We start from the raw sequence: 576,716 nt of genomic DNA on the forward strand, positions 1-576,716 counted from the left end.
TTTTTGAGATTTAGATAAACCTGGGCCAAAATGCTTGCCTGGTTTTATCCTTTTTTTTTTTGAGATGGAATCTCACTCTGTCACCCAGGCTGGCGTCCAATGGCATGATCTCAGCTCATTGCAACTGCCTCCTCCCAGGTTCAAGCGATTCTCCTGTCTCAGCCTCCCAAGTAGCTGGGATTACAGGCACCTGCCACCATGCCCAGCTAATTTTTGTATTTTTAGGAGAGACAGGGTTTCACCATGTGGGTCAGGCTGGTCTTGAACTCCTGACCTCAAGTGATCCACCCACCTCGGTCTCCCAGTGTGAGCCACTGCACCTGGCCAATTTTTAAAAAACATATTGAAAGTCAGAAGTGGTGTCTTGTGCCTGTAATCTCAACACTTTGGGAGGCTGAGACGAGGTTTGCTTGAGGCCGGGAGTTTGAGACCAACCTGGGCAACAAAGTGAGACCCCCATCTCCACAAAAAATATAAAAATTAGCCAGGCATGGTGGTGTGTGCCTGTAGTCCCAACTACTCAGGAGGCTGAGGTGAGAGGATCACTTGAGCCCAGGAGTTCCAGGCTGCCATAAGCCATGACTGTGCCATTGCACTCTTGCTGGGTGACAGAGTGAGACCCTGTCTCAAAAAATATAGATAGATGATAGATCAATAGATAGATAACTGTATATCCATATAAATATTTTCCTTTGTAATTACATCGCATATAATTTCTGTAAATATACATTTATATAATATATACTATACACACCCATATGTAATTTTATGTATTTTAAAACATTGTTTGGCTCATCATTTGCAATAGCCAAAAGGTGGAAGCAACACAAGTATCCATCAAGGGATAAATGGGTAAACAAAATGTGGTATATGCATACAATGGAATATTACTCATCCTTAAAAAGGAAGAAAATTCCAACACATGATACAACATTCATGAACCTTGAGGACAAGATGCCAAGTGAAGTAGGCCAGTCGCAAAAGGATAAAGACTGCATAATTCCACTGAAATGAGGTGTCCAGAGTAGTCAAATTCATAGAGACAGAAAGTACAATGGTGGTTACCAGGGGCCAGAAGGTAGGGAGAATGGGGAGTTATTGTTTAATGGGTACAGAGTTTCAATTTTGCAAGATAAAAATAATTCTGTGGATGGATGGTGGTGAAGGTAGCAAAACAATATGAATGTACTTAATGCCACTGAACTGTATGCTTAAAAATAGTTAAGATGGTACATTTTATGTTATTTGCATTTACCACAATTTTAAAAACAGGACTGTTTTTTGGCAAAGAGATCCACAGACTTTGTGAGACTACCAAAGGGGTCTGTGGCATGAAAAAAAAAAAAAAAAGGTTAAGAATGATGCTCTTATACTAATAATGAATTTTTTTTTTTTTTTTTTTGAGACGGAGTCTCGCTCTGTCGCCCAGGCTGGAGTGCAGTGGCGCAATCTCGGCTCACTGCAAGCTCCGCGTCCCAGGTTCACGCCATTCTCCTGCCTCAGCCTCTCCGAGTAGCTGGGACTACAGGCGCCCGCCACCGCGCCCGGCTAATTTTTTTTTTTTATTTTTAGTAGAGACGGGGTTTCACCGTGGTCTTGATCTCCTGACCTCGTGATCCGCCCGCCTCGGCCTCCCAAAGTGCTGGGATTATAAGCGTGAGCCACCGCGCCCGGCCAATAATGAAAATTATACATTTAATGATACAAGAGGATCCACCTCCCCATCTCCCATACTGTAGCCACAAAACCTCCATGGTTCCATGCTACTTGTAAAATGGAAGGAGTCCAGGGACACACTTTTATCATTTAGTAGCGGGGTACCTTGGGCAAGCCACACAACCTCTTTGAGCTCCCGCTGTTTCAAAATGGAGGTGTCATCCCCGTCCCTCCTCCCTCATGGGGCTGTTGGGAAGCTCAGGGGAGGCAGCAGCAGCAGCAGCTGTGACCGTCCTCAATGTCTCTGGTCCTTGCCCCTCCTCACTGATTCCTCTCGCCTTCGTGAAATGCCTCCTCTCCTCAGGCTGCAGAACACTTTCTGCGTCCTGCCCTTGCAAGAAGACTTTTTTGACCGTTTTGGTTGAAGCCAGGGCTCAAAAATCCACCTTCATTTAGTGGGTGATCTCTCACGGTCGATAGACTCCTCCCTGGGACAGCAACCAAGAGCAAGGGCTTTGTAGTTATACTAAGAGCAAGGGCTTTATAGTATAGACTCTGGATATGAATCTTGGCTTCAGCACTGACAAGAAGCTGTGTGTCCTGAATGGAGAGCAAGCTCCTTAACCTCCCTGAGCCTCAATTTCTTCATCTATAAAATGGCCTGATAATAGCTACGTAATGACAATTGTTGTCACAATACAGTGAGATCATGAACAGCACATAGTAGATATTTAATCAGTGGGATTCAGTACTTTTATTATTATAGCTGTTATTCTTGGACAATAAATACCTTCAGGCAATGGATGGAAAGTCTGTATGCCCTACAAAAACTTAGACATACTAATAATTACAAAGCTCACAGGCACATCATAAATATTGGATACATGGATGAAGGCAGGGAAATATAGTTGACTAATTGTTGGTCCCAGATTATCACTATCAGAGTCCCCAAGCACCCTGCCGAGTGAATTACGCAGGTATATGATTCTCCTCTCTCTGAGGCCACAGCCTACTGTTCTAACAGCCTGTTCAGGACTCAGCCTCTCCGAGTTCGAACCTGGATTAATTTTTTTTTTTTTTTTTTTTTTTTTTTTTTTTTTTTAATTTTTTTTTTTTTTTTTTTTTTTGAGACAGAGTTTCGCTCTGTTGCCCAGGCTGGAGTGCAGTGGCGCAATCTCGGCTCGCTGCAAGCTCCGCCTCCTGGGTTCACGCCATTCTCCTGCCTCAGCCTCCCGAGTAGCTGGGACTACAGGCGCCTGCCACTACGCCCGGTTAATTTTTTGTATTTTTAGTAGAGACGGGGTTTCACCGTGTTAGCCAGGATGGTCTCGATCTCCTGACCTCGTGATCCGCCTCACAAAGTGCTGGGATTACAGGCGTGAGCCACCGCGCCCGGCCCCTGGATTAATTTTCTAATCCTCAATTTGCCATCTGGAAAATAAAGATCAAACAGGAATGCCTTTAGCCGCTCCTGCCCCACCTCTCTTCCCGGCAGAACCTCCGCCTTCCTGGTCTAATCAATTAGACCTGGTCTAATCGACCTCTCATGATCTCCTCTGCTCTGTCCCGGGTTCCCTCCCCAGGGTGCCAGACCAGGGCGCACCCTCGTGAGGCGCCGGGCTGGGATGCGCCAAGTGGATCAGGAGCTCCCAGATAGGCGGGGTCAAGAACCGCCTCCCTCTTTAATCTCTGAGAATCACCCCTAGTTCCACAACTTCAGTTCCACCCACCCAGCAGGGTCCCGCAGCTGCAGCTGGGAAGGTAATTAGCAGCCACCATAATTGGGACTAGACTGCTGAGGTCCCGGGGAGCGACTCCTGCAAGGGTGCTAGCCCATCTGGCCTCTGCTAACCTTGGATCCGCCTGCTCAGCCCGTGCATGGAACAGGGGAGGTATCTCAGGAGGCGGCCCCAACAGCATTGGCCCATTTTGTCAGTGACTGCCCCAGCATATCTGCGCCTTAGTCATTCTGTGACCCATCCCTCCCTCCCATCACTAAACCATCACTCTCTTTTGTTCATTCATGCATTCTTTGTGCCTTCGCTCTGCACCATTAAGCCATTGTTTTCATCATTTCATCATATCCCATTTTAAGGGAGCTTGCAAAGATCATGACGATTATTATAATATAACCAATATTAGTTGAGGCACTTACACTGTACTAAGTACCTTATTCTCTCCCTCTCTCATTTTCTCTCTCTCTTTCTCTGTCTCTTTTGAGACAAGTTCTCACTCTGTTGCACAGGCTGCAGTGCAGTGGCCCAACATGGCTCACCGCAGCCTCTGCCTTTTGGGTCCAAGCAATGCTCCCACCTCAGTCTCCCAAGTAGCTAGAACTGTGGGCACGCACCACCATGCTGGGTGAATTTTTTTTTTTTTTTCAGACAGAGTTTCTGTCTTGTCACCCAGGCTGGAGTGCAGACAGGCATGTGCCACCACACCCGGCTAATTTTTGTATTTTTAGTGGAGGCGGAGTTTCACCATGTTGGCCAGGCTGGTCTCAAACTCCTGACCTCAGGTGATCCACTCTCTTTGGCCTCCCAAAGTGCTGGGATTACAGGCATGAGCCACCCTGCTGGCCTTCATTGTCACTTGTTTCTGATGAATCAAGAATTATTATTATCACTACTGTTGTTATCCCAAGAGAAAGGAGGGATAGCGAAGGCAACATGCCGGAAGTTTCACAGCTGTTGAGAGGCAGAGCCCCAGGTGATCTGTCTCCAAGCCCAATTCTTCACCTCTCCACTATACTGCTCCCTAAATGGACATAAAATGCAGCTACAGTAAGTGCTTCAAAGTTGAGCAAATCATAAAAGCAACCAGAAACAGAAAGCATAAAGCCCTCCCTCCACCCCACACATTCTAGTCCTATGGGTACAGTCTTGGACAAGTCACAGCATCTCTCAACCTCAGCTTCCCCACTTGTAACAGAGATGCCCACCTTGCAGGGTTATTGTTAGGATTAAACACGATGAGGATGCAAAGTGTTTGGCACATAGTAGTACTTAATAAACAACAGCTCTCTCTCTCTCAATCCTAAATTGGAAACTCCTAGCATTGGCAGTACTGGGAAAGAGCTTGCTTCAGGGTGAATGGCACATATTCCTATCTGATTGAACTTCGGTATCATGTGCAGAAAGCTAGAGGCAGAAGGAAGAAGAGCAACAGTCTGTGCTGGCCTTGGTCCAGAGGTGCTTTTCAGACACTGCGAATTGGATGGAAGAGACATTGGGCCTGACGGGAGGCACATTCCTGTCCTCCTGACACCCTATTTTGTATAGTGATTCATGTTCACATGTACAGAGCAGAGAATGAGAAGGTGAACTGCTAACAGACAGATGTTCTCTTGGCCTAGAGAAGGGAGTACAGGAAAAGGAGGGTGGAGAGGAAGAGCGGGCACTGGGAAACATGAGCAGAGCCAAGTCTCAAACAAAGCCTCATTGAATTTGTTCACCTTTGTGATTTCTTCAAACCACCTCGCTTTTTATGTAGGCTGCCATATTGCACTGTGCCCATTGACCTGTCAGCCCTACCAAAGCCAAGTCCAGGCCCTCTCCATCATATTTCATATTCATTCCACTATGCCCAGTTCAGGATATAACACGCTAAGGACATTTACTGCCCAAGGGTGGCTAGTTTGGCCTGTGACCTCTCTTTCTCCCTCCTCCTTTTTCGTGACTCTATAAAGAATTATGATTGACTTCAATAAGTGAAAGCATTCTTCAGCCAAGAACCCCCTTGCACATGGCCTGCCACAGACCATAATGGGGGTCAACCTTCATACACGATGCCATGCGCCATGGAGGAGACCTGGGAGGAGGCGGTAGGGTTTGGTTCTGGAAAGGGAGCATATAAATGTAGGTTGAGTAGACACATGCAAGGTCCTTTGAGTGACAGCCTAGGAATAATCAATCTTCAAGCCACATGCCTCTCAAAGTGTGGCCTCAAGCTCCCTGCATTCAAATGACCAGGAGTGTTGGTTAAAATGCTGCTCCCCCAACCCCCACCTCTGCCCCAGACACACTGATGGAATTCTCCATGGGTGGGACCCCATGTTGTCCATTTTAAAGCAGCTCCATCCCAAGACTCTGATGAATTCTAATGTTTGAGAACCACTGTCTTAGACCTTAGCGGATTCACTCTAGAGTCACCTTCCACTGGCACCCTGGCAAACTGAATGTCCACATTTCCAAAATGGGTCATTTCCTGATGAAGATGCCCAAACCTCCCACACTGCAATGGATCCCCCGCCATGTTCCTGTCATCACCTCCACTTACCCATTGAATTTCCCTGCTATCTTCTCATATCTAACTTGATTATCATGTAAGCCTCAAACGAAACTTAGTATTTTAGGAATAAGACCTAGAAATAAAAATTTCCAAGGAGGGGGGAAAAAGAAAAACCACTCTGTAATCATAGTTTCTCACAAGAGGGAATATAAAAATGGATCTAAAAGGGTCCTTTCATCTCACTCTCTATAAATGTTGAAAATAGGGTTGGTGATAATTAATGTTTCTATAAGTATATGCTTAAGAAGTCATCACAATCGGCCTTTGTCGGTTCAGAGTTGGCAGCCTGGGCCCACTGCATTTCGAAGGGAATGTTTGAGGGTCATTTCACATTGCCTCACTCCTGGCAATTCGAGAGCTGCTATAATTCTGCCAAAGAACATAGAGGGTTTCCCAGTCAAGTTCCATCCTGATTTTGATTATTGTTTATCTCCAGTCCCTGTCTGAATAGTCGTAGTAAAATAGAGGAAGTTTTACTCCTGAATCCGAGGTCAGCTTGTAATGAACCATGGTTTCAATTGCATGAACAGCTGCTTCTTTTATAAGCAAGGAGGGTTCACTTACAGTTCAGGGTAACACAGAAATAATTTAAAGAACAAGGACGCTTCTATTCATTTCTTTATTTTTTTATATATTTTTGAAACATTTTGACATTTGAGTGGCTATAGAATGTGGATTATTGACTAGACTCAACAGGAAAAAAAGAGCCAATAAAGTTAAAAAAAAAAAAAAGAAATACAATATTTCTTGACCCACCTCCTACCCCAATCATTATAAAAAAGTTTAATTTGTGTAAGAAGAGTTCAAATAATTGGTCACACTTTTTTAAAAAAAGCTTTGCTGGACGTTTAAAAATTTTTATACCAAGTACCTTCAAAAAGGTCCAAAAAATAATGAAAAAATAAAAAACACTACAGTGTGAATAGAAAACTGGCTCTTAGTTTAAAAATCAGTTAAAAGAGTATCCCTCCCCATTACTACCAGTGGGATAGAAAATGAAATATTTTAGGTTTGCATTTTTATGTTGCAAGTATGCCTGGCACTTAGCCAATAATAGTATGGAACATATTATTGCATTCTGGATCTGAAGAGACCTTGCAGATCACACAGCGCAGCCCCCCACATGCAGAAGGAATTACTGCCGCCCCATACTTGAGACCTGGTCACAGAGCCTTGTGACCAAATAGTGTCTGATGTCAGGAACAGCATCTTCCAGTGTGGTCCAGTTCTGCTCATCATTATCTCTTCAAGTTGGCATTATCTCTCAAAATTAAAAATGTATGTACCCTTGAACCCAGGAATTCCATTTCTAGAAATTCATCCAACTGATAGACTTGCTCATGAGCAAAATGGCATTAAGTAGAAAGTTATGCATTGCAGCCCCACTCAGAAACAACCTAAATAGAAGACCAGTGAAAGAAATTATGGTACATCCCTGCACTGGGATATCCTAATAAGAAGAGCCCACATAGAATGAATGCTACTATGTGCCAGGCCCTGTTCTAAGTGTTTTGGAAGTATACATTTATTTAATCTTCATGGTCACTATTATACTATTGTGCAATGAGGAAACTGAGGGAAGGAGAGATTTAGTAGCTTGCTCAAAAGTTTATTAGCTGGTACATGATGGAGCTGGGATTTCATTTGTTTGTTCAGTCATTCCATAAATACTTATTGTGTGCTTACTGCAATATGCCCTACAGGGCAAAGGAACAGAGTTTTTGCTGTCACAGAGCTCGCTTTCTAATGCAGGAGATGAAAATAAACAACTAAGCTGGGCATAGTGGCTTGTGCCTGTGGTCCCCACTACTCAGGAGGCTGAGGCAGGAGGATTTCTTGGGCTCAGGATGTGGAGGCTGCAGTGAGCCATGACTGCACTCCAGCGTGGGTAGGAGAGTGAGAGGAGGAGGAGGAGGAGGAGGAGGAGGGGGAGGAGAAGAAGAAGAAGGAGAAGGAGAGGAAGAAGAAGAAGAAGGAGAAGGAGGAGGAGGAGAAGAAGAAAGAAGAAGAAGAAGAAGAAGAAGAAGAAGAAGAAGAAGAAGAAGAAAAGAGGAGGAGGAGGAGGAAAAGCAGAAGGAGGAGAAGGAAGAGGAGGAGGAGGAGACACAACTAAACAAGCACGCATATCATGCCAAGTTATGCCAAAAAGAAATAGAAGGGAAGCGGGTAGAGGGTGATGTAAGAGAGCCATTTGACATGAGGTGGACTTTTTGTTTCAGGTCTGAATAAAACAAAGGAGCATGCTGTGAGCCAACCAATGGGAGCCTGACTCCAGAACATACATTCTTCCCAAATAAGACATAAAGCCTTTTGGCCAGTAACAGGATCAAGGCTACTCTGCATACAGGTTTGGAAAGTTCTCCAAACATATCGGGTTTGTGAAACAATGTGTGGAACAGTGTGCAGAGAGCACAGTCACTCTGCATGTGCACACACATCCTGCTTATAAACATGTAGACTCTCTGTAAGGACACACAAGAACCAGCAAGCAGTGCCTGTCTTCAAGGTGGGAAACTGGGAGGCGGGGTAAAGGGAGTGAGGCTGAGTCTTACTCTATGTCTTTTTGTACTTCTTTCTTCTTCTTCTTCTTCTTTTTTTTTTTTGAGACAGAGTCTTGCTCTGTGGCCCAGGCTGGAGTGCAGTGGCACAATCTCGGCTCACTGCAGCCTCCACCTCCCGGGTTCAAGCAATTCTCCTGCCTCAGCATCCCAAGTAGCTGGGATTACAGGTGTGTGCACCACACCCGGCTAATTTTTGTATTTTCAGTAACGACGGGGTTTCACCATGTTGGCCAGACTGGTCTTGAACCTCTGACCTCAAGTGATCCACCCCCCACGGCCTCCCAAAGTGTTGGGATTACAGGCCTGAGCCACCTCGCCTAGCCAGTCTTTTTGTACATTTTGTATTAAGATTTTATTATTAATTATTTGATACCGACAAAAGGATATTTGCAACATATATGCAAATTATGTAGTCTAATTTTTAAAAATCAAGAATGCCAATGTGCCTCTACCCCCGACACACACAGACAGAACCTCACAGCTATTACTAGACCATTTTCAGCTCTATAGAGGCTACTTCTGGGCACTTTCTCAAACCCATCCTTGTGTGTCCCCTCTCCCTACTGCACTTCCTCCTCCGTAAATACCCCCTTCCTGAATTGTATGTCTATTATTCTGTCGCTACTTTTTATGACAACTTTATTGAGATATAATTCACATATTATACAATGCACCCATTTAAAGTGTACAATTTAATGGTTTTTAGTGTATCTGTAGTTGTGCAACTGTCATCACAATTTTTGAATATTTTCATTATCCCTCCAAAAAACTCTGTCCTCCGAGTCTGTCCCTTATCCACCCAGGCAACTGGCAACCTACTTTCTGTCTCTATGTATTTACTTATTCTGAAATACCGTAAGTGGAATCGTATAATATGCAGTCCTTTGTGACTGGCTTCTTTCATTTAGTAAAATACTTTCAAGTTTCCTCCGTGTTGTAGCATGTCTCGGCACATTGTTTCTCTTTATTGCCAAATAACATTCCATTGTATGGATAACCACATTTTATTTATCCCTTGAAAGACAGTTGTTGTTGTTGCTTTTTCTTTTTTGGAGACGGAACCTTGCTCTGTCACCCAGGCTGGAGTGCAGTGGCAAGATGTCGGCTCACCGCAACCTCTGCCTCCCAGGTTCAAGCGATTCTTGTGTCTCAGCCTCCAGAGTAGCTGGGATTACAGGTGCACGCCACCACACCCAGCTAATTTTTGCATTTTTAGTAGAGACGGGGTTTCACCGTATTGGCCAGGCTGGTCTCGAACTCTTGACCTCAGGTGATCTGCCCACCTCGGCCTCCCAAAGTGCTGGGATTACAGGCGTGAGCCACTGCGTTAGGCCAATAGTTGTTTTTTTTTTAAGTCTTTTGACTATAACAAATAATGCTGTCTTTTGCTATCTTTTAAAAATAATTATATTATACAGACCTATTCTTAAACAATATATTATTTCATCTGACTTGATTTTGAGTTAATAAAAACTGTATCATGCTATATACAGTCTTCTACAACTTACTTTTTTTCATTCAACATTAAGTTTCAACGGTTTGTCCATGTTGTGGCATATATCTGTAGTTGTTCGTTTTTATTACTGTGTACAATTTCATCATATGAAAATATTACAGTCGACCCATTCTCCTGTTGGCGGACATTTGCGCATTTCCAGTTTGGCACACACAGTCTTTCCTGGAACATTCTTGTACACACCTCCTGGTGCATGTGCACAAGGGTCTGTCTGGCGTGTATACCACCAGATGGATGGCTGGGTTACAGAATATAGAAACGGTCACTTTTCCAAGTGACTACAGCACCAGCAGTTTGTAAAGATTTCTTGATCCACATCCTCACTTGGTATTAACACCTTTTAAATTGTATACCATATGCTTATAATGCCTTTTCAAAAAATAAGGGAATTTTTTAAAATTCTCTCTTATTCAGAAGTGAGGTCTGCTTTCCTGGGATTCAAAGAACTGAACTTCACTCTATTCTTTGGAGCTATACAGAGCAAATCTAAATCCCACTGTCTAATGCCAACCCTCCAGACATTTGAAGACAATTATCATATTCGCCTAATCTTGTCTTCTTCAATGCACCTAGATAAGTCAAAGTGAGAAGATACAGGAGAAGTTGGAATTGGGTGGACCCCCTTCTTTGATTAGATGTGGAGCAGAATTGCAAAGTGTGTTCCTGGTTCCTCAGGAGGCTGACAGGACCTATGCTGAAAAAGAGGTTCTGTGGACAGTAAGCCTAAGAATGCTGAACTAAATGAAGTGAAGGCATCTTCTTGGCTGTAGAACTTCTCAGAGCCTTTAACACAGTAGCTCACATTATGAATTTTTGAGAGAGGTCATCCAATTTAACAGAGTACCTTTTGGTGAAACACAGGCCAAGCTGGTCATAAGAAAAAGTGAATATCTGGTCTTTGATTCCCTTGACCTATTTTCATTCACTTTTGCTCTTTTTAAGCACCAGTATACTATGTCTTTCTCCTCCCCAGCCCTGCCCTTACCACCAAAAATATTTCTCATTAAAAAATTATCAATAATTTAGAACTTTAGTGTAAATTTTGATTCAAATCCTGTCCTTCCCAGGGGTTTTTAGCCCTCAATCTTAGAATAGAAGCTTTGAGCCCAGATTAAAAGAGAATTCTAGAAAGAAGAGATCACCTCAAAGGAAGTATCAAAGTGCTTTCCTTTTCTCCTAACTTCCGCTCATTGTTGTGGTCAGAAAATGCAGTTCTGAATGGTAAAACCAAGTGAAATACTGCACAGTAATGTGTTTTGTCAATGGTCACGGACAAGTATTCTGATGGTAACAACTATAGTTGGTTTAATTATAGCTAACATTTAAACTTTACAGACACCATCATATTTAACCCTCTTCACAACCCTAAGAAATAGATATAATTTCCGTGTTACAGATGAGGAAAGTGAGGCTCACCTGGTTGTGCAGCTCTGGAACTTTCTGTCTGACCCCAAAGTCTGCACTGTCAAATCGTTGCTCACCCACCTTAACTGTCAGCACGGGTCTTGCTGATCACCAGCTCTACAAAACCTGCTGCATGTCACCCCACTTGATCAAAGGACAGCAGCCTTCCAAGTGGCCCTCCTGTTTTTCCTGGAATACTAAGTATTCCATCTCATCAGCCTACTTGGGCTTCCAGAATGAAATCCTCAGCTAACCTCTCTCTGACAAGAAGAGTATTTTGAGCTTAAAGTTCAGCCATTTATACTTTTCCAGGATCCACTATCCTCTCTGGATTGATTAAACCAAAATCTCACTATCTATACTTAGCTCACCCCTTGATCCTATTCTAGGCAGAAATCTGCCAACAATCTACCATAATCTTCACCTGAAAATTGCCCAAATGGAGGCCGTTCCTTTAACTTCCACCAAGGGTCCACCAGGGCCCAAGCTTACCCTGAGCTCAGATATTGGGATTTGATGTGAATTCAAAAGCAGTCAAGGATAACAGGGAGGCTGGAAGCAGTGGCTCACACCTGTAACCCCAGCACTTTGAGAGGCTGAGGTGGGAGGATCACTTGAGGTCAGGAGTTCGAGACCAGCCTGATCAACATGGCGAAACCCTGTCTTTACTAAAAATACAAAAATTAACCAGGCATGGTGGTGGACACCTGTAATCCCACCTACTCGGGAGGCTGAGACAGAAGGATCACTTGAACCCAGGAGCCGGAGGTTGCAGTAAGCCAAGATTGAGCCACTGCACTCTAGCCTGAGTGACAGAGCAAGACTTCATCTCAAAAACAAACAAACAAACAAAGAAAAAAAAAAACCCAGAAGAACAGGGAACACAAACCAAGCAATCCTCACCTACTCTGTCCCAATTTTGCTTTTCTTTTGTTTACAGATACCAGGAGTTTAAAAAAAGACTGAGGCCGGGTGCGGTGGCTCATGCCTATAATCCCAGCACTTTGGGAGGCTGAGACGGGTGGATCACCTGAGGTCAGGAGTTCAAAACCAGCCTGACCAACATGGTGAAACCCCGTCTCTACTAAAAATACCAAAAAAATTTGCCAGGTTTGGTGGCGCACGCCCTTAGTCCCAGCTACTCAAGAGGCTGAGGCAGGAGAATCACTTGAAAATCACTTGAATCTGGGAGGTGGAGGTTGCAGTGAGCTTAGATCGCTCCATTGCACTCCAGCCTGTGCAACAAGAGTGAAACTCTGTCTCAAAAAAAAAAAAAAAAAAAAAAAAAGACTGGGCTCCTGGGTCCAGTTCTGGCTTCATTTGGGGTACCCTATCTCCTGACTTTCCCCAGGACACAGTAGGTACATAGTTAAACACACATGGGATTCAGGATCAACCCCATGGTTCTGATCTGATTTTTAAAAATACCACCACCATACTAAAACAGTCTCAGGGTGCTTGTCTGCAAACACTGCCTTCTGGAGGAATCTGCCTCATTGACACGTGCTGCTGCATAAAAATGACCTCAGGCTGGGCATGGTGGCTCATGCCTGTAATCCCAGCACTTTGGGAGGCCGAGGCGGGTGGATCACGAGGCCAGGAGTTCAAGACCAGCCTGGCCAACATGGTGAAACCCCGTCTCTACTAAAAATACAGAAAAATTAGTCAGGCATGGTGGCGGGTGCTTGTAATCCCAGTTACTTGGGAGGCTGTGGCAGAGAATTGCTTGAACCCGGGAGGCAGAGCTTGCAGTGAGCCGAGATTGCGCCACTGCACTCTAGCCTGGGCAACAGAGTGAGACTCCGTCTCAAAAAAAAAAAAATGACCCCAATTGTCATTTTAATACCATCTGACTCTGGCCACAGCCAGTAGAATAAGGAGTGACATCTGACCCAGCGAGAAGAATCAACTACAAACCAGCCAGCAACCTACACCTTATATGGCTGGCTCCAGAAAATACGGCACACTAGTCAGGCTTCTCTCTAGAGAAGAGCCTCCAAAGGGAAATTCCCAAGTGGTGATAGTGGCAGCAACTACTGTTGAAAAGCAAGGCAGAGGCCGGGCGCGGTGGCTCACGCTTGTAATCCCAGCACTTTGGGAGGCCGAGGCGGGCGGATCACGAGGTCAGGAGATCGAGACCACGGTGAAACCCCGTCTCTACTAAAAATACAAAAAATTAGCCGGGCGTGGTGGCGGGCGCCTGTAGTCCCAGCTACTCGGAGAGGCTGAGGCAGGAGAATGGCGTGAACCTGGGAGGCGGAGCTTGCAGTGAGCCGAGATTGCGCCACTGCACTCCAGCCTGGGCGACAGAGCGAGACTCCGTCTCAAAAAAAAAAAAAAAAAAAAAAAAGAAAAGCAAGGCAGAACTGAGGCTTGGGTGGCCATTATGGCCCATAAGCAAGATGAGATTTTGGGAGAGGAGCAATTAAATCACAGAGAAAGCCAGAGGGAGGAAAGAGGGGAAGTAGGTGCATTGAGAAAAGCTGAGAAGCCATTAGAGAGAGAAAGAGAGAGAGCGATCCTGTTCCTGTCTGGGGTTTCCCATCTTAGTCCCTTGAGAGCTGGCTGCACTGGGCTCTGGTCCACAGATTGTGTTGTGTTTTTCCACTGGGTTCTCATGATTAAGACCCCTTTTCTTAAGCACACTCAACTGGGTCTCTTTTCTTTGTAACCAAAAGGATTCTGACCAGAATCCCCCAGACTGTGAAGACAAGCGTTTGCTGCCTCAGGGGAGTTTGGCCCAAGGCAAACACTGCTAATCCTTTTAAATCCTGGAAGCCCCATTAAGAGATGTAAAAATTTCTAGGAAATGTAATACATGGACAGGCTAACTTTTTTTGTTTGTTTTTATAAAGGGAACACAGACATGCAAATGAATGCAATAGTTTTAGCTGGTGTCTTATAATTCCAAAGTCTTTCCAAAGAGTTTTGCTCTTGTTGCCCAGGCTAGAGTGCAATGGCATGATCTGGGCTCACTGCAACCTCTGCCTCCAGGGTTCAAGCAATTCTCCTATCTCAGCCTCCTGAGTAGCTGGGATTGCAGGCACCCGCCACTACGCCTGCTAATTTTTGGTATTTTCAGTAGATATGGGGTTTCACCTGCTGGCCAGGCAGGTCTCGAACTCCTGACCTCAGGTGATCTCTCCACCTTGGCCTCCCAAAGTGCTGGGATTAGAGGCATGAGCCACCGTGCCCGGCCCCAAAGTCTTTATTAAGAACAAGAAAACTATTACATGATAGGTTGTTTTCACATAACATAATTGTGTCTGGTGGTTAACATTTAAAGTTGTATTCATTTAGACTATAACTACAAATTGCCAATTGAATTCATGTCTAATATTTTACTGGCTAGATAGCAATTTCCAGGAGGAAAGTGCTTTTTGATTTTTAGTGTGTTTTGTTCACTGCTGTATCCCTAGTACCTAGAACAATATCTAGTACATAAATATTTGATTAAAGTAGTTTAAATATGCTTTTTCGTTTGTTTGTTTTTTGAGACGGAGTTTAATTTTTGTTGCCCAGGCTGGAGTGCAATGGCTCGATCTTGGCTCACCACAACCTCCGCCTCCCAGGTTCAAGTGATTCTCCTGCCTCAACCTCCCGAGCAGCTGGGATTACAGGCATGTGCCACCACACCCAGCTAATTTTGTATTTTTAGTAGAAACAGGAGTTTCCCCATGTTGGTCAGGCTGGTCTTGAACTCCTGACCTCAGGTGATCCGCCCACCTTGGCCTCCCAAAGTGCTGGTATTACAGGCATGAGCCACCGCGCCTGGTCCTTAAATACCCATTTTTAAGTGCAGTTGCAAGCTAACGATTTTATAGTATTTTTCTGTATGAGATTGGTTTATTTGTTTGTTTGTTTAATTTGTAGTTCACCTCAGTCAGGCAAAATCTGATAGCAAAAGAAATCATTCCCATTATCATGAAGTCCTACTTACTGTTGACTTTTAAAGATGAACAGACGCTGAAAGCATTCATTTTGGGGAAAAGACCTAAGGAAGAAACAAAGGGGAAAAAATTCCAAAACTTATTAGATATATTTTTGCCATAGAGAGCTAGTCCTAAATTTCCTGAGTTAGCATTCTTACTTCACTCAATGCTTGATTTTTATTATCTTCACAGATACCTAAAAACAAAGTAATGTTTGAACCAAACAGAGATAAGCTGGAGAGACTAGACTCAGTCATTGGTTTAGACCCATCTCTGACACTTCCCAGACATGTGTCAAAGCTTTCTGGAGCTCATAGTTCCCCACCTCTAAAATGGCAAGAGAAGAAAACTAGACAATGGCTAGCTAGTTTCTTTTGAGCACTAATCGTCTCTGATTCCAGACTTCCAGCATCCACAGATATATTTGGTGCTTTGGTGTATTTCTAGACCCAGACAGTTTCCTTCCCACATGGCAGAAACAAAGGTCTCAGAAGCCAGGGGAGACAGGGTTTGGGCCGTGCTGAGACCCTGCCAGCCTGGCACAGGCAGGCTCTGTCTGGAAGGCACCCAGACCACATTCCTGATCCAAATACCCAGTGTCTGCGACATTTGAAAGTACCTTTCCAACCTCAAGACTCAAGCTGTGGCTCGATTATTTAATGCACTCAGAAGCAGTTAAGTATTACTTACCTTGCAGCCTTTGAATCTTAGCAGAAGAGGTTTACCATTATATGACTAGATTGAGCAAGGAAAAGTTTCCTCCTGTTTCTTAAGTGTGTCTATATTTTAATTCTCTATTTTTAAATGGAGATACACCTAGAGTAGGAAAGTTCCTTAAAGGTCACCCGTCCTATAGTTTCAATACCCATTTCCAAATTAGAGGTACCTGGGCATTTCTCTAAAAATATGGATTCCAGGACCCACTTCAGATTGACTAGGTCAGAAACTGGGGGTGTTGGACCCAGCAATCTGTGGTTTAACTAGCTCTGCAAGTGATTCTGATGAGCAGCTGGGTTTAGGATACACTGCCATGGACCTCCTTTTAGAATTATGGAAATATTTCTGTGGGAAGCAGCACTCCGTGTAATGAAGATTCGATTTCTAGAAACTCACTTTAGAGAAGGCACTTGGGATAGCATGAGAAATCCACATTCCAGGACAGGTCATGAGGCTCGGTCACTCAAGGTCAGTTTCCTCACCCCACCAGGTCCCAAGAGGATGAGAGGAGTCAACCAGAGGCAACTGGTACTCGGACTCTGAACTCTTGGAAGCTCAGATCCTTTATCTGTGCCCAGGAAGTGTGCCTGTCAAAGTCTACTGACACTGACCAAGCTGTGAACCTGGGCTCAAATGGATTGTGTTGAACCATCTCTGTGATGGTTAATACTGAGTGTCAACTTGATTGGATTGAAGGGTGCAAAGTATTAATCTTGGGTGTGTCTGTGAGGGTGTTGCCAAAGGAGATTAACATTTGAGTCAGTGGGCTGGGGAAAAGAGACCCACCCTTAATCTGGTGGGCACAATCTAATCAGCTGCCAGTGAATATAAAGCAGGCAGAAAATCGTGAAAAGGTGAGACTGGCTTAGCCTCCCAGCCTACATCTTTCTCCGTGCTGGATGTTTCCTGCCTTCAAACATCAGACTCCAAAGTTCTTCAGTTCTGAGACTTTGACTGGTTCTCCTTGCTCCTCAAGCTTGCAGACGCCTATTATGGGACATTGTGATCATGTAAGTTGATATTTAATAAACTCATATATATATATACACACACACACATATATAATGTGTGTGTATACATATACACACATATATATATTAGTTCTGTTCCTTTAGGGAACCCTAATACAGATTTTGGTACCAGGAGTGGTTCTAGAGGAACAGAATTCATAATTTTTTTTTTTTTTTGGAGACAGAGTTTTGCTCTTTCACCCAGGCTGGAGTGAAGTGGCGCAATTTAGGGTCACTGCAACCTCTGCCCCCCAGATTCAAGCAATTCTCCTGCTTCAGCCTCCCAAGTAGCTGGGATTATAAGCACCTGCCACCATGCCTGGCTAATTTTTGTATTTTTAGTAGAGGTGAGGTTTCATCATGTTGACCAGGCTGGTCTTGAACTCCTGACCTCAGGTGATCCACCTGCCTTGGCCTCCCAAAGTGCTAGGATTACAGGTGTGAGCCACCGGACTCAACCAGGAACAGAATATTAAGGATGGAGTTCTTTTGTTGGTTTTGGGGTTTCTGGAGTTGGCTGCTTAATATGATTAGACCCAAAAATGCTAAGGATTCTACTTCTAATAGTATGGAGAACACTGATAGTCCTTGGCATGAACTGTTTAGAGAGTTATGTAAAATAAATGCATTTGACACTCCTGATTCACCGTTCATGAGATGCAAGGAGTTCCTTAACTCTATATATAATACCTTTGACCATATGTGGAGAACCAAGGAACATAATGAAGCTGGTTGGTTGCTCCTAAATTCACTGGACAAAGTGATGAGAGAAAATGATGAACTCAGGGATTTTGTCTTCTGGCTTCAGAAGCAGATACTGAGCCTCAAATCTTCTAAGATTGCCGTGTGTGAGAGTCTTACCTCCTGTAGAGAAAGAGCTGAAATTGTGGAGAAACAGACACAAGCTCTTATCATGCGAGTGGCTGACCTGCAATGAAAGGTGCATGCACTTCACTGGTGTCTACTGTTAAAGTGAGGGCATTGATTAGAAAAGAATGAGACCCTGTAACCTGGAATGGGGATGTGTGGGAGGCCCCTGATGAAGCTGGGAATACTAAGTTTGTAAGCTCTGATGAAACTTTCCTGCCAGAAGGAACAGCTTCACCATCCCCAGTAGTGGCAACATCCCTTCCCCGACCCATGCTGCCATCAGCCTTTCCACCTTTGTCTGAGGAGACAAACTCTGCACTGTCTGAGGCAACAGTGATGGCCTCCATGGAGGCAGTTCCCAGGCAAAATAATGTTGATTCTCCTCAGGAGCCACCCTCAACACCTCTGTTTGCTTCCAGACCTATGACTAGACTAAAGTCCTGGCAGGCACCTAGAGGTGAGGTTGAGAGCATGACCCTTGAGGAGGCTCACTACACTTAAAAAGAACTGCTTGAGTTCTCTAATTTATATAAAGAGAAATCTGGAGAACAGTCACGGGAATGGATATTAAGGGTATGGGATAATTGTGGAAGGAACATAGAGTTGGATCAGGCTGAATTTATTGATTTGGACCCACTAAGTAGGGACTCTGCATTTAGTGTTGCAGCTTGGGGAATTAAAAAAGGTTCTAATACTTTATTTGCTTGGTTAGCTAAAATATGGATTAAAAGATGGCCCACTGTGTGCAAGCTGGAAATGCCTGATCTTTCTTGGTTTAATGTAGAGGAAGGGATCTAAAGGCTTAGGGAGAGTGGGATGGTGGAGTGGATTAGTCACTTTAGACCTACTCATCCCAGGTAGGAGGGTCCAGAAGATATACCCTTGACCAATGCCTTGCAAAATAGATTTGTGAGGCAAGCACCTGCATCTTTGAAGAGCCCTGTAATTTCTCTTCTCTGTATGTCAGATCTAACAGTAGGAACCACAGTCATTCAACTACAAAATTTAAATACGATGGGAATAATTGGATCCTGACATGGCAGGGGCCAAGTGGCAGCAGTCAACCATCAAAGGCAAGGTGGGTGTAGCTACCGTAATGAACAGCAGAGACAAAGCACCAATCAGAATAGTCTGACTCGTGTAGAGCTCTGGCATTGGCTAATTAATCATAGTGCTCCTAGAAATGAAATTGATAGGAAGCCTACTGCATTCATACTTAATTTATACAAGCAGTAAACTTCTAGCTTAAATGGACAAAAGACTAATTTGAATTACAAAAGCAGAGAATCATGGTCCCTCAATCAATTTCCAGACTTGAGCCAGTTTATAGATGCAGAATTCCTTGAATGAAGGGGAGGCTGGACCGCCTTGAGGAAGGGCCTCACTACATTACCGACAATTTATGTAGTGAACCTTTCTCCCATCTTTCCCCAAAGACAACTCTGGCCTTTTACTGGGGTAACTGTGCATTGGGAAAAGGGAAATGATCAGACATTTCAGAGACTACTGGGCATTGCCTCTGAGCTGATGTTGACTCCAGGGGACCCAAAACATCACTGTGGTCCTTCAGTTAAAGTAGGGACTTATGGAGGTCAGGTAATTAATGGAGTTTTAGCTCAGGTCTGACTTACAGTGGGTCTCCACGGTCATCCTGTGGTCATTTCCCCAATGCCAGAATGCATAATTGGCATAGACACACTTAGCAGCTGGCAGAATCCCCACATTGGCTCCCTGACTGGTAGGGTGATGGCTATTATGGTGGGAGAGGCCAAATGGAAGCCATTAGAGTGGCCTCTACCTAGAGAAATAGTAAATCAAAAACAATATCATATCCCTGGGGGGACTGTGGAGATTAGTGCCACCATCAAGGACCTGAAAGATGCAGGGGTGGTGATTCCTACCACATCCCCATTCAACTTTCCCATTTGGCCTGCCTCAAACTCACCAAGCTATGAACCAGATGGATCTTGGAGAATGACAGTGGATTATCACAAGCTTAACCAAGTGGTGACTCCAATTGCCCAGATGTGGTTTCATTTCTTGAGCAAATTAACACATCTCCTGGTACCTGTATGCAGCCATTGACTTGGCAAATGCCTTTTTCTCCATTCCTGTCCATAAGGCCCACCAGAAGCAATTTGCCTTCAGCTGGCAAGGCCAGCAATATACCTTTACTTTCCTACCTCAGGGGTATATCAACTCTGGCTTTGTGTCATAATCTTATTTGAAGAGACCTTGATCGCTTTTCACTTCCACAAGATATCACACTGGTCCATTACATTGATGACATTATGCTGATTGGATCCAGTGATCAAGAAGTAGCAAACACACTGGACTTATTGGTGAGACATTTCCATGCCAGAGGATGGGAAATAAATCTGACTAAAATTCAGGGACCTTATACCTCAGTGAAATTTCTAGGGGTCCAGTGGTGTGGGGTCTGTCGAGATATTCCTTCTAAAGTGAAGGATAAGTTGCTGTGTTTGGCCCCTCCTACAACCAAGAAAGAGGCAGAACACCTAGTGGGCCTATGTGGATTTTGGAGGCAACACATTCCTCATTTGGGTGTGTTACTCCGACCCATTTATTGAGTGACCCAAAAGGCTGCCAGTTTGAGTGGGGTCCAGAACAGGAGAAGGCTCTGTAACAAGTCCAGGCTGCTGTGCAAGCTGCTCTGCCACTTGGGCTATATGACCCAGCAGATCCAATGGTGCTTGATTGTAAGTGGCAGATAGGGATGCTGTTTGAAGCCTTTGGCAGGCCCCCATAGGTGAATCACAGCGGAGGCCTCTAGGATTTTGGAGCAAGGCCTTGCCATCTTCTGCAGATAACTACTCTCCTTTTGAGAGAGAGCTCTTGGCCTGTTACTGGACTTTGGTGGAAACAACGTTTGACTATGGGTCATCAAGTCGCCATGTAACCTGAACTGCCTATCATGAACTGGGTGCTTTCTGACCCATTTAGCCATCAAGTGGGTCATGCACAGCCTTCCATCATCAAATGGAAGTGGTATATACGTGATGGGGCTTGAGCAGGTCCTGAAGGCACAAGTAAGTTACATGAGGAAGTGGCTCAAATGCCCATGGTCTCCACACCTGCCACCCTGCCTTCTCTTCCCCAGCCTGCACCAATGACCTCATGGGGAGTTCCCTATGATCATTTGACAGAGGAAGAGAAGACTAGGGCCTGGGTCACAGGTGGTTCTGCACGATATACAGGCACCACCCAAAAGTAGACAGCTGCAGCACTAGAGCCCCTTTCTACAACATCCCTGAAGGAGAGCACTGAAGGGAAATCTTCCCAGTGGGCAGAACTTCTAGCAGTGCACCTGGCTGCACACTTTGCATGAAAGGAGAAATGGCTAGATGTGCGATTATATACTGATTCATGGGCTGTAGCCAATGGTTTGGTTGGATGGTCAGGGACTTGGAAGAAGCATGATTGGAAAATTGGTGACAAAGAAATTTGGGGAAGAAGTATGTATGTGGATAGACATCTCTGAGTGATCAAAAACTGTGAAGATATTTGTATCCCACGTCAGTGTTCACCAACGGGTGACCTCAGCAGAGGAGGATTTTAATAATCAAGTGGATAGGATGACCCGTTCTGTGGACACCACTCAGCCTCTTTCCCTAGCCACTCCTGTCATCGCCCAATGGGCAATGACTCATGGGCCCATGAACAAAGTGGCTGTGGTCGCAAGGATGGAGGTTACGCATGGGATCAGCAACATGGACTTCCACTCAGCAATGCTGACCTGGCTATGGCCACTGCTGAGTGCCCAATTTGCCAGCAGCAGAGACCAACAATGAGCCCTCGATATGGCACCTTTCCTCGGGGTGATCAGCCAGCTATCTTGTGGCAGGTTGATTATATTGGACCTCTTCCATCATGGAAAGGGCAGAGGTTTGTCCTCACTAGAATAGACACTTACTCTGGATATGGGTTTGCCTATCCTGTACGCAATGCTTCTGCCAAGACTCATCCATGGACTCACGGAATGCCTTATCCACCATCATGGTATTCCACACAGCATTGCCTCTGACCGAGGCACTCACGGCTAAAGAAGTGCAGCAGTGGGCTCATACTCATGGAATTCACTGGTCTTACCATGTTCCCCATCATCCTGAAGCAGCTGGATTGATAGAACGGTGGAATGGCCTTTTGAAGTCACAATTACAATGCCAACTAGGTGACAATGCTTTGCAGGGCTGGGGCAAAGTTCTCCAGAAGGTTGTGTATGCTCTGAATCGGCATCCAATATATGGTACTGTTTTCCCCATAGCCAGGATTCATGGTACAGGAATCAAGGGGTGGAAGTGGAAGTGGCACCACTTACCGTCACCCCTAGGGATCCACTAGCAAAATTTTTGCTTCCTATTCCCGTGACATTATGTTCTGCTGGCCTAGAGGTCTTAGTTCCAAAGGGAGGAAGGTTGCTACCAGGAGACACAACACCAATTCCACTAAACTTGAAGTTAAGATTGCCACCTGGACACTTTGGGCTCCTCCTACCTTTAAGTCAACAGGCTAAAAAGTTACCAAACTGGAGTTACAGTGTTGGCTGGAGTGATTGACTTGGACTATCAAGATGAAATCAGTCTACTACTCTACAACGGAGGTAAGGAAGAGTATGCGTGGAATACAGGAGATACATTAGGGCATCTCTTAGTAGTACCATGCCCTGTGATTAAGGTCAATGGGAAACTACAACAGCGTAATCCAGACAGGACTAAAAATGGCCCAGACCCTTCACGAATGCTTTGGGTCACCCTACCAGGAAAAAAATCCATGACCTGCTGAGGTGCTTGCTGAAGGCAAAGGGAATACAGAATGGGTAGTAGAAGAAGGTAGTCATTAATACCAGCTATGGCCACGTGATCAGCTTCAGAAACGAGGATTGTAATTGTCATGAGTATGTCCTCCTTCTTTTATTAAAAATATGTTTGTGCATGTATATACTTGTGCTAAGAAAATATCTTCATTTTATTTTCTTTCTCCTTTATCATGTGACGTAATATTTATTGACTTCACATTAGCATTTAAGTATTGTTAACTTTATGTAATAGTTTTTGGGTTGGGGATTGGTGCATTTCCAGTTGTACAAAGGATAGTTGTTCTATGTTAGGCATAACTACGACCTTATTATTGTCTTTACTTAAAGATTATGTATGATCTCAGGAGATGTGTATGGGTTCAAGTTGACAAGGGGTGGACTTGTGATGGTTAATACTGAGTGTCAACTTGATTGGATTGAATGATGCAAAGTATTAATCCTGGGTGTGTCTGTGAGGGTGTTGCCAAAGGAGATTGACATTTGAGTCAGTGGGCTGGGGAAAACAGACCCACCCTTAATCTGGTGGGCATAACCTAATCAGCTGCCAGTGAATATAAAGCAGGCAGAAAAATGTGAAAAGGCGAGACTGGCCTAGCCGCCCAGCCTACATCTTTCTCCCCTGCTGGATGTTTCCTGCCTTCAAACATCAGACTCCAAGCTCTTCAGTTGAGACTCAGACTGGCTCTCCTTGCTCCTCAAGCTTGCAGACAGCCTGTTGTGGGACCTTATGTTTGTGTAAGTTAATACTCAATAAACTCCCCTTTATGTGTATATATATCCTATTAATTCTGTCCCCCTAGGGAACCCTGACTAATACAATCTCTCCATATTTTTTTTCTAGCTTTAAGCTTACTTTTTCCAAAACTTTTTATTTAAAAAATTCTCAAGCCTACAGAGAAGTTGAAAAAAAAAGTGCAACCAGTATCTATATCTATCTATATGTATATGTATATCTATATGTATATCTATATCTATATCTATATCTATCTATATCTATATCTATATCTATAGATACAGATATTTTTTTGAGACAGGGTCTCACTCTGTAGCCCAGGCTGGAGTGCAGTGGCATGATCAGGGCTTACTGCAGCCTCAACCTCCCAGGCTCAAGCAATTCTCCTGCCTCAGCCCCCCGAGTAGCTGCGACTACAGGTGTGTGCCACCACACCCAGCTAATTTTCTGTATTTTTAGTAGAAACAGGGTTTTGCCATGTTGGCCAGGCTGTCTCAAACTCCTGACCTCAGGTGATCCACCCACCTCAGCCTCTCAAAGTGCTGGGATTACAGGTGTGAACTATTGTGCCCGGCCTGTATCTATATATTCTTTATCTAGAAAATTCGGTTAACATTTTATCATATTTGTATGGGGTTGTTTCCTCTCTTACTCCATTCTCTTCATATAAATGTTTTCTACTCCTCTCCCCAATCATTTGAGAGTAAGTTTCATGTCTCACTTACACGTGATGTCTGCATCACAACATTTCGTCGCTAAGTACTTCTGCATTTATTTCCCAAGAACAGGAATATTTTTCCTACCTAAACACAACATAACTAGCACACTCAGGAAATTTAATCTCAATATAATACTATTATCTACTATAGGGTTCATATTCAAATTTCCTATATTGCCCCAAAAATGCCCTTTGTAGCTTTTTTAAAAGACATATTAATGACCCAATCTAGAAACACACTTTGCATCTAGTTGTCATAACAACTTTTTTCTCTCTTTCACTATAGTGATATTTTTAAGCATTCACTCACGTTATTTTGTAGGATGTTCTTCAGCTTTGGGTTTGTCTGATTGTTTTTTCATAGGTAGGTTCAAGTTAAACAGTTGGGCAGGAATATTAGGAGATCTTTATCCAATATGTATATTAGATGTATCTTTCTCAGTGCATGACATCAGGAGGCACATGTGGCCAGTTTGTCTCATTTTAAGTGATGTTAGGTTTGAACATTTGGCATACAGGTGTTTTTTTCCCTTCTAATAATGGGACATCAATGGAGTGATATATTGAGGCTGTGAATATCCTTTTCCCTTGGTGCTACTCAGTGGATGAGCATCCCTTGATGAATCTTTACTTGCCTCTGTTATTGAAATGAGTGGTTGGAAATGATGATTTTTAAAATGTCATTGTTCTTTTTACATTATTTGGTGGCATTATTCTATAAAAAAGATATTTTCCATCTCACTCTACACTTATTATTATTTTTAGTGTCTCAATGGACTCGTTGATTTGTTTCTGATGTGTTATTATTTATTATTTTCACTATTCTTCTTAATGTTCCAGTTGACCCAATTTAACCAATGTGAGCTCCTTCAAGATGGCTCCTATGTCTTGTTGACAGCTCATCAGTTTTTGAACACTTCCTGTATTTTCTGGCATAAGGAGATATTCCAGATTCACCTTGTATTTTCCCCTACCCAGCCCTGAAATTATCCATTTCTCCAAGCAGCTCTGGCTCCATTTAGAGCTCACTACTACTGGACCATCATTGCTTCTAGGCCTTTGGAGTAAACAGAGCTAGGAAATATATACCCGTGTATATATAATATAATATGTATACATTTATTATATTTATAACATATAGAACATATATTATAAATATATATTTTTTAAAGTATGCATTTGTACTGATACTTTTGATTCCAATCCAACACCAAAGTTTTTTTCTCTTTTCTTCATTCCATATTCATGTCTCCCTTCCCCTAGAGTAAAATCTTTTTTCCCCCAAATATAAATCTATTTATTCATTTACTACAATATACTCAAAATAGTTTAATAATTACTTCACCGCAATCGCCACTGACCACAAACTGCCTAAGGTAAAGATTTTTTCAGTTTTGTAATCTTTGGACTACATCCCACCAAGTTTGTGCAGTTAGAGTACTTTGTCCAAAAGTTTCTTGGATTAGTTCTCTGTTTCCCTCTGTGTGGTTATATTATCAAATTGACCTACGGTTATATTCCACTAAGCTTTTAATAAATACTGAGGACAAGCTCAAGGTCACAGTCACTGATAGAACCTAGAGGGCAAAGATCTATGTTGCAAATTCAGGGCAAACTCATGCTTTTAGTCACTGATGGGGAGCAGAGCCCACATCTTGCTGAGAAAACAGACCAGGACCCTTCCTCTTCCATATGACATGAAACTAAGAGGCAGGATAGAGGCAGGAGGCAGAGAAATTTAGGCAGACAGAGGCAGGTCCTTTCCCACCCTCAAGCCAAAAAGCCTGAAACCCACCACCGAAAGTGAGAACTTCTATTTCTGTTTGCCTGCTCTCTCCCGATTGGTTCTTTCTGAATAATGCCTTTTTACCAATCAAATGTTGCCTTTTCCAAAACTACCTATGACCCACCCCACCCCCCACCATGCCTATAAAGACCCCAGACTCAACAGGCAGTGAGGAGAGATGGCTTGACTTGAGAGAGATGGCTTGACTTGAGAGGGGCAGCTTGACTTCAGGGAAGGCTACCTGTCCTTCCTCACCCCTTTCCAGCTCCCCTTTCTGCTCAATAAAATTCTCCACCTTCACCACCCTTCAATTCATCCCCATGACCTCATTCTTCTTGGACACCAGACAAGAGATCGGGATCCACCGAGTGTAGGTATCCAGAGAGTCTGTCACACTAGCCCTTTGCCCTCACTGGCAGAGGGGAGTTGCCCCATGTGACAAGGCAAGGAGCCAACTGAACTGCTAACACGCAGCCGACCACGGACGGCAGAGCTAAGAGAGCACTGTAACACTCCCTCTGGGGGCAAAGCTAAGAGAGCACTGTAACACTCTCTCTGGGGCACCAGGGTTGCAGGCACCCCCACCTGGGTATCGCCATGGGCCCCACATGAAGCTTGCTCCTGCCAGCATCTGGAATGGCCAGCTGGATCCTGCACTTTTACTCATGCCTGGTCTGGTTGTGGGCCCTGCATGAAGCTTGCTTCTGCTGGTGCCTGGAGCAGCCGATGCCCAGAGCAACCGAATGGATCCCACACTTGCTCACTCATGTACTCCCTCCTGCAAAGGTTGACCTCGGTGGGCTGAGTAAACAGGGCACCCCTGTTGTGAGTCCATCGAAGGGGCCAAGAAAAATCCTGCATTAAAACTATCAGAAAAAGAGCACACATATATCTGCAGAGCTAATGTCAAGTAAAGTTCAGAATGTTAAGGATCTAGGTTTGTCTCTTTTTTTTTTTTGAGATGGAGTCTCACTCTATCGCCCATGCTAGAGTGCAGGGGTGTGATCTCAGCTCACTGCAACCTCTGCTGCCCAGGTTCAAGCGATTCTCCTGCCTCAGCCTCCCAAGTAGCTGGGATTACAGGCACCCACCACCACGCCTGGCTAATTTTTGTATTTTTAGTAGAGACAGGGTTTCACCATATTGGCCAGGCTGGTCTTGAACTCCTGACATCGTGATTCACCTGCCTTGGCCTCCCAAAATGCTGGGATTACAGGCGTGAGCCACTGTGCCTGGCCTGTCTCATTGTTTTAATGCTTCCTTGATTTATGAAAAGAAAGTTGTGTACGGAGAACACCAGGGACAGAAACAAAGGGAGATGAGGTAGGAATTAAAAGAGAGAGAGAGGCCGGGCATGATGGCTCACGCCTGTAATCCCAGCACTTTGGGAGGACGAGGTGGGCGAATCATGAGGTCAGGAGATCAAGACCATCCTGGCTAACATGGTGAGACCCCATCTCCACTAAAAATACAAAAAATTAGCCGGGTGTGGTGGCACACACCTGTAGTCCCAGCTCCTTGGGAGGCTGAGGCAGGAGAATTGCTTGAACCCGGGAGGCAGAGGTTGCAGTGAGGCAAGATTGTGCCACTGCACTCCAGCCTGGGTGACAGAGCGAGACTCTGTCTCAAAAAAAAAAAAAAAAAGAGAGAGAGAGAGAGAAAGCCAGAGGAGAGAGAAAGAAAACCAGACAGAAAAACTGTCATCTGCATAGAATGGGGGCCATGTAGTATGCTGCAAAGCCCGAACTGCATCAGTCTTGGCTAACCCTTCCCTGAATTCTCCTCTTTACAGAGTGGCTGAGCTTGAATTGGAGGATTTGCCCTCCTGTCTGGTCTAGTCAGACAGTTGGGAGACTCTCAGCAAGCTCTAATGCTCCACAATTCCAGAAATTGGCCAAGCCTTTATTCCTAGCCAGAGAGACCTCAGCAGCTACTATGGGCATCAGGACAGATTCTGTGTGATCAAGGTGCCATCAGGTAGTGTTGGTGTCTTTGTGTCAACAAGATAAGCCTTTCTCCTGATTCTTCTAGGTGCAAGTTAGTTCAAACTAGGATCTTCACTTTCATGGGCCATGGACAAGGAAGAAGGAGAGCTGAGTTCATCCTTTCTGATGTCTGTTTTATGGAGTCATGGCACAAAGGAAGACAGAAAGCCCCACATCTGACTTGGGAGTTGAAATCCAGGTGAGGGATGAGGATAAAGAGGTGCTGAGGGCCTGCTGTTTATACAAGTGTGCCAATTCTCTGACCCCCTTGGTACTGCCCTACCATTGACGAGCCCACTAGTGGAGGGCCCACCATCCACTCTGCACACCATGGTGGGCTGCATTTTCATGGGAGAGCTCCATCTACTGGAAGAGCCCTCTACCCCATCTGCTCTCTAGAAAGTGGTTAATACACATTTCCCCTAAAGCAAAAACCTAGATGTCATTTAAAGTGTGATCCCTCCAAGAGAAACGTTAAGTTTCAACAACAGATCTAAAGGCAATTGATGTTGGAGCAATAATGATGGAAATCTGGGTGGCCTTTTCCAAATACCAGTACAGGTGACATTGAGGGGCAGCGGCTCTTCAGAACTCACTTCAGATCATGACCCTGACCATTTATAAGGCTGACTCTGAATAGAATAACAAGATTTGGGTGATGCTTGGAGGATTCTGTTTTCTCCTAATTAATTTATTCTTTCTGAGTTACCATAAAACTTGAAGGCCTAAGTAAATTCAGGGCACCCTAAAATTCACTTCAACAACAACCTGGCCAAAATCTCACAATATTCTCTGTAAGCTATTCCATTCAATTGCAATGTCAAATTGAAGCATTGGTGGGGCCCAGGCAAAGTATGATAATATCACAGCTCCTCCCTCTACCCTATACTTGCTTTTTCACAGACAGTGAAACGTTGGCATCATTCTTCAGGAGACACATAATGGAAGGTGACTGAGCACAGGTGTGGAGCCAGAGGCTCAAGGTATCGTGGAGCTGTGGCCAGCACTAGCTTCTGAGCTTTCCTGGTTTCCTTAACCATGACCAGGAGGCCCAGAGAGCCACAGGTCTGAGAGAGAGTGAGAGGAAGCAAGGTTCCAGAAGCACCATCTCTGGGAAAATATAGTATTGAGGACTGGCAAACAGATTTACTAATGGGAAAAACTATGCTGAGAAACACTTTTGGTGTATCAGAGGACACGGGAAGATTTAGCCTAAGGTTCAAAGAAATCTCAGCAAAGAAAAAAAAAAGAGCAATAATTAGCCTCAGGAAACTAAAAAGTTATACAAGAAAATAAATGTCATGATAGTACACTACTTGACTCAGCAGTAAACAAGATTAACTGTGTGTTGCTTTGATTGATTGATTGATTGATTGATTGATTGATTGATTGATTGAATGTGTGTGGAGATGGAGTCTCATTACATTGCCCATGCTGGTCTCGAGCTTCTGTGGTCAAGCAATCCTCCCACCTCAGCCTCCCAAAATTCTGGGCTCCCAAGCATGAGCCACCACCCCGGCCTTTTTTGTTTGTTTTAATTGTAAGCTTGTTAGCAATATTTGACTTTTAAAACTGTGTTCAAATATTATTTTGATTGAAAGTTTCTTTGAAAAGTGTTTAGTTTTTTTTAGGATCCTCTGTTAGAGAAAGTAGATTGGGCCTGAGTTCAGTGTGGCATTGGCAAAAAGTTAGATCTTGATGCCCAGTGGTTATGTTCTCCTAGCTCTTTTCTCTAAAAGATTCAAGTTCAGAGGAAAGTCAGAGGCTTGAGATGTGGCATCAGATTGTGTCCTCTTGGGGGAATGGGAACATCTGAAAGTCACCCATAGCTCAGGGCACCTCGAGAGCATCAGACATACTTGTGAGCTGGTCATTTCACTGGCAGGTGAGCCTGGGACTGAGAGTCAGTGGGCAGGCTCCAGTACTGGCTCCACCACCGACAGGTTGACCTCAGTTTATTCCCCACATCTCACACTTTATCCTGGGCTTCAGTTTGTTCAGCTCCAAAACTGATAGGTCAGGGAAAGGGCACAAGACAATTATCTACTGGTTGTTACATCCAGTCATGAAAGTTGATCCAGTACCTCCCACATCCCTGCTGGTCACAGGAGTTAAGCCTTGAACCAAAGCCCAAAAAGTTCTGTACTCACGTGGTATTTAGCTTAGCAGGCGGATGGACAAGAAACCAGGAAGCACATACATAAATGACTACAAATCTTGGAGATAAAACTGATGGCAACCAGGTTCGGGGGATCTTATTAGATGGGCTGGTCAGGGAAAGCCTTTCCGAGGAGGTAACTTTTGAGTTGAAATTTGCATGATGATAAAAGGCATTACAGGGTTTATCCAAAGTGCCATGGGAAGAGAGGGTTCAAAGGAGCACAGAAGGGCTTTAAGTGGGAATGTGTGATATGGGCTTTAAAAACATTCCCTGGCTGCCGTGGGAAGACGAGAGGGGAAGCAGGGAGATATCTAAGAGGCTGCTGCTGTAGTCCAAGCCAGTATGAGGGCGGTTGGAGAAGAGTGAATAGATTTGAGCTGTAATTGGGAGTTCTAGGGTATTTCTGCAGTTCTTCCAGCTGAGGTGATAGTGTAACCACCTTCAATCTGGCTCAAGACAAGTCTAGTCATCTTACCTTGGAAGGACCAGGCCATCAAGCCATAAGCAGCGATTTAATGGTGACTCCTCCTAAGGAAACTGCCAGGCCAAGCAGAGCCTTTGTGCACTTTTTGAAAGGACATCCTTTTCTCTAGGCAAATACAGGTCTATGCCAGGTCTCATCATGGTTTGGCTGGTGAGGATGATCTCGCCCTGGACTGGGTGCCTTTGTGCAGTGCACAGCCAGCCAGAGGGTAGGTAGCAGCTCTGTCTTCTACGTGGGAAAGGCCCTACCTTCAAAGCTGGAACAGCAGAGACTTCCCAGACTTGTGGCAGTGCTAGGGACTGGGAGGAGGGAGGGGCTATGGTTAAACCCCCCTTTAAAAATGCTTGATAGCCATGGGTGATCTCTAATCAAAAGTATCCCCCCACACAAACCCAAATTTAGCTTCCTTTCAGAGGGTGGCACGTCTCTCCATCACCACCACTCCCAACCTGAGTACCCGATGGAATCCCATTGCCTCATTCCACGAATGGGTAAACTGAGGCCAGGGAGAGCAGCCGCTGCTTGCCTGAGGCCGTGGCTGTCGAGGGTTGGGGCAGCTCTGAACCCCGGGTTGTTCGCCTCCCCTGGTGGAGCCCATCGCGATCCCTGGGCTCCGAGGGAGCCGCCTGGCCACCCAGCACATCGGGTGTCCTTGACTGGCCGCCTGGGCAGGCGAGAGGAATACGGGCTACACTTGGAGGGGATGCTCAAGTACCTCGGGAGGAGAACCTTTCTGTTTTGCGGGAGAGGAAATAGAAGCCCTTGGAAGAAGAGACCTCATCCCAGAAAATAAAAGCTTAGGACAGGCTGTGAGGTGTCCCCTGGCGGCGCCTGCACGCTCTCCACGTCCTGCAGCCTCTGCGCCCCTGATGGAGCCGGGCCCACCCTGCGCTGCCGCCCTTGCTTCCCTGCGAGGATCTGGAATTCCGGGGAGCCCCAGCCTGGCCCCCCGAGCCCAGGACCTCATTGACTGCCAGGAATTCAATAGCAACGGTCCGGGGGAAAGAAAAGAGGGAGCGGAGGGGCTAGAGAGAGAGAAAGAGGAAAAGACTGGAGGAGGAGGAGAAATGAAGGAGGCAAAGAAGCAAAGGCCGGAGAGCGGCACACTCTGACACTCACGAACTTCCAGGAAACCGTCTGGGATCTAGACTCCTCCCACCAACCCCAGATGTTTCTGGTCTGTCCTTGATTGGCCCCATCTATTTTGTCTTAGTCCCTTTTCTGTTGCTTTTAACAGAATACCTGAAACCAGGTAATTTGTAAAGAAAAGAAATTTATTCCTAACAGTTATGGAGGCTTAGAAATCAAGGGTGGAGGGGCTTCATGGGCGCGGGCCTTCCTGCTGGTGGGGACCCTGCAGAGTCCTGAGACTGCACAGGAATCACATGGCAAGGCGGCTGCGCAGGCTAGTCCCGGCTCAGGACTTCCGCTTCTAATAAAGCTACCAGTCCCGCTCCCATGATAACCCATTAAGTCATTAACCCACGAATGGATTATGACAGGAGCCCTCGTGACCCAATCACCTCTTAAAGGCCTCACCTCTCAATATTGACACACTCAAGATTAAATTTCTCTCTCTCTCTCTCGTGTGTGTGTGTGTGTGTGTGTCTTTTAAGTTCAACTTCTATTTTAGAGTAAGTGTGTGTGTGTCTTTTAAGTTCAACTTCTATTTTAGAGTCAGGGGTACATGTGCAGGTTTGTTATATGGGTATATCTCATGATGCTGAGGTTTGGGATATGATTGATCCTGTCACCCAGCAGTGAGCACAGTGCACAATAGGTAGTTTTTCCATCTCTGCACTCTCTGTGCCTCCCCCATTTAGTAGTTCCCAGTGTCTATTTTTCTCATCTTTGTGTCTCTGAATGCCCAGCATTTGGTGCCCACTTGTAAGTGAGAAGACACAGCATTTGATTTTCTGTTCCTGCATTATTTCACTTAGGATAATAGCTTCCAGCTGTATCCATGTTGCTGCAAAGGACATGATTTTCTTCTTTATTATAGCTGCATAGCATTCCATGGTATATATGTACCATATTTTCTTCATCCAGTCCACTGTTGATGGACACATAAGTTGATTCCATGTCTTTGCTATAGTGAATAGTGCTGCAGTGAACATACAAATGTATGTGTCTTTTTGATAGAATCATTTATTTTACTTTGGATAGATACGAGTAATGAGATTGCTGGTTCAAATGGTAGTTCTAAGTTCTTTGAGAAATCTCCAAACTGTTTTCCACAGTGGCTTAACTAATTTACATTGTAAATTAACTTAACTAATTTACAGTCTATAAACATTCTCTTTTCTCTGCAGCCTCACCAGCATGTTTGTGTGTGTGTGTGTTTATTTTTCAGTGATAGCCATTCTGACTAGCATGAGATGGTATCTGTCAGATGGTAACCACTCAGATGGTTTTGATTTGCATTTTTCTGATAATTACTGCTGTTGAGCATTGTTTCATGATTGTTTGGCTACTTGTATATCTTCTTTTGAGAAGCATCTGTTCACACCTTTTGTCCACTTTTTCTTTTTCCTATAGATGGGATCTTGCTCTGTCGCTGGAGTTCAGTGGTGCAAATATGGCTCACTGTAGCCTCAAACTCTTGACCTCAAGGGATCCTCCCGCCTCAGCCTCCCGTGTAGCTGGGATTACAGTAGTGTGCCACCACATCTTGCTAATTCTTATATTTTTGAAGAGACAGAGTCTTGCTATGTTGCCAAGGCTGGTCTTCAACTCCTGGCCTCAAGGAGTCTTTCACCTCAGCTCTCCAAAGTGTTGGGATTACAGGCATGAGCCAATGTGCTCAGCCTTGCCTAGTTTTTAATGGGGTTATTTGTGCTCTGTTTGTTGAATTGTTTAAGCTCCTTATAGATTCTGGATCTTAGATCTTTGTCAAATGTATAGTTTGCAAATATTTTCATCCATTCTGTAGGTTGTCTGTTCACTCTGTTGATAGTTTCTTTTACTGTGCAGAAGTTCTTTAGTTTAATTAGGTCCCACTTGTCAACTTTTGTTTTTGTTGAAGTTGCCTTTGTGGACTTAGTCATAAATTCTTTCCCAAGGCCAATGTCCAGAATGATGTTTCCTAGATTTTCTTCTAGGATTCTAAATAGTTTGAGGTCTTACATTTAAATATTTAATCCATCTTGAGTTACTTTTTGTGTATGGTGAGAGGTAGGGTTCAGTTTCATTCTTCTGCATATAGTTAGCCAGTTATCCCAGCATCATTTATTGAATAGGGAGCTCTTTCCCCACTGATCATTTTTGTCGACCTTGTCAAAGGTCAGATGGCTGTAGGTTTGCAGGAGATTAAATTTCAACATGAGTTTTGGAGGAGACAAATATTCAAACCATGACAATATTCACTCATTCATTGATTCAATTCAATATCATGGAGTGCCAGGCCTTGTACCAGCTGCTGGGGTGCAGACATGAGCCAAGCAGGCCAATATCTGTCTTTGTGTGGCTTAGACAGACAGATGGTGGTCAAACAAAATCCCAACACAAAATAAACAGAGATGAGTGCTAAGGCAGAAAAGAACAGCCACTCTTGAGCACATAATAGGGGGACATGGCATCATATTTTTGACGGTCAGGGGCCTTGAGGATGAGATAAAATTCCTTCCTTCCAACTTTTTTATTTTGAAAATTTCAAATCCATAGAAAAGTTGCAAGAATATTACAAGGAATATCTTATACCCATTATCTAGATTTACCATTTAATATTTTGTCACATTTGTTCTCTCTCAATTTTTTTCTGCACCATTTGAGAGAAAGTTGCAGACATCATGACTCTTTACCCCTAAATATTTCAGCATACATATGCTAAGAACAAGGACTTTCTCTAGAACCACAATGTCTTGTCCAATTAATTTCAGATTAACATACTAGTTGCATCGATATACAGACTGTTATGGGCTCAACTATGTCTATCCTAACAATTATATATTGAAGTCCCAACCCCTAGTACCTCAGATTGTGACTGTACTTGAAGATAGGGCTTTTTAAAGATGTAATTAAGGTTAAATGAGGTCACAGGGGTGGCCCTAATCCAAAATGAGTAGTGTCCTCATAAGAAGAGGAAATTAGACTGGGTGCAATGCCTCACGCCTATAATCCCAGCACTTTGGGAGGCCAAGGTGGGTGGATCACTTGAGGTTAGGAGTTTGAGACTAGCCTGGCCAACATGGTGAAACCTCATCTCTACTAAAAATACAAAAATTACCTGGGAGTGGTGGCACACACCTGTAATCCCAGCTACTTGGGAGGCTGAGGCAGGAGAATCACTTGAATCTGGGAGGCAGAGGTTGCAGTAAGCCAAGATCATGCCACTGCACTCCAGCCTGGGCAACAGAGTGAAACTCCATCTCAAAAAAAAAAAAGAGAAAATTAGGACACAGATGTGTGCAGGCACTGAGGGAAGATCATGTGAAGACTCAGTGAAAAGGTGACAGGAGAGAGGCCTCAGATGAAACCAAACTGCTGACACTTTGATCTTGGACTTCTAGCCTCCAGAACTATGAGAAAATACATTTCTGCTGTTTAAGCTACCCCGTCTCAGGTATTTTGTTATGGCAGTCCTAGTAGACCATAGACCACACAGACCACAGTCAAATTTTTCTAATTGTCCCAGTAATATTCTTTATACCTATTTTTTAAAATCTGGGAACCACTCAAGGATTGCATGTTGCATTTCATTGTCAGTCTGGTCTAGAACAGTCTAGAGTTTCCCTGTAAATCTAGAACAGTCTTCCTCACATTTTTCTTTATGCTCTGCCCTGCTATTGATGTCTTTGAAGGATCTGGATCAATTTTCTTGTACAATGTCCCACAGTCTAGATTAATCTGATTGTTAGAATCCACTTTCATATTTTTGGCTAGAGTACTTCGTGGTAATGTTGAGTGGATGAGGTAGGCATTGAAAACCAGCAGTGGGCAGTCTGGGCAGAAATGTCAAACGCTGCCATTCACAGAGCATGTACTGTGCAGGAGGCACTGCTGCAGGCATCTTGGGTGTCCTGCATTCATGGAGGGAGGGCAGCGAGACCCTGTGTACGTGCAGGGGAAGTACAGGGCTGTAGGAGCACCAAGGGAGTCCAGGGCAGGTGGAAAAAGGAATTTAAGGATGGAAAAGGACAATTGAGGCCAGAATATAGAGATGATGAATGCCAAGTTAAGGCACCTCATTTTATGTCTGAGGACTTGCAGACTCAGGGACATGCTTGTGATCAGAAAGCCCTGAGGGTTTGAATGCCTTGCCCAAATCACACAGGAGTGGCATAGCTCTAACTGGAGGCCAGGACTCTGATTCCTAGTTGTTGTCTACACACTATTGACAGTTTAGCTCACATGTTTATTGCATGGTTAGGATATTGCTTGGGAATCAGTGAGGTCAAGCCCTGAGAAGAGAAAAGATAAGACACAGAGTTTGAGGAAAAGAGGTTGGTGGGGGCCGGGAGCAGTGGCTCATGCCTGTAATCCCAGCACTTTGGGAGGCCAAGGCAGGCAGATCACTTGAGGTCAGGAGTTGGAGACCAGCCTGACCAACATGGTGAAACCCCGTCTCTAGTAAAAAAATAAATAAATAAACAAAAAATAAAAAATAGTTGGTAGAGTCAGGGAGTCTGTTGATCTCCAGAGCCAAAGTCTAAACTGAGATGCAGTCTATGAAGTATACCATAAGTGGCAAATAACCATTTGCTTTTTTCCTTCCTTTTGTTCTTTTGCAAACTATATTCTCATTGGCTAGTTCATTTCACCTAAATAACACCCCTATCCACTGATTGATTAGATGTTCTCATTTGACAGATTTGAAAACCTGAGGCCTGGAGAAGTTCAGAAACTGCACAAAAAAGAGTTAGTGATGGGGCCTGTGGTGACATTGCAGATTTCCAAACCACCCGTGTCTCTTGACATTTCAAATTCCATGACATTCTCTTATGTCTCCCCAATTTGCTGTATGAAAATGGGGTTGAGCAAAAAGATGAAGCAAACAGGAGTCGGGCTCTAGGTTTCCAAAGAGTCTTTTTTGAAGACAGCAAGTCCCCTTGCTTTTCAGTCCCATTCGTGAGCACCACAGCAGCCGTGCCAGTGAGGTCCCAGGTTTGGACAATGAGCCTGGCTGAGCACAGGCCTGGAAGGATGGACAAACCAGGGCTCCGTGTGTCATGTGGTAGTCACTAGGTTCTGAGACACGTGTGCACCCAGAAACCCTTCCCACAGAGCGAGGACCAGGGTGACAATGGGCCACTTAGCCACCAGCAGCCTGAGGGAAGAGAAATGATCCTATGGCCGCTGGCCCTGATGGAGGACCAGGCACCTCTGACAGCTCCTGTGATACCCTTCGGGGGCTAGGCCCTGTAGGTGGGTCCTGAGGCCCTGAGACTATTGCAGGCAGCCTGAGACTATTGCAGGCAGCCAGGCAGTTCAGGCCTCTGCCAGGGCAAAAGGGTGTGGTGACCACAAAGCCAATCCCCAGCATCTCAGAGCCAGCCCGGACCACACACTGTGCTGACCACAACTGAGGTGTTGCATACCTGGTTACATCTCCAGGGTCTAGGATGGACCTTCCAGGAGAGGACACAGAAGGGACACAGGATATCAGACTCGAATCACCTGCCTGGTCAGGTACCCCTGTGCCCAACAAAATAGGCCACTTAGTCACAGATTCCCCCAGCTCATTCCCACACTCCCTTTCTTCTTGGAGAGGAGGGGCTGCAGCAAGTTTACATCAACGAGGACTTATTGAGGGAACACAGTACCAGCCTCCACCAGTTACTGAGTGAGACCCAATCCCGACATATCATAATCACAGCACTAAATCTGAAGCTGTCATAATTACAGCACTAAAATGGAGGTCAGTCACACTGGGACTTTGAGGGGTGTGTTGATGGGGAGAAAAGACAAGAGATACATAATCCCAATGTAGTGCCTGGCTCCCAGCAAGAGTTCTGTAAGCTTGAAATGGAATGGAAAAGAAGGGACAGGAGAAGGAGGGAAAGAGGGGGAAGTGAGGAAGGAAGAAGGGAAGGAAAGGGAAGGGAAATTACTAGGTGATAGTGATCTAATTGCAATTTCTTGCAATGCTTTGGGTGTCGACAGGAAACGCTGTGTTCTCATGTAAAATGGCCACACAACACCAGACTCTACAAGCGCACATAACCGCAGGCACACCGCTATACGCACAATTGCCCAAAGCCACATCCACCTGGGTAGACAGCCTCACACTACAGTCTCAATTCCCCAATTCTCCATTGGTCTGCAGGACTTGTTTAAAAGCACCCCTCCACTCCTGTCCACTCCCCAGTCACCCAGGCACTAGGAAGGCGCCCCCCTCCACCAACAGCCTTCATAGCCCACAGCCACTACCACTCCATACTGAGCTCACACTCAGATGCGCAACCACACCCCCCGGGGTACAGCCAGACACACAAGCAAGATGCCTTTGTCCCCCTAAAGATTGGGAGAAGCTGGAAAGAACAAAAGGGAGGGAGACAAGGAAAGAAGCAGAGGAGACACTCAGCCCAAAACACTAGATGAACAATTGGCCCTGAGCCTGTTTCCCTGAATTGCTCCTGTAGGAGCAAAGAGAAGAACATTCCTGACAGGAGCAGGCGTCCTACTCCTGGAAGAGGCCTTATATATCCAGGTTTCCGAGCACGCAGATGTCTGAAAAAGCAATCTGACCCTCTGAGTAATCTCAGGGGACGCTTCCTAGTTCTATTATTCTCTGGTTCCTTGGAGAAGGGCAAAAATAATACGTATCATCTCATGTTTGAAACACCTTACTGACACTACCATCTTGTTATAACCACGTATGGTACTTTCAATCCATTACCTCAACTTACGCAGCTTGGCTTGTCATTGCATTCTGTGCAACCTTGGCTGGGAGAAAAGAGGTCTGGGTTCCAGTTCTCTGGAGGTCATTTAAACTCCTCCTGTGTCAAATTGCTCACCTCCAGAAGGAGAGGACACCCTAGGTGATGCCTGAGGCCCTTCAAGTTCTAACGTCTTAGGCTTCTACCCATCTAGAACAGTGCTTCCAATAGAAATATCATGTGAGCCACATAGATAATTTTAAATTATCTGGTCACCACCTAAAAAAGTTACAAGAAGTACACTTTGGGAGGCCGAGGCGGGCAGATCACGAGGTCAGGAGTTTGAGACCAGCCTGGTGAAACCCTGTCTCTACTAAAAATACAAAAATTAGCCAGGCATGGTGGCATGTGCCTGTAGTCCCAGCTACTTGGGAGGCTGAGGCAGAAGAATCGCTTGAACCCAGGAGGCAGAGGCTGTGGTGAGCTGAGATTGTGGCCACTGCACTCCAGCCTGGGCGACAGAGCGAGACTCTGCCTCAAAAAAAAAAAAAAAAAAAGTAACAAGAAATAGGTAAAAATAATTTTGATAATAAATTTTATTTAACCCCATATATCCAAAATATCAGTATCTCAACCACTAAGCAGTGTTTTAAAATTTTTTTTTTTTTTTTTTTTTTTTTTAGATGGAGTTTCGCTCTTGTTGCCCAGGCTGGAGTGCAATGGCGCCATCTTGGCTCACTGCAACCTCCGCCTCCCAGGTTCAAGGGATTCTCCTGCCTCAGCCTCCCAAGTAGCTGGGATTACAGGTACCCGCCAGCAAGCCCGGCTAATTTTTTGTATTTTTATTAGAGACGGGGTTTCACCATGTTGGCCAGGCTGGTCTCGAACTCCTGACTTTGGATGACCCCCCCCCCCCCCCCGTTGGCCTCCCAAAGGGCTGAGATTACAGGCATGAGCCACAGGGCCCGGCCTGTTTTAAAAATTACAATGAGATATTTTACATTTTTTTTCCTTCTACGTCTTCAAAATCCAGTGTGTATTTTATACCTACAGCACATCTCAATTAAGATGCTAAATTTTCACTGGAAATACCTGATCTGTTTTTAGATTTCATAAAATTTGCAGTTGTAAAAGGTATGACCCACATGCCTAAATTGTTCCAAATACATTTAAAAATTTTTTCCAATAACTGAATCAAGCATTAGGTTTTCCGCTCTTTTTAGTTGACAAGTAATAATTGTACACATTTGTGGGTACAGCATATTTCAATGTGCATATTTAGTGTACAATGGCCAAATCAGTGTAATTACCATATGCATCACCTCCAATATTTATCATTTATTTGTGTTGCGGACATTCAAAATCCTCTCTTCTAGCTTTGTGAAAACATACAATAAATGACAGTTAACCACATTTACCCCACAGTGCTGCAGGACACCAGAACCCATTCCTTCCATCTAATATTGGTTTTTAAATTAAACTTGAATCAATATACAATTGTGATCTTCTCTTGCATTAGTCACATTTCAGGGACTTCACTGCTGCACGTGGCTTTGCATAGTGGGGATTGTTGCATGGGACAGTGGGGAGAGGTCCCGTAGGTGTGACCCTTCCCGCCCTGATCACACCCCCAACTGACTGCTAGTTCAGAGTGAGAGTGGAAAGGTGTCACAGCCAATGTCAAGCCAGGCAACACCTGCTCAGCCACTTCATTGTCTGCGTACCAAGGAGAAGCCAAAGAAGGGCAGGCCTATCTGGTCCGCAGGCACAGTCCCCAGCCCCTTTCCGTGGAGCCGCTGCCAATGTTTCCGCAGGCAGAGGCCACGTTTCCAGCTCAGACGCAAAGGCATGGGAAGGTGGCAGGCATCTGAGCTTCGTTTTCTTACTCAAAGGAATGCCCACCAGGCAGCCAGCCAGGGTGCAGCCCAGACTCTACGTGTCACTTTGGGGATTTGGGCTTTATTAGCACAAGTCAGATGCAGTGTGATGGGGGCGGTGGTAGTGGTGAGCAGGCAGTAGGGACAAAGTTCCAGGGCACGGTGGGTGAAGCATTAGCACTAGCAAACAAGGTCAAGAGAAGGGCATATCTGCTCTACCAGGGGTACAGGGAGAGTTCATAGATTTCAGAAATGTCACTTGGAACCTCACAGCACTGCTTGAGGGGAAGCATTGAAAGACACTGCCAGGACAATCCTTTTATGCCTTCTAGAACTGTGGAGAAACGTTACAACTAGCAAGGGTTTTACACTTTTATTTTTTCTTTTTAATAGAGATATGATTTTGCCATGTTGCCCAGTCTGATCTTGAACTCTGGGCTCAAGCGATCCATCTGCCTCGACCTCCCAACGTGCTGGGATTACAGACATGAGCCACTGTGCCTGGCCAGCTTCACGCATATTGTTATAATCTTCATGGACAAATCGAAACTCAAGCAACTTGCCCAAGGTTTTTCATCTACAAAGCTGAAATTTAAATTCAAGTCTATTTGACTCCAAAGGCTGCACTAAAGATTTAACAATAATAACATTTTTATTATTATTATTATTTTAGATGGAGTTTTGCTCTTGTTGCCCAGGCTGGAGTGCCATGGCATGATCTCGGCTCACTGCAACCTCCGCCTCCTGGGTTCAAGCGATTCTCCTGCCTCAGCCTCCCGAGTAGCTGGGATTACAGGCACCCGGCTAATTTTGTATTTTTCGTAGAGATGGGGTTTCTCCATGTTGGTCAGGCTGGTCTCGAACTCCCGACCTCAGGTGATCCACCCACCTCGGCCTCCTAAAGGGCTGGGATTACAGGCATGAGCCACCGCACCCCGCCAATAGTACCATTTTAATTAGTTATTAATAATATCTAATAATAACAGGTTATGTTTATTGAACGATGCCATGTGCCTGGCACCATGCCAGGTAGTTTATAGACTTGAACTAATTTATACTCACATTTCTGTGAAGTATGATTTCATACCCATCTTACAAATAAGGAAAACCGAGTCTCACAGAGGTCATGTAACTTATCCAAGGTCTTGAAACTTGTAAGTAATAGAACAGATTCCAGCCTGACTTCCAAGCACACGAGCTTAGCCTTGATGTACTGCCTCTTATGGGAATACTTATGGTGGCAGATGCTGCTGATGTCCCACACTGTATCTTCTTGGTCCACATCTGAGCTCACTGCAGCATCCCACCTCAAGTGCTGCATCTCTGCTTCTCTGCCTGAAGGCTTTCTTGGGCACCTGGGGAGCTGTGGGGGACTTAGCACCTTTGGGCATGCATTAGAGTCTGAGAGCTGCTATGACAATGTTCCATAAGTGGGTTGGCTTAAAACAACAGAGATTTATTCTCTGACAGTTCTGGAGGCTAGAGGTCTGAAGGCAAGGTTGATACCTTGGTGGTTGATACCAGGAAGGCCACACTTTCTCTGAAGGCTCTTGGGGAAGGTCCTGCCTTGCCTCTTCCTGGCTCTTGGGGGTTGCTGAAAGTCCCTGGCACTCCTTGGCATGTGGCAGCATCACTCCAATCCTGCCCCCATCTTCACATGGCTGCCTTCCTGCTGTATGTCCCTGTTCTTGTGTCTCTTCTCTTCTCAAGGATACCAGTCTTATTGGGTTAATGGCTGGCTCTACTCCAGGCTGACCTCAGCCTTTTTTTTTTTTCTTTTGAGACAGTCTCAGCTGTGTTGCCCAGGCTGGAGTGTAGTGGCACAATCTCGGCTCACTGCAGCCTCCACCTCCTGGGTTCAAGTGATTCTCTGGCCTCAGCCTCCCGAGTAGCTGGAATTACAGGCCCTGCCACCATGCCTGAGTAGTTTTTGTATTTTTAGTAGAGATGAGGTTTTGCCATATTGGCCAGGCTGGTCTGGAACTCCTGATCTCAAGTGATCCCCCTACCTCGGCCTTCCAAAGTGCTGGGATTACAGGCATGAGCCACTGTGCCCAGCCTGACTTCATCTTAGTTAATTACATCTGCAACAACTTTATTTCCAAATAAGGTCACATTCTGAGGTTCCAGAAAGAACATGACTTCTGGGGGCACACTATTCAACCCAGTTCAGGGGGCAGGCTTCAGACGACGAGCAAGGTGAGTGGGTAGCCAAATGCTCCAGCCACCCCATCCTCTGGTGGCACAATTCCAAGGAGTGTTCCACATGAATTCCCAGAGGTGCCCCAGCGAGACTGAACCTCAGGTGCCCATAAGAGCCCTGCTCATTAATGTACCCATTATTGACTTTTCTTATTTCCCTGTCTCACTTTCCCTACTTCTTCATTTGGGCTCCCTAGGATCACCACCCAAATAAACTGCCTGTCCCCAGGTTTGTTTGTTTTTTTTTTCGGTGGGGGGCAGGGAATTCAAATGCATGACCTGTTTTTGGTTAAAAGTGAAAAGAGATTCTTGTCTTCTGTCCCAGTTGGTCACTTCCCTGAGCCAAAGTGAACAGTAGCCAACATGTCAGGGTGGGAGTTGTATTACAAAATCGAGGGCGATGAAGAAGCAGAAGAGGAACAAAAAGAGAACCTTGAAGCAAGTGGAGACTATAAATATTCAGGAAGACATAGTTTGATTTTTTTGGTTGATGCCTCCAGCGCTATGTTTGAATCTCAGAGTGAAGATTTGACTCCTTTTGACATGAGCATCCAGTGTATCCAAAGTGTGTACATCAGTAAGATCATAAGCAGTAAGAAAGATCATAAGCAGTAAGATTATAAGCAGTAAGAAAGATCATAAGCAGTGAGATCATAAACAGATCATAAGCAGTGAGATAAACAGTTAGATCATAAGCAGTGAGATCATAAGCAGTGAGATCATAAACAGTAAGATCATAAGCAGTGAGATCATAAGCAGTGAGATCATAAGCAGTAAGATTATAAGCAGTAAGAAAGATCATAAGCAGTGAGATCATAAACAGATCATAAGCAGTGAGATCATAAACAGTTAGATCATAAGCAGTGAGATCATAAACAGTTAGATCATAAGCAGTGAGATCATTAACAGTTAGATCATAAGCAGTGAGATCATAAGCAGTGAGATCATAAGCAGTGAGATCATAAACAGTGAGATCATAAGCAGTGAGATCATAAGCAGTGAGATCATAAACAGTGAGATCATAAACAGTGAGATCATAAGCAGTGAGATCATAAACAGTGAGATCATAAACAGATCATAAGCAGTGAGATCATAAGCAGTGAGATCATAAGCAGTGAGATCATAAACACTTAGATCATAAGCAGTGAGATCATAAACAGTGAGATCATAAGCAGTGAGATCATAAACAGTGAGATCATAAACAGTGAGATCATAAACAGATCATAAGCAGTGAGATCATAAACACCTAGATCATAAGCAGTGAGATCATAAACAGTTAGATCATAAGCAGTGAGATCATAAACACTTAGATCATAAGCAGTGAGATCATAAGCAGTGAGATCATAAGCAGTGAGATCATAAACACCTAGATCATAAGCAGTGAGATCATAAACAGTGAGGTCATAAACAGTGAGATCATAAGCAGTGAGATCATAAGCAGTGAGATCATAAACAGATCATAAGCAGTGAGATCACAAGCAGTGATCGAGATCTCTTGGCAGTGGTGTTCTATGGTACCGAGAAAGACAAAAATTCAGTGAATTTTTAAAAATTTACATCTTACAGGAGTTGGATAATCCAAGTGCAAAACAAATTCTAGAGCTTGACCAGTTTAAGGGGCAGCAGGGACAAAAACGTTTCCAAGACCTGATGGGCCACAGATCTGACTACTCGCTCAGTGAAGTGCTGTGCATCTGTGCCAGCCTCTTTAGTGATGTCCAATTCAAGGTAAGTCATACGAGGATCATGCTGTTCACCAGTGAAGACAACCCCCATGGCAATGACAGTGCTAAAACCAGCCGGGCCAAGACTGAGGCCGGTGATCTCTGAGATACAGGCATCTTCCTTGACTTGATGCACCTGAAGAAACCTGGGGGCTTTGACATATCCTTGTTCTATAGAGATACCATCAACATAGCGGAGGATGAGGACCTCAGGGTTCGCTTTGAGGAATCCAGCAAGCTAGAAGACCTGTTGCAGAAGCTTTGCGCCAAGGAGATCAGGAAGCAAGCACTCAGCAGGTTAAAGCTGAAGCTCAATAAAGATATAGTGATCTCTGTGGGCATTTGTAGTCTGGTCCAGAAGGCTCTCAAGCCTCCTCCAATAAAGCTCCATCAGGAAACAAATGAACTAGTGAAAACCAAGACCCTGGCTGGGTGCGTTGGCTCACGCCTGTAATCCCAGCACTTTGGGAGGCCGAGGCGGGCGGATCACCTGAGGTCGGGAGTTCGAGACCAGCCTGACCGACATGGAGAAACCCCGTCTTTACTAAAAAAAAATACAAAATTAGCCAGTCGTGGTGGTGCATGCCTGTAGTCCCAGCTACTCGAGAGGCTGAGGCAGGAGAATCACTTGAACCCGGGAGGTGGAGGTTGCGGTGAGCCAAGATTGTGCATTGTACTCCAGCCTGGGCAAGAAGAGCGAAACTCTGTCCCCCAACCCACCAAAAAAAAGAAAAAAAACAAAGACCCAGACATTTAACACAAATACATGCAGTTTGCTTCTGCCTAGTGATACCAAGAGGTCTCAGATCTGTGGAAGTCATCAGATTATACCGGAAAAAGAGGAAACAGAAGAGCTAAAATGGTTTAATGATCCAGGTTTGATGCTCATGGGTTTTAAACCCTTGCTAATGCTGAAGAAGCACCATTACCTGAGGCCCTCCCTGTTCGTGTACCCTGAGGAGTCGCTGATGATTGGGAGCTCAATCCTGTTCAGCACTCTGCTCATCAAGTGTCTGGAGAAGGAGGTCATAGCATTGTGCAGATACACACCCCACAGGAACATTCCCCCTTATTTTGTGGCTTTGGTGCCACAGGAAGAGGAGTTGGATGACCAGAAAATTCAGGTGACTCTTCCAGGTTTCCAGCTGGTCTTTTTACCCTTTACTGATGATAAAATGAAGGTGCCATTTTATTTATTTATTTATTTATTTATTTATTTATTTATTTATTTATTTATTTTTGAGCTGGAGTTTCACTCTTGTTGCCCAGGCTGGAGTGCAATGGAGCAATCTCGGCTCACTGCAACCTCTGCCTTTCAGGTTCAAGCAATACTCCTGCCTCAGCCTCCCAAGTAGCTGGGATTACAGATGCCTGCCACCATGCCCAGCTAATTTTTTGTATTTTTAGTAGAGACGGGGTTTCGCCATGTTGGCCAGGCTGGTCTTGAACTCCTGACCTCAGGTGATCTGCCCGCCTCGGCCTCCCAAAGTGCTGGGATTATAGGCATGAGCCACCGCGCCCAGCAAAGATGCCCTTTACTGAAAAGGTCAAGGTCATGGCAACTCCAGAGCAGATGGACAAGATGAAGGCTATTATTCAGAAGCTCTGCTTCATATACAGAAGTGACAGCTTTGAGAATCCCGTGCTGCAGCAGCACTTCAGGAACCTGGAGGCCTTGGCCTTGGATTTGATGGAGCCTGAACAAGCAGTAGATGTGACATTGCCCAGGGTTGAAGCAATGAACAAAAGACTGGGATCCCTGGTGGATGAGTTTAAAGAGCTTGTTTACCTGCCAGATTACAATCCTGAAGGGAAAGTTACCAAGAGAAAGCACGATAACGAAGGTTCTGGGAGCAAAACGCCCAAGATGGAGTATTGAGAAGAGAAGCTGAAGACCCACATCAGCAAGGGCACGCTGGGCAAATTCACTGTGCCCATGCTGAAAGAGGCCTGCCGGGTGGACGGGCTGAAGAGTGCACTAAAGAAGCAGGAGCTGCTGGAAGCCCTCACCACGCACTTCCAGGACTGACCAGAGGCCACGTGTGCAGCCGCCCGTCCACACGGCGCCCAGGCTGCCTGGCCTTGTTCTCAGCCAGTTAAAATGTGTTTCTTCTGAGCTAGGAAGAGCCTGACCAACAGAAGTCGAAGGACTTTAAGTTTTTGAGGCTTTCTGTTGCCACGGTGATGGTGTAGCCCTCCCACTTTGCTGTTCCTTACTTTACTGCCTGAATAAAGATCCTTAAGTTTGTACTATTAAAAAAAAAAAGAGTTAAAAGAAAATGAGCCTCAGGCCTTTTGTCTGTTCAGTATGCCTTATCACAGGCAGCCAGGAGGCTTTTCTAGGGTCCTGTAATGATGGTTTTTGCTCCACGTTGGTTTAAGCAGGTTTCTGGGGGCCCACAACACCTTGGATAAGTAGGTGGGAGCCTGCTAGAGGGGCTGGGTTGGGAAAGTGGGATATATGTCTATAGCTGGTGCTAGGCCTGTGGTTTATGTAGAATGACTTTGCTAACTTGTGTCATCGAGGTTGATGATTTTATCAGTTATTCCCAAGAAATAGTATAAACGTCAAGAAATGTTTCTCAAACCAAGGGAATCCAATATGATAGCAACTGAGGGAAGATCTAGGGAAGGTGGAACATAGCATGGTGATAATGTCAATTGGGAATTTCCAATATTATCTAATATTCATATTATGCCATATCATCTATAGCATCCACCAGCTCTGTGGTTGTGTTCACAATGGGCTCATCCATCACTAGTTCAACATTTCTCAAATGCATCCTGCCAGGTGCTCCTGAGAAAAAAGTTTCTGTGATCCAATCACGTAGATGAATGCCGATTACTATTCACTCTTCTTGAAGAGGTACAGTCCATATTAGTATATTAAAAGTTCTGAAAATTTTGCTGTCGAAATTAAAATCCAGTTTAGCATTGCTGCCCATACTTATTTTGCTACGGAACCTCTTCCTCATGTAATACCTATTTAATCTATCATGGAGCTGGCACAGAATCCACTTTGGGAAACCTCAATCTATTTAACTAGTGTGGGTGCAAAAATATCTTCTGCAGCCCACAGGACTTCCTTTGCAGAGTGTGCCAGGGCACAACTGTCCTTTCTTGTCCACACCTCACCCCCAATCTCCAACCTCCCTTCCTCCTTTTTGCTTTTTTCTCCATTTGGGTTTAGGTCACATGGATTCTTGGCTGTGGGCTAACTCCTCCACTGCCATTGCCTTGACACATAAGTCCTCTTATCTAAGTCCTGCTTGGGGACATTGGTCCAGCTGGGGTTCAGAGTGGCTCCCTCATCCCTACCTCTTCCAGGTACTAAAAGGGTCTGGGGACCCTCCAGGAGACAGACATCTACAAGGAAAGAGTCTATCACCAAGGAGCATCCACAAGCAGGCAGCATGATTCAGATCCTCCTACTTGGCTAGGGACACTGAAACTACTTTCCAAACATGGGGTCTGTTGTGGGTTTAATTGTGTCCCCCCAAAATTTGTAGATGTAAGTCCTTACCCCAGTACCTCAGAATGTGACCTTCTTCAGAAACATAGTTGTTGCAGACATAAGTGATTAAGATGAGATCATACCGGACTAGAGTGGGCCCCTAATCTAGTATAACTGGTGTCCTTATGAAAATGGGGAATCTGGAGACAGGCGCGCACATGGGGAGAGCACCACATGAAGACGGGAGCAGTGCCTCCACTACCCAGGAACTACCAGAAGCCAGGAGTGTGGCTTGGAACAGATTTTTCCTTAGTGCCTCAGAGGCAGCACAGCCCTGACAACAGCTTGGTCTCAGACTTCCAGCCCCCTGAATGTGAGAGAATCAATTTCTGTTGTGTAAGCCGCTCTGTGTGTTGTACTTTGTCACTGCAGCCCTGGTACACTAATCCATGGGGGAGAAGTCTCTGCTTCTTCTCCTCCGGATTCACCAGCAGTGGTTCCTGATCCAGCTGCCTCACAGTGGGAGGAGGTAGAGATATTGGAGCTGACGTGCAGAGCCTCCCCAGTCCCAGGCCCTCTCTTTGTTAGGACGTGGTCAGTTCTCATGGCACCCCGGTGGCTGTGTGGATAGACTTAGGACCCCTCTTCTGGTAGAAGTGTTTGTGTCCTCTTCTTGAGTTCCACAGTGTCTCTGACCTCTGACGATCATAGTCAGTGGGAATGGTACTCCCAGCTTCCCTCTCAGGCCCCATGGTCATGACTGACCCCTGACCAAGCAGTGAGGATGTCACCTGGCTGGGAAAGCATCACTGACAGAGACAGGCCAAAGTCCTACCTAGAAGCAGAACGTGAGATCCTGACCCCTTTGGGACGCAGTCAAAGCTACAGGCCTTCCCCGCCACTCAATCATGCTGCTTCCTCCGCATTTTGATTTGTTGCCATGGAGAGAAGCAGGATGCAGCCCCCTGTACCCAACACCAACAAAAGCACTCTATTTGATAATTATTAATCAGATAGACAAGGGGTTTCTTAATCTTGGCACTATTGACATTTGAGCCAGATAATTCTCCTCGTGGAGGCTGTCCTGTGCATTGTAGGATGTTCATAAGCACGCCTGCCCCCTACCCACGAGATGCCAGTAGCAACCCCCCCAAACAAAAATGTCTCCAGACATTTCCAAATATCCCCTTGGGGGCAAAATCTCACACAGTTGAGACCCAATGAAATAGACCAACCTCAATACACTGATGCTACTCTGAGGTCCTTCCAATCCAAGGTCATTTCATTATTTCAATGATTTTAGGTTTTTAAAATGTATTTACTATTGCCTGATCTCAATTATATAAGAAAAACCTACAAAAAAAAAAAAGACTAGAAGAAAATGTTAATGCATGGTTGTCTCTGAATGCTGGGTAGTGAATTTGTGAGTGAATTGTCTTTCTATTTTTCTGACTGTTTCTTTTATTTGCTATAGTAAGCATGTATTAGCTTTATACTTGAAAATAATCTATTTGACTGGTGACCTAGGTATTTTCATGTTAAATGCAATAATAAGACCCTATTGCACACAGGATTAAAAAACTGGTTAAGTATAACCAAAGCAAAGTGATAAAGAAGAAAGAGGCACAGTTTAAATCCTGGCACTTCTATTCACTTAACTAGCCATGGGCATGCTGTTAATATCTGCCCTGCTAGGCTGAGCCAAGGCTGATTGTGGGAATATTTGTAAAGCATCTAGAATAGTAGGGGTTCAAAACATGGTGGCTCCCACAATTATTAGGCTCCCTTCTGGTTCAAGACTCGAGGGCCCTCTTCATCCTGTGCCTGTGCTACTGCAAAGTCCTCTCCATAGAGAGTTAGCATGGACGTGGAAGGCCCAGGAAAGCCTCCCTTGTTAAGTGGGTCCTTTTTCCCTACCCTTCCAGACTCAGGGACTCTTCTAGGAGAAGAATAATGACAATTATCATTTATAGTATTATTATTTTATCCCACAGTTTTCACAGATGGCCTTTCTTCTTCTCAAACACCCTGTGAGGTAGGAATAATAATCCTCTTTTCAGAGATGGAAAACCAAGCTCAGAGAGGTTATGCAACTTCTCCAAGGTTGCACAGCTGGTAAGCAACAAGAGCCAGCATCAAATATTCCAACCCTCTCCACCTGTCTTATTTTAATAGGCAATAAAATTGAAGCTCAAAGAATGAAGTGACATGCCCAAAGTCACCCGGCTAATAATGTCTCGAAGAAGAGCCAGGCTCATTTCCACCTTCACAGCACATGCACAGGCAGCTCCGATTTGAGGGAGAAGAGAGAGGATGCCAATTTTGCTAAACAACATAACAGTTTAGAAAATAAAATTTGGAGCCAGACAGCCCGAGTTCAAATTCTAGTTCTATCCCTTGCCCCAGCTGTGTTATTCCGAGAAAGCTACTTAAAGTCTCTGAATTTTCATTTATTCATCTCCAAGAAGAAAATAAGAAGATATTTAATAACAAATAATCCACATACACACTTAGAATATAATAAGCAGTAGAAAAACATTAGGTGTTAACAAATTTTGCACAATGAGCTACTAAGAAATTAGGCAGTGACTAAATCTTTTGTTCCTTTTACTGCCAAAAAGCATTTTTCCCATGATTTAAAGCAAACCACTATCACTGTGAAAAATTTGAAAAACAGGGATAAGTATAAAGGGAACAATAACAATCACCTATAATGGCAACTAATTCAAAACAACCACAAAAATCTCTTTACTTTGGGAAATCTCAAACATATAAAAAGGAAAAAAGGATAGTATAGGTGAACCTCCATGTTCCCATCACTCAGCTTCTTTAAATACTAACTTTTGGCCAATCTTATTTCATTTATAGCCCCATCTCCTTCTCTCCCATTTCTACCTTCAATCTTTTGTGGCAAATCCCAGACATTATATAATTTCATTTCCAGATATTTCAGCATACATCTCTGAAATATACAGATTCTCTTAAATTATAATTCCAATATTATACCTTTTATAATTAATAATGTTTAATATTATCATATTACCAAGTCCAAATTTCCCCTAATTGTCTCATAAACGTTAGTTTGTTTGAATCGGGACCCAAATTGCATCCACATGTTGGATTGGTTCAGGTTTCTCAAATTTCTTTTAATCTATAGATTCCTCCTGCATCTCTTCTTTTCTCCTTGTAATTCATTTGTTTAGGAAATTGAATCATTTGTCCTATAGAGTTTCCATAGCCTGGATTTTGCTGATTGCATCCCTATAGTATTAGTTCACATATCCCCTGGACTGTGTGTTTCTTGTAAATTAGAAGTTCCATGTCAAGAATACATTATAGATGGTATGGTGGACTTCCACTGGGACACATGTAATGTCTGTCTCTTAATCTCTCGCTTTGAGAAGTGAACAGCCTTTGATGATCATAGCCCAGATCCACAAATTTCATCAGGGGTTACAAAAGAATGGTATTTTAAACCTATCGGTACTTTCCATGTATTAGCTAGAATGTTTCTATAAAGAAAAACTTACCTCATTGTGAGATATAGTTTGTCTAGGAAAAGCAAAGTAAATATTTATTTATTTATTTATTTTTATTTATTTATTTTTTTGAGACAAGGTCTCACTCTGTTTCCCAGATTGGAGTGCACGGGTACCATCACGGCTCACTGCAGCCTCAACCTCCCAGTCTCAAGCAATCCTCCCACTTCAGCCTCCTAAGTAGCTGGGACCACAGGTGCATGCCACCATGCCCAGCTAATTTTTTTTTTTTTTTTTGTAGAGACAGGCTGTCACTATGTTGCTCAGCCTGGTCTCAAGCTCCTGGGCTCAAGTGTTCCTTCTGAGCCGCTGAGCCCAGCAATCCTTGATTCTTTGTGGCCAACTTTCAAAATGAATATCCTTGGCATCATCCAAAGTGACCAATGAGTTTTGTTGTTGTTTTGTTTTGTTTTTGTGTCATTATCAGTTGATATTTATATTATTAACTCAAAAACATTAAACATAGTTTACATGTTTTAGTCCATTGTCGAATAAATTATTAAAACTCAAATTACCTGAAGTTTTTCTTCTTTTTCTTTGTTATTAGGTAGTATTAGGATTAGCTGATCCTTAAAGGTCTGCTGGAATTTTCCCGAGAAACTGTCAGGGCCTGGCGCTTTTTGTTGGCAGCTCTTCATTTCTTCTGTGGTAATTGGTCTGTTAAGACTTTGTGTCTCTACGGAGACCAATTTAGGTAAGTTGCATTATTCTAGAAAATTATCCATTTCATCTCAATTTTCAAATATTCTGCATAGAGTTGAAAAAAAAACAGTCTCTGTTTTTAGTTTGGATTTCCTCTGCTTTGATGGTCCTACCCATCTACCCACACACAGTATTTCTAATCTTATGTGTCCATGCTGCCTCTCATTTATCTTCTTGACCAGTTTAGTTGGTGCTTTGTATATTTTGTTGATTGTTTCAGCCTTAGGTTTATTTTTAAGTTCTACTTTCTAGTTTATTAATTTTTGCTTTCATCTTTATTAATTCCTTCTAGATCGTTTTGGCTCACTCTGTGGTTCTTTTTTTGCTTTTTGAATGGGGCATTTAATTCATTTATTTTCATTTTTACTGACATAGATATTTAATGTTAAACTTTTTCCTTTATTAATTGCATTAGTTGAATAGCCTATATTTGATTATTTGTGTTTCCGTTATCATTCTTTTCCAGAAATTCTGTAATTTCAAGTTGTTCTTCTATCTCTAACAGCTGCTTTGTAACATGGTTTTTTCCTGATTTTCAGATAGAGTAGTCTTTTCAGTTTTTTTTTTTTTTTGGTCTGTTTGGTTTTCTAATTTTGTTTATGCTTTGGTTTTTGTGGTTTTGTTTTCTTTTTGTATTTTGCCAGTTGGTTTCTATATTATAAACTCATAGTTAACATGTTCTAGTCTATTGTAGAGGAAATTATTAATGCTCTATTTGGTTGAGCATTAATAATTTTGGTTTTTAAATTTTGTTCATAATTATTAACTTTATTGTAGTGTGATCAGAGAGTATTTTCTTTGTTCTTTGAAATTTAGTGAGGTTTTCCTTATGGCCCAAAGTATAGTCATTTGAGAAGGTGTTTTTGCCACTATCGGTGTCCAGGTTTCTACATACATCTATAAGATCTACCTTATTGGTTACATTTGCATCTCCTGTATCCTTATTGTCCACTTGATCTCTCTTGGATCGACGGACATGGATTAAAATCACCAGTTATCTGGGTTTCCATTTCTCCCGCATCTTTAGTTGTTAGGTGCTTCAATGTTAATAACTTAGATATCTTCAATGTGAATTGTTACCTTTAGTATTTTAAAGTCTCCTTCTTGCATCCTTCAGTGCTTTTTGGTTTAAATTCCATCTTGTCAGATATCAAAATTGTAACTGCTTTTAAGTTTTAATTTGCATTTGTTTTAATATCTTTTTCTTTCTTTTTTTTCACCTTTCAGGACCTCTTGTTTTAGGTGTGTCTCTTGTGTAGAGCAGTGTTAAATTTTGCTATATTAGCCAATGTGGAAGTCTTTTTTTTAGTAAGTAAATTAAGCCTATTTACATTTATTGATATTATTGATACGTTTGACCTTGCTCTATCATCTTATTTTATCTTATTACTAACTTCGAATATACTTTTTCATCCCTGAAACTTTTCTTCCAGCCTGTAAGCCCTTCACTGGGCAAAGTTCCATGTAACTCGCTTTTCTTTCTACCATCCTTCATGCTGTTTTTGATGCTATTTTCTAGTTCACACCGATCATATATCCGTCTTGTGATCCTAAAGCTTGGAAACCTCAGCCTGTTAAAACACTTAGAGTCAAAGCATTAGTCTGTGGCAGTGTGTTCCATCACGAATGAAGGAGTTGTTTAGAGAGACTCACCCAGGCTCGCTTGACATAGGAATGAACCCGGAGTTTGGAAATTAAAAGACAAAGGGTGTTAGGAGAGGAGAGAAATGCTTCTGGGAGCGTTTCCCCTTACTTAATGAATTACTAGGAGATTTGTGGCTACACAGCCCGTCCGGGTAAGTCTTTCAGCATGTGGACCCAGGAGTGTCATGGGCTTGCTCCACGATATCCTCGCTGCCCTTTCGGTGAACTGAGACACTTCCTGTCACCAGTTTATTTTCACTTCTCTCCTGGCAGCTGGCCACTGCAATCGGCATGCATTTGAAATCATCTGCTACTTACTTGAGAATTCACACTAGGGAGAAAGGGAAGAAAATAACCATTCCTGGGGACACCACAAAAGTCAACATTGATGAAAACTCATTTCCACTTTTTTTTTTTTTTTTTTTGCCACCCAAATGACTGTGGATTAAGAGACCCAGAGAATGCCAAATAAACTGTAGGATAAGAGAAAGAAAAGTTCAAGTCAGTTGCAGGGGTGCCTTAATGAAGCTGCAATCCCTTCGCTAGCCTCATGCAAGCCAGTCGGCCCCGCGGTCTATCACCCTCCCTCTTGGTGTTCAGCGCCAGACTCATCTGCTCCAGGCAGAAGTTGCACATGTCGGGATTTTCTTGGGATTTTTCTGAAGAGCTTTGATTTGGTCTCAGATGTGTGGGTTTTGTTGTTTGTAAATTAGAAACATAGAAAGTTGAAACTGAGAGGAAACCTCAGAGGAAGGCAGTATCACAGCAAGAGCTTTGATTTAAATAGTCTCGGATTCAAATCATAGCTCTGACACTGTGTGACCTCTCTGAGCCTCAGTTTCCCCATCCAAAGGATGAAGAATATAACGCAGGGTTTTTGCAAGTCTTAAATAAGCCAGTGATCCTCAGGTCAGCAGCATCAGTATCACCTGGGAACTTGTTAGAGATGCAAATTATCAGGCCTTACCCCAGGCCCACTGAATCAGAAGCTCAGGAGGTGGGCTTTGCAACCTGTGGCTCAAAAAGCTCTCCAGGTGATTCTAATGCGTTTGATAACCACCGGTGTAACTAAAGTGTCTAGCACAGAGTTGGCAACATAGTAAGTCTTGGATAAATGGTAGCTCTTTGCATTGTTATTATTTAGAGCTCAGCTCAATCCTGTGTTTATGGCTGGATCAACAGGGGCCCAGGGAGGTAGCAGTTTGCTCAAGATCACAGTGAATTAGTTGAATTAGTGGCACAGCTGGGGTTGAACCCGTATCTCCTGGTTCCTTCCTGTCTCTTTCTCACCCTCTTAAAAAATTTACAATAATGAGCCAATGTGTCTTCTTCACAGTAAGTTTGGGAAATAGGGAAAACAGGTCAAATTAAAACTAAAACTTACCTGCAACCCTAACCTCCCCCTTCCAACAGACAGCCATAGTTGACTTCTGTATGTTTTCTTCTATATTTTTAGTGCACATAGATGTAGGTATACAATGTAATAGTTATATATTATACATGTATATAATATGTATTGTCATTCATATACTATATATAAAGGGTGTGTGTATGTGTGTTTAGTAACACAAAATTGGGATCACACTGACTAAATGAATTTAAAAGTCAAATAGTACTACTAGGTTTATAATTTTTAAAATAACTCCATCTCTCCCCACTCCCAGTTCTTGTTCCCAGAGGTAACTACTTACTATCTTTTCAACTATTTCTTATATTTTACTCCATTTTTATAAATAACAGCTTATAGAACTTTCATGATTTTTTCATATTATCCATTAACTCTCAACTATGGAGAATGAGGATTTAGGTACTGCCTAATTTCTTAGTAGTAGCTCATTGTGCAAAGTTTGGTAACACCTAATGTTTGCTGAGTACTCATTATTTGGCAGGTATATTCTAAGTGCAAATGTAGATTATTTGTTCTTAAACATATTCTTTTCTTCTTGCAGATGAAAAAATGGAAGCCCAGAGACTTAAGTAGTTTGCTCAGAATAACATACACTATCCCCTCAAAATGTATGCATACACTATAGTGGACAAATTTTGAAGTACCTCATCTTATTTATTTATTTATTTATTTATTTATTTATTTATTTATTTATTTATTTATTTATTTATTTTGAGATGGAGTTTTGCTCTTGTTGCCCAGGCTGGAGTGCAATGGTGTGATCTCAGTTCACTGCAACCTCCGCCTCCCGGGTTCAAGCGATTCTCCTGCCTCAGCCTCCTGAGTAGCTGGGATTACAGGCATGTGCCACCATGCCCGGCTAGAAGTACCTCATCTTACATTGACTCCTTTAACTCTCTCTCATCTACCCATTATGATGAGTTCCCAAAAGCCATCCAAGTCCTTACCCTAGGAGTCTGGAATTGGAATGGAGAAAGAGTTAGAATTTCAGCCTGTCTGGATTGTCATATGTGTGCATTTGGGCACTGTGGGTAACTCTCTGCATCTGCCCCATAGACTAAATATCAGAGAGATCTGGTATGCAGTGAGAATGACATAGAGGTCCAGAGAGAAGCAGAGATCCACGAAACAAGAAGATTTATGCAGACTTCCCACTTCCCAACTCCAACCCTCCATGAAGCTTGGCTCACTCCTACTGTTTAATGTAGTAGAATGTCCCTGAATCTCAATAATAAGTTGTCTATCTTTGCTTTAAAAGTTCGAGTGTGTTTCTGTTCCTTGCCCCAAAACAAGCTCTAATGATTATATAATCATACATAACAGTCCAGCTTAAGAACCCCTGCCTTAGGCACAAGAGCAGGCACAGACTTGATAGGAAATTGGGTATATCCCCATTCACCCAGTTGCAGTATAAGGGATAATTAGATTGGAAAACAGGACCATGAGAAATGGAGAGGAGGGAAACATTTTGCAGCAGCATCATGTGGATGGATGAGATCTCCATTCAGCGCTTGGTAGGACCAGAAATCCCAGGAGCAGTTACAGATGACTGAGACAAGGCCATGTGGATATGCAGGATATGAGTATGGTTTGGGAGGTGTCTTGGAATCAGAAAGAGAAATTTGGAGCTGTTGCAGCTCTTGTGGTCTAGCTGGTTGGGAAAAATCACAGAATAACTTTAAGTTTCCATTTCTTGTGAATCTATTGATGATTCTTCCTTAAAGATCAAGCCGGCTTTGTGCAACCTAATAAAATGAGCTCATTTCTGGTCCAGTCCAAGTCAGGAGCTGCTAGCACTGAAACAACAACCCAAAAAATAATTAGACAATTTTTATCCCTCACGCCTCCCATAGTTCTCCTGACACTCTCCAAATTCCCATTCTGAGAAGGCAACTATTTTATTTATTTATTTGTCTATATTATTTGTTGCATAGCAAATAACCCCAAGACTTAGTGGCTTAAAACAACTATTTATGATCTCTATAGCTTCTATAGGCCAGAAATTCAGAAGTGGCTTAGCTGGCCAGGTGGCTTGGGGTCTCTCATGAGGCTACAGTCAAATGTTGGCTGGGGCTGCATCATCCAAAGGCTGTACGAAGGTTGGAGAATCCAATTCCAAGGTAGCTCATTCATGTGGTTTGCAAGTTGATGCCGGTTGTCGGCAAGAGGCCTCAGTTCCTCTCCTCATGGACTTCTCCACGGGGCTGCTTGAGTGTCCTTATGCCATGGTAGCTGGCCTTCCCCAGAGTGTGCATTTCAAATGTTAGACATTAAGTGTTAGAGAGAGCCAGGTGGAAGCTGTAACTTTTTAATGATGGGCTTGGAAGCCACATAACATTATTACTTCTGCCACATTCTATAACACTCTTTTTTTTTTTTTTTTTTTTTTGAGATGGATTCTCACTCTTGCTGCCCAGGCTGCAATGCAGTGGCACGATCTTGGCTTACTACAACCTCCACCTCCCAGGTTCAAGCAATTCTCTTGCCTCAGCCTCCCAAGTAGCTGGATCTACAGGTGCCCGCCCCCATGCCCAGCTAATTTTTGTATTTTTAGCAGAGATGGCGTTTCACCATGTTGGCCAGGCTGGTCTCAAACTCCTGTCCTCAGGTGATCCACCCACCTCGGCCTCCCAAGGTGTTGGGATTACAGGCGTGAGCCACTGCCCCTGGCCAACATTCTATGTTATAAGTGACTCACCAATGGCCCACATTCAAGGGGAATGGAATTAAACTCTACCTCCTGAAGGAAGGTGTGTCAAAGAATTTGAAGACATATGTTAAAATCACCACAGTAACTAACATATCTTTTTCCATGCAAATAGAGGGAAAACTATTATGGTTCTTTATTTAACATTTGAATACCTACAATCAGGGAGGGCTAACAGGAATCAGATGCTGTGCCAATTCCCACCTGTTCCAAGTGGCTTCCAGGGGCACTGTACTGCAAAATATTCTGAGGGCATACCCAAGTTCAGGGAAGAGTAGTGCCGTGGTTCATTTGCCATATCTGGCATCACAAACCCTATACATCCCTACACCAGAGTAGGGAGTGCTGGCACATGAGCAGGTGCTTAGCACTGTGATTTCTGTGGCAGGTGCTTAGCCCTGTGATAGGGTCAAATATAAATAAGACACAGGCCTAGCTTTCCAATTGTTTACAATCTATTTATTGAAGACTATGATGAACATAGTGAGCTACTCACTAAATTCCAGTCCTCCCTTTGTTTCATAGTAATAAAACTATAGCTAGACACATGGGTACCCAGTGGATACATGTCCTAGTTTCCTGTAGAGTTAGCTATGGCCATGTGACTTAAGTTTTCTCCAAGGTAAGTAGAAGTGACAGATGCCACTTCTGCTCTGGTGCCTTAACACTGGCTACACCTAGGAGATGGTAAAGGAAAAACTTGGAAAGAATTAAGGTCCCTGAATGACTATGTGGACTATAGACACCAGCCAATCTGAAACCTGCTTCCTAAATGTTTACATGAGAGAGAAATACATGTTTCTGTTCTTTAAGCAACTGGTCTTGGAGATCTCCTTCTTGTAGCAATTAATACAACAAACACAAATGAGACATATAATAAACACTGCAAAGCCTTCATACAGTACAAGATAATCACACAAAAGACATCATAACCTCAGGTAAGGACCAAATGAGTCATACTGAATATTGATGGTACAAATTTAATAGCAATAGAACCTAATTGTAAATAGTAACTACTCATAGAATTGTGAAAGTTAAATGAGATAATGTCTATGAAGTGCTTTGGATAGTGTATAGAATAATGTAAATGCTCAATAAATTTCATGATGTTGTTCATATAAATTCAGTTATAAACACTGGTGGGGTGTGTATATAAAGTGTATATAACAAGAATCAGACTTTTTTGTACTTAAACACAATTCTGTCCCATTATTTCATTTGTTTTCTGGGGCAGGTCTATTCCCCATTAATCTGTTTATCTGATATGAAACCAGGACGATGTCCAAGGCAAGAAAGCTAATGTACAGCACAGATGTGGCCTTGGTCTCTAAGGAATTCATTGCAGTCACAGGAGAGATGAGTGAAAGCCTGTTCTTGACATTGAAAAACTAAAACCATGGAAGGAATTTAAAGCATTAGAAGTAAAAGCAGTAATTCTGTGTCTGAGCCAAGGCAGTCTAAGTATTGGATGTGTATTAACGTTCATGAGCGGAGCTGCTGTATAACCAGTAATTTTTTTCATGAAGATATGCACTTAGTGGAGAAGCACACAGTGCACAAATATATGATAGCAGAGAGTGCCCCTTCCCTGCTTCTCAAAGATCCCTCAGGAAGAAGAGTACAATGCAATTATCAGGAATTATATCCTTGGTTCTTCCTCAGCATTAGGAAGAAAGGCACCTTTTACCTTGTTCCTTCTGTGTGTTCTTTTGAGGCGGGGGGACTCAAACAGTCACGGGACTAATGTGTGAGAAATTGAGAGAAAGGTTGGAGGTCACGGCCATGGGAAATTAGATGGAATATCTGGTCATTTCCTCCTTTCACTGGGCTTACAGTCTTATGGGAAAGATGGATGCTCACACAGGAAAAGACAGAAGGTACAAATTATACACCCACAGCTAACAAATGGTTAAATCTCACAGCCCAGCCTGAATGTTACAGGAGGCAGAGAAAGGCTCATACATTGTGAACTAGGTTAGACCCATTAAATATCAGAGCTGGAAGGCACCAGTGGCTTGGTATTGGTTTTCTTCTTGCAGTTGGAATAGCTTATTAGTCTAATTCCTGCTCGTATTGTATAACAATGTACATTCCAGAGCCAGGTAGAGAAAAAAAATTTACCATGGATCATTTTTGGTCTGGCTGATAAGAAGAGGAAGAGGGGCTTATAAGAAAAAGCAAAGAGAAAACTTTTGAGTCTCTTCTGGTGCAATCCCTCAAAAAACACCCCCAACCCATCCCACACCTCCTCTCCAGCCTTGGGTTGATTCTATTCTAGTTTCTATTCAAAGGGAATCAAATGAACCTATTTAATGTGTCATATGGTGTTCCAATATATTTGTTTTCACTTGTATATACACTTTCACAGGATTTCTCTCTGGGATTTGAAACTTTCAGTGCTCCCTTCCATTCCAATGATGACTTTGTCTTTTGAAAGTCTAAGAAATATCCCTTCAGCTGGATTTGAGATGTGAGGGAGTCAAGTTGGGGTAAAAAAAATTTTTTAGCTTAAAAAAATTCTCAGACATTTTTTGCTAAGCCATAAATCAACAGTGGTTGAATTAAAACCGATCAAGCTTGGCTTGGGTCTAGACCTCCATGAGGTCTCTGGCTAAGCTTGAAGGGGAAAAAAAAATAAGTTAATACTAAAAAAAAAAAAAAACAGCTCCTGTGCATGTCCAGTTGAAAGAGAGCAAATTCCACTTAATGAGAATCGGCCCTTTTAATCACCACAACAAATGTATCTACATAGCATTTCTTCATGTTGGCCCCAAACCTGGTTTTCTTTTCTTTTCTTTACACATGGACCAAGACTGATAGAGAAGAAAATGGAACTTGCTTCGAGAATCCAGAGCCCATCTTTCAGAAACTGTGGCTCACCCAGGGAATTGGTATCTAATCTGTAATATCAACTTCAGTGAGAACATAAATTGGTTAGCTCCTTGGTCTCTGGCTTCAAGGAGCATCTTACAGACAGGGCGTCAAAATGGTCCACTCCCCAAGACAGAGTGTCTGGGCTGGATGCTGGAAGGAGTCTTCATAGCATCCTGGCCCTCTCTCTTTCTCCTCAGTGGGTCAAATCTAACGGAAACATCATTGTTTATAAGGCCAAAAACTAAGCAGAAAGTCATTAGAAAGTCACCTGTGATTTTTCGGAGGCGGCGTCTGCATAGAACCACGGTCTCGACTGTTTTGATTGCAAATCTTTTGGGCATTTCTCTGAAAAACAACACAAAAGAGATTTCCAGAGCCATTGAATTTTTGAGGATACGTATTACTTCCCAGGCACTACAAGCATTTGATTCTGTGCGTCCCCAATGTTGGAACTTGTACAACTTATGTAATGTAATCATTTCATAATTGCATGTGGGTTTTATTCATGGTTTCTTTCTTGCTATTTTTTTGTAATTTTATTATCCATGTTTAATGTTTGGGAACATATCTCAAAAGTAGCCCTACCCCTACCCTGACCTCAAGCTCTAACCATCAGTTGATCTGCCTTGCTTTTATTTTGGTTAATGTAATGAGCAAAACAGTACTTTCATGGACTATTTGGACTATTTAAGTCCTGGAAAGCTAAAACTCAGAGAGATATCTTGCAAATGTTTATATAATATAGAAAAATATCTGTTAGGCTTAAAAATCTCTAGTTAATTCACTTATCAAACATAACTGTAATAATATCACATAAAGAAAATGAAAAAGTTAAAGTACCAAGAAGATATACTAGGTCTCTGACCTTGACTGTGAGCTTATTGCCTTAGCTCTTTTAAGCAGAATTTCAAATGGAGAGGTCCTTAAAAGCACGTTAACACTATTTTTTGTGTGTGTGTGAGACGGAGTTTCACTCTTGTTGCCCAGGTGGAGTGCGATGGCACAATCTCGGCTTATCACAACCTCCACCTCCTGGATTCAAGTGATTCTCCTACCTCAGCCTCCAGAGTAGCTGGGATTATAGGCACATGCCACAATGCCTGGCTAATTTTTTTTATTTTTAGGACAGACAGGGTTTCTCCATGTTGGTCAGGCTGGTCTCGAACTCCTGACCTCAGGTGATTCGCCCGCCTCGGCCTCCCGAAGTGTTGAGATTACAGGCATGAGCCACCATGCCCGGCCACATTAACACTATTCAGCTGCCTATAAGGTGGCTAAAAGTCACAATGTCTTTGATGTACTTGCTAACTCTTTCTAGGTTCTCAGGGCATCAAGTCTCTGCTAACTTTCTTTTTCTGAAACAGCCTCAACAAGTCCAGAAGCAACCCTCTCTTACTCTTTTTTTTTTTTTCTGTATCTTCTCTATCTTTTGTAGCATAAGCCTATGTCATTTTACTTCTGTAGTTTCCAATTCTCTTCCTCTACATATGTAAATGCACAATGAATTATCATTAGGGAGAAAAAAAGCAACCAGATAGGTTTACACACATTAAATGTAGGCATCCACCAATTCATGAATTAAATCTATTTCAAAAATATGTTATTGGGGACTTAACATGGTTTTTTTTTTTTCCACAGAGACTGTAATGCATGACATATACCGTCTACGTGGCTCACAGAAGTATGTTTGTTTTTATTATCAAGCTGAGATAATATTAGTTGTCCTCTAGTTTCCCATTATTTCTTTGAGTTACTCCTGGAACTCCAAATTCCAACGAGAAATCCAGACACAGGAATTACATCTTTCCCAGTGCAACCCCAGAAACTAGAAGAGAACTTCCCCTCCTCAAATGCTACATCTAATGCCTCAGTAGGAAAAAGAAATGTTTCTATCTGCTCTTCTTTCCCCATACCAGTTCAGAGCCATACGAGGAAGCATTAGAGCACTGTGAATAAGAGCTGAACATGATCTCCAGCTCTGCTACACACTACCAGTGGGAGCTTCGGGAAGTTATGACATCTCTCTGAACTTCAGTTTCTTCCCGTCTAAATGACAATGACAGTATTTCCCTCTGCCCTAAGGTAAAGATAAAAATACCCACCCACTGGCTTGTTAGAATTAAATTAGATATTGTATAGAACATCTTTAATGCACTGTAAGTGCCTGATGAATAGCAGCTATGATTTTCAGCCCCCGATCCTGAGACCATGTGGTGTTGGTGGGGAGAGATCACTTCATCCCTGAGTCAGGCGCCTACCCAGGCCCACCTGTACAGTGAAACCTTTCCCCCAATAACTGTAAGTCAAACATAGGCAGATTTCTTCAGGTTAAAACAAACAAAAAACACTGGTTGTGTTTACCAATAGGGTTTGGTAAGCCACAGCTGCCAAGCCCTGCTGCCAATCGGGTCCAGCCACAAGCCAAACTGGCAGTAAATGCAGGACCCTTGGCCAGAATGGGGAGCTGTGGGAGAATAGGGGAATGCGACTGGTCAAACCAGTTTGACTTTCTTTAAATGAAAGAAAAATGGTGAGATTGGCACATGATGATGGCTGAAAAATAAACATTTAGGGCATTTTAACCACTCTTCAAATATAGATTCCATTGCTGGGTCTATTTTAAAAATAGTTCCAAGATATTATGCAGGCCAATATTTTCCAATCTGCAGAAAGCAACCCATTAATACAGTATAAAATAAATTTAACGGGTTGCTATTGGCATTTAAAAAAAATAATAATTAATTTTATAGAGACGGGGTCTCACTATGTTGCCCAGGCTGGTCTCAAACTCCTGGCCTCAGTTGGTCCTCCAACAGCAGCCTCTCAAAGTGCTGGGATTATAGGAGTTAGCCACCAGTTCTGGTCAGCATTTTTTTAAAGAAATGGAATAGAATAGAAAATAACAGAATGCACCAAAATGAAGTAATGTTGAGTTTTGTTTCATGAAACTGGGTTGAGACATGAAATGAATTTTTATTGTGTGCCGCAGTGAAAAATTTTGAAAGCCACTGATATAGACTGTTTTGCTTATAGTTCTTAGAAAGGACAATTTTGCTAAAATATTATCTACATTCAGCAAGAACAAGTTTTATTTTTAAAGTTCTTCACAGAATCAAAAGTACTGCCTCTGCTTAAAAAAATAAAAAAATTGGGGCACCAACAACTTGAGTTCTTGTCCAGAAAAAACTATAAACTTTCTCTTAGATTCTGAGAGCCTTTGGGATTCAGTTGTCCAGACAGACTATCAAGTCAAACAAAATTGGGATTTACCAGAAAAGTAAAGCAGATGTGGTTATATAAATACTGGTCCAAATGGAGAGGATTAATTGAAATCTCATTGAAAAATGGGAGGAAATGATCCCTATGAATGAGAATGATGGGTGAGGGGTAAGTGGGACCTTTTTCTAATGGTGTCTGGTACATAATAGGTACTCGATGAATATTTTTGAATCAATGAAAATGATCATGTTACAGGGATAACCAGCCATGACTTTCAGATTGCACCGGGGTGGGGCTGGGGGTGTCCCAACTCACAATTCTTGAGAAGTTTGACGGATAAAATGACATTTAGCAAGAGTGATGAAAAGCAATGCTCTGAGTGAATACTTATTCTGGGTATGAGAGAGAGTTAGTACCTGGTGTTTGTTATTCTCTGAATTCCACCCACCTCTGCCCCACCCAATTCATTCTCTACTTTTTTTGGCCCTGTTCTGTATCCTGAGTGGCTGACCTTTACCTCTGGCTTCCAGCTGGGTTTGGTCAGCAGAGATTAGCAGGCTGGAAAAGAAAGAGGTCAAGATATTTCTTCTCTGCTCCTATTCCACTTCAGCACCCTGGTTCTCATAGAGGCTGCATCCCCCCAAGACAATGGACGTCACCAGCTCCTTCCTCCATGGCAGTCCAGCCCTCTCCAGCAACAATGCTTCCTTTCCTTGTCACTTCAGGCCCAGGTATGGTTATTGATCCCCACTACTGCTAGTCTTTAGATGCCTCAGTTTCCCTTGGGAATTCCCTCAACACTGATCACTTCTCTATAATTGGTCATTTCACAAAAGTCTCCTAATTGGAACCACCTGAGGCTTATTCTGTTTCCTGGTTGGACCCTGACAAGTCCCGTATTTAAAGCATACATGAATTAACATTTTTTAAAATTGAAGAATGGCACCAAACTCATAAGCTGAGAATGTTTCAAAACACCATTTCTTCTATCTATAATAAATAAAAAGGCATTTTAAGCTCTTAAAGCATTGGAGTTGTTCTAAATAGTGTTTGGAAGAGAAGAGTGAGCATTTCAGTGGCTGGGCTTCTGGTTGTTCGGTTTCTGGATAAAGAGAAATATCTTGTGATGTGACATGAGGCTTGGTTAGGCCCATTGGGCTGGTTGTCCAGGAAAGTCTAGGAGTGGGATTACACAGGCCTTTGGGGTGAGAGAATTTCTTAACGGGAGAAATTTGGTGGTAACTAGGGAAAGGGGAAGATGAATCTGGCTACCTTTCCCCCAGAGTTTCAGCAAGGAAGGGAAAATAAAAGATCAATCTTCTAGAAGAGTTCAGTGGGCAACAGCACGGCTAGAAGAAGTTCCTGGAAGGAGGCTGAACGCGGTCTACGAGGAGGATTCACCAGAGCCTTTCACAGTGGTGCTTTCTGCAGTGGTGCTTGCCTCTCAGTCCCTCTCTTTTCTTTTATTCCTTTCCCCTTGGTGATATTGGCATCAGTACCATCTATCCCAGCCACCAGATGAACCCAGTCTCCTTCTCCCAGCAATAGCTTTCCTTTTCCTTTTGTTTTCTTTGAGACAGGATCACACTCTGTCACTCAGGCTGGAGTATAGTGGCACCATCAGAGCTCACTGTAAGTGTAAACTCCTGGGCTCAAGCAATCCTCCCTCCTCAGCCTCTCCAGTAGCTGGGACTACAGATGCCCATCATCATACCTGGCTAATTTTTTTTTTAATTTTTGTAGCGATGGGGGTCTCCCTATATTGCCCAGGCTGGTCTTGAACTCCTGGGCTCAGGGCATCCTCCCACCTTGGCCTCCCAAAGTGCTTGGATTACGGGTGTGAGCCAATGTGCCCAGCCTTCTTTTAGTATTATTGGACTTGTAGATTTGAACATTTTCCAGCATTTTGTTTCTAACCCAGCACATCTAAGGTGATGGAGTGATTGGTACAATCAGAGGCCAGGTATAAACCAAAAGTAACCTGGGGTTAGTGAAGGCAGGAAGTCAGAAGTCTGTCCCCAAATGCAAGAGCTCCCTGAGTGCAGGGACCACATCTATCTTGTTCATTGTTGTTCTCCAGTGCAGGGTACATAATAGATGCTCAATAAATATTTACATAGTGTAGGATGGTATTAGAAGCCAACTGACAGCTTATTCAAAACATCTTTGGCCGGAGCAATGAACCTAAAGATGAGGTGGGCAAACTCTAATGAAAAGCATATTTCCTTAAATTTAAGAGACATTGTGACTCTAACATGATATAGTTACATCTTAACTTGAAACACTTCACCAAAAATTAGAGCCTCCACTGAGGAAGTTCCTTGGACCTACAGAGGCTCGGGTGTCCCCTCCTGCCCCTCTTCCCAGATGAAAGGGAGCCCATCTGGCACAGGCTGTAAACCAGATGTGCTGCAGCAACCAGCATAAAGGTCTCCCTGTGCTCACAATTCCTGTCTAGGAAGTCAGAGAACTTTTGGGAAATGCAGAGAAATGGCCAAATTGGTTTGCCATGGAATGTACAAACCCAACTGACCCCATGATTGGATTTCATCCTCTGACCACAAGAGTGCCAGGCAAGGGAAATGACTGAAGTTTTCCCCCATCTAGGCCCCATTAAGACAAACTGATTGACTTTAAACTTTCAGGTTTTAATTTGCCTTCTACCCACATGGCCCCTTGGGAAGGTGGAAATAGCCCTTCCCCCTCAAAACTGGTTTAACTCTTTTTCACTTTGGTTTCTTTGAAGATGGTATTATATGATGGAACTTATTTAAAAATACGTATTATTTTTCTAATTGTAAATGAGGTAACATACTTATTGTAGAAAGTTCTGGAAATCCTAAGAAAATATTTAAAGTAACATTTAAAAAATCAACTGCTATCTTTCCACCCAGAGATAATCTCACAGTTGATGTTTTGGTATACTTCTTATTAGACTTTTTATGTAAATATACCTGGGTGTGGATGTGTATTTTAAAAATCAGGACCAACATTTTTCTAGCAAAAATTACCCTGTTATAAGAAATTACCTAAAATTTATGAAATTACCCAAAATATTAGGTAAAATACAGGGAAAATTACCTAAAATATAAGAAATTACCTAAAATTTTCTAGCATAAATTACCCTGTTATAGAAAACCCCATAGTCTTGGCCCAAAAGCTCCTTAAGCTGATAAACAACTTCAGCAAAGTCTCAGGATACAAAATCAATGCGCAAAAATCACTAGCATTCCTATTCACCAACAACAGTCAAGCCAAGAGCCAAATCAGGAATACAATCTCATTCATAATTGCCACAAAAAGAATAAAATATCTAGGAATACAGCTAATCAGGGAAGTGAAAGAGCTCTACAAGGAGAAATACAAAACACTGCTCAAATAAATCAGAGATGACACAGAGAAATGAAAAAACATTCCATGACCATAGATAGGAAGCATCAATATTGTTAAAGTGGCCATACTGCTCAAAGCAATTTATAGATTCACTGCTATTCCTATTAAACCACCAATGACATTCTTCACAGAACTAGAAAAAACTACTCTAGGCCGGGTGCGGTGGCTCACACCTGTAATCCCAGCACTTTGAGAAGCCAAGGCAGGCAGATCATGAGGTCAAGAGATCGAGACCATCCTGGCCAACATGGTGAAACCCCGTCTCCACTACAAATACAAAAATTAGCTGGGTGTGGTGGCATGCACCTGTAGTCCCAGTTACTCAGGAGGCTGAGACAGGAGAATGACTTGAACCCAGGAGGCAGAGGTTGCAGTGAGCCGAGATCATGCCATGCCACTGCACTCCAGCTTGGCAATAGAGCAAGACTCCGTCTCAAGAAAGAAAAAAAAAGAAAGAAAGAAAAGAAAAGAAAAAAGAAAAAAACTACTCTAAAATTCATATGGAACCAAAAAAAGCCTGAATAGCCAAGAGAATCCTAAGCAAGAAGAAGAAAGCTGGAAGCATCACGCTACCTGACTTCAAACTATACTACAGGGCTATAGTAACTAAAACAGCATGGTACTAGTACAAAAACAGACACATAGACCAATGGAACAGAATAGGGAACCTAGAAGTAAGGCCGCACATCTACAACTATCTGATCTTCGACTAACCTGACAAAAACAAGCAATGGGGAAAGGACCCCCTATTCAATAAATGATGCTGGGATAAATGACTGGCCATATGCAGAAGATTGAAACTGGACCCCTTCCTTACACCATATACAAAGATTAACTCAAGATGAATTAAAGACTTAAATGTAAAACCCAAAACTATAAAAACCCTGGAAGACAACCTAAGTAATACCATTCTGGATATAGGAACGGGCAAAGATTTTATGACAAAGACACCAAAAACAATTGCAACAAAAGCGAAAATTGACAAATGATATCTAATTAAACTAAAGAGCTTTTGCATAGCAAAAGAAACTATCAACAGAGTGAACACACAACCTACAGAATGGGAGAAAAGTTTTGTAAACTGCATCAGACAAAGGTCTAATATCTAGCATCTATAAGGAACTTAAACAAATTTATAAGAAAAAAAACCCATTAAAAATCTGGCAGATGACACAGACACTTTTCAAAAGAAGACACACAAGCATCCAAGAAGCATATGAAAAAAAGCTCAACATCACAGATCATTAGAGAAATGCAAATCAAAACCACAATGAGATACCATCTCACACCAGTCAGAATGGCTATTATTAAAACGTCAAAAAATAACAGATGCTGGTGAAGTCGTGGAGAAAAATGAATGCTTATATACTGTTGGTGGGAGTGTAAATTAGTTCAGCCATTGTGGAATATAGTGTGGTGATTCCTCAAAGACCTAAAGACAGAAATACCATTTGACCCAGCAATCACATTAATGGGTATACACCCAAAGGAATATAAGTTTTTTACCAAAAAGACATATGCATGTGTATATTTATTGCAGCCCTATTCACAACAGCCAAGACATGGAATCAACCTAAATGCCCATCAATGATAGGCTGGATAAAGAAAATATGGTACATATACATGGAATACCATGCAGCCATAAAAAAGAATGTGATCATGTCCTTTGCAGGGACATGGATGGAGCTGGAGGCCATTATCCTTAGCAAACCAAGGCAAGAACAGAAAACCAAATACCACATGTTCTCACTTATAGGTGGGAACTGAATGATGAGAACACATGGACACACAGAGGGGAGAAACCCTCTTAGAGGGTTGGGGGTGGGAGGAGGGAGAGGATCAGGAAAAATAACTAGTGGGTACTAGACTTAATACCTGGGTGATGAAATAATCTGTACAACAAACCCCCATGACACAAGTTTACTTATATAACAAACCTGCACATGTACCCCTACACCTAAAATAAAACTTAAAATAAAAATCAGAACCAAAATTTTTCTAGCATAAATTACCCTGTTATAAGTGAACATCCTAGAGCAAACTTCCTCTACATCTGTCTGTATTTCCCCATGCTTCATTTCTAAAAGGGGAATAAATGAATCAACATTTGTAAGGCTCTTGATACATATTGTCAAATTGTCCTTCAGGAAGATTGTACCAAGTTTTGCTTTACCTGCTGGTTTGATTTTATTTAATTTTTCTTTTCTTTTATTTTCTCTTCTTTCTTTTGAGACAGTCTTAGTCACACAGGCTGGAATGTAGTGGCATGATCTCTGCTCGCTGCAACCTCCTCCTACCAGGTTCAAGCGATTCTCATGCCTCAGCTCTCCCAAGTAGCTGGAATTACAGGTGTGCGCCACCACGCCCAGCTAATTTTCGTATTTTTAGTAAAGACAGGGTTTCACTATGTTGGCCAGGCTGGTCTTGAACTCCTGGCCTCAAGTGATCCTCCTGCCTTGGCCTCCAATTTTATTTTTGAAGGAAGTTTGCCTCCTTCCTTCAGAGTGTTTTATGAGTTGAAATTCTAGGGCAAATTCTAGGGCAACCTGTCCGTAACAGGTGATGGAGTCCTCCGTGCACTTACAGGTGCAGGTGAAGAGATAGGTTAGACCATCTCAGGAGTGCTTTCCATCCAAATACCTATGATGCCATCCATGAATCAAAGACTGCTCTCAGGAATGCTCAATCTCCAGCCCTCTCATTCATTTAGGTATCCAAGGAGGGTTTTTTTTTTGGCACTATTAACATGTATTTTGTTTATTATATGCTCCAATATTTAAACTGAATCAAATAAACATTCACCGAGGAAAAAGATTTGGTGTTTAGTCTGGCAACAATAAAATACCCAGCTTGGAATAGGCAGATAGGACTTCACACATCTCATGAAAGTTCACAGTAAGGTGTATCCCTACTTTGGATGTGTCCAGGTTAGGCAACAAATCCAAATTTCTCAATAAGGTAAACATTTGGTAGCTTTTAGGATGGCTTAGTGTCTGATTTCCCTTTTGACATTTTATGGGGAATTTCCCACCATACGAACCTTGGAACAGTGTTTCCCTTTCTCCCCAAAGCCAAATATTGAATTTCCCAGCATCCTTTGCACTAGGGCAAGGGCATGGGGTCCAAACTGGCAGAAGCAGAGTGCCCACCTCAGACACCGAACTGGGAGCGGGCAACTCATGAAGCAAGATAAAGGGAATTATTTCTGCAGCCACAGCAGTAGTAGCAACATCCAGTTTCCAAATGGCTGCAGTGGTGGCAGCAGCAGCAGCCCCCAGGGTCCAGGGCTAGTGGTACTGGCGAACAGTTCTGCAATGTGGATTTGGCTATAGTCTTTAGAGCATTTATTCTAAGCCGGTTCCTGCCCTGTTTTCCAAGCTCATCCCCTAACTTTCCCAGTGATTCTATGACCTCCCTGATATCCTTTTGATAAACTTCTTTTCTGCTTAAATCATTCTGTTGCTCGCAATCAAGAGCTCTGATACATGAATAGCTTCTTCAGCCTTAGTGTGGTCATCTATAAAATGGGATTATGGGTGCTGCCTCAGAGTACTGAGAGGTGAACTAATGAAAGAGCACATGAAGGCCCCTAACCCTACATCATGTATATAGTAGAAGCTCAATACAATATATAGTGGATTGTCACACTTATTTTCCATTTTGGGCCTCTCGGTTTACCTTAACCATGGATATCAGGGTGTGTTAGGGAGAAGAAAATCAAGCCATTTTACTCACAGTTGTAAATATCACCATCATTATTTGATTGTGGCAGTTATTCATTTATCGCGTGCCCTATTGCATGCCCGGCACTGTGCCTGGCAACATATATATCCTGCTTCTAATCCCTGTAACACTGCAAGGTACATAGCCTTCCCATTTTTCAGATAAACAATCTGACATTACAAATGGTTAACAATTTGCCTAAGTTTTCAAAATGAATTTAAGCCCAATGGAGCAAAAACTGCGCAAAAGGAATTGTGCAAAAGTTTAGAGGCTTCTCAGAAAAACTAAGGAACTTGAAATGTAGCTATATTTAGACATCCAGACATAATCAGTTTAACCATTTTGACCAAATCAGAACTATTAAATGGTTTGGTTGAGGTTTCAGACTAGAAACCTTGACCCAGAATCCTGCGACTTAAGTCAAAAGACTGAATAGTTGTGCCTCTGTTTAGACCCTGGAATTTCAATGGGTGCAGATGATGTTTATCAGAATCATCTTGAGAATTCTTTCAAACCACACATACCTGTCCTCCCCTCCTCCCCAAAGAGAAGGGACTGAGTGGCAGTTGCTGATACAAGAAAATCCTGAGACCAGACATAGATGCCCTGCAATTTGGGGAAACAGAAGGGAATTTTTCTTTTCCCAGGAAGACTCATAGCCCAGCTTTACTGTCTCTAGGCACTAGGAGAAAATGAAATTTCAAAGGTCAAAAATAAAAGTATTCATTTTGCACAATGCCACTGGAGTGACACTGCAATGACGGGAAAATGTGAACTATGTGAGGGAGGGCGAGTTTCGCATGCAGGCAGACAGGCTCTTCTCAATGCAGGGACTCCAGAGCCCCAGGCGTCTGGAACCCACCAGGCACCTTCACCCACCCGGGGAAGCCTGGTGCCTTTGCATGTCTTAAAAGCCAGTCTATACTTTGGCTCCTGGAATGAAAAATTACACCAAAAGAAATGCCTGATTTTTATTAACTAGCCTCAAAAGGAGTCTTTCACTAATTCTGGGGAAAGTATTTTGCTTGAGTGCTATCCCACTTTGGCAAATGTGATCTGGAGGGGTTGGCTCTAAGGGGTTTTGCCCTGGACAAATGGTTGAGCACAAACACCCTGCTGACTCCAGAGACAATTTAAAGGCGAGGGAAGAGATTTCCTTGAATCGATATGGTAGAGCCAAAATAAATGGCTACTCCTGTTCTCTTGAGAAAACATTATTATGATTTTTTTTTTTTCTCACAAAAGAGATCCCCGATGCAATTGACTAGGGAGAGTACTAGGAGGCCTGGTTTGGGATTCAAAGAGGCTGGGCCTAGTCCAGAAGCCTCTGAAGCCGGTTGCTCAGCCGCCATGTGCCTGGAGCAAGGGAAGGGGCGGAAGTGGCTTTGGATCTGCGCCACCCTCGCAGCATGTGAACAGGCCTGGGTTTTGACAGATTAAAGATGGCTCCTGCAGACCGGGCAGGAGTGGGTGGTATCAGGGCTTTTACCCAAAGCTCTCCGTCAACTGCAGCAAAGTGAAAACGCACATGGACAATCCTGGATCAGCAGCAAAGATTTTGGAAGGAAATGTTAGCGAAAAGCCAGAGCAGGAGACCAGAGCAATAAATCAGGCCGGGAGAAGTCTGAGTTGAAGGATGCTGCTGCCTGGCCTATCACTCCCCGGCCAGCGGAAGCACACGTGGGTCGCAGCCGGCGTTGACTCTAGCACCCTGCCAGCTTATTCTGGCTCCAAGAAAATGAGAACATCTTGGCTAAAGATGTTGGGGGCAGCGAGTGATTTTCAGTAAAAAAAAAAAAAAATCTACTCGAAAGGAAACCAAAGGCCTGGGGCCTCTCACATTAGACAAAGGCACTAACTAAAGCATTGTGGCCAGGAACTAAGGTTCACAGGAGAAGAAAAGCTGATGGAAAAGAGAAAAGCAGGGGAAAGAACCAGTATCTATCTTTCAGGGATGTTTTCTTGGGTACCACACTGATGATTTTTAGAAAATTAATAGTAAAATGCCAACACAAACTCCCTAGTCGCTATTATAAGGTGGTTAAAAGCTCAGGATTGATTGATTAATTGATTATTTGAGACAGAGTCTTGCTCTGTCACCCAGGCTGTAGTGTAGTAGTGCAATCTCGGCTCACTACAACCTCCACCTCCCGGGTTCAAGCAATTCTCCTGCCTTAGCCTCCTGAATAACTGGGCTACTGGTGCGCAGCACCATGCCCGGCTAATTTTTGTATTTTTAGTAGACAGGGTTTTACCATGTTGGCCAGGCTGGTCTCAAACTCCTGACCTCAGGTGATCTGCCCTCCTTGGCCTCCCAAAGTGCTGGGATTACAGGTGTGAGCCACCGCACCTGGCCCAAAAGCCCAGGATTTAGATTCAGACCTCTGAGCCTCAATTTCTTCATCCATATAACAGGTGGAATAATTCCTGCTTCATAATGCAAGGATTATCCAAAGCACAGGGCCCTGGTGTGGCAGCTGAGATCATTTGTAACCACTTCAGAAAAGTGTTTCCAGAAATCATGGCAGTTAATGGGAAAGAGGCCTCATTCTTCCAGATTTCTTTGTGAATGGCCAAGGAGAAAGCAGAGAAAAATTAGCTAATTGTGTGTTGGTAAAAAAATGATCCACGTTAAAAAGAGAGAGACAGAATCCACTTTGTACTTCTCAGCCTCTGCCTCTTTCTAATTTAACTCGCCTTGGTGCCAGAGTGACCTTTATAACCCCAGGTCTCTCTGACCAGGTCTTTCCTTTGTCCAGAATTTGCACAGGTTCTTCACACTCTAAGGGAAAGGTCTTGTACACTACAGCCCCAGCCTCCCATTCAAGTCTCAAGCACCACCTCCCGTGGTTCTCATGCAGGGAGGAGCTGGCCCTCTCCCTCCACTGTGTCCACACCCAGGGGCTTTTGGAAATGATTGGAAGCCTGTGCTTGTCACTGCAGGAGTGCTTGATGGGGAAGGGATGTAAACTGTATCCAGTGTGATTGCAGTGTGGGCAGTCTATCACTGTCCTGGACCAAATGCCAATTGCAGCCCTGCTGAAGAACCCTGGGCCCCTGTGAAATAGAGTTCATGCCTCTGGTCTTTGTTCCTTCTGTGTCTCCTGCCTAGAGTGTTCTTGCCTTCACTCCACTCCACCAAACTTGTTCTTCCTCAAAGGCCTAGTTCCTAACTGATCTCCCCTAGGAAGCCTTCTGAGAGGAGATCAGTCCATCTGCACCCCCAGCAGCAGAGCTAATGGTTCGTTCCTAAATACTCCTCTGAACCAGCCACTGTGGGGCCCCCATTCACACTGGATTAGTTGACACATCAACCTCGCCCTTCCCAAGGGCTGAGAGTGGTCCTCCTCATCTTTGTACCCTCAGAGCCTAGCACAGTGCTCAATACTTACTGAGAGGAGGAAGGAATGATAACCTCCAGCTGTTCTTGTGCATGAGCACATGTCAACAAAGTCTGCAGGACAGGAGTTTATCTTCTCCAGGAAACAGCACAAGAGTCTTGCAAGATTAACTGAAATCACATTGCTACCAGCATGTTCACGCTTCTTCACTGAGAGCTAGGTTGCTGAGACATCTGCTCTTCTCTTTATTTTTTTTCTGTGAATTGAGTTATTTTTTCTGGGTCATTAAAAGTTGTTTAATTTGGTTAATACCTTATTTATTTAATAGTAGATTCTACCCTGGAAGCCAAGTTCAGGAACTAGGAGGCAGGGTTGCTATTTCTTTGATAGAGATCTCCTTGGCTCCAGTGATCTTAGTGCAGACACACTCTAGGAAACAGACTCAAGTTGAACATTTGGATTCCTTGGGGAGGTGCTATCATGGTGGAGACAGACATATAAATAGCTATATATGAAGCAGAAGGTTGTTAGTGCTAAACAGGGAGAAGCACAGTGCCAGAAGAGAAGTGCTAAATAACATGTGGTGAGTGAATAGAAACCAGCAATCAGTTTGAGAATAGAGGAGGCAGCAGAGACACAAGTCACTCAAATAATGATCATCTTTGTGTTAGCTTAAAAGCTGGCCCAAATTGTGATAATGACATTTGATTACTGACATTAATTACTTACTAGATTCGTGTCCTTCCATCCACTCTGCACAATGCTATGGGGTTAAAATTCTGAAAATGTATTTCCTGTCTTCTCCCCAACACTTAACTTTCAATAATCTCCCATAATCTATAACCCAAACTCTTTAGCCTGGTATCTGAAGGTCTCCCTCACCCCCACTGTGAACCAAGTCCTCCTCCCTGCCTTCTGCCACACCCCTGCACCAACCTTTCACTTCAGGCAAAGTGGTCAACTGACTGTCCCCCAGACATGAAGAGAGGCCCTGTCACCTTTGTGAATATGATCATGCTGTTTCTATTATCTGAAACATCTCCTTTCCCTCACCTCCTCCAAATCCTGCCTTTTCAAGCTTCAATTTCCCCAATACACTCACTTGCTCAATTTCCCAAAGCCAAAGCCTCCCAAATGGTGCCATTTATTTTTTCAGCCAGTTTCAAAGCTATGAATTGGCAACACTTGCATCCAATCAGTTCTGATTTGGAGGACAGATCCCATGATCCAAACATAGTTGCCTAGCACCATGGCCCTCAGCACCACCATGAGCAGGCTAATGTTCCTAAGAATGAAACAGAAGTTGAAAAAGCACATAGCAAATTGAGCCTGATTTTTCCTTTTGCTTTTCTTATCACTGACAGGTCTCAAACTATCCTGGACTTAGTCAATTTAAAAAGAGCTTTGACCGGGCGCGGTGGCTCACACCTGTAATCCCAACACTTTGGGAGGCCGAGGCAGGCAGATCACCCGAGGTCAGGAGTTTGAGACCAGCCCGACCAACACGGAGAAACCCTGTCTCTGCTAAAAATACAAAATTAGCCAGGCGTGGTGGCACATGCCTGTAATCCCAACTACTCAGGAGGCTGAGGCAGGAGAATTGCTTGAACCTGGGAGGCGGAGGTTGCGGTGAGCTGAGATTGTGCCATTGCACTCCAGCCTGGACAACAAGAGTGAAACTCCATCTCAATAAAAAGTAAAATAAAATAAAAAATTTAGCCACGCGCAGTGGCTCACGCCTGTGATCCCAGCACTTTGGGAGGCCAAGGCGGGCGGATGACCTGAAGTCGAGAGTTTGAAAGCAGCCTGACCAAAATGGGGAAATCCCGTCTCTACTAAAAATACAAAATTAGCTAGGCATAGTGGCACATGCCTGTAATCCCAGCTACCTGGGAGGCTGAGGCAGGAGAATCGCTTGAACCCAGGAGGCAGAGGTTGCGGTGGGCCGAGATCACGCCGTTGCACTCCAGCCTGGGCAACAAGAGTGAAACTCTGTCTCAAAGGAAAAAAAAAAAAAAAAAAACAAGAAAAGAAAAGAAAGAAAAATAAAAAGAGCTTTAATCCTTTTTACAAAGTCCTGTTGGACAGGAACCCAGGTTCGAAACCTTGTCCTGTGGTGGCTACAGGAGGGATACTGAGACCACGTGGCCAAGGATGTCACCCAGGACAGCCTGGGGCTTCTCAAATCTATCCCAGAGCATGGAAGCACAGACTCAAGCAGCCTTCCTGGTGGCCTGAGGCTACCCACAAAGGTAGCTATTCCTGTCCCCACCATCCAAAGACTCAAGCGAATCCTTCTCCCCTTAAGGTAAACTAAGGCCTAACATCAGAGGAATTGGCTTCCAGACCATCCCTGCTACCTTCTAGACAGGTGTACCCAGTTAAGTCATTTAACCTCTGGGCCTCAGTTTCCTCAATCATAAACTACAGATCTAGCCCATACCTCAAAAGACTGTTTAAGGATTAGAGCTAATACATATATACATAAGAATATTGATACAAAGAAATTGATAGGAAACTGCTAGTTAGGGTTCCCCCTAGACAGCTGTTGGAAGTCCTAAAATCTAATGCAGAGTGACATCCATATAGACAGGAAGTCACCGGGACACAGCACAAATCCATGGTGAGCGGAATGTTGGACATTTTTGCATTGAAATCATGTCTTCTCTGCCGGTCTCCACTATCCTCAACATGCGCCATGCGCGCGCGTACACACACACACACACACACACACACACACACACGCACACGCACACACACACACACACACACATTGTCTCTCTACAGTCAGCCTTGCCTAAGCTGAATGGGACCTTCTCAGCCTGACCCCCTCAGAAGTCTTGTTTCTGTCATTGTCTCATACATCTGCCTTTTATTCTAGAGTCACTGCCATGGCACTTTTGTCCCTTGAGAATCCATATCCCCTTCTCACTGTCCTACAGATACAAGCAAAGAGTGCAGACCGGACCACAGCTCCCATTTCCATTCCCAGATTTCCTTTCTTGATGTGTCCCCATAGAAATCTCTCTTACTTCCCATCCGACCCCCTCTTGACAGACCCTCAGCCATCATTCCCCTGAAGTGGGTTCTTCATAAACTACTTTATGAGTGAACAAAAACTCCTGTCATTATTCACTCTCTTACAAGCTCTTTAAAAGAATGCCACCAACTCCCCTCCTGTCCTGGCCTCATCAGGAGACACGCAGCGCCACTATACAGGGCAGGTCAACCAGAAACAGAGCCGTAAAATCTGGGCAGCCCAGTTCAGCCAGCTACAAAAGCAGCGAACCTTGTTTTTCCTTCCAGCCTCACAACCCCACCAGGAAGACAGACCACCTTTAACTAGGTCAACCAAATTTCACAGTCTTCACCCCACACTTTCCCCCTTTATCATCATGGTTCTCAGTTCTTGGTTAGAGGCATTAAATTTATTGTGATGATTTATGTCTGGAAAAAATGAAAAATCTCATCAATTCTTGACTGAACTGAAGAAGACCTTCTTGTGTGGAAAAACGCACCATTCAGGACAGCAGGATAGCCTCGGACCATCTCGGCTGGGGGATTTTTCTAAAAAGAGTCCTAAGCTGGCTAGAGCTAAAATTTTGGCAACTTTGAGATAAAAGTCAGGACAGGGAGGAAAATGCTTTTGAAAAGCCCGTCTCATTTAACTCATGAAGAACCATCCGTCACAGGACTTGACCTTCTCACCCCATCCCTTCCTCTCTGCTTCCACAAATGACCAAGCGTAGCTTTCCTCTCGTGACCCTGCAGACCAACCCCTTGGTAAACAAAGAGGGATAAACAGCTGCCATATAAAAACATCTTGCTTGGACTGACTCCACTTGCCCCAAATGGTCTGCCTCAAAGTTGTCCCTTTGCTTTTACACACTGCAACCTAAAATCCAATGAGAAACAAGTTTCTTTGTAAGAAACGAAGCATAATACGTTGATGCAATATGAAATCTCATTCCACGGTATTGAGGATTTCACTGGGTTTAAGCTGAAAGACACCCTAACCCAAGGAGGCTTGTTGTCTTGTTTGCTTTAGCCTCAACCCTAAAGCTGCAAACACAAGGCTTACAAAATGAGGGGCTCTTGAACTGAATTGGAGTGTGCGTGTATTTATTAATAGACAAGTGAGAACGCACCATTATTCTCATTCCTGTGAAAATTTCACTCCACCTACACTTGTGTAACCAGGTCAAATCAAGCCTGAGTTATATGAGAACATGGATTCTAACTTTCACAAATACATAAAGTCATGACCCTTTTGTTTTGATATGCTGCCTGGTCCAGACAGGCAGAAAAGCCACCACTAAAACCAAGAGGTATACAAGACTTCACAATTTATTAAGAAGATTAGTTGGCTTCAGTTTGTCCACTAATGATTAGTCACTGAATGTGCATTCCCTTGGAAGCCTCAGAGGTCAGGTAACTCAAGGAACAGTTTGGTTTAATTTTGTTTCCCTCTTTCTTTTTGATACGTCACTGTGCTCTGGAAATTAAGGGCTGTTTTACCTACAACCATTCCTAACTATATTATACACAACGTGACAAGCCCACCTTAAATATTGTATGTTTATTCACTTTCCACTATATTTGTAGAACTGCTTGCTGTGAAATTACAAAGTTCATGGTTCAGCTGAACTTTTGAACTCAAGTGAGGATTTGACACAGCAAAACAATCTAAATGAACCCAACACGAAGTTTTCATAGTCGAAACTGCTTTTCAGCCTATTGTCTGGGGTAATTGGGTAGGAAAGTTCTTTATTGATGTTGTAAAAACTACCAGTTTAATAACAGGCAGAGGGAGTGGAGAGGAGATGAGTGGATGTACCTTGGAGCGTCTAAAATCACGCTTCTTTGCGAGTTCACTGAACTCTACCTGACCCCGTGAGGAAGGTCTCCCCAGGACAAACCAACAATTCTAAGGTTTGTGACCAAATGGCTGCAGCCTGCCAGCTCTCAATACCTCAGCGCAGAATGACCTTTCAAATGCCACACAAAATAATAAGAATATTCATTTAAGAAATAGTAGCTGCCACAATGCATTGAATGACTACCAAGTACCAGTACCAGGTACACACTTCTTCATTAAATCTTCACAAAAGCTACGCCAGGCTAGGATTACCATCTCCATTTTATAGATGAGGAAACTGAGACCAGAGACATTAAGCAATTTGTCCAAGATCACACAGCTGATCTCTGTGCCTCAGTTTCCTCATCTGCAAAACAGAAGTTGGACTAAGTAATCTCAGAGTTGAGGTTTTAAGTGCTGGCTTACATGCATGCGGCAGTCAGAGAGGGAAATTCCATGTGGAAGATAGAAGAGCTTTCATTCACTGTAATCCCAACACAACCTATGAAGTAAGTTGAGGTAGGGTAACCTCAACTTTATTGAAGAAATTGAGTTTACGTGGGTTAGTTGACTTGCCTAAGGTCACACAGCTGGCAGGAGCAAAGTTAGGATAAAATCCCAGACTCTAAACTTATGCTTCTTCCATCTCTTAACTGCAAAGTCAGTGTGATGTCTTTGGGTCTCAACCTCCACATTAAAAATTTTGATTGAGTTTGAGAGTGAAGGTTGGCAGGCTAAGGGTGGGAAGGAGGGTTTGTTTGGACTAAATATCAGAGTTATTGCTTTAGAGTTTTTATTCTAAAAACAAAAACTTCACCTCTTGGATTTGGGAGCAACTGTGTCCGAAAGCTCTCCTATGGAGTGGTGCTAACCCCTGCTATCCCTGGTCACATTGCCTTTGGTGTGACTGCTGTTGAGAAAGCCAATGAAGAAAACCTGCTGGACATTAGTAATTGAGAAAAAACATAAGATGCTTAGTCTAGTTATTTAGTAAATGCTTAACAAAGCTACCTATTACTACATTTTGGTTATTCCTACTTGAAAAATAAGAACACAAGGTCCTCCCACTCCACACCCTGGCCATTATCAATGTCCAACAGGATTTCTCCCTTATATTTTATATATGCCTAATACATAGCAATATGTAGATTTGGGGTTTTAAAAAATTTGATTATTTTGTGACACTTTATCTGTTTACATGTAGCTTAATTACTAGTTTATGTAGGTTTAAAGCTGCCATGTTATAGTTTGTATTCTGAATTGTCCTACCTGATTTACATTCCTTTTGTCTTCTTTCGGATTAATAAAATACTGTTTTATTATTCCACCCATGCCATCATTAGTTTGGAGATATGCACACTATATTAAGTTTTAGGGGCTACCCTAGTGCATTAGTCTGTTCAGGCTGCTATAACAAAATATCATACACTGGGTAACTATTTCTTACAGTTTGGGAGGCTGGAAAGTCCAAGACCAGAGTGCTAGTGGATCTGATGACTGGTGAGGGCCTGCCTTTTGGTTCATGGATGGTACCTCCTCACATGATTTCACGTGATGGAAGGGGTAAGAGGTCTCTCTCAGGTCACCTTCATAAGGGCACTACTCCCATTCATGATGGCTCCATCTTCATGATCTGTTCACCTCCCACCAAAGGCCTTACCTCCTAATACCATCACGTTGGTGATTAGGGGTCAACAGGAATTTTGGGGGGACACAAACATTTGGACCACAACACCTAGAGATTATAACGCTCATCCTTGATTTATCAGGTTCTAGTGTTATTTGATACTTTTACCCATTTCCTATTACTCTCTCCTCCATAATGTTATACCATGCTTTTGTATTTTAACTCTACATTTTGAGCCTCCTTAGATATTATAACTGTTTTATATGAGTAATACACATTTAGATTTACCACATATTTGCCTTTTTTCTTACTTCTTGAATCTCTGACTTTCCATGTGGATTATTTTTCTTCTGTCTGAAGAACACTCTTTTATACTTCCTTTCATGTAATCTACTGATGATACATTTCCTTGACTTTGGTTATCATTCTTAAATGATATGTTCCTGGCTTTAGAATAGCAGGTTGGCAGCTATTTTCTTTCACTACATTAAATATATAATCCCATTGTTTTCTGCCTGCCATTGTTTCTGTTGTGAAGGCATTCATTATATTTTTGAGAAGTTTAGTGTTTGTCTAAATGTTGCTTTCTCTCTAGCTGTTTTTTGTTTCCTGTTTTTGTTTTTCATTTTGTTGTGTTTTGTTTTTTTGAGACAGGGTCTCACTCTGTCACTCAGGCTGGAGTGCAGTGGCACGATCATGGCTCACTATAGCCTCAACCTCCCGGGCTCAGGTGATTCTCCCACCTCAGCCTCCCAAGTAGCAGGGACTACAGGGGCCCACCACCACGCCTGGCTAATTTTTGTATTTTTTGAAGAGATGGGGTTTTACCATGTTGCCTGGGCTGGTCTTGAACTCCTGGGCTCAAGCGATCCTCCTGCCTTGGCCTTTCAAAGTGCTAGGATTACAGGCGTAAGCCACTGAACCCAGCCTCTCTGACTGTTTTTAAGATTTTGTTTTGTGCTATGGTTTGAATGTGTCCCCCAAAGTTTATGTGTTGGAAATTTAATCCCCTATAAAATAGTGTTGAGAGGTGGGACCTTTAAGAGATGATTAGGTCATGAAGGCAGTGAATGGATTAATGTCATTATCATGAGAGTGGTTTGTTGTAAAAGTGAGTTTGGCACTCTATTGCTCTCTTGCACTCTCTTGTCCTTCTGCTTTCCACCATAGGATGACACAGCACAAAAGCCCTTCCCAGGTGTGTGTTCTTCCGTCTCGGACTTTCCAGCCTCCAGAACTGTAAGAAATAAATCTATTTTCTTCATAAATTACTCTATCTCAGGTATTCTGTTACAGCAGCACAAAACTGACTAAGACATCTTGTCTTTGGCTTTTTTTTTTTTTTTTTTTCTGAGATGGAGTTTTGCTCTTGTTGCCCAGGCTAGAGTGCAATGGCACCATCTCAGCTCACTCCAACCTCTGCCTCCCAGGTTCAAGCAATTCTTCTGTCTCAGCCTCCCGCGTAGTTGGGATTACAGGTGCATGCCACCATGCCCAGCTAATTTTTGTATTTTTAGTAGAGACAGGGTTTCATCATATTGGTCAGGCTGGTCTCAAACTCCTGACCTCAGTTGATCTGCCCACCTCGGCCTCCCAAAGTGCTGGGATTACAGGCGTGAGCCACCGTGCCTGGCCTTGTCTTTAGTTTTTAGCAGTTTTACTGTGAAGTATCCAGGTGTGTTTCTTTATATTTACCTGTTTGGGGTTAAATCTGTGACTTGATGATTTTATCAGTTTAGGAAAATTCTCAGCCTTCAACTCCAAATAATTACTTCTGCCTTGTCTCCCCCACTCTACTTCTGGGATTCCAAATACATATATGTTAGATCCTCTCATCCTCTATCTCTTACTCTCTCTTCTGTATTTTCTATCATTTCTGAATTTTTTATGTTTCATTCCAGATCTTTTTCACTGACGTATCTTTTACTTCACTAATTCTCTCTTCAACAATATCTATTCTTTATAAAACCTGTCAATAGTGTTAATAATTTGGGTTACTGTATTTTTCATTTCTAGGTTTTCTACCTGATTCTTTTTCAAATCTACCAAGTCTTTTATTAAGGTTTTCAGGTCTCTGACAAAATTCTCAATCTTGTCCTTTTTTCTTTGAATATTAAGCATAGTTATTTTAAAGTCTGTGTTCAATAATTTCAATATCTAGAGTCTATATGGGACTGTTCTATTATCTGTTGTTTCTTCTGATTTATTTTGTGTTGTCTTGTCTCCATGTGTGTCTGGTTATTTTTTATTGTGTGCCACATGTTATGTTTGTAAAACTATTTGTAAAATTATTTTGAGGGATAGGGTATTATCTTCTTCTAGAAAGGGTTTATATTTGCTTATTCCAAGTGCTTAGGGGCACTAGCAATCTAGGCTTACCCTAACCCAATTTCTTGGACTGATACCATTCAAAGCTGGGCAGAGACAGCCTAAAGTTCACCTTTACACCTAAGGTGTAGCCTCTCAAGATCTTAACTCAAAGAGACAGCAGTGGGAGGATTTAGCCAATCACTTTTTCAGGGCTTACATTCCAACTTTTGTTCCCTTACCCCCATGAGACTGTTAAAAGAAGAGGTCATTCTCTCAACCACCTCTTCCAGATTCCACAAATACCCTAAGTGCCAGAATTACCTTTCTGGATTTCCTTTTCTTGGATCTTGTACCAGTAGTTCTTCACTATCTCTATGTCTTTCTAATGTCTACAAACAGATTTTTTTTAAATATAGTTTGTTTAGCTTTTCTACTTATCCTCACCAGTAGGGTTGGTCCAAATTACCTATTCTATAATTATTAAGAGTGAAAGTTTTTTAAAAAGTATTTTTAATGTTCTTTACATTGAATTTGTTCTTTTTCTAGATTTTTTTTTACATTAAAATCCTTTTTCTTTTATATAGTGATAATCAGAGTGAATGAAAGTTTTGTGTTTTGTTTTTAATCCTATTTGACCAAAAATAATGTCAATCTAATAGCAGTTCCCAAAATTCCTTTGAAATGTTAATGAGTCATAAAATTTATAAATTCTGGAACACGGGCCGGGCACCGTGGCTCATGCCTGTAATCCCAGCATTTTGGGAGGCCTAGTCAGGCGGATCACGAGGTCAGGAGATTGAGACCATCCTGGCTAACACAGTAAAACCCCGTCTCTACTAAAAATATAAAAAATTAGCCAGGCATAGTGGCGGGTGCCTGTAATCCCAGCTACTCAGAAGGCTGAGGCAGGAGAATGGCATGAACCAGGGAGGCAGAGCTTGCAGTGAGCGGAGATCGCACCACTGCACTCCAGCCTGGACGGCAGAGTGAGACTCCATCTCAAAAAAAATAAAAAATAAATAAATAAATAAAAATAAATAAATTCAGGAACACCTACATTATTATAATAAACCTATAGAGTGGGCACTATTATTATTTTCACTTTACAGATGAGGAGACTGCTTCACAGAAGTTTTATAATATAATTTCCAGCCAGGGCTGGGTGCCGTGGCTCATGCCTGTAATCCCAGCACTTTGGGAGGCCGAGGCGGTGGATTACCCAAGGTCAGGAGTTTGAGACCAGCCTGACCAACGTGAAGGAAACTCATCTCTGCTAAACACACAAAATTAGCTGGGCGTGATGGTGCCTGCCTGTAATCCCAGTTACTCGAGAGGCTGAGGTAGGAGAATCGCTTGAACCCGGGAGGTACAGTGAGCCGAGATCACGCCATTGCACTCCAGCCTGGGCAACAAGAGTGAAACTCCGTCTCAAAAAAATCCCAGCCAGAAGCAGTGGCTTACGCCTGTAATCCCAGCACTTTGGGAGGCCAAGGCGGGTGGCTCACCTGAGGTCAGGAGTTTGAGACCAGCCTGGCCAACACAGCAAAACCCCATCTCTATTAAAAATATAAAAATTAGCCAGGCATGTGACACACACCTGTAATCCCAGCTGCTCAGGAGGCTGGGGCATGAGAATCACTTGAACCTGGGAGGCAGAGGTCACAGTGAGCTGAGATTGCACCACTGCACTTCATTCTGGGCTACAGAGTTTTGTGTTTTTTAGGGTTTTTTTTTTTTTTTTTGAGATGGAGTCTCAAAAAAAGTTTCATAAAATAATTTCCTTAGGATTATGCAAGTAAGGGCTAAGTCAGATTTTAAATCCAGGCTTTATCTTATTTTGGCAATTGGGGTTAATTTTTTAAGTTTTAAATTTTGGTTAAATGTACACAATATGGTTTGGCTCTGTGTCTCCACCCAAATCTCATCTTAAATTGTAATCCCCATGTGTCAGAGGAGGGGCATGGGGGGAGGTGACTGAATCATGGGGGGCAGACTTGCTGTCTGCTGTCTTGCTGTTCTTGTAATAATGAGTGCGTTCTCATGACATCTGATGGTTTAAAAGTGTATGACCCTTCCCCCTTCGCTCTCTCTTTCTCTCCTGTCACCATGAGAAGACATGTCTTGCTTTCCCTTTGCCTTCTAACATGATTGTAAGTGTCCTGAGGCCTCCCCAGCCATGTGGAACTGTGAGTCGATTAAACCTCTTTTCTTCATAAATTACCCAGTTTTAGGTAGTTCTTTAGAGCGGTGTGAAAACGGACTAATACAATTCATAAAATTTACCATTTAAAAATGTATAGTTCTGTGGTATTAAGTACATTCACACTGTTATGCAATTATCATCACCATCCCTCTCTAGAAGTTTTTCCTCTTCCCCAACTGAAACTCCATACCAATGAAACACTAATTACCTATTCTCACCTCCCTCCAACCCATGGTAACCACCATTCATCTTTCTGTCTCTATGAATTTGACTACTCTAATCACCTCATGTAAGTGAAATAATATAGTATTTGTCCCTTTGTGACTGGCTTCTTTAACCTAGCATAATGTCTTCAAGGTTCATCCATGTTGTAGCATGTGTCACAATTTTCTTCCTTCTTTTTTTTTTTTTTTTTTTGAGACAGACACTCTGTCACCTAGGCTGGAGTGTAGTGGCGCCATCTCGGCTCACTGCAGCCTCTGCCTCCCAGATTCAAGCAATTCTTGTGCCTCAGCCTCCTGAGTAGCTGGGATTACAGGCATCCACCACAGTGCCTGCTAATTTTTGTATTTTTAGTAGAGAAAGGTTTCACCATATTGGCCAGGCTGGTCTCAAACTCCTGACCTCAGGAGATCTGCCCGCCTCAGCTTCCCAAAGTGATGGGATTACCCGCGTGAGCCATTGCGCCCGGTCTTCCCTTCCTTTTTAAGGCTGAATATTTTATTGTTGTATATTTCATCCCTTTGTTTATCCATGCATCAGTTGATGGACACTTGGGTTGCTTCCACCTTAACTTTTTTATTTGCGACTTATTTTATTTGCAAATTTGAGTATGTTCATTCATCTATTCATTTATTCATTCATTCAACAAATATGTATTCTTTCCTATTATAAGCTCAGGGGGTTTATAGCTATGACAAGATAAACAAGGTTATTACCCTCACACAGATTTTATACTGGTGGAAGAAGCAGATGATAGACAAGCAAGTGTATAAATTATCAAAAATCACACAGTATGATAAGTGATATGCATAGAATTAAAATAGAATGACGTTATAGTTAACAAGCTGGAGGCTACTTTCGACAGGGTGCTCAGGGAAAACATCTCTGAAAAGATAACATGTGAGCAAAAATTTGAATGTAAGAAAGGAGCCAACACCAGGCAAGGTGGCTCACGCCTGGGGTCTCAACTACTCAGAAGGCTGAAGTGGGAGGACTGCTTGAGGCCAGGAGTTTGAGACCAGCCTGGGCAACACAGTGAGACCCTGTCTCTAAAAAAAAAAAAATCAAAATAAAAAGATAAGCTGGGCATGGTGGCACATGCCTTGTAGTTCCAACCACTCAGGAGGCTGAGGCACACTTGGGTCCTAGTGGGTGAAAGGGAGAATGGGGATCAGGTAGGAGTGGTAGGCAATGCTTTTTAAGATAGGATAGGGAGTTTTGATTTTTTTCTTAGTAGTAGTAGTAGTTTTTCTTAGTAGTACGATAAGTAGTTTTTCTTAGCAGTATGATGCCCTACCCAGATCTTCTCAGCATTCATATCTAAACAACAAAGTTTGCTTACTGCAAACACCGGTGCCTGTCTGCCTGAGGACTGCATGCAAAGCAAGCCAGAAGTTCCAGGGATCGATGCACCTGGAAGCTGCTCTCTGGTAAGGCATTGGTGGATAAATACCACCAGCACTGCTGGATAAATACAGGGAGTTGGTGGATAAATACCCTACCCTGTACTTTTGTTGGGATAACTCTGAGGCATGGCCTTATTCTCTCTCAGAGTTCCTTGGCAGGACTGAGCTCCAGGTGTAACTTGTAACTTAACACACCTTATTTGGCTTCCAGGTTTCACTTCTCTACTCCCTTGCAGGTGTTTCCTGGGATCACCTCCCAAATAAACTATTTGCCTTAAAAACCCTTATATTGGAACCTGCTTCTGAGGGAATTCAAAGCAAAAAGATAGGAGTCATTAAAGGAAATATAATTGTATTTTTAAAGAATCACTTAGGAAGTTCTGTCTGTTTCTAATTCTGTCTCTAGTTCTGTCTCTTCCTATTAAAATTAGACACTGGACAAAAAAAAAATAACAGTTCAAAGTCACTAGAGAGCGATAAAAAAACAGCAGAAACTGGAGGAGACAGACACTTAAGAATGGAACTGAAATGGATGAAATCTACTTTTATATAAAGTTTCACCTGAGGGCATTCCTCGGTCTGAGCGACGCAGAACAGAAGGGGCTCAAGCCGAAAATATCAGTTTTATCAGGCTGAGGAGTCAGAGTTTGGAATTCAGGGCTGTCATAGCAGCTGAAAATTGAAGGGAGAAATTCCCAAAACAGTGAGTCACAGAAGGGGAGCATCAAATTTTCCATAGAAATTCTCCTTCAATCCTTGACTAACCCCTGAGCTGTGTATGTGTGGGGAAGACAACAAGAAGCCCAGTGGAAAGCAACAACTGAGAGACTGAAAAAGACTGAGCAGCTATGCAGTGCTGGGGATCTGGAGTTTGAAGTTCAAGTCCCAGCAAATCACAGATAGTTGGTAAACACTCCAAGTCTTCCACTGAAACCCAGAAAGGCCATATTTAGGAGGAACTTCAATCCTTAGGGGTAAGGATCACAGCACAGTGTAAAGGCTATGTTCTAGACCTAAGGGCAAAGTCCAAATAAACCAACTCTAACAAACCTTATGCCATGCCTTCACAGGATCAAGGTGATTTGTCTGCTGGAACTACATTAAATCACTACTACTTAAAGAAAGAAAACAGAACACAGCAGCCATATGCAGAAGATTAAAACTGGACGCCTTCCTCATACCATATACAAAAATTAACTCGAGGTGGATTAAAGACTTAAATGTAAAACCCAAAACTATAAAAACCCTGGAAGATAACCTAAGCAATACCGTTTAGGTCATAGGCATGGGCAAAGATTTCATGACACAGACACCAAAAGCAATTGCAACAAAGGCAAATTTGGCAAATAGGATCTCATGAAACGGAAGAGCTTCTGCATAGCAAAAGAAACTATCATCAGAATGAACAGACAACCTACAGAATGGGAGAAAAATTTTTTAAAATTATGCATCTGACAAAGGTCTAATATCCAACATCTATAAGAAACTTAAACAAATTTACAAGAAAAAAATTAAAAAGTGGGCAAAGGACATGAACAGTTTTCAAAAGAAGACATACATGTGGCCAACAAACATATGAAAAAACTCTCATCACTGATCATTAGAGAAAGGCAAATCAAAACCACAATGAGATACCATCTCACACCAGTCAGAATGGTGATTATTAATTAAAAGGTCAAAAACTAACAGATGCTAGTGATGTTGTGGAGAAAAACAAATGCTTATACACTGTTGATGGGAGTGTTCAACCGTTGTGGAATTAGTTCAACCATTGTGGAAGACAGTGTGGTGATTCCTCAAAGACCTAAAGACAGAAATATCATTCAACCCAGCAATCCCATTACTGGGTATATACCCAAAGAAATATAAATTGTTCTACTAAAAAAAACACATGCATGCATATGTTTATGACAGCTCTATTCACAATAACAAAGATATGAAATCAACCTAAATGCCTATCAATGATAGACTAGATAAAGAAAATGTGGTACATATACACCATGGAATACTATGCAGCCATAAAAAGGAACGAGATCATGTCCTTCGCAGGGACATGGAAGGAGCTGGAGGCCATTAGCTTCAGCAAACTAACACAGGAACAGAAAACCAAATACCACATGTTCTCACTTATAGGTGGGAGCTAAGTGATGAGAACACATGGACACCTAGAGGGGAACAACACGCACTGGGGCCTCTCAGAGGGTGAAGGGTGGGAGGAAGAAGAGGATCAGGAAAAATAACTAATGGGTACTAGGCTGAATATCTGAGTGATAAAATAATCTGTACAACAAACCCCCATGACACAAGTTTACTTATGTAACAAACCGGCACATGCACCCATGAACTTAAAAGTTAAAAAAAAAAAAAAAAGAAAACAGAACCCAGAATATCTATGATGTACCACTGTCAAGCAAAAGTTACTAGATGTATGAAAAGGCAGAAAAATGTGATTAAGACACGAAAAGAAATAAAAGCAGTCAATAGAAACAGATCCAAAGGTGACCAAATGTTGTAATTAGTAGACAAAAACCTTAAAGTAACTCTGATAAATATGTTACGGAATTTTATAGGAAAAGGGGAATATAATTGGTGAGAAATGGGAAATTTCAGGAAAGATATGGAAACTCTAAAAAAGAATCAAATGAAACTCCCAAATATGAAAAATAAAATATTTGACATAAAAATTTATTTAAGATTCACAGTAAATTTGGCAATACAGTAAAAAGATTTGTGAACTTGACAGGTTAACAGAAATTAAACAAGGCTGGATGTGGTGGCTCAGACCTATAATTCCAGCACTTTGGGAGGCCAAGGTGGGCAGATTGCTTAAGCCCAGGAGTTTGATACCAGCCTGGGCAACATGGTAAAACCCCATCTCTACAAAAAAAAAATACAAAAATTAGCTGGGCCTGGTGGTATGCACCTGTAGTCCCAGCTACTTGGGAGGCTGAGGTGGGAGGATGACTTGAGCCCAGGATGCAACGGTTGCAGTGAGCTAGGATCATACTACTGTACTCCAGCCTGGGTGACAGAGACAGACCCTGTCTCCAAAAAAAAAAAAAATTAGCCAGGCATGGTGGCAGGCGCCTGTAGTCCCAGCTACTCAGGAGGCTGAGGCAGGAGAATCACTTGAACCCAGGAGGCAGAGGTTGCAGTGAGCCGAAATCATGCCACTGCACTTCAGCCTAGGCAACAAGAATAAAAACTCCGTCTCAAAAAAAAAAAAAAAAGAAAGAAAGAAAAAAGGGGGAAAAAATTAAACAAATTGAATAACAGAGAGAAAAAGATTGGAAAAAAAACGAGTCATGTTGACCCATCAGAAAGTATTAACTAGCCTAACATACAGGTAATTGGAATCCCAAAAACTAAGAGAAAAAAAGGAGTGGGTAGAAAAACATACAAATTTGAAGTAATACTGGGCCAAATTTTTTTCTTCTTTGATTAAAAGCATCAACCCACACACTGAAGACATCAAGGGAACCTCAGGCTGAATAAAATCAAGGAAAGCCACAATTTGTGATTAAGATGAAGATGCATATTATAGTCCCTAGAACAACCAGTAAAACAATAAAACCAAAAAAAAAAAAAGCTAAAAATTCAATATAATAGAATGAAATACTGCTTTTTTTTTAAGTTAGTTCCCCAAAAGACACAAAACTAGGAACAGAGAAACAAAGAACAGACGTACGAATAGAAAACAAATAGCAGGATTAGAGACTTGAACCCAATCATATCAATAATTGTATTAACTATAAGTAGACTAAACACGCCAATTAAAAGTTAGATATTATTAGATCCAACTGTGTGCTGTTTACAAGAAATACACATTAAACACAAATTGAAAGAAAGAAAACAATTATTGTACAAACACTAAGCATGTTAATATCAGATAGAGAATACTTCAAGACCTTTGACATGGATTACCAGAGATAAATACCAGAGATAAAGAGAATTACTTGAAATAAAGAGGGACATTTTACAATAATTAATGAAGAAAATATAACAGTTTTAACTGCATATACACCTAGTAATGGGCCTCAAAATACGCAATGCAAAAATTGACAGAATTAAAGGGAGAAATAGATAAATCCACAATTATGTTTGGAGACTGTAACACTTCCTTTCTCAGTAATTGTCAGAACAAGAAGACATAATGTCAGTAAGGGTATAGATTGAAAGAACATTATTAAACAACTGGGTCCAACTGACATTTGTAGAGCACTGAACAACTGCAGAATACAAATTACCTTTAAGTACACACAGAACATTCACCAAGACAGGCCAAATGCTATGACCCAAACTTTGAATATTGGACATTTTCTGTTCTTAAAAAGTCTCCTACTACCCATCCCTATTGCTCCTCCCAACTGCACTGCAATTGCCACCCCCTCTCTTTTCCAACCTCTTTTCTTTCTTTTCCTTTATGATGATAATCGATTTTGTTGTCATATTTGTTTCCTTGAACTTTGCTAACTCATGCTCTCATTATCTCATCTTCTACCTGAAGAGGCATATTGAGTTATTTTCTTGAACAAAGACGGTTTCCTCCCTGAGGGGAATTTTTGTTCCCCGTGATTAAAAAAGAAAATTGTCCCCAACCTTCAACTAAACTTAATTTTTTTTGTGGAGGGGGCAGGGACAGGGTCTCACTCTGTCACCCAGGCTGGAGTGCCGTGGCACAATCATGACTCACTGCAGCCTCAAACTCCTGGGCTCAGGTGATCCTCCCATCTCAGCCTCCCCAGTATCTGGGATTACAGGCGAACATCATCATGCCCAGCTAATTTTTGTATTTTTTGTAGAGACAGGGTCTTGCTATGTTGTCCAGGCTAGCCTCAAACTCCTGGCCTCAAGCAATCCTCCCCGCCTCGGCCTCTCAAAGTGCTGGGATTATAGGCGTGAGATACCACGCCTATCCTAAACTTAATTTTATGGGCAGATTATTTCCTCATGGCAAGAGTTCTGGCCAAAAGATTCCTCTTTGGAGGACTCCATGGTGATTTGAGGTTCTCTTACTCTCTCTGCCCACCTTTGGGTGTCCACCATAGCTGAGCTGGGAGGAAACACTCCCAGACTCACCAGAGTACACTCAGCTCATAATTTGCTTTCTCCCATTCCTGCCTTGAAAGCTATTGCCTTATTTCAGCCATGAGTGAGTTTCCCAGTGGCGGTCATCCACTCTATGACGATGTGCTTCCCCAGAAGAGGGAAGTGGCGGATTCCCAGGAACCAGCAGTAGCAGACAGGCTTGGCTCATAGAACAGACAGCGTGGCTCCTTCTAGGCGGAGTGGGAAGCAGAGAGGCCAAGCCACAAACAGGAGCGCCTCATCAGACACTGGGCACACACAAAAGCAAAGGCCAGGCCTCCCACATTCACACCATGTGTGGGGGCCTCCTCACACAGGGCAGCCCACGTGGGGAGCAGAGCCACCAGCAGGAGCCTCTCCATGTAAGATGTAGCCTGAGAATTCTGACCTACCCACTCGAGGAAGCTCCAACTGCCAAAGGAATAGCCTTTCCTAAGGGAACAACATGCTAATCATGCAAAGACAAGAGACTTCAATACGTCTTCCTCCCTTGGAAAAGTCAAATTTTTAAAATATAGACTAAGAAGAATGGTAATTCCTATGTAATTTCCAGATATTTTGCTAAATGGTTTGTGTGTATATTATTTCTAATTCTTACAATAATCTCGCATGTGAGGTGTCATTATCCTCATATTATAGACAAGGAGATTGAGGACTTGAGAAATTAAGAAACTCACCCCAAGAACACAGTTAGGACATGGTGGAGAAAAGGATAAACTAAAAGATTATTTGTCCTAAAATCTACATCACACTACTTTTTCAAGAATTCCCTTAGAAGCAACAAAGACTTTTGTTAAACAAACACATTCTGTAATCCTGAAAGAAACTCCTTCCGGCCACTTGTGGAACCTCCCAACTTCACAGATACTCTTGCCTAGCTCTCATCCCATCCAGTTCTCTGTTGTCTCTTGCCCAGTTGGCTTCTGGACATAACCTTGTCTTTCTGGCCCTCTACTTGTCCAGTTTAATACTTCCTGCTGGAAAACATGAGATGTATTTTTCTAGGCTCAAACTTCTGATATCCTTCTAAGGTCTTCCTTTTCACTTCTGGTTTTTAGTCAGAAGAACATGCCTAGATCCAATGGGACTCTGACAATTGACAGTTAAAATACCCAATGAAAAATTTAGCCCCTTCCATCTCTGGAGCACACAATGAAAATGATCTTACAAAGGCCACCCATTAGAAGCCCACTACCGCAGAAGTTACCCTTATTTTTTTTGACTTTATTCTGTAGAGCAGTTTTAGTTTCACAGCAAAATTGCGAGGAAAGTATAGAGATTTTTTTTTACATACCTACTTCCCCCACATGCATAGTGTCCCTCATTATCAGCATCCCCCACTGGACAGGTACGTTTTTACAACGGATAAACCTACATTAAAACATTATTAGCACTGGAAGTCCATCATTTACATTAAGTTTCTAGAGTTACCTTTTGAAAAAACAAGTCTTATGTCATACTCTTGCTTAAAAACGTCTACTGGGCCTCTGTAACTTAAGCCCACATTTCCCAGAGTACAGACCATTATGATCAAACCATCTTCTTCAGCCCTACCTCTCTGTTACCATCACATTGAATTTCCAGTCTTTTGTATCTTCAGGCATTTGCACTTGTTGTTTTCTCTAACAAGAAAACCCTTTCCCTGTGCCTGGAGAACTCAAGGCCCCATCAGTCTTTCCTGAGTGTTCCCATGGCTTTTTGCTCATATCCCATATCAGGGGTTCATTGTCTTTCAGTTCAACAAAGGCTTCATGAGCACCAAGTGCTGGAAGAAGAGCTAGGCTTTGGGCCATGAAGATGAGTGAGCCAGAGTTCCTATTCTTGAAGAGCTCTCCCAACAATGAAAGTGTATTAGTCCGTTTTCATGCTGCTGATAAAGACATATCCAAGACTGGGTAATTTATAAAGAAAAAAAGGTTTAATGGACTCAACAGTTCCACATGGCTGGGGAGGCCCCACAGTCATGGCAGAAGGCAAAAGGCACGTCTTACATGGTGGCAGACAAGAGAGAATGAGAGCCAAGTGAAAGGGAAAACCCTTTATAAAACCATCAGATCTCATGAGACTTATTTGCTACCACGAGAACAGTATAGGGGAAACCACCCCATGATCAATTCTCTCCCACCAGGTCCCTCTCACAACATGTGAGAATTATGGGAGCTACAATTCAAGATAAGATTTGGGTGGGGACACAGCCAAACCATATCAGGAAGCAATAACACCAATGCTACTATCAAAACACATTGTTTTAGTCCATTTGCATTGTTATAAAGGAATACCTGAGGCTGGGTAGTTTATAAAGAAAAGAGGTTTATTTGGCTCATGGTTCTGAAGACTTTATACATAGCATAGTGCTGGCATCTGCTTCTGGTGAGGCCTCAGGAAGCTTACAGTCATGGCAGGCAATGGGAGCCAGCATGTCACATGGCAAGAGAGTGAGCAAGGTGGGGGGTGTGCCACATTCTTTTAAACAACCAGATCTCACTTAAACTCAGAGTGAGAACTCACTCATTACTGTAAGGAGAGCACCAAGACATTCATGAGGGATCCACCTCCATGATCCAAACACCTCCCACTAGGCCCCACCTCTAACATTGGGGATTACATTTCACATGAGATTTGGAAGGGGCACACATCCAAACCATGTCACTTATCTATCAGAAAAGTGAAATAAAATTTGCAAAGAAAAGAAAGGTTAATCCAGTCTGGAGAAGTCAGGAAAGCCATCATGGAGGTGGAAGACCTAAGCAAGATCTGGCTGAGTATGAATTTGTTGATAAATGGGGTAAGCAGGGAACTGGTGGGGAGAACATTTCACAAGAATATTATCACGTAAAATCAACAATGTAAGCATGAGTGTATTCCTTAGCATTTGTTGAAGAGAAATGAGGTTGGAGTTTGTGTTAGTTCATTTTGCACTATTATAAAAGAATATCTGAGACTAGGTAACTTATAAAGAAAAGAGGCTTTTTTTTTCTTTTTGAGATAGAGTCTCACGCTGTCACCCAGGCTGGAGTGCAGTGGCACGATCTTGGCTCACTGCAACCTGCTCCTCCTGGGTTCAAGCAATTCTCCTGCCTCAGCCTCCCAAGTAGCTGGGACTACAGGTGTGCACCACCACACCTGGCTAATTTTTCTATCTTTAGTAGAGTCAGGGTTTCACCATGTTGCCCAGACTGGTCTTGAACTCCTGACCTCAGGTGATCTGCCTGCCTTGGCCTCCCAAAGTGCTAGGATTATAGACGTGAGCCACTGTGCCTGGCCAAGAAAAGAGGTTTAATTGGCTTACTGTTCAGCAAGCTATACGGGAAGCATGGTGCTGGCATCTGCTTGGCTTCTGGTGAGGCCTCAGGGAGCTTTTACTCATGGCAGAAGTTGAAGCAGGAGCAGGCACATCACATGGCAAGAAAGGGAGCAAGGGTGGGAAGGAGGTCTCAGACTCTTAAATAACCAGATTTCACATGAACTCGTAGAGCAAGAATTCACTCATTATTGTGAGGGTGGCACCAGCCCATTCATAAGAGATCTGCCCCCATGACCCAAACACCTCCCACCAGGCCCCACCTTCAACACTGGGGATTACATTTTAACATGAGATTAAAGGGGACAAATATTCGAACCATATCATAATTGTTTCACCTATAGAGTGCATTACAGAATTCTGTGCCAGATATGTACTGAGAATAAATAGAATAAAAAATTACTATGTAAAATATAAAATGGGCCATAATATTTCTTCAGCAAAGGAAAGGTGATCACAACCTGCTCTCTTGTGACCACACATCAAAACTAACTTTTGGAGCAAAAGCATTACAAATGAATTCTACAAATCCGAATGTAGTATTGCAGCAGACACAAAGAACAGAATTTAGTAAGGCACCTGAGGTGGTTGTAGATGTGGCACTTTATAAGCCACATGGATCAATTTGAAAAATAAATTAATCTCTTAATAAGAGAAAGTACTGTTGCCAAAAAATGAAAGAGAATATGTAAATGGAAGGCAACAATTTTTATCAAATTATGCAGAAAGATGAAAGTGAGCAATATTAGAAGTTGCACTTTGCCTCCAACTGACTTTATTTTTTTGAGACGGAGTCTCGCTTTGTTGCCCAGACTGGAGTGCAGTGGCATGATCTCAGCTCACTGCAACCTCCACCTCCTGGGTTCAAGCAATTTTCCTGCCTCAGCCTCCCGAGTAGCTGGGACTACAGGCGACAGGCGGGCGCCACCACCCCTGGTTAATTTTTGTATTTTTAGTAGAGATGGGGTTTCTAATTTTTACATTTTTAGTAGAGACAGGGTTTTGCCATGTTGGCCAGGCTTGTCTCAAACTCCTGACCTCAAGCAATCTGCCCACCTCCACCTCCCAAAGTGCTGGAATTACACTGCGCCCAGCCACCTCCAACTGACTTTTACTCCTACTTTGCTGCTCTTGTAGCTGCACAGGTATGCAGTTAGGGATTCATTACTGAGCACAGAGAATAATACAGAGTCAGAACCAGGCTCAGAGTGTGCCCTGACAGAGATGCTAACGCTGTATGCTTAAACAATAAGGATTTCTTTTTTCTTTCCTTTTTTTTTTTTTTTTTTTTTTTAAGATGAGGTCTCACTCTATCACCCAGACTGGAGTGCAGTGGCGCAATCTTGGCTCACTGCAACCTCTGCTTCCTGGCTTCAAGCAATTCTCCTGTCTCAGCCTCCTGAGTAGCTCGGATTACAGGTGTGCGCCACCACACCTGGCTAATTTTTGTATTTTTAGTAGACACGGGGTTTCACCATATTGGCCAGGCTGGTCTCGAACTCCTGATCTCAGGTGATCCACCTGCCTCAGCCTCTCACAGTGCTGGGATTACAGGCATGAGCCACCGTGCCTGGCCTAACCAATAAGAATTTCAACATATGAGTGATTTGGTGACAATATTCTAGTTAGACATGGGGCTTTTTCAAAGAACACTATTTTTACTTCAGTTGTCTATCTAGAGTAGTTTTGTGAGGGTTAATAGAGCTGCCAGGGAAGTAAAAGCCATGTCCACACCCCTGCCACACAAGCCATCTTAGGTGGCACCCCTGCTATCAGTCACCACCCAGCTTTTCAAAGGAATGGTCTGCACCACTGCCTCTCCTTCCCACATCTCCCCTTCAAACCAGTTTCTACTCCCTCCACTGAGACCATTTTCTTAAAGCTCACCAACAACCTAAGTGGACAAAGAAAACAGGGTTTTCAGCTTTTGTTCTCTTCAGCCTCTCCATAGAATTTACATCCTGACCACTCCTTCCTTGCTAAAACTCTTCCAATACTTCTATAATAATAAATCATGTGGTTCTTCTTAAGCCTTCCTTTTTCTTATTCTCCATTCTCCACTCCGTATGCCATATATACATAAGAGTTTTCAAAGTTAAGGCTTGACTTATCTATGCTTCTTCCAGTCACCTATGCTTAAGGCTTCAACTAACACCTTTGTGCAGAGGACACTGAAAACTTCCAGCATTTTAAAGACTCCAAGCAGCTTTTTTCTGTTTCTTGTTATATTACCTTGTTTAGGATTTATAGTCCAATGCTGGTAATAGAGATGATATTGACATCCTTGCTTATTCCTAACTATAGTGAGAAGATTTCTAATGCTTTCTCACTTAGACTTATTAATATAGGTTTCTAGTCAATACTCTTTTATCAGGTTGAGGACGTTATCTTCTATTCCCATTATGCTAAAAATGTAATGTTTGTTTGCTTGTTTTGGGCCGTGTGTGTGTGTGTGTGAGAGAGAGAGAGAGAGAGAGAAAGTACGCATAATATAAAATTTACCACTGGTAACATTTAGTATATGTATAATCTTTTGCAATCATCACCACTATCTAGTTCCAGAAAATTTTCATCACCCCGAAAGGAAATCCTGCACCCATGAAGCAATCTTCCCCACTCCCCCCTAATCCCAGCCTCTGGCAACAATTAATCTGCTTTTTATCTATACATTTTATATTCTAGAAATGTAATCATACAATACGTGATTTTGGTGTCCGGCTTCTTTCACGTAGCATAATATTGTCAAGGTTCGCCCATACTGTAGCATGTATCGGTACTTCACTCCTTTTTATGGCTGAATAATATTCTGTTATCTGGATATGCCACATGTTGTTTATCCATTTGTCAGTTGATGAACATTTAAATTGTGTCCATCTTTTGACTATTGTGAATAGTGCTGCTATGAAGATTCGTGTATAAGTTTTTGTTTGAACATCTGTTTTCAGTTCTTTCAGTTGTATACCCAGGAATGGAATTGTTGGGTCTATGCTAATCCTATGTTTAACTTATGGAAGAAATGTCAAAGTGTTTTTCACAGCCTCTGCACCATTTTATATTCTCACTACCAATGTTAAAGAGGTCCAGCTTCTCTACATACTTGCCCATGCTTGTTTTCTTTTTTTTTTTTTTAATGATAACAATCTTAGTGGGTATGAAGTAATACCTTGTGGTTTTGGCTTGAATTTTCTTAATGACTACTGATGTTGAGCATCATTCCATATACTTGTTGGCCACTTGTATATCTTTTTTGTAGAAATGTCTATTCAATTTAGTTGCCTATTTTGTTGTTGTTGTTCAGTTGCAAGAGTTATTTGTATATTATGGATACTAGTCCTTTGTCAAATATGTGATTTCCACATATTTTCTCCTATTTTGTGGGTATTATTTTCACTTTGTTGATAATGCTCTTTGAGGAACAAAAGTTTTTAATTTTAATGAAGTCTAATTTACCTATTTTTTTCTTACCTTGTTTGTGCTTTTGGTGTCATATATAAGAAACCATTGCCAAATCAAGGTCATAAAGATTTACCCATATGTTTTTTTGTAAGAGATTTCTGGCTTTCATTTAGGCCATTTATCCATTTTAATTTTGTATATGGTATAAAATAAGGGTCCAACTTACTTATTTTTTATAGGGTCTCACTATGTTGTCCAGGCTGATCTTGAACTCCTGGCCTCAAGCAATTCTACTGCCTCAGCTTCCCAAAGTGCTTGGATTACAGGTATGAGCCACTGTACCTGGCCAAACTTTATTCTTTTGTATGTGGACATCCAGTTGTTTCAGCACTATTTGTCAAAGAGTAGTCTCTTTCCCCATTGGATGGTCTTGATACCTTTGTAATAATAAATTGACCATAGATTTTGGGTTTGTTTCTGGACTTTCGTTATTAACTGAATGTTTGTATAACCCCAAAATTCATATGTTGAAGCCCTAACCCTCAATGCAATGGTATTTGGAGATGGGGCTTTAGGAGGTGTCTTAGTCCATATTGTGCTACTATAATGGAATACTTGAGACTAGGTAATTTATAATAAACAGAAATTTATTGGCCCATGGTTCTGGAGGCTGGAAAGTCCAAGATCAGGGAGCCAACATCTTGTGAGGGCCTTCTTGCTGTATCATCTCATGGCAGAAGGCAATGTACAAGAGAGAGCAAGAGAGAGAGCAAGATTTCAAACTTGCAGCTTCAAGCCCTTTTATAATCTGCATTAATTCATTCATGAAAGTGGAGTCCACATAACCTAAACACCTCCCAGTTAGGCTCCACCTCCCAACACTGTTGCATTGCGAGTTAAGTTTTCAGTACATGGTTTTTGGAAGACACATTCAAACCATAGCAGGAAGTAATTAGGTTTAGATTAAGTCATAATTGCAAGGCCCCCATGATGGGATTAGTAGACTTATCAGAAGGAAGAGAGTTCTCTCAGCCCTCCTCTCCAAAGGGCATGCTCCAAGAAAAGACCATGTGAAAACATAGCAAAAAGATAGCCATCTGCAAGCCAAGAAGAGAGTCTTCACCAGGAACTGAATCAGCGAGTACCTTTATCTTAGACTTCTAGCTTTCAAAACTATGAGAAATAAATTTTTGCTGTTCAAACCACCTAATCTATGGTATTTTATTATGGCAACCCAAGCCGACTAAGACACCTTTCAATTGTATTCCATTGATCTGTACTTCTATCCTTATGCCAGGACCACTGTTTTGATTACTGTAACTTTATAGTAAGTTTTGAAATTGGAAAGTGTGAACCCTCTGACTTTGTTCATCTTTTTCAAAATTATTTTGACTATTTGGAGTCCCTTGCAATTTCTTGTGAATTTTAAGACCGGCTTTCCCATTTCTGCAAAAAAGGACATTGGTGTTTTGATAATGATTGCATTGAATCTGTAGATCTCTTTGGGTGGTATTGCCATTTCAACAAAATGAAGCCTTCTAATCCATGAACACAGGATGTCTTTTCAATTATTAGTTCTTTTCTAATTTCTTTTGGTAATGTTTTATAGTTTATAGTATATAATTCTTGCACCTATTTGGTTAAATTCATTCCTAGGTATTTTATTCTTATATGTTTGTTTCTAACTACATAAAAAAGTATTAATTTTATTAAATAATTTTCTCAGTCTATGATCCCCCCATGATTATTTTCCTTTAATTTGTTAAAATAGTGAATTACATTGATAAATTTCCTAAAATTGAACCATCCTTGTAACCCTGGTATAAACCTTAGTTGATCACAATGTATTATACTTTTTGTATATTGCTGAACAGAGGAGGGAAAGAATACAGAAGCCCAAACTTAAAAAAAAAACAACCAAAACTCAAACTTTACTTCTCAGCCTGCCTTGCTGAGTAGTCATTTGACACAGTTCTGGCCAACAAGACAAAAGCAACAGTTGCTTTGTGGGGCTTCCAGGAAAAACTCTTTCAAAAGGCACTTATGTGGAGGGTCTAAGCCCCTCTCCCAGAAAAGCACAACTGGTTTGCATGGTGACTCACTTTGGGGTGATGAAGGCCACTGTGCTGGCCAACACATCTGAAAGGGATTTTGGAGAAAGAGCCTATTTTTTAACTTAATTCTTGGGTAAGGAATCTAATAAACGAGGTGACTAAACACCATTGGAATTTAAAGCTCTGGAAAAACACTCTCATCTGCCAGACGTATCCATCCCTATTTAATACCCTCAACTCTGAGTAGGAGACCCCTTCTGTCATTGTGAGATGGGAGGCAATATAGGGTGACAAAGCAGAGGGTGGATTTTATGGATTCAGCCAGACCTGGGTTCAAGTCTTAGCTCTGCAAGTTCTGACTTGACCTCTCTGAGCCTCATTTCCCCAGCAAGTAAGTGGTGATAATGAGAGTTCCAACCTTGTAGGACTATTTGGGGGTAAAGAATGAAATGAAATATTGCATGTAAAATACATGGCACAGTACTCACATATGAGCTGTTACGCTTATTATCATTAGTATAATTTATGTATCAGTTTAAGTAGAATACAATAATGATTACATTTTTTAAACAACGATGTGCTTTTGGAAAGTCCTCCATTTGAGTTACTTGAGGAGACAGCATCATGTGTTACCACCCAAGGAAGTAATTGTAGCACCTGGTGACTGTTAGAGTCTCAGGAAAAGGCAGCTAGAAGCTCTGGGTGAAACTGTCTGCCTTTAATGCAGAACCAACTTCTGTTACATGGTAGGGAAGCATAGACCAAGTAAGCAGAATCAAGAGTGGGGTCAAGCTGCAAGGAATGGGGAGAGAGAGGCGAGCCTCCAGGGAGACAAGATGACTGGCCAGGGACAAAATGGCCTCCTCCCTGTCTGGGTGCTCAGGAGGTGGCCCAACGGCTGGTCAGGAGGTGGCCCAACGGCTGGCACACAGCAATAGATAGAGGGCAGGAACCCTGGCCTGCCTCGGAGACAGATACATCCATCATCCTCAGGCAAGCAAGCAGTTTTTAGTGGAAGGTGGTGACTAGAAGTCAGCAAGCAATTTTCGGTTCTAAAAGGATTTCAAAGCCTGGACAGCCCAAGAAGCAGCAGAGCATGACCTGAAGCCTACACAGATTGTCTGAGCTTGGGAAGATCAGCAGGAAGATCAGCCAGAAGATCAGCCTTCTGAAGAGGCCAGGTGTCTCGCTCTAGAGCCTTGGCTGGGAGTGGGGTTGGGGCAGGGATGACTAGGCCATGTGAGAAGAGGAAATGCCTGAATACAGGGCCTTCTCCAGTACATGGAGGATATTAGCGCTCTGCCTGGACCTGCTCGGATTGCTGCACCATCTTGGGGCATACAGGCTCCTACTGGCCTTTTCTTTACAACAGCACCTGCACCTCTTTTAATGGAGGGCTCCCCTCTGGCTGTCAGAATCCCTTTCCCTGGGAATTTGTCTCTTTGGGGGCAGCCCTTAACCTATGACAATCTCCCCCTGATCAGGACCGTCTGAGAGGTGACCTACATGCCTCAGTGCTACCCTGGAGGATGGAAACAAAGTGGCCTTATGTGGGACTGTGCTTGATAGCGCACCCCTGGTTAGCTTTTTCCCCTGCCTGCCTCATTCCCCACTGCCCTCTGGTTTTTCCTGGGAATACTTATAAACAAATGACTTGGCAAGAATCCTCCACATCTCAGGGTTTGTACCTGGGAAACTGTGCTTCGCAGCAATGGTATCTACCACCATGCCTTGCACAGGTGCATGTTAAATATTTGGAGAGAGAGACAGACAGAGGCAGAGGGACATTCTAGCATGACCTGAGCCACTTCTGTCCATAGACAAGAACCCAGGCCTGGCCAGGACAGCATATGGTAAGAAAAAAAGGGCTCACCCTAGAAAAATCATTGTAACCTGGGGGCAGAAAAAGACAACACTTTGTCCTGTGGGTAGAATTTCCTCTTCATTTCCTTTAGTGAACGCCTCCACAAACCACAATGGGTTGGGTATGAAGTCTCTTTGACTCAGACCTGAAGGAAGTTCAATGTCAGGTCAAAAAACAGGGAAAGGGAGGTGAGAGAACATGCCCAGAGAGCAGGTCAGAGAAAGGTGGAGGCCGCAGATCATTGCCATCCAGCCTTCTCTGGGCAGCCAAGAGAGGTGGCACTGAGACCAGTGCCCCAAGGGTGGTAAATGTCCTGCCCCCTCCCAATCTCTTCTTTATATTTCTTCTAGAATGACATTTCTAGAATGGAACCAGGGAGGGTATCACAGAGAAGGTGGCGTTGTGCTATGTCATTGTGGTAGGTAAAATAATGACCCCCCAAATATGTCTGTATCCTAATCCCTAGAACCTGTGAATATGGTACCTTATATGGCAAAAGGGACTTTGCAGATGCAATTAAGTTGAGGGTGTTAAAATGGGGGAATTATCGGGGAGGGCCCAATGTAATCACAAAGGTTCATTTGAGAGGTGGGAGGATCAGAGGGAGAAGATGTCACAACAGAAGCAGTGGTCAGAATGATGTGGCCATGAGCCAAGGAATACAGCAGGCCTCTAGAAGCTGGAAAGGGCAAGGAACAGATTCTCCTTAGAGACTCCAGAAGGAACGTGGCTCTACAGACACTTTGATATTAGCCCCCAAGATAACTGTTTTTGACTTCTGCCCTCCACAACTATAAGAACACATTTATGTCATTTAAGCCACTAAGCATGTGGCAATTTGTTATGGCAGCAGTAGGAAACTAATACAGCCATTAAGGATGAAGAAGAGTCTTCCAGAAGAAACATGGAGAAGACTTTTTTTTATTTTTTTTTGGTGACAGAGTCTCACTATGCTACACAGGATGGAGTGCAGTGGCATGATATTGGCTCACTGCAACTTCTGCCTCCCATGTTCAAGCGATTCTCCTGCCTCAGTCTCCCAAATAGCTGGGACTACAGGCGCCCACCACCACACCTGGCTAATTTTTGTATTTTTTAGTAGAGACGGGGGTCTCACCATGTTGGCCAGGCTGGTCTTCAATTCCCAACCTCAGGTGATCCACCTGTCTCAGCCTCCCAAAGTGCTGGGGTTACAGGTGTAAGCCACTGCACCCGGCTGCAAGACATTCTTGAGAAGAAATAGAAAGGCCATGACAGGTGTGGTAAAACACAGTGGGTGGGGGAAGCTGCCGGCAAATGGTAGCAGATGCTGTCGGTTGCCTATCTAGCAGCAGTGCCCCCTACTGCCTTCTTAGCCAAATCCCAAGTTTTCTCAGGTACCTCTTACCCCACAAAGCCACATCCCTCAGGGGAAGCTGGCACTGCTCCCCACTCTGGGATAGGAGGAGACCCATTGGCCTGAGAGTGACACCAGCCAGTGGGTATGAGCCCAGTTCTGGCCAGTGAGAGGAAGGGAAGTCACCAAAGGCAGGGGCTCTGAGGAAGGCTTTCTTCTTTCCTCTTCATCTGGACATTGTTGGTCTGGCTGTGTGTCATGGAATCCCTCTAGCCATCTTATACCCAAGTGGAGGAAGAAATCAGCACCCAAAGGAGAGCAGAACGGACAGGTGGAAAGAATCTGGCTCTTCATGAATGTCAATACGTCCTTAAAACAAGCAACTTGAAGTCTTCGTTTTTAGTGGACTTTCTGTATTGTGAGATCGTACATTTTCCTATGATCTGAACCACAGTTTCTGTTACTTGCAGCCCAGAGCATCCTAACTGATATTGCTGATTTAAAAGGTCAAGGCCAGGTTACAAAAGACCTTGAAGGCCATGGTGAGGGATGAGCAATGCAGGCACCTGTCATCAGGGGTTAGACATTTTTAACAGGGGAGTGACCTAAGTTATGTTTGGAACAAATGACTGTTAGTACACAGAAGATAAAAGGGGATTGGAACAGACTGGATTGAGGGGAGAAAACAGAAAGCTACCATAACAGTGCGGGTGAGGTGGGCTGAACCAAGGGATGGCTTGGAGGTGGGGAGGAAAAGAAAGATTCAGGTCCCATCAAAGAGCTTGGAACCTGAGAGAATACAGAGCATGAGAAGTTGAGATGACTACAGAATTTAAAAAAATATATACTCATTACTGTAATCCCAAGAATAAAGTATCTTAAATGCTTTTTAATGTCTACACTTATAATAAAGGGAAGCCTCAAGTCTCCTTCCCCTCCATTTCAGCTGGGCTAGAGCCTGTATTTAAATTACATCAAAAGAAACAGTGATTGAAGTCAACACATATGTTAAGAGTAAGATTAACACCCAGAAAATCTGCAGGGCCCAGAACCTTCCCCCAGAGGAGAGCTGACGTGTTCTCTTTTTTTCTTCTTTTGTCTCTTGGGCATGTACCAAATCGTGCCCCAGCTGAAACATCTGGAAGTGCACCAGGGCCTCTCCAACAAAGGACAACCCTGGGAGCGAACTTGGCAATGACATTAGCACTTCTGCAGTAGACACACCAGTGTCACTTTTTAATTTAAAAAACAAAACAAAACAAACAAACAAACAAACAAAAAAACACTCCGTTTCAGATTTTTGCCCCAGGTCAGAGATTCTTTTCTCAGGTAAAAATGCCATCATAGGCATGGAGTCAAGACTGTGAAAAGGAGACCCACGCTCACATATTCTAAATGGCACCTGACTTCTGGCTCCCCGTTTGTAAGAAAATACCACAAGCTGTTGAGAAATGATGAATAGTCCTAAAACTGTAAAGCGAAGAGTGATCAGCACCACCACAATTTGAAGTATGAAGACTATCTGTAGACAACCTGCACGTTTAACATCATAAAAGATGTCTGATGAAAGATTTCTGCTCCAGAAGAAGCTAAGGGTTTGCCTTGCCTTCCGTTTGACTCCCATTCAGCCCCTATATTTATATAGGTGAATATATTACAGTTTGAGATTTTCAGGTTATATTTCACAGATGACATTTTTAATCTGCCTCAAAAATGTAAACATAGCAAGGGTGTTCTGCAGACACACTGCCTGGAGCAACTGTCAAATGGAAAATTCAGTGGAAAGTTTAGCCTGTCTCCAGTTTAACTAAGTTGAGGAATGCTGCAAAAACAGGTGTTGTCTGACACAAGTAATAATTATCTTTCACCTTGATGGATGTTAGTTTAATCTGTTCCTTACACGGTAGCTTGGTCTCAGCTGACTGAATTTAGTGCCAAAAAAGCAGATGAGAGGGTGAGTGTGGCTGGTATGTGACACTAGTTACAAGACAAGGCTTTGGGGAAGTTTTGATTGATTTTCCTAAGGGGGCTTAATCATTTCTCCTGTTTGTCCAATAAATATTTAAATCTAGATGGATATCATGGTACTCTGTTAAGGTACTAACATTTTCATTAATGGATTTTAAGAGAGTTTCATTGAGAGCATGATTCAATTCAATGACTTTCACAGAGAAGGGAAAATGAGTTACTAGAACATTTCCTAAGGCATGAACAGACCCTATATATTAATGTTTCAGGATAAATTACTCAGCCAGAGGGACTGCAATGTTAGCTGGGGAAAAGTAGAAGAAAGGTCTTCCAAATGCTGATCTTAATTAAGCTTTATTCAAAGTCTTTCAAACTGAAAGGCATATAACTTGAAACATTACTCATGTATCTAACAGCCCCAAAGAAGCCTGTCTGTGCCAAGGATAAAGCCATATTGTCACTATACGCTGCTTTTTTATCTTCTGGAAATTTTTTTTTAAGCTAATGACAGGCAATTCGATAAGATGCTGCTTTTGGCAGTCTTTTGGACACAGTCATTTCAGAAGGGAAAGTGGTCTATCATCCCCAAATGGCAGGAATATGTATTATAGATAATATTCAGAACAAAGCCTGTGAAACTCACCATACTCAATTCATGAAATATTGAAGCTCCTACCATGAAAGTCAGCAGAGTGTAGTGAGGAGGCTGGGACCCTGGACTGCTTGGATCTTGACTTCTTTACCCACCAGCTGAGTGGCCTTGAGCAAGGCACTTACCTTTTCTATGCCTCAGTTTCCTCATCTGTGAAATGCGGATGATGTATTTCTTACTTCACGGGATTTCACTGTAGTTGTAGTAAACACCACAGAACCCTGTGGGGAATAAAATGATGAATGAGATGCCCACATGCATGTGCGCACCTTCTCAAAGAACTTACAGCAAAACAGGGCAGGCAGAGATTCATGAACCATTGCAGAATATGAATGGGATAATGACCAAGGGTAATAGATAAACAAAGAGTTCTAGGAGCAAGGAATGACTTAATCCAACATGAGCTGGGCTTTAGAAATTAAGTAGGATCTCAGTGGGAAGGAGATATCTGCAGGTAGAGGGAGTTAACTGCTGTGATGGAGAAGTAAAGAGAGTAATCTCCCAGCTGAAAGATCACTGTGAAAGGAAGCAAGCAGGCTTTGTGCTACCATACAACCCTGCACCAAATGCAAAACACTGGGAATATTCAGGGCTCTTTAGAAACACTGTTCCACCTCAATCACCCTAGAATAGGCTGTTTCAACAAGCCATATCAGAGCCATCAGTTTGCTGCAGACAAATCAAGCATGAATTTTATTACAAACTAGTGTCTTCTCTGGGTCCAGTCCCAGAATCAGAGGCCACAGGGACCAGGGAGCTGATGAGAGAGCTGGGGGGGAGCAGATCCTGTGTGTGTGTGTTATTTGGATCTCTCATGTTTTTACCCACAAGTGAGTACCATGGTCCCATTGACAGCCATACCCCAGGCTGCCCAGGCTTTTCCCAGGATTTCACTTCCAACTCTTCTCTTCAGGAGGCCTGTCTCTTGGACAGCTCTCACACAATAATGGCTAACATTTACTGAGCACCTACTTTGTGCTGGGCACTGTCCTTGGTTGTCAGCAATCCAGGAGATGGGTACTATTTATTTTTATTTTTATTTTTTATTTTTTTTGAGATGGAGCCTCATTCTCGTCACCCAGGCTGAAGTGCAGTAGCACAATCTTGGCTCACTGCAACCTCCGCCTCCTGGGTTCAAGCAATTCTCCTGCCTCAGCCTCCCAAGTAGCTGGGATTACAGGTGCCCGCCACCACCTCCGGCTGATTTTTGTATTTTTAGTAGAGATGGGGTTTCATCATGTTGGCCAGGCTGTTCTCGAACTCCTGACCTCAGGTGATCCACTCGCCTCGGCCTCCCAAAGTGCTGGGATTACAGGCATGAGCCACTGCACCCAGTCTATGATAGGTACTATTATTATGCCCTTTCCACAGAGGTAAGAACTTGTGTTACATGAGCCTGACCATGTAAAATGGAGCTTGACAGCCCTTCACTCAGGGCCACACCAGCTCATTGCCCTGTGATTGCCAGGCCACTATTTTTCTATCTTCCACTGGGTATTGCCTGAACTGCCACCACCCTCTCCTGACCACCCACCTCGAGGAATCTTCTCCTGTTTCCTGGGCTCTCCACAGCAGAGACATTGGGCTCCAAGTGACAGTTCTTACTACCCCAGCCCTTTTCCAGAGCACTGTTTGCGGGAGGGCCAGCGAGGGAACAGGCGTGGAAATGGAGGCCATGCACACCTGGAAACCTGGGACTCCTCTCAACCCTGCTGTTTAATCTGACTGTGATGCAAGAATTTTTTTCTCAGTCACTTTGCATGCCAGGGACCCCCGGCCAGTGATGCCCCACCCGGGCCTTGCTTCGCCATGCTAAGGTGCCCCAGCTTGCCTGTGTTGTAGCTTGTACCCATGTTCAGTGGTTCCCAAGCTCTTGTACTGTGCCCAAGAAGAATGAGGATGCACTGTACATTGAAAGGTGAGGAGGGGGGAGAATAATTTTATTGAGCAATGAAACAGCTTTTAGCACAGAGGGGACACGAGGGTGGTCCCCCTACCCAAAGGCAGGAAAGTTCCCCTTGTATGGCTGGGCCCAGGGCCTCTTATGGACTCAGAATGGGGAATGCTTGCTGATGTGTTTGGGAGTGTGCAAAAAAGGTTACAGCAAAAACACCACTCAAAGGTGGGCATGATAGTATAGAAAACCAATTAGGAAAGGGTAGATATATGTGAAATAGATGAAGGGTGGGGAACAATCAGAGGAAAGTGTGCCAAACAGGAAGACAAATTCTCAATCCGGTCTAAGGATTTAACTTGTAGTTTGGCTTTCAGGCTTTTTAAACTGTCTTTGGCTTGGAGGTGAGGTTTCACTGGGGACCCACCCCTATCTGCCTAGGCATTTGGTTGCCTTCTGATACTCTCCACTGTCTCTGCCAAGCTTCTTTACTGCAGGTGACTTTCCCTCCAGAGACTCCCTGGTCCTCGCTCTAGTCTGGCCCCTTTGGAAACCTTTTTCCAGGCTCTCAGACAGGATTTAACATGACCAAACCTAAGTGGTGAGCCAAGTTCAAGTCTCTCCTTGGGTCCCAAGTAAATAAGATGGAGTTGAGCCCCTACTGTTCAGTTCTCCTAAATATGGTCCACTAAAGAAAAGAAGTTTCCATAGCATTTTATCATAAAAGCCCCTTGTGCCCAGCACATACAGAAGCCCTCAGGAGATGGTTTTCTCTATATCATTCCCAAGCACCATATTCCATGTTGAAACAGCCACAGTCCCTACAATTCTGAGACCTCTCCAGAGGCCTAGATCTGTGCTGATGTCATTGATAGGATCCCCTATGAAGAAAGCCCTACCTCACTCCATAACATAGTGTATACCTAACTTCCTCATTACATACATACCTGGAATGCAGCTTTTACTCTAGAACCAGGACAAGATGGCCCAGTACAATCAGGACTTATTAATACGCAATGGCTAAATCAGCTAATGTTCACTGATAAGTGCATGGTCATATTAAAACTTCACTGTTCTGAATGTTACAGTATCTCCCATTCATTAGGCATTTCTCATGCCTAGCAGTTTAGTCTATCCCATTAATTCTTCCAACAACAATAATATCTTGGAGCTATTATTTTGTCCATTTTTCAATGGGAAAATTGGGGCTTAGAGAGGTAATACACATGCTCCAAGTTGCACAACCAGCAACTTCCCTATGCCAGAGGTTTCAAACCATAAAGCGAATAGCTAGCAGAGCCCGAATAAGAGCCCAGAGCAATCTAACTGCAAAGCTCACCACCAAAGAAAAAGGTGTCTTCCTACCAGAAATGTCCCCAAAAAGATGGTTCTGCTCTCCCTAGATGGAGCCAGGAGAGGCTATAGGTCCACAGCAGTTCCCTCACCCCCTATATGGGAAGGAGGCCATCAGCAGGGCTAGAGCAGAGAGGGACTACATTTCAGGAACTATCAGCCCAGGTCAGCAGCCAATTTGCAGACCCAAAATCCAGATGTGGAAGGACAAAGAGCTCCACAAGCCCCAGCTTGGCCAAAGCCCTGGAGCCAGAATGATATTAACCCACAGCTGGAGTGAAATGATTTATTTTGGGAAACCAAAGGCTCAGAAAGAAATTACACCATCAGACCTTGGTGAAGTATTATCCAAAGTCAAAAAGCAGGACTATATCCCATCCTACTGTGACCACAGTGCACCAGCCGCAAAGCCTACAAATGCTTCTTCACCTACCCCCTTCCTAAACCTTCAAGGAGACCAGCCCTCTGACAATGATGACTGAAGAGTCTCAAAGGTCCCTCCCTGGATTCCCTTGTTTCCTCTCCAGTCTCTTTTCTCCCTCCACCTCATGAACACCTGGGTCTTCCTACCACCTTGGTCCTCCCCTCAGGGTCTTGGTTCCATTTGGAGGGGCAGGGCATCCTTGAGGTCCTCCAGACCCCTAGTGGGCACCAGATCTTGCCTGCACACCACAGTAAACATCTACAATACAGACAAATGCTTATATAGCTCAGAGTGGCCATAACTCAGACACATGGTTCTTCTTAGAAAGTCTTTTTCTATACCCCAAAGCATGGGGAGGGAAAGGAAAAAAGGAGATAAGGGGGAAGAAAAACCCAACCTACCATTCACTCACCACCCTGGTAACCATGTAAGTGTCTCAGTGCTCCTAGAAATAGTGCCCAACATGGTACCTGACACATAATAAACACTCGATAATGTGTTGAATTAAACTTTATACATTAAATTTCTACTTTTAAAGCTCAGAACCTAAGGAGTGGCAACAAAACAAGCACCTTGAATGTTCGTCTGTACATCTACACTAGGCACTTATATAGTACATGAACTACTTTGTGACAAATCCAGTGTAATGGCCCAGAAATAAGGGCAGTCGATTTTCAAGAAAATGGCCTTGGCTCATCAGAAATCTGATGACCTAATGGGTCTCTCCTTCATGATCTCTTCCTACACACTGTGAAAGCTGAATTCCTGAGGATTTAACCCCAGGGCAAAGTTCAGGTATGTCAGATGCAGGTGGCTCTCCTTCCAGGAAGCCTCTTCTGGTGTGGTTATAATCCACGGACAAATCTAAGGACAGACCCAAACCCAAAAGGTCTACAGTGGGAAGACAGGAAGAACAACACACACTAAATCCAGTGAAGCTAGACTAGAACTGTGCTAATTTAAATGTGTGTTCCTACACAATACAGACACACACACACACACACCCATATATTCTTTTTTTTTTTGAGATGGAGTCTCACTCTGTCGCCCAGGCTGGAGTGCAGTGGTGCGATCTCGGCTCACTGCTAGCTCCGCCTCCTGGCTTCACACCATTCTCCTGCCTCAGCCTCCTGAGTAGCTGGGAGTATAGGTGCCCGCCACCACGCCCGGCTAATTTTTTGTATTTTGAGAAGAGACGGGGTTTCACCGTGTTAGCCAGGATGGTCTCGATCTCCTGACCTCGTGATCTGCCTGCCTCGGCCTCCCAAAGTGCTGGGATTACAGGCATGAGCCACCGCACCCGGCCCATACATTCTTTTTTTAATGGCAGGGAATGAGTGAATCCCAGCATTCTGGAAGTTTGCTTTGACAACTGTAAGTAATATAGAGACAGAGATGAAAACTGATCGGAAGTCATAGCAATGAAGTTTTTGCAATTCAACATTTACTTGACTTAAACATATATTTTTGAGTGCTTACTACATTCCCAGTCTAGGACTGGAGATGTAAAGATGAAAGTAACATTATCCCTGCCCCTGAAAATCTTACAACCCAGTCAACTATTACTTCCTTTTTTCAGACTTCCTTTTGCAGTCTTTTAACCATTGACACTCACGTCTTAAAGATTACACAGCCCTAGAACAAGCAATTAAGTATCACTGTCAGTCTTCATTACTGATTAGCCATAGAAAGTGAAGCAAAGCAAGAATGAAAAGACAGGCACAATCATTTATTGAACACTTATTGGGTGCCAGCCACTATACTAAGAGCTTCACCATGCATTATCCCCTTAGTGCATAACAACCATGTGAACTAGGCATTATTATTCAGTTTTATAGATGAGAGAACAGAGGGGGAGAGAGGCAAAAGAAATTGCCAACGTCATGCAACTAGTAAATGATGGAGCTGGGATTTGGACCCAGATTCATCTGACACTAGAGAAACAAATCGTTAACTTCTAATCTGTGTTACCTCCTAGGGTGGCATAGTGGTTATTGGGGGCATCTCAGAAATCATGTCTCATTTGAGTCTAATATGGTGGCCCCAAGAATAGAATGAGAAAATGCAGATTGATGGAAGCATTCAAATGCCAAAAAGGATCGTGATTCCAATCAACTGATAAAGAAAGAGTTTAGAAGTCCTCTTAGGCAACGTGGGAACCACTGAATGAGGTAAGTAGATGAGTAGATGAAAGAATGTGGCTGGGGAAGGGAATGACAATTGGAGTAAATGGTGCATACGGCTGGAGCAGAAAGTGAGAGATTGGGTCAGAATGGAGAGTTGGGGCTGGGTGTGGTGGCTCATGCCTGTCATCCTATAACTTTGAGAGGCCAAGGCTGGTGGATCACCTGAGGTCAGGAGTTTGAGACCAGCCTGGCCAACATGGTGAAACCCCATCTCTACTAAAAATACAAAAATTAGCCAGATGTGGTGGCAGGTGCCTCTAATCCCAGCTACTCAGGAGGCTGAGACAGGAGAATTGCTTAAACCTGGGAGGCAGAGGTTGCAGTGAGCTGAGATCAGCCACTGCAATCCAGCCTGGGCAAAAGAGTGAAATTCAATCTCAAAAAAAAAAAAAAGAAAGAAAAAAGAATGGAAAGTTGGGGCAGATTGAACTAAGGAATCTTTCTTGTAGGCCATATACAGCCTGAGCCCAAAAGTGGCATAAACGAATCTGTGAATGTAATTGAATGGAGGTGGCAGGGGGAACAATGGCAGGATGGATGGGAGAGGCCATGCCAATTCCAGAGTCAGAGGAGGCTTTGAGTTTATAATCTGGAATGGAATGAGAAGACCTGAACAGTTCACAGACATTTCTCATTGCATCTGAACTGCTGGTACTGGGAATGGCATGAATGGAAGAAAGGCTGGAGGGCAAGGGGCCAGAGCAAGGGTGGGAAGGGAAGAAGAAGGAAAAAGACTTTAGCTGGATTTAGAGGCTGATTGGATGAGAATGGAAGTCAAAGAGTCCGGGCATCTTGAACAATGGTGTTGTCACTAACAGAACAGGGAACTCGGAAGGGAGGAACAGGTTTGTTGATTGTTTGGGATTTGTGTGTTTGTTGAGGTGGGGTGATGAAGACAGAGATGAGTTTTATGTTTAGACACGTTAACGTGATAAAACCACCATTTGTAAATATTCCACATAAGCCTGAAGCCTGGAAGATGTCTCAAGTTTAGAATGTGCATTTGGGAATCATCTACTTCAAGAGGATCAAGTTGTTCTCTGTGCCTACCTAAAGCAAAAAACAAATAAATAAATAAATAAAACAGAACTTGAAGCCTTTCTAACTGTGCTTTTTTTTTTCAAAGGGGTAGACTTCCAGAGGTGGAAGTGGCTGGAACACTTATCATCCTTGACTGTCCACTTGGCAAATTTTGAATTTGGCACTCTGTACACATTATCGCCTTCTATTGCCTTCCTACAACCCTGTAAGGAAGGGGTTATTTCCTCATTTTTATAAGACTCAGAGAGGTTGATTAGATTTCACAATGTATACATAGCAGAACTAAGATTAGAAGTCAAATGGGATTCCGAGATCCAGAGTTGCTTGCTGTTGCAGTTGTAGTGCTAGTTCAGTGGCATTAGCTCAAAGGTCAAGGTCAGGATGGTCCTCTGAATCATCAGCCACTGAGCACAGATCCACTCTGAGACCCTGGAATATGGTTACCAGCTTTCCTGCTTGTGATGCTGAGCCATATTCCAGAAGCTCTTGGGAAATTCTTCTGTCACAGGTATTTGGCCCTAGTAAGATGTCCATAGCCCATTCGACCCCTCAGAGCTGATTACAAGGATATTAACGGAAATTGCTGCCTTTGATAGTAGTATTTAGATTTTTTTTAAATCTTAAAATAGGCTGGATGTGGTGGCTCACACCTATAATCCCAACATTTTGGGAGGCTGAGGCAGGAGGATCACTTGAGCTCAGGAGTTCAAGACCAGCCTGGGCAACCTAGTGAGAACTCATCTCTACTAAAAACACAAAAAATTACCCGGGCATGGTGGCATGTATCTGTAGTCCCAACTACTTGAGAGGTTGAGGCAGGAGGATCACTTGAGTTCACGAGTTCCAGGCTGCAATGAGCTATGATAGCACCACTGCACTCTAGCCTGGGGAACAGAGTGAGACCCTGTCTCAAACACACACACACACACACACACACACACACACACACACAAATCTTAAGATAGTTGAATAAAGGTATTAGTCAACAGACAAAAGAATTAGACAAACCCATTTATGAAATATGTTTGCAATTGCCCTTGGGACATTGTCCAAGGAGATTCTCAGAGCGGTGAGGCGGCTCTGAAAGCCATTTCCTGAGAAGTGTATAAAGAATTTCCCTTTTTTATACACGTACGTAGCATGTAAGGACTGAGATTCTTTTATGTTAATTAAAAATGCCAAGTTTGATTTTATAACACATACTTCACTCAAAGACAATCATTCTGTAAAATAGAGCTGCCAATAATTGGACCCTTCCACAGTCTGGCACCTTTTTTTCCCCCTTAGGAAGGAGCCATCTCCTAGAAATGCAGACAGCTTGTCCCCAGACACAGGGAGTCATCACCAGCCTCTAATAACTGCTTGTCTTGCCAGGAAGACGGGCAAGCCAGGGCAAGCCCACAGCCTGCAGCATCCGTGTCCGATTCACTCTTCTCAGTAAGCAAACTTTCTTACCCTCAGAGTAGGGCAGGGTGAGGCAGAGCCATTTCATAGGCTCCAACTCAGCAGGAGTCCTTCTTGGATGCTACCTTCCATATGTGGGGCACAACAAGTTCTTTGCAAGAGCACCAGTCACCCCAGCTCATTCATATTTCCCGTATTCCCATATTGCCCACGAGTGTCCAAACAGCACCCCCACACCCCTCCTAGCCAGCCACTGTGTGCACAAGCTACTTCAAACTGACCTGTCCAGGAATCCTGCTTCCATGGTTGGAGTTGGAATGGAGTCTGGAATCTAACTCTGAAGTCATGAAAGATTACTCCTGACAGTTTTAAAGTGAGTGTGAGTTGTCTTTGAGAGCAGAGTTGGATCCATTTGTTCATCCAACAATGAGCTATGGCTTTTTCCCAGGGTGGGAAGATGTTTGTTTTGTTTGTTGTTTATTTCTTGTGGCTTATATACTCAAACAGGATTGAGTTTTGAAAAAGCAAGTTCCCCAACTTTAAGATATTTTAAGATTGTTATGATTTTACAGCTAAGTGAAGCCTTATGTGAATGACTCTGGCCTCCTCATAGCTGGATAATCTATCGGACAGCAGCCTCCATTCGAGGAATGAGAGCTAACGAGAAAACTTGGCAAGCTTCCTTTTCTGAGAAAGAAGAGTGGTGGGCTCACAGAAATTACTGGTCTATCTTTCCAACGTAAGCCAAGCTATAAAAATATCCATCCGCCTGGCATGGTGGGTCACGCCTGTAATCCCAGCACTTTGGGAGGCCAAGGCAGGCAGATCACTTGAGGTCAGGAGTTTAGACAAGCCTGGCCAACATGGCAAAACCCCATCTCTACTAAAATACAAAAATTAGCCGGGCATGGTGGCGGGCGCCTGTAATCCCAGCTACTTGGAAGGCTGAGGCACGAGAATCCCTTGAACTGGGGAGGCGGAAGTCGCAGCAAGCCAAGATTACGCCACTGCACTCCAGCCTGGGTGATCGATAGAGCAAGACTCGGTCTCAGAAAAACAAACAAACAAACAAACAAACCATCCATCCTAGCAAAATGGATCCACATGGACTTATTGGCAATATGGATTAAGGATGATTTTTTTCTTGTTACTTAGGACACTGTGGAAACCCCTTTTCTGACTCTTTTTCGCATGTGTTCTACAAGGTAAGGACACTGTCTCTTGAGTGCTTAGCACTCAGTAGTAGCAACTCTCACTCTACAGAAGAGGAAACAGGCTCAGAGCTAGTCTAATAGCTCCAATGAGCAATATTAGGATTCAGATCCATTCCAGTAGCAAATTCTCACTAATTTGTTTCCCTCCCTAGGAAATGCTTCCAAGAGGAAAGGCTCTGAGCTCAGCCAATCCTAGCCTATGTCTCAGTGACTACAAGGAAAGTTTAAAATGTTAGACAAAAACCTTCTTCAAATAAGCAAACAAGCTTCTGAGAAAATAAGAGTGCTTCACCCCTTGAGGCCAGGATTGAAGCAGGAGATCAGAGCTAAATTAACTATTGCCACCACTGCATACCCGGGGACATCTATGGATCTTCAGGTATCTCATATGGAGTGAAGAGCCAGACCACCCTATATAAAGCCAAGATTCAAGTAGAGTATGCCCTGAGGAAAAGATGAACTAGAAGAAAACCCACCCAGCAATTTCAGACAGCAAAGAAAATTGTAGAGGTAAAAATAGCAAAAACAATAATAAAATTTCCCTGAGATTTTGTAACACAAATTTGGCCACATAGAGAGATTTGGGGCCATAAACTGCAGTACTTATATGGATCAGAAAAAAGCTCAAGGAGAATTTCATTTAAAATAAAGAATTTCAGTCCAGGCACAGTGGCTCATGCCTATAATCTCAGCAGTTTGGGAGGCCAAGGCAGGAGGATCACTTGAGGATAAGAGTTCAAGACCAACCTGGGCAACGTAGCAAAACCCCATATCTACAAAAACTGTTAAATTTTTAAAAAAATTTTTTAAATGTTAGAAAAATAGTCTAAGGAAATCACCAAGGATTTATCCAAAGATTAAACTATAAAGGTATTGATCAGTGTTATTCATAAAATTAACTGTAAATAAATTAAGCATCAAACAACAGATTAGTTAATAATAATCATCATCATACTAATGTTTATTGGCCACTTCCAGTGCCTGGCACTGTGAACTTGGCACAACAGCCACTCTCTTTAGAGGCTCCACTTAACAAACTAACTGGTTGACCACCGATCATTAGTTCTGCAAGTCGTGCCATCTAATGATCACAGTGAGCTAAACACCCCAGCCTAGCTGGCCTCTCCCAAGTAGATTCGTGCATCCTGTCCTCATAAGTGAGCTCTGCTCTCTTCAAAAGTAAGATGGGCTTGTTCCTGGTATGAGAGAAACAAACAATTGCAAAAGATCAGGAGAAATAATACATATAAGACACTGTATAGTCAAGGTTTTTTGTTTGCATGGGACATACTTAAAAAAAAAAAAGTGTTGTTTATCTAACATTTAAATTTAACTGGGTGGGCCAGGTACAGGTGGCTCATGCCTGTAATCCCAGCACTTTGGGAGGCTAAGACAGGTAGATCACTTGAGCCCAGGACTTTGAGCCCAGCCTGGGAACCATAGCAAAACTCCATATACCAAAATTATTTAAAAATTAGCTGGATGCAGTGGCACTTGCCTGTAGTCCCAGCTACATGGGAGGCTGAGATGGGAGAATCGCTTGAGCCCAGGAGGTGGTGGTTGCAGTAAGCTATGATCATGCCACTGCACTCCAGCCTGGGTGACAGAGAAAGACCCTGTCTCAAAAAAAAAAAAAAAAAAAAAAGAAAGAAAGAAAAAGAAAAAAGAAAAAAAATTAACTAGTTGTCTTGGTATTTCATCTGGCAACTCTCCTGGTGATTCCTCTAGATAGTCCCTACCCAAAGCTCCTTCAAATACCAGCTTCACCCACGAGAAGGTGTCATATCACCACAGTGACTTTTGTGTCCCTACAGACCTCTGTCTGCCAAAAGAAAGACAAATATTCCCCTCCTCTAAGACAGGGGACCGGCCTATTTCTAACTAATATTGAGGGGCTACCCTAAAAGTTGGCCTGAAGAGCTGGCTCAGTGAGAGCCCTAGGTCCCCACGAAGTCCATGATGCTCCTAAGTGCTTGGGGCAGCAAGAAGGCAAGGAGAAGCACAGAAGATAGCCCTTACTCACCTGGCAGTTTTGCCCAGGATTAGCAGGTCGTAACTAGGCTTGGGATGCTGACCAGGGTTTCCCATGAACCCCTCCTGTGTTCTCCCGAGCCATTTCTCTTTATTGGGCAGTTAATCTCATACTTCCCAATCCCTTTGAAGCCCCCACTTCTGGATAAATAACCTGTCTTCACCTGTTCATGAAGTCATGTCTCCATCTTTCAAATGAGTCCATGTCCAGTTAAAGAGGAAAAGGCCTCACCCAGTCAATTCTTCCCCAGAACAGAAAGTGAGACATTGTCTGAAGGCACTAGAGCGTTGCACAGAGCACATGTGTGTGAACTTTTTCCGTGTCTTAGGGACAGTCTATTGGGATGACACATTTGGATGTCCCCATGAAAGGTAAGGTTGCTGCTGCAGTGAGAAAATGGCCTGTGATGAGGTGAAAACGTGAAGGGGAGGTGCCTTACTGGAGAACCTCATACACAGTAATGGCTGTCATGAAAATGACCCCAATTTTGCCTCTTCTTGCTGGGAACAAGAGAGGAATTTCACATTTCAATCTTTTGAAGGGGTATCCTTGGTGCTAGTTTGAGATGCGGGGAATTTCTAACTTTCAGAAAAACCTACAGGTTTGAGTAGATATGACATGAAGGCCCAGAAACTGGAAACCACATCTTGGGATTTGGTGATTTGGAGTTTATTTAACAATGATGTTATTTGATAGTGGAAAAACTGGAAACAGTCTGAATGTCCATAATAGAGGATTACTTAAATAAATGAGGTGCCCATGGATAGAATTTTCTGTTGCCATTAAACATGACATTGAAGGCCAGTTAATGATGTGAAAAGACATTTGATATATAATTAGGTGAAAAGTTACAAAACATGTGCAATAATAATTCACCAAAATGCGGACAGTGATAATCTTTGAGAGGTAGAATTGCTGGTTATATTCTTCTTTTTGCAAGTATTCATCTACTTTTTTTAAACGATGAACATGGGTTGCTTTGTGGAAAGAAAAAAAGTTATTCTCTACATACTAACAATCTTTAAATACTGCAGAACTGTAAGAACCTAGAATTGTGCTTTTAATTCAGATAAAAACCAAGGAACCAAAGATCTATTTAAAGTCAAACAACAGGCCGGGCGTGGTGGCTCACGCTTGTAATCCCAGCACTTTGGGAGGCCGAGGCGGGCGGATCACGAGGTCAGGAGATCGAGACCACGGTGAAACCCCGTCTCTACTAAAAATACAAAAAAATTAGCCGGGTGTGGTGGCGGGCGCCTGTAGTCCCAGCTACTCGGAGAGGCTGAGGCAGGAGAATGGCGTGAACCCGAGAGGCGGAGCTTGCAGTGAGCCGAGATTGCGCCACTGCACTCCAGCCTGGGCGACAGAGCGAGACTCCGTCTCAAAAAAAAAGAAAAAAAGTCAAACAACAGCAAGGAAACTCAGCAGGGCTTCAAACTGTTCCCTACATAATAGACATAATATTAATATTTTATAAATTTGTAGACTCTCTATGAAGTCGATAAGGGCATATGTGAGCTACAAGATATAGAGACCATGCAATGAAAAGCTATTATCTCTTGGCTGGACGCGGTGGCTCACGCCTGTAATCCCAGCACTTTGGGAGGCCGAGGCAGGCGGATCATTTGAGGTCAGGAGTTCGAGACCAGCCTGACCAGCACGGTCTCTACTAAAATACAAAAATTAGCTGAGCGTGGTGGTGGGCGCTTGTAATCTCAGCTACTCAGGAGGCTGAGGCAGGAGAATCGCTTGAACCTAGGAGGCGGGAGGTTGCAGAGAACCAAGATTGCACCACTGCACTCCAGCCTGAGCAACAGAGTGAGACTCACTCTCAAAAAAAGTAAAAATTAAAAAAATTACACACAAAAAAGCTATTATCTCCAGAACATTTTCTCACTCTGTGCCACACTTTAGGCTAATCTTCTAACAACCCCCATGAAGTAGGGTTGTAACCAGACTTAGCTGTCAAAATCAAGGTCTTTCTTCTATTAATTATCAGACAAGAAAAGCTTTAAAAGCATGAAAAATGTGTGCACTTTCTTTAGTTGTTATGGGGGAAGAGAGTTAACCCAGATCTACAGTCACATGCACTAGAACCAATGCCAACAAGAATCCAAAGAAAAGTTGAGTTTGTTCAACCAGTGGATTATTTGTAGAAGAGCCAGTGGGCTAGCCAAATAAACCAGAATTGGTTTTTTTAATATTATAATGGGTTGCTTGACTTAAGTTTCCACCCCCCTCCATTCCCTATTCCTATCCTGCACCCTCCTCTCTACCCAAGACCAGGAGAATTCGGTGGGTATCTAATAAATGCAGTCTGCACATTAGGGCGGGGATTCCATGCTCACAACCAGGTGTTTCTCCACATGACAAACAACCTTTTGATGTTTGGGGTTTTCTACATTTTCCCTGAACTGAACTGATATTCCGTCTCTTTGAATTAAGTCAAGCCTGTTTGGATACCTTGTCCTTGAACAATAAGACAAAATAGAAATATACTGATCCATGATGGCTGGGGTCTGCAAGCTCCCTTCCCCATTACCTAGACAAAAGTCATGCAATCTTGACCTCTAAATCTAAAGGTATTTACCACCGACACCATCAAATGTGCTATATGTGAGACTTTTAACTAGTGAAACGATCCCAGCCCAGATCTCACTAGCAATGCAGCAGCGAGGTCTATTCAGAAAGAACATAAACAAGCCAAAGGCATGAATGAGGAAGCCGGTGCCTTCCACACAGGACTCCTTCACATTAATCCGGGAGAGGGTGTGTTTCAGGAGCCCAGCTTCAAGGGAGTAAGAAAACCCGAGGCTTCATTCCATAATTCTTACTCGCTACTAAAGCCATGAGGCCAGGATGTGTGTTTAAAGCCTCTTTAATTCAAAGACCTGTTATCTTTACTTGACCTTATTTCCCGTCATTGGCGAGAATCAAGCTGCTTCTATTCCCCCTAATAGCCATATAGTATAACCCTTGCTGGGAACAACCGCTGTGTGTACCTTCTTTTGTGGCAGGCCGCAATCTTGGGAAGTAATGTGTCTGTTTTGAAAAGAGTCATTTACAGCCTGCTGTTTGACCTAAGGGATCCAGGAGCACACCCTTTGCTGGCCTCATACACTGTATTTCCTTCCTGGGTTTTTCGCAGGTTTAATGCAGCACAGGTGGTGGTATGTTTCCAAACCAGGTGTCTGAGGCTAAAGACATCCACTAAAATATTTGTTTTTGTTTTTTGACTTGGAATTTTAGCACTGTGAACTACTGAGACTTGGTGATGGCATGACTTGATTTTTTTTTTTTTAATTACATTTTGGACTGTCCTTTTCACAGTTTTTCCTCCCTGCAGTTTAACACTCCCTAGAGATGCTATAAAATCCCTATGGTTTACTTACTAACACTTTTCAATATAGCATTGAGGCCACACACAAGCTGACCACTTGCCAGTTGATTCGAGGTAGGGCCAGGACTGCAACGAGCTGATCAGGCCACAGAAGGGCAGGACACAGGGAAACGCCTGGGCAGGTGGGCGGCTGTAGACAGGGCAGGACCTGACACTGACAAGGAAACAGATTCAGAAAAGTTAAGTAATTTGCCCAAAGTCACACAGCTCTTAAGTAGTAGAGCTGGGTTCAAACCCACACTCTTTAACCACTGATAATACCATACCATTTGGGGGTAAATATGTCTGTGCACCGAAAATATTTTAACACAGGCAATCCAGACATGTCAATGATGGAAAGTTGTTACAGATGGCACTGACATGACCCTACAAAGGATTCCTCACTTGGCCTAATTTCATTAAAGTTCTGATTTTTCCATAAAATCTACTCTCATACCCTATTCTGTGAGACAAGTCTACTACAGAAACAAGTATCTCATGGCTGACAATGATCTTTTGATAGAAAGTACTAGAATCGGTTCTACACCCATTTCTCTCACTCATTAGCTTGAGAACCTTGGCAAAGTCATTTAGCTTCTCTGAGGGAAGTAGGATGACCACATGTTCCAGGTTTCCCAGAACAGTTTACTAGTTTACTTGTGCTCATCCCACTGTGATGGTTAATGGTGCCCCTTTTTACTCTCTAAACTATTCTGGTCTAGATAAGTTATATGGTCACTTTAAGCAGAGTGCTTATCTTTTGAGAATATTTCCCATTCTTTTGATATTAGCACCTCAATGTTTCTTGAGGAATCCTCCTGCCCCATATGGCTTAGGCAGCTGAAGATGGCCAATTAAGGTTCCGAATTCCCCTAGCCATGGTGACTGTTTCAGAGATAAGCACATGATCTACACCTGGCCAGTGAAGGTGGGCATGCAGGACTTTTATAGGAACTACCAAGGAAGAGGCCATCTTTCCAGTGAGGTTGTTGGGCTGTGGGATATAAGCCTGGGGCTGGTTGTTGGCCATGACATGAGGAACGTCTGCCAGAGAAGAAAGCCGTGCAGACCGTGGAGGAAAGGAGAAGGGGAAAGGACCAGCATGATGATACTGTTTGAACTCGTGGCCAGAAGCCAGATATATGGAGGGACTTCCTAGTTAAATGTATTAATAACTTCCCTGTTATGCACAAACAAGTTTGAATTGGGTTCTGTCACTTGCAACTGAAGGAGGGCTGACTAAAAAGGGAGATTGGAATAGAGTATTTCAGCTCTGGCATGTCATACCTCCATTGATAGATAAATTAACACACACGGAGTAATGTACATAGAGCTCCAACCCTACTGGGGAAACTGAGGCATTACTCACCAAGGTCTTTCATGGTTTGGTGATGCTTAGAAGAACATCAAACGTTATCTAATCCAGTGGTTTCGACTGGTCCATGGAGACCTAGGTTCTAGAGGAGTGTCTCAGTGGCTGCCCTAGGGGGTGAGAGGTGAACGTGAAAGTTAGGGTCAGAGAGTGAGAGCAGGCAGGACCTAATGGCTCTCCCCTACTTCATCCAGGGAAGCTCCCCTGTTAGCTGTTTTATATATTAGGATTCAGGGCGAGAGTTCATGCAGGAGACATAAAGGTTCCATTGCTTTAAGAAGATTGGAAAAAAACTCATTTAGTCAACACCTAGGATTTTAAGAAGAGGACCCCAAGGTCCAGAGGTAGTAAGGGACACCCCTTCCCTCAAGGTCATACAGAGTTGACTTGAGAGGGAAAACCTGAAACCTGTCTGGTTCTCTTTGACATCACAATGTCTTCTTTGGTACCATTTTTTTTTTTTTTTTTTTTTTTTTGAGATGGAGTTTCACTCTTGTTGCCTGGGCTGGAGTGCAATGGCGCCATCTTGGTTCACTGCAACCTCCGCCTCCCAGGTTCAAGTGATTCTCCTGCCTCAGCCTCCCAAGTATCTGGGATTAGAGGTGCACACTACCACACCCAGCTAATTTTTTGTATTTTTAGTAGAGACAGGTTTTCACCATGTTGGCCAGGCTGATCTCAAACTCCTGACCTCAGGTGATCCACCCACCTCGGCCTCCCAAAGTGCTGGGATTACAGGCGTGAGCCACTGCACCAGGCGAATTTTTTTTTTTTTTTTTTTTTTTTGAGACAGAGTCTCGCTCTGTCACCCAGGCTGGAGTGCAGTGGCGCAATCTCGACTCACTGCAAGCTCCGCCTCCCGGGTTCACGCCATTCTCCTGCCTCAGCCTCTCTGAGTAGCTGGGACTGCAGGCGCCCGCCACCACGCCTGGCTAATTTTTTTTGTATTTTTAGTAGAGACAGGGTTTCACCGTGGTCTCGATCCCCTGACCTCGTGATCCGCCTGCCTCGGCCTCCCAAAGTGCTGGGATTACAAGTGTGAGCCACCGCGCCCGACCCCGGCAAATTTTTTTTAAAAAAAGCTTTTACTTCATGGTATTATGAGGACAAATAGAGTTATATTTATATCATAAGCAATACATATTTATATATTATATAAAATAATACAAATAAAATTTTATATCTGTTTCCTTGCTTGGTGTCTGTGTCCCTCCTTAGCTCTAAGCCTCAGGTGCTATCACCTTAAACACAATGGGAGCACAACAAAAATGTGTTTAAAAAAGTAAGAAAATAACTAATTCACAGAGGAGCATGCCAAGCAGCACCTGGGGATGAAATCATCAAAATCCAGATTGCAGAAAACGCTCAGGACAAACATGCTTCTTCAACAAATCTCAAGGGAATAAAAAAATAGAGAATAAATCTGCAGATTAAGAGAGATCTGAGGAATAGATGAACCATAAGCAATATGGGATCTGAGTCAAACCAAAGGTTAAACTTAGAGGTAATCAGGGAAGTTTCAAAGACTATCTGGATGTTGGATAATATTGTCACTGTTGTTTTAAGGGTAATAGTGATATCATGGTTGTGTGTTTAGAATAAAAGAGTCTTCATCTTTTAGAAATACACACTGAAATATTAAGGGCTGACAGCTGAAATGATGTGATCTTGCAAATTTTGTGCAAATAACCTGGGGGTGAAAAGGGAGGTGGCAGGTAGAGTTAAAAGATTGACCTAAAGTTGATCCTTGTTGAAGTTGGAGAGAGTCTATATGGAAATTCATTGTACTACTTTGCTATTTTGGGGTATGTTTGCAATTTTCTATAATAAAAATTTAGAAGGAATAAATGGAGGAAAGGAAAAGAGAGAAAGGAAAAGAAGGAAGGCCCCTTTTTTCTTTTCTTTTCTTTTCTTTTTTTTTTGAGACAGAGTTTCACTCTTGTTGCCCAGGCTGGAGTGCAATGGGGTGATCTCGGCTCACTGCAACCTCTGCCTCCCGGGTTCAAGTGATTCTCCTGACTCAGCCTCCTGAGTAGCTGGGATTACAGGTATGCACCACCATGCCCACCTAATTTTGTATTTGTAGTAGAGATGGGGTTTCTCCATGTTGGTCAGGCTGGTCTCGAACTCCTGACCTCAGGTGATCCACACGCCTTGGCCTCCCAAAGTGCTGGGATTACAGGTGGGAGCCACTGCACCTGGCCAGAAGACCCTTTCTTTGGAGCCAAACTTGGATTCACATCTTGGCTCTTCCATTTACCAGCTGTAAGGATCAAGGTGTAGCAGCACAAGCCACAGACAAAATCCCTCAGACAGCAAGTTAAAGAAGGAAGGGCTTTATTTGGCTGGGAGCTTCAGCAAGACTCAGGTCTCCAAAAATGGAGCTCCCCGAGTGAGTAATTCCTGTCCCTTTAAAGGACTTGCAACTCTAAGGGGGTCCACATGAAAGGGTCGTGATCGCTTGAGCAAGCAGGAGATACGTGACTGGGGGCTGCATGCACCAGTAATCAGAACAGAACAGAACAGAACAGAACAGGACAGGGATTTTCACAATCCTTTTCCATACAATGTCTGGAATCTATAGATAACATAACTGGTTAGGTCAGGGGTCGATCTTTAACCAGGCCCAGGGTGCGGTGCCGGGCTGACTGCCTATGGATTTCATTTCTGCCTTTTAGTTTTTACTTCTTCTTTCTTTGGAGGCAGAAATTGGGCATAAGACAATATGAGGGGTGGTCTCCTCCCTTAAAGGTTACTATTTATCTTCAGTTTCCTTTGCTGCGATGGTACTAAAAATACTACTTGTCTCCTAGAGAGGTTGTGAGAATCAAATGAAGTCATATACGCAAAGTGTGTCTGGTAAATTCTGTGTAATAAAGGGTAACTGTTATTGTTAAGATCAAATGTTAAACATACTGCCCTCATATCCAAGTAAAATTGGTGCCAAAAAAATTACACTTTAGGCAGTGGCTCTCGCCTGTAATCCCAGTGCTTTGGGAGGCCCAGGCAGGTGGATCACATGAGCTCAGGAGTTCAAGACCAGCCTGAGCAACATGGCAAAACCTCGTCTCTACAAAACATACAAAAACTAGCCAGGCGTGGTGGTGCACACGTGTAGTCCCAGCTACTTGGGAGGGTGAAGCATGAAAATCACTTGCGCTCAGGAGGTGGAGGTCACAGTGAGCTGAAATAGCACCACTGAACTCCAGCCTGGGCGATAGAGCCAGACCTTGTCTCAAAAACACAAAATTACACTTTAATAAAAATAATAACTAAAATTGTGGAGTGCTGTTTTACCTGTAATAACTGTCCTCCTCTCCTCCCTATTCAGTGATTTTTTTCCATCCTCATACTCAAAGTGAAACCTCCTTAAACAAAACTTAAAAATTATAGTAAATAGTAACATAATAAATGACAAAAACTAATAAAAATAATTTTTTAAATGAAGCTAAATAAGTTTATTTCATCTTATATGACCAAATTTGGAAAATAATGGTAAATGTGCTCTAATTCTTAGAACAAACAATAAATGAATTAGTTTCAGGGGTTTTGGTGCAATTTTCTGCCAACATTACATGACAATACAATAGCAATACCTTCACTTCAAGTTTTATTCTATAGCATGATCATAAAAATAGTCATTTTCACAAAAATATTACAAGATGTCACCCATTTCCTGAAGCCTTTCCTATTCAAGTCATTCTCTTTTGAAGCATCCTGCCACCATTCTTTTCTTCAATTGGTAGTGGACTAATTTAGTGATATCCACATTTTCAATAGCTTTTTCAGAAACCATAGGACTTTTCCAACATCACCCTTTAGAATGTTTCATGAAATCCTGTATTCTTGCATGATTTTTTTGATGTGTTGTTAGCTTGGATAGATGTTGATGTTAAGTCAGGTGGAAGGAAACAGAGCTATTCAAAGGTATACTAATTTTATAACATGTTAGTTATTCAGGAATTCTGCATCCCTAAGCAACCTATCAATTGTTGGAACTGGAATACAAGGCACAACCAAGCTGTATTGTTCCAGTGCTGCCCCCTGGTGACAGATATGAAGAACCGGTCCTCCCTTCACTTCTTTCTCCCTGGAGAGGCTCCCCACCCAGGCTGCATTCTCCCTTTTTTCCTGCCACCACTTCCCCTTCTATAACCAGGACCAGGATTTGTCTTTCATATGAAACCTCTGACTATTTTCTTTCTTTTCTTTTGCTCACAAACCTCTGAAAACTCTTCCTCTTACCTGCCTCCAATTTCACTCTCCATTTAGGTGGCAAAAACAACCTCAACAGAAGCTGATGAACATAAGGCTAGCTCCAGGAGCCCGCCTGTCTGTGTCACAGAACAGAAAAGCCGTATGTTCAAAGTGAAGTTAGAATGAAAAGCATTGCTATCGACCTGGGGGGTCCTGGAAGGTGCCCAGAAGTTCTTTTCAGAACTCTGTGCCTCTTTCTTAATCTTTAAGAAAAACTTTCTCAATACCAGCACTCATAATCAGTCACAAACAATTTCTTTGTTAATCTTTTTATTGCTGCTCTGAGAGGGGAGAAACCTTTGTCCAGGTCATAGGGGTGGCCCTCCTAAGAGACTGTGCTGGAACCGTTGGGGCCCTCTTAAATGAAGGCAGCCATCTTTCCCCCCTCCAAATTGCTTCTTGACATCCCAGTCCGCTGTGCTGTCCAGACTGCAGAGGACCCAGTGCTTACTGGCCTCCCACTCATACCCATGTTGGTTTCTCCCATCATTTGTCCTTCTCTCCTTCCTATTCATTGACTTTTCCACTCCCCAGCATAGCTGCTTCCTGGATTCAAGTTCTGGCAATACCATTTACTAGGTGTGTGTGATCAGGACATGCCACCCTTCTAGGCCTGATATAGTTTGAATGTGTGTCCCCATCAAATCTCATGTTGTATTGTAATCCCCAATGTTGGAAGTGGGGCCTGGTGGGAGGTGTTTGGCTCATGGGGGCAGATCCCTCATGAATGGCTTGGGCCATCCCCTTGGTGACAGTGAGCTTTTGCTCTGTGTTCACATGAGATCTGGTCATTTAAAAGCGTATGGCATCTGCCCCCACTCTCTCTCTCGCTCCTGCTCTTGCCATATGACATGCCTATTCCCCCTTCACCTTCTGCCACGATTGAGAGCTCTCTGAGGCTTCACCAGAAGCCAAGCAGATGTCAGCACCATGCTTCCTGTAAAGCCTGCACGGCTGTGAGCCAATTAAAGCTCTTTTCTTTATAAATTACCCAGTCTTGGGTATTTCTTTATAGCAATGCAAGAGCGGCCTAATACAAGGCTTCAGTGTTCCCATCTTTAAAATGAGAATAGTGACAGTACCAACTTCATAAGATCACAGTGAGGGTTAAATACATTAAGAAAGAACAGGGGTGTGTGTTTGGTGGTGGAGGGGGCAGTGGTACTTGTGGTACTTAGCATCATGGCTGGCACAGAGCTAGCACTCAATAAATGTTAGCCCTTGCTTTTTTAGTTCCTTTGTGTCTTACACCTAGGCTATCATGAACTTGCCAACGAACCCCAGGGGAATACTCCTTCCTTGGCTCTTCATGTGCCAGACTCATTTTCACTATTGCCAGAAGATGTGTTAAGGTAGCAGCAGAGAAGGCATGAACAGCACAGCCTTTGTGGGGGTAAGGAACCTGCAGGATTTTTCCTAAAGAAGATTTAGGAACTAGCAGAAGCAGTTCCTAAAGAAGACTTAGGTTCAGGAACTAGCAGAAGCAGTTTCACCTTGAAACACACTTTTATTTGTTACTTAAAGTTAAGGTAGACTTTTAAATTTCTTCCTTTGTTTATAAATAGGACATGATTATTGAAGAGAATTTAGAAAACCACAGAAAGTTTAAAGATGAAAAAAATCACCTGACTTCCTTTCGGAGATAACCACTGATAACATTTCACAATCTTTTTTACACACGTATATCTCTATGCTTGTTAAAAATAGACTCCTGGCTGGGCGTGGTGGCTCATGCTTGTAATCCCAGCACTTTAGGAGGCTCAGGCGGGTGGATTACTTGAGGTCAGGAATTCGAGACCAGCCTGACCAACATGATGAAACCCTGTCTCTACTAAAAATACAAAATTAGCCAGGCATGGTGGTATGTACCTGTAGTCCCAGCTACTTGGAGGCTGAGGCAGGAGAATCACTTGAATCCGGGAGACGGAGGTTGCAGTGAGCCAAGATCATACCATTGTACTCTGGCCTGGGCAACAGAGCAAGACTCTGTCTCAAAAAAAAAAAAAAAAAAAAAAAAAGACTCCTACCATTCTTCTGTTTTTGTTATACTTTCATGCTTTGCTTTATCACTTAACTTAAATAGTGAACATTTCCCAGCATTCAATATTCATAAAAAATGACTGTACCATAATTCATCATGTAAATGTGCCGTAAGTACTATATATTCTTCTATCATGTCTAATTTAAACAACCCTGGAATGAACACTTTTATCAGAAATCTGTTGTCTTCAATTCTGAGTACTTCTTCAGTATTAATTTCTGGAGGGGGATTGCTGGGGTTAGAGTGGATTACCCCACTTAATACTCTTTATACATACTGCAAAACTTTTGCAGAAAGGTTGTACCAATTTACAATCCCATCAGCAAAGTCTGAGGGACCTAAAAGGGCTACATCTAGTCTCTTGTCCTGGAGACACAGCCCATCAGCTTCTGAGTGGAGGTTGTGAAGGGCTGCTCACCAGAGCATTCGAGAGGGATTCACACTGTTTCCTGTTGCTTATTTTCAAGAGAACCTCAGGTGTATTAAAGAGGTGTCATACTTCAAATGACTCCTGTGATCTGACACTACATTAAATTTCTCCACCATTTTTTGTTTTTAAAGACAGGGTCTTGCTCCGTCACCCAGGCTGGAGGGCAGTGGTGTAATCATAGCTCACTGTAACCTTGAACTCTTGGGTTCAAGTGATCCTGCCACCTCAGCCTCCTGAGTTAGCTGGGACTGCAGGCACGTGCCACCACACACAGCTAATTTTTTATTTTTTATACAGATGGGATCTCACTATATTGACCAGGCTGGTCTCGAACTTCTGGATTCAAGCGATCCTCCCACCTTGGCCTCCCAAAGTGCTGGGATTACAGGCTTGAGCCACCGTACCCAGGCTCCACCCTCTTTTTTAGTGAAACCCCAAAGGCCCTAGCACTGAAAGTGGTCAGCATGTGGAACAGCCTGAAACCCACCATCACTACCTCATTATTAGCTGATGCAGCCCCTCATGTGTTACCTGCAAACATTAATCACAAAAGTAGTTGCTTTTTACTCATTTATTTCTCATCTGTGTTCCTCACTATAATATATGTTCCACAAGGGACCACATTATCTTATTCATCACTGTAAGCCCAGCACCTGGCCCTCTGCCCAGTATACAGCAGATGCTCCATCAATATTTGTTGAATAATCAAATGATTCGTCTTTGTCCCTCAAAAAGCTACCTATATCACATGTGCTCCCAAGTTTACAAGAGTTTAGGGCTCACTGCAACCTCCGCCTCCCAGGTTCAAGCAATTCTCCCACCTCAGCCTCCCAAGTAGCTGGGACTACAGGCACGTGCCACCACAAGCAGCTAATTTTTGTATTTTTAGTAGAGACAGGGTTTCACCATCTCTACATTACAACAGATGTAAATGTTTAATAGTAACTTAAGATATGGCCAGTTATTATATCGTCAAGCAGGATGTAAGTTTCATAGCTGGCATAGTCATTTTGTCAACAAAATCCACTGTTACTCACAACCTTCCCTATTTAGAAAGTCACTGCGAGGAGACCCCCAGCATGAGGCAATAGCTTCGCAGCTGTTCACCGGAGCGTGTCACTGAGTTGGAGTTTGGGGCCAGCTTAGAACTCACATATTGGCCAAAGTAATACACCTCTGGGATTCCAATTCTAGAGGAATTTTTTTTTTTTTTTTTTTTTTTAACTAAAAAGTAAACTTCAATGTCGAAAGTGCAAACTTGGGGAAGACAGAAAAGATCACACATAAGGCTGTCACTTCACACTTGGAAGGTTGCACAGCAGCCAGGCATAGGCTCTCCTTGCTTCCCAGTCAGTTGGGCGGCCCGGCAGAGGCACTCCTCACTTCCCAGACGGTTGGGTGGCCGGGCAGAGGCACTCTCTAGAGGAATATTTTAACCTGTCCAGTTGGAACCAGCTCAACTGTTCACAACCCTGTGTGTCTAGTGCAAGCTATTGAGAGAATGGGTCACTGTCACTTTAAGTTTGAAGTGCCCAAATTAAATATATTTTCATGAGGGGTGAGTGTATTTTCATGGTGTACGTACAGTGTAGGCACCAAACTACCCGGGCTTGACTCTCAGCCTCTCTCTTACTAGTTATATGACTCTGGGTAAATTCGTTAATCTTGCTGTGCCTCAGTTTCCTCATCTGGAAAACAGACATACTAACCATGTCTACCTCATATTGTTTTCAGGAGGATTCATGGACTAATACATGTAAAACACTTACATTGGTCCTCGCACAGAGGAAGGATGAATGAATATTCACCATGGTCATTACTGCTGTCCCCTGGCCATCATCCTTCCTTGTGACATTACCTTCAACCCCTCCATCCCCGTCCCCTGCTCTTGCTCCTGCTCTTCCTTCTCACCTCTCAGACTGTGGTCATGCAACAATAAAGACCTACTGGACTAGCTGGATGCCGGAGACTGTGCTAAGTGTAAAGGACACAGTTTGCCCTTTCTTCTTAGAGTCCAGTACATGAAACAGACAAGAAGTCAGGCAGCTTCAAGGCAGTATGCTAAGAGCTAGGGTGTGGGTAGGCGTGGCCTGCCATGAGGGCACCTGCCCCCCATGTGGCCAGAGAGGTCTTCCTGAACAGAGAAACCTGGCAGGTGAGCAGAAATGAGACAGCTGAGGGGGTGAAGAAGAGAATTCCAGAAAGGGGGAAGAGCACACAGAGGGGCCTGGAGGCAGGAGAGCCAGTAACACCAGCTCAGGGAATTCAAAAGAGCTCATTCTGACTGGAAAAGGAGTCAGGGAAGGTGGATGGGGTGGGGAGTTCTGAGCGGTGATGATGTTGAGGCCAGCAAGGCCGGATGATTAAGGAGTCTGAGGCCTTAACACAATCTCCCAGGTCTCCCTGTTCCAATGGGGAACACCCAAAGGATGTTGAATAGGCGAGTGATATGATTATTTTTCCATTTCAAAACCATTCTGGCTGCTGTCTGCAGACTACATCACATGGGGTTAAGAATGGAGACATAAAGACCAGTCAGGAGGCATTGGATCTAGGCAGGATGGTGGCCTGATCCAGGATGTCAGCGGGAACTGGGGATGGAGAACAGACAGGTTCGTGAGCTATTAGGAGGAGCTGTGAGGCTGACTTGATGATGGACTAGATAGTGGGCAGTGGAGCCCTGACCCTGTCCCAGGCCCTGAGCTCTGGCACTTGGATCCTGTGATGCCACCAAGCCTGTCTTCCTATCTGCAGCCTCACCTGCCCCCGTATGCCCCTTGCCTGGCAGCCTGGCATTCTGCTTCCCCGAATACGATCCTAAACTGGTCCCCTCTGATCCCACCAGGATTGCTCATCATTGGCTTGGGCACCTCTATGCTCACCTGGGAACACAGTGGCTCCCCACCTCCCTTGTCATTCAAACACCTGACCCACCCATTGCTCCCTCCACCTGGATGTGTCTTCCCTGCTCTTCGGGACCTAGATCCTTCTTATCCTCTGCTGAACCATCACCTCCTCAAAGCAGGCTTCCCTGGGCTCCCTGACTATGCTCTTCCTTGGAACACTGACGATTTGTCTGTGTTTGTGGAGTTTCTGCAGTTTCTGCCTGTCCCCTGCGTCCCCCATAACATATACCCTTTGAATGTCAGTCCAGCAGGACACTGCTGCCTTGCTCTCCATTGTCTCCCAGGCATCTAGTGCCATGCCTGACACGCGCTGCTGCTCCACACACCATTGTGGAATGAGTAATGAGTGAAGGAAGCACGCTGTGTCCCAACCATCAGTCAGAGCAGCTCCTTTCATAGTCCAACCTTGCCTGCCTCTCAAGCTTCATCTCCAACCTCACCCCTACACACATACACTGCACACACACACACACACACACACACGCGTGCGCACGCGCGCACTTCAGGCTCTATGACGCCAATCTGACTACAATTCCCCACTGCCAAACCTTTGCACACATGGGTTCCCTCACAGCCCTCCCATCAGCCCAGTCCACCCCTATGTATCCTCCAAACCCCAGCTCAGACATGACCTTTCAGGAAGCCTTTCCTCACCAACCATCACAACTAAGTTACTCTCCTCTCTCCCTCCGCTCCCTCTGTACCCCATCATTATTGCACCTGGAGGTCACCATGAATTTGAACTCTCTGCACGTGTCTCCTAGTAGACTTGAGATTAGATCCAATCTTTCAGCTCTGGAACCACAGACCCCTCAGGGCTTCTGGGAGAATCATGCACTGTTACCAGGGTTACATCGCCCCCTCCTCTCTCTTCAGAAAGACCTGCCCACCCTCTCAAGGCCCTCATGCCAGCAGCCTTCTGCTCTTAGACATGAAGCTGACTGATTTGTCCAGCCTTGCCCTTGTCCTTCCACAGCCAGGGGCAAGAGGCAAATTACAATTCTGCTTCCTCTCCTTTCATCCCCAATATTTTTTTTTTTTTTTTTTTTTTTTTGAGATGGAGTCTCACTCTGTCACCCAGTCTGGAGTGCAATGGTGTGGTCTCGGCTCACTGCAACCTCCGCCTCCCAGGTTCAAGCAATTCTCCTGCCTCAGCCTCCTGAGTAGCTCGGACTACAGGTGCATGCCACCACACCCGGCTAATCTTTGTATTTTTAGTATAGATGGGGTTTCACTATGTTGGCCAGGCTGGTCTCGAACTCCTGACTTCGTGATCTGCCTGCCTCAGCCTCCCAAAGTGCTGGGATTATAGGCGTGAGCCACCATGCCTGGCGTCATCCCCAATATTTTCATACAAATAAAAGTAAATGCAGGCCTGGCACAGTGCTTCATGCCTGTAATCCCAGCATATTGGGAGACCAAGATGGGTAGATCATTTGAGGTCAAGAGTTTGAGACCAGCCTGGCCAACATGGTGAAACCTCATCTCTACTAAAAATACAAAAATTAGCTAGGTGTGGTGGTACACGCCTGTAGTCCCAGCTACACAGGAGGCTGAGGCAGAAGAATTGCTTGAACCTGGGAGGTGGAGGTTGCAGTGGCCCAAGATTGTGCCACTGCACTCCAGCCTGGGTGACAGAGCAAGACCCCCATCTCAAAAAAAAAAAACAATTAAATGCACAGATGGATATCCAAAACCAGAAATCAATAATGATGGCTTCTTCTGGAAGGTGGGGAACAGAAACATGGGGTCTGAGGAGGGAAGGAGACTTCTCTCAACATCCTTTGTCTCCTTTTAACCAGGAGAATGCATTAGTGCTTATTGCATTGTAATTGTAATAACAAAGTAGTTACTAAGCCAGAAATACATGAAGGGCAGAAATCCTTAACAAGGAAGAGGTACCACGTTGGGGCTTCAGGGAGCATGCAGCGGGGATGGGGCCACACAGGCTGGGAAGAGGCTGCATTTGCACATCTGCCTCCTCTTCTGCCCTGCCCTTCTCCACCCCATCAGGAGGTGAACAAGTGGAGACCTCCTCACCCACAGCCAAAAAAAAAAGTGAGCCATCAACTGTATCTTCCTGACCCAGGAGTTACAGATGGGGCAGGAGAAAAAGCTTACACATCCATAAATAACGTGTCCTGGGGACTTACTATTCCAGCACCTGGGCTCCAGGACTGCCTCAGTGAAGGGCTCAGTGAAGTATGTGCCTTTATAGGCCTTCCATGGATGCAGAAGTGCAAACAGCTATCCACATGCCATGCAAGGCACCCATGATGGAAACACGTGCCAGGTACAGATGTGGGTGGAGAAGAGGGTAAAGCCTTTTTTTCTTTTTTTTTTTTTCTTTTGGGATGAAGTCTCGCTCTTGTCCCCCAGGCTGGAGTGCAATGGTGCAATCTCAGCTCACTGCAACCTCCACCTTCTGGGTTCAAGTGATTCTCCTGCCTCAGCCTCCCGAGTAGCTGGGATTACAGGTGCCTGCCACCACACCCGGCTAATTTTTTTTTTTTTGTATTTTTAGTAGAGATGGGGTTTCACCATGTTGGCCAGGCTGGTCTCGAACTCCTGACCTCAGGTGATCCACCCACCTCGGCCTCCCACAGTGTTGGGATTACAGGTATGAGCCACTGCGCCCAGCCGGGTAAAGCCCATTTTTTCTGACTGCAGCATCAACTGGCCCACCTCTGCCCACCAAGGACCCAGAGCCAGAAAGGCTCAGTTCGTGGCTACCTGAGGGCTCCAGGACACGCAGTCCATTCATCAGGGCAGTGAGTCCAGGGACCACTTGGCAATTGGTACCACCCCTTCTCCCAGGAGAAAGGGAGAAAAGAAAGCCCTTCGTGGGTTAGAAAGCAGGTTGCTTTTCTCCCCTCTCTCCTTTATGAATCTAGTTGTTGAACCTACCTTTGGCTGTTGTGTCTCTCCATAATTATGCACAAGGCAAGAGAAAGCAACAACTGTAACTTGAGACTCAGCAATTCAGTTTAACCACCCCAAATAACTGACAGCGCGGATATAAAACATCCCGCAACAATGCCGGCCCAATGGCTATTACGGTGATTTACTCTGGACCACATGAAGTTCAGCGGCCGGGGAAGAGGGCAGAGCCTTAAACAGGCTTTCATGCCTGTGTCATAAATTCAGATCATTGCTTCAAAGGTGGTGCCAAAGTGCTGGTAACCCAAAGTCAAGGGGCCTAGGTTTTGTTTTCCAGGGCAAAGGGACACCATCAATGATGGGAGAGTTCTGCAGAGGTGACCCAGGGATGGGTTCCCCGCCACGTCTTCCCTAGCTTTGTCTCTTTGGCCTAGAAGAAGAGGCATAAAAGGTGTCAGCAGCCCCAGTGCTCAGTAAATCACTGGGTGTGAATCAGTGGGGCTGGGTGACAGCATTAGGGGGTCTTTTCTCCTGGAGGCCAAGCCCAGAGGGCCCCATACTCGGTGACCCCATCAATGGGTCATCAGGCCTTGCTCAGTTACAGAAGAGACCTCTTCCAGGGTTGGAAAGAGGTGATGGGAGAAGAGTCCTCAATTCCCACAAAGAAATAGCCTCAACCCACTGTTTGGGTGGGAATTAAAGGAAAACGTGACATGCTGATACTGACCACTTAATAATCTCTAACATTTAATGAGCTTGGGCTTTACGCCAGGATTAGTGCTACTGGGGGAAAAAAAAGATTTTGTTTCAGAGCCAAAAAGACCAATGAGAAAAAGAAGTGTATATATTATATTTGAGACAAATATTAGTCATTCATCAACAACAGCTACCATCTATTAAGAGAATACTTTACCCCAATATTTATCTGGAGAGGGAAATATTATAACTGCCATTTTGCAGGAAACAGAGGTTAAGAAACTGATCCACAATCTTACTGCTAGTTACACCTAGGTATATGCGTGCTCTTTTATATGACATTAGTATATTTATTTCATATTTTAAATTTAGAATTGGAAGTCCTTTACACTTAGTGATTAGATATTTTGAAACATGAAGAACAACTGTGTTGCAGGATACAATGGCACATGCCTGTAATCTCAACACTTTAGGAGGCCAAGGCGGGAGGATGGCTTGAGCCCAGGAGTTTGAGATCAGCCTGAGCAACACAGCGAGACCCCTATCTCACAAAACAAAACAAACAACAACAAAAGAATTGTTTTAACTATTTTTAAGCATTTCTGGAAAAGAAATGTCTTTATTTTATTGGATGTAGTAGAGAAACCATTTGGCACAACAACAGCCATCTGTAGCATGTTTCATAAGTCGGGAGAGTTCAGAAACAGTCCATGACCCAGGAAGGCCCAGTGGTTCAGGAGACCTGGGGTCTGATCCTACCCTGACACTCACTTGCTGTGTTACCTGAGTCAAGCCCCTCCCCTTTCTGGGCCTTGGTTCATCTTCGAAGGTAAGGAGGCCGATTTCTCAGGTTCCCTCCATCCCAGCCCTGAAGCTTGGGATATAATTGGTGCAGTCTGAGGGCAGGCTGCCACCTGGACACCCCATCCTGAGTGATACGAAACAGAATTTTCCCAGAGGAGTGGAACCAAGAGGGCTACATTGTTCAGGGCCCTTTGTGCATTCTCTTGCCTGGCTGTGCTTGTAGAGCTAGATTTGTGCTGTCTTCAGGCCCTGCAAGAGTCTTGGCTTTTATGTAGCAGAAGCTTCTGCCGCGAACACCACCATAATGGCCTGGTCCAGGGATGGCAAATGGGTTTTCTCTCGTTTGCACAATGGTAGTCAGGGTCCAGTCAGGGGACAGAAATCACACCGGCGATTTTAATAGTCAGCACTGAACATGAGGAATTGTTAGCTAGGTATCCAAAACGGCATAAACAGAACCCTAGGGTATCATGGAGATGGCAACTATGGAAAGCAGCTCCACCCACACAGCCAGAGCCCAGAGGGAAGTATTGAAACATGGAAGACTGGAAAAGGCAAAATTCAGATCTCTGAGGAAGAGGCTGGCAGGCTGGTGCCACTGTCTTTGAGGGGCACAAGGAGGGTGGTGTCACAAATTTTTGAAAAACTACAAACTGGCTCAGCTTTTACCACAAGAAGAAACTGCTGTTGTCTGGAAGGACAAGCATTGCCTGGGTGATGTGCACAGGAACCACAAGCAGATAGGAAGGAGGGATGCCGCTCCTCCTCTTCCTCCTCCTCTTCCTCCTCCTCTTCCTCCTCCTCTTCCTCCCCCTCCCCTCCTCCCCCTCCTCCTCCTCCTGCCTGGTTGCTTTCCTCTAGCTCCCCCTGGTGGGCAGAGTCGCAGCCCCAACATCACAAAGCGGGTATGGAAGGGTGAGTTTGGAGCTGAGAAGCATGCTTGGGCTGACCACCTGGCCCAGCCACCTTCTCTGGGTTTGGTTGTAGCTTCCTGGAGTGCAGCACTGAGGCTTATGGGGCCTCTTCATGTTGTGATAACTTGATGATGTCAGCCATAAGCCCAGAAAAGAGAAGTGGTGGCATGAATGCCACATATTAGCCCTTTCTCTGGTGACTAAATTACCCACCACAGTGAGCGGGAGAGGTGAGCACCACTTCCTGACTTCTAAGGGCATGGACAGCTGAGCCACAGAGCCAAGATGATAATCAACAGATTCCTTCCCCTTCACCTCCCTATCCAGCTCTCACTTACCTAATGTCCACAATTAGGTCATGTCCAGAATCCGAAAGTAAAACATAAACCCTTTACCCAGTGATTTCCTAGGAAATGTGGACTAGAGCAAGAAGGATAGTTGAAAAAGAGGCATGCCCCTGGCCACCGCACTCTCACAGCCAAAGATACTCTTCTCCTAGGACCCTGGAAGGGCAAGAGTGAGGAATGGGAACAGATCCAGACAGTAGCGTGAGCCAAGCACTCCCCAGGAATTCAGCCCAGAAAAGAGTCAGTCAGAAAGCTGGCAAGGCTTTGGATTCAGGCAGCCATGGGTTCAAGTGTCAGGTCAGCCACTTTCTTTGTGTTTATAATTAAGAAACATACCACCTCTGTCCCTAAATTAGGTAGACAAGAAACATAGATTTGTATGTTTTTTTTTTGAATTTCAACTTCATTTCTATTTTGCTGATAAGAAATAATAATTCTAGTCTTTTCCGCGGGGTTTTCAGGAGGATTTCAGTGGTGTGGCAGAGCTGGCTCGTGTGGTTCACAGGAGCAGATTGCATGCTCCCTTCCCAGTTCTGCAGAGAGCTCATGTTGGTGTCCTGAAATCCGCCACAGTAGGAGCTGCACTACCAATCAGCAATGTTCAGTTTTGGTTTTTGGAGACCCAGATCACTACTGCACCACAGATCCCCTTCTCTTCCCAGGGCCTGCATCAAGGTTGGGAGGTGAGAAGAGGTGGAGGGTACATTTGGTAATGGAAAAGGGTCCTTCCGTTTTCAGCCAGGACTTCACACAGATCAGCCCCAAGATGATGCTTGCTCTTGTCTGCAAAGCATCTGCAATGCTGCTCTCATTCCCTTTCTGTGCCACCTTTGAACACAGACACTCTGCCTGGCTGTTGTTGTTCCCTCCCTGGACACGCACTGGAAAGCACTTCCCTTGCAGCTCTGATGACAAAAGAGAGCTCTCTGCTCTCCTCACTCATTCCTAGCCGCTCCTCCTCATCCTGAGTGTGAATAAAGTCCTTTTTTTAAGTGTGAATAAAATCCTTCCCTCCTCGCCTTCCTCAAATACTATTATTAATGTTTTTATACTTTTGGAAACAAAACACCAGGAAATTCTGTCTCATATCTACCTTGAGCTCAGGAGCACGGTGCAACTCTCTGTTTGAATGGGAGAAAGAGGAGGAGGGAAATACTAGAAAGGAAAATATAGCAAAATATAGGTTAATATAGCAAAAATTTCTGTCCATAAATACATTCCATAATTCTGAGCTTTTCAGTTGTTTTTTTTTCCCCCAATAGCTAATCGCATTCTCACACTTCTCTGTTGAGGTTGGAAGGGCAAATAATGTCAGTAAATGATCTGTACAGTGCCTAGCACATAGTAGGTCCTCAATAAATGGTGGCTTCTTTCACCTTCGTTGAGGCTCTGCACGAAGACAAGATTCAGTGGGGATAGAAAGTGAGAAATGTGTGCCTCATCCTTCTTTCCCTTGCATGGTGGCAGGGACTGTGGTCCATTGGTGATCCATTGGGTTGGTCATGTGACCCCTCCTTTGGGCTTTGAGAAGCAGATACCGGTACAATAATAACGGGTAAAAAAAAAAAAAAAAACCCACATACTCAATTAACATGAAATGTCCTCTTAGGTGAAGCAGAAAGACTGATGGACTATTTGAGAAGTGGATAAAACAAGGAATGCTCCCTTGGAGCATGGCATCTTGGCAAGCCACCATCTTCTTGGATGGTTTCCCCTCAGTCCCTTTCCAAGCCTTCCTCTTGCCTGTTATTCCAACTCTACAAGTTTCACCTGGTCAGTCTCATCCATAATCACAATTGCCATGCACCTCCCCACACCATCCATTGATGACTCCAATTCCATTCTTCTCTGCCCTGAACACCAGATTATATTTGCAGCTCTCTTTTGAGCATTTCCAACAGATTCCACAGATACCCCCACACTCAGTACATTCCATCTTGAACTCTTCATCTTCCTCCCTCTCCTGACAGTGACCATCGTCTGCCATCTCCATCCTAGTGAAGATTACTTCCACCTCTAGTCATCCCAGGCACCTCATTCATGCTTATTTCTTGTATCAGTTGATTCTAAGTTCCTATGGTTCTGCTCTTTAATCACGCCTGCCTCTGTAGCCCTTCTGTCCAGGCGCATTAGAGCAGCCCTTATTTCTCACAGGGACACCAAATTCTCCTACAAATTCCTTTCTCTGCCCTCCTGTCTTGGACCCTTCAATCCAGCCATCACTGCCTAAAACAAATCTGAATGTATTAAAGCTCCCTATTAAGCGACTCCCTATTACCCATGCACTGAAGTTAGAACTTGACAAGACACTCATGGCTTTCCAGGATCCAGAGATAATGCCCCGAACTTCAGCCTCATCTATTTACTCTTCTCACACTGCCTATTGCCTGCTCCAGACACACTGAACTATTGATGCTTTCTAGTTCCTTCTGCCTATGGCACCACTTCTCCTTTTGCCCCAGTAAGCCATACTTATTTGTACAACTCCATCTCTAGCACCTTCTCTGTGAAGCCCTCCTGGATTCCCCATCTCTTTGATGAAATTTGATAATTCCCCACTTGAGTCTACTTCTGCCCCTTTTTTGGGGTTTACCTTTACCTTCCCACAGTACAATTCTTTCTTTTATACATCTGTTTTCCCCTCTACTCCGGGCTCATCGAGGAAAGGGAACATGTCTTAATCAAGTTGTTTTCTTATATATATAATAAAAGCCCTCTGATAAGGGGGGTGCAAATAGAATTATGCTGTTGTAAGGTGATTTCATCTGTAAATTAGGAAGGCAGAAGTTTGAAGTGTCAGGGATGAAGTGTGATTATGAAATGTGAGGTAGTAAAATCCATTCTAAACGGTTTTGGATAAGATTGGGATGCATACTATTAGCCCTAGAAACCACTTAAAATATTTTTTAATGTATAGCTAAGAAACAAATAGAGGAGGCTGGGCACGGTGGCTGACGCCTGTAATCCCAGCACTTTGGGAAGCTGAGGCAGGTGGATCACCTGAGGTCAGGAGTTTGAGACCAACCTGGCCAACATGGTGAAACCCTGTCTCTACTAAAAATACGAAAATTAGCTGGGCGTGGTGGCAGGCTCCTGTAATCCCAGCTACTCAGGAGGCTGAGACAGGACAATTGCTTGAAACTGGGAGGTGGAGGTTACAGTGAGCCAAGATCACACCATTGCACTCCAGCCTGGGCAACAAGAGTGAGACTCCATCTCCAAAAAAGAGAGAAACAAATAGAGAAAATAGGCTTGGTGCAGTGCCTTAAGCCTGTAATCCCAGCACTTTGGGAGGCTGAGGAGGGCGGTTCATTTGTGGTGAGGAGTTCAAGACTAGCCTGGCCAACATGGTGAAACCCCATCTCTACAAAAAATACAAAAAAAATTTAGCAGGGCATGGTGGCACACGCCTGTAGTCCCAGCTACTGTTACTGGGGAGGCTGAGGCATGAGAAATGCTTGATCCTGGGAGGTGGAGGTTGCCATAAGCTGAAATCATGGCACTGCACACAAAGCAAGACTCCATCTCAAAAAAAAAGAAAAAGAAAGAAGCAAATAGAGGAAATAAAATGGAATATCAAAAAATATTTGGTGGTTGGGCATGGTGGCTCACGCCTGTAATCCCAGCACTTTGGGAGGCCGAGGCAGGTAGATCACTTGAGGTCAGGTGTTCGAGACCAGCCTGGCCACTGTGGTCAAACCTCGTCTCTACCAAAAAAAACAAAAATTATCTGAGCATAGTGGCATATGCCTGTAGTCCCAGCTATTTGGGAGGCTGAGGCAGGAGAATTACTTGAACCCAGAAGGCAGAGTTTGCAGTGAGCTGAGATTGCACTACTGCACTCCTGCCTGGGTGACAGAGCGAGACTCTATCTCAAAAAAAAAAAAAACTGGTTAACCCAAAAGAAGGCAGACAAGGAGCAACAAAGAAGAAAAAACTGAATAAACAAATGGAAAACAAGTAGCAAAATAATATTGGGTTGGTGCAAAAGTAACTGCAGTTTTTGCTGCAATTACTTTTGTACCAATTTAATAGATTTAAACACAGCCATATCAAAAGTTACTTTCAATGTAAAAACTGCAAATTGAAAGGCAGAGATTGAGGCCTGGCATGGTGGCTCACACCTGTAATCCCAGCACTTTGGAAGGCCAAGATGGGAGGATCACTTGAGCCCAGGAGTTTGAGACCAGCCTGGGCAACATGGTGAAACCCCCTTCTCCAAAATATGCACACAAAAAATTAGCCAGACGTGGTGGTGCATGCCTGTAGTCCAAGTGGATAAAAAGTAGAACCCAAATATATGTTATCTACAAGACATAAAGGTTCATTATGAAGACACACGTAGACTGAAAACGCTTGTAGCTTTATTTGTAATAGCCCCAAACTGAAAACAACCCAAATATACATTCAACAGACGAACAAATCATGGTATATCAACAAAATAGAATTTTACTCAGCAGTCAAAAGGGACAAACTGTACTACAGCTATCAGCATGGAAAAATCTCATAAAAACATTAGGCAGAACAAAAGACTTCAGATCCAAAAGAGTACATGCTGCATGATTCCATTGATACAAAGTTCTGGAACAAGCAAAGCTTATCTACAGTTAACGAAAACAGTGGTTGACTAAAAGAGGAATTGACTCCAGATAGATATGAGGAAACTTTCTAAGGTGATAGAAGTTTACTTTCTTGATTGTGATGGTGATTATACAAATGTGTTCATCCGACAAAACTCATTGAGCTGTATACTTAAAATGTGTGTGATTTAAGGTATGTAAATTCATACCCCCAAAATTTGATTTTTTTAAAAAAAGAGGATGAAAATGTGCAACGGTTAAGCCACTGTGGAAAGCAATTTGGCAGTTCTTCAAAAAGTTAAGAATAGAATTATCATATGACCCAGCAATCCCACTCCCGGCTATATTCACAAAAGAATTGAAAACAGGTACTGAAACAAACACGTAGGCACGCATGCTCATGGCCACAGCATTCACAATATCCAAAAGGTGGAAACAACCCAAATGTCCATCAGCAGATACATGAATCAACAAATCGTGGCATATACATTAAAGGAACTCAAAATAGTGCACCCAAAACCAAAAATCTGACATATTTTGAGATAGCTGTTCAGAGGGCCTGCAAACAGAAGTAGGCCTGCAAAGCTGCCTTTTGTGGAAGAGACTAGCATCTGTAGAGAAAATCTGCACAGATGCAGCCAGGCTTTTTCTGAGGCCTTCCTTTGTCTAATCTAGGAAAGATTAACTGAGAGTCTGCCACCTTTAAAAGTCTGGAAGAGCCAGGCGCATTGGCTCATGCCTGTAATCCCAGCACTTTGGGAGGCTAAGGTGGGTGGATCACCTGAGGTCGAGAGTTCGAGACCAGCCTGACCAACTTGGATAAACCCCGTCTCTACTAAAAATACAAAACTAGCCGGGCATGGTGGTGTATGCCTGTAATCCCAGCTACTCGGGAGTCTGAGGCAGGAAAATTGCTGGAACCTGGGACGCGGAGGTTGCAGTGAGCCGGGATTGTGCCACAGCCTGGGCAACAAGAGCGAAACTCCATTGAAAAAAAAATAAAAATAAAAAAATAAAAAATAAAAGTCTGGAAGACACACTTGCCATCTATTCTCTCTGAGGACTGCTACCTGTGAAGTTTCATTTACATTACAAGACCACGTATGCTAGCCACGCCTCCCCTTCTCCCCCTCCCATAACCTGTTTTGCCGTAATCCAAGCCCTTATTCTTTCTGCAACCTCAAGATGTTGTATAAGCTTCTGAACCCTATTGAGGGGTTGGGGTAATTACTTTGTGGTTTTCTCCCATGTGCACATTAATAAATCTGTGTGCCTTTTCTCTTATTAATTTGCCTTTTGTCAGCTGATTTTTCAGCAAAATTTCACAGGGCAAAGGAGGAGTTTTCCCTTGGCCCCTCCAACATAGAATGAAAGAAATATCATTTGGCAATAAAAAGGAACGAACTACTGATACATACTACAGCATGGGTGAGCATTGAAAACATTATGCTAAGTGAAAGAAGCCAGACACACAAAAAAATCACATATCGTAGGATACTATTTACATGAAATATCCAGAATATTTAAATCCATAGAGAAGGCACAGGCCAAGGACTGAGGGAGGGGTAATAGGTTTCCTTCTGGCGTGATGAAAATGGGGACTAGACAGAGGTGGTGGTTGCACCACATTGTGAATATACTAAATGTTCCCGAATCGTTTATTTTTCAATGGTTACTTTTACGCTATTTGAATTTCACGTCAATAAAAAGAGATTTATTTCTACTTCCAACCAAGAAAGAGTAACGGGCCGGGTGTGGTGGCTCATGCCTGTAATCCCAGCACTTTGGGAGGCCGAGGCGGGTGGAGCACAAGATCAGGAGTTCGAGACCATCCTGGCTAACACGGTGAAACCCCATCTCTACTAAAAATACAAAAAAAAAAATAGCCGGGCGTAAGTGGTGCATGCCTGTAGTCCCAGCTACTCGGGAGACTGAGGCAGGAGAATGGTGTAAAACCCAGGAGGCAGAGCTTGCAGTGAGCCGAGATCGCGTCACTGCACTCCAGCCTGGGAGACAGCGAGACTCCGTCTCAAAAAAAAAAAAAAAAAAAAGAAAGAGCAACAGAAACCAGATTTACCCCCACGCCTGAAACAACCAAAAAGAATGGACAAAATATATGCAACAGTAGTTTCCAGGACACTTGGTAGCAGGCAACAAACGACAGTGATCTCTGAGTGATAAGGAACAAATGACGGGAAGCCTATGACCGCCCCAGCTTACGGACTTGAAAGAGTTTCCAGGCCACAGCACACGGAGGAGTAATTCAAGCAGAATCCAGCAGACCCCTCAATCGAGGAGACACAGCTAAGAGTCTGGAAAGACCCAGACGGTAAGAGGAATATAATAACTATAGGAATATAAAATATCTTATTAAACAAAAAAAAACAAGATGTAACTCAGAATGTCTGGCATCCAATTAAAAATTACCAGGTATAATAAAGAAGCTAAAAAATATGATCCAAAATGAGGAGAAAAATTACCAGTTTCAACCAACCCAGAACTAATGCAGATGTCCGAATTAGCAGAGATAGACATTAAAACAGTTATTATAACTATATTTCATGTGTTCAAAAAGTTAAGCAGAGACAAGGACGATAATACCAGAGGGCTGGGAGAAGACACGCAAACTGAACTTCTACAGACGCAGACTACGATGTCTGAGGTGAAAAATAGTATGGCCTGGGTGCAGTGGCTCATGCCTATAATCCTAGCACTTTGGGAGGCTGAGGCAGGCGGATCACTTGAAGTCAGGAGTTTGAGACCAGCCTGGCCAACATGGTGAAACTCTGTCTCTACTAAAAATAACAAAAATTAGCCAGGCATGGTGGCACGTGCCTGTACTCCCAGCTGCTCAGGAGGCTGAGGTGGAAGGATAGCTTGAATCTGGAAGATGGAGGTTGCAATGAGCTGAGATCACGCCATTGCATTACATCCTGGGCGACAGAGCAAGACTCCATCTCAAGAAAAACAAAAAGGAAAAAAAGATACTGTGGATGGGATTAATAGTGAATGAGACATGCAGAAGAAGAAAATAGTAAATTTGAATAGATAGCAATAAAAACTACCCAAAATGAAACAAAGAAAAGAGAATTTTAAAAATGCAAACAGCATCAGTGAGCCATGAGATGACTTCAAGCAGTCCCCAAAGCAGAGGAAAGAGAGAAAGGAAAAAATAATTGAAGAGAATTATTGGCGGCTGGGTGCGGTGGCTCATGCCTGTAATCCCAGCACTTTGGGAGGCCAAGGCGGGCAGATCATGAGGTCAGGATATCAAGACCACTCTGGCTAACACGGTGAAACCCCGTCTCTACTAAAAATACAGAAAATTAGCCGGGCGTGGTGGCAGGCTCCTGTGGTCCCAGCTACTTGGGAGGCTGAGGCAGGAGAATGGCATGAACCCAGGAGGTGGAGCTTGCAGTGAGCCGAGACTGCACCACTGCAGTCCAGCCTGGGCGACAGAGCGAGACTCCGTCTCAAAAAAAAAAAAAGAAAATTGTTGGCAAAAATTTTACAAAATTTGATGAAAAGTATAAATCCACAAATCCAAGGAGCTCAACAAACTCCAAGCACAAGGAATTTGGAAGTACATTATAATCAAAATGCTCCCAACCAGTGTTAAAGAGAAAATCTTAAAAAGCATTCAGAGGAAAAATGCTTTTTTTTTCCTCTGTACAGAGAAACAGAAGTAAGGACAGCAATAAATGTCTTGTTAGAAACAATCCAAAAAAGTAAGACAGTGGAGCAGTATCTTTAAAATATTGAAATAAAAAAAACTATTAATCTAAAATTCTCTACTTGGTAAAAAATATCTTTTAAAAACAAAAGCAAAATGAAGAATTTATTAGGCAGACAAAAGCTGAAAGACTTAATTAGAACAGACACACATTACATGAAAGGTGTTTTTTGTTTTTTTTTTTTTTTTTCCAGACAGAGTCTCGCTGTCGCCCAGGCTGGAGTGCAGTGGCGCGATCTCGGCTCACTGCAGGCTCCGCCCCCCGGGGTTCACGCCATTCTCCTGCCTCAGCCTCCCAAGTACCTGGGACTACAGGCGCCCGCCACCACGCCCGGCTAATTTTTTGTATTTTTAGTAGAGACGGGGTTTCACTGTGTTAGCCAGGATGGTCTCGATCTCCTGACCTCGTGATCCGCCTGCCTCGGCCTCCCAAAGTGCTGGGATTACAGGCGTGAGCCACCGCACCTGGCGAAAGGTTTTTTTTAAAAGTTCAGGTTTCCCTGCCAATGGGGCATGAGGATCCGGTCTTCCATTCTAGTGGGAAAATGTGGACTTGGCTGAAGAGCAGGCCCATATAATGTTTGAGAAGATCATGAAATACATCAGGGAGAATCTGCTGCCGCTTGACAGGCCCAACGGCACCTACACTATGTGAGTGAGAAGATTCTGAAGTTGGCTGCCAGTATCTCCAGGGACAAGCTGGTGTTGCTGGGAACCTGCTTCGGAAAATTCACTAAGACCCACAGGTTTCAGTTGCACATCACAGCTCTGGATTACCTTGTACCCTATGCCAAGTATAAAGTGCGGATAAAGCCTAGAGCTTCTTCCTGGAGCAGATCAGTCCTTCCCATATGGGAACCATCTGTTGAAATATGGTCTGGGTTGAATCACCGAAAAGACTTCTCAGTACCAGGCAATGGTGGTGTACTCCATGGCAGACACCTTGGGTTTTGGGGTGGCAGGAAAATCTACACAAGACTGCAGAAAAGTGGACCTCCTGGTGATTGTGGTATTTCATCATGCAGACACTGAGGAATATGTGAGACATGAAATGACATTGACTTAAAACGAAGTCAAGGCCTCACAGCTGTGTGGAAGGGCCAAGCTTTGTTCCCTGTGTTTGTGTAGACTCCACTATCATGTTGAACTCTGTCAACACTGTGACCTCTTCAGGGACTCCTCTGTTTACTATTCTCTCTACCACTGACAGATGCAGGCTGGATTCTTACTGTACAGAAATGGCTTTAAAATGGAGTTTCAGATCTTTGTGTCTGCACTAAATAGAATGTTCTGTTTTGTACTTGAATCAGAGGGCTTCTTGTTCTGAATAACAGGTTCAAAATCATTGGAACCGAGGACAAGAATATCTGTGATAACACTTTGTTTTCCAAACTCATAAGAGCACAGTGGATTTTCTCTGTTGTTTATTCACATGATGAAAGATAGATATTGCCATATCAGAATAGTAGGCCACTTCTGGGATTTTACAAATGAAATTTGGCTAAAATAACAAGAGAAATTTATTCAGCTATTTTTCTAGACAGTAAATTCTGTATGGTGAGGAAGAAAAACTTGGGTTCAAACCCCAGTTCTGCTGCCCACCAGCTATATGGCCTTGGATGAGTCATTCAACTTTAATAAGCATCATTTTCTTCTTCTGTTTAAAAAAACCACAAAACTTTTAAAAGCTTTAATCATTTACCTAAGAATGGTTTTTAGAATTAGAAATCAGGCCGGGCATGGTGGCTCATGCCTGTAATCCCAGCACTTTGGGAGGCCAAGGTGGGTGGATCACCTGAGGTCAGGAGTTCAAGATCAGCCTGGCCAACGTGGTGAAACCTTGTCTCTACTAAAAATACAAAACATTAGCTTGGCATGGTGGCACATGCCTGTAATCCCAGCTACTCAGGAGTCCAAGCCAGGAGAATCACTTGAACTTGGGAGGTGGAGGCTGCAGTTAGCCGAGATCATGCCATTGCACTCCAGCCTGGGCAAGAAGAATGAAACTCCGCCTCAAAAAAAAAAAAATAGGATTAGAAATCATAGTTGCAAAGCATCTAGCACAGTGCCTGGGAAATGTTACGTATTGAATAAATGGTAAGAGTTATTTTTCTAGTACATATATTATGTATTTCTATTACGAGGTGTGGGATCTTATGAGTGTCATTTGATTACATTACCTTGTTTTTTTGTTTTTGTTTTTTTAATGAGAAAGAGTCTCGTTCTGTTGCCCAGGCTAGAGTGCAATGGCGCCATCTTGGCTCACTGTAACCTCTGCCTCCTGGGTTCAAGTGATTCTTCTTCCTCAGCCTCCCAAGTAGCTGGGATTACAGGCGCGCGCCACCACATCCAGCTAATTTTTTTGTATTTTTAGTAGAGACAGGGTTTCACCATATTGACCAGACTGGTCTCAAACTCCTGACCTTGATCCACCCACCTTGGCTTCCCAAAGTGCTGGGATTACAGGTGTGAGCCAGCACGCACAGCCTACATTATCTTGTTTTTTACAAGCTGTTTCCTCGCTCTTTTTCTTGGATGGAATGATCCCAGGCTGAAATGTTTTTTTTATCACTTTGATTTCATGAAACATAATTTATTCACAGGAAAAAAAAGTTCAGGCAGAAGGTAAATGATACCAGATAGAACTATGTATCTACACAAAGGAACAAAGAACACCAAAAATGTTAGCTATATAAGATTTGTTCTTAATATGCAAATATCTTTAAAAATAATTAATAGTTTTGGGATTTGTTTTTTTAACCCTTATTCTATCTTTATTTTTATTAATAAGAATGAAGAACATAAACAGAAAACATGTAAAAATAGAAGTAATTATACAATGTAAAAGTTTCCCTCTTCAAAAAAGACAAAGAGCACAAGTTTTTAAAATTATCAGTTTACACCCTCAAACTATGGAACAATTTCTTTAACACAACCATACTCAATATCATTGGCACTCAAGTGAAAAGTAAACAATTCACACAAAGCTGGTGAGAATGTAAACTGGCACAGCTTTGCTGTAAGAAAAAAATCGAGTGAATATTAAAAGCTTTGGAAAATAACCTTTCATACATCCAACAATATTTATTTGTTAGGCCCTGTATGAGGTTTTAAATATACGTTAACAAGACTGACCTTGTCCCGGTTCATGATCCAGTGGTGGAATGAAAGACAAAATTTTTAAAATAATAGCTAATTACAATAGATGTTACGGAAGGAAGAGTCTACTTAAGAAAAGGGTAATTGGGCAAAGCCTGAGAGGTATCCTGTATACTATAGATTGTACTAAATGCTATACATATATTGATAATAGACAGGTTTAATTAAAAAATAATAACAACATATCAAGAGGTTTGTAACATGTTTAAATGTGTATACTTATACCAAATAAAATGTTGATATATACATATATATAGCAACAGGAGCATAAAGGCCTAAAGGTAAAAATATGAATTCGAGGTATATTGTTGTAAGGTTATTATACTACATAGGAAGTGATATAATATCACTTGAAAATAGACTGTATAAATTCAAACTAACAAAACCAAGAGTTACAACAAGCCAACTATAGAAATGAAATGGAATAATAAAAGTTAATTCAAAAGGTTTTCAAAAAGAGGAAAAAGGGAACAAAAAACAGATAATATAAAGTGAAATAAGTGGCAAAATGGTGGATTTAAATCTATCCATATCAATAATCACATTATATGTAAATGGTCTAAATATCCCTATTAAAAGGCAGAGACTGCCAGACTGGGTAAAAAAGCAAAATGCAACTATATGCTGCCTAGAAGAAACCAACCTTAAAGGTAAAGAACAAATAAGGTTCAAAGTATAAGCATGGAAAAAATATACCATGCTAAAACTAATCAAAAGTGGAGTGGCTATATTAATTTCGGACAAAGTAGAAAAGTAAGTTTCAGAGAAAAAAATTACCAGAGATAAAGAGGGTTATTTCATAATGATAAAAGGGTCAAAGCATCAAAAAGGCATAATTAATTTTGTTTATGCACATATTTTTTTTCTTTTTTTTTTTTTGAGTCAGAGTCTTGCTCTATTGCCCAGGCTGGAGTGCAGTGGCATGATCTCGGCTCACTACCAGCTCCGCCTCACAGGTTCACACCATTCTCCTGTCTCGGCCTCCTGAATAGCTGGGACTACAGGTGCCTGCCACCACGCCTGGCTAATTTTTATATTTTTAGTAGAGATGGAGTTTCACCATGTTAACCAGAATGGTCTTGATCTCCTGACCTCATGATCCGCCCGCCTTGGCCTCCCAAAATGCTGGGATTACAGGTGTGAGCCACTGTGCCCAGCCGTTTATGCACCTATTGATATAGCTTTGTAATACATGAAGCAAAAACTGATAGAATTGAAAAGGAGAAATAAAATCACAATTATTGTTGGAGATTTTAACACACTTTTTAAAAAGAATCACTAGAACAAGTCAGAAAATCAGTAAGGATATAGATGAATCAAATAACACTGTCAACCAACTTGACATAATTCATATTTATAGATCATTCATTCCACCCAACAACAGCAAAATGCACTTAACTGCACATGGAATATTTACTATGATAGAATATATGCTGAGCCATAAAACAAGTCTTAATTTATTTGGAAGGATTCAAGTCAAACAAAGTGTGTTCTCTGACCACAATAGAACTAAATTATGAAATTATGAATCAGTAGCAGGGAGATAGCTGAAAATTTCTCCATGTATTTGAAACAAAATAATACATTTGAAATAACCTATGGGTCAAAGCAGAAATCAAAAGGGAAATTAGAAAGTATTTTAAAGTGAATGAAAATGAAAACACACCATATCAAATTTTGTGCTCAAGAAGCACAAATTTCATGCTAAAGCAGCATTAGAGGGAAATTTATAGCACTAAAATACCTAGTTAGAGAAGCGCAAATGTCTCAAATTAATGACCTAATTTTCCTCCTTAAGAAACTAGGAAAAGAAGACCAAATGAAACCCAAAGTAAAAAGAATAAAAGAATAAAGAGCAGATCAAAAATCAATTTAAAAAACAAAAACAAAAACAAAAAAAAACAGAAAAAGGGGCCAGAGCGGTGGCTCAGGCCTGTAATCCCAGCACTTTGGGAGGCTGAGGGGGGCAGATCACCTGAGATCAGGAGTTTTAAGACCAGCCTGGCCAACATGGAGAAACCCCATCTCTACTAAAGATACAAAAGTTAGCCAGGTGTGGTGGCAACATGCCTATAATCCCAGCTACTCAGGAGACTGAGGCAGGAAAATCACTTGAAACTGGGAGGTGGAGGTTGCAGTAAGCTGAGATCGCACCATTGCACTCCAGCCCGGGCGACAGGGCAAGACTTTGTCTAAAAAAAAAAAAAAAAAAAAAAAACAGAAAAAGAACATAAGATAAATAAAAGGAAAAACTAATTTTTGAGAAAATAAACCTCTAGCCAGATTGATCAGGAAAAAAGGAGAAAATATGCAAATTGCCACTAACATAAATGAGAGAGGTGACATCACCACAAACTCTACAGATATTAAAAGAATAATAAGATATTATTATAAAAAACTTTATGCCAATAAACTTGAAAACTTAGGTTAAATGGACAAATTCCTCGAAAGACAAAAATTACTGGCCAGGCACAGTGGCTCACGCCTGTAATCCCAGCATTTTGGGAGGTCGAGGCGGGTGGATCACAAGGTCAGGAGATTGAGACCATCCTGGCTAACATGGTGAAACCCCGTCTCTACTAAAAATACAAAAAGTTAGCCGGGCGTTGTGGCAGGCGCCTGTGGTCCCAGCTACTCGCGAGGCTGAGGCAGGAGAATGGCGTGAACCTGGGAGGTGGAGCTTGCAGTGAGCCGAGATCACGCCACTGCACTCCAGCCTGGGCGACAGAGCGAGACTCCATCTCAAAAAAAGAAAGAAAGACAAAAATTACTAAAGCTCACTCAAGAAGGAATGTAACCTAAATAGGCCTATATCTATTAAATAAATTGAATTTGTGAGTAAAAACCTTCCCATAAATGTCCAGGCCCAAATGGCTTCATAGGTGAATTCCACCAAACATTAAAGGACAAAATAATGCCACTTCCACATAAACTCTTCTAGTAAAGTGAAGAGGAAGGAATGATGCTTAATTCATTCTATGATGTCAGGACTACCTTGGTACCAAGATCATACAGACACATTACAGGGAGAAATATCTACAACTCAGCATTCCTTAAGAACACAGATACAAAATTCTTAACAAAATTTTATCAGAGCCTGTCTCGGTGTCTCATACCTGTGTAATTCCAGCATTTTGGGAGGCCAAGGTGGGAGGATAACTTGAGCCCAGGAGTTTGAGACCACCCTGGGCAACATAGGGAGATCCCATCTATACAAAAAATTTTTTTAATTAGCTTGGCATGGTGGTGGGTGCTGGTAGTCTCAGCTACTCAGGGTGATAAGGTGGGAGGATCACTTGAGCCCAGGAGGTCGAAGCTGCAGTAAGCCATGATCTCACCATTGCACTCCAGCCTGGATGGCAGAATATGACCCCCATTTCAAAAAAAAATAAAGGCCAGAAGCAGTGGCTTATGCCTGTAGTCCCAGCCCAGCACTTTGGGCAGCTGGGGCAGGTGGATCACCTGAGGTCAAGAGTTCAAGACCAGCTTGGGCAACATGGCGAACTCCCATCTCTACTAAAAATACAAAAATTAGCCAGGCATAATGGCACATGCCTGTAGTCCCAGCTACTCAGGAGGCTGAAGCATGGGAATCACTTGAACTGGGGAGGCAGAGGCTGCAGTGAGCCAAGATCGTGCCACTGCACTCCAGCCTGGGTAACAGAGCAAGACTCCATCTCAAAACATAATAATAATAATAATAACAATAATAATAAAGTAAAATAAAAAGTCTGGGCTTGCTGGCTCACACCTGTAATTTGTGACATTAGGAGGCCAAGGTAGGAGAATCCCTTGAGCCCTGGGCAAGACAGTGAGACCCCCATCTCTACAAAAAAATTCAAGAATTGGCTGGGCATGGTGGTATGTATCTATAGTCCCAGCTACTCAGAAGGCTGAGGCAGCAGGATCTTCTGAGCCCAGGAATTCAAGGCAGCAGTGAGCTATGATCATGCCACTGCTCCAGCCTCGGTGACAGTGCAAGATCCTATCTCTAAATAAATAACAAATATATATTTTTTAAATTTAACAAATAAAATCTTAAAAATATCTAAAAAGACTAAGTAAGCTTTATCCCAGGAATGCAAGGTTAGTTTAAAATCAGTGTAATTCACCATATTAAGAGGCTGAAAAAGATAAATCATATGAACATCTTAATAGATGCGGTGAAGACATTTGATAAAATCTAACATCTATCCTTTATTGTCAAAAAGAATACTGTCAGCAAACTAGGAATAGAAAGAACTTCCTCAACTTGATAAAGGGCATTTATGAAAAACCTTCAGGCAACATAACACTCGATGGTGAAAGACTCAATGCTTTCCCCTTAAGACAAAGAACAAGACACCCCTGTTCAATTCCTCATTTCTACTCTACATTGTACTGGAGGTTTACTAAGCCAAGAAAAAGAAATAGAAGGCACCCCAATTGAAAGGGAGGATTTATCTACAAGTGATATGATCATCTATGTTGTAAGATTTACAAAATCAACATACAAAAAATTTATTTTATTTCTATGTGCTTGCAATGAATAATCAGAAGTTGGAAATGAAAGTAATATCATTTACAATGGCTTAAACAACATGAAATATGCAGGGATAAATCTGATAAAAATATGCAAGGCCTGCATGCTGAAGATTACAAAACATTCCTAAGAGACATTAAAATGAAGCGATATCCCATGTTCTTAGGTAGGAAGACTCAATATTGTTAAGATGTCAGTTCTCTTCATATTGACGTATAGATTCAATATACCCCCAATCAAAATCTCAGAAAGCTTTCTAAGAAATTAAAAAGCTGATTCTAAAAGTCAGAAATACAAAGGACCTAAAATAACCAAAGCAACTTTGAAAAATAAAAACAACGTTCCAGAACTATACTACCTGATTTCAAAACTTATTATAAAACTACACTTAAGACTGTGGCATTGTTGTAAAAATCGCCATATAGACCAGTGGAACAGAATAGAGAGCCCAGAAATAGACATATTTATGGACAACTGATTTTTTATGAAAGTACAAAGACAAATCAATAAAGAACAATCTTTTCAAAACTGGTGCTAAAACAATTGAATATCCATATGCAGAAAAATGAAATTTGATCCATACCTCAAACCACATACAAACATTAATGAAATACAGACCCTAGGCGGGGCGCGGTGGCTCATGCCTATAATCCCTCCCACTTTAGGAGGCCAAGGTAGGCGGATCAACTGAGGTCAGGAGTTGGAGACCAGCCTGGCCAATGTGGTGAAATCCGGTCTCTACTAAAGATACAAAAATTAGCTGGGCGTGGTGGCACCTGCCTGTAATCCCAGGTACCAGGGAGGCTGAGGCAGGAGAATTGCTTAAAACCAGGAGGCAGAGGCTGCAGTGAGCTGAGATCATGCCACTGCACTCCAGCCTGGGTGACAGAGCAAGACTCCAACTCAAAAAAAAAAAAAAGAAATATAGACCCTAAAGCTATATAACTTCTAGAAGAAAACACAGAAGATCTTTGTGACTTTGGGTTAGGCAAAGGTTTCATAGACATGATACTAGAAGTCCAATCTGTTAAAGAAACAATGTATAAGCCAGATATCAGCAAAATTAAAAGCCCTTTTTGAAAGACTATATTAAAAGATTGAAAAGACAATTCACATAATAGGAGAAAATATTTGGAAATAATACAAATTACCTGTACCCAGAATATATAAAGAACTTTCAAAACTAAATAAAAAACAATTCCTCCCTCCTCCCAAAATGGGCAAAAGATTTGAACAGACACTTCCCCAAAGAAGATACACAAATGGCAAATACAGTACTCACATGAAAAGATATTCAACATTGTTTGTCACTGGGGGAAAGTGAATTAAAACTACAATCATATCACTGTGCATCTATTAGAATGTCTAAAATCAAACGGTGACCACACCAAGCATTGGTGAAGATGTGGAGCAAGTGGAACCCTCTTGCACTGCTAGTGGGAATGTCAAGTCACCTGGATGTGGTGGCTCACACCTGCAATCCCAGCAACTTGGGAGGCCAAGGCAGGAGGCTCATTTGAGCTCAAGAGTTCGAGATCAGCCTGGGCAACAAAGTGAGAGCCTGTCTCTACAAAAAAATAGAAAAAATTAGCCACATGTGGTGGCACACACTTGTAGTCCCAGCTACTCAGGAGGCTGGGCTGGGAAGATCACTTGAGCCCAGGAGGTCAAGGACACAGTGAACCATGATCACGCCACTGCACTCCAAGCTGGGCAACAGAACAAGACTTTGTCTCAAAAAAATAGATAATAAATAAAATGTAACAACACTTTGGAAAACAGTTTGGAAGTAGTTTTTTTTTTTTTTTTTTGTAGTAGGTTAGACATATGCCCATTATATGACCTAGCCATTCCACTCCTAGGTATTTACTCAAGAGAAATTAAAGCATATGCCCATACAAGACTTGTACAGAAGTATCCTTAGCAGCTTTATCTGCAACAGCAAAAAACTGAAACCTAAATATCCATCATATCTGAATAGGTAAACGCGGTCTACCTATACAATGGAGTACTACTCCACAATAAAAAGAAATAAGGTATACACACAATAGCACGAATGAATCTCAAAATAATTATAATGAGTGAAAGAATCTAACAGCAAAGGATATATTGTATGATTCCATTTATAAAAAGTTATAGAAAACAAACTAATCTACAATGACAGACAGTATATCGGTGGTTTCTTGGGGACAAAAGTAGCAGGGAGGAACAAAAGAGGGATGAAAAAGAAGTGCAAGGAAACTTCTGTGGGTGACAGATTTGTTTCCTATCTGATTATGGTGGTGGTTTTGCAGGTGTATAACAATGTCAATATTTATAAAATTATATACTTTAATAGGTGCCATTTATTGTGTGTGAATTATTCTTTACTAAAGCAGTCAAAATATTAAATACAAACATAATACTTTTTTTTTTTTTTTGAGGCAGAGTCTCACTCTGTCGCCCAGGCTGGAGTGCAGTGGCACAATCTTGGCTCACTGCAACCTCTGTCTCCTGGGTTCAACAATTCTCCTACCTCAGCCTACCAAGTAGCTGGGATTACAGACGCCCACCACCACGCTCAGCTAATTTTTACATTTTTAGTAGAGACGGGGTTTCACCATATTGGTCAGGCTGGTCTCGAACTCCTGACTGCAAGTGATCCACAAGCCTCAGCCTCCTAAAGTGCTGGGATTACAGGCATGAACCACCACGCCCAGCCCCAGAATGTCTTGTCCAGCCCCAGAATGTCTTGTAGCAGCTGTTTTTCTGTTCACGTCCCCTCCCTGCTGCATAGGGCAGGAGATATGGGCCGCAGTAGCTGTGATCAACAAGAAATCAGGCTCCACGCCTCACCCCCAGGTCTCTCTGAGGCCCAATACAGACTACAGGGCCTTCCAGCTCCCTCGCCCTCAGCCTCCGGCAGATTCACTGGAAAAGAAGAGCAAACCCCCAACCCCTACCTTTGCACCGCCCGCTTCTTCCCTTCTCAGCCTGTGCTCCAACTGCCCTCCCGGCTTATCAGTTGTCTCCAAGCAACAGCTGGAAGGTCTGTAGTGGGGACCCCCCCTCTGCTCCAGGCTCTTCTCTCACCTTCCTAGCTAAGGGCAGTCCCTCCAGGGCCCTCCTTGAGGCCCTCAAAGCTCCAACCAGCCCCTCTGTCAGTCACTTTTGGGGAAGTTCACTGCCGCTCCTCCAAAGAAATTGAAACAGTTTGATTCTCACTTAAAGGTTCTGTTTGCATTGAGGAGTTTGTCACACATGCTAATGAACAGCCGGCTGACCCAAGGACAGAAGGGGTGGAGGTGGCCTCTAATGAATTCTTCCTGGCTGCTGTGCTGATAAGATGCAAACAAGCGACCAGGGACTTGCCTGTGTCCTGGACTTAGGTCGGTACAGCTCCAGTTCTTCTTCTTGATCAGCTCAGCTCCCAGGCCTGCAGCTTCCAGGCGCCCCTGCTAGGCTGGGGCAAGGCAGGCAAGCAAGCGTGCTGGGCAGCAGGTGTGGGCAACAGGTGGGCTGAAGGGCTGGCAGGGCCCAGCTCCTGCTGGTTCTCTTCACGAGGCCCACCCTCAGGTGCTTTTAAGTGGAGACAGCTGAGCAAGTAGGTTTGCACATTTTCTAAGGATCTCAGCAATGCAAGACCACTTTCTCCTCCCTCCCTTAATTGTAGTGCCTTTTTTTCCATTTATATAAAAGTAGTTCACACTTATTGCAGAGCATTCTGCAAATAAAGAAATCACGGGAAAAAATTAAACCACATGCAATCCCATCACCCGGAAATGACCACTTAAATTTGACTTCCATTCCTCCTTACCTTTGCTACACATGTGTTTTAAAAGCAAACATGGGGCTGGGCGTGGTGGCTCATGCCTATAATCCCAGCACTTTGGGAGGATAAGGCAGGTGGGTCACCTGAGGTCAGGAGTTCGAGACCAGCCTGACCAGTATGGTGAAAGCCCATCTCTACTAAAAATACAAAACTTAGCCGGGCATGGTGGCGTGGGCCCGTAGTCCCAGCTACTCAGGAAGCTGAGAAGGGAGAATTGCTTGAGCCCGGGAGGCGGAGGTTGCGGTGAGCCAAGATCATGCCACTGCACTCCAGCCTGGGTGACAGAGTGAGACTCCATCTCAACATAAAACAAAATAAAAGCAAACATGGAATCATAATAATAGTAATATTTATTAAGCAAGTGCTTACTATGCATTAGACTAAGCTAAACCTTTCACTTGGATTATCTCATTAAATTTTCACAAGTCTGAGTGATTGTGTCATTATTATCCCCATTTTATAGATGGAGAAATTAAGACTTAAAGAAGTTGAGTGCCTTGTCCAATGTCATCCAGCAATTAAATGGGGGCGCTGAGATTCCAACTTAGGAGATCTGATTCCAGAACCGCCACTCTCACTCTGACTGCTTTGAGACTGACTGAAAATTCTAGAAATATCTAAGTCCTGAGCCTTCAGCATCATTTTTAATGACTACCTAGCACTCTGTTGTTCAGATGTACCATCATTTTCCCAGTTACTTATCAATGAACAGAGGTTGTTTTCAATGTTTTCTATAATACATTCACTGATAAAGATCCTCATAGTTCAATATTTGCTCAAAAGCTAAAATTGGAATCCCTGGGCCAAAGCATATGTATAATTTTAAGGCTTTTGATACATATTGCCAAGATGGTCCTCCAAAAATAATGAACCAAATTGTACTTCCTACTTCCTCATCCACACTAGAATACAAAGCATTCTTCATCCAAGTGATTAGAGGCAGCTCAAATTCCGCCACATGAATAATACAATTAGATTAATTAGGGATTTGGGGTAGCTCAACAGTTTCCACTGGAAATTCCATCCTCCCATCGCAGAACAGCTGAGGCCAGACATTGCACAGAAAGGAGTCTGGGGCCGAAAGAACGAGAACAACTTCCACTTAACTGAGTCAGGTCAATAATTCTGAAGTTCTCAGAAATGCCTTTGTCTCCATCACTGTCACTGAACAGTCACTGTCAGTGACCAAGGGGGAGAACAGTGTGTGGAATGCCCTGAGTCCCTTGGCTAAGTCCAGCAGGAGGCAGCTTGGAGCATGGAGAGGACAGAGAGCTGGGAGTTAGGACTCAGGAGTGCTCATCTCAGCCCTGGATTTCTAATGAGTGTGAGCGTGACACAGCAAGCCTCACTCCTCTCTTCTGGAGGTGAATGCCTGGGGGGTGGGATCATGGCCTGGAGTTCCCATCAGCTGCAATCCCCTATGTCCCAATGTGCCAGAATAGAACACTAACTAACACCAACTGCCATTTATTTCACTCCCACCTACACGAGACACAAACTCAGCATTACACTTGCATACATTATCCCATTTAAGCCTCCAAAATCTTCGTAGTGCCACTTTTGTCCTTGTTTGACAGATGAGAAAACTGAGGCATAAAAGTTTAAACAAGTCACCAGTGTTGGACTGGTGGCGAATGGCAGAACCAGAATTAGAGCCCAGGACACTCTGACTCAATTTAAGTCCCCATTTCTAAACACTGGGCTACACGCACTCTCCTCTAATCAGAAAAATAGTTCAAGGCTAAGAGCCATGTCTGTGCTGTTCCTCACTCCATCCCCAGTACCTAGCCCAATGCCACAGTAGGCAATCAGGGTTTGTGACTGTCTTAGTTGTCTATTGCTGAGTAATTACAAAATACTCAGTGACTTAAAATGGTACCCATTTGCCAGGTGCATTGACTGACACCTGTAATTCCAGCACTTTGGGAGGCCGAGGCAGATGAATCACGAGGTCAGGAGTTCAAGACCAGCCTGGCCAAGATGGTGAAACCCCGTCTCTACTAAAAATACAAAAATTAGCCAGGTGTGGTAGTGGGGAAGATCATGCCACTGCACTCCAACCTGGGCAACAGAGCAAGACTCATTCTCAAAAAAAAAAAAAAAAAAAAGTTAGCTGGGTGTGGTGGCGCATGCCTGTAGTCCCAGCTACTCAGGAGGCTGAGGCATGAGAATCGCTTGAACCGAGGAGGCAGAGGTTGTGGTTAGTCAAGATTGCGCCACTGCACTCCAGCCTGGCAACAGAGCGAGACTTCGTCTCAAAAAACAAACAAACAAACAAACAAAAAATTCATTATCTCACAGTTCTGGGGGTCAGAAATCCAGGTGCAGCATCACTAGGGTCCCTGTCCAGCATCTTACAAGGCTGAAATCAAGGTGTCAGCTGAACTATGCGCCCACTAGAGCTTGGGATCCTCTTCCAGGATCATTCCAATTACTGGCAGAATTCACTTACTTGCTATAGCATGACTAAGGTCTCCATTTTCCAACTAGCTGTCAACCAGAGACTGCTCTCAGCTCCTAAAGGCTACCCCCAAGTCCTTGCCATGTGATCTTATGGATTCTCACACTCTCACCCTCAAATCTCTTCCTTCAGGAGGAGTCCACCCTTTCTGAGACACCTTTTGGCTGAAATGTACACTCATTCATTCAACAATGTTTGTTGAAGACCTACAGTGAGCAAGGTACTTTGTTCTAGGTGCTCAGGTACAGCAGTGTCAAAAATAAAAACAAAACATCTCTGTCCTCAAGGTCCTTATATTTAGTGAAGAAGACTGATGGGAAACTAGAGAAATAAGTAAATTATACAGCATAGTAGATGGTGAGAAAGTGGTTTGGAGAATAGCAAAGCAGGGAAGGGCAGAGGCCCAGGGAAGAAGGAGGCACTTATTTATTTATTTATTTATTTATTTATTTATTTATTTATTTATTTATTTGATGGAGTTTCGCTCTTTTCACCCAGGCTGGAGTGCAGTGGTGCGATCTCAACTCACTGCAACCTCCGCCTCCTGGGTTCAAGCAATTATCCTGCCTCAGCCTCCCAAGTAGCCAGAACTACAGGCCCATGCCACCACGCCCAGCTAATTTTTTGTATTTTTAGTAGAGACATGGTTTCACCACGTTGGCCAGACTGGTCTCGAACTCCTGACCTCAGGTGATCCACCCGCCTCAGCCTCCCAAAGTGCTGGGATTACAGGCGTGAGCCACCTCGCCTGGCGCTCTGATGGTTTTATAAAGGGGAGCTCCCCAGCCCACCCCCTCTTGCCTGCTGCCATGTAAGATATGACATTGCTCCTCCTTCACCTTCCACCATGATTGTGAGGCCTCCCCAGCCATGTGGAACTGTGAGTCCATTAAACCTCTTTTCTTTATAAATTACCCAGGCTCAGGTATGTCTTTATTAGCAGGGTGAGAACAGACTAATACACCTGCACATATCTACTGCACTCCAGCCTGGGCAACATAGCAAGACCACATCTCAAGGAGTCGAGCGTGGTGCCTCACTCCTGTAATCCCAGTACTTTGGGAGGCCGAGGCGGGCAGATCACTTGAGGTCAGGAATTCGAGACCAGCCTGGCCAACATGGTGAAACCCTGCCTCTACTAAATATAGAAAAATTAGCAGTGCAGTGGTGCACTTCTCTTACCCCAGCTACATGGGAGGCTGAGGCACGAGAATCCCTTGACCTTGGAAGGTGGAGTTTGCAGTGGGCCGAGATCACACCATGCACTACGGCCTGGGGGACAGAGTGAGACCCTGTCAAAAGAAAGAAAGAAGGAGAGGGAGGGAGGGAAGGCGGGAGGGAGGAAGAAAGGGAGGAAGGGAGGAAGGAAAGAAGAGAAAGAAGCAGGGACCTTGAACTTCCTGCTCAGATGGCCCAGAACTGTGAAGGCCACGCAGGAGGAATGTGAGTGACCGCAGCCTCCAGGGTGTTGGAAACAGCAGCTGCAGGTGAGTCCTGAGCTCCAGGAAGACCCCAATAAAAAACCTATCAGTACCAGCAGTTACTGGACTCAAAGGGCACTAATAACTATTGTTAAATGGTCCAAGCATTTTAATGTGTTTATATCTGAAAATTGTGATGAGGAAGGCATAGGGGCTTATTTACTCTGTTAATTCTTTGTACCATGAGAGACACGTTTCTGCTTAAAACAGGGAAAGAAAGAGAAAATAGGGCTGCCAAAAGCAAAGAAATTCTATATGTATATTTTTAGTTCAATTTTTGGGTTAAAGGAGAATAGAGAAAAACAAAATCGATGGGAATGCCAATTAAAAGTTCCCTTTATGTGCCAGGCATGGTGGCTCACCCCTGTAATTCCAGCACTTTGGGAAGCTGAGGCAGGAGGATCGCTTGAGCCTAGGAGTTTGAGACCAACCTGGGAAATATGGTAAAACCCTGTCTCTACAAAAATTAAAAAAAAAAAAAATTAGCCAGGCGTGGTGGCACACACCTGTAGTTCCAGCTACTTGGGAGGCTAAGATAGAAGGATCGCTTGAGCCTGGGAGGTTGAGGCTGCAGTGAGCCATGATCACACCACTGCACTCCAGCCTGGGCAACAAAGCAAGAAAAAAAAAAAGTTCCTCATACCTTACATTTGTTAAAATTGCATAATATGTTCATTCTGTGCCAGCTAATATGAAAATGTGTATTTAAGTTTATGAAATCCCACTAAGGAAAGATTCTACTTTCTTACCAAAATATATAAAAATCTTTTAAAATGTATTTTGGTAAGAAAGTATCAAAATATTTTATATTTATATTTTAGATATAAATATATTTATATTTTATTTTTATTTTATATTTTTATTTATATTTTAGATAATACAAAGAGGCAAATAGCATTTGTTAATGAGAAAAATCAAATCTTCTCTTTTTTTTTTTTTTTTTTGAGACAGAGTCTCCCTCTATCACCCAGGCTGGAGTGCAGTGGAGAGATCTCAGCTCATCGAAACCTCTGCCTCCTGGGTTCAAGTGATTCTCCTGCCTCAGCCTCCCAAGTAGCTGGGATTACAGGCATGCACCACCATGCCCGGCTAATTTTGTATTTTTAGTAGAGACGGAATTTCTCCATGTTGGTCAGGCTGGTCTCGAACTCCCTACCTCAAGTGATCCACCCACCTTGGCCTCCCAAAGTGCTGGGATTACAGGTGTGAGCCACCATGCCCTGCTAAATCCTCTCTTAAGTAATTTTTTTTTTTTTTTTTTTTGAGACAGTCTCACTCTGCCACCCAGGCTGGAGTGCAGTGGCGTGATCTTGGCTCACTGCAACCTCTGCCTCCTGAGTTCAAGCAATTCTCCTGCCTCAGCCTCCCAAGTAGCTGGGATTACAGGCTCGTGCCACCACACCCAGCTAATTTTTGTATTTGTAGTAGAGATCGGGTTTCACCATGTTGGTCAGAATGGTCTCAAACTCCTGGGTTCAAGTGATCCTCCCGCCTCAGCCTCCCAAAGTGCAGGGGTTACAGGTGTGAGCCACTGCACCCAGCCCTCTTTTAAGTAATTTTGAAGTACCAGCACCTTCCCAACTCACATATCCCTGTCTCTTCCCTAGAAGCCCCAGAAGGCCAACCCCTACCATGCCCACAGGTAAACACCTGACCACAGCTGGGTGGATCACATTCTCTCTCCCAGGAATTTGACTTTGGCCAAAGAGACAGCTTACCAGTCTCAGCAAGAGGACAGAATGAGGGGTCATCCAGCTGAGAAATTCTCATCCAGCTGAGAAATTCTGTAACATGTTTTTTTCTGATGGTAACTGTAAGTGTCTACGGATGATAGGTCACAATGAAAATAGTAGAAATCAAGGACTACACAGAAACAAGATGAAAATGACTTAAAGAGAAGTCAGGGAAAGAGTCTATACAACCAGTTAAAAACTCATTATGGGCCAGGCACTGTGGCTCAGGCCTTTAATCCCAGCACTTTGGGAGGCCAAGGTGGGCGGATCACCTGAGGTCAGGGGTTCAAGACCAGACTGGCCAACATGACAAAACCCCAACTCTACTAAAAAAATACAAACATTAGCCAGTCATGGTGGCCCATGCCTGTAATCCCTGCTACTCAGGAGGCTGAGGCAGGAAGAGTTGCTTGAACCTGGGAGGCAGAGGTTGCAGTAAGCCGATATCACACCATTGCACTCCAGCCTGGGCGACAGAGGGAGACTCCATCTCAAAAAAAAAAAAAAAGAAAGAAAAGAAAAAACTCACTATGGGCCAGGCACAGTGGCTCACGTTTTTAATCCCAACACTTTGCAAGGCAAAGGCAGGAGCATTGCTTGAGCCCAGGAGTTTAAGACCAGCCTGGGCAACATAGGGACATTCTGTCTCTACCTTTTTTTTTTTTTTAAATTAGCCAGGCATGGTGGCACGTACCTGTGGCCCTGAGCTGCTCAGGAGGCCAAGGTGAGAGGATTGGTTGGGACCAGGAGATGGAAGCTGCAGTGAGGCTTGATCACACCACTGTACTCCAGCCTAAGCGACAGAGCAAGATCCTGTCTCAAAACAAAAACAAAACAAAACTCACTATGACAGCCAGCCTTCAAGATAACTCCCAGTGATTCTCGCCCCCTGGCATTCATGCCCTGTGTGCTTCTCTCCTACACTGGATACAGCTAACCTGTGTAATCAATAGAATATTGTAGACATGAAGAAGTGTGACTTCCAAGGCTAAGTCATAAAAGGCATTGAGGCCTTGATCTTGCTGTTTGTTTGTTTGTTTGATCACTTGCTCTGGGGAAAGCCAAGTGTCATGCCATGAGGATACCCCAGCAGCCCTATGGAGAGAATCACATAGCAAGGTACTGAGGCCTCCTGCTAACAGCCATATGAAGGAGCCATCTTGGAAACAGACCCTCCAGCCTCAGTCAAGACTTCAGATGACTGCAACCTGGCCTACATCTTAACTGCAACTTTACGAGAGACTCTGAAACAGACCCACTCAGCTAAGCCACTTTTGATCAAGCACTCTAAAAACTCTCCAAAGATGGAAGACCCAAGAAGTTGCAAACTGGCCACCAGCAGGGCCACAAACAAGTTTTATTTTGCCTGCACAGTTTTTAAAAAGGTAATTAGCCACCAACATCTAAAAAACAGGGTATTCCCCTTACATATTCCTTATGTAAACCTGGATTTCTAGCACTTCCTGAAACACTGAAAGAGTTTCAAACCGAGGTCTTCATTCCTGTAGGTCAAGAGCAGGTCAGCACCGAGCAGCAACTGCCCACTTTAGAGGGAACCTGTGGTACGCACATCAGCAGCACGCCCACCATATCCTACTGTCTCTCCACCTGGCTAACATTACTTGTTGATATTATCTGCCAGCCCTCCTAAGTCTGTGATCCTTGACTCACAGATGAGAAGCCTTTACACCAATGGTACTCAAAGTATGGTCCCCGGACCAACAGCATCAGCATCGCCTGGGAACTTGGTAGAAATGCAAATTCTTGGGTCAACTCAGAAACTGTGGAGTGGGCAATCATCTTTGTTTAAGCCAGCCCTCTGGATGATTCTGATGCCTCATAAAGTCTGAGAACCTCTGTTTCTCACAAGTAAGTGCTTTTGCCTTTAAAACCCATTATCTTCTGTTCAGTAGAAGGGGCTCAAACGATCTGAAAGTTGAGCTCTACCAACTTGAAGACCTCAGCCCCCACATCCACCATAAATGCCAGCAATCTGTACCTTCCGCCAGGTTTTGTGTCAAATTCTCTGAGGCCACAAAATTCCAAGTTCTCAAAACACCTCCCAGAGTCCACACACTCTCAGTAGTATCATGACAAATAAGAACTATTTGGTCTCAAATAGTCTGCTCACCTGCATTTTTTCCCCTGACATGTATATAAGTAAACGATACAGTTGTTTTTGTTTTTGTTTTTTTTAACTGAGAGCAGGGTCAAGTCCTACAGTGTGCTGGGCACATTCTCTGTTGTAACCTAAAATTTCTTTCAACCTAGGATTTCTCAGCTGTAAACTGAGGGGCCAGATGACCTGTCCTCCTTTATGGCTCTAAAAGTCTGTGACTACCTGACATTAAATGAGCTTTCAATTTTGGAATACTGAATGCCCCCGTCTGTCATTAAGTCATTGTTGTGTTGGATGACAATATGGCTGTACTTAATGAACCAGTCAATGAATTGATTTGGCTGTACTTAACAAATTTGTTTTGTCACATATCTATTATAAGCAAAGCACCTGGTCCTCTTTTATTTATTTATTTATGTTTTTGAGACAGAGTCTCACTCTGTCGCCCAGGCAGGCTGGAGTGCAGTGGCGCAATCTCGGCTCACTGCAAGCTCCGCCTCCCGGGTTCACGCCATTCTCCTGCCTCAGCCTCACTGAGTAGCTGGGACTACAGGCGCCCGCCACCACGCCCGGCTAATTTTTTTGTATTTTTAGTAGAGACGGGGTTTCACCGTGGTCTCGATCTCCTGACCTCATGATCCGCCCGCCTCGGCCTCCCAAAGTGCTGGGATTACAGGCGTGAGCCACCGCGCCTGGTCCTCTTTTCACAATGCATTTAAGTGAACCCATTAGTGACTTCAGATAAAAATCTTGAAGCAGGGCCGGCGCGGTGGCTCACGCCTGTAATCCCAGCACTCTGGGAGGCCGAGGCAAGCGGATCACGATGTCAAGAGATTGAGACCATCCTCACTAACATGGTGAAATCCCATCTCTACTAAAAATACAAAAATTAGCTGGGCGTGGTGGAGCATGCCTGTAGTCCCAGCTACTGGGGAGGTTGAGGCAGGAGAATCACTTGAACCTGGGAGGTGGAGGTTGCTGTGAGCTGAGATCGTGCCACTGCACTCCAGCCTGGTGACGAAACAAAACAAAACAAACAAACAAACATCCTGAAGCATCTACCATCCTAAACGCGTGAACAGGTTTCTAACTCCTCATCGTACCAGGGAGGGCTGAGCAGCAGTGAGAAATCTCACAGTGTGGGGCAGCTTCTGTGCTGAGGGTGCGTGGTTATGAATATTGCAACATGATATGTCTCACCCAGAAAACCCACCATGCAGTCCCAGGCTGAGTCTTCATCCCTGTCCCAGGGTTCTAACTCCAGTTGACTCTACTTCAAAGGAAGGAAAGCTTGTTTGGTCAAATACCCGTGGAGCGTCGGTTTCAGGAATGTGACACGCTGTTAAACCACAGTCGTGTATGCTTGCGGCCACTGAGATTTTTCAAGGATGAAAGTTTCACTTTTCAAAGAAAAACATGGCACCATGTAAGCTGGAGAAACCTAAGGTAAATGGTGTCAATTGGCCCCAAGAAGCTTTTTCTTCCAGAGAACACCTACTACGTGTACATTCCAGGAGAGGCTGGAGAGGTATATGAAAATGGACTAAATGTATAAGATTAGAACAATGAGACACAGTTCCTGCCTTCCAGCACGTTTCAGGAGGTGGAGGTAAAGGACAGCTGGGATGGGTAGAGGACAATGTCAGTGCATGGGATTATGGGGACCCGGGAAGGACTGGGCAGGGGAGCAGGATGTGACCCCAGAGGCCAGGTCAAGCGAACGGTCAGCATGGGCATTTTGCGGGGACTAGGGATGGTTGGAGCAGACACAGGACCTGGAGCAGAAAACACCAAGTCACAGGGCAGGGGAGAGGTCCCTGGGCAGTCAACACAGGGCACTTGGTGCCTTTCTGAGGTCACATATCTGGGCTCCCACCTCCACATCTGCCTCTGAGGTTTGGGAGAATGATCACCAAAGACTGCCGAATGCCGCTGGAATAGGACGTGGGGCTGTCCCATCTCCACAGCCCGGGGCATTTCAAAGTGGGTGTCTGAGGAACTGAATTAATACAGAATCACATTTTGGAGATTCACAACTGTTTAGTTTTGGAAGGGGGTTGGGGGGTCATCTAACTCAAGCTCACCCTCCATGTCTTGATCTCTGTGGCGGCTTAGGTATCCAGCTTAGTATTTGGCTGCCTCTGTTGACAGGGAGCTCACTGTCTCACTCTCACAGGGTAGCCTGTTTCATCACCAAAGGGCTGGAGTTGTCTCAGAATGTTTTCCTTATATGGCGCCAGCATCTCTCTCCTACTTTACCCTCCTAAGCGCATGCTCTGTCCCTCAGAACGGGTCTGAACCTGTGTTTACTACAGCAGCCCCTTAACTGTCTAAAGGAGCCACCGCAACCTCCCTATACGTCCCTCGTTCCTCCCTAGGTGCTTTTGTGCGGTGGCTCCCGCACCTGGTTGCGGTCATCTGAACGCTGACTAGTTTGCCCGCGTTCTTTGGAAACTGTGCTCCCTGCTCCCTCAAAATTGAGAGCGATTTTCCAGGTGGAGTGAAAGCAACATAAGCCACACGTGGGCAGTGTGGGGGCAATGCTGGAAACCTGGGCCGCTGACCCCATAGACCACCAAGGGTTGGCGGCTGCTTCAGGAACTGAAAGACACGCAGGTCAGCCCAGCTTGGGATGACCCCTTCCAGAGGGGCCAGGCAGCCTTGACCAGACCTGGTGCTAAGTACTTGCTAAGCCCTGGGTGGCCTGTAGCTTCTCACTGTCCGGGGTAAAAGCAAGCCCTGGGCCAGAGTCTTGGACACTGGAATTCGTGGACACTGGTGGGGAAAACCACTGGCCTCTGAGCCTGGCATAGAAGGGAGAAGCCCGCCCCCTTGTGGATCTCTGGAGAGTAACACGGTGCAAAAAGCACTGAAACCCCAACAGGAGACGGAGTCTCGGGGAGCAGCCACCTCCTCTCAGCGCCCCCATTTCACCAACCACCTCTGGGGACCTGCAAGAGAATTGATCTGTGCTGGCACGGGAGTGGTAGCAGGGGACGTAAAAGGAAGCTAGGGAGTTGAGACCCCTGGATTATGTCTGGCAACAGCGAGTTAGAAAGAAATCGGGCAAGTGTTATTAGCTGTTTAAAAAAAGAAAGAAAAAAAATGGCATCTGGAGGTCTTTCCTGGTTCTGCCGCTCCCTGTGTGGCCCCAGGAAAACTACAGTCTCTCTCTGGGCCTCCAAGGACCTTGCTAGGTAAAGGCTCCAATCCCTCTGAATGCTGAAGCCTCAGGCTTTCACATCTCAGTCCTGACAGTGGTCTGTCGTTGGTGGCACCACAGTCCTGATTGAAGAGAACATGGGAGGCAGCAAGGGCAAAGGGCATTGCGCAAGGGGAAGCAGAGGGCACCAGCTTGGTCGCCCACCCGCAGCAGCCCTGGACAGCACAGCACCCCTATCGCTACACCATGCTGCTAGGAGCCCAGAGTGAGTCCAAGAGGAGTCATGTCCCCTCCTTCCACAGTTTTGGCCAAATCTACATCATTTCTCCATCACGTGGACACCAGCCCAGAGGTGCCTGTGCCATAAAACATACTTGACCCAGAGAGATGTGACCCAGGCCCATTGTCCAAGACAGCAGCCTTGCTCACATGCTTCCAGACTGCCTTTCCTCTGCACAAAGCACATGATCAAAGATTGTGTTTTTAACGTATTTCCAAGATGAATTCTTTGCTACTCTGTAACTGATCAGGATAATTGGGCTAAATCTAGCCCTGGGAAATGCAAACCAGAAGCACTTTCCTCGAAGCTCCCCAGATTAGAAAATGAATAATATGTTAAGATGGCTCAGATTTCCAACCGCACTACATTCACAGAGAAACAGCCACTAAGTCAGCGAAGATAGTGCTGTCCTAGGACAGCCAGCTGTCCTCCAGAAGAATGAAAAGTATTAAAACTCTTTTAGGTGGGGCACAGTGGCTCATACCTGTAATCCCAGCACTTTGGGAGGCCAAGGCAGATGAATCACTTGAGGTTAGGAGTTCGAGACCAGCCTGGCCAGTGTGGTGGAACCCCATCTCTACCCAAAATACAAAAATTAGCCAGGCATGGTGGCATGCGCCTGTAGTCCCAGCTACTCAAGTGGCTGAGGCACAAGAATCACTTGAACCCGGAAGGTGGAGGTTGCAGTGAGCTGAGATTGTACCACTGCACTCCAGCCTGGGCTACAGGGCAAGGCTATTTCAAAAAAAAAAAAAAAAAATGTTTTAAAATGGCTTTGTGCCGGGTGCAGTGGTTCATGCCTGTAATCCCAACACTCTGGGAGGCCAAGGTGGGTGGATCACCTGAGGTCAGGGGTTCAAGAGCACCCTGGCCAACATGGTGGAACCCCCGTCTCTACCAAAAACACAAAAATTAGCCAGGCATGGTGGTGTGCACATATAATCCCAGCTACTTGGGAGGTTGAGGCAGGTGAATCACTTGAACCCAGGAGGCAGAGGTTGCAGTGAGCCAAGATTGTGCCACTACACTCCAGCCTGGGTGACAGAATGAGACTCTGTCTCAAAAAATAAATAAAATAAAATAAAATAAAATAAAATTTAAAAATGCCTTTGTAGAAATTATCTGAAATAATTATGCCCTCAGTCTAGCATGCTCCTAGCTGGAAATGTCCAGGACAAATGTGAGGGGTAGAAGAGTCATCTCTGCACACTATAGTACACTAAAGCTTTGGCTGAAACTACATAGCCTGAAATGTCTCATTTTTTAATGGCATTATAAGGCATTATGAGTTATTACATAAACATCCTTTAAAATTCAGAGCAGTCCAACAATAAGAACAACCCAAGTTCTACCTAAAAAACTACAGTCAGGTAGAATACGTAACTGTAGACAGAACACTTTTCAAACACCTATTTAGACCACCTGGTTTCTGCAGTATTGCCAAATTCTAAAATCGTAATGAAAAATGTAAAGTTTAAAACCTACAAGTCATCAGAGGTTCAATGAACAGATTGTGCCATTCCAACACTGAAAATGTGCTTGCATAAGCAAGTCACCGGGGCTAACCTTTCTGGATTGAGAGTCTGGCCTTCAGTTCAGACCGTGGCTATGCCAGGGTCAGAAATGTGACAAAACTGCGCTTTCACGGAGGTTAGCCAAGGTTCACAGGGTCATGACTGGGCCATTTTATCAGTCATGTCAGGCTCACACCCTATTGCCTGGGATAGATAAAAACTTTATCTGTCAGTTTGCTAAATCTGCTCCTCCTGCCTCATTTTGAATAAAGAAAACCTGGGCTCAGCTTATCTAAACCAGAGATGTGCCTTTCCTAATACTGTTTCCATATGCAACTTCTAAGTAAAGGTGACACGCCAATGATTTCTGGTCTCATTTTACTCAAGAACTGTCCATAACTGGATGACTGGCTTTGTGTTATCTAAAACCGTAACTTCAGAGAACAGTTCTGGCACTATTGGACAACACAGATTTATTATGTTTATGACATGTTAGATGAGCTGGAGAGGTTAGAGTGACAGTTCTGAGTGTTACCTTTTCAGGTTCATCTTTCCCTAAAGTACAGCAAACCAAAAAAAATTTAAATTAACTTGGATCAATTTTCCAAATAAGGAATCTAAATGACTGTATAAGAATTTACAGAGATACATCCGGAATAACACACACAGACATATATTTTCTAATAACTGTTAACATAAAAAACAGCTAAGATTTCTTCTCACAGAAAGCAGAGATGCACAGATGACAAATAAGCCCAGGTAGGCATGGTAAAATCTGGTTAAATACACTAAGAAAGTATTAAACTGGTGAGTTTTACCCAACAGGAATCTTAAAATACCAGAAAAGTACCTTCAAATTTTACTTTATTTGGAAATGATACAAATTCATTATTTTAATATTTAAAGATTGTGGTAGTATAGTCAAAACACATAAATATTATAATATACATTTAGAAATTAAATATAAAGTCAACACAACACTCCTTAAAAACTCATATGTACACTTCCAATAAGTCTCAGGTTTGAGCATTCAAGCTCATCAGATTTCCCCATGGAAATGGGTGAATCTTGCAGGGAGATTGTCCACAGGATACACGGTGGGACTGGTTTTCATTGTAGGAGGTCCATTTAGAAGCTGCCAGTCACAATGCCTGGCCAGCTCCACTGTAAATATTTTGAGAAGAATTTTTGCAAATTCTTTGCCTACACAGCTCCTAAGGCCTCCTCCAAATGGAATGAAGCTGAACCTGGATGCATCCTCTGGGTGAGGCAGCATGAATCGGTCAGGATTAAATTCTTCCTTGTTGGTGAAGATCTCTGCCACATCATGAGTATCACAGATACTGTAGATAACATTCCAGCCCTTGGGAATCTGGTATCCCTGCAAAAGATTATGAAACTCCAAGGGCTGACAAACTGGAATTTAACTTTCAACAACAAAAAGCAGTCACCGGTATCTTTGGGGGAAATTATGAGCTAAAAGCAAGGGAGAGGTAGAAAGAGAGAGGTGGATCCAGGTTGCTGAAACACATCTCCATATAGGGCAGAACAATTATCAAAAGCATAAGAATTGCAGCCACAGCATAGGGAAGAAAGAGGAGTTTTTAAACCACAACAAAAGGGAGAAAGAAGAGAATTTTAACTTACATTTAATTCAAAAGTCTTCAGAGCAACCCGAAACCCTCCTGGAACTGGGGGATTCAGTCGAAGGGTCTCCTTAATAACACACCCGATGTATTTAAGTTGTTCCAAAATTTCCATGTCCAACTTGTTGTCTTGATTGCTCTTGCAAAGTAAACCCTATCAAAACAGTCATACAGAGGTGAACAGTTATTTTGTGCTCCAATAAAATCAGCCCAGCAGACGTAAACAGGGCTTAAGTGGAGACTAAACCCAAAGGGCCCCATGATGGGAGAGACTGGGAGGGGGAAACAGCAGCTAATGGCTATTTGCCTGCCCAAATCCACTATCTATCTACAGTCCCAAGAGAATGCTGCTCACCAGTTAGAAGGGCCAAGTTTCTCCCCGCACCCCCCCACCCCACACTCACCACAACCACCCACACTAATCAGCTATTCACACTATGTATGCCCTTGGACACACCAATTCAAGAAAGTGGAACCTATCTGAGAATCTCCAAGGTTCAGCAAAAGGTGGAGGAGGGGTAGGAATACAAGGTCAAATCCTGCCCAAGTGGGATCACAGCTCAAGACTCCATCCTGTTTATTCACAAAGCTAATTCTGCCCACTGGCCCACACTGGGGCACCCTGGGCCCTGCACTTTCAAAATACTCCATGAAGGCAGCACACTGACTTATTCGGAAGTTGGCTAGGGAGCAGCTGAATTTCCTAAGCTAATAAGGACACCCCCAGCCCCAGTCTCCCTACCTTACTCTTCAGCTCTTCTCGCACTTTCTGGAGAACATGTGGGTAGAGCCCCAGGTAAGTGATCAGAGATGTGGCTGCACTGGCCGTGGTTTCGTGTCCTCCAAAGAGGAGTTCGGTTGAAGATTGCTTTAGTGCCTAAGAATAGAGTAAGACCCACGTTCTCACAAGTCTGCCTGCGGTTTGACAGAAGGATTACTCAGAATCGAACTGAGAGTTCTGGAGGGAAGACTAGAAGGGCTAAATGTTTTGCTGACAGTCAAGGAAAGCAATACGTTTAAACAAAATGCAACGTCCCTTTAGTTCAGCTAGAGCAGTAAGGCGATTGTACGACCCCACTCTACCGGAAACTCCTGAGTTAAAGTCTTAGTTTTATTAATATCGCAAGGTTCTTTATTAATATTTTTGCAAATTCCAACTTTCCCTTTGAAACCTGGAAAGGCTAGGGGATGTTCCCAGTTCCACCGCAGCCCCTTCCGCAGCTCTCCCGACCCGGTGTCTCAGCCTTCGGGATTCCATCGCTGTAGTCTGAGCTGGCCGCCCACTCTAGAAAGCTGGGCCCCAGGCGCGCGCTTTGGGGGCCCCAGGAACCCCGCTTGGAAAGCCAGGGGTCCAAACTCCGCAGTGCCTGGTCTGAAGCTGTCACTCACCTGCATGTCCAGCCGCTCTCCCCTCTCCCACGAGTGCTCGATCAACAGCTGCAGCGCGTCTTTGCAGCCCCGGCCCGCCTCGGATGCCCGCAGCCCGCAGATCTTGGCGCGAATGTTCTGCTCGATGCGCGCGTGAATGAGGTTCCGCGCCTTCATGCCCTGAGCGCAGAGAGCGCGCGGCGGTGAGCAGACGCCCAGGACCCGCGCCCCTAGTCCGCAGCCCGTTTGCCGCCCTTACCCGGTACAGCCCGCTGAAGGGCACGTCGATGGGCAGCGAGAAGAGATTCCGGGTCATTTCCTCGAAGGCCTCCACAAGCTGCTGCTCGGCGTCCCCGTCGCCCGCCAGTTGGGGTTCGCAGCCCAGTAGAATGCGCATGGCAATTCGGAACATGAGGCGCTTCACCTCGGGGTAGACCAGGAGGCCGCGCTCGCCACAGCTCAGCCACTGCTCCAGGCTGCTGCCCACTTCCTCGGTGATCACCGGCACGTAGCACTCGAGTGCCTCGCGGCTGAAGGCCCGCATAATCACCTGAGCCCCGAGGAGGGGACAGCGTTAAAAGCCTCCATCCGCCCCACTCGTCTACCGCCGTCCCCTTCCAGACACCCCAGTCCTGCCAGACACATGGCACTCTCCGAGCTCGGAAAGCTAACCTGGAGCTGGCAGAGGGTCCTAGCCCACCTCAAGCTGCTAGCCCGCGCCCAGCATCCATCAGCCGGAATTCCTCTCATAAATGGGGTCCCCCTCCCTGTCCAGCCGTTGCCTCCTGCCCCCACCTTCTTGCGCTGCTTGTGCGAGGAGTCGTGCAGGTTAGAGAGGCAGCCAGATCCTAGAATGGTGCGCACCGACGCTGGCCAGTGGACCGACACCAGTCGGTGCTCGCCGAGCAAGATGCGCCGCACGTTGTCGGCGCCCATCACCCGCACGGTGGGCCTCCCGAACAGATGCGTCTTGTAGATGAAGCCGTATTTCCTGCGCTTCATCTGCAGGAACTTCCTCCGCTGTGCGAGGAAGGCCGAGGAGAGAAGCGGGCATGAGGGGGCGCCGGGGAGCGCCGCGCCTCCCGCCAGCCCTGCTCTAGCCGCAATAGCCTGCCTCCCGGGGGTGCCTACCCGACTTCAGCAGAAGCCCAGAGCCGCGCCGGGCTCTGGGGAAGCAGCCTGTCCCGCCCCACGCTCCCTTACCTGCAGTACCATCTGCAAGGTTTCCCCAAAGAAGGGGAAGCCCATAGTCCCGGGGGGCAATGGGAGGGCACAACTGCGGTCGCGGCCGCTCACGCAGTACAGGTCCCAGAGCTTGATCGCAGCCAGGAAGAGCAGCAGCGGCAGCACGAAGGTGCAGAGCGCACTGGCCAGCAGCGCCGGGAGCCCCATGGCGCGCCGCGACCTCCCGCGCCACCTGCCGCCGCCGCCAGCGCTCCAAACCCCACGGCGCTGCCGCTTTATAGGCGGCCCAGGTTGCTGCCCACGTTACCTTGGTCAGACAATTAGTTCACCCAAAGTTCATCTTTAATTGCGGATTGGGCCCCTGGCTCCTCCCCCCGCGAGGCGCTGCCCAAAATCTTTAACCGTTTGTTCCGCGCCGAGGCAGAGGCGGCGCGGTGGCGGCTTCCCTCCGAGCGCGCCTCCTGGGGTGCGGGGCTAGGAGCTGCCCGCCTCCCCCATCCAAGGTGTGCTGAGCTCCGAGGCGGCGGTGGGGGGAGGGCCAGGACTCCGAGGAGCCGGAATTCCAAGCTCTAGCCTTCCCGGCGGTCTCTTTGGAATCTCTCCCGCCCGGTCCCACCCGCTGCCCCGGCCCAAAGCGGCCTTCACTGGCTTTCCATTTCCAGGCGCCGGGTGGGCTCTCTTCCACGTGATGAGGAAGCAAGGGAAAGTCCGTTCAGGAATCGTCTAGCTGCCTCCTCCCACGGGTGGGGAAACTGAGGTCCAAGAGAGATGCATAAAGCAGGCCTCCAGACGTCTCCGAAGGATCGCGCAGAAGAACCCAGGGCCAGAGTCCAAGAGAGAGCCGCGGGGCATCGGGCGCAATAGGCAGATCTGGGATCCCCAGCTCCCCAACCCCTGCAAGGGGGCCAGGACTCGTGAAGTCTTGGAAGGTCCTACTTCAGGATACAAGAGGGCCTCCAGGTCTCTCAGGTTCCCAGGTGCTACCCTGCACAAGCCTGATCCCCGACCCTGGGGCACTTCGTCTGGGGCTCGGCAATCGGTGCCCGTCTGTGAGATCCGAGCACAGCTCGCCGATTCTGAGGGCCCTGCGGCTTGGCGCCCCAGCTGGACAGCAAGGAAGGGGGTCCTTAGCCCTGGCAGGATAAAGAGACCGTATAAGAGGAAGGGGAGCCCAGGAGTCCTGGCTCCGAGGCCCGGCTCCATCTCTACTGCGCGTGACCTTGGGCAAGTCACCACACATCACTGTGCCTGTTTCCTCCTCCTTGACAGGGAGGCGATCATTCCCGACCTGTCTAAGCCTCAGGGTAGTGAGTTCCCAAAAAGGGGCTCCGGTTGCAATTACTCTTCCCAGCTCCAGGCACGGTAGACTGCGTTACCTGGGTGTCCGGTACACTGGGCACTGTAGTCCTCCTCCTCTCTCCCAAGTCCCACCCAGAGTAAAGCCACTGTCCTCATCCAGGTGAGGGGGTGCTCGGCCCTAAACTCAGGCCTCTGCCGACCCCTAATGGGAGGGGTGAAGGAATCCGTACTGGGAAGTCTTCTGTACTTTGCCCAACTACAATCAGCTGCTACTGTAGCCAATACCCGGAGCTCAGACGCTGCGGGACGCGTACCTGCGCTCTCTGCTTTCCACCTGCCAGAGCTTCCCGGCTCGGCACCAGTCAGGGCCACACGCTACCTGGGTTTGGGCGCTGAATGCACCTGCGGCGCCGAAAATGAAACAGAATGACCTGCATTTGTTTAGAACTGAACACTGTCTCTGGCAGAAGCACGCCGCACGCCTTGGAAAGCGTCCCTTGGAGGTGGAAAACTCTGCTCCTGAGAGCTTAAATGCGTTGCCCTTCTCGCGGTGGTCCCCAAACCCGGAGGTATCAGGAAATATCTGCAGAGGTCGGAGGGACCCGCACAATCCTACCGACGCTCCAAGCCGGAGTCGCCGCCACAGGGAGTGTTTCGGGGAATCAGCGTTTCCCCATAACCTGCCCAGTGTTTCAGAGGCTCTGGGCAGGGTTTCAGTCTCCGGCAAACGATTTGGTGGCTGTAAACACGGCGAGCCAACCTCTGGCCACCGCAGGAAGCCAGGCCAATCGCGCTGGAGGTAATTCTCAGAAATCCCGGGTCCGCCCCTTTCTGGACAGCGCCTCCGGCCGGTGTGCAAAGCCGACGAATGGGGACGTGACCTGGGGCCCATTCCCAATCCTCGGGCCTGACCCGCCTGTGACCCCTGCAGGCCGGACCGTGACATCCGAGTGAACTCTACGGGGCCACCTCGCCAAGTTCAGCTCACGCCGGGTCACAAGATGAGCGGGCTGGAAATTGCCGCAGGGAAAAAAACCGTTTTAATCTATCTTGTACATTGAAGCCGGCGGGGGCGTCCGGCAGGAAAGGATTAAATGTGAGACTGAACGATCATTAAAGAACATCTTGAAGGGGGGCAGGGCGGGGGGGGCCAATAAATTACCAGGCCAATAGGAACTTTGATCTAGGAATCTTGCCAAGCTTTCGTGGGTGGTGGTGGGCGGGGAGGGGGGTGGGTTCACTGAAAAACAACCTGTTTCCAAGATGTTTACAAAACAGCCTCCCTATTGCTAAGAGGCGGGGATGGGGAGTCGGTTTTTGTTTGTTTGTTTGTTTGTTTTGCTGGTAGGGTGGGGTGAGGGTGTAGGGACTAGACTGGAGTCACAGCAAAGGAGTCCACCTCCACTTTTCTCCTTTCAGCCCCCCTTCTCATTTCTGAACATGCATTCCTGTCTCAGAGTTCTATACGTGCTGTTTCCTCTGCATGTGGCACCCCTCCTCCAGGCCACCGCTGGCTGGTTCCTTCCAAAGTCAAATGTCACCTCCTCCAAGGTTCCCCCCACCCATCCAGCCTAATTTAGCCCCAGACACTCTCTATCACAGGCCTGTTTTATTTCCATGACGGCGCTTATCACCGCTGGACATATTCTTACCCTTTGTTTGCTAGTTTATTTCTTGTCTGCCTCCCTCCAGAGCATATCAAGTGCAGGAGGGAAGGAACCTCCTCTGCTCCTTCGCCAGAGAATCTGCAGCTACTAAAACAGGAGCTAAGATATCCCTCGAAATTACTGAGCATGACGTACCCATGGAAAACTAAAACTGGAGCCATCCCTACAGAGGCTTATAGTTAGTCCAAGACCCCAGTGCAGGTCAACCAGGTCTTCTTGGAACCAGCTCAACTAGCCTTGCTTCTGAGGGTCCCCACACCATTCTTCTCTCCTCTCTCTAAATCACAATCAACCCTGAAGCCTGCATCCTTCTCCTTCTTGCCCAAACCCATGCTTCCAAGAGCACTCTTAGGGCAGGCCCTCGTCCTGCCACCTTTGCTGCCCCTGGCGTCTCCCGAGCTCAAGGCCTGGCGCCAGGCCCTTGACTGGCAATGGGTGATGAATTGCCCTGTGTGGGGGTTATGGCAGCGTCAGCCCAGGTCGGAAGGGCCTGCTGCACTCTGGAGCTACCAACCCTGTAAGCACCTGCTGTGTCCCCCTTCCTTCTGGCCCTGGGATCCACCTTAAGCATGAGGTCAGGGCACTGGCTTTCTTCTGGTTCACTAAGGGGTCAGCTCAGGCCTAGGCGGCTACTTCCCTGGCTCACCCCTTATGTCCAGCTGCCCCGGCCTGTTGGAAGCTGGGTGGGATTGAAGTGGGCTGTTGGGAATGATGACATGGAGGCTTTTGGCTTTGACTTAAAACACTGGTTGGAACCTCTGTACTGGAATGGTTGAGAGAGTCCTCAAGTCAAGCTAGGGCTTATCACAAAAAGGAGGCCAAAGGGTTCAGCCCTACCTGATGGCCACAGGAATAGAGGTTGGGGCAGAAGAGTGAAGGGATGGGGGTGGAGGAGAGCACCGGCTGGGGAGTCCAGGAGCCTATTGCTGGGCTTCTCAAGTGAGTCAGTCATCTAGATTGCTCCTCAATTTCTTCTCTGTGATAGAGAGGATGGTGAAGCCGTAAAACCAGAAGGCCCTGAAATGGCAGGGAGGGGTGAGGGCGCAGGGACTAGACTGGAGTCACTGGAAAGGAGTGACTCCAGGGCGTGGTGGGTCACACCTCTAACCCCAGCACTTTGGGAAGCCAAGGCAGATGGATTCCTTAAGCCCAAGAGTTTGAGACCAGCCTGGGTGACATGGTGAAACCCTGTCTCTACTAAAAATAGAAAAAAAAATAGCTAGGCGTTGTGGCACGTGATGTAGTCCCAGCTACTTGGGAGGCTGAGATGGGAGGACGGCTTGAGCAGGAGAGGCAGAGGTGGCAGTGAGCTGGTTGTGCCACTACACTCCAGCCTGGGCCACAGAGGAAGACCCTGTCTCAAAAAAAAAAATAAAAATAAGGTCCCTGAAACCTGGAGACAATTCACAGCCCAGCTTCCGGGGTTATACTCAGAGAGAAGTCAGGGCAGCCCAGGCCCCAGGCTGCCCAGCTCCCAGCTCCTCTCTGGGTACACTCTGGGGTGGGTCCTTCCCCGGCCTCCCCAACCCTGCACCCCAGTGCCTTACCCCCAGGGAGCAGCTGCCCAGCTAAACCCTAGCCTCCTCACTCAACCACTCCCAAGACACTTTATTTCTTGGCCTTCCTATTTTTGGTACAAATATCTCAAACCTCTCTAATTAAGTCTCAACCTCCCATGAAAATAATCCAGCGTTGGAGACGTGTTGGTGTGCCTATTCTCCTCTGTATACATGACAAGGGTAAATGCGTTCTTAAGGTAGGAATTTTTCCTTTTAAGAAGTGGCCAGCAGAATCCGGTGACCTTGAGCCCTTTCGAGCCTGGAAGTGCCCACAGTTCCGAGTTTCTGCCGAGACCGGCAGAGTGGTCAAGGCGCACGAAGCCAGACGCCATCTGCCAGAGGGCCTTCCGTCGGGCGTCCTCTGTGTGTTTTTTCTATGGCCCAAAGCCAGGCCAGGGTTACGCCCACGGCGTGCCCGCTTCCTTACAAGGGTTGCAGGTCCCACCGCGTGCGTCGGGTCTCTCTGCAATGTCCCCGAGTTGCAATATCCCCACTCCCCGGCCACCCCTACCCCGCCTTCCCCCATCCATGCACCCTCCCTGGACTGGCTTGGGAAGGGGAAGCCAAGCAGCACCTCGTGGGGATCTATCTATTCCCTCCATTCCTGCTTGGCTCACGACCTTTTCCTTCCTCAGGGCGCGGAGCGCAGAAGGCATCTTCCCATGGGCTTAGATGCTTCTCTGGCGCAGCAGCGGTGGCTCGCGCTCCTCCTTCCTCGAGTCCGGCACACATCCGCGTTTGGCGAACATTTGTTCAAAGATTGTTGAATGAGTGAACGAGTGGGCGCGCGATGCTACATTGGGGAGCCGCAGATGGGTGGCGCTGCGTGCGCGCCACAGCCACCGGCCAAGCCGTGTCCTAGAGCGCAAGCATGTCAGAGGCATAGCCCATTCCCCGCAACCGAAGGCGCGAGGGGGTGGAAAAAGAGCCGCAGCCCGTCCACTGGGTGCACGATGGGCACCGTCTGCATGGCGGGGAAGGCGGGTGTGGCCAGTTCCCAGCGCGCGGTGCGCACCAGCTCCACAGCTAGCAGCTGGAGCACGGCTTGCGCCAGCTCCTGGCCGAGGCAGCTGCGCGCACCGCCGCCGAACGGGATGTAATGGAAGCGGCTGGAAGCGCCCCGCGAATCTTCGCGCGCTGCGCCGAAGCGCTCTGGGTCGAAGCCTTCGGGAGGGCTGCGGTACACCGCAGCCGTCTCGTGCGTGTCCCGGATGCTATACATCACGCTCCAGCCCTTGGGGATCTGATAGCCCTGCAGAGAGGCGAGGAGATCAGCCTGACCACGAGGCACCAGGAAACCGGGGGGGGGGGGGGCCTGAACTGACCCTCCACCCTGGTGCTTCCATCAGGCTTCCGAAAACCAGGAGGAACCCGCGATTAACCTGGAAACCAGGAGAAAGCTCTGTATTCCAATCTCAACTCCTTCACTGGTGAAATGTATGACCTTGGGCTAGATGCGCAGCCTCTCTGAGCCTCAGTTTCCTCATTGAAAAAATGAGGGGAAAAATGGCCACTTTGTTGGTGAGGATTCAATTAAGGACTTGGCACATATGAGTGTTCAGTAAACGGTAACTATTAGTTATGTTCTCGTTTGGTTTTGTCTTTTTTTCTTCTGACCTTAGATGAGGAGACCTAAATTCTAGTGCTACGCCTCCCAGCTGCTAGAGTGGGAGAAATGCACATGACAATTCCTCGAGGTCAGTTCCATGGTAGAGTTCTTCTTTGCATTGAACTGAAAACTTCCCATCCTTCCCATCCATCAGCTGGACAATAATGTTCAGATTTGGTACCACACTTTAAGAAGGCGCACATGAGAATCAAACTGGCCATCCTTAAAATGCTGAAAGGCAGTTTTCATGTTCCCTCTGCCCACTCCTAGCTTTTTCAACCATTTGGCTTTTTGATACGTCTTCCACCCCCCTGACTACACTGCTACCTTCATATCAAGTTCCAGGGTGAATACTCAAAGTTTCTAACTGGGGAACAGAACATCTTGCAATCATCCCAGGAGCTCTCTCTCCTCTCTAGACATCAGTGTTCTCATCTGTGAACTGGAGGGTGGCTAAGACCCTTTCCTGTCCTCTGCTCACCACCCTGGTTCTGTGCTTCCCTAAGGTCTTGTAGGGCACTCCAGCGCCTGCAGAATGAAGCTTGCATTCCAAGACTGATTCCGCATTCAAGACACTTCTCAACATCCACCTTTGTCTGAGTCTGCTCTCTCTGTAATAGGCTCTCCCATCCGAACCTTTCACTGCTCCAGTTCAAACTCCAGCTCTCGAAATGTGTTGGTGTCATCCAGCACTAGAGATCACTCTCTTCACACCGCAAGTGGGATGAGGCTGTCAGTCCCGGCCCCCTTCCTCTCCAAGTGGAGCCCCTCCAGGGTAGAATCCCAGTCCCTTTGATGCCTCCTGAACCCTGGCACGCAATGTGCCACAAATGTTCACTGTGGAATGCCCATCTTTGCCTGGAGCCACCCAGCCACCAGGCATGGTGCTCAGGGGACTGCAGCGACAGCCTTTCAGGCAAACACCCGAAGTTTGGCACAGCCAGAGCACCAGTGCCTGAGGCCACCAGTGTACCCCTACAGCCCGGCCTCACCTGGATGGAGTGTCAGAGCTGAAAAGGACCAAGACAGCTTCCTTGCAGAGAGTAAACTGAGGCCCAGAGTGAAGAGGGAACTGCCCAAGGTCATACGGAGATGGAGTCAGTTCTAGACCTTAACCTTGCTCAGCCCAAACTGGCCCGATCAGAGATGAAGCGTCTACTCAGTATTTTAATCCCCCCCCTCCCCTGGAATCTGGCCCCAGCTAGAACCCTGGACGGGTCACAATGAGGGGTTCCTTGATCTTGTGAGGGAGCCAGAGGGGCCAGTATGTCCTGTGCTCTACCCCTCTTTGTTCTCCATCCACACTCACTGGCTGGGGGGGGGGGGGCGGGGTGCTGCACGGATAGAAGAGTATTTTTATTCTAAAACTCCGCTCTCATTGACTTGACCGTTCCGGACCGCTGCCAAAAGCTGAAGGGTACGAGATCCCTAACCTTGCCGTCTCGCCAGGCTTTGCGTCCCTCAGCCGGGAACCCGGGGAGGTGGAACAAGGCTCAGCCCATTTTATAGGACGGAAGGCTGAGGCTCTGAGGGCAAAAGAGGAGACCGCGCCTTCCGAATCCCTCCGCCCTCCTCCCACCTGGGCGCCGCCGCGGCAGGCGGCAGGCAGCAGGCGGCAGGAGGCAGGAGGCTGGCCATGGGCTGGCACGGCGCACTTACGTCGAGCTCGAAGGTGCGCAGGGCGGTGCGGTAGCCCCCGGACACCGGCGGCAGGAGGCGCAGCACCTCCTTGACCACGCAGTCCACGTAGCGCAGACGGCCCAGCGCCGCGAGGCTGAGGTCGGGCTCGCAGCCGCAGTCGGGCGGCGGCCCCTCGCTGCCCCCCGCGGCCCCGGGCGCGCAGCCGCACGCGCGCCCCAGCCCCTGCGCCACCAGCTCCTCCCGAATCTTGGCGATGGCCGCCGGGTGCTGCAGTAGCAGCAGGACGAGCGAGGTGCTGGCACTGGCCGTGGTGAAGAAGGCGGCAAAGAGGAGCTCCACAGCCGACTCCTGCAAGACAGCCCCGGGCGGCACTGAGTCTCCCGCGGTGGAGTCGCCCGGGGCGCTGACCCGACGGCCCCGTGCAGATGAAAAGCACCCAAATTTACTATTGCGAAAAGCCAGGGGGCAGGGAAGTGCTATTACCGCCGTGACTGTGTGTACGGTTTTGAAGTCGATTAAATCCCAAGTCCGCCATTTGGGAAAGTCAGCTATAGCAACAGGCAACATTAGGATCTATCTACCCGTCTTGCGATGGTTCCCAGAGAGAATGTGGGAACTTACTCTATGCACTCTTCTTGGTGCTTTAAGCATATTCACTCATTCGGTTCTCACCTCCCTTCTGTGAGGCACAATTGCTGCTCTTGTTTTATGGAGTTGAAAACGGAGGCTCCAGAGTAGTGCTCAAGGTCCCTACAGCTAGCACTCCCGGCCGGCGGGCTCAGGAGTCCAGTGCTCTTAACCACCTGGTGGTGCCGCCGCCAACCCCAGTGGAACAGCCTGACAATGGCTGCAGTGCAACAAAGGCACCTGCAGCAGCAGTGCCAGCCTCGTACCAATGCCGGCATCATGGCTTCATCCTCTCCCTACCGGAATGGTCACAGGGAGTCACTAAATGTCTTCCTGGTCTGCTCTGCTCAAGAAGGGCAGGCAAGGGGCCTGGTGGCTTCATCCTCCAGGCTCCAATGCCCTGCCTCTGCCCTGTCAGGTCCCAGTGTTTTCCTTGCTGGCAGCACCCACAGTTTGTTTTATACACTGATTCCTGCTATCACCGGATGAACGTGTTCCTTCCCCTCCTGAACCTCGAGGACATGGGCTATGTTTCGCTCACCACTGTATTCCCAGTCCCAGCGTGGAGCCTGGCACTGAATAGGTACATCATAATATTTGTGGAATGAATGATCTGGTTGCTCACTAACCGGCCCTGCCCCAGACAAGAGGGTAACTGGGATGGAGACTCCAGAGCCCCAGCATCCTCCCTGCCTGGCCCCTGATGTCCAGCCCAGAACTGAAGATTCCTGGCCAGTGAGTCCCTTCCTGAGAACCTGGAGGGTGCTGTCACCCCTCCCCAGTCCTGTCCTCTCCTTTCTACTCCACTCCCCTTAGCCCAGAACATTCCCTGTCCACCTGGCTCCCCCAGGATTCATGAGCCCATTGCTCATGCTCTTATTAGTTCTAACCTCAGAAAAGAAGCTAAAGCTGAGGCCTACGCTTCAGGGATGTCTCTGGTAGAAAGTGGGAAACTGAGGCCCAGAGAAAGGATGAGTAGGAGTTGCTTATGGAAGATTGAGGTCTCCCGATTTTTAACTTCCCCTCCCCCTAACTTCTCCACTCCTTTTTGGGTGCTCAAGCAAGTCCTGGGGCCATTCCAAAGCTTCCCACCTCCCCTCCACTGTGTGTGCGATGTGTGTACAAGGGGAGGGGTCCTAATACTCCAGGAGATCCACAGCAACAAGACAGACAGATAGAGGTACCGGGTGCCAAGGTAGCTCATAGAAGGAGAGAGGTGATTTTGGAAGGAAGAAGGGAACTTTGAGGATGTGGAGTTTGATCTTGAGCCCCTTACAGTTTGTAGAAAAAATGAATAATGAGGGCTTTGTAGGCAGGGGGACAGCACAGGCAAAGGCATGGAGTGGCAGAGAAGGGCAGTGGGGGAAGGAAAGGAGAGAGAGCCATTTGTGGCCGGAAACCTGCAAAGATGGGCCTAGGGTTCTTGCTTTCAGTTCTCCTACTGACAAGGGTGGCAGCTGGCTGAAGGCTGCACAGCTAGTGAGTGTGGCTGAGTCATTACTGGAACCCAGGTCTCTTGCCCCTCATCTTGAGGACTGCCTGTGCCTCAAAGTGGGGCCACACAGGATGTGGCTCTGGGGATGCAGCATTGGTGTAGGGACCTGCTGGGAATGCAAAAGAGGGGAGAAGGAGCGGCCTGTCAGCACCTACCTTCAGCTCCTGCATGGAGGGCTCATGGCCCAGCTCCCTTGCACTGTGAATGATCAGGTCGAGGGCATCACCCGGCTCTGCAGCCTTGTCCTCGTGAAGCTTCTCAGAAATGGCCCCCTCCAGGTGCCGATGCAGCTGGTCCCTTGCCCAGATGCCCTGATGTGCAGGGAGAGAAGAAAGATGGGGCAGGAAGGCTAAGGGGGCCAAGCCCCGCCACTTACCCAGAAAACCTTCTCAGCACTGGCTCTGCCAACATCCTTGTGTTAACAGCTTCCCAGCTTAGTTCCTGGCCTGGCATATGGCTGGGCTCAGTAAATGGTCGGGGATATGTCCACTGTCCACAAACATCATTCTGTCTTGATTATCACAATCCCCCTCTGAGCCACAGCAGAGTTACTGTCATCCTGAGGAGAGGATGCTGAAGTTCAGAGAGGTCAAGCAATTGCCCAGAGTCACACAACTGTCCATGTCCGTGCCTGGCACAGAGCCCAGTGCGGCTAGGGTCAGCCCATTGCCCTTTCCCTGTACTAGGCTTAGGCTGGGGCACCTTGATGCACCCAGCAAAGCTCTGACTTAGAGGACACTATTGGATTTGTAAGCATTAGCCTCTGTAAGGGCGTGGGCAAGAGGGGATGCCTCTCCAGAGTTCAGGGAATAGCCGCAGCAAAGCATTCCCCCGGGGAAAGCACTGTAATTCAGCACTTGAGTTCCATAGTCAGAGGAGATGAGATTAAAGTCCTGTTCGTGCCCCTACTAACGGTGTGATCTTGGGTAAGTCAATAAAATAAGTTTGGCCAATAAAATGAGAATCATAACACTTTGCAGGCTGCGAGGATTAGATCAGAAAATGTATCCACGGTGATCAGCCTATAGCATGATCCTTTACACATATTATTTTTATGCAGGTGACTGAAAACCAGGGAATTAAACAGTGGGAAGTCCCAGAACAGGGGGACCAAAAGGCGGGATGGGGCATCCTAGCTGCCCTCCGGGTCCTGCCCATTGTTCTGAAGTCTGGAGAAGCAGCGGTTCTCTGATCCCGAAACCTAGCGGGTCCAGGGCCGGTGGAGCTGGCGCCCACACCCCTGGGTCCGGGGCTGGCGCTGGGCTGGACCGGGGCTCATCTGCAGCCCTCACGCTCTCCTCGGTTCCGCAGCCATCTGGGCTTCCGAAGAGGTGATGGAGGCCGGCCCCAGGGGCGCCGCTATGGGAAGGAGTCGGACCGACTGGCCGGACGCCTGCCACCGAGACCCCAAACTCTGGCGGCCCGCGCTTGCTCAGGCTGGAGCGCGTCGCGGCAGGCGCGTCCCACGGAGGGCGTGTGGCCCGCCCCAGGTCACGCCAGCGAACCAGCACAGAGGCCAGGCCCAGAGCCCACCGCCACGCCACCGCCACGACGCCTCCCACCCCCGCAGAGGTGACGGACGCGCGGGGTGCGCCGAGGGCGTCCCGTCTGGGTCTGGGAGGCCCGCCCGCAGCGCGGAGCCTCGGAGGAAGGTCTGGAGCCGGGGCAGCCGTACCTTGCGCAGGCCACTGAAGGGAATATCCAGAGGCAGTGAGAAGAGGTTCTCCACGAGCTGCTCGAAGGTCCGGGCCAGCGTGGCGCACTGCGCCTCGTCCAGCCGCAACCCCAGCAGGATGCGCGCGGCCATGCGGAAGGTGAGCGCTTTGGCGGCGTCGTAGACTGAGACCGGCCCGCCCGCCGCGCACCAGGAGCGCACCTCATGCCGCAGCGCCCCCTGCAGGCGCGGCACGTAGTGCTCCAGCGCGGCGCGGCTGAACACGCGCGCCAGGACCTGTGGGAGCGCGCGTGATCAGCGCTGGCGGCGGTCGGGCCTCCTCTGCTTGGCGATTCCGGAGTAGCCAGAAGGCCAGTTCCGGTCCTTTCTCCCTCTTCTAAGCAGCCCAGACCTAAACTTGCTGGCTTTTGCTTTCGCCATTTCCCCCAGTTCTGCTCTGATGCACACAGTCCCTCCCAACCATCCAGGCTCCAGCTGCCATCTCCTCTAAGAAGTCTTCCCTGGCCCCTTTCTAGGTCTGAGTCTCCAGCGCTTCTGCTATCACAGCCACGGAAGATGGGAGATGAAAGAATCTTTTAGCGCAGTCCTAACTTTATAAACCGAAGCTGAAGGTAACGGACCCGCCCAAGGCCACCCGCTGGTTACCAGGGACCTCGGTCGGGTTCACAGTGAATCCAACACCGCGGCCCCGGCCTGGCCCATGGCAGATGCCGGGGACCGCGGATCCGACGTTTCTACGGCCCATTCCGGTTTCCACTCACCTTGCGCCGCCGCCGGTGCAGCTCGCCGACCGCACCTAGCAGTGTGTGCGAGCCCAGCAGGATGTGCGCACTCTGCGGCCACTGGCTGCGCACCAGGCGGTGCTCGCCCAGCAGGATGGTGCGCACGTTCTCCGCGCCGCTCACGCGGATCACTGGCCTGCCCAGCAGATGCGTCTTGAACACTGTCCCATAGCGCTCTCGGCGAGAACTGTGGAAGCGCGAGCCCTGCGAGCGAGGCGGAGGGTGGAGAGCTGGAACTTCTGGGCCTGGGCTGGGATCTGACCCAGACTTCCCAGCTGCCTTTTGATCACAACTCCCTGTCCCTGGCTGGGGCGTTTACAAAACAAGATCCCCAATGGGCCTGGCATCTACTCTACGGGAATGTACATGCTCCTGTTCCTATTGGTGAGATGAGGAAACAGACTCAGAGTGAAGAAGTGAGCGCCCAAGGGCTCACAGCTGAGCCAAGCCCCAGGCTCCTTTTCTACGCTTGCAGGACGTGCTCCTCAGACCCCTTCCTAAAACCCCTTATGTTTACCCCCTGCGTCGTGTCGGGGAGTTGCTCTGGGGAGAATTCCAGTGACTTGAGGTCCCTTCGAGCGAACGGAGTAGCTAAGGCAAAGGCGAGAGTTGTGCGCGCTTCCCGTGGTCGTGGGCGATGGGCAGGGACTGGCTACAAATCCCATGGGCATTGAGACTGAGGAGGGTCCAGTGGGAGCCAGGGGAAGAAGGGACCGTATTAGCGCTCGGGGTCGAAGGACTGCTTACCTGAACTAACCAGTGCAGCGTTTCGCCGAAGAAGGGCCAGCCCATGGAGCCCTTGGGCAGAGGCAGGGTGGAGGCCCGGTCCCGGCTCAGCATCCAGCGGAGGGTCCAGAGGTGCTGGGCCAGGCTGAGCAGCAGGCCGGCGCACAGGAGAGCAGTGCCCGCCGCCCCCAGCACTGACAGGCAGCTCAGCCCCCAAGGGAACATGATGAGCCCGCGGGGGCCAGGCCGTTCAGAGCGCAGGGAGAGCAGGGGACGCAAGAACCGGGGCGCGAGCAGTGCGCAGTGCTCACCTGTTCCGTCCGCAAAAGGCCTGGGGTTTGGGGCCCAAGCCCGAGATTTATAAGCTCAGCCGAGAACTCTGTTCTAAAAACAGACGGGCGGTGAAAGACTGCAGTGACCGTGCGCCCTTAGGGAACGTGCCTTCCTCGAGGCCGGCACGCTCAGGACTTTTTCCTGGCTCCTGGGCCCAAATGCCAGTCCCTCTCGAAGGTGCCTGCTGCCTCGGGAACGCTCACTTCCCGCTCCGCGGGGCACCTCCCACCTCCTCCCGGGCTCAGCACCCTTTGGATAGAAGCAGCGAAGGACGGCGAAAGAAGAGCAACTCACCAGTGTTGCCAACCTGGTCTGCAGACCCCCGCCCCACCTCTCCCTCCTCCAGTCGTTTAACCCTTCTTGGCCCACGCTGGACACGTTTATATAGATATTGGCTCCCTCCCTACGGACCGATCCCAGTTCACACAACGTGACGTGTCTTTGCATATTTAAAGCGCTCCACGCAGAGTGGTGATTGGAGGCGGTGGGCAGCGGCGCGCTCACGGAGGGGCACTGAGTAGGGAGTGGCAGGCGCTGGGGCGCTCGAGCTGGGCTGGGGGCTCGCCCCGCGCGCGTCCTCGGGAGGGGCCTGCGGGTTCGCGCCAGACCTTCCCCGCTCTTCGCAGGCGCTCAGAAAGTGGGCGAACCCAACGCGCAGAACTGACCCGGTCTTGCGCCCCGCAGCGCTCCTGACCCACCCCCGGCCGCTGGCTCCCTCTGCGGTCCCCACCCTCGAGCTTCTAAGTGCCCTTCTCTCGCCACTCCAAGGTGAAAGAACTGGGCTTTGCTCTCCTTTGCTCCGACTATTTCAGGGAAACTGCAGTCGTCGACGCCTGCGTTGGCATCACAAAAGCCCACGAGGGATAGCGCAGCCGAGATTCTCCGACAGCGCCCCACCTTTCCCGGCTCTCTGATCTACCACGTCAGGTATCCTTCCAAAGATGGCAGTTCCACTGCTGCCCTAGGCTTCATAAAGACGTCCTAAGCCTCCAGAAGCGGATACCCACGAGCACCTTTCCGGTCTCAAGGACCGAATTCATCCTTCCCTGCACATCCTTCCCTCCCTCCCCCGAGTTTGCCCGACGACTCTTGTCAATCTACATTGTTGCGTTTTGGGCTTCGTGTGTCCCATTCAAGGGTTCCAAATGCCTCAGGACTCACTCGTCCTTGTCCCTACAGCGCAACCTGGGGTGTGTGTGGAGGGGTGCAGGGGCATATATATGTGTGTGTGTATGTATATATATTGTTTTGGTGCCACTCCCATTCCAATAACTAGGAAATAATACGCCTTTTCTCCAGGAAGCACTTGTTTTAAATCAGTAAGCTCTGAATAGACAAAAGAGTAATGCATTTTCAACAACTTGCTCAATATTTTTAATATTTCATCACAAAATCCAGAGATGTACATATAATTCTTTACACTTATTTTACAGAGTCAGGCATAGTTTCTTACAGGCCTAAATCCTGAAAAGGCAAAGGGAAGATTGAGTATAAATACAACAAAGGGAGAATAAAGACTGGATTTATATTGCCATTTGGACCACGGAAACGTACACAAAGGAAAATGTACATTTGTTTTAGGTTTTCCAGAGTTCATTTGGTTTGGCTTGTTTCCCCAATGAGGATAAAGTACTGAAATCTGCTATTTGAAGAAAGTAACCTGACCCCTGTGGTAACTTCTGTGTGCAGGAACCATCTACCCTCGCACAAGCTGCACCTGAAGTGGTTAGCCCCATTTAGTTCCTGTCCTCTCTTTTAACTGGAACCAAACCAAACCAAACAAATCCAGAAAGGGGTCAGCTACAAGCAATATAGTTAGAAATATTAACCCTGATGAACAGAAACAACACGGCATCTTTAGAAAATCCAAAACATTTTGTTCATATTCAGAACGATTAAATTAAACCACCCAAGTAGAACAAATAATTCACATTCTTACTGAGTTAAATCAAGTTTGATTTCAGGCAGCTTTAAAGATTTGTCTATTTCCCCTTCAGAATTAGCAGAATTAGAAATTTTGGTCTGCTTAAATCACATTGAGGTGAAAATAAAAGCTAAAAGTCAGAAAACGGTAGCGAAATACTACCATATCAGACGTGATTGAATTCCAAAGCTATATACTGATAAAAAAACAGATTATCATTCAAGTCTAAATAGAAAAAAATACTTATAAGTAGAGGCATATGTTTTTCAAATGTATTTGTAATCAATTTCATGTACAATTTGTGACAATTTATGTATTACACTTTTGCATTTTCCCCTAAAAGTGAAAAAATGGTCATTTTTTTCCATATATAAAATAGTATTCGATTATTTTAAAATCCATACAAATGATATTTATTACTATTTCTTGTTTAAGCCCTCATGTATCTTCTCTATTGTATTTTTGGATTCTGTAAACAAATTACTGTATCATGACCAATACTTGCTTAAGATCAACGTTGAATCATGGATTTGGTGTCACTGAGTGCAAGCCACATGAGGTCTACGTGTGCTGGGACATACCATTCACCAAACTTCTCAGCTGTTTCACGACTGTCTCTATCAACTTCTGTTTGTCTCGATCATTCTTCCTGAACTGAGCAAATATATTGTTCTTTTTGCTAGTATCCTTCATCCTAGAAACATATGTGAATGAAGAGCTTAGTAAAAGAAAATTAAAAGCTAAGCTGTCACAAGTAAAATATCTTGGCATGCTCTGAATTATCCCACACTAATCCTATGCTTGAAAAATATAGTTCAAAGACAGTAGGTGCTAAATAAACATACAGATATAGTAACCATGCAAAAAATTAGAAGCTTTATTTTACATTCTATGTTAAGTGGTATTATTGCATTAGTATGTACATCTAAAATATGCTAGGTTTGCTACTATCATACTATTTTCTAATATTATTCCACAAAGTATGCTAAAATACATACCCCGTATAGACTCTGCTAATCATATTCATAGCAAGATAAGGTGAAAGGAAAATAACATTAGAAAATGTAAAATAGCGATGTTTTTGCCTCAGTTGCATTTCATGGCATTGTAAACTAAATTTACATTTATTTTAAACACTTTCTCTTGTCCTTTCAAATCATATATACCACAAATATTTTGAAATATAGGAAAATAACAAGTTTAATTTAAAAATTGAAAATTTTAATAGTGATACTTTTTTATTTTTATTTTCTTATCCAGCAGCCCCCAGAATCACAGCAGATTCAGAGAGCCTCCCAATAGTGACATTTTAAATGAAATATGATTGAGTAAAGAAAAAGTCTGTCACATAATGAGAGGGAAAAGTTAACACCTAAATTTATGTTTAGTTGGACAAGATGCATCAGTAAATCCTATTACCTCAGTTTTTACTGTATTGTTTTTTTCAAATCACATATTTCTCTACCTGCAAAGAATCCAAGTCCATAATGCTAAGATTTAGATAACACTGCTGGCAAACATTCCAATTCCTGGTCACATTTGACAAAATACCTTCTTTCCTGAGTTACAGATTTTTTTTTTTTTAAAGAAAGCTCCAATTGTCACATCCCCAGTAAACATATTTCTAAGGTCAATTAAGCTTGCAATTCAGGATACAAAAGGAAAGATGTTTTGTTCACATCAATATAAACAGCAGTTGCTTATGAAACTATACCAACTCTGAAGGGCAAGAAAGAAAAGCTTATTTTTTGGTCATTAAACTAGAGTGAGCTTTTAAGCTTCCATCTAGACTTCTCTTTTTTGGCAGAAATCTCTAGTTCTTCAGTTTATCACTGAATCAAAAGGTGCTAAAATGTTATACAAAAAAGTTTTCGGAATATACTCACTTCTCCAAAAGAGTAAGGGCTGTGTTTGGATTCACCCGAAGGTACTTAGAAGCTGGCTGTCCATAATCAGCTAGGTAAGTAGACCAATCCCAAACCATAAACAGGTCAAGCAGCTGCGAAAGATGGGGGAAATGTTAAATCAACTTTTGATTATTTACCCAGTTAATACTTAAATTATATGCTATCCTTGGTCCATTTTAATATGGCTTGCTTCTTAGATGGAATGGAATACGGAAATTCATTTTTAAAACTTCATTAACTGTACTTTACAACCAAAATAGATCTTTTTTACTTTGAAATTACTAAAAATGCCAGGGGTTGTTTTCTAGTAAAATACTTTGTGTTTTCAAATAATTGTAAAATAATGAAAACACTCTTAATATATATTAACCCTTGTACTGATGTATAGAAATTTTATCTTTATGCATTAGTCAGTACCCAGATTTAATTAATAAAGGTTGGTGCTACTAACCTGTATGAAGAATTTTAAAGAACTTAAATTAAACCTTTTTTTCTTAGAGGTAAGTATGTTTACCTTTCAAGGACGCTGTTTGCACCTAAGACTTTTTCCAAAGTAATTTAAACCAAAAGCTCAGATAATCTCAATTAAGTGCATTAAACAACCTCTGCTGGATTCTCTCTGGTGATAGATCCTCTGCAGTATTATGAAATGAGGGCTTCAGGATTCAGCCTGTTAACTCTAGGCTACCATTTTGTATAAACAAACAACAAAAAAAAAGAAACCCTCTTGTTTCCCGTGGTGTCTTAAAATTGACTATTTACTTTATAATCTCCAGTTAGAATCATTGTCAAATATGGAAGTAATCTTTTAAAAGCAATGCCATGCCTAAACCTAAGCACCAAACTCTTTATCCAACTTTAAAACCCTAATCCCCCTTAAGCCATTTAAAACCAACTTCCTATCCCCATTTGAATTGTTTCAGAAAGCTAAATGCTTTACTTACTACCTTCCTTTAGTTTTTATATTCTTTCTTTTTGTTTTAACTCACTTTATAAGTAAGGGGTCTTACTGGTTTTGCTTTCAAATGGAGGAAACATTTGCATTTACTGATGGGATACAAGAGCCAACCACTGACTCTGAGAGGGATAAAACTCTGGGGTGATTAAAACCTCATAAAGAAAGGTTACCAGAAACTAGCTTTTCTTGATGAAGGTAAAGAAGTTCCTTGACTCTTTCCCCATCCAATTTACAGCTATTAATAGAGATTTTCTTACAACAGGCAGAAAATTCTATAATGAAAATATTAACTATGAAAAGCCACTCTATTTTGTTTCAGACAAGACACCATTCTGGGCCATACCAACAGTTGAAACACTAGGATAGAAACTATACTGAGACAATGTTAAAGAATATACTGTCTGAAAAAGAAAAGGGAACTTATTTAAAGTTCTGTGTAATTTTTAACTGTTGTTTGGCCACATTTTTCCCTCCTTTCACAAAGAGGAAAAGTTACTTTCATACACTCAGATGGTAAGAGTGTAAATTAGTATAACTTCTCTGGAATGTGATTCTGCAATGTGTTTAAGAACCTTATAAAAATGGCCACTCCCTTTGATTCAGCAATCCTACTTCTTGGAATGCAACTTCAGGAAACAGAAAAAAATTTATGCACAAAGATATTAATCTCAAAAATGTTATTTGTGTTATCAAAAACTGAAAATAGCCTAAATCTCAATATTAAGAGACTGGTTAAGTAGTGAGGTATATCTGTATGATGACTATCATGTGGTTATTAAAATTAATGTTTACAAAGAATTTTAAATAACTTGGGATAATGTTTATGATAAATGTTGCTACTTAAGTTACATAAAAACCCATCCAAAAAGACTGGAAGAAAATTCGCAAAAATGTTAAGGATGCCTGTTATAAGCTGGGCATGGTGGTGTGTTCCTGCAGTCCCAGCTACTCTGGAGACTGAGGCGGGAGGATCACTTAAGCCCAGGACTTAGGAGTCCACCCTGGGCAACATAATGAAACTTCACCTCTAAAATAATAATTTTTAAAAAAGAATGATTGTTATTTATGCAGTGGGATTAAGGTTAACTGTTATTTTCTTTATTTTTGTAATACTCTACAATGGATATGTGTTAATACTATAGTTATAAATAAGGTTTATATATTTATATATTAAAATAAATTTCAATAATGAACACCCCTCACAGAGTTGTCAACAGAGGCCTCATTTTCAAGGATTCTTCTTTCAGGTATATGTGTGTATTTGCACAACTGTGCATGTGCAATGCACAGTGTCAGCAAAAGCAACGTCTTAAGGCTCTTTTTCTCTAGGCTGATTTACCCCCAAGTGGGAAAGGAGGAGCCGACTTAATGAATGAAAAACCCGCACCAACTCCAACTGTGAATACAGAATTGATTCTTTTACAGCACAAGACCAGACTGTCCTAGATAAAGAAACACTATGCTTACAATGTTCACATATGGTCAGATACTCATATGCAAATCTCTTATGTGCAAATCCATAGAAATTACAGGAACCACAAAATTAAACTTACCTGCCCATATGTAGACAAATCTAAATGCTTTCATATTTACATTAATCTTTGTATAAATATTTATAGAAACATATTGTACACAGTTAATTTACAGATATCTGTAGAAATCTGCACGAATTTGCAAATTAATGGTTAAGGAATTAATTGCCAATGCAGATAAAAAGGCCAATGATCTAGATAAGATTCATTTATTTATTCAACATATATTGACTCCCCACCTATCTATCACGTGCTAGATACTGTGCTAGGTACCAGAGATACAGCATTGGAACAAGACAAAATCTCTTTCCTCAAGGAGCTTACATTGTAAGATAGGAATAAAGCAGTAATCTTTTGATGTTAACATGGAAGAAATTGTAAAGAAAAGCTATTCACACAGAATCCTAGTAATTTAAACTACAGTAACACATGAAGAAGCTACTATCACTTTAATATAGAATAAAATAGAAACCATTAACTTATATAGAAGCTGGTGACTGCCTGCTCATTCCGCTCAGTCTATGAATCCAATGACTGAAGATCCAATGGCTGAGACATTTCAGTGTTTGTGTCCCAAAGACTACACATGAACATGGGCAGAGAGCAAAGATGGAGCCAGCAAGCATGTTGATCTCATATTCTCATTTCTCATTTTCATGTGTGTAAGGATTTTTCAAATGCATAGTACTGCTGGAACAAGTAAATAGAAACAAACTTCAAAACTGGGCAGGCAAGCTCATAAAGTGTGTCCAGCACAGTGTAACCACTCAGTAGATATTCAGGAAGTAACTGATTAATTGATGATGCCAGACCATTATTCCAAGTTTCCTTGGGAGCTTTTATCTTAGGCTTTATAAGTACAGGCTACTTTAGCTTATGCTGATAGCTCTCTGAAAAAGGCCAATGTTGGCTTGTAGGCAAACTATGGCAAGTGAATATAGTGAAGTCACATCCCTGTATCTCTCCCAGCTTTTCACCAGGGTATTGATAAAGAGGAGAGACTCCATCATGATACAGCATGGGTCTAACATTAAGTGAGTTAAATGATCTTCCTGGAGAAAGTAGCGTTAATATTTCTGAATGGTCTACCAGTCTCCTTCACGCATAACAATTATAAGGTCATTTTTCACTTTTTATAATTCAGTTCTATTGAAGTGAAGGATAAAACAAAAAACCAGGACTTTATTCCTGGGTCCCACCTAACATTATGCCAGGCCAGATTTTATGGACTGAACTCATTTCCACAGGTGGCTATCCATGCCTATTCTGACCAAGATGACCCTGGTCTTTGATTGGGATGACTTTAAAAGAATATGATTGCTCTGGAGTCAGAGTATGATGGGAAGAAAAGCGGAAACTGGGGTGTTGCCAGGTACAAACACTGATACTTGCCTTCGCTCTACCCCAACAGTCGCTGCCTTGTGGACTGCCTCTCACAATTGGTTAGGCTTCACAGGATGCACTATGTTCTTAATATTAAGATGTACATTATGAAAAATCTCACTTCTCTACTTAAGTTTTGCTTCCTTCAGATGGCAATGCACAAATAATACGTTTGTTATTAATCACACAAAATCTCTTTCAGTCTTGTAAATAAACAGTAGGACATGGTCTCAACAGGTGTATTTATTAGTTAACACATATACCTGAAGTTCAAAGATGTAGATCAAACATGAACAAAAACAAAAATCTCCCCAGATTACCCAAAAGCAATTTTACAATTACTTATTAAAGGATAAAGTCAGGCATATGATAATGAAAATTGGTATTAAGTTTTATAAATGGGTTTCTTCCAATAGTCAAGTAAAGTAATTCCACCTTAAATCCTTTTGGGAAGTAAGCAAAGTATGGATAATATAAAAATGAAAAGGCAAAATCATGTGCCTGAGTTCTACCTCATCATGATTTGTAAGATTATCTGAAATTAGTATCCCAAGTTTTTTTTACCAAGGATTCAAAAATACCCTTCATAACTAATCTGATAACATAAAATGGGTGTATGCCAACATTTGTAAGTGAGTTGTACGTTTCACTTCCTCAGCATTCCCTGTGTGTGTCCAGCAAACAAAAAGATCAGCTTAAGGAAAGAAGTGTTACATGGGTGGTCCCATTTATATGCTCAAAATAGTTGAATCACTTCAGAATCACTGAGGAATTCATTTGTGTCAACCCATTTAGCTTGCTGACAGTTTCCCATCCTACAGACTCATTCTCCATCCATGCCCAAGGAACTTGGGGTCTCAGACCTGTTGAGATCACTTTGTACAAATGACACAATGAATCTAGGCAGACTTAAAACTATTCTATGAAACTCTTGAAGTGACTTCTTGCCTTTTTAAAAGTGAACCCACAGTGCCAGGTCATTTTTTCCTTGAATCTGATTTAGCTTTCTTTGTTTTGGGTCTTTTGGGTTTTGCTTTTGAAGCACCTCAAGGGCAGTGACCCAGGACAGAAGATAAATAAAGTTAAGCTAACCTCAAGAGAAAAGCAACTGGGGATACCAGGTTTGCTTTTGTAAACGTGAACAGTAACCTGGGGGCTCAGGGTCAACCTCAGTCCCCCAAGTTCCCTTTTCCAAACACTAAATCCACCTGGGACCTCAGAGTTGCTTTGCGGATTCCAAAAGTAAACCAGGAGATCATTTTTCCTTTGCCTCCAAAAAACAAAGCTGAGACCAGGGTTCCTAGAGTGCTCCAGAGATTTAAACAACAAAAGTCCTAAACCCTAGTGCTGCTTCAAGGAAGAAATACTTGCCCTTCAAACAAATCCTGAGTAATTCACCACTGGGAATTCAAGAAAAATGGGTCTTACTAAATTGGCTACATTGGAAAAAACTACAAGTCCTTTTTCGAAATATATTGTGAGGTCAAATGATGAGCTCTATATGATTTTTAAAGCACCTGGATTTTCCTTCCCTTCCAGCCATCTAAAAACACCACATTTGGAAAACTCCACATGTAGCACAGAATTTTAAGCAGCAGTCAGAAGGAGCATAGGCAAAAACTACAATACAAAAAAGCAAAACAGTATTGTGCCTCCAGCCACCTCACTTTTTTGCCTTCAGGTGTTAACTGCCCTCATGCTGCCTTCTGGATCTGATGCACCCTCACCCAAGCCTGCCCTCTTCCAGTGTCCCATCTGCTAGACTTGCTCTCAGCCAGTCCTTTCACTCCCACCTCTGTGAGGACTAGGAGTGAGTTCTGAGCACTTCATGCCGCAGAAGCTGCTTAAAAGAATTAGACTCTTCAAGGCACTTCACTCAGGTGAACTGTACATGCAAAGGTAGAATGTTCTTAAAGTATTGTTTTTATGCTAAGCTAATGTAGTAGTCCTAGATAACCTCTAGGTGAGTTTGGAATTTGAAGGAAAAAAAAAAAAAGGCACACAGTAAAATTTACATAATCGGATTTACACACATCCATATTTGATTTGATTTTTTTTTCTTTTTGGTCACTACCATGGCTAAAATAGCATATAGATACATACATGTGAATTTATGTGGTTAATTTATTAAAATTAATTTTATCAAATACATAGTTAATAATCAAATGGAGCATATCATGAAACCAACAGTTCACTGCCGTACTCAGAAGTAACCATGTTTAACTCCTTATTTATTCGTTTTTTGTGTTTTCTGTTGCTGTTGTTTTGAGACAGAGTCTCGCTCTGTCACCCAGACTGGAGTGCAGTGGCACAATCTCGGCTCACTACAACCTCCTCCCGGGTTCAAGCAATTTTTTTTTTTTGAGACGGAGTCTCGCTCTGTTGCCCAGGTTGGAGTGCAGTGGTGTGATCTCGGCTCACTGCAACCTCCACCTCCCAGGTTCAAGCAATTCTCCTGCCTCAGCCTCCTGAGTAGCTGGCATTACAGGTGCACGCCACCACGCCCGGATAATTTTTTGTATTTTCAGTTAGAGATGGGGTTTCACCATGTTGGTCAGGCTGGTCTCGAACTCCTGACCTCATGATCCACCCATCTTGGCCTCCCAAAGTGCTGGGATTACAGGCGTGAGCCACCACGCCTGGCCTCAGGTTCAAGCAATTCTTGTGCCTCAACTTCCCAAGCAGCTGGGACTACAGGCACATACCACCACGCCCGGCTAATTTTTGAGTTTTTTGTAGAGATGGGGTTTCACCATGTTGCTGAGGCTGGTCTCAAACTCCTGGCCTCAAGTGATCCACCTGCCTCGGCCTCCCAAAATGCTGGGATTACAGGTGTGAGCCACTGCGTCTGGCCTTTAACTCCTCTTTTAGTTCTAGTGATTATCTCACTATCCCTAATAGGCTTATTTTTCTAATTTTGAGTTGATTATTTTACAGCTATCACATATGAGAATTTACCTTACTTTATACCAGCTCTCTTCTTGGGTAGCTATCTTACCATTTTGGTCTATTTTTGTTTTTATAACTTTAAAACAATTAAACCTCTATTTCTTGTTATGTAACTTTTAAAGTTGTTTTTTTTTTTTTTTTTTAAAAAAAATCTTTGAGATGTACCATACAGTTTACTCATTTAAAGGGCACAAATCAATGGTTTTGACTCTATTCACAGAATTGTGCAACCATCTCAATCAATTTTAGAGCCCCTGAAAGAAACCCCATAGCCATTAGTAATCAATCCCCAAATGGGAATCAAATAACATGTGGTCTTCTGGCCTGCCATGGTGGCTTACACCTGTAATCCTAGCACTTCGAGAAGCCAAGGCTTGAGACTAGGAGTTTGAGACCAGCCTGGGCAACATGGTGAGACCCTGTCTCGACATACAATTAAAAAATTAGCTGGCTGTGGTGGTGCACACCTGTAGTCCTAGCTACTTGGGAGGCTGAGGTGGGAGGCTAGCTTGAGTCCAGAAGGTGGAGGCTGCAGTGAGCAATGAACTGTACTCCAGGATGGGCAGCAGAGCAAGACCCTGCTTCTATTTAAAACAAAACAACATAAAACAAAATAAACAAAACAAAAAGACCTACCTGGTCTTTTGTAACTGGCTTCTTTCACTTAAGCATAATGTTTTCAAGGTTCATCATGTTGTAGCATGCATTATTACTCCATTCCTTTTTATTGACAAATAATAATACATTGTATGGATATACTACACCTTGTTTATCCAATCATCAGTTGATGGACATTTATCTTTTTTGGCTATTAAAAATAATGCTGCTGGGCTGGGCGTGGTGGCTCATGCCTGTAATCCCAGCACTTTAGGAGGCCAAGGAGGGTGGATCATGAGGTCAGGAGATCGAGACCATCCTGGCTAATACAGTGAAACCCCGTCTCTACTAAAAAATATATATAAAAAATTAGCTGGGTGTGGTGGCAGGCACCTGTAGTCCCAGCTACTTGGGAGGCTGAGGCAGGAGAATGGCATGAACCCAGGAGGCGGAGCTTGCAGTGGGCCGAGATCGCACCACTGTACTCCAGCCTGGGCAACAGAGCGAGACTCCGTCTCAAAAAAAAAAAAAAAAAATGCTGCTATTAACATTTATGTACAAGATTTTTGAAAACCTGTTTCCATTTCTCTTGGCTATATATCTAGGAGTAGAATTTGTTATATAAACTTTTAATAGGATCTTCTGACTTTCCATTTAGTAGTATAAGAACATTAGCACCTTATGTAGTTGAGTTTTAAAATAATTCTTTTGGCAATTGGGATAAAATATTTATATTATGTATTTAAACCCAAATAACAAATAGATATTTGATTAAAGTTTCCTGAAAGTTTTTTATAAATGCAAAAAGATGTTAATAAATTCTTTTTTTTTTTTTTTTTGAGACGGAGTCTCACTCTGTTGCCCAGGCTGGAGTGCAGTGGCACGATCTCAGCTCACTGCAACCTCTGCCTGCTGGGCTCAAGTGATTCTCCTGCCTCAGCCTCCCAAGTAGCTGGGATTACAGGTGTGTGACACCACCCCAGTTAATTTTTGTATTTTTATTAGAGATGAGGTTTCACCAAAGTGCTGGGATTACAGGCGTGAGCCACTGCACCCAGCCAATGTTAATAAATTCTTATCAATTTTTTTATTTCCTATTTTTGAAAAATAATAAAAAACCTACAATTACCCAATAGAAGAAAGAACCTGTCATATAATTTCCTCAAGTAGATTCACTTCAAATAGTTGAATGTGACTTAGATTTTTTATTATTATACTTTAAGATCTAGGGTACATGTGCACAATGTGCAAGTTTGTTACATATGTATACATGTGCCATGTTGGTGTGCCGCACCCGTTAACTCATCATTTACATTAGGTATATCTCCTAATGCTATCCCTCCATGCACACACAGAAACACACAGGCATGGCTTGCTTTTCTTGAGGGTACTGAACATAACAGTTCAGCTTTATGTAGGTCATACATGAACTAGCAGTACTTTACCTAATTACTGAAACCAAAAATCTGGATTTAGTTTGCTTTGTGTCTTCTTTCTCACAATTTTTTTTTTTTTTTTTTTGGTTTGGTTGTTTTTTGAGATGGAGTCTTGCTCTGTCCACCAGGCTGGAGTGCAGTGGCGTGATCTTGGCTCACCGCAACCTCCACCTCCCAGGTTCAAGCAATTTTCCTGCTTCAGCTCCTGAGTAGCTGGGATTACAGGAATGCGCCACCACACCCGGCTAATCTTTGTATTTTTAGTAAAGACGGGGGTTTCACTAAGTTGGTCAAGCTGGTCTCAAACTCCTGACCTCGTGATCCACCTGCCTCGGCCTCCCAAAATGCTGAGATTATAGGCGTGAGCCACCGCGCCTGGCCTCTCTCTCACAATTCTTCCATCTAATTTATTGACAAATAGTACCAATTTAACTTCCTAAATATTTCCTGTATTTACTTTCTTCCACCTTCTTCTTCTTTTCTTTTTGTTTTGTTTTGTTTGAGACATAGCCTCACTCTGATGCCCAGGCTGGAGTACAGTGGTGCAATCTTACCTCACTGCAACCTCTGCCTCCTGGGTTCAAGAGACTCTTGTGCTTCAGCCTCCCGAGTAGCTAGGATTACAGGCACATGCCCCCATGCCCAGCTAATTTTTGCATTTTTAGTAGAGACAACGTTTCACATGTTGGCCAGGCTGGTCTCGAACTCTGGGGCTCAAGTGATCCACCTTCCTTGTCCTCCCAAAGTGCTGGGATTATAGGCGTGAGCCACTGTGCCTGGCCCTCTCCCAGCTTTCCATCCCTACTATTACTATGCCTGTCCTAGTTCAGACATCATAATTTCTCCCCTGAGGCCTTTGGTCTTGCCTATTCCGTTTGCCTCTCTCTTCCAATATTCCAGATTAGCCAACCTCCACACTGCTGCCAGAGAGATCCAGCCAGAACACAAATTTGATTACACCATTCCCTTGTTTAAAACCTTTGATGGCTCCCCATTTCCTACAAGATAAAGTTCAAGTTCCTTAACATGACATGCAAAGCTCTCTTGCACCTTATCCAGGTCAACATTTTGGCTTCTGCCTTCATGTAATGCAGGCTCCTAAATGAGGAACTACTCTTAGTTCTCTTAGAAACCATGACTGGGCCAGGCACGGTGGCTCACACCTGTAATCCCAGCACTTTGGGAGGCTGAGGTGGGCGGACCACCTGAGGTCAGGAGTTCGAGACCAGCCTGGCCAACATGGTGAAACCCCCTCTCTACTTAAAAATACTGAATTAGTCAGGCATGGTGGTGGGCGCCTGTAATCCCAGCTACTTGGGAGGCTGAGGCAGGAGAATTGCTTGAACCCAGGAGGCAGAGGTTGCGGTGAGCCGAGATCATGCCATTGCACTCCAGTCTGGGCCACAAGAACAAAACTCGGTCTCAAAAAAAAAAAAAAAAGAAACCATGACTACCCTAGGACACTCCTCATTCCTCAGCTCTTCCTTATGGAGTCTCCTTTCCCTCCTTCTTCACCCAGGTAGCTCTTACTTAGTCCATAACATCTAAGTCTAAATCAGTCTCCCAGGAAGCCTCTCCAGACCACGTTGGTTGGGTTAGCTGTCACTCTTTTGTGTCCTCATACTACCCTCCACATATCTGTATCATAGTGTTTTTCACAGTATATTGACATTAGAGGTTAGTTTGTTTATCCACCAAAGAATCAAATATCAATAATTCCATTTTTAGTCTGGGTGAATCATAGCTATCCCAGCACTTGTCTCCTTCCAATATCTCAACAGTTGAAGTGCCTTTTTCCTCCTTCTAATAATGTACTTTGTAAGTGCCACAAAGTTAGTGACTTGTTTTGCTTAGTATCTGTATCTTCACATTTAGCCCGGTAACTGGCATATACTAGGCATCAACTAAATATTTGTTGGGATTCACTGCATATGTTACCTTTTGATACATAATTTCATAAGTCTACACTGAACCCATATCATATATACTGATAATAGGGCTATGTTATCATTTACTTGACATGTAAACTACCAGTAATTAAGACATCTCTGAATTTTAGTAATGTTTTATAATTATTCTGAAAGCCAGACTAGGCTATTTATTGATTAATTTAATTTGTGCCATAGGATGTACTAAAATATTTCACAACCAAAGTTCTGCTCCTTTTGTAAACTAGTGATGCCACCAACAAACATGTTAAATAAACATTCCCAGGTCATACATTTAATTTTCTGTACAGATCCACTACATTATCTGCTACATTTGCATAACAAGTAGTTATGTAATGACTTCACCAATGAAGCTCAAAGACCTCTAATACTAAGAAAATCAAACCTTGAAACTCATGATGAAAGGTGTTCAATAGACTTTCAGTTCTCTCTGATGAGTCACTTTGCTCCACTGAAGCTACGAAGAAATAAAATCTGCTTTTATGAATTGACTTTGGAAGAACTTGAGCAACAAAGGAAGACAATATGAATTAGCCAACGAAAAAATTGTATGCCAACATGTCTATACTCCAGGATATGGCAGTTGCTTGAATGAAGGAAGCCAGACCAGGCTGGGATTTCCGCAGTACAATTGTTAAGAAAACCACGAGGGAAGAGAATAACTAGTTTTTCTAAATTCAAAAGAATCTAAGTGGTTCTTCTCCCCTCTTGCCCCACCTCAATGGTTATGACTTAAAATAAGGCAAATGAACACCTGGAGAATCCAATAGCTAGATTAATTTAGTCTTCAATATAAGTAGTCACATATGTTTTACCCTAAAATTTTAGGAAGTCAAATAATACTTATAATTTGCTATTAGTTATAAACAATGACTCTGGCTTTTCTTTAAGGCTTAACTAAAATTAAAACTAAATACTTGGCCGGGCACAGTGGCTCACACCTGTAATCCCAGCACTTTAGGAGGCTGAGGTGGCAGATCACTTGAGGCCAGAAGTTTGAAATTAGCCTGGCCAACATGGCAAAACCCCCTCTCTTCTAAAAATATAGTAATTAGCCGGGCGTGGTGGCAGATACCTGTAGTCCCAGCTACTCAGGAGGCTGAGGCAGGAGAATCGCTTGAACCCGGGAGGTGGAGGTTGCAGTGAGCCGAGATTGCACCACTGCACTCCAGCCTGGACAAAAGAATGAGACAGTGTCTCCAAAAACAGAAACAAACAAATAAAAAATCCCCAAAAACTAAATATTTAAGTCCCTTATTCTCTTATTTAAAATGGAACTCAAGCCATTCAGGATAACTGAAAGAAACCAAGCTCATTAAATCCCAATTGCCTCAAGAGGAAAAGGGAGATCATTTCTATGGCAATAAATTAGTGGAAACAAAAATAGACTCCAATTTTGGCAATAAATCTTTAGTGAAGTGATGACCTGAATTTCAGACTCAAATCTCATTTCTTATGCTTTATTGAGATAAGGCCTCAGTTTATATACTGAGGCCCAGAGTATAAATACAGACCCATTACCATTTTGCCTTGGAATCCTGAAGGGATGCAAAGTTGGATTTATACTTAGCCTGATGGAAACAGGGAAACTAAGGATCTTTGTAGTCTCTGTTAAAGACCATATTATAATATCTTGGTTAGTATTTGTATTTAGGAGAGTTTACAACCTTACTCATTTCTTTCAAATCTTATATTTTATAATCTTTACTCAAACAATTAAAAAAGATGTGCATTTAGTTTACTTTTCTTGAATCTCAAAGGTACTTCTCTAATGCTAGATAATATATTAACCCTTAATTATCCATTTACTTCCAGACCTGATTGCATATGTAATTACCTTTTGTCACGTATAATAATTTGCGCGACAAACATGTCAGAACACTTGCTGCTTCGTCTGTTTCAACAGATAAATGTAGTCTTTCCATAGCCTCAAGGCACAATTAAACATGAAGAAAAAAGGCAGTTATCAAACTACGCTGAAGCTGATTCACTAAGGCAGAAGTTCACAGCATGTAGTCAGGGCTTACTTTGGGGCCTGATGCTTGCTTGAATGCTTAGTTAGTAACAGATTTCTGAGACAACGAAACAGAGACAACACTGTAACATTCTGACCAGTGCAGGTAGCCACATGAACTTCAAAATGGGCAACAGATGAACTTTAAAATGCAGCTTAGTTAAGAAGCAGCTACTGGTAAACAGCTATTGAAGTCACACCTTCACTACAGGTTATTGGATAAAATTAAAAAAGAGAAACTAAATAAGAACAGCAGTTGAAGGACTTATTTTCTTGGGAAGATAAATGCAGCCACTGGAATTAAATGGATTGTGATCTAAGTCCTGCAATGCTTGCATGATGTGAATCTGCACTGTGAGAGTACAAAAAGAAATCCCTACCTGACCTCCGGATAACCTAAAAACAGGAAATTAGGACATTTCTAAGCAAAATAGGCTGTTATCCTGTTAAGACAATTGTTTCCATTGACACTTTGCATAAACATCTTACACTAGGCCATCAGAAAAAACTCAAGCCATGGCGTCTCTTCTTCGTAATACATAAAAACAGTGCCTGGCCCAGTGCCCTCAACACAGTTGAGGAGGTAAAGTTTGTTGATGATAATTAAGAGGATAACAAAGAAGAGAAAGAGAAATAACAAACAGGTAAGAAAACTGGAAGTATTCTTTAAGTATTTACAGATTGGTTGAAAGTAAATTCATAAAATATTAAAAATACAACTTAATTCCTGGTAAGAATCTGGGGTAATTAAGAGAGTATGCAATGACTTTAGGGAAAGCTCAATAGACAATACAACTTACCATGAGTCAGCATTTTAAAAGAATAATTGTAGCTGGGCGCGGTGGCTCACGCCCGTAATCCCAGCATTTGGGAGGCCGAGGCGGGTGGCTCACGAGGTCAGAAGTTCAAGACCAGCCTGGCCAAGATGGTGAAACCCCGTCTCTACTAAAAATACAAAAAATTAGCTGGCTGTGGTGGCGGGAGCCTGTAATCCCAGCTACTCAGGAGGCTGAGGCAGAGAATTGCTTAAACCCAGGAGGCGGAGGTTGCAGTGAGCCAAGACTGCACCACTGCACTCCAGCCTGGGTGACTCCATCTCAAAATAATAATAATAATAATAATTGTAAAATATCTGATCTTTGATTATGGTGCTTCAGAATGTTAGACATCGGCACCATCTGGCTGGAAAAAATCAAGCTCTTCCTTTGTATCACTTAATACTGTGGATATTATTTGGCTATCCAATTATACTTCACTTAAATAAGAAAATACTTAAGAGCTAATACTTCTTATGACGCTATCTTAGTCTGTTTGGGTTACCATAACAAAGTACCACAGATTGAGTGGCTTATAAACAATACAAATGTATTTCTCACAGTTCTGGTAGCATACTATAGCAGGTACCAGTAGCGTTTACGTCTATGCCCTACTAAATTTCCTCCCAACCCAGGTTTTTAAAAGTCAAGCTACTTCCATTTTGAATGAATCATTTAAGGGAGTTACAAACTCGGAGTCCCAACTTTCTCTTCTGTAAAAGAGATTGTGTTCACATGTGACAAGCACTATATTTGACACTAGTGATGAAAAGACGGTAATGGCCCAGTCTTTGGATTTAAGAAGTTCATAAGTATAAAGGGAAAGGTATTCACACAAACATAATTATAAACTAACATGCTGATTACAAAGATGGACATATGTATAGGCTATTATCACAGCATTAATTATTGCTTAGGGGGTGGAAAGTAGAACTAAGGAGCTGTCTTAGATGATACCCAAACTGAGTCTTAAGAAGGAGTTAATCAACGGAGGGGTCGTGGTATTTCAAGCAGATGGAACAGTGTGAGGAAAGACACAAGGACAAGAAACAGTTATGCTTATGGGGAAATGCCACGTACTTTAGTGCTGCTAAACTGAAATATGAGTAAGGGGGCAGTACAAGACAGCCTGGAGAAGGGATCAGGGGCTGAATCATAAAAGGATATATATGCCTTGTTCAGGAACTTTGGGTAGTCATTGAAAGGTTCTAAACAAGGAAGCTGGCCGGGCGCAGTGGCTCAGGCCTGTAATCCCAGCAGTTTGAGAGGCTGAGGGGGGTGGATCACTTGAGGTCAGGAGTTCAAGACCAGCCTGGCCAACATAGTAAAACCCTCTCTCTACAAAAATACCAAAATTAGCTGGGCTTGGTGGCATGTGCCTGAAGTCCCAGCTACTCAGGAGGCTGAGGCAGAAGAATCACTTGAACCCAGGAGGCGGAGGTTGCAGTGGGCCGAGATCACACCACTGCACTCCAGCCTGGGAGACAGAGCAAGACTCCATCTCATAAATAAATAAATAATGCCAGGCACGGTGGCTCACGCCTGTAATCCTAGCACTTTGGGAGGCCGAGGCAGATGGATCACTTGAGGTCCAAGAGTTCGAAACCAACCTGGCCAACGTGGTGAGACCCTGTCTCTACTAAAAATACAAAAAAATTAGCCAGGCATGGTGGTAGGCACCTGTAACCCCAGCTACTTGGGAGGCTGAGGCAGGAGAATTGCTTGAACCCGGGAGGTAGAGGTTGCAGTGAGCCAAGATCGTGCCGCTGCATTCCAGCCTGGGCAACAGAGTGAGACTCCATCTCAAATAAATAAATAAATAAATAAATAAACAAACAAACAAGGGAGCCGACATGGTCAGATTCACCACTTCGGTTCTGTAGTAAATGCACTTAAGGCAGAAAAAATAATTGGGAGACTGTTGTAACAATCTTAAAATACATTGGGACAGACAGGTACATAGTTGGGATAGAGAGAAAATGATGAATAGGTGGTAGGCAAGTAGTTAACATGGAGAGAAGAGGATGAGTTTGAGAAATACTTAGGAGAAAAAAACCCCTAGGACATGGTGATTATCTAGGACATGGCAGAGCAGTTCTACCAGTCAAAACAGACAACATGAAAAAGGGATGTGATTTGAGAATAAGGGAAGACAACAAGTCAGCAGCGTTGGTGACACAGCACGTGAGACACACACCTAAGTCAAATGGTTTACCAAGCAACTGGATATGTATCTAAGGCATACTGCCAGAGATCTGATGAGAGTGGGTCAGCTTACCTAGGTCAGGAGTATAGGGAGCAGTGTTCTAAGGACAGAAACCTCGGGGAAACCAACATTTAGGGGGCAGAAAAGGAGACCACAAAAAAGAAAGAGGAAGGATGTTAAGGGAGTACAGACTCGGAAGACGAGAGAATTTTAAAGAGAACATGATCCACATTACCAAATGCAGCAGAAAGAACCAGTAGGATATGGGCTGAAAATGTCTACTGGCCTTCCCTGATGACCTAAGTGAACACTATTTCAGCAGTGTGGCAAAGCAGATAGGAATGGATTGAGAAATGAATGAGAGATGTGGAAATAAGAATAATCAATTATAAACCATTCTTTTAAGGATGCAAATGAGGGAAGAGAAATTGGAAATAGCTAAAATGTTTTTAGGCTAAGAAAAGGATAAAGCAGGACGGGTGCAGTGGCTCACGCCTGTAATCCCAGCACTTTGGGAGGCCAAGGCGGGTGGATCACGAGGTCAGGTGATCAAGACCATCCTGGCTAACACAGTGAAACCCCGCCTCTACTAAAAATACAAAAAATTAGCCGGGGTGGTGGCAGGTGCCTGTAGTCCCAGCTACTTGGGAGGCTGAGGCAGGAGAATGGCATGAACCTGGGAGGTGGAGCTTGCAGTGAGCCAAGATCGTGCCACTGCACTCCAGCCTGGATGACGAGCGAGACTCTGTCTCAAAAAAAAAGAAAAGGATAAAGCAGAGGAAAGGCAGATGAATAATGAAACAAAATGAAACCAAATCCCATACAAAAGATAGGGTCAAGGGCATAGGAAGATGAGAGCCTCATTAAAATTCCTAACACCTGAGAATGAAGGACAGGAAGAATGGGTGTGGATATAGATAAGCTGACTACAAAAGCAACAGTGAGAGGTTGATGGTGATAGAGATGGAAGATAAGAGGCTCAGAGGGGCTGGAGTTTTCAATCAAGAGTGGAGGAACAACGGTCTACAAATAGAAATGAGGAACCAGGGGAACACCAATCTCATTCACACTGTGCAGCTGTGAAAGAATGCATCTTGCCACTAGAGAGAGCTGCAGGGTTAGCAGTATCCTCCGAATTCTATGAAAAGGAGGTGAAGAAAGCATTCTGCCACACAGTTGAAGCAGTAGGGCCACTTACATTGCAATAAGGGTTTTCAGGTGGCATGGAATAAGTGGGCCAGAAGTGAAAAGATGAGTAGACAAAACAAGGAGAGAATGAAACAGGAAAAAGGTTGCAAGGTGAGAAGGAGCAGAGTAAGGAAGTAGAAACTACTTAATTTCATTGAATAATCAAATTTTATTTTAATCTCCTCGGATGAAGGATGTATGACTGGGAAGTAACAGAAACAGCAGTGTCTGACCAAGTCTCAGAGAGAAATGGTGGAGGCTGCCCTGAGATTTTCAAAACGGAAGAGAAGCCTCTATTTGGATGGGGTGAAATTCCAGATATCTGGAGCAGCAGCAAGGGCACTTGCTGGGGAGAGCTTCTAAGAGGTCTGGAGCCGGGGTTAGATTTTTGGAAGTCCCTTCCAATCCTCAAGTCTTAGGATTTTATGACCATGAAAATCACTGAATCACAATCTGAAGGTAATCGGTAGATGTTCTGACATTTATGAAAACACAAACGAGTTCAAAGAAAAGGAGAGAAATATACATTGCAAAATACTCTAGGGACTAAACAGTGACTTAACTATGAGTACTAAGCACTGCAATGCATATCTAAGAGGAAGTTTAGAGAATAATGCTATAAATGGTAGTCTCAAATAAAAAAATACCTTCAGCAATATCAGCCTTTTGGTGTATATTAGTAAAAATTTTCATGACAACTATTATCCACTTGGCTCTGAAGAGGTCACTATTGACCTTTTGGTCTCCCAAAGTGCTGGGATTACAGGCATGAGCCACCATGACTGGCCTTTTTTAATAGATGGCGCATATATATATGGAAGAATACATCCCTTTGAAGTGCTAGCTAAGTTTTGGCAGCGTTGAGTTCTCTGCACCATCTAAATTAGAAGATAGGTGGCTCTATGGGCCATTGATAACTTCCTAAAGTGCGGAGTGTGTACATATACTTACTTTTCCTTTGTATGTTTGTTTTCACTTTCTAATCAAATTTTGAGTTCTTCTAGGGTAGAGGTAAAAGCTCTTCTCCCTTTAGGGTACTCAAAGCTTGTTGAACTGAGCTAAATTATATTTCACAGAACATTTTAAGAAGCAAAAGTTTAAGAATTGTGTCTCTTCTGGGACAAAACAACCACGAAGGAAAAGCAGAGATTATACACGAAAAAGCTTCTAATTTAAACCACTGGAAAGCTCAATATTGTTGAATCAATATTGCTTGAGTCTAGAACTCGGTCATGTATATATACATCTCATTCAAGTAGAGTGCTGGCTGTTCTCTATAAAAGTAGAAGTTGAGTTTCAGGGAAATTACGTGTCATGTTCAAATTTATATGTAAAATAGGATTAGAAGATAATTTCTTCAATTTATAAATTAACTGCTTAAACAATTAGACTAGGATGGCTTAATTTACACAAACTTTTCCTTTTGTTTGTATGTGTAGCCAATCTGCTTTCAAAAAGAATGCTTAGTAGGATTTTTTTAGAACTCTGTTGTCAGATTCACACTTGATATGGCAAATACAGTATAGGTTGTCTAGGGAATATTATTTTATGTAGCAAAAAGATCATAACTGAAAATAGGAATTGTGGTTATAATATTCACTAGTATGTAAAACAAACAGTGCATTTATTGTTTTTCTAACAAAGCATTTAAATATTTAAACTTCTCATAACTATCCACCAAACTGAAAGAAACCTGTAAGAAGAAAAAAAAATTTCCAGTCAACAAAAAAAATTTATTAGAGAAAAATATTTCTTTTTTTTTTTTGGAGATGGAGTCTCGCTCTGTCACCCAGGCTGGAGTGCAGTGGCGCGATCTCGGATCTCACTGCAAGCTCCACCTCCCGGGTTCATGCCATTCTCCTGCCTCCACTTCCCAAGCAGCTGGGACTACAGGCGCCCGCCACCGTGCCCGGCTAATTTTTTTGTATTTTTAGTAGAGACGGGGTTTCACCATGGTCTCGATCTCCTGACTTCGTGATCCGCCTGCCTCGGCCTCCCAAAGTGCTGGGATCACAGGCGTGAGCCACCGCACCCGGCCCGAGAAAAATATTTCTTAAAAATGAGTAATAGCCAGGTGCGGTGGCTCACGCCTGTAATCCCAGCACTTTGGGAGGCTAAGGCAGGCGGATCACCTGATGTCAGGAGTTTGAGACCAGCCTGGCCAAAATGGCAAAACCCTGCCTCTACTAAACATAGAAAAACTAGCTGGGTGTGGTGGCACGTGCCTGTAATCCCAGCTACTCAGGAGGCTGAGGCAGGAGAATCGCTTGAACCTGGGAGGCAGAGGTTGCAGTGAACTAAGATCACACCACTACGCTTCAGCCTAGGCAACAAGAGAGAAACTCCATTTCAAAAAAAAAAAAAGGAGAATAATAGGGCCGGATGTAGTGGCCCTATTAATCCCCGCACATTGGGTAGCTGAGGTGGATCGCTTGAGGCCAGGAGTTTCAGACCAATCTGGGCAACATGGCAAGACTCTGCCTCTACAAAAAATACAAAAATTAGCTGGGTGTGGTGGCATGCACCTGTAGTCCCAGCTACTCCGGAGGCTGAGGTGGATCACCTGAGCCTGGGGAGGTTGAGGCTGCAATGAGCCATGATCATACCACTGCACTCCAGCCTGGGCGACAGAGAGGGACCCTGTCACCAAAAAAAAAAAAAAAGTAGAAGAAGAATAGGAAGTTTGGCAAAAATGTGAATTAATTTTGAGAGAAAAGATATAGCTCCTTGTTGAGTAATGCCAATGTTAACAGTTAATCATTAGTTTACTGCATATATGATATTTATCAAACGCCAGAATATCACTACCCTCCATAGTTGACAGACTGTTCTAAAAATTTTAACCTATCCCTTTCAGTGAAAAAAACAGCAGGAATATTGATGATTGAAAACAGGTAAATCTGGGACTGCCTCTTTTTACATTATGCACAGTCTGTGGAAACAAAGATTTAATCCTTGTGTAACTCACTGAAAATTTACCTTAAAACTTATCATATTACAATAATGCTTATATTGTAAATAAGAAATATGCCATATTTGCGCAACTGCAAACTTGAAGGACGTAACTTTTTCCATAAATCTGTTAACTTTATTTATTGTCATATTGCCAAGTTACATATCTCTTTTAAAAATAATTCTGATTTATATACTTTTTTGGAGAGCTTTATCAGCAGTACCCAGTAATTCCACTTCTAAAGGCCTACAGAAATACTTACACAAGTGCTCGATATATATGTATAAATATATTAATGGCAGCTTCATTTATAGATAGAAAAAAACTAAAGAATCCATAATATCCAACAAATGAGGACTTGTTTAATAAATTATGGTATATGTAAACTATAGACAGTACAAAGAAATTAAAAAGAATGAAACATCCATATTTACCAATATGAAAGCATATGCTGCATGAAAAATGTCAATTATAACATACCTCCCCCAAAAAGGAAATAACTACATGTGTGCATGTAAGTATCTGCATGTATACATGTTCGAATGTACACTACAAAGGTCTGGAGGGAAATAAACCAATAACTGTGAGAGACTGAAGAGGAGGGGAAAATAAGAGCTTTCTCCTTTTTTTCTTTTTTTTTTTTGAGATGGAGTTTCGCTCTTGTTGCCGAGGCTGGAGTGCAATGGTGTGATCTCGGCTCACTGCAACCTCCACCTCCCAGGCTCAAGCGAGTCTCCTGCCTCAGCCTCCCGAGCAGCTGGGATTACAGGCATGCGCCATCATGCCTAATTTTTTGTATTTTTAGTAGAGATGGGGTTTCTCCATGTTGGTCAGGCTGGTCTCAAACTCCCGACCTTTGGTGATCTGCCCACCTCGGCCTCCCAAAGTGCTGGGATTACAGGTGTGAGCCACCGCACCTGGCCTGAGAGCTTTCTTTTTAGGTTTGATTTTAGTTTAACAGTGAACATGCACTATCTATTTCCTGTGTCTTTGTTTTTGTTTTTCTGGAGACAGAGTCTTGATCTGTCATCCAGGCTGGAATGCAGTGGCAAGATCTCGGCTCACTGCAACCTCCACAGGCCAGGTTCAAGCAATTCTCATGTCTCAACCTCCCAACTAGCGGGGATTACAAGCGTGTGCCAATGCACCCGTCTAATTTTTGTATTTTTAGTACAGACGGGGTTTTGCCATGTTGGCCAAGCTGGTCTAGAGCTCCTGGCCTCAAGTGATCTGCCCACCTCAACCTCCCTAAGTGCTGGGATGACAGGCGTGAGCCACCACACCAGGCCCCAATTTCCTGGTTTTGACAAATACTATAGCTATGTAAAACGTTAGCACTGGGGGAAGTGTACAAGGGACCTCTCTAAACTATATTTGTAACTTTTTGTGAGTGTGCAATTATAGTACTTTTAAGAAAATTTTAAAAACAGTGAGCATAAACAACTTTTGTAATTATCACAGTGTTTGTTTCTGGTTTTTGAAAAATCATTTTACAGGGTAATTTTCCAAACTACAAAACAGCTCTAACATTTACTCTTAAAATAATCATAAAACTGTGAGTTCAAAGTTCATATCGATAGCTGAAGGCATAAGCACCTATCACCTACATATTTAAGCACATAAACTATAAACTTCCGGAATTATGACACTGGAGCAAAAAGAAGAAAAAAGCAAAAGTCATTTAGGTTCAGACTAATCCTTTATAATCTAAGCTTTCCCAAAAGGGCAGCATACTTTTCTAATATCTGGACCTTAAGGTAAACTTTGTGAGATGTCTGGTCTTGTTATATTCAGAAGTAAACCCAAATGTATCTTCCTTTAATTCTTTGGCACTTCAAATGAATTTAGGATTGTCTGAGGAAAAAATGCTTGCTGGAGGAGCTGTGTGAACAAGCTTGTTGTCCTGCTACTATATCTAGTCAAGCATTCAGATACTACAACTTTGGCAAATCCCATTAATACTTTAAGAAGTCAACGACTTTAAAACTTCTAAAGAAAGTTCCTGTGAAGTAGTCACAGGGGCAAGTTTAAGCAGGCAGGGTGTGTATACAATATAGTAACAAAATAATGCAAACAAAAGAAGATTTGTTTAATTATAGTGGAAATAATTGTTATTTAAAAGTGCCTTCTTCCTCATCATAAAAGAATAAACTGAACCAGTGGCAAAAGAATTGTATGTTGTGATGCCTTAAGACTAGAAACAGAAGACAGAAATTTCAAAGTAAAGTCCTGGCAGACGTCCAGTCTCCATGGCAAGAATTCTGGCCACACAATTCCTTCATAAGTTTCAAGGATTGTTCATGTCCCTTTAGACAGAACTCAAAGTTGTTCATTTTGAGTCAAATACAAGTGTATGTTTATCAGGGTTTTCCTATCTTTCTATGGTGATGTACATGGAAACTTCTTTCCTAAACCTTATAATCATTTGGGGGTATGGTAGAGAGAGATTATCAGGCCATGTATAAAAGGGTAAAAGAAAATGGGTGAGGGGCTAAGAACAAGGAGGTGGGTGCCCAGGGTACTTCCCTTTTCAAGCAAGACTGGTGGAAGAAACTGTCAGCTTTTTTTTAATTTTAATTTTTATTTTTTTATTGCCTTCACCTCCCACCTGCACCACATCCACCAACACCACTTCTACCTCCACATCCAACTCCACCACCACCACCTTCACTTCTACTACCACCACCTCCACCACCACTGCTACATTACTACTTCCATCTCTATCTCCACAAGCACAACTACTTTATTAAGATCAGTAAATGAGCAGGCAATGAAATTTGCCATTACTACCTCCATCCCAATCTCCACAAGCACAACTACTTTATTAATTTAAGGCCATTATATGAGTAGGCAATGATTTATTCCAATGAGGCATTTATGAGTCTGCCTACCCTCTAGTACCTTTTATGTTGCGTACCTCATCTGATCATTTATTTTTAATTTAAAATTAGTGCTTAATTTATAAAAGAATGTGACTTTCATCTTGTTTAAGATTCAGAAAATAGTGTATAAGCAGTAAAAATTATCTCCCATACCTGCCCTCTAGTCACCTTCACCACCCCAATCTTCCTCACTGAAAGCAACTTAAGACCATCTCCTCAGTCTTCTTATAGATATTTTTTTGTATTTATTTATTTATTTATTTTTATTATTATACTTTAGGTTTTAGGGTACATGTGCACAATGTTCAGGTTTGTTCCATATGTATCCATGTGCCATGTTGTTTTGCTGCACCCATTAACTCGTCATTTAGCATTAGGTATATCTCCTAATGCTGTCCCTCCCCACTCCCCCCACCCCACAACAGTCCCCGGAGTGTGATGTTCCCCTTCCTGTGTCCATGAGTTCTCATTGTTCAATTCCCACCTATGAGTGAGAACATGTGACGTCTGGTTTTTTGTCCTTGCGATAGTTTACTGAGAATGATGTTTTCCAGTTTCATCCATGTCCCTACAAAGGACACGAACTCATCATTTTTTATGGCTGCATAGTATTCCATGGTGTATATGTGCCACATTTTCTTAATCCAGTCTATCGTTGTTGGACATTTGGGTTGGTTCCAAGTCTTTGCTATTGTGAATAGTGCCGCAATAAACATACGTGTGCATGTGTCTTTATAGCAGCATGATTTATAGTCCTTTGGGTATATACCCAGTAATGGGATGGCTGGGTCAAATGGTATTTCTAGTTCTAGATCCCTGAGGAATCGCCACACTGACTTCCACAATGGTTGAACTAGTTTACAGTCCCACCCACAGTGTAAAAGTGTTCCCATTTCTCCACATCCTCTCCAGCACCTGTTGTTTCCTGACTTTTTAATGATGGCCATTCTAACTGGTGTGAGATGGTATCTCACTGTGGTTTTGATTTGCATTTCTCTGATGGCCAGTGATGATGAGCATTTTTTCATGTGTTTTTTGGCTGCATAAATGTCTTCTTTTGAGAAGTGTCTGTTCATGTCCTTCGCCCACTTTTTGATGGGGTTGTTTGTTTTTTCTAAACCGCTCAACTACATGGAAACTGAACAACCTGCTCCTGAATGACTATTGGGTACATAATGAAATGAAGGCAGAAATAAAGATGTTCTTTCAAACCAACGAGAACAAAGACACAACATACCAGAATCTCCGGGACACATTCAAAGCAGTGTGTAGAGGGAAATTTATAGCACTAAATGCCCACAAGAGAAAGCAGGAAAGATCCAAAATTGACACCCTAACATCACAATTAAAAGAACTAGAAAAGCAAGAGCAAACACATTCAAAAGCTAGCAGAAGGCTAGAAATAACTAAAATCAGAGCAGAACTGAAGGAAATAGACACACAAAAAACCCTTCAAAAAATTAATGAATCCAGGAGCTGGTTTTTTGAAAAGATCAACAAAATTGATAGACCACTAGCAAGACTAATAAAGAATAAAAGAGAGAAGAATCAAATAGATGCAATAAAAAATGAAAAAGGGGATATCACCACCGATCCCACAGAAATACAATCTACCATCAGAGAATACTACAAACACCTCTATGCAAATAAACTAGAAAATCTAGAAGAAATGGATAAATTCCTCGACAAATACACCCTCCCAAGACTAAACCAGGAAGAAGTTGAATCTCTGAAAAGACCAATAACAGGATCTGAAATTGTGGCAATAATCAATAGCTTACCAACTAAAAAGAGTCCAGGACCTGATGGATTCACAGCCGAATTCTACCAGAGGTACAAGGAGGAACTGGTACCATTCCTTCTGAAACTATTCCAATCGATAGAAAAAGAGGGAATCCTCCCTAACACATTTTATGAAACTGTCAGCTTTTAATAGTTCACCTACGATATGAACCTGGCATAGCGATGCCACTGCCCTGTTGAAGTGTTAAAAACCAATAGATGGTAGCTGCTGACTCAATCAACTGACAACCTCTTTACTGCAAGCTTCACATAATTCCTAACTTTAGCAATCAAGATTAAGCATGCTAGGTAAAAGCTCTCTCCCAGAAGTAAACAATACAACATTTTCCCTCACAGATTTCATTAAACCATTGTAATATATATAGTTGAAATAGTTCAGGAAATAGTCTCCAAAGTCATGCAGTAGTTATTAAGAAGAGCAGGATTCCATCCTGTCTCTGATTTCCTACACAATAGTGTTCTTGTCAGCAAGTCATTCAGATACTTTGGTGGCTTTCTTTTCACACTCCTAACTTTTTATCCTTTAGCTGTCTTTCAGAATCCAATAGTCTTTGTCTTCAACTTTATCTCATTACTGCCAACTAACTTATCACTCCAATAGTCTGGCTCTTACTTAATTTCTACCACTCACTTCTTTTTCCCCAGTGCCTGGCACTCAATCATTTTTGCTGAATAAATAAATGAGTAAATAAACAAGCAAATAAATCAAAATCTACCCACACCTAATGCTTTTTACTGCGAACAGTTTTAGGAGTCCACTAACAAATGCTTAATTTATTTACATATTGCATTGTTCCAAAAGGGTTTTAAGCCAATTTACAAAAACATATGCAAGACAAATTTAACTTAGTTAACTGAGAAAAGCTAGGGCCAAGAGAAAGTGAGAGTACGAAAGAAGATGAGGTTAGTATACAAAATACATGTGATGCTATGCTATATTCCTCAGTTTTTCTGTCTCCAAAATACAGAATAAAATACTATTAATTATACAACTCACAGTTCTCTTGAAATAAAAACAAACCAGTTGCTCACTGTAAATTCTACTATCTGTAATACTGAAAGCAGAAATCTCTGAGTCTGCTGGGAGCTACTATGAAATATAGTGAACCCAATCATCAGTAGTTACTACAGCAATTCTATCATCTGTAGCCTAGACTACCAAAACAATCATCTAATTGCTCTTCCTGATTCTAATTCTGTCCCTTTTAAATCTATTCTCCTTAAAACAGCCAGAATAAACTCTCAAAATACAAATCAGAGTATGACACTAACCTGCTTGAAACCCTTGAATGATTTCCCATACCTATGATCCAAACTCCTCAACAGAGCCCTCAAGGCCTTACATGATTTGGCTCTGATAATCCTCCTAATTTCATTTGTCCCTCTTCCTCTGGCACACTACATTATATCCATACTATTTCCCTTTCTCTTTCCTAACAGCACCTTAGGACTTTGCTCTTGCTCTTCCCTCTGCCGGGAATGCTATTTCCCTATATTTCCCAATTTCACTCAGTTATGTGCTCAAATGCCACCGCCTTAAAGAGGGTTTCCCTGATCACCAAATCTGAAGTGGCCCACCTCACCTCCAGTCACTATCACATTAACCTGTTTTATTTTTCTCATACCATCTAAAAGCTATTTGAAATTCCATCTAAAACTATTTAAATTAGCACTCTTTGTTGTGGATCTCCCTCCAACAAAGGGGGATTGTGAGAGGAGGGATCCTGCCTATCTTGTTCACCACTGTGTCTTCTGCACTTAAAACAGTGCCCAAAGCAGGTGCTCAAACATTTGTCGAGTAAATGAAGAAACATCTAAAAATAGGGCAGCTCTTGGTGATCTGGCTTAATCTGGACAGCTTTCAGTTTTGCTGGAGTGGTGGTGTGTAGCTATCTATTTTTTAGGTCATATATGCTGCCTTTGAGATGAAAATATCAGACTTTCTTCTCAGAAAAATGTGCATACAAAATTCTGCTTGAACCTCCTAAAACCAACCCATGGTTCTCAAGTTGGAGCCCCTGACGTAAAGGCATGTAATGACCTTTGTGCAATGCAATCTATGTTGTTGTTTGCTGTTGTTTTTGTGACAGGGTCTCGCTCTGTCGCCCAGGATGGAGTGCAGTGGTGCAATCATAGCTCACTGCAGCCTTGACCTCCCACGCTCAAGCAATCCTCCTGCCTCAGCCTCCTGACTAGCTGGGACTACAGGTGTGCACCACAATACCCGGCTGATTTTTTGCCTCGGCCTCCCAAACTGCTGGAATTACAGGCGTAAGCCACCACACCTGGTCTGCAATCTATGTTACAACTAATTCCTGTCTGTGGAGATGAAGGCTAAGGGGGGAAAAAAATCAATAAAAAACTACAAATTATTCATAACAGATTTCCCTATAAAGTGGTAGAACATAAGAGTGGTCAAATGAGTAATGCCCATGGCTAATGGTTGCTTAGTCCTCTTGTAGTGTATTATATTGAGAAGCCCAGACTGACAATTTATCATGAAAGAAATGGCATATAGCTTCATGATATATGCATTTGTTTCTTATTAGAAAACAAATCTGTGAAGTGAGGGGTAGTATTATGGGGTGCCTCTTTTAAAAATGGCATGGGGCCGGGTACGGTGGCTCATGCCTATAATCCCAGCACTTTGGTAGGCAGAGGCGGGCAGATCACCTGAGGTCAGGAGTTCAAGACCAGCCTGACCAACATGGTGACACCCTCTCTGTACTAAAAATACAAAAATTAGCTGGGTGTGGTGGCATGTGCCTGTAATCCCAGCTGCTCGGGAGGCTGAGGCAGGAAAATCACTTGAACCTGGGAGGCAGAGGTTGCAGTGAGCTGAGATTGTGCCACTGCACTCCAGCCTGGGTGACAGAGCGGAGACTCTGTCTCAAAAAGAAAAAAAAGAAAAAAAGAAAAAGAAAAGAAAAAAAGAGGCATGGACTACACTCTTGTCCAATTAAATAAGAACATATTGGATCAGGACACAGATAAGAACAAGTCAAGTTGTAAGAGTTGATAAGTTAAAAACCAACTAAAAAATGAAAAAGAATGGGCTTTACCTTCAGAAATAATTCATGAACTCCTGGAGGCAGAGAATCTTCCCTGGTTTCAATTAATAAAAAGATTAATGTGCAGGGTAACAAAATGACTTTTTTTTTAAAAAATATTCTTTAAAAAATGATGTTGCATCAAAGAAGTGATGACAGGAAAAAGAACATATCTAGGTGTAAATTTCCTCTCTTACCTGGCAGGGAGGGCTTGGTGTCAGGTAAAGAGATCAACTGAACAAAGTAGCTTTTGTTCCTCTACCCCCTTCTCTTTCTGCATCTGTAGGTGCTCACAGCTAAATTAACATGAAAAGTAAACCATCTGGGCCAAAAATATCTGTAAGTTCTAAAGGACTTAACAACATTTTTTCATCCTATTTTTAGTACACTAAATAGTAATACTATTTTCTTCCTGGAAGTTTGGCTTTAAGGTTCTTATTTTGGCAAAAATTAGATTGTTTGCCTTAAGGGAAGGTGTATCTTGAAAAATGTCACTTTAACTGTATTTCTTTTTTGTTAATAATACTATGAGACACTCTACAACAAACAGAAAAACAAAGAACCTATCTTGATCATTTTACTAAAACATCTACCCTTCAAATTGTTTCCATCTCATTTATAATTTATGAAGTATATTAGTAAGAGAAAAAAGTAAAAACATATTCTTTATTTTTCTCCATACTTGGAGACTGCATACTTTCTCTGCATACTTGCAGACTGTGGCTCAGTAACAACAGCCTTGATGAGTCACTAAGGAATCTAACAACTGTTAGGATTTGAACTCTACATGAGCTGGTATTTTAACCTCTCACTTAAATCTTTTCATTCTTCACAAGGAATCCTGTGTTACTGTTCATGCTTCTTAAAAACAAGTTATTCTGTATGACTGACTGGTTTACTGCATCTAAGCAGCATTAATTCTCTAGTAACTATCATCCTTCATAAAATTATCTGAATGCCTTTTTTAGAAGTTCAAATTATTTTTGAAAATTTACCATTTTTTTTGGCCAGGCACAGTGGCTCACGCCTATAATCCTAGCACTTTGGGATGCCGAGGCAGGCAGATTGCCTGAGCTCAGGTGGGCAGACTGCCTGAGCTCAGGAGTCTGAGACCAGCCTGGGCAACATGGCAAAACTTTGTCTCTACTAAAAATACAAAAAACTAGGCTAGTCGCGGTGGCTCAGGCCTGTAATCCCAGCACTTTGGGAGGCCGAGGCAGGCGGATCACCTGCAGTTGGGAGTTCAAGACCAGCCTGACCAACATGGAGAAACCCTGTCTCTCCTAAAAATACAAAATTAGCCGGGTGTGGTGGTGCATGCCTGCAATCCCAGCTACTTGGGAGGCTGAGGCAGGAGAATTGCTTGAACCCGGGAGGTGGAGGTTGTGGTAAGCCGAGATCGTGCCATTGCACTCCAGCCTGGGCAACAAGAGCGAAACTCCGTCTCAAAAAAAAAAAAAAAAAAAAATTAGTAGGGCCTGGTGGTGCACAACTGTAGTCCCAGCTAATCAGGAGGCTGAGGCACAAGTATTGCTTGAACCCAGGAGACAAAGGTTGCAGTGAGCTGAGACTGTGTCACTGCACTCCAGCCTGAGCAACAGAGCAAGACTCTGTCTCCAAGAAAAAAAAAAGAAAACTTACCATTTTTCATCATTTTTGTATTATTTTCATTTTAATATTTACATTTCATCCCCTGAAAAGCTTATTTATTTGCTATTAGAATCTTCTGTTTTAACCACACAGTTGCAGGAACCAACAGACTAATGTAATGGTGGTCCAGGTATGTCTGTTTTCTGTGTGCCATAGAGCACTGCTTTGCAGGATGGTAAAGAGATTTTCATTTTGAAAAGTATTCAATATTCAAACAGTTTTGAGGGAAAAATGAGTTATACCTTTACTCTAGGACTTCTCAAAGCCTTTAATATGTTAATGAAATTGTGAATTTACAAGACACACAATATGTAAAGATTCCTATGATTATTTGACCATAGTTCACTTTCTCCATGACTAACTGTCCCAAACAACAGTTTAGGAAATGCTGCTTTATATCAGTCATTGCTGATCACTTAATTAAGATGTACACTGCCTTTGTCTAAATTCTTATAATTCCCTTGTCCAAAATATTTCTTTATCCATAAAAGAATAAGCAGCAGTTGGTCCTGGAGAGATGACAATATTTCTCAGAAATAATTCACATTATTTATTATTATTTATTATCCCTAATGCTGATGAAGAGAAATCAAAAAAGGTTTATATTTGTTACACTTATAGAGAAGGCAGAGAAATGGGTAATGTATTTTTAGAAATATTCTTGCGTAAATAATTTAAAAAGAAAAAAATTTTAGTTCCTTTAAAGGATGTTTGTTTATATGGAACATTAGTTTATTATTCCACAATACCTCAATTCCTAATGTGTTGCTGTACAGCAAAAAAAGTTTTTAAGTATAGCTAAAAGACCTGCATTTACTTATTCAACATTTATTGATTGCTTACTACGTGCCAGGATAGTCCTAGCCCATGGATATACAGCAGTGAACAAAAAAGGCATGCTTCTTATAAGGTTTATAATTTAGCTTTTTATTTCTTTTATATGGCCTATATTGTTATAAATACTTGTTCTAGAACTGTTTTATTTTTAAAACTACCTTTGATGTGGTGAGAGTATAGGTACGCTGATATTTAAAAACCTCAAACATGTAATCAATTAATTTGCTTATGAGGGATGGCATGAACCATGAAATACAGGCATATAGTTAATGAACATAAGAGAAAATATTTTACTTGTACATTAGAAACAAATATCATTTATATCTCATAGTCTCATGTTTTATAATTATTTTACATTAAAACACTATGAGAGGCCAGCAGTGGTGGCTCAGGCCTGTAATCCTGGCACTTTGGGAGGCCGAGGCAGGCGGATCACCTGAGGTCGGGAGTTCGAGACCAGCCTGACCAACATGGAGAAAACCCGTCTCTACTAAAAATACAAAATTAGCCGGGCATGGTGGCACATGCCTGTAATTCCAGCTACTCAGGGGGCTGAGGCAGGAGAATCGCTTGAACCTGGGAGGCAGAGGTTGCGGTGAGCCGAGATCGCACCATTGCATTCCAGCCTGGGCAACAAGAGTGAAACTCCATCTCAAAAAAAAAAAAAAAAAAAAGAAAAAAGAAAAACACTATGAGATCCACTTATTTTCAATAAATGATGCTAGGTCAATTGAATAACCATATAGAACAAAATGAATCTTGAAATTTACATCCCAAACTATGCATAAAAATCAACTTTGGATGGATTAGAAACTTAAATATGAGTGGTAAAACAAAATTACAGAAGAAAACAAAGGAAAATATCTTTATGATTTCAGGGGTAGGCAAAGATTTCTTAAACAGGACATTAAAAGAATCATAAAAAATAATAAACTGGATTTCATTACTACTATGAACTTCTCCTCATCAAAAGACACTATTAAGAGTGAAGAGACAAGCAACAGAGTAGAAGACATTTACAATACATAGACCTGATAAAGAACTCCCATTCAGAATATACAAAGAAATTCTATAAATCAGTCAGACATAGACAACCCAATAGAGAAAAATGGCCACAAATCCGGGCAGGTTATTCACAAAAGAGAACATTCAAATGGCAAATACATGGATGAAAAAAATTCAATTTTATAAGTCATCAAGAAATAAACAGGCATACTTCGGAGATACTGTATGTCTGGTTCCAGACAACCAGATTATCACAATAAAGTGAGTGACACAAATTTTTTGGTTACCCAGTGTAAGTTATGTTTACACTATAGTCTATTAAGTGTGCAACAGCATATCTGAAAAAACAATGTACACACCCTAATTAAATGTACTTTACTATGAAAACAATGCTAATGATCATTTGAGCTTTCAGCAAGTTGTAATGTTTTTGCTGGTGGAGACTCTTGCCTCAGTGTGGATGGCTGCTGACTCATTCGGGTGGTAATTGCTAAAGGCTGAGGTGGCTATGCCAATAGCTTTTTTTTTTTTTTTTTTTTTTTTGAGATGGAGTCTCGCTCTGTCGCCCAGGCTGGAGTGCAGTGGCGCAATCTCGGCTCACTGCAAGCTCCGCCTCCCAGGTTCACGCCATTCTCCTGCCTCAGCCTCCCGAGTAGCTGGGACTACAGGTGCCCGCCACTACACCTGGCTAATTTTTTTGTATTTTTAGTAGAGACGGGGTTTCACCATGTTAGCCAGGATGGTCTCGATCTCCTGACCTCGTGATCCGCCCGCCTGGGCCTCCCAAAGTGCTGGGATTACAGGCGTGCGCCACCGCGCCCGGCTACTATGCCAATATCTTAAAAAAAGACAACAATGAAATTTACTGCATCAATTGACTCTTCCTTTCACAAAAGGTATCTCTGAAGCATGGGATACTGTTTGGCAGCATTTTAACCAGAGTAGAACATCTTTCAAAATTGGAGTCAATCCTTTCAAATTCTGCCACTTCTTTATCAACTAAGTTTATGTAATATTCTAAATTCTTTTTTTTTTTTTTGAGATGGAGTTTCACTCTCGTTGCCCAGGCTGGAGTGCAATGGCACGATCTCAGCTCACTGCAACCTCTGCCTCCCAGGTTCAAGTGATTCTCCTGCCTCCGTCTCCCAAGTAGCTAGGATTACAGGCATATGCCACCACGTCCAACTAATTTTGCATTTTTAGTAGAGACAGGGTTTCTCCATGTTGGTCAGGCTGGTCCTGATCTCCTAACCTCAGGTGATCCACCTGCCTCGGCCTCCCAAAGTGCTGGGATTACAGGCATGAACCACCACATCCAGCATATTCTAAATTCTTTGTTGTCATTTCAACAATGTTCTCAGCCTCTTCACCAGGGGTAGATTGCATCTCAAAAAAACACTTTCCCTGCTTATTCGTTAGAAGTAATACCTCATCCATTCAAATTTTATCGTGAGATTTTAGCAACTCAGTCACATTTTCAGGCTCCAGTTCTAGTTTTCTTGCTATTTCCACGACTTCTACAGTTAGTTCCTCCACTGAAGTCTTGAACCCCTCAAAATCATCCATGAGGATTGGAAACTTTTTTCTTTTTTTTGAGACAGGGTCTTGCTCTGTTGCCCAGGCTGGAGTGGAGTGGCACGATCACGGCTCACTGAAGTCTCGAACTCCAGGGCTCAAGCGATCCTCCCACCTAGCCTCCAGAGTAGCTGGAATTACAGGCAAGCACCACCATGCCTGGCTAATTTAAAAAAAAAATAACATATGACAGCATCTCCTTATGTTGTCCAGGTTGGTCTCAAACTCCCAGCCTCAAGCAGTCCTCCCACCTCGGCCTCCCAAAGTGTTGGGATTACAGGGGTGAGCCACGACCAATCACAAATGTCTTTAATGGCATTTAGAATGGCGAATCCTTTCCAGAAGGCTTTCAGCAGACTTTGCCCAGGCCCATCAGAGGAACTATTCTATGGTAGCTGTAGCCTTTCAAAATGTATTTTTAAATAATAAGACTTGAAAGTTGAAATCATTCCTTGATCCATGGGCTGCAGAATGAATGCTGTGTTAGCAGGCATGAAAACATTTATTTCCTTGTACATATCCGTCAGAGTTCTTGAGTGACGAAGTCCATTGTTAATAAGCAGTAATATTTTGAAAGGATTCTTTTCTTCTGAGCAGGAGGTCTCAACAGTGCACTTAAAATATTCAACAAACCATGCTATAAATAGATGTGTTGTCACCCAGGCTTTGTTGTTCCATTTATAGAGCACAGGCAGATGTAACAATTCTTAAGGGCCCTTGGGTTTTTGGAATGGTCATTGAACACTGGCTTCAACTTAAAGTCACCAGATGCATTAGTCCCTAACAAGACAGTCTGAATGTCCTTTGAAACTTTAAAGCCAAGTATTGCCTTCTCTTCTCTAGTTATGAAAGTCATAGTTGATACCTTTTTCCAACAGAAGTTTGTTTGATCTACATTGAAAATCTCTTGCTTAGTGTAGCCACTTCATCAATTATCTTAGATCTTCTGGATAAATTACTTGCTGTAGCTTCTCCATTAGCACTTGCTGCTTCATCTTGCATGTTTGTTATGGAGATGGCTTCTTTCCTTAAACCTCATGAACCAACCCCAGCTACCTTCAAACTTTTCATCTGCAGCTTCCTCACTTCTCTCAGCCTTCATAGAATTGAACAGAGTTAGGCCCTCCTTGCTCTGGATTATACTTTGGCTCAAGGGAATGCTGTGGCTGGTTTTTTATCCAGAACACTCGGACTTTCTCCATATCAGCAATGAGGCTATTTTGCTCTCATATCAATCTTGTGTTCACTGGAGTAGCACTTTTAATTTCCTTCAATAATTATTTCTTTGTATTCACACCTTGGCTGTTTGGTGCAAGAGGCCTTGCTTTTGGTCTATCAGCTTTTGACATGCCTTCCTCATTAAGTTAATCATTTCTAGCTTTTGTGAGAGACATGTGACTCTTCCATTCACTTGAACACTTAGAGGCCACTGTAGGATTATTAATTAGCCTAGTTTCAATATTGTTACCTCTTAGGGAATAGGGAGGCTCCAGGAGAGGAAGAGACCGGAACAGCTGGTTGGTAGGGCAGTCAGAACACACGTTTATTGATTAAGTTCATCACCTTATATGGGTGTGGTTCATGCACCCCAAAACAATTACAATGGTAACACCAAAGACCACTGATCACAGATCAAAAATAGACATACTAATAATGAAAAAGTTTGAAATACTGTGAGAATTACAAAATGTGACCAAGGATACTAAGTGACCATATGCTGTTAGAAAAACGGTACTGAAAGACTTCTAGGATGCAGCAGTATCACAAACCTTAGATTTGTAAAAATCACATTATCTGTGATTCGCAACAAAGTGAAGCACAATAAAGCAAGGTATGCCTGTATATTAAAACCACAGTGTAAAACTACCACACAGCCACTGGAATGGCTAAAAAGGAAGAGACAGACAATACCAAGTGACAACAGGGATGCAGAACAGCTAGAACTTCTCTACACTGATGGCTGAAGTATAAACTAGCACAAATGCTTCACAGTATCTATTAAAACTGATCATGTGTATACACCCCCTGACTCAGCAATTCCACTCCTAGGTAAACACTCAAACGGAAATGTGTGCATATGTTTACCAAAAGACATGTAAAAGAATGATGATGTTAGTACTATTGTAACAGCAAACCTGGAATCAGTTTATATGTCTACCAAGAGCAGAACATATACATAAATTATAGTATATTTGTACAAGGGCAGACTACACAACAAAGGGAGTGAATGAACCACAGCTATATGTAACAACATGGATAAATTTCAAAGACAATGAGCAAAAGAAAGCGGAACCAAAAGTTATCCTGCATGATTTGGTGTATACAAAGTTAAAACTCAGGCTACTTTTATCTTTGGTGTTAAAAGTCATGATAGTGGTTAACCTTGAGAGGGAGGAGAAGAATGACTAGAAAGAGGCACAGTGTGGGGTGGGAGCTCTCTTTTGAGGTACTGGTCAAGTTCTCTTCCTTGATCTATGTGTTCTATAGATGTAGTCACCTGGTGAAAAATCAGCAGCAGTATACATATGATTTGCCCGAATGCGTAATGTACTTTAATAAAATATTTATTTGAAAAGTGCTATGAGATCCACATATATTTTGCACATTTAAAATTCCCTTTCAAATTCTCTACATATCACTCAAAGGAATGACCACTCCTCTTTTCTCTAGTTTGCCCAAAATTAAAATACTTGAAATAAATTAAATACTTGAAAACAAGACCTAATCCTGAATGGGTTAAGTAAATTATTATTGTGGCATAGGATTATATTTGGAAGAAGAAAATAGTACACTTGACTCATATATCTAGGCCAATAAAAACCTATTTTATATTCCTCTGCAAAGCTACACTTCTAAGCTTTAAATTAAATGTCCCAAAATTTAAAAACGGCTTCTCATATGACAAGGTATCTCATCCCTCACTAGCCTTGTAACTCTCTTTTTAGGTGCTCTCCAATTTGTGAGTGTCTATGTCATCATGCAATACACGGGCATAGTCTTAACAGCCCCAAAGCACAGTGGTCTAACCCAAATACCACAATTTCATGAATGCAGTCTAGGAATTACCATCACACAATTTGTTCATGGAGGTTAACTAAAACTACCAGATCTTTTTCGCATTATAAGTCAGATTTCCTACAACCTGAAATTTAAAAAATTTATTTTTTAAAAAGTTAAACATAGAGTTAATATTTTTCTTACTAAATTTAACTTTGTTGACTTTGGCTCATCACTCAAGCCTACTGAGAAGACTTTGATTCTGTCTCCTGTCATCTTGGGTAACTCTCCTGGCTTCATATAATCTACACATACAATTTGTATTTTTTCTACGTCTTAACTCAAATTATTATTTTAAAATTATGTTGATCCCTGCTGGTTGGGCTTTCCAGGAAAAAAAGAGAAAAGAAAACTGTTGATCTCAAACTGTCAAAGAAAGACATTTAGAAGGCACTGCCAGCATCTTCCTTAAAGCATTTGCCAAAGGATGTTTCATGTAATAAACCCTAAAATGAGTGAGGGAGGTGCCCTGTAATGAGTTTGGGAATGCTGGGTTACTGCAGAATTCCTGTCTTTAAAATTCTAATAAAAGGCCAGGCACGGTGGCTTATACCTATAATCTCAGGACTTTGGGAGGCCTAGCTGGGTGGATCACCTGAGGTCAGGAGTTTGCGGCCAACCTGGCCAACATGGTGGGACCCTGTCTTAGCCAGGCCAGGTGTGGTGGTGTGCACCTGTAATCCCAGCTACTCGGGAGGTTGAGGCAGGAAAGTCGCTTGAACCTGGGAGGCAGAGGTTGCAGTGAGCCAAGACTGTGCCACTGTACTGCAGCCTGGGCGACAGAGTGAAACCGTGTCTCCAAAAATTTAAAATAAAATAAAATTCTAATAAAAATGCTCTCTAAGAGGGGTTAAAATATAAAGTGCTTCCCAAACTTATCTGACTTGGAAATCTTTTCTCATCTTGAGAAATCAGTGTTCCTGGAAAGATCCTTTGGGAAATGAAGCTCTAGGGTGGTAACAATACGTCAGCCAGCATTCTTTGGGCAAACGATTGTTTCATTAGCTTGAAACCCACCTTACTGCTTTATCATTTGACCTACCTAAACTTCTCCATATTTTCTAAAAGATTATCAAGATACCGTCAAATGAAATAATGATATCTTGCCAGTGTAAGTAACTTCTCACAAAATGCAACAGGATCAGTTAAAGAGGATTTAGTATAGTATTAGTGAAGCAATGGACGCTCAATCTACTGTGGAAATTATATGCCGTTAAGAAGCTATGAAAGTGAGAGACAGCTTCTTTAAAGTTTTCCATCAAAATGGCTATATTTAAAAAGCTTTGGCGATTAAAAAATAATCTTTGGTCACCTGGAAAATTCAGTTATATGTGACACCTCATTTCCCAGTGATATTTAGTGAAATATTTCTATGTATTAAGAATGAGTTATTTAAAAAAAAAGTTATAAAAAATTATCACTGAATACTGCATATTATACAAAGAATCTTAATATAGTTTAAATTTTCTTAAGTTTTCATACATTGCCAAAAGAATTTCACATATTCATCTGAAATCCACTTGAAAGATTACGTTTAACAAAACATATGGTCTTTGTAAATGAAAACAGACACAAATAAGTATATCAAGTCCTTCATCATTTAGCGACTTAATTTCAGAATAGGGGGTAACAGGATGATAGGCTTTACTTGTAAAAAAAATTTATGCGAACAAATCATATTCACAAAGCACATTTAAACTGATGGAGGCAGCATATTTATATAATGTGGCATCAGTACCGCTAATCCTCCACGTTGTCTACTAGAGCAGTAGGACTTAAGATGTTGTTGAGATAACTGGCTTCCATTAGCAAGTATGTGATTGGCAGGATGATAAAGTCTTTTCACTCACACGTCAGCTATTTCCTTTTCCTTAGAAGAGGGCAATCCCGATGATCCATCTTTTAGCTAGTCTCTCATAGAGTCCCAATTCTCTTGCCTTCAGCTTTGATATGGTTCTAACTTTCCTCTTGTATCAGCTCATACTTGTCATCAACTCCTCTATTCAGAACAGCAAATATCAGGAGTTTGACCTCAGGGCAAAGTCCGGGTGGGCAGGTAAAATCTGACCACTGGACCTACTTCCTAATCTTTCATAGCAACTCATGAAGCAGTATCAAATTCAAACTAAAAAACAGAAGCATGACCCCTTATAAGTACTATGAAAAGGGCTCTTTTGCCTTTCTAAGTATGCTTGAAAAGAACTGTCAACCACCCTATTAAGACAGAAATGGATCACAGACTGAAAAAAAAAAAAAAAAAGAAGGAAAAGTGCAGAACCCCAACTGAAATGTAAATAAAGGTGTTAGCAACCCCTTTACATTTGGTGGTATACTACTTCATATAAAAGTGTTAAAGCAATATGCTATGAAATAGCTTTATGAAGTAAGGAACATAAAAGCCCTATTGAAACTTTAAAGCATCCTTATTTAAATAATCACTAACATCTGATAAAAAAAAAACTTTTATCACCTCATGTGAGACTTTACTTTTCAAGACCAGTTTTATTTTTATTTTTTGCCAATTCCCCATACTTGGCATTTCACCACTTAATTATTTGTAAACTAATTTTAAAAACAAATATAAGCAAAAAAACAAATATAGGTGAAAAATATCTATCTTTTTCAATTTATTAAGTCCAGGCTGCTAAAATAATAAAATTCAAGCCATGCCATAGTGATCTAGCAGCTAAGGAATTAGTTGCATATTCTTATTTTGGAATACAAAAGTTCAAGAAGAGTATGATTAAATTTTGACAATAATAATCAGAAAAAAAGTATTTTAAACTCCTTTTAAAACTAGAAAAATTAAAATGTAATAACTTACCCAAAATTTTCTATCCGTTGATTCCTTCCACTGCATATTTACTACCATTCTCAAAAATTGTTTTATATTTACTTATTTCTACATAAATCTTGTATTCTAATAATTCTACACACATCATCATAGATTTCACAATTCTACATGTTTCATAATAGATTTTTAAAATTAACTTAGAAGTCTCTTAGATTACATTGATGAGGAAAAGTCAACCAGGACTTAATGCCCTCTAAGTGCACATACTTGAAAAGCAAATTCAACAAAAATGACTTGAGATGTTTATTAATATTTATAAGTATGTCTTAGTAACGATTCCCTAGTGAGCTATATACTTGTAAAGAGGCCTTCTATGCTGTCAAATGATGATTATCTTTGAAGGAAGGAAGTACCTGGGATCAGTGTTTTAATCTCCATTAAACCAACCATCTATCTATCTGGAAAAATTAAGGAACAGAATCCTTACGAACAGTTTCATAAACTATGTGGTCCTACTCACAATCCTACAATGAGATTATAAACTAGTTAACATCACATAAACAAGTTGCCACCATAAAAATTCATATACAACTGAGAAAATATCACATGATAAATTTCAAATTTTCTATAAACAGATTATTCATATATAATGAGAATTATTCTCAAATCATCTCCTCTTAAAGCTGTCCTTTGGATTGGAGAATGTGTTTATGTCCTTGCAACTTACACCAGTAGGAAACTTACCCCACTAAGTGACCTTAAACTAACTGGGAAATGAATATACAATCAATCCTGTTTTCAACTTGCTAAAGAATCCTGTTGTCAATATTACATCACCTTGTTCAGGGAAATAGCACTGCAACAGAGGGAACTCCTTCTAAAGGAAATGGATCTACTGTCAACAGAAAGAATCTCTTCTAGTAAACCGGAATGGAAGTTGAGAGTTGTAGGGATAAACGGAAAACTCCCTCACCCTTGGAAGTTTAACTGAAACATCAATTAACAAAAGGCAAATTAATAGGAGAAATACCATATACATTTATTAGCATGCATGAGAGAGAATCGCAGAGTGATTTTTCCACTATGAAACGGGGTATAGATGGCTACATGTTTTTGTTTGTTTTGTTTTGTTTTAGACGTAGGGTCTTGCTATGTTGCCCAGATTGGTCTTGACACCCGGCTTCAAGTGGTTCTCCCACCTCAGCCTACCAAGTGCTGGGATTATAGGTGTAAGCCACCATGTCTGACTCTGTATCTTTTTTCTTATGGGAAAGGGAGATGGGGAAAGTGTGGATGATTTTAGGAGGGTAGTGAATGATTTTTAGGGGAACTTAATGGGAATGAAGAACATACAATGGTCTGGGACAAAATGTGTTGAGCCTATGTGACAAAAGTCTGTCCAGGTGTGTTGACAGACTTCAGTCTTTCTTCTTGCATGAGTTTAGCTAATATAAGGGAAGGAACCAGAGGCAACCATTTTCTTCCTTGACAGGTCCAAACTTCAAACAGATGAGGGAATTTTAGAGAACAACTTTATCCTGTACTTTGGGAGAGACAAAGTATTGAGAGATGGTGGGGCAGTGGGCGGGGGTGGGAAGGAGGTCAGAGAGACCTCAATGCTGCTTCTTCAGTTCAGCATGTCAAAGCACAGTATTTTAGAGTACTGGTTTCTGAGCCCCAACATTTCCCTATCCAAAACTTCCCTAGAAGTTTCACATATTAAAAGCTGAGTTAGTGGCTGTGAAAAGACAAATCAAGTTAGTAACTCAATGGCAAAAGATCTCATCAAATCAGTCTCTTATTTTGGGGAATAGGCCAGTCCAATTAAATAGCTGTGCCTTATTTTAGAAGACAGCATTGCAGATGGGCCCTCAAAGCTAGGCCTCTATATGTAAGGTAGGCAAACATATTTTTAATAAGAGGCATCTCTACAGAAACAGAAGAAAAACAATGGTCAATGTCTGGAGTAGTCTATAAGCTAATTATTAGAGTCTCTGAAGCATCTTCAGGTTGCAGTGGCAATCTGACAGATTTTTTATTATTATTACGGTTTGAATCAGGTATTCAAGCAAACTTTTTGCACAGTCCATATATCTGTAGGCATAAAGGCTGTTAATATGTAAGTTGCTCTGGTGATTTTTGTTGAAGTTTATATTAAGTTCTAGCTTTAGGGCTTTAAGAAAAGCAGTTTTAATTTTTAGTGATTTTAAGTGAGAAAAATGTAAAACATTAGTTTGGAGACTTGTAGCTAAAAAAGAATTTAGGATTTGGTCTAAATTTCAGGCAAATAATAAAAACTCAAAAATAACGGACAAGGCTAGACTCTAATACAGGTATACTATAGTTTTTCCTTTAATATATATTTTTTCTAGTCCCCCTTTTAAAAAAATCAAATACAAATTATACTAGGACCAATTTATTTGTAAAATAAATTTTAGTCTTACCATATTTGGCCTGATTATTTGTATAGTGCAGCAAGAATAGTGATTCACCATATGGACTTTTTAAAAATGGACTTCGCTGGAACTTTTAATAAGGAATTTTGGATTAGACTTTTAAAAGCCTCAAGGGTAGGAAAGCAAGCTGAGCATCTGCCATCAGACGTGCCTCTAATATCGGTATGAACTGGGTGAAATTTTCTCTTTTCAAGGTCCCCGAAATATCTTGAGGTTCTCAGGCCTACCAGAAAGTGACATTTTTTACTTATCCCAAGGTCAGGAACCTTATAAGGGAACTGTGTGGGTAGGGTACAGGGCCAGTCTCTTTTTGTTTTGTTTTGTTTTGTTTTTAACTTTATTGGCTTTATAAAGTCAACCTCAATCCCTCAAAGCAGTCTGGTCATATATGAAAACATGACATTTTAGTCAAATCCTTGGTAAAATAACCAGTGTTTTCAATGTGTCCTGCTACAAAAGAAAAGATTCTTATTGAACTTACGTAAATAATTAGATTGTCATAAAACTAGAATATTTACAGATAGTTTCTAAATTCTGGAGAAATCATCTAGACAGAAAAGTAAATGTTTTGATTTTGTTCATAAGTATATTTTAACTAATTGCTCTGTTATGAATAGCTTAGAAGAAAAAATTTTCTTCGCTCTCGAAAACGAAACATAGAAAGAATCAGCACTGTTTTAAATAAAAAGTCATCAAAAAATCATTTTGGGCCAAGTACGGTGGCTCACGCCTGTAATCCCAGCACTTTGGGAGGCCGAGGTGGGTGGATCGCTTGAGCCCAGGAGTTCAAGACTAGCCTGGGCAACATGGTGAAACTCCATCTTTACCAAAAATACAAAAATTAGCCAGTCTCATAACCTGGTTTCAAAATACATAAATCAGTAAATAAATAAATACATAGATTAACATTTAAAAATAAAATAATAAAAAAATTATTTTAGTCCATCATCAGTTCAGTTCCATGTAATTCTTGTTTTGCTTGATGTTGGGTTAGCAATCTTTATGAATGTATCAGCTTTTTAATTAGAGTCCTGGAAGTTTTTTACCTAGTCCAATGGTATGATTTCCAAAGTTACCAGACATCTGTATTTAAAAGCATTTGTCAGTGTCTTTTATTTTTTTACTTTAATATTTTTATTTTTATTGTGAAAAACTTCAAACATACATGAAAGTAAATAGCACAATAAACCCATCATCCTCACCTCCCAGATTCAGCTACTATCAATAATTTTTCTTTGTTAAAGTGTTTTAAAACAAACCATAGAATACATTTCCCTGCTTTCTCCCGTTGATTTGTCTGAATTGGGATCAAAACAAGTTACACACATTATATTTGGGTTTTATGGCTCTGAAATATCTGGTAAAAAAAAAAAAGTTCCTTTTTAAGATTTAAGAGGCAAACACTATCTGAAATACAAAGAAGGAATTGTGAGGACAGTATGCCAGCAATCAGATTTTGGTGAGCATGGATGAGGAAAAAAAATTAATGGAAAAAGACCAGCAGGAAATAAAACAGAATGCCAAGAATGATGTGTTTGGGTAGTAAGACTATGAGTAATTTTTTCTACTTTTTTGTATATTCTAATGTTTTTTGAAAACGTATAACTTATATATACATACTTTTTCATTTTACCTATATTTTATTATGCCTCTAGTAAAGCATTTTAAAAACATATTCACCATGTCATTATTATACCTTTTAAAAATAATTTAATACCAAATATCTAATATCCATATTTCTCTGATTATCTCAAACCTGCCCCCTCCCTTTTTTTTAATAACTGTTTTGTTCAAATTAAGATGTAAACATGGTCTGTACATTGCTGTTGGTTATGAGGTCTTATTTAACCTTTACATATAGGGGAGTGTGATTTATGTCAAAGATGGTTATGTGATGGTCTGCATAAAGAATGTATTTCTTTTTTAAAATTTTTATTTTTATTTTATTTCTTTTTTTTTTTTTTTTTTTTTGAGACGGAGTTTCGCTCTTGTTGCCCAAGCTGGAGAGTAATGGTGCAATCTCGGCTCACTGCAACTTCTGCCTCCCGAGTTCAAGTGACTCCCCTGCCTCAGCCTCCTGAGTAACTGGGATTACAGGCGTGTGCCACCACACCCAGCTAATGTTTGCATTTTTAGTAGAGACGGGGTTTCACTGTGTTAGCCAGGATGGTCTCGATCTCCTGACCTCGTGATCTGCCCACCTCAGCCTCTCAAAGTGCCGGGATTACAGGCATGAGCCACCATGCCCAGCCTTTTATTTTATTTCAATAGCTTTTGAAATATAAGTGGTTTTTGGTTACATGGGTGAATCGTATAGTGGTGAAGTATGAGATTTTAGTGTATTCATCATCCAAGTAGTATACATTGTACCCAATATGTAGTGTTTGTTTGTTTGAGACAGAGTCTTGCTCTGTCGCCAGGCTGGGGTGCAATGGCACGATCTTGGCTCACTGCAACCTCCGTCTCCCAGGTTCAAGCGATTCCTCTGCCTCAACCCCCCAAGTAGCTGGGATTACAGGCACCCATCACCATGCCTGGTTAATTTTTTGTATTTTAGAAGAGACGGGGTTTCACCGTGTTGGCCAGGATGGTTTCCATCTCCTGACCTCATGATCTACCCGCCTCGGCCTCCCAAAGTGTTGGGATTACAGGCGTGAGCCACCACGCCCAGCCCCCAATATGTTTTATCCCTCATCCCTTCTCCCACCCACCCCCTTTTGAGTCTCCAGAGTCCATTATACAACTCTGTATGCCAAGAAGCAAATTTTGGACTGTAGCCAAATGTAAACTGCTTTTTGAGAAGAATCAAAGAAAAACAATTAATATTCTGTAGATGACAAAAGACTTAGAATAGCCATGGTTAGGCTGAGTGCAGTGGCTCACACCTGTAATCCCAACACTTTGGGAGGCCGAGGCAGGTGAATCACCTGAGGTCAGGAGTTTGAGACCAGCCTGGCCAACATGGCAAAACCCCACCTCTACTAAAAATACAAAAAAAATTAGCTGGGCTTGGTGGCACACACCTGTAGTCCCAGCTACTTGGGAGGCTGAGGCAGAAGAATTGCTTGAACCTAGGAGGCAGAGTTTGCAGTGAGCCGAGATCGCGCCACTGCACCCCAGCTTTGGTGACAAGAGCGAGACTCCATCTCAAAAAAAAAAAGAAAATAGCCATGGTAAAAGACACCAATTGACAAGGGAATTTTGTTATTTTTGTGACATGTAATAACATAATAATTATGACTGATAACATATATCAAGACATCAGAATTTCAGGAATCCAATATAATTTTGGAATACATGAATAAGATATTTGTATAAATATAATTCAAAGCAAGTTAAATACCATTTCTTATTTGACAGTGTTCCTCATATGATTTTCTTATATCAAATAAGCCCTAATATGTCTCTCTTGAGCTTCCAGGGGCCCTTTCCGGAATATCCAAAAGTTTGAGTTCAAAAAGAATTTTAGAATCTGAAATTTGGGGAAGTATGTCAAATATCACAGGTTTAAAACACTTGATTAAAATAGGATCACAGGTGGTTGGACGCTGTGGCTTATACCTGTAATCCTAGCACTCTGGGAGGCCAAGGCAGGCAGATCACTTGAGGCTGGGAGTTCGAGACCAGCCTGGCGAACATGGGAAAGCCCCGTCTCTACTAAAAATACAAAAAAAAAATTAGCTGGGCGTGGTGGTGCGCGTCTGTAGTCCCAGCTACTCAGGAGGCTAAAGCAGGTGAATTGCTTGAACCCTGGAGGCAGAGCTGCAGTGAGCTGAGACCATGCCACTGCACTCCAGCCTGGGCAACAGAGTGAGACTCTGTCTCATAAATAAATAAACGAATAAATATAGGATCACAGGTGACTGTAAAATAATAGTCATTTACTTAGCCAGTGATTTAAAGATTTCAAAAAACAAATTTTTTTTTATTCTTTGATAAAGAGAAGACAGTTTTTTAAATAGTCAAATGACCTAATAAAGACCACCTTCTTCACTTTCTACTATCTTTCCCAACTCAGCAAGGTTAATCATCTACAGATCTAGGTCACCTATAACAGTGTTCCTTGTTTGACGTAATATCTGAGCACTGATTGCAAACAAAAGTACATATATTTTATATATACTATACTTTACAGACATAATTTGGAGATAAGAATGGCTTTTTCAGTCTCCTTCTAAATCTGACTTGAAGATATACCAATTATTTCCACATGACTCGTTGTCTTTTTTTTTTGAGATGGAGTCTCGCTCTGTTGCCCAGGCTGGAGTGCAGTGGCACGATCTCGGCTCACTGCAAACTCCACCTGCCATGGTCTAGGGATTCTCCTGCCTCAGCCTCCCCAGTAGCTGGGACTACAGGCACATGCCACCATGCTCGGCTAATTTTTTGTATTTTTAGTAGAGACGGGGTTTCACCGTGTTAGCCAAGATGATCTCGATCTCCTGACCTTCTGATCCACCCGCCTCAGCCTCCCAAAGTGCTGGGATAACAGCCCAGCCGGCGACTCATTGTCTTATAAGGATTCCTAACCAGTTTATGTTTTGCTTCTCTAAAGCATGTTTAAGCTCCATCAGGATAAAACTATTTCTTATATTACTTTTATATTTATTTCAACCACATCTTTCCTCTGCAAATAATGAATATATAATAGACAATAAGTATTTAGGAAACACTGGGTTGGAATTATCTATATTCTCAAACATTTACTGAAGTCAGAGTTTCTTAACTGCTCAAACTGGTCCTGCTCCAAACATCACTGTGGTAGAGTCTGTTCATACCAATGATGAAGCCTCATCTCTATCCCCTAAAGGGAATGGGAACCATTAATAGATTGATACCACAGTGGCTTTGTTTTAATTCAATCTCCATATGGTTCTTCTTGCAAAGGCCACAGTCACTCCTACTGTCTATTCTAGCACTCCTGAGCCCTCTAACTTGGATCCTCCTTTCCTACTACGGCCCCCTTGTGACTCCCCAGCTTTATTAAGCTACTTAATAATAGGAATTAAAAACAACAAAAAGAGGAAGAGAAAAGAGGAGGAAAAGAATAAAAAAAAGAGGTGGAAAAAGGGAAGAAAATAAATAAAATGACAATAGAGATGTCAGAGTAGCAAAATGAATAGAGTTTTTAAATGACCATATTTGTTACTACACTTAGAGTATTGTGGCCAGAAAAGAATTGTGTAAATGTCTCATTACATTTTTAAAACTTATTTTATCCTTCTTTCTGGGACCAACAGAAAATTTATAAAATAGCATTCTTTACCATTGAAAAAATTTTATGCAAGGGGTTACTTTCTAGGTTGTAATAATTTACATTTAACTTGGGTCCTGACGTTAATGTTAATACCACCAATTTTCATATATGACCATGAGATTATTAAGAAATATTTGAACATCAAGCGTCATTATACCAAGCTACAAAGTTATGATTTAGTAATGTGCTTAGCAGGTAATGACTACTAAATAAATTGAATATTCACTGATGAGAATGCTCTGTGAAGTTGAGGTACTGAATGCATTACAGGTTCAAAGAGACCTGCCAAATACATAGTTATCAAGGAAGCATTTTCCTTAAGATAGGTTGTTTCAAGGCAAACAGGCATTCCTGTAGCATTAATTAAAAAAAAAAAAGTAAGGGGAGGGGCAAGAGTTAGAGGGCAACAAATGGGAAGTACATTATTACATCTTACTTGTCTGAGGTCAATGAATGCTAGCTGCAGGGTATCTCCCTGGAATCCTGGCACAGGCTCAGAGCTGGCAAACACTATTAAAAGAAAGAAAAAAAAAAGAATAAAAACGAGATCGCAAAATATACAAGAGTTTAACTGATAAATTAATTTCTACTCATTATAAATGCATTAGAATATTTACACATAATCATTTCAAATGAAGATTATTTATAACCTTCAATTTCCACTACTGAGAAAGTTCTCCACATCCATTACCTCAAGTGTTTTAATAATTTTAAATTTCGAATCGCCATTTAATCACTGTAATCCTAATCACAATAAATTTAGGAGGGTTTTCTTACTAAAATTTAACAGTAACGTACTTCAATCAAGTAAAGCTTTCTGACTCTTTTTAGCCTTAGGTGAACGATTGTAGAAGCATTTAAAAATGATACCAATTCCATGGCTGTCAACATATTTTGAAACATTTGCTTTGCTACAGAATAGGTGCTATTAAAAAATCCCACCTCTAGCTAATAGCAATAAAAGACAGACACCAAGGTAAGAAGTCAACTTTACATGCAGACAATAGTAAAATGTTCTAAGTAGAAAAATCAGGATGATGCAGGAATGTCTGTTCATGCCTTTTAATTATTTTTATTTATTTTTATTTTTATTTTTTTTGAGATGGAGTCTCATTCTGTCGTCCAGGCTGGAGTGTAGTGGCGCCATCTCAGCTCACTGCAACCTCTGCCTCCCAGGTTCAAGTGATTCTCCTATCTCAGCCCCCTGAGTAGCTGGGACTACAGGTGCATGCCGCCACGGCCGGCTAATTTTTTTTGGATTTTAGTAGAGATGGGGTTTCACCATGTTGCCCAGGCTGGTCTCAAACTCCTGAGCTCAGGCAATCCACCTGCCTCGGCCTCCCAAAGTGCTAGGATTACAGGTGTGAGCCACCGCGCTCAGCCAGTGATTTTTTTAGAAAGGATTCATGCCTCAACTAAAAAAAAATCTCAACGAGAATTTTTAAAATTTCCACAGATTCCTTCAATAATTTTTTGTGGTTTAAAATTTTTAATACTACTAACATAGCTTATTTAATTAAACTAAAGGCAATTCCAATATTAGTTATTTTAAAAACTTAAAACACTTGGCTCATAAAAAAGACCCTGTCATTTTACATGGAAGCTTCTCTGATAAGAATGCCGGTAATCATTTTCCCACCCCATTAATTTCTAATTTTCTTTTCTTCTTCTTTTTTTTTTTTTTTTTTAAGAGACAGGGTCTCGATCTGTCATCCAGGCTGCAGTGGCATGATTATAACTCACTGCAACCTCGAACTCCTGGGCTGAAGCAATCAGCCTCCCAAGTAGCTGGGACTACTACAGGCATGCATCTCCACATTTGGCTAATGTTTTTTTGTTTTTTGGGTTTTTTTTTTTTTTTTTTTGATAGAGATAGGGTATTGCTATGTGGCACAGGCTGGACTTGAACTCCTGGCCTAAAGCAACACCCCTGTGTCTTGGCCTCCCAAAGTGCTGGATATTCTGATTTTTTTAGAGAACATTATAGATGTTCCATTTGTGAATTTATCTGAGCTAGAATTTTGGAAGCTATTTAAAATTTCAGCCTATATAGTTCTTGGAATAACAAAAGCAATTCTTAAATTTAGTGTATTCTGTGTGAAATATAGTTTAGAAAGGCTCAAAATCAACAATTAAAAACAATAAATAAATGAAAATTTGCACAGCTTAATTTATCTGGCATCTCTGGGGAATGTTGCTGTTGTATAATTTTTGCTTTAAGCATCAGAATTTTTCTTTAATCTTAAGCATATTTTACAAAATTCTAAAATGTATCATAATTCTCTGGGTCACCATTAAGAATACATTTTGTTCTATAAAGTAAAATTCCCAGGGGCTATAATGGAAGTAAGAGCTGTTTTTTTGTTCTATTAAAAAGCTGTGCTATTTGAGTTCTTGTGTCTAGCTTTTCTAATTTTTCTGCCTTCTCCCTAGTAGTTTTAACATGAATTCTTACTCCCTACTCTCTCCCTCATCTCTCTTACTAATTTTATCTTTACTCTTCTTGAGCAGGTAAGCCAGCTAATCAATTACTAGAATTATGTCTAAAGTAAGAGCAAATACAACCTAAGTAAGGGCCTCTCCTACTAGTAAGGTTAATAGTTTTTATACACATTCCTTTGAGCGTATGTACGTTTTGAGAATGAGTAACCTTTTGGTTACTCAGAGATGCACCACTTCTCCCCCTTTGTTCTTGGTTCTCTGCTAGTTTATGGTCATTAGATAAGTGATTAAATTCACCATTCTCAGACCCCTTTTTTCTAGAAAACCAAAATTTAGTGACCAAATCTAGCCACACTTTTCAGTATTTAGTACAATTTATTCATATCACTGTCTTGTTATACAATAAGTGGTATACTTTCATACAGTGGTATCGCCATTACCCCCTACTATGCCCTAGGTAGCTGAGTTGCCTTTCTCTAGTATCATTACATCTTAACTGAAAAACGATAAGCAAAATTATACCTTTTATATTACATTGTAAAATATATTATTTTATGTTAGCCTTTTATATTATAATCATAAAAGGTGTTAAAAGTAAAGGTGTTTTCTAACTTTAAAAAAATACTTTTTTTGGCTGGGCATGGTAGCTCATGCCTATAAATCCTAGCATTTTGGGAGGCCAAGGCTGGAGGACTGCTTGAAGCCAGGAGTTTACGACCAGCCTGGGCAACGTGGCAAGACCCCATCTCTACAAAAAAAAATTAAAATTAGCCAGGCATGGTGGCATGCACCTGTAGTAGTTCCACCTACTAGGGAGACTGGGGCAGGAGGATTGCTTAAGCCCAGGAGGTTGAGGCTGCAGTGAGCCATGATCGTACCACTGGGCTCCAGCCTGGGTGACAAAGCAAGGTCTTGTCTTAAAAAAAATACTTAAGACTATCCAGCATTTTATTGGCCTTTTTTTTTTTTGGTCACAAAAAAAAAACTGTTACAGACAGGCTACTGTCTATAACAGTTTACCATAAATCCCTAGTGGTTCTCAACCAAGGCTATAAATGTTACCATAGCTTCTACCATCACCATGGATAGATACACATATACTCATAAATAAAGACTTTCTATGATGCAGGGAGACTCATCTTATCAGGCACAAAAATAAGCTCAATTTCAATTAGACATATAGTTATTTTCTACTTAATGCTCAGAATTTTTCTACATTAAAAATAATTTTTCTTCTCCCTAGGTTCCTGTTTAAGATACTATCGTTTAAGCCCCAATGGCTTGGCAGTAAACCAAAGAGCTCAATGTCAAAATTAATGAAACTATAAATTTATATAGCACTTCATAGTTTACTAAGCACTTTCTCATACACCATCTGCTCTGAGCATCACAATAACTTACTTGAGTACATAGGGCATGCAGATGATGGATCAGAAAATCTTGCAACTGAAAGAGACACAACCTCTTTGAAACACGTCCAACAGTCCCCTAAGGACTCAGTTTAAAAGTTGCCAAGTCCCTTTTTTTTTTTTTTTTTGAGACAGAGTCTTGCTTTGTCACCCAGGCTGGAGTACAGTAGCGCAATCTTGGCTCACTACAACCTCCTTCTCCCAAGTTCAAGCGTTTCTCATGCCTCAGCCTCCCAAGTAGCTGGGATTACAGATGTATGCCACCACGCCCGGCTAATTTTTGTATTTTTAGTAGAGAGAGGGTTTCACTATGTTGGCCAGGCTGGTCTCAAACTTCTGACCTCCAGTGATCTGCCTCGGTCTCCCAAAGTGCTATGATTACAGGCGTGAGCCACCACACCCAGCTGAGTCCTTCATTTTATAGGGCAGAAAAATTAAAAGTGACTTGCCTGGGATTATATAACTAATTCAGGTTTCCTGGCATTTACTCCATTAATCCAGAATCTGACTAAGTATTCAGTCTCTCATCTTTTATCACATCTCTCATAAGAATCTAACCAATATGGAAGTGAAATTCACTAGATTATAACACTCAGGACTTTTTCTCAAATTTTTTTAGGGGTAGAAGGCAATTTAGTGATCTGATAATCATCTGGCACAGAGGACATTCGTAATTATATGCTACTGATTCACAGCTTTGTATTTTTCCCTTTATTTCTTTAAAACTCAAATGCAGTCAATCCTGTTGTTTCTACTTCCCAAAATATCTCTTGAGTCTGAATTTGTTTCTACCTTAGTACAAACTATCATCATTTCTTGCTTGGATTACTAAAACACACCCTATCTGATCTCCCTGCTTCTGGTGCAACCTCTCCATCCACTTCTTCCAGTAGGATTTACATAGATGTGACTTGTGCCACTTCGCAGTTTAACATCCTTCAGTAGTTCCCCATCATCTTAAAATAAAAAAAGGCTAAGGTCCTTCGCAATCTAGCCTTTGTCTATCTGCCAGCCTCATCTCATCATTTCCCTAGGGGCACCTTAGTTTCTATACCACACCAAACTACCTGTACTTCCATGCATATACCACTCTCTTTCCATGATGCTTTGATCCCTCTGCCTATAGCATCCTTCCTCTTCTTATTTTCCATCTGGGTAAACTCTTATTTATCCTTCAATCATCATCTTCCTTGGGAAGACTTCCATTATCCCTGCAGGTTGGGTTATGTCCTTTCTCTGTGTTCTCACTGCAACTTCCTGTGCACAGCCTAACTTCAGCACTCACTTTGCTGCCTTGTAATTGTTTATCTGTCTGGGTCTTCCCACTAAACCATTAACTCCCTGAGAGCAGGGACAGTACTTTCACTTCTACATTCTTATCACCTAGCACAATGCCTGACTCATAATGAGTATTCAATGAAAGTTTCTTAAATGAAAGAAGAAAAACAGAACCATAAATGAATAAATTCTAAGGAATGTCATCCAGTATTGGATATTGATATATTATCTAGCTTGTTGATTAGATTTAGAATGATGCTGTCCAAGAGAATGTTCTGCAATAATGAAATGTAATATCCATGCTAAACTTAATTTTCGGTTTTATTTTAGTTAATTTTTTTTGAGACAGGGTCTCACTCTGTTGCCCAGACTGGAGTGCCTTGGTGCCATCACAGCTCACTGCAGCCTCCCTCAACCTCCTGGGCTCAAGCAATCCTCCCCTCTCAGCCTCCTGAGTAGCTGGGACTACAGGTGCCATCATGTCTGGTGGATTTTTTTTATTTTCTGTAGAGACGGGGACTATGTTGCCTAGGCCAGTCTCAAACTCCTGGCCTCAAGCAGTCCTCCTGCCCTGGCCTCTCAAAGTGCTGAGATTACAGGTGTGAGGCACTGCATCCAGCTTAATTTAAATTTCCTAGCCATATGTATTTATTTAACAGTGCAAATCAAGAAAATAACTGTATACACTTAGTGTATTTATATAAAAGTAATTAAGGGTGGGTGAGAATACTCCTAATAGTTTCTTCAATTAAAACTAAATCATGAGCTCTTCCACTAAACAAGAAGCTCCTGGGAAGTAGTTACATACACCATGCCTGACACCTAGGAAACAGTCAATAAATGTGTGTTGAATGAATAAATAGTAATACAAATCATTTCTACTATTATTGTCTATGGTGCCAATAATTCATGGGGTCAATTTTAATCTTTTAAATTTTTAAAGAATTTGATGACTAATTTTTAAAATCTCTTGAAGTACTATTGTCAAATTACTTTTTGGCTCATCCAGATTCTCATTTTGTATATAATTTGTCATATTTTGGGGATTCCTAATTCTCCTCCCTTGGACTATGTTTAAAATTTTAAAAACAATAATGCCCACTTCCCCCCTATTATGGTGTCTTTGTTTTTGTCATTTAGCCATGCCTTTAAGGGTATTTTTAAAAAACACACATTGATCCTGGTTTCCCAATAAGATATGTAAAAATCATTTCCAGACTATAAAGCGTTGTTTTTTAAGAGATTCCAAATCTTTGTTTTTTTCTCTTAATGCCTCCAATTTGACTATTTCCTTTTTAATAAACAAAATAACTTCAGGATATTCATTTCCTCTTATTTTCTGCAACAATAATAAATAATTTCAAGTTTTCTTTTCTTTTTTTTTGAGATGGAGTCCCCCTCTGTTGCCCAGGCTGGAGTGCAATGGCACAATTTTGGCTCACTGCAAACCTCTACCTCCCAGGTTCAAGTGAGATTCTCCTGCCTCAGCCTCCTGAGTAGCTTTGATTACAGGCATGCGCCACCAGGCCCTGCTAATTTTGTATTTTTAGTAGAGAAGGGGTTTCACCATGCTGCCCAGGCTAGTCTCAAACTCCTGACCTCAGGTGATCCGCCCATCTTGGCCTCCCAAAGTGCTGAATTACAGGCGTGAGCCACCACACCCGGCCTGATCCAAGTTTTCAAATATTCTTAGATTAGAGAAGGAGGTATCTGACCTTATTGGGAAGGTATATTATAACAATAGAGTAAAACTCTGCTATATCAGCCTAACTTGGAAGAAGACTAGTTTGAATCAATTTAGATGAAACTGGGAACAAAAAATAATGTATGCGGGGTAAGCTGTGATTATAACAAAACTATCTTCCAAATTGGCAATCTATGAAGTTGGGTTTTTGTGGTTTTTTTTTTTTTTTTGAGACGGAGTCTCGCTCTGCTGCCCAGCCTGGAGTGCAGTGGTGTGATCTCGGCTCACTGCAACCTCCATGTCCTGGGTTCAAGCAATTCTGCTGCCTCGGCCTCCAGAATAGCTGGGATTATAGGCATGTGCCACCACACCCAGCTATTATTTTTGTATTTTTAATAGAGACGGGGTTTCGTCATGTTGGCCAGGCTGGTCTCGAACTCCTGACCTCAGGTGATCCACCCACCTCGGCCTCCCAAAGTGCTGGGATTACAGGTGTGAGCCGTTGCGCCCAGCTGGCAATCTATGAAGTTTTAAGAGAACAAAGAATACCTGTAGGCAAAACATGAGTTATTTGTATATATAACAAAAAAATTTTTTTAAGTAGGAAAACAGGCCCTTCCCCTCAGGATCTATGCAAAATGTAAAGGGTTTGGTACGAGGGGGGAAGGAAAATTGCCAAGATGTCAGGCCATAAGTATTTATCTTAACTGGAAAATATGAAACCTACTCTGAAATTAAACTCAGAGGGAATTAAACTCAGAAGTCCTTTAAAAATCTTGTTCTAGGCAGACAGTTATCTTTATCGTAAGGCAGAGAATGTCGATTGTTTACAATGTAAATATAGAAAACATCCACACAGGGTAGGTAGAATTGTCAGGGGGGTAAAGGGGGCGGGGGAGAAAAAGGGCCCATGGAGTCATAAGAGGGAACACACCAGAACCTTGACAAAAGATTGAAAGAAAGGGGAGGAGGCTAGGCTAAAGTTTTAATATCTTGCTTGCAAATGACCACACAGGTGCATATAAAATGGAATAATTCTGTAACTAAATAAATGGCTGAATATGAATGCCAATATTCATTCTATTTGAAGATACTTCTTGTAATTCCATTTCTATCTAGATCTGAAGATTAAAGTAGCTAGTAAGAACTCAAGTTTTGTTTAACAAATTTTGTTATTAGGCAAATAAAGTATCCCATGTGAACCAGCTGTGTCGTTAGAAGGAATGACTAAGAGCACCATCTAGTGGTTTTTCTGGTGGTGAAGAACTTATGCCTGGGAATCAGGAAAGTTAGGATTCTTGGCTTTTAGATGTATTTTCTGTTATATGTGGTTCAACAACAGTGGGATGCAAACCTCGAGGACCAACTGTTACTCTACCTTCATCACCTCATTTTTATATAAAGTAGTATCTAGTTTTCTCCATTTCTTGGAATTAAACCTGGGCAAAGTATCCTCCATCAGATAGCTTAGGTATCAAATTCAGGTATCCAAACCAGGAACAAATTCAGGTATCCAAACAGTGTACCAGCATCCAGCTTACTTTTTAAAAAGGCACTGAAATATTATTCTCTTACCATCCAGATGATTTTGCCTTAATACTTTTATTATGGGGCACAGGCCTTTTTCAAGGCTAGAATTAGAGGTCATAGTTGCTAAAACTCTATAAACAGCATTCTTTTTTTTTTCTTTTTTGGCTAAGCTTTCTTGTTTTGTTTTGTTTTTGAGACAGGGTCTCACTCTGTCACTCAGGCTGGAGTACAGTGGCATGATCATGGCTCACTGCAGCCTTGACCTTCCAGGCTCAAGCAATTCTCTCACCTCAGCCTCCTGAGTGGCTGGGACTACACATGTGCACCACCACATTTGGCTAATTTTTAAATTTTTTTGCAGAGATGAAATCTCCCTATTTTGCCCAGGCTGTTCTAGAACCCCTGGGCTCAAGCGATTCTCCAGTCTTGGCCTCCCAAAGTGTTGGGATTACAGGCATGAGCCGTTGTGCCCAGCAGGTTAAGTTTTTATCCAAAAATTAAGAAAGACCAAGGCTTTCACATTAAGAAACTTATCTACTCTCCAATAACTCACCACTGAAATAGATGCCAGCACTCTTTAATCTGGAGCTATTCTAATGCCTTTTCTAATACCTACAGATTTCAGATGTTAAACCTTTAGGAGCTGATAACCTAACTTAGATATTTGGGTAGAATGAATTTAAAAATGTATTCTAGACCTACTCTGGATACTTCAAATATAGAATAGGTCTTTCTGATTGCCTGATGCTTTGGAAATAGTCTGCATTTTGTTAGTAATACGAAGAATTTCTGTGACACCTTTGTAAGAACTTGTTTAGAGGACATATTAATCTTTTCTTCTATATGGTTATATCTATAAGGTATCTATATTGGTACCCAATATATAATAAGTATTTAATAAACATAAAACAAAGTACATACACTGATTCAGAACATCATTCTCATACCTTGGAAAATGCTCCTCCAAATAAGAAGACATTTATCTTGAACTTACACAAAATTCATACTAAGATCAAAGGTTCAATGTAGCTTTCAGATGGAGCTATTTTTGCAATTTCCAAGTATGTATTCCTGGTTATCTTCCTGACTGTCTCCAAATATGCGGTTATACTACTATTATGGTTATGGTCAAATTAACCAAAAGTTAACCTCTACATTCATACATAGATCCTACCTAGTATTCTCATACCATATACTTTTACAAAGTTTAACAATTTATAGTCATATTTATTAATGAAATTATTTAATGACTGTTTCCCCACTGGACTTAAACTCCAAGAGGGTAAAGACTTTTTCTGTTTTGCTTACCACTGTATTCCCTCAATGTCATGCACATAATAGATATGAAGACATAATTAACATATGACTTCAAAGCCCCACACTCTTCAATGTCTTAACATTTAACTGCCTTTGAATCTTAGAACCAGGACGTTGTCTTGAAAAATTTATCAATTCCAAATTCCATGTGTTATGAGAAAAATTTAAGCCTCTTGATGGTTGAAGGGTTTGTCCAAGTTAACTTGCTCAAGTTAGAGGCAGAGCCAGGACTGGAAGCAAGGTCTCAACCTCCTGACATGTACTCAGACCATCTTAAGACTGATCTGAAAGCAATTTAAAAAAGAAAAGTTCTATATAAGTTCATATAATCCTACATTCCTGAACTTAGACATTGTATCCACTTGGACCAAGTATAGGTTAAAAAAGTAGAAAAACAGGAAAAGATCCAAAGAAAATGTACAAAAAGGCATGTGAAAATACCCTACAAGGAAACATTTTAAAAAATAACTACTTAGCTCAGAAAGATAAAGTTAAAAGGTCATTCTTCAGTCATCGAATATGTGAAGAATTTTTATGAAAGAAATAATGATTAGTTTTGTTTAGATCAAGCAGTTAAATGGTCTTAAGTTGAAATACAGCAGTATCAGCTGGGTCTTAACTTTCTGACAACAAAGGTAGAACTCTAGAAGAGACCAGTGTTGGTTACGGAGAGTTCCTGATTTGTTACTTTGTTAATTTATTCAATAAATAAACAGCTGTAGACCTTTTATTATGAGCATAGCACTCTGTAAGATACCTGCAATTTCAAATCTTCTATGTTGAATTTAATTAAACTATCCATCCTGGATGGTTAAATCATATCAAATTGTACCTTTACTCATTCACTCTTTTTATGTATTCCCTCCTCCAAAATGCCTGGAATCCATACTCTCCATTCCCACTGGTGAAGGTTAAGCTTTTTTTATATTTCACATGAAAAAGTTCAATAGTCTTTTAATAGGTCTTCCTGCTTTCAGTGTCTCCCTCATTCCAGTACAAATTTCCAAATGACACTAGAGTTAACATTCTATGACACAGATTTAATCGTGTCATGATCCTAATTAAAAAGCTCCATTTTGTAGTCCATCCACATATGATTGTTTGAAGATTCCCTAAACATTGTCTCATCACAGTGCTTTTGCCTATCTCATTCCCTCTGTTCAGAATACCCTTCCCTGCTTTTGGTGAAATCTTATCCATCCCTTAAGACCCAGCTCAAATTTTACTTCTGTCATAGTCAATCTTCTCAATCCCATGGCATACAGAATTAATTGCCCCCTCTCTACACATAATACATATTCTATAGATAATTAATTATGCTCTATTACAGTTATGTATCTGTCTCCTACCCAGCCAGACTATGAAATCTTTGAAGTTTGATTTATCTTTGATTTCTCAGTATATAACAAACATATAATACGTTCTCTTTAAACATTTGCACAAATGAATCTTCCTATAAAGAAGTTGACTTAACATGGGAAAAACTTCTGTTTCATAATTACAGACTGAAATTTTAGCTCAAGCTAATTTAACTCACAGGTATGTGTGTCACCCGTCACAAGGAATACCAAAAAAAAAGAGCATCAACACATTGTTTCAGAAAACAAATGAGCACATAGATGGGTCAATGCTAATTCTTCTGCATCATCAGAAAAATAAAACAAGCAAAAACAAAAAGTACATGGCTGAATGATGGTATAGAATAATTTGTCAGTAACTGAATTATTTCCACCTTTCCACCTCTCCCACTACATCTAGATGTGCTATTTGTTTCTACCTGCAGATTGACATTTTGAGGCCGAGGAAATACATGTATGATGTTTTTCAGAGTAACAAGAATGGGAAAATAAACATTTGGATTCTGATTAAACCAAATAAAAGGAAAATCTAGCACAGAATAAAGATCATTGTTGGTGGTTACATTTCAATCTTGGAAATGAAAGTCACTTCTTATTGCTTAAATTTTACGATTTAAGCACCTTTTCTGAGTTGCCCAGCATTTCTTTGGTGGCTCATGATTTCCAATCCGAGTTCCTGATCCCTGCTACTGGACTTCTTGGACTATGGCTCTCTTGCTAGCACATCACAGACTAGCAGGATTTTATGTTAATCCTGAGAACCAATCACAGGCTATTAAGTAAAGATTTCTGAGAGTCTTCAAGAGAAAGTGATCACTATGAGTCAATACGGATTTATGACGAATCCGAGTCATGTCATTTTCTTCTTTGAAAGGGTAATTAGACTGGTAGATAAGGAAAATTCAATTGCCGTTATTAACTCTTTATGCTAGCAAGGCTTCTGACAGAAGCTGCTCATAACATGGAGCAAGATGCCAAACTGTGAGTTAGATTCAATCAGGGGATTAGCAACTGGCTGAGAAATCTTAAGGTACCCATAAGGTTCTGAATAATTGACCTAAATAGATACAAAGGAGAGGTCCATGTAATACAGCGGTTCTCAAACTTTATCATGCAACAGAATCAACTGGAGGGTCTATTCAAGCAAATTGCTGGGCCCCATCCCCAGAGTTCCCAATTCAGCAGGTGGGGCCCAAGAATTTGCATTTCTAACAAGCTCCCACATGATGCTATTGCTGCTCATTTGGGGACCACATTTTGATGATGTACTGTATCTCAGGATACTGATGTTCTGTATCTAAGGATACGAACAACAGGTTTTGTTCAATATTTTGCTAATGACTTTGTTAAATATGTAGAAAGAATGACTACAAATCCACAGATATTAACTTTTTATATAAAAAGATCTCAATAGGCTAGTTATGGAACACATCTCAAAATTTATTAGGGATAACCTTAAAATCCTAAAATAAAAACCAACCATACATATATAGGATAAGAAAAACAGAGCTTAGCAATCACTAAAAAAGGGGGGGCGGAATACACAGAAATAACAGAATACTGTAGCTTCAATGATTTGGAAGTATATTCCAGCTACTGAAAAAGGTTTAACAGTTTTGGCTTTATTAATCAATTATAGAATATGAAACAATGTATTTGATAGCAAAGCTACATAATTATACTTGTTCTGTACACCTGAGTATCTCTATATTTAATCTGGGGTATCAGATATGAAAGAGAAGATAGTTAAACCAGTTTGTTCAGAGAAGATTTTTGGATCTAAAACTATATCACATAAGAAGAATAAGAATAAGGAATTATTGATGTCTGGCCTTCAGAAGATTTAGAGAGATGTAAGAGCTGTTTTCATGTAACTGGCTTGTAGATAAAGATTTGTTTTTTCCTGTGTTACCCTAAGCCAAACTTCAGATAATTGTCAGGCTGCTTTCTATACACAGGTGCCCAACTGAGGAGAAAAATGGGAAGGAGAGAGCTAAATCCAGCTAATGTTTTATTTGATAAGCTATGTGCCTTGGTAGGGGCCAAGTCCAGATGGGAAAATAGTAAACTTTCTCTAATTCAGATAAAGGGGGCAGCTCTAGAGGGCTTTTTCCTTTTACTGAGAACACCTTTTCTAATTTGCACAAAAACACAATATAGACTGGTGGTGACTTTAACCCTAAGGTAGAACTAGGTCTGTTAAGAGAAATTTAGAAAGTGGTTTCAGCTCAGTGTGACAGATTGATAAAGTGATGCATTGTATGGAAATGTATTTTCTGAAGAGTATTTAATCTCCCAGATTGGATGTTCAAGGAATGGCTGGAGAATTACTTGGCAGGTTTATTATAGAAAGGATTTCAAGATGGAGGAGTGTGTGAGTGTGCCTATGTTATTAACAGGTGTGTGAAGAAACTCAATGATCTTTTAGCTTCTAGGATTCCCCATCTGAACTACCTGCCTTTCCTCTTCTTCATATTCCAGTTGATTCCCATGGTATCCAGACACTTTTCTCTTCACAGACTTACCAGGCACTCTACCCTTTCCACTACCTAGCTAGATTTTTCTTCTTGCCTCCCTTTCTTCTCCTTTCCCTGCCCCAATATGCAGAAAGCATACACACTAGATTAAAATTGAGAATAAGCTTTGTGTATTTAAAGAACTACTTTCCTCCAGATTTAAACAAATAAAAATACTTAACATGAAAACGTATTTTTAAAATTCTTTTAACATATTTATTAGAGAAAGCTAAGTTTCATTTTTTAAACAATTTATATATCAATCACTGAAAGTCAGAAGTTGAGGGGTGGATGGTTCTTTTGCACCAGAAAGACTTCTTTATCCATGCTATACTACTTAAGTAAAAAGATGTCTTTTGGAAAAGAGAACACCAGAGATAGTGAAATAAACACAAAGTTTTTAATCAATTTTTTTTTGTCCCATGAGTAGTAAATGCATGTTACTGTATTCAGAAGTAATGATTAAGGTAATACAGAAATATTAAGAAGTAGAACCAACCATACACAAAATCTTAAAGGAATCTGAGTTGTCTTCCGTGGTTTGTCTTTGGAGTCCTGGTCTCTCCCTTTTCATAACTACAGTGCCAGGACCTTAGCCCCTATCAGGCTAGGATTTACCCCTCTTGCAAATGGCCCCAGGCTTTCTTGAGTTATAGCTCATACTCAGGACCTTTCTTGGTCTTTTCCAAGAGACTAGCTCTTAAAGAAAACATCAGAGTTTTAAAAGGAGCCTCTAGTAACTCTGCCCAGAGAGTATCTGAAAGTGGAAACTATCCTGTGGCAGGATAGCGAGGCAAAGACTCCAGGGCATTTGGGCCTTTCTCTAAATGTCAATAGGCTAGAGAGGTAAAAGAATAGGGAGAAGATTTAGACAACTGAACTTGTCTAATCAAACAGTAATTTCCATCTTTGAGCAATAAATTTAGTTTAGAAGACACATCAAATGCCAACAAAGGTAGTTCAATCGTCTAGTTATTTTGAAGCCATACTAAAGATGTAGTATAGCAATCCCCTCTTACCCATGGGGGATATGTTCCAAGACCCCCAATGGATGCCTGAAACTGCAGATAGTAATGAACCTTATATTAATTACGTTTTTTCACATACATACATATATACCTACGATAAAGCTTAACTTAAAAATTAGGCACAGAGCTATGCACGGTGGTTCATGCCTGTAATCTCAGCACTTTGGGAGGCCGAGGCAGGTGGATCACCTGAGGTTAGGAGTTTGAGACCAGCCTGGCCAACATGTTGAAACCCTGTCTCTACTAAAAATACAAAAAATTAGCCGGGCCTGGTGGTGGGCGCCTATAGTCTCAGCTACTCAGGAGGCTGAGGCGGGAGAATTGCTGGAGCCCAGGAGGCAGAGGTGCAGTGAGTCAAGACTGTGCCACTGCACTCCAGCCTGGGAGACACAGCGAGACTCTGTCTCAAAAAAAAAAAAAAATTAGGCACAATAAGAGGTTAACAACAAAAATAATAAAATAGAGGGCATATGACAATATACTGTAATGAAAGTTATGTGAATGTGGTATCTTTCTCTCTCACACACAAAATGTCTTAATGCACTATACAGCAGGTAACAAAAACTGCAGAAAGCAAAATTGTGGATAAGAGGGACTACTGTAACACAAAAATGTCTTGAGCAATGCTTATATAAGATATTTATACAGACAATGTCATACTGGAATGATCTCATAAGACAACTTTTAAAGAAACTTAAGAAGCCAGTTTCAAAGTATTTGTGGAATGGGAATAAAAATTACTTTCAGGTTAAAAACTTATAAAAATGGCCAGGCACAGTAGCTCATGCCTCCAATTCCAGCATTTTGGGATGCCAAGGCAGGAGGATGACTTGAGGCCAGGAGTTTGAGACCAGTCTGGGCAACACAGCAACACCTCATCTGTAATTTAAAAAAAAAAAAAAAAAACTTAAAAAAAAAAAGTGTTTCTTTGGGATATTGTTGTAAATACAAAATAGGCCAGGGGTGGTAGCTCATGCCTATAATCCCAGCACTTTGGGAGGCTGAGGTGGGCAGATCACTTGAGGCCAGGAGTTTGAGACCAGCCTGGTCAACGTGGCAAAAGCCCGTCTCTACTAAAAATACAAAAATGAGCTGGGCGTGTTGGCATGCACCTGTAGTCCCAGCTACTTGGGAGGCTGAGGCACAAGAATCACTTGAATCCAGAAGGCAGAGGTTGCAGTGGGCTGAGACTGTGCCACTGCACTCCAGCCTGGGTGACAGAGTGAGACTCTGTCTCAAAAAACTAAAACATAAATATATAAATAAATATTTGTCAAACGATAGCTTTACTTTGAGAAAGAAATATAATAAAGGTTTTCTAATTAGAGAAAATTAAAAATGCTTCCTGGGAAAAGAAAATTAATCTTTCTCTTCCCTAGGAAAAAAACCATTTTTCTTTTGTTTTCTAAATAAACATTCCTTTTTTTTTTAAATAAATGGGTAGGTTTTTAGAAACTTTGTATAGTGCGTGTGTGTGTGTGTGTGTGTGTGTGTGGTGTGCAACAATTGATCTTGTCCAAAGAGCCTAATTATTTATTATTTGTTATTAATTATTAATGTTTTCCTAGCACAATGCCTTATACAAAGTGGGCACACAACTATTTGATACCTGTTGAAAAAAATCAGTCATTTCTGCTTCAGTTGCAAACTGCTGACATTTAATTTTTTAATGTCTTTCACAAAGAATACATTATTGCAAATTTTTCCTTAGACAAATATTTTATAATCCTTCTTGTGCCCTGCTGATTTTCAATTTATCAACTGTGGTGCCTGATAGAATTGTCAACCAGGGATTTTCATTGTTTAACCAGTGTACCACTAATTTGAAAGCACTGCTTGAAAATTGCTCACATACACTCCTATCTTGTACTTAAAGAATTATAATTTGAGGGTTGATAAAACCCATATCCAAAAGCACATGTAAGAAGGCTAATGACCAAATAGCATGTCCAGTTTTGAAGCTGATTGACTAAAGTCAACATTAGATTATGGAATCTCTAGCCTTGTTACCTAAAAAAAATAAAGTGAAAAACAATGGCAATACTAAAGCCTTGTGAAATCTAAGGAAAGGAGAAACAAAAATTCAGAAATTTCATTTGGAATGCAAGGTCCTAAGCTTATTCTTCTAGCAAGTATCTAAAAAGTTACTTACAGGACAAGTAAGAATGACAGAATCATTTCATTCATTTATGACAAACATTAGGAGAGTCCTAGAAAAAGGCAAGAATGACCAGACAAGGAATAATGGGGAAAACGAATCATGTTTTTAAACATCCAATCTGGAATGCCACTCAGTGCTTCTCTCTAGAGGCCCTAAATGTGAAGCTGAGATACTTTTATCTTCCTGTTTCAGGAAGTTAGCCCTACTCCTAAGGCTGCTAAAAGTTTAGCTGAACCAGGCCTTCTCCCTCCTTTCTGAACTATCCTGCTAAATACATTTTTTCATATAATTTAAGCATAGATTCCTAGTAATACATAAGAATAAACCAATACAGTACTTACATTCACACTGTATGACATCTAAGTTAAACTGCTGAACAGCTCCCATGCTTATTTGTTTTAACTCACTGTCCAGTAGCATCTGCATTAAGGATGTTGACAGATGCTGGCAGGCTGACATGCAAGCTGTCTGAGCAACTTTCCCCTGTTTAAAACAATCAAACCAAAAATCAAACAAATAAACAAACACAGAAATACATCATAAAGAATCAGAAAAATCATACACCTGGCATTCTTTTTGTTGCTTATGCTCGGTACAATAGTGGTTACTTTCCTTCCTGTTTCCGTATTCTGAGTGGTTATGCCTTTGTATCATAGAAATTAACATTAATATTCTTAGTTTACTTGGCTTTCTCAGGATATAAATATCAATAAAGCTCTAACTGCACAAAGGAAAATCAAAATACCAGTTAAAAACTATTATTTCAGATCTCTCAAAATACTGAAAGCACTTTAGAAATGCATATTAAAATGACACTTATGACATAAAATAAGTCATACTGACAGAACATTTTATCCATATAATGCTCCTTCATCTCTCCTTTACCTAATTAACCAAGTCAGAATAAAGGAAGTTAACAGTATAATTTACTATTATTGCTATTTAAATTACAGCTAAAATTCAAAATACCCTTTGAATCGTAAGTCCTTACTTCTAATCAGAACATTAGTCTATAGCATAGCTTCAATCACTGGCAGAAAAAAAAAGGTTTGTCTACCAATATGACTTCAAGATTATCTACAGATGTGCATTTAGCTTTAGAAATTAAGTTTTTAAATCATCTGGTAGGTTGGAAGTATGTGGTTGAATACTTGCGGTTTTCTTTCAGTATAATATACATCATTAAAAAATATTTCCCACTATAATAATCTTCTAAAACTCTACATGAACTTTCACCGATATCCTAAATTGTTTTCTTAAAAATGTCCTTTTTAAATGTTTAGCCTCTGCATTACACAGCTGACTCACAAAACTACATCACTTTTAGTGTAAATTAATTTTTTTTTTTTTTTTTTTTTTTGAGACAGAGTCTCACTCTGTGGCCAGGGCTGGCGCAATCTCGGCTCACTGCAAGCTCCGCCTCCTGGGTTCACACCATTCTCCTGCCTTAGCCTCCCAAGTAGCTAGGACTACAGGTGCCCACCACCACGCCTGGCTAATTTTTTGTGTTTTTAGTAGAGACGGGGTTTCACCATGTTAGCCAGGATAGTCTCGATCTGACCTTGTGATCCGCCTGCCTTGGCCTCCCAAAGATAAATTATTTTTTTAAACAGGTTTTGCATTTCAACTAGAAGTTTAAAATATTATAAAAACTCTTTTAGGTAAAGTTCTCCTGTGTAATACTGCTCCTAGGATGGCTACCTTCAACTGACAATTATGTGATTTGGTGATGGAATGACTACTATGATAGGATTCAAAGATCTATGAATATCATTAGAAATAATTGCTTTTGGAAGACATGCCATGTTTTGCCTCATTTGCATTAACAAATATTTACCCAGTCATATTTGATAATTATATTTTTCCTACTTATCTCAAAGGCCAGAAAGCTACAAAATCATGACCAAAATCTCCCAAACAGAAATGTTACAATATATTAGTACAAAAACATATTACATAGGGTTGATTTGTGAGAAAGGTAATAAAGAACATAAGTACATGTTCAAGATGCTTATTACAACATTTGTTAAATCACACATTAAAAGTCAAACTAGAAACAAACAACTTTTTGAATGAGTTTTTTGCATTTAGACACTATGCACAGTGAAAAACTGCATATGTGAAACAGAATGTCAATTTCTCAATCAAAAACTTAACAGATAAAAGCCGATGCAAACAATATATTTGACAGATACTGATGAACTGCCAAAAAGGAATGTAACAAACAATGCAAAACCCAGCATGATTCAAGATCCCCCAAACTCAAGAGGAATTAGTCTGGGAGACATGCAGCTCCATTCCCCAAGCAGAATAATATCAATATGAATGAGAAGTGGGGAAGCAGAGAAAGGAGAAATCAATGGCATGTCATTTAATTACAATGTAATAGGCTTCAGAATACTTAATGGAAATGTCATTTTGACCTAATGGAACAACTAGTGCATTTTAGTTTAATGTGCTTCTCCAACAAATCAGCTCCATGTCCTATGCATGCTGCTACTATCATGTACTAACTGCAAAAGCTGATTAATAAATTGCCAGAAAATTACTATTAATTTCATAAGCAAACACACTGTACAATATAAGTGGTATTGTTTTATGTAAACCTTTAAAATTTAACATGGGTTCAGATGCTACAAATGATTACATAGCAATAGCACTGGAGCTGAAAACGATGGTAAGACACAGGCTATTCTAGAAACCTGGTGGAAATAAGTAATGAAAACCCACATGCACACAGACATACACACACACAAATTTAGCTCTTTATTTAAATATCATGTGTAATACTAAAATCCTAACACCGAATTTCTTTTGATTAGGCATACTAAATACAGGCTTATTGTTCTCAAAGATAGAAGATTAAAATATTTATAAAATATTTTATAAATCTTCAGATGAAATAAATAGCTCAAAATTTAAGTTCACAATATCAAAGGTTCAGATTCTTTAAAATTTTTTAAAGTTATATTCCATAAGATTATACAATTTTTTTAATGTCTACTTTATAACTATACAATGTATACAACTATTCTTAAACTTCATCCACTACATATTTTTAGATAGAAATGTTAACACTCCAAAAATTTACACACCCAAAAATATATTTGAAAATTTATTTTTAATGTCTATAGCCATTGGCACACTCTGGTACAATCTTCTGAACACTATTATTATTATTATTGATGCCTTTAATAATATTTTCTAGAATAAAAATAGTCTGAGTACTTTTACAATGATCTTTTAAAAACTAGCCCTTTTCATTAGAGATGCTCTTTTAACATTATAACAAAAAAAGCCAAAATAATTAAGTGAAGTGACTGAGAAAATACGGCACATTTAATAAATTTCAAGCACCTCAAAATTTCTCCTGCCCTCATCTGAAAAATTAATTGCAACTATTACCAACATTTTCCCTCTCTTTACAAAGTTCAATAAGTAAGTAAAAACACCTGCTAAGCTTTTAAAGGTAATTACTTTTTTACTCTGCTCTAACATTTGGCTGAAAACAACTTGCAAAGAGAGAAAACCCTTAGACAAACTTCTTATATTTCAAAGGAACTTGTAAAAGAGAATCTGCTGACATATTAGATCCTTTTTGCATTACCGAAAAGCTTTTCTTCTAAGAACAATTGTGGTAAAGAGACATTTGGCTCCTAGGAAATTCCCAAAGGGTCAACCATATGCATCCTTCCACGGCACCTTCACAGTGCTGCTTTCTAGATTCATGTCTCAAAAACAGCTTTCATCATTTACTTGTGTGTCAGTCAATATGATTTATGGACTGCATTCAACAAAGTCAAAGCATATAGAATGAGAAATATGACTACAATCTGCTAATTTGTTTTGTATTGAGCCACTTAAGAGTCAAAGACCTGATGTCAGACTGAGACCAGTAACACAATTAACCTGCCGGTGACAGATTCATCCATCCTCCCTGCCAGGCTGTGCCAATCAAAGACAGCATGAGGCGACATTTGGTGAAATCAGTAAGAAAACTCATTCTCTAAGTAACCTATGTGAGACCTTGATTGACACTTTTTGAATTTAGTTTGTGGAACACAGCCACTCTTTACCCAATAGTCCCTCACTGCAAGCTGTGAAATAAGGCTTTTAATGCCAATCACAGGAACAATAAATCACAAACCACCAACCCTCAGTTTAAAAGGAATTAAGAAAACACATCTGTTTGTATGTCAAGACAAATTTCCAAAATAATTTACTATCATAGATTCTGCTAAAGATACTCTGTTTTCTGTGAAATATCATAAAATAACAAGGTAAAAACACAACACAGTTTATTAGATTATGGCTCAAAACTGGTTTGTTTTCAAAGTAATGTTTTCATAGATCTACTCTAATACATTTTTAAGAGAAATGTAGAACACTTAAAAACTAATTTGGCCCATTTAAATTTTCATTTGAAGATTTCATTTGTGTCTCACCATTTTCTTATTTCAAAGGTCTATTAAAAAAGGGTTTCATTTCAACTGTAATTATTTGAAAGCACTTTCCAATGCCGCTTTCATTCTCTCAAGTACATTTAATGTTAAAATGTGCTCTTGAAATCACATTCGTTCCGTATTGGTCTACTCACCCTTAATGATTCCAGGAGAGTCCATTTTTCTTTATTTATATTCCCACAAAAGGCTAACTTTGTACAATAAACTACTTTTTTACTTAAGTAAAAAGAAATACACAGATTCAAATATATTGTACAACATATTATTCTTTACATTGATAAAAGACTTTGTTTAAAAAGTCTAACTCTTGTCAAAGAAAAAAGGAAAACCGAAATAAAATCATGGTCAATTTGGATATTAAACCTAACACTGATAAGTGACTTCATTAATTCTGATTCTGTATGGCTTTTTAAAGTTATCTAAATTAATGCAGTAAAATATTATCATTTTATACAAACTCACTATCATCGTTTGCTACATACATTTCAGTTATGAGACTATGAAACAGTCTTTTTCAGAGGCAAAAGAAGGGAAGTATTTTAATGAATTAAATTTTTATTTAATTCATTAATGAATGAATTAATGAATAAATTCATAAATTAATGAATTTAATTTCATTTCAGTATGTGTATTTTAAAAGGCTATAAATTGTAGCTCTCCTAAAGAGTATGTGTATTTTAAAATGTTATAAATTGTAGCTCTTTTACATTTTAAATTTAAATTTTAAAATACACATACTGAAAGAATGAGGTATTTCATCAGATGGAAACACTAAAATTAAAAATTAAAAATAGTTAATTGAAATATTAAAAAAGAGGTATAGTTGAAAAACAGGTATTTCAATTCAAGAAATCTGTTACTCTTCCATTTTATAAAAGAACCACTAATCTAGAGTTTTACTATATGAAACATCTTGTTCAAATGTAAATACTGTTATGAAATCAGGAAAAAGATACCTATAACATAGAATATGAAACTTTCCCCAGGATTATTTCACAAATGCACAAGGATTTCTCTACCTAGTAAGATCAGTTTTAATTCATTTTCTGGCTGAACACTATACATAACACTGAAATGTCTGATTCTCAATAATACAGAATAGATATGATATAAAGGTTTACATATCAGGATGAATTCCCTTAGTGAGTTTAAATAACATTAATACTACCTTGAAGACAATATATATATATTTTTTTGAGACAGAATCTCGCTCTTTCACCCAGGCTGGAGTGCAATGGAACGATCTCGGCTCACCGCAACCTCCATCTCCCGGGTTCAAGCAATTCTCCTGCCTCAGCCTCCCAAGTAGCTGGGATTACAGGCATCTGCTATCATGCCCAGCTAATTTTTGTGTTTTTGTAGACACAGGGTTTCACCATGTTGGCCAGGCTGGTCTTGAACTCCTGACCCCAGGGGATCTGCCCACCTGAAGATAAATTTTTGAAATTATGCTCTAAAATTCATAGATCAAAATATACTCATTTTAACACTCACAACATTCCCCCAAATACCTCTTTACACTCTGTATTCCTCTTATACTCTGTTTCTGTCCATCTCTAACTACTTCCAGCCCTGAAAGAATGAATTGGGACACATCAGTTAACCACAATCCCACAGTCAACTATAAATTCCCATTCTCTCCTCTCAGGTTGTTCTCCTTCCAACAATTACCAATCATAAGGGTATGAGACAGTAACAGAAATGTCTACTCTTAAGACACACACACACATACAGAGGGAGAGAGAGAGAGAAGTAGAACATGATCATCTAAAAGTTGAAAAATTTTTTCCTGAACTGGGAAAACCTCAGGACTGCATAATACGTGGCGTATTTTTACTTCCCTCAAAACTTCCCCTATCCCAATCATAGGGCTCATCAAACTTTGGCAGTCTTTTTTTTTGTAAACAATCTTTTGAGTATGGCTTTAGAAGGCATGCAGTATCCAAATTTTTAGCTTTCTACAAGTATCACTGCTTCTGCCATGGCAGTCCCATGATATTGCCAAACTCACCCCTTTTTTTTTTTTTTTTTGAGATAGAGTCTCACTCTGCCACCCAGGCTGGAGTGCAGTGGCACCATTTCGGCTCACTGCAACCTCCGCCTCCCAGGTTCAAGCGATTCTTCTGCCTCAGCCTCCCAAGTAGCTGTGACTACAGGCGCGAGGAACCACGCACGGCTAATGTTTGTATTTTTGGTAGAGACGGGGTGTCACCATATTGGCCAGGCTGGTCTCAAACTCCTGACCCCATAACCCGCCCACCTCAGCCTCCCAAAGTGCTGGGATTACAGGCGTGAGGCACCACACCCGGCCAGACTCTGTCTTGGGGAAAAAAAAAAAAAGTTGCCAGAATCACTAACGGGTTAGACAACAGAAGTAGTTTACATATAATCATTAATTAGTAAACTGGACAAATGTCACTCAAGCAAATTGGCTCCCCTTTCATACATGTAGGTGACAGACTATTATAAACAGCCATATACAAAAAGATAGCACAAAGTAGGTCTTTGTCACTTATGAATTTGTATTTAGGTTTCAATTCTTGACATTGACTCTCAGAGTCTAGTACAAGCAGAACTTCATTTGCTGAGGCACACATTTGAATAACATGTTCTGTGAAACAGGTTATGGTGGGGGAAAAAATGACTCAGAGACTGAGTGCAGTCAAAGTCTCAACCTCCCTGGGGTTGGGGGAGGAAGAGCATTGGGATAAACAGATAATGCATGCTGGGCTTAATACCTAGGTGATGGGTTGACAGGGACAGTAAACCACCATGGCACATGTTTACTTATATAACAAACCCGCACAACCTGCACATGTACCCTGGAACTTAAAATAGAAAAAAATATATAAAAACAGTCTCAACCTTCCTAACGAAACGTGGCTTTGCTTTCTTCTGTTAGTTAACATGAATGAAGTAACTCTCATTAAGGTCTACAGCTTCAATTGCATTTTATATAGTTCTTTCCTAATCCACTGGCTTCCTACTAAAACTCTCGTGTTGTTTCCTTTTAAAAGCCCTTTCATTACTACTACTTCCAACTAAGCCCTGACTGAGAGCAATTCAAAATATTGTTTTCTGCAATGTTTGACATCAGGAAAATATTTAAGTATGCTACGCTATATACAAACTTAAGACTTACAATTTATGAAACTAAATTTCTCACCAAGATTAGCCAGCATTTGACTAACTTAGACAACTTAGTAAATGTCTAAAAGGATTAAAGTTACAAAATACAAATATGTTCATTTTCAACTAAGAAGCAAGATTTTAAAAAATTAACATCTAGTAGTGAAAATCAACTGTTTTATAACGTTAAGAAAAAGCTTAATAAGAATAAAAATTCTATTTCAAAGAGTGGACCTTGACTATTTCCAACTTTTTCAAATATTTTCTCTCAAAGTTTTTTTAACTCTCTCCAATACAGGGATATATTATATTGTCAATTGTTTGTTCTTGTTGATTTTTGTATACTTGGAATTAACTCGTAACAATGGATATAATATAAAAATGGATATCAAAATATGTCATAGAAATACCACTTTCATTCCCACAGAAATAACTACAACATAAAGAACTTTTTGAAAATACTGGACATTCAAGTGCCAAACTTTCAAAATCTCTAATGCAAATTTATCTAAAACTGATCCCAACATCTGTCCCTGCCTCCTTAAATTGATGGTAACAATTTGAGTTTTTGGATGGCACGGTCAGTTTTGCTTCTGAATATCACTTCTGTATGTTGAATTATATGGTTCATCAGCAGGAAATCTGTTAGCAAGCTTAATAAGTACTCAATGATTATTATATTGAGTGAGTAAAAAGGGCAAATGAAAGCTTAAGGGTCTGTGTCTTCAACAGGACAAAGTATTTCTCCTTAATGTTGGGAATTTGCAACAGTTATTCTGGTGCTAAAGGGTCTTTTGTTTTGATCACTACTAAATTTACAGTTGAATCTAGAGAGCTGTGGTTTTAGTTACTGTATTTTTCCTTCACTGAGGTGTGCAAGAAATGAATAAAGTATACATACAAATGTTTCTAATCAGTACTGGTATCATCTTTACTAAATAACTCTCATACAGGTATTTTCCAAGTTTCTGCCTGAGAATAATAGATTGCACCTTCACTTCAAAACTAGACAGTATTCTCTATTTGACAAATTTCAATTTGGAAATTGATTTTTTAGGCAGTATACTTTTATACTCTTTATACAAACAAGAAAATGACCATGTTGTCCATTTCTTCACTATTTCTTTCATATTTACTTAAAAAAACACAAATCAAGCAACTACTTTGTGTAAGACACTGTGTTAAGTGTTACTGAATATATAAAGATGAATAAACAGATGTAGTTCCTGACATAAGAGGTCTAAGTTCTACAATAAGGAAAAGAAGGCAAGTCTACAAACAGCAGTAGTATAAAATATAAACAGGACCATAAAAGCAAGACAAAGTATCCACATGTAATTAAGTGGAATCAGCAAAGGCTTTGTGAAAGAGGTTGCATTAGAATGTCTTTGGGAAGAGATCCAGGATTTTTACAGTTATAAATAAAGCAAAGGCAGAAAATCCAAGATAGATCCAAGACACAATGAATATGCCAGTTTGGATGCACATGTTTAGTAATGGTCAGAAATGTGTGTGTGTGCGTGTGTGTGTGTGTGTGTGTGTATTTTTTGTAGAGATGGGGTTTTGTCATGTCAGCCAGTGATCTTGAACTCCTGGTCTCAAGTGATCCACCTGCCTCGGCCTCCCACTGTGTTGGGATTACAGGCATGAGCCACCGTGTCCGGCCTCAGAAATATATGTGGGAAAAGGCTGAGATAATTTTCTTTTTGCTAGCCTGTGAAATTTCTACTTAATTCAATAGATAATCAAGAACCCCTGATGTTTCTGAATAGGGAAATAAAATTAGACTGTGCTTCAGAAAGAATAATCTAGCACTGGTATATAGGATGGACTGACGTAAGGAGACACTGTTGGTAGAGACCAATTAGAAGACAATTACAATAATCAAAACTTGAACTTCAGTAACAGGAATAAGAACAGAAAGAAGAGGATATAGGTTAGGAACATTTACATTTCAAATGCTAGATAAGATTTTGTTTTTCCCTAAGAAGAATTTTCAATATTTATACATTCGAAGAATACTTGTTAGTTCTTATTCTGTCAAGAACTCACAAGTAAAGGTGAAAAAGACAAATATGGAAAAAAAGCAAAATATGATAAAGCCATAAAAAAAGGTAAGAGCTAAGGCAATTCAGAAGAGCAATACTGGGCTGGGACGAGAAAGAAATACCTGCACTGGGTCATGAATCACACTGGGTCATGCACTGGGTTAGACTTCTATGAGTGCAGTTTGGGATCAGGGTGGTAGAGAAAAAGCATTCAGGAAAAGCATAAACCATCTTTGAAACAAGTAACGATAACAACTAATATTTTTTGATTATTTATTATATGCTAAGCCCTTTTCTAAACATTTTAGGTATACTATTTCATTTAACCTCACAAAAATCTGTAGGGTATATGTTGCCATATACCTCATTTTACAGATGAGGAAAGACCACAGAGAAGTTTCCAAATGCACCTTAATATTAAGATGCATTTGAGGTGAGTGCAGTGCTTTTACAATCTAGTCTCAGGGAATCTTGACTGCTTCACAGACAACTAATATTACCTTCAAATTTAGGTTTCCACAAAACTAAAAATTTATCAAGGATGTTGCCAAAGTAATTAGCCTTTATTTTAAATACCTAAGCAGAGAAAAATAAGCCTGCAGGAAGTTCATTATTTTCTAATTTACATGCTAGCTTTAGTTTATATCTACTTACCGACATGGCTGCGTGATCATTGTTGTTAGTCTGAGAAGGAAGTCAGCAAGGCAATCAAATAAAAAAGGAAAATGTATTCTAATCACAACAGAATCAGTGTTTAAAGTAGCAAAAGGGAATATACTCTAAAACAAGCAAGTTCATTCTGTGTGTGTTGCTAATTTAGAGGCATTCATCTATCACATAAATGTGACTATCATTTTTTATTTTGAAGATTTAGGCATGAGTTTTTACATCCATACTAATCAGACAAATCCTCCTCCAAACTTTTGTCTCTCTCATCAAGTTGTCTAGTCAGAATTAAAAAACCAAGAGCTTTAGCACTTATGTCTACTGAATAAGCAAATTTAGAACACATAAGTTCTTTGACAAGGTTCTGTGCTATAGAGCAGTGATTCTTAAACATTAAGCAAAAAATGCAGCTTGTTAAGCTTCAAAAATTTTAGTTCAGTTAGGTCTAGGGTCAAGCACTGGAATCTAAATATTTAACAAGAAGCTCTTCCCACAGATGATTTTAATACAGAAAGAAATGTCAATTTCTTCAAAAATGACAAAATTATAGAGAATATATTATTCTGAAGATGCTTAGGATAAGTCTACTTCTTCACATAATCTGCTAATATAGCTTAAATAAATTACTCAAGGAAAGATGGCACACTAAATTATTTTACAGCTAATTATTTAAATGTTTTGTCTCCCCTAAGGAGTGAATAGCAAGCCAAAGTAAAAACTAAATCACTGGTCTCAATTTAAATACATATATGCCCCTGCTGTAGTTCTGTACTAATTATAAGGTACTGGCTTATTCCTTAAAAACATCAAGGATTAATTAAACATTAATTCCGTAAAATAAGAATTAATTAAAATATCCTTAAAGTACTATTTAATTTTTTAAATTACCTAATTTACTTTTCAAATTTTAATAATAAAATATATGGTATTTAAGTACTTTTTTTTTTTTTAGAAAAAGATATTTACCCAGATATATGGATTTAACTTTATTATATTAGGTCAATGAAACCAGAATTTATGTATTAGTGGAAGCTGAACTTCCAGTAACGCCTAGACTGAAGGTCCCCCTCCATATGGGAAGCTGCCTTCTTCACCAAATACACAATGAGTAAAGAAGAAACCGCAAGCAGAAATGGAAGAAGCAGATACTCACTAGCCAGGCTGGTCAACCTAATTAACCCTAGTAGGCAGTGGGACAGCAGTTGTGTTAACCAGACAAAGAACTCTTCTGGAAGACTGGACTAGACCCTAGATAAACACTAACTTTTTTCTAGATTAACTTCGAATAAAATTTTATTTGCATTAGTAAAATTATCCCACCATCATAGTTATTTTATTCAACAATGTTTTCCATAATCTTTAATCTTCCAAAGTGTATATAAAGATGTCTTAGCAGATATAAAGGCCACAAAGTTAAGATGAAATTCAGACAAAATTTAGTAACCTAGTCAATAAAAGTTAGTCAACAACATTCAACATATAACTACCATGTATGTCATAGGATGTGATAATGAAAGTATAGTTCACAATACATCATTTTTCAATAAATCACATCAACATTATTCAATGCCATTATAAGTTTTTAAAAATTAACATTCAAGTAAGAAAAACCAATTTTTGAGATTATATATATATATATATATATACACATACACACAATATATGGTTATATTTTCATTTGATAGGGAAAACACATAAATGTATTAAAAGCTGCCTACACCATAATTTAAAAATTGCAATCCTTGTATTTTTCAATTCTTTTTGGTGTCACATAAAATAAAGGGTTATTAAAGCCATGATTGTACTGTTGACTACTACCTTTTTCCTTTATAGTTAAACCCATGATTGTACTGTTGACTACTACCTTTTTCCTTTATAGTTTTCAATCATGTAAAAGGCCATCTGAACCCATATACTTAGAAAAAAGTGTGAACCAAAAAATAAAGGGCAGAAAAGTGCAGAGCTAAAAGAGGACATGAGGTGTCAGAATAAATAAATCAACATTTGGATTGAGACGTTACATTTGTCTGAAAGAATGATGCTTAGAAACATACAATATTATATACAGAGACTTTAGAGATGATCTAATCTTCTAGGAGAAGGAAGCAAGTTGTTCAGAATCAAGATGGTAGACTAAGTTAATGTGTTTGCTTCCCATCCATCCTGAGATACAAGTGAAATAAAAAGTATAGAACTGAAAAAAAGAATAAAATGTTTTCAACAGCAGAAAAAATGAAGGTGTATGTGGGAATTCACGAAGGGGTGCTTTCTGTGAGACAGAAAGCAGATGAAACAGAGAAAAGAAAGCCATTGCCCATTATATGCTAACAGAGAAGTAGTACAGTAGAGCTTGGAGCCAGCTGTGCATTAAAGTCCAGAGTTGCAGGTACGAACAAGGATAAAAATGAGAAATGGGATGGAAAACAGAGAAAATAACTGAAGATTTCTGAAACAATTGTACCAATGATCCCCCACCCAGAGGGCCAGAGAGCCAGAGAGCACAGGCAATTACCCTAATGAAAGAATATTTTGGGGAGACCTGAGGCTCCTTATGTAGGGAGAAGTAAAGGGGAGCACAGGAGAGCAGAGGGGGATGGGGCAAAAGGAGGAAGAGGGAAAAGAAGGAAAAGGAGTATGTTCTCTTGATGTTTCTTAGAATTCAGTTTTTTTTTTTTTTTTTGAGACAGGGTCTTGCTCTGCTGCCCAGGCTGGAGTGCAGTGGTGCAATCATGGCTCACTGCAGCCTAGACTTCTTGGGCTCAAGTGATCCTCCCACCTTAGCCTCCCAAGTAGCTGGGACTACAGGTGTGTGCCACCACACCCAGCTGATTTTTTGTATTTTTTGTAGAGACAGGGTTTCGCCATGTTGCCCAGGCTGAAGAATTCAAATTTTAAAACAGATACTAAAACCTGGATGCCAGAAGACAATGGAGAAATGCAATGAAAGTACAGAGAAAAAGCTAATCAACCTATAATTATAAAACCAGCCAAACTATCAATCAAGCATGAAGACAGAAGACATTTTCTAATATGCAAGGACTTAAATAGTATACTTCCCTTTTGTGGGAAAGTCACTAAAGTTACTGAAGTTTTATGGGAATTCAGCAAAACCGACTGGCAAAGTAATTTAAAAAAAACAACAACAAAACAAAACAAAACAAAAAAAACAAGAAGCCTGGGATCCAAGAAACAGTTCCTAACACAGGAGAGCAAGGAACGAAAGTCCCAGGGTAACAGCTATGCCCCAATTCTAGAGAGCAACTGGTACAGGTTAGGGACAAAGACCTCTTAAAAGAGGCCTCCTGGAAAGAAGACATTTTCACACAACTGAAGGAAAGGAAATTAGAACACTCAATATGATTAAGGTACAATATTCACTCATCAAAAAGGAAAAAATTATGTTTTAAATATTAAGCCAACTGAAATGTGTATAATTTCATTAAATAATGGAGTATAATTTAAAAAAATCTATTTGGCCATGATGCTAGAATTATTCTCCTTCAAATGCCCAGAACTTGGATATACTGGACCCCAAAATGAAAGGAAAACAAAAAGTCCAAGCATACTATGCTTTGCGTAAAGGGAACAATACGGACATAATCATAACAAACACCAGTACTGTTTACTAGTGTTTAGCTTGGAAAGCCAGCCTAGGAGAAAGGATAGATTTGATTGTAGTTGTCAAACAGAATGTAAATACTAATAACCTGAATAAAGATAAAAATAATAGTATAGCTATCAGAAAAGAATAGATGGAAGAACTGATGGAGCAAAGGAGAGGCAGGCTAACTCCTTTATTTCAAATAGAAGGGAATTAAGATACCGATTAAAGTAGAAAGAACCAGAAATAGAAGTACAGTATAACTATTTTATATAAAGAAATAGACTTGGCGCAGTGGCTCGTGCCTGTAATCCTATCACTTTGGGAGGCCAATGTAGGTGGATCACTTGAGGCCAGGAGTTCGAGACCAGCCTGGCCAAAACAGTGAAACCCCGTCTCTACTAAAAATACAAAAATCAGTAGGGCGTGGTGGCACACGCCTGTAATTCCAGCTACTCAGGGGGCTGGGGCACAAGAATAACTTGAACCCAGAGGAGGAGGTTGCAGTGAGCCGAGATCCCTCACACCAATGCACTACAGCCTGGGCAACACAGTGAGACTCTGTCTCAAAACAAAAAAAAAAAAGAAAGAAATAGAAGAGATTTAAAAATGTAACAATCAATACTTTAAAAAAGGGGAAGGGAAAGGTTGCTACTTGTACTTTTGTATTTCATAGGATCACCAGATATTCTGTTTTTTATTAAGATAACCACCAGAAGAAATAAAACCAAATAGTGAAAAATAGCAGTCTGGAAGACTGGGAGTGGAAATGGGGAAAGGGAAAGGAGAGGGTCTATTTTCCATTCCAAACTCTTTTGGACTACTTATCACACCATTCATGTGTATTAACTGGAATGAAAGCAAAACAGAACAACCTTTATTTTTAGCTCTATGAAATAAAATAGATATTAGCAAATTAATCCAGAGGTTAAATAATTTGTCTGCTTTCACAATGGTGGTTAATTGGAAGAATCAAGCCTAAAACCCAAATCTCAAAAATTTCAAGATAGTGCTGAATTCTCAGAAAGAATTCTTAAGGAGAGAATGATTTTAAAAGTTAGATACTACCCATTTCTATCCAAATAATGTATCTTTATTTATTCTTGAGCATATATTTGTTTCTCAATTAAAGAAAGCATATTATGTTCTAAAATCATTAATGGAAACTAAAAATGCAAATTAAAAATTTAGTAACATCAGATACATTTAGTGGGAAAATAATTTACAAAGGATACTAAATTGGCACATCAGTAAAACACTACAGCCCAAAGCAAACAATTAAACCAAGGAAAAAAACTCTTCAAAGGAAATACCTGAAAAGAGAAACACCTTAAAAGGGACAGATGGAGAAGATGCTGTTTAAATTGAGTAACACTTGTACATTTCCCCATCTTGAAAGAAGTTTCTACTATAATATTTTTAATCTTATTATTGAGCATATACTGTGCTTGATTTCTTGAGTTAATAAAAACTAAACAATTTTTCTTTGACAGCATGATTTTAAAAGTTATGCTTTATTTAGTGGTGTGCTAGTAAATATGTAACAATGATTCTCTGGGGAAAAAGCCTTAATTTGTACTCTTTTTTTTTTAAAAAAAATGGTCTAATCACTCCTACCATGGCTACCAATGTGATGCCACTGTCAAGGCACAGTTGGAAAGAAGTGTGCACAATTGGATCTTGGGATATATATTTCCCAACATGATTTTGAGGCCATTTACTAATCTTAGAGTAAAAGATATTCAGAGGAATACTCCTGTTAATAGATTTTTTTTTAATGGACAGCTTTTTAGGCATCTAATCTCTGATGTGAGATTTTCTTGAAAGATACCCCAAATTACCACATAATTAGAGAACCATATGCCAACAGTAAATTCATATTATCACTAAAGATCATGTCTGGTTTTTTTGTTGTCTCGTTCTGTCACCCAGGCCAGAGTGCAGTGGCACAATCTTGGCTCGCTGCAACCTCCGCCTCCTGGGTTCAAGTGATTCTCCTGCCTCAGCCTCCTGAGTAGCTGGGATTATAGGCATGTGCCACCCTGCCCGTCTAATTTTTGTATTTTTAGTACAGACGAGGTTTCACCATGTTGGTCAGGCTGGTCTCGAACTCCTGACCTCATGATCTGCCCAACTCGGCCTCCCAAAGTGCTGGGATTACAGGCATGAGCCACCGCGCCCAGCCGATCATGTCTTTTTTTTAAATTGTCCATCATACCACTTCCATTAATACAGAAAATCAAAAGTTAAGCATATTTGAAAGCAAAGGAAAAGATATCTTTCTGGGAATAAATTTTTTGATATTTAAAATTCAAATTAGAACCAGATTTATCTACTAATTTAATATCCCTAGAGTAGTAGCAAAATTAAGCAAAGAAGATTACATTATAGTTAAAGACAAAACAATGAAGAGTTTCTAGAAAGGAAGAAATATGAACAAATTGATCATTCCAGATCTTCTATTTACTTCTACCATAAAAGACAACCATTTGTTAGTATAAATATTTGCATAAATTGGGTACCTTTAGTGATAAACACATGTGAAGACATTTTTAAAACTCATTGTCATTTACATGTCTCCCCTATGGACGGTAAATCAATAAACCATCTTCATTAAAATGAGTACACAATTAACATTTATAAAGGAAGAAAATGTTAGCTGTTATTTCCAGAAACAGACCAGTGTTGGGTGGTTAGGCAGTAAGTTCACAGTAAAACATTACTGAGTTCCATTTGGCAGTCATGAAGAATAACAAGATATGTCCAAGCTGCTCAACAACTTATTCTACTTATATTCATGTCAGTGGTGAATGAATGTTTAACGTTTTTTAAAATTCTTCCGGTTTAAATTTTCTGCCTAAATACAAAATCTTGTTTAAAAAACAAAGCTTGTGGCCGGGCGCGGTGGCTCACGCTTGTAATCCCAGCACTTTGGGAGGCCGAGGTGGGCGGATCACGAGGTCAGGAGATCGACACCACGGTGAAACCCCGTCTCTACTAAAAATACAAAAAAAATTAGCCGGGCATGGTGGCGGGCGCCTGTAGTCCCAGCTACTCGGAGAGGCTGAGGCAGGAGAATGGCGTGAACCCAGGAGGCGGAGCTTGCAGTGAGCCGAGATTGCGCCACTGCACTCCAGCCTGGGCGACAGAGCGAGACTCCGTCTCAAAAAAAATAAATAAATAAAATAAAGCTTGTTTATACATTCACCTTAGAATTGTGTCATAAATGCATAGAAAAAGAGAACCTGAAGAATACTTGCCAAAATGTTAACAATGATGATTTTTATTTTCATTTTGTAAGACAGAGTCTTGCTCTGTCACCCAGGCTGGAGTGCAATGGCGTGATCTAGGGTCACTGCAACCTCCACCTCCCAGCTTCAAGCAATTCTCCTGCCTCAGCCTCCCGAGTAGCTGGAATTACAGGTGCCTGCCACCATGCCCAGCTAAAACAATGATGATCTTTTAACAAGATAAAGGTGATTTTTGTCTCCTTCTCTATACTTGGCTATATTTTCTAATTGTCAGAAAAAAATTATTAAAAGAAGGGAAACTTACATATTTAAAATATTAAAAATTGGCATGATTTCCAAGGGTACTAATTTAGAGATAAAATTACATATTAATCAGACCTCATTGGCATTAGCTAGCATCTGACTGTTAGCAATTGTAAGCACTGCAACTCAAGCTATAATAATGATTCAAATATGCCTTACAATGAATGCCTTTCATAATAAAGAATATTTTCAAGTGGCTATATAATATAAAGTCATAGAATGAAAACTAATATCAAGTTTAAAACACAGGCATAAATATAACAAGAAAAAAAGTGGAAAAAAGTTTCATTACACAACGAAACTAATACTACAAAGGGTTTTAAAACTGTAACAAGGGAAGAAAGGAAAATAAAAGACCAAACTAACATTTATTAACAGTACCCACTTTTTGCCAAGTACCCTGCCAGACAACTTTTCTACATACTATTTTCATTCATTTTATGACAGTCCTATGGGAAAAATGGATTATGCTCATTTTGCAGAAGGGAAGAGGCTCAGAGAGATTAAGCAACTTGCCAGGATCCCATAGCTAGTAAATTACAAATCTAAAGTTCAAATATAAGTATTTCTAACTCTACAGCCCATCTATGCACATCCTCAAGCACTCAGACCTCTAGAAACAATAAAAGATAAACATTCCTCACGGGAATTTGCCTTTTTATTATTCTAATTGAAGATAATATCTTTAGCAGGGAAGCTTAACATTTTGGGTAATGGGAAAATATTTGTTATTTCTATCAATACTATTTAGCTTGCTGTTAATTCCTGTAGCCAGAAGAGAGTCTGCTTTCTCAGCTAGAGCACAGAAAAATGCAGATGAATAGGTATTTTAATCTGGAGGCAAGGTGAGGGGATTTTTTTTTTTTTGAGACAGGGTCTCCCTCTGCTGCCCAGGCTGGAGAGCTGTGGCATGATCTCGGCTCACTAAAGCCTCTGCCTCCTGGGCTCAAGAAATCCTCCTGCCTTACCCTCCCAATAGGCTAATCTTTTAATTTTTTGTAGAGACGAGGTTCACTATATCACCCAGGCTGTTCTCCAACTCCTGGGCTCAAGCGACCTTCCTGCCTCAGCCTCTCAAAGTGTTGGGATTACCAGTGTGAGCCACCACAGCCAGCAAGGGAAGTAATCAATTCTCTCACTCATGTAACCTTGGAGATAAGAGGTATTTAAAGCGAACATTATTCGGGTTATTGTGCTTTTCTAAATCCTACAGGTTTCCATTGCTACCACAATATGTGAAAATGACAGAGTTCTTTCCCTGGACTCCATCAAACCCATCATTATCTATTAATCTGTACTGTTCTCATGTCCTGTGAGCAGAGAACAAAATTTCACTGGATAGATCATAACTTTTCTGGAACAAATGGAACTTTTCACTAGGCAATGGTCGTCAGCAATTGCACATCATGACAATCTTTGACTAAGAAAACATTCTGATTAGTCAGGCATGGTGGCCTGCACCTGTAGTCCCAGCTACTCGGGAGGCTGAGGGAGGAGAATCGCTTGAACCTCGAGGCGGAGGCTGCAGTGAGCCAAGGTTGCACCACTGCACTCCAGCCTGGGTGACAGACCAAGACTTCGCCAGAGGGGAGGGGAGGGGAAGGGATCCCTTTTGGCAGGGGACTGATAGAAACTAAATACTCAGTGAAACTAACGCTGGAGCTTTTAAGCTAAAAGTGTTCAATCAGGTAACTTTCAGGGTTAGGGAGTGACAGAGCCACCTCCATCCCAGAAAATCTCCAAATTTTTGCACTATTGGCCAATATTTGCACATTTGAAAGAGTGCCCCTTGGTTTCTCAGCTTCCATTGACTCTAACATACTCCATCGTTCCTGAACACTACCAAAACCAAAGACAGGGCATGGGGCCCAAACCAGAACCACCACTTAACTCATGTCTGTAAGTAGGATGGCTTGTTCTGCTTAAGCGGACTCACTTGCGGTTAAATGTGATAAGCTTCGTCTGAAGCTTCTTTGAGGGTTAAAGAAGTCCAGAATTGGCCCTTTACCCTATTTGGGTCCAAGAATAACCTTAAACCAAGAAATCATTTTCAACTCAAAACATTTAAATAAAAATGGTAGCTTAACGTAATGCCATACTTCATCTAGAAAAATAATAGATTTAATGCCTCTGCCTATTCTCTTTGCTTAAAAGGAAACAATCTAGTTAAATATTTGATACAATTTCAGGATTTCAGAAAACTAACATACAAAGCAATAATATAATCACTCTATTGACTCTAAAATTTACCAGTCAATAATTTACTATTTTTTGCTTGAAAATCATGCTTTCAGTTCATTCTTGAATAACAATACACTGTTGTTAGGACCATTTTTCTCTTTTCTTTTTTTTTGAGACAGGTCTCACTCTGTCACCCAAGCTGGAGCACAGCAGCATGATTACGGCTCACTGGAGCCTGCACCTCCCACGCTCAAGCCATCCTCCTACCTCAGCATCCCGAGTAGCCAAGACTAAAGGTACATGCCACCATGCCCAGTTAATTTTTGTATTTTTTGTAGAGACTGGGTTTCACCATGTTGCCCAGACTAGTCTCAAACTCCTAGGCTCAGATGGTCCTCCCATCTTGGCCTCCCAAAGTGCTGGGATTACAGGTGTGAGCCAACATATCCAGCCCACTTTTCTTTTTTCTTAGGTGTAAATTATTATTTTCTTTTTATATGGTTACACCTTGTATTTATTGTTGAATTTATTGGTCTACAAAAATTTATTTCCTTTATAGAAAAATCTATGTTAGATGACATAAAAATCCAAAATGGCATATGAAGACTCAGCTAAAGCCATACAAAATGTCGTAATAGATAGATGAGTGATCTAGTTAGACCAGGAGTCTATTTCTCTCAATGTCACCAGAGTATGTCTTACAAAAAAGCAGGATTTCCTCTAGGATGTCAGCCTAGAAAGTGACCTTGGAAGGTGAGACATTTACCCCAAACATTTCTAACATATAATCTCTCTTAATCCTATTCCATTTATGTACAAAATTCCTACCCATCACCTCAAAGCAATACATGACACAGATATTAAAACATAAAACGTGTGTGTGTGTGCATGTGTGTGTGTGGATTGCTTTTGGCTAGAAGCATGATTTATACTGACAAGGTGAATTCAAATTAATTTAACAATTATTTAGTATAAACTATATAAAAAGCACTTCTATAGAATTTCATTGATATAAAAATTAAATATATTTATAGATTTCCTTTTTCAGTTCAAAGACAGCAGTTAGGAATACAGTATCATCCCTGGGTAAGCTTCTAAAATCCTCTGGCCCAGATCCATGAGACAATCTCTTTAAAATAGTCTTCCATTAATTTTTTTTAGCAACACCTTCCCTCAACTTTTCTAATTGGTTCTTTGAAGCAGTTTCTGAGGAGAAAGAGTAAAGGATGAGGAAAATTACCTTTTTTTTTCCCCATTCCAAGCAGGGAGAGGGTGGTTGGGGGCAGCTGTGTAGGTTCCAGATTAACCCATTTATGCCTAGCATTCCATTATTGGAACACTAAGCTTGTGGGAGTTATTTATATCACACTGCTCAAGGTCATCTCCAAGGTCTGATTTTTCACACAAAATAATTTGCAACTTCCAGCATAAATGGGTCAATATTCTTGTGTTCAGCTATATTGTATCATAAGATAAAAAGGTTGATAAAATTTCTTCCTATTTTTTGTACAAAACTATTGCATTCATGTTTTAACAGTTTTATTATTTCTGGATATACCTAGTAAGAGTATGTTCATCCCAACATTATATCTCTAGTCTTTGCAGTCCTCATCTGAAGAATCCAACATTTCAGCTTCTTTATACCCAAATGTCCTTGTTGTATCTTTTTTTTTAATGTTTCATCAACCAACTGTCCAAAATGTAGATGTGCTACGACTACGTGCCAGGATAGAACAACGCTCCAGTTTTACTTTTACTCTCTTGGCTCAAAAATAGCCAGTAATTTCTTGGTCCTTTCTAACTGGAAAAGCCATTAATTAGGTTAACTCTATGTAAATTATTTATATTAGAGATTATTTCTATTTAAGTCTATATTGTCAGTTTCAGGGTTTTGCCTTGGCTTTGGTGGAAAGAGAGTTATAGGCATTTTGGTTAAAAATAAAATAAATTAAAATTTCAAACAATTTGGCTAAGTTATAATTCCTTACAAGTGGATTTATAACAATGGAGAAAGAAACATGCACTCCAGGAAGTTGGTTTAAGCAAGGAAACCTCAAACTAAATTCTAAAATATACTTTAGTAAGCAAACACAAAACAATTTTTGAAAATTTTTATACTTACAGGCAAATGAGTAAACACTTGAAAGATGCTTCTCAAAAAATTTATAAGGTCCATTAAATAACCACTAGCTCTTCCATCTGGCTCAGACATTGTCCAGTCATAATCAGCAAGCTGAACAAATTCATCAATTTTTTGATTCAGTTTGGTATATATTTCTCCTTCTGCTGCATGTCGAGCATCCTGGCATGGGACAAAATAACAACAAAAGACAAGAAACAGATAATAAAACAAGTGTTCTTACAATTCTAGATATTATTTTACATTTACCTTCGGTTTAATATTTTAGTCACTTATTCAAAGTTCAGGAAAATTGTTGTTTTTTTTTTTTTTTCTGGCAGTACTCTATTTATTTGACTGGATATCACATCTTAGTTCCTTTCCAACCTATCACCTTTTTTTGTCTTTATGTGATAGAATACTTTATGAGATATTAATTCCTCACTTGTTCTCACAACTCTAAGAGGACCCTTAGGAGAAACAGAAGTAGAAAAACGGAAGTTGCCAAGAACACAGAAGACCACCTCTATCTAACCCCTGATTCACTGAGAGCAATTAAGTTGGGCTATCACAGAAGAAATGGAATATCTGCCAGTGCTTTGAGTTTAAGAAGAGGTGGAGGCAGAAGAGAAAGAGGTTGAGATAGTTAATTTCTCTGAGAAGAAAGAAACAACAGGAGTGATGCCAGCAACAATAGCAGAGGGAGGATCTCCAAACATTTTCTCATCCATAAAAGTAACCAGAAAACTTATCAAAAATTGTCAAAATCAACCTTTTCAGAACTCTGAAAATTAGCTCAAAACTTGCAGAAATACAGGCATCATTTATTCAAGAAAAACAGCTAAATCTTGGTAGAAAAATGAGCTTTATTATATTTTAATGTGCCCTATTTCCATTATTCTTCCTCTGTTCCAGCTCTACAGTACTCTCGAAAGACAACATTCTAAAACTCTGGTGGAAACCTATAGCTTGCCAGCCATCAAAGCAGACAGAACAGAGCTGCAGCTCCTTCAAAGACACATTCTCAGAGAATTATCATTATTTGACCTACCTGGTGGTTCCCTGGAAGACTCCATGCCTATTTACAGGGATGTCTTTATTTGACCTGAATCAGGACTTGCCTAGTACAACAAGCCTTTTCCCCAGGGGCAGTTGTCAAAAACAATTAGAGGCAATAAGTTTAACATGGAGGATGCCTGAGATGGTAGGTAACAACTGGGACAAATGATAGGTCAACCAAAGGGCTTAAAAGGAAAAATTGGGGAATAAAATGTCCACAGATGACTTTGAAAAGCTCTAACAGATTCCTGGGCATCTAAAGGGCCACATACATACACAGGGCTGTGTACACACTTGGGAAAGACCTAAGAAGGCTCTAAGCTCTCATTTATGGCTGACCTTGAAGCTCTGTGCAAGATAGAAATAAAACAGGGTAGTGACAGGAGAAAAGGAAATTCTAGGCAGCAGTTTTATGTGACTAGCCAAAGGAAACTGTTGAAATAGCTGCAGAAGCTATGGGCTAATAAGACAAGACCCTGAAAAACAGGGTGTAAACCATGCTGGCTAAGACTGACAGGACTCAACGTGGTGATAGATTTGACCTAAGTTTCACCCAGGGCTCAATGTACAGTCATAACGTACTATATCACATGCCCACCAGTGCCATGACAGTTTTAGGAACACTCATATTTGGTGTAAAAATGGGTGGCACCACAGTTCCAAAAAAAATTCCACCTTTTTCCAGGAATCATCATGAATATTTCATCCCTTGGTTAAAGAAATTCATAAAGATAGCAGCTCCACCCCACCTTGTGCGTGACTCTCTCTCTCTCAAGTGTGCCTGCACTCCCCTTTCCTGAATGTGTACTTTTTTTGTTTTGCAATTAAGTCTCCATACTTTCACTATTTTCTGACTCATCCTTGAATTCCTTCTCACGACAGTGTCAAGAGCCTGGACACTGGCTGCGATCGAGGTCCCAGTAGCATTTGGGGACGTCCCCTAGCCCACTGGTATCATGTGCAAGCAGGAAGTAAAAGTCAAAGCAGAGTGATTAACTTCCTATCTCAGTGTTTAAGACACACGCCAACATGTACACAGAGCCCTTTGGCAAAGACTAGGGGACTTACAGGTTCCAGGCTTTTAAGCAGATCATCTGTATCCAATCACTAGCTGACCACTAAGTTAACCAAGCAAAGACTTCAGTGGCCACATATGACAAAGAACACAGACTTACAGATTTAGTTCAGAAAGGTCACAAAACAAACAACAAACGGGAGAAACAACAAACCCTTGGGAGAGGAGAGAACTTCCAAAGTTGTCATCTTATATTATTCTAAATGTCCAGTTATCAACAAAAAATGACAAGTTATGCAAAGAAACAAAATATGACCCATACACAGGAAAAAAAGCAACCAATAGAAACTGTGAGGCAGCTCAGATGTTGAACTTATAGGACAAAAACTTAAGAACAAAAGGAAACCATACCTAAAGAACTAAAAGAAAATTATGAGAATACATCAACAAATAGGGAATATAAATAGAAATTATTAAAAAGTACAATAAGTGACGCGTGTAATCCCAGCACTTTGGGAGGCCAAGGCAGGTGGATTACCTGAGGTCAAGAGTTCGAGATCAGCCTAGCCAACATGGTGAAACCCCATCTCTACTAAAAATACAAAAAATTAGCCACACGTGGTGGTGTATGCCTGTAATCTCAGCTACTTGGGAGGCTGAGGCAGGAGAATCACTTGAACCTGGGAGGCTGAGGTCACAGTGAGCCAAGATGGTGCCACTGCACTCCAGCCTGGGTGACAGAGTGATACTCCATCTAAAAAAAGAAAAAAAAAAGTACAATAAGTGAAGTGAATAAAAATCACTAGGGTGGGCACAGTGGCTCACGCCTGTAATCCCAGCACTTTGGGAGGCCGAGGCGGGCGAATCACAGAGTCAGGAGATCAAGACCCTCCTGGCTAATACGATGAAACCCCGTCTCTACTAAAAATACAAAAAAATTAGCCAGGCCCGCGCCTGTAGTCCCAGCTACTCGGGAGGCTGAGGCAGGAGAATGGCATGAACCCAGGATGCGGAGCTTGCAGTGAGCCGAGATCGTGCCACTTCACTCCAGCCTGGGCAACAGAGCAAGACTCCGTCTCAAAAAAAAAAAAAGAAAGAAAAAATCACTAAAGAAGTTCAATAGCATATTTGAGCAGGCAGAAAAACCAGAAGACTTGATCCACAATATAAATCGGCTAGACCTAACAGACATCTATTGAACACTCCACCCAACAAGAGCAGACCACACATTATTCTCAGATGAATAATCAAAATGTACCATTTCCACATTTTAACACTTCCTTGGCTCCCTCTCCAATTTTCACACTAACCACTTACTACTCACTGCCATGGTGGGCTGAGGAAAACCAACTATTGATAGACATCTTTCTATTTGCATGCCTGGCTTCACAGTAGGATTAGAACAAGAATTCCAAGATATTTCTTCTCTCCCCATTCAGTGATCCAACACAAAGCTGACATTAAGGAGAGGCACTGAGTTCAACAGAGCCTCCCCTCAACTACAGAAGAAAGTAAAAATAAACATTACTTTAGATAAAACAGATATTTAAGATAATGTTAATTATATGAATTGAAATTTTAATGAAGCACTATTAAATATTGTAGTAGCAAGATGAGCTCTGACTCAAAATAGTTACTTATAGTCATCCTCTGGTAAGAGATTGGTTCCAGGATCTCCCTCAGATACCAAAATCTGCAGATGCTGAAGTCCTTTATATAAAATGGTGTGGTATTTGCATACAATCTACACACATCCTCCTGTATACTTTAAATAATCTCTTAATTACTTCTAACACCTAGTACAATGTAAATGCTATGTAAATAGTTGTCACACTGTATTGTTTAGGGTATAATGACAAGAAAAAGAAGTCTGTACATGTTCAGTACAGATGCACCACGCATCTTTTCTTCCAAATATTTTTGATCCATGATAGGTTGAATCCAAGATGGGGAACCCAGAGATACGGAATGAAGGCAGGAAGTGTGTGTCTGTTTTCATTCACTGATATATCCCTAGCACCGGGAACAGTGCTTGGCACATAGTAAGCAGTAGATGAGCACTTGTTAAATGAGAAAAGGAAATCACCCCTGTCTTGAAAAAAGTTTATAATCTAGTTGAGGACAGAAAATCTAGATAAAGATAGAAAATACAATAATCGACCAGGTGTGGTGGCTCACATCTGTAATCCCAGCTCTTTGGGAGGCCAAGGTGGGTGGATCACCTGACGTCAGAAGTTCGAGACCAGCCTGGCCAACATGGTGAAACCCCGTCTCTACTAAAAATACAAAAATTGGCCAGGTGTAGTGGTGCACGCCTATAATCCCAGCTACTCAGGAGGCTGAGGCACGAGAACTGCTTGAACCCAGGAGGCAGAGGTTGCAGTGAGCTGAGATCACGCCACTGCACTCCAGCCTGGGCGACAGAGTGAGATTCCATCTCAAAAAAAATAAATAAATAAAAATAAAAGAAAGAAAATACAATAATCACAGAATGAATAAACATGCACAAATTAATACTAACTACATGTATAGTAAAAGTATACCAAATAAGAAGAGATCATGTTGGTTAGAAATAAGGTTTCATGGAGGAAAAGCTACATGGTGATATGAAAAAATAGGAATCTAGAAGTATTTATGTGGTGGCTGTTCCAGTTACTATTTTTGAGTTAGTGGCTTAAAATAACAAACACTTTGTTATACTCACAGGTTCTATGGGTCAGGAAACAGTGGAGATGACTTTGTGCTACAGCATCTGTGACCTCAGCTGGAAAAGACTTGAAGGCTGCCAATAGGACTCAATAGCTGGGGATTAGAATCATCTGGAGGCTTCCTCACTCATATGTCTGGCACCGGGGATGGGTAGCCTTTCCATGTTGCTTGGCTGCCTCGAAGCCAAGCACTTTAGTGTTTCCTCAAAGCACTAAAGTGGCCAAACAGTAACTGGGCTTCTTACATGGCAGCACAGGGCTCCAAGCATGTGTGCTCCATGCTTGGAATAAAGGCAATAACACATTGCCTTTATGTCCTAGCCTCAGAAGTCTAAAGTCTCAAATGATTTTTACTGTACTCTCTTGGTCAAAGCTGTCACAAATCTGCCCAGATCAAGAGAAGGGGATACAGGTCCCCACTTCTCAATGAGAGAAGTGTCAAGGAATTTGTAGCCATTTAAAAAATCACCATTCCTGCTAATAATGAATAACAAAGAAATGGCTCATAAAGAATATGGGTTAGTACTTACGTTTACTTAATAGAAAAAAACAAAATCATTTTGGGAAAATGGGAAGGCGTCTGATTCCCACTATTTCACTTATCTTTACATCTTAAGCAAATTAACTTAATTTCTTATCTATGAAATGAGAATCATCCTCATCTCACAGGGCTGTTTTGAGCATTACACAAGCTTCTATAATTAATGCAAAGTACCTAACAGTAATTGGCACCCAGAAGGGGCTAAAACAAATTAGTTTTCTTGCCCTTACTTGTGTTTTTTACCTAGTAATGCTCAATAAATGTCTTACTAAAAGAACTGTATGGAGACTATTAATATATCAGAATTCCAAGCCTTCCAAATTGCCCAAGTTGGCTTAACTTAGTGTAGTTATTTTTATGTAAGGGAGAAAAAAATGAGTATTAAACATTAACAGAATTTTTTTTATGTAAAACATGGCAGGGCACAGTGGTTCATGCCTATAATCCCAGCTGTTTGGGAGGCTGAGGCAGGAGGATCACTTGAGGCCAGGAGTTAAATAACTGCCTGGGCAACATAGTGAGACTCTGTCTCTACCAAAAAATAAAAAATTTAGCTGGTCATGGTGGCTTGTGCCTATAGTCCTAGCTACTCAGGAGGCTGAGGTGGGAGGATTGCTTGAGCTAAGGAGTTTGAGGCTGCAGTGAGCTAAGATTGCGCCACTGCACTCCAGCCTGGGTGACAGAGCAAGACCTTGTCTTTAAAAAAAAAAAAAAAAAAAAAAAGGTGAAACACTAACCAGTGGAAAGGCGCGTCATATTTAATATGTATAATTCATAGCAGTAACACCTACTTCTCTTTAACTTCCTTAACATTAGGGGCAGGTACCTAAGATGGTAAATGCTTATGACCTACAGAACTACAAGATAACACACCTTAATGACATCACTTGTAAGTCAATTTTTTCAAAGCAATATAAAAATAATTATTTACCATTTTGCATCTTGCCCCAGTGTTCATAATCAGTTCCCCCATTCATGTCTCACTACATTTACTGAATCTAAGCAGATAAATATAGTTCACTACACAACTGAAGATAGGCAGTAGTTCAAGAAGGCAGCTGGATAAGAGAACCCTAAACCTCAGAACTATGTACAATCATCTCATAAATACTCAACCTGCTTCCCTTCTATCACCAGGCAAAGAACTTTGAGAGTCTGATTGCTCCTATCTTTCACTGCATTTCCTATCTGCACTCAGACCGCTATTTATGATTTCTTTTGCTTTTTTGGGATGCCTCTAATATAGGCAGGAAGAGAAGATGCATAACAAGATTTTAAAAGCCAGATTCAAGAAGCTCCCCTCCTCCAAACTTACAGAGCTAAAGTACTTGGTTAAACTTTAGATTGATATAAAACTGGGTATTTTATTAAAAACCAAATTTAAATCCAGCTTTCTCTTTTTTTTTTTTTTTTTTTGAATGCAGTGGGCAATCTGGTCCCAGTCCGCCTCCGGTTCAGCCTTCTTTGCCTCAGCCTCTCGCGTAGTGGGATACAGGCCCGCCACCAGCCCGGTAATTTTTGACGGGGTTTCACCGTGGTCTCGATCTCCTGACCTCGTGATCCGCCCGCCTCGGCCTCCCAAAGTGCTGGGATTACAAGCGTGAGCCACTGCGCCCGGCCCAGCTTTCTCTTTTTTACTTTATAGAATTTTATTAAAATAAAATAAAGATGTTAGTTCACATTTTCCTAGATTTAAAAAAGCAATATGGGACAATTGAAATATTAACCAAAAGTTGAGGGGGTGGTAGAGACCAAATATCTAGAAATTTTTAAGTCATGAGGGAAAAAACACTATTTTTATCTGAAAGAAGAAAATTAAAAATGATGACAAAACCATTCACACCATCACATGAAATAATTATAATTACATGCTTTCTAGACCATGTTTAGTGAAAAAGTGGTTCAGAAAGCACTACTTTCTAGAAGGAACTAAGCAAAAATAAAAGGGAAAACATAAAAATTTATTTATTGCTTTTTGTTATTGTCAATAGAACTTTGTTGATAAGTCTGTTTTCATGAGGTGACATCATGAGCAGGTTCCACTTTTCCCATAAAATATCTAAGTTAAAATCACCTTTTCTCAAGATGTTAAAAAACTTTCGGGGAAGTGTACCTAATATTTTTTAAGGTTTATTAATGCTTTCCACGGGCTATAATAGGAAGCAAATAATCTATGTCAGGGAATCACGGGCTGTACTGTGTCAAAGAAAAATTTCAGACAGCACTCCTGAGCAGGAATATGATTAAAGTCAACGCTTGAAAGGACTTTTCTAAGGACTAAGAATTCTGCTTATTTTATAATCCAGACAAATATAATCATTAGAAAACATATGTGTCTGATCTTTATAGCTGCATGAACAGGCTCACTATATTTTCTTTTTAAAGAAATGGGAGCAAAGATAGAAAAGATAGAAAAGCCTTTCAATATAACTTTTCCTGTAGTTATACATAGGAATACACTAAATTATTTGCTAAGACATTCCTAAGAGATGATTACTAATGATTACTAGCGATTTAGTGATTGCTAAGGAAATTAGTTAGAACTTCTTGGGGAGTTCTACAGTTGAACCCAGAATAGTCTCAATCTTATGATCTTACCACAAGGTCAAGAGCATTATCAACTCTTGACATTCTAGTCAGCATATCAGCTAACTCTTGAATAAAATGTAAAGATTCAGTTTATAAACAAAGTAACTCTTCCTTTGTTTGTTAAGGAAATAGTGCCCTCTGGAGGCAGAAATGTATCTAGCATAATTTGAGAACTTTTAAAAAAAAATTTCAATGTGTAAGAATTAAATATACTATCTGTGGTTCCCAACCATAGGTGTGCAACAGAACCCACCTGAGGAACTTTTTAAAACATACACATGCACAAATTCCACCTAGACCTCCTGGAGCATAAACATGTGTGTTTTGAATAAAAGCTAAGTAGTAATAGCTAAAGATTTTAGTAAACATCTACGATTTACTGTCTATCGTCCATTCCCCCTCTTGGAATAATTCCCAAATACGTTTTGGAAAATCACTCTGCCCCCATTCACAGCTATCTCATTTGGGTAAGACTGAACCGATATCTAGCTCCAAGGTTGGGTCTTGCTAAGTTTAAGTCAATTACCAGTCCCAACCTCTTACAAAAAAATTATACAGCAGCTAGTGGAGGGAGACAGTTTCTCTTCCTTTAGATGACAGGACATGACAATGTGAGGCTTGGGACTGTGAGCAGGCAGTCATTTTGCTACCAGACTGAGAGAGCCTAGAGCTGCTGGGAACTGCTGGGCCACTATAAGTAGTCTGACCATGAGGCCAAAATTGCATAAAGCAGAGTTAAAAGATGGAGAGACTCTGGGTCCATGGTGACATGTACTGAGCAGTAGTGCCCTCTATCTTTGGACATCTCAGTGTCACTGGCCAATAATTTTTCCTTTATTGTTTAAGAAAGTTTGAGTCTGTTTTTCCACCAGTTCCTGTCAATTTTCTGTTAATCACCTTGATTAATACAACTATCTTAATAGAAATATTTATTCAATATTAAAGAAAAAAGTTACATTTAATTTTGCTCATTTAGTGCAAGGCAAATACATCTATATTTTTATGGGCCTCAAATATGTAGGCAACAGATAAAGTTAGAGCTATCACCATAAAGGTGTCCTCCCTAGTTAACTTCTTCCTGCTCTAATAAACAAAATTCCAATAATCCATTATCTTGACCTAAACATTTCTAATGTTAGTTACACTGCATATAGCATCCAACTCATTATCCAATGTCACTACTAATGCAGAAGGGAAAAAGCAAATAAGACTAACCAGTATAATTTATTAATAGTATTTAGTTATGATGAAAGAAAAGGTATAATAAAATGGGCAGAGAAGCCAATTAATAATTTATAATTTTTTAAAAATATATATATATATAATTCCCATTATTTATTTTAGATGTCAATGTGGCAATCAAAAGAAGTTGTTTTATTTTTTATATTCTTGTTTTATTCTTTATTTTCTTTACATTTAGTACTTAAAAATCAATCAAAAAATAAAAGAGGGATTTGCATGCTATGCTTCTCGTTAAATTAGCAAAAAGCACTAATTCACCTGGTTACTTTTCATCAGGTTTTTTCATTATATGATATTACTGTGACTTTTTTTTTTAAAAAGAGTATTAGGCTTTAGGATATGTATTGTGCCTTATATGCATGCAAATCATGCAAATCACAGATTACCATTTGATCAATACTCTGAGTATAACAAAGCTCAAGATCTGCTCCATAATGAACTAAGAAATCAAAAGTTAAAAGCCATGAAAAGCTTGTATGAATTACAAGAACTGAAGTATCATAAAGTTCTAGAAATCTCTCTAAAAGATTATCTTGCTGGGTACAGTGGCTCTCGCCTATAATCCCAACACTTTGGGAGGCTGAGGCAGGAGATCACTTAAGCCCAGGAGTTTGAGACTAACAGGGGCAATATGGTGAGACCCTATCTCTACAAAAAATAAATTTTTAAAAATTGGCCAGGTAAGATGGTACGCACCTGTAATCCCAGCTACTCGGAAGCCTGAAGTGGGAAGATCACTTGAGCCCAGGAGATCAAGGCTGCAGTGAGCCATGATCCAAAAAAAAAAAAAAAAAATTGCTCTTTATAAAAAGAAATACAATCATCATGGACTATAAGCCAGAGATTAATAATATCATAGTTCTAAAGTAGGCAGGTCACAAATAGTATACTAAATGTTCTATTACAAAGGTACGTTACTGTAAGAGTTATGTTAATTATATCAAAAACAATTTTCAGAGGGAAATACAAAGTACTTCTTAGAGAGTTAGATAATGCAAGGTGAAGTATCAGGTAAAAAGCTACGGCCTGGATACAGCTGAAGATTGAAATTTAAGTAAAGGAAACTGACACTAACTGCTTCTAGAAGAAATTACATTTTTCCCCAGAATATACATTCAAAACACATGTAAACCAAACATTATTTTAAAACAAAAATAAGCATCCTTATTAACATAAGATGAATAAATATGATTTTATATTCCATCTTCTGGGTCATTATCTGAATGTCTGAATATAACTTCAGCTTTCTGCCTTCTGTGCATGGGTTTATACCAATTCTTCCTTCTCCTCATCTCTGCTGATTAAAATCTTACCCATGCTCCAAACTGGTAACAAATACTTAAATTCCTTCAGGGTCCAGGCAGGTAACAAGAATAAGTATGGCAGGCAGGGTATGTGCCATAGGCAGGATCATTATAGAGTTTAAGTCTCATCTAAAGGTATGCAAATTCAAAACATTTAGAAAAACCACAAAACCAAATCAAACATGTCTACAGGACCAAATTCATCTACTATTACACACTGTTGTTATTTGTTTGTAGTTATCTGCTCTTCTAGATTAAAAGAATCCTAGTGGTCAAGAACCATTCCGTATCTTCCCCTCAGCAATCAGCACAGTACCACAGAAATACACTTTAGGGCCTGACAGTGGCTTACACTTGTAATCCCAGCACTTTGGGAGGCTGAAGCAAGAGGATTGCTTGAGTCCAGGACTTCGAGACCAGCCTGGGCAATACAGTGAGACCCTGTCTCTACAAAACAAATTTTTTTACATCAGCCAGGGTAGTAGCATGGGCCTGTAGTCCTAGCTATTTGGGAGGCTGAGGTGGGAGGATTGCTTGAGCCCAGGAAGTCGAGGCTGCAGTAAGCCAGGACAAAGTCACTACATTCTAACCTGGATGACAGAGTGGGACCCTGTCTCAAAAAAAAAAAACAAGATATATATATATATATATATATATAAACATTTTTACATTTTTGCTTAATAAACATCATTTAACATATACTCCCAAGTGAAAAATGACACTCAGTTTAGACAGAACCATCTAAGGAATTACTGCTTTGTTTACAGGACTATCTTTCGGGACACAATCAAAGCCTTACTTTAGACAAGACAAAATATTTCGTTTCTTGTTCTTTATCAAAGTAGCCTGTCCTAGAATAACCTAAATCTCTCATAGAGCCACCTGCTAATTACCTCACTTGTAGAGGGAAATATGGGTTTTTGAGCTATAATCAATGTCTGGAATAATTCAAAATCCAGTCTTCGGATTATCTGAGATTGTCACAGGTCACTGTAAACTAAATACTCCTCTAAGTCTCCAATTACCTAAGTTATCTCCTTTTCCTTTTTAAAAAGTGGGTGCTACATTTTTACCTTTCTAGTTTTCAGGGGCTTTTGTACCTCAAAAGTGTTCACAGACTAGTGGCTTTGTGGTAGCATCTGCCACTCCTTAAGTGGTTGTTTGTCATCAGGTTTGCAAATCATCTGATATAAATAGCTTTTTAAAGTAGTCCTCAACCATTTACCTCCCTACTCTATTTCTGCTTTCCATGATCTTTATAAGTGGCATTTTCTATAATTAACTGATTACTGATGATATTTAAAAAAAACAGAAAGCGGAGCACTCTTATCTATGAGGATTGAGGTCTCTACATTTTGTTGATCCTCCTCTTTTGTTTACAGAACTGAAAAAATGTTTTTATTTTTCCTGTTACCTTTTGTTTTTGACAAAGTAGCGTGTCCCTTATTTACTTTTCTGTTCTATTTACGAAGGGACCTAATTACTTATTCTATTCCATATATATTTGTTACCCAATCTGCTTTTGCTTTTGATTGTTTTCTAACTTACCTTTTAGGATTTTATGTCATTCAAATGTATTAAATCAGCTGTAAGCATAAAACTGCTTTATATAGTCCTCTCTAATGGGGGAAGACTAGAAAAGAAGAAGTTGGTGGTAAAGGATGACAAAAGAAATAAATGTCATATACACTGCCTTTTTAAAATGGCAATCAAACTGCATACACAATACAAGGAATTTTACAAAGGAACACTCCATCAATAAAAAAGCACATAAGTAATCAGAAGCTGACATGCAATTAATCAGTCAAGGCGTAATTTTGCAAGTACCTTCACAAAGCAATACATCAGCTTTACATATATAAAACGACAAAACATTATAATTAAAATGAAAAATTTTTAAACTGCCAATAATACCTCATTAGTTCTAAATGTTTATGCCAGTTCCTGAATTTGTATCTTTACTACTAAAAATTAAATAAACATAAATTATATTTTACCCATACCATAACATCTCAAAGGTCACGTATCCAGTCAATAACCAGGACGAAAGCAAAAGAAAGGTTTCTAAATAGCCAAAAGTGATACAGTTCACACACTAATAAATAAGGTGTAGTAAATTCTATAATGGAATACCATATTGAATTCAAAATAAATAAACTACAGCTACATACAACAACACAAATGAAATACCCCAAGTCCTGCTGAGTAAAAGAAGTCAGACACACAAAAAGATGCACTCTGTATGATTCCATTTAAATAGAACCCAGAAAAAGGCAAAGCTACTCTGCCGTTAAAAGTCAGTACTGAGAGGAAAAGAGATAGTAACAAAGGAGAGGAATGAGGAAGGCTTCTACAGTGCTAGTAATGCTTTATTTCTTGACTTCATAGTTACAAGTGTGTTCACCTTTTTTTTTTTTTTTGCAATTTAAATAGACTATTTTTTAGAGTAGTTTTAGGTTAACAGCAAAACTGAACAGAAAGTACAGAGATTTACTACATACCCCACAAATTCCAAAGTCCACAGTGTACACTGGATTCACTCATAGTGTTTTACATTCTATGGGTTTTGATGCATGTATACACAATTACATACTTTTAGAGCAATAGTTTCACTGCCCTAAACATCCTCTGTGCTTCACTTATTTATCCCTCCACCACTCCCTCACTCTTGGCTACCATTAATTTTTTTATTGCCTCCATAGCTTTCTCTTTTCCAGAATGTCACATAGTTGCAATCATACAATATATAGCCTTTTCAGATTGGCTCCTTTCACTTAATAATATGCATTTAAGTTTCCTCCATATCAATGGCTAGATAGCTCATTTCTTTTTAGTACTTAATAATATTCCATTGTCCAGATATACCAGGGTTTATTTATACATTCACCTACTGAAGGACATCTTGGTTGCTTCCAAGTTTGGGCAATTATGAATAAAGCTGCTATAAATATCCATGTGCAAGTTTCTGGGTGAACCTAAGCTTTCAACTCCTTGGGATAAATACCAAGAAGCACAATTGCTGCATCATATGGTAAGACTGCGTTTCACTTTTTAAGAAGCTGCCAAATGGTCTTCCAAGGAGGCTGTAGCATTTTGCATTCCCACCAGCAATGAGTAAGAGCTTCTGTTGCTCCACATCCTTGTCAGCGTGTGGTGGTGTCATTGTTCTGAATTTTGGCCACTCTAATAGGTGTGTAGTGGTATCTCACTGTTGTTTTAATTTGCATTTCCCTTATGACATATATATGGAACATCTTTTCATATGCTTATCTGGTATCTCTGTATCTTCTTTGCTGAGGTATATGTTAAGGTCTTTGGCCCATTTTAAAATCAATTGCTCATTTTCTTCTCATTGAGTTTTAAGAGTTCTTTGCATATTTCAGACACGAGTCCTTTATCAGATAAGTCTTTTACAAATATTTTCTCCCAGTTCTGTGGCTTGTCTTCTCATTCTGTTGACAGGGTCTTTCATAGAACAGAAGTCTAAAATTTTAATGAAGTTCAGTTTATCAATTATTTCTATCATGGATTTTTCCTTTGGGGAACAATCAAGACTAAAAAGTCACTGCCCCACCCAAGGTCATCTAGATTTTCTCCTATGTTATCTTCTAGGGGTTTTATCATTTTGCATTTTACATACAGATCTGTGAAACATTTTGAGTCAGTTTTTGTGAAGGGTGTAAGGTCTGGTCTAGATTCATTTTTTTACATGTGGATGTCCAGTTGTTCCAGCACTATTGGTTGAAAAAACTATCTTTGCTACATTTTATTACCTTTGCTCCTTTGTCAAAATTCAGTTGACTATATTTATGTGGGTCTATTTCTGGGGTCTTTAATCTGTTCCATTAATCTATTTGTCTGTTGTTTGTCCAATACCACATCTTATTCATTACTACAGCTTTGTTTTGTTTTGTTTTGTTTTTGAGACGGAGTTTCACTCTGCCGCCAGGCTGGAGTGGAGTGGTACAATCTTGGCTCACTGCAACCTCTGCCTCCCGAGTTCAAGCGATTCTCCTGCCTCAGCCTCCCGAGTAGCTGGGATTACATGTGCGCACCACCACACCCAGTTAATTTTTGTATTTTTAGTAGAAACAGGGTTGGCCAGGATGGTCTTGATCTCTTGACCTCATGATCTGCCCACCTCGGCCTCCCAAAGCGCTGGGATTACAGGCGTGAGCCACCGCACCCAGCCTCATTACTACAGCTTTATAGTAAGTCTTGAAGATGGGTAGTATCAGTCCTCCAACTTTGTTCTTCTTCAATACTCTGTTGGTTCTTCTGGGTCTTCTGTCTCCATATAAAGTTAAAGATCACTTTGTCAACATCCATAGAAAAACTTGCTGGCATATTAATGGGGAATACATTAAATCTGTAGATCAAGTTGGGAAGAACTGACATGTACCATGTCCTTGCTCCATAAGAAGAGAATTTCAAGCCCTTAAAGACGATTTACTACTGTCACTTCAGCCACAATCCTAAAAAGCTTTGCTACATAGTCATTAGCAGACAAAAAGAAAAAAAAAGGCAAGTTAGAAAAAGAATCAGAAGTGCATTTCTTCTAGGCATTTACAGTTGCAATTACTGCCAGGACTCAAAAGAAAACTCTTCAGAGTAGCAGGCTGGAAAAGCTCCTTGGAGCCAAGTTAAAGATCCCTGATGCCAAAGAGAAAGAACTGGACTATTTATCTACCACACAAGTTAGAAAGGGAATGGTATTTCCATTTTTTTTCCTCTATACTGATGCAAATTTTTCCAGTTAGGAGAAGTCTTATATTAGCTTTAAGTAGTTCTCTAATTGGGTCTGAGTTACTTTCAAAAAGCTGAGGTACTGCTTGAGGGTAGGAACTACTTATTGAACCTCTTTTATATCACTTACAGAGTTAGCAAACAAGCTAACAAAACAATCTATACACTATTTCATAACATAAATACTTATGACACAAGATCAGGTAGTTTGTGTGTGCATATGTAGTTTTTGGAAGGGAAGCAAATGGAGGTATAGGTATCAAGTACTTGTTTCCAGAATCATTAAGCAATCAAATAGAAAGATGTTTTCTAGGGTCACTGAACTGAAAAAAAATTAGGCTAAGGGGCTATATAATCCAATCAAATGTCTACAGCCAAGATTGTACTTCAATCGTTTTTGTGAAAGAGGCAACAGACTATTCACTATGAATGGAAATTCCCCAGTGTCCCTCAGTAATTCACTTTAATATTGATTTAACAATCCTCCCTGTTGAAGTGCTTCCCCTTATCACATTTCGAGACAAATTCCTCTTGAAATAGACCAAAAGACAGAACTGAAAAATACTTGACCTTCAAATCTTAAGATGAAAACAGCTCTTGCTCACATATTAGAAAACAGAAAAGCATTTACTGAGTTCTGTGTGAAAACAAAACAAACAAACAACAAAAAACAAAGATGCTTTGCTATTCACAGAGCAGAACTTGATTTCCAAGGAAATACACCAAGGAGTATGCAATGATAGTTATGGCTTCAACTCTGGAATGATGAACCAGAGCTAACATTTCTAAACATTCTTTCCCAACAGGCAGATTTTGAGAAAAACAGTTCCAAGATCCCCTAATCTAAGAGCATTGTGTTCCAGTATCTTTGGTTCTCTGGCTTATGACCGATAAGAAAAATTAGCTGAAGATCCCTAGAAACACAAGATGCTAAGGCAATTCATGTTTTAATCAGAGGGTACTGGGTAAGCATATTAAAAGTAATGTTAACAGTTAAATATGCCTACAACTCTAAGCCTGAGAAATTCCTTCTTGACAGGGTATGAGTAACATATGGATGTAAGGACAGAGAGAACAATAAAGAGAAAGTAGAGGCATTATGTAAAATCTAACATAAAAGCTAAGAATCAATTTGTCCTTGGATAAATAAGTAACTAAAAACTTGTGGCATCTCCTCCTATATTATCATACTTATTATACCATATTGTTAAGTGTCTTTTATTATTTTTTCCTCCTCTGAGCTTCTTGAGGGCAGGGATACATTTTTGTATTATCAGAGTCTAAACAGAGTGCTCAGAGTATGACTTACATACAGTGAATGGCTCTGGGCTAAGTATCTTCTTTACTCCTCATAATAATCATATGAGGTAGGTACTGTACAGTTACTCTAATTTTATAGATAAAGAAACTTGGAATCATTTACATTAAAGAACTTGCCCAAGGTCACAGAGCAATCTAACTTCAGAGTATATGAATTTAATCACTGTACTATATTATCTGAATAAATGAATGTCTGCTTTTTTAGGCTTCTAAGTTTTAATAACTAATTTTGTAAGTCTGCTGATTCAGATATCATTCTGCATTTGTGTCTTATGTATTGAAATGACTACATGAGCTCAAGAGTCACCAGAAGAGCATAATATTTGGGGGCCAAGCAGATAATTCTAGGATCCCAGGGTTGTTTGTGGACTTCACACTTTCAAAGTATGGTTAAATGTTAACATTAAATTAGTTATTTTAAAACACAAGTACATTCATTTTTTAAAATGCAAGTTATTACAATAAAATCTTGGGGGTGACTGATAATATAACAAAAGTAGTTAAAGAGAATTCTTTTTAATAGGAAACTTTTAGAAAGAGCTATAAAGTTAAATTAGCAAGCCCATTTTACAGATAAGTGATCAGTACATGATTTATCATTAGTTTAATAAAATATTCAATGCAAGGGGATTTATATACACTAGACTAAGCCAGTGTCTCATCTATGACTCCAAATAATAAAATAGCTGATGAAATTATTTAATATTACATTCTACCTAAAACAACCATTAATTAATCCTCAGTATATCCTGTATATTATTCAAACAGAAATCTTTCCACCCACAAAAGAGGTAGGACTTCAATGACATGTAATAATATTTATTTTTCTTCAGATCAGAACCAATCAAGGATGGAAAACAAATCTATCCTTATTTAATTTGTCTTACATTTTAAATTTTCAAAAATAAACACTCATATAGAATTAATTTTTAAACTGTGAAACATTAATTCAGTTAGACCTAGTCAGCACTACTATAAATCATCAAAACATGAACAAAGCATAATACATTGTAGAAAATAAGTATACTTTTCTCCATGTTAATAAGATGTTTACAGTGCCAAAAAGAAACTGACATTTACCTGCTCACTGTTGACAATGATTACCTCTATTCTTAATTTTTAGGAATATAGTAGATCTTGCATATAATAAGAACGGTCTTTAATTTCTTAACGTTTGCTTACAGTGACTGAAATGAAAACTTTTGGTCAAATTTTTACATACCTTAAAAGTAGAAAGTCCATAAAGTCTTGTAGTATGAACAGTTTCTTGGGAAATATTTGTAATGTTAGTTATAAAGTCCTCAAGATATTTACAAGCTTGTTCCAGGTGTGTTGTGTTTATGATGATTTGCACCAGCTAGAAAACACAAGATATATCCAGTAAAATACAGGTTACATGTATATAAAATCACCTAATTTTTAAAAATAGGATTATTACTTCCAGCAACTGTACCATTTCTACATAATTGCAGCATTATAGGATACAACTATCTGATTTTAAAAGCCTGCTGCAAATACTGCTCATGAATTTATATATATATATACACACACACACACACACACACCCCCCTAGAGTCTAACTGCCAGTTATTTTAAAATAATTTTTCATAGTATGTTTCAAATCTTAAACATTTAGCAAGTAAAAAATTAGGATTGTGACTTTTCCTGTAGTCTGGCAATCAGAAATCTAAATAGATGTTCTAACATCTTTATCTACTATTCTCCATATGAACCCGTTTCCCTCCCTTTTTTTTTTTTCTTCCAGAGACAGGGTCTTGCTGTCACCCAGGCTGTGTAGTGCAGTGGTATGATTGTAACTCACTGCAGCCTCAACCGCCTGGGCTCAAGTCCAGAGTAGCTAGGAATATAGTTGCACACTACCATGCCTGGCTAATATTCTTCTTTTTTTTTTTTTTTTTTTTTTTTTTTTTTTTTTTTTTTTTTTTTTTTTTTTTTTTTTTTTTTTGAGACGGAGTCTTGCTCTGTGCCCCAGGCTGGAGTGCAGTGGCGTGATCTCGGCTCACTGCAAGCTCCGCCTCCCAGGTTCATGCCATTCTCCTGCCTCAGCCTCCCGAGTAGCTGGGACTACAGGCGCCCGCCAACACACCCGGCTAATTTTTTGTATTTTTAGTAGAGACGGGGTTTCACCATGTTAGCCAGGATGGTCTCGATCTCATGACCTCGTGATCCGCCCGCCTCGGCCTCCCAAAGTGCTGGGATTACAGGCTTGAGCCACCGCGCCCAGCCTATTCTTCATTTTTTGTAGAGACAGGGTCTCACTATATTGCCCAGGCTGGTCTCAAACTCCTGACCTCAAACAATCCTCCTGCCTTGGCCTCCCAAAGCTCTCGGATTAGAGGTATGAGCCACTGTGCCTGGCATCCTCACATTTCTGGAATTTACGCTGGTGTTTTTATTTTGAAAACAAATCTGCCTATATTAATACATTTAAAACAGGAAGCTAGTTTTACAGAATGATGTTCAGCAATAATTTAAAATAATTGTTTCATACAATGAAACATTTCACTATATGTGTCTTTTTAACCTACCTCTGTCAAACCTATATGAGGTTTTCTAATAAGGTTCAGTAAACAGCTACTCAAAGTTCTGGTCAGCAGCAGATTTGTTGATTTTCTAAGCATATCGTCTATTTCTGTTGAGCTGAAAACAAAGATTGATATTATTAAACTTAATAAATAATGAATGTGGTTAGTTAACATCCTAAATAATTTAACACAGTTTACTAAAATAATTTTCCCCAAGTCATTATTTTATATATTTAAATAAACTACAAAGACCCATATTTATTAAATCACAAACTTCAATTTAACTTTGCAAAAGGGACATTTTCCATAAAGTAGAATATTCATATATGGCATAATTTAAATGTACCCAATTAACAACTACAGAAAAATCATGGAGGACTTGGTATAAGGAAACAAAATTATTCTTAAATTCCGACTCCATCATGGGATAGTAACTTTGTTGTTTTATTATTTTTATTATTGTTTTTGAGCCAGGGTCTCACTTTGTCACCCAGGCTGGAGTGCAGTGGTGCAATTATAGCTCACTGTAGCCTCAAAGTCCTGGACTCAAGCGATTCTCACACTTCAACATTCTGAGTAGCTGGGACGACAGATGCATGCCACCATGCCCAGCTAGTTTCAAATATTTTATAGAGACAGGGTTGCACTACGTTGCCCAGGCTGGTCTCGAACTCCTGGACTCAAGTAATTCTCCCACCTTGGCCTCCCAAAGTGCTGGGATTACAGACGTCAGCCACCGCGTCCAGCCCCAAAAGACAGTCACTTTGAAAGAAATTTCATACACAACTACAGCTAAAAATTATTTTTAAAATACAAACTGATATGAGCTCTTTCTAGATATAATTAACAAATTTAATTTTTAATATAACTAAGTTACCCATTTTCATTAAGATTTTTTAAGTCTTCAAAGAAATAAATTACCTTAAACTAATTTTAGTATGATGTTTCTTAACATCCTAAGTATTACTAAGCTAGCACTAAAAAACAAATTCTTTTCTCCTAACCCTTAGGCCTTCAATTTAAGTAAATAATGATTTCTTGGATACAGCCTCATTATCACAACAGTTAAACTGTCTGTAGACCATGGATTATCCACCTCGGCACTACTGACATTTTAGGGTGGATAATTTTTTGTCGTGGAGACTGTCCTGCACATTTGGATGTTTGGCCTCTCTCCACTAGTTCCAAGTAGTGCCTCTCCCCTGAACTGTAACAACTAGACATTGCCAAATTTGTGGGGAGGAGGTGATGGCAGGAGAACCAAAATTATCCCCAGTTGAGAACTACTGCCTTAGATATAGGCTAACATTTTTGCATCCTTTTACTTTTTATTAAAATACTACTTTTAAAAATCTGTGGGCCAGACACAGTGGATTGTGCCTGTAATCTCAGCACTTTGGGAGGCCGAGGTGGGTGGATTGCTTGAGGCCAGGAGTTCGAAATCAGCCTGACCAACATGGCAAAACCTCATCTCCACTAAATATACAAAAATTGGCAGAGTAATGGTGCAAACCTGTGGTTCTAGCTACTTGGGAGGCTGAGGTGGGAGGATCACTTGAGCCCAGGAGGTCGAGGCTGCAGTGAGCCATAATTGTGCCACTTCATTCCAGCCTGGGCAACAGAGTGAGTTCCTGTCTCAAAACAAAACAAAAACAAAAGCAAAAACAAAAACAAACAAAAAGAACTACCATTCAACCCAGCAATCCCATTATTTGGGATATACCCAAAGGAAAATAAATCATTTTACCAAAAAGACACATGTACCCATATGTTCATTACAGCACTATTCACAATAGCAAAGACATAGAATCAACCTAGGTGTCTATGGCAGCACCCCTGGCCTCTACCCACTAGTTCCAAGTAGCACCTCCCCATTGACAGCAATGTTGGATTGGATAAAGAAAATGTGGTATATAAACACCATGGAATACTACACAGCCATAAAAAAGAACAAAATCATGTCCTTTGCAGCAACATGAATGCAGCTGGAGGCTATTATCCTAAGCAAACTAATGCAGAAACAGAAAACCAAATACTGTATGTTTTCACTTGTAAGTGGGAGCTAAACACTAGGTACACATGGATGTAAAAATGGAAACAACAGATACTGGGGACTACAAGAAGGGGAGGCAGGGGTTGTAAAACTACCTGTTGGGTACTATGCTCGCTACCTGGGTGACATGTTCAAGCATACGCCAAACCTCAGCATTACACAATATGCCCCTGTAACAAACATGTACCCCATGAATCTAAAATAAAAGTTGAGGAAAAAAAACTATGGCATAAAAATGAAGTATTAATGTTTCATAAAAGTTATGACAAAAATGCATTTGTGATTAGTAAACTTACCTCCGGTGTAGTGACTCTGAAAATTTAAGGCTGGCATAAATAAATTCTTTAACTTGAATGTAAATATGAGGCACTGACTGAGACATGGGGAATTTCTTTGGGAAAGATTGCTGTAGAAAAAGAAAGTTAATATTGTTTTTGAAATTTTAGAAAAAGACATGCTAATCACTAAAAATGTAAAATTAAATTGATTTCACACTTGAATAGCAAATACCTGCATCAAAAACTGTTATATTTCTATACTTTTGATATTTTATCAAAATATTTCTGAAGAAAATAACGTGGCAATTTACCCTTGTTTCTTAAATCATATTATCAGACTTCCAACAAGCAGAGAAAACACATACCAATACCCCTGGTGTATTCTGATGATGAGTACTCTGTCTGTAGGCGATGCCTAGGCTGTCTGCTTCTTTGTGTATTTATCATACAAGAATCAGGGTGGCCATGAAAATTATAGGCCAGCTTTCTGGCTCAGAGTCATTAAATAATTCTAAGACTCCCTTCATTTATCTTCAGTGAAGGCTTGATACCAATTCAAGAAGTTATCGAGTTTATTCCATAACTCCTAGAATACCTTATAGCAGGTTTCTGACCTCTATGCCATTAAACACTGGTATGCAGCTAATGGCTTACACTGTGCTTCCTGGCTAAACTACTTTATAAGTCATTATGCATTTGAAATTCTCAGTCTCTAAAAGGTAAACTCCTTCCAAGATTGTTACTTAAAAAAAAACCTCTTTTCTATTTCATTAAGTCTAATATACCCTTCTATCTTCACCTTCATTGCAACCTTGTTATATCGGTAAAAGTACCGTCGCCAAGATCACCAGTGATCTCACAGTTGTTCGATCCAGTGGTTTCTTCAGCTCTCATGTTACCTGACTTTTTTGAAAAATCTGACACAGTTGACCCACTCCTACTTCATAAATGATCTCTCCTACCTTGGACTCCTGCCCACACTGGTTTTCCTCCTTTTTCTCTACCTACTCTATTTCTTTTCCTCTATCCATTACTTAATTATTGCTGTGCTTTAGGGTTCTGTCCTAAACCCTCTCTTTCTACTACATATACTTTTCTTGGATGATCTCATATAGTCTTATGACTTCAATCACCATACAAGTACCAATATCTCCAAATCTACAACTCCAGATCAAATCTTTCTCTTAAGTCCAAATTCATGTATCTACCCATTGGACAGCTCCATTTGGCTGTACCATTTGAGATACACTCAATAGGTCCAAAAGTGAAATTATCATCTTTTTCTTCTAAATTTACTTCTCTTCTGTTTCTTATCACAGTGAATGCTGCCATCATCCAAGGTAGAAACTTGGTTATCTTACTTGACCCCTTTATCTCCGTTACCCCTCATATGCACATAATCAGCAACTCCTGTTGCTCCTACCTCCTAAGCATCTCAAATCAGCTTCAATGACCATAACCCCCATTTAGGTTATATAACCCTCTTCTCTCATCAAGATAAATGCAAAAATCTACTAGGTGGTCTCCCTGCCACCAGTCTTAACTCTTTTCCAATCCATTCTCCACATATTAGCCAGATAGACCTTCCTAAAGCACAAATCTGGTTATATTTTTACCACTTCAAATTCTTTCATGGCTTCCCATAACTCTCAGGAAAAAGGATAAACTCTCTAACACTGTTTAGTAGGGCCATTATGGTCTGGTCCTTTCTACTTCTCCAATTTACATCCCTTGAGCTTCATCTCTTGTACTGCATCTACTTTGACCTTTACACAGCCTTTCTGCATGGTGCATCCCCTATCTTAAGCAATGCAAACTTCTGTGAATTATAATTTCTTATTTATTTTATCTACCCTCACTTGACTATAAGCTCTTTGACACCAAAGACTGAAAATCTAGCACATAGCACTGTTTCTGGTATATAGTAGGTATATGAAAAATATTTGAAATTATTTAAATGACATTAAAGGCAGAATATAAGTATGTTCTTATTTTGGCCAAATGATTCTAATAAAATTAACATGGTTATCTACAAAAATATTTTTGTATGTATGTTTACTATTACTCCTCCATTCATAATTTATGTTGAAAATAACTCAAGTTATTTGATAGTTTTATATATTTTCTAATAGTTTTAATTGAAAATTATACTTAAACTAGGAAAAAATATACACGCACAACCAAAACTTTATTAAATAATTTATGAGATTTATTTTTCAGTTGTCGTATTTTGATTTTCCAGGTGACTTTAACTATTAACAGTAGTTCTTCTTTTTAATAATGAGTGATACGTAGACCAATGAATACAACTTCTAAGAACTTAATCTTAAGAGGTACTGCATATATTAGAAATGCTCTGCAAGCAAAGTTAAATTTCCTTTTAATTATAAACCTATTTAGAATAGTTTAATATGATTGGAAGGGATATTAGAGATTACTGAGTTCAAACTCCTCATTTGACAGATGAGGCACAAATGTCCACACAGGCTCAGTCATTTGCCTATAATAAGCCACAAGCAGCCAGGTGCAGTGGCTCACGCCTGTAATCCCAGCACTTTGTGTGGCTGAAGCAGGCAGATCATCTGAGGTCAGGAGTTCAAGACCAGCCTGACCCACATGGTGAAACCCTGTCTCTACTAAAAAAAATTACAAAATTAGCCGGGCATGGTGGCGCTTGCCTGTAATCCCAGCTACTCGGGAGGCTGAGGCAGGAGAATCACTTGAACCCAGGAGGCAGAGGTTGCAGTGAGCCGAGATGGCGCCATTGCACTCCAGCCTGGGCAACAAGAGCAAAACTCTGTCTCAAAAAAAAAAAAAAAAAAAAAGCCACAAGCAGAGCTAGCACATGAATCTAGACCTAGTCTAGTGCTCTTTATATAGACACTAGCCTGAACAAACTCATTACCAGTAACTAAAAAAAAAAAAACTAAGCCATGAGATGGAGAATATTCTGGTGATATTTCTTGACAGAACAACTTTCACTGGGCTTTCAAAAAATACAGAATTAGAATAATTATTCTGGCCTCTTGTATTAAAACATAGCTAATAGTTATATGCAATGGCAGCATTAGCTACAAGCTAGCAGCTATCCATTTAATTACCTGGTTCTGTATTTAGTGACTAGTACACATAATATGCTTAGTTTATGTATAAAAATACAACAAAAATTTACAGTCACGATTCACTCAGAATTTGGTCTTGCACATGCTGAAGTGATAAAAATGTAGAAAGGTGCTGAATTATAAAAAGTTGGGAAAATAATAAAGAAGAGTAAGGAGAAAAAAACAAGAATAAAGAGAATACAAAAGTGACAGTTACAGTTAAAATGACATCCTTTTCTAATGAGATCTAATTCTACCCAAAGATATTGGATAGGTACAAGGGTGCATGTTTGCACATATATATGCACATACATATGGATCCATGTGCATTCTGAGAATCTCCTACATGGCTGGTCTACTTCCTTTCTCTACCCTGTCTTTTGTTCAGATATCTTGACTCCAAAAATATAAATATTCCTACTTCAGGAAGGAATCTACAGGTAGCTATTGCCTTCACATATCACTTATTTAACCAATATAAACTTTTTGTAAAAGTGTACTTCTTTTAACATCTTCCACAGTGATAAACAATTCAAAGAAATTCTTGTCTCCCTAGGATATACTCTTATTATTATAAATCTATAAATCTACTTTTCATTTGGAATCCACCCAACATTAGTAACACCTCTCCTGGGAATCCACCTAACATTTGGGAAACTGCTTCTAGTAGGCCCAGGAAAGTCTCTTCTTAACATCATCAAAATCTCAGTAGTAGTAGTAGTAGCAGCAGCAGCAGCAGCAGCAGCAGCAGTAGTAGTAGTAGTAGTAGTAGTAGTAGTAATAACATACTCTTCAAAACTTAACAAAACATAATTAGTTTTCTCAATATAACAAAAAATTGCCCCCCAAGAAACCACTCTTATTTACAGTCTCAGCTTAATATTTAATATTATGTAGTAAAAAATACTATGAATTTATTTTTAAGAAAATCCTTGAATTAAAAACTAGCTTGTACCTTTTCAAGGTCTGGATCTTGAAAGGGAAATTTGCTGATGACAATTTTATATTCTTCTTCATTGACAATAGGGATGGGGCTATAATTATCTTCTTCAAAAATGTCCCTGTTAGGAAAAGAAAACCGAAAACTTATTACAAAGCATATTATTAGAGTACTAAAAGAAAATACCTTTAAAAACCCCAACTATTACAAAAGCAGTTTTTACTTGTCAATTAAAAGTCCAAATAGGAAGATACTGCCTAAGCATCCAGAATTCTAAAATTCAACAACAAATAGGTCTCGTCCCTCAAAATCCAGGTACAATCTCCTTTTTCCACTAGTTTGTTTTACAACCTCTCAGCACTTTAGTTTTCCAGTCTAGAACAATTCTCAAGGTGATATATTCTGAACAAGCTCATTATCTGTAACTAAAAAAGGATCTATGTAATGGAAAGTATTCCTGTCATAATTCTTTTTATTTTTTTCTTTTTATTTTTTCTTTTTTGAGACAGAGTCTCGCTGTCACCCAGGCTAGAGTGCAGTGGCGTGATCTCGGCTCACTGCAACCTTCACCTCCCAAGTTCAAGTGATTCTGCTGCCTCAGCCTCCCAAGTAGCTGGGACTACAGGCGTGTGCCACCACACCTGGCTAATCTTTTGTATTTTTAGTAAAGAAGGGGTTTCACCGTGTTAGCCAGGATGGTCTCGATCTCCTGACCTCATGATCTGCCTGCCTCGGCCTCCTAACGTGCTGAGATTACAGGCATGAGCCACCGTGCCTGGCCTCCTGTCATAATTCTTGATAGGAATAATTCTCAAGTTGTGTATCTTGTGTCTTCTCTTTTCCCAATGAGATCATAAACTCTTGAAGATCAAAACAATGTGTTATATTTGTTTAGCCTCTCATAATGTCATGATTAGAAATGGATCTTTTATAGTTGGTGACGCAGAAACAGTTACTACTCATCAAATATCCATGTGCTCTCCTGTACACCCCCTTGCAGTTAGGCAGTGCCATATGACTAGTTTTGGCCATTGAGCTGTGAATGGAAGTGACATGTGTTGCTCTGAGTTTAAAGCCTTTATGAGCCAATTGTGCAAACCTCCTTCCCATGGTGACAAGGAAGACAACATGTTGAAAAGTTAGAATCACAAATGCAAATAGCTTGTATCTCTGACTAGTAAACCTATTATGGGCTTTTGTGTGAGTGAGGAATAAAATGTGTTCATCCACTGATATTTGGGGAATTTTTGTTGCTGCAGCATAACCTAAGCTGTCCTAATGTAACTGCCATCCAATCATTGATTTCCTTTTAATTAAATAATTCAGTTTGATTAATATTTATTGAGCATCTATTATGTGCTAGGCTCTGGGCTGTGATGAAAATTCCCTACCTCATGAAGATAAACACAAGAAATCTAATAGGAGAGAGAGATATGCAAGTAAATTATAACATCTATAATGTTGTGCTATACATACAATACAACAAGTACAAGTTTCAGGAACAGGACAAAGAAGGAAGTGACTATCAGAGTACGTGAAGAACATCTCATGGAAAGTTAGAGAAGTTAGGGGTCCTGTAGGGTCTTTACAGATGAAAAAAATTTCTAAAGAGATTATGAGAGAAAAGCATTCTAGAACACTGGAATATATATGCAAAGGCACAAGGAGTGAAAAAGCATTAGTGTGTGTGTGCGGGGGAGGGGTGTAAAACCACGAGTAGTGCAGTATTACAAAGTATAAAGTGTGAGGGACATGGTGAAAAATGAGATTGGACAGGTGTGCAAACAGACATCCAGATTTTACGCTGTAGGCATTAAAAGGTTTTAGGAAAGGGAATGTCATAGGAAGATATTCACTGTGTGGAGGATAAATTGGAAAAAGCCTAATAACACAGAGCGATCACTTAGAAAAACTGAAGAATAATCTAAATAAACGGTGACGAGGATCTGAATTAAAGCTGCAACAGTAGGGGTAGAAAGGAAGTAGCATAAATGAGAGCTTCTTTTTTTAATTTTTTTTTTTTTTTAAGACAGGGTCTCACTCTGTCGCCCAGGCTGGAGTGCAGTGGTGCAATTTCGGCTCACTGCAGCCTCAGCTTCCCAGGTTCAGGCGATTCTTTTTTTTTTTTGAGACGGAGTCTAGCTCTGTCGCCCAGGCTGGAGTGCAGTGGCACGATCTCGGCTCACTGCAAGCTCCACCTTCTGGGTTCACGCCATTCTCCTGCCTCAGCCTCCTGAGCAGCTGGGACTACAGGCGCCGGCCACCACGCCCGGCTAATTTTGTTTTTTGTTTTTTTTAGTAGTTCCAATTTTTTTGTATTTTTAGTAGAGACGGGGTTTCACCGTGTTAGCCAGGATGGTCTCAATCTCCTGACATAGTGATTCACCTGCCTTGGCCTCCCAAAGTGCTGGGATTACCAGCGTGAGCCACCGCGCCCGGCCTCAAGCGATTCTTACATCTTAGCCTCCTGAGTAGCTGGGACTACAGGGCGTGCGCCACTAATCAACCACACCCAGCTCTACCAAAAAATACAAAAATTACTTTTTTGGTATTTACTTCTACTAATTCTATTTCATTCTACATAGAGTTTAAAAATAAAGTAAAACATTAAAAGGCAGGGCTAAATGAGGTGGCTCACGCCTGTAATCTTTGGGAGGCTGACGCGGGCAGAACACTTGAGGCCAGCCTAGGCAACACAGTGAAACGCTGTCTCTGTTTTAAAAATAAAAATAAAAATGATGAAAGGTTAAAAGGCAAGTTACAGGGAAAGTAACTACTAGAAGACAATAAACTACTAACTTTATACAAATGCCAGGGAACCAGTTACTATGGAAGAAGAGATAATTTAATGAAAGGCACATTTATATTCTAAAAATGTTAATGTAGTCTTAAAATGATCTGTTTATAGAACTAAATTCTATAAACATGTATAAGTTCCTACTCTTTCGGGCACTATACTAGGGCTAGGCAATCAAGAATATAAATAGCTCCATGGCATTGGTCTAGATAATGATTTTTTAAAATATAACCCCAAAAGCACAGGCAACAAAAGCCATAGTAGACAAATAAACTGCATCAAACTAAAAAGCTTCTGCACAGCAAGGAAACAATTAACAGAATGAAGAGGCAAGTTACAGACTGGGAGAAAATATTTGCTGATATATATCTGATACATATAATAAGGAGTTAGTATCCAAAATACATAAGGAACTCAACTCAATAGCAAGAAAACAAATAACTGAATTAAAAAGTGGGCAAAGGACCTGAATAGATGTTTATCAAAAGAAGACACAAAAATGTCCAACAGGTATGCATATCAGGAATAAGCAAAGCTTAACATCACTAATCATCAGGGAAATCCAAATTAAAAATACAACAAGGCTGGCCAGGCACGGTGGCTCACACCTGTAATCCCAGCACTTTGGGAGGTGGAGGCAGGCGGATCACCTGAGGTCAGGAGTTCAAGACCAGCCTGACCAACATACAGAAACCCCATCTCTACTAAAAATACAAAATTAGACAGACGTGGTGGTGCAGGCCTGTAATCCCAGCTACTCGGGAGGCTGAGGCAGGAGAATCACTTGAACCTGGGAGGCAGAGGTTGCAATGAGCTGAGATTGCGCCATTGCACTCCAGCCTGGGCGACAAGAGCGAAACTCCGTCTCAAAAAAAAAAAAACAAAACACAACGAGGTATCACCTCACAGCTGTTAGAATGACTATTATCTAACAGACACAAGATACGTGTTAGTGAGGATGTGGAGAAAGGGAACCTTTGCACGCTGTTGGTGGCAATGTAAATTAGTATATCTATTATGGAAAACAGGATGGAGGTTCCTCAAAAAACTAAAAATAGAACTACTATATGATCCCAGCAATCTCATTTCTGGGTGCATAACCGAAAGAATTAAAATCAGTATCAAGCCAGGCACAGTGGCTCACATCTGTAATCCTAGCACCTTGGGAGGCCAAGGCAGGCGGATCACTTGAGGTCAGTTTGAAACCAGCCTGGCCAAGATAGTGAAACCCTGTCTCTACTAAAAATACAAAAATTAGCAGGACATGGTGGTGCACATCTGTAATCCCAACTACTTGGGAGGCTGAGGCAGGAGACTCACTTGAACCTGGGAGGCAGAGGTTGCCATGAGCCAAGATCATGCTGCTGCACTCTAGCCTGGGTGACAGAGCAAAGACTCTGTCTCAAAAAAAAAATAATAAAAATTAAAGAAAAATAAGATCAGCATCTCAAAGAGATATCTGCATTCCCATGTTTACTGCAGAATTATTCATAATAGCCAAAATATGGAATTGACCTTTGAATGGATAAAAAAAGTGCATATACACAATGGAATACTATTCAGCCCTATAAAAGAGGGAAATTCTGTCATTTGCAACAACAAGGACGAACCTTGAGGACATTATGCTAAGAGACATAAGCTAGGCACAGGAAGTCAAATACTGCATAATCTCACTTATATAAGGAATCTAAAACAGTCACACTCACAGAAGTAGAGAGAAGCATGATTTCTGGTTTATAGGTTACCAGAGGGTAGGGCAATCAGAAAGCAGGGTAGGCAGGGTAGGGAGATGCCAAGATGTTTGTCAAAGAGTACAGTTTCAGTCAGACAGGAGAAATAGGTTTTTGAGATCTATTCCACAGCAAGGTGACTACGGTTAATAATAATGTAACATATATTTCAAACTGCTAACAGTAGATTTTAAATGTTTGCACCACTAAAAAAAAAAATAAGTATGTGAGGTGATGGATATGTTAATTTGCTTGATTTAATCATTCCATAATGTATACAATATACCAAAACATCAAACTGTACCTCATAAATCTATACAATTATTGTCAATTAAAAACTAAATATAAGCACATGTATCCAAAAATAACACAAAAATAAAACAGGGCTCATAATATAGTGAGAGAGAGCTGCATACAGATAAACTATAACAGTAGTCAGGTTATAAATTCTGTCATGGAAGTAGTCAAGTTTTGAATATCACTCAATATTGATAATTTTTCTTTTTCCTCCATTTAATTGTTAGGTTGTCAATTCACTATTTATAAAATATTTAAGGATATGGGTCAGAGGTAAGCAAAGCTTAAGGTCTGCTACTTCTTAAAAATTTAGGTGGCCAGGCGCGGTGGCTCACGCCTGTAATCCCGGCACTTTGGGAGGCCGAGGCGGGTGCATCACGAGGTCAGGAGATCGAGACCATCCTGGCTAACACAGTGAAACACCGTCTACTAAAAGTATAAAAAATTAGCCGGGCGTGGTGGCGGGCGCTTGTAGTCCCAGATACTAGGGAGGCTGAGGCAGAATGGCGTGAACCCAGGAAGTGGAGCTTGCAGTGAGCCAAGGTCGCGCCACTGCACTCCAGCCTGGGTGACAATGCAAGACTCCGTCTCAAAAAAAAAAAAAAAAAAAAAAAAGGCAAAAAGCACGATCTGGAAGAGTATTAAAAGCAGAAGTCAAAATATATTTGGAAATTGTGTGTTAAAATTGACATGCTATCATTTGTTCTCCTCCACTATTACTTTGGAGGATAAAATTAATCCTACCTCTATGTGAATGAAGCCATTAGCTTCCCAGAGAGAAAACAATACCTTATGGTTTCCCCAGTCTTGAGGAACAATCTTACTACTAGAAGTCTTGAGATAGGTAAGAGAGAATAGCTGGCCCAATACAATCTATCAACAGTTATGAAAACATAAACACCCTTCTGAAGAGGCCAGTTAAATAACATCAACTCTATAAGATTTTATAACTATAAAAATATCGTATTACATCATATTATATATCATAGCACATATGTTCTAGATTACCATCTTTATCAATAAATGCTACTTTTATTTTTAAAATAGTTAATAAAAATAATTGTTGATAGTTACATATGACTCATCAGGACTGTCAATTATCCATCTGGGATAGCATCCTCATAATATCACTCCTGAAGAATGTAAATACAAAAAACTCAAATAAGGATTTGTTTAGTTGATTTTACTAGATGTGTATCACCTTATGAGCCACTTAGGCATTAAAAAAATATTTTTTAAGAGCATGGTCTTGCCCTATTGTGCAGGCTGGAGTGCAGTGGTGTGTTTATAGCTCACTGCAGCCTCAAACACCTGGGCTCAAGTAATCCTCCTGCTTCAGCCTCCCAAGTAGCTGGGATTACAGGTGCGCACCACCATGCCCAGCTAATTTTTTTATTTTTTATTTTTTTTTTTTTTGAGACGGAGTCTCGCTCTGTCACCCAGGCTGGAGTGCAGTGGCGCGATCTCGGCTCACTGCAACCTCCGCCTCCCGGGTTCACGCCATTCTCCTGCCTCAGCCTCTCCGAGTAGCTGGGACTACAGGCGCCCGCCACCACGCCCGGCTAATTTTTTGTATTTTTAGTAGAGACGGGGTTTCACCCTGGTCTCGATCTCCTGACCTCGTGATCCGCCCGCCTCGGCCTCCCAAAGTGCTGGGATTACAAGCGTGAGCCACCGCGCCCGGCAATTTTTTTATTTTTTATTTGTAGATACAAGGTCTTACTATGTTGTCCAGGCTGGTCTCAAACTCCTGGCCTCAAGAGATCCTCCCATCTTGGCCTCCCAAAGTGCTGGGATTACAGGCATAAGCCACCTCACCATGTTCGAAAATTTCTATTACAGTATTTAGAAGGTCAATCTCCATAGCTTTGAAAGTTGATGGGATAAGTGCTAAGCTGGTATTAAATCATCTAACATACTTTTATTTTAATATCATCAAATATTGACACATTACTTCTATCATATTTTGGTTAACAAGACGTAAAACCTCAAGATTGACTTTTTCTTCCCAAAAGGGAGAAGGATGGAGAGAAAGAGACAAAAAGAGAAAGAAAGAAGGGAGGGAGGAAAACTTTTAGTGATTAAAGTGGGGGGGGCATATTTCTCTTCTCATGTCACTAAAAAGTTACACAGATATTAAAATATTTTTGTCCATGGCCTGCAGATAAGTGGTTAAAGCAAAAGTAATTTTGTCATTTAGATTCTTTAAGATTCTTAATCTAGTTATTTTATTTGTAAAAACAGCACTTGCCCAAAACAAAATTTAAAAGCTGTAAATTTCTGTCTCTAATACAAAATATCTTTGAATACTTACAGCCTTACAAGTATTTAATCATTTACTAGAAAATAATTACAGATATTAGAACTACAAGTAAGTATAATTAAAAACTGATTATAAATGTTACAGTCACTATGGAAACAGTATGGTAGTTCCTCAAAAAATTAAAGATATATTTACATATGATCCAGCATTTCACTTCTGGGTATAAACCCAAAAGATTTGAAAGCAGAGACTCAAACAGATATATGTATACTGTACTCACGTTCACAGCAGCATTATTCACAATAGTCAAAAGGTGGAAGGAACCTAAATGTCCATCAACAGATGAACTGATAAACAAAATGTGGTATATAAAGACAATGGAATATTAGCCTTAAAAAGGAATGAAATTCTGACATGCTACAACATGAATGAACCTTGAAGACACTGCGTTAAGTGAAATGATCCAGACACAAAAGAACAAACATATATGATTCCACTTACATGAGGTACCTAGAGCAGTCAAATTTTAGAGACAAAGCAAGAGTGGTGGTTGCCAGAGGCTGGGGGAAAGGGGAAATGGAGAGTTATTGTTAAGTGAGTACAGAGTTTCTATTTCGGAAGATGAAAACGTTCTGGAAATGGATAGTGGTGACAGTTGCAACAATTTGAGTGTACACCACTGAACTATACACTTGAAAATGGCTAAGATGGTAAATTCTATGTGTACTTTACTACAATAAAAATGATTATAAGCATTTTTATTAATATATGCAAATGAACCACTTGAGCATTTGACAAACATATTCATTATATCAAGGCACCATGACTTAGACTAACCTGAAAACTCCACCCCATTTCTTAAGCAGTGTTTCATTGTATTGGTCTCTTATTTCAAATAAAAGGTCAAAAAGTCGGTTCACTGGAAAACCATAACCCTAAAATACAAAAAAAAAAGCAGTTAAACAAGTGTACAAAAATATTCATTAAAAATGTTGAGAATACTAGAGAATCATTTGGAAGGAATCACTAGATCCCACTGTATGCCATTCTCACAGTAAGAAAAAAAAAAGATACACTTTGACTTTCTACTACATTGCATTCGGTAAAAAAGAGGTTCAGAAAGAGTTTTATGAGAATAGAATGGTTTTTCAATTTCTTCTCTCTCTTTTTAGTAATGATTACAGTGTTAGCCTTAAAAAGTATTAGAAGTCAGAGCTGGAGGAAAAAATTCAAGGTAAGTTTTTACATAACAGTGTCTTGGGAAGTGGTGCCTAAACAGGATACAAGAAGAAAAGGGAATGGATTCTGTCTTGAGACAGGCTGGCTTCCTTTTGCACCTTCAATTTAAGACTGAGTTTGTCATACTGGGAAAATTTACATCTTTCCATTAAACATTCACACTTCCAAATTTTATTCTTTTCCAACTCCAAATTCATTGAAATCTTACCCATATCGGGACCAAACATTCTCTCTCACCTCACAGAATTCTCCACTTGTCTCTCCAAGGTTTCTCTCTCCATCTTTGTTCTTGAGCCTATCTCCTTCCACATAAACCATTCCATGGGTTAACTTCTTACTCTACTACGTCTTTAACTTCCACAGGCACCTTTCTCTTGGCTAAATAAACATGCTAAATTGTCTCCCATCTTTAAGCCAAGAAAAACAAGAGGCCAAAACAGCTCTCCCTCAATTTTCTGTAGCCTGTCAGAGGCCTCTGTCACTCCCTTCATAGTCAAACGTACTACAATCTAACTCTCACTTCTATTCCTTTATTTAAACTACTCAACAATGTCACAGACTATCTCCTAAATATCAAATTCAATGATCTCACTCTACCTGACATCTCTTTCTTGAAATTCTTCTGCTTTGAATTCTATAACACCAATCACTCTTCTTGTTCTCCTTTTACATCTACGAACAATCCTTCCAGTTTCCTTGTGTAACTTCTATCTCTATCCTTTAATCTTTTCTTCTAGCTCCCTAGGGCAATCTCAAGTCTAATGATTTCAACCTCTGATGATTACTTCAAATCTGTATCTCTAGCTAGGCCTCTCTAAATTCCAACTATTTAATTCCAACACCTGTTTCATCTCCAGTCAGCCAGCCAGCAAGTACATTAAACTTATTTCCTCTCTCCAATGAAATCAAGTATTCCTCTTATTTCCTATCCATAATAATAATGCTATCATCAACCTAGTTTATCAACAGAGAATCTAGAAAACCATCTAAACACCCCACCCCTGCCCCCCCCACACACACACACTGAGTAGTCACCAAATTCTTCTGTTTACCTTTTACAAGTCAAATCTATCATTCTCCATCATCTATCCATCTTTCTTTCTTCTAGAAATATTCTTAGTGCCACGGCTTTATCTCAGGTCCTTAATATCTCTTACCTAGACCATTGTAAAAGCTTCCTAAACTAAAATTTCAACCATCTCCCTCTCTCAATCTATTTCCCAGATTCTGAAAATTCCATTCAAAAGTGTAAATCTGATTGTGCCATTCCTCTGCCTAAAAACTATAAAATGCTTACTAAAGTCCCACAAGATGTCCCATAATCTGGGTCAAACCACCTCATCAGTTTAATCACCACTATTTGCTCTTCCTTGTTCACACCGATATTCTACAGTTTCTAATACCACCAAGCTGCTCAGTTTCACTTTCACCACACCATGCTTTTATCTATAGTTTACACATGCTATTTTTTCTTCCATTAATGCCCTTTCCTTCTTATCTATTTGCTGAACTCATCCTTCAAAACCCAGCTCAAGTTTCAACTTTCTGTATAGCCTTCCTCAACTCCTAGAATCTAAGTTAGTTATTCCATCTTCTGCAAGCCCAAAGCTAACATATTGCTTGCTGCATTAGGATGCTTTATTAAACATTTTATTCGTTTACAAATAAACTGTGAATTGCTTGAAGCCAAGGACTTTTATGTCCCTACTGTCTTACTGACTTTTATGTCTCTGAGTCAGTCTGACATGTATTGGGTACTCAAAAAATGTTAATAAAGGAATCAATAAATGTTTACTTGTTATTTGCCTAATAGGCAGTAAGGAATATAAATATGCTGATATTACTTTTTTACTTTATTGTTTAGTCAGCTTTGTTTTAGAAGATAAAATACTGGCATTTTAAAAAGCAAAATTTCCTTAGGGTGGCAAGGGCTGATTTAAAAACTAAATATTATGTAACATTCTTTAATTAGTTTTCATGAAAAGACACTTACCAGTTCTTCAATTAATAGTTATAAATTTAAAAGCCAGCAATCATTAATTCAGTATAAGACGGATCTAATACTCAGCCTGTCAGCTTTGAGTGAAATGAAAACACTGTATAAACTCTGAAAAAGTAGGAAGGACTGGTTTGACTTCTCCAGTCATATTTCAAAGCAATAATATGAGAAAGGTATCCTTGCAAGGGTTTATGTAACTATCATTGTTGCTTTTACAGTGCCAATATTACCTAAATATTATCTTTGACTTTTCTTTGATTCTCTGGAGAATTCCTTGGTACCGTATCAAATACTGTACATTCAGTTGTACTCAAAGTCCAGTCCAATAACTATTTATTACAGTCTACAAAGAAATAAGGACTTTGCACTAGAATACAAATTGATGCTGCTACCTATATTGAAAAAAGTCTTGCTTGTAGCAAGATGCCAACTGCACTAAACTTTGTACTGGGGGATATAGTTAATTTACATTCTGAGGAAAGTTCCTTTTTGTTATGGATCTAACAGATAATTTGCAGACTAGTAACAAACAGTTTGCAGACCAGTGGTCCCCAGACCACACTTTGAGAAGAAGTGCTTTAAGTCATTAAGAACAGCAAAATTACTATCCAAAATTACTATTACTTTTGCTCTCCATGGCAAAAATTGCAATTACTTTTGCACTAACCTAATATCTCAAGCTACTTAGAAATGGGCCCCCAAAATTTGGAAAGCCCCAAATAAAACTTCCCAAAAGTTTTCTTGCAGTGAGATCAATATTATACAGTCATCACAAAATTTATGAAAACAACAAAAAATTCCACATTGTTCTGCTGTTACAATATAAGCCATACAAATTAATATATAATAGACATGAGTGATAAAATAATTTACTAAAGGAGCTTGTGGAATCTTCCCTTTAGGTTTAAGAATAAAGTAGAAAACTATAATTCTAAGATGCAAAGACTCTTGTGACAAAGCAAATAGTTTAAATCAGGGTTTCCCAAAGCATATTATATAAAGTTCTAGATCTAATAGATGTTCTAAGGGGGAAAAAGATTCAAGGGTCAAATATATTGGGAAAATGCTGCATAATCATCTTCCTTTTGAGAACTTACGGGTATAAATTTGCTATCAGAAAAGTTTTCAGTGGAGAAATATGTTTTACTTTTGGACCACAGGACACTTTTTTTAAGTAATAGCTCTTATCACACTTTGGAAAATGCTAGTCTGTACTTCATGAAAAGTTACTTCTAACCATAAAATCCCACAAATTTACACAGGAAAAGAAAATGCAATCAATTCTTTATTATCTGTGATCAAGGAGGAAGGACAAGCTAGCAATCTCAAAACTTTGATACTGAAAATCACAAAAATATTGAGTTCTGAAATAATTTAGTTTTAATCTTATTTTTATATTACTTTCAACATCTCAGGGGGTGATATTGTTCCTAATATCCAGGGGGGGAATAGGATCATATTACTTCCAATATCACAGAGGGTGTACACCCCACTTGTGATATTGTTCCAAATATCCAGGAGGGGAGAGGATAATATTACTCCCAATATCGCAGAGGGTATAAAAACCCCCCGTGATATTTTTCCTAATATCGAGGAGGGAGAGAATACTACTGTTAATATCGCAGAGGGTGTACACACCCCCCCCGTGATATTGTTTCTAATATCCAGGTGGGAGAGGATGATATGACTCCCAATAACACAGCAGGTGTGCAACTTGCCGGTGATATTGCTTTTAATATCCGAAGGGGAGAGGATAATATTACTCCCAATAAAAAGAAAAATCTTATTTTTTTGTTTGTTTCGTGTTTTTTGTTTGTTTTGAGACGGAGTCTCGCTCTGTTGCCCAGGAGAGCGCAGTGGCGTGATCTCGGCTCACTGCAACCTCCACCTCCTGGGTTCAAACAATCCTCCTTATTTTTAAAAAGAGAAAAACAACAACTCAAAAAAGTAAAGTGATTTGCTCATAGAACACATGGAAAACCAGAAACCAGGAAGAAAATGAACATACAGTTTTCAAATCATGTGTTTTCATACAAAGTATCATATTTAAAACTAAAAACAATTCTGAAATTAGTAATAAGCGCATTTTCACAAATAAGGATCTAAAGCTTAAAGAACCTGCAGGCATACAATTAGTCAACAGCACAGGCAGAACAGAAACTCCGAGTCTATGTGATTCTAGAACCCACTTCTCACTGCCCTAAGGCAGAATTTATATCTTGTAATTTCTAGTTCAGAGTTCCATTATACTCTGTATTCTTTTTTTTAACTGTAAAAATACTTTATTCTAACTGAATGATCAATATTTTAAAAGATGGTAGCATCCCTGAGTTCCGTCTAAGCTTCATAATTGAAAAGGAAGTGGTAGGAATAGTCCTGGGTAATGGCAGAATACCAATACGTAGGTAAACATTTATTACGACTAATTTACTGCCACTAATCTACAATAACATAAATGAGTATAGCCTATATTTTGTATGTTTTTAAGTGATCAGAATAACCATTAATTTTTAGGTTATCACCCACCTGTAAAGTATCTGCAAATATTACAGTAAGATTCTTCAGCTCCAGAACAAGATCAGGATCAGTGCAATAGGACTGAGGGTGGAAACACACAAACAAAACAAAACACGACAACAACAAACCTGAGTCATATGATTAAAAACCAAGAAATAAGAACTTGATAATGTTTCTTTTAATCTGCCAGACTTATAATAAGTTTAAATTTTTGGTTGGTTAGATCCACAACAGACCTTCTCTATTCAGTATAAACTTTTAGAGGGAGATCATAATATGATACTTATGATGCTTATATTTCAAAAGTTTTTAGATTTTAAGGAACTAGTTATTTAAACTGAAAAAGGTTTATATATAGACTATGTATTTTCACGTTTCATCTATTTACTTATTTTCCATCTTATAAAAGAGATACTATGTATTACTTTTTCCAATATAAGAGTTACAATTTCATTATTTTCTTAGTAATTAACCAAAAGAAAATTATTAATTTCAAAGGGACAGTGAGATTTACTCTGTCCCTCTCATAGCACTTAATAAGATTTTGAAAGTGATATGCTGTATTTAATATGACTTCATGTTTGGTACCATGGAATTAACAGGAAACATACTTTAATTTTATATATTCAGAGCTGATCTGAATATCGACCATGATAAAATGTATTGTTCTTTATTAATACGTTAGGAAAAGTTGTAGTTCATTGGATAGTGTATCAAGAATCTACATTCCTGATAAATAAAAATGCAGCTTATTTATAATGTTAATATCACATAAGCTAACAATCTTCAATTTTTTAAAATCTCAATGATCAATTATAAAATTATATAGACAAAATTTTAAGTATGAAAATATATTAATAAAGGTAAACTACTACAACTTTTAAAAAGGCCTATACTGACTAAGTATTGTCTTTATAACACTAACATATTTGTTATTTATAGAAAAGGCATTAGGAAGATAGCTGATCATTTAATTTTCATCTATAAAAACCTCTCATTATACAAAGGTTCAATATTTCAAATTTTGAAAATTGCAAATTTTAAAGAAATTCATTATTATAGTATATTACTGTAAACTGTAAACATCAAAGAACAAGTTCTATTGAGTTTTAATGGTAGAGTTTATTTTAGAAACAAAGAATTGAAATGATAATTAAAAACATTTTCTTCATGGTGCTTTTCAGGGATCTAATGAAGAGCTCAGTTGAGACTAATGAGACCTGCTTAATTCTTCATTTTCTATAACGCTAGAATAAAAGTGTTTTGGGAAGCCCCAGTCAGTTGCAAAATCATAGCCTGATATTACCAAACAAAAGCCTGACATTACTACTTCCAAATCTAAGCAACTACTAAAAAAATGCAGAATGATGGAGGTACAGTTTTACTCTGACATTATGCAGCTCAGAAGTTCCTGAAGTAACTGAATTAAAATTTTAGTAATATAAATTGTCTGACTTACTGAATGAGCTCTAAGGACAGCAATTATCTTTGAGAGGGCCATGTTCCAAAGTTCATCAGTGTATGCCCTGGTTACTAATCCTTGGGTCACATGTAAAATGTGATCTTCTACCACAAAGAACCTAAAAACAGTGATTACCAAAGCATGTGTTAAAAAAAAAAAAACCCAAATAGAAAATAAGTATTTCTGGCATTTAACATAATATAAAATTAATAATAGTTATTTCCATATTAGATACATACCCTACAATTTGAGTGAAATATCTTCTATAGCCATCAACTGTTTCATGCTTAAAATGAAAAATAAAAATCAATTTAAACCAATAAATACCGGTAACATAAAGGTAAGTTCCAAGTCACTACAACTTCATTAACAAATATTTATTGAGAGCCTACTATATGCCACATACATTTTTAGGTATGAAGGATTTATTTGTAAATAACAAAAAGTCCTTACTCTCATGGAACGTACATTTGAAAGGAGATAAACAAGTTAAAAAGGAAATATGATTTCAGAACCCCCTTCTCAGCAGACTAGTCAAAGCTGTCATCACCTCTACTTTGACTAATGTATTATACCATCCTCCTACATAGTCTCCCCAACTTCCAGCCTGTCCCCTACAGTCTATTCTCTATATAGCTGCCAGAATGATATTTTTCAAATAGTAATCAGATTATATCTTCTGTTAAAACCTTTTATGGTTTTATGATTGCCTATTGTTTATAATTTTAACAAAAGGCATATAGAAAAATATTTGATCATTTGACTTTCATTCATAAAAAGTTTATTACATGAAATATTTCATATTTCAATTAAGTTCAAATGTTATGTTTTGCAAATTTCATAAATGTGATCAAATTGTCAAACATCTGGGGTTTTCTTCAGGTATTTTGGGGGAAGGACTGTTAATACGTTTTAGCTTAGAAATACTGTGATTGGAAAATATAGTCTACATGACACCAAATGCTTGATATTTCCTGATACTTGCTTTATAGCATACTATGTAGTCAAATTTTTAATAATGGTCCATGTGTGCTTGAAAAGAATATGCTCCTACAGTTGTTGAAATAGGATTCTATATATTCCATTAGATGAAGCCTATTAAGCATGTTTTGTATTCTTACTGATGTTATGTCTACTTGGTTTAGAAGATACTGACACATATTTTAAAACTCACTATACTTGTGGATTTTTCTATTTCTCCTTGTAGTTGTGGCAGTTTTGCTTTAAATACTTTGAGTCAATGTTATCAAGTGCTTAATAGGTTTAGAATTACCATTTTTATCAACTCAAAAGCACACAAATAACAAGAATTTTATTCTTATCATTCTAGCTTTCCCTGTATTATATAAAAGTGTATATACCCTGTTTCTATTCCTTCAGTAGTTACTCTGGAAATCACATTACACATCCTTAAGTAACCAAACTCTAAAACTAGTCAATGTTTTTACTCTTCTGCTGGACGCTTCAGACTGTAGGATAGTTTAATTTCACTAACTTCCATCTCATTCTGATGTTTATGTTATTGCTGTGTATTTTAATTCTATCTTATTTTTTTCTTATTGCTGCTGCACAAATTAAAATTCTATGTTGTTTTAATGTCCATAATATTTTACATTATTTCCTACAGTCATTTTAGATTTACCTAAATATTTATACTTTTTTTGCTATTCATTCCTTCTTGCATCTCACATCTTCCATTTGACATCACATTCCTTTTGTTTGAAGCATATCCTTAGAATCTCCTTAGTAAGCATGTCTTAGTGGCCAACTCTGCTCTTCTTTCTCTGAAAATGTCTATCTCTGCCCTTGTTTCACTGGATATAGAATCCTAAGTTGACAGTTACTTTTTTCAGAATTGAAAATATTTTATTGTTTTGTTTACTTGAAAATAACCTCTTTTCTCTTTGGGTACTTTTAAGATTTTCTGTTTATGTTTGTTTCTAAAGTTAAGTTTATTGAGGTATAATTTACATATAATAAAATTAACCCTTTTTTACATGTAGAGTTCACTGAGTTTTGACAAATGTAGACAGTTGTGTAACCACCAGAAAAATAAAAAAATACAACATTTCCACTCAGAAGGTTCCCTCCTCCCCTTTTGCAGAGAATTATCCTGCCGAACCCATAGCCCTTGGCCACTACTGATCCCATTCTGTCCTAGAGTTTTGTCTTTTCAAAAATGTCATATAACATAACTCATATTATATATAACTTTATTGTATATGAATTTTTTTCACTTAGAATAATACTTTTGAGATTCATCCATATCACTGCATGTATCAATTCCCTTTTAGTGCCGAGTAGTTCCATTATATAAAACGTACAATAATTTGTTTATACACATGGATGTACCACAATTTATTCACTAGTTCACAGACATTCAGATGTCTCTAGTTTTTGGTGTTTATAATAAAGCTACTACAAACATTCACATATGAGCCACTGTATAAAGATACATTTTCATTTCTCATGGATAAATACCTAGGAGCAGGACTGCTTATGCTTAACATTGTAACAAATTGCCAAACCATTTTCCAAAGTGGCAGTAAAATTTTGTATCTATCAGAAGTGTATGAGAGTTCCACTTGATTCACATCCCCACCAGCACTTGCTATTATCAATCCTTTCAATTTTAGTCATTCCAGTAAGTTTGCAGTGTTATCTTATTGTGGTTTTAATTTGCATTTCCCTGATGAAAAAATTATACTGAGCATCTTCTCATGTGCTTATTTGCCATCAGTTTATCTTTGGTAAAATGTCTATTCAAATCTTTTGTCCATTCCACGCTCCAGGAACAAAGCTGGATGGAGAATGGACAAAAGATTTGAATAGACATTTTACCAAAGATAAACTGATGGCAAATAAGCACGTGAGAAGATGTTCAGTATAGTTTTCTCACAATGAATATGCTAATTACTCTCATTTGATCATTACACATTATATATGTATCAAAATATCACTCTATGTCCCATAGATATGTACAATTATTATATGTCAACTAAAAAAAATAGCCTGACAGTTGTTCTTATATACACTTAAATTTGTTTCTCAATCATCTATTCTGTTCTATTTTCTGTTTATTCTAGTAAACTCAGTACTACACTATCTTTTGTCCATTTTTAAATTGGTTTATCTGTCTTCAATTACTGAGTTATACAATTTTTTTTTTTTTTTTTTTTTTGAGACAGATCTCCTGTCCCCAGGCTGGATCAGGGCCGCTCATGCAGGCTCCCCCGGTTCACCCACTCTCTGCCTCACCTCCGATATATCTCGCCCGGCTAATTTTTTGTATTTTTAGTAGAGACGGGGTTTCACTGTGTTAGCCAGGATGGTCTCGATCTCCTGACCTCGTGATCCGCCCGCCTCAGCCTCCCAAAGTGCTGGGATTACAGGACAAGTTCTTTACATATTCTGGATAAAGCCCCTTTTTAGACATGAGTTCTGCAAATATTTTCTCCAAGTCCGTATCTTGCCTTTTCCTTTCCTTTTTTTTTTTTTTTTTTTTCCTGAGACGGAGTCTTGCTCTGTCGCCAGGCTGGAGTGCAATGGCACGATCTCAGCTCACTGCAACCTCCACCTCCCAGGTTCAAGCGATTCTCCTGCCTCAGCCTCCCTAGTAGCTGGGACTACAGGCACACACCACCACGCCCAGCTAATTTTTGTATTTTTAGTAGAGACGGGGTTTCACCACGTTTTCTAGGACGGTCTCGATCTCTTGACCTCATGATCCGCCCGCCTTGGCCTCCCAAAGTGCTGGATTACAGGCATGAGCCAGCCTTTTCATTTTCTTAACAACATCTTTTGAAAAGCAGAAGTTTTAGATTTTGATGTTCAAATCATCTATTTTTTTCTTTTGTAGCTCATGCTTTATGTATCTCACATAGGAAAATACTGTAAATACGTTGTAGAATATTGTAGAACCCAAGGTAATAAAGATTTTATCCTTTGTTTTTTCCTAAAAGTTTACAATTTTAACTCTTACATTTAGGACCATGATCCACTTGAATTGTTGAAAGAGGTGAGTCAATATTCATTTTTTGCATATGGATAATTTAATTCTCTTGCAGTCAGAGGATAGACTTTGTATGATTTCAAGCTTTTTCTATTTATTTATTATTTTATTATTATTATTTTTTGAGACAGAGTCTCACTCTTGTCGCCCAGGCTGGAGTGCAATGGTGTGATGTCAGCTCACTGCAACCCCCGCCTCCCGGGTTCAAGTGATTCTCCTGCCACAGCCTCCCGAGCAGCTGGGATTACAAGGACGCACCACTACACCTGGCTAATTTTTGTATTTTTAGCAGAGATGGGGTTTCACCATGTTGGCCAGGCTGGTCTCAAACTCTTGACCTTAGGTGATCCACCTGCCTCAGCCTCCCAAAGTGCTGGGATTACAGGCGTGAGCCACTGCACCCAGCCCAGCTTTTTATATTTGCTGATGTTTGTTTCATGGCCCAGAATATGATATTGGTGAATCTTCCATGTGCACATGTAAAGCGTGTGTATTCTTCCATCTGGAGTGGAGTATTCAATAAATGTCGATCAGATCAAGATAGCTGATAATAGTTTTCAGGTCTTCTATTCCTCTTTATGTTTGGTGTTCTGCAATTTAATTATAAGGTTTCTAAGAGTGTGTTTCTTTTTATTTAAGGTATCTGAGATTCCTTGGACTTGACTCTGTGGATTTCTATTCTCATCTGTCCCAGAAAATTCTCAGCCATATGGCATCAAATATTCTTCAGTCTCATTTGCTCTATCCTCTTTCTGAAACTCCAATTAGATATATATTAGACTTCTCTGTATCCCTCATGTCTCACTTCAGTAATTTTTCCTTCTGTCTCTTTGTGATGCTTACTTCCATATAGTTTCTTCAGATTAACTAAGAGAGAATTCATCAACTGTTAAACCTATTGAAAATATTTTTAACTTCAGTTAATATGTATTTAATTTCTAGATATTCTACCTGATATTTCTTCATATCTATTTGGTCATTCTTTATAGTTTCTGTTCCCTATTTATATTAGCAAGCTTGGCTTTTATTTCTTTAAATATACTAAGTAGCACTATTATATACTCTATGGCTAATAATTCAAACATCAAGTCTTTCAGAATCTATTTTTGTTGTTAATATTTCTTTTTTTTTTTTTTTTTTTTTTTGAGACGGCGTCTCGCTCTGTCACCCAGGCTGGAGTGCCGTGGCGCGATCTCGGCTCACTGCAAGCTCCGCCTCCTGGGTTCACGCCATTCTCCTGCCTCAGCCTCTCCAAGTAGCTGGGACTACAGGCGCCCGCCACCACGCCCGGCTAATTTTTTTTTTGTATTTTTAGTAGAGACGGGGTTTCACCGTGGTCTCAATCTCTTGACCTCGTGATCCGCCCGCCTCGGCCTCCCAAAGTGCTAGGATTACAAGCGTGAGCCACCGCGCCCGGCCATGTTGTTAATATTTCTTATGATTCTCACTCGTTTGGTAATTATTTCTCACTGTGAATTGCTCAGTTTAACTCTGGAATGAAGGTGCAGAGATCTGTATTTGCTTCTGCCAGGCACTTAAAGATAGTATCAGGATGGAAATACTTTAAATGTTGAGCTTGAGATGTCTTTGACTATCCATGTATGATGAATTTGGGTTGCAAACACAAGTGGTAACAAACTGCTTGTTATGAATTCTCAGAAAGATTTTTTCTCTCGTTCACTCAGCACTAAGATTTGAGATAGGTAATTTTCCTTACAGTATTCGCCAGAGGGAACAGAAGGATTTTTAGATGGTTTTATCTCTAGCTCATCCTAATAACGGGGCTTTAAATCCTTTGGAGTCTCAGCTTTACAAGGGAGACAATCTCTTATTAGACTCCAACTTTGGGTGGGCTCTGGGCTTAGCCCTCTGTACCCAATGTCCTCAAAACTCATGCTTTCCTACTCAGCAGATGCTCCTAGGATAAAAGCTATATTCAGTGTTTCATTAAACCTATCTGCGTTTCTGCCTTCATTTGGGTTTTCCTGTTTTGATTGTTTTATAGTCAGATGTATTGAGGTATTAGTCACATACAATAAAACTCTTTAATATTCAGTTTCTATGAGTTTTACAAACACATCTACTAATGTAACTATCACCACAACCAATATATAGAACAGTTCCTTATTCACTTAGTTTCTGGTCTTTTTGTTTGTTTGTTTTAAATGTCTATCCAGCATCTTCAGTTGTATTTTCAGTGGGACAATTAATCAAGGTACATAATCTACTATATTGTCAGAAACTAATTATCATTCCCTGATATTTTATATATTTCTTGTTGGTCCTTTTTTTTTTTTTAAATTCGCTGTCTTTCCTAATAGAATGTAAGCTCATGAGAGAAGGGACTTATCTATTTGGCTCACTGCTGTACCCTTAGCACCTAAACCAATGTTTGGAAATGGCAGGTGTTCAATAAATATTTGTAGTTGAATGAACAGTGATACATGCTCTGAAGAAATTAAAACAGGATAAGGGGATAAAAAGTGACAACATAACCAATTCAAAATATCGCATACTTACCATATTCGACTGGGGTTGCAATACCAGTCTTGCTTGTTTCTTTCTTTGTTTTCGATAATAGTTTTCAAATGTTTCCTCATCACCCTAAAATAAAATCAGCAGAGTAATGAAAAATACACATACACACACACAACTAAAACAGATACTTCTTTACCCCCAAGAGTCACTTTAAATTTTCTAACTAGAATGTAAATGTTTAATAGCATTTCATACAGAATGTCAAGAATAAGTTTTGCCATTATAGTTTAAAGATAGTAATTTTTTTGTATCATGACTATTAGGAAGAATAAAGTTATGTTTAAACAATTTGACACCTACCAAACTTATTACTTAGGCTTCATAGATTTTTGATTGACCAAACCAAAATATGGCTATCAGTGAGGGAAGCCCAGTGAAAGATTAGCTTCAAAGCCTAAACTTCTGAGCACGTTATACAAGGCCCTACGTGTAACATGGGCATGTTATACAAGCTCCTGCCTCATCTCTTGCTACTCTTTCACTCTCAATATATCCATATACTGCTCTCTTTTCACTTCCAGGCTTTTGTGCAGGCTATTTCTGAAATAAGTTTCCCAGTTTCCTTTTCCCATATGATTTTTTACTCATCCTTCAGGACTCACCAGAGATATCACTTCCTTTAGAAAGCTTTCCCTAACTTCTGAAGGCTTGTTATTTTCTGTTCTCTCATAGCAATCTGTACTTCCCTATCGTAGCACTTACACCATGCTATAATTTCTTGGTTAGTCTATCTCAGTGCTGTCCAGTGGAACTCCCTATGATGATGAACGTTTTCTATGTCTGCGCTGTCTAAAATGGTAGCCCACTAGTCACATGTGGCTATAGAGCATTTGAAATGTGGCCAATCTAATGAGACATTGACTTTTACATTTAAATTTTAATTATTTTAGTAACTACATATAGCTAGCAGCTACATTATCCAACAACAGAGATCTATCTTTACTACCTGACTCTATTAGAACACGGTCCACATTCCATCTAGCTCATCACTGTATCCTTACCACTTAGAAGAATGCTTGGCATGCAGAAGGCACTCAATAAATATTAGCTAAGTGAATAACTGAAAAAATAAATTAATTACTATACATCAATCCCCTCTGTCTTCTTCACTGCTTAAAGAGAAACCATCCAACATCAGATGGAAAGGTTGAGAATCATTTCCCTAATCATCTAAGGCTCCAAAGTAAAAAAAAAAACTAACTACAGGAAAAAAAATGTCAAAAGCCACATTTTCACTGCAAAAAAGTCTGATTTTATTTTCTTCATACTTCAGTAGCTACAAAAAACACGTCTTTTCTTAGTGCTGTCTAAAGTAAACTTAAAATGCAGAAAATATTTTTACCTAGGTATCCTATACGAAACTTTTCCCAATTATTTTATACGCAAACAATTAAAATAATTTCAATAAGCTATAATGTCCCTCACACAGTTTTAATATGGTAACTAATTTTTTCACCATAATTTTAAATAAATGCAGAGGATATAATGCATTTAAAGATAAAATGGAATTTAAAATAAAACTGCTAAATCCTCATTTAAACATATCCAGCCATCACTCATTTAAAAAAATATGGGGCCAGGCACAGTAGCTCACGCTTTAATTCCCGCAACTTGGGAAGCAAAAGCAGGAGGATCACTTGAGGCCAGGAGTTTGGGACCAACCTAGGCAACATGGTGAGACTCCATCTCTACAAAAAATTTAAAAATTAGCAAGGCATGGTGGTACGTGCCTGTAATCCCAACTACTCAAGAGGCTGAGACAAGAGGATTGTTTGAGTTCGGGAGTTCAAGGCTACAGTGAGGTATGATCATACCACTGCACTCCAGTTGAGGCAACAGAGTGAGCCCTCATCTCTTTTTTCTTTTTTTTTTTTTTCATTTTTCTTTTCTCCTCAGATTCCTTTTTACCATGAAACCCCATATCTAAAAAAATATAAAACATATAAATATAGAGAGATACATGAACACATTATTCCTTAACATTTAGAAAGTCTACATTTTTCTTTTTGAACTCTTATTTCCAGTCCATTATCCTTACAGAATTTATTCTAACTTAATTTTAAAAAACATTGTCTAATATGATATGTTTTACTCTTATCTTTGAGATTATAAGGCTTTAGGTGTTATGGTGGGCTTTTTTTCTTCTGGGTGAAATTATCATAATCAGTACTTAACTGATGCAAACGGCCTAAGTATATCATACATTTTGATAATGAGTAAACGCAAAAGTACATTTTTATCGGAAATAAATATCTTAATAGAATGAGTGAGACTTTTTTTTCCCCTTAATAACACACTTTCTGGTTCAAATTCTGACCTGCAGACTTAGGGCATTTGATTTTTTTTTTTTAAAAGTCCACCCTAAAACCTAAAATCTAATTAGCAAAGCCAGTCCACATGATCAAACTAAGAAGTCAAACTGTACTAAGTGTCTCTCAAGAAAAGTCTGACTCCAAGTTTCACTTCAAAAAAAGTAAAGATGAGGCTGAAATCAGAGGATTGCTCGAGGCCAGGAGTTCACGATCAGCCTGGGCAACATGTTAGGGTGTCTCTTTAATAAACAATTTTTTTTTAATTAGCCAGGCATAGTGGCATGCACCTGTAGTCCCAGCTACTCGGGAGGCTGAGGCAGGAGGATCACTTGAACCCAGGAATTCAAAGCAGCAGTGAGCTATAATCTCACCACTGCACTCCAGGCTGGACAACAGCGAGACCCCATCTCTTAAACAAAACAAACAAACAAACAACAAAAAAATTACATCATGAAAACCACTGAGAAATTATGGGTTTACACCATAATATCACCAACGCCAGGTGCATTGGCTTACGCCTGTAATCCCAGCACTTTGGGAGGCCGAGGAGGATGGATCACTTGAAGCCAGGAGTTCGAGACCAACCTGGTCAACATGGTGAAACTCTGTTTTTACTAAAAATACAAAAATTAGCTATACGTGGTAACACACACCTGTAATCCCAGCTACTTGGGAGACTGAGGCATGATAATTGCTTGAACCTTGGAGGCAGAGGTTGCAGTGAGCCAAAATCACACCACTGCACTCCGGCCGCGACAACAGAGCACGACTCTGTCTTAAAAAAAAAAATTTATGGAATTACAAAAAGCAGTCTATATTATTTAAACCCAGTGTGCTTGTTTTGTGAATTCACACACCTTTAAATCAAGATAATAAATCAGTTTCTCATTACTTATTCTGTTTCTCATTACTTTACAATAATGCAATAATATACAACTAAAATTCTAAGCTTTTCTGAAGTAAGAAGCATAATAAACAATACTACATGCCTTCCTTTAACATGTGGACATACATAAAACTGTTGTTCAACTTTTGGAAATAATTAAATACAACCCAGTATAAAAATCAGGGATATAAAAAAGAATAAAATAATATTTTTTGGAGCAACCTGGATGGAACTAGAGACCATTATCCTAAGTGATGGAACTCAGGAACGGAAAACCAAATACCACATATTCTCACTTGTCAGTGGGAGCTAAGCTATGGGTATACAGGGGCATGTGGAGTGGTATAATGAACATTGGAGATTCAGAAGTGGGGTGAAGGATGAAAAAAGTCACCTATTGGGTACAATGTACACTATTCAGGTGACAAGTACACTAAAAGCCTAGACTTCATTACTATACAATTCATCCACATAACCAAAAATCACTTGTACCCCTAAAGCTACTAAAATAAATAAAAATACATAAATAAAATGCACCCCTACTAATCAATAAATCAAACAATAAAATCAGGCATAACTCCATTAATTTCATTAGACATGATGACCATCTTTTTTCTGGGTGTTTAAAAAAAGAGAACGGTATATGCTGCTAAAAATGAATAGCCAGGGTTTACTTTAAATATGAAGTAAAAAACATTAAACAATTGAACTTAGACTTATGACAGCTAAACAGCTTTACCCACTTTATCGAATCATAATGTATATGAATATGAAAAAATAAGGTTAGCCAGTGTAACTTAAAATTTTTGGCAGCCCCGGAAAACACTCCATTTATGTTTAAAAGATACAGCTTTACTAACCCATATCATTTGGCTGTTTAAAGGTGTTTTTCTTTACAGCAAATGATACATCCTAACAAAGAGTATTAAGATTAGCCAAAATCATTGTTTACATTTAAACACACAGGACATAGTTTTAGCAATCAAAATTCTCTGTGTTCTCTTTGCTGTACTCTCACAGGGACTCTCTCTTAAAAGCAATATACTTGTTGTCAATAGCTAGGGGGAAAAAGAACAGGTCATTAAAAGGAAACTATCGTTATTCCTACCTATGTCATTACTCCCTACTACATATCTAAATTCAGAATATCCTACCACAGGACAAAATATACTGTTTCTAACATGATTTACCCTTAACAGAAATTTATGCAAAAATGGACAGGAAGGAACTCCTAATACAGTTCCTTGATTAATAATTAAAGGAGACTTCTCCTTTATTTGGCACCCTGGAAGTTTTTACACCTCAAGACAATGCACCATGGTAGTACTGAAGGTGCTGAAGGTAGTACTGAAGTAGTGAAGGGTATGATTTTCATTTATAAAGTAAATGTGGTAGCCTTCAAAATGGCCTCCAAAGATCCCCACCTCACGGTATTTATACCCTTGTGTTGTCCCCTCCCACAATGCACCTGAGTTAATCTATGTGACGAATAGGATAAAGCAGAAAGAATGGTATGTCACTTCTGAGATTGTGTTATAAAAGGAATGATGGCTTCCACCTTGGTTTCTCTCCTGGATGACTCACTCTGGGGGAAGCCAGCTGCCATGTCATGAGGACTTTCAGGCAGCCTGGTAGACACCCCATGTGGCAAGGAACTGAGGCCTTCTACCAACAGCCATCATAGAGGCAAATCCTCCAGCCCCTGTTAAGCCTTCAGATGACAGTAGTCCTCATGACATATTGACTAGAATCTCATAAGAGACCTGTAGCCAGAACCAGCCAGCTAAGCCACTCCCTGACTGCTAATCCTGTGAAATAATAATGTTTGTTGTTTGAAGGCAGTGTGTTATGCAGCAATTGGTAACTAATATGGTCACTATCTTAGGTAGCTCTCCTAGGAACAGAATCTGAGATCAATGACAAACTAAAGAAATGTTCAAGAAGGAAACTGTTCAAGAAGTGAAGAAAGTAAAAGGAACAAGAGGAAGACAACCAAGGGTACCACCTAAGGCAAAAAATTGTGTGCCTGATTCCACACTGCAACTTCAGAGCAGAAGTTATACCTCAGTGTTGTCCTAATCTAGGCAAGGAAGCTAGGCTTTCAAACACCATATCCACACACCATAACTTATTAATCTCAACCCTGGTAATCTGATGTGGGGTAGCTTCTAGCTGAAAAGGGACCCAAGGGAATCTGAGCAGAGCACCAATAGTAAGAGAAGAACTATTTTGAAGACAGGTTGGGCTTCCCAAACAGATCATTTTTAGAAAGAAAGCCGTGGACCTAAAATTTATTTCCCAAAAGTTTCTAGGCCAGGGCCCCTTGGAAAGCTTTCATATACCCTTAAAAACTTCTAGGGCAGCAATTCGCACACTATATTTGGTATTCATCAGATAATTAGGAAATTAACTCATTCAATATTCAGTATTCTAAGAAAAATGATCCCTATACTCAAAGTTTAGGACACGGCCAGCTAAGTAAAGTCAGAGAAGCTCTTAGGACTTCTCAAAGTCTGAAAAATGATAAGCTATGATAAGCTATATTGTGAATATTGTGTGCAGCATTTTCCAAAGAGAATCCCTTTTTTTGACATTACACCTATTTTCCTTTCATGGAATACTCATATTTGATCAAATAGAGTAGGATACCTTAGGATTTGGGACATAGAGCTTTTTTGGCTAAAGTAGACTTACAGTCAACAGTCCTTGAAAGCATACATATTAATGTAACCCTTTTATAATAACCCCTTTAACATTTACTGCCTGATATTTTATACCAGGCCCTATATCAAGCACTTTTATTATTTATATTGACTCTAATACCCAACATAGCCTTAGAAATTGTTAACCATATTTTGCAAATGAGGAACTCAAATAAGGGAAGTAATTTTCCCAATGCTATAATGCTGGGAAATGGCAGAACTGGAATAACGAGTAGAAGGAGGAAGAGTTGTAACAATAATAAGAAATTAGCGGCCAGCCACGGTGGCTCATGCCTGTAATCCCAGCACTTTGGGAGGCTGAGGTGTGGGGAATCACCTGAGGTCAGGAGTTCGAGACCAGGCTAGCCAACATGGAGAAACCCCGCCTCTATTAAAAAGACAAAAATTACTCAGGCATGGTGGTAGGCGCCTGTAATCCCAGCTACTTGGGAGGCTAAGGCAGTAGAATCGCTTGAACCCAGGAGGCGCAGGTTGCAGTAAGCCAAGATGACGACACTGCATTCCAGCCTGGGCAACACAGCAAGACTCTGTCTCAAAAAAAAAAGAAAGAAATTAGCTTTACCAAATAATTTTTGGTTATATATACCAGCCAGAAGTCATTGTGCTAATGAAAGTTTATTAAATTTACAGCATAAAACAGTAAGACCATACTGTAAACTCCACCTCTACAAAAAATACAAAAATTAGCCAAGCATGGTGGCATGAGCCTGTAGTCCTAGGTACTTGGGAGGCTCAAGTGGAAGAATCACTTGAGTCCAAAGGGGTCAAGGCTGCAGTGAGCTGTGATCACGCCACTGCACTCCATCTTGGGTGACAGAGCAAGACCCTGTCTCAAAAAAAAAAAAAAAGAAAGAAAGAAAACAATAGCACAAAGAAAAGGGTATTAATCTAACTAAATTGTTTTAAAGTAAGATGTTAATTGCAATCCTCAGGGCTAATACTAAGAAAATAGGCTGGGCTCGGTGGCTCACACCTGTAATCCCAGCACTTTGGGAGGCCGAGATGGGTGGATCACCTAAAGTCAGGAGTTCAAGATCAGCCTGGCCAACAAGGTGAAACCCCATCTCTACTAAAAAAAATACAAAAAATTAGCTGGCCGTGGTGGCGGGTGCCTGTAAACCCAGCTACTTGGGAGGCTGAGGCAGGAAAATCACTTGAACCCAGGAGGCGGAGGTTGCAGTGATCTGAGATCATGCCATTGCACTCCACCGTGGGCAACAACAGCAAAACTCCATCACCAAAAAAAAAAAAACAAAAACAAAAACAAAAAAACAAAGGAAATGACAAAGGAAACGAAATGGTACATAAGAAAATATCTATTTAATGCACAAGAGAGTACCAATGGAGGAATAGAGGAACAAAAAAGATATAAGACATGTTAAAACAAATGGTGAATATCACAGCAGACATAAATCCTACCTTGTCAGTAATTACATTAAATGTAAGTGAACTAAACACTCCAATTGAAAGGCAGAGATCAGCAGACTGGATTTAAAAAAACACACTGAACTATGTGTTACCTACTGGTGACATACTTTAGATTCAAAGATACAAAGAGATTAAAGTAAAAGGATGGGGAAAAACATGCTATGCCAATAGTGCTCAAAACAAAGCTGGAGTGGCTATACTAATTAAAGCCAAACAGACCTTAAGATAAAAAATATTATGAAGAAAGATATTTTATGATTTTTTAAAAAAAGGTCAATCCATCAGGAAGACATAACAATTATAAACATAATTCACCTGCCAACAAGGCCCTAAAAATACATGAATAAAAAACTGGCAAAACTGAAAGAAAAAATGGACAATTCAACAATTATAGTTGAAGACTCCAATACTTCTACTTTCAATAACAGAATAGGCAGAATACCAACAAGGAAGTAAAAGACATGAACAACCCTATAAACCAACTACATCTAACAGATAGCTATAGAACACACCACCTAATAACAGCCAGATACACATTTTTGGTGTTTTGGGGGTGGTTGGAGGGGTCGGTAATGGGTATTTCTGGAATTAGGTAGTGGTAATGGTTGCACATCCTTGTGAATATGCTAAAACCACTGAATTGTATACTCTAAAAGTGTAAGTTTTTGGTATGTGAATTAGATCTCAATAAAGCAGTTATTTTTAAAAAGGAATATTAAATAAAAAATAAGAGCAATGTAGTATGGAATCCACATGTAGAAGTAACTTATAAGAACTGTGATGCAACAACAGCACAAAGGCAATAGGGAGAAATGGAAGTATACTATTACAAGGTTCTTAAAATATACATGAAATCGTATATCACTTGAAATTACACTATGATAAGTAAACAAAAAATGTAAGTGCCTTATACACAGTGGATATTTCACAAATAATTATGTGAAGATTTACACATATGATCAATTTTTAAGGCCTAAAATACATACATGCCTTTTAAATAATATAAAGCTATATATACATAAATATAAAACATACTTACCAAAACAGAATAAATGTGTAAACATCGATAAACAGGGGAAAAATCGACAAGATCCTGAACAGTTAAGACCTGAAAATTAAACCATTTTTTAAAAAATTATAGGTCAAACTATTAGACCACCATTAGATAATGTAAAGTTAAAGATAGGCAAGAAGATTCATGAACTTTGTGTTACAACATTTACTCAATTCCCCCATAGAAAGCATACACTATAAACACAAAACCTTCTTTATTTTGTTTTGGCATTTCTTCAGCAGTTTATTCTTTGTAGTATGTTTATTATCACTGTTGACTGTTTTCAACTTAAGGTAACAAAGGAGAGAAATTGTATATTTTTAATATGTATGATGGATTAACAGAAAACTGCTATGGATAACCAGATACCTCATTATTGTTTTGGGTAAAAATGATACATAGATTTCATGTTTTAGCTACAGACAAAGTTCCTGTTCTTAGGCAGCTATGTCATATGATTGGTCATTATTGCATTGAATTAAAGACACCATCAGTATTATTTTACAGATCGCTAAGAAAGAAAAAACACCACCACTTAAAACTATAACACCATCATCTTTAAGATGTATCCTATATTCTGAAATGTTATGTGAAAAAAAAAGCCTTATAATTGATGAAATGTAGTACTATAAAGTTTCTCAAACTTGAGAAATACATAAATCCTTTTTAAAGAAACACATTTGTACTCAAGTGAATCTCCAGAGTGAACTTAAATTATTTTTAATATAACATTGCTTATTAGGGAAAATGATAAAAACAAAATGTAGTGCAGTATAGTAGTAAAATAGATCTGAGAGAACAGGGAAACCACTAAGCTCCTCTAAATGTATAGGTCTGGGGGTAAGGCATGATGGTGATGCTCCCAGCAGGAAAGATATGCAGAACAGGAAGGGGAAAATTGAAGTAAGAAGACTAGATGGTCTATTTTCAACATTCTGAACCCCAAAGGAGAAAATAATACAGAGGTCATCTGAATATTTAGAAAGAACAGCAAAGCAGATGTCAAAAATATTTATTTAATTTAAAGGGAAAAAAAACCTAATAATAATTTCAAGGGACTAATCAGGACATACTAATTCCACATTAGGAAGGCATTTAACTGTTTAAGGCTGCTCATTTGTCTGTATTCAGCACAATAGCAGACATGCACTAGATATGCATATATATACATATATACACACATACACATATGTGCATACACAGTCACACAAATATATTACATATATATCATATATATTTGTGTGACTATGTATATATGTATCATCTCATCCTCAGATATACAGCAGAAATGTACATAGTGGCTGGGTGTGGTGGCTCATGCCTATAATCCCAGCACTTTAGAAGGCCAAAGCAGAAGGACCATTTGAAGCCAGGAGTTCAAGGCCAGCCTGGACAACACGGCGGTTCCCCATCTCTACAAAAAATACAAAAAAATTAGCTGGATATAGTATATACAGGCATGTGCCTGTAGTTCCAACTACCTGGGAGGCTGAAGCAGGAGGAGCATTTGAACATGAGAGTTTGAGGTTACAGTAAGCCATGATTATGCCAACTGCTCTCCAGCCTGGGTGACAGAGTAAGACCCTGTCTCAAAAAAAAAAAAAAAAAAAAAGAAATGCACATAGTAAACACTCAGCTGTTCACTCATTCACAAGCGCAGTCATGAGCACATAGTCATGTGGTTCAACTAAAAGTTCTTACTGCATCCCAATTATGTCCTTAGAAAAAGAATTTAAAATCTCATTGGCAAGGCAAAACTTATAAATTAATTGGGAATAACTAGGTCTCTATGATAGTAGCTAAATTTAAAAAAAATTTGAAAAAGACGATAAAAGGTAAGTTCAATAGAAGATTCTGTGGAGATAATTTTATTTATTTTTTTTGAAATAGACATCTCACTCTGTCACCCAGGCTGGTACGTAGTGACATGATCACAGCCCACTGCATCCTCAACCTCCCCTGGCTCAGGTGATTCTCCCACCTCAGCCTCCCCAGTAGCTGGGAATACAGACACTATGCCTGGCAATTTTTTTGTATTTTTTTGTAGGAAAGGGGTTTCACTATGTTGGCCAGGCAGGTCTCAAACTCCTGGCCCAAACAATCTGCCCCCCTTGGCCTCCCAAAGTGCTAGCATTACAGGCATGAGCCATGGCATCAAGCCCTGTAGAAAAAACTTTCAAAAGCAATAGTATGCTGGGCATGGTGGCTCACACCTGTAATCTCAGCACTTTGAAATGCTGAGAGGATAATTTGAGGCCAAGATAATCTGAGTTCAAGACCAGCCTTGGTAACATAGTGAGACCTCTGCTTCTATAAGAAATTTTTTTTTTTTTTTTTAATTAGCCAGGCATGGTGATAGTGTGCTTTTAGTCCTAGCTACTCGGGAGACTGAAGTGGGAGGAACACTTGGATGCAGAAGTTGCAGGCTGTAGTGAGCTATGACCGCACCACTGCACTCATGGACAACAGTGAGCCCTATCTCTAAAAAAAAAAAAAAAAAAAAGAGAAAAAAAACAGAATGAGAGAATGAATTTGGATATAGAAGATGAAAGAAAGAAAATAATATTTAAGGATAATTTCAAGGTTTCTAGACTTAATAGGACTTCTTTTTCATTAAAAGACTTTAATCATAGTAGAGTTATTTTTGTAGTATTTCAGCACCAATTTTTTAAAAAGGTAGACTATCCAGAATTAGGCAAAATGACAAGACATTATGAAATAAAAATATGACAACAGGCAATTCAAATATAAGTAATCACTATAAAAATAATTAGATTTGGGCACAGTCGCCCACACCTGTAATCCCAGCACTTTGGGAGGCCGAGGTGGATGGGTCACCAGGCCAGGAGTTCGAGACCAGCCTGGCTAGCATGGTGAAACCCCGTCTCTACTAAAAATACAAAAATTAGTCAGCCAGGCCTGGTGGCGCATGCCTGTAATCCCAGCTACTCGGGAGGCTGAGGCAGGAGAATTGCTTGAACCCAGGAGGCCGAGGTTGCAGTGAGCCAAGATCAAGCCACTGCACTCCAGCCTGGGCGACAGAGTGAGACCACGTCTCAAAAAAAAAAAAAAATTATATTTACACTTTTACTACAGATTCCACTACCAGAGATTTACAAATATAATGTACAATCGTGTTTATCTGTCAATTATCTAGCCTAACATTTCAGATGACTCCATTGTCCTAATAGCTCAGTACAGTCTGATTGACTTTGTCAACTTGAAATAAAAATATATAGAGAAAAATTTCCAAGCAAAAAATTTATTTGAGAATAAACAAAGAAATAGGATTAAAATCCAGGACATGCACAGACCAGGGTAGTCTCTGGCATGTCTGCAGAACAAAGGAGGTGAGGGTTTTATTGGGGAGACAGATTGTTATGCAAATTGTTTTGAAAGAAAGTTCACTGGTGAGTGTCACTAGTTGCTAGAAAGGACTTGTAATTTTGGAGTTACGGTTAGGCCCTTACAGTTTTGGATTGACCTTGTGAGACAGTTGTTTGTTTTTTTGTCTTCTTTTTGAGACAAGGTCTCGCTCTGTCTCCCAGGCTGGAGTACAGTGGCACAATGTCGGCTCACTGCAACCTCCGCCTCCTGGGTTCAAGCAATTCTCGTGTCTCAGCCTCCCAAGTAGCTGGGACTAGAGGTGCCCACCACCATGCCCAGCTAATTTTTATATTTTTAGTAGAGACAGGATTTCACCATGTTGGCCAGGCTGGTCTTAAACTCCTGCCTCAAGTGATCCACCCACCTCAACCTTGCAAACTGCTGGGATTACTGGTGTGAGCCACTGTGCCTGGCCTGTTTTGAAACAGACAAGTGTTCACATATAAGTGGCTAGCTGTCCTTGTAGGGCTGATGCAGTAAGCTATGGTTTCAAAAAATTTATTGTGATAGTTCTGATACCAGGCAAATCGTCCATGACAGCCCTCCCTTCACGGCCTTCTCAGCCTCCATTTTGTCAAAGTTTGACACACTCACTCTATTTTGACTCTGACAACTTTTACAACATAAATTTATTTTGCATATGGGAAGACTAAATCACACAGATGTACATTACAATCCAAAAGAAAAAAAATTATCTAATAATAGAAAAGAAAGAAAGAAACCCATCACCTCTTCTTCATTCTCATCCTCTTCTTCAAGTGAATGTTTCAATACAGTTTCATTTCTTTCCTCTGGAATTCTATCGTGATTTATATACATATTCTTCCCAAATTTCATTTTATTTTGTTTCTGCAGAGAAATACTGAAGGTTTTCTGATGCTGTGCCTATTTTGAAGAGAGAAAAATTCAGATTATTTCAAAACTGATTATGGTCAAAATTGGTTCAAAAAATTTGTTCACAGTTTTTCTTATATTTTAATGTCTGTAGGTATAGAATTTGTAGTGATGTCCCCTTTCTTATTCATGATTTTTGCCTTCTCACTTCCTTTTTTTAAAAAAAAAAAAAAAACAAAAAAACAGGGTCTCACTCTGTCATCCAGGCTGGAGTACAGTGGCACCATCACAGCTCACTGCAGCTTCAACCTCCCCAGGCTCCGGTGATCCTCCTACCTCAGCCTCCAGAGTAGCTGGGACTACAGGCATGCACCACCACACCCCGCTAATGTTTTTTTTTGTTTGTTTGTTTTGTTTTTGTATTTTTTTGTAAAATAGGGTTTTGCCATGTTGCCCAGGCTGGTCTCAAACTCCTGGTTCAAGCAATCCGCCTGCCACAGCCTCCCAAAGTGCTAAGATTACAGGCATGACCCACCGCACCCAGCTTCTCTTCCTTTTTAAACAGTCTTAAAATTATGTAGAACCATGTATTTCCTCAGTTGGCATATTGTGTGTTGGCAAGGGGGACTGGCCAACACTCTTTGGCCATACTCCCAACTTCCTAAATTAGCCATTAACCTCACAGAATGAACTATAACATCAAGTTGCAAGCTTATTTTACTTCCCACTGAAAATGCCCACAGTTTGTGAAGACTAAGAATGCAGAAGCTGTTATCCCACAATTGATCATTGACAAAAAACAACACTTACACAGAATAAAAAGTTGAGAACCCTCATACTTTTAGGCATTTTAGTAATACTTCCCTATCAGAACTTCATTACCAGAAATAGAAAAAAATATAAACTTAATTCCAGGATTTTAATTTCCTTACACACTGCAAGACAGTCTCTCTGTTTTGATGGATCAGATTGTTGCTATTCTGTTCTGTTAGCACATAGAAAGGTCATGCACTGGCTATTTTAGGTGAGTTCTCTCTAAGGCATATGTAACTGCCAATCAGCCCTTCTCTACTCTTAGGTTATCAGACCATGCAAGTTGCAGTAATCTGGCTCCTCTCTTACCTAGACTTTGATCCTGGCTGCCCCCCAGACGCTGGTACTGGAGAAAATTATTATCACTCCTGTGTATTCCCTTTCCCTCTGTGCCCAAACTAACTTTGTCAATGATTTTCTGTCCTCGGAGTATAAAATCATTTATTTAGAGTATTGTTTCCAAATTATGTTATGCACAAAACTAACCATTCACACAGTAAAAACAGATGTTCCTTGAAAAAAGGGTTCTAAGCTCAAATGAGTTATATAAATATTACATATTGTATCCTCCTCCTAGGAGATTTACAATTCATAAGTAAAGAAATCCGCTTAACTTTATTTAACCCAGGTTTCCAAAATCTATTTATTTAGTCCTTTTGTTCTCCCTAGAGCAGAGGTCCCCAGGCTTTTTTTGCAGGTGGATGGTTTCAGATGAAACTGTTCCACCTCAGATGATCAGGCATTAGATTCTCATAAGGAGCGCACAACCTAGATGCCTCGCATGCACAGTTCACAATAGGGTTTGCGCTCCTATGAGAATCGAAGGCCGCTGATCTGACAGGAGGCGGAGCTCAGGCAGTAATCCTCTTTAGCAAGCCACTCACCTCCTGCTGTGTGGCCTGGTTCCTAACAGGCCACAGACAGGTACCAGTCCACGGCCTGGGGGCTAGGAACCCCTGCCCTAGAGAGCAATATTAAAATGTGTGCCAGAGAACATTATATGGAAAATGTTAACTTACCCAATATAAATTTTAGATATTTATTGCTAATTAAACATCAGACTAAGAGTGGATTCATCTCTCATATTAGAATTTAAAAAATTCTCCCTAGACAATCTAAAACTCAGCTCTAAACTAATTTTCAAAAATAACTTTTTTTTGCCACTCATGTTAGGCATAATAGCTGGATCCCAGGAAGGCAAAAATAAGCAGGGCAAAATCTTTCACTTAAAAAATTCACAGTCTAGTTAAGAACATAAAAAAGGCAATTGTAGTGTGAAAAGTACAATGGTATACACCCTGAGGGTGAAGTGACCATCTCTCGCTGGCAGTAGTGTAATGGGTGATGGCAGAAGATTTCACAGACAAGGTGATGTTCAAGCCAGCTTTTGGGAGGAAAAAGCAGGAATTCATCAGACTGAGAAATGTGAAAGAATGGACGACATTCTTGGTGAACAGCTAGTATACTCCAAGATCTGTAAGACAGCAGATACTGCTAGAGCATACAAGGGAGACAAGTATCAAGATGAGATTGAGGAACTTGGACTTAAGTAAAAGGTAACAGGGTATCACTTAAGATGAAGTGGTGTGGTCTTATTTGCATTTTAGGACAGTAACCAAAAGGAGAAGAGAATACAGATAAGGAAAACAAATTATTCTATGTAACAGTTCAGCTATGTAGAGGGGGAAACAGAATCTACAGGTATTTCGAAGCAGAATTGATAGTAACTAAGTAGGACTTAGTAACAAATAACATTAACAGTATGAATACTCCTGAAAAGTTTAAAATACTCCCCAGTTTCTGGAATTGTGGAAACAGGAGACACTACTATCTTGCAGGGAGACCCCCTGAAACTATTGCTACAGAATAAAAGATGAAATGCTCCTGATTATTGTAAATACAAAACTGCATGCAGGATTGTGTAAAGACAATGCCAGGCCAGACTGCCAGAATGAGCCAACAGCACGTGATGTGCTTCCCCCTGCAGAGAGCCTATGAATGGACATGCAGTCAGGGAGGTTTCACATCACCAAGATTCCTATCCCAGAAAAGCAGATGTTCATAGCTCTGGGAATGGAATGCGACCCTTGTGAAGAGCCTATAAACGGATGCATGAGGGGGCGCCTGTCCATATGGATAAGATAGGGCTATAAACGCCCTCATCTTGCCACAGCTCTTCTAGGCCTCTTTAGGGTTAAGGCATACTCCCTTCTGAGAATTTCTGGTCTAACTGGTTGTCTAGCTTCACGTCCTGTTTCTATGGATTGTTTGTAACCAGCTTTTGCTGCAACTGTTACTGCTGATTAATATCTGGCTAATCATAGGTTATGGAACGACTGTGTTTCTGTTTTTTTTTTTTTTTTTTTTTTTTTTTTTTTTTTTTTTTTTGAGATGGAGTCTCGCTCTGTCACCCAGGCTGGGGTGCAGTGGTGCGATCTCAGCTCACTGCAAGCTCCGCCTCCCAGGTTCACGCCATTCTCCTGCCTCAGCCTCTCTGAGTAGCTGGGACTACAGGTGCCCACCACCACGCCCGGCCAATTTTTTGTATTTTTAGTAGAGACGGGGTTTCACCATGGTCTCAATCTCCTGACCTCGTGATCCGCCCACCTCGGCCTCCCAAAGTGCTGGGATTACAAGCGTGAGCCACTGAGCCCGGCCGTGTTTCTGTTTTAAGGCTCTGTTAGAAATTACTGATGCACACACTATATTGTAAATTTTTATCTCTGTATACTGTACTTCTACATATAGATGTTATGTTAAAGAATTACTTCATCCCCATGTGACCATCTCACCTCATAATCAAATGACCCTAAATCCCTCACTAACCTACCCTCACCCTCACTAAACTTAATAATAAATGCTGGTATATCCAGTGCATTGGAGGCACCGTGGGACCAGAAGGTGGTGACCCCCCTGGACCCAGCTTTCACTATCTTGTGTGTGTCTATTATTTCTCGACCTGCTGATCCGCCTGGGAACAAAGAGAGAGCCCCATTGCATTGTGGGCTGCTGGCCAGATCCCGCAATACTATCTGAGATAGCAAATATAAGAAAAATAGATTTAGGAAAAAGAGAATGGGTTTAGTTTTAGAAATGCGGGGTTTGGGGTAGCTTTAAGATATTTAAATGAATACATAACAAGTCCATCCATCCGTAAAAGGGATACGAGATCACGGAATTAAGCACAGGATACAGAGTGCACCCAAAGGAGGGGGCTTGCTTTGCAAAGTATGAGCTTTACACTCATGCCACCTAGAAGATTCCAGAATTAAACTGTGACTCTGCCAAACTGAGCACAGCTGATGAGAGACTTCAGGAGGCTTCTTATACACACACACACACGCACACACACACACACACACACAGAGAGAGAGAGAGAGAGAAACCCACAACAAATTGAAAGGTAGCGTGAAGGGATACCAAGACAGAACAAAATACAACTTTTCTTATCAAATCTTGGGAAGTCTAACTCTCACTAGAAGGAAAACTCTCTAACTTCTCAACTCTGTGGAAGTTATTTCCGAAAGAAGAAATTGTAAAGAAAAACATCCCCACAGAGACATGCTAAGAAAAGGTTTCTGTATGAAATGTCTGTTTAAATTGCAATGATAGGGAGCTTGATGACTTTTACGAGGAAAAAATGATAGTGGACCAAGAGAGTCTATTCTCTCCCAGAAATAAATTTTTGTAAATCTTAAATCCTAGGGCCCATGATTTGATGGACTCCCTAAGTAGAAAGAATCCAAAACTGGTCCATGAAAAACAAGTCAAAGAAGATAAGTTTAATATTGACACTTGTAATTAAAATGTATAATGGAATATGAACTTTAAACTACTGTTTGCATTCTCATACTGAAAAAATTTACCAAGTGGTTGTGTTTTTAACTCCCATGGCATGCACAGATTTCCTTGGCCAGAGGTAGGAGAAATAGTATTGAAAATACTGTAATATTGAAGGGAAGAATACAATGGTGAGGACCTCTACAATGGGGAAGACCCTCACTCACCAGAGACAATCAGTAAGAAAGACTTAGGAGTTTCCAAAGTAGTTTGTAATACTTGGGGGGAAAAATCAAGCATTAGAAATCATGTAAGAGTGTGCAATGCAAAGACAAAAAGAAGAAATGGTGTTGAGCATTGTTTTATTTCTATGACATTGTTTTATTTCTATGACATTGCAAGAACAGCTCTTAGAAAATTTAATTATTTTTTTAAACTTTTTATTATTAAAAATTTCAAAATAAACAGATTAATATCATGAACTCCCATCATTTATCTTACACTAATATTTTTACATTCTTGTTCCATCTATACCTTTATCCACTCACTCCATATATACCCCAAATTATTATTATTATTATTATTATTATTTATTATTATTATTATTTTGAGACAGAGCCTCGCTCTGTCACCCAGGCTGGAGTGCAGTGGCGCAATCTCAGCTCGCTGCAAGCTCCGCCTCCTGGGTTCACGCCATTCTCCTGCCTCAGCCTCCCGAGTAGCTGGGACTACAGATGCCCGCCACCATGCCCAGCTAATTTTTTGTATTTTTAGTAGAGACGGGGTTTCACCATGTTAGCCAGGATGGTCTTGGTCTCCTGACCTCGTGATCTGCCCGCCTTGCCTCCCAAAGTGCTGGGATTACAGGTGTGAGCCACCCCACCCGGCCCCAAATTATTTTGTACAGTTTCTATTAATAGTTTATTATTTTTTATAGTTTTTTTAAGTAAGATGTATATACATTGAAATATATAGCTAAGATCTGTATAAGTTTGACAAACACATTTTTATCATGGTATAAAACATTTCCATCTCCCCAGAAAGTCCCCTTGTGTCCGTTCCTAGGCAATTTCCCCACCCAGAGGTAACCACTGTTTTGATTTTTTTCATCTTAGTTTACCTGCTTGCAAATGGCATAAAAATGGAATCACACAGTTTGTGCCTTTTTGTATTCAATTTCTGTGGCTCAACATATCTGTGAGATTCATACATGTTGTTGCATTATCAGTAATTCATTCCTTTTTATTGTTAGGTAGTATTCCATTGTATGAATATACCACAATTTGTGTATCCATTCTCTTTCTGATAGCCATTTGGGTTGTTTCCAGTTTGGGGCTAACTGTGAACAAAGATGCTATGACTATCATGAGCCCATGTTTTTTGTTTCTCACTGATAAACACCAAGGAGTGGAACTGCTGACTCAAAAGGTAGATATATTAACTTCATAACTGCTGAGGCTTTTCCCATTGTTTGTCCGTTTATTATTGAATTGTAGTAGTTTTTAATTCACAGTTAATACTTTTGTTTTAAATAGAGAACAGTTTAGAATCTTAGCGTAAAAAGGCTCCCACTTGCCTCTGGGGCTGCCACTGTTTAGCTAATTCTATACCAGATTTGGCTGGTGGTAAAGGATAACATAACACCACATATATGCAGAAGAATGCTGAGAGTTCGGGTGGTAACTAAAGAATTCATGTTAGACTGATTTTACTTAAAAAAGGAATAAATGTGAAGCCAAAGAAAACACTGATAGAGTCCTTTCTAAACAATAACCAGGAAAGATAAGAAAAAGGTAAAACAAGAATAAGCATTTTATGTAAGTTAAAGAAGTAAACCTTGGATATTTTCCAGATCCTGTATTACTAAATAATATTAAATCAAAATTATTTTTAATCTCACCTGTTTCATTGCTGTTTCACCTATTTTGTCAGAATGTTTTCGAATGCTTTCCAAAAAGTCTTTGAGATCAGACATGGAGATTTCTTTAATATCCTCACGGAGTTTGGGAAGATTTTCTATCATGAGCTGGCAAAACCGGTATTGACTAACCCAGGGAAAGTACACATTCTCTAATTGTTCCATAGTTTTTAGGGCAGAATAGTACCTGTGAGAAGTTAAAAAAACAACTCTATAAAAAGTTCTTATCACAATATTTTTACAACTAAGTCTAAATAATCAGTTTTACACTGATTATTCATCAAAAAGGACCTAGTCATAGTTAACGTAAGTAAAATTAATATTTACATCTATTTGTCAAGGACAAACTATAAACCACATAAACAAGCCACAGGCTCAAAGTTGATGGCATACATTAATGTAAAACTTCTTTATTTCACTTCATCTGAATCTATAACATCAAAAGCATTATGATAGCATCTTAATACCTGAAATGAATATGTATAATTGTTTCAAACTTGTGAATTATAACATTTAGTGATTTGTTATATGATTTTGTATTCTGTCTCCCATCATAATATCCATCCACACAGTATCACCACACAAAAATTACATAACACGAATATAATTCTAATTAAAATAAAATTTATTTAACTTTTTAAAAAATGTCATACTACTATTTAAGGCAATTAGAAATACTGTTAAGTATCACATACACACACACAGAAAAAAAAACAGGTAAAAATCCACACTGGTAGAGTGCTTTTTCAATTCAACAAATATTTACTGAATGTAATAGTTCCTCTTTCGGGCTTTGGGGGCTACTGTTTCACAGTGTGACATGTTGGGTATGCAGCAATTAGTAAAGGGTAGCCTTTGCCCTGGATAAATTGACATATATTTTCATATACATAATTTAGTTCTCTTTAGACTTCTATGAGGTACACTTCTATGGCAGATATTACAAGTAGCATTCTACAGATGAGAAAACTAGAATACAGGAAAAAAGTATATAATTTGGCCAAGAAACCATATTAATTGGTAGCAGGACTGAGACCTTACCAAACTGTCAGTTTCCTACAATAATACTCACCACCAAAAATCTATCTGAGAGTTAGGTAGAGGAACTTTAAAAATTAATTACATGGTATTCTATATCTTTCTATTGAATTGGATGACATTAAAAGCAGGAAAAGGCATTAACTAATGTACAAAAAAGGCAAAACAAAGTAAGTTGATAGAAACTATGAGACATAAGTGAAAACAAAAGCAAGTTGAAAAGACCCACCAGGTGTGGTGGCTCACACCTGTGATCCCAGCACTTTGGGAGGCTATGGTGGGCGGGTCACCTGAGATCAGGAATTCGAGACCAGCCTGGCCAGTGTGGTGAAACCCTGTCTCTACTAAAAATATAAAAATTAGCCAGGCGTGGTAGTGCACACCTGTAATCCCAGCTACTCAGGAGGCTGAGGCACGAGAATCATTTGAATCTGGGAGGTGGCAGTTGCAGTGAGATCGTGCAACTGCATTCCAGCCTGGGTGACAGAGTAAGAAACTTTCTCAAAAAAAAAAAAAAGACGTTATATTCAAAAGCTGTTTTAAAATACCAATTAGTTTTCTGGCATATACTCTCAAAGACAGAGTATATTCTGCAAATTGTCACAAAATATTACAACTAATTTAAAAATTAGACCATCTAAATTTTATCTTGGTAAACATCAGAGTGCTTATAACGTAAACAAAATGTACATTTGGTCAGAAACTAAAATATTTAGGTGGTGGTATGGGTAGGAGAGATGTCATTACAATAATTTTGATAATGCCTGAGATATTAAAGGCTTAGACGAAGTGAAATAATGAATTATGTATTTTCAGTGTAACCCATAACATTTAAAATGCAACAGATCAATTAACAGTCAAACCACACTATCTGATCCTTGACTAATTTCCTGATTTGATATGAACTAGGTATATTTCAAAAGTATTCTCTCTACAACAGGTATGGTTTCTGAAAATTCACGCTAATGTCTACAATGTATTTGAAATCCTAAGTGATGCAGAATAAATGAAAAGTATTACCAGTAGCTTTTGCAACATACCACAGACACAGTCAACTTACTTCATAGCACAACTGTGCCTCCCTTCATGCCGCTCAACTCTCACCTCCCATCTTGGTGCTCCCATGAGACATCATCAGAGGCATGAGAGGTCATAAGACTTACCTAGCACCCATATACACACCACCCAGAAATGTAGAGAGTTAAGGTCAGGGGTTGAACTCTTAACCAATAAGAAAAGCAAGTCAGAGACAAGTTCTCCTTTCCTCTTCCTGGAGGGAAGGTTATGATTTGCAATAACATATACAACCTCCCTAAAGGTATTTAAATAACTCAATAACTCACCCTCATATTTGCTCTCTCAGCTTTCCTGTCTCATTTCCCTTTCCCTAAAACTAGGATTCAGAGAACTTCCTTAGGATTATACTCCCTTAAAAAGTAGTAAAATACGTGATTTTTACCTCAGACTCTGCTTTCTGGGAAAATTCAGGTGAAGATACATGGAAAGTTTATCATCTTAGGCAGAAAGCAGAAGTCAGAGACCAGACCCTGGATCCTTTCTAAAATTTAGCCACAAATCTCCTACATTTTATCTGTTTCTAAATGCAAGCAAAAACAGCACCACAATAGATTACCATTTCTCCTTTAGATGCACATAATGCTGTTTTTACAAAATTATAACAGTAATCCATAACCACTAGAAAAATACAAAACCTATAAGGGGAATATAAAAAGCACCTATGATGTGATGCTACCATGTTGTAATTAAGTAATCAGCATTTGGCCACATTTCCATCCAGTCATATATCTACATTTCCAGTTCTGTAAGCTCATACTCTATTCAACAATATATAATGGAATTTACCTTATAAATTATTTTAAAACAAATTATTATGCTATATATAAAGTCTTTTATTATAAGGTAATGATGTCCTTATAGTTGGAATGTTAAGTCTCTGATTTTTTTAAATAAACAACAGTAGAGCAAATTTCCCTATATGTTAAACCTCTGACAAGGTGTCTGTTTTTATAAATACAAGATACTTCAAAAAATGCACGTCATCACTAAATGGAGAACATGTGAGTACTCTAATGATTCTCTGGCCTACAAAGTACAAATTATGCCACTGTTCTTACTTCATTTGCCTTCCCTTGGGCATTTCCATTTCACCAGAGTTTGTCCTACCATAGAATTGGTTACTTCAGTCTCTTCTATTCTTTTTAAATACAATGTCCTGCATACAAAAAAATTTACAAGATACATGAAAAAGTACGAAATTTTTATTAAATTCTAAGTGGAAAAAATAAGACACAACTACATGATGTCTGAATCACTTCCAATGTACAGACATAAAGAGGTAAAAAAATAAAGGGATAGAGAAATATATACCATATTGACACTAATCGAAAGAAAGGTAGATCAGCTATATTAATTTCAGATGAAACAGATTTCAGAGCAAGGAAAATTATTAGGGATAACGAACATTACATAATGATAAAATGGTCAGTTCTCCAAGAAGACATAGTAATCCTTACAGTGTATGTAACTAAGAACAGAGCATCAAAATATGTGAAGCAAAAACTAATAGAACTGTAAAGGAAAATAAATAAATACACTATTACAAGTGCAGACCTCAGCAAGCCTCTAACAATAATTGACAGGTTCAGCAGGCAGAAATTCAATAAGGACATAGTTGAACTGAACAGTACCATCAATCAACTGGATCTAAATGACATTGAGAGAATACTTCATCCAACAACTACAAAATACACATTTTTCTCAAGCTCACATGGAACATCAAGACAGATCACATTCTGGGCCACAAAACATGCCTTAACAAATTTAAAGGAATGGAAATTATACAAAGCTAATATCATACTTAATGGTGAGAAACAAGATGCTTTTCCCCCATGAGATTAAGAACAAAGCAAAGAAGCTCCCTCTCACCATTCCTAGTCAACATCATACTACATGGAAGTAGTAGCTAATGAAGTAAGACAAGAAAAAAAGGTATTAAGACTGGGAAAAAAGAAACAAAAGTCTTTGCAGGTAACATGAAATGTATCTATGTAAAAACCTTCAACAAAAAATTTTCTGGAACTAATACCAACTCTGATAGAAGTAATTAAAGAAAAATCTAAATAAATGGAAAGATATTCCATATTAATGAATAGGAAGACTCAATATCATCAACTGATGATACCAGTTCTCCCCAACTTGATCTACAGATTCAATGCAATCCCAATCAAAACCCCAGCAACTTACTTTGTGAATATCAACAATGTGATTCTGAAGTTTATATAGACAGGCAAAAGACCCAGAATAGCCACACGATACTGAAGAACAAAGTTGAAGGATAGATTGACACTACCCAACTTCAAGACTTAATACTGTATAAAGTTACAATACTAAAGACTGTATGGTAAAGGTGAAAGGATTAACAAGTAGGTTAAAATGAAACAGAAAGCACAGAAATACACAAATACAGTTAACTGAGGAAATTCAATGGAAAAAGGGTAGTTCTTTAAACAAATGCTGCTGGAACAACTGGACATTCACATGCAAAAAAGTGAATAAATAAATGTAAACAGTGACCTTCACTTTTTATAAAAATTAACTCAAAATAGATCATAGACCTAAATGTAAAACACAAAACTCTAAGACTCTAGAAGATAACACAAGGGAAAATTTAGATGACCTTGGGTTTGGCAATCAATTTTTCGAAACACCAAAGCACAATCCATGAGGGAAAGAAAAAAAGGTAAACTGGACTTTTCCAATTTAATTTCATTAAAACTAAAACTTCCTACTCTTTAAAGACACTGTTAAGAAAATGAAAAAACAAGCCACAGACTGGGAGAAAATATGTTCAAAACACAAACTGAATCAAGGACTTGAATCCAAAATATAAAAACACTTAAAACTCAACAATCCAAAAATAAGCCACCAAATTAAAAAGTGATCAAAAGACTTGGACACCTCGCTAAAGAAGACATACATGTGAGAAGATGCTCAATATCATGTGTCATTAGTGAATTACAAATTAAAATAACAATGAGATATCATTACACACCTATTAGAATAGGCAAAATCCGAAAAAATGACAACACTAAATCCTGTGGAGGATGTAGAGCAACAGAAACTCTCATTCATTCTGGAGGGAGTGCAAAATAGTACAGCCACTTCTGCAGACAGTTTGGCAGATTCTTACAAACCTAAACATAGTCTTACCATATGAGCCAGCAATCACATCCCCAGGTATTTACCCAAATTAATTGAAAATTTACATCTATAAAACCTGCACACAAATGTTTATGGCAGCTTTATTCACAATTGCCAAAACTTGGAAGCAACAAGATGTCCTTCATAGGTGAATGGATAAACTATGGTTCATCCATACAATGTAGTATTATTCAGTGATAAAAAAAGAAATAAGTTATCAAGTCACGAAAGGACATAGAGGAACCTTAAATGCATATTGCCAAGCGAAATAAGCCAGTCTGAACATGTTATATATATACTGTATTATTTCAACTATCTGACATTCTGGGAAAGATAAAACTATAGAAACAGTACAAAGTTCAGTAATTGGTAGGGGTTCACAGAGGGGAAGGATGGGGAAAGATAGGGAGCACAGGAAAGTTTTCAGGCAGTGAAACTATTCTGTATGATACTGTAATGGATACATGATATATGTTTGCCAAAATCCACAGAACTGTACAACACAGAGTGAACTCTACTGTAAAACTATGGACTCTGGTAAATACTTATGTGTCAATATTGGTTCATCAGTTAAAGTAAGTGTACCATATTAATGCAAGACATTGATAACAGAAAAACTGCTTGGAAAGAAGAGGAAAAGGATATGGGGACTCTGTACTTTGTGTTTAATATTTCTGTAAACCTAAAACTGCTCTAAAAAATAAAATATATTAAATAAAAAATATAAGCAAAAGATGTGAACAGACACTTCACAAAAGAAAACATACAAACAGCCAAATACCAAATAAAAAGGTACTTATGATACTTAAAGATCTCTAGAGAAGCCAATTCCAAAGGTTTTCTTGCCACTGAAATTCAACATTCCCAAACCTTTATCATCTGGATGCCCTGCATTGTGTCTAACCTAAATCCTTTCTTTCTACAGTCTAAACCCATGATTTTTCTACCTCTGATTTCACTGGTGGTTAAAAAAAAAAAAAATCTGTTTATTCTAATCTATAAACAATCAGTCATCAGGAAAATGCAAATTGAAACAATGAGATACTATTTTATACTTACCAAAATGGATCAACTAGAACAAACTAATTAAACACCATATGTGTGCAAGGATGTGGAGCAAATGAAATTCTTATATTAATACATTACTAATGGAAGCGCAAATGGTACTACTAAAATAATTATTTTTAAAATTATATTTTTAAAGTCTATTTTTCAAACCATACTTTAAATAGAAAAGTATTTAATGGTTTCTTAAAAAGTGTAGCATTCATTTATGCTATCACTGAGCAATTCTACTCCTATATATTTACTAAATGGAAATATAAACATATCCCTACAAAAAAGACGTGTACCTTAATTTCATGGCAGTCTTATTCATAATACCCGCAAACCTGAAACCACCCAAATGGCAACTAACGGATAGATTAACAGATTCTAGCAATAAAAAGAAATTATGCAACCACAGACGAATTTTAAAAACATTATCAGGAGTGAAGAAGATTCCATTTATATCAATTCTAAAAACACACAAAACTAATCTACGATGCTAAAAATCAGAAAGTGGTTATTTCTAGAGAAGGGAGGAGAAATTGGAAAGAGGTATGAGCAAACTGTGGGGGTAATGGAAGTATTCTGCATCTTGTTTTGGTGGCAGTGACTGTGAGAAGTATAAGAAAGCTTTTGGGTGGCAATAACATTCAACATCTTAAACTTGGTGGCTACACAGGTATGTTTATTTTAGTATAACATAAACAAAACGTACAAGTCATAAGTCTACAACTCCAAGAATCTCTAAAAAGCAAACACAAGAGGCTACCTGAAAAAAAAATTTGGAGATCAAAAAAGAGCTCCTAGAAATTAAAAATTAGCAGGAATTTTTAAAAATCAGCACCACCTTTGGAAGGTAAAGATGAAATAATCTCATAGAAAAAAGAGCAAGCAGACAAAGAGATTTTAAAATGTCAAAGAAGAGATAAGAAAATTAGAGAACCAATCTAGAAGACTGAACTATTAATATCCTAGAGAAATAATCAAGAAAACAGAAGGCAAAAAATAATTCAAAAAAACTTCCTAATGCTTAAGGATATTATGAGATTAAAGGATAATTTCCAGATTAAAAGAAGGCACACAAGTACCCACCACAAAGAAAATAAATAGACCCACATCAAAGCACATCATCAGGAAATGATATACCACAGAGGACAAAGAGAATGTTCTAAAAGAGAGAAAAGGTAGGTGACAAACTAACAACTTCAAACTGTGTGTGTGTGTGTGTGTGTGTGTGTGTGTAATAAGTCCACCTAGCACATACATCTTAGTTCCTTGTTTTTTGTTTTTCTTTGAGACAGGGTTTTGCTGTCACCCAGGCTGGGGTGCAGTGGCTCAATCTCAGCTCACTGCAACTGCCTCCCTGTCTCAAGAGATCCTCCTGCCTCAGCACCCACCTCCCACAACCCCCCAGTAGCTAGGACTACAGGCACACGCCACCACGCTCAGCTATTTTTTTTTTTTTTTTTCAGTAGAGATGGGTTTTCACCATATGGGCCAGGCTGGTCTCAAACTCTTGAGCCTAAGGGATCCACCTGCCTTAGCCTCCCAAAGTGCTGAGATTACACGTGTGAGCCACTGCTCCCAACCCATACATCTTAGTTTCTAAATACCATTAATACTAAAAGCAGCTAGGGTACCCTAGAGAATGGCTGCTTCCAGATCTGAGGCAAAAAAAAAAAGGCACAATGAGAGCTTGGAACATCTTACTGTACAATAAACACAAAAATATTCAAAGACAGAGACACAGGAACTGGCTTGAGGGGTTTCTCTTGTTAAATTTGAAACAATTTGTGCATCAAAATGAATAATGACAATAATAAATTATAATATATTTATTTTAAAAACGCATAAGTTCACAGCCATAACCGGAAAAAAATGAAAAAGGTGGTGGTGGGGAATAAAAAGCTCTTCTTTATGTATAAAAAAGCCAGTTAATAAATGTTTAAGAAGTAATAGAATTTTTTAAATCAACATCTTGTAAATCCAATATAATAACGGATTAAGGCAAGAATGATAAAACTACTGGGTGAAAACCTGTTAGGAAACAGGACCCACAGATTACTTATTAATTGCAAAGAGAAAAATATACCTTTTCAAAAGCCATCTGGTAGACTTCCCCTTAACCAAATGATCAAATTTAGCACAACCTAAGGACAACATGACTTTATAAGCCTCCTGATGTCATGCAATGTGAGGTATCACTTATGTCATACTCTTGCCAAAACCTTTAAACTTGAATCTAAACATGAAGAAACAACTAGATAAATCCAAAATGCCCTGGTCTACAAGAGAACTGACCTGGACTCTTCCATGAAAAAAACAAAGAACAGGAGGACTGTTCTAGATTAAAAGGGACAAAAGAACACATATGAATCAATGTTTTCAGGGAGGGAAAAAGATGTAAGACATTTTGGGGATAGTTGAGAAAATGTGAGTATACCGATAATGCCCCAAACTGGAAAATAATATGGTAATAATTAAAAGTTAGTTATTTAAAGACACAAATATAAATACCAAAATAATCCATTAAAAGAGGTAAAAGTTTTTGCTCCTATAAAGAAGGAATGGTGAATGGGAAATAGGAAAGGTGGTATCTGTTTTTTTTTGCAGCAAATGCATAGGGCAATTATTTGAATCTTTAAAATGTGAGGATATATAACATTGATTTAAAAAGAGAATATATTATTAATACATGTGTGAAAGAAAGTAAGACTTTCAGAATAGTTTTTGGCTTGTTTTTTACAGAGAAAAAAATCATTCTACTAAATTGTATTAACTGGTAAAGCCTAATGAAATTCAACATGTAGCCCCATGAAGTAGGATATACACACATCTTTTACTATAGGTCTGTATAAGATGTGTTCTGATAATTAAGTAGTTACTAACCAAGAAGAAATCATTTTTTCCCTAGTTCAAATTGTCTCATTTATTCTGGTTTTTCTATGTTACTTTTGCATCATTTGTTTTTTTTCTTTTGTTTTTTTTGGGGGGTAGGGGGTGGGGAGGTGAAATGAGGTCTCCCTATATTGCCCAGGCTGGTCTCAAACTCCTGGTTTCAGGTGATCCTCCTGCCTCAGACTCCCAAAGTGCTGGGATTACAAGCATGAGCCATGACACCTGGCCAAAATTGTTCGTCTTTAAAATATTTTAAACATCACTATATCCAATGCTCCTATGGCAATCAATAAACTACTTTAGTTTCTTTTTCATCTGTCATATATGCATTTGAGTTATAAAACAGAATGTGAACTACTACATTCACCCAGATTGTCAAAATATAACTGCCTCTTATATATATATAATATAACTCTTTCCTTCCACAGTATGCACTTAGCCCTTAGTTACATGCAATATTAGTATGTTTGTAAGCTAATCAATATTTTCATTCCTGTTCGGCTATTTGTCCTTGATCAACATTACCAATCCTTGATATCATTTATAAGGGACAATGATTTATTAATAAAAGGCTAAGATTTGCTTTAGTGGATTATCCTGATACGTGAATTTTAAGTACAAAGGTTAGGGTAATGAAGAAAGCAAAACTCATGATTCACTATGATTTATAGTAAATGTATCTGTCCTTTAAATAATAGGAAAAAATTCATATTTAAAAAATAAGAAAAAAACCAACTCACCTTTTGGCACTCATCTGTTCTTTCAGCTTACTGTACATTTCTAGCACTGCGTTAAAAAATATAATATTTTAGCTTTCAAAATGAAAAGAAAATATTTTGAGACATGAAAATAATCAAAGCAGGAAAGAGTATATTACAAATTCATTAGACTTCTACACCTTGAATTACGCTAATATTTTCAAATAAAATGTTAAATACTTCAAGTATATGAAAACATTTTAATTTCCTTATATATTGAACATTATATATATATACACACACACACACACACATACATATAAATGTATTATACTGAACCTGGAACACTTGTATATGCTAACACGTATAACTGAGACATTAGCCTACCAACAATTATCCTATCCAGAAATTACTAATATTTCCTCCCTGAAATAGAACTGGAACTTTAGACTTTAGTTGTTTGAGAGAGAAAGTTGAGTGTGAGATTCACTGATTTTTGACTCAACATATCAAATAAAATAACACACTTGTGTTAAACTCACTATAAACAAAAGTTTATACCAAATCCACAAAGAAAGAAAAACATCAAAAGCTTACAGCAGTAGGAGTGAATTATAATACAGCCAGAAATAAACATAACAAAGCATCTTTATTCATTTCATCCTTTCTATCAAATGCAATTGTTTGATAGAAAGGAATGCAATTATTCAATAAATTATTCTTTGCCAAGATAATATAGTGTCACTAAAAAGGTTTTAAACCTTTTTACCCTTTAAATTAGAATTTCAAAGTACAGAATGAGCACACACTTTGCTTTCCCTCTACAATATGGACAGACATTTTTTTCCAGATTTTTCTACAGTCATATGACTCCTCCTAGGGGTCTCCAAGTTTACAAAAAACATCGTTAATGTGTCTGAAAACCATAAAAACTGCAGTGGTAGCTATAGTGAATCAACCCTGACTCTGTCGCCTCACAGGATCCTATGTATATCTCTATCATAGCCTCTATATTGTAATGTAATTTTTTTCGCATTTTCCAACCAAAGCATTAGAGGGAACACATAAACTGGGAGAGAGCCTGCTGGAGTAAGTATAAACTTTCTTTGAAGTCTCCAATCTTAACAATTCACGTAAATTTCATATCTACCTCGTACTATTTCCATATAAAAATAATGCTTTCCTCAAAAACAGTAAAAACTAATACACCAGGAAAATAAATGCATTGTTTATGCCGTGATTTTTTTTTTTTTTTTTTTTTGAGACAAGGTTTCACTCCGTCACCCAGGTTACAGGGCAGTGGCACGATCATGGCCTACTGCAGCCTCAACCTCTTGGGCTCAAACAATTCTCTCACCTCAGCCTCCCAAGTAGTTAGAACCACAGGTGCGCCACCACACCTGGCTAATTTTTTTTTTTATTTTAATTTTCTGTAGAGACAGGGACTCCCTATGTTGCCCAGGCTGTTCTCAAACTCCTGGCCTCAAATGATCCTCCCACCTCAGCCTCCTAAAGTGCTGGGATTACAGTCATGAGTCACCATGCCCAAGCTATGACTTCATCCTTTCATGCTCCTCCTAATCCACGGAGGAGTTAGGCAACTGCACTGTAACTGATGACTTACTTGTCTTTATTTCCATAAGATCTGTGAACTCCAAGTATCTGAGACAGGTCTCTGTCAATTTAGAAAGTTATTTTGCCAAGATTAAGGGCATGCCCATGACACAGTCTCAGAAAGTCCTGAAAACATGTGCCCAAGTCGTTAGGGGTTCAGTTTGCTTTTATACATTTTAGAGAGACATGAGACATCAATCAATACGTGTAAGATGTGTATTGGTTCAGTCTGGTAAGGCGGGACAACTCAGAACTGGGGGTTCCCAGATTAGAAGTAGGTAAGAGACAAAAGGTTGCATTCTTTTGAGTCCTTGATCAGCCTTCCACTGAATATACAATTTAGTCTGGCCCAGTGAATCTGCATTTTTATACAAATAAAAGGGCAGAGGAAGCAATCAGATATGCATTTGTCTCAGGTGAGCCTCAGAAGGATGACTTTGAGTTCTGTCTGTCCTTTGTCCACAAGGAATTTCCAGTGGGCAAATTGTGAGGAAGTATGTAGCTTCTTATCTTTGTAGCTATCTTATTCAGGAGGAAAATGGGAGGCAGGTTTGCCTGACACAGTTCCCAGCTTGACTTTTTTCTTGGCTTAGTGATTTTGGGGTCCCAAGATTTATTTTCCTTTCACAGATTGTAGGATCCTTCAAAAGCTGAGATTGTGTCATTTCCAACTTTATAGTTCCAATACCTACCATGATGCCTCACATACACACACACACACACACACACACACACACACACACACACATTTATAAGTGGATAGTAGGACAGAAAGATGAATAGAGGAAAGCAGGTAGTCTGGATGTGGCCATTAGGAACACAATATTTATATGAACTAAGAGTTGCGGCCTAGCCTTAAAAACGAAGACAGTAGCAGTAACAAACACCTGACCTCTACTTCCCTTTATTTCTCTATTTTATGTAGCCCAGTAGGGGAATAAGCTGAATTTGGCTCTTGCTCATTCCATCAGTACCCAATTTTTAAGGTTTATTATCAGACAGGGACAAAACATTCAAACTTAGAGGACATCTTCGTGGCTATTACAATGAACCTGATGGTGGCAAAGAGGTATTATTAAACATGACTATAAGGAAATAGGTTTCTCAACCCTGAAACTTAACATAATAAGCCAACACTTTAAAAAGGTTTTATGTAAATATACCTGGTCCATCAGAGATTAAGCTGAGTAGAATTTCATAGATTCTAAAAAAAAAAGAAAAGCTATTCTCACAAGTCAAAAAACAAGCCAGGCGCAGTGGCTCACGCCTGTAATCCCAGCACTTTAGGAAGCTGGGGTGGACGGATCACTTGAGGCCAGGAGCTCGAGACCAACCTGGCCAACATGGTGAAACCCCATCTCTACTAAAAATACTGAAATTAGCCGGGCGTGGTGGCGCATGCTTGTAATTGTAGCTACTTGGGAGGCTGAGGATGCAGTGAACCAAGATTAAGCCACTGCGCTCCAGCCTGGCCAACAGAGTGAGACTCTGTCTCAAATAATAATAATAATAATAATACAATTTTTTTAGCCAATAAAATCTGCTCACAGTTTTAACAATATAATTTGTAGTCTAAGCTAAATTTACATTATAAAAATAGCATATAGCAGGCGCAGTGGCTCACACCTGTAATCCTAGCACTTTGGGAGGCCAAGGCAGGCAGATCATTTGAGGCCAGAAGTTTGAAACCAGCCTGGCCAAAATGGTGAAACCCCATCTCTACTGTAAATACAAAAATTAAGCAGGCATGGTGGTGGCGCCTATAATCCCGGCTACTCAGGAGGCTGAGGCAGGAGAATGACTTGAAAAATATATATATATGTATATATAGCATATAAAACATCTCATTCTATTCTGCTGAATATGGAGGTTAAGGCTCCTTCCTACAAAAAAAAAAAAATAGTAAGTTTAAAAATGGGACAAGGCATGGATTTAGCTTACCGTATTAAAAAAAAAAAAAAGGCCAGGTGTGGTGGCTCATGCCTGTAATCCCAGCACTAGGCTGGGGCAAGGGGATTGCTTGAGCCCAGGAGTTTGAGGCTGCAGTGAGCTATGATCATGCCACTGCACTCTAGCTTGGGCAACAGAGTGAGACCCTATCTCTAAAAAAATTAAAAATTAAAATAAATAAAAAGAAAAAAGTCATATACCTGCTTCCTTTTGTTTGAACAGAATGCATCCAACTTAAAGTATATTAAATGCAGGTAAAGAAAATACTAGTTAATTTCCTCAGAATTTATCTGATGCCCAAGTAATATTTAGCCCTAACAAAGAGACCAGAAACAGCGTTTCCAAAATACAGGAGGAAACGCAAGAATGGTGAAGATCTGGCTCTTTTGATGTTTTTCTTACCTTGTCAGCACAATGAGATTGTGAGCAAAGCAAAAACAGCCTGCTAAGTGACAAACAAAAACAATGGAAAACTAGAGGTAAAAAATCAGGCAAATTAGGTAAAGGTGAGAAAATGTAACCAAAAGACTCTCCCCATGGGAATGTATTCCGAGGAAAAACAAAAAACGGTTATGGGGTACAAAGGGCAAAAGAGGCCTAAAGGAAATGGAAATGTAGAAGTTGCTGTTCTAGGAAACTGATGTGACATATAATCAAACAAGAGCTTTCTAACATGACAAAAGCATGAAAATTCAGGGAATAAAATGAACCTGAAAGATAAGCATGGTCTTTGTTGTGAGGCAATCACCAAATAATCTGTAATTCCCATACTAAAGAATCACTACTTGCTATTATTAAATTACAAATTTACCAAGCCAAACATTTTATTATAGACAAGTTTAACTCACCAGGAAGGCATAATTGCAATTTTTCTACTACAGTTGTAATATTTCTCTGCTGAATTCTACATCGAATGATATCTTCTGTGTGGACTATCACCTTAGAAAAGAAGGAATGTTCATATTTTTAAACAAACAGTTAAAGAACAACTACATACTGAATACACAGAAAAGTATCATTTTCTCACCTCTTTTCCAGCATCTTGAAACCTTCGGTTGGTATCAGTAACTTGCACCTTAAAAATTTAATTTCACCTTAGTTAGACAAATATGCATAAAACTGCCCTGATGTAACTGCTCACCCTTGTAATCAGATCATGCTTCATGAGAAACTTAGAACAAAGAAATGCAAATTCAAATTAACTCTACAGCTTGAACTTGAACTTTTGATTGAAAAGGGCTTTTGTTAACTTCAATTACTTATGACAGTTCTTTTTAACAGATTCTGTGGCAAACTTCTCAAATTTACTCAGGATTTTTGAACTTTACTTGCTTCTCTAAGTCTGTCAAACAATTCAAATCACTGACCCAATTGACCACTGGTCCCCTTTTGATAACTTCAATGAGGTCTATGTGCCATTCATTGTCTGTAGGAAATGGTGATTGCATTTTATGGTAATTAAACATTCATACTTTGCTGAATGCAAACACTGGGTGGTTGATTAACATCAAACACAGAAATTTCAATCCACAGCAACATTTTAATGCTGCAGGTGCAGGCAAAGCTCAACCTCAAATTTTCCCACATATTAAGTGACTCATTAGGTCATCATAGTAAGGAAGCACATTCTGGTTTATTAAAAATCTCATTAATTTCTGAACAAAGATGCTCAGTGACCTCATTGATGCTGTAGTTAGTCTCTTGTTATCTGAATATCCTTTATACAATGGTTTTCTAATCATAACCTTTGGTGAACCAGGGTCATTTTGTCTGCTAAGTGCTCTAAACGTAAAGAAAGATAAATAGGACAATTCTTATAATTAAATATTTTTTATCCTGACTGAACAAATCCAGGTCTCTTTCAATAAATAATGTTTTAGCTGTATGGCAGAAAGTGTAGACCAACTTTCTTTAAGAAAAATACACACTACTGTTAAACTTTTCAAAAAGTTTTAACATTATTAAATAATGCTGAGAACATAACTATTTATCGTAAGTTTTTAAAGGAATTTTAGAGGATAACATTTTATAAATATTGTACTAATTGTCATTTTAGAAATTCCAAAACTGCAAATAGGGCCTTTCATTGTATGCATGTTTTGAGTTCACTTCCCTGCATGGAAAGAAATCCTGTTAAGTCAGTGCATTACTTGCTTCAGAAAAAGAGAATACTCCTGTCATTAGCATGACAACTGTGTTAATAGAGCATAAAGAGCATTCCCAAATACATACACTAATTCACTTCTTGAAAGTAACACACTTAATAATGACTTGTACATATGTACTATCAACTAAGACTTGAGTAATTTAATGAGAACAAAGGTAAACAATTTTAACATATTTCTTACCTTCAGTTTTTCTGCATCAGTCCTTACTTTAAGGAGTTCTGTAATAGCATCTACAAAACCCTGATGATGAAAATTACACATCTTTTCAATTTCCTTGTCATGATTACGGATACAAGCATCTAACTTTTCCATAAACTTCTTGTGCGCATTTGGTTGGTCATCATACACAGACCTAAATGTATATAAGAAAGCTAAAATTAACCAAAATGTATTCTTTAGTAAGTCTGATCTTTGCAAGAGGTGATATCTTAAAATTAAATCTCTGAACAAATAAACTGGTGATAATAATACCTTTAGTAGAAATATTTTGCGCGAAAGTATTTTATTTCTTCTGGAACATGATAATATTAAAAGAACCACATAAGCTCTAGATTTAGCATGAGGTATCTGGAAATAAAGGTATAAGGCTCAGGAGATGTGGGCCTAATACAAGTCTTTAACATACTAACATTCAAAAACAAAGAATTACTGAGTGAATGAATGATTAAAGAATGAATGAACAAACTCATGATTTTTACAGCATTTACTATGTAAAGTAAATGCTCATGTTCTAAATGCTTTATATATTAACTCTTTAATCCCCACAACAAGGCTATAAAGTAGGTATTGTTATTACCCTTGCTTTACAGAAGAGTTACAGATAACTGAACTGCCATAAATTCCACAACCAGCAAAGCTGGGATATGACTCCTGATAGTCCGGCTCCCGGGTTCATATTCTCAGGTACGAGCCCATATTGCAGTCACCACAATGTTTTCTAAACATGGCATATTCATTCCTACTGTCTCTCAGCTCACGCTGTCTCCACAGAGAGCGTACCCCTCTATTCACCATGCAGTAAAGGACTACCCTTGCCACTGATCCCTGGGAGGAAAGCCTTTGGCATGCCCTGCCTGGTAAGTGTCTTCTTTGTTTACCTGGAAGGCTTTGACTGCCAAATAGCAGATGCTAACAGTGTGACTGATGGCGAGGCCTGAGGCCACACAGTTTTAGCTGTGGAGGGGCAGGAGGTCAGCAATGTGGGCAGTCAGCCAAGTCTACATGGGTAGTCAGTCATGGCTATATGACCAAACTCCAATATAAATCCTGGATACCAAAGCTTGGATGAGCTTCCCTGATTGACAATACTCTATGCGTGTTACCACACATCACTGCTGGGAGCAGTAAGTGCTGTCCACAATTCCACTGAGAAAGGACAACTGAAAGCTCACTCGTGGAACCCTCCTAGTCCCTGTCCTATGTGCCTTTTCTGTTGTTGATTTTAATCTGTGTAGTTTTTTTAAAGTTTTTGTTGTTGTTGTTTTGCTGTAACAAACCGTAACTATGAGTATAACAACTTTGCTGAATTTTGTGGGTCCCTCTAGCAAATTTTTGAACCTGAGAGTGGTCTTGGGAACTTTCCAAACCTCACCCCCACATCCGTTGCCCATTGTTTGAGGTTCATTTCAAGTCCCATTTCTTCCAGCAGGCCTTTGCCAATTATTCCCATGCCAAGTAATCTTTTCATCTGCAGGACAGATAAACTTACAACCCCTTACAGTTATTCTGACAGGTAATCATATATTACTTTGTATTGTAATTTACATGTTTTGTATTTAAAATATATTTTGTTCCCCAAATAGACCATAAACTTCTTGAGGGCAGCCTCTGTCTTCGATTTTTAATGAATACACTCTCTAATACAAGAGATAACAATATAGGATACCAATTATTAAGAATTTAGGCTCTTGGCAGCCAGGTGCAGTGGCTCACACCTGTAATCCCAGTATTTTGGGAGCTGATGCGGACAGATCACTTGAGGTCAGGAGTTTGAGACCAGCCTGGCCAACACGGTGAAACGCTGTCTCTACTAAAAATACAAAAATTAGCTGGGTGTGGTGGCAGGTGCCTGTAATCTCAGCTACTCGGGAGGGTGAGGCAGGAGAATCGCTTGAACCCAGGAGGCAGAGGTTGCAGTGAGCAAAGATCATGCCACTGCACCCCAGCCTGGGTGACAGAGTGAGACTCCATCTAAAAAAGAAAAAAAATTTAGGTTCTTGGCATCTATGCCTACATTCTAATGTATGTCAAATATAAATCCTAATTTTTTTATTTTTTTAAGAAGAATTTAGGTTCTGTAAGAGCTGAGTTAGAACTAGGCTCTGATCTTGGACATATTCTCTTTTCTATCTCTCTCCATGTCATCTTGACTTGTAGCTTTAAATTCCATAAGCATGCTGACACCTGCCAAATTTTTATCTCTGCCCTGACCTCTCCTCAAACTCCTATCTCTCTCCAATTAGATGTGTGATAAGCATCTCAAGTATGTCCTAAAATGAATTCCTGATCTCCTTTCACAAAACCTGCCCCTCCCATAGTCTTCCTCATCTCAGTAAACCCCACTTTTCTAGTTGCTCAGGCAACTAGACTCACCAACAAAAACCTTGGACTCACCCTTGATTATTCTCCTTCTCCAGCAAACTACCTCCCCATTGGTATCACCCTGGACCAAGCCAACAACATGTCTTGCCTAGATTTGTCAACTGCTTCCTAACTGGTCTCCCTGATTCCATCCTTGTTCCCTTTCAGTCTGTTCTCAACACAGCGGCCAGATGATAGCTAATGGGAATTATCCCATTAAAACCTAAGGCAGATCTCATGTCTCTCTTCTGCTCAAAACCCAATTTATCTTACAACAGCCCATAAGACCCTACATAATTTTGCCTCTTGTTACCTCACTGACCTCACTTCCTGTTACTCACTCTCCATTTTACTTATTCCATGCCAGCAACACTGGCCTCCTCATGGCTTCTTTAATACACAGGCATATTCCCATCTATGCTATCTAGATAGACCAGATAGAGAGAGAGAGAGAGATAGACAGGCAGACAGATATACACACACACTATCCCCTTCCCTGTTTTATTTTTAATCTTCTAAAACAAAGGAGTTTATCACTATATCATTCTTTCCACTGTAGAATATACTCTCTGTTTCACACTTTTAAGTATTATCTGTCTTCCCCTACTGGAATGTAAGTTGCATGAGGACATACAGTTTTTGTCTGTTTTGTTTCCTGTTGTATCCCCAGCTCTAGAATAGTGTCTATCATATAACAGAGGCTCAATAAATAATTCATTAATAAATAATTCATTAATAAATGGATGAATTTCCCATTACTGGGTATATACCCAAAGGACTATAAATCATGCTGCTATAAAGGCACATGCACACGTATGTTTATTGCGGCACTATTCACAATAGCAAAGAGTTGGAACCAACCCAAATGTCCAACAACGATAGACTGGATTAAGAAAATGTGGCACATATACACCATGGAATACTATGCAGCCATAAAAAATGATGAGTTCATGTCCTTTGTAGGGACATGGATGAAACTGGAAAACATCATTCTCAGTAAACTATCGCAAGGACAAAAAACCAAACACCGCATGTTCTCACTCATAGATGGGAATTGAACAATGAGAACTCATGGACACAGGAAGGGGAACATCACACTCCGGGGACTGTTGTGGGGTTGGGGGAGTGGGGAGGGACAGCATTAGGAGATATACCTAATGCTAAATGACGAGTTAATGGGTGCAGGAAATCAACATGGCACATGGATACATATATAACAAACCTGCACATTGTGCACATGTACCCTAAAACCTAAAGTATAATAAAAAATAAAAAATAAAAAAAAATAAATGGATGAATTAATAGATGAATGGATGGAATTAGAAAAGGCACTTACTAGCAGCTCAACCTCAGGTAAGCCACCTTAATTCTCTAAGTATCAGTTTTCACAACCATAAAATAGGGATAAAAATAGCACATATAGCAATGAACAAGTAGAATCTGAAGTTAAACACACAATACCATTTACATCAGCATCCTCCAAAATGAAATACTTAGATATAAATCTAAAAAATACACAAGATCTACAGGAGGAAAACTATAAAACTCTGATTTTAAAGTAAACTATTCAATGTTTATGAAGAGGAAGACAATATCATTAAGATATCAGTTCTCCCCAACTTGATCTATAGATTCAAGGCAATCCCAATCAAAATCCCAGCAAGTTATTTTGCAGACATCGATAAACGGATCCTTGGGTTTATATAAAAAGGCAAAAGACCCAAAATAGCCAACACAATATTGAAAAAGGACAAAATTCAGCCAGGCATGGTGGCACACGCCTGTAGTCCCAGCTACTCAGGAGGCTGAGATGGGAAAACTGCTTGAGCCCAGGAGTTTGAGACTGAAATGAGCCATGATTGTGCCACCACACTCCAACCTGGGTGACAGAGCGCAACCCCAACTCTGAAAAAGAAAGACAGAAAAAGAAAAAAGAACAGAATTGGAATACTGACAACACAACCCAACATTTACTATAAAGTTACAGTCATCAAGATTGCATGGTACTGGTAAAACAGATCAATGGAACAGAACAAACGGCCCAGAAACAGACCCACATAAACACAGTCAACTGAATTTTGACAAAGGAGCAAGGGTAATACAATAGAGAAAAGATACTCTTCAACAAATGGTGCTAAAACAACCGGACATCCACATGCAAAGAAATGAATCTAGACTAGACCTTGAATGATAATGATGTGTCAATGTAGGTTCATCAGGTTTTAAAAATCTACTACTGTGGTGAGGGATATTGACACTGGGGAGGCTTTGGATGAGTAGGATAGGGAATATATGGGAAATCTCTGTACTTCCTCCCAATCTTGCTGGAAACCTAAAACTACTCTAAAGAAAAAAAGTCTTTAAAAAATAGTATCTACATTAGAGTGTTAGGAGGATTAAATTAGTAAACATGAAAAATTCTTAAACAATAACTGACACATGGTAAGTGCTTAACATACACTAATGACTGGTATAGTATGCACATGAGACAACCAAATCCTTGTTAAACAAGTGAACCAGTGGCTGAACAACTGAGTACTAGATACAAATATCAAATAAATATGACCAAAACTCAATTATCACACCAAAGGATCTGACTACCACTAACACCTAACATTTTTATATGTCCTTTTGCATTTTTTACATTTAGTGTTTCATTTATTTCTTATACACATCAGAGAAAATATCACTGCCTCTTTTTCACAAATGAGTGAACAGTATAGAAATGATAAATGACTTGCTCAATGTAGCCTAGCTGGTGAGTAACTGAGGCAGTACTAAAATTCCTACTTCGTACTTTTCCCACAATTAACATATATAACAAGAACTATTAACTTAATAACATTATTTCTAAGGAAAATTCTTGTGCAAGAAGTTTACCTTAACTGATCTTGGTGTGCTATAAACAAATTTTTATTCCATCATTATGAGAAAGTATTGTATTTAAGTAATATGCATACACATTTCTATGTTTTTTAACACATTTTACTAAAAGATGGACATTTATCTGGCTCTTAAAATATCAAATAATAAACATAATACACCAAAAGAATTGTTTATATTACAATTATCACATTGGAGCAAAAATCTAGCAAGAGATATTTCAGGACTACCCAAATACAGAGTCCTTTCAAGGGAGGATTTGACTGCCTTTGTGGATATAAAGGAGATACTGTTATCCCTTTTGAAGAAGAGTAATAACATAAATAAACAGGAAGAAGAGAACAATAGTTCTTTCCCAGAAGTATACTTCAGTTTAGAAAGTTCTCAAAGTAAATCCTTTGTTATGTTTTTCCAATATATTCTTCAAAGTTTTAAAAACAAAACTCTTCCTGCTTTATAGTAATTCGGGATACTGCCAATGCATCTACTATAGCATCACAGGCGAACCCCTCTTTTTCTGTTGATGCTATAATGGAGAAAAACAATATATATATTTTTTAGAATATATGCAATACCCACCCTCCATTAATAGAAAACCAAAGCCTGAGAGGGGTAAACTACATTCCATGCCTTCTGCTATTAAAAAATAGAACCATAAGTTCCAATGAAAGAAATAAAAATAATATTAAGGAATTAGTACTGTGAATGAGAAGAGTAGGTCTTGATCTATTACGAAGTCTCAGGCTGTCCCAACTCTCTCCCGACCCTAGATAACCATTTGCTATTCCAGAGTACAGCTTGCACACAAGCTGTACTCACATATGATACCCCATTTGTCACCCACAATCCATATTAATGAGCAGAGTACACAGAAATAAAGTCATCAAGGTGAATAAAAGTTCCAAACCACGGGAATAAATTGCATTTAAAGAATGTACTGAAGAATCAGGCAAGTGCCAGAATCAAAAATACATCAAATGATAGAATGCTGGCCCTAGAAAAAGCCTAGAAAGTTCCCAGATCTATGTCATTTTAATAAATGCAGCACAAATCTAAAAGCCAGCAAGCAAGCACTCAAAATGGAATTAATCGGCCGGGCATGGTGGCTCACTCCTATAATCCCAGTACTTTGGGAGGCTGAGGCGGGCAGATCACCTGAAGTCAGGAGTTTGAGACCAGCCTGGCCAACAGGCCAGGTAGAAACCCTGTCTCTACCAAAAAGACCAAAATTAGCTGGGTGTGGTGGTGGGCACCTGTAATCCCAGCTACTTGGGAGGCTGAGGCAGGAAGAACTGCTTGAACCCAGGAGGCGGAGGTTGCAGTGAGCCTAGATCACACCACTGCACTCCAGCCTGGGCGACAAGAACGAAACTCCGTCTCTAAAAAAAAAAAAGAAAGAAAGAAAGAAATTAATCACTGTAAGTAGTTGATTTAATCCTCTACTTAAGTTGATAAAAAGTAATATTAAAAATAACTAGTCTAGAAATTTGCTAATAAGGCCAATAATAAATAGCTGACTGAATGGAGAGAGGCAAGAAAGGAGAAAAGGTGGACATGTATCAGAACATGAGGAAAAAAACAAAAGCTACCCTTATCCCAAGAATCTCTTGACACAGTATGTATAGCAGAAATTATGGACCTTCCCTCTCGATAACCATTTAGAGTTAATCCTAGATGGTTATCAAGGGCCAGGAGAGAGTTGGGACAGGCTGATAATTTGGAAAGATGGTGGAAGGAGAAGAAAATGAAGAGAAGATGTGCTCTTCAGGTCAACAATTCCCCACAGTGACTTAACCGGCCAGAGAGGAGTCATGTCTGCTGCTTCTGGCTTAATGATGGTAATGATAAAAATAATAACAACCAACCAAGTACTTATTACGTATTAAGTGCTTTACATGCATTATCTCATTAAGTATAAAAACAGAACCATAAGTTCCAATAAAAAATTAAAGAATTAGTACTGTGAATGAGAAGAGTAGGTCTTGATCTACCAATTGCTAAGTCTCAGGCTGTCCCAACTCTCTTCTGACCCTAGATAACCATTTGCTATTCCAGACATACTTTTGGCTTAACTACAGTAATCATTACAGCTTTACAACATGGATTCTGTTAGCATCACAATTTACAAATGTAGTTTGGGAAGATTAAGACATTGAGTCTGAAGTCATATAGTAACAGAGTCAAGATTTAACCCCAGGTCGACCTGACTCCAAAGTCAGTGCTCTGAACTATTATATTACATAGACTCTCCAGTCAGAAATGGTGATAAGCAGCATGGAATGCAGAGGGAAGTTACCAGCATAGCAACCAACCAGATCACCTTTGAAGATCAACAATTGAGAATGACTCAATAGGGAATCCCTGATGTGCACTGTTGCACCCATCAGGTGAAATCAACCAATGGACAGAAAAGGGGGATGATAACTGAGGCATAGCTAATAGTTATGCAGTTTTAAATTACAAATGCAACAAAATAAGGAGGAGCAAAAAGAAGTAGAGAAAACCGAGGGCCCTCTACTAGACCTCAGTTGAAGAGACTCTGAAAAAGCTATTTTTCTTCTTTATTTAAATGATAATCATTATCTTTGAAATTCTGATTTGTAGGAACAGAAAGGAAATGCTGTTCAGCAGTACTCACTCTTCAAGCCTAGTTGGTTTATAGTTATATCTACCTAATTCATATATGAATGTGCTAGATTTATTGCCATTCTAAATTTTGAATCAATAAACAATTTTAACAAAAATAATTTTTCGTTCTTTCAAACTGTCTCCCAAAATTTTATAATTTCTATTGGTAAGTCGAATCAAGTTCCTCTAAACAAACACACACATATTTATATGCTAGCACCAGCAAGAGCGAACATTAGAAAATTAGTAAATTTTCCATTCTCCCATATCCAGTAAGAGTATACCTTAGTGCTCTATATATAAATAATGACACATCAATGTAAGAGAGTTCAGGGCAAAGGTAAAATAAATAAATAAATAAAATGAAATTTGTTGAAAAGTAAAAAAGAGAGGGGGGGTTAGCTCACTCATCCCTTCCAAAAGCTTAACACAATAAAATGTCTAATTCTGGCAAAATTTAATGCAACTCAGACGAAAGTACAGATGCAAAATCATTTTTAAAAGAAGAGATGGCTGGGCACGGTGGCTCACGCCTGTAATCCCAGCACTTTGGGAGGTTTAGGTGGGTGGATCACAAGGTCAGAAATTCCAGACCAGCCTGGCCAATACAGTGAAACCCTGTCTCTACTAAAAATACAAAACTTAGCCAGGCGTGGTGATGCGCACCTGTATCCCAGCTACTTGGAAGGCTGAGGCAGGAGAATCGCTTGAACCCGGGAAGCAGAGGTTGCAGTGAGCCAAGATCAAGCCACTGCACTCCAGCCTGGGCATCAGGAAAAAGAGTCCCATCTCAAAAAAAAAAAAAAAGAGCTGACTTTAACCTTCATGTGAACATAGAACAAAGATGGCTTATGCCACACTAAAGATTTTACTTACATATTTTAATTTTAGCAACTAGGAATGTATAAAAATACTGTATGTATCTCAAAAATATAGCTAAAAAAATTTTAAGTATCAAACATATTTTCTATCTACATTATATCAACTCTTGAAAACCAAAGTTTTCAAAGTTTAAATATGAGTTAATTTGCTGTAACTGATTATAAATTGGCTTTAGGGAATTTAAACAAAGTATCTTGCAGAGATACTTTCTTGAATTGTGTGTTTAGGGCTCCACCTAGTGGTAGTAAAATAAATACAAAAAAAGATAAGATATTAAAATGTTAAAATTGGTTCACTGGAAATTAATGCTTTTATCATCAAATCAAATGTCTTAACTGAGAAACTAAGGCCACTTTAATTTTTTGGAAAGATGCTATACTCTGTAAATAAATGACTTAGTAATCATATTCCACAGTATTTTTTTTAAGGAAAAGTTCCCTTTCTGATGAAAAACCAACATTCACAATGTATTATTGTGAAAAAAAACTCATCACTGGCAACATATTATATATTTTTTGTTAAAAAGCATGTAATATCCTTACACTATTTTGGGTATCTTTTTAATTCACTGCAATCTTCATTGTAAAGAATAAATCCATTATAACTGTGAAGAAAACAAAATGTATTTACTCTTTTTTACTAAAATAATGTCTACACTTTGAGGAAAATCTGATATAATCTCAAAGTATCTAATTCTAATGTCCCGAAATTACTTATATTTGCTAGAATAGTATAGTTTCTTTTCTAGACAAAATAAAAATGGCTTTTCTCTGTCCCAGAATGCTTTGTTCACTAACAGAAAAGATACACTGGTTGCATAACCATAATAGAGCATGGTCAGGGGCTACATCTGCATAGCGTATAATGTGAGAGAGTACCTAGAGCAATTGCCATTAAAATGCTAGTCACTGGCTGACTTTCTCATGTATTTTACTAAACATCAATCAACTGCTTTTAAGAAAAAACAAAGACCAGCAAGAAAATGGACTTGCAAATACTGGAAAACTAGAAGCAGAAATATTGTTCAGGAATCCCTGGGCATTGACATTGCTTGGGTCAACAGACACCTTTTGGTGTCAAAGCTTTCTACAAACCTTTATCAGAAAACAAAACTTTAGGCCAGGCACAGTGGCTCAAGCCTGTAATCCCAGCACTTTGGGAGGCCAAGGCAGGTGAATCACTTGAGGTCAGGAGTTTGAGACCAGCCTGGCCAACATGGTGAAACCCTGTTTCTACCAAAAATACAAAAAAATTAGCTAGCTGTGGTAGCACACACCTGTAGTCCCAGCTATTCGGGAGGCTGAGGCAAGAGAATCACTTAAACCCAGGAGGCAGAGGCTGCAGTGAGCCAAGATTGCACCACTGCACTCCAGTCCGGGCAACAGAGCAAGACTCCATCTCAAAAAGAAAAGAAAAGAAAAGAAAAAAACAAAAAGAAAACAAAACTTAACTCTTTTACCCCTGACAAAATACTATCAGTTACTTCTGACTTCCTTTTGATGCTTTTTAATGTCATTTTATACCTTTTCAAACACTAACCTATTTTCTGCCAGTTTTTCAAATGATACATTAGCCTTAAGTTTGTATTTCTATCAATAAAAAATTGCTTTCACATTCTTCTGTGCATTCTTTATTCTTCCAGTATAGGCATTTTTACTATTATTTCACCAGTTCTTCAAATTGCATATCAAGCTTAATTTCTAGCATATCAATCTTAATTTTATATTTCTCATTATTAGTAATTAAACTTTGGTATTTCATATAAGAGTACATATGATACTTCTTTAGCAATTTCATATTTATACTGAATTCTTTTCAGATTCTAGGTACTAATCTTATTGACTAGTACTGAAAACTTTGGTATTTCATATTAGTAAGAGTACATATGATACTTCTTTAGCAATTTCATATTTATACTGAATTCTTTTCAGATTCTAGGTGCTAATCTTATTGACTAGTACAGAAATTTTGGTTACTAACTATAAACTACATTTTTCTGAATATTAAATCTATTTATAAGACAATTAACCATGTTATAATTACCAGCTTTTGTCAAACTAAACATTCTTTAAAATGCTGCTATAAAGACAGTTTTTAAAGCAAACACACAAAAAAATAGAAATTACCAAAAGCTATTAAAATCATCCTATCCAATACACATCACTTGCTGTCAATCCCAAAATGATTTCAAAATATAGAATTTGGATATATCAGTAAATGGGGCAAATTCACCAAATTCTCCTGCAACAAATTAGTTCACAATTGATTTAAAGCCAAGATTTGAAAACATTTATTTAAACAGAAGCACATGAATTGTTATAGTTCTTTCAGAATAGGACATACACAGGCCCCAAGTATGAAAGGGCAGTTATATAGCAAATAGTAAGCTTTCTGAGATGGAGAACGTTGTCCTACATTGCCCAGATAAAGTTATCAGCAGTTTTCTGTGCCTCCTGTATGGATCCTGGAAAGTAGGAGAAGCTACATTGAGACACTCTATTTGTTCCTACCTGAGCGACCACGTTGTTTCTAGTAAATCTTTGTATTCTTTGTTATATAAATTGAGAATCTGATCTAATCTTTCAGTGGAGCAGCCTCTGCAATATCAATTTATAATCCACTTGAAACCCTGAAGTTAGAGTCAGAAGTGAGACTTGAAACACTGCAACTCTCTTCAGTAGCCTCCAGACATACTTAAGAAACCCAAAATTTCAGTAACAACCATGTGAGAAACAATGGGCTAAAATATTATTTAAAGATAGTAGATAAATTATCTTTGGGAGATGGGGCCTTTTTTCATAAAGCCACATGATTTGGAATTATTTTCTTTTAAACAACAAATAGCAAAGACACCACCTCCCTGTTTTTTTGTTTTGTTTTGTTTTGTTTGTTTTTTTTGAGACAGAGCCTCATTCATGTTGCCCAGGCTGGAGTGCAGTGGCGCGATCTTGGCTCACTGCAACCTCTGCCTCCCAGTTTCGAGCAATTCTCCTGCCTCAGCCTCCCAAATAACTGGAATTACAGGCACCTGCCATCATGCCTGGCTATTTTTTGTTTTTTTTTGTTTTTTTTTTTTTGAGACGGAGTCTCGCTCTGTCGCCCAGGCTGGAGTGCAGTGGCGCAATCTCGGCTCACTGCAAGCTCCACCTCCCAGGTTCATGCCATTCTCCTGCCTCAGCCTCTCCGAGTAGCTGGGACTACAGACGCCCGCCACCACACCCGGCCAATTTTTTGTATTTTTAGTAGAGACGGGGTTTCACCGTGGTCTCGATCTCCTGACCTCGTGATCCGCCCACCTCGGCCTCCCAAAGTGCTGGGATTACAAGCGTGAGCCACCGCGCCCGGCCTATTTTTTGTATTTTTAGTAGAGATGGGGTTTCACCATGTTGACCAGGCTGGTCTCAAACTCCTGATCTCAGATGATCCACCTGCTTTGGCCTCCCAAAGTGCTGGGATTACAGCTATAAGCCACTGTGCCCGGACACCACCTCCCTATCTTAAATGCACAAAAGGTTTGCTCAAAGCAGCCACTCAATCTTGGAATAAAAATATTTCTACTATATATATAGTTAGTTAGCAATATGAAATACCAAGAAAAAAATCAATGTAAAAGTATCATATCCAGTACTCTTAACATTTTTCCAACCATTTTATCAAATACAGCAAACATGAATAACAACCTTCCCATAACAATCCCTGATTGTGTTAGTCTGTCATCATGCTGCTAATAAAGACATACTCAAGACTGGGTAATTGATAAAGAAAAAGAGGTTTAATGGACTCACAGTTCCACATGTCTGGGGAGGCCTCAGGGAACTCACAATCATGGCGGAAGAAGAGGCCAACATGTTCTTCTTCACATGGCAGCAGGGAGAAGAAGAGTGAGAGCCAAGCAAAGAGGAAAGCCCCTTAAAAAACCATCAGATCTCATGAGAACTTACTATCAGGAGGACAGGATGGGAGAAACCACCCCCATGATTCAGTATCTCCACCTGGTCCATCTCATGACAAGTGGGGATTATGGGAACTACAATTTAAGAAGGGATTTGAGTGAGGACACAGCCAAACCGTATCGCTGATACTCTGCAATCCAGAAGCAGATCAGAAATACAACAGCTCCAAGGAAATAATAGGTAGGTCAAGAAAAAGGAAGATTCCTTCTACCAATATTAAGTATTGTGTAAGTGCATATGCAATAGAAACTGAAAATGAAGTGCAGAAAACAGGCATATACACAGGCAACTTTAATACAGAGCACAATTATTCCTCAAGTCATTAAAATTTATCTACACTGAACCTATTCTTCAGAGAGGCAAGAAAGTAAATGAAGTAGTATTATGACATAGGTCCAAAATTCTTTGCATATCTTACAATAGGAGGAAGGGTCTACACTCCCTTCCTTTAATCTGGGCAGGTTTGTGACTACTTTCACCAATGGAATATGACAGAAGTGACACTATGTGACTTCAAAGACTAGAAAAGGCCATGCAATATCTACCTGCCTCCTTTAGACACTTAGTCTGGAGAAAGCCATCCACTATGTAAGAAATCTGACTATCCTAAAAATGACAAGCTGGAGAGGCCACATGTAGCCACTCCCAAATGACAGCCACAGCAACTGCCAGCAATGTGGGCGAGCCATCTTGGCTGTCTAGTCCAGTTGGGACTTCAGATTACTTCAGCCCCAGCAGGTAGCTGACAGCAACCAATATCCATTTGACTACAACCACATAAGAGACCCCCAACCTACAACTGCCCAACCAAGTCTTTCCTGAATTCCTAAAAAAAAAAAAAAAAAAAAAGTTTTCATGTAGAATACACATTACTTGGAAATTTTCATAAAATATTTAAAATAGTATTAAATTTAAAATCTTTGCCAGGATAATTCCTTTTCTCTCCATTTTTTTCCCTTTTGGCACTAGTCCTTTTTGGTGCTGTCCTAAACTTATTTTCTACCCCCTGGATATCCTTCCCCTCCATATGCTTCAATACTAATTTTAAACTTCCTTCAAATTTCAGCTCAAGACAGTTCCTTAATGTTAATTTCATAAATAGCTATACTGGATAACTTTCCCATTACCAGAAATTTTCCCAGTTTTTTTTTAACTTAAGGTCTATATTACACTATCTTTTATTAATAGGTACATCAAATTTACTCTCCCACTACTTGGTGTATATTTTATCTTCTAAGTTCCTTGAGAACTGAAGGTGTCTTCTATTTCTACATTCAATTCACAAGTGCTGTGAGGATATAAACTACAAATCTTAATAAAAAGAACAGGCTCACTAGAGGGCACCCTTTACCAAAAAGTAACCTCTAGAAATCCAAGTACAGTCCGCCCTCTGTATCTGGAGGTTCTGTATCCCTGGATTCAACCAGCCACAGATGGAAAATATTCGAGGAAAAAAAAAAAATGGGTGGTTGCGTCTATACTAAACATGTACAGACTTTTGTTCTTGCCATTATTCCCTATCCAATACAGTAAACCACTATTTACATAGCATTTACATTATTATTAGGTATTGTATGTAATCTAGAGATGACAAAGTACATGGGAGGATGTGCATAGGTTATATGTAAATACTACACCATTTTATATAAGAGATTTCAACATTCATGGATTTTGGTATCCACACTGGTTCCCGGAAGCAAATCCCCATAAAAACTGGGATGACTGTATTTTCCTTTAGTACCGCATCAAAATATGATGTGAATCTCATACTCCACCTAATCAACAACTAAGTATTATGAAATAAAAATAAAATTAAGATTTCCCTATTTTTTGAAGTGGTTTTACCCTGTTACCTATTGCTTTAATATAACTGTTTTAAAAAAATAGCAGAATAGAATCATAAATAGCACAAAAATTATCTGGCAATTCCAGGCTCCTATGGGTACGTATAAACAACATAGCACAGGATAAACTTTTATACATTACAGAGTGCCTGACATACAACAGGGATTCAAATATTGAAAGAACACATATAATAATTTTACTAAAGAACATCTTAAAATCAGTGTTTGAATTTGCAATAAATATATAAAAGTTACATATATTGAAAACTGATGGGAAATCAGTACTGATGGATAAGATCTATAAGGAATTGAATAACAATCAAATACAAACAAAAACATAAATACTTGCCTTCTCTATCAGCATTAGAAAATCTACAAAGGATGATTTTTTATGATTTATTCATGTTAGATGTCATATATGAGGATAATACTGAAATTACTGAATGAAAAATAACCTAAAACTTCTAACAGACCTATGAGTTTTTTTTTCTCTTTTAGAGACAGAGTGTCACTCTGTTTCCCAGGCTGGAGTGCAGTGGTGTGATCACAGCTCACTACGGGTTTGACCTCAGGCTCAAGTGATCCTCTCACCTCAGCCTCTCCAGTAGCTAATGACCACAGGTGTGCACCACCATGCCCAGCTAATTTTCTTAAAATTCTGTAGAGACGCGGTCTCCCTATGTTGCCCAGGCTAGTCTCGAGGGGTCCTCCAGTCTCAGCCTTCCAAAGTGCTGGGATTACAGGTGTGAACAACCACAACTGGCCTCTATGAGCCTTTTAACCTACTTCTAAACTATATAATAACATTAGCATTTTATAGGGGGAAAACATTAAGCAAAGTTAATGCTTAAAAAGATAATTTTTGGCAGTCCTGGAAAAGACAACATTGTATGAAGTGTATCCTGAAGTGGAAGTAACAACTTTACTAAATTGCAGAAAATTTTAAAAATGAAAGCCAGATGCAAATATATTTAATTCTAACTTTGAAACAACCCCCGAAATACATATATATTTTTAAAGACCTTTATTAACAAGCGGCCTCAGTTTGTTGATTTCTTTGAAAAAAAGTGATAAGCTCTTATTACAAATTAAAAATGAAGTTCTTAAAAATCTCAACTTGACTAGGTATAAAACAATTTTAAAACCTTTAAGGTATATTAAGAAAAACCTGGCTTAAAAAAACAACACATTTGTCATTGTTACAGGTAGATAGTCATGGGCAGGGCAGGAGACGGCTCTCCCCGCCACCCACCAGAAATGTCAGGCGACAGTTTGACAATTATCGCATTGTCTCTCTAAAAATGATAATCTGGCACCCCCAGGAAGAAGCAACTTCCTGGGCATGCATGTGTGATAAGAGACAAAAATGGTGAAGTATGATCTTCCAGGGGCGCACTCCACCAAAAAAGGAAAGAAAACATCAGATGGGCACGAGTATCACTCCCTAAACACACTGCGTGTGCTCAGTTCCAAAGGGTAAGGAGGGCACTGGGCATGCGGAAAGTCCACCCTAAGGGAAGAATCATGGGAAAGAGGGAAGCCTATAAAGTCCTAGGATCACGGTTAAGTCTCCTTTTTTTGCTGTCTTCTTTTGCCCTCTTTTCTGTCTTGGACCTTCATGTGCCTGCTTGGCATCATTACCAAAAAGAGATGTCCACAGGGACCTTTTTCGCCAAAGACAACCTAGAAAGAAGTACAATGAAGAAGATAAGGAAAATCAAGTAGATGAGACTCAAGATCAGCAGTCACCTCACCATCAGTACTGTAGCAACTTCAATTACTGATGCAGATGCTCAGAAAAACCTAAACCATAACATGGCAAACAAAAGCAGTCAATCTACCAGCTAGAATTCACCCACTCCCAAGGCTGAGCAGGGCAAGGATGAATAAATGCCGGTTTACCATCTCTACCATCATCCAGTTTAATTATCCAACAAGAAGAAATGAATAGAAAATTCCAGCAATAGGAAATGGAACAAAAGCTTGGAGCTGAAGACCTTAAGTGCTTGCGTTTTGCCCACTGACCAGGTAACTGGAACTATCCGCATTATCTATGCAACATGAGATTTGTGTTATTTTTACCTAAAGACATATCCTTTTCATAATGACAAAAATATATTTTTAAAACTAAATATGTAATATATATATATTTAATTTGTTAAATGTTTTTCAAAAGACAAAGAATTTTGCCATGTAAGTATATCCAGACGTAGTATGGAGGAAAACAAAAACACGGTTAGTGATATAAGGCTGATCCCAACTCCCATCACTGACCCTGACCACACAGTCCACTTCTACTGGTCATTTCTCAGCTTTGCAGAAGAATCAGAAAGAAAACAAGAAGTTGAAAAGGGCAATTCCCACTCAAAAGCAGAATATAAATAACAAAACAAAAAATAAAAATCATCTTTTTCCATCTGTATTAGTGCTTTGCAATCCACAAAGCAATTTTGCATACATCACTGCATTTGATATCAAGAACCTGGAGAAGTATAAAGGACAACTGGTTTTATATCTATCTCATAGATGAAGAAAATGAGGCTCAAAGAAGTTAAGGGATTTATTCAACACCATGTGGCTTCTAAAAGGCCAGAGCCAGGCAGACAATCCAAATCTTGACTCATAAGCAATGTTGAAGGATATTACAGGGAAAAAAAAGGTAAAAGGAGATGACTGCACAAATCGTCATTCATTTGCTGATATTATTTATGTTCAATGTCAGTAACACATTCATTGCTGATTTCCACAGTATCTTTCTGATTATTATGCCAATACCTGTAGTCATTAATTAAACTCCTGAACAAAGAAGTGGGCAATGCCAAAACATCAATACATACACTCCCTTACAAACCACAAAGGATAGTTGCCTGCCTTCCCATTCAGGGATGACAAAAACAAAAAACAAAAAATCATTATGCAGATTCTATTAGGCTTGCTCTATTAAACTAAAAAGAACCATCCCTTCTAGTAAGAGAGCCCTAAAAGCAAACTTGGTTTAAGTTCTTTTTTACCTCCGGAATGAATGAATGAGGATATGAATGAAAAGGGAAGGCAGGAAAGGATTGTATTGTTTTGTTTTTTTCCATCATTGAGAAATGAAAAGGGGCATGCATAGGGTAAAAGTGTCAGTGATTTTTCTTACAGCTCCTATCTCCTAAGGAAAATGAACTGGAGACTGGTCTCACTAAAGCTACTGGCTGCCTGTCTGGGAACTGCAGAGGAAGAAGGAACCTACTACATCACTTCACTGTAAGTTCAAGATCTGAGCCTCCTCTGCCCTAGCACAGGTTGGACATACAGGACCCTCCCTTCCTGAGTACAATTCTGGTCACATTCTTTAAACCCTCTCTTTTTTTTTAGGTTAAAATTTAATAATGTTTTGACACTGCAGCTTTCATTATCTGATACTCCAGGTTAAAATGCAAAGCACAGTGATTAACAGTTAGCCTCTGGAGTCAAATGGCCCACATCCACATCTAGCTCTACCAATTACTGAGTGCAGGAGGCAAATGACCTAATCTATCTATCCCTACCTCAATTTCCTCAGCTGCAAATGGGTATAACAATGGTACCTGATTTGCTTCTTGTTAGATTAAATAATGCCTTTAAGTGTTTAAAACATTGGCAATGTTCAATAAATGTTAGCTATTATAATTACCTACATGATTAGTTTTATCTCCAGGAATGAAGATCTTGACTAAGAAATTATTTTAGATTTAATATTATTTTTCATAAAATTTCACACAAAATGAGAACCACTTAAATGTGCAACATAAGGAAATAATTAAATAAGCTAAGATATATGTACCTTAAAATATTAATCAACCATAAAGAATTACCCTACAGAGAGCTTATAACATTATAATAGCCATTGTCAATATTAAATTCAAAAAGATAAACACACAAATACAGATATACTCACAGGACAAACTCAGAAATACTCACACCAAATATGGAGTACTTTTGGTAATAAGAGTTTTAAGTGATTTTTATGTATACACATTTGTTCTGAAATTTTTTTAACGAATATTTGCTATTTTTATAATTGCATTTTTATTTTGGTGAAAAAAAGGGATGAAAATTTCTATACATTGTAGTCACTGCTTCACTTAAAAACTATTTAATAGTAATCATCATTTAATATGTTGAATAACATAACTTTGCTCAATAAATATTCAATATTTACTACATGTCCACTTTACATAGAAAAAACTCAAATTAATGTCAACAATGATTATCCTTTAGTGGGAATAAAAGTAATTTTTTTCTGCTCTCTATTCTTCTATATTTTTTAAGTTTTTCTATAAAGAAAGTTTTTGTTTTTCATTAATTCAGTCCAAAAGGATTTACTAAGTCTGTTGTACTCATGGCATTCTGTTATGTAACACAGTAGGTACTCATGAGATATGTATGAAATCACAGGTCTCAGGGGCAATCTAATTAGGGCTATATTCAAAACATACTTATTCATACACAAAGACATACATTTACAAACAACAAAATAACGCTGTGTAGCATTTTAAAAGTCCATGCTATAAGAATCCAGACATATAAAATATATGTGTGTGTGTATCCATGTAGAATGCAGTATTCTAAGATACAAAAATTTCATAGAGGAAATAGGAGAATTCAACAATAGGTAATATTTGAATTGGTAGAGAAAGGGGGAAGGGTATTCAATCACAGGTAAGGACAGACAGGAAAGAACATGGCACTGTGCATAATTCAAACAGTTTAACTGATATGAAAGATATCTGTTATTACTGGGAATTTCATTGTAATTCCCATACAGTGATTCTTAATCTTTATTTAGCCTGTGAGTGGGGATAGCATGACTCTCCTCTCTAATTATAATCAAAGTTATAGTTCTCCCTAGGAAAGTGCACAAACACAGCTATAATACCTACCTTCTCTCTGAGAACTGCTACCCATTGACAAGGTTGGACAAGCTGCATAGCCTCTTTCAGTCAAAGTACACTACAACAGGGGTGTACAATCTGATACACTCTCAGGAATTTTAAATTAACTGGAATTCAGATAGTCAGGTATGTGCCTGACTAACATATAAAAGCTATAGGTGATCATCCTCCACCAAGCACAGAGAGAAGCAGAGAAAGTGAGACTTCACAAAAGGATGAAGACAAAGAAAGTCATCAAGGAGAAATAGAAAGAAAGATGGTTTTCCACTTCTTTGTTCCAGTCTTTCAGAAAGTTTGGCTGCCCTAAGATTTTTATAAAATACCTCAGTAACCTTCACCATTTATTTTTTCATTTTTTCTTAAGCTAATTCAAGTTGGTTTGATTACCCATAACTACAAATTTTTTTTTTTAATCCTGGACAAAGATGCTCACATGGGTGTGCATGTGTGGGGGTGCACGCAGACACACACACACATTTCTTACAATTAAAAAAGGTTTACAGACACCTTCATCTGACCAGTACGTTAGAGCGTATCTTCCCAAATGAATAAGTTATGGGAATACCACAGTATTGATCATCTCAGCTCTCAATCTAATTTTCTGTTTGTGTCACAACATAAAGAATGCTGGGAAGCCCTACCACATAATAATCCAGAAATAAGGGTCAAGACGTGGTTTACGTTACTAGACTCCTGATGAAAATAGCATGTCAAAGAGGTCCCCAGGCTGATGATGATGATGATGATGATGATATGCCATATAAATTTTACATACATTTTTCAAAACATCAACAATATTGTACTGCTAAGTAAAAAACTGAAGTTAAGTATCCTAAAATACTGCTGCTTGGTATTCAAACCAATGCTATAGCCTGTAGCTACAGAGTAACTGAGAGTTTCTAGCAACTAAAGGGGAAAAAAATGTATATACATAGAATTCAAATTTCTTTTTTCTTTTTTTTCTTGTGACAGGGTCTTGCTCTGTCGCCCAGGCTGAAGTGCAATGGTGTGATCCCAGCTCACTGCAACCTCCGCCTCCCCAGTTCAAGCAATTCTCCTGCCTCAGCCTCCCAAGTAGCTGGGATTACAAGCATGTACCAACACACCTGGCTAATTTTTTTTTATATTTTAGTAGAAATGGGGTTTCACCATGTTGGCCAGGCTGGTCTCAAACTCCTGACCTCAAGTGATCTGCCCACCTCAGCCTCCCAAAGTGCTGGTATTACAGTCATGAGCCACCGCGCCTGGCCCAGAATCCAATCTCTTTCACCACGGAATACTGAAAAATATTTCTTGTTTACATAATACTCACATTCTATGTGTTTTTCCATGAAATATTTCACCTAGTTTGCTACATGTGCTCGTAAAATGCTTTATAAAATAATGCCCAGATGCTTCCTCTAATTTATTTGAAGACATTCTGTCAAAGAATTTTTAATGACAGAATCGATATACCTTAATCTTTCTTAAAAGATACACTCATATCTTAAAGGATTATATGACCCTTCAAAGCATCAAGAGCAAGCAAAAGCACAAAAATTAAGAACGATTTTCTGTATATTTCTGATGTTGAATTTTACTTGACTTGCTCTCACAAATAGTATCCTGTTTCCATGCACAGGAAAAAGCCTAGTGTCGTGTGTTAGTTAACATTGCTTCCTATAACTAATGTTGACATTCTGTATTACTGACATTAATACTCATTGTAATTCTGAATAACAGCACAGCACACTGATGATCATTAATGAACATCCTCCACGGTGAAACCTGAATTCATAATCAGCCAGCACAGATTTGCAATAGACTTCCTCCTTCCTGTTTTTACATTCCTGACCAAAGAGGTATCTCTTCCTGTTGACTTTTGGGCATTTGGTAAAATGCAAAAAATGAGAGATGAAAACATCCACTATATTTAATTGTATTTGTCCTCTAGGATAAAATGAATTGCGAAAATAAATTTTAATTCAAAAAGTTTAAACAATTAAGTAGATTAATGAATGCAAATACACACTGCTTTCTTAGAAAACTTCAGAAAATTAAACAAAAATATCAGCCTGACTACAGCAGATCTCATGTGCACTTTGCGTAATAGCTTAAGAGATGAACTATATACTCAACCCAAGTCTTTTACAGGAATCTTAATCTACAGTTAAGAAGAAATTCACTGAAGGGCTGACTTCACAGCAAAACAAAAAGAATACTACTCAATCATAGAAAACAAAACAGAAAATTAATTGAGCTTTACACTTATTATTTGCACATTTATAATGCACTTATGATTTACAATGCTAAAGACTATAAAGTCTATAAATATCTTTATTTTTCAAAATAAAGATGTAACATTAATATTTATACAACCAAAAATTCAAAACCAATCTCATCGAACAGAAACTACAGGAGATGCAAGAAGAAAGAGAAACGAGTTAATAAAAGGGGACTTTAACATATCTCTCTCAATCCAAGAATGATCAGGTGAAAAATAATGAGGCTTTAGAAGATATAATGAACTTAATTAATAAGGCATGTATGCGTATAAAACTGTGAGACCTAATAAAAAATCATACACTTTCAAGAGTACATAGAATACTCATGAAAACTAACCATATATTAAGCCACTAATAAAACCTCAATTACTTTGAAAGAACAGAATAAAAACAGATTGATCTAACTATAATGTAATAAAACTAGAAATTAGTAGCAAAATTTAAGAAATAAAAAAGACTCTCCATACTTGGAAAGTTATAAAAAAACACACACTATAAAAAACTTTTGGATCAAAAGGGAAAGAAATACAGCAGAATTGCTTTAAAAGAGCAATCAGGAAGATATATCAGAACACGCAGAATACACCTAGAGCAATCATCAGTGAAGAATAGCATTAAATAACATCAATAAATGAATTATGTACAAAATGCAAAAAGCTAGGAAAAGAACAAAAGAAATGGAAAGAGTCATTAAAAATAAAAGCAGAAAGGAATGAGTTAGAAAACAGAAAATGTATGGAACTACTAAACAGGTTTTTTAAAAAAAATCAACAAAACAGGCAAACCACTAGTTAACAAAACAAAAGGGGAAAATAATGACTGAAATTACAAATACACAAAATTTAAATTTAAATACAAAAAATACTAAAATTAGGACTGACAAGTGGGATACAACCATTGAAATAGAAAAAATTATTATTATTATTATTATTATTGTTGTTGTTGTTTTTTTTTTTAGACGGAATCTCGCTGTCACCCAGGCTGGAGTACAGTGGTACAATCTCAGTTCACTGCAACCTTCACCTCCCAGGCTCAAGCAATTCTCCTGCCTCAGCCTCCAGAGTGGCTAGGATTACAGGTGCCTGCCACCACACCCACTAATTTTTGTATTTTTAGTAGAGACAGGGTTTCCTCATGTTGGCCAGGCTGGTCTCGATCTCCTGGACTCAAGTGATCCTCCAGCCTCAGCCTCCCAAAGTGCTGGGATTACAGGCGTGAGCCACTGCAACTGGCCTATGATTTTTTTTTTTTTTTTTTTTTTGAGAAAGGGTCTTGTTCTGTCGCCCAGGCAGGAGTGCAGGAACACAATCATAGCTCACTCCAGCCCCAACCTCCCACCTCAGCCTCCCAATTAGCTGAGACCACAGGTGTCCAGCTAATCTGGTTTTTGTTTGTTGTAGATACTGGGTCTCCCTATGTTGCCCAGGCTGGTCTCAAACTCCTGGGCTCAAGTGATCCTCCCACCTCAGCCTCCCAAAGTGCTGGGATTATAGGCATGAGTCACCGTGCTGGGCTGAAATCTTATTTTTAGTAAGATTGCACAAGTCTACTCAAATAAATTTGATAAACTTGAAGAAATGATAATTTTTCAAAAGAATACAATTTATTGACCCTCAAGAGAGAAAGTCTAAAACAGACCAATTATCACAGAAGAAACAGAGAAAAGGGTTAAAAGACTCCTCTACCAAAAGCACCAGATCCATTGATTTTCACAGGGGTAATTCTGAGAAACTTTTAAAAATAGATAGTATCAGCTGGGCATCGTGGCTCACACCTGTAATCCTAGCACTTTGGGAGGCCAAGGTGGGTGGATCACGAGGTCAGCAGATCGAGACCATTCTGGCCAACATGGTGAAACTCCATCTCTACTAAAAATACAAAAATTAGCTGGGCATGGTGGCACATGCCTGTAATCCCAGCTACTCGGGAGGCTGAGGCAGGAGAATCGCTTTGAACCAGGGAGTCAGAGGTTGCAGTGAGCCGAGATCGCATCACTGCACTCCAGCCTGGCGACAGAGCGAGACTCCGTCTCAAAAAAAAAAGAAAAAAGATAACACCAACACTAATTATATAATGCCAAAAAAAGAGAAAAACTTCCAATTTTGTTTAATGAAATGAGTGTAACATTGATCCAAAGATCTGAAAAGGTCTGCACCAATGTGCAAAGTGCACCAAAGTGCAAACTACAAAGTAATCTCACTTATAAATATCAAAGCAAAAAATCTTTAAAAGCATACTAGCCAACAGAATTCAAAAACACATTGAAAGAGCAAATTGTCATGACCAAATGGGGTTTATTCTAAGAAGCAGGACTATTTCAATAATAGGAAATCCATTAATAAATTCAGTCATATTGATGGAGCAAATAAGAAAAAATCCTATGACCATCTCCATAGATGCAGAAGAAACATCTGACAAAATTCAACAGCCTTTCTTGCTAATAAAAGCAGTATTGGTGAATACTTCCTTAACATGATAAAACATAAAAACCTCAGTTCAAAAGCCAGAGCTGGGCCGCACGCGGTGGCTCATGCCTATAATCCCAGCACTTTGGGAAGCCGAGGTGGGCAGATCAACTGAGGTCAGGAGTTCGAGACCAACCTGGCCAACATGGTGAACCCCTGTCTCTACTAAAAAAATACAAAAATTAGCCAGGCGTGGTGGTGGGCACCTTTAATCCCAGCTACTCAGGAGGCCAAGGCAGGAGAAACACTTGAACCCAGGAGGCGGAGGTTGCAGTGAGCCGAGATCGCACCACTGCACTCCAGCCTGGACAATAGAGTGAGATGATATCTCAGAAAAAAAAAAAAAAAAAAAGCCCACAAGCCAGAGGTATCCTAATGAGGAAATACTAAAGGTTTCCCCTGCTAAAGTCAGGAAAAACAGATGCCACCTGTCTCAACCACTGTATTTCAATTATTGGATTGTTAAGTTAGACTAGAGAAAGCAATCTAAGGTTTAAGAAGTGAAAAGGAAGTAAAATTATTTCTAAATACAGATTATATGATTACATAACTGAAAAACCCAACAGAATCAATGGTGAAAATTTATAAACAATAAGAAAACTTAATAAACAGTTTAAAAATTAGCATATAAAGATCACCAGCATTCATTTATGTATGAGCAAAAACCAATTAAATGACAATGTAAGGCCCCTGTCCAGGCACAGTGGCTCACACCTACAATCCCAATACTTTGGGAGGCCAAGTAAGGATCACTTGAGGTCAGGAGTTTGAGACCAGCCTGAGCAACATAGTGAGATTCTGCCTCTACAACGAAAAATAAAAATTAGCCAGGTATGGTGGCATGTGCCTATAGTCCTAGCTATTCAGGAGGCTGAAATGGGAGGATCCCTTAAGCCCAGGAATTTGAGGTTACAGCTAGCGGTGATCATGCCACTGCACTCCAGCCTGGGCAACAGAGTGCAACCCTGTCTCATTTTTTTTTTTTTTTAAAAGAAAAGGCCTGCCATGGTGGCTCATGCCTGTAATCCCAGTACTTTGGGAAGCCAAGGAGGGAGGATTACTTAAGCCCAGGAGTTTGACCCCCGCCTAGGCAACAGAGTAAGACCTCATCTCTACAAAAAATTTTAAAAATTAGCCAAGCACTAATTTCAATCATATTGATGGAGCAAAGAAGAATCATATGATCATCTTCATAGATGCATAAAAACATCTGACAAAATTCAACAAACTTTCTTGTTAAAAACACTAAATAAAGTGGGTATTGATGAATGTTTCCTTAACATGATAAAATATAAATCCCTCAGCACAAAAGCCAGAGCTATCCTAATGAGAAAATACTAAAGGTTTTAGTCCCAGGTACTTGGGAGGCTGAGGTGGGAGAATCGCTTGAACCCAGGAGGTTGAGGCTACAAGGTGAGTCATGATCATGCCATTGCCCTCCAGCCTGGTCTCTAGCAAGAACCTGTCTCAAAAAAAAAAAAAAAAAAAAAAAAAAAAGGAGGGAGGGAAGAAAGAAAGGAGGGAAGAAGGGAGGGCCCAATTAAAATGAGAAAAAACACCTACACATAATCTTAAGGAATTATAAAATTTATTTATGGAAAACTTTAACTCTCTTGAAAGACATAACATGTTCTTGGATAGGAAGACTCAGTATCATCAACATGCCTGTTCTCCCTAATTAATTTATAATTATAGCTCAATCCCAGTCAAATACTTTGAGTGTTCTAGAACTAGAGAAATTTATTAAGTTCGTTTAGAGAAATAAGGAAGAGTCACCAGGAAATCCCTGAAAAAGATAAGCAATGAGATGCGGGTAGCCCTACCAGATATTAAAACAACAAAGCTTCCAAAATTAAAAGTGCTGCATAGCACGTGAATAGACATACAGACAATGAACAGAACCAAGAAACCCACATATAGTACCACTACATATAAAAATTCAGTACATGATAATGGCACCATCTCAAATCAACATGAAAAAGACCTACATTTTAATAAGAGGTATTAGGATAGCTGGGTTGCCACGTGAAAAAAAGATAAAACTAGAGCCATTCCTCATGCCACACCCCAGGAAAATGCAAACAGAATCAGATGCAACATTAAAAAACACCATACAAGTACCAAAAGAAAACATGGGTGGACTCCCCTATAACTCTGGAGTCTGGAAAACTTTCCTATGACTCAAAATTCACAAGCTAAAAAGGGAAAGACTGATAAATTTTATTTCATAAAAATAAAAAACTTTTGCAGAGCAAAAAACAAACAAAAACCAAAGGATAACTACAGTAAAAAGATAAATAAAAAAATGTTTCTAATGGCAATTTTAAAAAACTGAAATGGACAAAAAAGACTACTGAATGTCCTGTCTAGCATACTCTTTGGGGTTATCTGTGCCTTTCACTGTCTTTTGGCTATTTTACAACTTTATAAATTGTAGATAGCTAATACTAATGCAAATGACTCTTGTCCACAAAAATGCAGATATATTTTTGTAAGTGGAATACAATTGATTACTGCCCTGTGGATACTGACCAGTTGTATATCCATTTATATATCCATTTCAGCATTCCCAAATCCTATGTTGTTTTTTGCCACTGCCTTTGAAACAGTTGTAACATCATACTGATTCCCTCTTAATAAGTTAAATACAATGTTTGGCACATATTCATTTTACATTTGTGTGAGGGTCATGAGTTTACCTTTTTGAAAATTATCTTTTAATAGTTTTGTAAGTTTTACCAAAATGCCCAGTGCATTCACCTGACAGAGCCAAGAAAACTGCTTTAGCAGATAATTGCACCTCATGGGCTACTCAAGCTTGGATATTATCTTTTCTTGGCTCCCAGAAGTAAAACCCAAGCAGCAATATATGATTAACTTTGCTGCCTGTTTCTCTGGGTCATCCCCGCTTCCCCCATCCTGTCTACAAATTATATGTTCTGGTGTGGTTTCTAGTTACTGCATGGCCAGTAAGTTATCACCCCTAAATGGCAGCAATGATTGAGAATTCGATTTTATGATCATTTACTTGGTGATCCTTACAGACGGATGATAGAGATCACTTGGGTAAAAGATAAAAGAGACTTTGGTTTGTTAGTCTTTTCAACATATTTGTTTATTCTGAGCTCAAATCCAGTTAAGATTTCATGTCCACCAAGAACAGGTCTTTGACATCTGGACCAGTGAGTTTTTCTATCTCTGTGACTCTTATATCTCTTGACCTGTGAGTGAAGTTACAGAAACAAAGTTACAAAGCTCTGCATCTGTAATTCAGAAAGGCTTTTACCTCTTCATTACGTATGTGAAACAATTTATCTCTATTAATAATTTAAACTATAAAGTCTCTTGAATTAAAGAAACTCTGTTCTGACTGGCTTATTGATACAAATAAGTACTTATATAAATAGAATATTTGTAAAATTCCCCCAAAACAAGGAAATTGAACTTTTAATATGTTAAATGTGTTAGACTTAAGAAAAATTCTTATGGAAACTAACTCAAAAACATTTTTAAAACCCAAGGTCACCTTAAAAAGATACAATTTTGGCAAACCTTGATAATTTCAGTTTTTAAAAGTAGCTGTTTCTTGTCTCTGATTAATCATTTTATTCTACTAAGTTTTTTTTCCTAAACACATACAAGGTTACATAAGCTAACATTACCCTACATAATATTTAAGATGATGAAAAGGTAAACTTGTGCTCAAATAAATTATTCTGACAAACTTTTAATTTCAACATGTATGAAAATAATTTCCAACATTTTTAGGTAACAAAACCTTGATATTAAGTTAATTAATAAATAATAATTAGATATCTAGTTAACTTTTAGTACAACAGAACCCAAGAAGACTGACTACTAAGCACAATTAAGTTTATATATTTGTTTCTTTATATGCTATATAGAGGCTATAGTTTTGGCACATGTTAATGAAAGTGCTCAGTTTTGCCACTTTAAGAAGGTATAAAAGGAATGTTTGTGGCTATAGGAGTTTATATTACGTGTGCTCATGAGTTTTCCAAGTGTGATAAAATTCTTGTGTACAACAGTTCTCAATGTTTAATCCCAGTGTTTTAATGTGAAATATAAATTAGTTACTTGGATTAAAAATTTAAAATCCTTACCAGCAGTTAAGATAATACTAGGAAAAATAGTAAGAGAGAAATATAATTGTGTAGATGCTTTCATTTTTCAAGAAAATTGAGTACACTTAACCCTTGAACAACACAGGTTTGAACTATGCAGATTCACTTATACACAATTTTCTTCTGCCTTTGCCACCCCTGAGATAGCAAGACCAACTCCTCCCGTCTCCTCCTCAGCCTACTCAACATGAAAATGACGACAATGAAGACTTTTATGATGACCCACATCCACTTAGTGGATATTAATATAGTTTCTCTTCCTTATGATTTTCTTAATAACATTTTCTTTTCTCTCACTTACTTTATTGTAAGAATATAGTAGATAATAAACATAACATAGAAAACATGTTTTGATTGTTAGGTTATCAGTAAGGCTTCCAGTCAACAGTCGGCCATTAGTAGTTAAGTTTTGGGAGTCAAAACTGATACTCGGCCAGGCCAGCACTTTGGGAGGCTGAGGCAGGCAGATCACTTGAGGCCAGAAGTTTGAGACCAGCCTGGCCAACATGGTGAAATTCTGTCTCTACTAAAAAAAAAATACAAAAATTAGTTGGGTGTGGTGGCATACACCTGTAATCCCAGCCATTCAGGAGGCTGAGGCGAGAGATCACTTGAGCCCGGGAGGCGTCTCCCTCTGTCGCCCAGGCTGGAGTGCAGTGGCGCGATCTTGGCTCACTGCAACCTCCACCTCATGGGGTTAAAGCAATCCTCCCACCTCAGCCTCCTGAGTAGCTGAGATTACAGGCGCACGCCACCACGCCTGGCTAATTTTTGTATTTTTTTAGTAGAGACGGGGTTTCACCATGGTGGCCAGGCTGGTCTCAAACTCCTGGCCTCAAGTGATTCACCCACCTTGGCCTCCCAAAGTGCTAGAATTACAGGCATGAGCCACCGCGCCCAGCTGATACTCATATTTTTGACTGCAAACAAACCTAATAATTTCTTGCATTTTATTTTTTGTAAGCTGAAAGAATAAATAACTGAAGTGTTCTAGGGTTCCTCTGGGAAACCTTAAAGATAATTTTAGGTGTAAAAGATGTCTTGAGGCTGGGTGCAGTAGCTCATGCTTATAATTTCAGCACTTTGGGAGGTCAAGGCGGAAAGGATTGCTTGAGCCCAGGAGGTTGAGACCAGTCTGGTCAGTGCCCCTAAATCCTGTGTTGTTCAAGGGTCATCTGTAGTTTCATCCTAAAGTAGTAGTTATCAAAATTTTTGTTCTCTTAAAACTGATTGAGAACTCCAAAAAGATTTTGTTTATGTGGATTATAACTATGAATATTTTTCAATTAAAAATTAAAACAGAATTTTTAAAAACATTCGTTGATTGATTCATTTGAAAATAGCAATGATGAATGCAATGCATTTTAACACAAATAATTTCTGAATTAGTCAGGGTTCTCCAAAGGAACAAAACTAATAGGATATATAAAGATATATAAAAGATTTATTACAGGAATGGGCTCACACCATTATGAAAGCCAAGTTGTACCACAATATGCCGTCTGCAAGCTGGAGAACCAGGAAAGCCAGTGGTGTAATTCAGGCCAAGTCCAAAGGCCTGCAAACCAGGCGGGCTGCTGGCGTAAGCCCCACAGTCTGAAGGCCTGAGACCAGGTGTTCCGATGTCCATGGGCCAGAGAAGACAGATGTCTCAGCTCAAGAAGAGAGAAAGAATTCACCCTTCCTTCACCTTTTTATTCCATCTGAGGCCTCAGTGGATTGAATGTCCACCCACACTGGCAATGGCAGACCTTCTTTACTCAGTCTACTGATTCAAATGCTAGTCTCTTCCAGAAACATCCTCACAGAAACACCCAGAAATAATGTTTCACCAGCTATCTGGGCAACCCTTAACCTAGTTAAGTTGACACATAAAATTTCATCATCATAACCTTTTAGGATTATTTAAAAATAATTTTGACCTCACAGACCCCAAACAAAGAACCAGTTCTCTAGAGTCAAGTCTTTGTTTCAGAATATGAAAGAGCACAGTGAAGGACAAAACTTGGAAAATGAAGTATATTTGCCTTGGTTTATAATACCTGAGTCTGAAAACCAGTTATGAAATATGCTACAAACTTAGCAACATTTGCTTAATCTTGTTGGGCTTGTTTCCTTGGTTATTTGTTAATGTCTCTGCCTACAATATGAACGGTTACTCTTCACCTTCTGTGTAATCTGCCTATGTAACAGTGAGTCTGTTTGCCAGAATAATTTTGTGTTTCATAGGGACTTTATTATACTTTTTATTATTTAAGCAAACAAGAAAGGTTTCTTCTCACTTATGAAAGAGCTGAGGTTCTTCACAATCAAGTTATCTATGTTTATTTTTAAATGTTCCATTTTCATGTTAACTAAATAGATAACCAGCACCACCATGCCCAGCTAATTTTTTTTTTTTTTTTTTTTTGAGATGGAGTCTCACTCTGTTGCCCAGGCTGGAGTGCAGTGGCGCAATCTCGGCTCACTGCAAGTTCTGCCTCCCGGGTTCATGCCATTCTCCTGTCTCAGCCTCCCAAGTAGCTGGGATTACAGGTGCCCGCCACCGCACCCGGCTAATTTTTTTTGTATTTTTAGTAGAGACGGGGTTTCACCATGTTAGCCAGGATGGTCTCGATCTCCTGACCTTGTGATCCACCCGCCTCGGCCTCCCAAAGTGCTGGGATTACAGGCGTGAGCCACCGCACTGGCCTTTTTTTAAAATTTTTTGTAGAGATGGGATCTCTCCATGTTGCCCAGGCTGGTCTCAACCTCCTGGGCTCAAGCAATCCTTCCCGCCTTGACCTCCCAAAGTGCCGAAATTATAAGCATGAGCTACTGCACCCAGCCTCAAGACATCTTTTACACCTAAAATTATCTTTAAGGTTTCCCAGAGGAACCCTAGAACACTTCAGTTATTTATTCTTTTAGCTTACAAAAAATAAAATGCAAGAAATTATTAGGTTTGTGTGATGTGCTACTCTAGTAAAAATTGCATGGGAAGAGTTATCAAATTAAAAGAGATGCTTAGCCTTCCTAGATTAAATATCTATAGGTAAAAAATGGACTAACACAAACATTTCTGAAACTGTACTCTTTATGGGAAGTCCCTGGAGATTTGCCAATGCCCTTCCTATCGATATTGTGTTTTCATTGATCAAACTTTTTAAGTAGCAGTTATGTAATAAACCTGATAGGAAATTTTACTCTCTTCCATTCTGATATTATTGGTTACAGTGATAAATTAGCCATAGCTATTAAAGTCCATCATCTACAGATAGTTTTATTATACTCTGATGCTTGCCTAAAAGCTCTGCTATAGGCTGTTAAGTCGAGCTTATATCTTCAACAATGAAGGGCAGCTTCAGAGACTTGTACACTCCAAACTATTGACACTTCACAAGATAGACTCTAAAAGTTAAATACAGAATTACCATAGACCCAACAATTCTACTCTTAGGTAATTCCCCCAAACACTGAACATAGGCATTCAACCAAAACTTGTACATGAATGTTCATAGCAGCATATTCTCAACCACCACAAGGTAGAAACAAATGTTCATCAACTAATGAATGAATAAATAAAATGTGGAGTATCTATATAATGAGAATTATTCAGCCATAAAAAGAATAGTACTTTTTTTCTTGAGACAGGGTTTTTCTTGGTATTGCCCACATAGCAGTCCATATGGACTGCTATAACTAAGTACTGTAGATGGGTAGCTTACAGCTCTGGAGGCTGGGAAGTACAAGATCACAGCAGATTCAGTGTCTAGTGAGTTCTGGTTCATAGATGGTGCCTTGTAACTGCATCCTCACATGGTGGAAGGGGCAAGCTAGCTCTCAGGATCTCTCTCTCTCTCTCATAAGACTACTACTGGTCCCATTCATGAGTGATGTGCCCTTATGACCTAACTACCACCCAAACGCCCTACCCCCTAATACTATCACATTGGTGATTTAGGTTTTAACATATGAATTATGGGGGGGACACAAAACTTCATACATAACAAGTACTGATTCATGCTACAACATAGATGAGCGTGCTAAAGTGGAAGAAGCCAGACACACACAAAAACCACATATTATATTCTTCTATTACATGAAATATCCAAAATAGGTAAAATCATAGTACAGAAAGCAGAAAACTGGTTGCCAGGGGCTAGAAGAAGAGAGAAAATGAAGAGTGACTATTTAATGTGTACAAGGTTTCTTTCTGTAATGATGAAAAATGTTTTAAAACTAGATAGAGATGATGGCTGCACAGCACTGTGAATGTACTAAATGTCACTGAAATACACATTTTAAAATGGCTTTTTTTTTACATTGATGTTACCTCTATTTAGGAAAAAATAAAACAAGAATAATATTTGAGGGGGATACACTTCTGGAATAACAGTGTGAGGAAATCCACAAACCTGTTCCCTAGTGAAACAACCCTAACTAATTCCACAAAACTGTTCCCTAATGAAACAACTCTAACTAATGAAAATTATTTTTTAAAACACTATTTGAATTTCTGAAAATTGTCCTAAGAGCATACAGGAAAAGAAGAAACATTTATCCAAGAAAATTGACTACATACTTGGTAAGAACAGTAAGAGTTTGTGGCCCTTGACCCATGACCCACATCCACCTTTTCCCAACCACCAATTCAGGTGACAGATCTACCCAGTGGGAGTAGCTAAGAAGGCAGGGCTCTCTTTCCCGCCAGGGTTTCAGTCAAGAGCCAAAGAAAGGACAGGCATTCAGAATTTCTTACCCCTGCCCGAACTGTACTGCAGAGGCTAAAAAAAAAAGGTGAGTATGGCAGAGAGAATAAGGGCTCCATTCTTCCACCCAGCCCTCCTTCATCCTCCCAGCCCCTGGAGGATGTCATAGAACAGAGGCTATACCACAGTAATAACAACCACTGATACTGGGGACCCAGCTGCCCTCACTTTGGCCTGCTCATACCAGAGAGGCTCCACACTGGGAGAGGCAAGCCAAGACCAGAGACTGCCATCTCACCCAGCACCATGCTCTTAAAGCAAGGATATCACTCCAAGAGAGGGAGGCCACTGTTCGTGCCCCCAGATCTAGAGCAGTGGCTCAAGGATTATCATCGGGGGTGAGGTAGAAGGTAAGTACAAAGAGCTCCAAAGAACTCCCCAAAGAAACTGACCTTATGTAGAACAGAATGTGGAGAAGCACAAACACAAGGGTGCTCTTGAAAACAATGAAGATTTTGGTATTAAGCAATTGAAAGGAGGTTGGTAGCTTCATGAGAGCAATAAGCTAAATTCTAAGCCCGCAAGTTTACCCAAGAGAACCAGGAAAAGAAAAAGTGAAGAAGAGCCTTCCTGCAGTGAGAACAAGCCTCAGAGACTGGCCTGGGAAAACCACCACTGCACTGAAACAGGTATTTGTACACCCATGTTCACTGCAGCATTATTCACAATAGTCAAAAGGTGGATGCAACACAAATGTCCACTGATAAATGACAGATAAACAAAATGTAACATATACATACAATGGGCTTTCATTCTGCCCTAAATAAAGGAAGAAAAGTATGACATGTGGTACAATGTGGATACATCTTGAGGACATTATGCTTAGGGAAATAAACCCGTAACAGAAAAACATATAATTCCACTTATATTAAGTATCTAGAGTAGTTATAGTCATAGAGATAGCAAGTAAGATGCTGTTTGCCAAGGGCTGGTGAAAAGTGGGGAATGGGAGTTAGTGTTTAATGAGTAAGAGTTTCAGCTTGGGAAGATAAAAAAGTTGTGGAGAGCCAGGCGCAGTAGCTCATGCCTGTCATCCCAGCACTTTGGGAGGCCGAGGCGGGTGGATCACGAGGTCAGGAGTTCAAGACCAGTCTGGCAACATGGTGAAACCCCGTCTCTACTAAAACTACAAAAATTAGCTGGGCATGGTGGTGCGTGCCAGCTACTTGGGAGGCTGAGGCAGGAGAACTGCTTAAACCGGGACCAGGAGGCGGAGGCAGCAGTGAGCGAGATCACGCCACTGCACTCCAGCCTGGGCTACAGAACAAGACTCTGTCTCAAAAAAAAAAAAAAAAAGTTGTGGAGATAGATGATAATGGTGGCAGAACAATGTAAATTGTACTTAATGCCAAATAACTTTATATGTAGAAATTATTAAAATGGTAAATCTTATGTTATATGAATTTTATCACAATTTAAAAATAAAATAAAAAGCCAAGATTGGGAAGATTAGGGGTTTTAATCCACTAAAAAGTCAAAATAAATACAAAACAGAGAAATGAAAACATTCTGTCACTTATTCCTTTTGACATTTTAAGCACGATGTGGCTGGATATGTTCTAGCTGCTGGAGTATATAGTAGTTCCCTTTACCTGGTGGTGAACTCATCTCCCGCTGCTAAGGACTCACAGTTGTACCTTGTCTACAGATGAGAAGCACTCCACACAACATTGATGCCTGGGAGGTTATATGCCTCCAACACACACACACACACACACACACACACACACACACACACACAGATGGAGAGAACAGCCTGCAGCAAAGGAAAGATTGTTGCAGGTTAAGGTAAAAACTCAGCCCCTCTACCTCAAGGTGGGATAATTCTGAGATGTCAATCAAGCTCTAGAATTCCCCCTGAGATTAGGTTAAAGCTAGACTTCTGGGGAACCCACAGTTTTGCTGATCTCTGCCTATCCTATTTTCCTTACTCCTATGGTTTCATCTGAAAGTATTCCCTCAATAAATCACTTGCCTATAAGGGATAATATGCCACTGCAAAGAGGACCAAATTTAACTGGATCAGACTGTGGAATAACTTATGCCCCAGGACATCGCTGAAAATAATAATCACCCAGCAATTATTGGAATCTGACAGCTGAATGTGATGCCAACAGAGGCAGAAAGTTTAACAGAGACATCAGGAAAACAGAAAGTCAAAGAGAGCACTGCTAAAACCACTGTCATTCCAGGGTGACCGCGTATATGCCAGGATTGCACTCTGAGGTGCAACATCAGAGACTTCCCACTGTGAGGGAAATACACTTGACTAGAATAGTCCAAACAAGCCATTAAACAAGTGCACAAACAACAACATGCCCCATGAGTGTTATGGGGTGGAATGAATCAGCATCAAGAGTTGCTACATTATCTAAATCGTCCAGTTTTCAACAATAACAAAAAAAAAAAAACCATGAGGCATATAAAGAAACAGAAGACTGTGACCAATAAACAGAAAAATAGGCAACAGTGGCTAGGCGCTGTGGCTCATGCCTGTAATCCCAACACTTTGGGTGGCCAATGCAGGTGGATCACCTGAGGTCAGGAGTTCAAGACCAGCCTGACCAATATGGTAAAACCCCATCTCTACTAAAAATACAAAAATTAGCCGGGTGTAGTGGCATGCACCTGTAGTCTACTTGGGGTAGACTACTTGGGAGGCTGAGACAGAAGAATTGCTTGAACCTGGGCAGCGGAGGTTGCAGTGAGCCAAGATTGCGCCACTGCACTCCAGCCTGGGCGACAGAGCAAGACTCTGTCTCAAAAAAACGAAAGAAAGAAATAGGCAATAGAAACTGCTTGTGAGATGGCCCAGATGTCGGATGTAACAGACTTCAAAGCAGCCATAATAACTATGTTCACAGAACTAAAAAGAAGAAGCAAAGTATGATGACAATGTCTTATCAAATAGAGATGGATAAAGAAGTAGAATTTTTTTTTAAATAATTGGAAACTCCAGAGTTGAAAAGTCAGTAACATAAATGAAAAATTCATTGGAGGGTCTCAACAGTGGATGTGAATTGGCAGAAGGAAGAATCAGTGAATATACAAGATAGTCTGATTATGCAATCAGAGAACAAGAGAGAAAAAAGAGTAAGAGAGAAAAAAGAACAAGAGAGAAAAAAGAATAAGGAAAATGAACAGAGTCTCAAACAAATGTGGACATCATTAAGCACACCAGCATACATGAGATGGGAGCACCAAAGTAGAGAAGAGAAAGGAACAGAATGACTATTTAAAGAAATAATTTAAAATTTCCAAAATTTGATGAAAAACATTAACCTACATATCTATGAAGATCAACAAACTCCAAGTAAGATAAAGAGATCCATACCCAGGTACACCACAGTAAAATAATGAGAGACAAAGGGAAAATCCTGAAAATAACAAGAAACTGCTGATCACATAAGGGAATTCCAATAAGATTAACAGCTAACTTCTCATCAGAAACAATGAAGCCCAAAGGCAGTGGAAAGACATACTCAAACTGTTGGGGGGAAAAAAAACCCGTCAACTAAAAATCTTACATATGGTAAAACTATCTTTCAAAAAACGAAGATGACATAAAGACATGCCCAGATTTAAAAAAACAAACAACAACAACAAAAAACAGGAAACAGTTTCAAGCAGACCAGCCTTACAAGAAATACAAAAGGAAGTTCCTCACGATTAAGAGTGAACTCAGATGACCATTTGATCGCACACAGACACACAGACAGACCAGACACACACAGACACACACACACAGAACACCAGTAAAGGTAACTATGTAATTATAAAATACAGTATAAATGCATACTTCTCATTTCTTATTGATTTGTAGAAGCAGTTGCATAAAACTATATGTACATAATTGTATTGGTGGCATGCAACATATAGAATATATATAGAATATATGTAATACAATGGACAATCACAACACAAAGGATGCATGTGGGAGCAAAGCCGTTCTGGAGTAAGAAAATGACACAAGATGACAACTAAAAACCCAGCAACAAATGAAAAGAATCAGAAACAGTAAATAAGAAACTTGATATAACAAACTTTAAAAATACATATTGGTCTCCGTTCTTCTCTCTGCTTCTTTAAAAGACAAAAAATTATAAAAAGTAACAATTATAGTAATGTATTATTGTAATAGCACAAAAAAGGGAAAGAAGAAATACAGCTATATAAGAGTAACATTTCTATATCTTACTGGAAATTAGAATAATTCTGAAGTAGATTCTGAGAGCAACCACTAAGAAATCACTTTTTTCTAAATTCCAAAAAAATCACTAATTAAAATGTTACACCAGAAAATATTTGCTTAATGCAAAAGCAGCAGTAAAAAAGGAATAGAGGAGCAAAAGAAATGAGACACAGAACACAAGAAAATCAGTGGATGTGAATCCAACTATATAAATAATAACATTAAATATGAATAAACAATCAAAAGGCATAGGTTCTCAAACTGGATAAAAATAAGATCCAATGATGTGCTATCTACAAGAGATACACTTTAGATTTAATGACAAACATAGGTCAAAAGTAAACAGATAGAAAAACATGTATCATGGAAAGAGCAACCCTAAGAAAGCTGCAGCAGCTATACTAATATCTGACATAACAGACTTTAAAACAAGTCCAGAAATAAAGGATATTTTATGATGGCAAATGGTCAATCAATAAGGAATATATAAAGTATAAACATATATGCATCTAACAACAAAGCCTGAAAAGACATAAAAACTACTCATCATTCAATAATGGATAGAACAACTAAGCAGAAGGCCAAAGGGGAATAGGAGACTTGAACAATACTCTAAGCTAATTAGACCTAACAGACCTCTATAGAATACTCCCTCCAACAATAGGATACACAGTCTTCTCAAGGGAACATGGAACATTCTCCAGTACAGACTATGTTAGGCAATAAAATAAGCCTCAATAAACTTAAACTGAAATCATACAAATTATTACCTCTGACTGCAATGGGATTAAATTAGAAATTAATAACAGAAGGACATTTTAGAAATTCACAAATATGTTGAAATTAAGCACACTTCTAAATAACCAGTGAGTCAAAGAGGAAATAACAAGGAAAATTAAAGATATTTTGAAGAAAGGTAAATGAAAACACACTGCCAAAAAGTTTTAGATGAAGCTAATGCTGTTCTTAGAGAAAAATTTATAGGTGTAAAAACCAATATTAAAAAGTAAGAAAGATCTCAAATTAATAACCCAAACTTCCATCATAAGGTTGGGTTCCATCATAATAAAAAAGAGAGCAAGCTAACCCAAAACAAGCAGAAGAAAGAAAGTAATAAAGATTAGATCAGATGTAAATGTAACAGAAAAACAATAGAGAGGCCAGGTGCAGTGGCTCACGCCTGTAATCCCAGAAATTTGGGAGGCAAAGGCAGGCAGATCACCTGAGGTCAGGAGTTCAAGACCAGCCTGGCCAACATGGCAAACCCTGTCTCTACTAAAAATATAAAAATTAGCCAGGCATGGTGGCATGTGCCTGTAATCCCAGCTACTCGAGAGGCTGAAACAGGAGAATTGCTTGAACCCAGGAGGCGGAGGTTGCAGTGAGCCAAGATCACGCTACTGCACTCCAGCCTGGGCAACAGAGCAAGACTCCATCCCAAAAAGAAAAAAAAAAGAAAAAAACAAAAACAATAGAGAAAAAAATCAATAAAATAGAGAGTTGGTTCTTTGAAAAGATCAACAAAATTGACAAACCTTTATCTAGAATGACCAAGAAAAAAACAAAGACTCAAATTACTAAATTCAAGAACAAAAGAGAGAACGTTACAGAAATAAAAATAAGAAAAAGTTATGAACAATTATATGTCAACAACTAAAATAATCTAAATGAAACACAACAAATTCCTAGAAAGACACAAACTATCAAAAGTAACTCAAGAAAAATAGAAAATCTGAGTATACCTTTAACAAGTAATGAAATGGAATCAGTAATCAAAAACTTCCCAAGAAAGAAAATACACATGGCTTAACTGGAAAATTCTACCATATATTTAAAGAATTAACATTAATCATTCACAAACTCTTCCAAATGTGGAAAAGAAGGGAACACTTCCTAACTTATTCTATGAGGCCAGCATTACCCTCACACCAAAGCCAGATAAAGACATCGCCAAAAAAAGAAAATTACAGAGCTGAGCATGGTGGAACATGCCTGTAGTTCCAGCTACTCAGGTGGCTGAGGTGGGAGAACTGCATGAGCTCTGGAGTTCAAGACCAGGCTGGGCAATGTAGCAAGATCCTGTCTCAAACATAAATTAAAAAAAAAAATTTTTCATGCCAGGCACAGTGGCTCATGCCTATAATTCCAGCTACTCGGGAGGCTAAGGTAGGAGGATTGCTTGAGGCCAGAAGTACAAGATCAGTCTGGGCAACACAGTGAGATTTTGTCTCTAAAAAAATTACAGAAATCCCTCATGAATATAGATGTAGAAATTCTCAATAAAATACTAGCAAACCAAATCCAACAGTATATTAAGAGGATTATACACTATGGCCAAATGAGATTTATCCTAGGAATGCAAGGGTAATTAAACATGAGGAAATCAATCAATGTAATGTACCACATGAATAGAATAAAGGGGAAAAAAACCCAAATACTCATCTCAATTGAGAGAACACCAACTCATTCTATGAGGTATCATTCTCATCAAAGACATCACACACACAAAAAGAAACAGATCAAAATACCTTATGAATATACATGCAAAAATCCTCAACAAAATACTAGCAAACAGAATTCAACAACATATAAAAAGGATTATACATTATGCACTATGATCAAGTCGGATTTATCCCATGAATACAAAGTTGGTTTACATCTGATAATGTAATATACCATATCAAAAGAATAAGGGACAAAACCACATGATCACCTCAATAGATACAGAAAAAAGCATCTGATAAAATTCAACACCCCTTCATAATAAAAACTAAGAGAACTCCTCAACCTGATAAACAGTATTTATGGAATTCCCACAGCAGTGTATGAGAGTGCCAGTTCTTCTACATCCTTACCAATACATGGTATAGTCAGTCTTTTTTTTTTTTTTTTTTGAGACGGAGTCTCACTCTGTCGCCCAGGCGGGAGTGCAGTTGCACAATCTCGGCTCATGCATCCTCCGCCTCCCAGATTCAAGTGATTCTCCTGCCTCAGCCTCCCGAGTAGCTGGGACTGCAGGCGTATGCTACCAAGTCCAGCTAATTTTTGTATTTTAGTAGAGACGGGGTTTCACCACATTGGCCAGGATGGTTTCAATCTCTTGACCTCGTGATCCACCTGCCTCAGCCTCCCAAAGTGTTGGGATTACAGGCATGAGCCACCACACCTAGCCTCATTTTTTAATTGAGTTGTTTTATTATTATTCAGTCTCAAACACTTCCTTTATACATTCTAGACACAATTTATTTATTGGATATGCAATTTGCCAATATCTTCTCCCAATCTGTGGCTCACCTTTTCTTTTCTTTTTTTTTCTTTTTTTTTTTTTTGAGACAGGGACTCACTCTGTTGCCCAGACTGGAGTGCAGAGGCATGATCATGGCTCACTGCAATCTCAATAGCTTCTTCAAAGACTAGATATTCTCAATTCTGGTTCAATAAATAAAGTCCAATTTATCAATTTTTTTCTCTTATGTATTATACTTTTGGAAACAGTATCTAAGACATCTTGGCCTATCCTAAAGTCACAAAGATTTCCTCCTATGTTTTCTAGGAGTCTTATAGTTTTGCATTTTACATTTAGGTCTTGGGTTCATTTTGAGTTAATTTCTAAATATGGTGCAAAGCATGGATCAAAGTTCATTATTTTGTGTAAGGATATTCAATTTTTCCACCACCATTACTAAAAAAGACTATCTCTTTCTACTGAATTGCCTTTTCATCTTTGTTGAAAATCAATTGACTATGTGTTAGTCTATTTATGTGGTTTCTGTTAAGTTTCACTGATCTGTTTATCTTGATGCTAGTACTACAGTCTTACTTTCTGTAGCTTTATAGTAAATCTTAAAATCAGGTCTATGTGTCCTCCAATTCTGTTCATTTTTACCAAGTTAGTTTGGCTAATCTAGGTCCTTTAAATTTCTATATGAAATTTAGAATCAGCTTGTCAATTTCTATAAATTTTCATTCTGCTGGGATTTATTTGGATTATCTTGAATATCTAGACTAAGTTGGAGAAAACTGACATCTTAACAATACTGTCTTCCAATCCATGAAAACAGCGTGTGTCCACTTACTTAGTTTACTATCAGCAATGTTAATTTAATTTATATCAGCAATGTTTTGTATTTTTCACATAAAAGTCTTCCACATCTTTAGTCAGATTTATCCCTGAGTATTTCATATTTTTTATACCATCAAATTTTAAATTTCAATTTCTGATTGTTGCTAGTATAGAGAGACACAATTGGCTTTTGCATATCAACCTGATTCCTACAACCTTGCTAAACTCACTTATCAGTTCTAGTAGCTTTTCTGTACATTCCACAGGATTTTCTATATAGATGATCACATAGTGTGCAAATAAAGATGGTTTTCCAAACTAGATGCTTTTTTTTAAATGGTCTTATTATACCGGCCTTATATTCAACATTCTAGTACAGTGTTGAATAGAAGTGGTGAGAATGAATATCCTTACCTCATTCCTGATTTTAGAGGAAAAGCATTCAGACTCTTACCACTAAGCACAATTTAGCTCTAGATTTTCACAGATGCCCTGTTTTAAGCTGAGGAATTTTCATTACTAGTTTCTGAGGGTTTTTTAAATCAGGAATTAATATTCGATTTTGTCCATGCTTTCTCCACATATATGATCATACAACTTTTCTTTAATATGGTGAACAATGTTACACTGATTTTTCAAATGTTAAGCCAGCATCTTTCTTGAAATAAACTTCACTTGATCATGATGTATTCTTTATAGAGATATATATACACACACACATATATACATATATAGAATATACTTTTATATAGATGTATTTTATACTTTTAAATCCATATATATGGATTTAATTCTCTAAAATTTTGTAAAATCTGTGTGTATGAGGAATACTGATTTAGTTTCCTTTTCTAATTATGTCTTTCTTTCTTTAGTTTTGGTATCAGGTTAATGTTGACCTCAAAATGAGCCGGGAAATATTCCCTCCTCTTCAATTTTCCAGAAAAGTCTTTGTAGAATTGGCATTAATTCTTCCTTAAAGATTGTAGAATCCACCAGTAAAACCATCTGGGCCTAGAGTTTCGTTTTGGGGAAGGCTTGTAACCGCAAAATTCCCTTTCTTTAATTGATACAGGGCTATTCAGCTATCTATTTCTTCTTAAGTGAGCTTTGATAACACTTTGTATCTTTCAACTAATTTGTCCATTTCTGCTAAGTTGCCAAATGTAGGAGCATGAAGTTGTTCATAATATATATATATTTTTTGAGATGGGGGTCTCACTCTGTTGCCTAGGCTGGAGTGCAGTGGCACAATCTCAGCTCTCTACAGCCTCAACGACCCAGACTCTGAGCAATTCTCCCACGTTAGCCTCCAGAGTAGTTGGGACCACAGGCACACGCCACCACACTTAGCTGATTTTTGTATTTGTAGAGACAAGGTCTCATTATGTTACCCAGGCTGGTCTTGTATGCCTGAGCTCAAGCAATCCTCCTGCTTCAGCCTCCCAAAGTGCTGGGATTACAGGCACGAGCCACTGCACTCAGCCTATTCATAATATTTCTTAACCTTTTTTTAATGCCTGTAGAATCTATAGTCATGTAACCTCTCTCACTCCCGTTTTTTTGTTTGTTTGGTTAGTTGGTTGGGTTTTTTTGTTTTTGTTTTTGTTTTTTTAAGATGGAGTCTCGCTCTGTCGCTCAGGCTAGAGTGCAGTGGCATAATCTCGGCGCACTGCAACCTCCGCCTCCCGGTTTCAAGTGATTCTCCTGCCTCCGCCTCCTGAGTAGCTGGGATTACAGGCGTGCACTACCACGCCCAGCTAATTTTTTTTTTTTTTTTTTTGTATTTTTAGTAGAGATGGGGTTTCACCATGTTGGCCAGGCTGGTCTCGAATTCCTGACCTCAAGTGATCTGCCTGCCTCAGCCTCCCAAAGTGCTAGGATTACAGGCGTGAGTCACCACGCCTGGCCCTGTTATTTTTAATTTGTATCATCTCCTTTTCTACCCCTAAAGGTTTATCAATTTTACGATCTCCTCAAATAACCAGTATTGAGTTTCACTGATTTTCTGTATTTCTGTCTCACTGAATACCACTCTGATCTTTACCATCTCCTTTCTTCCACCATCTGAATTTCATTTGCTCCTCTTTTCCTAGTTTCTTAGGCTAGAAGCTGAAGCCGTTCTTTTCTAGTAGAGGTGTTTGGTGCCATAAACTTCTAAGTATTTCTTTAGCTGCATTCACAAATGATATGTTGTGTTTTCATTTTACTCAGTTTAAAATACTTTCTAATTTCTCTTTTGATTTATTTTTGTGTGTGTCAGTCAATGACCAAATATTTGGGAATTTTCCAGATAGTTTTTGTTTTTTTGTTTTTTTTAACTATTGATTTCTAATATACTTCTGTTGTGGTCAAAGAACCATGTTATATGTCAGGGCCTGCGGAAAGTTTATCACGTGCTTCTCAGGAAAAGATCAGGCTGAAAAATCCTGCCGCTGAGAAAAAACAATATAAATAAAATGATAAGTCTACAGGCCAGCTAAAAGACAATCAGGAAATAACAACAAAAATTAATCTTAATACTAAAATATTTATGAATAAATTGATGTCTTGGATTTCCGTCAAAATAATCCAAGATGAGGGAGAGTAGATAAGGGAAAAGATCAAACAAGACTGACCAGGGAATGAATTGAAGCTAGATGATAGTTCATGGTGGTTCATTAAACTATTTTACTTTTTTAAACATTTAAAATTTTTCCATAATAAATGGTTTTTAAAAATGCAATATTAACACTTCACTTCGTGAAACCTGAAAAAAAAAAACAGGAAAAAAATAGTAGAAGCTTAAACAATGTTCAAGAGAAAAGACTGCTAGCAGTACCCTCTATATGTGTGCAAAAAGCGTCCGCTTATAAATGAGACGCAAATATACATATATATGGGATAAGTATGAGTCACTAGAGTTTGCTAAAGAGAGTGGGTTCAAACAAAATGAGCCAGTTGAAACAACTGCCCTCAAAAGAGAACAAAATAACACTATGAATACATAAATTCTGTTCCTGAGTGGCCCAAAAATCTCTCAATATATTTCAAAATTTTCTTCTAAGTTAATTTCATGTTTTTTCAAGGACACTACCTAGCACATTTTCCCAAGATGAAGCACCTCCTTCATAACCAGTACTATTTTCACAAATAAACTACTCTAGTAACTTTATCACACACTGCACTCAGTTTCAAGACGCAGCGATGAAAACAAAGCTTCCTTTTAATCTTCTTTCATTACCAAGTATACAGTTTATTAAAAGAAATAATGTTAGGAAATTAAGGAAATGCACTAATTATGCATTATCATATCATAGCAGAAACTGTATGTGACAAAAATTTATAACATGCCTACCACATGCTTGGTGTTAGGGATACAGGAGTGAACAAGCAGGCAAGGTCCCTAATGTTCTGAGCTTCCTGGGCTTCTGAATACTCTCCCCTCCCCATTCTACAAATAAGGAAACCGAGATCCAGAGAGGTTAAGTAATTTTTTTCCATGACTGCACAATTCATCAGTGACAGGATTAGGGCAAAACAAGAACCCAGGCCTCTTGACTCTTAAGGGCAAGGTGTATTTACATAACTTGAACTGGCTTCAATTTACACTACATTCACCGGTCCACAAACTGTACAGCGCTCTATTCTAGGAAGTGTATTCTGAAGAAATACTAATGATAAAGCATAATCTGTCTCAAGTTCCCTAAGTGAATAATAACTTCATTTCTCATTATGATCACTCCAAAATATGAAACCTTATATGTAAAAGGAACTTATTCTTGAAGACAGTGCCTAACCTAACCCATGGCTCATTACGGTGCCTGGCTAATAATATTCTATTGGAACAGCAGGTATTCAGTCTGGCATGGAATATGCATTACCTAGTACTATTCTTAAAATGAATGGGAAGGAACTTGATTTAAACGGAAAAATTAACGCAATTTTAATGAAATGTTTGTAAATAAGTAAAAGCTATTCTGCCTCCAAAGCAGCTTAGATCCCGCGAGCGCAGGGTCACCCTAGCGTGTTCCCAAGCAGCAAGCAGCTCCTCCCCTCCAGCCCACGCTCTCTTCTCGCCCACTGCAGCCGCGCGGGGGAGTAGGGGGAAAGGGGGCCGGCGTCTCCCGCTCAATTTCAATTCTCCCACGCCCGCGGCAGCCCGGCGCGCCAGGCTTTCCACCCGCGCGCGACCTGGCACCTCCGTCACGCCGGGTGCCGGCTGTCGACCCTAGCCTGGCATGCCCGCGGCCGAGCAGCCCTCAGCCCCGCCACGAGCGAGACGGGGGCAGGGGGCAGGCCCCAGGAGTGTCCTCGGGCCCGGGGGCCGCAGCCAGGAGGAGAACGCGGGGCCGCACCCCGGCGCCCGGGGTTAGAGACGCTGCAGCAGCCACACCCACCGGCTGCGGGGTGACAGCTCCAGAGGCGGAGGCAGGCCGCGCCGACAGGTGCAGCCGCCTTCTGGGTCCCGCCGGGGTACCGGCTCGAGTTCCGCCACCCGCGAGCGCCCCCGTCCGCCCCCGCGCGCACCACCTGTGGGGCAGCTTCGCGCGCGGCCGGCAGCGGACGCCCCGCCCGGCTCGTGAGGAGCGGCCGGCGCGGGGCGGAGGGCCAAAGTCCCGGTGGGATGAGAGCTTTACCGGAGGGTGGGCCCCACACAGGCGGTGTCGGTGCTCTCGATCTCTTGCAAGATGCGCTCGTGCTCGGGAACGGTGCCCAGACTCTCGCTGCTCTCCGCCATTTTGGCTGGAAGCTGAGGAGCCAGCGAGGCGCGGCGCCGCGAGAACGACGGGGGCGAGTGCTAGGTGGCGCGAGCGCGGAGGGGCGGGGCGGGGGCGGGGCGCGCGGAGTGCCGGGCAGGAGGCGCGCGACCCGGCTCCCGCCCCCGCACCTGCCGGAGTGAGCGGGGGCTGCGGGCGGCGGCCGGGTACTCAGCTGGCATCCTGCCCTCCCTCGCGACTAACCCCTCCTGGGCGTCTTGTGCCCGGCCTTTGGGCTTTAACGTATATTCTTGTCTTCTGTGTGTGCCACACCCTGTGCCACACGCTGGGGATACCGTAGTAATCAGCAAGGTGGACACTCAGATAATCACCCTGAATCTGTAATAAGAGCCACGGGGACATTTAACAAGGGCCTGATGTACTCTGGGTCGTGGGGAGTCAGAGAAAGGAAAACATGCACTCACGAAAAGCAAAATTGCATGTGACAGTAAGATTTATTTTACGAACGAATAAAGATCCCAGTTGACCATGAAGACCGCTCCAGGTGGATTCATGTCCCCGCCTGCAAGAAGTCCACAGCGGCCAGTCAACTTGGAAATAAATTATAAGCGACAGAAAAATTAAATGACAAGAAGTTGAGACACTTGATGGCAAAGATACAAAAAAAAAAAAAAAAAAAGCCCAGGGCGATGTGTGATTCATACCAAAGTCCCTGAACCCCGGTGCCCCCAGGTCAGAGTAGCTGGGTTGAGGAGGGGTGAGAACTCTTGAAAGGGGGTTAGCAGCAGGGAGGTGGGAGAGAGAGGCAAGGAGGCTTGGACAAAGGTATCAGCGTAGAAAAAAGTCGTGCTTAATGACAGGTTTGTAGGACACTGAGTAAAGCAGTTTGTCATGATCAAAGCAGGGAGGAAGGAAGACTGAACAGGAACAGAATGGAAACCTAGCCTGAGGAACAACTACTTTCTGCTCTACATTAATCCAGGGCTTTGAAAAGCTTCCCTTTGAGTCAACCAAGCTCTTTATCCAGCTGTGTAACTCATTCACCCTCAGTGAGCTTTTACTTGAAACCTACCTCCAGCCTCCTCCCCACAAACATCCTGGCAGGTGGTATCGTGCAATAGTTAGAGCATGAGCTCTGAAGACCAGTGTCCGAAGACATTAATTCTTGGATTAATATCACTTGACAGCTGTGTGACATTGGGAAAGAACCTAGTTCTTTTATATGTCAGTTAAATGACTGTAAATGACAATAGCAGTGTCTGCCTCATATTGCTGTCGCATGGCGTATGAGTTTTCCATTGTAGCTTTAACAAATCACCACAAATCGAATAGCTTAAAATGACTCAGACATATTATCTTACAGTTCTGTACATTAGAAATCTGTCACAGGTCTCACTGGGCTAAAAATCAAGGTGTCAGCATGTATGTGTTCCTTGCTAGAGACTCTGTGGGAGAATTTGTTTCTTTGCCTTTTCCAGCTTCTAGAGGCCACCCACATACCTTGGCTCATGGCCCCCTTCCTCTATCTTCAAAGCTAGCAGCATTACATCTCTCTGACCATTCTTCTGTGGTCACATCTTCCTCTGACTCTGACTTAGGCTGGAAAAGATGCTCAGTTTTTAAGGACCCATATGATTAGAGTGGACCCAACCATTTAATCCAGGATAATCTTCCATCTCAAGGTCCTTAACCTTAATCACATATGCAATATCCCCTTTGTCATGTAAAAATAACATATTCACAGGTTCCAGGGATTAGAATGTGAGCAGCAGTGGGACCCACTGCCTACCAAACTTAGGAAGGGCCCTATAAAACACTGCTAATGCCCTCCTTCCTATTAATCTGGAATCTTCAGAGCAATGGATTCCAGCTATACACATCCATTGAGCTAAGATAGTCTTCCATTTCCTGCAGAGAGACCTAGCTTTTCATTCTTTTTTGTGGGAGGGGATAAAATTTGTCTTCATTTTTTTATGTTTCACTTTCAGTTTTCAAAAGGTTATTTTCCCCTCTCAAGAACTTCTTAGGTCGAGCACAGTGGCTCACACCTATAATCCCAGAGCTTTGGGAGGCTGAGGTGGGAGGATTGCTTGAGCCCAGGAGTTCAAGGCTGCAGTGAACTATATAGTGAGCAAAATGAGGAGAGCAGGGCATGTGGCACAGGCCAGCTTCCTATTTGACCAATGTCTCCAGCTGGGACATTACTTTCCTGATCATTCCTTACCTAGAACTTTCCCCCTTTTCTTCACCAGACCTGATACCTTTTATTCCAAAGCTGGCTCCAAGTGCCCCTGCTCTGGGAAACCAGCCCTGCTTAGGCACTCCTCAGGCCAGGCCTGTTTCAACACCTGCCCATAGAGATTACTTCAACATAAGCGGCAGTATCTTCCCCGAAATTCAAGCGAACATGGAAGGAAGTCCATTTACCACTTCTCCTTCTGAAACAGTTTTTGCTGGTTCCCTCTGAGACTTCTGACAGTTTGTGAGTACCTGGAGGTTTTAGCTAAGAATCAAAGCTAAATGTCCTAAATAACTAATTGCACGTTTGTTTTGTTTGGTTGGTTTTTTTGAGACGGAGTTTCGCTTTTGTTACCCAGGCTAGGTAACAATGGCGTGATCTCGGCTCACTGCAACCTCCGCCTCCTGGGTTCAAATGATTCTCCTGCCTCAGCCTCCAGAGTAGCTGGGATTACAGGCACGTGCCACCACACCCAGCTAATTTTGTATTTTTAGTAGAGACGGGGTTTCTCCATGTTGGCCAGGCTGGTCTCAAACTTCTGACCTCAGGTGATCTGCCCACCTCGGCCTCCTAAAGTGTTGGGATTACAGGCGTGAGCCACCACGCCCGGCCCTAACTGTACATTTTAATCATGGACATAGATTTATCAAATATATAAATGTGGGATGGGGGAAGCCTATCCAAGGGATAAATGATTTTTTTTTTTTTTTTTTGAGATGGAGTCTCTCTCTATCGCCCAGGCTGGAGTGCAGTGGCGCGATCTTGGCTCACTGCAACCTCTGCCTCCCAGGTTCAAGCGATTCTCCTGCCTTGGCCTCCTGAGTAGCTGGGATTACAGGTGCATGCCACCACGTCCAGCTAATTTTTGTATTTACAGTAGAGATGGGCTTTGGCCATGTTGGCCAGGCTGGTCTCACACTCCTTCCCTCAAGTGATCGCCCTGACTCGGCCTCCTGAAGTGCTGGGATTACAGGCATGAGCCACCACACCCAGCCCCAAGGAGTGAATGATTTAACGTCTGCACTGAGAAGGTTGCGGAGTAGCAGGGCACAGACAGGCAGATTGCAGATGCATGTGGAATTATTTTTTGGCAGTGGATATTGACTTCTAGAGATCAATCCAAAATCTGTCTTCAGGACTCCTGGAAGAAGAAAGATACACCAGGAAGACCAGCAGGGCAGGAGATGCATTTTGTGTCCAGTATAAAACTAATTGGCAAAGTAAGGATTTGACTTGTAAACAAACTCTTAGTCATTAGCAACTTAACTTTGCGCCATTTATCTACAGACTAACGACCTGTCTTGGGAGAGCGCCTCCCTCAGAACGAGGTTGTAGAGTGCAACTGCTCTGGTCTGGCATTTAACTACTTGAGTTCAAATTCCAACTCATCTCTTACTAGATGTTAGGCCTCAGGGAGTTACTTAACTTGATTAAGGCTCAGCTTCTTCAAGTGTGAATTAAGGACAGTAAGAATCCCTAGCTCACCAAATTGTGTGAGGGTTAAAGAAGATAATATATGTATTATGTTAGCTCAATCAACATTAGCATTGGCGACTAGGGTTATCAGGCATTTGCTAGTAAGCCAGAGAGCCCAGCATTTTAGCCTCCTCTTTGATAAAATAAAAATAAAAACCAGACACATAAATGTTCTTTTTTCTAATCATTAAAAAAATAACCTGATTGTGTATCAGGGTTTTCTGCATGCTTGGTGGATGTAAACCAACTGAAATATGTTTCCTGCTTTTGTAGAGAGGGAAACAGGAACGTGTCTTTGGGTTGGATTCTTGGTTCCAGACCCACTGTAGTGAACCCTCTGGATCCTGCGCTTTTAAGGCAAGCGCCTTTCGTTGTCCTTGGGAGCAGTGCTCACTCATCCTTGGAAGCACATATCATGGTGGTGAACAAATCACTGAGTCTGTCTCCATTTCCAGGAACTGCTCCTACGTCAGGCACAGGGACGATGCCTGTATTGTTCACTGCCCAGCCCAGTGCCTTGCATATAGTAGGGGGTCAATTAATAAGTGAATGATCCACATGCAAATACTTCTCGTATTAAGCTTAATGTTGTAAATGGCGTGTTTTTCTTTTTTTTCTTTATTTTTTTTTCTGAGACGCAGTCTTGCTCTGTCACCAGGCTGGAGTGCAGTGGCGCGATCTCGGCTCACTGCAACCTCCGCCTTCCGAGTTCAAGTGATTCCCCTGCCTCAGCCTTCTGAGTAGCTGGGACTACAAGCACGTGCCACCACGCCCAGGTAATTTTTTTTTTTTCTTGAGACAGAGTCTCGCTCTGTCGCCCAGGATGGAGTGCAGTGGTGCGGTCTTGGCTCACTGCAGCCTCCGCTTCCAAGGTTCAAGCAGTTCTCTGCCTCAGCCTCCCGAGTAGCTGGGATTACAGGTGTGCCAGCCACCAAGCCCAGCTAATTTTTGTATTTTTAGTAGAGACGAGGTTTCACCATCTTGGCTAGGCTGGTCTTGAACTCCTGACCTCGTGATCCACTCACCTCGGGCTCCTGAAGTTCTTGGATTACAGGTGTGAGCCACCGCGACTGCCCACTCAGCTAATTTTTTGTATTTTAGTAGAGATGGACTTTCACCATGTTGGCCAGGATGGTCTCGATCTCTTGACCTCGTCATCCGCCCGCCTCGGCCTCTTAAAGTGCTGAGATTACAGGCATGAGCCACCGCGCCCGGCCCAATGCATGCTTTTCGAGGTAGGATACCACATTTACAAAAAGATTCCCCTCCTCACTCCTGGGAACCCTATCATTATCCTCTCAAAACTTGGCATCATTCAAATGTTTCTTAAAGAGTTTTAGAGCTCTTGTTACAGAATTATAGAACTGTATCAAAATGTAAAGTACAGGCAGTCTTTATACATTGGCTCTGATAAACTAATCCTTCCCCGTGGCTTTTAGCCACTCGTTTCGGATGTCCACCGTCACAGGGGCCCTCCTCCAGCTTCTGCCTTTTTGGTGTGGTGACCCCAAGTGGCCACACTCTGTAAGTGCAAGAGAATAAACAAAGCCCAGCTGGTCTGGGAGGATTCCTGCTGTAAAACCCTGTGCAGGAATCGGCTGTTCCATAAAGATCTGGACCCCACGGTGGAGAACAATAGAAGGAAATTTGAAATTGAAGCCAAATAAAATCAGTTTTTTTCTAAAATACGGGCCAGTCCTCAGAGGAGTTCAAAAGCAACTGGCCCCGGGTTTTGTTCATTCAACAACTATTTTTATTAAATGTTTGCTGTGTACCATGTTCTGTGTTGCGCTCAGACAGGGCTGGCTCATGGTGTGTGACCTACGCAGTTGCCTTTGGTTCAATACTCCGTCATCACCATCTTGTAATTCTTTATAATTTTTGAAAAAGGAATCTACATTTTCATTTTGCCCTGGGCCCCACAAATTATGTTGCCAACCCTGCCCTCAGAAAAATGCCCCGAAAGCCCTCAAAACTAAACATTTTAAAGTCCACTGAGCAGTTAAAGAACAATATCATTTTCTCTGAGTTCCATTCTCTCTTTCCTTCAAATAACCCCCCCCCCCCCCACCAACTCCACCGCCACCACCAGTTTATAAGACAAACAATTGTCCCTGCTCTCTCCTCTTACCTTCCTTCTCCTTGTTGGTTTTCTTATTCGTCATCCTGTTCAACGCACTCTCTATTCCTCCCTCTTTCCCTGCTTAGCCTTCCTTTACTGCCCTTTGCCCTTTCTTCTTTTCCTCTCACTTGTCCGATTTTTCTCTTTCCTCTTGACAAAATAGGATTCGAAATGTAGCTAATGAAATGATGATGATGATGATGATGATGACGACAGCTGACATTTACTCCCTGGCTAGGGATATTAGCATCCCTAAACCTTCCTATTCCTTACCCTTTTTTTTTTTTTTTTTCTGAGACAGAGTCTCCCTCTGTTGCCCAGGCTGGAGTGCAGTGGTGTGATCTCAGCTCACTGCAACCTCCACCTCGCGGGTTCAAGCAATTCTCCTGCCTCAGCCTCCTGAGTAGCTAGGATTACAGGTGTGCACCACCACACCCGGCTAATTTTTATATTTTTAGTAGAGACAGGGTTTCACCATGTTGGCCAGGCTGGTCTCGAACTCCTGACCTCATGATCTGCCTGCCTCAGCCTCCCAAAATGGTGGGATTACAGGCATGAGCCACCGTGCCTGGCCTGTTTTCTAATTCTTTATAGCACTTATTAACACTTTTTTATTGGTGTGTTTCTGGCTCTTTTCACTAAAATACAAGCTCCCTGTGAGCACGGACTTTCCAGATCTTGATCTTGCTGTATCAACGGCACTCAGACCACTGCCTGTCACATTGTAAATGTGCCATTATTATTTATTTACCGAATGAATGAGTGAATGAGCATTTGCTATGAGACATTACATTTCATTAATACATTTCATGCCTAATTCAACTAATCCTTTCAACAGCTCTGTTAGTAATTATAAAGGCAGAATTTGAACCCATATCCTTGGTTCCAAAGCCCATTCACTTAACCACTAAATAAGCAAAACTGTCCCCCTGGTTAGAATATTTGGCTCCTAAACATAAAAATGTTTTTAAAGTTTTATCTAGTGTTGCAATAAACATCAGATAGCTAATGATATCACTTAAATGTCCAGCAAAAATTGGGTAACTGTATAGCCCAGTCTCATAAGACATTCCAGGCTTTTTGGAGGTGCCACAGATGCAGCAAGCCTCTGTCATTGTTAGGCCCAAATTTATTTCTGAACAATTTCTCTGGACTCCATTTTTATGTAGAACATTATACTATTCTCATTAGAGATTAAATCAGGTCATGATATTGCATTAGTATAAAATATAAGCATTAGTGAATGTGATTTTTAAAATTGACACCTCTCTCCCCTGCATATAATGCAACCAAAATAAAATTTACATTACTGTAAGCCAGGCACAGAAACGCAAATACTGCATGATCTCACTTATGTGTAGAATCTAAAAAAGTTGAACTCAGAGAAGTCGAGAGTTGAATGGTAGTTACCAGAGGCTGAGGAGAGAGATAGATGGGAAAAGGAAAGATGTTAATCAAAGATGTTAATCAAAATTTCAGTTGGACAGGAGAAATAAGCTTTGGTGATCTATTGCACAGAATGGTGGCTATAATTAATAATAATAATATATTGCATATTTCAAAATTGCTCAAAGTAGATTTTAAATGTTCTCACCACAAAAAATATGTAAGGTGATAGATATAATAATTAGCTTGATTTAATCATTCTACAATGTAAACAGACAGTGAAACATCACATTATACCCTATAAATAGGCCAGGTATGGTGGCACACACCGTAATCCCAGCACTTTGGGAGGCCAAGGCAGGCGGATTGCTGGAGTTCAGGAGTTTGAGACCAGCCTGGGCAACATGGCGAAACCTCGTCTCTACAAAAAATACAAAAATTAGCCGGGCATGGTGGCACACGCCTGTGGTCCCAGCTACTCAAGAGGCTGAGATGGGTGGATTGCTTGAGCCCAAGAGGCAGAGGCTGCAGTGAGCCAAGATTGTGCCAGTGTATTCCAGCCTGACTGACAGAGCCAGACCCTGTCTCAAAAAAAAAAAAGTTCTACACTCTAAATATATGCGATTATTATTTGTCAAATTTTAAAAAGTTTTAAAAAATTCGCATAACTCAATATTTCACACCTGCTCAGAATTTCAAGATGTTATGAGTGATTGTTTACTTCAGGACTCTAAAGTATATATTTATTAAGTCATACTAGAATATCCATCCCAAATGGAAACTAGACAATAATAGTCAACACTAATATTTATTATTTACTCTGTGCCAGTCAACTATTATGCTAAGCACCTTATAGACACTAATCATTTGAGATAGGTTTTATCATAATCCCCACTTTATAGTTTCAGAAACTAAGGCCAAAATCATACAAGTAGTAAATGTTCAGTCCAGATTAAAATCTGGACCTTTGATCTTAATGAATATACTTGATAAAATAAGATTTAATACAAATCTTACATTTATAAAGATATAAATAGCAAGAACATTCTAGAACATCCACAGTTAAATTTAACTACTTATTTTTTGTTTTAGTATGTCATTCTAAGATTTTATAGTATATACACTTTAGGGTTTTTTTTTAATGTTTTCTTTCCTTTCCTAAAAGCACGTTATCTTTATTCCTAAAAACATTAAAGTCAAAGAAATATGATATCCTGTTTGCTCTTAAACTGATAAAACTTCATGGTCAGCTTTTGGAAAAGTGCCTGAGAGAGTCTGTGAATACAAGTGTAAAACAATTATGTTATCATAAAACAATTACAAAAATTTCTTCTGGTACGTCATCTTGTACAACTCCCTTTTCCTCCTATTTTCCCAGCCCTCTGCAGGGCCTGCTTTAGACATCCACCCCCGCCCCCACAGCCCCCCACCTTTCTACCTCCTACTAACTTTGCAGTACCCTACAATGTGTCCATAATTTTATCATCTCAGGCTCAGCTACAGCCACAAAACATGCTGTGACTTCTGAACCCAAGTCGGTTCAGACATTGTGACTTCAGGACCTGTTCTAAGGGGCTAATAACACACCTGCAGGACCCCAAGGGGCATCATGAACCCCAGGCTACATCCAGGTCTGAGTCAGTATCCATGGGAGCAGGTCTGATGGGTGGTGCCTCACAGCAGGAAGTTCTAGTGTGAATATGGTAAATAAATGTTATGAACACTGCTACTACCATATCCTAGGACCGTAGCTACCGTCACTAATTTATCAGGATCATCCTCAATATGAAGATTCAGGCAACCATTCCCAATGCATTGAATTGATATGCTACTTGAAACCTATTGACTGTCCTTGTGCAAGGAATTTGATAATACTGAGTAAAACAGGGACTAATGTTTCCTTGAACATGGCCCCGGACAGCCATTAAGTCTCCCAGGGACAGGCACGCCCCCTAGCGGAAGGAGCTGGCAAGGAGCCAGGCACATCTACACCAAATGGAGAGGCTACAGTGAAAATCAGGAAACCTGAACAGAATGAGAACATCCAGTGGAAATTAGCCTGTGGTTGCAATGCAGTGAAAACAGTGATGCCCAGGGCAAAAGGATTAGGGCAGCAAAACTAACTGCAGACTTTACCTGCCCGTAAATTTCAGCCTACCAATATTCTGCAAGCTAGGGGATTTTTTTTTTTTTTTTTTAGAGGAGTCTCACTCTGTCGCCCCGGCCAGAGTGCAGTGGCCCAATCTCGGCTTACGGCAACCTCCGCCTCCCAGGTTCAAGTGATTCTCCCGCTTCAGCCTCCCAAGTTGCTGGAACTACAGACGTGCACCACTACGACTGGTTAATTTTTGTATTTTTCAGTAGAGATGGGGTTTCGCCATGTTGGCCAGGCTGGTCTTGAACTCCTGACCTCAAGTGATCCACCGGCCTCAGCCTCCCAAAGTGCTGGGATTACAGGCGTGAGCCACTGTGCCTGGCCTAGGTAGGGGATTTTGAATGCCCAAAGCTAAACCATGCTGGGACAATACAGGCACTGACAGTAGGCCTTCCTTTACATTTCTCCCTTTTTTCTTAAGTTCAGTCGCCATCTGCATGGCTAACATCAAATTCCACTTTTCAACCCTGGTATTTTCTTCTCCAATTCAAACTCTACAGTTGGCTGAGATGGCTTTAATGGATGTTTCATTGGCAATGCAAATAAACCTTGGGAAAAGTATAGAGCCTCAGCTCTCCCCTGAAACCATCTTTCCTTCAAACTTAATGCTATGGGCCTTAAATACCATTTCACATACAAAATGAAAACAAATGCAAGACCTCAGAATCATCTGATTCTTGTCCACTCTTTCAAAAAGAGGGCCAAAGGAGCCAACACAAGGGCTCATTGGGAAAGTCAGGCAGGAAACGAGCTGGACCATCTGGAAGAAGCTTGTCCTGGGAGTAGCCATGTATAAAGCCAGGAGGTGGGAAGAACACAGCCTGGTGGGGTGAAAGGCATTATAGGCCATTGACAATGACTCTTGGTCGCCACAACCCACTCATGACGTCTGAGACAGAGGAGACTTGTTTTCCCAGATGATGTGTGGGAATGAGTATGCGGGAAGGTTTGAATGCTCTGCAAAAGAAATGCCATTCAGTTACCCTTGAATTACACTGGTAGAAACCATTTCTTGAGTCCTGACTCACTGAGCTCTCTGAGCTCACCTCGTTAGGGGAGCAAACTCCACCTGGCCCAGATATGAACTCTGACCTCAAATAGGTCACCTCAGGTTGCCTACCTGCAAAACAAGGTGGGCAGGAAAAGGAAGCTAACAGAGTTCCGGATTTTACAGCAGAAAATATTTGTCAAAGCAATGCCTTTCTTCTGTGACAGGGAAAAACACGTAGGTAAACTCTTCAATATTCTCTCTACCTCAGCTTTTCCCTGGGAATGTTTCTCTCTTGCATTTCCAGTCCCGGTATCCTAACCTTTCTCTCACTGTTCATTCCAGGGCCTCATGGCAGGGCCTTCAGCTGCCTCCAGCCAAACTCCTTTTCCACCCTCTCAACCCTTTTGGCTTATAGTTTTCTTTTGGTTTTGGTTTTGTTTTGTGTTTGGAGACAGGGTCTTAACCCTTGTCACTCAGGCTAGGGTGCAGTGGCATGATCACAGCTCGCCGCAGTCTTGACTTCCTGGGCTCAAGTGAGCCTCCCCCTTTGGCCTCCCGAGTAGCTGAAACTACAGGCGCAAGCCACCAGCTAATTTTAAAAAGTGTTTTATAGGGACAGGGTCTCACTATGTTGCTTCGGCTGGTCTTCAACTGGCCTCAAGCGATCTCCCACCTCAGCCTCCCAAAGTGCTGGGATTACAGGCATGAGCCACTGCATGCAGCCAGAACTTGGCGTTTTAAAATACTTCCTCCTCCTTCTCTTCTTTGCTGAAATGATGACATTCTTGCTGGACTGCCTCTTTTCGTTTTTATTAGAAAGGTAAGTATTTTCTTCACCATTAGCCCGTGAACTCATATGAATCACATTCTTAGGGGCTTCCACAGTTGAATATTCACATCTAGATGGGGATTCACAATGGAATATTCACATCTAGATAGGAGAGGCTTCAAAGAATCCAGAGCATTTATTCTGGCTTGTGTGTGTTTGTGTGTGTGTGTGTGTGTGTGTGTGTGTGTGTGTGTTGTGTTATAACCATTTCAGGCTAAAGGTTCCTGAGGGCAGGGCATGTGTCTTATATCTTAGTAACCTTTATAGAGTTTCCACAGTGCCTAGCACCTAGCAGCTAGGTAAGTAGCGCTAGAAAGAGCATTAGAGCTATGCCTTGCAAGATACGTTGGATTTTAGCAGGCAGAAGGAAGAGCGAATAATAGGGGAAAGGAACCCCAAGCTCCAGGAGGCATATTGTAAAATAGCAGAGTCTAGTTTGACTGAAATGAGAGTCCTGTCATTATTTTTCAACCCTCATATTTGGCTACATGAGCTGATGTGTTCCCTAAGCTCAGTTACAGTAGAAAATCAGTGACACACGTGCATATGTATGGAAAGGCATCAAATGCCAATCTTAGAAGTCTTCATCTAATCGACTTATTAGATGAATAGTTTAGAAAATTAGGAAAGCTTTTTGTTGAATACTGTCCCAGATAAAGGCTTGTTAGGGGCTTGTAACTTCACTCTACTCCGCAAAATAACATCAGTGTGTTTTAACAGTAGCCTTTGGAAAGGAGTGTTCTCACCCTTTTTCATACCCAAACATTAAGCTAACAATTGGCATTTTAGGCCCACTGCATGGTCGTGACAGGGTAGCACCTGGGGAACATATCTATGCAGGCTTGCCCTTGAAGGTGAGGCTGAGAGAGTGCTGTGGCTGCGAAATCTAAATGATTTTTTGCTGTAGAAAGACCAGGTACAAGATTGATACCAGGGATATTTGTCCTAAGAAGAGAAGGTAAGAAAGATCCAAGCACCAAGAAAGGAAGTCAAGTCCAACACCAGAGACAGACTAGCCGACAGGATAGTTCTAAGGACAGACAAAGTCTGTAGATGTTGGCCAGGGTTGTGAGACCGGGGAGAGGTAGAAAGGGTTACAAGTTGAAGGCCAAGGGCTCTGAAGCAACAATGGGAGCAGAGGCCATGGTAACTAAAACACATCTAGGCTCCCTTCACCCTTTCTCTTGTTTCCACTTAGACTTAGCCACCTAGCACCTAGCACTTAACTACCTAGCACCTAGCACTTGACCACCTACCTAGCCACCAGGTGGATGCACAAGTTTTAGAAGGCAATGGTACAATTTAAAGTATGCTCCATATGGAGAAAATTGTGGAGTTTTCCATTGCTACAAAGCTCTGATTTCTGCTATTGAAAATTACCAGCTCTTTTTCACAGAATATTTATGATGCTCAGATAAGACAAAGGTATATGTAATAGTTATAATAGAGTTGTAATTATTTTGCAACTATACCTACATATTGATAATCCAAGAATCAACCAACAAATCTCAATTGTTTACCATGTCCCTAACACTACCCTAAGACCTTTGAAGACATTCAAACTATGTTTAATGCAAAATAAGATTTAAATAGCTGGGAGAAATTTATTCAGGTTTAAACTTTAGTGGATTTAGAAGCACTTGGCCCTGGGGCCTTTCTGAGAACGAAGAGGTCACACACACACATACACACACACACACACACACATATCCTTCCACTTAATCTACAAATATTAGTCAACAAATATTTATTGACTGTCACTATCAAATTAAGTGATGAATATCTTGTTCCCACACTGATAGGTGTCAGAGACAGGCAGACATAGAGAATTAAATTTTAAAAGCTGCCCTTTGAACACAATGACACATAGTTTTTCATTTTAATCCTGTTCTTGAACTGTGAAAATTAATACCCACATGACCAAAGAAGCTATTTTTAAACCTTATATATTGGTATCCAAGAAGATGTTAAAAAAGAAAAAATAAATAAACCTTATATGGAAACAAAATAATACATATCTGAGCGGTCACCATACACTCAAGAAAGCAGCTACAATACAAAATAAATGGTCTATATTTTTTCCTATGACTCATATCCACCCAAATGTAATTGGCTTCATTGATATGTCTAATTGTTCTGAATGTTTTTCACTAAGTGATATGTTAAAGAAAACAATTGAAACCTCATATAAATTTATTTGGAGGTGATTGAGGTCCTTTTGGATCATTTGAAAGTCATAGTTTTTAATCTTATGGTGATGAGTTAGGAAACATGCAAAATAAAATGGATTAATTATGTCCTGTAATTTCTCTAAGGATAAGAAAACCTTGAGATTAAGTATATACAGAACTGTAACTTTTGCAAAAATATTTTTTACTCTTATAAAGAATTATAAAAAGCAGGGTAAAGGACCACCTTATCACCGCTAAAGAAGACACAATAAAATGCAACGGTGCCCTACCTTAAAGTAGCTTCAATAGGCAGCTCGAAAGACTGAATCTCAGCCAGGACATTCTCATAGGTTTGATCTGTTTCTTCTTCTTCCAACATCGCTCGACAGGCCCCTGATTTTCCAGCTGCATACATCAGATATTGAGTGAAAAACTGTTGTAATTTACATAAAAAATACTGTTTTCCTTATAATTGTTAGAAATATTCTCTGTTCACCCAAAGTAGCAACAAAAACAAGCTCACTGTCTGACTTCATGCTATCAAAGTCTTTGCTTCCAAGAATGTTGCACAGCTGTTGCTGTCCTGTCTCCACTTATAACATTTTACTTATTATTAACCTTGACACAGTTCGGAAAGTTCCTGCCTAGTGCCAGCTATATTTATTCACTCGTTTCTCAAAGACAATAACTATATGTAGGAATTAGAGTCATTATACTATACAAATTTATTAAATGCATTTGATTTGACAAGGCATATATATTAATATTATTTATGCTAAATACATAACCAAAGCTACATTCCTAGTTATTACTGCAACTATGCCTCCAGAAGCATTTGTATTTGTGGGCAAGGGCTTGCCCACAAACCCAAGGAGGTAATTTGCCCAGGAAAAATGAAATGTGCTATGGGATGTGATTCTGAGGTCACTAGGCTAATTCCTTGGTGCCCTGTCTATCTCCTTTGCTTCTCTACTCTGCTGTGTCAATTTCCTCCATTAGAGATAGAGCCATTAGTTCTTTTATCTCTTGTTCAAATACAAATGCTTCTGGAGGCATTTAGATCTTACTCCTTTTCAGTTCCTTATGCCTCACTGTGAATGAGATTGCTAGATCCCTTCTGCAGAATAGGTTTTGATGGAGAGGAAGAAAGAGAATGAAGATGTCAGGGTTTTAAGAAGGCTAGCTGCCACTGAGAGGAAGAAAGAGTGCATGAACTAGAGGCCCAAAATAGCAAAGGAAAATGTGCCCTACAACCAGCCCCAAGTAGGCTTAAAGAACTAATGGGCATGTATTTCCCATTACCACTTGCATTCGATCTTCTTCAATTCAGTTTAACCTCAGCCTTCTTGCTTAATACAAGAAAGACAATATTTAAAGGAATGAGTAATGACATTCTTCCATAAGAAGCTTTTTATTTTTTTTTGTTTTCATCAGACTTTTTTAAAAGCTCTGACAAAAAAATTGAAGTTTGTTCTCTTAAAAATGTAGTATTCAAAGCATGCTATAACTACAATCTATGGCATGTGTCATAGATTGCATCAGTTTGTCACCCCTGCCTGCATCCACACCCTTGCCACCACTTCACTGTGGGCACGGTATTTGTCCCTGTCCCATGACTTTGGGCTCAGCCATGTGACTTCTGCTGGCCAGTGATACATAAGCTAAAATAACAGCATATGAGTTCTGAGCCTGGGCTTTCTAAAGCCTCTAGGGCATTTTTCTGTTTGTCCTCTTGCACCTCTGCCATCACCTAAGAAAAGCATTCCCTGAGAGCTACATGAGATAGAGTCATCCCCACTGGTCCACAGACCTTCAGGGGAAAGTATATATTTTCATCTAGCTGCAGCAGCCTGAAACAGAACTGCCTATCCAAATCTACACTTATGAGCCAAGCCCCAACTGAAGCACAGACACAAGAACAATACTAAATGACTGTTGTTTTCAGCCACAGACTGATGGGTTATACAGCAATGGCAAACCAATGCAGCATTCTTCACTTCAACCCCACCAACAGCCCCCAACCCTCAGCCCTAGTTTTGCTCCATGGCAGGACGGAACAAACGCAGCACAATATGCCTCACACCATTTCCCAATAAGATGAGTAAGTTCTTTGACACTTGACAAAAAATAATAATTTTCAATCTCTCTTAAAGTTCTTGGCTGGGCATGGTGGCTCACACCTGTAATCCCACCACTTTGGGAATCCGAGGCGGGTGGATCACTTGAGGCCAGGAGTTCGAGACTAGCCTGGCCAACAGGGTGAAACCCTGTCTCTACTAAAAATACAAAAATTAGCTGGGCTTGGTGGCACACACCTGTAGTCCCAGCTACTTGGGAAGCTGAGGCCCAAGAATCACTTGAGCCCGGGAGGTAGAGGTTGCAGTGAGCCAAACTCGGGCCACTGCACTCCAGCCAAAAAAAAAAAAGTTCTTTATGTGCAAGGTTTTAAACTTATACCAAATTATAAGATTATATGTGTGCAGAATGTCTATCTGATTCATATTCGTATTCCCCATAATGTTTAAGAGTGTACACCTTGTAGGCCGGGTGCGGTGGCTCACACCTGTAATCCCAGCACTTTGGGAGGCTGAGGCAGGTGGATCACCTGAGGTCGGAAGTTCGCGACAGGCCTGGCCAACATGGTGAAACCCCGTCTCTACTAAAAATTAAAAAATTAGCTGGCTGTGGTGGTGGGCCTGTAATTCCAGCTACTCCGGAGGCTGAGGCAGGCGAATCGCTTGAACCCGGGAGGCGGAGGTTGCAGTGAGCCGAGATTGCGCCACTGCATTCCTGCCTGGGCGACAAGAGCAAAACTCCATCTCAAAAAAAAAGAGTATACATCTTGTATACAGTTATAGCAGATACTCAAGAAATGCTTATCCAATGAATGAATGATAGTGAAAGCTACAAGCTGATTTACCTCTGCCTTGTAAGGAAATGGGGCAAATTATGCAAAAATCTGACAATTCTAGATTGTATTTGTCAGAACCTGAAAATACATAAATACGTGATGAGAAATCACTCTTAAGAGAGCCATCAGCGTCACTATATTACATTGAAGAGAAAAAAATTCATAAATAATGCCACATATTCATGAACACATACATCTGTGATGACTGATCCAGTTCTAAATATCACATGGTTTTAAAAATTCATTCTTCTCTCCACACAGCACAAATTTTAATTTTGAAAATTTTCAAACTTATAGAAGAATTACAGGAAGAATATAATGTGAACAAAAATATACCCTTCATCTGATTCACCAATTGTTAATATTTTGCCACATTCGCTCTCTTTCTCTCTCTCTTTATTCAAGGAGATTTTAGAATGTAGGCATATGCTCTTAATATTGGAGAGAAAATGTATTAAATAGAATGTATTTAAATAAATGTATTAAATAAAATGTATTTAAATAGAATAGGCTGGGCACGGTGGGTCACACCTGTAGTCCCAGCACTTTGGGAGGCCGAGGCAGGTGGATCACCTGAGGTCAGGAGTTCAAGACCAACCTGGCTGGCATGGAGAAACCCCATCTCTACTAAAAATACAAAAAATTAGCCGGGTGTGGTGGCACACACCTGTAGTCCCAGCTATTCAGGAGGCTGAGGCAGGAGAATTGCTTGAACCCAGCAGGTGGATGTTGCAGTGAGCCGAGATCACGCCATTGTACTCCAGCCTGAGTGACAGAGCGAGACTCTGACTCGAAAAAGAAAAAAAAAATAGAATATAGTATAGAAGAATACTATACTCTAAAGTAGTTTAATTAACAAACCACTATAGCTTTGACTTACTGTCACTGCATGACCCTGCTCCTCCTACACAGCACATTCATCCTCTTCCGGTACAGTCAGCTCAGCCTGGAGATTCAAGGTCTTCTGTCCTGGTGGCCCAGTTGCCTCCCTCTGCTCCTCAGCTCTCCCCACCCTCCCTGTACTCCCACCCCACTGTCTTCTGCTCCTCCCAGTCCTGCTAAGTGCAGTTTCTCTCTGCCTCTTACTTTCTTCTACACCGTATGAGACACAGGCAACAACTTCCTGTTTCAACTGGCTAAACCAGCATCTTCCTTTTATTCAAAACTTTCCTTGAGTGCCATTTCCTGCCGGAAGTTCGCACAGATTAAAAGAACAGGAGAGGCTCTCCTCCCAAAACTAACAGAGAAAACAACCTCCCCTGTCTCATAGTGCTGACAACAAATTCATCAAATGAGGAAAAGAAAAGGAGGAAGTGGAAAGTTTTGAAACAGCCATATTCCAAGATGCCCATAAAAAAGAATGGCGTGTGTGATTGGAATGTTCCAGTCTGGACCCTTAACCTCTCCTCCCAGCTGCAGCTCAAACTCCTTGACTACTTCCTAGGATTAAGTCTGACCACTGACAAGAGAAGTTTAAGTGACCCTAGGCTAGTGGTTCTCAACTGGGTGATCTTGTGGGTCCCATGCTCGAGGGAAATGTTGGGAGACATATTTGATTGTCACCATGGGAGGTGGGTGGTGCTACTGACATCTAGTGAGAATGGGCCAGGGATACTGCTAAACAACCTACAATGCACAGCACAAACCCCCACCTGACCTGCAACACACACACACGCGCCCACACACACACACACACACACGAATTATCCAGCCTGAAATGCCAGTAGTGCCCAGGCTGAGAAATCCTGCCCTAAGCTGATCTTTAGGACACACCATCAGGCTGTGTGTGAAGTTGATACAGTCCTGTTCCTTGGGGCCCTTTTCTGGGCCTTTTTCTTTTTTCTCTATAACTCAGTCTCTGTCCCATTAGTCTGTTAGGAACCCCTGTCCCTCTAGAACTGGAAATTAACCTTTTTTTTAAGTAAGTTTATTCTTCAGATAAAACTGCATCAGTCGCTCACCTTTCTCACTCCATCACCAAGACTAGACTCCCAGGCTCCTTGCTCTGTACTGGAAACACTAGTAGGAAACATTATGTTTGTTACGAGGAAGGGGTCCCAAGAGAGGGTTCTTGGATCTCACACAAGAAGGAATTTGAGGCGAATGCATAAAGTGAAAGAAAATTTATAAAGCAAATAAAGGAATAAAGAATGGCTACTCCATAGGCAGAGCAGTGGCATGGGTGCTCAGCTGCTTATACTTATTGTTACTTCTTGATTATATGCTAAACAAGGGGTGGATTATTCATGAGATTTCTGGGAAAGGGGTGGGCGATTCCCAGAATTGAGGGTTCCTCCCCTTTTTAGACCATATGGGGTGACTTCCTGACATTGCCATGGCATTTGTAAATTGTCATGGTGCTGGTGGGAGTGTCTTTTAGCATGCTAATGCATTGTAATGAGCAGTGAGGATGATCAGAAGTCACTCTCATCACCATCTTGGTTTCGGTGGGATTTGGCTGGCTTCTTCACCCAGTCTGTTTTATCAGCAAGGTCTTTGTGACCTGTATCTTGTGCCAATTTCCTATCTCACCCTGTGACAGAATGCCTAACCTCCTGGGAATGCAGCCCAGTAGGTATCAGCCTCATTTTACCCAGCCCTTATTCAAGATGGAGTCACTCTGGTTCAAATGCTTCTGACATGTTCATGTGTTTCATTGGCACAGATGCCCCCTCTATAATTTACAGTCTCTAGGAAACATATCTGAGAAACTGGGGACAAGACAGGGGTGCCCCAGAAGGTAGTGAAGTGGGGTTGTTGTCTGGCGTTGTTGTCCGAGGTTCGTTGTCTCATGCCAAGGAAATCAAGGACATGGACATATGTGGAGTGAGGTTAAGAGCAGAGGCTTAATAGGCAAAAGAAAGAGAAAGGAGAACAGCTTCCTCTCCTGCGAGAGAGAGGGGCGCCCGAATGGGACTTCCAGCCTGCGGGGAGTGCATGGGATTTTATAGACAGGTTTGAGGAGGTGGTGTCTGATTTGCATAGGGTGCACAGATTGGCTGGACCAGTTGTGATGTTTACATAGTGCATGAAGAAGCTGGCCACCCCACCCTAATCTTATCATTCAAACGGGCTTTCCACTTGGCCAGCCCCATGTTGTCTGCTCCCTATGGCACATGTGGTTGGAAAGGAAAAGGGAAGATGGAGCAGTCATTTTGAACATGCCTAGTCCCAGGTGGCCTTTCCCTATTGCCACAGCTGCCAGCATTCACCCGCGCAAGCTTCTAGCCTGCCTTTCTACGTCTGCAACTCGATTTTACAGGGTCCTCTTTGTTAGAAAAGAAAACGATTTGGAGGCTGCTTTTCATTAAAAGGAAAAGTTTACGGAGAACTTCCTTACTCTATCTGCCTAAATAATTTCTTCTTAACTCCTCTATCAGTAGAAGAAGAATACCAGATGAAAGTGGCCCACCCCTGGCAAATATCACCTGGTGTTTAATCCTGCTCAGAGTCTTGGTGGAGTTGGAATTTTCCCTCCCATCTTTACCCCGCTACTTCCTATGCATTTTGAAGGGTCCACAAAAAAACAAAAAAAATAACACACACACACACACACACACACACACACACAAAACTCAGCAATCTAGAAATAGAAGTCTATTAAAAAAAAAAAAACCGGCAGGGCACAGTGGCTCATGCCTGTAATCCTAGCACCCTGGGAGGCTGAGGCTGGTAGATCACCTGAGGTCAGGAGTTCGAGGCCAGCCTGACCAACATAGTGAAACCCCGTCTCTACTAAAAATACAAAAATTAGCCAGGTGTGGTGGCACACACCTGTAGTCTCAGCTACTTGGGAGGCTGAGGCAGGAGAATCACTTGAGCCCAGGAGGCAGAGGTTGCAATGAGCCAAGATTGCACCACTGCATTCCAGCCTGGGTGACAGAGCAAAACTCTTTAAAGCAAACAAACAAAGAAAACACTAATATCTTGTTTGCTCACTAAATGCCAAACACTGACCACCTCATCTCAGGAAAACAACAATCACTAGCTCCATTCAAAATTGTCCTGGAAATCTAGCCAGTGTAACAAGTCAAGATAGGGAAATAAATGATGTAAAGATTGGTAAGAAAGAAGAAAAATTGATATTTGCGGAATACATGATTGTATACGTAGAAAATCTAAAGGGATCAACAAACAGAATTAATGAGTGAATCTAGGAAGCACTCTAGACCAAAAAATGCTCATCTGTATACTAGTCACAATTAGGAAATGAAATACAAAATCGACACCATATACAAAAGCAGCAAAATACATCAAATATCTAGGAATGTTATATGCTACTGACTAGGATTTGGGGAGCTAATGAGCCATAGCTGAAAGTGCCAACAGATTCACAAAACACTAAGGAATGATAACTTCCAAGATTTCAGAAAGGCAGAATGAGAGTTCCCAAACCCAGTGGAGCCAGAGGTCAGCGTTGAATTGGAGGCCTATAAGATGAACAAAAGTCCAAGAAAATCAGGAGCAACAAAGGTGTGGGAACCCCTGAGCCTAGAATGACCTTTAGCTCTTGCAACTTGCTTTTCTGGAATCATCTGGCCTGTGGGGGGATCTTCTGGCTTTAAGGGTCAGAGGTGATGCCACAGATAGCAGCAGCTTTTTATTTGCCACAAGATATCACTTGCCTGTCCCCTCCAACGTGCTGCCTTATACAAATCTGATAGTGTAAGCTGAAAGACAGAAATGCTGCCCAGGGTGTACACACGTATTTCTTACTTCCTCTCCATAATACTCAACATGGGGATTTTTTTTTTTTTTTTTTTTTTTTGGCAACAGGGCCTCACCCTGTCGCCCAGGCTGCAGTGCTGTGGTGCCATCTCGGCTCACTGCAACCTCCGCCTCCTGGGCTCGAGCCATCCTCCCACCTTAGCCTCCTGAGTAGCTGAAACCACAGGAATATGCCACCATGCCTGGCTAATTTTTGTACTTTTTGTAGAGGTGGGATTCCTCCATGTTGCCCAGGCTGGTCTTGAACTCCTGAGCTCAAGCGATCTGCCCACCTCAGCCTCCCAAAGTGAGGGATTACAGGTGCCAGCCACCATGCGCAGCCAAGTTTAATATTAAAAAAAAATACTGTGTGGGCCATGGAATGCATCATAGGCATATTAGTCCTATAGACATGGTTTACATGGAGTGCACTCATAGGAAACTGTTATTCATTCATTCAAATAATATTCTTTCAAATAATATTGTTATGAATCAGTCACATATCCTGCTTTTAAAATGATCTACAAGCCCTCCATGTTCTGTCTCTCCCTCTGCGCTGGACTGCCTGACCTCACCTGTTGCTCCTTATCTGTGTTTCATTCCACTTCAGTTGCACTGACCTCAGTGTTCCTCACACTTTACCAGGCATGCTCCACCTCAGGGTTTATGCTCCTGCTCTCCCCTCTTTCTGAAATGCTTTAGCCTTTGATATTCACTTGGCTCACTCCTCAAAAATCGCCTTCTCAATGATGGCTTTGCTAAAAATAAAATCCAGCATTTTAACCTTGAGCTGGGACTCTCTATCCCCACCTCACTCTCTCTGCTTTGTTTCTGCCCCATAGTACTTTCTGTCTTTGGACACACTGTACACTTCACTTGTTTATTATCTGTCTCTTCTATAAGAATGCAGATTAATGAGCACAGGGAATTTTTTTCTGTTTTGTTCACTGATATATCTCCAGTGCCTAGAACTGTGCCTGGAAATAGGAGACACTCAATAAATATTTGTTGGATGGACAGATGGGTGGATGGACAGACGGACGGATGGATGGATGGATGGATGGATGGATGGATGGACGGATGGATGGATGGATTTTAAAAAATGAAGAAACACACAGATAAGAAAGGAAAAAAATAGTTTTAATACATGAAGGCAAGAGGTGAGTGCTAGAAAAGAAGGGATAAAAAAAATGCCAGGAAAAGCAACCCAAGCACTCACCAATGGATGAATGCATCAGCAAAATGTGGTATAAACATGCAATGGAATGCAATTCAGCCTTAAAAAGAAAGGAAATCCTGTCACATGCTACAACATGGAAGAATCTTGAGGACATTATGCTGAGTGAAATAAGGTAGTCTCAAAAAGAAAATGCTGTATGATTCCACTTATATGAGGTATCTAAAATAGTCAAATTCATAGAAACAGAAAGTGGAATGGTGGTTGCCGGGGTGAGGGTACGGGGGAGATGGGGAGTTGTTTAATGGATATAGAGTTTCAGTTTTGCAAGATGAATACGTTCTGGAGATCTGTTGCATGACAATGTGAATATCCTTAACACCACTGATCTGTACACTGAAAAATGGTTACCGTGATTTTTTAAGAACAGAGGGGCTTAGAAGAGAAGAAGAGTATCCAGAGGAGGGGTCATTGGAACTGTGAACTGGAGAGTGGATACCATTTGGATATTCCAGGGTGGTGAAAAAACTCATAGCCAAGTCACATGCAAAGAAGTTGGTGGGAACAGGGACCGCTACTGTGGAGAGAAGACATGGCCAGGGAAGTGAAAGTATGGCCAGGGTGGTGAGCATGGGGCTGCTTGCTGAGACAAGGGTGGAGACAGAGAGGTAAGCAGAGAGTTGGGCCCTTATTGTTGTTTTGCTCCTACAGAAGCTAACACCATGGCTGGCACAACATAGGTGTTCGATAAATATTTGCTTAACAAATAATCTGGACACAGGAACAGAGTGGTTTGTAAGTAAAGAGCAACCAATAAATATTTAATTATGATATCACAGAGTTTGTCTTGCAAATGCTATCTAAAATAAAATAGTTAAAAGTTGTTTTCATTATATCAGTAGTAGCATTTCAACATTAGGAAATCTTTCAAGATATTCAGTTAAGTTCTAAAACTATAGCATTGCTATTTTCAGCAGAGTTACAATAAAACAGTTTGTTATTAGAAAGTTAGTTTTTTGTTTTGTGTTTTGAGACAGTTTCGTTCTTGTCGCCCAGACTGGAGTGCAGTGGCACGACCTCAGCTTATTACAACCTCGGCCTCCTGGGTTCAAGCAATTCTCCTGCCTCAGGCTCTGGAGTAGCTGGAATTACAGGCACTCACCACCACACCCAGCTAATTTTTAAATTTTTAGTAGAGATGGGGCTTCTCCATGTTGGCCAGGCTGGTCTTGAACTCCTGACCTCAGGTGATCCGCCCTCCTCAGCCTCCCAAATTGCTGGGATTACACACATGAGCCACTACGCCCGGCCAGAAATTTAGTATTTTAAGAAAAACCTGTGGCATTAAAAATTGTGATTCTACAGAGCCATTATGTATTTTCCATATCATCTTTTAAAAATTCAGGATATAATATTTCATTACAAAAATGGTTTGATCTTTCAGTGGATCTGTGATTTCTCAGTAAATTATATTCCTACTATTCCTTAAATAATAAAATTTCTAAGCAACAGGAAAATAGTTGGCTGGGCACAGTGGCTCACGCCTGTAATCTCAGCACTTTGTGGGACCAGGCAGAAGGATCGCTTGAGGCCAGGAGTTTGAGACTGGCTTGGGCAACATAGTTAGACCCCATCTCTACAAAAAAACTTTTTAAAAATAAATTAAAAATTAAATTTTTAAATTAAAAAGTAGTTTTAAAAAATCTGTTCAAAATCTCTGATATGACTTACCCCATTTTTCTGTTTATAAAATCCTAGAGGTCATGGTATTTCTATGAATATTAGAATGTTACTACTGGTCTAATCCACCTGCTCCTTGGAACATGCCATGGTTTTGTACATCTCTGAGCCTTTATACTTGTTACTTCCTTTATTTAGAATGCATTTCCCAAACTAGTTTTTCTGTCTCTAACATGGGGATAATAATAGTGTCACCTTCCTCAAATGGTGGTTGTGATGATTACACGACTTCTAAGCATTTGTTAGGTAAAGTATTTAGGAGAGGGTTTGACACATAATGAGCATCAATAAGTGTCAGTTATTACTATTATCTTTCAAGATTTTGTTCAAATGCCACTTGTTTTGTAATTTGCTGCTATCTCCCATAAATCTTTTGAACATGTCTTTACTGAAGTTCTTATCCCTTAATATTGTTGTTTTGTTATATATTTATCCACCTTGCTGGGCCATGTGCTATGCAAAGGCAAGAAGGCATGTGCCTCATGCTTCTTTAGATTCAAGGCATCTAGACGATGTTAGGTATGTAGTGGGCATGTACTGAATGGAAGTACTTCCAAGTGAATGGAAGACTTAAGTAGGAATGATAAAGACACTGATGAATCAAAACAAGTATGAGTACTCTAGCCTGGGCAACAAGAGTGAAACTCCGTCTCAAAAAAAAAAAGAAAAGAAAAGAGAAACGAAATCGCTGAAGATCTTGCTCTCTTCTCTCTAGTATCTCTAGCAACTGTTCTACTCAAAACAAGTATGACGAATGTTTACTACTTCATTAAACTGGTGTTTTTCTAATTTGACAAGGAAATTCTAGACTAATTGTTTTAATTAACTATAATTATTCTTTTTCTTTATCTTCATGCAAATCTAGGTGTTTTTTTAAGAGAGGGCTCAAAATCTCTTCCATCTTCGTTTCTCTGGGTTCTGAATAAAAATAATTGCTATAGTAGAAACTTCACCAAATAAATACTTGGTGAACCTTATACCTCTTCAGTTTGTTATGTTCGGGTCTTCTGATTGAATAATTTACAGCTGCTTTTGTTGGTCTTTTCTCAGGCATAAATCTTAAAACGTTTGCATCCTGACCAATACAGAATCAACACAGTGCTAGAGTCGTAGAACTAGATTATGGTGCTACCTAGTGGTCAATTTTTGGCACATACGTCATTGAAACTGTCTCATGCTCTTGCACGTTTTCATTTTATTTTTTTATATTGACAATTGTAAAATGTCATTAGAAATCACTAAAGATCGGCCAGGCACGGTGGCTCACGCCTATAATCCCAGCACTCTGGGAGGCCGAGGTGGGCAGATCATGAGGTCAAGAGATAGAGACCATCCTGACCAACATGGTGAAACCCATCTCCACTGAAAATACAAAAAATTAGCTGGGCGTGGTGGCGGGCACCTGTAGTCCCAGCTACTTGGGAGGCTGAGGCAGGAGAATTGCCTGAACCCGGGAGCCGGAGGTTGCAGTGAGCTGAGATCGCGCCACTGCACTCTAGCCTGGTCAAAAAGAGCGAAACTCTGTCTCAAAAAAAAAAAAAAGAAAAGAAAAGAGAAAAGAAATCACTAAAGATCTTGCTCTCTTCTCTCTAGTATCTTTAGCAACTGTTCTGTGTGTCATTTCTCTTCCATTCACCAGTGTGCATCTCTTCAGTGAATAGAGAATTTAAAGGCATACTTCAAGACCTATTATCAAGCTGCCAGATACCCTTTTCTCCCACAAGAAACCGGAACTTTTATAGGCAGAATTCATGACACCAGCTTCTTTGGGCCATGCTACCTACCACACGCCCCCTCTGACTCCAGACAGGTCTCAAAGGCTGCCCATGACAAAGGCACGCCCCTTTGCACACATTCTTCTAAACAATCATTCCCTTTTCCCTCTTTTGAAACCAAACAATTCCTTCAAAAACACAGTTTCAGGCATAAAATAGGAAATAGTACTAAACAAACGGAAATATTTTGCTTTAAATACTGAAGCCATTTGTTTACATTAAGAAATAGTTTGCATTCAAAGCCCATAAATGAAAAGAAACATGAATCATCCATCACAAGGGGACTTTATAGATAAGAAATAAGCTCTGGCCTGAACAATTGTATGAAGTATGAACAACTCTTCTCTGGGAGCTTTTGCTGAGTCATTTTTCAGGAAGTGGGCTGTCCAGGGAGATTTCTACGGAGGAACAATCGACAATATTTTCATATTAATAACCCCCAGTTGCTTTATTGTTCCCGAAACTTTTGTTAATGAGTATTTTCCTGTTCGGTGAAAAAAACATTAATCAAAAGACAAAGACTAATCTGATTTATTTGTATGTGTTTGGGGTTCTTTTCTTCTATAAGTGATGTTAAATATATTTAACTAAGAGTTAGCTAATTGCAAACCTAATTGTCTTCATTAACTGAGTATAATCTCAGGAAATATTTTGTCCTGAACTTTATTTTTAAATATATGTGCAATAACAGGTTTTGGAGGGATTGCAAATACAGGCTGATACAGTTTGGATATTTGTCCCCACCCAAATCTCAGGTGGAAATATAATCCCCAGTGTTCAAGCTGGGGCCTGGTGGGAGGTGTTTGGGTCATGGGGACAGATATCTCATAGCCTGGTTCTGTCCTTACCATAGTGAGTAAGTTCTGATGAGATCTGGTTTTTTAAGAGTGTGGCACCTCCTGGACTTGCTCCTGCTCCCACCATGTGAGATGCCTTCTTCCCTTCACCTTCTGGCTGTAAGCATCCTGAGGCCTCCTGACAAGCTGAGCACATGCCCTGCCATGCTGCCATGCTTCCTCTACAGACTGCAAAACGATGAGCCAATTAAACCTCTTTACTTTATACATGACCCAGCCTTGGGTACTTTTTTTTTTTTTTTTTTGAGACAGAGTCTCACTCTGCCACCCAGGCTGGAGTGCAGTGGCATGATCTCAACTCACTGCAACTCCACCTTTCAGGTTCAGGCAATTCTTGTGCCTCAGCCTCCCAAATAGCTGGAATTACAGGCACCTGCCACCATGCCCAGCTAATTTTTGTATTTTTAGTAGAGATGGGGTTTTGCCATGTTGGCCAGGCTGGTCTCAAACTCCTGACCTCAAGTGATCTGCCTGTCTCAGCCTCCCGAAGTGTTCAAATTAAAGCGTGAGGCACCACGCCCAGCTTTCAGGTATTTCTTTCTTTCTTTTTTTTCAAGGCGGAGTCTCACGCTGTCACCCAGGCTGGAGTGCAGTGAGGCAATCTCAGCTCACTGCAACCTCCACCTCCCAGGTTCAAACAATTCTCCCTTAGCCTCCTAAGTAGCTGGGATTACAGGCACCTGCCACCACACCCAGCTAATTTTTTGTATTTTTAGTAGAGACAGGGTTTCACCATGTTGACCAGGCTGGTCTTGAACTCCTGACCTCATGATTTGCCTGCCTCGGCCTCCCAAAGTGCTGGGATTACAGGCATGAGCCACCGCGCCCAGCCTCATATATTTCTTTAGAGCAACACAAGAACGGCCTAACAAACAGGCATACCTTGCTTTATTGCACTTCATATACATTGCATTTTTAAAAATAAATTGAAGGTTATGGCAACCCTGTGTCAAGCAAGTCTATTGGCACATTTTTCCAACATCGTGTGCTCACTTAGCATCTCTGTGTAACATTTTGGTAAATCTTGCAATATTTCAAACTTTTTCGTTATTATTATATTTTCTGTGGTTATCTGTAATCCATGATCTTTGATGTTACTACTGTGATTGTTTTGTGGCATCACGAACTGCATTAAACTTAATCAGCAAATGTTGTGCATGTTCTGACTGCTCCAACTACCAGTTGAGTTCCCCATCTCTCTTCCTCTCTGTGAGTCTCCTTATTCCCTGAGACACATGATATTGAAATTAGGCCAGTTAGTAACCCTACAATGGTCTGCCTCTAAGTGTTCAAGTGAAAGGAAGAGTCACACATCTCTCATTTTAACTCAAAAGCTAGAAATGATTAAGCTTAATGAGGAAGGCATGTTAAAAGCCAAGCGAGGCTGAAAGCCAAGCCTCTTGTACCAAACACCCAAGCTGTGAATGCAAAGGAAAAGTCCCAGGGAACCCATGAGTGATAAAGAAACAGCCTTATGGCTACCATGGAAAAAGTTTCAGTGCTCTGAATAGAAGATCAAACCAGCCACAACATTCCCTTAAAACCAAAGCCTAATCCAAAACAAGGCCCTAACTCTCTTCAATTCTATGAAGGCTGAGAGGGGTGAGGAAGCTGCAGAAGAAAGGTTAGAAGCTAGCAGAGGTTGGTTCATGAGGTTTAAGGTAAGAAGTTGTCTTCATAGCATAAAAGTGCACGGTGAAGCAGCAAGTGCTGATGGAGAAGCTGTAGTAAATAACTTACCCAGAAGATCTAGCTAAGATAATTGATGAAGGCACCTACACTAAACAACAAATTTTCAATGTAGATGAAAATTTTTCAACTTTTTATTGAAAGAAGATGCCATCTAGGACTTTCATGGCTACAGCGGTGAAGTCAATACCTGGCTTCAAAGTATCAAAAAACAGGCTGACTCTCTTATTAGGGGCTAATGCAGTTGATGACTTTAAGTTGAAGCTGTGTTCACTGATCATTCCCAAAACCCCACAGCCCTTAAGAATTATGTTAAATCTTCTTTGCCCATACTCTAGAAATTGACAACAAAGCCTGGATGACAACCCATTTGTTTACAGCATGATTTACTGAATATTTTAAATTCACTGTTGAGACCTACTGCTCAGGAAAAAAGATTCCTTTCAAAATATTACTAATCATTGACAATACAACCAGTCACCCAAGAGCTCTGATGGAGATGTACAAGGAGATGAATTTTATTTTCATGCCTGCTGACACAACATCCATTCTGCAGCCCATGAATCAAGGAATAATTTCTACTTTCAAGTCATTTTATTTAAGAAATACGTTTTATAAGGCTGAGGCTAGCATAGATAGCAGTTCTAATGAATGTGGGCAAAGTCAACTGAAAGCATTCTGGAAAGGGTTCAGCATTCTACATGTCATTAAGATTTGCTGGAGGAAGTAAAAATATCAACATTAACAGGAGTTTGGAAGAAGTTGATTCCAACCCTCATGGATGACTTGGAGGGGTTCAAGTCTTCAATAATTCGAGAATTTTGGATTCAAGTTCCCTTCAAGGTAGGGGCAAACTTTCCATTTCATGGTTTGAAGGAACTAACTGTAGATGTGGTGGAAATAGCAAGAGAACTGGAAGTGCACCCTGAAGATGTGAGTGAACTGCTGCAATCTCACGAGCAAACTTGAACAGATGAGGAGCTGCTTCTTATGAATGAGCAAAGAAAGTAATTTCTTGAGATGGAGTCTACCCCTAGTGAAGATGCTGTGAACATCACTGAAATGACAACAAAGGATTTAGAATGTTGCATAAACTTAGTCGATAAAGCAGTAGCAGGGTTTGAGAGGATGGATTCCAATTTTGAAAGACGTTCTAATGTGGATAAAATGCTAACAAACAGCATTACTTGCTACAGAGAAATCTTTCATGAAAGGAAGAGTCAATTGATGTGGCAAACTTCATTGTTGTCGTATTTCAAGAAATTGCCATAGCCACCTCAACTTTAGCAACCGCCACCCGAATCAGTCAGCAGCCATCCACATCAAGGCAAGACCCTCCACCAGCAAAAAGATGATGACTCACTGAAGGCTCAGGTGATCATTAGTACTTTTTAGCAATAAAGTTGTTTTTTGTGTGTGTGAGACAAGTTCTCATCATTTTGTAGCCCAGGCTGGAATGCAATCACAGCTTACTGCAGCCACGACATTGCAGGCTCAGGTGATCCTCCCACCTCTGCCTCCTGAGTAGTTGGGACTACAGGCATGCACCACCACTCCTGGCTAATTTGTTTGTATTTTTTGTGGAGGCAGGGTTTCACCATGTTGCCCAGGCTGGTCTCAAACGCCTGAGCTCAAGCGACCCACCTGCTTTGGCCTCTCAAAGTGCTAGGATTACAGGCATGAGCCATCGCACCTGGCTCTGCAATGAAGTATTTTTTAATTAAGATATGTACATTGGGTTTTTTAGACATAATGCTATTGCACACTTAACAGACTAGAGCATAGTGTAAACATAATTTTTATATGCACTGAGAAACAAAAAAAATTTGTGTGACTCATTTAATTGTGATATTAGCTTTGTTGCAATGGTCCAGAACCAAACCTGCAACGTCTCCAAGGTATGCCTGTAATCATTTTGGATTCAAATTCTCTTCAAGACTGGGGCAATGTTTCCACTTTATGCTTTGGAGCCTCTTCTCCCCAACTCCTTTTGAGATTTCTCTCAGTTACTTCTCAGACAAGGGACAATCAGTGTGGGCTCCTGGAGACCAACTAGAAGATACAAGGGCCCGTCAGAAAACACTCTAGCAGGGTCATCGACGACAGAGAGGCTCAGTGTGCTCCCTGGAGACTCCTAAAATGTACATGCTTTTTGGCCCTGTCCAGAGGTGCCAAGGCTCTCTTTTAGTTTATGAATGAGAACTTGTGACAAGGGGCTGAAGCCACCTGCCTATGAGACTGGGAGAGGTAAATTGTCAAATCAGAACATCATGTGATTATGACTTCTGTTCATATAAATGATTATCATGCTTCTTGTCTAATTTAACACAAATACATTACCCATAACCTGCCCCCACCCCACTTTCCCCCATAGAAGCAGTGATGAAAAAGCCTCATTTCATATCACAATGTAGCTTTCCTTCCATACCAGGTGATGAACAAAATGGGTCCAGCTATGTGGTCAGGTCTCAGAATCAAGGGAGGCTTCTGTGTAGTGTAGCAGTTAGATTCAAAGACTCAAGAGTCAGACTGCTTGGGTTCAAATCCTACCTCTGCTATTTATTAGTGATGTGACCTTGGGTACTTTTCTGTACCCGGAGTTTTCTTTTCTACATAATAGACAAACTCCTGTCTCATAAGTTTGTTGGGAGATTAAATTAAGTAATGAAAATAAGGTCTTCAGAATAGTGCCAGGAAAGTAATCAACCCTATAGAAGCGTTAGTATTATGCCATAAAGAGGAAAGTTATTATGTACCACTGAAGATAATTATTTTAATTAACTGATTTCTATTTTTTGGTCTGGTGAAAATGATTGTTCCATCTTTTCAAATGGACACATGTGGATATTTCTCTGATGTTCAATGATCAGTTTCCAAAAGGTAAGTTGCCCATGAAAATGCTAGGTGACCACAATGTTCACATTTATTATAAAGTTATTTCCAATGTACTGTTCTTAAGTTTGTTATTTGCTCATTCATCATTTTACAAAGACTATAGATTTAAGGACCTTCCATGTGCCAAGCCCTTGAGAAGCCGACAGGTCAGTGGAGAAATTTCTTTTTTATTCCAAATTAACTTGTCAGGGGTGTGAGGTCTTGGAGTGAGAATGTGCACCCTACACCCAGGCTGGCTTGCACACCTTCTGCAAGAATCCATCTCTGGACCTTAGAGTCAGGATCTGAACACAAATCTGCCTAACTCTAGAGCTCAGAACCACTATGTGATAGGCCTCCCTGGCTCATTGGCGCTTCACAATCCAGGCCCATCCCTTTTGACCTGACTCCTAGAACTTTAAATCTGGCATGCAACCCAGGAATAACCGCCCATTTGGTCTGCCCAGGCTCCTGGAGCTTATTCATGGGGTGAAGAAAAATGAGCCTTGACTCCTAGGAAAGTAACACAAATAAAAAGGACTGGATTAAACACTCCTTTAGTGTTTCCTGTTCTGCTTCAACATTCCCCAATCATCACTAAAGAAGGACTGTACCATGGATAAAGGGGGAAGCTGCTATTTTCTTGTGGTCTTTATTCATATCCCCCGGCTTCTCCTTCTCAGCCTCCTTCCCAATTTCCTTTTCATCTGTTTGTCTTCTAAATGTAGTTGTTTCCCATGATTCTGTCCTCAACTCTCCCTTCCTCTTACTTTAGGGTCCTGTGTGTTCATCTTCCACTTGTGTATTGATGAGTCTCAAATCTAGATCTCCAACTGCACTTCTCCCCTAAGCTCCAAACTTCATTTTAAACACCTGCATAAGATCTCCACCAGAATATCCTATCCCATCAACATGTCCAAAACTGAACTCATTAACTTCCCTCTCCTCCCACTGTAAGTCAATTTCCATGCATCAAACACCCACCTACTAATAATGATAATATCCCCAACACAGGTATTCCCAACCTGCTCTTGCTCTCCAGATCAATCTCTACCTAGCTCTTCTTCATTAGCTCTGACCTGGATACCTCTGGGCATTTGTAGATGCTGTTCCTTTCATCTGGAATGCCCTTCCGTCTGTCTACCTGGTAAACAGATTTCTACACGTTCTTCAAGATTGAACACAGACAGCCCTCTCTTCAAAGCTACTCTAGGTCCTGAATGGTACTTCTCATAGGACATAATTTGGATAGGACATATATACTTTATTTCCAATATTAAACTGAATTCTTTGAAGATCACTTTTGGGTGTTACTCACTTTTGTAGTTCTCAGAGCACTAAGTACAGGACCTCCTATGGAAAAGTCTTCAATAAATGTTTGCTGGAATAATTAATCAATGTAGTAAATAATTAATAAAGTAGTCAATAACTCATAATGTAGTAAAATGGAACCAGTATGCTCGAGTGGTGAGTTATTTCTTCCTCCACCCATTCTTTGTCTTCAAATTTCCCGTTGCTTACTGTCACTTTTCTGGATTGGTCACCACTCAGAAATTTTGATGTTGTAAATAGTTTATCTTACAAAATTTTTGGAGTTAATTTGGTTTATAAGGCCTGACACAATCTGGCCCCTTACAAGGACAGCTATTGTAGAGTAGAAACTGAGAGAATGACTAATGTGAATTCCTTCATTTCAAACACACTATGATAAAAAGAAAAGTTTCCATTTATACCACATTTTACAGGGTTATGGTTCAATAGGTGATCTGTATGCTTCCTTTTGACTTCCAAACACATGTGTTCCTTTGTTTCTCAGGAAGTAATCATCATGTAGCCATGGAAATCAACGAGTGCAAAGGAAATGTTGCCAGAGAATAATGAAGCCAACTAACTCGGCTCCACAAAGTTGGTCACATCCTAAAACAATTAAAATACATCCAAAAGCCCCTAAAGGAAGTGTTGATCAGTGCTTGGTATTTTGACAATAACTTGTACAGTATGTGAAAGCATTTCAAAAATTCTAAAGCATTTATAAAATGTAACATATTATCAAGATGAATGAACAAATATTTATTGAGTGACTACTATGAACTAGGTACTTTTGCATATATGCCCTCATTTTATTTCAACAGCTCTATGGAATAGCTGCTTTTAGTATTATTTCCATCCTATCAATTTTTTTAAAATACTAAGACTCTCAGAGGTTAAATGACTTGTAAGTGAAAGAGGCAACACTTGAAGGAATATGTTCTTTCCACCAATCAGAATTCATCTTAAAGATGAATCATGCCCAGATCCATGGCCTAAATCTCAAGAGGGAACCAACACAGTACAAACCACCTCCCAACCAGCTTTCCATACTGGTAAATAAGACTCAACTGTTTCTCTCTCTGCTTAACTAGGCTTGCAATTTATATCCTTGGAGGCAGGTTTGTGATTTGGAGGTTTAAAACTTTATCTCAACAACAGGAAAGATCAGGACCATACATTTTTTGAAGTCATTTATAAGGCATCAACATCATATTAGTCAAATTCTGACACAGTGGACAATCCTGTTATTCTCCTTTTCTTTTGGAAGAGTTTGTAATGTTTAAATCTTCATAAAGATCCAAAGTTTGTATTATACAGAAATTTGTCTTCAGATGATGTTTCAGTGGAAGGAATTGAGAGTAGTAACTGCTTTTTCTTTATTTAGAGTCTTAAAGTAATGGAGCTTACCTTTGGTGAAAACCTATGGACTCAGTCTCGTTATTTTGTAAGCCATACCTTATATTTAATGCAAATTATATTATTAAGTTTCTCATGCAAAAGAGTCCAGATAAGGACTAGGGCAGTCTAAACCTGGTATGGCAGCTCCACAAAGTCATCAGACACCCAGACTGCTTCTACTTTTCTGCTTTCTAGCTTTAGCAAGTGACTTCCATTCTTAAGGTCATCTCAGGATACAAAAACACTGCTGCAGATCCAGCCACCAAGCCTCCAGTCCAGGCAGCAAGAAGGAGGCTGGGGAAGGACAAAAAGGATGTGGACCAGCTGTGTGTCCCCCTTACATAAGGGTTTTCCGGGAAGTTCAACCCGGCAACTTCTGCTTTTATCTCATTGGTCAGGGCTTAGTCACATGGCCAAACCTACCTGCACATGATGTTGAGAAAGATAGTCTTTATCTGGTCTAAGGAAGAAAGAATGGGGGAATGGATGTAGGGGAGGTATCCACAATTGCAACCATAAAAGATGAAGCAGAGGGACAGAAAAGCCTACATAAAAGATCAAAGTCTTCAAAATAGAAGAATAATTGGGTTTGAATCTCATGTCTGCTATTTACCAGAGGTAGCCACATCCGGGAGACCAGCTAGAAGGGGATTTGGACCAGGGTGGTAGTCATGGAGATGGGGAAAGGTGGTCAGATTCTGAATATGTTTTGAAGGTAGAGCCAACAGGATTTGCTAATGGATTAGAATGTGAGGGCTGAGAGAAAGAGGAATCCAGGGTGACACCAAATTTTTTTGTTATTGTTTAAGCAGCTGGAAGAATAGAGTTGTTCACTTACTGAGAAAAAGAGAACACGGTGGGAGGAGCAGGTTCAGAATGGGAGTGAAAGGAGATCAGAGGCTCAGATGTTTATTAGACATTTAAATGGAGATGTTGAGTTGGAAGGTGGACATAAAGTCTGGAGCACAAGGAGGTGGTACAAACCGGAGATATATACATTTAGAAGTAAGCAATACATAGATAGTATTTAAATCCCTGAGACTGAATGAAATCATTAAAGTAGTATGTGCAGATGAAAAATGTAAGAGCTCCAAAGAGTAAGCCCTGGGGCACTCCACTGTTGTGGATGGCTAAGTGTTAACCAGCGGGCAGTGTTAACCATAAGCTGGCTAAGTGGGAGAACAGGAATGCATGTTCTCATTTAGGGCACAGAGAGCCCAGGAAAACTGAAGGAACCCGACAAGATGAGAAGCAGTGAGGTGGAAGGAAAACCAGGAGTGTGGTGGAAGCCATGTGGAAGAAGTCTTTATGAGCAGGGCGTCACTGTGTTAAATGCTGCTGATAGGTCAAATAAGACCACTACATTTGCTATGTTTGCCTTTTAAGAGTAATTTCAGTGGGTGGTGGGGGTAAAAGGAGAAGAAATAAGAGGAGAATTGGAGACAACAAGTAGATACAACTATTTTGTGGAATTTTGCTATAAAAGGAAAGAGAGAAATGGGGGTTGGGGGGTGTAGTAAGCTAGAAGGGAAAGTGGGACCAAGAGATGAGATTTTTTTTTTATGATGAGAGAATGCTTATACGGTACTGGGAAAAAGGCAGAAAGTGACAATGCAGGGGAGCGAAGGGAGGATTGCCTGCAGCACTGTCCCTGACTTTGTAGGCAAGGGAGGGAAGGGGTAGGGTTCTAGTGTGTACGTGGAGGTGATGGTCTTTATCAAGAGCATGGAGAGTTCTTCCAGGGAAACAGAAGAGAAGGAAGAGTCTGTGAGCCCAGATTTCGGTAGGTGGGTAGATGTGGTTGTGGGACCTTATGGAAGTTTTCTTCTGCTCACTTCCGTTTTCTCAGTGTATAGGAAGCAAGGTTATCATGACAATGAAGATGGAGAAGAGTGGTTGAGTTTTTGAGAAAAGAACAAAAGGAATTAGCTGGGCGTGGTGGTGTGTGCCTGTAGTCCCAGCTACTTGGAAGGCTGAGACAGGAGAATTGCTTGAACCCAGGAGGCAGAGGTTGCAGTCAGCCGAGATCGCGCCACTGCACTCCAGCCTGGGCGAAAAAGCGATACTCCGTCTCAAAAAAAAAAAAAAAAAAAGAACAAAAGGTATGAAAGAGTCTTCTTCCAATAGAGTAAATGAATGAATGAATGGGCTAGGAAAACATAGTATGATTGCTAAGGGTCCACCAGAGATGAGTGATCAAGAATATAAAATAAGCCTGGGCACTGTGGCTCACCCCTGTAATCCCAGCACTTGGGAGGCTTAGGCAGACAGATCACTTGAGGTCAGGAGTTTCGGACCAGCCTGGCCAACATGGTGAAACTCCGTCTCTACTAAAAATACAAAAATTAGCTGGGTGTGGTGGTACACGCCTGTAATCCTAGCCACTCAGGAGGCTGAGGCAGGAGAATTGCTTGAGCCCGGGAAGGGGAGGCTGCAGTGAGCCAAGATCACACCACTGCACTCCAGCCTGGACGACAGAGCAAGATTCTGTCTCAAAAAAAAAAAAGAATGTAAAATGAGGTCAGCTTACCTGTGTCCCTTTGTTCAACTGTGAGATGGAGTAGGGAAAAGTTGAATTTAACAAAGTTGGTAATTTAGCCAAGATAGTTCAACAAAGTGAGAGGTGGGCGAGGAAGTTGAAGGCATATTCAAGTGAGTGATGAAAACATTTGACCACAGATTTGAGCTGGGCAAGGAGGGAAGTAACATGGAAAAATTTATTGACAGAAAACATATAAGAAGATCAATGGGTTTTAGTTTCTAATAGAGTTGAAGGATTATTGGAGTTCACAGAGTGTGTGTGAGCCCACTAAAAACAACAACAAAAAAGTCCTGGAATTCTCAAATCTAAGCCTTAATGATGTCCGAAGATGTCTACAACATAGGGGGTTGCCGGTGTGAGTTCACCCACAAAAATAAAATCAATCAGCCTTCTTCCAGTCCTCTCCAACACTGACCTGAGACAGACAGTGGCCTCCTAACATGGCAGGATTAAATCCCGTTCCAGGATTCCCAATTTTTATACACTTCCTGCCATTTTCTGCAAATGGCAAAGGAGAGATTCCAGTGACAAAGGAGGGCTCTGTGCCAGGTCAACTAAAGAATCTCCCATTTCTATAGCCTGAAGAGAACTGAACATCAGATCTCCGGCAGTCTATTGTGTTACCGCCTTTCAGAGCAAGACCACATCTGTTTCTGAAGCGGTTCATTAAAGATGCTCCACATGTACCAGGGCTGCCCTTTCCCTTTCCTGATTCCCACTCTTGCCTTGGGTGTGGAATAGAGAGAGAAATCAGAACCTCTCTGGCCAGGCTCTTTAAACAGGAAAAGGGAATAACCCAACACCTTGGAGGTGTATAAGAAAGGAACGAAGTAGCCCTGAATCAAATCTCCCAGGAAAGACATTTCTTCTGAGTGTGTAGTCAGGGCCCAGTTTCTCTAGCCATTAACTAGTAAATACCATCCCAAGCATCTTCATATTATTGACTGACATTACAAAAATATCAGAGTCAAAAACACATTTGTAAAAGTCATGCTGAAATTCTCCTTCTTTCTCTCTATGCCACTGAAAAGCCCCAAGTTTATTTAGTATCTAAATTCACGACAGGCATTTTCAGCTTCCCTTATGCAAAAGTCTCTTATCCAGATTTTACAAATTTTAAACCATTCTCTTCATTGAGTATACAGCCCTAAGAGAGAAGAAATGGTCAATCAATAGTCTTTTTTTTTTTTCAGCTTCTTAAAAAAATCTCCCAGCAATAAATATAGCACCAACTATCCAGAAGTTTTGAACTTGAGTTTACTTGATTATAATGAACAAAACTAGCAAGTAATGTGCTTTAATTTCTTGAAATTTTTTTAAAGGCCACTTGTGAATTTTTAAGTAAGTGTCAGATAGTACTCCTCTTTCACTTTTAGTCAATACTTCTAATACTTGTTACCCTTCGCAAATCCCGGGTCCTATACATTGTTGAACTTAGGTAAGGTAAAGATTTGCCACTAGAGAATGGAGCTGAAATCAAAATGTTCCGCTTCTGTGAGTTTAAGAAAAACCTTTAATGGTTCCTTTTAGCGTGGGGTTTGGAGTTGAGTCGTATTTAAAGCACTAAACTGTCTCTCCAGTATTTGAGGGGATTAGGTTTAGAGTTCATTGTGTTGACTGTCTTTTGAAAGATTAGATAGTTTAGTTAGGCTCCTACTGGCCATGTAAATGTCTCAGTGTTTATTGACTGTCTGCAGTCATTATCAAAGACTCTGAACACAATCGACACCTTGTAAACAGAAATCCCATTATTTTTGTAGTACCGATAAGATTTGCTGAGAATTTAATTTTTTATGATTGACTGGCCAGTTAAAGATATTAATGCATACAGGAGAGTGTGATAAATGAGTATGAATTCAGTCAACAAACTTGCCCTTTTTTTTGTTTGGAAGCTATAATCTCATTTTGCTTGTAGATTGTAGAAATAATCTATGTGGTATTCTTTTCAAAAATGCTTCTTAAGTACATTTGAATGTGTTATATGCATTTCTACGAATCCTTCAATGATCTACAAAGGGATTTATGTTTCAAGGGGAAAGATGTCTTAAATTTTCAGTACCTAGAAAGAAAAAAATCTCCGGATAGTGTACTAATTTATGCTGGGAACATGATAAGGATTTATTTGGGGGGTAGTTTGGGCCTGCATTTTAAAATGCTATAGCCAAAATAAAATTTGGAAAGGCATGCAATGGATGTGTTGTGTTTGACCAGAGGCAAAATCCATGAGCTCAACATTATTTTGATTCTGAATTTAGTGACTTCTGCAAGGGAGTTGCTCTTAAAGCTTCCCTCTCCACCCCGCAGTAAGGCATGTGCTAGATAGAAGAGGGTCAAGGAAGTGTGGTTTTCTTGGGGACCTGCATGGCACAGCTTCAGGAGATGACTCTGACAGCATTCAGAGTTTAATCCAGGCAAGAAAAAGCCTTGCTTCAGGAAGCATTGGAAGGGGCCTGGGGTTTAAGAGAAAGCAGAAAGAAAGAATCGGGGTTAGACAGTTCTGCCTGAGAGAAGTGGAAAGTGTACCCCCAACACCTTTGATTGCCTCAGTATAAAACATACATTGTTTAACACAAAAAAAAACAAAATCTTTACAATGAAACCCCAACACTCTTCCATAGCCTCAGCTCCCAGCTCTGCTCTACTCATCTTTGAATGCCTGCCCCGGCTCCACAGCATGCACCTCCATGCCTGTGCCTTTGCCTTCACTGTACCCTGCTTTCCCACTTCCTGATGTGAAACTGCTTTTCACCCAGAAAGTCCAAAGATCATCTATTCTGTGACGTCTTATAAGCTCCCTCATATAACTCACTCGCTCGCTCCACTATATGCATGGACTTCTTGTAATTTCTTTGTGTGTCTAGCTTCACTACATCTGTAAGCTCCTAGAGGGCAGGACTCAATCTTGCTCTTTTTTTTAAATATCCCCAGAGTCTAGCATATAATATGTACTAATAAGTGTATAGAGCAGGAAGAGGAAGAGCCACATCTGTGCTTTTGCTCACACACTCCATCCTCTTTCTTTTTTTTTTTCAAGATGGAGTTTCACTCTTGTTGCCCAGGCTGGAGTGCAGTGGCGCAATATCGGCTCACTGCAACCTCTGCCTCCTGGGTTCAAGTGATTCTCCTGCCTCAGCCTCCTGAGTAGCTGGAATTACAGGCGCACATCACCAAGCCTGGCTAATTTTTGTATTTTTAGTAGCAACGCGGTTTCACCATGTTGGCCAGGTTGGTCTTAAACTCCTGACCTCAGATGATCTTCCTATCTCGGCCTCCCAAAGTGCTGGGATTACAGGCACGAGCCACTGCACCTGCCTTCCATCCTCTTTCAATGTAAAGCTTACGAATTCCCAAGAACAAAATGTTTTTTGTTTGTTTGTTTTTGTTTTTGTTTTTGAGACGGAGTCTCCCTCTTGCCCAGCCTGAAGTGCAGTGGCGCAATCTTGGCTCACTGCAAGCTCTGCCTGCCAGGTTCAAGTGATTTTCCAGCCTCAGCCTCCCAAGCAGCTGGGACTACAGGTGCACGCCACCATGTCTGGCTAATTTTTGTATTTTTAGTAGAGACAGGGTTTCACCATGTTGGCCAGACTGGTCTCAAACTCCTGACCTCAAGTGATCCAACCACCTTGACCTCCCAAAGTGCTGGGATTACAGACGTGATCCAACATGCCTGGCCCGAAGTGCTTTTTGAAGATTTCCTTGACCAATGATCTCTCATGTCTTTAAACTCTCATAGCACCCAAGTGAGAATTGCACACTTGACACTTAACAGATTTGTGACCCATCTTAGTTGTGTTTTTATATCTATGTGCTATTTCTCCAACCACAATCAAAGAACTCTTTGGACTAGGGCTTGAGTGTTTAACCTCCTTGTATCACCCAGGAGGCTTAGGGGGCTTCATTTAGGGTTGTTACCTAACAAGTGGTTGTTGATGAAGAGCTGAGGAAGGTCTGAAAGGTGGATGAGGAAGATTATTTGACAGATTCAGTGAAGGAGGGCACATTCAGAACAGCCCAGGCAAAGACCAAGGTCAAGCAATAAGGAGCGGCAGGTAGACCTCCCCCAAACCCTCAAGCACCTCAGAAGGAGACAAGGCAAGTCCACTAAGTGTTTAACAAGAAGAAATAAAATCCCTGCACTTAATTAAGCTCAGGGAAAGCCAGGGCACTTGCAAGTAGGAGCAAATGTCCACAATCAGTGGCTGGTGACAAACGAGGCAAGGAGGAGAAAGTAGTAACGGTGAGAACATTGAGAACTGAGGGAGAACAGTGAGAACTAAGCATTTGACATACATTCTTTTTCTAACACATTTTTATTGAGATATAATTTATATACCAAACAATTCACTCAGTTAAAATATACAAGTCAGCAGGGTGCAGTGGCTCGTGCCTGTAATCCCAGCACTTTGGGAGGCCGAGGTGGGCAGATCACCTGAGGTCAGGAGTTGAGACCAGCCTGGCCAATGTGGTGAAACCCCATCTCTACTTAAATTACAAAAATTAGCCAGGCATGGTGGTGTGCACCCGTAGTCCCAGCTACTCGGGAGGCTGAGGCTGGAGAATGGCATGAACCTGGGAGGCGGAGCTTGCACTGAGCCGAGATAGTGCCACTGCACTCCAGCCTGGGCAACAGAGCTAGACTCCATCTCAAAAAAAATAAATAAATAAAATAAAAATATACAAGTCAATGCTTCTTATTATATCCACAGAGATGTGCAACAAACAGTACAATCAATTTAGAATACTCTTGTCACCCCCCGAAAAAACCTCCATTCCCTTTAGCAATCACTCCCTATTCCCTTCCCAACATTACCACTCCACCCTGACCAGTAACTCTAGTCAAGCACTAATCTTTCTGTTTCTACAGATTTGCCTGTTCTGGACATTTCACATAAAAATAGAACACAATATGGCTTTCTTTGTGTCTGGCTTCTTTCATTTAGCATAATGTTTTTAAGGTTCATCCATGTTGTAGCATATAGCAGAATTCACCCCTCTTTATTGCCAAATAGTATTCCATCATATGGTTGCATAACATTCTATTTATCCACTTATTAGTTGATGGACATTTGGGGTTGATTATTAACATACATTCTTTTATTTATTCTTTCCAATACTCCTGGGAGGTAGGTGTTAGTGTCCTCATTTTGCAGATGAGTAAACTGAGACTCAGACTAACTATCCTGCCCCTCTATATAAAGAATGGCACTTCAGGCCGTGTGCAGTGGCTCAAGCCTCTAATCCCAGTACTTTGGGAGGCCAAGGCGGGTGGATCACGAGGTCATGAGATCGAGACCCTCCTGGCCAACATGGTGAAACCCCATCACTACTAAAAATACAAAAATTAGCTGGGCATGGTGGCATGCGCCTGTAGTCCCAGCTACTAGGGAGGCTGAGGCAGGAGAATCACTTGAACCCGGGAGGTGGAGGTTGCAGTGAGCCGAGATCACGCTACTGCACTCCAGCCTGGCAACAGAGAGAGACTCCATCTCAAAAATAAATAAATAAATGAGTAAGAATGGCACTGGGCTTGATCTCGGTCTGCTTGAATCCAAAGCCTCCATGTTTAATCACCACCTGTTATTTGGCAAACATTGTCTGTGGAGGGATGTGGCTCATGCCAAATTCCAAAGACTTATAGAGATCACTGGTGCTCCCCACTTTTCAAGGAATTTGGCTACAAATTTTCAAATTTCATAGTTATATGATCTGGAGGAAAGAATATGAGCTTTGGAGCTAGATAGTCTTGAATTTGAATCCCACATAGTAGCTGTGTGATACAGGGCAGGTTGTTTAACTTCTCTGAGCCTCAGTTTCCTTTCCTATAAAAATGAAGATAATTCCTACCTTGCAGGGTTGTTCTGAGGATTAAATAAGCTAATAACAATATGAGGTATCTGACACACAGTAGCTATTATTATCATAACTGTTTCCAGTGGTAGCAAAAGCAAATAAAATACATACACACACACACCTCCCACACACCTCCCATAGAGAGGAATTAGAGGAGGTGAGTTTAGGATATGTGGTGGTGAGAAATCTGGGCAGAAATCTCCAGTGGTAGACAGACAGAGATAAAGGCAGGAACTCAGGTGAGAGGTCAGGGCTAGAGATATGGATTTGGGGGTTATCAGCATGGAGGTGAGGGTTGAAGCTGTGACAACTATTTGGGTAGAAACAGGCAGAAAATAAAGAAATTAATCCAGTGCCTGAGCCCTGGGACGTCCATAATTAATGCTAGCAGAAGGAATAAGAAGCAGTAAAGAGTATAGGGATAAGCATTTGGAGGGGTTGTGATGATATCAGAATAGTATTTAATTTTGAAAGCCAAGGGAGAGAGGATATTTAAGAAATGGATAAGGGACAGAGGAGAAAGTTGAGAAGGTTAGGTTGTAGAAAAATTTGCAATGATAAGAACTGAGAGTAGGCTATTACATTTGGCAGTCAGGAAGTCAACGGTGGCCTGACATGTTGAGCATCTCTCCATCTATCCATTCATTCATTCATCCATTTGTTTTTTCAACATTCATTGAACATCTGCAGTGCATCTACAGGACGCTGTGCCAGGCTCCTGACAAATATCCAGGTAAGACATAATCCCTTGCTACACTGAGCATGACATAAAATGAAAGGAAAGTTCAATGTTTTACTGCCCCTTTTGTCTATGAGTTGAGCCAGGCATGAGAAACTGGGCCCCACGGGACAATCGTGATGGAATGATAGTGCATTAGCAAATCAAGGGGAAGCAGAAAGGCTTGTCAAAGGTTGGCTGAAAGAAGGGACTGGAATTTATTTATTTATTTATTTTGAGACGGAGTCTTGCTCTGTTGCCCGCCCAGGCTGTAGTGCAGTGGCACTATCTCAGCTCACTGCAACCTCTGCCTTCCAAGTTCAAGCGTTTCTCCTGCCTCAGCCTCCTGAGTACCTGGGATTATAGACGCGCACCACCAAGCACAGCTAACTTTCATATTTTTAGTAGAGACAGGGTTTCACCATGTTGGTCAGGCTGGTCTTGAACTCCTGACCTCATGATCTGCCTGTCTCGGCCTCCCAAAGTGCTGGGATTGCAGACGTGAGCCACCGTGCCTGGCCGGGAATTTAATTTTAAAAGGGGGATTAAAGAGGAGGAAAAGAGAAGGCAGAAGCGTTTCAGTTTACTTATTGGACACAAATGTCATCTGGAAGATTTTCTTTTTCTCATTGGTGTACGGTGGACATGACTTTCATTGAGTCTATCAATTTTTGACACTTGGGGTGAATTTTTAAAGTTGACACTGCATTTTGAGTCCATATATTAATAATTTCTCCGCTGGATGCAGTGGCTCCTGTAATCCCAGCATTTTGGAGGCCGAGGTAGGAGGATTGCTTTGAGTTCAAGACTAGCCTGGGCAACATAGTGAGACCTCATCCCTTCTAAAAATGAAAATAAAAAAATTAGCCAGGTGTGGTGGCTCATGCCTGTAGTCCCAGCTACTTGGGAGGCTGAGGCAGGAGGATCATTTGAGCACAGGAGTTCAAGGCTGCATTGAGCTATGATTATCCAGCGGGACAACAGAATGAGATCCTGTTTCAAAAAAAAGGGAAAGAAAAAGAAAAAGAATTTCCCTTTTCTTCAAGGATCATCAAGGATACAGAATTTTTCTTTCCCCTAGAACTTTGAGTAAAATGAATCCTTCAAGAAAATGCAATGTTTATCCTATAGTTCCAGTACCTTTTGACCCATTAGAGAAACTACAGACTCCTCCCCTTTCTTCATCCCCCAGTCTGCAGCCAGGGTACCCCTAGTTGAAGAAGCAAGTTAGAGAATGAGGATTTAGAATACCATGGCTTCACATCTGTAGCTATACTTTCTACTTACCATTAAAACAAATAGATCAAGAATAAAAATTAATTCAGGAGTTATGAATACGAAATTAAAAATAAGCATAATAAAAATGGGATTACTAAAGTTAAGAAATAAAGCCACGGCCAGGCGCAGTGGTTCACGCCTGTAATCCCAGCACTTTGGGAGGCCAAGGTGGGTGCATCACGAGGTCAGGAGTTCAAGACCAACCTGGTCAAGATGGTGAAACCCTGTCTCTACTAAAAACTACAAAAATTAGCCAGGCGCAGTGGCAGGCACATGTAATCCCAGCTACTTGGGAGGCTGAGTTAGGAGAATCACTTGAACCTGGGAGGCAGAGGTTGCAGTGAGCCAAGATTGCACCACTGCACTCCAGCCTGGGAAACAGAGTGAGACTAAAAAAAAAACCAAACCCAAAATTAAAGGAGAAAATTATGACAGTTAAATTAATAAAAAAATTAAATTGAGAATTAAATAAAAATTAAAAAAAATTATTTTTTTTTTTTTTTTTTTTTTAGAAACAGGGTCTTGCTATGTTGCCCAGGCTGGTCTTGAACTCCTGGGCTCAACCAATCTTCCTGCCTTGCCCCCAAAGTGCTGGGATTACAGGCATGAGTCACCAAAACCAGCCAAGAAAGAACTTTGGAAAAAAAAAGATTGAGGCCAGCCCCAATGGCTCATGCCTGTAATCCCAGCACTTTGGGAGGATGAGGTGGGCAGATCACGAGGTAAGGAGTTCGAGACCAGCCTGACCAATATGGGGAAACCCTGTCTCTACTAAAAATACAAAAATTAGCTGGGCGTAGTGGCACGCGTTTGTAATCCCATCTGCTTGGTAGGCTGAGGCAGGAGAATCGCTTGAACCCGGGAGGCGGAGGTTTCAGTGAGCCAAGATCATGCCACTGCATTCCAGCCTGGGTGACAGAGTAAGACTCTGTCTCGAAAAAAAAAATAAAAAAAAATAAAGATTGAACTAAAACCACAAGAATCAAAAGACCACAAGCTAAAGTAACAATAAAATTTTTAAAACTGGATGCCAAGAAAACGTTAGTAACATTAAGATAAATAAAAAGATACTGTGGCTCATACCTGTAATCCCAATGCTTTGGGAGGCCGAGGTGGGTGGGAGGATCACTTGAGGCCAGGAGTTTGAGACCAGCCTGGGCAACACAGTGAGACCGTGTCACTATAAAAAAAACTTTTAGGCCAGGCTCGGTGGCTCATGCCTGTAATCCCAGCACTTTGGGAGGTCGAGGCAGGCAGATCATTTGAGGTCAGGAGTTCGAGACTAGCCTGACCAGCATGGGGAAACCCCGTCTCTACTAAAAATACAAAAAAAAAAATTAGCTGGGCATGGTGGCACATGCTTTTAATCCCAGCTACTCAGAAGGCTGAGGCAGGAGAATTGCTTGAACCCAGGAGGCAGACGTTGCAATGAGCTGAGATTGTGCCACTGCACTCAAGCCTGGACGACAGTGAGTCTCAAAAAAAGACAAAAAAAACCAAAAAACCTTTTAAAATAAGCTAGACATGGCGATAAGTGCCTGTAGTCCTAGCTGCTCAGGGGGCTGAGGTGGGAGGACTCTGTCTCTAAAAAAAACCAAAAATTTTAAAAAGATAAGTAAAAAGAAAGTAGAAGTAGATTTTTAAAAATCTAATCAAAAGATTAAAGGTATGAAATAATAAAATAAGATAAAAGTGGAAAATAATAAAAGTGCAAATAAATTAAAATAGCTAAGAATAAACCAGATTAAAAACCAAAAACTCAGATGTAAAAGAATAAAATTATATCAAAGCTAAAACAGGTAAAAATTAGTGAAACATTAAGTAAAGAGAAATATAAATCGATTAGAAAGTGCACTATAACACACAAATACAAACATGTTAAAGCTAAAGTGTTAAAAATGAATCTCTAGTACAATTAAACACCTATCTACAGAGACAAATTGACAGGTACTGTGCATTCCTAATGTGATCCTCCAGGTTCAATGAAACTACACCCACCCAGGTCACCCAAGGGAGGGCAGAGCCAAGGAATCAAGCAGAGTGAGGTTCCTGTTCTCCATCTAGTTGGAAACACCATGCATGCCCAGGATGCCAAACAAGCCCACCTGTCCCATGGGCAGCTGGGAGATGCCAGGCTCCCCAGAGACTCCCTAGGCACCCACCCCTGTTTCATTGTTGCTGACACTGCAGAGCTCTTATAGGTGGTGACGTCATAGGACAACTGGCAGCCTGGTGAGGAATCTACAACTAGTTATCCTTTTCTCCCATACAAAAGGAGGTGTCTGTGAGGTTAGAGCTAGCTGCAAGTAATAGAGACCCAGAATAACAGCGGCTCAAACAAGCTAGAATGATGTTTATTTCTCACGTAACAGTCAAAAAGGTAAGCCCAGACTGAGATGCTAGTCCTACTCTATAAAGTCCTCAGGGTCCCAGGCTCCTTCCAACTTTCTGCTCACCATTCCAAGGACCCTACACTTAGTTAGGCCTTGTCCTCACGGCCCATGATGAAGCTCCCGTCAGCTCTCTCCAGGAGCAAGGAAATAAGAAACTGTGAGGAGCAAACACCAGTTACCTCTTAAGGAAGGTTTCCAGAAATGCCATCTGGCATTTCCACTCACATCCCTTTGGCCAGACTAAGTAACATTTAGCTGCAAGGGATGCTGGGAAATGTAGTTTTAATCCTGAAGCCATGTGCACAGCTGCAAATTCTGTTATGGTAGAAAGTGAGAACGGATATTGGGTGTCAGCTACTGGTCTCTGTTTTGGGAGGATGCAACGTGAGTGCTCTTCTCCCTCCCCCTCCTGAGGAATGCACGTTTATTTCAGGTAAGACCCAATTTTAAAAGTCTTTTTTACCCTGGTCTAGGGGAGGAAAGAAAGCTCTAGTAAAACTACATAAAGAAATACTGGCATAAATATGAATGTTTGCACACATTGTGAGAGGGGTCATGATTTGATCAAAGACACCAACATCTCATTCTGGTCTAATGTATCAGGAATCTGTGAAAACTAAAGTAATTACAAAGTTGTGAAGACCCAGGTTTGCCTCTTTATATAAAGAAAGTCATTTGCTTTCTGGTTTGGCTTCTGTCTCCTATTGAGTTCCCTGAATATCTTGGCCACTGAATAATGGGGAGAAAGGTTACCCTATCCAGATACCTAATGGGGAGAAAGGTTACATATCCAGAATGAGGAAAATGGGAAAGGTTAACCTTTCTCCCCATTCTCCCCCATTCTCCCCATTTTCCTCTTTGGAATAGGCCTACTGGACCCAAAGAATTTACAGAGGAATTTAGAGAAATGTACAGGTCCCCATTATGTTTCTAGCACTTTATTATTCACTAACAAGTATCAAAAAAGGAAAGGCCTTTGGACTATGTGAAGAAAAGATACATTCATGGAACCTCGGTTTATCTCTGTGTAACGAAAGGACTGAATTAGATTTGATGGTTCTCAACCTATAGTCTGTATAAGCATCACACCAAGTAGCTGGTTAACAAAAATTCAGATTCCTGGTAGATAATATATTTTAATGTAACAATATAATAATGATATAGGCAACGATATAATCAATTATATGATTTCAGATTTCACATTGTGATTATCCTTTAAGAAACTGCTATTTATATAGTTTTGGTGAAATTGCAAAGAAAAAAAATTCACAATGATCTGAAAATGCTATTAAAATACCCCTCTTTCGTTTTCAACTACGTATCTGTACGAGGTCAGACTTCGACCAAACAACATAACAGATGCAATGCAGAAGCAGAAAAGAGCCCAGCTGTCCTCTGTTAATGTTAATATTATAAGATATTAAAGAGATTTGCAAAAATGTAAAGTGACACCACTATGTAAAATGATAAAATGATAGCCAAAATGTAAAATAATAGCCACTTTTAAAATGTGACTGTTAGAGGACTTTAAATTACATTATTTGTTGTTTGGGATGATATAATTTTTTTTTCAGATGATCTGCAATGTGCGTTAACATAATGATTTTATTATTGCTTTTAAAAAATAAATAACTATTTTAAAAATTGTGAAAATGTAGATTGTAAGTTCCCTAAACTGCCACCCCCCACCACCACCAGCACCAAGAATTCTGGTTCCATAGGAATGGGCTTGGGCCTGGAAATGTTCATTTTGTATAATTCCTCCAGGTGATTATGATGCAGGCGGTCCTCAGCCTACCCCTCAGACAGGTGCTCTCTAAGGCCCCTCCCACTCCTAAACTGTAAACAGAAAGAAGGAAGAGAAATATATTATTTTAGGGTCAATGGAGAGATTTAAAATGGTGTTTTGGTTTCCTCTGTGTAGATTTCAGGGCCAGTCATGTGACCTCACTGCAAACAAGTTTTTTTGTGTCAATGCCTCAAAGTGTCGTGGCTTCCTCACCTGTCCTTAACCCTGCCCTTCTGGCCAGTGCATTTAGCTATGTTTGAACTCGATGTTTCCTTTGGTAAAGCTTTTCCCCATTATAGTAATTTCTCAAAGAATTTATAACCTTCAAGGTAAAGGTCTCTGAAATAGGACACTAAGGATGCTCCGCACCATTGACACATTAAGAGCACTTCAAGTACATTAATGTCCTAAGTCCCTGGATTTATTGCAACACAGTAAAGCCTCTTTTCAGAAAGCCTACTCTTAGTTCCATTTATTCAGCAGGCTTTTCCAGAAAGAGATTAGAAGTAAAATGATTTGAGACAGAATCAAAGAATTCTATCTTTTTAATTAGTGTGCTAAACACAGGAACACCTAATACAAATATTTGGCTATGTGGTCCAGCGTGGACTCTAAGGTCACCAGAGAAAATTTACAGGGAACTCCAAAGGCCCTGCACAATAATTGTCTTGGGTTATGACTTTTCGAATTGCCTTCATTGTCGGTAGCACTGCATTTGGAAATAAATAAAATTTGCTGAATTAGGGCACTCTTCGTGTTAAAATGTTTAAACTCCACTTTAATGAGTTTTGGTCATTGAAGCCTTTTTGTTTTGTGAAAGGGAGAACCTTTACACAAGATTAGCTCTTTTTACACAGCCTAATGACTCACTAATTAAAAATCCTTTTTGGACAGATGCCAGGCTTGTCTGGTCAATGTGAGAGGGAAGGAAGCAGAAATCTATTTCAAAATATTTTAGGTTACTATAATTCTATATTGCATAATTTATTATTAGATACTCCATACATGACTTTATGAAATGCTGCAGTAGAGAAGAAGGTGCCAATTCTGTACTCATATCCTGCTTTGCATGGTAACTTATCTCACAGATGAGATTTCAGATTTGAGATTTCATTACATGATGTTTTATACCATGGGGTCTGGACGGCCTGCCTCTGATGTGCCACATTTGTTCCTTGCCTGAAATGAGAAGAAGCTATACTGTGAGGTGAGAAGGGGCAAAGGAATCATCCATGGCCAGGACAGGCCATGAGGAACAAGGAGCAGGGTAGAGGGAAAAACCTTAGGAGCAGAGTGTGTGGCAGAGGAGTTATGTTCCATTTTGGAACATCTTTAAATGGACTTTTACCTTTTCACTAAGTTTTCACTTAGAGTGGTCTTTTTAATTTAGTTTAATTTGGCCAGGTGCAGTGGCTCACACCTGTAATCCCAGAACTTTGGGAGGCCAAGGTGGGTGGATCACCTGAGGTCAGGAGTTCGAGACCAGCCTGACTAACATGGTGAAACCCCATCTCTACTAAATACAAAAAAAATTAGCTGCGCATGGTGGCACATGCCTGTAATCCCAGGTACTTGGGAGGCTGAGGCAGGCAATTCACTTGAACCTGGGAGGCAGAGGTTGCAGTGAGCTGAGATTGTGCCATTGCACTCCAGCCTGAGCAACAAGAGTGAAACTCTGTCTCAAATAATAATAATATAGTTTAATTTAATTTTTCAGACAGGATCTCACTCTGTTACTTAGGCTGGAGTGCAGTGACACAATCGTAGGTCACTACAGCCTCAAACTCCTGGGTTCAACAAATACTGCTGTCTCAGCCTCCCTAATAGCTGGTACTACAGGTGCATGCCACCACGTCTGACCAACTTTTTCTTGTTATTTTTTGTAGAGCCAGGGTCTCTCTATGTTGCCCAGACTGGTCTCAAACTCCTAGCCTCAAGCGATCCTATAGGCTATCTTTTTTTGTCATTGATTATTGGAGTACAGGTGGTATTTGGTTACATAAGTAAGTTATTTAGTGGTGATTTGTGAGATTTTGGTGCACCCACCACCTAAGCAGTATACACTTCACCCTATTCGTAGTCTTTTATCCCTCAACCCTCTTCTACCTTTCTCTCAAAGTCCCCAAAGTCCATCGTATCATTCTTATGCCTTTGCGTCCTCATAGCTTAGCTCCCACATATCAGCGAGAACATATGATATTTAGTTTTCCATTCCTGAGTTACTTCACTTAGAATAATAGTCTTCACTCTCATCCAGGTTGCTGCAAATTCCTTTTTATGGCTGAGTAGTATTCATATATATATATATGTGTGTGTGTGTGTGTGTGTGTGTGTGTGTGTGTATACACACACACACACACACACACACATATATATCAGTTTCTTTATCCACTTGTTGATTGACGGGCATTTGGGTTGGTTCCACAATTTTGCTATTGCGAATTGTGCCGTTATAAACATGCGTGTGCAAGTATCTTTTTCATATAATGACTTCTTTTCCTCTGGATAGATACCCAGTGGTGGAATTGCTGGATCAAATGGTAGTTCTACTTTTAGTTATTTAATGAATCTCCACGCTGTTTAGTAGAGTAATAGTTTACATTCCCACCAGCAGTGTAGAAGTGTTCCCTAATCACTGCATTCACGCCAATATCTACTGTTTTTTATTTTTTTTATTATGGCCATTCTTGCAGAAGTAAGGTAGTATCACATTGTGGTTTTGATTTGCATTTCCTTGATCATTAGTGATGCTGAGCATTTTTTCATGTTCGTTGGCCATTTCTGTATCTTCTTTTGAGAATTGTCTATTCATGTCCTTAGCCCACTTCTTGATGGGATTGCGTTTTTTTTCTTACTGATTTGTTTGAGTTTGTTGTAGATTCTGGATATTAGTCCTTTGTCAGATATATAGATTGTGAAGATCTTCTCCCACTCTGTGGGTTGTGTTTACTCTGCTGACTGTTTCTTTTGCTGTGAAAAAGCTCTTTAGTTTAATTAAGTCCTAGCTATTTACCTTTGTTTTTATTGCATTTGCTTTTGGGTTCTTGGTCATGAAATCCTTGCCTAAGCCAATGTCTAGAAGGGTTTTTCCAATGTTAACTTCTAAATTTTTATAGTTTCAGGTCAGATTAAAGTCCTTAATCCATCTTGAGTTGATTTTTTGTATAAGGTGAGTGATAAGGATCCAGTTTCATTCTCCTACATGTGGCTAGCCAATTATCCCAGTACTATTTGTTGAAAAGGGTGTCATTTCCCCCACTTGATGTTTTTGTTTGCTTTATCGAAGATCAGATGGCTGTAAATATTTGGGTTTATTTCTGGGTTCTCTATTCTGTTCCATTGGTCTATATGTCTACTTTTATACCAGTACCATGCTGTTTTGGTGACTATAGCCTTATAGTATAGTTTGAAATCAGGTAGTATGATGCCTCCAGATTTGTTCTTTTTGCTTAGTCTTGCTTTGGCTATGTGGGGTCTTTTTTGGTTCCATATGAATTTTAGAATTGTTTTTTCTAATTCTGTGAAGAATGATGGTGGTATTTTGATGGGGATTGGGTTGAATTTGTAGATTGCTTTTGACAGTATGGTCATTTTCATAATATTGATTCTACCCATCCATGAACGTGAGATGTGTTTCCATTTGTTTGTGTCATCTATGATTTCTTTCAGCAGTGTTTTATTTGTAGAGGCCTTTCACCTCCTTGGTTAGGTATATTCCTAAGTATTTTAATCTTTTTGCAGCTATTGTAAAAGGGGTTGAATTCTTTTTTTTTTTTTTTTTGAGACGGACTCTTGCTCTGTCACCCAGGCTGGAGTGCAGTGGTGTGATCTCGGCTCACTGCAACCTCCTGGGTTCAAGTAATTCTCCTGCCTCAGCCTCCCAAGTAGCTGGGATTACAGGCGCCTGCCACCATGCCTGGCTAATTTTTTGTATTTTAGTAGAGACAGGGTTTCACCTTGTTGCCCAGGTGGTCTCGAACTCCTGAGCTCAGGCAATCCGCCCGTCTTGGCCTCCCAAAGTGCTAGGACTACAGGCGTGAGTCACCGTGCCTGGCCAGGCGTTGAGTTCTTGATTTGATTTTCCACTTAGTTGCTGTTGGTATATAGAAGAGCTACTGATTTGTGTACATTAATCTTATATCCAGAAACTTTGCTGAATGCTTTTATCAGTTCTATGAGATTTCTGGAGGAGTCTTTAGGGTTTTTGAGGTAAACAATCATATTGCCAGCAAACAGTGACAGTTTGACTTCCTCTTTACTGATTTGGATGCCCTTTATTTCTTTCTCTTGTCTGATTGCTCTGGCTAGGACTTCCAATACTATGTAGAAGAGAAGTGGTGAGAGTGGGCATTCTTGTCTTGTTCCAGTTCTAAGAGGGAATGCTTTCAACTTTTCCCCATTCAGTATTAGGTTGGCTGTGAATTTCTCATAGATGGCTTTTATTACATTGAGGTGTGTCCCTTGTATGCCGATTTTGCTGAGAGTTTTAATCATAAAGCGATGCTAGATTTTGTCTAATGCTTTTTCTACATCTATTGAGATGATCTCGTTGCTTGTTATTGGTTGGTTCAGGGTATCTAATTCTTCCTGATTTAAGCTAGAAGGTTGTATTTTCCAGGAATTTATCCATCTCTTCTAGGCTTTCTAGTTTATGTGCATGAAGGTGTTCACAGTAGCCTTGAATGATCTTTTGTATTTTAGTGGTGTCAGTTGTAATATCTCCCGTTTCGTTTCTTAATGAGATTCTTTGGATTTTCTCTCTTCTTTTCTTGGTTAATCTTGCTAATGGTCTATCCATTTTATTTATGTTTTCAAAGAACCAGCTTTTTGTTTCATTTATCTTTCGTTTTTTTTTTTTTTTTCAATTTCATTTAGTTCTGCTCTGATCTTGGTCCTTTTTTCTTGGACCTTGGACCTTCTTGATTTCTTCTGCTGGGTTTGGTTTGTTCTTGTTTCTCTAGTTCCTTGAGGTGTCACCTTAGAATGTCAGTTTGTGCTCTTTCAGTGTTTCTGATGTAGGCATTTAGGGCTATGAACTTTCCTCTTAGCACTACCTTTGCCGTATCCCAGAGGTTTTGATAGGTTGTGTCATTATTGTTCAGTCTGAAGAATTTTTAAATTTCCATCTTGATATCGTTTTTGACCCAATGATCATTTAGGAGCAGGTTATTTAATTTCCATATGTTTGCATAATTTCAAAAGTTCCTTTTGGAGTTGATTTCCAGTTTTATTCCACTGTGGTCTGAGAGAGCACTTGATATAATTTAAATTTTCTTAAATTTATTGAGGCTCGTTTTGTGGCCTATCATGGAGAAAGTTCTGTACTATTGAATAGAATGTGTATTCTGCAGTTGTTCATGTTCCGTATATATCTGTTAAGTCCATTTGTTCCAAGGTATAGTTTAAATCCATTGTTTCTTTGTTGACTTTGTCTTGATGACCTGTGTAGTGCTATCAGTGGAGTATTGAAGTCCCCCACTATTATTGTGTTGCTGTCTATCTCATTTCTTAGTTCTATTAGTAATTGTTTTATAAATTTGGGAGCTCCAGTGTTAGGTGTACATATGTTTAGGATTGTGCTATTTTCCTGTTGGACAAGGCCTTTTACCATTATATAATATCCCTCTTTGTCTCTTTTAACTGCTGTTGCTTTAAAGTTTGTTTTGTCTGATATAAGAATAGCTACTCCTGCTCACTTTTGGTGTCCATTTGCATGAAATGCCTTTTTCCACCCCTTTACTTTAAGTTTATGTGAGTCCTTATGTGTTAAGTGATAGCCTATAGGATGATCATGTGATTTTTGTATCCAGTGAAACTAAGCATCATATATGAAGGAAAGATAACAGTTTTTTTCAGACAAACAAATGCTGAGAGAATTCGCTACTATCAAGCCACCACTATAAGAACTGCTAAAAGGAGCTCTAAATCTTGAAACAAATTCTGGAAACACATCAAAACATAACCTCTTTAAAGCATAAATCACACAGAACCTATAAAAGAAAAATACAACTTAAAAAGCAAAAACAAAAAACAAAGAAACCAAGGTACACAAGCAACAAATAGCACGATGAACAGAATGGTAGCTCACATCTCAATACTATCATTGAATGTAAATGGCCTAAATGCTCCACTTAAAAGATACATAACTGCAGAATGGATAAGAACTCACCAACCAACTATCTGCTGCCTTCAGGAGACTCACTTAACACACCGTAATCTCAGCACTTTGGGAGGCCAAGTCAGGAGGATCACTTGAGCCCAGGAGTTTAAGACCAGTGTAGGGAGAACCTGGCTCTACAAAAAAAAATTTTAAATTAGCAGGGCATGGTGACTCGCTCCTGTAATACCAGCTACTTGGGAGGCTGAAGTGAGTAGATTGCTTGAGCCCAGAGGTCGAGGCTGCAGTGAGCCATGATCTCACCACTGTACTGCAGCCTGGACAACAGAGCAAGACCCTGTTTCAAGTAAATAAATATTTCTGTGGGTAGATCCTGAAATGGTTTCTTTTTACAATATACTCCTCTCATACGACCCCAAAGATGACTGTCACTCCCAGCACGTACCTGAATGTCTTTATTTCCCTTTGTAATACCCTCTAGGATACCACTCATAACATCAGGGACTGTCCTGCATCTTTGCATCCCCAGGCCCCAGGGAGATGTTAGCTGTCATTAAATATTTGTTGAATGCATGGATAGATGGATATAGAGAATCATTAATTTAACACATGGCGTTCAAAGTACAGACCTTCCTTATGATGGTTAGAGAAGTATTGATCATTGTCACTAATTTAATCATATTGGTTTCTCCCAGGAAGGATTAAAGTAAACAGGAATTTTGGAGCATAGGGCACTAGCAGAGAAGAGACAAGGAGCCAGGACTGGGTCAGGACATCAGTGAGCAGCCAGGAAGAAACCTGAAGGATAGGGTGAGGAGGTGAAGAGTCTCAGGTAATTTTCCAAACTGGGACCACATTATTCTTCTTGCTAAAGGCTTTCACTCTCCTGGGATTAAAAAAAAAAATTCTTTCTATCTATCCCGGAAAAGCCAAGGTGTCCTCTAACCAAAAAAAAGGAAAAACAAAAAAACAAAAAAAACACTCACAAAGACTTATTTTGAGCATCTCAGGGGGAAATGGTATAGCTCAAAGAGAGGCATCAGCAATGGCCCCAGGCTATACAATTTGAACAATGTATTTATTTATTTATTTTTATTTTTATTTTTTTGAGGCAGAGTCTCACTCTATTGCCCAGGCTGGAGCGCAGTGGTGCAATCTCAGCTCACTGCAACCTCCACCTCCCAGGTTCAAGTGATTCTCCTGCCTCAGCCTCCCAAGAAGCTGGGATTACAGGCTTATGCCACCACGCCAGGCTAATTTTTGTATTTTTAGTTAGCGATGGGCTTTCACTATGTTGTCCAGGCTGGCCTCGAACTCCTGACCTCAAGTAATCCTCCCTCCTCTGCCTCCCAAAGTGCTAGGATTACAGGCATGAGCTACCCACCCAGCTGAACAATATATTTAATTTATCAATCTCTGACGGACTTTCCATTCTCTTCTCTAACAATGATGCTATTTTCACCATCAAAAAGAGGCTGTCTTGTCCATTGTTGTTCTAAAAATAACAACAGTAAATTAGAAATAGCTTACATGTCCATCAACGGGGAAATGGTTAAATAAACTACGGACTACTATGCAACAGTTTAAAAGAATGAGGGTGAAATTTCTACCAACATGAAGAGTTTTCAAAGTCCTATTGTTAAATGAGAAAAGCGAATTGAAAGAAATTATACTATGTCATCAAAAAAACATTTTTTTTGAAACAGGGTCTCACTCTGTCACCCAGCTAGAGTGCAGTGGTAAGGTCATCGCTCACTGCAGCCTTGAGCTCCTGGGCTCAAATGATCCTCCTGACTCAACCTCTCAAGTAGCTGGGACTACAGGCACATGCCACCACACTCAGTTCACCAAGCTTTTTTTTTTTAAACACACACATCGGCTGGGCATGGTGGCTCATGCCTGTAGTCCCAACACTTTTGGAGGCCAAGGTGGGCGGATCACCTGAGGTCAGGAGTTCGAGACCAGCCTGGCCAACATGGTGAAACTCTGTCTCCACTAAAAATACAAAACTTAGCCAGGCATGGTGGCAGGCACCTATAATCCCAACTATTTGGGAGGCTAAAGCAGGAAAACTGCTTGAACCCAGGAGGTGGAGGTTGCCATGAGCCAAGATTGTGCTGCATCACTCCAGCCTGGGCAACAAGAGTGAAACTCCGTCTCAAAAAAAAAAAAAATTTAAATTTAAATTTAAAAAAATGAAATGAAATAAAACACACACATCAAATATATGCTTTACATATATGTAAAATCATACAAAATAGATCTAGAAACACGACACTGCTAACTGTGGCCACTTCTGGAGAGAGAATTAGGACCAGAGGCAAAGGGGTAAAAGGTGACTTTTGCTTTGTCTGTATTGAGAACAACAACAAAAACCCCTCAAATTATGGCCTTTTCTCTGAGAAAACAAAATGGGAGACACTCACCATTTACTAACTCACATTCTGGTGGATCTCTCATACTGTTGGCTTATGGGGTCATCACCTCCAAGGGTAGAACCAGTGCCTTTGTACTTTACATAATCTGTCTCTGTTGTCCAATATGATTGCTACATGTGGTTACTGAGCACTTGAAGTGTGGCTAGGCTGAATTGAGATAGACCGTAAGTCTAAAAATACATGCCATAAATCAAAGATTTAACATGGAAAAAAGTAAACTATCTCATTAATAATTTTGTATCACATGTTATTACATGATATTATTTGTTGAAATGGCATATTAAATAGAATATACTATTAAAATTAATTTTACTTGTTTATTTTACTTTTTAAAATGTGGCTGTTAGAGGAGTTTAAATTACATAGGTATAGGTGGCGCACATTACATATTTATTGGACAGTGCCGGTCTAGGTGATAAAAATTTTAAACATGCTAATTACCTGAATAATTGTATAAATTACTGTATTTATATCATAAACAAATTTTTCCATCTAAGAAAAGTTAGATGTATGTTTCCACAACTTTGGATCCGTTTTGGCTGGTTTACATTCAAGAAGTACACTGATATCTCCAAGACTTTAAACTGAGCTTCTGTTTCCCCATCTGTAATATTACCCACCTTGTAGTATGTTATAGTGATGTTTACAAGGGATCATCTACTCAAGGTCTTTAGTCTACAGTTATCTAAATGTGAAGTCCTCTTTGGGCTGGAAGCCTAAAGCATATTGTGGTTTTACCCCTCCTTGTCCTTCAATGGCCCTACAAAAGCCTAACAAATGTAAGTGTCCTCCTCCTTCCTCTATTCAGTTGTAAGAAAGGCACTCATTCACCTATCAATTGTTCCATGTGGCTTTTTTTTTTTTTTTTTTTTTGAGACAGAGTCTCACTCTGTCGCCCAGGCTGGAGTACAGTGGCACCATTTTGGCTCATTGCAAACCTCCACCTCCCGGGTTCAAGCGATTCTCGTGCCTCAGCCTCCCAAGTAGCTGGGATTACAGGCGCATACCACCATGACCGGTTTTTTGTTTGTTTGTTTGTTTGTTTGTTTGTTTGTTTTGTATTTTTAGTAGAGAGGGGGGTTTCACCATGTTGGCCAGGCTGGTCTGGAACTCCTGACCTCAGGTGATCCACCCGCCTGGGCCTCCCAAGGTGCTGGGATTACAGGCGTGAGCCACTGCGCCCGGCCCCACCTGAATTTTTTTAAAAGACTTTTTCCAAGTTAACTCCACTTAATATATTATCTCCTTCTGTTTTTTTTTTTTTCCTTCTTTTGGATTTGTTCATCATATTCTTCTAAAATTAACACTTCATTCTCAAAGCTCCTTGTTCTCTAAGAAACCACCATCAGGTACCCACCTCCTCCCCACTGCCCTCCCACTGTGTCTCCTGCAAATACAGACTTCCTAGAAAACCATTTCCTACAGCCTCAGTGATTTGGACATAGCTGTTTGTTTGAAGCAACCATTTCCTTACATGCTCTAATTTCGCTTTCAAGTTATATGTCCTTGGTTATTTGGTTCTCTAATTACAGATCCCCTTTTCTAGAAAGGAAGTAAAAAATCATTTTACCGTATGTTGTAGCACTGAAATCTGTTTCCCAATCTTTTATTATAAAAGAAGTTGAACTTACACTGTTTAAGATCTATTAAATTTCCTGCAGGCAAATTATTCTTCAATGTTTAAAAAAGTAATTGAGCCAGTCTTTTTCTCTCTCTAAAGAAAAAAAAAATGTTTTGCTCTAGTTCTCAGTTGATATTTCTAATAAGGGGTCTTACTAGAAAAAAGGGATAACAAAAACTGACATGTATGAGTGCTTATTATAAATTAAACATTGTATATGTACTTGATAGTTAATATTTCCAACAATGATTCCTGAACCCTGCCTAGGGAGAAATTGCTGGGTACGTTCGTTACCCTGTCTTCTATTTGTCCTTTTTTGGTTGTGTGCTCAGGAAAACCTCAGGGCCCAGGCTTCCCAATACTGGTTTTGAATATTCACACCCGAAGTCACTAATCTTTCTTGTTAACACCTTGTAGTTTGGCCCTTGATTAATTCAATCAGTGATTAGCACTTCTACAATAAGTGTTAATCTCTCTTTTGAAATATCTCAAAGCCCAACCCTTTACTGAGGATTTCTGCCCCAGTCAGAGTATACTGGAGAGGATTTCCCTATTGTGAGCAGTATCTACAAGGCATTTCCCTTGCACATCACCAGTTTGGAAAAGGCCTGCTTCAAAGTCCTGTTGCACAATTAAAGCACAGAATTATAGGTCCAGGTTTGCACCTACTGCATGCGGTAGACTCCAGCTGAGTACAGCTAGTGATCCTGTTAAAAGCAGGGCCCTGGCTGGGCACGGTGGTTCATGCCTATAATCCCAGCACTTTGGGAGGCCGAGGTGGGCAGATGGCTTGGGGTTAGGAGTTCAGGACCAGCCTGGCCAACATGGTGAAACCCTGTCTCTACAAAAATGCAAAAATTAGCCGGGCATGGTGGCACACAACTATAGTCTCCGCTACTCAAGAGGCTGAAGTGGGAGGATCACTTGAGCCCAGGAAGTCGAGGCTGCAGTAAGCCAAGATCGCGCCACTGCACTCCAGCCTGGGTAACCAGAGTGAGACCCTGCCTCAAAAAAAAAGAAAAAAAAAACGTATTTTTTTTGTTTTTTAAAGCAGGGGCCAGATTCTTTTGCAAAGCTGGAGGCCTTAATCAATAAGAAATAAAAATAATTTTAAAAAACAAAAAGAAGAAGAAGAAAAGGAGCCAGATTCTTCAACACCGGGAGACCAAAACGAATAAACCTCCAGAGGGCACCCCCAGCAGTTCAGTCTGGGATGAGGGGACTCGAGGCCGGACAGAGCCGAGCTAGGCACTGTTCTTGGGTTTCCAGCCACCCAGATGCTCAGTTGCTCAAGTGTGACAACTAGGGCCTTCTCAGAAGCAGCCGGTATAGCCTCAAACGCGTCAGCTGGCAGGTGTGAAGGCCTCCAGCTCTCCGAGAGCAGTTTTCTTCCTGACAGTGGGTGTCTATCAACTAACGAATAAAATCGAGATGGACCCTGCAATTGTCCTTCCCACTTTACAAGGGAGGATATGGGTTTGCCTTGACCACTGTCCAGGCTCACACTCCGCAAGCGGCAAGGCCTGAGAAGACACCCCACCTGAAGAAAGACAAACACAACCAGCTAACTTCTCCTCTTGCATTTGAAAGAGAACAGCTTTGATCTTAGTTTCATGGTAGGTGGTCAGCTTTCATTGATTTCTACTTTTTTTTTTTTTTTTTTAAGTTTCCCGTAAAGGAAAATTTCTCCATCCTCCCCACTACTTCCAGAACACTGGGGGGATTTCTCTCAAAATAAAAGAATGTTGGAGTCTTTTGATTTCTAAGGGATCATGGCAACCAATTTGAATATTTTTCTCTATAGCATAACAGTCACGTCACAATCTTACCTTTAGAATATGTTTTTACTCTTCCCACTCATCAACTCTTTGACATAGGTGCAGAAAATATCTTCATCCTATTTTGCAGATCAGAAAGTAGAGGCCCAAAAAGATCCTGTGTCTGACTTAAACCACACAGCCATATTACTGAGTGGGGCTGACATTTAAACTCAGGTCCCTCCAACTTCCGTGGCCAAGGCCATAACTACCATGCTCTTAGCCACTATAATCAGGAGCCCTGATTGGGCTTCTTCTCAATCAGTGGGATTAAAACTTGGTGTGAGCTAATTCTTAGCAGCAGAGTAAGGACTAGAAAACAATTGGCAGGCATCACAGCTGCAGTAGGCCAAAGAGAGTATGTATTTGTCCACAGCCAAGCCAAAGGAATGGAGGAGCCCCAGAGCCAGGCATGGTGGTAGAAGCCAGTTGTGCAAAGACCCATGGAACTGGGGCCAAAAGAAGTGAGAATTTCAAAGGAAGAGTCAAGGGCAGCCATGAGTGAATATGTGCTTTCATTACGCTTCCCTTTCATACTCTCCTAGACCAGATGAACCTGGACCAATGAATGGTTCTTGAGCTTTATAGTAAGATCTGTGAGGAAGGGTTGGGGGTGCTTATTAAAACACAGATTTCTAAGTCCACCTTATTCCTGTGAATCAAAATCCTCGAACGTGAGACCCCAGAAGCTTGTATAAACAAGCTTCCCAGGGATTCCGACCACACCTGGAGAAGCAAGGACCAGATGGCAGAGGCAGGTCTGCAGGTGTGTGTGGCTTCCTGCAGTAAAGACAGCTCTGCCTGCTCTTGCATTTAGTTAACAAAAGCAGATGAGCAGGAGAAAGTTTCTCATGTGCTGAAACAAGAAAAGAGTTTCTAGAAGACATGTGAAAGCGACAGGAGCAAATGTCCCAACCTATCCCAGAGAGGGCTTCAGCAGCATGGAGGCACAGGTGTGGTGAGGTCAGAGGGAAGACACCGCCACCTGGGCATTGTCTACCAAAACCAGGCAGTGCAGGTGACAGGTTCCTTGCTGCAACAGGAAGGAGAAGCAGATGAGAAAACAACAGCAAGGAAGAAGTTTGTAATACATGTTTTACCTCAGCTGTCATTCTAACTGCTACACACACAGGCACACAAAACATTTTTTTAAGTTTTTGTTTGTTTGTTTTTGAGACAGCCTCACTCTGTCGCCCAGGTCGGAGTGCAGTGGTGCAATCATGGTTCACTGCAGCCTCTATCTCCCAGGCTCAAGCAATCCTCCCACCTCAGCCTCCCGAGTAGCTAGGACCACAAGTGCATGCCACCACGCCTGGCTAATTTTTAAATTACTTGCAGAGACAGGGTCTCCCTATGTTGCCCAGGCTGGTCTCAAACTCCTGGGATTAAGCAATCCTCCCACCTCAGCCTCCCTAGTAGCTAGGACCACAGGTGCACACCACCAGGCCTGGCTAATTTTAAATTTTTTTGTAGAGACAAGGCTTCCTATGTTCCACAAGCTGGTCTCAAACTCCTGGGCTCAAGCGATCCTCCCACCTCAGCCTCCCAAAGTGCTGGGATTACAGGCTTGAGCCTCTGTACCTGGCTTTAAGTTGTTTTAATAGAAGCAGTGGAAGCCTTCACACACCAGGAAAGAATAATCTGTGTTTGTTGAGATGGTTAAGTTATGGCAAGGCTCAGCCTTAGCCACTGAAAGAAGGCATTTTTCAAAGGCTGATTGGGGACATTAGGAATTATTTTGGAGAATTAACAGGAAGACAGAACTGCATTGATACTTTATATGCCCTCTTACTGTTGTTGTTTTTCAGTCTCCCAATAGACAGAAAATCCTCTTGTTATAGACTTAATTGTGTTCCCTGAAATTCAAGATTGAAGCCTTAACTCCCAATGTGACTGTATTTGGAGACTGGGCCTTTAAGGAGGTGATTAAGGTACATGAGGCTGAAGGGGTAGGGCCCTAATCCAATAGGATTGAAGTCCTTATAAAAAGAAGAAGAAACATCAGAGAACTATCTCTCTCCGTCCTGGCACAGATGAAAAGCCATTTGAGGACACAGCCAGAAGGCAGCTGTCTGCAAGCCAGGAAGAGAGGCCTCATCAGAAGCCAACCCTGGAGGCACCTTAATCTTGGACCTCCAGCCTCCAGAACTGTGAGAAAAATAAATTACTGTTGTTTAAGCTACCCAGTTTGTATCATTTCTTACGGCAGCCCTAGCAGAAAAATACACCTCTCTGAGCCTCGTCCTTCATCTGCAAAATGGGGATAATCACATTACCTTTGCCATAGAGTTACTGAGAGAATTAAGTGAAATAATATGTGTAATAATGTGATATGTGTAATAGGTTAACTGGCACACAATAAGTGCTAGTTATTATAGCCCATGTCATAGGATTGTTAATTGGACTAAGTGAGATAATCAGTTTGATACTCTTGGTACAATAGCTACACATAGTAGGTGCTTAATAAATTGTAACTACAAACACTGTTATAAACTTTTATTCATTTATTTATTTATTTATTTATTTTTCAGACAGTCTCGCTTCATCGCCCAGGCTAGTCTTGAACTCCTGGCCTCAGGTGATCCACCTGCTTCGGCCTCCCAAAGTGTTGGGATTACAGGTGTGAGACACCATGGTCAGCCTATAAACTTTTAAATAACTTTAAATGCAATCATGTTGCTAAAACAACTTGCAATCAAATGCAGCCATGGTGCGGTCACAGCTCCCTGCGACCACTATCTCCCACACTCAGGTGATCCTCCCACCTTAGGCTTTTGAGTAGCTGGGACCACAGGTGCCACCACACCCAGCTAATTTTTAAATTTTTTTGTAGAGATGGTGTCTTCCTATGTTGCCCAGGCTGGTCTCAAACTCCTGGGCTCAAGTAATCTTCCTGCCTCTGACATAAGTAAATGTCATGATTATTATATAACAGCTACCCCTCCAAAATGCTTTCAAATTCATACAAAAGGTTGAAAAAGAGCTACATGTTGACTATGTTATAAAGGAGAAATAAAGAAGACCAGTAAGCTTAATTTTGGTGCCCAAGAAAATACAAGGGAAAAAATTAATACAACCAATTTTCAAACTCCTCGAGGGATCAGAGTGCACAATACTAATTTTATTAAGAAAAACTCTGGTCAGGCTAAGAAGATGGATCATCCAGAGCAGAGCAGCAGCAGAGCAGAACCGACCTGGCTAACTGTAGTGAGACTTTTGTCCCACATCCTTGGGTTTTCTAAAAGGTCAGGAAACAGAAGTCCAGTGACATTGTTCTTGGCTGGAAAGGCAAAGATTCTCATTAAATCAAGGAACCGAGGAGAGTTTTGAGAGGTCAGTCCTGGGTCCAGTGCTATTTAAAGGGTCCATTAGGGAGGATTCAGGAGGAAAGAAGGGCACTGCCATGGCTGTGGAGAGGTCAGCGGGCAGGGGTTGCACTGACAGTCACCCCACCTTAGCAGGTGCCATCCCACCTCCCTCGGAGCTTCCCGCCAGCTGGGGAAATATTGGTGTGGAACTTCCAAGCTTGTTAAAGCAACAGCCACATGAGGCAGAAACAAAGACCGGATTTGTACTTCTCCCCTTGCTTCCTCGTTCACTCTTTCCTTCATCCACACATGTTTGCAGAGCATCTCGTAAGTGCGAGGCTCTGTGCTAGGCAGGAAATAAAACCAAATCCTTGCTTTCAATGGAGGGAGAGGCAGACAATAAAATTGTAAGTAGAGGCCAGGCATGGTGGCTCACACCTGTAATCCCAGCATTTTGGGAAGCCAAGGTGAGTGGATCACCTGAAGTCAGGAGTTCGAGACCAGCCTGACAAATAGGGTGAAACCCCGTCTCTACTAAAAATACAAAAATTACCTGGGTGTGGTGGCACGCGACTGTAGTCCCAGCTACTTGGGAGGCTGAGGCAGGAGAACTGCTTGAACCTGGGAGGTGTAGGTTGCAGTGAGCTGAGATCGCACCACTGCACTCTAGCCTGGGTGACACAGCGAGACTCTGTCTCAAAAAAAAATTATAACTAAATGTGTGATAAAATGTCAAGATACAGGCTCGGTGTAGTGGCTCACATAAGTAATCCCAACAACACTCTGTGAGGCCAAGGCAGCAGAATCCCTTGAGCCCAGGAGTTCAAGACCAGCTTGGGCAACATAGCAAAACCCCGTCTCTACACAAAAAAACCCCACAAAAATTAGCTGGGCATGGTGGTGTGCACCTGTAGTCCCAGCTACTCGGGAGACTGAGGTGGGAGGATTGCTTGAGCCCAGATCTCAAGGCTGCAGTGAGCCATAATGGTGCCACTGCACTCCAGCCTGGATGACAGAGTGAGACCCTGTCTCAAAACAAAACAAAACAACAAAACAAAACAAAAAAGTGGGGAGATGGGAGGTGCTATGAAGAAAAATAAGACAGGTGAGGGAATAGAGAGGGATGGGGCAGTGAGGTGCCATCTTAGATGAGTTGGTCAGAGAAGGCTTCTGTGAGGGAGGGAAGTTTGAGCAGAGACCTGACTGAAAGGACAGAGCAAGCCATGTAGGTCTCTGAAGCAAGAGAACCACAGGCAAAGGGACCAGCAAGAGGCAATGCCCAGGAAAGGAAAGGAGTGTAGTACCGGGGAAACAGCGTGGAGGTGGGTATGACCAGACTAGAAAGAGACAAGGAGGTGGGTCGGAAGACCTATCTGGGGGCCAGATTATATGGGATTCTGAGAGCCTTTTAAGAAGGGCCTTATTCTACATGTGTTGGAGAGTTACTGGGAAGCAAGTGAAGGGGCTATTGCAAGAATCCCAGGGAAAGATGATGGAAACCGAGACCGGGGTGGCAGAGGTCAAGGGAGGAACAGCAGACTTGGAATATGGCTGTGATTGCCTAGCACATGACACAGACATTCATTTTAGAATAGAAGGATGTCTTTTCCCACAAAGCTATATGGATACTAAGTTAACAAGTTCTCTCTCTCTCTCTTCTTTTGAGACAAGGTCTTGCTCTGTCACCCAGGCTGGAGTGCAGTGGTGTGGTCATAGCTCACTGCAGCCTTAAACTCCTGGGCTCAAACTATCCTCCTGCCTTGGCCTTCCAAGTAGCTAGGATTACAGGTGTGTGACACCACACCAGACTAATTGTCTTTGTTTTATTTGTAAAGATGGGGGTCTTGCTATGTTGTCCATGCTGGTCTCGAACTCCTGGCCTCAAGAGATCCTCCCACCTCAGCCTCCCAAAGTGTGAGGATTGCAAGTATGAGCCACTACATCCAGCCACAAGTTCTCTTTTAAATATGTAAACCATTGTTCTAAAATTATTTTGGGAAAGAAAATTAAACTAACTGGCTGGGCATGGTGGCTCACACCTGTAATCCCAGCATTTTAGGAGGCTGAGGCAGGCAGATCATTTGAGGCCAGGAGCTTGAGACCAGCCTGGCCAACATGGTAAAACACTGTCTATTAAAAATACAAAAATTAGGGCCGGGTGCGGTGGCTCACGCCTGTAATCCCAGCACTTTGGGAGGCCGAGGTGGGTGGATCACGAGGTCAGGAGATAGAGACCATCCTGGCTAAAACGGTGAAACCTCGTCTCTACTAAAAATACAAAAAATTAGCCGGGCGTGGTGGCGGGCGGCTGTAGTCCCAGCTACTCGGGAGGCTGAGGCAGGAGAATGGCGTGAACCTGGGAGGCGGAGCTTGCAGTGAGCCGAGATTGCGCCACTGCACTCCAGCCTGGGCAACAGAGCAAGACTCCATCTCAAAAAAAAAAAAAATACAAAAATTAGCCGGCTGTGGTGGCGTACGCCTGTAGTCCCAGCTACTCAGCAGGCTGAAGCACGAGAATCACTTGAGCCTGGGAGGCAGAGGTTACAGTGAGTCGAGATCATACCACTGCACTTCAGCCTGGGCAACAGAGCAAGACTCTGTCTCAAAAATAAAATAGCCAATTTGTGACAACGTTCTGGTCAATAATAAATAGCTATCATTTTTTAAGCTTTTTAAAGTATGACGAGACACTGAGTTTAATAGTCTTGTGTATATTAATTATCCTGTTGAATTCTTACAAGAATCCCATGAAATTGACACTATAGTTAGTCTACGTGTTACAGATGGGGAAAGTGAGGCTGACTTAAAGAGTTAAATACCTTCACAAAGGTCACACAACAGGGTGGGATTCAAACCCATGTTTGTCTAACACCAAAACTCACCATCCTTCTACTTGTCATTTCCCTGTCTCCCTGCCCCAGCTTTTTGTTTTCATCTGGGCATCCCATTTCCACTGTTTCAGTGTAGTAATATTTGAGAATACAGAAATAGAACCAGAAATAGTCAGGATGTGCCTGTTGATGACATTACTAAATCTATTTCTTTAAAAGAGGCCTTTTTTTTTTTTTTGAGACGAAGTCTAGCTCAGTCGCCCAGGCTGGAGTATAGTGGTATGATCTCGGCTCACTGCAGCTTCCGCTTCCCGGGTTCAAGCAATTATCATGCCTCAGCCTCCTGAGTAGCTGTGATTACAGGCACAAGCCGCCACGCCTAGTTAATTTTTGTATTTTTAATAAAGACAGGGTTTCACCAGGTTGCCCAGGCTGGTCTCAAAGTCCTGACCTCAAGTGATCTGCCGGCCTCAGCCTCCCAGTGCTGCGATTACAAGTGTGAGCCACTGTGCCCACCCTAAAAGAAGGATTTTAACCTAGCATCCATGGATCCCTATGTTGGGGATGAGAGTGTCCATGGATTGTTTATCAAAATGTGTGTGAATCCTTGAAACTGTGTGCAAAATTTGGGGGATACAGTGTGCATTTTTGTGGAAAGAGAGTACCTAGCTTTCATTATGTTCCCAAAGTAGAACATGAACACAGCACCTAAGAGGTGATGATTTCCAAACCACCATTTCCTAGTCTGTACTGTTTGGCTGCTTTTTCATTTCAGATTATTCTAGTTTTCTAGTCACAGGACATTTTCTCAGAAAGAAGGAAATTTTTTAAATGAGCAAAAAATATTTAAAGGTCTCTTTCTCCTCACCATCTTACGAGTTTAAAGATATTCTCTGTTGGTGATAGTGTTGCTGTTCCTTCTTTTCACTTGCTAGAGCTGGAAAGTTAATGCTATTCACTTCGATATTCCTTAAAAGGTGCATCTCCTGGTTTGACTTTTTTATTCTATACCTAAAAGACAGGGCTGCTTTGTCAGATTCTTTCTTACCTATACAGCCTAATTTCCATTTTGTCAGTGGAATTTTCTCTTATCACTGAAATGGGAAAGGTTCCCTTGTCCCCCAGCTGGGTGTGTGGTGGGGGTGCGGCTCGCTTCTTCAGTGCCCTGCTGCTCAGACCTCTAGGGGAGCATACAGATGGGCAGGCTGTGGGGCTCCGACCCCACGGCAGTGTCTGGGGGTGAATGTTTACAGCTCCTTAAGCCCCAGTGGATGCGTGTTACAGGGTACTCTTTTAGTTTGCCATCTATGGGCAGCTTGTGTTAGCTTAATTAGACCCTCTACCTTGTTGCAAGGACAGAGGGCTTTCTGTACCCCGGGGTTTCTTGCCTTGGTGTACTGGAAGAATTGGATCATACCTAGGCTTGGAGAATGAGTGCAAAGATTTTTTTTTTTTTTGAGATGGAGTCTTGCCCTGTTGCCAAGGCTGGGGGCAATGGTGAAACCTCAGCTCACTGCAATCTCCCCCTCCCAGGTTCAAGCGATTATTCTGCCTCAGCCTCCCAAGTAGCTGGGATGCACCACCATGTGCCACCAGGCCTGGCTAATTTTTATATTTTTAGTAGAGACGGGGTTTCACCATGTTGGCCAGGCTGGTCTCAAACTCCTGACCTCAGGTGATCACCCGCCTCGGCCTCCCAAAGTGCTGGGGTTATAGGCATGAACCACCACACCCAACCTCTTCTTATATGTTTAATAGCTATTTGTATTTCTCCTTCTGCTTATATATTTGCCTATTTTCTACTGGGTTTTTGTCTTTTTCCTATCTTTTTTTGAGACAGAATCTTGTTCTGTCACCTAGGCTGGAGTACAGTGGCATGATCATAGCTCATTGCAGTCTCAAACTTCTGGGCTCTAGCAATTCTCCTGCCTCAGCCTCCAAAGTAGCTGGGACTACAGGTGCATACCACCACACCAAGCTACTTTTTCAATTTTTTATAGAAATGAAGTCTCACAGTGTTGCCTAGGCTAGGGCTGGTCTTGAAATTCCTGGGCTCAAGCAATCCTCATTCCTCAGCCTCCCATAGTGCTGGGATTATAAGCATAAGCCACTATGCCCAACCTCTTCTTTTAGAAGTTCTTTAAGTATTCTAAGTGTCAGTCATTTATTATTTATCACATTGCAAATATCTTCTTCCAGTGTGATTTTTTTTATTTTGCTTTTGGTATCTTTGGGCATGCAAAAGTTTTATATTTTAAAATAATCATATTTGTCCATTGTTTTCCTTTATGGCTGATTTTTTTGAGTTTCACATTTAGATATCTTTAATCCACATGGAATTTATTTTTTGTTTGTGGTTATGTGGTAGGAGTCAAAAATTGTTTTTCTGTATTCTGTATGGATCAACAATTGGGTCATCATTTATTTACTGGTTCTTTCTTTTTCCTTACTGATTATAATGTCTCCTCTATCATATAAAAGGTTTCTTTTACCTCTTTTTTTTTTTTTCTGGGAGACAGAGTCTAGCTCTGTTGCCTGGGCTGTACTGCAGTGGCACAATCATGGCTGACTGCAGCCTTAAACTCCTTGGCTCAGACAGCCTCCCACCTCAGCTTCCCAAAGTGCTGGGATTACAGGTGTGGGTCACCACACCCAGCCAGTATCTGGGACTACAGACATGCACCACTATGCCCAGCTAATTTAAAATTTTTTTTGTAGAGACAAGGACTCACTATGTTGCCCAGGCTGGTCTAAACTCCTGGCCCCAAATGATTCTTCTACCTCAGCCTCCCAAAGTGCTATTATTACAGGATAGATATCTTTAGATATATGGCTTTATTTCTGGGTTCCCAATTCCATTCCATCTGTCTATTTGTCTCTGTCAAGGTAAAAATGATACTGTTTAATTACTATAGCTTTATAACAAGTTTTCATGTCTAATAGGATGAGTACCACTATGTTATTTTTCAATATTGTCTTGATGAATCTTGGATATTTGCTCTTTCATATGAATTTCTGAGCTCCTCAAGATCTATGAAAAACCTTACAGGGATTTTTATTTTAATTGCATTAAATTTATAGATTTAATTAGGAAAAAATGGCATTATTATCATAATGAGTCTTCCCATTTATGAGTATGGCATATCTCACTTGATTTAGGTCTTCATCTCAGTCCATTTGTGCTTTTATAACAAAATATTTGAGACTGGGTAATTTATTAAAAAAACAGAAATGTATTTCCTCACAATTCTGGAGTCTGGGAAGTTTAAGATGAAGGTACTGGAAAGTTCAATGTCTGGCGGGGCTGATCCTCTGCTTCCAAGATGGCACCTTGAATGCTGTGTCTTCACACGGAGGAAAAGGAGAAGAGATGGAAAGGTGAAAAGGTGCCTAAGCTAGTTTCTTCCAGCCCTTTAATAAGGCACTAATCCATTCATGAGGGCCAAGGCCTCACGATTTAATCACCTCCCAAAAAGACCCCACCTCTTAATACCACCATAATCGGGGTTAAATTTCAACATGAATTTTGTAGGGGACACACATTCAAACCACAGTATCTTTTGAGAAGGGTTCATAATTTTTGTCATAAGGGTCTTGCACATTTTCTGTAAATTTTATTTGTAGATACCCTCTGTATCCTCATAAAGTTTTCTTGTGAAAAAGTAATGAGATATACCATGTAAAAAGAGCCTGGCACATAGTAGATACTATATAAATATAAATTCCATTCCCTTACTTGCTCATATTTTGTCTTACGTTTTTAAAATCAAATAGGAAGTCTAAAGTTTGAATAATAACTTCCATAATGAAAATTTAAAGTATGCATGAGAGGAAAGAAAAAGGGTGTTACCTGGTGTCTTCTAAATATAAAGTGCATCACAATGAGAGTTGGGACGCTGGTTAAAGAGATGATATAAAGTGTGTACCCATGAACAGTGGAACTTCAATCCTTACACCTAGAAATCACACTTTGAGTTTCACCACCCTTGCAATTGTTCATACTCATTTACTCATTCTCCATTAATTGGAGTCCTCCTATGGGCAAAGAACATGTACATGTAGCATATATTATTTTATATCTTCAAGAGCAATTTGATCACTGATTCCACACAGGAAATTTATATTCCACACAGAAATATATAGTGGCTAGTAAATGGTGTATTTACTAGCCACTATATACACTTAATAAATAACACCTACTATAGAAATTCAAAGAGGTGAGGCAAAGTGTTTTTTTTTTTTTTTTTAATTAACACCTACTAGATGCATGGTGTCAACTCCCACCCCCAGGAATGTAACTTTCATTCTCAGGTTGGAATTTTTGTCAGTTTTATCCACTGCTATATCCCCAGCATATGGAATAAGTACTTGACATAAATGTTTGTTGAATGAGTCAATGAATCTTTTACCTCTGTAGAATTTCTATGGTAGGTAGACTTTCTTCCCATTTGAGTCTTCCTATTTCCCTAAACTTGTTGAAATCTGTTCATTTTCTGAGGTTCACACGAGGCTTAAAGAGAAGGATGCCAGCTGAGTTTAGTCACCTTAAGACAAATGATAACACACAGAAAATGACACTCAGGACATTTCAGTCTAGGTCATGTCAAATGGACCTGAACTAAAGCATAATAATATGGCCAGGCGCCATGCTAAGCACATTACATTCATAATCTCATGGACTCCCTCCAATAACCAAAAAAGAAAGGTATTATTACCCCTGTTTTATACATGAGGAAATTAGGATTTAGAGAAGACAGTTTATCCAAGAATCAGTCACCCAAATAGTAGAGCCAGGATTCAAAATCAAGTCGTCCAACTCCTAAAAAAATGCTCTGAACCACTTTGTCACATTACCTTATCTGAGAGCCAAAGCCCCTGAATAGGAAAGAGACCAATACAGAGGGGTCTTGAGGTGCAGAACCAACAAAATCACCTAATCCTGGAGTCATCTTGATCCATATGTCAGAGATAGCCAAGGCCCAAAGCTCAGATTATCATTCATAGACATCCAACACCACTGGTATCCGGCTCTCACCAGGAAAGGGACAGACTTTCCCTACTGACCAGCTATTACCTTCTTTTTTTTTTTTTTTTTTTTGAGGCAGAGTCTCACTCTGTTGCCCAGGCTGGAGTGCAGTAGCATGATCTCTGCTACTGCAACCTTCACCTCCCCACTTCAAGCGATTCTCCTGCCTCAGCCTCCCAAGTAGCTGGGATTACAGGTGTGTACCACCATGCCTGACTAATTTTTGTTTTGTTTGTTTGTTTGTTTGTTTTTTAGTAGAGATGAGGGTTCACCATGTTGGCCAGGCTGGTCTCGAACTCCTGACCTCAAGTGATCTGCCCGCCTTGGCCTCCCGAAGTGCTAGGATTACAGGCATGAGCCACCGTGCCCGGCCCAGCTATTACTTATTTTCACCATCACCCCTGTGAATAGCTTCTATTCATGATATCATAGTAGGTCATTGGAGATCAATAATATTTGAAATCATGCTAGCCAGAAATATTTTAATTTTTAAAAAGTTTTTATTATAGAAAATTTCAAACATATTGAAAAGGTGAAGGAAATACCTATCCCTCACTTTATGAATTTAATCCATTCCTTATAATGTTTTCTCTAAGAGAATAAGGAAAACAAGTTTAGATAAGTGTATTAGTTTGCTAGGGCTGCCATAACAAAGTACTACAGACTGGGTGGCTTAAACAACAGAAATTTATTTTCTCATAGTTTTGGAGGCTGAAAGTCCAAAATCAATGTGTTGGCAGGGTTGATTTTTTCTGAGGCCTTTCTCCTTAGCTTCTAAGTGGCTGTCTTTTCCCTAGATCTTCACACTGCCTTCCCTCTGTACATAGATTGTTCAGATTTCCTTTTCTTATAAGGACAACACTCATATTGGATTTGGGTCCACCCTGATGACCTTATTTAACTTAATTACCTTCTTAAAGACTATCTCCAAATATAGTCACATTCTAAGCTTTGGGGTTAGATCTTTATCATATGAATTTTGGGAGGGACACAATTCAACCTCTAACTCTAAGTAATTAACGACAATTGGAAATAATAATAAACACCACTCATACATAAACTGTAACATAATGGAAGTTCATTGTACTTACTCAAAGAGGAAGAAAAGACTTGATGGGGTCATAAGGGGTGGAGAGAGGAGATAAGAAGTCTTTTTTATTGGAAGGGCAGTTTCTGCACCATTTTTCTCCACCATTTTTTCAAACTTCGGGGTCATCTTACACTCAAACTGCACTTAAAAATTAAGTTATGGCATAGAAAACCACTTGAAAGCAAAGAAAAAGCAAAAAGCTAAAGCTAGAAAAGAGCACATGTAAGAAACAGACCTAAGAGTGGTGAGTGGTCCTGCATCTTCACATCTTTCTTGACATTTGCATGTAAACCAAAATGGTTTGGGTTCATCCTAAAATGGTAGGCAATGCAAATTTGTTGAGTAAATTGGTGAATGTGTCTTTACCTAAAACCATAATGTTGAAATAGCACTTATTGTGGTGTATTTACTTACAGTATGATGGGCTGAAAAGTCATTACCAAAAGAAAGTGGGTCATTGCCCAAAAAGAGGTATAACTTTTCAAGAGCTGCTGTGGTAAAAAGTGATCAGTTGAGCAGTCATTATTTAAATCTGTACACTGAGCCCTCATGCTTTAATTCATCCAGCTACAATCATTAACTCATGGCCAATCTTGTGCCATCTACTCCCTCACCCAGATTTCCCTCCCTCAAATTATTTTGAAGCAAGTCTAGATCACATTTTATCTATAAATCAGGATATTTTTAGAAAAGAAAATTGCTAAGCTTTTAATAGATTACATGCAAACCACAGTGGGCTAAAAGTTCTACAAGTGTTCTCCAATATCATGTTAATCTCTTGGTAAAGAATCTTTTTAATGTTTACGATTTAGATATGGTTTCAAAACTCAAGTCTGTCATTTATTTGCTATATGATTTTGGCAAATAATTGTAACTTCTCTGAGCCTCAGTTTCCTCATTCAAAAAATGAGGGCTGATAAAGGTATTTCATAAAGTTGTATTGAGCAAACGAAATTATATATAATGCACTTACCACTGGCCTGACATCATGTATACATAATAAAGGCAGCTATTTTTTTCTTTCAATATCTGGTACAGAGTAGATGCTGAATAAAGTGTTGTTTACCATACAGTTATTCCATCCTTGTGAGAAGCTTCTGTGACATCTGATGAATTTTGCTGGTACAGTTACTGATACTTGACTCTGCTAAGATTGCATGACTGTAAATCTAGAATCTTCTCCCAGGGTGAATTCTCCCTGGGTACAGCTCAACCGAGGAGTCAATTCCCTTTCCTTTATGCCCTCAAGGTAGTTAAAAGTAGGTAGAGCACAAAACCTAGACCTCAAGTTGAAACTTGAAAGAAAGAAAAACAGGTAAAGTAGAAAGAATTCACCAAACTATAGCCTAGCAAATAGAAGGTCTGAAAATAGCTCCTTATATTAAGCATGAGCAAGATTTTCAAAAGCAGTATGGCAGCTACGCAAATATGCTGCAGCAAAGAAAGGAGAAAAAAGAGTTCGAAGATACTATGATAATAGAATGAGATGAAACGAAAGATAGAAGTTAAGGAAACAAATCAAAGGCCAAAGTAATACTACTGAAGAACTATTGAATAAACAGAATCTACTGGGAAAATAATATACATTTGCTTACAATTGAATTGTTATTATTATTATTATTTTGAGACAGAGTTTGCTCTGTTGCCCTGGCTGGAGTGCAGTGCTACAATCTTGGCTCACTGTAAACTCCACCTCCTGGATTCAAGCAATTCTTGTGCCTTAGCCTTCCAAGAAGCTGGGATTACAGGCATGCACCACCACACTCAGCTAATTTTTGTATTTTTAGTAGAAATGGGGTTTCACCATGTCTGCCAGGCCCGTCTCGAACTGCTGGCCTCAACTGATCCACCCATCTTGGCCTCCCAAACTGCTGGGATTACAGGCGTGAGCCACAGTGCCCAGCCTAAAATGAAATTATTAATGCAAACAATGGGCTTCAGTTTTGCTTTTTAACAAATGCCAGGAAAAATGCAGAGACATTAAAGTCAATACAGAGAAAACAGAAATGGAAGACAGACAAAAACAAGCCAACAAAAGATAACTGACGTATAAGTTGCAAAGGAAAAAATGATATAGCACAAGCAACATTGAGATATATTCTGCTTGTAACCGAACCTTAAATATAAACAGTTCTTCACTAATACAAGCAAGAAAAACAAGCCATTTACAAGGATGTTTTGTTTGTTTGTTTGTTTTACAGATGAGGTCTTGCTATGTTATTCAGGCTGGACTCAACTCCCAGGCTCAAGTTATCCTCCTGGCTCATCCTCCCAAGTAGCTGTGACTACAACCATGCACCACCACACCCCGCTTAGGATTTTTTTCTTGGTAGAGACAGTCTTGCTATGTTGCCCAGGCTGGTCCTGAACCCCTGGCCTCAAGCAATCCTCCCACCTAGCCTCCCAAAGTGCTGGGATTGCAGGCATGAACCACCATGCCCAGCCTCAGTTGATTTTTTTTTTTTTCTTTTTGTAAGCCACATTGGCTTCAAACCCTCCCTGGTCTCATTCCGTGCCAGAAGGAGTGGAACATGCTTATAAAGACAAGTTGTCATTCATGAATAAGAGAAACAAGCAAACATCTCAAATATGAAAATAGACAAGCTCAAGTCAAATAGCACACATAAACCCTTTGTGGAAAAAAAAAATCCAATGATGACTCAAACTAACAAGAAGGCAGATAAAAAAGCCACGGTAAGAGACCAAGTTCAGCACCTTATGCCAAAAGACAATGGAGAAATAGCTACCAAATTCTGACAGAAAGAGTGACTCAAGAATTTTGTATCCAGGCAGGCTACAAAGTAGTAAAGTAACAGAAAGACATTCTCAGGACTCTAAGTATTCAAGGACTACAACTTCTACAAGTTCTTCTTATGTGTATATGCTGGAGGTAGGGGAGTGGAGGATAGAAGGGGTAGTACTTGATGAGGAAATTCATACAAACCAGAGAGAAATTAAAGAACTCTAGAATGGAGCAGACATGAAAGGAGGCTGGTATAGAGCACTGAATCCACTTAAATTTAAAACAAAGGCTAACCAACTACAGAATCTATGGTTGCAAGACAGAATGTAAATATTAAAAACCTAGCCACATAAAATGAAATGAACCATCTAAAATCAGCAGCAGATAGGGGAGATTGAGAATATTTAGTGTACTAACATCCTCAGCTCTCCTAGGAATGCATCAAAGATGCTCTCTAGAAGTGTAACATGAATGTGGGAAAAAAATACATGATTCAAAACTCATATTGCTTATTATAATTTTTCTTAACTTTAGAATGTCTTTAAAGAACTAATGTTCCTTGTGATAAATATTTATTTCAGATGCAGTAATTCCTTCAGTTTCACTTTTGATACAGTATAACTTTGGTTTCTTTTTCTTTTGTCAAATTGAAATGAGATTAAATGTAATATTGTTATTAAAATAGCATATCTGGAATGACCCCATTTCTGTCCAGTAGTCCTTTCTCTGTATGTGCATAAGATGCCTGAGCAACGTTCTCTATGAACAAGGATTAATGGGTAGGATTGGGAGTAATTTTGATAACTTTTTACTTCTTTTCCCCTACCTTTGCTATCTTCTCCTTCTTTTACTTCCAGTGAACCTGCGTTATCTTTATAAAGCAGCAATTGGTATTTTGAAAAATAAAAATGAGCACGGAAGAAAGATGGTCAATGCACAGATTTTTTGTCACAACTTACCTGGTTATAAACACAGAGACATGACCCTAACAATTCTTACTCACATAAGGATCTGGAAATAGAAAACACCAGTTGTAGAGAAAATGCCAAGCAAGCTAATGGTAATGAAAATGATAATGGACAAGGAAATGAGACGACAACCTGAAGAAGTGGTGCAAACTTTGGCTTGGGAGTCAAAAGACCTGAGCTCTTGTTCTGGTTTAGACACTTATTCTTGGTATCACTTTGGATAGATCATTGAATCTTTCTGATCACCAGGCCCAATATTGCAATATTTTCTCATCTTTCATGAAGGTCTGGAAAAAATATATATATGTGTATATACATATGTGTGTGTGTGTGTATATATATTCTAGTCTCATTTTTCATGAAAATCTGGAAATATATATGGTATTTAAATTCTGGCAACTAACCCAAAATATTTTAAACATTTAGCCTAAACAGAGCACATCTGGAGCCATATATAGCCTGTGGGCTTACCAGTTGGTGATCTACACGGAAGCTACAACTAATGCAAGCTCTTCAGTAGTCTACTAGAGCCAGCTCATACAGGCTTACAAGAGCCAGTTGTACACATTCTTCCCAGCTCCATGTCTAATGACACCAATTGATAGCCTGAAATCAGCCACAGTGGTAGTATTTATACCATGGAAATTAGTAAATACTACAAGCCAGTCCCTCACCCCCATCCCTCCATCCCTCCCCAGGCCCTTTTCCCATACAGCTGATTATAAAACATTTACCATAATGCCACTGTAGCTATCTGTCCCAACTGATCCTAAAGTCATGGTACTGTATATCTGAACTAAAAGAGACCTAAGATATTCTGCCAGAAAAGGAAACTCAATCAAACTAGTTGGGGCCAAAAGAGGGGATATAATTGAGAAAGGGGTTGAACTTCCAAACCTTAAGAAAGCCAGGGATATGGTCTCCTGATTAATATAGGAGGAAACATAAGACCCAAATGTCACCCAGAAATCCCTCTCTCTCCATCACTAGTGTTGGCCTCTCTCTAGGTGTTAAAGCTTCATTCTCTCCTTTGGCTCCTCCCCTGTGGCAAGGATCAAGGCTAGGGGACAGCAAAGAGAAGCCCTTGCTCCCTTGAGAACATGAGTCTGCTCCTGGCACATATGGCCCCTTCTTCCTCTACGCTGAGGAAGCCCTGCTTTAGGGTGTACAGCAGCTTGGTATGGGTCACAGGCTGGGTTTCAGCCCTCATTGACCCCCATGTTGCCTATGTGCCAGGCAGAAGTTGCACCGCCATACGCAATGCTCCTATATGAGCACATTCTCCAAAGTGGTGCCTTTTCAATAAGCTTTAGCTGAGATGTTGATGTAATGGTGTTGAGTGTGATGAAAAGGCAACAGGAAGCTGGGTGATGGCTCACGCCTGTAATCCCAGCAGTTTGGGAGGCCAAGGCGGCGAATCTCCTGAGTTCAAGAGTTTGAGACCGGCCTGGGTAACATGGCAAAACCCTGTCTCTACTAAAAATACAAAAAAATTAGCCAGTGTGGTGGCTCACATCTGTGGTCCCAGCTACTTGGGAGGCTGAGGTGGGAGGATCTCTTGAGCCTGGGACATGGAGGTTGCGTGAGCCAGGATTACACCACTGCACTCCAGCCGGGGTGACAGAGTGAGACCCTGTCTCAAAAAAGAAAAGAAAAGAAAAAGAACAGAGGAAGGAAGGAAGAAGGAGAGGGAAGGGGAAAGGAGGGGGGGGGGAGGGGAGGGAAGGGAGAAAGGAGGGGAGGGAGGGAGGAGGAGGAAGGAGGGGAGAAGGAGGAAGGAGGGGAGGAGGGGGGGAGGGAGGAGAGGGGAGGAAGGGAGGAGGAGGAGGAGAGGAGGGAAGGAGAGGAAGGAGAGGAAGGAGGAAGGAGAGAAGGGGAGAGGAGAGGAGGAGAGAGGAGAGGAGAGGAGAGAGACACCAAAGGAAAATAGAGCTCAAACATCTGTGATTTAAATTGGAAATTTGAGAGAAGGAGCTTCCACTCCCCACCTGTCGCCCAGGCTGGAGAGCAGTGGTGCGATCTTGGCTCACTGCAACCTCCACCTCCCAGGCTAGTTTTTGTATATTTAGTAGAGATGAGGGTTCACAATGTTGGCCAGGCTGGTCTTGAACTCCTGACCTCAGGTGATCCACCCGCCTCAGCCTCCCAAAGTGCTGGGATTACAGGCATGAGCCACTGCGCCTGACCCCATCTCCCTTTTTTAAAAATAAACTTTTTGCTTTAGGATAATTTTAGATTTAAGAAAAATTGCAAAGATAGTTTAGAGGGTTCCCACCCCTAGAAACAGAATGGCTGATGAAATATTTTTGTAACCTTGAAACTTAAAAAAGTATAAACAAATGATTTTACTTTGTATTTAGTTCATTAGTAGAAAAGAAGGTGAAAGTTAGCTTTAAAGTTTACAGTCTTGTGCTAAGTTTGTTCAAATCTGTTTTGAAATATTCACCAAATTGGTAATTCCCCACACTTACCTTCCTATAGTATCTTGTATTGAAAATAAAACCAAAGGAAGAAAAAGGCTGTTAATAATCATGACAACGGCCCGGCACGGTGGCTCGTGCCTGTAATACCAGCACTCTGGGAGGCCGAGGTGGGTGGATTGCTTGAGCTCAGGAGTTTGAGACCAGCCTGGGCAACATGGCAAGACCCCGTCACTACCAAAAGTACAAAATAATAGCCAGGCCTGGTGGTGTGCGCCTGTGGTCCCAGCTACTTGGGAAGCAGAGGCGGGAGGATTGGCTGAGTCCAGGGGGCAGAGGGTGCAGTGAGCTGAGATCACACCACTGTACTCCAGCCTGGGTGACAGAGCGAGACCCTGTCTCAAAAAAAAAACCAAAAAATTATTTCAGAAAACAACAAAAATAAATAAATAAGTAAATAATAAAACTAATGGGAACTCATTAAAGGATTTTAAACAAGGGAGTGATTTAATCTTGCACATATATTTAAAGGAATATTCTGGTTGGAATGTAAAGAACTGATTGGAGAGAGAAGTCAAGGATGGGATGTGGTGAGAACAGTTAGAAGACAGCAGTTCAAGTGAGATGGGCTGGGCTTGGACCAGGTGGTTGGACGCTGAAATGCAGACATTTTATCATTTGGGATTTGGAGTAGCCGTAACTGCAAACTCCAAATTACAGCGGCTCGGACAAATAGATATTTATTCCTCTGTCATATAATTGAAGCCGGTATGTGAGGCCACAAAATCAGCCTAGAATTTGATTGGTAGTTCCACCATTCTTAGGGACCAGATTCCTCCCATCTTATTTCTCAACATGTGACTTCCACCTCCCAGTCCAAGGTAGTTGCTCTAATTCCAGCCACTTTGTTTACATTCCAGCCAACATGAATGAGGAAGGGAGGAGAAAAGGTATGTTTCTCTCTTTTTAAAAAAAAATCTTTTTTTTTTTACTTCTTGCAATGGTAGCATGACTGATGTCCCTCCCTTTAAGAGCATTTCTATAAATTATATGTGACACTTTTAGCTACAGATTATCACACAAAACTTAGTCACATGGTGCCATCCAAATGCAAGGAAAGATGGAAAATAAAATGGTTACTTTAGGTTACCGCAGGTCTGGCTGAAAATCAGGAGTTCTACAACTAAGAATGAAAGGAACAACGAACATTGAGGAACGGCCAACATCTTCCGCAATAGAAGTAGACAAAGTTGAGATATGTTTCGGAGGTAAAATTAGCTGGATTTGATAGTTGATTTAATGGCTGGGTGGGGGGTGAAGAAAAGAGAAGGAACAAACCTGATTCCTGCTTTTCTGACATAATCAACTGAATAAGTGATAGTGCCTTAGGGAAATGGGTAAATAAAAGGAGAGGCAGATTTGAGGCACAGAACAAAAATTAACTGCTGAGAATGTGTCCACTCAGCCCTCAAACTTATGAGGGAAGCAATTTATCAGCTTTTTTGGGTACCCTTCCAGAGATATTCTATGCCCACACAGGCATGTGTTTGTATACATTTGTGTATGATCTATGTGTATATAGACACATTTTTTGTTTTTACAAAAACTGATAGTGTTTAATTACACCATTATACACCTTGAATTTTTCACTTTGTATGCCAACAATATAGATCAATAATTATTTTTTGGCATTTGTTTTTAAAATCATGTAGGAAATAAAAAGTGGAGTTACAAACTAAAAATACATTAATACTGACTTTTATATTTACTTGCATACTTACCTTTACCAGAGATCATTATTTCTATTTCTTAATGATTCTTGGTTCACAGGTTTTTTTTTTCTTTCAGCGCTTTAAATACATCTTCCCACGGCCTTCTGGCATCCATGGTTTCTGATGAGAAATTGGCTATTAATCTTATTGAGAATCACTTGAATGTTTCTTCCCACTTGCTGCTTTCAGGATTTTCTCTCTCTCTCTCTCTCTCCTTCCCTCCCTCTCTCTCATCTCTCAGCAGTTTGATTGTAATATGTCTTGGTGTGGATTTCTTTGAGTTTACCACACTTGGAGTTTGTTGAATTTCTTGAATGTGTAGGTTCATGCTTTTTATCAAATGTGGAAAGTTTTTGGTTATTATTTCTTTAAGTAACCTTTGTATCCCTTTTTCTTTCTCTTCTCTTTGTGAGACTCCCAAAATGCAGATGTCGATCAGCTGGATGCTATCCCACAAGTCCCTTAGGCTCTGTTCACTTTTCTTTTTTTTTTTTTAATTCTACTTATCTGAATGAATCATTTCAGTTGTCTTACCTTCAAGTTCACTGATTCTTTCTTATGCCTGCTCAAATTTGCTATTGAGTTCCCTCTAGTGAATTTTTCACTTCAGTTGTTGTACTTTTCAGTTCTGGAATTTCTATTTGGTTCCTTTTTATAACTTCTCTTTATTGATATTCTTTTTGTATTCATATATCATTTTCCTGGTTTCTCTAGTTTTTTGTACATGATTTCTTTTAGCTCTATGAGCATGTTTAAGACCATCAGTTTAAAGGCTTTGGCTACTAATTTTAATGTCTGGTCTTTTTCATGGATGGTTTCTGTCCATTTATTTTTTTCCTTTGAATAGGCCATACTTTCTCATCTTTTTGTATGCTTTGTGATTTTTTTGTTGAAAATTGGACATTTGAATATTATAATGTGGTAACTCTAGAAATCAGATTCTCTTCCATCCCCAGGGTTTGCTCCTCTTGATTATTGAAGGCTACAGTTATCCACTTGTTTAGCAACTTTTCCAAACAAGTTTGTAAAAACTGTATTCTTATGTGTGGTCACCAAAGTCTCTACTCCTTTAGCTGTGTTTAGCTAGTGTTTTCAAAGAGATTCCCTTAACGCCAGGAGATTAAAAAACAACAACAACAACAACAACAAAGAAACACTTTTCCCATTCTTTGCAGGTTGGCCATATTGGGGCTCTCCTTTAACGCTTAGCCAGCCTTCTTACAGCTCTGCCTTAGCCTTTGTTTGTTGCCCGCGCTAAGTCTAGAAGGTGAAAGCATAGGTGTTTCTCAGGGCTTTTCTGAGCACGTGTCCTATCTTGGGCATGTGTGTGGCTTTCTAAATTCCCCAGTTTACACTGGCTTTTTTGAGTGCCTTAATTTTCTTAAGAAAGTCTCTCCCCAACTTTTCCTCCCAGGCTTTGGGCAATATATTGTATATCTCAGCCATAATCTTTTGTCCCAGGTGGCTGCAGGTTTTTCATTTACCTTATAATGTGAGAGCAGTGCCTACTACTTTTCTGCCCTAAGTTTTAAGTTCTGTGAAACAGAGACAAGCACCTCGCATCAGACCTTCATTCACATAGCCTCCAGACAGTGTAGAATAGATAGACACAAGAATTTGTGAAGAAGGTTTTTTCCTGCTCTCTCCAGAACCAGGGCCAGGGTCCCACACTGGGAACTTGGGCTGCTATCTTCCAAACAGCCATCTCTCCAGGGAATGGGTGGGGTAAGTGCAAGTAAAAATGCCACAGATATTTCCTTTTTTTTTTTTTTTTTTTTTAGACAGGGCCTCTCTCTGTCATCCAAGCTGGAGTGCAGTGACAACCTCATAGCTCACTGTAACCTCAAACTCCTGGGCCAAATTGAGCTAGAACTACAGAAGCACCACCACACCCAGCTAGTTTTTTTTACTTTTTGTAGAGATGGGGTCACACTATGTTGCCCAGGCTGGTCTTAAACTCCTGGCCCCAGTCAGTCCTCCCACCTCAAGCTCTGAGATTACAGGCATGAGCCACTGCACCCAGTCTTCTTACCATTTTTAAGTTGCCTTTCTCTTCATTCAGCATTCACTTGATTGCTTTGGATTTTTTTTCACTGTTTTCCAGAGTTCTGACAACATTGGTTTTGTCAGTGTCTGGTGTTTAAAAAATGTTTCCTGGAGAGAGAGATGTTTGGAACTGCTTATACCACCATATTGATGATGTCACCTTTTTGTAAGCTTTTGAATTCGGATTTTTAAAATAATTTCAGGCTTTTATAAGGTTGGAAAAAACAGTACAAATCACTCCTGTATATGTTTCTGTAGTGTCCTAAATTTCCACATCTTTTTAAAAAATAATCTCAACTTTTATTTTATTTTATGTTATTAATTAATGTATTTATCTATTTTTGAGACAGAGTCTCTCTCTGTCGTGCAGGCTGGAGTGCAGTGTCATGATCTAGGCTCACTGCAACCTCCGCCTCCCAGGTTCCAGTGACTCTCCCACCTCAAACCTCACGAATAGCTGTGACTACAGGCATGCGACACCACACCCAGCTAATTATTGTATTTTTAGTAGAGGTGGGGTTTCACCATGTTGGCCAGGCTGGTCTTGAACTCCTGACCTCGGGTGATCCACCTGCCTCGGCCTCCCAAAGTGTTGGGATTACAGGTGTGAGCCACGCACCTGGCCCAAGAAGTCTTTTTTTTTTTTTTTTTTTTTTTTAAGACGGAGTCTTGGTCTGTCGCCCAGGCTGGAGTGCAGTGGCGCAGTCTTGGCTCACTGCAAGCTCCGCCTCGCGGGTTCACGCCATTCTCCTGCCTCAGCCTCTCCGAGTAGCTGGGACTACAGGCGCCCGCCACCACGCCCGGCTAACTTTTTGTATTTTTAGTAGAGACGGGGTTTCACCGTGGTCTTGATCTCCTGACCTCGTGATCCACCCGTCTCGGCCTCCCAAAGTGCTGGGATTACAAGCGTGAGCCACCGCGCCCGGCCCCAAGAAGTCTTAAGATTTGCATTTGGGAAGCTGAAGGCCCAGTAGATCCAATGCTGTCAGTTACAGTCTGAGAACAAGTCTGAAGGCAGGAGAAGACCTATGTTCCAACTTCAAGACAGTCAGTCAGAGAGAGGAAACTCTCCCTTACTCTCTCTTTTGTTCTATTTAGGCCTTCAACATATCAGATTAAGGTTACATATATTAGGGAGAACAACCTGCTTCACTCAGTCTACCAATTCAAATGTTAATCTCCTCCAGAAATTCCATCACAGATACACCCAGAAAAAGGTTTAATCAAATATCTAAGCACCCCTCGGACCAGTCAAGTTGACACATAAAATTAATCATCACATTTGGATTATCGGTTTTTCTACTAATGTTCTTTTTCTGTTCCAGGGAAGACTCCAGGATACCATATGACATTAGAGATAGCTCTTCTTTTATGTGATTACTCCCCCACTAACCCATGTCACAGGGAGTCCCGTACTTTTCCTTTCTACACTAGAGCCTCACTAAACTGGTGATGTGGTTACCAGTGGCTACCAAGTTTCACTACTCACATGTTCCCACCATAAGAGAAGAACTGCTCATATTCTCTGTGGTTCAAACTCAAAAATCCTAGAGAAGAGTTTTGATGGACTCGTCTTGTAACAAATGACTTCCACTAGATCAATCAGACATGGCTACCGGGGTCCCACGCTTGTGAAGCAAGCGGTTCCTGCAGAAAGGGGAATCACTGTAAACTGGGCAGTGACTCCAGTTGAAGTCCACACTACTAGTGACCAGCTAGCCCATTTACCTCATTTCACAGATGAGAAAACTGAAGTCTAAAGAGGTAAGTTACTTCCAAAGACCCAGAACTAGTCTTTAATAAAATGAAGGCTAAATCCAGGCCTAATTCCTAGTCCTAGCAGTTTCCTTTATGTCCCCAGCACTATATGATTTGGGTATTAATCCCAAGAATCAAAGAATCTGAAATTAGAAATAACCTCAAGGCTTATCTAGCGCCTACTGATGCATGAATTTCCCGGTGTATCCAAGCTGATCCCAGAGAAATGGGAGCCTTTCCTGTTTATTTTTCTCCAATATTGGAATTTCAAAGTAACTCACACTCAGCAGGTTAAGATGCAAACTATTTCACTTAGCACAGAATTAGGGGGGAGGAAGAGGATGTCCATCAGTAGGTTTGTTTTTTGTTTGTTTGTTTGTTTGTTTGAGACAGGGTCTCACTCTGTTGCCCAAACTGGAGTGCAGTGGAGTGATCTCCACTCACCGCAACCTTTGCCTCCCAGGCTGAAGCTATTCTCCTGACTCAGCCTCCTGAGTAGCTGGGATTACAGGCGCATGCCACTACCACCCTGCTAATTTTTGTATTTTTAGTAGAGACGTGGTTTCGCCATGTTGGTCAGGCTGATCTCGAACTCCTGACCTCAGAGGATCCACCCGCCTCGGCCTCCCAAACTTTTGGGATTACAGGCATGAGCCACAATGTCCGGCCAAGTAGGTTTATTAAACAACCTAAACTATAATCACGTAATGAAACATTATACAATCCACTAAAGAGAATGAAGAGATACGTATGTATCGACAGAGGAAGATGTTTCATATATAGCATTAAGGGAAAAAAACAAACTGATGAAAAAGATATGAACAGTGTAAACCTCTTTATGTGGGAGACAGCAGGAATAGCAACTCTCACTACACTGTCAACAGTCGTCATCAGTGGTAGGTGGGATTACAGAATATTTTTCCTTTTCTTCATTATACTTTCCTGTAATGTTTGAATTTTTTAAATAATGAGCATAGACCTTAAAAACATTATGCTAAGAGAAAGAATCCAGACACAAAATGTTACACACTATATGATTCCGTTTATATACAATATCCAAAATCGGCAAATACCCAGAGAGAGAAAGCAGATTTGGAGTTATCAGGAGCTGGGGGTGAGCGGGAATGGGGAATGACCGCTTAATGAGTATAGGGCAATGAAAATGTTTGGGGACTAGATAAAGTTGATGGCTCCACAACACTGCCAACCACTAAATGCCACTGGACTGTACATTTTTAAATGGTTAATTTTATGTTATGTGAATTTCACCTCAATTTTAAAAAATTCTTTCCTGAAGCAAGAAAATCCCAGAACCACGTATACTCTTCTGTGGGGTATGGGCAAATTGCTTATCTTTGCTACGTCAGTTAGTTCATCTGCAGCTGGTCTCTAAAATACCTTCAGGCTCCGATACTATGATTCTGGGCACATTCAACTGTAATTCTAGACACATTCATTCCTTCGTCATTTAGGCTAAGATCACAGAAGCTTTTTTTTTTTTTTTTTTGCAGATATATCACACTGATGACCTAATATTAATAGGGAAGAAGAGGTAAACCATCTTTTTCAAATGTAAATGTATGGCCCCATCCAAGCCCAATAATGAATGGCAAGTGACTAGAGAAAGAGAATAGGAGAAAGAAAATCATAGGCATAAAGGCAATAATAATCAAAAGTAATACGTATTGAATGACTTCCATGTCTGGAATGTCTTCCAGACACTATGCTAGGTACCTAGTAAATGCTTATATTTTTAAAGGCAATCCTTAGAAGAGAAAATTAAAGCTCAAAAAGGGTAAGCAACTTGCCAAAGGACCCACAATCAATAACTGAAAAGCGTAGTGTTGAAATTCAAGCCGGGCACAGTGGCTCACACTTGTAATCCCAGCACTTTGGGAGGCCAAGGCAGGTGGATCACCTGAGGTCAGGAGTTAAAGACCAGCCGGACCAACATGGTGAAACTGTGTCTCTACTAAAAAAAATACAAAAAATTAGCCGAGCGTGGTGGTGCATGCCTGGTAATCCCAGCTACTCTGGAGGCTGAGGCAGGAGAAGCTCTTGAACCCAGGAGGTAGAGGTTGCAGTGAGCCAAGATCATGCCACTGCACTCCAGCCTTGGCAACAGAGTGAGACTCCATCTAAAAAAAAAAAAAAGAAAAGAAAGAAGTTCAGGTATATTTATACTCTAGAGTTCACATTTTTCCACTTATCCATGCTGTTTTCCAAAAAGAAAAAGGAATCAAGGAAAACAACCTGGTGCTGAAGGCAAGGAAATACAAAAGCAAACTGTAAAAAGAAAAGTGAAAAAGGAACAACAAAAATCCAGGATTACCCTGTGTTCATAAGTGGCCCTCCCTGGGCACATTTTCATCCTGACCCTTGGATATACCTTCTCTACAGCTATGGTAAACTGTTCTTTCACTATAATCTGCTAAAAACAGTTCCACGGGCTTTAAATAATCTTACACCACTATTTCCATAAAGGAAATCTAAGAATTATTACAGAGCTTGGATATTATTTTATCCTTTCATTTTAAAAATGAAAGGAGCTAAACAAAAAAGAAGTAATCCCCAAAGTAGATAAATGGAAAATAAAGAAAAATAATTATAGGACAGGTGCCGTGGCTCACGCCTGTAATCCCAGAACTTTGGGAGGCCAAGGTGGGCGGATCACCTGAGGTCAGGAGTTCGAGACCAGCCTGGCCAACATGGCGAAACCCTGTCTCTACTAAAAATACAAAAATTAGCCAGGTGTGGTGGCCGGCGCCTCTAATCCCAGCTACTGGGGAGGCTGAGGCAGGAGAATCACTTGAACCCAGGAGGCAGTGGTTGCAGTGAGCCAAGATGGCACCACTGCACTCTAGCCTGGGCCACAGAGTGAGACTCCATCTCACAAAAAAAAAAAAGAAAAAAGAAAAGAAAGAAAAAAAATTACAAAGAATAAGTGGTACTTAGAGCATAAAATATTTAAACAATAAAAGCGTACAAGTGGTTAAGATAAAGCAGCAAAGGTACCATCAAGCAATTTGAAGAAGTTGAAACAGGGAGGGAGCAGTAGAGACCAACTGGTTTTTTCCCAGCATGAGAAGCTACTTGATAAAGGAAATTTAAAGTTTTGGGCAGTGGGGGCAAAACAAGTCCCAGACCTTCATTTGGCAAGGACACCAGTCACTTGCTGGTGAAGAGTTTCTTGGCACAAATCAGGGAACAGCCAGTGGACAGACTGGCTGGTGAATCTGGAGGGAATCATTCCAACAGCTTCATACAGAACCAAAGAAGGAAACGGAAAAGGTGAGGTGGTCAATGGCTTGGGAATGGCAGATTTGTCATTTAGCCAGAAGGAAAATGCCTTAGAAGTTAAGTGGACACTAAAAACTTTCTCTAAGTGAACTTGTTTTGAAATCAAACTCAAGTTAGGAAGGAAAGACTCAGCTAGGAGGCATAAAAAGCGCAAAAAGCATGCACAGAGCCAAAGAGCAAAAAAGACCACTGCTTGCTCAAGGATTTCACTACTTGAAGCAGCCCAGTCAAGGGGGTGAGCATATTCCAAATCGAAACCATGCGGCTACTCATCAAGTTGGCTGCCTGCAGCAGGCATCTTTCCATCCAAATTGGAAAGGAAAAAGTAAAAATGTCTCTGTGCAGAGTATGACTATGTATGCAGAAAAGTCTAAGGAATCTACACACAAAAAAAGCTACTAAAACAAACAGCAGGATACAAAGTCAACACACAAAAATCAATTCTATTTCTAGATGCTAGCAACAAGAAATTGGAAAGGAAAAATTTTAAGTCCATGTACAATAACACCCAGAAACAAAACAATTAGGAATACCTCTGAATAATAGCTGTCTGGGATTCTCTATTATTAAAAATGAAAGCAAATACATTTCTCAGCCTAATAAACACCCAGTTTAGGTATCACTGTAACTGCTGTGTTCATCATGGGTTAGGGAATAGGGAAAGGAGGGAAGTAGAGGGGGAATAACATTTGCTTCAACTTTCATTTTGGAGTTGTTGTAGAGAAAATGAGAATGGCTCAAGGGGCTGGGCGCGGTGGCTCACGCCTATAATCCCAGCACTTCAGGAGGCCAAGGCGGGTGGATCACCTGAGGTGAGGAATTCGAGACAAGCCTGGCCAACATGGCAAAACCCCGTCTCTACAAAAAATACAAAAATTAGCTGGGTGTGGTGGCAGGTGCCTGTAATCCCAGCTACTTGGGAGGCTGAGGCAGAAGAATTGCTTGAACCCCAGAGGCGGAGGTTGCAGGGAGCCAAGATCGTGCCACTGCACTCCAGCCTGGATGACAGAGAAAAACTCCGTCTAAAAAAAAAGCTCAAGGGAGAAGGATAAAGATCACCTAAATGATTCTGGAATGGAGCCTTCATGTCCATAGCCAAAATTGAGTGCCTTGGTACCCAGAAGATGCCAGCAAGACTCTGAAAGTAGAGAATGTGAACCTGAGGAGGTCTCCTAGTCTGATTAAAAGACATTTTGCTAGTTACAAAGGAGTAACTAAGATCGGTTTCTATTTCCTCTGACTGCGATTTGCTGACTCACAAGACATAAACAAAGCAAAAATACACTGTAACTGCCACCTCCCATTCTTACTCTGCCCAGTGAGAGAAGAGGGAAGATCCTTGGCCCAGAAGAGATGAAGAGGGTTACAGTTTCTCATGGTTCCAGTCAGAGCTCAGCATCTATCAAAAAAGGTAGATATTGTTACAGCCCTTAAGAAAACAATCTCCCTCATCTCATCTGGAGAAGTCTAGAAATTCCACCAGTGGACCCTGGCTGGCCTAACAGTGGCTACGAAGATCAGAGGCAATCCTTCTACCTTTGGCTGCCTGGAAGAGAAGGCCATGGAGCTATCCTACTTTTGGGAGCTGAGTGGTGACATTATGACTTACTGAGAGTGGCCAGATATTATGGAGCTGGGCTGCTCATGTTCAACTCATACATATAGCCTTTAAAGATACATCATTCAAAGCCAACAATCCTTATATTTTATTTTATTTTATTTTATTTATTTATTTATCTATTTATTTTATTTATTTTTTTTTTTTGAGATGGAGTCTCGCTCTGTCGCCCAGGCTAGAATACAGTGGCGCAATCTTGGCTTCCTGCAACCTCCATCTCCCAAGTTTAAGTGATTCTCCTCCCTCAACCTCCTGAGTAGCTGGGATTACAGACACATGCCATCACAGCTGGCTAATTTTTGTCTTTTTATTAGAGATGGGGTTTCACTATGTTGATCAGGCTGGTCTCAAACTCCTGCCCTCAAGTGATCCGCCTACCCCGGCCTCCCAGAATGCTGGGATTACAGGCTTGAGCCACCGTGCCTGGCCCAATCCTTATATTTTAGGCACAGCATACAGCATTTGCCCCTAAATTCAAATTGTTGCATTACAATCAAATTGCATGTGCCTGCTTCAACTAATTCAGGAGACGTGATAACTGAAGGGGGAAATTTTTATTTAAAATAGCAGATGCAGACCCAGTCACGGTGCCTCACACCTGTAATCCCAGCAATTTGAGAGGCCAAGGCAGGTGGATCACTTGAGTCCAGGAGTTCAAGACCAGCCTGGGCAACATAGCAAGACTCCATCTCTATGAAAAATTAGCTGAGCATGGTGGTGTGCCCCTGTGGTCCCAGCTACTTGGGAGGCTGAGGTGGGAGGATCACTAGAACCCAGGAGGTGGAAGTTGCAGTGAGCCAAGATCATGACACTGCACTCCAGCTTGGGCAACAGAGCGAGACTTTGTCTAAAACAGAAAAAGAAAAAGAAAAAGAATAGCAGATGCAGGGGCATCTTGGCTTGGAAAGGGACATGTGACCCAATCTTGGCCAATGAGACCTGAGGGGCGGGGTGCTGATGTCTGCAAGGAAGCTGCTAGGAAGAATTTTACTCCATGATCAAAAGAGAAGCTTGAGGATTTGGGGGTTGGGGAGTGGCTTTTTGGGTTTTGGAGATGGTTGTTACATGATGACTGCAACTATGGCAGCTGTCTTGAACCACAAGAGGACAAGTTGAGTGAAACACAGCAGAAAGAGTCTGTGTGCAAGATCAATAAGCCACTTCCCAGCCCTGGAATGCCCTACCTCCATCCAGACACCGTGTTTTGAATATAATAAGCAATAAATATAAGCTACCTTTTAGTAAGGATTCTGTATTTATAGCCCAAAACATCCTCACTGATGCTCAGTTCATTAAAAAGACAATTCAACTTTGTCCAACTTTTGTTCATTTGTCCAACTTTTCAATGGACAAACAATACAAACAGAAAACTCACAGAGAAGGAGATACAGGTAGCCAAAACACATCTTTAAAAGATGTTCAGTTTTGTGAATAACAAAGGAAACACAAATGAAAACAAATTTTTTTGCCTATCAGCTCTATAAAATTTGCTAATACTAGAGCTGATACATGTTTGGGGAAACAGGACCTTTCCAACTTTTGGGTATGTTGCAAGCTGGTACGCTGGTACTCAATTTAGCAATGCATGTTAAAATTTCAAGGGTATGTACTTTTAACCCAACAATTCTACAGAAATACTCATAAGCACAAAGATGTTTGCACAATGATGTTCAGTAGTACTGTACTGTTTGTTAAACCAAAAAAAAAAAGTCTGAAATAGTCCAAAGTCTACCAATAAGGAATTGAGTAAATAAATTATAACACATTATTCCACGGAATAGCCACAGCCGCTCAAAATCAGAAGGTAAATCTGTGTATACTGACATTTAAATCTATACAACATATACTATGAAGGAAATCATGTAAGTTTCAGAAGAGTATGTATACATCCCATTACCTTTTTCTTTTTTATAATGCTTTTATTGTACTGAAATAAATCTTAGAACAGCATACAACAAACAAATTATCATTAGGAGCCTTAATATGAAGGTCTGAAATTTTAAATTTTTTACATTTCTGTGCATAGGGGTGTGTGTGTGTGTGTGTGTGTGTGTAAAGAAAACACATTTCTTCCTTTCATAATTGGAAAAAAAGAAGTTTAATCTCATCAATCTAACAGAAAATGCTGGCCTTCATTTAGCAGTCACAGTTATCCTAAGAGGGCTGTAGGCAAATGTCCCAACTCTATTCCTAGTCAAGGGGAAGCCCAGGATACCAGAGACATACAGGGAATCTGCGCCCTGCCTAGGATTTGAGGGTCAGGTGAAACTGACCCTGTGGCCATTAAGAGGAGTCTAAGAAACAGATCTGAGTGGCTGTGGCTATTCCACAGTATCATGTGCTATTATACTAAGGGCAAAAGCTGAAAAGACAGCCTAAGAGCCCATGCCAGGGGCTAGACAGAGAGGCAAAATCCAATGGATGGGAACCTGTGGCACCAACCCTAAGCCAGCGGCACTGAATGGAGGTGACTGGTGTCTCCAGAGTGATTCTCTAAACAGCTGAGGCAGAGTGTGGCTCACAGGACACCTGCCACCTCACGGGCTGGATCAGAGGAAGCTATGAAGATAGCAAGCTATCAGTGAATAACTGACATATAAAGAAGCAATAAAGTCTCTCTGGCCAAGTGAGGCAAAAAAAAAAAGCAACAAACCCTCAGGCTGGTTGCAATTTTCTATGCAAAATTGTTTCAGATTTTAAAAAAGAAAAGGAAAAACCATTTACCTTCTTAAAGCATACAATTTTTTAGGTGTAACTTAAATTTCTTTCCGGTCATAGGCCTGTGAAAGTTCGCATACTTCCTGATGCAAATCATTCTTTTAAGAGTGCCTCATTCTATTCCACTGCCTCAAAGAGATTGTATAGAATCAAGCTCTCTCCCTCTTCCTCTAACACCTGCTTTTGGTAAACGAGCATCATATGAGAGACTTGCCACAAAATGATACCCCAAACTCCTGAAGAACTGAGCTGAGAGAGAGAAGTCCGCTCCACCCTTTCTCTCTCCAGAAAACTGTCTGTCCGAAGCCTCTGAGGCAGCCAGCCATATCCTAGTGCAGCAGGGCTGGGTGAGAAGTCCTTTTTAGGCAAGGCATTAAAAAGAGTTGGCTGAGCAGATCTAAAAACCCTTGGTCAACAGGGCGGAGCCAGGCCCGAGGCAGAAGTATTACTTCACAGTTGCATTGGCTTCCTGTGGCCGCCAATAGAGGCAGCATCTGGCAGAAAGCCCACCACAGAGAAGAGGGAACTCCACGGAGAAGAAAACAGTAACGAGGCCCCAAAGGTGGAAGTACAGCCTGAGAAACTTTGCCCAGCCTGGGACTGGCTGCCCCGCCAGCTTGTTTTCCTGCTCTGCAGGGCCTGGGGCTTGGTATCCCCTCAGACTTTAAAATCCTGATATCCCTCCAATGGGGAGCACTTTTTATAAGAGCTCCTCGTGTATTCTTTAATCTGTATCATTTATTCCATATCATGAAGCTATGAGGCAGGTGCTATTATTAACTTCATTTTTCAGATGGGAACACTGAAGCTCAGAGGTGAAATAATTGCCCCAGGACACACAGAAGTCAAGGTTTGAAACCCCCACATGGCTAGCCCTGAAGCCCAGACTACTGAGACCGCAGCAACTGAGTTCTCAAGTGAAAATCAAGAAGATGAGGTAAGGGTTAGTGCTACCTCCAACTGACACTGTGGATTTGGGGCAATCTTGCCTCCTCCCTCATAGGTAATATTTTGGGTTTTCCTTCCTTGCACATAACCAGGCAAATGACTGCAATTCTAAAAAGATATAAATATAAAAACAAGAAGTGAAACAGTGCAGACACCTGAAACCCAAAACCCAACCATTTCTGAAAACGCGAGCTAGCGGAGCTGCCACACAGCAGAAATAGTTGTGTCCTGTTTAGATAGGCTTTGTTTTGCTACATGGCTGCGTTTGCAGTGAAGTGATATCAAGTCCTGAGGGCCCACTCCTTTGATGAGTTAAACACACAAAGGCCTACATTTTGATGTAATCTGATGGCATGTAGCTAAGTCCTAGACAAACTGCAACTGTGAGGAAGTGATAAACCCAACTTCCTGCACAAAGCTGCCTGAGATAACACTTTCCATGGACTGGAAGGAAAAAAAAGAGAGAGAGACATGATTGCTACAGAATTTTAAAGGAACTATTCCATTCTTAATAAATAACCTCTTTTTCATGTGGTCCCAGAAAAACGAAACAAAACTGATTGCCATCCAGTGACTCTGTCGTAATTCCACATATGATTTAATTCCGATTTTACTCAGGCAAAATCGGTCACTTGAGATTCATTTGCTTTTCTCTCTTAAGGATACTACAGTTCTAACTTGAAATCTCAGTTATCTTCTTGGCCAAGAGAATGTCTCTGAAATTTTACAAGAAGTCAGATTGAGAGAACTGAGGTTGCATTAACTGGCTCACTGAGCCCCTAAAGAGGCCCATTCAGTTTGAATAAACACACATTGGAATCCTTGCCAACTTATCCAAGGGCCAATAGCTGTTTCCACAATACCAAAACAGGGTCAACGTGGCAATTTCACTAAGTGTTTATGCAGGTTGTGTCATATAGAAACAACCAATAAGAGCAGATTGTGCTGGGAATTTTCTGTGAATGCATTCATTCATTCATTTAGTAAATTTTTTTTTGTTGTTTTTGAAATGAGTCTCACTTTATCACCCAGACTGCAGTACAGTGGTGCAGTCTCAGTTCACTGCAGCCTCCGCCTCCTGGGTTCAAGCTATGCTCCTGCATCTGCCTCCCAAGTAGCTGAGAGTATAGGCGTCTGCCACCACCCCTGGCTAATTTTTGTATTTTTAGTAGAGACAGAGTTTCACCATGTTGGCCAGGCTGGTCTCGAACTCTAGACCTCAAGTGATCTGCCTGCCTGGGCCTCCCAAAGTGCTGGGATTACAGGCATGAGCCACTGCACCTGGCCAGTAAATATTTACTGAGTGCTTACTATGTGCTAGGAAATGCAGTGGTGAACAAAAAAGAGATAGCCCCTGACCTCATGGACTTTCCAGTCTAGTTAGAGAAGCAGATATTAAACACACAAATAATGTTAAGCGCTCTGAAGAGAAAGCATAGGTGGTCCAATTTCCGTTTAGATGAAGTGGTCAGTGGAGACCCAAATATTAATACCAGTGGAGGCCCAACTGATGATGTGATACTCAGGCCTGAATCATCCAAACGACCAAGAATGAGGGAAGACAGCTCCAGTAGAGAAAACAGTCTATTCGCAAGTCCTGAGTTAGGAAAGAGTTTTGTGCCTTTGAGGAACTAAAGGAAAGCCTGTGTGTCCAAAATAAATTAAATGAGGAGAGAGGATAGGATAGGAGACTGGAAAGGAAGGCGGATCCAGAAAGTGCAGGGCCTGGTAGGCATGAAGAAGTGTGGCTTTAGACTGAGCATGGTGGGGAAACATTGCACTAATACTGCTGGACAGGATGGGTGTGGTGGCTCACGCCTGTAATCCCAGCACTGTGGGAGGCCGAGGTGGGTGGATCATTTGAGATCAGGAGTTCGAGACCAGCCTGGCCAACATGGTGAAACCCTGTCTCTACTAAAAATACAAAAATTAGCCAGGCATGGTGGGACACGCCTGTAATCCCAGCTACTCAGGAGGCTGAGGCAGGAGAATCGCTTGAACCTGGGAGGCAGAGGTTGCAGTGAGCCGAGATCCCACCACTGCGCTGCAGCCTGGGCAAGAAAAGCAAGACTCTGTCTCAAAAAAAAAAAAAAAAAAAAATGGCTGGGCGTGGTGGCTCACACCTGTAATCCCAGTACTTTGGGAGGCCGAGATGGGTGAATCATTTGAGGTCAGTAGTTCGAGATCAGCCTGGCCAACATAGAGAAACCCTGCCTCTACTAAAAATATAAAAATTGGCCGGGTGTGGTGGCAGGCCCCAGCTACTCAGGAGGCTGAGGCAGGAGAATTCCTTGAACCTGGGAGGCGGAGGTTGCAGTGAGCCGAGATCGTGCCACTGCACTCCAGCTTGGGCAACAGAGCGAGACTCCATCTTAAAAAAAAAAAATGCTGTTGACCTCTCATCATGTTCTGCTCCTAAATTGTTTTCTAGGCAAGGACCTCAAAAAGAATGCAGCAGTCCTAAAGGCCTTTGAGAAAAATTGTGAGATGAAATTCCTCCAGGTAATTTGGGACATCAAAGATATCCCCCTAAATTCAGTCAATTCAGCTAAACCACAAACCAGGATGGGGAAAAAAATCAGGACAATAAAAAAAATTAATCATTTGGATCACATGTCATTTTATCATTTAAATATGATTCTAGAGTCACGTGGTTCTTACATAGAGATAGGAAGTTGGCAGTCATGTGGACCAATTCTTTCTCATTTTACAAGGGAAGTAATTGAGGCCCAGAAAGCACATGGCCTTATCTCCTGGCTCCAGGCAATCTCCACCACATAAAGCTGCCTCTGAAGAACAAAAGTCAGGGCTGCCACACTTTCTCTCCCTTTCTCCTTCTCTGAGTGGGATCTAGAATTCAGAATCTGTTTCTAGATTGCTAAGTGATCTGTGGCATGCTACTTACCTCCAAGGCTTACTCTCTCTCTCTGATTCTTTATAATAATAAAATTATTATTATTATTATTTTATTTGTCTGGCAGTGGGGGTCTCATTATGTTGCCCAGGCTGGTCTCAAACTTCTGGCCTCAAGCGATCCTCCTGCCTGGTCCGTGTATTGAGCTTCCACATCGGACTTCAGAGATTCCTTTGCTGAAGTTTTTGGGAAGGGAAAATCAACAGCTCAGTGTTCAGAATCTCACCAGCCAATCACTGAGGACGGAGGGCCTGGAAACCTGGGATTCGAAAGTGCAAAACTAATTTCAAGTTCTCCCCACTTTGAGTCTTCTCAATGTGTTGGTTTCATTCCACAATCAAATGTCCTAAAGGGCTTTAAGGTACAGGTTAATAAAATTTCTGTCTCCGCCTCTCATGTGTATTTCCAAGTCCTAACCCTCGTATCTCTAAGAACCTACTCTGTGTAAGCCCCACTCATTACCTGGCCCTCAACTCGGGATTTTGAAGTACTTGGTATGATTAGAAGTTTGCTTTTCATTCTTAAGCTCCTGATGAAAGATCCTACACTCCTTCAAGTGAAGGTGAAAAGCTTGCTGGTTTGAGATTGAATTAAGTCGTTTAAAAAGGATGACACCTCCAGAACCAATCAGACTTTGCCTTTGCTATTCTGGTAGCTTTCCTCTTGGGGTTGACTGGACTCCTGCTTTATAGTTGCTGTCTGATCTTGGTAGGATTTCATTTAGTTGACCTCAGGCAAAATCCTTTACCTCGCTAGCCTCCACTCCCCTTTGGATGATGCTTAAGGCTCCGGCATTTCCAGCATTCTACATGTTCAAGACAAATCAAAAGGAGTTTCGAATCACAAAACAGAGAGTCCTTAATACCTCACTTCCTTTTTTTTTTTTTTCTTTTGAGATGGAGTCTCACTCTGTCATCCAGGCTGGAGTGCAGTGGCATGATCTGGGCTAACTGCAACCTCCACCTCCCAGGTTCAAGTGATTCTCCTGCCTCAGCCTCCTGAGCAGCTGGGATTACGGGTGTGTGCCACCACACCCAGCTAATTTTTTTACTATTAGTAGAGACGGGGTTTCACCATGTTGGCCAGGCTGGTCTCAAACTCCTGACCTCAGGTGATCTGCCCGCTCCCGGCCTCCCAAAGTGCTGGGATTATCTTTATTTTTTATTTTATATTTTTTATAGAGATGGGGTCTCACTCTGTCATCCAGGCTGGAGTGCCATGGGCAATCACAGTTCACCACAGCCTCGAACTTCTGGGTGATCCTCCTGCCTCAGACCCCCCACGTAGCTGGGACTATTGGCATGTGCCACCAAGCCTGGCTACTTTTTAAATTTTTTATACAAAAAATTTGCTGTAGGGTCTTGCTATGTTGCCCAGATTGATCTCAAACTCCTGGCTTCAAGCAATCCTCCTACCTCAGCCTCCCAAAATGTACAGATTACAGGTGATGGAAAATACCTCACTTTCTAGAATGGAAGAAAGAAAGAGAGGGAGACAGAGAGAGGAAAGAAAGTGGGGGAAGCTAGGGAGAGAGGGAGAGAAGGGAAAAAGAAGGAAGAGAGGGAAGAAGTAATTGGTGAATAAACTAAGGGAGGAAAAAGGGAGAGAAATCTGTGCTTTCCAAACCTCTCTGCAGCCTTAATAGAAATATATCAGGCTTTTGTTTTGAATAAGTTAATGCTTATTTAGCTTTCAAAATACAGCTCAGTAGAGTATACCTAGGAGCCCTTTGCAGCCTTTCAATCTGGAAGGGAGGAAAGACATGTACGTCAGCAACTTCTGTTTAAGAAAGCAAATGAAACATCCAGAGAAAAATTGTTAGAGAGGACTGACGATGTTTTTCTTTTACATTTGAAATACTTTCTATTTCATTGATTTTGTGAACTGTTGAAATTTATGAAATGCATTTAGCCCAGTGCCTAGTACTTAGCAAGTGCTCAGTAAATGTTGACTATAACTTTTCCTAAAGCGGACTTTTGGTTCAGGCACCAGAAAGTGTGTATTCTAGACCTCTGAATAACCATGTGACCTTAAGTAAGTCTCTCTGCCTCTCTGGGTTTGTTTTCTAATTTATGAGGCTGAACTGAACTAGAGGGTGAATAAGAGCTTTTTCAGCTGGTATTCCTCAATTCCATCTCTCCTATGTGGTGCCTCCATGTTTGGATTGAACATTTATATCATTTTAAGGAAAAAAATATTCTCGCATCATATAATAAATCACTTACATAACTTGGAAGAACACTTCTTCCTTCTTGAAATTAGTGGGGTTTGAAGCATTAAAATTAGAAAGAAGTAAATGGGATTAACATTCGCCTAAAGGACCAATTGTGAGGGCAAATTTTGAGCAAATAATTAAAATGTAAATCCTCTTAAATTTCAACATAGCGAGTCTGATTCTAACACTGCATTGTGGTATTTGGAGGACTGTCAGCGTTTCCCCAAGCTCTGCTGGCTCTTAATCCACATCACATTGTCCGCTGAAAACTTAGTACTTCCTATAACTGGGTTTCGAACATCCTTGGGAGAGTGTCATTTCCCTAAGGGCTTTTCTTCAAGTTAAATTGTTTTTGCTTTCCCAAACTGTGTCAACACATCTGTTCTTACCTATCTTAAAATCTTTATCCACCTAACAATTCTCCAAAAGGAAGAGAGAAAAAAAAAAGCTATTGTGCAATGAAAAAAATTTGGCAAATCTCATGAAAACACATTCTTAAAACATCTCTCATTTCTGAGAAACAAAGTAAAATGTATGAATTTTTGTTGTTGTTGTTTGTTTCATGACTAACAAAATGAGTCATTGCTACCAATGTAGTATTCTGACCATATAAAACAAGTATGAAGGAATGTTCCATTCAAAAAATAAAAATAGGCTGGGCATAGTGGCTGACACCTGTCATCCCAGCACTTTGGGAGGCTGAGGCAGGCGGATCACCTGAGGTCAGAAGTTCAAGACCAGCCTGGCCAACATGGTGAAACCCCATGTCTACAAAAATAGAAAAATTAGCCAGGCATGATGGTGGGTGCCTGTAATCCCAGCTACTCGGAGGCTGATGTGGGAGAATCACACAGGTTGCAGTGAGCCAAGATCGCGCCATTGCACTCCAGCCTGGACAACAGAGCGAGACTCCGTCTCAAAAAAAAAGAGAGAAAAAGAGACGTGATGCTATTGAAGGACGTGGTGACTGGAAGGGGTGGGAGTCATAAACTGAAGCAAGCCTCCAGGGTGATCTCCCACCCTAGGGGAGCAAGATGGGTGATGGGGCCAGTCTCTGAGACCAGAAACTCAGGAGAAGAAACAGCTTTAAGGAAAATATAAATTCAATCTGGAACATTACACAAAGGACTTGGCCAGGCACAGTGCCTTATTCCTATAATCCCAGCACTTTGGAAGGCTGAGGTAGGATGATTGCTTGAGCCCAGGAGATCAAGACTAGCCTGGACCACATAGAGAGACCTCCGTCTCTACAAAAATAAGAAAATTAGCTGGGCATGGTGGCACATGCCCATAGTCCTAGCTACTTATGAGGCTGAGGCAGGAGGATGGCTTGAGCTCAGGAATTTGAGGCTGCTGTGAACCATTATCTTACCACTGCACTCCAGCCTGGGCAACAGAGTGAGATCCTGACTCAAAAATAAATAAATAAAGGGACCTGTAAATATCCAAATATGACTACTGGGTAATTGGATCTGTCCCTCCAGAACTCAGAGGGAGAGAACTGGGTTTGAGAAACACCCTGGGGTAACATCACTGTAAGGTGGTATGGTCATTAAAGCCATGAGTTTGGATAAAGTTTCTCAGGGGGGGAGGCTAAGAAAGTGGCCAAGGGAAAGCGATGTTTAAAGAGTGCTATAGATTGAATTGCGTTCCCCTAAATGTTATGTGTTGAAGTGCTAACCCCCAGCACCTCAGAATGGGAGCTTACTTGGACATAGAGTCAATGTAGTTGTAATTAGCTACGATGAGTGCTATGCTTTAAATGTTGGTCCCTTCCAAAACTCACAGTGAAACTTAATCCCCACGGTGGCAGTATTGAAAGATGGGGGCTTTAAAAGATTATTGGAATTGGGTCATGAGGGCTCTGCCCTCCTGAAGGGATGAATTTATTCATGGATTCATGGGGTAATGGATTCCTGGGTTATCGTGGGAATGGGACTGGTGGCTTCATAACACGAGGAAGAGCCCTGAGCTAGCACACTCCACACCCTCACCATGTGATGCCCTGCGCTGCCTCAGGACTCCGCAGAGTCCCCGCCAGCAAGAAGGTTCTCATCAGATGTGGCCCCTTGACCTTGCATTTCTCAGCCTCTAGAACTGTAGGAAATAAATTCCTTTTCTTTATAAATTACCCAGTTTCAGCCAGGCATAGTGGCTCACACCTATAATCCCAGCACTTCGGGAGACTGAGGCGGGTGGATCACCTGAGGTCAGGAGTTCGACACCAGCCTGACCAACATGGCGAAACCCCATCTCTACTAAAAATACAAAAACTACCCGGGTGTGGTGGTGTGTGCCTGTAATCTCAGCTACTCAGGAGGCTGAGACAGGAGAATTGCTTGAACCTGGGAGGCAGAGGTTGCAGTGAGCCGAGATTGTGTCACTGCACTCCACCCTGGGCAATGGAGCGAGACTCCTTCTCAAAATAAATAAATAAGTAAATACATTACCCAGTTTCAAGTATTCTGTTATAAGCAACAGAAATGAAGTTATGGTAGAGGAGGGGAGCTAATATGACATGACTGGTGTCCTTATAAAAAGGAAAAATTTGAACACAGAGGCATGTAACAGGGAGAACGCCATGAGAAGATGAAGGCATGGATCAGGGTGATAGTTTACAATACAAGGAACTAGTCCTGCCAACATATTAATCTCCAAATTGCAAGCTCCAGGACTATGAAACAATACATTTTTGTTGCTGAAGACACACAGTTTGTAGTACTTTGTTATAAGGAAAAGCCCACAAAGAATATCAAGATAATCAGGTCCAAGAAAGGAGGAAAGCCAGAAAAGCATGGCATCACCAAGCCAAGAACAGGAAAGAGTCTCAAAGGGAGGTCATAATCAACAAGATCAAGTGTTCCCAAGAGGTTGAGGAGGACAGAAAACTCGGCCTTGGCAAAGCAATGGAGAGGTCACTGGTGAGCTTGGGAAGGGTAGTTATAGTGAATTAAAGAGGTGGAGGACAGATTGAAGTGAGGAAGAAAAATAAACTTTCCAGACATTTAAGGAAGGAAAGAAGATAGGAAGGAAGTTGAAGAAAGATCACTGGGTCATGTATTTTTTCCTTTTTTGTTGTTTTTTGTTTGTTTGTTTTGTTTTGTTTTTTGTTTTTGAGACAGAGTTTCACTCTTGTTGCCCAGGCTGGTGTGCAATGGCACTATCTCGGCTCACTGCAACCTCTGCCTCCCAGGTTCAAGCAATTCTCCTGCCTCAGCCTCCCCAGTAGCTGGGATTACAGAGATGCACCACCACACCCGGCTAATTTTGTATTTTTAGTAGAGATGGGGTTTCTCCATGTTGGTCAGGCTGGTCTTGAACTCCTGACCTCATGTGATCCACCTGCCTCAGCCTCCCAAAGTGCTGGAATTACAGGTGTGAGCCACCACGCCTGGCCTATTTCTTCCTTTAGTGGGAAAAATTTGGTATAGCTAATAGATGAGGATAACTAGCCAGTGGAGGGAGAAAGTGTGGAGAAGGATAGAGAAAGAAATAGATGGGGGGGAAGGTGAGGAGGCAGAGGGAGAAGAGGGGGAAGGGGAAAGTAGAGGTGGAAAGGGAAGGAGAGGGGAAGCAGAGAAGAGGCTGAGAACCACAGAGAAGCCATTCTGGTGGCTGGGCTGACAGTGGTAGTGGTGACAGCCACACCTGTTTCCAGGCAACAGTGGCAACAAGGCCAAGGGTAGGGTCTGGGTTCTATGAGGGGAAACAGCAGAGGCATCCAGCGATCAATGGTGGCAGCAGCAGCATCCTCACCAGGCTGGATTCATGGCAGGATTTTGACTATGGCCCTGGCTACTGCCCTTATTTCTATCTATTCACTGAGATGGCTTTCTAGCCTCTTTGGGGATTCTGGGAGCTGCCCACTGGCTTTTTGATCCATTCTTTTTTCTATTTCAATCAACCTGAGTCAGTTTCTGTTGCTTACAGCTGAGAACTTTACCTGATTCAATCACATACAATGCTGAGCATTTTAGAAGGAGTTTTAAAAATCCTCCCAGCAAATCTAAGAAGTAGACTTACATTATCACCTCCATCTTCCCAATGAGGAAGCTGAGAGATGAAGAGCATAGGTAACATGTCCAGCATCACAAAGCTAGTAGGTAGCACAGCCAGGCTCACACCCAGGCCTATTTGCCTGCAAAGCACTTAACCACCGCAATCTCCTGCCCCTTCCTTGGGCAAGCTCTGTCACCTCCTACAAATGGCAATAGCGCACAGTGAGACCGCCTCCCTGTGTCCCAGCACTGGGGAAACACAGTTCTGACTGCTCTGAGGAGCTTGTTTGGTGAGCCCATCGTGCTGTTCCTCTCCATTCCTGGCGAGCCTTGACACGAGTACCCTCATCTACAGTGACACCCAAACTTCCACCTTGGCCTACAATATCATGTAAGCAATTCGGAAATTCCTTCCAAAATAAGTTTCTAAAGCCGAGATCCCCATCCAGCAGACAAGGTTCTAGTTCTCAAAGCCTGGGCTAGAAGATCTTAAAGGCTTGCCCACTAGGTCTTCCAATGGATACTATGACCACATGGCCTCATTCCTCCTGTGTCATTCACATCTTCCGGAATGCTGAAATAAAGCCAGGAGAGCAAGAGGCTCACTGGGGAGAGGGAGACACCCGTGGAAGATAAAGGAGGAGGCAGCAGAAGCAGGGAGAGCCTAGGATCACAAGACAGATGTGACAGAATCTCAGTCAACTCCACAGGGAGACTTGGAGCAAAGATTGCTCATTTGAGAAGTCCCACATTAGACAGAAATAGCTAAGCCTGCACTCACCACGCTCTGTCATTGGCTAGGGGCTGACCAGGAAGAGCACAGCTCCAGCTTGAAAGCTATAGTGGATTCTAAAGGTGCTGTAGCCAGGTACAGTGGCACACACCTGTAATCCCAGCTATTTGAGAGGCTGAGGCAGGAGGATCACTTGAGGCTAGGAGTTTGAGGCTGTGGTGTGCTATGATCACACCTGTGAATAGCCACTGCATTCTAGCCTGGGCAACACAGCAGGACCTCATCTCTAACAACAACAACAAAATGGTGCTGGAGCTCATTGCACTCCTCCCCACTGAATGTCAATGTCAAGTCCATGGCCGCAGCACCTAACACCCACCTTCTTTTCTCTTGGAATACTTGGGATGTAAAGAACTGTATTAAAGAACCCCATTCTGCTCCCACTCCACCATGGTTATATTCCACAGCGCCTGCTCTGACCTGAATCTATTTGATTTTTTTTTTTTTTTTTTTTTTTGAGACTAAGTCTTGCTCTGTTGCCCAGGCTGGAGTGCAATGGCACAATCTCGGCTCACTGCAACCTCCATCTCCCGGGTTCAAGCAACTCTCTTGTCTCAGCCTCCCGAGTAGCTGGGATTACAGGTGCACGCCACCACTCCTGGCCAATTTTGTACTTTTAGTAGAGACAGCATTTCACCATGTTGGCCAGGCTGGTCTCGAACTCCTGATCTCAAGTGATCCGCCTGCCTCAGCTTCCCAAAGTGCTGGGATTACAGGCGTGAGCCACCGCACCTTGCCCTATTTGATCTTATAGACACAAATGATCCCAAGTCTTCAGAGATATATTAAATATAAAAGATTTGTTCCTCAAAATAATGGTATTAATAATTTTGTTAGAAGCCCCTATTATAAATATTTAATAAAAATTCTAATTCGCTAGCAGAACTCAACTCTTACGAACCTCTGAGACCTCCTCTCTCTTCAGCTAGTTGTATGCCAACGTCTAAAGGGATCCCAGCAGCCTATATTTGTGTTCTTGGCCTAGCAACTTCCCAAAATGGCCCCACTATTTCCTGATAGAACAACACATGGGAAGACACCAAAGCTGAATGAAGCCTGAAATGGCCATTCCTTGGTGTGACTGCCTGCCTTATAGTGACTGCCACTGTTTCAGTGCTAGAGAATCAAGTTTAGGAGAGAGAACAACTGTTCCTTTTGCAAACCATTATTAAGCCTCTGCTATATGTCAGGCACCATAATAGGTGCTAAAGTTACGGTGGCTGTGGTGGTTTTAAAATACATCTGCAGCCAGGCACGGTGGCTCACATCTGTAATCGCAACACTTTGGGAGGCAGAGGCAAGAGGATCACTTGAGCCCAGGAATTCTAGACCAGCCTGGGCAACACAGTAAGACCCTGTCTCTACAAAAAATAAAAAAGTAGCTAGGCATGGTGCCACACACCTGTAGTTCCAGCTACTTGGGAAGCTGAGGTGGGAGGAACCCTTGAGCCTAGGAGGTTGAGGATCACTGAGCTGTGTTTGCCCCACTGCACTCCAGCCTGGGCAAAACAGTGAGACCTTGTCTCAAAAAAAATAAAAAATATAAAAAAATCTACAAATTATTTTACAATTTTCCCTTTAATGATGGAGCCTAATTCCTCTTTCCTTTGAGTATGAGACAGACATAATGACTTACTTCTAACAAATAGAATGTGGCAATAGTGATGATGTATGACTTCTGAGACTAGGTTATAAAAGGCAGTGTGTGTCGTCCTCCTTGCTCTCTTTTGGATCAATTGTTCTGGGGGAAACCAACTACCATATCATGAGGACACTCAAGCAGCCCTATGGAAAGGTCCATGTCATAAGGAACTGAAGCCTCCTGCCAACAGCCATGTGAGTGTGCCTTCTTGGAAGTGGATCCTCCAGCTTCATTCAAGCTTTCAGATGACTACAGCCCAACCAACATCTTGTTTGCAACTTCATAAGAGACCCCAAACCGCAGCCATCCAGACAAGCTACTTCCAAATCCCTAACTCACAGAAACTGTGAGATAATAAATGCCTACTGTTTTAAGCCACCAAGTTTTGGGGTAATTTGTTATATAGCAATAGACACAGTGGGAGACAAGACAAACACAGTTCCTGTCCTCATTCTTGCAGCAGATAATAACCTGTTATTAAACAAATGTGGAAACAATACGAGTCAAGTTGTGCCCAGCAAATCTGTGCAAATGCTAGACTTTCCCACCAACAGGAAATGTGATGAGGAGATTTGTTAGATTATTGTATTGATTGTGACTAGAATATCAATTTGGAGTCACCAAAAGGTACAGCCTTTATGCTATGATCAGCAGAGAGACTGCAGTAAATGGTGGTGGGGTCTGATATAAGATCCAGTGGATCCGGGTCAGAATGGTCCCATGGCAACCCAAATCTCCTGCAAAGCAGGTGAAGGGAAAGCAGAAGCCCAGGCCCTTACAGAGAAAGCTGGCCTGCAAAGAGTACAGGAGAGCTGAGAGAGGCAAAGACAAGAGACCATGCGTGTGTCTCTAGGGAAACAGAGACGAACCACTGTCCATTTCCTGCGGGCCGACAGGACTTCCAGGGTTGTATATTATGAGGTTTCCTAAACATATATGTATATTTTTTCAATCAATCCCTTTTTTACTTGAGCTAACCAGCTGGGTTCAGTCATTACAGTAGAACAATCTCTGAGGTGCTCCACTCCAGCCTCCTAATAGGTCTCCCACCTCCAGTATCCGTCAGTGCACCCCACATGGGAATCCAGGAGTCTTCTTCAATCACTGCTTTAGTCAAGGCACCCTCCCCCTACTTCTCCTACAAACCTTAGCTAGGTCCCCACTCCTACAGGTCAAGCACCTCAGCCAGGTATTTACAGCCCTCCTCAACCTGGCTCCAACTCACCTTTTAAATGATTACCCACTTATACCCTATCTCCAGATAAGCTGAACTCCCTGAAGTTTGCCATGGGTCTTGGTTTTTCAGCCTCATACCCTTTATCAAGTCACTCTTCCCACTTGGAAGCCCATCGCTACCCTCATCCACCTCACTTTATTCTAGCTATACAGCAAAGATGGTCTTAAGGCTGGGTGCAGTGGCTCGTGCCTGTAACCCCAGCACTTTGGGAGGCCAAGGCAAGAGGATCACCTGAGTCAGGAGTTCAAGACCCTATCTCTACAATTTTCCCAGTGTGGTGGCACGCACCTGTAGTCCTAGCTATCTGGGAGGCTGAGGCTGGAAGATTGCTTGAGCCTAGGAGCTCAAGATTGCAGTGAGCCATGATCATGCCACTGTACTGCAGCCTGGGCGATAGAGTGAGACCCTGCCCGCCCCCCTGCCAAAAAAAAAAGATGGTCTTAAATGTGTCTCCATGAAGCTGTTGCTAATCCCTTCAGCTGGAATAGTGTTTCCCTCCTCCGAATGCATCGTTTATGGTATTGGTAGAGTATAAGTCCTTTTCTGACTATACTGTAATTACATATGTGCATAGTTCATCACCTCTACATAGCCGTAAGCTTCTTGAGGGTGAAAACAAGGTCATTCATCTTGGTATTAGCTTGGTCCTAAGTCCGCTTCTCTGTTCACTTTCTTCTCTCCTTAAATGATCTCATGATTTATGACTTCATCCACTCCATCTAAATGCTGATGCTTCCAGCCCAGACCTCTCGGCTAAGCACCAGATCCTACTCACACCACCTACTCCCATAGGCCCGTGGGTGTCTCCAGGCTCCTCACGCTCGGTATGTTCAGTGGGAACTCACCATGATGCCCCCCACCCAACTCAGGCCTCCTCCAGGTTTCTTTTCTTGGTAAATGCCACCCCCACCCCCTACTGGACATCCAGTTTTGCAAGCCAGAATCGAGGAGTCCTCTTGGAACTCCTCTACCCAGCAACATCTATGTCTACTCCAACACCAGGCCCTGTAAGCTTTACATTTTAAATGGTATTCAAATCCCATAACTTTTCTCCACCTCCACTGCCCCTCTTAATCCAAGCTGTCCTCATCTCTCACCTTGCCCACATCCTCTGCTGGTATCCTAAATAGGCTCCCCACGTCACCTGCAGCCTCACATCTCCAGTCCTAGTTCATATGATTTGAATGTCACTTGTTTTGTTAAACTCAAATCTGGCCAAGTCACGCTACAGGTTTAGAATCTTCTGTGACTTCCCATTGATCTAGGATAAAGACCCAAATCCTTAATATAAACTGACCACAGGACCCAGCATCATCTGGCCCCTGTTTATGTCTCCAGCCTAATTTTGTGCTACTTTCTTTTTTACTCTCAATATTTCAGTCACAGGGCACTACTTTCAGTTCCTCAAAAGCACGGTGCTCTCTACAGCCATGGGGCCTTCATGCATGCTGCTGCTTCTCACTCTGGCCACCGCCTTTGCCTAATAAACTCCTGTTCATCCTTCTAGTCTCAGAACAGATCTCAGCTCCTCAGAGAAGCCTCCCTGACCAGATCTGGTCATTCAATTACATATCCTCATTGTTCTCTGTATTTTCTTTTATTGTATTTAGATTGTTCCATAATTACAGATTTGTGTAATTATTTGAAAGTAGATGTGGCTATTTTGCTTCAGCACATAGATACAGAAACTGTTCAGCAAAATTTGTTGAAAAGGGAAGGAAGGAAGGAAAGAAAGGAAGAGAGGATCCAAGTAATCACTGACAAAATCTGGATAGACCAATGCCAGGCAAATTATATTAATGACCAGCTACATTTGGCTGCCAATATTGTCAAGATATGTCAAGTTTTTCCTGAGGCTTATAATTTTCACATTTTCCTCTATTTTCTAGTTGCATCAGTAAAAAAAAAAAAAAATTTGAGACAGAGTCTCACTCTGTCTCACCCAGGCTGGAGTGTAGTAGTGCAGTGTTGACTCACTGCAGCCTTCACCTCCCAGGTTCAAGCGATTCTTCTGTCTCAGCCCCCTGAGTAGCTGGGACTACAGGCACGTGCCACCACACCCAGCTAATTTCATATTTTTAGTAGAGACGGGTATTCTTTCTTTTTCTTTCTTTCTTTCTTTTTTTTTTTTTTTTTTTTTTTTTTTTTTCTCTCTCTTTTTTTTTTTGAGTGATTTCATTGTCACCAGGTGATGCCTGGGGATTACAGGTGCCTGCCATGATGCCAGCTAACTTTTTGTCTTTTTAGTAGAGACAGGGTTTCACCATGTTGGCCAGGCTGATCTTGAACTCCTGACCTCAAGTCATCCACCTGCCTCGGCTTCCCAAAATGCTGGGATTACAGGTGTGAGCCACTGCGCCCGGCCTGCATCAGTTAAAATTTTACTTTGCTGCAAGTAACTGAACATAGTGCTTAACCAAATTGGTTTTTTTCTCTTTTTTTCACATTATAGAAGTCTTCAGAGAGGGCTGAGGCAGCTGCTTACAGCAGCCTCCTTCTAACTTTTCTCCGCTACTCTTAGTGCCTGACTTTCTTCCTCACAGTGGAAAGCTGGGCTGCTGCCCCTCCAGCATGGTGTTCATACTCCACACAGAAAGAAGGGGAGGGGTCAAGGGCAAAACACATGCACTGATTGAACTTGTCCCTTTTTATCAGGAAAACAATGGGGCTTTCCTGAAAGCCCAACAGAGGAAGCTTCTACGGATATTTTTTGGCCAGACCTGGGTTGTAGACACTTCAGCTTCAAGGGGCTCTGGGGAGGTATGTGATCTTCCATGGGCAACCTGCTGCCCTAAGCCCAGCTGGAGCCCCGTTAGTGAAGAACAAGGAGAGATTGGAGACCGGGAAGCCAACCAGGGTATCTGCTGCTCTACTGCCACAAACAAGTAGATCAGCTGGGTTCCAAGGCTCTGACTCAGTCTCAGAAGCCTAGATGAAAGTAATCCAGATGAGTAAACTTTTTGAGTTTGAAATTTTGAGCAGAGAGACTCAAGCTCTTTAAAGAGAGAGAGAGGAGAGGAGAGGAGAGAGAGACTGGGCACGGTGGCCCATATCTGTAATCCCAGCATTTTGGAGGCCAAGATAGGTGGATCACTTGAGGTCAGAAGTTCAAGACCAGCCTGGCCAACATGGTGAAACCCCATTTCTACTGAAAAAAAAAAAAAAAAAAAATAGCAGGACATGGTGGTGGGTGCCTGTAATCCCAGCTACTTGGGAGGCTGAGGTAGGAGAATCGCTTGAACCTGTGAGGCGGAGTGCAGTGAGCCAAGATCATGCCACTGCACTCCAGCCTGGGTGACAGAGTGAGACTCCATCTAAAAAATAATAATAAAAAAATGGTATTCATGCCTGTGGTAAGAAAAAGAAAGAAAGATTGGGCTCTGCGTGTATAGTGCTAAGCCATGCAAGTGAAAAGTGAAGAAGTCCATCAATTACATGATTGATTTATCTGTATAATACTAAATAAACCTGCTTAAACCAAATATATGAAAGCATCTTTTCTCCTTGAAATATTCTTCTCACTGCACACACTTCATGTTAAAGATCAACTTTCTTTTTTTTTTTTTTTTTTTGAGACAGAGTCTTGCTCTGTCACCCAGACTGGAGGGCAGTGGCATGATCACAGCTCACTGCAGCCTCAACATCCCAGGTTCACGTGATCTCCCCACCTCAGCCTCCCGAGTAACTGGGATTACACGTGCGTGCCACTATGCCAAGCTAATTTTTGTCTTTCTTTTTGTATTTCTAGTAGAGATGGAGTTCTGCCATGTCACAAGGCTGGTCTCAGATTCCTGGGCTCAAGAGATCCTCCTGCCTTAACCTCCCAAAGTGCTGGGATTACGGGCATGAGCCACTGCACCTGGCCTAAAGATCAACTTTCAAGAAGTTAATTCATCATTAAAATTTGAGCCTACAATTAAGGCATGACATTACTAGACATTGTCCCCTCAATCACATGGCTTCCTCCATACCCTTCATGCAGGCATGTGTTCAGTCTCTAGGAAGAGAGCAAGTGAGACCACTCTATCCATTCATCAAATGAAAAATGAAAAATAAGCACACTGCCAGTTCAGCCATACCTAAGAACAGGAAAGTCAGAAGGCGCAGGAAGAATTAAGAATGCAAGGGATTCATAGAGAGATTGAGCCTACATTAGAGAGAGTTTAGAATGAGGGAAGCAAAGTGATTTGTGTGGGGAATGGCGGGGAGAGTTTTCCTCAACAAGGAGATGACAAGCTGGATAACTCAGGGGCAAGGCCACATGACCTATGGAGCACAGGCAACAAGATAGCAAGCAGGACATGCCCACACGGGGAGAATTTCTTTTTCAATTAGTACCACTGCCTTTAATTAGTTCAAGTCAACAAGCTTTTTTTTATTTGTTTGTTTCTGTTTTTGTTTTTGTTTTTTGAAACATAGTCTCACTCTGTCTCCCAGGTTGGAATGCAGCAATCACAGCCCACTGCAGCCTCAACCTCCTGGGCTCAAGCGATCCTCCCACCTGAGCCTCCTGAGCAGCTGGGACCCCAGGTGTGCACCAACATGCCCGGCTAATTTTTTGTTTATTTTTGTAGAGATGGGGTTTGCCATTTTGCCCAGGCTGGTCTCGAACTCCTGGACTCAAGCAACTTGCCCATCTTGACTTCCCGAAGTGCTGGGATCACAGGCTTGTACCACCACACCCAGCCAACAAGCATTTCTCAACCATCATCTGTGTGCCAGAGGCTGGTACTGTCCTCTGCCTTGCAGGAAAGCAGAATAAATACTATTGCTAGATGGAACTTTGGAGGACACACATTCATTTTAGAGATAAGGATATTAAGGTCCAGAAAAATTAAATGACCCCATAGTCACCCCAGTTAATTAACAACCGAAAGCCATGACAAGATCCAGGGTCTCTCAGGTCTTGAATGTTCACCCAAACAAAACCCTGAGGACCTGGATGCAGCTCATCTCTTCAACAGGGCAATTCTTCCGTTTCAGAGGAGATGGAGTTTTGCTGTTGCTGCTGTTGCTTTGTTTGTTTTTTTACAACTGACTTACCATGTACAAAGTCATGCCATTCAAAAATTATCCCCGATTCTCAAACTTACCCTGTTATTTTTCTCTGCTGTCATCAAGCATATACCAGCTGAAACCTGGCTGAAAATGCCTCCCATGGAGCCTGATTCAACCTACCCAATATTCATTACTTCACTCTTCTCCCCAGCCCTTTCTCCCACATGCTTCATCCTCTGCCTTCCTTCCCCACTCTTGGGCACCTCCATGCACATCCACCAGATTGATCTGCGCTTTTTAATTAATTGTTTCAAGGTGTTCTGATGTCATATCAGAGGCTAGGTCTCCCAACTACCTTTGTAAAGGCAGGAAAACAAAGGCAATACTACACATCGGCTAACGGTTTGGAATGAGAAGACCTGGATTGCAATCGGAGCTCTGTTATTTACTGTTTTGTTTTGATTTTTTTTTTTTAAGATACGGTTGACCAGACACGGTGATCACACCTGTGATCCCGATGTTAAACAGTAAATGGGCCAGGGGCGCTGACTCACGCCTATAATCCCAGCACTTTGGGAGGCCGAGGTGGGCGGATCACTTGAGGTCAGGAGTTCGAGACTAATCTGCCAACATGGTGAAACCTTATTTCTACTGAAAAAAAAGACAAAAATTAGCCAGGCATGGTGGTAGGCACCTGTAATCCCAGCTACTCAGGAGGCTGAAGCAGAAGAATTGCTTGAACCTGGGAGGTGGAGGTTGTAGTTTGTAGTGAGCTGAGATCATGCCACTGCACTCCAGTCTGGGTGACAGAGCGAGACTCTGTCTCAAAAAAAAAAAAAAGATGGGATCTCACTCTGTCACCCAGGCTGGAGTACAGTGGTGCAATCTCAGCTCACTGCAACCTCCAGCTTCCAGGCTCAAGCAGTCCTCCCACCTCAGCCTCCCGAGTAGCTGGGACTATAGTCATGCGCCACCACATCTGGCTAATTTTTGTATTTTTGGTAGATACAGGGTTTCACTATGTTGGCCAGGGTGGTCTCGAACTCCTGAGTTCAAGTGATCCGCCCACCGCGGCCTCTCAAAGTGCTGGGATTATAGGCATGAGCCACAGTCCCTGGCCCATTTACCGTTTAACATCATTGAGCCTCAGGTTCCTCATGTGTGTAATGAGGATAACAATACCTGCTTTGTAAGGATGATGCAAAGACTCAATGAGGTAATGCATCACAAGCACTGAGTGGTATAAAGTTTCATACTGGTATAAAGTCAGGGCTCAATATGTTTATTGTCATTATTTTATTTGTTCCCACTCTCCCATCTCTCTAAGGAAAGCCTAACCCATGTCATTGGTCAGACCTGAGTTCAAATCCTAGTTCTTCCACTGACCAGCTATATACAATCTTGAGCAATTCCCATGATCTTTCTGAGCCTCCTGGAACAAAGTCTGGCTATGGGCTATACCCAATATTTGTTGACTGAATAAGATACAGTTTCCTTATGGATGAGACAGAGATAATAAATCTCATCTCACCTGATTGTTACAGCAGTTAAGTGAGATCATGTAAGCCAAGTACTTGCTATATTCTCCTTCTTTAACTCAGTTGATGAACCAACTGCCCTGGAAGGGAGTGGATTCATTGGATGGGTTTTTTTTGTTGGTGGTTTTTTTTGTTTTTTGTTTTTTGGTTTTTGTTTGTTTGTTTGTTTGTTTTGTTTTGAGATAGGGTCTTGCTCTGTAGCCCAGGCTGAAGTGCAACGGTGTGATCTTGGCTCACTGCTGCCTCGACGTCCCAGGCTCAAGCAATCCTGCCTCCTCAGCCTCTTGAGTAGCTGAGACTACAGGTGCCTGCCACATGCCCGGCTAATATATTGTGTTTTTTGGTAGAACAGGGTCACTCTATGTTGTGCAGGCTGGTCTTGAACTCCCGGGCTCAAGCCATCTACCCGCCCAACCTCCCAAAGTATTGAGATTACAGGCATGAGCCAGTGTGCCCAGCCAATTCACTGGATGTTAGATCAAGAGTCTTTAATTCATATGATGTCTTGATACTTAACTATATTTCTTTCTTTCTTTGTTTATTTATTTATTTTTGTTTATTTTAAGACAGAGTCTCGCTCTGTCACCGAGGCTGGAAAGCAGTGACGCAATCTTGGCTCACTGCAACCTCCACCTCCCAGGTTCAAGCAACTCTCTGCCTTAGCCTCCCAAGTAGCTGGGATTACAGGTGCCTGTCACCACGCTCAACTAATTTTTGTATTTTTAGTGGAGACGGGGTTTCACCATATTAGCCAGGCTAGTCTCGAACTTCTGACCTCAGGTGATCCGCCTGTTTCGGCCTGCCAAACTGCTGGGATTACAGGCATGAGCCACTGCACCCGACCCACATTTCTTTCTTTATTTTCCACAATAACTCTTGGGAGAGGGTGCAGTGAAGATACATAACACTCTCTTCTCCATCTGATTTCTAGATCAACAGAGAAAGAAGAGAAGAGAATAATCAAATAGGGGACAAATATCCCCTTTAATAAGCTGATTTGGAAACTGTGGCTTATATAGGGTCAAGGGTCTCCTCATATTAAACTCCAAAGATAGGCAGACTTACGTACTCTGGAGCACTAGAACTCTGAAGGCCTCCACCGACCCCACCCAACTAGGAAGACCTGCCCCTGGAGGAGGAGAACAAGATGTGTAGTTAAAAGACTAGGCCATGCATGCCCTTTCTTCTCGCACTCAAGCAACTGGCTTATCTCCCCAGAGGGTGAGTAAAGGTGAGACAGAGGCCAGGGGTATTTGGGGGAAACCCCGTCTTTGAAACAAAAAATGAACAAGAAGTATTCGCCACCTAACAACCTCTATATGCAGCATGGATTGAATAAGCACCCTGATTTCCCCACAAGAATTTACAGGGTACATGAAATAGTGGTGACAAGCCCAACCTGGAGGCACCTGCTTAGTTTTGAATCCAGGCCCTGCCACTTACTAGCTATGTGACCTTGAGCGAGTTATTTCTCCTTCCCGGGCCTCCGTCTTGTTTTTAAATTGTACATATTTAAGGTGTGTAACATGTTTTGCTACACTTATCTTGAGGTACATATACATGCCAAGGTGATTACCATAGTCAAGCAAATTAACATGCCCATCACCTCACAGCTACATTTTTTTACTTTTCTTTATTTTATTTTATTATTATTATTTTTAAGACAGGGTCTCATTCTGTCACCCAGGCTGGAGTGCAGTGGTACCATAGTAGCTCACTGCAGCCTTGAACTCCTGGGCTCAAGCAATCCTCCCACCTCAGCCTCCCAAGTAGCTGGGAAGCTGGGACTACAGGCATGTACCACTGCACCCGGATCTCTCTCTCTCTCTCTCTGTGTGTGTGTGTGTGTGTGTGTGTGTGTGTGTGTGTGTGTGTGTTTGTGCGTATGTTAAGAGTACCCAAAATCTGCCAGGCATGGTGGCTCATGTCTGTAAACCCACCACTTTGGGAGGTCGAGGTGGGAGGATCATTTAAGCCCGGGAGGTCTTGGCTGTGGTGAGCCGAGATTTCACCACTGCACTCCAGCCTGAGTGACAGAGGAAGATGTCTAAAAAAAAAAAAAAAGCACCTAAAATCTTCTCTTTTGGCAAATACAGTATAGAATACAGTATTATTAACTGTAGTTTTCATATTGTACATTAGCTCTCTACACTTGTTCAGCTTACACAGTCACAACTTCATACCTTTTGTGAGCCTCCATCTTGTCATCTGTAAAATGCCAATAATGAATATGCCTCCTTCACAAAGTGGTTGTGAGGATTAAATAAAAGAATGTTTATAAACTACTTAAAGCAGTAAAAGGTAAGTATAAAACAAATGTGAGTTATTATTATCATGAGGTTGGTAACTTTGTCTTACAAAAACTATAAACTCTTCAATTTAAAAGGTGAAAGAAAATATCATGCTAGCCAAGAATTGCGTATCAATTCTCTCACTTGAACCCAAAACAAAAAATAATTATAGTCAACACCTGATCATACCTGTGATCTTAGGACCATAAAAACCATCTCTCAGTGCCAACACCTCCTGCCCCAACTTCCCACGAAAGATATTTTTCATCCTGTTAAACTGAAGTCTCTTTGATCCCCCCAAATCCCATTAATCAAAAAGACACACGTCTTTTCGATTACTGTCCTCCCTTATGGACAGCTGTGGGGAGATTGTCAAAGAGAAAAATCCTTGTAAGTTTTTAAAAATATTTTCTTATGTCAATTTTCTGCTGAGCTATTGAGGTTGGCAGAAAAACCCTTACAAAAACTTTTAATATACTTATAGCAGTGCTCCTGCTGAGCCATGAGGTTGGCAGAGGTTAAAGGCCTTGGCTGGGGTGTGGCTTGTGACATGAGTGTGAATTGTGATAATATTAACTGAGAAAAAGTGGCCAGTTAGCTGCACTGCCCAAGAAGGATTCCTATTCATCAGTTGTGCGTGAAGGCAGTGGGTATTCAAGAAAGGAAAGCTAAAAAAGATCCCAACTTGGAGGAAGTTGGCTATGTTTGAACAGAAGTCTGAGATGTGTGTGGTAGGTCCCCCAGGCCAGGATAGAGACCTAACAGAACAGACTCTTCTCCCAAAACAGGCATGCGTGGTGGTTCCAGGTGTGGGTTTTGTTCTTTTTTTCTTTTTTCTTTTTTTTTGAGACGGAGTCTTGCTCTGACACCCAGACTGGAGTGCAGCGGTGCAATCTTGGCTCACTGAACCTTGGCCTCTTAGGTTCAAGCGATTCTCCTGCCTCAGCCTCCTGAGTAGCTGGGATTACAGGTGCCTGCCACCATGCCCAGCTAATTTTTGTATTTTTAGTAGAAATGGGGTTTCCCCATGTTGGCCAGGCTGGTCTCGAACCCCTGACCTCAAGTGATCTGCCCACCTTGGCCTCCCAAAGTGCTGGGATTACAGATGTGAGCCACCACGCACGGCCAGGTGTGGGTTTTGAAGTCAAAAGGCAAGGGTTCAAGCCCTGCTGTACCACTTCCTTATTATATGACCTTGAGTAACTCAAATGTCAGTGTCCCCATGCATAAAACATAATCATACCTCCTTTATGGGGATATAAAGAGAATTCAATAAAGCAATGTAGGTGAAATTCTCAGTACAATGCCCTGCACATATCTGTGCTTACTAAATGAAAGCTATTAATATTACTATACACAATCAGAAAAACAGTGAATGTACTCCCTGTGAGAAACCTCTTGGTTTATGCTGAAAGGGCTGTACAGGTGTTAGTATTCTCTTCATCATTATGATGAGGTGATCCGCTTAACTCTAGGAATTAAGTCTAGGAAATAAACCACCTGAAAATTGTTACCAATTCTTCCATTCTCTTCTATTACTTGCTGGCAAGAAGTCTCAAGTCATATTATGTACCCTATAAAGTGTATGCTTTTAACCACCGTGCCTTTTTCCTGTGTTGAACTGACATTCTTACTGCCATCAAACCTGAAGGCATTTTGAATTCCATCCACTGAGTCCATGGGAGACATGGAGAGTACAAATGGTGAGTTTCACACATAATCCAAAATTTCAATTTGACCCAGCTGTTTTAATGATCTCCCTTTCCATTCTCTAAGTTGGCCAAGAGGGCTTCCTCAAGTTCATGGGCTGCCTCTGTAGCTCATGGACCCGTGGCTCCTGTGTGTCTGCCGTGGGAAGCTTGGTAGGTAGAAAAAGAGGCTCTTCCTCAAGGCTGGCAGAGCCCCAGGTGGGGCCACCCCTTGGCAAATGGGGCACAAGCAGGATTTCAGCTCCAGCCAGCTCCTCAACCAGATGTCTTTGTGCAGTGCACAAATTGCACAACTGTACACGGAAGACCTGTATAGCTATCACAGTAATTTTGAATTACGTATCTTGTCCCTTCCTTTGTCCAATCAGAGATGAAAGCAGTACTGCTCCAGGGTAGTCAGGAAACAGAGGGCAAGGAAAAAAGTAGAGGGGACTGTCAGAGAAGAAACCTCGAAATAATGGAGTTGACTATTTTGAACCCTCAGCGTCAGCTGCTCCATCTTACTTTGCTCATTGTAAACCCACAATCTCGCTGGAAAGCCAAGAGGATGTTTATATAGGGTGGATCCAACCACAAACTATCTGAATTACTGTTGGAGAACCTGACTCTACTGTGCTCCATAAGAGTAGAGACAATATTTATTTCATTCACTGTTGTCTCCCCAGCTCTTAACATGGTGCTTGATAAATAAAAAGGGGTTCAATAAATGTTTATTGCCAAATTGATTTTTTATTAGGAGAATGATAAAGCCAATTGCTGTTCTTTTTTCACAGGCACTAGAGCACTTGCCCTACAGGTTAGGCCCAATAAAAATGTTTCAAACATTTAAAAGAATGTAGGTATGAAGAAGAAAGGGCAGGTGGGAGAGAAATGTGTTTGATTAAATCTATAAAGAGCAATGTTTGGTAGTTGAGAACATGAACTTTAGAGTCCCAGATTTCCACCTACTAAAGTGGGAACACTGCATAAAGTGACTTACACTGTATCAGCGTCCACCTTTCTAAAATAAGGTTATAATACCCACAGCAGAGTTGTTGAGAAGATTAAATAACAACATATGTAAGAAACATTTAGGCCAGGAGTGGTGGCTCATGCCTAGTAATCCCAGCACTTTGGGAGGCCGAGAGGTCAGGAGTTCGAGACCAGCCTGGCAAACATGGCGAAACCCTGTCTCTACTAAAAATACAAAAAAACTAGCCAGGCATGGTGGCAGGCACCTGTAATTCCAGCTACCCAGGAGACTGAGGCAGGAGAATCACTTGAACCTGGGAGGCAGAGGTTGCAGTGAGCCAAGATCTCGCCACTGCACACCAGCCTGGGTGACAAAGCGAAACTCTGTCTCAAAAAAAAAAAAAAGAAAGAAAGAAAGAAAGATTTAGCACATTTACTGGCACATAGTAAAAACAATGAATGGTAGCTAATGTTTCTGTGCCTTTAGAAGGCTAGGGAAAATTTTAAGTTAAAAAAGGGAAAAAATCATGTAAATGTGGCAAAATCTTGACAATTGGTGAATCTAGGTGATGTGTATATAAAAGTTCATTGTATTATTCTAATTTTATGTACATTTGAAAGTTTTCACACATTTTTAAAAAGGCAGGAAACACACAACTGCTTCCAAATCAACCAAATACTCAGTCTAAACTTCATGTATTCCCTCAAAAAATATTTATAAAACACTGTGTGCTGGGCCATTGTGTGCCATTGCCATATGGAATGCTAAGTCCCTGTTCTCAGGGAGCTTATAGTTTAGTTGGGAGACAAACATTAAGTTATGGAAAATTCTCCAAAAGAAGTGCTGAGAAGGCCAGGCATGGTGGCTCACACCTGTAATCCCAGCACTTTGGGAGGCTAAGGCAGGTAGATCACTTGAGGACGGGAGTTTGAGACCAGCCAGGCCAACATGGCGAAACCCCGTCTCTACTAAGAATACAAAAATTAGCCAGGCATGATGGCGTGTGCTACTTGGGAGGCTGAGGCAAAGAATCACTTGAACCCAGGAGTTGGAGGTTTCAGTGAGCCAAGGTCACGCCACTGCACTCCAGCCTGGACAACAGAGTGAGACTGTGTTCCCTGCCTCCCCCAAAAAAAGAAGTGCTGAGAGAATAGTGAAGAAAGGAATCAGTTTAGAGAAGGAAGCCAGGAAGGCCCTCTGAGGAAGTGGTATGTAAACAAAGACCCAAGGAGCTTACCTGGGCAAAGGAGTCAGCACCCATGTAAAGCAACCATCATGTGCAAAGGTCCTGAGGCAGGAATGGTGGAAAGGCCAGTATGGCTGCAACACAGTATGAAGAAAAGGTGGCTCAAGAAGAGGCTAGAGGCCAGGCATGGTGGCTCACGCCTGTAATCCTAGCACTTTGGGAGGCTGAGGCAGGTGAATCACTTGAGGACAGGAGTTTAAGACCAGCCTGGCCAACATGGCGAAACCCTGTCTCTACTAAGAATACAAAAATTAGCCAGACATGATGGCATGTGCTACTTGGGAGGCTGAGGCAGGAGAATCTCTTGAACCCAGAAGTGGAGGTTGCAGCAGTGAGCCGAGTCACTGCACTCCAGCGTGGCAACAGAGTGAGACTCCATCTCAAAAAACAAAAAGAAGAAGAAGAAGAGGAGGAAGAGGAGGAGGAGGAGGAGGAGGAGGAGGAGGAATGGCAAAGGGAAATCTTTTTCAATGTTTGCCCACAATTTTGCCAGCAAGAAATTGGAAGCTACAACTTTGTGCTTTCGTATGAGAAATACAAAATGAGCAAAAAACGGGGCTTAGGACAGGTAAGGGATAGGCACTGCCAAGGCTTTAGATCTATGTCCACACATGTTTTTCTCCCACAGTCATCAAAGGTCAAAGACTTAATTTATTTCTTGATTCTCCAGCCCTACATTCCCCACCCCCACCCCACTCCCCCAGCACCTGCTAGCTGAGGCACCCTCTTGAACCATATTCTTCACTTCAGCTGTCTTTATAAATGAACTTTCTAAACTGGGAAAGCAATACTCCACACCGCTAAGCAGGGGCAGTTTCACTAAGACAGATGGAAACAAAGAAATGGGACCACATTCACTTGCAGATTTGCATAGGTCCAGACACTGAAAGCTGGGGCCTCTAGAATTCAGACAAGTTGTTCTTACAGCTCCTGAAAAGTCATCCTGCCCTCGGTCCTCAGCCTCATTTGGTGACCTTCCACCCCTTTAGGACTTTAACTGTGTGAACAGGGGCTGAGGACCCACCCAGGATCAAGCTGCCCAGGTTCAAATCCTCACACTGCCAGTTCAACTCTGGGGACTTGCACAAATTACTTCACTTCACTAAAACTCTATTTCCTCCTCTACATAACGGGGATAATGTGTGAATTAAATGAGATAATGCACGTGGCATATAGTGGATTAAGTGCTTGCAGAGCGTGAGCTATTTTTAATTTTTGTAATTCTGCCACTTCTTCCTGCTACTTCTCACCTCAAATTTAAATTGCCCCCATTTAGACATGTGTTTTTTCTTTCTCTCTCCCTCTCTCTCTCTTATTTTTAATAGAGACAGGGTCTCACTACATTGCCCAGGCTGGTCTTGAACTCCGTGTTTCAAGTGGTCCTCCCTCCTTGGCCTCCCAATGTGTTGGGATTACAGGCACAAGCCACTGTGCCTGGCCTAGAAGTCTGTGTTTGTTTTTTTTTCTGTTGTTTGTTTGTTTTTGAGACTGAGTCTAGCTCTGTTGACCAGGCTGCAGTGCAGTGGCTCTATCTCAGCTCACTGCAAACTCTGCCTCCCGGGTTCAAGCAATTCTCCTGTCTTAGCCTCCTGAGTAGCTGGGACTATAGGTGCCCACCACCACACCTGGCTAATTTTTGTATTATTAGTAGAGACGGGGTTTCACCATGTTGGCCAGACTGGTCTCGATCTCCTGACCTCAGGTGATCCAGCCTCTCAGCCTCCCAAGGTGTTGGGATTACAGGCATGAGCCACTGCACCCAGCCTAGACGTCTGTTTTTAATCAGAGAATATTCATTTTGTTTTTGGATAATTTGGGAAATTTTGTCTGGCTTGCCTCTGAGATAGATGTCTGTCACAAACGTAAGGGAGAAATAATTCCCTGGTTAATTTGCAAGTTAATATTGAACAGTTGCTCAGAACAGAGTTCTGTGGATGAAAAAACAAGAAGGGAGAAGAGGAAGAAGAGAAGGAAGGAGAAGATAGTATAAACCCAAGGTCTTAATGTAGGGAGGACAGATGACAAAGAAGTCAGTGAGGATGGGCCCCCTGGAAGAGCTATGTGTTGAATTGCGTCTTAAATGAGGTGATGGAAAGAGATCAGCAGAGAGTCATAATAGGCTACTTAAGATTTGAATCTGTACATCCAGGACAGTGGTTCTCAACTGGGGGCAATTTTGTGCCCCAGGAGACTTTTGGCAATGTCTACAGATCTTTTTGGTTATCACAATTGTGGGGGTCAGGGGTGCTGCTGGCACCTACTGGGAAAAGGCTACACATCCTACAGTGCACAGGACAGGCACCCCTCAACTGAGGCTTATCCAGCCCAAAGTGCCAGTATTGCCAAGGTTGAGAAACCTTGATCTAGAACAAGCTTGTCCAACTCGCGGCCCATGTGCCACACATGGCCCAGGATGGCTTTGAATGCAGCGCAACACAAATTCATAAACTTTCTTATAACATTATGAGGTTTTTTTGCAATTTTTTTTTTAGCTCATCAGCTATCATTAGTGTGAGTGTATTTTATGTGTGGCCCAAGACAATTTTTCTTCCATTGTGGCCCAGGGAAGTGAAAAGATTGGACAACCCTAATCTAGAAGATTTCCACTCTTTGAGAGAAGTATGTCCTTGCCATCCTTTGCTCTTTTTTAAAAGATGAGTATTCACTGAAGTCATTATTAGTGCTTTCAAATACTTTTACTCCTGGCAATAAAGATAGTGTTTTCAGGCTAAGCTAGTAATAGCATCCTCTTTTCCTGTCACTGCTGCTGGGTCTCATCCTTACTTCCCTAATACCCCACCCCACAGACATGTCCTTCCTTTCAAGAAGAAAATCAAAATGCAGGAAAACAGTAGCCACATGTGTTAATGATTACATGATAGCACAATAAAATCCCAGGCCCAGTAGCCTTCTCATCAGTGCTTCTTTAGATAAGTCAAGACATTTCACCTGAATGGGCTGCTGTCCAAGCAGATTAAATTAAAAGAGCTTGTAGCACACTACAAAAAAACTTATCAACATAATTAATCAAAAAGAGTTTTCCTGGCTGTTTGTTAATGCATTGCCCCAATCAAACAGCTGAGGAATGTGACTGCTGGCTGTTGACCCTGGTAACCCAACACCACTGCGCTGTGTTGAATTGATAAACTAGTTTAAAAGAATGTTTACCTCCCTTTACTGTATGACCCTCTGCTTGGCATCCTTTTATAAGAGGATGAGCCTGGGTCCCAAAAGTCTAGTGTGTAGGGCAAACACGGGCTGGAGAGGCTTGCACAAAGAAACTGATCGTAATTACCATGGGAACTTAGTGCCTCATACTCAGGAGGAGCCTCTAAAGCCCCTTGAGAGCAAATGGCCACAGTCCCTTATGAAAACTGTCCCTCTACTTATGTCCACTAAGGGAGAAAAACAAAGGCTGCCCACGAAGACACGAATCTCTCTGGTGGGAACAGTAGGACATGCTCTCCAATCACACTCCCTTGCAGGACTCCTTGACTTCTGTAGCTAATCCAGGTCTGAGATGCACCAAGCAAACACACATGGCATTCCAGACAATCAACCATCACTGACCAGGAGTTTGAGTAAACCAACAGCTTATTGGCATTTGTAAGAGCCAGTGAATGTGTGTAGCAAGGGCTAAGAGGTAGTTCAAGAACTGACTGTTTGAAAGAAGTTGGCACTGGGGTCAGACTGGATGACTCCATGGCTAACAACGTGCTGCTGCTTACTGAGCACGTATTACGGCCATTGTGCAAGGCACTTTCTCTCCATTGGATCATTTAATCCTTGCAACAGTCTGTGAGGCCAGAATGATTAGACTTCCTTGATTTGCAGACGAGGAAATAGAGGCTCTGAGAGGCTAAGTGACACACTATCAGGCTTCCTTAGAAGTCTTTGAGGCAGGGTTTAGGAAAAATGCTCACAAAATTAGCATCTATGTGGACCTGAATGAGTGGCAAGTGAGGCGAGGTGCAAAGACACTTGTAGAAGACGCTGGGAAAGAATGCAAAGACTCCAAAGCTAACAAGGGAGTGGGTGGCTTGGGCATTCAAGGTATTAAGGCCAGAACAGAACCAGGTAGTCTGATTAGAAGAACATTTGCAAGGATCCAGAGCTCCAAAGAGTAGGATGTGGCTACTTTTAGCGTAAGGGATCATTGTAGGCATTAAATAACAATTACTTAAAGAGGTTATTAGCTTTTTTGGTTGTTTGGATTAAATGAAGGAGGAAAAATCTGAGTTTGGTGCTAATATGTTTTTAAACTTTAACACTTGTGACTCCTTTTTTTTTTTTTTCGTGACGGAGTTTTACTCTGTCATCCAGGCTGGAGTGCGGTGGCGTGATCTCGGCTCACCGCAACCTCTGCCTCCCAGGTTCAAGTGATTCCCCTGCCTCAGCCTCTGGAGTAGCTGAGACTACAGACATGCACCACCACGCTGAGGTAATTTTTGTATTTTTGGTAGAGATGGGGTTTTGCCATGTTGGCCAGGCTGGTCTGGAACTCCTGACCTCAAGTGATTCGCCCACCTCAGCCTCTCAAAGTGCTGGGATTACAGGCGTGAGCCACCCTGCCCGGCCCCCCTTTATTTTTTTATTAACAAAGAGAAAGCAGGTCTTAGATCAAGATTCTTATTAGGGAATCCAGCTAGAATTTAGGAACACTGTTTTTTGTTTTCACTATGTTAATTTTTATGGTTACCCTCTATGTATGGTAATACTGGTTTCCCATTTATGGTAATAATGTAAAGTTCTCTTTAAAAATGAATTTCTTTTCTTTTTCTCGTTTGTTTTTCGAGACGGAATTTCGCTCTTGTCACCCAGGCTGGAGTGCAATGGTGCGATCTTGGCTCACTGCAACCTCCGCCTCCTGGGTTCAAGCAATTCTCCTGCCTCAGTCCCCCAAGTAGCTGGGATTACGGGTATGTACCATCATGCCCGGCTAATTTTGTATTTTTAACAGAGATGGGGCTTCACCATGTTGGTCAGTCTGGTCTCAAACTCCTGACCTCAGGTGATCCACCCGCCTCGGCTTCCCAAAGTGCTGGGATTACAGGCATGAGCCACCATGTCAGGCAAAAATAAATTTATTTTCTAAGTGATTTTATATGAAGAAAGTTGGTTCAATGATAGGAAGGGTGGTACATGGATATGGCAAAAACCAGGAGAGCGATATGGGAATGATTGAAGTTTGGGCAGTGCTGCAGGTATCCGAGAGAGAGGTGCCTCCTCAGGAGAAAACTAAGACGCTAAGGAAATCAAAGCGCTTCTGGAGGACTGTGAAGGAAGAAGAGAAAGATTTGATATCAGGTTAGGTATTCACACCAGAGGAGGATAGTAACTACAGGAAAATCTCACCTTGAATTTGTGCTTGTTTGACTGTGTGACATTGTGAAAAGCAACTTAGCAAAAGTTCTCTTTGTCTTTGCAATGATGACTGGTTAAAAAGTGAACATCCCAGTCAATTAACTGGCTATTTTGTTTACATAAAGGCAACTCATCACTTTTTTTTTCAACCAACAAACTGACAGATTAAACGCACACACACGCACACACGCACACACACACGCCTGAATTGAGCAGTTGTTTTGGCACCATTCTGAATTGCTCTGAACAGAAACTGAACATTATAATATTGAAATGGGGTTGACCTTTCCACTGCAACAAGGGAGCAGCTTTACACCTGGTAGTTTGCGAGGGTAGTGTACAACTTTCACCCTCCATCAAAATGTCCTCATCACTCACAGGCAGGGGCCTGACGTGTATGCCACTTGGTTTATGAGAAAAAGCAGAAATCGAAATTAAGCCACCATCAACTGTTAACACCTCCAATCAAACTAGTTCCAAGATGAGATCAGGAGCTCTGGAAGAACAAGTCCTTGAGGAAGGGCGGTCTTGGGTGGCTGAAGAACTTGGGAGGGCATGACGGTGGTCTGAAAGAGGGGAGTATAGTCACACAGCTGGAGGGTCCTGAAGGCCATTTTGCCTGCTTACCCATTTTGATCAAGGTCACACCAGCTGGGATTAACATGAACCAATCAGCTGGCACTTATGAATGTTAGCTTAGTTCATCGTTGCTGTTGTTGTTATGAAATATTTCAAACATCAAGGAAATTGAAGGAATATCTTAATAGCCAGTTAAATACTCATCACCCAGATTGAATAATATTAACATTTTTTAGCCTACTTTCATGAGTCGTCTTTGTGAAATGTGTTAGAAGTGCAGTTCCTTGGGGGCTCTGGAGCAAATCATCTAGTGAACAAGACCTTAGATGTTGTCCAGGGCTACCCCACTGTTATGAACTGAACAGAATTCATATGTTGAAATCTTTACCCCCAGTGTGACGGAATTACGAGGCAGGGGCTTTGGGAGGGGATTAGATCATGAGAGTAGAGCCCTCAGAAATGGGATTTATGCTTTTCTAAGAAGAGACATGAGAGGTTGCTTCCTGTGTCTGTCTGCTCTCTGCCATGTGAGCACTCAGTGAGAAGACAGCCATCTATGAACCAGAAAGTGGGCCTGCTCCAGACACTGGGTCTGTCAGTATCTTGACCTTGGACTTCCAGTCTCCAGAACTGTGTGAAAGAAATGTTTGTTGTTGAAGTACCCAGTTTGTTATATTTGTTCTAGCAGCCCAAACTAAGACACCCACCCTACAATAAGGAAGAGAACAACAGCCAGGAATGGCCAAGTGCTTCATTAGTTAATAATGGTTTTTGTTTGGGGTTTTTTTTTTTTAAGAATTTAAAAATCCTTTCTTTTTAATTTTTTTTTTTAAGAGATGAGGTCTCACCCTGTTGCCCAGGCTGGAGTGCAGTGGCACAATCATAGCTCACTGCAACCTCCAACTCCTGAGTTCAAGTGATTCTGTCTCCTTAGCCTCCTGAGTAGCTAGGACTAAAGGCATGCACCACCACACCTGGCTAATTTTTTCCAAGTTTTGTTTGTGTGTGTGTGTATGTGTAGAAACAGGATCTTGTTATGTTGCCCAGGCTGGTCTCGAACTCCTGGCCTCAAGCAATTCTTGCACCTCAACCTCCCAAAGTGCTGAGATTACAAGTGGGAACCACCACACCTGGCCTTCCATAATAATGTTAACAACAACAATAATGACAATAACTAACATTCATTCAATGCTCGCTCTGTGCCAGGCCCCCTGCTAAGTGCCTTATGGGCATCATCCACTTCACCCTCACATTGATACTATGGGGTTGTCAGTATGATTCCCATTTTAGAAATAAGCATCGAGGCTTTGAGATTTTAAGACACAACCATGGCACAGCTGGAATGAGCTGGGATGCCACATACTGCCGACCCCACTGGAGCATGGATGGAGCTGATGTGCTTCACCAGCCATTCTTCTCTTATCACTTCTATTTCCCCATGACCTAAATCAAAGGGATTCCCAAGCCTCGCTGTGCACGAGAACCACCTGGGGAGTTTGCTAAAAATAAGATGCTCAGGCCATTCACCTACTGAATCAGAGTATTCTAAGCTACAGCCACAAATCTGTACTTCAAACTACCTTTTCAAGTGCTGCTGGTGCACAGCCGGCTTGGGAAACTGTCTAGAGCTATTGACTTTTCCAGCCATCTGGAGCCAAAGAGTCTAGGCTACAAGACCTCCTGCCCTTCTCCTCCCTTCACAGTGGGATACTCATGTAGCTTCGCTTTATATATACTCATCATGTCCTTTGATGAGAGCAAGGACACCGTGTCAGCCCAAGGATGCCTGGCTGTTTAAGAAAATTCAGACCTCTGGGCCCTCCTGCCACCCACCTCCTGTCCAAAAATAGAGCTGTTGCATGCAAGCAGGGGCCAGGTGACCAGGACACAGGGGAAGACATAGCCATCAGCAGCTGCCCCACCCTTCCTTTCCCTGTCCGGCAGCTGAGGAGAGGCAGTTCTTCCCTGTGTAGCCATCAGCTCTCCTAGTCAGTTGGTGTCCAGCTGGGCCCTGGGTCAGGAAGTTCACAGCAGCTTAGTCAATATCACTGAACTGACTTTACAGCATCCCGGGGAGGCAGAACCATGGAAGGTTAGCCAGAGGAGGGACTGAGAGGCCACCTGGTCATTTTACAGATGAGAAACTGAGGTCCAAAGAGGGAAAGGAAGGAGAGATATCCATATTTTGATCTATATTTATCTGTAAGAAGATTAGAGCTCAAAGGGATGTTGAGGGGCTTACCCAAGTCAAATAGTGTTAAATAGGCAGTAGGTTAGTTAGTTGGTTATCCAGAACAAGGAACAGAATGGCCCACTGGAGTTACCAAATTAGCTCTCTGAACTGTGAGCAGATCTCTCTCTGGTACATATTGATTGGATGGGTTTGGAAATTATGACACCTGTGTCAGTAGGTACACAATTATTTGGAAAGTCATTCTCAGAAAGCAGTATACATATTGCCCAGGGGACAGGAAAAGAGAAAGAAAGAAAAGAAAGCCATATGCATATTGCCCAAAAACTTTTTTTTTACAAAAATCTCCTGCCCATATTCAAGACTAGAATTGATTGAACTGTCGACTCCAGGCATGTGATGAGTTCGGGGCTTACCAATACCTTGACCTGGGTCTTGGCCTTTTTAAATAATTTCTTTTTCCATAACCTTTAATGATTGGTCATTATTAAATGGTTCTTGCACGTTGTCAGTTCAGCTATTAATCAAATCAAATATTTCCTTTTTTTTTTTTTACTTTTTAAAATGGTAAACAACCAGTGCCACAAAGTTTCTTGCCTATGCTATAAAAATCTCCAAACATTTCTGGAAAATAATAGCCAAGGTTCAGTGAGCATTTTCTATGTATCAGGCACTATTCTAAGCACTATGTATGCCTTCTCTTATTGGACTTTTGCAACAACTTTTTGCGGTAGATACTATTCCTATCCTTGCTTTATAATGGAAGGAATCTGAAACTCAGAGAAGCTCTGCAACTCTCCTAAGGTCATACAGCTAGGATTCAAACCCAGTCAGGCTTACTGCAAGACCTGCCCCCTTGACTGTACTGTTCTTCATAATTCTGGAAATAGGATATGAGATATTGAGAACCATCTATTTTATAAACATTTCAATGAACAGTTTTTTAACTCTTTTTGGAGACAGGTCTCACTCTGTCACTCAGGTTGGAGTGCAGTGGTGCAATCATAGCTCACTACAGCCTCGACCTCCTGTACTCAAGCGATCCTCCCACCTCAGCCTCCTGAGTAGCTCGGACTAGTGGTGCCCACCATCACACCTGGCTAATTTTTTTTAAAAAAGTTTTGGCTGGGTGCAGTGGCTCATGCCTGTAAGCCTAGCACTTTGGGAGGCTGAGGCGGGTGGATCACAAGGTCAGGAGATCGAGACCATCCTGGCCAACATGGTGAAACCCTGTCTCTACTAAAAATACAGAAATTAGCCGGGCATGGTGGCACGAGCTTGTAGTCTCAGCTACTTGGGAGGCTGAGGCAGGAGAATCACTTGAACCTGGGAGGCAGAGGTTGCGGTGAGCCGAAATTGCACCACTGCACTCCAGCCTGGCTACAGAGAGACTCCGTCTCAAAGAAAAATTTTTTTTTTTGCAGAGACGAGATCTTGCTATGTTTCACAGGCTGGTCTCAAACTCCTGGCCTCAAGTGATCCTTCCACCTTGGCCACCGAAAGTACTAGGATTAGGAGTGTGAGCCACCGTGCCCAGCCTCAATGAACATTTATTGAGTGCCTTTGATAGTGAAAGTCCTGCGGTATATACAAGGTCAATGTAAGAGATAGCCCTTTCTCTTATAAAGAGTCAGACAGGTATTAAATTAATGTACCAAAAGGCAGAATGTCCTAAGGACTGCATGGAAAAGATAAAGTACAATAAAAACACATAAGAAGGATGGTTAATAGTGAGCAATCAGCAATGACTTCCTGGAGGAGGTGGCATGTGTAAGCTCCTTGAATGACAAATAATGCACCACTGGTAGAGATATAGGAAGGGCAGCTCCCAGCTGCCAGACAGTGTGAAATAGTGAGTGGGGTCAAATCCAGGTTTCATCACTTCCTAGCTACACAGCTTCATCTCTAGCCCTCGGTTTCCTCATCTGACCAAGTAGAGGGCAATTACATGAACCTGTTGGGGCTGTTGTGGGATAACATCTCTGACAGTTTCAAATAGCACACAATAGGGCTTACTGATGCTCTGTTCCCTTTCAGGTTTGCTGAGTCATTTCAGAATCCACTGCTCTAGGGCCACCGTCCAAAAAAGCTTCGTCTGTGTTCCTCTGGGAAAACACTCTCGTCAAGGCTACACTTCAGTCAAATATTCAACAGCAGGCCACTTAAACTCACAACAGGATTTGTAAAGGAAATGAGCACTGAAGCTTAACTTCAGTAGTGTGACTAGGAGCTACTGTCATAGAACAAATGGGTTGTTTATCAGCTTTCTATCTGTCCCTAACAAAACCATGTGAAATGAGGCATTCAGCCCCCGTTTTTTTAAAAAGATGACAAACACTAGCTAATTTACTGGAGTAGAACATATTGAGCCAAATGTTTAGTTTTGCATTAAATCTATATCTAACGTTTTCATTAAAGGGGGCAAATTGTAGACTTTACTGATGCTTCAGTGCCCATTTTAGATTAATGCTTAACATTTAAAACTGTGCATGAAATTGCAAATGTATTGGCAAACACATAAGAAGGAGCAGACTAAGTGCTATGTGCTTATTCATAGCCAGCCATTTCTGAGGCTGCCACTGTGTTATTAAGTTGGTTATTTCCCTACACTTGCCTAGGCTGTCAATAGTACCCCTGATTACTTAGTTAAATACACTTCTAGATGGAGAGAGGGAAGGCATGGAAGAAATGAGGGATTATCTAAATTTTGTGTAATGAACAATTAAGTCATAATATTCTTCTTGATTCATGGTTGATATTTCCAGAGTAATTAGGTTAGTATCCTTCAGAAAAAGCTGTTCACTTCCATAACCATCATACATGGCCACATTTTAGCTGATGTAGTTGAGGAATAAAAAGGACTAAGGATCTTAGAGAAAAAATAATTTTTCAAACAGAACCTTAATTTTTTGCCACCATTAAAACTAGTAAGATGAAACTTTTCCCTGTTATGAGATGAGAACTTTGGTTTATTTTGTGTAATCTTAAACCTTGACTCAGATATTGTCTGACATGTGGTTATCCAAATGACTGGAGAGAAACTCTGTAGTGTATTTCACGATCTAGAGTATTAAAAATTAAATGCAATGAAAAGCAAGGCAATTTGGTACTAAGAAGCAAGCTAGTGTAATTTTTATGAAAGTGGGTTTTGGAGTCAGACCCTTTGGGTTTGAACCCCAGCTTTGGTCCCTACCAGCAATTACGGACAGGCAGACCCACCTGAATATGGGATGGAGTAGAGAGGTGGTGTCCCATGAGCAAAAATAAAAGGTGTTCAAGGAGCTGAAAACAACAGGTGTCTAGGCTACTTCAAGAGATGGTGATGGAACTGACGGGCACAGAGCAGAGAGACCAAATGCCCACTCTCAAATCCCTGGGGCAGACCAGGGCCCAGAAGCCAAGGAGTTTTAATTCGAGGCTGAGAAATCATTTACAACTAGGATGAAGATCCACAAAACAGGTTGGCATCCAGCCCTACTATATAATAGCAGCTCCATATTCAGGGTCTGCCCCAACCACAGCAGGGTTGGTGAGCACCAGCCATCGGAGCAAGCTGTATAAACACAGGGACTAGGAAGAGATTTCTTATTGGTTTCAGCGAGTGAGATGGGTGTGTCAGAAAGGAGAGTCTATGGAATGATCTAGAGACTTCCAGACATTTTATTTTGACTTTGTGTCTCATTCATCCAGGTATCCTTTCTGAAGTCTTTTGTTGTTTTCGTTTTTGTTTGTGTTTTGAGATAGAATCTCACTCTGTTGTCCAGGCTGGAGTGCAGTGGTGCAATCTCTTCTCACTGCAACTTCTGCCTCCCAGGTTCAAGCAATTCTTCTGCCTCAGCCTCCCAAGTAGCTGGGATTACAGGTGCCTGCCACCATGCCCAGCTAATTTTTGTATTTTTAGTAGAGACGAGGTTTTGCTATGTTGGTCAGGCTGGTCTCAAACTCCTGACCACAAGTGATCCACCCACCTCGGCCTCCCAAAGCACTGGGATTACAGGAGTGAGTGACCACATCCGGCCATCTCTGAAGTTATAGCGTACAAGATGAAACACGGACTACTGACCAAGGCCATTGCTGAGTGCCTCGGTATCACCCAGAACCTCCACCCAATCTTCAGGATGGCTTTTGGTTCTAGAAATATCCACAACAATTCTGTTACTATCTTTACGGATCCTGGCTTTCTATTTTGGTTCCAGGTTCCCAGACAATAAAACATCAGCATCCAGCCTCTATTTCCCAAATGGTGATCACAGAATATTAATTCTAAGGGAAATAATGAGTGCTACACAAGCAAAGGGTTCTATGATCAAACGAACTTAGGGACACTTTGTTAAACAAAGTTAAATTTATTTCTCTAGGCCAAGTGTGGTGGCTCATGCCTGCAATCTCGACACTTTGGGAGGCCAAGGCTGGTGGATCGCCTAAGGTCAGGAGTTTGAGACAAGCCTGACCAACATGGTGAAAGCCCGTCTCTACTAAAACTACAAAATTAGCCAGGTGTGGTGGTGCAAGCCTGTAAGCTCAGCTACTTGAGAGGCTGAGGCAGGAGAATTGCTTGAACCTGGGAGGTGGAGGTTGCAGTGAGCTGAGATTGCGCCATTGCACTCCAGCCTGGGCAACAAGAGCAAGACTCCATCTCAATATGTATTTCTCTATTTTGCAGGAATTCTCAGGGTCTTTAAGATGTTGAATGTGCCATGTAAATATCCAGAAGAGGATAAGACATGACAAATTTCTGAAGTTTATTCGACCCTAGGATCCTTTCTTTCTCATATCCCACACTCTGTGAGGCTGGCATACACAAGAGAAAAATGGATAACCAGCCAGGCACGGTGGCTCACGCCTGTAATCCCAGCACTTTGAGAGGCTGAAGCGGGCAGATCACCTAAGGTCAGGAGCTCGAGACCAGCATGGCCAACATGGCAAAACCCCATCTCTACTTAAAATACAAAAATTATCTGGGCGTAGTGGCGGGCACCTGTTATCCCAGCTACTCGGGAGGCTGAGGAAGGAGAATCGCTTGAACCTGGGAGGCAGAGGTTGGTTGCAGTGAGCCAAGATTGTGCCACTGTGCACCAGCCTGGGTAACAGAGTGAGTGAGACTCTGTCTGAAAAACAAAACAAACAAAAAACCCTGCAATTTGTCAAATAAATATATTTAAAAATGGATAACCTATAAGACATACAAAACCATAATTTCGTTTCAGTCCATCAGCGAATTGTGCTGTTATACAAAGCAATCAAGGGAACTGAATTCCTAAGGCTCACAAGTCCTTCCAAAAAGGGACAAGACACACCAGCTGTTTCCTCTTTTGGCAGAGAACGGGAAGAACAGACAATCATCAGAAAACTGGATAAGAAGAAAAATTCTTACCGGCAAAGGATAAGCTAGCATGGCAGTTTAGAAGCCCTGAGCACACTGGACACAGAGAAATCCCCGTCTGCTTGCCATCCTTTTCCACTGGCCTCTACTCGGCGTGCATGAGAAAGACTGGAAACAGCACAGTAGGCCTGGGAGACCCTTCCCCTTGGTGGTACAGCCCTACAGCACCTGCCAAGGTTTTAGGGTGGAGCGGGCATACCTAGGGAAGCCCATTCATGCTTTGAGCCTGGTCTGAGGACAAGGTGGTGCCTGTCTGCCCCTGGGGGAAGGGCAAGAAACACACTCTGATATAAATTAGCGGTCTACTGTTGCCAGGTGAAGGACAGAAATCTCTCTTGGGCCCCAGACACTCCATCAGTACAAAGTCAGAGTTCAGTAGCTATGGGAGAAAGGGCAGGAAACCTGCCTGTGCTCTAGATCCAGAACTCAGCAGGAAGCAGAGGTTATCACTAGGAAAAGCCCTGAAATGTTTAAAAAAAAAAAAGTTGCCACTCCAAGAAATTATGCATGTCAATGAAAGGGTCAAATCAAGGTAGACAGGGACAGACTGGCTGGTTGGGAGACTGGGGAGAAATACAAGGACAGTATAGTGGGCACTGACGTTAGCAGACCTGGCCCGGGATCCAGGGTCACCACCTAATAGCTACATGACTTTTGCAATGTTATCCAAAGTCTCCAAGTCTTAGTTTCCTACATGTAAAAAGGGTGAGCCGGGCACGGTGGATCATGCCTGTAATCCCAGCACTTTGGGAGGCCAAGGCGGGCGGTCACTTGAAGTCAGGCATTCAAGACCAGCCTGGCCAACATGGTGAAACTCCGTCTCTACTAAAAATACAAAAGTTAGCTGGGCATGGTGGCAGACGCCTGTAATCCCAGCTGCTCAGGAGGCTGAGGCAGGAGAATCACTTGAACCTGGGAGGTGGAGGTTGCGGTGAGCAGAAATCATCCCACTGCACTCCAGCCTGGGTGACAGAGCGAGACTCCACCTCAAAAAAAAAAAAAAAAAAAGAAGAAGAAGAAAAAAAAAAGGTGAGAGTAATGGAATCTTCCCCAGAGGAATGCTGGGGAAATTGGAGCCATGTAAAACATGTGGCATAGTGCCTGGCACATAGAAAACAATCAATTGCTTTGATTCCAGCAGTTGTTGGAAACTGATAAGGAGCGGTTGCAAAAGGCACTTTCCTATTCGTAGAGGAAATTAGTTGTTTTTACCTGACAATCTTTTAGTTCCTCTTCTTCTGCTAACATCTCCCTAGTTTTCTTCCAGGAAGCCCCTTATCCACAATCAATTTACATGATTCATGTGGCACTGACCCCTCCCCGTCCCTACCTTTAGGAGTAGGGACATGACCACGTCCTGGCCAACCATCATGTTCCATGTCTGGGCTGTAGCGATAAGTTCAAGGATGAACACACATGTATTCCAAGGCAGCCCAATGAGAGACAGTCCTGAGACTTCTGATGAAATTCTTCTATCTCCTAAAGTTGCTAAGCCTGAAGCTGTGAAGATTGGGAACAACTATAACTCTCAGGCACTGCTAGTGGGAATGCAACATGGTACAGCCACCAGGGTGGGCTGAATAAGTGTTCCCCCCAAAATTCATGTCCATCCTGAACCTAAAACTGTGACCTTACTTGAAAATAGGGTCTTTGCAGATATAATTAGTTAAAGTAAGGTCATACTTGATAAGGGTGGGCTCTAAACCCAATGACTAGTGTCCTTAAGAAAAAGGAAAAAACCGGTGGCTCACACCTGTAATCCCAGCACTTTGGGAGGCCGAGGCAGGCGGATCACGAGGCCAGGAGATCAAGACCACAGTGAAACCCCGTCTCTACTAAAAATACAAAAAATTAGCCAGGCGCAGTGGCGGGCGCCTGTAGTCCCAGCTACTCGGAGGCTGAGGCAGGAGAATGGCGTGAACCCAGGAGGCAGAGCTTGCAGTGAGCCGAGATTGCGCCACTGCACTCCAGCCTGGGCGACAGAGCAAGACTCCTTCTCAAAAAAAAAAAAAAAAAAAAGAGGAAAAGACACAGGAGAGAAGGCCATGTGCAGATAAAGGCAGAGATTGAGTGACACAGTTACAAACCGAGGAATTCCAAGGTTTGCAGGAGCTACCAGAAGGTGAGAAGAGGAAGGAAGGGTCAGGCTAGTGGCTCATGCCTGTCATCCCAATGATGGCAGCTGACCATGGCCACAGACCCAGGCCTCCTGCTCTACTGAGCAGGCAGGGGCCCTGCCCCCCTGGGTGGGGATACAGGCACCCAAACTGCAGCTGTGGATGCAAGCCTCCCCTCACTCTTGAGGGTGGCCAGGAGCAGGTAGGATCTGCCCTCCTGGGTGCAACTGCAGCCCCTGGACCCACAGCTGCAGACCTGGGCCTCCTGCTCCACAGAGCAGACAAGAGCCAGGGACAAGCAGAGGAAGAGGCTTCCAAGTTGGAGGGGTGGTAGCTCCCAGAGTGCAGCTGCAGCCGCCCTCCCAAGCACAGGACCCAGGCATCTCTGCAGCCTGCACCCTCGGGGGCCCAAGAAGGCCCCTCCCCAAACATACCTGCAGGCCTGGGGTTGTCTGCTCCCACTGCCTGGCCTCTCCTCTCCCAGTGCCTGCTCCAATCTCCAAGCAGGGTTGGGGCTGAGCCCCGGGGTCATGAATGGCAGCAGAAGGCAGACAGATTCCTGGAGGGAAGGGAGCAGGTTCCAGTAAGGCCACACCTTCAGGCCAGAGAGGGCCTGAAGGCTGGGGGCTGGGCTGCCAGTCCACAGACCAGAGTGGGGACTTGTGCCTCCTCCAGGTCACCTATGGCTGTCCATGGACCAATCAGCACATACTTCCTCCCCTCTGAGCCCTGGGATCAGCAAGAAGAGGGCAGAGGATGGAGAGACAATGGGAGGACTAGCTGCAGAGAGGAGCTACCCTCTCTGCTGAGAGCAGAGATGCCCTTAACAACCTGCCTGTGGAGAGGAGCTACCCTCTCCAGGGCCTCCTCTCTGCTGAGAGCTGAACACTCCATGGGACAACCTGCCTACAGAGAGGAGCTACCCACTGTGGGTCTCCTCTGAGCTGTGCTAACACTAAATAAAGCTCCCCTTTGACTTCTTCACCTTTCACTTGTCTGCGTACCTCATTCTTCCTGGACACAAGAACTCAGGCAAAGGTGCCAACAGCTGCAAACGTTTCCAGGAAGAAAATCAATACCCCAAAGATCTCAGCACTTTGGGAGGCCAGAGTGGGCAGATCACTTAAGGTCAGGTTAAGGTCAGGAGTTTGAGACCAGCCTGGCCAACATGGTGAAACGCTGTCTCTACTAAAAAGACAAAAATTAGCTGGGCAAGGTGGTGGGCACCTGTAATCCCAGCTACTTGGCAGCCTGGGGCAGGAGTATTGCTGGAACCCAGCAGGCAGAGGCTGCAGTGAGCTGAGATTGCCCCACTGCACTCCAGCCTAGGTGATACAGCGGGTCTCTCTCAGAAAAAAAAAAAAAAAAAAGGAAGGAAGAATTCTCCCCTAGAGCTTTCAGAGGGAGTGTGGGCCTACCAACATTTTGAATTTGGACTTCTAGGCTCACAGAACTATGAGACAATAAAATTCTATTGTTTTAAGCCACCAAGACCATGGTAATTCGTTGTGGTGGCTCTACGAAACTGAAAATGTTTGGCAGTGTCTTATTAAATTAAACCTTCATTTATCCTATAATTCAGGAATCCCATTCCTAGATACTGACCCAAGAGAAATGAGAACATATGTTTACACAAATACCTTTATGTGAACAGTTTATAGCTGCTTTATTTGTAATCACCAACAACTGGAAACAATTCAAATGTTCTTCAAGTAGCAAATAAATAAACAAACTGAGGTACATCCGTACTATGGAATACTACTCAGAAACAAAGGAACTATTAATAAGCATATGAACACAGATAAACCTCAAATGCATTGTGCTAAGTGAAAAAGAAAAAAAAACCACACATTCAAAAGGCATGACACCACAAACCTACAGCCATCTAATCTTCAGCAAAGTCAACAAAAATAAGCAATGGGGAAAGACTCCCCTATTCAATAAGTGGTGCTGGGATAGCTGGCTATCCATATGCAGAGGAATGAAACTGGATCCTTCCCTCTTACCATACACAAAAATTAACTCAAGATGGATTAAAGATTTCAATGTTAGACTCCAAATTATAAGAATCCTAGAAGAAAATCTCAGAAACATCATTTTGAACATTGGCCTTGGGAAAGAATTTATGACTAAGTCCTCAAAAGCAATGGCAACAAAAACAAAAATTGACAAATAGAACCTAATTAAACTAAAGAGCCTCTGCACAACAAAAGAAACTATCAACAGAGTAAATAGAAAACCTACAGAATGGGAGAGAAAATATTCACAAACTGCATCGGACAAAGGTCTAATATCCAAAATTATAAGAAACTTAAATAATCCAACAGGCAAAAAATAACCACATTAAAAAGTGGACAAAAGACATAAACAGACACTTTTCAAAAGAAGACACACAAGCAGCCAACAAATATATGAAAAAACGCCCAACATCGCTAGTCATCAGAGAAATGCAAATCAAAACCACAGCGAGATATCATCTCACACCAGTCAGAACAGCTATTATTAAAAAGTCAAAAAACATCAGATGCTGGCGAGGCTGTGGAGAAAAGGGAACACCCGTATACCATTGGTGGTAATTGAAATTAGTTCAGCCACTGTGGGAAGCACTTTGGAGAAATCTCAGCTTGAATTTCCCATCCAGTGTAGGAAACTGACAGGAGGTCACCGTATTGACAATGTGGAGAGCTTCAACAGGAACTACTTTTGAGCTATTGTGATAATAAATCATATTTGTATAGTTTTCTCAAAATAGAAAATAACCTCAAAACATCCATCTGAAGAAATAAGGTCATGAAAAGAGGAAGACAAAGGAGGATGCAAAACTGAGCAGTCACAAACTTGACAAAAATTAAGTACTACATGTGAACAAGAAAAATTGCTTTCAGTATATCTATCAACCTAACTGTGGGTTACCAATTAAGAAATGTTCACTAGTACAAACAGATTTTTAGTCGTTTTGTTTATCTAACCTTTTGTAAACCTAAAGTAAACAATGTATTAAGCGCCAATGATCTCTCCTCTTTGACAGAGACAGTATGTAATTCTGAAGAAAATAAGCTCAGGGCCAGGCACGATGGCTCACGCGTGCAATCCCAGAACTTTGGGAGGCTGAGGCGGGCAGATGACCTGAGGTCAGGAGATAGAGACCATCCTGGCTAATACAGTAAAACCCCATCTCTACTAAAAAATACAAAAAAAAAAAAAATTAGCTGGGCGTGGTGGCGGGCACCTGTAGTCCCAGCTATTCGGGAAGCTGAGGCAGGAGAATGGCATGAACCGGGGAGGCAGAGCTTGCAGTGAGCCAAGATCGCACCACTGCACTCCAGCCTGGGTGACAGAGCAAGACCCTGTCTCAAAAAAAAAAAAAAAACACACAAAAATTATCCAGGTGTGGTGGCGTGTACCTGTGGTCTCAGCTACTTGGGAAGCTAGGCATGAAAATCCCTTGACGCCAGGAGGCGGGGGTTGCAGTGAGCTGAGATCACGCCATGCACTCCAGCCTAGGCAACAGAGTGAGACTCCATTTCAAAAAGAATTAAAATAATAAAGAAGAAAGTACAGAAATAAACCCATATGTCTATAGTTTATTAATCTTCAACAGGGTGCTAAAACCATTCAATGGGAAAAGCATAATCTCTATAAGTGGTACTAGGACAATTGGATATTGGCTTGCAAAGCAATGAAGCTTTGGCCAGGAACAGTGGCTCATGCCTGTAATCCCAGCACTTTGGGAGGCCAAGGTGGGTGGATCACTTGAGGTCAGGAGTTCAAGACCAGCCTGGCCAACATGGTGAAACCTGTGTCTACTAAAAATACAAAAATTTGCCAGGCCTGGTGGCAGATGCCTGTAATCCCAGCTACTTGGGAGGCTGAGGCAGGAGAATCACTTGAACCCAGGAGGCCGAGGTTGCAGTGAGCCGAGATCACGCCACTGTACTCTAGCCTGGGCAACAGAGTGAGACTCTGTCTCAAAAAAAAAAAAATTAATTAAAAAAAAAAGAATGAAGCTGCCTCATACCATATCCAAAAAGTAACTCAAAAATGAATCAACAACTCAAATATAAGAGCTAGAATAATAAATCTCTTTGAAGAAACCATAGGAGTAAATCTTTATGATCTTGGATTTGACAATTGATTCTTAATATGACACTGAAAGCTTGAGCAACAAAAGAAAAATTGAGAAATGGAACTTCATCAAAATTAAAAACTACGCAAAAAAGGACATTATCAAAAAAGTGAAAGAATGGTTATCAATAATTTATAGTATATTTCAAAGTAGCTAGAAGATGTGGAATGTTCTCAACTAAAAGAAATGATAAATGTTTGAGGTGATGGATGTTCCAGTTACCCTGATTTGATCATTACACATTGTATGCAGGTATCAAAATATCATGTGTACCCTCTAAATAAGTACAATTATTATGTATCAATTTTTAAAAAGTGAAAAGACAACCTACAGAATGAGAAAAAAAATTTGCAAATCATATATCTGATAATGGTTTAGTATCCAGAATATGTAACAAACTCCTACAACTCAACAACAAAAAAGACAAACAACACAATTTTTAAATAAGTAAAGAATTTGAAAAGACATTTCTCCAAAGAAGGTATGCAGGCTGGTCTGAAGATAGTGAGTTATCTCAGTTGATTGTTCAGAGTCAGTTATAGATCGAACTCCTTGTTCTACTCTTTCCCCCTCTCACTACTGCACTTGGCTACTCAAAAATAAAAAACAAAAAAGCAAAGAAGGTATACAAATGCAAATAGGCATATAAAAGGTGCCCAACATCATTAGTCATTAGAGAAATGCAAATCAAAACCACAATGATATACCACTTCACACCCATGAGCTTGGCTATAATTTTTCTATTAAAGGAAAACAACAAGTATTGGTAAGGACGGAGAAACTGGAATCCTCAAACATTGCTGGTGGGAATGTAAAATGGCGCAGTGATGATGGAAAATGGTTTAGAATTTCCTCAGAAAGTTAAATATACAATTGTCATATGGCCCAGCAATTTCACTCCTAAGCATATACCCCAAGTAATTGAAAATAGATACTCAAATAAGTACTTGGACGCACATGTTCATAGCAGCACTACTCACAATTGTCAAAAGGTGGAAACAACCCAAACGTCCATCAACTAACAAATGGATAAATAAACTGTGTTTTATTTATACAATGAAATATTGTCCAGCCATAAGAAGGAATGAAGTACTGATACATGCTACAATGTGGATGAGCCTCAAACACATTATGCTAATGTTTTATAAATAAGACATGAAAGATCACATATTGTATTATTCCATTTGTGTGAAATATTTAGAATAAGTAAACCCATCCAGAAAGCAGATTGGTGGTTGCCAGAAAATGGGGAGAAGACAGAATGGGGAGTCACTGCTTAATGGATACAGAGTTTTATTTTGGAAAGATGATAATGTTTTGGAACAGGCTGGGCATGGTGGCTCCCGCCTGTAATCCCTGAACTTTGGGAGGCCGAGGCGGGTAGATCACCTGAGGTCAGGAGTTCGAGACCATCCTGGCCAACATGGTGAAACCCCATCTCTACCAAAAATACAAAACCTTAGCCAGGTGTGGTGGCACGTGCCTGTAATCCCAGCTACTCAGGAGGCTAAGGCAGGAGAATCGCTTGAACCCAGCAGGTGGAGGTTGCAGTGAGCCAAGATTGCACCACTGCACTCCAGCCTGGGCACCAAAAGCTAAATCAAAAAAAAAAAAAAAAAAAGGAAAAGAAAAGAAAATGTTTTGGAACAAATAAAGGTGGTGTTTGCACAACATTTTGAATGTACTAAATGCCACTAAATTGTTCACTTTAAAATGGCTAATTTTATGTTATATTTCACCTCAATAAACTTGAAAATTTTTAATAAGTATGTATTAAATAAAGAAAATATTTAACTTTACTGAGGACATTCATAAAGATTTGAAAAAAATGAAAAAAATGTAAGTCTCCAGTAAGTGTTAGCTATTTTTTAAATCTAAAGACTTTTTCTTTCCTTCTTTCTTTTTGAGATGGAGTCTCACTCTGTCACCCAGGCTGGAGTGCAATGGCACGATCTCAGCTCACTGCAACCTCCGCCTCGCAGGTTCAAGTGATTCTCCTGCCTCAGCCTCCCGAGTAGCTGGGATTACAGGCATGCACCACCATGCCCAGCTAATTTTGTATTTTTAGTAGAGACGTGGTTTCTCCGTGTTGGTCAGGCTGGTCTCGAACTCCCGACCTCAGGTGATCCACCTGCCTCGGCCTCCCAAAGTGCTGGGATTACAGGCGTGAGCCACTGTGCCCGGCCATCTAAAGACTTTTTCTAATACACTACTGGAGTGGTACACTATAATTTAAAATAGAAATGGACTAGCAGGCAGGGTACTTGCTCCTCCATGTCAGAGGATTCAGCCAGTGATACACATAAAGTTTCCTAAGTTCTGTTTCTTGAGTTCGGTGCTCTGTAGGTTCTGAGAGCACTTTCATCTGCAGTGCAAGAGTCATGAACAGAAGGCCAGGCATGGTGGCTCACGCCTATAATCCCAGCACTCTAGGAGGTTGAGGCAGGTGGATCACCTGAGGTCAGGAGTTTGAGACCAGCCTGACCAATATGGTGAAACCGCATCTCTACTAAAAATACAAAAATTAGCCAGGCGTGGTGGCGGGCGCCTGTAATCCCAGCTACTCGGGAGGCTGAGACAGGAGAATCACTTGAATCCGGGAGACGGAGGTTGCAGTAAGCCAAGATCACGCCACTGCACTCCAGCCTGGGCAACGGAGAGAGGTTCAGTCTCACAAAAAAAAAAAAAAAAAAAAAAAAAAAAAAAAGTCATGAACAAGAAAACCCAGATATGGTAGACTCTGATGAGAAGGGTAGCTGTTGTTTGTTTTAAAAGCCAGCTCAACCTTCGAAGAAGGAGAAAGCTGATTATATGTAAGAATGAACAGAAGCTCTCATCCTTCTGCTACAGAAAGCAAATTCTAGTCCTTAAGCCCAGCCACAGATATACAAAATACAAAAAAAAAAATTGAAAGAACATTGCAACTAGTCCAGAAACCAAGGTGTTTTTAGACATTTAATCCAGGAAAAGGGCAAAAAGGAATGATTATTGCATGAATGGAACACTTAATTAGGTATTTGGGGGTAATTTTTTATTTTAGTTCTTCACCTGATATTGTAGAGCAAAATAAATTTCAGGTAGATTAAGCATTAAATGTAAAATAATGAGGGGTGAGGGAGAGAAGGAAGAGTTTTACGGGGAGGATTTTTGTTTAATGTATGTGGACGTTCATTTGCTTTCTGAATGAGGGAATCTTTCTAAGCTTACAAGAAAAGAAAGAAATCATAAAAAAGATATTGTTACATTTGACTACACAAAAATGTTCCGTTTTCCTAAACATCTTTTTAAATAACTGAGAAACATTTTGGCAATAAATAAGGCAAAAAGTTTATATCTTCCAACATAAAGAATTCAAATAAATCAGCTGGGCATGGTGGCTCCCGCCTGTATCTCAGCACTTTGGGAGGCAGAGGCTGGTGGATCACCTGAGGTCAGGAGTTTGAGACCAGCCTGACCAAAATGGTGAAACCCCGTCTCTACTAAAAATACAAAAAATCAGCTGGGCATGGGGGTGCGCACCTGTAGTTCCAGCTACTCGGGAGACTGAGGCAGGAGAATCGGTTGAACCCGGGAGGTGGAGGTTGCAGTGAGCCGAAATGGCACCACTGCACTCCAGTCTGGGCAACAGAGTGAACTGTCTCAAAAATAAATAAATAAAATAATTCAAATAGAAAAAGAAATAAAAGGTTAGCATATTTTTTTTTAATTTGTTTTTTGAGGCAGAGTCTCTTTCTGTTGCCCAGGCTGGAGTGCAGTGGCATGATCCTGGCTCACTGCAACCTCAACCTCCCAGGTTCAAGTGATTCTCCTCCCTCAGCCTCCAAAGTAGTTGAGACTACAGCCACATGCCACCACACCCGGCTAATTTTTTGTATTTTTAGTAGAGATAGGGTTTCACTGTGTTAGCCAGGATGGTCTGGATCTCCTGACCTCGTGATCCTCCCGCCTCGGCCTCCCAAAGTGCTGGGATTACAGGCGTGAGCCACAGCACCCGGCCAGAATATTTTTAAAATTCAACTTTGGGAATAATGAAAGAAATGAAATGTAAAAGTAAAATACAGCATACTATTCTTCTCCTAAATAATTAAGAAAGATTAGAAAAACAGCACTTCCACTGGTGAAGATATGGAGAAATGATCCTTGTTCTCCACTGATATAAATTGATAAAACTTTCCCAGGAAGTATTTCACAATATTTATCAAATATTCATCCCTTTGGCTCAATGATTCATTTTCTATGAATATACTCTAGAAGGAATTAAACTGAAATGGAGGGAAAACATTCTCATTTTAGAAAATTTTATAACAACAAAACAACATTAACCCAACAAGAGAATTAAGAAATTATGCCATCTCTACCTAATAATATGTTATGTGCCCAAAGGGTAGATTATGCTTGTAATCCCAAGCACTTCGGGAGGCCGAGGCAGGAGGATTGCTTGAGGACGGGAGTTTGAGACCAGCCTGGACAACATAGAGATCTTACCTCTATAAAATTTTGTTTCAAATTAGCCAAGTGTGGTAGCATGCACCTATAGTCCCAGCTACTTGCGGGCCTGAGGCGGAAGGATCCCTTGCATCCAAGAGTTGGAGGCTGCAGTGAGCTATGATTATGCCACTGTACTCCAGCCTGGGTGACAGAGCGAGATCTTGCCTCTAAAAATATATATACATATACTTTTATACATGTAAATATAGATATATGTAATGCAGACCTTGCCCAAGGTGGAGTTACCTGGAGGAAACCAGGGGAGATGGGCAGATTCACAGCCTCAATGCGAGGAAGGAAATGTCGAGGGAGAGATGACAGTCCTGGGTGTGGGATGCCAGGTAATACCATCTGTTGGAGACACTTTTATAGTTATTTAAACCACACTGTGTGGGAGGTGAAGTGGGCATTCACCCCAGGATGGAAATGAGGAGAGAAGAGGGCATTTGTGGGGACATGCTCTAAAAGGAGGTCCACTTAGTTTCTTATTTGGGACTTTGGAATGCCCATGTGTTATTAAATATTTTGCTATGGGTTGTTTGGCAAAAGCTTTTGCAAGACAAACTCAAGAACTTAAACAGCATGGAATTATTATATAGCAAGCAAAACTAATTATGCTTAGGATGAAAATAGGCTCATCCTTGAATATTGGAAATTAAAAGGATGTTTTCTCTGGTCTTCAAAGTCATCCTACTGAGCCTTATGCAAATTTATATCCCCAGTGCTTCCACGTGCCACATAGTAGGTGCTCAATAAATATTTTCTGAATGAATACTTGAATAATTTGATAGAACACTTAAACTTATAATCAACATTCGAGTTTACTTCAATACCCTATTATTTGTTTGAAAATATATGGACAGCTGGGAAATATTAGAAATGCTTCCCTAAGAACACTTCCCGGCCGGGCGCTGTGGCTCACGCCTGTAATCCCAGCACTTTGGGAGGCCGAGACCGGCGGATCACGAGGTCAGGAAACCGAGACCATCCTGGCTAACACGGTGAAACCCCGTCTCTACTAAAAATACAAAAAATTAGCCGGGCGCGGCGGCAGGCGCCTGTAGTCCCAGCTACTCGGGAGGCTGAGGCAGGAGAATGGCGTGAACCCCGGGGGGCGGAGCCTGCAGTGAGCCGAGATCGCGCCACTGCACTCCAGCCTGGGGGAAAGAGAGAGACTCCGTCTCAAAAAAAAAAAAAAAAAAACACTTCCTTAGGGTGAGCTTTCATAGGCTTTGATAGAGACTGAGCCTTGATTTAACCTTAGAACTGAGCTTAAGTACAAGACAAGTCCTGCTCAGGGAGTGAACACCAGAAGGCCGGTGAAATAAAAGATTCTTCACTCCCCTCAACACCTAAAACACATAGCCACTGAAGTTTAGGGTGAATATGTTGCTTAGAAAGATAAAGAACAGGCCGGGCGCGGTGGCTCACGTCTGTAATCCCAGCACTTTGGGAGGCCGAGGCGGGTGGATCACGAGGTCAGGAGATCGAGACCACGGTGAAACCCCATCTCTACTAAAAAATACAAAAAAAAAAAAATTAGCCGGGCGTGGTGGCGGGCACCTGTAGTCCCAGCTACTCGGAGAGGCTGAGGCAGGAGAATGGCGTGAACCCGGGAGGCGGAGCTTGCAGTGAGCTGAGATTGCGCCACTGCACTCCAGCCTGGGTGACAGAGCGAGACTCCGTCTCAAAAAAAAAAAAAAAAAAAAAAAAAAAAAAAAAGAAAGATAAAGAACAGAAAAACATAGCGTCTTAGTGTTAAGTGCAACATTAAAGATGACCTAGGCTGGGTGCGGTGGCTCACACCTGTAATCCCAGCACTTTGGGAGGCCAAGGCAGGTAGATCATCTGAGGTCAGGAGTTTGAGACCAGCCTGGCCAAATGGTGAAACCTCATCTCTACTAAAAAATACAAATATTAGCCAGGTGTGGTGGTGCATGCCTGTAATCCCAGCTACTCTGGAGGCTGAGGCAGGAGAATCACTTGAACCCGGGAGGTGGAGGTTGCAGTGAGCCGAGATCGTGCCACTACACTCCAGCCTGGGTGACAGAGTGAGACTCCATCTCAAATAAAAAAAAAAAAGAAAAGAAAAAAAAAAAAGATCACCTGGTCCAAGAGCCTCATTTTATGATAAGGGAACAGAGAGGTAATTGATATGTCCAAAGTCACATTGCTACTTAACAGCAAATCTAGGCATAAAATCCAGCACACCATCCCATAGCAGCTTTATAATTATAAACATCAAAGTAACAGGAAAACGCAAGTGGAATAGAATGCAAACTAAATTCCTAAAACTACTGAAATAAAATACTGTAACTACAGGGAGACCTATGTCCAGAATTAAAATAAAGTTGTCTTTAGAAATTTTTTTTTCTTTTTGGAGATGGATTCTTGCTTTGTTGCCCAGGCTGGAGTGCAGTGGCATGATCTCAGTTCACTGCAACCTCTGCCCCCCAGGTTCAAGCAATTCTCCTGCCTCAGCCTCCCGAGTAGATGGGATTACAGGTACCCGCCACCATGCCTAGCTAATTTTTTAGGGGTGTTGTTGTTGTTGTTGCTGTTTGGTACTTTTAGTAGAGATGGGTGTCACCATGTTGGCCAGGCTGGTCTCGAACTCCTGACCTCAAGTGATCCAACTGCTTCAGCCTCCCAAAGTGCTAGGATCACAGGCGTAAGCAATCGCACCCGGCCTAGGTGATTTTTTTCATTTAACCCACCTGAGTGGGAAAAATAAGATTTTGGTTACTGATATTCCCAGCCCTTCTGATACATGAAAGGTTGCAGTAATTTGTTTCTTGACAGCCTGATGCTCCTGGTCTTTCTGCTGTCTTTCTTTCTCTCCACCTAGGAGTCTTGGAGTCCAATAAAATGTGAGCAGTGTCATTTTCAAATGTAAATTTTATGGCACAGTTTTCATATTTAGATGCATTATTTAAACTAACATGAAAATTCATACAATGGACCACCATGCAGCAGTGAGGATAAACAAACAACATCACACCATAACGCGGATGAATTTTACCAGCAAAAAACTAAAGGAATGGGCAGCTGGGCACGATGGCTCACTCCTATAATCCCAGCACTTTGGGAGGCTGAGGCGGGTAGACCACTTGAGGTCAGGACTTTGAGACAAGCCTGCCCAACATGGTGAAACCCCATCTCTACTAAAAACACAAAAATTTGCCAGGTGTGGTGGCAGACGCCTGTAATCCCAGCTACTCGGGAGGCTGAGACAGGAGAACTGCTTGAACCTGGGAGGCGGAGGTTGCAGTGAGCTGAGATCACGCCACTGCACTCCAGCCTGGGTGACAAAGCAAGACTCCGTCTCCAAAAACAAACAAACAAACAAAAAACCTAAAAACCTAAAGGAATGGAGGAATGGGAGATAAAAGAGAAAATACTGTGGGATTTTACTCTCATAAAGTTCAAAAATTGGCAAATGAATCTATGCCATTTGGAATCAGGTTAGTGGAGTCCCTTGGAGTGGGGTTGGGGATAGTGAACTAGAGGGGGCATAAAGAGAGCTCCTTGGGATCTGGTAATGTTCTATTTCAAGATATGGATTCCAGTTACATAGTGTAGTCAAGTTGTAAGCTGTACACCTATGATCTGTGAGCTTTTAAAATATGTATGTTATACTTTAATAAGTAGTTTCTTGAAAAAAATTGACAATCCATATCTCTTAACAAATTTTATTTGTAAAAAAACTATCTTGTAAACATGATGCTTTAAAATACATTTGAAAAGTAAAACAAATACAAAATGTAAATATATTTTAGTGCCCCATGTTTATACAGGGCGGATAATACTGAATAATGGCTAAGATTCAGAACAATATATACCAGAAACTGCATGCATATATTCCCTGGTCACCATTAACATTGTGTTTTTCTTAATGCCTGAAATAACATCTAACAAGGGGCAGCTGCCTCAGGCAAATGGTACTTAGGTGATTTTAAAGACCTTAATGAGATCAGGTAATTGCTTGGTGAAGCTAAAAATTTTACCTTCAATTAACTGATCAACAGCACCATACATCATCATAACTTCTCACTTCCTTCCACCTCCGTACCATCAAGTCATTTCCTCTAGACGTCTGAACCTGCACTCAGGGTCCATTTTTTAAACATTTATTGAGTTAGTCTGGTCTAATCTACAATTAATGGAAAGTCTGTAGTAATGCAGTTTCCACAAGCAGCTAAGGAAAGCTAAAACCTTGAAAGAGCATGTGAAGCAAACACTTTCTGTTCCTTCTACACTTCTTTGCAATTCATAAAATACTTTCAGAAATCATTTAAAAATATTTGGATTTCCTGCTTCCATTTTCTGAATAGATGATGCTGATAAAAAATAGTAGTGATCACAGCCCATCCCAAATAGTGTCATTTTTTTTTTCAGTAAACTGGTTATATTTTAAATAAAACTCTTGATTGAAATTGAGAAGTGTGAACTGGAAATTGAATGAAATTGCCAAGTCTGAAAGGGAAAAATGGCCAATAAAACCACAGAAGCACTTCCTCTTCAAATTTATGCTGGTAAAAAGATGGGAGAGAACATTTTCTTTTAGAGCTTGTTTAGGCTTAAATAGACCTAAATATGTCCTCCCCTCACCTGTGGCCCAAGTTGGCACCTGTCAAGTGTCTCTGTAGCACTTACAGCCCCTGCCCACTATGCTTTCTGCTGTGCTCCCAAAGCCATCCAGGCAAGCTATGTTTCTGATGGCCAAGGAATAGGAAGTATAATGAGGGTGCAGGGCTTGGGGAGGGAGGGAAATGGCTCTCCTCTCCTTCAGGGAGGGCACATGGCTTTCACTTTCATTCTATAGTACGATATTTATTAAAAGTTTACTGTAGGCCAAACATACTGCTGGATGCTGGAGACACAAATAGTAAGCTATCACACTGCTATGTTCAGAGTCCTTTGTGGAACATGCCTCAATGGGCCAGATGAGAGGCAAACTTTCATATATATATATATTTTTTTTTGAGATGGAGTCTCACTCTGTCACCAGACTGGAGTGCAGTGGCGCCATCTCAGCTTACTGCAACCTCCGCCTCCCAGGTTCAAGCGATTCTCCTGCCTCAGCCTCCCAAGTAGCTGGGATTACAGGAGTGCAACACCATGCTCGGCTAATTTTTGTATTTTTAGTGGAGATGAGATTTCACCATGTTGGCCAGGATGGTCTCGATCTCTTGATCTCATGATCTGCCTGCCTCGGCCTCCCAAAGTGCTGGGATTACAGGCATGAGCCACCACACCTGGCCAACTTTTTTTTTTTTTTAACACTTTGAAAAATATAAAGTGTATCTTATAATGCTCATTTCCCCAGAAAACTGAGGGGGAAATGGTACTTCACTCAGCTTATTAGTTTCCTAATGTAATAGAATAATATGTTACATACAGAGAAATTGCTTATCCATTATACTGTATCATAGTCCCTTCCAGATGGAATGCTAGATTTGAATTAAGGCAAAAGATTAAGATAAGCAAAGAAACCTCAACTCTTTTCTTATAGCTAGAATTAGACTTCATTTGATACCTTTTCAAGAATGCAACAGATTCAATGAGGAAGTTCTCATTACAACATTAATTGGTATAGTAATTGAGGTTTTGGGCTTAATTTCTCGGTGACAGTTTCCTTATCTGGAAAATGGGGTTGATAACAGCCTCTACCTCATAGGGTCGTTGAAGATTAAATGATAGAAAGCAGGTGAAAGACTTACATAATATTTAGCAGCACATAGTACGCGCTCAGTAATTCATTAATTTAACATATGTTTAACAAGCACCTAATAGGTCAGGCTGAAGATACATAACAGTGAACAAAACAGACAAAAATCCCTACCCTCATGATGTTCATATGTCAATGAGGAGAGACAAATAATAAATAAGGCAGTAAAAATATTATATCCAATTGCATTAAGTGAAATAGAGAAAATTAAATTGTTGTTGGAGATAGGAAGAGGAGGTTGGCATTGTAAAAAGGTGGCAAGGGAAGGCCATGTCTGAAGGAGAGGAGGGAGCAAGCCATGAGGCTATATTTGGGGGAAAGAGAGTTCCAGAGAGAGGAAAGTGCCAAAGCAAAAACAAAGAGACCTGTGTGGTGGGTAGAGAGAACACAGGTCCACAATCCCTCATTCAAAATTCTGAAATCCAAAATCTCTGGAGTCCAGTCATGCATACTCCCTGCCCTCTTTCACCTCCAGATCTGTGTACAGGATCGTCCTTCTCTGTGGAACAGCCTTCCTTTTCCTTTTCTCTGGTTGGGAGTCCCTGGCGGACTCTGCCACAGCATCTGCTGTCCATCCCTTATTGCAGCATCTCTCTCTGTCAGCTACATTATACTCCAGTGCTACTGAGCGCCTGGACCCTAGAGACTCAGGGATTATTATTCTTCTATTTATGTTATTTTATTTTTTATTTTATTTTTTGAGATGGAGTCCCACTTTGTCGCCCAGGCTGGAGTGCAGTGGCTCAAGTGATTCTCCTGCCTCAGCCTCCCGAATAGCTGGGATTACAGGCACCTCCCACCACACTCTGCCAGTTTTTGTATTTGTTTTAGCAGAGGCGGGGTTTCACCATGTTGGCCAGGCTGGTCTTGAACTCCTGACCTCAAATCATCTGCCTGCCTTGGCCTCCCAAAGTGCTAGAATTACAGGCATGAGCCACCGTGCCTGGCCTATGTTATTATTATTGCTTATCTTGGCTTAAAAAAAAAAACAAAAAACAAAACAAAACAAAAAATTATCCCTGGCGGGATGGGAGCCACGCATTAGGACTCCAGCAACATTTCCCTCAAACAGGATTCTCACCTCAGCTAAAAGTTGAACATTTCTATAAATTTAAAGAAAATCTTGGCCCCAATAGTGACATCTAAAGAGTGGAGATTAGTCATTTTCTATTCTAAATGGGGAAGTAAACTGAATGAAGATGAGGAATCCTAAAAGGGAAGGGGGAAAAGAGAAAGGGAATGAATAAGATGAGGAAGGAAAAGTGGGGAGCAGAAGAAGGATGGAAGGGCATAAACCATGAAAGAAAAACATAAACAAGGTTATGAGCACATCTTACTGCGAGCGTCTGCGAGCAGCAGGGGAGGGACCCTCTGCTGTTAACTGTTTCTCATACTTGTTCATCTAAGAAGTTGTCTTCAGAGAGAATGAGATTTTTGAATACTTAAGGTTTTTCAAGGATACCAAACTCCCCCTCCAAAATAAAAAGGAGTCTAAGGAATGCTTAGAAAATACGTTTTAAACAAACCTTTTTTAAGTGGGAAGCGGCCTCATTGGCTTTCATGTGGAAAGTCGCCTGATATTGGCAGTGACTTTTTTTTTTTTTTTTAAGTAGCGACGCAGGAAAGTGTTCGGCTGCTCGCGGCGACGGCCGGATGCTCCAAAGTCAAGATCCTCCGCAGACAGGAAATGCCTCTGCCAGCTCCAAGGTCCCCTCGCCGCAGCCCTCGGTGTTGTCCAGAGAGATTTGTGTACATCCGACTGAAGAGGTTTCCCGCATGCAACTGCGAACCCAAGAGCTGTCTCAAAAGAAGGCAATCACTCGGGGTGTCTAGCTTTTCTGACTGACGCTCGGGGCCCACGGCGTGCCAGGGACGGACGCCTCCTCTCGGGGCAGCCACGCTCCGCTCTAGGAACTGAGGGACGGAGGCTGAGGATGCGGGTGTCCCCCGGGGCCCCAGCCAGCAAGAGAGGGGTAGAGAGTTCCATCTCCCCTGCTGCTACCCACGACGGGGTGATTGTGGTTTTCCTACAGCCACATGTGAAGGGGTAGCTGCTCTTCTGTAGACCTGGGGTCTCAGATCTTTGGGTGAGTGGGAGGAGTCTCCAAAGTGCTTCTTATTTGGAGTTATCAACACCACCAAAAAATAAGTATCAAGGGACAAAATTAGATTAGACATATACGGAGCCCAACTGGGACTTCCTAAAACCTCTATGGACTGAAAAATAAATGTCAGTACAACCTGATTACTTTGACCACAAAATACTGAACTCCTAATAATTTATTTTTTTTCTTTTTTCTTTTTTTTTTTTTTTTTGAGACGGAGCCTCGCTGTGTCGCCCAGGCTGGAGTGCAGTGGTGCGTTCTTGGCTCACTGCAAGCTCTGCCTCCCAGGTTCACGCCATTCTCCTGCCTCAGCCTCCCGATTAGCTGGGACTACAGGCACCTCCACCACATTCAGCTAATTTTTTGTATTTTTAGTAGAGACAGGGTTTCACCGTGTTAGCCAGGGTGGTCTTGATCTTCTGACCTCATGATCCGCCCGGCTCGGCCTCCCAAAGTGCTGGGATTACAGGCGTGAGCCACCACGCCCAGTCTTTTTTTCTTTTTTTGAGACAGAGTCTCACGCTGTCGCCCAGGCTGGAGTGCAGTGGCATGATCTTGGCTCACTACAACCTCCATCTCCTGGGTTCAAGCGATTCTCCTGCCTCAGCCTACTGAGTAGCTGGGATTACAGGTACATGCCACCACGCCCAGCTAATTTTGTAGTTTTAGTAGAGACAGGGTTTCACCATGTTGGCCAGGCTTGTCCCAAACTCCTGACCTCAGGTGACCTGCCCACCTTGGCCTCCCAAAGTGCCTGGCTTGAACTCCCAATCATTTAGAAGCATCCTGGGTGATTGGTATTCACATTCTGTCTCATATTGTAAGTAGTCACATATCTCCAATCACAGATTTAAAGGATCATTGATTATTAGATCTTGAAAAAATATCAAAATCAGGAGCTTTTGGGTTCGTCAGCTTCCACATGCCAATATATCTGGAGTGGGAATTTTAGTAAGTCTCTTCTGTCCCCAGCAAAATGCATTTTCCCCAAGTCCAAATAAGTTTTCTTGAATTCCTGTCCTGCCCCCATTAACTAAGATGAATATTCACAGTAATGAAAACCACAGGCACACACAAAAGCTTGTCAGAAAAGTTGAAAGAGAAAAGGTACTTTCACTATCAGAGATGGTTTCCTCTTTTCCCACAAGATGTCTTATCAGCTTTCACCCTGAGAAAACCATAAAAAGTAAGAAAAAGAAATGTTATGCAACAGTTCTCTAAATAAAATACTACACAGTAGGCTAGTCATCTCTAAAAGTGACGTTGTTTAAAGAGCCAAAGTACATCATCCGACAAAATCAATATCATATTAAGTTAGAAAGGGTTCTGAATATCAAAGACCAATGAACTGAATAACTTAAAGTATAAGTACACGACCCAGGGGATTAATCACACACTGTCATGGTGAAATTAGGGCAATTCTTCCAATCATTAACGTTTTGCTTACAAAAATGTGCTTTTCTGTTTGTCTTTCTGCTAAATGATAACCGTTTTCAAGTTGAATCTCCTGATAAAAAGAGTTAAAAACAAGACAGGAGTTGTGCTGTAAAGGTCATACGTGCTGCTTCAACATGAAATAGCCAAAAGACAAACAAATGAAAAATGCCCGGATCGTAGGAGGAATTTCTAAATCTTCATTGGCAATTTGCAATGGGGTACTTCAGAAGAGTGAATGCCTACCTGTGTCCTGAGAATACTGCACCTCCTCCAGTTAACATGCTCTTGATTCTTAAGGACATGTTTAGATTCAGAATGGGAGCGACTTGGAGAGAGTTAGGATAAGCTTGAAATTGGAAAGCAGCCTGGTTTCAGGGAATTGTCAACTTTAAAACTAGATTTTACGCCTCAAGTTTTCTAGTGTCAATCAATACATTAGTCTGTATTTCTTTGCTGAATAGTCACGATACAGTTACTCTCAAGAATAAACATTAACTAGGGTTTATCTCCAGAAGCGAAACACACACACAGGTTTCAGGATTACTTTAATTCAATATAATGTCCATAAGCCTCCCATTCTCCAAAAATCTGATACAGACAGTCCCACTTTCAGACGAGATGGGTTATGACCTTTGAAACCTTGACGTAACCTTTTAGGCAGAGTCTGAAGCCTACAGCTGATGGGAAGGGAAATTCTCCCACTGGGTGGCCACTGTGGGTGCCAAGGCTGAGGAGACATGGGGAGTAGGGAGAACAATAATGACGGCATGAACTGAGTTGGGAATTTGGGAGCTGGAAGGGGTTCATGTGGTTCAACTAGACCATCTTCATTCTACAAATGATTTGAGGCCAAGAACTAAAACACCAACCCAAATCTTCAAACTTCCAAGTCTATCCACACCTCTCTGCTTAAGGACTAGTACTGCTTTTCTCAGAAATCTTAATTCCCCTGCAATTCCAGGGGCCTTCTTAGAATCTAAGGAAGCCGGATGTGACAAGTCCGTTAACAGCAATGACTTTTTCACTGTCTTCATCTGAGTTTCCATATCTGGGGGTGCCACAGCCCTAGGAGCCAGGCCAGGGGTAGGGTCATTCCTTCACAAGTCCTTAGCCAGGAAGTACCCAACTCTACAACTAGAGCCTCCTCCATGGGGGCCAAGGCTAGAGAGAGATTTCCAGGCCTCTCCCCAACAGATCTCTGTCATGTTTTTCCTGGAATGTCAGAGACCTGATGGCTCAGCTAGGCAAGCAGCTGGCACAGACTAGCAATACCCTGAACAATCAGAAACCTGGGCCCCCACACCCACCTAACCTCAGCACCCCATTCTCCCTCCATCTCATGGTGCCCCTTCCTCCACCCTGCGCCCTCTGCTCAGCCATCAAACCTCACTCCCACTGGCCTGGATAAGCCCCTCGTTCCTCTGTTCCCTCTCGCCTTTCCTTCCTCTCAGCCCTCCGCCCCAGCCTCTTGCTGGCCAGAGTTACCCAGGGAAGCAGGTGGGAGGGAGGAGTGCCGGTCCCACCTGCTTCTTCCACACCCCGTGCGCTCACATCAGTGGTTCCCCAGGGGTGGTGTCCGGGCCCGCAGCTTTGGCGTCACCTCAGCGCTTGTTGGAAATACAAATTCCCGGTCCCAGCCCAGTCCTAACAGATCAGAACTCCAGGAACAGGGCTGGGTTTCCACAAGCCCTGCAGGAGGTTCTGAAGCTCCGCGGGTTCGAGAACCGCTCTCAGCGAAAACCACCTCCCCGCTCCCCTCGGCCAGGGCCCCCCATCCCCCCACTCGGACTTCCCCACCCCGAGCCCCGGCCGGGCCGCCGAGGGATGACGCGGTGTTGACTCAGCCGGTCAAGGACGGTGAGGGCCAGCCCGGCTGCCGAGGAGAATCGATGGGGTCCAGACGGCCCCGCGCTTCGCGGCGCGGCGGGCCTGGGCCTCGGCTCTTCCCGTCGCCTGGCGTGCCCAGGACTCGAACCTACCCGGCTCGCAATCCGCCGGCAGGAGAAGAGCCCCAAGGCAAATGGCCCGGGAGAGGCCCCAGCCCACGTTCCAGGCACCCACCCGCGGTCCTGGGACTCGGAGAGAGAGCCCCAGCAAGATTCAGCCCCAGTCACTTCCTGTCCCCAGAGCCCAGCACTGCGCCGGGCACCCAGGAGGTCAAGAAAAGGTGTGCAGATTTTTTAAAATCAAAGAATTATACTTGCAACGAGGTCAGTCGTCCCACGGACGGCTTTATTTTATAGTCAAGTTACTTATTAAAAAAAAAACATTTTGGCCTTTTTTTTTTTTTACAGTGAACAATTCTATATACACATTATAAACATTGTTTGATATAAAACAGTATCTACAATCTACTTACATTTAATTAACCTGTGACTTCTAGTTCATCTGCGATTAATTTTAGTCAGGTCAGTTTCTCTGCTTGAATTGGAGGTACTATCCCCTTAACACCTTGGTCAAACAGGTACTAAGTGATAGTGCAAAACAAGCATTTAAGATTCTTATCAACTATATCTCTGACAAAAAGAACACACATCTCTGAGACAAGAGCTCTGAAATGGTTTTGGATTTAAGACAGCAGTATAAGAATGTCATATAAAAGTAAAGAATGTTTTCCTTTTAAAATACTCCAAGGCTGCCTGAAATGTAGGCACCTCTGGATTTGGGGTACCCCTTTGCCTTTCCATTAAGTGGGAAATAAACAGATTACAGAAAAGTCATTCAAGAAGGTCCTATTAAAACCTTTAAAGCTATTAACTTAAAAATTTAACAAAAAGTTCAAAATTACTTTTTTATAAATAGGGAAAACAACTTACTGTTTTTTTAAAGGAGGAAGAATTTAATCACTATAATGTCACTTTATCAAAACAACCTAAGATCAGTACATAAACTATTTGTTAAGTCAAAATTAAGGTCTCCATGTAGGTTTGTTAATTGAGCAGTGCACCAAATATTTTTAGGTTTCCAGAATACCAGAGAATTGATTCCCTTTCTTATATAGCCTTCCAGTTCTTCTATTTAGATTTTCTGTAGCAAAATATTATTCCTAAATCCAGTTTTCTGAACATGCCAATGCCAATGGTCATCATCCAGCATTAAAATAGCCTTTGTCGCCCTCAATGTCCACTTCCTGATCAGAATCCTCTGAAATCTCTGATTCAAGGTCTTCCTGGGAGGCAGGGGAGGGCGAACATTGAGAGCTATCCAAAGAAGCACCTTTATTCTGTTCACTGGGCAAATCTTGCCTCTGATCACAGGAACTGTCCAAACTTTCCAGTTCTTTTTTATTGCTTTGAGGGTTTTCCTGAATAAAGGAAATGAAAATGGAGATTGGAAGGATCATAAAACATGGATAGGTGAGAGGAATAAATCAAAATGTCTCTTCATCCTATTCCATCTTTTAATTTTTAGTTTACTGAGTGTTTTCAGTTTATAATCTTATTCAGGAAATACATACTTGTGCTTTTTTCTCACTTTGGAAGAAAAATTTCTGTCATATCAAAGATTATACGCTTAAAAGATGTGAACCAGTCATGAACATAAGTGCAGATATACCAATTGAACACGAATTCTGGTTACTTAACACCAGCCCAGACCCATGGTTTCAATATTCTCAAAAGTTTAAGAGGCAAAGAAAATCAGATCACTACAGATACACCTTAACTTCATTCTTTAAATGTTTAAACCTTGCCAATTAAGTCTTTCAGACATTTTAAAAATAAGAATGCTGACTGGTGAATTAAGAACAAAGTTTCAATTATTAGACTGGATCTTTTTTCATTCATTTTCTGGAGTAAATTTATAAATATCTACACGTGTAAATGTATAACAAGTTACAACATCATGGCAAAGAAAAAAATGTGGATCTGGAAGAATGCTGCCAACTCAGAAGGTAGACAATTAGCTACAATTTACTTAAAATCTGGGGCAAATTTCTGGGAAATATCCCCATATTACATAGAAACCACTATTTTTAAGGTCTCTGGTAAACTAGAGTCAAGCCTTTGACCAAGAACTACTAAGTATATAAGCTAGTGAATTTTTAATCCTATACTTGTCTAAAATGCATATAAATATTACATAGAAATATTACAACATCTATTTGTTATATAGTTGCAAGCCTATAGTCTCAACAAATAGATGCACACCGTCAGAAATTGAGAGTGAATCTGCAAATATTTAAATCACATTACAGTAATGAAGTTATGGGAACTTTATTTTCTATTTCAAAATTTTCTTTGGGACACTTTCTTTTTAATGAAAAAGTAATGATCAATAAATTTTAAAATCCACTTTGCTTTAAATTTCTCCACTCATTGTTTCAAAGTATTTATTATAAACCGTATATACAATGACAAGTGAACAATTCAGCAATTATCAGATAACTTTGGAGAGTATATCCAGATTAGGACATCAAAAATGAATGTTTAGCTTTAAGTCAATAGACCTTCTTTTAAAAACTAAATTAGCCTTTACTTTTTATCACATATTGCGAAACAAGGTCACTGGAAGAAAGACTGTCAGAAAGTTTAAGCTACTTTCCAAACAAGCTTGAATATTTTCTTACAAGTTTTATATTTCATTTTAAGAGCTGGCATTAGATAGAAAATAATTTTTAAACTCCCTGACATTTAATTCTTCTAAAAAACAGTGCAAACAAGTCTTAAAGGTGTTTGTTTCTTTATATTTACCCTTGAGTTCTGCCTGGTTTTATTATGGCTGTGTAAATAAAAGAAACAATTTTCTCCCAAAGATAACTGCTTAAGTCATTTACTGTCAATTACTTTATCTTTCCTGCGTTAATTAGATAAACAACATATGGGATTTATAAAACAATTAGCTGGGAGTTTTACTAGCCAGTGTGTGAAAACCCAAGCATAATTGATATAGGAACCCCATTAGGTGCTTTTAGCATTACTGCCACCTGAGCAACTCATCCTGAATTTCAGCAGGACTATTTGTCTTTTTAATCAAGGTGAAGAGGTTAAATAGTCTCTTAAATGACTTTTGCATACAACCCATAACAGCCTTGCACCGAGATAACGTGATAAAAATATTTATTTCCATAGAAACAGAACCATGTCCATACCTGTTTTAGTCTCCTCCATTTAGCGCGTCGATTCTGAAACCAGGTTTTGACCTACAGGAAAGAGAGAAAGAAAACTTGCCCGCGTCGGGACGTGCCAGAGGGCAGGGTGGCTCCTCGCCTCTCTCTCGGTGGCCCGGCGACCCCTACCCCAGAAGCCTTCCCTTCCCCGGAGGCGGCCCCAGGCCCCCCGCGAGCTCACCTGTCTCTCGCTGAGCTGCAGCATCTTGGCCAGACGCTTCCTCTCGGGCGGAGAGAGATATTTCTGAGTCTCGAATTTCTTCTCCAGCTCGATGGTCTGGTCGTTGGAGAATCTCACCTGGCCGCCTTTCCTTTTATGCAGAGGCCTCTGCAAGAAGGGGCTCCAGAGTAGAGGTTTGCCTGCGGGCGGGAAGAGCGGCGCTCACCCACGGCCCTGGAGCGGCCTGGCCAGACCCCAGAGCTGCCGGGCCCCGGGGATGACAAAGGTAGGCCAGGAGGCCACCCAACCAGACACATTCACATACACCCACCGGCACGTGGACCTAACACGTTCCCACCAACACACAAACATACCCAAAGTCACACACTGACATTGCAGATGCACACAGCCTTGTACACACACAGACAGACACACAGCCGTCACACCTAGAAGTAAATCCAGACATATCTTTAACCCCGAAAAGAATGGGCACTACCGGCTGGGCTTACAATACCACGACCCTCTTTCCCCAGTGGCTCTCGGATTTATACATAACTTTTTGCCCCCTTGGTGAGCTGCACTTTCCCTTGGTGAGCTGCACTTTCGAACACCGGGTGTGTGCGTGTTGGGGAGGAGCGGGGTTGCTGCACCGACAAGGCCTGGCTGCGCGGGAAGCGCTCGGGCCCGGACGCCCGCATTAGGCTGCGCGAGGAGCCTCCAATCCTGGCTGGGGGAGCCGCGGCCTCCTCTGATTTCACACCCAGCCCGCGGGGGCGGCCAGTTAAAGCCACCCCATGGGCTATGGCAACATTTCCGTCAATGTGTTTCCTGTTGGTCTAGCTCGAAAAACTCTTTGCTTCCTCCTGCGCGGTCCCAGCAGTAACCCAAGGAAATTCAGGGCGCACTGTGAAAACGTTAGCCCTCAGGCCCAGCCCGGCTGAGGGTCCCGCTCCAGCCCCGACAGGCGACCACAGCCAGGCTCGGGCCGCATCATCAAACCCTCGAGGCTGGAATCAGACAGACAGGATAACAACTCAAAAACATAAAAAGATGAACTAAAAATACAATCCCCCTCCCTGTAACGGTGAGAAGGTAAAGGGCTGAGCTAGAGGCCGCGCCGTAATAATGGCGACATTAAAATGCTAATTAAGACGTTAATTGTTTTCAGGGTCCCTCCTGAAGCTTCCAATAACAGAGTTCATTTAAAACTGTAGAGGCGCCCCGTTTCCTTATTTACCCTAGGGCTCCAGACCTCGAAGGCGCCAAGGGTCACCCACAGCGCGGACCACTGGCGGCTTATTTCTTAGGCCGCACACTGAGGGGACAAGCCCCGAAGTTCTGGAATATATGCCCTGTGTGTCCCTGCTTCCCTTCCTAACTGGCGACCAGATGCTGCTGCTTCCTACTCCCAAAGTAGTGTCGGTCGGCCCGTCCGTCCGTCCGTCTGCAGGCCTGCACCTCAACGCTTTGAAAGCTAGCATTGTTTTTTCGAGATTTTGCTTGCGTCAGGCTTCAGACTGGTGCAAAACAGCCTCGAAAAAAAATAGGAAGCAACTGGTTATTTTAGCTGCCATAAAGTCACATCCCACACAGAGGAAATGAACAATATCAGAAAAACGGATCCCGGCTATCAGAAGTCGAGTGTTTCCTGAATTTGTCTGTATTGAGGATGTCGATAAAATAATCAGCAGCGTGCACTACTCCGGGGGAAGGGTCTGCTTCATGCAGCCAGGAAAACACTTAACAGCTTCTGAAACCAGATTTACTCCTATCGAGAACTCAAGATTTCCTGTATGAACGGAAAAGGGTCAGGCTCTTTCACTGCACAAGCCTGTTGAACCAGGTCCAGCACCGTAGCCACCCGGGCCCGGCTGCGATCCCTGCCCCACGGGGGCGGCCCGGGGCGCCTCGACGCCCCTTTCCCCGTCCCTCCCGCTAAGGGAGCCCCACCCCGGGTGACACGCGCGGTCCACGGCTGCCCTCGCCGCGAGGTCTATCGCCGGCCCGCGCGCCCCGACGCCTGCAAGGTGCAGGAAAACCAATCTGAGTCACGGTGCGGTCAGCCCCGGCCGCGCGCCTCCCGTCCCCGCGCGTGCCCGACAGCCCCTTTTCCATCGCTTTTGCCACAGCCGTCTACCGCCTGCCCTCTTCGCCCCCTCGGCCTCCCGGCGCTGCCACCTGCCGAGTGGCGCCTCCTCGTCCCCACCCTCGCCCGGCCGCCTTACCCAGGGGGTCGTGGCGGAGCAGGGCGTGCGTGTAGTCGTTCACCGTCCGCGGGAAGGGGTACAGAGGGCCCCCGAAGCCGCCGGGTCCGTAGGCAGCGGCCAGAGCGGCGGCGGAGTGGTGCGAGAAGGCGGGGTGGATCGGCGTGGGCTCGTACACCGGGGTCCGGTAGGGGGACACGAGGCTGGTGAAGGAGGAGTTGGGGGACGGCAGCGTAGGGGTGGGCGTGGGCGCGGCGGGCCCGCGGCCCAGGATGTCCTCGATGTAGAAGGGCGTCGGGTGTGCGGGCTGCAGCAGCGGCGTGGGCGCGTACAGCGGCACCCCCACGGCGCCCGCCGCCGGCCCGGGGTGCGGATACTGCATGGCTCCGCCGCGCTCCGGCCCCTCGCAGAGCTGCTGGCCCGCGCCGCGGCGCTACATTTATCCGCGCTCCGCGCTCCCGGCGATAGGCTCCGCCGGCCGCGGGGTGGGGCCGCGCTCGCTGGCCCCTTCCTGCCGCCGGGCCCTGCGGCCAATGGCGCGGGGCCCCAAGAGCTGCCGCCCGCCCCCACCCCGGCCCGCCCCGCCGGCCGAGCTCCCCGCCCCCGGGACGCGCTTGCTCCCAGGCTCCGGGGACCTGGCGCCCTGGTGCCCCGCCGCCGCTGTCGCCCCAGGGGGCTCCAGGCACCCCGGTCGAGGACGCCCTCGAGGGAAGCCCTGGGCCGCGTCCGTCGGGAGAGGCGCGAGGAAGGCGGCCTCCTGGAGTGCGGGCTCCAGCGGCCCTGTCCGCGGCCCCGAGGCACCTCTGCCGAAATTCAGGGGCGCCGTCCGGGCCCGGGCCCGGGGTGGCAGCAGCTGTTTCCAGGCGAGGAGCAGCGAGACTCGGCGGGAGCAGAGGCCGCTGGCCTAAGACGCCTCCCCGGTGGGTGCGCTCCCTGGATTAACGGTGGCGCTGGCTGTCACCCTGGCCGCCTCACGAGCTCAGAGCGGGAGAGCGCCCTGGGTTCCTAGGGCTGCTCGGCGGCCCTTAGCTGCGGCCGGGCGGGATACGGATGGCTGGAGTTCAGGTGCTGCGGACTCTTGGCCGCTCCACCCGGTTTCATTTGGAGGCCTCGGACTCAAGCCACTTCCGCGAGGATGCTGGCAGAAGCCGCTGCGAGCGGCAATCAAGGGGAGTCCCGGGTCCTACAGCGCCGGGCAGAGGCTGTGCAGTCTTCAATCCAGTGGGGGCTGCTTTTCTGCTGACTCTTGAGGGTCGCAGCTGCGCGCAGTCTGGCTCTCTGGTTTTGCACGTGTTTTCTATTGAAGCAGTCCGTATTGCTGGCCCGTACGGCCTCGGCTCTGTGCGGCTCCACTCGCCTCCGGGGCAAGGGGGCATTTTCTTGATTGACGCCCTCCTGCGGTCGTCACACCTCGCGGTGAGCCGTTTCTGCTAAGGTCCTCCATTAATCGTGGAAATGGAAACACTTCCCCGCTTTTTCTATTGAGACTTCTCAGGTTTTAAAGTTTATAATTTGGAACTATTTGTCCAAACGCAGCGGGACCACAATAGGAAGAGGCGTGGCCTGTGAGCCTGACCGCCTGTTGGAGTTTCACTTCGCACATTTTTGTTGAGCAACTACTGTGTGCCAGCAGTGAAAAGGACAGATGTAGTCCCTCTCCTCATGGAGACAGGAAACAAATTTTGATACATGTATGTGCTAGGAAGGAGATGTACATAATGATCTAAAACCTGTAACAAGGGGACATCACCTATCTGGGGGACATTAAGGAAGAGAAAAGCTTCCCAAGAATTGATGTTTGAAAAGTGAGTGGGTGTCAGCAACCCCAGGGTGCTTGGACATTCCAAGTCCAGAGAATAGCATGTGAGCGTTGTTAGTTAATGCAACTTTCGTCAAGTCACCGTCTCTGAGTTTTTCTCATCTGAAACATTTGAGACTTGGCCTAAAGGCTCCTAATCTTTTTAGGGTAGTGTTAATAGGTATCTTTCAGAATCTAATGACAGACAAGAGCTACAAGCCCAGACAAACTCAGAAGTGTACTACACTATCTTTCGAGTTAAAGCATGTTGGGAGTAGGTAAGAATATAATTGCTCCGTTATACAGTACATATAAATTATAAATTTATATATTACTCCATGATTTAAACTATCTCTGGAAGGATAACGAACATTGGCTGACTATGAAGAAAGGGGTGGGATTGGAGGGGGCATGTATAGCTGTGAATATTTGGAGACTTGCACTAGATGGATGTATGATCTATTTGTCATATAAGTAAGTCCTTGAAGAAGTGGCTGGTTCTAGATCGAGGGCAAGAAAAGTACAAGGTAAGCTCAAAGACATCTTGTGCCAGAAACCGTGAAAAGAAAATAGGGACCACCTTGGAGTGGTTTCCATCGGCAAAATTTGGGGTGATTTAAGCTTTAAAAATACATTAGGGGTTATACCACTTTGAATATAACAATTCGTGAGTCCATAGTGGTACTCAGAGAAAGGTGCAGTGGATGTGAAAGCTGGAAGAATGCCAGCTAACAGATGTAGAAAAATTGGTACAGTCAAAAAATGTAATAATTCATTCAAGAAGAATCATCATCAACAAACAAGTGAAATGTTGACGATGAGGATTTTCACAAGGCCTCATAATATCATCCCAATTAATTGGATTCTGGATTTTAAAAAACTGTAAAGGAGCCGGGCACGGTGGCGTTCGCCTGCAATCCCAGCACTTTCGGAGGCCGAGGCAGGCGGATCACGAGGTCAGGAGATCGAGACCATCCTGGCTAACACAGTGAAACCCTGTCTCTACTAAAAATACAAAAAATTAGCCGGGCGTAGTGGCAGGCACCTGTTGTCTCAACTGCTCAGGAGGCTGAGGCAGGAGAATGGCGTGAACCCGGGAGGCGGAGCTTGCAGTGAGCCAAGATCGCGCCACTGCACTCTAGCCTGGGTGACAGAGCCACACTCTGTCTCAAAAAAAAAAAAAAAAACTATAAAAGACATTGCTTTTTATTGGGGGGGGGGATAATTGAGACAAACTATGAAGTACATGTTAGTTGACATTATTAATCTTTTAGATGTGATATTGGTATTGCAAGTTACTTTGGAAAATGTCTGCGATCTTGGGAGTTGCAAGCTAAAGTGTTTAGGGGTGATGGGTCATATCTGCAGCTTACTTTTAAATACTTCAATATATACATATATGTGCACACACATCTACATGTATATTTATACACACATGTATGTATATGTACATATATGTATATATAAAGAGGGAGATATCACAGGTTCAGTTCCAGACCACTTCAATAAATAAACATAGCAATAAAGCAAGTCACATGAATTCTTTGGTTTCCCAGTGCATGTAAAGGAGGTTATCTTTACACTATACTACATTCAGTGTGCAATAGCATTATGTCTTAAAAAACAATGTACATACCTTAATTTAAAAATTCTTTGTTACTAAAAAATTGCTAACGATTGGCAGGGGGTGGTAGCTCACGCCTGTAATCCTAGCACTTTGGGAGGCCGAGGCTGGCAGATCACTTGAGGTCATGAGTTCAAGACCAGCCTGGCCAATATAGTAAAACCCTGTGTCTACTAAAAATACAAAAATTAGCTGGAAAGTGCTTGAACCCAGGAGGCAGAGGTTGCAGTGAACTGAGATCATGCCACTACACTCCAGCCTGGGCAATAGAGTGAGACTCCATCTCAAAAAAAAAATTGCTGACAATCATCTGAGCCTTCAACAAGTCATAATCTTTTTGCTTTTGTGGGGTGTTGCTTTGATGTGGATGACTGCTGACTGATCAGGGTGGGAGGCACAGAAGGTTGGGGTGGCTGTGGCAATTCCTTAAAGACAATAATGAAGTTTGCCACATCTGTTGACCCCTCCGTTCATAAAAGATTTCTCTGTAGCATGTGGTGATGTTTGATAGCGTTTTTATCCACAGTAGAACTTTCAAAATTGGAGTTCATTTTCTCAAACCCTGTGCTGCTTTATCAAGTATGGTTGTGTAATAGTCTCTCTTTTTTGTCCTTTTTTTTTTTTTTTCTTTTTGTGGAGAATGGAGTCTCACTCCATTCATTGCCCAGGCAGGTCTCGAACTACTGGGCTCAAGCTATTCTTCTGCCTCTGCCTCCCTAAATGTTGGGATTACAGGCATGAGCCATTGCATCCAGCTATGTAATATTCTAAATCCTTTGTTGTCATTTCAATAATGTTCACAGCATATTCACCAGAAGTAGATTCCATCTCAAAAAACCACTTTCTTTGCTCATCCATAAGAAGTAACTCCTCATCCATTCAAGTTGTATCATGAGATTGCAGCAATTCAGTCACATCTTCAGGCTCCACTTCTATTTCTCTTGCTGTTTCCGGCACATAAGCAATTACTTTCTCCACCAAAATCTTGAACCCCTCAAAGTCATCTGTGAGGGTTGGAATCAACTTCTTCCAAACTTCTGTTAATGTTGATATTTTTACCTCCTCCCATGAATCACGGCCTCTGGAATGGTGAATCCTTTTTGGAAGGGTTTTACTTGACTTTGCCCACAGAGGAATCACTATCTATGGCAGCTATAGCCTTACAAAATATATGTCTTAAATCATAAGATTTGAAAATCAAAATCACTCTTTGATTCATGGGCTGCAGAATGGATGTTGTGTTAGCAGGCATGAAAACAACATTCATCTCTTTGTATATCTCCATCATAGCTCTTGGGTGACCAGGTGCATTGTCAGTGATCAGTAATAATTTGAAAGGCATATTTTTTTCCTGGGCAGTAGATCTCAATAGTAGGCTTAAAGTATTCAGTAAACCACACAGTAAAATGATGTGCTGCCATCCAGGCTTTGTTATTTTATTTATAGGGTACAGGCAGAGTAGATGTAGCATAATTCTTAAGGGCCCTAGGATTTTCAAAATGGCCAATAAGCATTGCTTTCAACTTAAATGTCAGCTGCATTAGCACCTAACAATAGAGTCAGACTGTCCTTTGAAACTCTGAAGCCAGCATTGACTTCTCACCAGCTATGAAAGTCCTAGATGGCATCTTCTTCCAATAGAAGGCTTTTTGGTCTATGTGTAGAATCAGTTTAGTGTAGCCACATTCATCAATGATCTTAGCTAGATCTTCGAGGTAACTTGCTGCACTTTTTTTTTTTTTTTTTTTTTTGAGACGGAGTCTTGCTCTGTCGCCCAGGCTGGAGTGCAGTGGCGTGATCTTAGCTCACCACAACCTCCACCTCCTGGATTCACGCCATTCTCCTGCCTCAACCTCCCAAGTAGCTGGGACTACAGGTGCCCCCCACCATGTTGGGCTAATTTTTTGTATTTTTTTTTTTTTTTTTTTAGTGGAGACAAGGTTTCACTGTGTTAGCCAGGATGGTCTCGATCTCCTGACCTCGTGATCCGCCTGCCTCAGCCTCCCAAAGTGCTGGGATTACAGGCGTGAGCCACCGCGCCCAGCCGACTTGCTGCATCTTTTCTATTAACATTTTCTGCTTCACCTTGCACTTTTATGTTATGGTGATGGCTTCCTTCCTTAAAACCTCGTGAACCAACCTCATCTAACACCACTGTTTCTTCTGCAGCTTCCTCACCTTTCTCAGCCTTCATAGAATTGAAGAGAGTTGGGGCCTTGCTCTGGATTAGGCTTTCGTGTAAGGGAATGTTGTGGCTGGTTTGATCTTCTATCCAGACCACTTGCACTTTCTCCAGATCAGCAATAAGGCTGTTTCACTTCTTAGCATTCATTTGTTCACTGGAGTACCATCTTACATTTCCTTCAAGAACTCTTCCTTTGTGTTCACAGCTTGTCTAACTTTTAGTGGATCTTAACTTTCTACATGGCTTCCTTGCTGAGCTTAATCATTTCTGGCTTTTGATTGAAAGAGACATGCGATTCTTGCTTTTCCTTGAGCACTTAGGGGCTATTGTAGGGTTATTAATTTGCCCAATTTCAATATTGTTGTCTCTCAAGGAATAAGGAGGCCCAAGGAGAGAAGGAAAGAAACTGGGGAACAGCCTGTGAGTAGGACAGTCAGAACACACGACATTTATTCAGTTAGCTGTCTTATATGGGTGCAGTTTGTGGTGCCCCAAAACGATTACAGTAGTAACATCAAAGACCACTGATCACAGATCATGATTACAGATATAACAATAAATATTATGAGAATTACCCAAATGTGACACAAAGACATGAAGTGGGCACATGTTCTTGGGAAAATGGTGCCAATAGACTTGCTTGATGCAGGGGCATCACAAACCTTCAATTTGTAAAAACTGCAGTATCTGCAAAGCACAATGAAGTGAAGCACAATAAAATGAGATATGCCTGTGTCGAAAATTATTAATTGGTGAATTCAGGCAAAGAGTATACAGGTGTTTGTTGTACTATAATTTCAGAGTATATAGGTATTTGTTGTACTCTAATTTTAGCTTTTTTATAATTACACATAGCAATTAAATTACCATAATTCCTGTAGATTTGAAAGTTTTCAATATAAAAATGAGAAAAAAATGAAAACACTTTCTTTTTTTAATCTCAAATTCCTTTTTACCATACTTTTTTTTTTTTTTTTTTTTTTGTGTGACGGAGTCTTGCTCTGTCGCCCAGGCTGGAGTGCAGTGGCGCAATCTCGGCTCACTGCAAGCTCCGCCTCCCGGGTTCCCGCCATTCTCCTGCCTCAGCCTCCCAAGTAGCTGGGACTACAGGCACCTGCCACCACACACGGCTAATTTTTTTGTATTTTTAGTAGAGAGGGGTTTCACCGTATTACCCAGGATGGTCTCGATCTCCTGACCTTGTGATCTGCCCCTCTCGGCCTCCCAAAGTGCTGGGATTACAGGCGTGAGCCACCGCGCCCGGCCTACCATCCGTGTTTTTTAAAGGCAAAATGTTTTGAATGATTTGTGAAGATTGCGTACAATTTCAGGTAGTGCCTTGCCCCTGGAAACGACCAGTGAAGGGTTATTTGGGAATCATTGATCCCTCTGTGGGTCAGCTCTAATGTTGTACCATCTCCACCGGTCATCATTCTCATCCCATGGCCTGATGAATTCAATGTGCTCTTCTGTGTTCCAAGGACAGAGACAAGCTCTGGGGACAAAGAAAGAATAGGTATTATCTGAAGTTCAAACCTACCTTCACAAGTTATGTTTGGGTCTTGAAAGATTGGGACCTCAGTAAACTAAGCAGAAAACTGTGCTAATTATTTTTCTTACAAAATGTTTCCCTTTTGTTTTCATTGTTCTCCTTTTTCCTGCCCCTTCTACTCCATGAGTAACAGATGATGACTCCAATTCATTTAGTGCTTTCACAGTAAATCACTAGCCAGCCTTTATTCCCATCTTCAGAAACAGTATGAGTTTATGGTACTGGTTTATTCTGTGCATGATTCAGCCACCAGCCAAAAGATCTAAATCTACAAATATTTTAAAAATATATATTAACATGCTAGAGAAATAATGACTGGCATAGAATTATTAAATAATCACTAATAAAGGAAGCATCCTCTCTTTCTTTGATTTAGCCACAGATCCTGGGAAGTAGATGGAGATCTTAAAAGGCATTGGTAAAACATTCCAACTCAGCTACATAATCCTCACTGGCAAACTGAAGCACTTAATTCTGTTAAGCTATATAACACTACCTTTTCTGCATCCAATCGTCAGATCCATGTTCACTTAGCTAAAGTTAAAAAAAAAATTACAACCACATTTGTGAATGTCACATTTATTGAACTACATAATTTTTAATATCACTTGTGTACATTTTATAGTTTGTTTTATTGTTTTAAAAGTCATTTGGGGCCCTAAAAGAACTAGATTTTTCCAAAGTTGTCCTTATGATTTTTTTTCACACAGTCAGAACTAATAAAACAAAACTGTTGTAGCTATTTAATTCAAAATCTCTCAGAGTTTCAATATTTTTTCTCTGCTGGATACTAAAACCAATAAAGCTCCATGAGATTTTAATTATATTCTGAATTAAACAAGACTTTCTCCAAAAATTTGGCCCCATTTATTTTAGCCATTGCTGTTGTGCAAAAGACCAAATTTGTAAGAAGAGAAGGTAGTTCTCACTTGTAATTTATCTAGAAGGAATTTAGGTAAACTTTTTGCAACTTACTTTTAATAAATGTATGTAGAGGTAAAAATTCAAGTTAGCTATAGCTTGAAAGCATCAATGGATTTTATTATAACAACTTGGTTCTATTTATACTTACACTAAGTTTTATTATCTTCAACTGTTGGGATGACTAAATCATTTATTAAATTTCATATCAAATCATATATTTTTTAAATATTTGAGAAAATCTTATTAGCACTTTAGTGGTTTACTAACTTACAAAATACTAACCTGATCAAATAGAAATGCCTCATCCACATCATAAATGGAATCAGAGCCCTGAAATACATAAGCAGTAGGCATCATGACGTTGCTTCAGTGATGTTCTTTTTCCAATTTTTTTTTGTTTTGTTTTGTTTTTTTGAGATGGAGTCTTGCTCTGTCACCCAGGCTGGAGTGCAATGGCACGATCTCGGCTCACTGAAACCTCCACCTCCTGCGTTCAAGCAATTCAGCTGCCTCAGCCTCCCTAGCAGCTGGGATTACAGGTACCTGCCACCACACCTGGCTAATTTTTGTATTTTTAGTAGAGACGGGGTTTCACCATGTTGGCCGGGCTGGAATTGAACACCTGGCCTCAGGTGATCCACTGGCCTCAGCCTCCCAAAGTGCTGGAATTACCCACATGAGCCACCGCACCGGCCTTTTTCCACATTTTACATACTACAAGGTGCCTCACATACCACTGTTACATAGGTGAATTTTACTGACCATGGAGCTTTAGGTAGAGCTTTAGGTAACTGCTCAATTTAAAAAGTGATGAAGAATTCAATAATAAAAAGAGCACCCAATTCTTTAAATGAGCTAAAGGTCTGAATAGATATTTCTCCAAAGAAGATATACAAATAGCCAATAAGCACATGAGAAGATGTTCAACATCATTAGTCATCAGGGAAATGCAAATCAAAACCACAATGAGATACCACTTCACACCGACTAGGATAGCTATAATAATTTTAAAAACACAAGTGTTGATGAGGATGTGGAGATTTAGAACCCCCCGTGCCTTGCTCATCGCAATGTAAAATGAAGCAGCAGCTTTGAAAAGCAGTCTGGCAATGCCTGAAAAATTTAAACATAAAGTTACCACATGACCCAATGATTCTACTTTTGGGTATATTCCCACAAAATGAAAACGTATGTCCACACAAAAACTTGTTCACAAATGTTCACAGCAGAATTATTTATAATAGCCAAAAAGTGGAAATAACCCAAATGTCCCTCAGATGATGAATGGGTATGTTAAAAGTGGTATATCCATACAATGGAATATTATTTGGTGATAAAAAGATACATCTGATACATGGATGAACTTTGAAAACATTTATCTTCAAAAGAAGTCAGACGCAAAAGCCCACATGTTGTATGTATCTTTCAAGCTTGTCCAGCCCACGGCCATGGGTCGCATGTGGCTCAGGATGGCTTTGAATGCAGTCCGTCACAGATTCGTAAACTTTCTTAAAACATTATGAGATTTTTTGTGATTTTTTTTTTTTTTTAGCTCATCAGCAATCGTTAGTGTTAGTGTATTTTAGTGTGGCCCAAGACAGTTGTTGTTCTTCCAGTGTGGCCCAGGGAAGCCAAAAGATTGGACACCCCTGCTGTATATGAAATGTCCAGAATAGGCAAATCTGTAGAAATGGAAAGTGGAATAGTAGTTGCCAAGGCTGGGGAACTTGGGGATAGATGAAGGGTGACTGCTGGTGGGTACAGGGTTTCTTTCTGGAGTGATGAAAATGTTCTAACAGTTATTGTGGTGGTTGTTACGCAACTTTGTGAATACCTTTAAAAAAACTTTTTTTTTTTTTTTGAGACAAGGCGGAGTTCACTCTATTACCCAGGCTGGAGTGCAGTGGTGCGATCTTGGCTCACTGAAACCTCTACCTCCCAGATTAAAGCAATTCTCCTGCCTCAGCCTCCGAAGTAGCTGGGATTACTGGCGTGCGCTACCACACCCAACTAATTTTTGTATTTTGAGTAGAGATGGGGTTTCACCATCTTGCCCAGGCTGGTCTCGAACTCCTAACCTCAGGTAATCCACCCACCTCGGCCTCCCAAAATGCTGGGATTACAGGTGTGAGCCACCACACCCAGCCAAAAAAAAAATTTTAAATGGGTAAATTTTATGATAAGTGAATTATATCTCAGTACAACTGTGTAGGTTTGGTTTTTTTTTTTTTTGAGACGGAGTCTCGCTCTGTCGCCCAGGCTGGAGTGCAGTGGTGCGATCTCGGCTCACTGAAAGCTCCACCTCCCAGGTTCACGTCATTCTCCTGCCTCAGCCTCCCGAGTAGCTGGGACTACAGGCGCCCACCACCACACCCGGCTACTTTTTTGTATTTTTAGTAGAGATGGGGTTTCACTGTGTTAGCCAGGATGGTCTCCATCTCTTGACCTCGTGATCCACCCGCCTTGGCCTCCCAAAGTGCTGGGATTACAGGAATGAGCCACCGTGCCCAACCTGTTTTATTTTTTGAGACAGAATCTTTCTCTGTCACCCAGGCTGGAGTGCAGTGGCGTGATCTCAGCTCGCTGCAACCTCCACCTCCCAGGCTCAAGTGATTCTTGTGCCTCAGCCTCCCGAGTAACTAGGACTACAGGCCTGTGCCACCATGCCCAGCTCATTTTTGTATTTTTAATAAATAGGGGGTTTCATCATGTTGGCCAGGCTGGTATGAAACTCCTGGCCTCAAGTGATTGGCCTGCCTCAACTTCCCAAAATGCTGGGATTACAGGTGTGAGCCACCACACCCAGCCGCTACGTAGTTTTTTTTTAGATGATGAAAGGATATCATATGAAAGCCAGTAATGTACCCTATAATAATTTTAAACAAGGGTTACAATATCAGAAGTGAGATTCTACATATAATCTAAATCTGTAGATATACAGCCAAACTCCTAGGTAGCAAGCCCTGAGAAAGTACTATCAATATCTTTTTTTTTTTTTTTGAGATGGAGTTTCGCTTTTGTTGGAGTGCCCAGGCTGGAGTGCAGTGGCACGATCTCAGCTTACCACAACCTCCGCCTCCTGGGTTCGAGTGATTCTCCTGCCTCAGCCTCCAGAGTAGCTGGGATTACAGGCGCCCACCACCATTCCCGGCTAATTTTTGTATTTTTAGTAGAGACGGGGTTTCACCACTTTGGCCAGGCTGGTCTCCAACTCCTGACCTCAGGTGATCCGTCAGCCTCAGCCTCCCAAAGTGCTGGGATTACAAGCGCAAGCCACCTTGCCCGGCCATTTTTTGTTTTTTGAGACGGGATCTCTCTCTGTCGCCCAGGCTGGAGTGCAGTGGTGTGATCTCGACTCACTGCAACCTCCGCCTCCTAGGTTCAAGCGATTCTCCTGCCTCAGCCTCCTGAGTAGCTGGGATTACAGGCGCATGCCACCACAGCCCGGCTAGTTTTTGTATTTTTAATAGAGATGAGGTTTCACCATATTGGTCAGGCTGGTCTCGAACTCCCGACCTCAGGTGATCCGCCAGCCTCAGCCTCCCAAAGTGCTGGGATTACAGGTGTGAGCCACCACACCTGGCCAGTACTATTAATCTCAAAGATAAACCAGGACTCATGCTGTCTGGACCACGGACACCTCTATTCAAGAGGAGCAGCCTGTTCCTCTTGATCCTGTGCCTCTTAATTTGCATGTTTTCCACCAACCAGGTGCCCTTCTAATCAGCACCGAGAAAGTAGGGGAAGAGGGACTTACTGCCAGAGAACTAAAGTCTATTGGAAAACCTGAAAGCCAGTCCAAATTCTATTCCTGATTTTTAAAATTTTCACAACGTCCTCTCAGATCATATGGCCACAAAATTCCACCATTCTTCACTTTAAGGAGCACTGTAAAGATTCTATTCTGAGAGAAGGAAAAGGCAACAAAATGTTGCGATGCAACATTTTGAAGTCGCAAGACCTGTGTTCTGCAGGGCTGTCAGAGAGAGCTCGGTTCAGACAGAGGTGGAAGGGAAGCATTGTGGACTTTCTAAGTGTGGGGATCTATGAGAGCTGAGGATGGCCGCCTCCTAGAAAAACAGAAGCTTCATGGTAAAGACATTGTGAATTAACCTACAGGAACTCACCCTCCCGTTCCACAAGGCCTTCATCTCTGTTCAAACATAAGCTGGCTTCCTGAGGACACGTTTCCCCCAGACGCGAAATGGGCCTGAAACACTGAATTATTTAAGATTGGCTTATCGCTGGCCAGGCATGGTGGCTCATGCCTGTAATCCCAGCACTTTGGGAGGCCGAGGTGGGTGGATCACGAGGTCAGGAGTTCAAGACCAGCCTGGCCAACATGGTGAAACCCCGTCTCCACTCAAAATAAAAAAATTAGCTGGGCGTGGTGGCATGCACCTGTAATCCCAGCTACTTGGGAGGCTGAGGCAGGAGAATGGCTTGAACTCGGGAGGCGGAAGTTGTGGTGAGCCAAGATCGTGCCACTGCACTCCAGCCTGGGTGACAGAGCGAGACTCCATCTCAAAAAAAAAAAAACATGCTTATTGAAGAAGTCTGAGGTCATTCGGAGAGGTGTGAGAGTGGTAGGAGAGATTGCCCACACCAATGTTTGACCCAAAAAGAACTCCCTGACTGAAGTTACAGGCCTCACCAGAAACTGATAACATTGGTTTCTCAAAAGGGGGAAGCTGTTTGGTGGTGTAGACATAGTGGTGGAGAGGGGCAGGGGAGAATGAGATGGGAAGTGGCTTTATGCTGCCATTTTTGTACTTTTTGAATTTTGAACCCGGTTTCTAAAAAGTGTCTGGCATATAGTAGGTGCGCAATAGATATTTTTGAAAAGCTGAATGAATGGAGTCAAATAGACATGATTGTTTAAAACTT

General features: G+C 41.3%; 4 protein-coding genes, 1 long non-coding RNA gene and 1 pseudogene across 14 annotated transcripts; 2 read left to right on the forward strand and 4 right to left on the reverse strand.

Moving 5' to 3' along the window:
• Window positions 1-42,919: 42,919 nt before the first annotated feature.
• LOC116478673 (X-ray repair cross-complementing protein 6-like) lies at window positions 42,920-46,309 on the forward strand. The gene is given in 4 exon segments (XM_032170098.3): window positions 42,920-43,123; window positions 44,123-44,707; window positions 45,030-45,461; window positions 45,809-46,309. Coding segments are annotated over 4 exon segments (1,722 nt in total).
• A 28,211-nt stretch (window positions 46,310-74,520) lies between these two features.
• LOC131382999 (uncharacterized) lies at window positions 74,521-123,009 on the reverse strand. The gene is made up of 4 exons (XR_009212649.1): window positions 122,866-123,009; window positions 121,510-121,671; window positions 106,695-106,790; window positions 74,521-74,540 (listed from the first exon to the last, which is right to left on the reverse strand). It is a non-coding gene; the product is annotated as an uncharacterized LOC131382999 (long non-coding RNA).
• A 9,165-nt stretch (window positions 123,010-132,174) lies between these two features.
• Window positions 132,175-147,522, forward strand: LOC116480618 (60S ribosome subunit biogenesis protein NIP7 homolog; annotated as a pseudogene).
• A 23,633-nt stretch (window positions 147,523-171,155) lies between these two features.
• LOC116457442 (cytochrome P450 26A1) lies at window positions 171,156-188,338 on the reverse strand. Of its 3 annotated transcripts, XM_058436203.1 has the most exons (10): window positions 188,000-188,338; window positions 187,232-187,456; window positions 186,471-186,746; window positions 184,951-185,106; window positions 174,509-174,733; window positions 173,973-174,263; window positions 173,735-173,893; window positions 173,088-173,222; window positions 172,347-172,499; window positions 171,460-172,080 (listed from the first exon to the last, which is right to left on the reverse strand). In XM_058436203.1, exons 1-10 carry the CDS (start codon window positions 188,201-188,203, stop codon window positions 171,739-171,741), a joined length of 2,166 nt encoding a protein of 721 aa, XP_058292186.1. In that variant the 5' UTR covers window positions 188,204-188,338; the 3' UTR covers window positions 171,460-171,738. The 3 variants fall into 3 exon arrangements, with proteins under 3 accessions (XP_031992515.1, XP_058292186.1, XP_031992512.1); XM_032136624.2 differs by lacking the exons at window positions 184,951-185,106; window positions 186,471-186,746; window positions 187,232-187,456; window positions 188,000-188,338 and adding an exon at window positions 174,917-175,147 and having other exon boundaries at window positions 171,156-172,080; XM_032136621.2 differs by lacking the exons at window positions 171,460-172,080; window positions 172,347-172,499; window positions 173,088-173,222; ... (1 more) ...; window positions 173,973-174,263; window positions 174,509-174,733 and adding exons at window positions 180,281-180,675; window positions 182,692-183,021.
• A 1,262-nt stretch (window positions 188,339-189,600) lies between these two features.
• Window positions 189,601-486,899, reverse strand: EXOC6 (exocyst complex component 6). Of its 8 annotated transcripts, XM_058436204.1 has the most exons (24): window positions 486,866-486,891; window positions 484,843-484,953; window positions 417,963-418,077; window positions 358,218-358,389; window positions 356,897-356,944; window positions 356,718-356,808; window positions 352,348-352,393; window positions 342,386-342,590; window positions 335,788-335,943; window positions 331,657-331,725; window positions 323,251-323,334; window positions 316,958-317,004; window positions 316,716-316,836; window positions 315,266-315,337; window positions 310,339-310,436; window positions 302,430-302,535; window positions 298,392-298,501; window positions 296,046-296,157; window positions 294,719-294,853; window positions 276,976-277,155; window positions 255,553-255,694; window positions 238,925-238,998; window positions 192,122-192,234; window positions 189,601-190,929 (listed from the first exon to the last, which is right to left on the reverse strand). In XM_058436204.1, exons 2-24 carry the CDS (start codon window positions 484,856-484,858, stop codon window positions 190,797-190,799), a joined length of 2,445 nt encoding a protein of 814 aa, XP_058292187.1. In that variant the 5' UTR covers window positions 484,859-484,953; window positions 486,866-486,891; the 3' UTR covers window positions 189,601-190,796. The 8 variants fall into 8 exon arrangements, 6 of the variants coding, with proteins under 6 accessions (XP_058292187.1, XP_031992554.1, XP_031992520.1 ...); XM_032136663.2 differs by lacking the exons at window positions 484,843-484,953; window positions 486,866-486,891 and adding an exon at window positions 421,464-421,713; XR_009212754.1 differs by lacking the exon at window positions 255,553-255,694 and having other exon boundaries at window positions 190,914-190,929; window positions 486,866-486,899.
• A 71,580-nt stretch (window positions 486,900-558,479) lies between these two features.
• HHEX (hematopoietically expressed homeobox) lies at window positions 558,480-564,160 on the reverse strand. Its single transcript, XM_058435773.1, has 4 exons — window positions 563,768-564,160; window positions 561,564-561,742; window positions 561,365-561,415; window positions 558,480-559,579 (listed from the first exon to the last, which is right to left on the reverse strand). The coding sequence occupies exons 1-4, from the start codon at window positions 564,126-564,128 to the stop codon at window positions 559,361-559,363; spliced, it is 810 nt and encodes a 269-aa protein (XP_058291756.1). The 5' UTR covers window positions 564,129-564,160; the 3' UTR covers window positions 558,480-559,360.
• Between the last annotated feature and the right edge of the window lie 12,556 nt (window positions 564,161-576,716).

This window comes from Hylobates moloch, unplaced genomic scaffold (assembly GCF_009828535.3).
Source record: "Hylobates moloch isolate HMO894 unplaced genomic scaffold, HMol_V3 SCAFFOLD_3, whole genome shotgun sequence".
NCBI classification, from domain to species: Eukaryota; Metazoa; Chordata; class Mammalia; order Primates; family Hylobatidae; genus Hylobates; species Hylobates moloch.

What these genes read in the sequence shown, in the direction of transcription:
- LOC116457442 (XM_058436203.1), bottom strand. Translation starts at nt 188,203, where the DNA reads ATGTTCCCTTGGGGGCTGAGCTGCCTGTCAGTGCTGGGGGCGGCGGGC. An exon ending in CGCACAAGCAGCGCAAGAAG is followed by an intron (nt 174,264 to 174,508) that starts GTGGGGGCAGGA and finishes CTCGGGGCTCAG; the next exon opens with GTGATTATGCGGGCCTTCAG. An exon ending in GAGAGCGGCTGGACATGCAG is followed by an intron (nt 173,223 to 173,734) that starts GTGAGTGACAGC and finishes CTCTATTCTTAG; the next exon opens with GCACTAAAGCAATCTTCAAC.
- EXOC6 (XM_032136663.2), bottom strand. Translation starts at nt 421,500, where the DNA reads ATGTGCTGTGTAGGAGGAGCAGGGTCATGCAGTGACA. An exon ending in TATTTCACTCAAATTGTAGG is followed by an intron (nt 316,837 to 316,957) that starts GTATGTATCTAA and finishes CACTGTTTTTAG; the next exon opens with GTTCTTTGTGGTAGAAGATC. An exon ending in AGATGTCATACAGTGTGAAT is followed by an intron (nt 238,999 to 255,552) that starts GTAAGTACTGTA and finishes TTCTTTTAATAG; the next exon opens with TGTTTGCCAGCTCTGAGCCT.
- HHEX (XM_058435773.1), bottom strand. Translation starts at nt 564,128, where the DNA reads ATGCAGTATCCGCACCCCGGGCCGGCGGCGGGCGCCGTGGGGGTGCCG. An exon ending in GCTCCGCCACGACCCCCTGG is followed by an intron (nt 561,743 to 563,767) that starts GTAAGGCGGCCG and finishes TCCCGCCCGCAG; the next exon opens with GCAAACCTCTACTCTGGAGC. An exon ending in TGCAGCTCAGCGAGAGACAG is followed by an intron (nt 561,416 to 561,563) that starts GTGAGCTCGCGG and finishes TCTTTCCTGTAG; the next exon opens with GTCAAAACCTGGTTTCAGAA.